Source organism: Pseudophryne corroboree, chromosome 9 (genome assembly GCF_028390025.1).
Source record: "Pseudophryne corroboree isolate aPseCor3 chromosome 9, aPseCor3.hap2, whole genome shotgun sequence".
NCBI lineage: Eukaryota > Metazoa > Chordata > Amphibia > Anura > Myobatrachidae > Pseudophryne > Pseudophryne corroboree.
In genome coordinates, this window is record NC_086452.1 from 452,689,513 (window position 1) to 453,266,228 (window position 576,716).

The 576,716-nt window shown below is 48.0% G+C and overlaps 1 protein-coding gene and 4 long non-coding RNA genes across 5 annotated transcripts; 2 read left to right on the forward strand and 3 right to left on the reverse strand.

Moving 5' to 3' along the window:
• Positions 1-21,077: 21,077 nt before the first annotated feature.
• On the reverse strand, positions 21,078-21,497 carry LOC134958848 (uncharacterized). Its single transcript, XM_063941556.1, has one exon. It carries the CDS (start codon positions 21,495-21,497, stop codon positions 21,078-21,080), a length of 420 nt encoding a protein of 139 aa, XP_063797626.1.
• An 8,970-nt stretch (positions 21,498-30,467) lies between these two features.
• On the forward strand, positions 30,468-41,673 carry LOC134958535 (uncharacterized). The gene is made up of 2 exons (XR_010187051.1): positions 30,468-31,870; positions 39,724-41,673. It is a non-coding gene; the product is annotated as an uncharacterized LOC134958535 (long non-coding RNA).
• Positions 41,674-185,539: 143,866 nt separating this feature from the next.
• Positions 185,540-239,103, forward strand: LOC134957130 (uncharacterized). Its single transcript, XR_010186485.1, has 3 exons — positions 185,540-185,630; positions 228,623-228,747; positions 238,747-239,103. It is a non-coding gene; the product is annotated as an uncharacterized LOC134957130 (long non-coding RNA).
• Positions 239,104-239,210: 107 nt separating this feature from the next.
• LOC134957129 (uncharacterized) lies at positions 239,211-482,304 on the reverse strand. Its single transcript, XR_010186484.1, has 4 exons — positions 481,549-482,304; positions 447,164-447,250; positions 265,333-265,420; positions 239,211-239,373 (listed from the first exon to the last, which is right to left on the reverse strand). It is a non-coding gene; the product is annotated as an uncharacterized LOC134957129 (long non-coding RNA).
• Positions 346,903-350,274, reverse strand: LOC134957128 (uncharacterized). The gene is made up of 3 exons (XR_010186483.1): positions 350,053-350,274; positions 348,191-348,745; positions 346,903-347,057 (listed from the first exon to the last, which is right to left on the reverse strand). It is a non-coding gene; the product is annotated as an uncharacterized LOC134957128 (long non-coding RNA).
• Positions 482,305-576,716: the final 94,412 nt, after the last annotated feature.

The window sequence follows — 576,716 nt, forward strand, 5'->3', positions numbered from 1 at the left end:
GAGATCAAAGAGAAAAGGACGGTTAAAGACTTCAATTCGTTTAACCCCAGTGTCAGAAGAGACAATAGACTCAGTTTCAGGATGCTAGGGGGGCGAGAAACACCTTCCGGGTACGGTATAAAAAGTGCTAACCGCCAGTTCACCGGATATTACCATATTTCTTCATTATCATTTTTATTTTGCCGCTACTTTAAATTCATTTTTGTTTCAATAGATTGCAGAGTGTGATGTCCTTGTAAGACGATATTTCTCTGCATTGTTTATCTAACGCCGCTTCCCAGCTAAGCGGTAGCACCTGTTCTACAGCCGTGGCCAAAAGTTTTGAGAATGACACAAATATAAATTTTTGCAAAGTCTGCTGCCTCAGTTTTTATGATGGCAATTTGCATATACTCCAGAATGTCATGAAGAGTGATCAGATGAATTGCAATTAATTGCAAAGTCTTTCTTTGCCATGACAATGGACTTAATCCCAAAAACATTTACACGGCATTTCAGCCCTACCGCAAGAGGCCCAGCTGACATCATGTCAGTGATTCTCTCGTTAACAAAGGTGAGAGTGTTGACGAGGACAAGGCTGTAGATCCTTCCGTCATGCTGATTGAGTTAGAATAACAGACTGGAAGCTTTAAAAGGCGGGTGGTGCTTAGAAATCATTGTTCTTCCTCTGTTAACCATGGTTACCTGCAAGGAAACACGTGCAGTCATCATTGCTTTGCACAAAAAGGGCTTCACAGGCAAGGATATTGCTGCTAGAAAGATTGCATCTAAAGCAACCATTTTTCAGAACATCAAGAACTTCAAGGAGAGAGGTTCAATAGTTGTGAAGAAGGCTTCAGGGCGCCCAAGAACATCCAGCAAGCACCAGGACGTCTCCTAAAGTTGATTCAGCTGCGGGATTGGGGCACCACCAGTGCAGAACTTGCTCAGGAATGGCAGCAGGCATGTGTGAGTGCATCTGCACGCACAGTGAGGTAAAGACTTTTGGAGGATGGCCTGGTGTCAAGAAGGGCAGCAAAGAGGCCACTTCTATCCAGGAAAAACATCAGGGACAGACATATATTCTGCAAAAGGTACAAGGATTGGACTGCTGAGTCCTGGGGTAAAGTCATTTTCTCTGATGCAAAACGCTTGTCCGGAGAAGGAAAGGTGAGTGCTACCATCAGTCCTGTGTCATGCCAACAGTAAAGCATCCTGAGACCATTCATGGTGGGGTTGCTTATCAGCCAAGGGAGTGGGCTCACTCACAATATTGCCTAAGAACACAGCCATGAATAAAGAATGGCACCAAGACATCCTCCAAGAGCAACTTCTCCCAACCATCCGAGAACAGTTTGGTGAGGAACACTGCCTTTTCCAGCATGATGGAGAAGTTGTGGTCAATCCTCAAGAGGCAGGTGGACAAACCAAAACCCACAAATTCTGACAAACTCCAAGCATTAGGAAAGAATGGGCGGCCTTCAGTCAGTATATGGCCCAGAAGTTGACTGACAGCATGCCAGGGCGAATTGCAGAGGTCTTGAAAAAAAAGGATCGACACTGCAAATATTGACTCTTCACATAAACTTAATGTAATTGTCAATAAAAGCCTTTGACACTTATGAAATGCTGTCATTTTACTTCAGTATACCATAGTCACATCTGACAAAAAGGTCTACAAACACTGAAGCAGCAAACTTTGTGACAACCAATACTTGTGTCATTCTCAAAACTTTTGGCCATGGCTTGTACATACCTAGAGGTAGGTGATGTCAGTGAGTCCCCACAACCGTACAGGATGCACCCATCTGAGAAACTGACAAGAGGCCAATGGATTATTCAAATGGCAGGAGGCCTACTCGAGTGTGAAGGCTATCCTCATGGAGGCACAGGGCTGTGACTATATGTGTGAGAGCGGTGCTACTGTACAGAGCCCTGTAGACCGCTGCTAAACTATGGCCCCTGTATCTGGCTACCAAGGTTCCTGGAACAGCACCCTGCAGCCAGAATTGCTTCTGCAGTTCCACTGATGCATCCTTTGGACACTTCGGATGTGCACACTGCTGCTCTTACAGCCCTCGGAGCATCCTGAGAATGGAGGTATAGTAGTATGTGCTGCCTTACAGTGATGGAGCCGTGAGTTCAGCCCTGACCAGTGTCATTTATGTGTGGAGTTTGTATGCTCTCTCTCTGTTCTGGTTTCCCATCACATTTCAGACACATACTGGCAAATTTACTTCAATTGGTTTCTAACTAAATGAACCCTAGTATGTGCGTGTGCTTGTATATGTGATAGGGAAAATAGATTGTTAGCCCTACTGGGGCAGGGAATTCTATAAATGATATATTCTCTGTATACCGCAACTGATTGAATTAACCCTTAATGTAAAATACGTTCTTATAGCCAGCAGGTGTCACTAAGATTTTTCATAGTTAGTGCTAAAGCCAGGGACACCTACTGAATGCAATATGTTATCACCCATAGGGGAGAGATGAATCAAATCTTTGAGAGAAACAATGGAGAAGTCAGCGTCTGTCATTTCAAAGACTGTGCTAGATAAATGACAGTTGGAAGCGGATTGGTTTCTTTTGTCATCTTCTCCACTCTACCTTTCTCCAAGGCTTGATATATCTCCCTTATAATATTGAAGAGTCGTGCATCAACATATTCTAATAATTTATTGTTAAGTATTTATGTTGTTCTAAGTGGGCCAGAGTTTAAGACTTGGAGAGAGATAAAGTACCAACAACCAGCTCCTATCGGTCATTTTTCAAACACTGCCGGTGACGTGGCAGTTACGAACTGATTGGCTGGTACTTTGGGGTCTAGGGGCCTAATTCAGACTTGATCACTGCTGTGCGTTTTCGCACAGCAGCTGATCAGGTCTGAACTGATCAGGTCGGAACTGCGCATGCGCTGGCGCCGCAGTGCGCCAGCACATGCCAGACAGCCGACGGCTGTCTCAGCCCTGCGATCACCTCTGCCTGATTGACAGGCAGAGGCAGTCGCTGGGAGGGAGGAAGGGGGCGGGCCGGCGACATTTGGCCTCCGTTTAGGGGGCGGGCCGCGGCGGCTGCGTGACGTCACACGCAGCCACTGCAACCCTCACAGCGACGAGTAGCGCCTGCCAGTGCTCAGGAGCTGCGCTGGCAGGGAGCTACTATTCCAGTACAAAAGCATCGCCGCTGTGCAATGCTTTTGTACTTGTGCGGGTGGGTCGGGCCTGACATGCGGGGCGGACTAGCCCTGTGCTGTGCGTCCCCCCGCATGTCTGTTCACTGATCGTAGATGTGCTAAATTTAGCACATCTACGATCAGGTCTGAATTAGGCCCTATGGGGGTAATTCCAAGTTGATCGCAGCAGGAATTCTGTTAGCAATTGGGCAAAACCATGTGCACTGCAGGGGGGGGGGGGGGCAGATATAACATGTGCAGAGAGAGTTAGATTTGGGTGGGGTGTGTTCAGGGGCGGATCCAGGGGAAAATTACAGGGGGGGCACCATGGAAGGGGCAAGAACATTTGCATGCACCTTCAGCGCATGCGCATCCAGAAAAGGGGTGTGTTCACTGTTCCCACCAGGGCCGGATTAAGGTTTGTGGGGGCCCTGGACAACAAACTTGCGGGATGCTGAGTATATATATTATTGTGTGATATAATAAATTAGTATGTCCAGCCAGGTACCTCAACACATCGCCACCTGCAGCTGCTGGGGGCAGTAGCGATAGGAGCATCTGGGCGGCGCCACACAATGCAGAGCCGCCAGCTGCCAGCCAGAGCCTCACTCACTGCTACGGCGCCTCAGAGGAAGGATCTGAGCATGAAAATGGTGCCGCCTAAACTCTCGGCTCCTGCACGTCACAGAAATCCCAGCGGCCGTGGCGGTGAGAACAGTTGAAATCCCGCGAGAGCAGTGCTTAAAGTGGTACAAGAGAGGTGGGGGAACTCAACCCCCAGCCACGCCCTCATTGAAGCCACACCCTAGCCCCTCCCCTTCATGTCCACCTGGCGGGCATACTTAATAAGAAAAGATGATTTGCTCAGTGTGTGAAACACACACTGGGTACCACACACTGGATGCCACATACACACACACACTGGATGCCCCACCCCCCACACAGAGTGCAACACAAACACACTGTATGCCACATACATAAAGGACACACACACTACAGACACTGGGTGCCACACACACACACACACACACACACACACACACACTTGCTGCCTCCCCCACCCCGCACACACACACACACTGGATGTGACATACATACATACATACAGACACACACACACACACACACACACACACACACACACACACTGGATGCCACATACATACAGACACACACACACACACACACACACACACACACACACACACACACTGGGTGCCACACACACACACACACACACACACACACACACACACACACACACACTGGGTGACACACACACACTGGGTGACACATACATACAGACACACACACACTGGGTGCCACACACACACACACACACACACACACACACACACACACACACACACTGGGTGCCTCCCCCACCCCACACACACTGGGTGCCACACACATACTTGATGCCTCCCCCACACACACTGGGTGCCACTCACACACTTGATGCCTCCCCCACCCCACACACACTGGGTGCCACACACATACACAAGCACACTGGGTGCCACATACGGTACACACATACTGGGTGACACACACACACACACACACACACACACACACACACACACACACACACACACTGGATTCCACACACACCAGGTACCACATACACAAACACACACTGGGTGCCACACACATACACAAGCACACTGGGTGCCAAATACGGTACACACATACTGGGTGACACACACACACACACACACACTGGGTGCCTCCCCCACCCCACACACACTGGGTGCCACACACATACTTGATGCCTCCCCCACACACACTGGGTGCCACACACACACACTTGATGCCTCCCCCACCCCACACACACTGGGTGCCACACACATACACAAGCACACTGGGTGCCACATACGGTACACACATACTGGGTGCCACACACACACACACACACACACACACACACACACTGGATTCCACACACACCAGGTACCACATACACAAACACACACTAGGTGCACACACACGTTGCATGCTACACACCCACACAAGCACACTGGGTGCCTCACACACACTTGATGCCTCCCCCACCCCACACACACTGGGTGCCTCACACACATACTGATTGCCTGCACAACCTTGTGGCTAGTGAGTCCGCTGCACTGCAGTACAAAACTCACTCACAGGTAGAAGCTGTCCACCTACCTCACTGAATCTCGGGCTCCTCTGTGTTCTGCTTCATGTGGCCGGACTCAGTAGAGACAGATGCACTGCGCTGTCTCATGCCCGGCACTGCAGCTACTGGAGGCAATGGAGGGGGACTGGAGGAGGCGGCCTGTAGCAGCGGAGGCGCACACCAGAGTTACGAGAGAGACGCCGGCCTCCTCCTTCAGACGGCGGCAGCTTCCGCCGGTGCCTTTATTAGATAATTGCAGTGCCTGGACAAGGTGGGCCGGCGGAGGCGGAACGGAGGCAAGCGCTGGCTGGCCACGGATGTGTACTTGTGAAATCGGAGACACAGCTCTGCGGAATCATGCTGTGTTCCGATTTCACTAGTCACAAATGACAGGGGGGGCACGGGCCCGAGTGCCCCCCCCCCCCCACCCTGGATCCGCCACTGGGTGTGTTCAATCTGCAATCTAAATTGCAGTGTAAAAATAAAGCAGCCAGTATTTACCATGCGCAGAAATAAAATAACCCACCCAAATCTAACTCTCTCTGCACATGTTATATCTGCCTCCCCTGCAGTGCACATGGTTTTGCCCAACTGCTAAAAAATTTCCTGCTGCGATCAACTTGGAATTACCCCCTATGTACTAAGCCATGGAGAGAGATTAAGTGAAAGGAGAGAAAGTAGCAACCAATCAGCTCCTTACTGTCATGTCACAGGCTGTGTTTGAAAAATGACAGGTGGTTGGTACTTTATTTCTCTCCATTTTATCTCTGAGCACAACACTAGAGCCCACTGCGCTGCGGAGAAGAGGGGCCCATACGGAATCTGCACACGGGCCCCCTGCTCTGTTAAAACACCCCTGAGATCGGTGAGGTTACCTGCACGTAGCTCACCCAACGCACCGGTTATTGGGGGTCATTCCAAGTTGATCGCTCGCTAGCAGTTTTTAGCAGCCGTGCAAACGCTATGCCGCCGCCCACTGGGAGTGTATTTTAGCTTAGCAGAAGTGCGAACGGTTGTATCACACAGCATCTACAAAAAATCTTTTGTGTAGTTTCAGAGTAGCGCAAAACCTACTCAGCGCTTGCGATCACTTCAGACTATTCAGTTCCGGATGTGACGTCCTACACCCGCCCAGCCACGCCTGCGTTTTTCCTGGCATGCCTGCGTTTTTCCGCACACTCCCTGGAAGCGGTCAGTTGCCACCCAGAAACGCCCACTTCATGTCAATCCCTCTGCTGCAAGCAGTGCGACTGAAATGCATCGCTAGACCCTGTGCAAAACTACATCGGTCGTTGTGCCCATACGTCGCACGTGCGCATACGCATGCGCAGAACTGCCATTTTTTAGCCTGATCGCTGCGCTGCAAACAAATGCAGCAAGCGATCAACTCGGAATGACCCCCATTGTTACAGTTACTGATGGTTCTCGTTTCTGCTACGCTGAAATTAAATTTAGTTTTGCTACAGGCTGCAAAATACCTGCCAGCTGTGTGACTGGGTGACAGGTGCACGTTTTAGTGAAGACAGAACGCTGCTCCGACGGGGTCAAATACGTTTCTACCTGTGGGTACATACCGAAAAGTGCATAAAGTGTCCAATTAACAACACCAACAACCATCTGCAGATGAAAAATGCGTTCACACTTTATCGGCCCCCCCATAAAATCCAAATGATATATTGCACGCGGACTTTTCAACGTCACGTCTCTCTAAGTTCATTTATTATACAAAATATATTGGCGCAATGCAAACAGGATAAGAATAAGCACGCTGTAAAAATCCCAGACGGCAGCACAGTCATCCCTGCAGACACCGGCACGTTCCGCAGACTCACTTCACCCCGCATCATTCAATTTATTTCCCTTTATTCAGCATTGAGGTTGAGCATGGAAGGATTGTTTTTCTTCCTTTAAATAATGAGGAGCAGACAGAAAGCATGGAAAATTGAAATAAATGAGCCCAACGCAGGGAAGGTGCAGCCGGATCTGGAGAAAGGGCAGCAATTGGATTTGTCAATTTAGCAGCAGGAGAGTAGGGGGGGGGATCGGTTTCTGAAATTCAGTCTATATAGCAGGAGCTAAATTCCCATCCATGGCAGTGAGTGGCAGTGAGGTTTATTGCCCGTGACCTTCTCAGCACTTAACATTGATGAGGAACAGATAAGAATACTCGCATTACCATAGCCCTGACAGTACAGGGGAAGAGGCTGCAACATGCCCTATCAGGGTGCATGGGGTGAGTAGAGCCAGTGATGTGATGAGGCGGAATCATTCACACCTAAATAAGGTCTTATTTGCATTTTAAAATGAAATCTGCTAGCGGTGGCTTTCACATTAATCAGATGCATAGTTTTAGGTATGGAATGACAGGTGGTGGCCGCCCCGGAGGAAATCACTGCGGGCAAAACTAAAAGTTCCAGACTTGGGTGGTCATTCCGAGTTGTTCGCTCGCAAGCTGCTTTTAGCAGCTTTGCACACGCTAAGCCGCCGCCTACTGGGAGTGAATCTTAGCTTTTCAAAATTGCGAACGAAAGATTTGCAATATTGCGAAAAGACTTCTCTATGCAGTTTCTGAGTAGCTCGAGACTTACTCTTCCAGTGCGATCAGTTCAGTGCTTGTCGTTCCTGGTTTGACGTCACAAACACACCCAGCGTTCGCCCAGACACTCCTCCGTTTCTCCAGCCACTCCCGCGTTTTTCCCAGAAACTGTAGCGTTTTTTCACACACTCCCATAAAACGGCCAGTTTCCGCCCTGAAACACCCACTTCCTGTCAATCACATTACGAACACCAGAACGAAGAAAAAACCTTGTAATGCCGTGAGTAGAATATCTAACTGCATAGCAAATTTACTTGGCGCAGTCGCACTGCGGACATTGCGCATGCGCATTAGCGACTAATCGCTCCGTTGCGAGAAAAAAATAACGAGCGATCAACTTGGAATGACCCCCTTGGTCTATAGTTTATGAAGAAACCTGCACAAATCTGCCTACCTAACTTTATAACAGTCTAAGCCAGGAGTGGGGAAGCTTTGGCCCTCCAGCTGTTGTTGAACTACACATACCAGCATGCCTTCATACAGTTTTGCTATTTATCCATGCTAAAACTGTTGCAGGGCATGCTGGGATGTGTAGTTCAACAACAGCTGGAGGGCCGCAGGTTCCTCAGCCCTGGTCTAAGCAGACGGTACACATATATTCTTTGCTGCGCTGCACGTGCCTCATATAGCAAGAATGAACGCAACAGAATTTGCTGCGCTACTGTATATAAGAAACAGTTAATAAATAAAGTTCAATTTGTATAAATAAATATAAAAAATATATACATTATATTGATATAATGTTGCCGTTTATTGAAACATCTCAGCAAGTTCACCTATTCTTTCTAGAGCTTTTATATTGGATTATTACTTAATATTTAGAATGTATTGTCATTTTAGATTGATATGTAGTATTGCGCTTGTATTTAGATGATGCTTATACAGCTTTTTCTAGTCTATGCTTTCTTTTCCCAGCTGTGTTCTTGGGGATTGTTACAACACACGCAGCGTCTGTTGCCAGGCAACTGACGCCAATGCTGGTGCGTCGGCTAGCACAGCTGACGTCTGTGGTACACGGCATGGTCTTTTGGGCACTGGATGAAGTTATTTAAGGTAAGAACGTGCATGTATAACATGTATCCTGGCGAAAATGTATTAGATAAATTGAAGCGTTGAGCAGAAGTCAGTCTCTGTGGCGTTTATTACTTTTGTTTATTCTGGAGCTCATCTCCAGCGCCACCCCCAATAACGCCGCAGTCCCCGCCCCTGTATAGCAACCCGGCCTGGTAATACAGATGGAGCTACGCTAGTCGTGGCTCCGTCTGTGACTATCGCCGAGAGCGTCACCGGTCACTTGAATGGAGAGCATCTCCGTCCGCGTACCCGGCAGAGACGCTCTGAATGGGAGCGCCTCTGTGCACTCCCGGCGTGACTAGGAGGATGGATCGCCTAGTCACGCCAGGGGTGCTCGTTTGCGATGGAGCCGCCTCAGGTGAACACGGCTCCATCTATATGCCGGGTCGGAACGGCAGCTTGTAGGGTTAAATGCCGGGTCCCACCCAGTAAAGACCCGTTTCCAAATACCGGGTGTGACCCGGCATTTGCGAGGTGAAAAGGGTAATAGTCTGCTTTGGAGTAACAGAGCTTTTCCTGGTGTTTTAAACTCATAGGACAGAATTTTTGGACATACAGATGGAGCCTAGGTCATCTAGCCTTCTCTGATGCACCTAGGTGCACCAAGGCTTATTAGCATAAGCCTTTCATCTATTGTTCTCAGCTGCAATACAATACAGAGAGAACAATACAGCAGGGGATTAAGTCATCACAGCAGGGGATTTAGTCTGACAGCCCTGGCTCAATTACTACTATTAAAGGGATAGATGAGGAGGGCTCCATCTGTATGTACTTACCCTCAAAAACATTTCACTGCTTTTATCAGAATCTATCTATCTATCTATCTATCTATCTATCTATCTATCTGTCTGTCTGTCTGTCTGTCTGTCTGTCTGTCTGTCTGTCTGTCTATCTATCTATCTACTGTATCTAATATATATAGTTGCCATTTACAAAGTTTCTATGCCTGATTAAAACCAGGCAAACTGCAGTCTTCAATGTAGCCAGCCGCATATTGGGGGTCATTCCGAATTGATCGTAGCCACAGCTACGATCATCTTTCCTGACATGCGGGGGGACGCCCAGCACAGGGCTAGTCCACCCCGCATGTCAGTGCCAGCCCCTCGCAGAAGTGCAAAGGGATCGCACAGCGGCGATGCCTTTGCACGTCAAGAGTAGCTCCCGGCCAGCGCAGCTTTAGCGTGCTGGCCGGTAGCTACTCATCACTCCCCGGCCCGCAGCGGCTGCGTGTGACGTCACGTAGCCGCTGCGGCCCTCCCGTTCGGTCTGGCCACACCTGCGTTGGCCGGACCAAACCCACGAAACGGCGGCCAAATACCGCTGTTCCGCCCCCTCCCACCCTGCGATCGCCTCTGCCTGTCAATCAGGCAGAGGCGATGGCATCCCTGCTACGGCCTTCGGGCGTCTGGCATGCGCCGGCGCACTATGGCACCGGCACATGCGCAGCAGGGACCCGTTCGCTCTGCTGTGTTAAAACGCAGCGAGCGAACGGGTCAGAATGACCCCCATTATAATATACTGTGGTGTAAAACATTTCAGCTCTTCAGCTTCTATGTAGCACTAGGGGATAAACATTTCTCCAAGAGTTGCTGCACTGTTATATTAACCCACAAACTGACAAACGCTATTTTACTGGAAAGCAAAGAGAAGGGAAGAGAATTTTATTTCTCGAGCTCACTTGATGCAAGTCAGAGTAACTCTCCAGCTCACAAGTAGTTAGGCTAGGAAAATCTCAGACATATACTTTTCATTTCCTCAGGAAGGCAGCAAGAAATAATAAATCGTTTTATTATCAGAGACAAAGTTGCTGTCGGTGCTTATGCGCATCTAGCAGAAGGAAAGTGGGTGGTCCATCATTTGCTGAAACCTCTTACAGTAAGCTTGAAATCCAAATTTTAGGATACTCGACCTTACGCTAATGGTAGCGTCTAGTTTCCCATAAGCCCCTGGGTCCATATACGCTAATGCCGCGGCTGAGGGTCTTCCTACTGAAAGACCCTCTGGGTGTGGCATTAATCCGTTGCTGTGCATATTAAGACGCACCCTTGGTTACACGTTTCAATCTTGCACCAGCCCTATAGAGGCGCTGTTTCTCTGTCTGAACATGGCCGCCGGCGACAGCGTCATGACCACATCCGGTAAGTGTCCCCCCCCCATCTCACAGGAACACATGGTAACCATCGGGACTCATGCAGTGCGCCCAACGTCACTACTGCGTACACCAGGCTCTATGTCCATGTACTATAGGAGTCATATCCATTAGCTATACATGTTTAGTCATTCCTGTAGATTTTAGAGATGAGCGCCGGAAATTTTTCGGGTTTTGTGTTTTGGTTTTGGGTTCGGTTCCGTGGCCGTGTTTTGGGTTCGACCGCGTTTTGGCAAAACCTCACCGAATTTTTTTTGTCGGATTCGGGTGTGTTTTGGATTCGGGTGTTTTTTTTCAAAAAACACTAAAAAACAGCTTAAATCATAGAATTTGGGGGTCATTTTGATCCCAAAGTATTATTAACCTCAAAAACCATAATTTACACTCATTTTCAATCTATTCTGAATACCTCACACCTCACAATATTATTTTTAGTCCTAAAATTTGCACCTAGGTCGCTGGATGACTAAGCTAAGCGACCCTAGTGGCCGACACAAACACCGGGCCCATCTAGGAGTGTCACTGCAGTGTCACGCAGGATGTCCCTTCCAAAAAACCCTCCCCAAACAGCACATGACGCAAAGAAAAAAAGAGGCGCAATGAGGTAGCTGTGTGAGTAAGATAAGCGACCCTAGTGGCCGACACAAACACCGGGCCCATCTAGGAGTGTCACTGCAGTGTCACGCAGGATGTCCCTTCCAAAAAACCCTCCCCAAACAGCACATGACGCAAAGAAAAAAAGAGGAGCAATGAGGTAGCTGTGTGAGTAAGATAAGCGACCCTAGTGGCCGACACAAACACCGGGCCCATCTAGGAGTGTCACTGCAGTGTCACGCAGGATGTCCCTTCCAAAAAACCCTCCCCAAACAGCACATGACGCAAAGAAAAAAAGAGGCGCAATGAGGTAGCTGTGTGAGTAAGATAAGCGACCCTAGTGGCCGACACAAACACCGGGCCCATCTAGGAGTGGCACTGCAGTGTCACGCAGGATGTCCCTTCCAAAAAACCCTCCCCAAACAGCACATGACGCAAAGAAAAATTAAAGAAAAAAGAGGTGCAAGATGGAATTGTCCTTGGGCCCTCCCACCCACCCTTATGTTGTATAAACAGGACATGCACACTTTAACCAACCCATCATTTCAGTGACAGGGTCTGCCACACGACTGTGACTGAAATGACGGGTTGGTTTGGACCCCCACCAAAAAAGAAGCAATTAATCTCTCCTTGCACAAACTGGCTCTACAGAGGCAAGATGTCCACCTCATCATCATCCTCCGATATATCACCGTGTACATCCCCCTCCTCACAGATTATCAATTCGTCCCCACTGGAATCCACCTTCTCAGCTCCCTGTGTACTTTGTGGAGGCAATTGCTGCTGGTCAATGTCTCCACGGAGGAATTGATTATAATTCATTTTAATGAACATCATCTTCTCCACATTTTCTGGATGTAACCTCGTACGCCGATTGCTGACAAGGTGAGCGGCGGCACTAAACACTCTTTCGGAGTACACACTTGTGGGAGGGCAACTTAGGTAGAATAAAGCCAGTTTGTGCAAGGGCCTCCAAATTGCCTCTTTTTCCTGCCAGTATAAGTACGGACTGTGTGACGTGCCTACTTGGATGTGGTCACTCATATAATCCTCCACCATTCTTTCAATGGTGAGAGAATCATATGCAGTGACAGTAGACGACATGTCTGTAATCGTTGTCAGGTCCTTCAGTCCGGACCAGATGTCAGCATCAGCAGTCGCTCCAGACTGCCCTGCATCACCGCCAGCGGGTGGGCTCGGAATTCTGAGCCTTTTCCTCGCACCCCCAGTTGCGGGAGAATGTGAAGGAGGAGATGTTGACAGGTCGCGTTCCGCTTGACTTGACAATTTTCTCACCAGCAGGTCTTTCAACCCCAGCAGACTTGTGTCTGCCGGAAAGAGAGATCCAAGGTAGGCTTTAAATCTAGGATCGAGCACGGTGGCCAAAATGTAGTGCTCTGATTTCAACAGATTGACCACCCGTGAATCCTTGTTAAGCGAATTAAGGGCTCCATCCACAAGTCCCACATGCCTAGCGGAATCGCTCCGTGTTAGCTCCTCCTTCAATGTCTCCAGCTTCTTCTGCAAAAGCCTGATGAGGGGAATGACCTGACTCAGGCTGGCAGTGTCTGAACTGACTTCACGTGTGGCAAGTTCAAAGGGCATCAGAACCTTGCACAACGTTGAAATCATTCTCCACTGCGCTTGAGACAGGTGCATTCCACCTCCTATATCGTGCTCAATTGTATAGGCTTGAATGGCCTTTTGCTGCTCCTCCAACCTCTGAAGCATATAGAGGGTTGAATTCCACCTCGTTACCACTTCTTGCTTCAGATGATGGCAGGGCAGGTTCAGTAGTTTTTGGTGGTGCTCCAGTCTTCTGTACGTGGTGCCTGTACGCCGAAAGTGTCCCGCAATTCTTCTGGCCACCGACAGCATCTCTTGCACGCCCCTGTCGTTTTTTTAAAAATTCTGCACCACCAAATTCAAGGTATGTGCAAAACATGGGACGTGCTGGAATTTGCCCATATTTAATGCACACACAATATTGCTGGCGTTGTCCGATGCCACAAATCCACAGGAGAGTCCAATTGGGGTAAGCCATTCCGCGATGATCTTCCTCAGTTGCCGTAAGAGGTTTTCAGCTGTGTGCGTATTCTGGAAAGCGGTGATACAAAGCGTAGCCTGCCTAGGAAAGAGTTGGTGTTTGCGAGATGCTGCTACTGGTGCCGCCGCTGCTGTTCTTGCGGCGGGAGTCCATACATCTACCCAGTGGGCTGTCACAGTCATATAGTCCTGACCCTGCCCTGCTCCACTTGTCCACATGTCCGTGGTTAAGTGGACATTGGGTACAACTGCATTTTTTAGGACACTGGTGAGTCTTTTTCTGACGTCCGTGTACATTCTCGGTATCGCCTGCCTAGAGAAGTGGAACCTAGATGGTATTTGGTAACGGGGGCACACTGCCTCAATAAATTGTCTAGTTCCCTGTGAACTAACGGCGGATACCGGACGCACGTCTAACACCAACATAGTTGTCAAGGCCTCAGTTATCCGCTTTGCAGCAGGATGACTGCTGTGATATTTCATCTTCCTCGCAAAGGACTGTTGGACAGTCAATTGCTTACTGGAAGTAGTACAAGTGGGCTTACGACTTCCCCTCTGGGATGACCATCGACTCCCAGCAGCAACAACAGCAGCGCCAGCAGCAGTAGGCGTTACACGCAAGGATGCATCGGAGGAATCCCAGGCAGGAGAGGAATCGTCAGAATTGCCAGTGACATGGCCTGCAGGACTATTGGCATTCCTGGGGAAGGAGGAAATTGACACTGAGGGAGTTGGTGGGGTGGTTTGCGTGAGCTTGGTTACAAGAGGAAGGGATTTACTGGTCAGTGGACTGCTTCCGCTGTCGCCCAAAGTTTTTGAACTTGTCACTGACTTATTATGAATGCGCTGCAGGTGACGTATAAGGGAGGATGTTCCGAGGTGGTTAACGTCCTTACCCCTACTTATTACAGCTTGACAAAGGCAACACACGGCTTGACACCTGTTGTCCGCTTTTCTGTTGAAATACCTCCACACTGAAGAGCTGATTTTTTTGGTATTTTCACCAGGCATGTCAACGGCCATATTCCTCCCACGGACAACAGGTGTCTCCCCGGGTGCCTGACTTAAACAAACCACCTCACCATCAGAATCCTCCTGGTCAATTTCCTCCCCAGCGCCAGCAACACCCATATCCTCCTCATCCTGGTGTACTTCAACACTGACATCTTCAATCTGACTATCAGGAACTGGACTGCGGGTGCTCCTTCCAGCACTTGCAGGGGGCGTGCAAATGGTGGAAGGCGCATGCTCTTCACGTCCAGTGTTGGGAAGGTCAGGCATCGCAACCGACACAATTGGACTCTCCTTGTGGATTTGGGATTTCGAAGAACGCACAGTTCTTTGCGGTGCTTTTGCCAGCTTGAGTCTTTTCATTTTTCTAGCGAGAGGCTGAGTGCTTCCATCCTCATGTGAAGCTGAACCACTAGCCATGAACATAGGCCAGGGCCTCAGCCGTTCCTTGCCACTCCGTGTGGTAAATGGCATATTGGCAAGTTTACGCTTCTCCTCCGACAATTTTATTTTAGGTTTTGGAGTCCTTTTTTTACTGATATTTGGTGTTTTGGATTTGACATGCTCTGTACTATGACATTGGGCATCGGCCTTGGCAGACGACGTTGCTGGCATTTCATCGTCTCGGCCATGACTAGTGGCAGCAGCTTCAGCACGAGGTGGAAGTGGATCTTGATCTTTCCCTAATTTTGGAACCTCAACATTTTTGTTCTCCATATTTTAATAGGCACAACTAAAAGGCACCTCAGGTAAACAATGGAGATGGATGGATACTAGTATACTTATGGATGGACTGCCGAGTGCCGACACAGAGGTAGCTACAGCCGTGGACTAACGTACTGTGTCTGCTGCTAATATAGACTGGATGATTGATAATGAGATGAAATGAATATATATATGTATGTATATATAATATCACTAGTACTGCAGCCGGACAGGTAGATAATATATTTATTAGGTAATGATGACTGATGACGGACCTGCTGGACACTGTCAGCTCAGCAGCACCGCAGACTGCTACAGTAAGCTACTATACTCTATAGTAGTATGTACAAAGAAGAAAGAAAAAAAAAAAACCACGGGTAGGTGGTATACAATTATGGATGGACTGCCGAGTGCCGACACAGAGGTAGCTACAGCCGTGGACTAACGTACTGTGTCTGCTGCTAATATAGACTGGATGATTGATAATTAGATGAAATCAATATATATATGTATGTATATATAATATCACTAGTACTGCAGCCGGACAGGTAGATAATATATTTATTAGGTAATGATGACTGATGACGGACCTGCTGGACACTGTCAGCTCAGCAGCACCGCAGACTGCTACAGTAAGCTACTATACTATAGTAGTATGTACAAAGAAGAAAGAAAAAAAAAAACACGGGTAGGTGGTATACAATTATGGATGGACTGCTGAGTGCCGACACAGAGGTAGCTACAGCCGTGGACTAACGTACTGTGTCTGCTGCTAATATAGACTGGATGATTGATAATGAGATGAAATCAATATATATATGTATGTATATATAATATCACTAGTACTGCAGCCGGACAGGTAGATAATATATTTATTAGGTAATGATGACTGATGACGGACCTGCTGGACACTGTCAGCTCAGCAGCACCGCAGACTGCTACAGTAAGCTACTATACTCTATAGTAGTATGTACAAAGAAGAAAGAAAAAAAAAAAAACACGGGTAGGTGGTATACAATTATGGATGGACTGCCGAGTGCCGACACAGAGGTAGCTACAGCCGTGGACTAACGTACTGTGTCTGCTGCTAATATAGAGTCTAGACTGGATGATAAATTATTGATAATGAGATGAAATCAATATAATATCACTAGTACTGCAGCCGGACAGGTACTATATATATTTATTATGTAATGACTGATGACGGACCTGCTGGACACTGTCAGGTCAGCACAGCACCGCAGACTGCTACAGTAAGCTACTATAGTAGTATGTATAAAGAAGAATGAAAAAAAAAAACCACGGGTAGGTGGTATACAATATTATATATATATATATATATATTATATACAATTATATATATATATATATATATATATATATATATTAAACTGGTGGTGATTGATTATTAAACTGGTGGTCACTTCAGGACAGGTCACGTTGCAACTTGCAACTAGTACTCCGAGGCCTAAGCAGACAATCACAAAATATATTATTATACTGGTGGTCAGTGTGGTCACAACAATGGCAGTGTGGCACTGACTCTGGCAGCAAAAGTGTGCACTGTACGTTATATGTACTCCTGAGTCCTGCTCTCAGACTCTAACTGCTCCCCACTGTCAGTGTCTCCCCCACAAGTCAGATAATACACTTACAGTCACACTATCTAATCTATAAATATCACTTCAGCAAGTAGTATAGTAGTATACAGTAGTACTCCTCCTAATAATGCTCCCCGAAAATACTGTGTCTCTCTCTTCTCTAAACGGAGAGGACGCCAGCCACGTCCTCTCCCTATGACTCTCAATGCACGTGTGAAAATGGCGGCGACGCGCGGCTCCTTATATAGAATCCGAGTCTCGCGATAGAATCCGAGCCTCGCGAGAATCCGACAGCGTGATGATGACGTTCGGGCGCGCTCGGGTTAGCCGAGCAAGGCGGGAAGATCCGAGCCTGCTCGGACCCGTGTAAAAAACCTGAAGTTCGGGCGGGTTCGGATTCAGAGGAACCGAACCCGCTCATCTCTAGTAGATTTACTTTCATTACTCATTTTTTATTGTTCTTTTTTTTATGTACTTATTAACATTTGAAAGATGTTCATGTTTTAGAGCAATATAAAGAGGATGGGGTCAATATCCCGGCGGTCAGTATGCCTATGGCCAGAAATCAGACGCTCAAAATCCTGATGGTAACTATTGGGGTTAAGTTTAGGATTAGGCACTATGGGGAGGGTTAGGCAGCGGGAGGGGACTGTTAGGGTTAGACTGCAGGGGGGGGATTAAGGTTAGGCTGCAGGGGGGAGTGGTTAGGGTTAGGCTATGGAAGGGGAGGCTTAGGGTTAGGCTGTGGGAGGGGAGGGTTATTGTTAGGCTGCAAGAGAGGATGGTTAGGGTTAGGCTGGGGGGTTAGAGTTAGGCTGCGGGAGGGGAAGGTTAGGGTTAGGCTGTGTGAGAGAAGGTTAGGGTTAGTCTACAGGAGGGGACTGTTAGGGTTAGACTGCGGGGGAGGTTTAGGTTTAGGCTGTGGGAGGGGAAGGTTAGGGTTAGGCTGCGGGAGGGGAGGTTACGGCTAGGCTGCGGGAGGGGAGGTAAGGGTTAGGCTGCAGGAGAGGAGGTTAGGGTTAGGAAGCAGGAGGGGAGGTTAGGGTTAGGCTGTGTGAGAGGTTAGGGTTAGGCTGTGTGAGAGGAGGTTAGGGTTAGGCTGCGGGAGGGGGGGATTAGGGTTAGGCTGCGGAAGGGGAGGGTTAGGCTGCGGGAGGGGAAGGATAGGGTTAGGCTGCGGAAGGGGAGGGTTAGGCTTAGGCTGGGGGGTTTAGGGTTAGGCTGCACGAGGGGGGATTAGGGTTAGGCTGCGAAAGGCAAGAGTTAAGGTTAGGGTTAGGCTGGGGGGGTTAGTGTTAGGCTGTGGGAGAGGAGGATTATGGTTTGGCTGTGGGAGGGGAAGGTTAGGGTTAGGCTGGGGGGTTAGTGTTAGGCTGTGGGAGGGAAGGGTTATGGTTAGGCTGCGGGAGGGGATGGTTAGGGTTAGGCTGGGGTGGTTAGTGTTAGGCTGTGGGAGGGGAGGGCTATGGTTTGGCTGTGGGAGGGGAAGGTTAGGTTAGGCTGGGGGGTTAGAGTTAGGCTGTGGGAGGGTTAGGGTTAGGCAGCGGGAGGGGAGGGTTAGGGTCAGGCTGGTGGGGGTTAAAGTTAGGCTGCACGAGGGGAGGGTTAAGGTTAAGCTGCGGAGGGGGATGATTAGGGTCGGGCTACGCGAGGGGATGCAGGCTATTACATATTGCCCCTGGGAACTCTCTGCTGTTCTGTAAGAAGGTCCAGCGCTGAGAATAAGACTGGCAAATCTGCTGAGTAAGTGGGTCGCAGTCTGCATTCTGCGCGGTCCTCTCTGACAGCTACTGAAAGGTTAGTTTGTTCCCTTTCAGCTTAAAGTGCACAACATGCACATTGTTCTCCTCTATTAGAGGGATGTTAGCGGTGACCTTATTAGAAATAATATGGTCTTTTCTGACTTGAGGCGCTTATTTAAGAATACAGTTCTAAACAATAGTTTACTGCAGCGCATTAGACTGATGTAACAAACTGAGACGGCTCCGAGTTCTGCCCTCAGGTGCTCAGCCCCTGTCAGTCCTATCCGAGCCATCGCTGGTCTTCAGTACAGTGCAGAAGGCTACAGTTTTTAAAAACTTATCTCCGTGTTGTGGACAAAGTGGGTCCGTTACAGGGGTGGCCGACGGAAATCAATAGTTGGCAAACATCAGTGTCCCCGATCCAATGGAAATGCATTTCCCATTCAATGCCAGGATTGCAATGGTTCCCACCATGACGAGTGTCCACTGTGCTCATGCGTGCTAGCAACGTCATCGGTTAAAGACATGTGGGGTGATTCAGAGTGGCTGGAGTGAGCAGGAGGCGACTGGTATAAGTAGATGCCTCCTGCATGCACGGGTGAACCTCAGCTGCATCTGAGAATGCATCTGAGGATCACTTGCTACACCATCGGCTGGCTGGGTGACCCATGAAGTCACGCAGAGCAGCCGCCGCAGCACCGTCCCTGAGTTCAGGAAATCTCCATCAGAAGACCAAGATCCTGGCCTTGATACTCCCACAAAATAGAGAAGACATCCCTCAGTTTTGTGAAACAGCTGCCATCGCTGCCCCTTCCCTGCCCACAAATGGCTGCAGACTGTCGATGACTTAACATCTGCAGCCGCACTACGTCCGGCACATGTTCAAAGTAGCAAACATCAATACTTTGTGCTTTTAGCACTACAGCGACCAGACCGGTATCTGTCCCGTGTTGTGATGGAGACAATACTGCCGCTATTTAATGGTCCCCTTGTGATGACCATCCTTAGGGCCTGCTTCAGAGTTGTACGATATTTCACAGCCTCAAGAGTGGTTTATCTAGGACACCTAAGACAATTGGATAACGATATTATTGGATCAAGGCCGTAACCAGACAACTTGGTGTCCTGTGCCAGAAAGAAAATCAGTGCATCCCATTCCAAATGGGTACATCAACAATATAGGTATATGGCTTTATGGGGAAGGGGCGTGGCCACAGATTAGTACCAATTCACATTACACAACACAGTAGTGTCCGATATCCACATGACACCAGACAGTAGCATCCGTTATTCACATTACACAATGCAGTAGTACCCCTTATACATGTTACGCCACATATTAGAGCCCCTTATACACTTTACACCACATAGTAGAGCCCCGTATACATGTTACGCCACAGAAGCGCCCCTTATACACATTGTGGCATGGGTAGAGCCCCCGTATAAATGTTCCCATACACCCCTTGCCCGACTGGTGCCACTGGCGATGGAAACCCGACAGGCGGCTGGGAGACAGATGGAAGACTAAATTGGAGCAGCCGGGGAGCTTCTTCTGCTTGTCTCCTGGCCAACCAGCATGTTATGCAGCATGCAGATGCAGTTAGCCGGGGCAGGCGGCACTCTGCACCCTCGGCCCAGCCTGTCACTGTTTCCATCTCAGATCCAGATCCACAGCCAAGGCCAGGAAATCTGTATCGCCAGATGCAATGTCCCTGGCACTCACACAAAATGGAGGTGATGCCTCTGTTTTGAGGAACGGACCCAGTCGTTGCTCCCTTCCCTGCCCCCAGATGCCATTAGCCTGTCAATCAGGCTGGGGCTTAGGGGACACTGCGTGTGAGGACGCAGGACCCGTTCTGAAAATGTGCAGTGTCACCACCGTTGGACTGTTACCAGATACCTGATACATTCTTTATCTTGTCTTCATTTCTGAGGCTTCCTGTTGTTTATGTGGTAGAAGAAGAGTTATTTCAGGAAGAACCACCTCTGTTGAATGAGCTATAGGTTATGTACTGTACAACTCATGTCATTACTAGCAGCATTAATGTAAGCTAAAGGACATGTCAGGTTTAAACACAAAGGGGTCAATTAAATCAGCTGAGAGGAAACAAGTTGCATTTGCAATGGCATGGAAACCCCCGGCAGTAGCACCACAAGTCACCAACCTCTCCTGGCCCGATCTCGCCTTGGACTCTCAGATATTTGTATTCAGCCACACTCACCCACTGGGTGAGCCAACTTGAGCCTATTTGAATTCACCCTAATATGTCAGTTTAGTTGGTTCTTATTCCTGAGCAGCTTGTTCCTGGGTGGATTGTTTCTGGGTGGCTTGTTCCAGAGCGGCTTGTTCCTTGGTGGCTTGTTCCTGTGCGGTTTGTTCCTGTGCGACTTGTTCCAGAGTGACTTATTCCTGTGTGGCTTGTTTCTGATAGGCTTGTTCCCGGATGGCTTGTTCCTCAGCAGCTTGTTCCTGTGTGGCTTGTTCTTGGGCAATTCGTTCCTGGGTGACTTGTATCTGAGTGGCTTTTTTCTGAGCTGCTTATTACTGGGCGGCTCGTTCGTGGGTGACTTGTCCCTGGATAGCTTGTTCCTGTGTGGCTTGTTCCTGTGCAGTTTGTTCTTAGGCCGCTTGTACTTGTGTGACTTGTTCCTGGGCAGCTTATTCCTCTGAGGCTTGTTCCTAGGCATATTGATCCTGTGCGACTTGTTTCTGGGTGGCTTGTTTCTGAGTGGCTTGTTCCAGAGTGACTTGTTCCTGTGCGGCTTGTTTCTGATCAGCTTATTCCTGGATGGCTTATTTCTAGCGGCTTGTTCCTGTGAGACTTGTTCTTTGGTGGCTTGTTCCAGAGCGGTTTGTTCCTGTGCGACTTTTTTCTTATTGGCTTGTTCCTGGATGGCTTGTTCCTAGGTGACTTGTTCCTGGATGGCTTCTTTATTGCGGCTTGTTCCTGTGCTACTTGTTCCTTGTTGGCTTGTTCCAGAGCGGCTTGTTCCTGTGCGGCTTTTTTCTTATTGGCTTGTTCCTGGGTGACTTGATCCTAGGTGGTTTGTTCCTGGGTGGCTTGTTCCTGGGTGGCTTGTTCCAAGGTGGCTTGTTCCTGGGTGGCTTGTTTCTGGGCAGCTTGTTTCTGAGCGGCTTGATCCATGGCAACTTGTTCCTGTGCAGCTTGTTTCTGAGCGGGCCCATCACTTTTCTACCACATTTCTGATACTGTCTGACCAGTGCCGGCTGCTGCCCATGGGCTGTAGCGCTGTCCATATATTGCATGGGGGAGGGGGGTGGGGCGGCTAACACAAAGACATCACAAATCTGACAGGGGTTTAGAACAGCAGGACTGTGTCTGGAGAGAATCCAGACCAGGTGTTGCTGTAAGCCAGGGTTGAGAAGCAGTTGATTGAAGGCACCTGGCAGTTTGTGCTAAAGGGGTTTCAGACACAAGAAGCATTGCTCCTGATGGTGGACAAGCTGCCCAGGTGACAGGCCAGGAGGTGGCTACTGTTAGGGTTCCTGGACCTTAGAGTCCACTGTAGACTTGTGTATACATTTTGAAGACTCTGTGAAATCTGCTTTGCTGTAACTGACCTGCAAATCCTGCCTGTGGTTAAATATAAACGTATCTTGGATTTTTCTCCGATCTATGTGATTTGTGATTCCTGTCACACCACATAAACATACATATACTATTTGTATGTAATATATGTGCTAGCTACCTGACACCGGGGATCGACAGAGCTGTGCGTTTCATAGCCGCAGCCGTACCTGGGACTCAGCATTTAGTCTTAATGAACATTTACCCATTGTTCCTGGCCGCACGTGTACAGCGCTCAAATGAAACACAAGGGTGAATCTTGGGCTTGGGTACTGATCACAAGGAATCTGTGATGTCACAAAAATGACATCATCATGTATTTTCTCTGAGTTTACTCTAGATAATTCCTCAGCTCTATAATTGTGCCCGTCCTCAAAATCAAGAGCCGGTGATGAACAGTTGAAATCTCGCTCTTATTTGCATAACATGCCACTGGCAATATGGAGGCACTTCTGATAGAGGTGACTCACAAAATTCTGTAGGGAACATGTACTAAGAAGTGATAAGAGCGGAGAAGTGAGCCAGTGGAGAAGTTGCCCCATCAACCAATCAGCAGCTCTGTATCATTTTATAGTATGCAAATTATAGATGTTACATCAGTGCTGATTGTTTGCCATGGGCAACTTCTCCACTGGCTCACTTCTCCGCTCTTATCACTGCTTAGTAAATGTTCCCCTATGACTGCAGTGTCTGAAACTACCCCACAACGTACGTATTCCTTTTACGTTCTGCACGTTTCACTGGTGTCTTCCTTGTTCTATAAACCATAAATTCAGTGGAATTAAATTTGCAGATACTGTGCAGAATGCAACTGCGCCGAACGGTGGAGCAAAAGCAGAATTAAAAGTCTACGGCCGGAACTTTGCATTTCTGTTTTACCCAGCCCTCCATTTGCATGAAATTTCACAGCAAATTTACTTATCTCTAATAGGCAGCTTCATATACTATTGAATCAGAACTTATTATATGTGCACATGCTCTTTAAATATAATTGAAACAAAATGAGTAATATTACAGGTCATTAAATACAGTGATAAAATGAAAAGCATACAGACGCCTCTTGGAATCTGGGTTCAAAATGCAAATACAGTAGCTTCTGCCCTAATCCTGGAGGTAATTGTGATTCTATGGAGGGGTCTGGCTACGTCACATATACGGTACATAAAGGTATCGGAGGTCTGTTTTCAGCCCTGTGCATGTGTGAGAGAATGAATATGGATGTGCACTTGGGGCCTAATTCAGACCTGTTCGCTCGCTAGGTTTTTTTTGCAGTCCTGCCTTCGCATAGTCGCCGTCCGTAGGGGAGTGTATTTTCGCTTTGCAAGTGTGCGAACGCATGTGCAGCTGAGCGGTACAAAAAAACTTTGTGCAGTCTCTGCACAGCCCAGGACTTACTCAGCCGCTGCGAACACTTCAGCCTGTCCGGGACCGGAATTGACATCATACACCCTCCCTGCACACGCTTGGACACGCCTGCTTTTTTCCAAACACTCCCAGAAAAAGGTCAGTTGACCCCCGCAAACGCCTTCTTCCTGTCAATCTCCTTGCGATCGCCTATGCAAATGGATCTTTCGCACAAACCCATCGCTGAGCGGCAATTCGCTTTGTACCCGTGCGACGCGCCTGCTCATTGCGGTGCATACGCATGCGCAGTTTAGACCTGATCGCCCGCTGTATGAAAACGCAGCCTAGCGATTAGCCCCTAATTTCTGCTTGTAGCTACGTTTGTTCACAATTAGCAGCACTCCAGGAATTTTACAAGCATTTTGTACTTGTGCTTGCTAAAACTTCTTGCACGGTGGAGGTAGAACTCGGGGCCAGGTTAACAATGGCGCGGATGGAGCTACAGAGTTCTGTAGTAAGGCTCCGTGGTGCCTAACCCTACTCCCCGCAGCCTATCCCGAACCCCCTGTCTGGCTTCTAAACCTAACCCCCTTTCCCCCCAGCCCTAAACCTACCCCCGCTGGCTATACTTACGGTCGGTATGCCGACTGTCGTGATTCTGGCGTCGGTCTCCTGTCCTTTCGGAAGTTCTGGCGACTAGATTCTAAAGGGTATTGGGATTCCGGCGTCTGTATTTCGACTACCAGGATCCCAACAGTCGCATCTTGCCCGCATCCCGTACACATTCCCCCCTATTGGCAGCCCTGATCAGGCTCGGGATAACATTGCAAACTAACCTGATCAGTTATCATCATCATGCACCCCATACTGACATCCCATGACAGCGCATTTTGTCTAGTTCAGTGGTAAAAACCGCCAAATTAATAAAACATTTTTACATGAAATAACACATTAACATGCGTTAAACAGCTTTAATAGGTACAGTTGACACTATAAAAAAAAAAGGCAGAAAATACACCAATATTTTCCAGGTATTGGTGGTCATTCCGAGTTGTTCGCTCACTAGCAGTTTTTAGCAGCCGTGCAAACGCTATGCCGCCGCCCACTGGGAGTGTATTTTAGCTTAGCAGAAGTGCAAACGAAAGGATCGCAGAACGGCTACAAAATATTTTGTGCAGTTTTAGAGTAGCTTCAGACCTACTCAGCCCTTGCGATCACTTCAGACCATTCAGTTCCTGATTTGACGTCACAAACACGCCCTGCGTTCGCCCAGCCACGCCTGCGTTTTTCCTGGCACGCCTGCGTTTTTCCAAACACTCCCTGAAAACGCATGCGCAGAAGTGCCATTTTTTACCTCGTGCAGCGAACGAATGCAGTTAGCGATCAACTTGGAATGACCACCATTATGGGGTATATGCAATTGCGGCGAATCGCGGCAATTTTTCGCCCGTTTTTTAATTCGACACAATTCGACCGTCGAATTCCGGCAGGTGGGTGCCGGAATTCAACATATTCAATAAAAAACGGATTCGACAGTCCCGCTGTCGAAAAACGGCCGATTTGACGGATTTTGATTGGACTTGTAAAAATTTTTTAAAAATGGGAAAAACGGGAAAAACCCCGAAAAAAAATTGCGTGGGGTCCCCCCTCCTAAGCATAACCAGCCTCAGGCTCTTCGAGCCGGTACTGGTTCTAAAAATCCGGGGGGAAAACTGACAGGGGATCCCCCGTATTTTTAAAACCAGCACTGGGCTCTGCGCCTGGTGCTGGTGCAAAAAATACAGGGGACAAAAAGCGTAGGGGTCCCCCGTATTTTTTACACCAGCATCGGGCTCCACTAGCTGGACAGATAATGCCACAGCCGGGGGTCACTTTTATACAGCGCCCTGCGGCCGTGGCATTAAATATCCAACTAGTCACTAAAGAAAAAAGAAGAAAGAAGCATTTTCTTGGACGCACTCAACCACTAATTGTTTACTTAAAATGTCTATTCTTTATTGGATATACATTAAAATTTAAGGAATACAGTAGGTGAAATATTAAAATATAGTGTGAATAAGAAAAACAGAATGTGATAATAAAAACTACTCGTTTCCGAATGGTGATCCCTCAAAGTGTTAATTCAATAAAGGCTATATTGCCTATGACATAGTATCCGTGTCTTTTATTAGTGTTGTCCTATAAACTGCTTTTTAATGAATACAATAGGCTGCCAGTATTATTGCTTATCCCTTTGCAACAATTTCAGGTATGCTCTCATACAATGTAGCTACTATTACTGTTCTTATAAATGTTGCTGGCTTTATTCCAAGGATGTGTCTCTGCTAGTCTTTCATGCAGGGGAAATGTTTCCTCCACTAATTATCCTTGATAACCACAAAAACTTGCAAATATATTCTTATATATTGCAGCTATTTGATATTAGCTTGATTTTATTATATATTGCCCAGTTATCTGTGATTAACACACCATCCTTAATAAGCTATAAATAATCCGTTAGCCTGTATATAATAATCATCACACTTCCATCCCATCAGAATGATTACATGTATTTAAGCAGCTGTGCACAACACTGTTATTTCATTACAATCTCTCAGTATCAATAATACTTTCAATTCGTTTATTGGCCCTCATTCCGAGTTGATCGGTCGCAAGGCGAATTTAGCAGAGTTACACACGCTAAGCCGCCGCCTACTGGGAGTGAATCTTAGCTTCTTAAAATTGCGACCGATGTATTCGCAATATTGCGATTACTAACTACTTAGCAGTTTCAGAGTAGCTCCAGACTTACTCTGCCTGTGCGATCAGTTCAGTGCTTGTCGTTCCTGGTTGACGTCACAAACACACCCAGCGTTCGCCCAGGCACTCCCACCGTTTCCCCGGCCACTCCTGCGTTTTTTCCGGAAACGGTAGCGTTTTCAGCCACACGCCCCTGAAACGCCGTGTTTCCGCCCAGTAACACCCATTTCCTGTCAATCACATTACGATCGCCGGAGCGAAGAAAAAGCCGTGAGTAAAAATACTATCTTCATAGTAAAGTTACTTGGCGCAGTCGCAGTGCGAACATTGCGCATGCGTACTAAGCGGATTTTCACTGCGATGCGATGAAAAATACCGAGCGAACAACTCGGAATGAGGGCCATTATTCTGTCTGGTAGTACTGATTATTTGTAGAAAGTAATTGAATTTAATGTATTGCGATCACAGCACTATGTAGCTTTATAGGCTGTGATCATGGATGATACAGGTGAACACTGCAAGCCGGCCGCCCGTCTTGATGCCGCTGGCCGCACTGAGCTCAGCGTGTGTGCGGGCTGACGCCGGGACTCCCCGCTCTCTCTCTCCGTCTGACGGCTTCACTCACGAAGCCGCTGCCGGCAGCGGAGATCGTGAGAGGGAGCGATCGAGGTCTATTGCTTATCACTGATGGAGGACAACACTGTTATATTACACTTATAGACACATAATTAACTATAGTTTAACTTTGAGTTTAACACCACCCGGAAGCAACGCAGAAGGTACCACAATACATTTGAACTATATTCACAAGAAAATTATAATTAAAAAACTGGTGCGGGATTACACAAACTATATGTACATCCAACTAGTCACCCCTGGCCGGGGTATCCTGGGGGAGTGGGGACCCCTTCAATCAAGGGGTCCGTCCCCCCCAGCCACCCAAGGGCCAGGGGTGAAGCCCGAGGCTGTCCCCCCCATCCAAGGGCTGCGGATGGGGGGCTGATAGCCTTGAGTAAAATGATAGAATATTGGTTTTTCCAGAAGAACTACAAGTCCCAGCAAGCCTCCCCCGCAAGCTGGTACTTGGAGAACCACAAGTACCAGCATGCGGGTGGAAAAACGGGCCCGCTGGTACCTGTAGTTCTACTGGAAAAAAAATACCCAAATAAAAACAGGAGACACACACCGTGAAAGTAAAACTTTATTTCATACATGCCAACACATACATACTTACCTATGTTGACCCGCCGACTGCCACGTCTCCTGATCCGACGATCCGGGGTACCTGTGAATAAAATGATACTCACCTGATCCAGTGTCCTGTGATTTGTAATCCACGTACTTGGCAAAACAACAAAACGGCAACCCGGACCAAACGGACTGAAAGGGGTCCCATGTTTACACATGGGACCCCTTTCCACGAATGCCGGGACCCCACGTGACTCCTGTCACAGAGGGTCCCTTCAGCCAATCAGCGAGCGCAACGTCGTGGCACTCTGCTGATTGGCTATGCGCGTCTGAGCTGTCAGACAGCGCATCGCAAAGCCTTACCAGTATATTCAATGGTGGGAACTTTGCGGTCAGCGGTGAGGTCACCCGCGGTCAGCGGCTGACCGCGGGTAACCCAACCGCTGACCGCAAAGTTCCCACCATTGAAACTAATGGAGGGAGCTGTGCGATGCGCTGTCTGCCAGCTCAGACGCGCATACTGCCAATCAGGAGAGTGCCACGAAGTGGCGCTTCCTGATTGGCTGAAGAGACCTTTCTGTGACAGCAGTCACGGGGGGGGTCTCTGCATTCGGGGAAAGGGATCCCATGTGTAAACATGGGACCCCTTTCAGTCCGCCTGGTCCGGGTGTTCGTTTTTTTTTTTTTTTTTGCCAAGTACGTGGATTATAATAAAAGACCACAGGACACTGGATCAGGTGAGTATAATTTTATTTTCAGGTACACCGTGGAGTCTACTTGGACAAGTGGACAGAGGTCGGCGTGTGAACATAGGTAAGTATGTGTGTGTCGACATGTGTGAAATAAAGTTTTACTCTAACGGTGTGCGTGTCCTGTTTTTATTTGGTGTTTTTTTTCAGTAGAACTACAGGTACCAGCGGACCCATTTTTCTCCTGCATGCTGGTACTTGTGGTTCTCCAAGTACCAGCTTGCAGGGGAGGCTTGCTGGGTCTTGTAGTACTACTGGAAAAAACAATATTCTTTTCATTTTCAAAAGGCTATCAGCCCCCCATCCGCAGCCCTTGGATGGGGGGGGGACAGCCTCGGGCTTCACCCCTGGCCCTTGGGTGGCTGGAGGGGGGTGACCCCTTGATTGAAGGGGTCCCCACTCCTCCAGGGTACCCCGGCCAGGGGTGACTAGTTGCGTATTTAATGCCACGGCCGCAGGGCGCTGTATAAAAGTGACCCCCGGCTGTGGCATTATCTACCCAGCTAGTGGAGCCCGATGCTGGTGTAAAAAATACGGGGGACCCCTACGCTTTTTGTCCCCCGTATTTGTTGCACCAGCACCATGCGCAGAGCCCGGTGCTGGTTTTAAAAATACGGGGGATCCCATGTCAGTTTTTCTCCCGGATTTTTAGAACCAGTACCGGCTCGAAGAGCCCGAGGCTGGTTATGCTTAGGAGGGGGGACCCCACGCAATTTTTTTTTCTGATTTTTACCATTCCATTTAAAAAAAAAATAATAATAATATTAATATTTTTTAAAATATATAAATAATACTTGTGCCTCCAAAATAGACAAACAAGTACCTAATCCCTTCTAATATAAATAGATATGCTATTACCAATAAAAAAAAACACAAAAAAAAACATGTTTTTTAACATTTTTATTAGATTCCGCCAGTTAAGTGTGGCGGATTGAAAATGACGAATTTACTGTCTAAAAGCACTGTTGTCGAATTAACAATCTTCAATTGAATATACTTATGTCGAATTGCCGCATTTGTACCATTGCAGAAATGTCGAATTTGACCAATGTCGAATTTCAAAAAGTCGAATTTTGAAAGTCCGTTTTTTTTGGGTTTATGACCAGTGGGGGATTTTACCCCCAGTAAAATCTACCTAGCAGGAGCAGTGATTTCCGATAGGAAACGCTCCCTGCAAATCACAGCCAGACCGTAGGGGATATGTTTTTCTCCCCCAGGACCGCCAGTCTGCCTGCAATAGCAGTTGGAGGGCTTCCCATTGGATGCCACTCCCCTGCTATAACGTCAGCCCTATCTGGCTTCTATGGGCTGCAGCTGATGCAGTCCCCAGAAGCCAGCCTGTTTAGCAGTGCCAGAGCTAAGCCCCACCCTGCACCTAAGCCCTACCCCACAATCGTCTGACCTAAGTCCCGCCTCCAAGCGACATCAGCCATCAATCACCAAGAGAGCAGGGAGAAGAGGGCTACAGACCTCCTGACCAGACAGGTAACGAGCTGGCGGAGTATGACCCTGGAGTCCAAAAGCAACAACACTATATAAATTGCTTTGTATCCAAAGTCCGCCGTAGCTGTCCCAACTTTATGTCATTATTCATAAAGGTGCAGCTCCTGCTATGGAAGGAGGGGAGGGGGGGCACTTTAATAAATTGTATAAATACAATGGCCGGTATGTAATGAAGTCCGGCGTGGTTTAGCCTTGAAAATGATCGCTCCTTTAAAAAAACGTGCACGTTCGGCCAGCTTCCCGCACGCCCACTGAACTCGGACTTCATTGCATCCCGCCCTAAGGGTGACATGTATTAATTAATGATCACATTTAATACATAATTACCGACAAGGGGGGGCGTGATGCAGCAGAAGGGGTGTGGCGAGGATAGCAGATGACATAAAGGGGGCAGGATTGGGGGCGTGTTCACGCAATCACGCCATTGTGACCCCACCCCTGCTATGTAATGCCGAGATTATCGCCATTGCCAGGCAGGGGGCAGGGCCGAGATGATGCAAATTGCATCATCTAACCCCCCGGGCCGCCCACTTTGGACAGCGGCGCGGGGGGTTGCTAGGGGATGCGGGGGGTTGCAGACAGCTGGCGCTCGGCCAGGATACCTACCCACTTTTCCGGGTCCGGGCGCGCCACACGATTTTTGGGAGCCTCCCGGCCATTCCTGGAAAGTGGGCAAGTTTGATTTAACATGCAATCATTAGCATACATCTCTGTGTACTTACTGCTTTAAAGTGCTGCATTCAGCGCTGCGCTACTGACCTGTCCCTGCAAAGTCCTCACTGGTGGATTTGTGACCCGGCAGATGTAATGTACATGTGCTGCCGGGATACAGTTACAGTGCTAGTGGTTCCTCTCCGGTGATATCTGGAATATAGTAGACAATAATCTACAATGGGTACCGCTTTCTGGAGCTTGATACATACAGCCGGATTGCAGCCAATATGGGGACTGCAATGCTGAGGGAGTCTGAAGACAGAACTGGGGTACCCTAAAGTGATGCAGGAAACCTCTGGGAATCGCGGTTTTATGAGATTTTACTGCAATAATAGTGATAAATATGGAATGTCACCGGAAAAGGGAAGAGGGAGATTTCTCAGTGAACTACAGGTGATTAACCACTGGCCTGTGGGCACCAATAACCAGTAGAGTAATTCCTCTCATACACCTAATCAGCCTCACATTGTATGGATCTCAGCTGTTCAGTGCAGCTGTGCCGCAGCTGCTCTGCATGGATAAGGCACACCGTACACAGTGTCTGACTGACACAGCGATGACGAAGACGAGTCTGACCAGCTCGTGAAGAGAACAGAGAATCTCACACAGGAGGTGTCAGCCGGCATATTACATGTACACCACATCAATATCACATATACTGAGTGCTCGCTGTGCTGGCCTGAAGTTGCCCCTTCACACAGTACTCAATTGCAGTGCACTATGAACCCAGGCTAAATCAGAGGGCCCGACGCTAACAACTTGAAGCAATTGATGCAGACAACCTTCTACAATTGATTGACGGCTATCACTTTATCCAACAGGATAGTGCAATCCCCACAAAGATCATTGGAGTGTTAGCCCCGAGCCAGTGGGAAATTAATATATAGCTAGTACTAGTAATAATAACTCTTAGAGCAAATCAAGATGAATTGTTTGAATTTCATCCGCTGCAGCCCTTACTCTTGTAATGAGTCGCTGTGTTCCTCCTATCCTTAAATTCCTTACTCATAACCCAACCATACCGGGCAGCGGAAAAAACATCCCGCTCTATTGCATGAAATGCAAATTTACAAACACTGTGTGAAATGGCATTTTCTGAATTGACAAAACAAACTCAGGACATGAACGCTGTATACTTGGACTTCACACCTCTGCAAAATGGTCAGTTCCACCACGAAACGCGTCATGTGAAATTGTACCTCCACTTCGTTTATCCCTATGTGTAAGGGCGAAGGTAAGCCTGGAGTGAAGAGATGTGCCATGGGCAGGCCAGAGGCTAAGTAGCAATGTGCAACATAATTATTTGCTGTGGTGACTGGGGCCGCAAGATGGTGGAACAAATAGCAGTTCTGTACCTTCCTGTTCCCAGCATGTCCTAAAACACTGACAACATTTGTCGCGGGTGGCGAGCTATCGTATGTTGTCAACGGCGCCAGCGCCCATTTACACCTCGACACCGATACAACAGAATATAATGGGGTTGGAGGCAGTTATAGCAACTCATAATGGGGGTCATTCTGACCCATTCGCTCGCTGCGTTTTAACGCAGCAGAGCGTACGGGTCCCTACTGCGCATGCTCTGGCGCTGTAGGGCGCCGATGCATGCCAGAGGCCCAAGGCCGTAGCAGGGATACGATCGCCTCTGCCTGATTGACAGGCAGAGGCGATTGCTGAGCGGGAGGGGGCAGAACAGCCGCCGTTTCGTGGGTTTGGTCCGGCCATGCAGGCGTGGCTGGACCGAACGGGGGACAGGCCGCAGCAGCTGCATGACGTCACACGCAGCTGCTGCGGGCTGGGGAGCGAGGAGTAGCTCCCGGCCAGCACGCTAAAGCTGCGCTGGTCGGGAGCTACTCTTGAAGTGCAAAGGCATCGCCGCTGTACGATGCCTTTGCACTTCTGCAAGGGGGGGCCGGACTGACATGCGGGGCGGACTAGTCCTGTGCTGGGCATCCCCCCACATGTCAGGGAAGAAGATCGTAGCTGTGCTAAATTTAGCACAGCTACGATCACCTCGGAATGACCCCCAATAACCATACAGGGGAGGGAAAAAACAACTTCATTATAAATACATCCAGCAGTAGAGGGGTTAAATAAATTGGATTTCTTTCGTCTGCCAAGTTCAGAGCTTTCCAACTCTCGTGAAGCTCACACATCCTATTACAGTTTATGATTATTCAGAAAACATGTTTTGGAATAAATTACCTTATCTTTTCTGAAGAATTAATTCAGGCCCTGGAAAGAGAAGTTAAAAAAGCAGACAGGGGAGCGAGCTTGATAAGGGCAGCTTGGGGAGACTCTGATGTTGGGAATGGCCGCCTTCTGAGAAGAGAAATGCCGAAAAAGGTTAAAGACAAACTTTGTGCCCTTTAGCAGTCGTTCCACACGTCAGGGCAGAGAGGAGTAGAATTCTCCATATTCTGTACACAGAGACACATAGGGCCAGGGATGGAAGGCTGATGTATGTAAGGGAGGGAAATGGAGGAGAGATAAGAATCCTATAACAGGAAATAAGTGAGCACTGATGAGGGCGGCACATGTGAAAGCACAAGTTTAGTAAATAACGTTAGCTGTGTGGGGAATAGAATTACCACAATGGAACCTGACCTACAGTTGTTGTTAAAAGGTTTTTTTTTCAGATACACATGGCTGTAATTCCCTCCTGTAACCTTTACTAGTAATTACATAGCTCTATCTTTCTGGTATCCTCTTTTCCATGGTTTTTAATGAACAGAGCCGTTCATGCTGCCCTTTGGTGTGACACAGATCGGCTCCCTGGACACATATATATCTGATGCAGAGAGGATCTGTGTTGTATCCAGGGGCTAGTCTGCTTGGATGATATATAAAGCTGTCATTAAAATCAAATGTGTTTCATATGTGATAAACCCGTGATAGATATGAGCTGGACATGTGTGTTTGCAAATGCACTTAGACTGCAAATACCACAGAGCTATTAAAATAAAATACAACACAAAACATATTGATCCCAATGGTGTTTCCAGGTCACACGCTGCATTTGGAAACCCGATTGAGATGTATGGAAAAAGCACCCTACAAAATAACAGCGTGTCCCCCCAGCCCCATTCTCTTCCTCCTCTTTTCAGCCCCGACACTAGACAACCGAGGCTGGATCCCACGTAAACATGGAGACCTTTAGGGGGAGGACAAGTGGGAAAGTTGCCCTAACAAACCAATCAACTTCTAGCTATCATTCATCAAGAACATTCTATAAAATGGTAGCCAGAAACTGATTGGTTGATTTGGGTATCTTCTCCACCTGTCCTTTTATTCATCTCCCCTATAGTGTGGTATCCTCCAGTCATAACCGAAACCAACCCAGCACGGGATTTGTGCCTCAATAAGCAGTGCAAACAAGAGTGTGTCCTTAACATCCAGCAGCATGCTGTAAAGAGGGGGTGCGCTTCCTGACACTACCGGGCAGGGTTGGACTGGCCCACAGGGGTACAGGGCATACTTACCTACTCTCCCGGAAGCTGCGGGAGGCTCCCGTTTTTTGGGGTAGCCCCCCGCACCCCCGGAAGAGTGGGCAGGTCTCCCGCATCCTGCTCGCATCTTAGTGATGCGAGCAGGATGGAGATAACCTCCCGCATTCGCGGGTCCGTCGGGTGGAGAAGGGGTTAAAATGACGCAAATCCCGTCTTTTAGCCCCGCCCCCTTCCAGCGGACCTGCGAATCGCGGCATTTTCCGATGTGGGGGCGGGGCTTAGTGATGTCACAGTCTGGCCCCGCCCCCGAAGACACCTGCTGCGTCTCCTCTCCGGGCTTCTCCCGGAGAGGAGACTTACAATGTAGGTAAGTATGGTACAGGGGAAACCACCGGTGGGCCCTACTGCCTGGGGGGCCCACCCCCTCCACTAGGGATCAGGTTCCAGACTGTGCTGTTACTAATCTAGCACATTATCTTGCATGCACTACAGTATTTACTGTATATATTTATTTAGGGAACCAACGCTTGCAAAATGGTTAGGCAAACCAATGTGGTGGCTGGGCACACCCCCTCTAGAGACTGGTCACACCCCTAAACATGGGACTCTACCACTGCATTCACCCAGTGGGCCCTACATGACCCAGGCCGACACTGCTCTGGGGCCATGTGTACCAGAAAAACTAGGAATAAATATTGGGACCTCAGTTGTCCCGGTATAATGGTAAGGGGTCCATAATGTCCTACTCCATTACACTCAGTCTACATTGGTGACAAAGGTGAATACAGGAAGTGGAGGCAGGGGCGTTCGTTCATACCACGTGCCCAGAGGCAAAATAGAAGGTGTTTTCCCTCCCCGGTGGCTTGTATATGAGCTGACATCCCAGCAACTTGCCAATGGTACAGCTGGGAAAATAACGATTCCTTATTGCAGCTAATTGTGACGATAAGGAACCTTTATATTTGGTTGCTGGCTGCAAATAATAATAAATGTAGCCCAATGGGTGGGGGATTTTATCAAAGCTCAGAGAGAGATAAAATTGTGAGAGGAAAAGTACCAGCCTTACATTTAACAGGCTGTATTTGAAAAATGACAATTAGGAGCTGATTGGTTGGTACATTATCCCTCACAATTTTATCTCTCTCCATGCTCTTTTAACCTCTCGCCCCTAAAAGTTTTATAATTTGTGCTTTTCCTTAAAACAACTCCTGCTCTCCTTTCTTTCTTCATATGAGACATAGCAGCAGAGCTGTAGATCACTATCAGTACACACTTTGATCTGTTATCACACAGTCACATTCCAAGGGTGGTATTCAATTGTTATATTGCGCCCGATCTCCCATGTAGGGATGGGAGATTGCGGTGCAAAATTCAGTTGATCATTTTTATTGCACATGTCACGCCCCTAAAAAAATCAGGTTTGTGTCCTTCTGACAACTGGAGCCCGTCGGCCAGTGCCTCCAATGTCTCTGGGAGTTACAGCACTGAGTGGAGGAGATATGAAATATTCTACATACACTTTATTCTGGGTTTCTTACTGACAAAGGTTCTATGCCCACATAGAGCTCACATGCATCCAACTCCAAACTGTAGTGCATTACAGATGGTGTTTCTGTAAAATAGCGACTGTAACTTTAAAATTCTAAATAGCAGTGATCCACTAGGTGACAGACTGAGGAGATCGCCACTTGTCCTATAGTCCAAACATGGACGTCAATTTAATTCCTGCCTGCCACCCCCTGCTTTTAACCAATGAACTCTCAGCTGAGCTCTTTGCAGCTAAAGGACAGTCGCCTTATACAGTCCAAGCGGCTCAGTCAGCCATTGGGTACCAATGAGAGGAACTACAACTTGGATACATTTCTCATTGGAAAAATACATTTAGGGGAAATCAGCTTTTGGGGATCAGAAGAGAAGGAAAGGGAAGAGGGCTTTAAGATAAGATGAGAAATAAGCAGAGGGGATTATCACAGAGGATTGAAAACAGTATAATGGTCAATGGCCTATTCATTTCAGTGGATCTTCTACACAATGAATGAACCATTGACATGAATGAGGAAAATACCGCACAAGTCTAAACTCGTGTTAAACCATAGTGGGTAGCTAAACGGTAGCTGAATGGGAGTAAGCAGTGTCCATAAAAAATGGCAAAGCAAATGCAAGCAGGAAAACACATACAAATGGGTATAAGCAGACATAGGCCCTCATTCCGAGTTGTTCGCTCGGTATTTTTCATCGCATCGCAATGAAAATCCGCTTAGTACGCATGCGCAATGTTCGCACTGCGACTGCGCCAAGTAACTTTGCTATGTAGAAAGTAATTTTACTCACGGCTTTTTCATCGCTCCGGCGATCGTAATGTGATTGACAGGAAATGGGTGTTACTGGGCGGAAACACGGCGTTTCAGGGGCGTGTGGCTGAAAACGCTACCGTTTCCGGAAAAAACGCAGGAGTGGCCGGAGAAACGGTGGGAGTGCCTGGGCGAACGCTGGGTGTGTTTGTGACGTCAAACAGGAACGACAAGCACTGAACTGATCGCACAGGCAGAGTAAGTCTGAAGCTACTCTGAAACTGCTAAGTAGTTAGTAATCGCAATATTGCGAATACATCGGTCGCAATTTTAAGAAGCTAAGATTCACTCCCAGTAGGCGGCGGCTTAGCGTGTGTAACTCTGCTAAATTCGCCTTGCGACCGATCAACTCGGAATGAGGGCCATAAACCGTAGTATACATTTTCTTTCTAGCAGTACCTCATTTTCTCTCTAGCATTTATGTATTGAACGTTGTTTTATATACAGGTGTATTTGACTCCACAATCTTCCGGCATTGATGTGACCGGAGCCTCCTCAGATCATTCCTCTGTGCTGCTGTGACATTTAAGTGGTTGGCCCGGCTACATGCTGACCTAATGCTTCTCCGATTTCCTTTACTCACTGTTTATTCAGCAATCACACATTGCAGCTTATTGATGGCACTTTCTTTTTATTAAACGTGCTGTCTGGATGTTAGCCTAAATCTCCCCTATACATATGATTTACATTGAGATTAACACAGTATACAGTATGCTGCTGTCTGGTATGGCTGTGAAATAGATAATGAATGAGATACAGCCCCTACAATAACCATGTGAGGCCTTTCTGGCTACAATGAAAGATGCAATTAACCCCTTACGCTGCGACTGAAAGGGTTAATTGCTGCGCCAAGAACACGGCAATGTAATTTAACGTTGTGACAGCTTTTGAATTTCACGCGGACGGCAAAGGTTGGTTTCATTATGCAATTGTCTATGTAACTCTCGGAAGCACTCTAATTTGTTGTGGGTGCCCACACAGTAAGGAATGCAATGAGAAGCTTAAATGAAAACATAATGAGTGATATCGTGCCCCCGACTCAATCTCGCAAACGGTCCAATCCTGACGCTCTGCCTCTTTACAAGGCTGCTGAAATTATCCTTCATCTCTGGAAGGTACATCTTCTGCAGCTCCCGCTGAGAGTAAGGCATGTAAGAGGCCAAACAAATTCCTCGCCGGCGTAATCAGGAACCTTTGACCCAAAGACCATAAAATTGATTGCGCCAATCCAACCCACTTTAACTTAATGCCGTCAATCACATAATTGCCACTTCTCACTCATCCTTCAGATAGTTTTGCCAAACTGGATGTCCGATAATAAAGACTGATTTTTATTTTTCATTAAATATGGCCTTTTCCTCATAGACTCACTTGTAGGTCGTGAAAAAATATAGAAGAATATCCAATTTGCAGGGAAATTGATGAGGATGCCTTAAAAAAGTCATTATTTTAAGCCCTATTCCTTATTTTAATAATGAGTTTTTAAACGTAAGAGTAAATAAATAAGAAAAACAAAATCATGATTGTTTTTGCAGAATTTAATTTTTAAATCTAAAATACATGCAAAATCATCCAGCGTGTCTGATAGATCTGATCATTGGTTGGCTGTGGTGGTGAATGCGCTGCTGCGGACGACCGTCCGACACTTCCCCTGTTCTTTCACAGGGGAGCAAGGGGGATACGTCTCTTCCCCAGGGGAGGAACCTAGATATCGTGGCCAATATCTCTCAGTGTAGAGCCACGATATCCGATAGGTTTAAGCTTGTCAGATGTCTGACCAACATTTTATCTCACAGTGGGCATGAATCACAGGTGGGCGGTGCTGCGTTCGTTGCTGCACCTGCAACATGTGCCAAAAAATTTCACGTTCGTGAAGTGATTTAATAGTCTGTTTTGGATGTATCCTTAAGGGGGAGAGGTATCAAGCCTTGGAGAGAGATAAAGTGGAAGCAGATACTCTAGAAGATAATCATCTAGGTATGTACGCAGCCAGGAGCGGTTCTAGATGCGGGCAAGCCGGGCAGGTGCCCAGAGCACTGCAGCCTGAGGGTGCGGCTGCAGTCAACCCACAGGAACCCGCCACCCACCGGCATCCCGCACCCCGGCTGCAGCAGGAGCCATGGGCTGTGTGGGCGCCCGCTGCAGCCGGCACCATTGTGGGAGAATAGTCAGACGCTAGAGGTACTAATTGACCTCTAGTGTCTGGAGGAGAGCATGGAGACAGATGCTAGAGGTCAAGCGGGACCTCTAGTGTCTGACTTTGACTGTCTCCCTCGATGGTTCGGGTGCAGCAAAGAAGAGAAGGTGGCGGTGGCAGCTTGGTGTGTCTGGAGCCAGGGGACCTGCTGCATCCGGAGAGCTGGTGAGTAAGACACACACACCTCACTACACACACACACACACACACACACACACACACACACACACACACACACACACACACCTCCACCACCACACACACACTACCCCCTCCCCTCCTCCCCCCTCCACTCTCTTCTAAGAGACTGTACTTGTCACAATGTATGTAAGGGGCTAACTGTCACAGTGTGTATAAGGGTCTACCTGGTGCAATGTGTATAAGGGTCTACCTGGTGCTATGTGTGTAAGGGTCTACCTCGTGCAATGTGTATAAGGATCTACCTGGTGCAATGAGTGTAAGGGTCTACTTGGTGCAATGTGTGTAAGGGTCTACCTGGTGCAATGTGTATAAGGGTCTACCTGGTGCAATGTGTATAAGGGTCTACCTGGTGCAATGTGTATAAGGGTCTACCTGGTGCAATGTGTATAAGGGTCTACCTGGTGCTATGTGTGTAAGGGTCTACCTGGTGCAATGTGTATAAGGATCTACCTGGTGCAATGAGTGTAAGGGTCTACTTGGTGCAATGTGTGTAAGGGTCTACTTGGTGCAATGTGTCTAAGGGTCTACCTGGTGCAATGTGTATAAGGGTCTACCTGGTGCAATGTGTGTAAGAGGCTACCTGTCACAAAGGAAACGTTTGCCCTGGGCCCCACAAGGTCTAGAACCGGCCCTGTATGTAGCTTATGTGTTTTATATATGTGTCCAGATGTATATGCCCTCACCTGGTACAGCTAGGTACATCTACACATGTAGCAGGTGTGTGACTGTTCAATCCTGATTCAACTGACAGCTCCTGTTTATTACAGTAACATACAGCAAAGTGACATACAGTATAAAGGGGAGTTACAGGAGAATTACATGTTATTATAGACTGTACTCATATACTCTGTAATTACATGCATTTATGTATTGAACGTTGTTTTATATACAGGTGTATTTGACTCCACAATCTTCCCGCATTGATGTGACTGGAACCTCCTCAGATCATTCCTCTGTGCTGCTGTGACATGTAAGTGGTTGGCCCGGCTACATGCTGACCTAATGCTTCTCCGATTTCCTTTGCTCACTGTTTATTCAGCAATCACACATTGCGGCTTATTGATGGCACTTTCCGGAGACTGGAGAATTATTTCACTTCCCGATTCCCAGGTACCAGTGGCAAACAAGGGAGGCACAGCCAGCTTTACACTTTATAAATGACTAGTATTTCATTGGCTTCTCGGATTGAGTGACATACGCCTAGCAGAATATACAGTATACCTTGCATTATACTGTAGCAATTCTGCAATTCTAAATGATTCAGGTGCTCTATGATGATCAATGATTGTGTATGGCACTGTACCGCAGCTGGCAAACTGCTTACAGTATCCTGATTGACTCAAACCTGCGGCTATAACTTCATGGAACATTTATGCTAAAATGTGCTACAAAAAGAAACGAAAACTGAATCTCCATAGTATCAAATACATGTATCACAGCTCTTTTGTATAGTTACAAAATCTTACATCACAATCTGTTAACATTTAAAAACAGATTCTGTGGCTAAGAAGCAATTTTAGGTGTACATAATAGATTTTAACGTATACTAGCTGTTCAATCCATTCTCCGCACGGGAGTTTCTGATTTTCGCGGTTGTAAATATAAATGAGTGTTAAAAATTTGGTAAATCTATAGAGATGTAAATTTGAGATGTCTTAATGTAAGTAAATATTAATCCATGGTTCTTGACGTTACCATAGGAGCATCCGTAGCAGATACGGTAAAAAGTGACAGGACCACTTTTGTAGTTTATTCAACTCTACTCACTGGAAGTGCAATCCAAATTTTTATATGATTGTCCGTTTGGGCGTTATCGTTCACGCAATGCAAGCCACGCATCGGTAATGACGTCATTATGTCAACCCCCTTTTCATCCTCTTAGAGGAGGTTTATTAGAATTCTAATTACGTAGTTTTCTTATTTCCCACCTGAAGAATATCTATGTTACATTTCATCTTCCTAACATATCGGGAAGTAAGAGAATTAGTGATGAGTCAGCAAGTGAGTGAGTGAGTCAGTGAGTGAGTCAGTCAGTTAGTGAGTGAGTGAGTGAGTGAGTCAGTGAGTGAGGGCTTTTGCATTTATATATATAGAGTTACCAAAGTACGGGTTTATAGAAGTTGAGATGTTGGCCCTCATTCCGAGTTGATTGCACCAAGCAACTTTTTGCTGCTGGTGCGATCAACTAATCTCCGCCTATGGGGGAGTGTATTTTAGCATAGCAGGGCTGCGATCGCTTGTGCAGCCCTGCTATGCTAAAAAAGTTTCACACAAAACAAGACCAGCCCTGGACATACTTACCCTGCGCGACGGGTCCAGCGATGATGGTCACGGCTTTGACGTCAGACATCAGCCCTCCGTTTGCCTGGACACGCCTGCGTTTTTCTTACCACTCCCCGAAAACGGCTTCAAACGGTCAGTTGACGCCCCGGAACGCATTCCGGCTGTCAATCTTCTTGCGGTCGCCGCTGCGACCGCTTTCTTCGCTGTCAGCGTCGTTGCCCGGCGGCAAAGACGCGCGTGTGCAATGCGCACGCCGTGCATGCGCATTCCAGACCCGATCGCACCGCTGCGAAGAAGTGCAGTGTGCGATCGGGTCGGAATGAGGGCCGTTGCCCGTAGCATCAGACTCTACTTACTGTATCATTTCTCTAACGCCTTCTAGAAGATAATACATATGTAAACTCTGGTTGCTATTGGCAACATCTCCACTTTTGAAAATCCGCACTTTAATAAATATACTCCTCTGTTGTACAAAAGGAATAGTTTTCATTTTGTATCATGTTCCTGATTAAACTGTTTTTGTTACTCTATTAATAAAGTTACGAGAATGCACAATGAATTTTGTTGCCAATCAAAATCTATTTTGTTCACACATAATTCATTTTTCCCAATCCCATTCACAGTTTGGATCATTAAGTAGACAGATATAATGTTGACTGATGGCACCAGGACAAGCAGGATTGGCCGAGCTGAAATAATCTGCACTGCTAGGACTGGAATGCTCTGATATAGACAATTATAGCCCTGCACATTGTTTCCTGTTAATATGATTGTCCTCTGTTTTGTAATAATTAAGCAGCAAGTTCTCTGTTACACAGAAAGGTTCCGGCTGTTATCATGGTGCAATCGCAGAGCTTACTATTGAATGCAGTGCTATGATTGCAGTTTTTTATTGGACTACACCACCATAAAGTGCAGTTTCTAGCGGCGGGCAAGCCTTGCTGGCTCATATCCTGCTCCTCTCCCTCCCTACCATAGTACTCTGCTCAGGGTACGATTCAACCGCGTCACTCAACTAAACTCTGCGCCCCGAGCAGAGTACTATGGGCGGGAAGAGGGGGAGCAAGGGAGCAGTGCTGGTGGGCTGGCGCCTGCCAGCGAGTGTACACCCTTAGCAACGAGCATTACCCCTGGCAATGAGCGTGACACCCAGCGCATGAAACTCCTGGCAACGAGCAGGTAATTTAACAGTAATTAGAAGCTTTACTGTAGGGCATAATGTATTACGGGCATTGTGGTGTATGGCATAATATGGTGCAGGGGGCATTACTGAGTGGGGCTTAATATGGTGGAATGTTTATTTCCTGTGGTGGCTGAGGTCTGTTGCTGCAGGGTCAAAAACTGGGGTGTAATGTAGTCTTTTCCTGCAAGGCTGTGCCCATCCTAATGAGGCCACACCCATTTCAGTGAGGCCACGCCTCCTCATCATGGTTTTATGTCTATGGGGGGGGGGGTGCTTTTTTTGTTGTTGCTTGCTCTGGGAGCCAAATTGTCTAGAAACAGCCCTGTCACCACAATACTAGGAAGAGGGGGAGATGTCCATAGTAACCAATAAGCTTCTAGCTATCAGTTATCAAGTACATTCTATACAATGACGGGTAAAAGCTGATTGGTTACGATGACATATACTCCTCTTTAGAAGGTTTCATACATGCATAGTATATTACGTATGTTCACATTGGGAAGTGCCAGCTTAGCACAATGCCATTGAGAGCTCTGCTATACCCCTTAAACATCGCAAACTCGGATCAGATCCGGGATTTGAACACGGCTCCAACCCATACTTACCTACTTTGCTGCCCCCTCCTCCGGGAGGAGGCAGCATTGTAGGTGCATGGGGGCGTGGCCGGCAGCAGGATGGGCAATCCGGGGGGCATGGCCGACAGGGAAGTGGACAGTCCGGGGGCGTGGCATCAGGGTCGCGTCATCGTGGCTCCGCCTCCCCACGGTGCAGTGCCGAGAAAAGAGGGGCGGAGCTAATATGACGCGATTCAGCCCGAATCGCGTCATCGGACACCTTTGGACCGCCCACTTGTTCTCTGCTGTGGGAGGCCGAGGAGGGTCGTAAAGGGGCTGCAGGGTAAGCGGGAAGCTTGACCACCATTCCGGGGGGCCGGGAGGGCCACCTGATTTTCGGGAGCCCCCGGCCATTCTGGGAGGGTAGGCAAGTATGCTCCAACCCGGCTCCGACCCGGGTAAGAGACGTTCACATAGCAATATTGACCTGGGTTATTTCCGTGTTGGTGTCTTTTTGCACAACCCGGTCACCCATGTTAAAACCAGTGTGATGTCATTTTAAAAGGACTTGATTGGTTCCCAGTTTTCAACAAGAAAGGGAGGGGCTGGGGAATGCTCACAGTGCAGCAATCACGACCGACAGAGCACATGTCCCAGCATAGAGCCCCAGTAACCTTGTGAAATTGTTTCCTGAGTGCCTTCAACTTATTGACCACCTGCTGCTGGGACCTAATAAACCCTGATGCCACAATCATTTTACTGATGTTGCGATATGTTATCGCATCCCTGACTGTACCCGTTATCCGCCGATGTATTTCCTCTTCACCCCTGATCCGCAGCAACTCCCTGACTTCCTCATCACTCCAGTTTGCCATGGCTAATGAGGTCCAAAGGAGTGCAGAACCGGTCCAAAGAAGTGCAGAACTGGCCCAAAGGAGTGCAGAACTGTGCAGATTGCTATCCAACACCTGTGATCACAGTGCAGTACAGTAAACAGACCTCAGCTGACTACAAACAGCCAATCAGCGCTATTGCTTCAGAGCCGGGTCGAATATCCCGGGACTGTAGCTTTTTAGAGCACAATAATCTGGGTCCGACACGTGTTCAACCCTTCTTTTAACCCGGGAAGAAATACCGGGTTGGACATCCCGGGATATTCAGACTGGCGCTTTCACACCGCACCTCTACCCGAGTTGACTCGGTAGCAACCAGGTAAAAAGCCGGATTATTTTGGCGATGTGAAAGGGGTGCTAGTGGCTGAGATGCCAGTAATATAGGAGGTTGTACTAAGCATCGCATCAGCAAAACAGAACTTCCCGCCACTTACCGCGTACATACTAATCGCATACATACATATGTGATTGGTATTGGAAAGGACAGCTCTCCCGATAACAGCTGCTCTTTGTCCGCGGGAAGTAAGATTCCGCAGCCATTGCAGCTACGTACGGAGTCGCAGACCGAGACACATCCAGAAAATGGCCTGCGTTTTTTGCTGCCACTTCCCGTAACAGGTAAAAGTATTGAGAAATGAATTTACTTTCTGTCTCTTTTTAACTCACCTGTCTACACCCCTAAGTATTGCAGTGTCAATATACACACCGTGTATTGGGGGGAAATGATGTGACAGGGCACGTAATGCTGATTATTACAGTACACCATTCTCAAGTGGGCTCACACTTCCAGGGCATGCCAGTGTCCACAGTGTTGTGTCAGCAATCCCTGCTCATTATGAGTCTGCACCAGCGCGGGCTCCAGCCTCCCCCCCCCCCCCCCCCTTATAACTCTGCATTTGCATGGAGAGTGTGTGAGCTGAGAAGATAAAGAATTCAGGAGCTACAAGGATGCCGGGACTCGCTGCAATCAGATAAAAGGCACGGAACCTCAACAGCAATAGAACATTCGTATCAAGAGATGTAGTTCATTAAGAAAGCCTGCAAAGATCAATGAAGCTGCTCTGTCCTTAATGATACTGAGACTATGCATTGTCCTTGGCGCTCTTAATAACACGGAGCTAGGGACCCATAAGAAGAGGCAGAGGTGCATGATGGGAGAGGATGAAATACAAGAAATGAAGATGAGATAAGCAGAATTGATGTCTGTGACAAATATTTGGAGATCACTCAAATGTTCATTGTTTTCACCCTTCTGAGAGATTTCACATTAGCTTTATACGTAGAGCTTCATACGGAGAGGATTGAGATGGCTCAGCAAGTTTTGTGTTTCTATGAATATAAGCGTTTCGAGGATTCCTGTTCGTTACGCCAAGGTCGTGCAGAAAAAGTTTTGGAATTGCAACAAAGTTATCCATTTTTCTGAAAGTAATGGGGGTAATTCCAAGTTGATCGCAGCAGGAAATTTTTTAGCAGTTGGGCAAAACCATGTGCACTGCAGGGGGGGGGGGGCAGATATAACATTTGCAGAGAGAGTTAGATTTGGGTGGGTTCTTTTGTTTCTGTGCAGGGTAAATACTGGCTGCTTTATTTTTACACTGCAATTTAGATTGCAGATTGAACTCACCACACCCAAATCTCTCTCTCTCTGCACATGTTATATCTGCCTCCCCTGCAGTGCAATTCAACTTGGAATTACCCCCAATGTTTTTTACCCGTAAAATGACCTTTTTTATTTAGCTTTTTTATTTCTTCAAAGTTTGCACACGGGCGGCGATAGATTAGCGTCAAAAATGGATGCAGTGAGGATTTATTTGCAAAGTGAGCGAGAGGTAGTGAGCATTTAGGGCAATTGACGGAGGTGGGTACAAAAATGGAGGTGTTTTGCGACTATTTTCTGAGCCTGTGCAAATTCGAATGCAGTGTAAATGCTCCAGCGATTTACTTGCGACGGACACTCTAAGCAAGCATAAGGGTGTCCAGATGATTAATGGCGTGAACAATCAGAGACACCATTAGTGAGCATCCCTGAATAAATCCCAGCCACTGTGTTCGAGACTGCAATAGAGACGGTATTTGCGTCTACCTATGAATCAGGTCACAAGTTTGAGATTCAATTCACAAACCAATGATCAGAATTTTACTCATCTCTAATGTCAAACTAAAATGTTTCTAAAGCAATATAATAGAGAAAAAGGGAATTTACGAGTAATACCAGGATATGCGCTACAGCCAGTTTTCAATTAAATATCCCATGATGCTCAGCGCCAGTGGCTAAGGCCTAGGTTTGGTTAGATCTATTTCTGGAATGTATTGTGTTGAAATGATAAAAGGTAGAATAAATGCGATTCTATTTCTTCACCTTTAACTTTAGGTGTACAGTAACCCTGTAAGAATACATTCAGTACTCTTTAAGTGGTTTATATACCATTCCACTACCTTTATTCCATTTTAAGCTACATTTATATATTTAATTTCTGTATTTGTAATTTAAATTTGTGCAGTCCATTATATATTCAGCTATATTTTTAATTGAAGCTCACCAGCTACAACAGCTTACACAATTGCGACATTTTAGCTGATCCACCGAGAGAGGCGGTATATTGAGATGCCCATATGTGTTCTTCACATAATAAGATTAGTGTGCTTGGCCTACATGAGCAGCACATTAATTAATCAAAGACACTTGGAAATAAGCCTTGTTTGTATTTAAGCACTAAAGCAGGATTTCTTGCCACACTAGGCAAAACCTCAGCCTCCCGCCCTACCTCCCCCAAATACCCACCTTCCAACTCCGCATACACATCTTTTATGGTATAAAAATAATAACTATTTACCTGTTCCACTTCCTGGCTGACTCCACTGTCCAGACTCCGCTGCTGCAGAATTTATTTTTCAACTGAGGGCACACTGGACAAAAAACTAAAATTGCCACGGCACATCATCAGACTATTTAGGACATATTTTATCATTATACTACAAAACAGGGCACCCAGTTCACATGATGCCACACAGTTCACAAAGCCACACAGGGCCCCAGTTCATAAAGCCACAGAGGGATCCCCGATGCCATGATGTACAAAAGTTCCCCCAGTTCACATGATGCCACACACTTCTCCCATTCCATATATGGCGGGGGACACTTGATGCCACTTAGACGCTCCATCACGGGTATACAGTTTTCTAAATTTTGCATCTTATTCATATTGTGGCTGCCGATATAGGGGTATATTCAATTAGCGTCTGATCCATTCCGACATGCATTTGTCGGAATGGATCCGACAACCCCTATTCAATCTCATCTCAATTCGACTTTTTCAAGTAGAATTGAGATGAGGGACCCAGAGGAGCAGAGAGCAGAGGGGGGGGGGGGGGGGCAGCGGGAGACCAGCGGTGGACAGCCGCAGGCAGACGGAGGAGAGCAGCGTTACAGCAGCGCTGCAGGAGGATGTCACACAGCCGCTCAACCTCACGGCAGTGTCCACCCGGCTCCAGCAAGCGTGACCTCACTTGCTGGAGCCGGGTGGAAGCTGCCGTGAGCGGCGCGGCTGTGTGACATCCTGTTGCAGCTCTGTGCTGTAGCGCTGATCTCCCCTGTATGCCCGCGGCTGTCCCCTGTCTCTCTGCGTCTCTCCCCCTCTCCTCCTCTGGGTCCCACATCTCAGTCCGACATTTTTTTATGTCGGACTGAGATGGTCGAAAAGGGGGCCAAAACCGTTTGCGACACAAGCACGTGGATCGGCAGCTATTCCGCCGATCCACGTGCTTTTCGACAAGTCGAATTCATCGATTCGACCTTAAAAAGTCGAAAACTGCCGTCTTTTCGACAGATGGCAGCTTTCGACTTCAATTGAATATACCCCATAGTCTCTTACAGTGTATTAGGCACACTAGATTGGGTGTGATACAAAATCCCGACAATTACAATGCCAACTGAGAACGGGGTCATTATTTTACCCGCCTCTGCCCCCTATCCTAACCCTAACCTGCTTGGGGTGGCATCTAGGGCTAAGATAGTGGGAGTAGGCACAAGGGCAAAGACACAGGGGGTGGCGGCTAGGGCTAAGTAACCGGGAGGGGGGGGGCACTTATGGCTAACCCCCCTCCTCCCCCAGGCCTAACCCTGAACGTTGGCCCGATACCTTTGTGATGTCGATGGTTGGTATTCCGGCACTGAGATTCTGAGTGGCGTCGGGATTACAGCGTCGGTCACCGGTATCGCGACCGTTAGAATGCTGACTGCGTCCCACTTAGATTAGTACATTGGTCACAAAGGAATTGGTATAAAGTCAGAGTGGTATGGGTCATAGGATTGACGTGCATTAGGTCGACAGTCATTAGGTCGACTACTATTGGTCGACAGTGACTAGGTCGACACCTGAAATAGGTCGACACAGTCATTAGGTCGACACAAACAAGTTTGACATGGAAAAGGGTCTAAGTGAGTTTTTTTTACTTTTTTTGGTGAAGTTTTCATCGGAACCCCAATTAGTGCACCAGGTCCCCTGGCATAGCTCGCCATGCTTCGGGCAAGGTGCCTCACTCCGCTACCGTTGCGCTCGGCACAGGTTACTATTCCCAATCGTAGTTCATGTGGCTCATAAAGCATGAAAAAGGTTAAAAAATGGAAAAAAAATATGTGAAAAAAGAAAAAAATGCATGTCGACCTTTTTCCATGTCGACCTAGTACATGTCGACCTAGTGACCATGTCAACCTAATGCATGTCGACCAATAGTGGTCGACCTAATGACGGTCGACCTAAGTGCCTTTTTTTGCCTTTTTTACTCAGATTAGTGATTTAGGGGTCTATTTACTAAGCCTTGGATGGAGATAAAGTACCAACCAATCAGCTACTAATTGTCATTTTTCAAACTCTGCCTGTGACATGGCAGCTAGGAGCTGATTGGCTGGTACTTTAGCTCCGTCCACTTTATCTCCACCCAAAGCTTAGTAAATATCCCCCTTAGTTACATGGAATGCCAGCGCCATTAGTCAGGGTACACACATGTTGCACTTTTGTGGTAATAGTGATGCAATGAAGATGTTTATTTTGTGGAACATTTGGCACAGCTAAATTGCGTAGTTTGTATATACAAACAGGTCTTTTGCATCTGCAGCCCATATGATGTCACGTGCGATGTACGGGTGGTCTTCAGTATGCCGAATGACGGGATCCCGGCACCCGGCATACCGACAGATATTCTCCCTCGTGGGGGTCCACGACCCCCCTGGAGGGAGAATAAATAGCGTGGCGCGCGCAGCGAGCCCGCAAGGGGCTCCTTTGCGCTCGCCACGCTGTCGGTATGCCGGCGGTCGGGCTCCCGGCGCCGGTATGCTGGTCGCTGGGAGCCCGGCCGCCGGCATACCATACTACACCCCGATGTACTGTTCGTTGAGAGATCATCTGAGCCGATCCCCTTTCAGATTAAGATTATCCGTAATTTCATTTGATGCATTGTTGCACATCTGTGGGCACGGGTGCCATCACAAATTGTAGGGCCAGAACTGAGACAATAGGCAACACCCCCCCCCACCCCCCCACCCTCATCATTCATAATGCATCTGACAGGATCGCAAAGATCCTTTATCAAGCTTTGCAAACATACAAGTAGAAGAAATGAATTCATCAGGAGAAAACGGTTTATTTAGCACCAATGAACATTACATTGTTATTGTAATAAACTTTTCAGACTTTATGCAGTGACCTAGTTTGGGGTGCTGCAGGTATACATACACACGGTCAGTATACCCACGCAGGGATCCCAGCATTGCAAAGTAGCAGGAGTACAAGAGTATTTGGTATTTGATCAGCAGTACTGACATATGACATGGTACAGCCAATAGGATTACTAGCAAGTAAGAAACACTACTTGGGGACTAATTCAGACCCGATCGCTGTTGTGCGAAATTGCACAGCGGCCGATTATCGAATGACTGCGCATGTGTACGGATCGTATTGCGCAAGTGCGAGACCAAACTGTGAAAAAATCCTGCGTCTTTTTTGTTTGCTAGGCGTATGCAGGTTGATTGACAGGATTTTGCTTTCAGAGGTGGGTGTGTGACGTTGGCTCCGGCCCAATCAGCCTGTTTGTATCGCACTGTAGGAAGTCCTGGGCTACGTACAGACTACACAGACTGGAAAAATACAGTCGATGGTGAGTGAGTTGTGAACGGATTTACAGTTGGCCGGCGTTTGCAAAACGTTTTGCACGGCGTACGCAGACTTGCACAGGGAGGATTTTCACTCTGTCTGGGCATCGACCATCCGATCGCAAACCTCTGCAAATTCACAGAGGGGCGATCAGGTCTGACTTAGACCCATAGTTAGAGACAGCATTTATGGAAATATACCATCTACACCACATTGCTCACTACTGTAGGTCTGGCATAGGTGGTCATTCCAAGTTGATAGCTAGCTGCATTCGTTCGCTGTGCAAAAAAACGGCACTTCTGCGCATTCGTATGCGGCGCAATGCGCACGCGCGACATACTATTACAATGAACTACTGTATGTAGTTTCACACATAGCGAAGCTTTTCAGTCGCACTGCTGGCCGCAGAGTGATTGACAGGAAGTGGGCGTTTCTGGGTGTCAACTGACCGTTTTCAGGGAGTGTTCGAAAAAACGCAGACGTGCCAGGAAAAACGCAGGTGTGCCTGGCCGAACGCAGGGCGTGTTTGTGACGTCAAATCCGGAACTGAACAGTCTGAAGTGATCGCAAGCGCTGAGTAGGTTTTGAGCTACTCTGAAACTACACAAAAAAACTTTGCCGCTGCTCTGCGATCCTTTCGTACGCACTTCTGCTAAGCTAAACTACACTCCCAGTGGGAGGCGGCATAGCGTTTGCACAGCTGCTAAAAACTGCTAGCGAGTGATCAATGACCACCATAGTCCTTCACTGCATTATTATTCCCTGGAGAGCTACTTACCTGTGTCCTTCCAGACTGAGGGCAAGCAGTAGCATGAGATGCAGGGGACCGAGCATATGATCAGAACCCAAAGAATCAGAGTGTGGCCCTTCTCATCATACTCATCCATTCAGGTCACAGTGCTGGTCTCTGGGGCACAGGGCAAGGCTGGGAGCACAATTTTAGTGGCTGCCGCTGAAGTTACACATCACAGTGGGAGAGGTGGGAGATAAGCCGGAACCCGTGGGGAGAGGAGCCGGCAGGACCCGAGGGGAGAGGAGCCAGGACCGCTTAGGACCACAGGCATGGCACTCAGACCCAGTTTTTGGTCTGCTGGCCCACTCTATGGGGGGTAATTCAGACCTGATCGCATGCTAGGTTTTTTCGCACGCGCGTCGCACCGGGAAAAAAGCGGATCGTTGCTGTGCGATGGGTTTTACGAAGAATCCATTCGCACAGCCGAACGCAAGGAGATTGACAGGAAGAGGGCGTTTGTGGGTGGCAACTGACCATTTTCTGGGAGTGTTTGGAAAAACGTAGGCATGTCCAAGCGTTTGCAATGCGGGTGTCTGACGTCAATACTGGGCCCGGACAGGCTGAAGTGATCGCAGCGGCTGAGTATGTTCTGAGCTACTTAGAAACTGCACAAATAATTTTTGTACCGCCCGGCTGCACATCCGATGGCACACTTGCACAGCAAATATACACTCCCCTATGGGCGGCGACTATCTGCTCGCAGCAGTGCATAAAACCCCTAGCGAGCGATCAGGTCTGAATTAGGCCCCATGTGCACTTTAACAACTGCCGCCCTCGCACAATTCACCAGTGCAGCCGCTTTGCTAATGCACAGCTGCTGCGAGTTCCAACAACCTTTCCGTGTTCATAGTCCTTCAGATCGCATCACTTACCCATTATTTCATTAGTGATAGATTTCAATATATATAGCTCCAATCCCAGTGGCAGATCCAGGGGGGGAGGGGGCACTCGGGCCCGTGCCGCCCCTGTCATTTGTGGCCCCGTCCGTCCCCTCCCGCTTGTGTCACTGAGACACGCTGCCGCTCAGTCCGGCGGCAGCGTCTCAGCTGTCAGGAGGAGAGCGCGGCTATCTGGCGGCGTGTAGCGGACTTCAAACCAGCCGCCGGTTCGTGAGCCAATCAGAGCTCACGGACCGGCAGCCAATCAGGAGCCGCCGGTCCGCGAGCTCTGATTGGCTCACGAACCGGCGGCTAGTTTGAAGTCCTACACGCCGCCGCCACCGGCGCCAGACATAGCCGTGCTCTCCTCCTGACACCCTCAGAGCCGGGCAGAGAAGCAGCAGCAGCGGTAAGCAGCTGCAGCACTGCTGTGGGGGCATTTGTACACCTGCTGTGGGGGCATTTGTATACCTGCTGTGGGGGCATTTGTATACCTGTTGTGGGGGCATTTGTATACCTGCTATGGGGGTATTTGTATACTTGCTGTGGGGGCATTTGTATACCTGCTGTGGGGGCATTTGTATACCTGCTGTGGGGGCATTTGTATACCTGTTGTGGGGGCATTTGTATACCTGCTGTGGGGGTATTTGTATACTTGCTGTGGGGGCATTTGTATACCTGCTGTGGGGGCATTTGTATACCTGCTGTGGGGGTATTTGTATACCTGCTGTGGGGGCATTTGTATACCTGCTGTGGGGGCATTTGTATACCTGCTGTGGGGGTATTTGTATACCTGCTGTGGGGGCATTTGTATACCTGCTGTGGGGGTATTTGTATACCTGCTGTGGGGGTATTTGTATACCTGGCACTGTGGGGGCAATTGTATACCTGGCACTGTGGGGGCAATTGTTTACCTGGCACTGTGGGGGCAATTGTTTAACTGGCACTGTGGGGGCATTTGTATACCTGCCACTGTGGGGGTATTTTTGGATCTGGCACTGTAGGGGCATTTTTGGATCTGGCACTGTAGGGGCATTTTTGGATCTGGCACTGTGGGGGCATTTGTGGATCTGGCACTGTGGATCTGGCACTGTGGGGGCAATTGTGGATTTGGCACTGCACTATTGGGGGCATATGTCTATGTATCACGTCTCATTTTAATTGGCCACACTCACTAAATGACTGCGGGCATTACTACAGGCAACATTACTACTGGGGGCAATACAGGCATTGCATAAGGGGCACCACTACTATGGGGTCTATATAAGGGGCACTACCAGTACAGTGGACATTGCATAATGAGCGCTACAACTGTGGGCACTGTATAAGAAGCGCCACCTCACATGCACCGAAGCCCAGTGCCGTTTTTTGTGGTGGGCGAGCCGTGCAACCGCACGGGGCGCCCGCCGCAGCACTTCCTGAGCACTTTCAAACCCCCTCCCCTCTCCTCCCGAGAGCCCAGCTTGGAGGGGGGGGGGGTGTTTCGCGGAATGACGCGCTTGCGTCGTGACGTCACGACGCAATTGCGTCATTCCGCGAAACCCCGCCCCCCGAGCTGGGCACTCGGGAGGAGGGAGAAAGGGGAGCCGTGATGATGAGATCAGATGAGGCCACGCCCACCTTAACAAAGCCACGCCCATTTTAACGAGGTCACGCTTCCGGCGCGCGCATACTTTTCCTCTTTATATCTATGGGGGGGGGGCGCATTTTTCTTATGTGAATGGGGGGGGCGGCGCATTTTTAAATCTCGCACTGGGAGCCAAATTGGCTAGAAACGGCCCTGCCGAAGCCGCACGCAAATGTACATGCCCCTTCCATGGTGCCCCCCCCCTATCATTTTCTTCTGGATCCGCCCCTGTCCAATCCAGTGATGGAGGGATATGCCTAAATAGCGGGGGCCAAATATTGGGCCCGATTCAGACCTGATCGCTGCTGTGCGTTTTTGCAGCGGTCTGCGATCAAATAGCCGCCACCCAGAGAGAGTGAAAACGCACCCCGTGCAAGTGTGTGAATGCATGTGTACGCCGTGCGAAAATTCCACCAGACAGCGAACATCTGCAAATCCGTTTACAACTCACTCACCATCCAGCCTGTGTAGTCTGTGCGCAGCCCAGGACTTACTCCTACAGTGTGATACAAACAGGGTGATCGGGGCCGGAGCTGACATCACACACCCTCCCTGAAAACGCTTCGGAACACCTGCGTTTCTACTGATACTCCCTGACAACGGCCAGTTACCCCCCCCTCCTCCCCAATGCACGCTTCCTGTCAATCACCCTGCGTATGTCTAGCGATCTAAATTTTCGCACCATCCGTGTTTGGCGACGCGCCTGCACATTGCGGTGCATAAGCATGCGCAGACATTCGATAATCGTCCGCTTTGCGAATTCGCACGCCAGCGATCAGGTCTCAATCGGGCACATTAATCGCTCCTATGATAGAATTTTACATATGAAAATAGTGAACTCTAAAAAATGATGCCACTCGCACTTTGGGGGTCATTCTGACTCGATTGCACGCTGCAGTTTATTGCAGAGGTGTGATCGGGTCATAACGTCGCATGCCCCGGCGCCACAGTGCCAGGCAGAAGGGGTCGCTGGGCAGGGGGGGAAGGAACGGCAGCGTTTGGCCGCCGTTTCGTGGGTGCGGTCCGGCCAACGCAGCCGTTGCGGGCCGAGGAGCAATAAGTAGCTCCCGGCCAGCACGCTAAAGCTGCGCTGGTCGGGAGCTACTCTTGAAATGCAAAGGCATCACCGCTGTGAGATGCCTTTGCACTTCTGCGGGGGGGCGGCACTGACATGCGGGGTGGGCTAGCCCTGTGCTGGGCGTCCGCCCCCACATGTCAGTGTGAATGATCGTACCTGTGCTAAATTTAGCACAGCTACGATCATCTCGGAATGACCCCCTTTATTCGGAGCTTTCAACAGCAAACATATACCCGGCTCATCAATTAGCATCTGCATTGCATTAACATCAAAGGAGAACCGGAGCACTCCAGCCATTTCCTCGGATACATTTGTTTTAAAATACATGAGCAGAACTTTGATGGAGAGACGTAAAGGTTAATTCCCCGCTCGCATTCCTTTATTAAGTGCACTATTTTGTCTCTACCACAAATAAAAAAGAAAGTAAACAGAGACGCAAAACTAAATAGACAGTTCCTCCGAGAGAGAAGCAAAACAAACTAATTAGAAAAATTGGATGTAAGTGGACAGAAACGCTGGGAAATAAATTGCGCTTGGCCTAAGAGGAAACCTCGCTAATCTCAGGTGTGCATTTAAAACCTCTCTCAATTTAATAAAACTCTGATTCACCGTCTCTGTTCTCCACTTTCTGGTGATCTCTCGATTGGGGAACGTTCGGCATTGAGTATTTCTTGATAATACACTGTACTGAATGATATCGCTCTAGATACAGTATCACAATAACAACGCTGTGTACAGAACAGCAACGCCATAATGCGCATACATTATGTCAGCTGGGGCCGTCAAGAAAATGAGCGCCACGGAAAAAAAAGTTTGTTTTCATTTAGTAAAGTGCTCTTGTAAACAATAGTTTATTAAAGGAGAGATGTTGACTAATTGAGGCTTATAGTCATTGCCAAAGTATTATTTCATCGTCCACTTTCCAGTAAGACTTAAGGGGGAATTGTATCAAACCCTGCAAAATGTTGGAAGTGATGTGTGTGCATGTGTTGATATTTCTATATACTGTAGGTACACACTAGCAGATGAAAGTTGAACAGTCCAAGTGGTGTTGGTTTAATGATAGATAAAGGTACAGCCGTACTCACTGTTATATGTGCACTGGTGATGGAGTGAAGCTTTACATCAGGTATTAACGAGCTCTCTCACAGGAGCTAAGTGGGAGACTTCTGTCTTCCATCATGTCAGTCTACACAGTAAAGACAAAATGGCCCCAGCACATGCTCAGTAGAGATCCTAGTGGCCATCTTGGGATAGGGCATGAAGCTTCCCTGGGGATCAGGAAGATGATGGAGGCCTACTGTATGTGCAGTAGCGAACTCCTCTTTCAACATTAGAGAGGACAAGAGAAGTTACCTATAGCACCCAGTAAGCTTCCAGCTCTCATTTATCTTGTACGTTCTATAAAATGATAGCTGGAAGCTGATTGCAACGGTCAACTTCTCCGCCTGTCCTCATTACAAGGTTGGATACATCTCCCCATTACTAGGGTGAATATGCTATTATTGTAGGGCTGCGGACGTGAACAAGAGATGAGGGTGGAAGTCACTGGAGAGATTGTGAAGATGGAATCAAATATAATTTCATAGGACGTAATTAATAGCAGACAACAATGCTGAAGGACGCTGCCATGTTGGCGAAGGGGTTCAATTCATACTTGCCTACTATACCAACTCTTGGCTACCTGGAAGAGTGGGCCGGTCTTCCAGAGCCGGCCGCCATATGCTCCCAGCTGCCAAACCCTCCTCCCCAAGCTACTAGACAGCAGATGACCCTGTGTAATCCAAGCTACGACCCCTCAGTGCAATGCCAGAAATCTCTGCATTGTAGTGAGGGGTATGGTTATGATGACAGGAACATGCAGTTATGCCCCACACAGCCTCCTATGCCACGCCCCCCGATACCACGCCCCACACAGCCAGCTATGCCACGCCCCTGAACTGCCCCCCTGTGCCGCACTGTGGGAGGGACTTCTGGATGTCGGTAAGTAGGGATCAGTGTGATGGAAGGAGTCTGGTGGAGTGATGTTACTTGGGACTGGGTGCACAAGTCTGCCTGGTTTTCTCACCTATACACACACAGGATTTCAGTAATAAAACAAGACCAGATGGTTAGAAAGTGTTTATGTTTAGGGGAGGTCCTAGCTTTTTTGCCTTCACTCAGGAGTGCGGTATTGAATCAGACACAGTCTCCCATGCCACCTGCCTATTCTGTCAAATAATTGCGGTTCATGGCAACCCAAATGGGTGCTACGCTATCTTGACAAGAGCAGCTTCGGCCTACTATGTAAACTCAATATCACTCAACAAACTAAGGGGTCTATTTACTAACCCTTGGGCAGAGATAAAATGGATGAAGATAAAGTACCAGTCAGTCAGCTCCTATCTGCCATGTCACAGGCTGTGTTTGAAAAATGACAGTTAGGAGCTGATTGGCTGGTACCTTGTCTCCGTCCACTTTATCTCCATCCAAGGCTTAGTAAATAGAACCCGGGGGGGGGGGGGGGGGGGCACTTCAGTTTGACCATGCGGGGTAAATACTGGCTGCTTTTGCAAATATGGGGCAGTTTAGGTTTTATGCTGAAATTTAAAGTTACGACAGCTCACACCCCCAACCAGCTCTAATCCACCCTTAGTTCAATTTTTGTTATTGTCTCCCATCAGCATTTTATTCCATTTCTGTTGACGTGTAGTTAAATGGTTAAAAACTACAAGCTGTCTCTTCATTGAATGTTATTGTGCATGACTCATCAACCTCAATAACATCATATGCTTGTGTCACCTGATTTAAAGACCAGGCTTATTGTACTGCAGGTGCGTGTTGTTTACTTGGCTTTATAAAAGGGTTTGCATATGCCCAAGCCTGTCACTGTGTTTTTGGAGTTTCACAGTGCAGTATTAGTACTAACTTAGTAGAGATTGATACCATATTATATTGATTGCGGTTTATGTTCTATCACCTGTATCCTATTATCTTCAATAAACCTACTCTCTTTTGGATTCAACATGTGGACTAACCTCCTTGTCCACAACTGCTACGCACCTACCTACTTGTAGTGCTAATAATTTTAGGATGTTCATTATCCTCTGCAGCAGGGGTAAGCCCTCTCATCTCAAAGGTGGGTCTCCAAAGCTGCTTAAACTTTCATAACTCTTTTCTTCCTCTCTCTCTTTCTCCTGCCTGTCTGATGGATGAAACCATTAGTGAAATCACTGTAAATAATGTGTTAAGTTAGAACTTACAAGTGGATACCTCATTAAAGAGGTTTCACATATCCTACTTCCCAATTAATGTTTAAGGCTTCTCTGGTGCACTGATATGTCACAGCATGTCAGAGCGCCGACCAACGGAACGTTAATAAAGCAGCTGACCATAAAGAACGCTCTCAATGTCATTTTATTCAGCAGTAAATAACATATTTCCTTTTTTTTTCTTTTAATCCTTTGATGGCAGCCATGGCGTCATCTCTCCCTGTTCTAGATAGAGAATTTTCCCTGCAATAACATCATTATCATAGAACTTTAATTGCTCCCTGGAAGGAGCATGATAATCTGAAGATTTAAACCTGCTGCTACACCGAAATGAAAAAAGAAAAATAATGATACGTATTGATGAGCTGGAAGCCAAAAGAAAAATAGTGAGATAGTGAAATGAAAGATAAAATGGAAACCGCTGCCCTTCAGGTGACTGATATTATCTATCGTAAAAAAAAAAAATGGCCAAAATTAATGAATATATTCACAAAGTAAACATGGAAATATCTTTTCGTATAAACTAACAATAGTTATTTACCTTCATCAGTTCTGCAAATGTAATATATATTCATACGGAGCCGCCATGATGATTTCTCAGAATTAGCGCGGTATGTAAAGGGAATACAGAAATGTAACGACTCGGATGAATTAATTTATACATGGTTGACAATTCTGGCCCACATTTGCGACAGACAAAAAGGCTGAGAGGTACAGTAGCTCAGTAACCTGTATGGTGACGTTACAACATGCGTCACAGTTTAATCTTAGATTTCCACCAAATAAATTGGTCTGTGGAGCAGGATCAGGGCCGTAACTAGGTGTGTGCGGAGGGGGCACCGCAAATAGTGCTGCAGGGTGGGGGCGCTGTTGGCGGCACTTGACAATTATATGTTTTAATTACTTTCACTTGCAGTCTCCCCCCTTTTTGAAGCCCAGAATCTCCTGACCGCCCCTGTCTCCTACCCTGACCCCTCTGTCACTGATACCTATACAACATTCATGAACTCAACTTGAGGTTTCTTTGTTATTCAGTCACACTGTCCTTTATTACATTTCAAGATGCTGACATACCCGGGATTCAAACCCATTGCCTGTGGCATTGCAGTCAGACAATCTATTGATTGAGCTACAGTATTTGCCCTTGCATAAAAAGGTAGATTGTTCTAAGATAGAGAATTCTAAGTATTTGAAGCTTACCTTGTACTTTGTGAAAAAATTATCAGTATTGCGGCTGAGCAGATCTATGTAGTGTGTGGCTGCAAGAGATTGGATGTGTGGCTGCACACTACATAGATCTGCTCAATTGCAATGCTGATTATTATTTTTTACAAAGTACCAGCAGCTTCATATAGTTCTCATAGTTTTTATGTAGGATCAAATAGCTCAATGAGTAGGGTGTTTGATTAGAATTCAACAGGTTATAGGTTTGAATATGGCAGTATAGTTATTTAATAAAGGATATTGTAACTGAATAACAATGAGCTATCAAGTTAAGTGCATGAATGTGTTATAAAGAGGATTTGCGTCCATATCCATTTACTTGCAGTGGTCTATAAATGTGTGTGTATTATTTATACAATATATTATATTGTATATAAAATGTGGGCTTTCTCCAGGATCAATCTTGGCATGCCCCTTCCCCACAAGGCATGCACCTTATGTCCCTATTGGAAAAATGGGGGGACGGGGCGCCAATTCTCTCTCTGGCACAGGGCACCAAAAAGTCTAATTACAGCTCTGATCCGGATGCTGGTGTTTGCAGAAAATTGTGCCACCTAGTGGAAGGGCAGGGTGTAGCGAGGGTATTACAGAGAACCCAAGCAGTAGTAAAGATGCAAGATTTTTATTTAATTGGTTTGGATAAAGGCGTTTGCACTTTCCTGTTGCACTTTGGCTGAGAAGAGCATTTGGAACACACTTTTGCTCAAAGTAAAAGAAAGTTTCAAACACTCAAGAGCCACCTGTAATAACAGCGCTGTAGCAGGGCACCTATGCCCATTGGTACAGCACTCCGCCCACGTGATGTCACACAGCATGTGGAAGTTTACCTACCTGTGGTCTGGAATTAATGATTGGGTCTTTTTTTTAGTGGTGACTTTTCCGGGTTTTTCTTTTATTTACATTTGGACTGCGACGGATCAAGAAGGAAACAGAAATTGATGAGGTCAATTTTTCTGCAATCAGCTCAATCGATTCCCCCATCTCCAATTAATGAGGCGAAACTGGGCAGCACTTTCAAACTGAAACGTTTTATTTAATGGAAGTTCTAAAGTGGTAGAGATTGCACTTACTGTGATGTTTTCACCTGTTCAGATGCATATTACATTTTTGGAGGAGGCTTTTAACGACCACGCCAGGCTGAGCGTTATCTGACCCGGTCGCAAACAATGTGACCCGTCAGATACACAGTGTGGCCGGCTGCCGAAAGATATTTTTGTAGCAGCTGCCAATCACAGAGGGACCTTCCGGCATCCATGCACCCTCCCTGAGTGTCTGCCGTTCTGCTGATCACTGCTGATTGGCCAGTGCGCAGCAGGACTTCCCACCCGGCGGCTGCACAGTGGAGCAGCTGCCTGGGAAATGTTAGATCACCCCCCCTCAGCCCCCCCCTCCCCAGTGTGTACCTGGTGGCTGCAGCCGCTGGGGAAATCAAAGTGAAGATGATCGCAATGTTCCGATCATGAAAAAAAAAAATCTATTTTACAAAAACAATAATTTAAATCGTTTTGGATAAGGGGGGTAATTCCAAGTTGATCGCAGCAGGAAATTTTTTAGCAATTGGGCAAAACCATGTGCACTGCAGGGGAGGGACAGATATAACATGTGCAGAGAGAGTTAGATTTGGGTGGGTTATTTTATTTCTGTGCAGGGTAAATACTGGCTGCTTTATTTTTACACTGCAATTTAGATTGCAGATTGAACACACCACACCCAAATCTAAGGGGCCCTACTCACTGGCCGACCCGCCACCGAGCTGCCCGACGGCGGATACGGCCGACGAGCGACCCGGCGGCGGGGGGGCAGTGACGGGGGGAGTGAAGTTTCTTCACTCCCCCCGTCACGCGGCTGCATTGAAGTGCAGGCAAATATGGACGAGATCGTCCATATTGGCCTGCATGCACAGCCGACGGGAGACCAGCGATGAATGAGCGCGGGGCCGCGCATCGTTCATCGCTGGAGTCTCCACACTGAAAGATATGAACGAGTTCTCGTTCATTTATGAACGAGATCGTTCATATCTTTAAAAAAATCGGCCAGTGTGTAGGGCCTATGACTCTCTCTGCACATGTTATATCTGCCTCCCCTGCAGTGAACATGAGGGGTAATTCCAAGTTGATCGCAGCAGGAATTTTGTTAGCAATTGGGCAAAACCATGTACACTGCAGGGGAGGCAGATTTAACATGTGCAGAGAGAGTTAGATTTGGGTGGGGTGTGTTCAATCTGCAATCTCATTTGCAGTGTAAAAATAAAGCAGCCAGTATTTACCCTGCACAGAAATACAATAACCCACCCAAATCTAACTCTTTCTGCACATGTTATATCTGCCTCCCCTGCAGTGCACATGATTTTGCCCAACTGCTATCAGAATTCCTGCTGCGATCAACTTGGAATTACCCCCATGGTTTTGCCCAATTGCTAAAAAATTTCCTGCTGCGATCAACTTGGAATTACCCCCAAGTTTTCAATAAATGTTCTTGACCTAATTCAATCAGAAAAAAAAAGACAATTTCTCAGCGTTTTTTTGGAGGGGTAAAAAAATCACCAGTTAAGTGGTTAAGAACACATATTGGAGCAAGGCTGGGTACACAAAACCTGACGTGTGTCCCAACAGATGATCAATGCCATGTAATGATACACTGCGCCGCTGTGCACACTGCATGATATATCGTACGACGGCACAATGTATTGTTACATTACGCATGTAACTGCCTTCTGCCGTTTATGGGGTCTTCACACCTGAAATGCAAAACATAGGATGCAACAACCCAGGGAACGACCGCTGGGACACTGCAGGCACACAATGGGGATAATTCAGATATGGTTGGAGTACCTATCGCCTGCTGCTTACATAGAAGCAGCGGTGATAGCCCTAATATGGTAATGCGGCAGAGGGGCGTCACGCCTACCGCTGCATTGCTGATCCGTACTGCGTCCGAGGACGCAGTATCGGATCTTCCCCAGCATCACCGCAGGCCGCCCGTGGCAGAGGTCAGGAAACCTCGGAGGTCCCTGATCTCTCCCCTCCCCCTAAATGGCAGTGACACGTCTTTCACAAACCCCCCCCCCCCCTCTCCCCCCCCCCCCCCCCCCCCCCGGCTCCTAAACTGCATCAGACTGTCAATCACTGGCAGTCTGAATCCGGCCCCGTGTCTTGTATCTCACGACTTGTTCGCACGTGAGCAGAACGTGTCCCACACATGCGCAAAGTATCGAACATCTTTACTTTGCTGCGCAAGTCTTCACTCCATCCACATCTGATTGAGGCCCACTATGCGATGTGCACGATATGCCATCCCTATCTGAGTCCGAACCATACATCGTACGATATATATCGCTTGTTGGGCCTAATTTCAGACCTGATCGCTAGGCTGCGTTTTCTCACAGCCTGCGATCAGATCTGAACTGCGCATGCGTATGCACCGCAATGCGCAGGCGTGACGAACCGCAGCAACGGGGATCGCCGGGCAGCGTCGGGATAGGCGATCGCAAGGAGATTGACAGGTAGAAGGCGTATGTGGGTGTCAACTGACTGTTTTCGGGGAGTGTCTGGAAAAATGCAGTCATGGCCAAGCTTTAGCAGGGAGGGTTCCTGACGTCAATTCCGGTTCCGGACAGGCTGAAGTGATCGCAGCGGCTGAGTAAGTCCTGGGCTGCGCAGAGACTGCACAAGATGTGTTTGTACAGCTCTGCTACACATGCGATGGCACACTTGCACAGCTAAAATACACTCCCCCTGTAGGCGGCGACTATCTGATCGCAGGGCTGCAAAAATCGCCTACTAGCAATCAGGTTTGAATTAGGACCTGTGTCTGCCCAGTTTAAGATGCACAGACACACCACATGCACCGCAGGAAAGCGAAATCCAACCACGGTTTATGTTCTCATCCACTTAAAGGCAGCAGAAGGGTTTAAGCAGAAACTTCAGGGGAGAACTTGCTGATAGTAGCCACAATGCAGGTAATCACATGCAGGTAACAGAGTAACAGGGAGCAGCAGGAGTAAATGTCAGAGAACCAGCAGACAGGTCGGAGAGCAGAGCAATATGAGCGAGAGCTGAAATGAACAATAACTTATCTAAGGCTTCCTAGGACTGGATATCCTTTTATGCAATAAGGGGGCGGGGTGTAGTATGGTTTGCCGGCGGTCGGGGTCCCGGCGACCAGCAAACCGGCACTGGAATCCCAACCGCCGGCATACCGACAGCTGGGAGAGCGCAAATGAGCCCCTTGCGGGCTCGCTGCGCCTGCCACGCTGCAGCCACGCTATCTGCTCTCCCTCCAGGGGGGTCCTGGACCCCCAAGAGGGAGAAAAGATGTCAGTATGCCGGCAGTCGGGATTTCGGCGCCGGTATGGTGGTTGCCGGGAGCCCGGCCGCCGGCAACCTGAAGACCACCCAAGGGGGCGAACCAACTGGAGGTACAAGTAGCGTTGCCGCACGTGCACATATCCCATCCGCAGATGGCGAGGGTCCAGTGCGTGTAAATTAGACTCCTTTTCAGCCTCCAGGCAGTATCGGAATATTATCGCGACCCATATCATCTAGCCGGTCAGTCATAGGGGGAGACGTATCAAGCCTTGACTAGAGATAAAGTGGAGAGAGTTAAAGTACCAGCCAATCATCTTCTAACTGCTATGTTATAGGCTGCGGGGCAGATGTATTAAGCCTGGAGAAGTGATAAAGCAGTGATTAAGAAGTGATAACGCAACAGCCAATCATTACAGGTTTGAAAAATGACAGTTAGTAGCTGATTGGCTGGTGCGTTATCACCTTCCACTTATCACTTCTTCTGTAAATACTGGTTTAGCTGCAAAATGGCTGCCTCCAACACTGTTTTTGTGCAGGCAGCAGGCTGGGCTGTGCCTTTGAGCAAAATGTACGTATTTGATTCAAATATGTAAAATTTTTGTTGCTGTTAAAGTAAATGTCTAAGTGATTTAGGTCATGAGAAGGCAGCGCAATGCCCAAACTGTAAGATCTATCCGTGCGTTACCCCTCCCCTGCCACCTCTGCTGCGCTAGGCTTTTGCATGGTACAATCCAGAACGTACTAATTAACCTTTGAATCCTACATGTGACTCATGTAGCCGCTTTCATTGTCACCTTCTAACAGGATACTTCACTGAGTTAAGAAGCTTGTAGCATTGTATCAGGCGGCATAATGCTTATACATCGCTTCTAACTCATATAATATCACAGCAGGCGCAAAGCATTCCGAGAAAGGTCACCATCTAGGTCCAATTCCCTGTAATAGCTGCAGTACTAATAGGACACAGGGCTGCAAAGGGAGGCTGGTCCTTCCATCGGTGACTCGATGCTGCTCCGAAGCAAACAGATACATAATGTAAGCAAGTAGTCTAAGGTGTTTTATATATTGTGGAGAGAGGGCTTGTGTTTCACGAAAATTGCCCACATTTCTGTGGGATCAGCTCCCTCTAAGAGAGAGTGTAAGAGGCACGGGGGTGGGGCCCTGGAGAACAAAATTCGGATCGATCACTTACCAGGCCTACGTACCGCACGCCTCCCGTCCTCCACCTTCAGTCCGTCGAGGTAGCTCAGACGATACTGGCACACGTTCAAACACGGAGAAGAACTTCCTGGGTCACCTGAAACGAATATAGGGGGGGGGGGGGGGGGGGGCACACGACGCTGGGGTGGCCTACACTGGGCTCAGTGGAGGGTCATCATTGGCACTTGTGGCCTCAGACTGGGCGCCCCCGTAGTGGTGCGGAGCACCAGGGGCGACCCTGAACGAAAACGCCCAAAGGGGAAGTGGGGGAGGGGCAACATACACCACAAACACACACGAAACACCTTTATGCTCACCAGCTATATACTCGGCTTCCGCCAGACGACTGGCCCTTCTTCTTTGCTCCTGTAAGAGAACACACAACACAGCCCACGGGACGTGGCGCTGCTTACGCTTTATGACGGAGAGACACTTATACAAAGGTTATAGCACAACACCGTAATACTGTTTCAACCTTGTGGTACTCACCAACGCGTACTTCCGACAGCCTACCTTTCATGGGGGCCTGGCTGTGGGGAAAACTGAGAACTCATCACACATGCGGCGTAGCGCCAACTTGCGCGAACCTGCGGCGTAGCGCCGACTTCAGCAACCTGCGGCCTATCGCCGACTTCAGCAACCGGCGGCCTAGTGCCGACTTCAGCAACCTGCGGCCTAGCGCCGACTTCAGCAACCTGCGGCCTAGCGCCGACTTCAGCAACCTGCGGCCTTGCGCCGACTTCAGCAACCTGCGGCCTTGCGCCGACTTCAGCAACCTGCGGCCTTGCGCCGACTTCAGCAAACTGCGGCCTAGTGCCGACTTCAGCAACCTGCGGCCTAGCGCCGACTTCAGCAACCTGCGGCCTATCGCCGACTTCAGCAACCTGCGGCCTAGTGCCGACTTCAGCAAACTGCGGCCTAGTGCCGACTTCAGCAACCTGCGGCCTAGCGCCGACTTCAGCAACCTGCGGCCTATCGCCGACTTCAGCAACCTGCGGCCTAGTGCCGACTTCAGCAACCTGCGGCCTATCGCCGACTTCAGCTCAGGCCTAGTGCCTGTTTTTGCCCCACGGGCCTAGTGCCCGCCTACTGGTGCCACAGGCCGGTGGCCTGACTATCCCCTCGGGCCTAGTGCCCGCTCAACCGTGCCACGGGCCAGGAGGGCCCGTCCAGAAATGCCCACGGGCCGGGAGGGCCCGACTTTATGCCCACAGGCCGGAAGGGCCTGACTATGCCCACGGGCCTACTGCCCGATCCCTGGTGGTCTAGGGGAGGGGGGCACCTGCACTTACCCGTCCAAAGGGCCACGGCCGGACCAAGCCTGGTCCGGCCACGCCCACCGCGTTGTCTTCGCCGGAGGCGGGATGGCTCCCACCACCTCCGGGCTTCCTGGAGACTTCACCTGGGCAGCGGTGGCCGGTGCAAGCTCTTTTGCGTTGCACACCGCTGGCCCAGGGCTTCCGAGGACTTCACCCGGCGGGCGGCGGCGTGTAGCAGCTCTTTTGCACGTGCCGCCGCCCTCCAGGACTTCTGGCGCCGTCGTCTCGGTTCCGTCTTCGGGAGCTCTTCGCTGCTCCCTCCCAGCCGACGACTCTGAGCCCTCGCGCCCAGCGCTGGCTAATACAAGCCAGTGCCGGGGGGCGGGGCTATGACGCGGCGAGCCGGGATTGGCTCGCCGCCGCCACTCCCGATTGGCTGCCAGTTCACGAGCCGTGATTGGCTCGCGGCTGGCGCCAAATTCAAAATGCCGGGCGGCGATTGGCGGGGTCTGCGTCCCGGAGGATGCAGGCCCGCCGCCATCACCCGCGTGGAGCGGCGGTGGGTATGCACCGCCGCCCCCACGCCCGCTGCCGAACTCTGCACTCAGCGGGGCAGGTGGAGACCGGACCAGATCCGGTCCCCAGCACCGCCCGAAGCCCGCGCTACCCCCGGCCACATGGGACGGCGCCGGGCCGTCCCAGGTGAGGAGGGACGCGCACGCTAGTAGCAGGGCCAGTGACCGCATGAGTACACTGGCCCTTGCTACATTCCTCCAGGCTTTTTCCTTTGTGGTCCCCACAAAGCTGGCCATCACCCTGGTTCCGGCGTCGGGGCCTCCGTCACCTGTCTTGGCAGTTGGCCCCTGTTCAGGTGCCCCATCCGGTGTATCTGCGCTTGCATCTGTGGAGGGAAAACTCACCTTCCCCCTTTGGCCTGGGGGTGTTATCCCCTCGGGGACCACCGTGGGTGGTAGACCCTCCATGGTGATGGTGGTGGCCTCCTGGAGCTGGTTCCGGCGCTCTAGGACACTGGATTCTTCATCTGGTGACATATCCTCCCACCCGTCGTCGTCATCCGGGTCGTCTGCAGGTTGGTCAGCAACACCGGGTTCCTCATCGGATGACACGGTCTCCCACTCGTCGTTGTTGGATTCTTCAAGGATATCCATAAGCTGGTCGGGGACACTGGATTCTTCATCAGATGACACAGTCTCCCACCCATCGCCGTCGGGGTCTTCCAGGTCAGTCCAGCTGGGGGATAGGTCGTCCCTAGGCCAGGGGCACTCGGGCCATTCGTGGTCGGGATCGCCGCAGCCCGTACATCTCTCTACCTCCCCTTCGCTCCGGTCGTCGTCCCAGGTGTAGCCCTTGTGGTCGCCGCTGTAGTCGTCACAGGCAGACCAGTTGACCTCCCGCATCCGACGCTCCTCCTGGTGCCTGTCCGACGCTCCCTTCCTCTCGGCTTGCCCTTGGCGCCAATTCCTAATCGCCCGGGCTGAGGCGTGTGGGCAATCCGGCGATTCATGGTCCACTTCTCCACAGAGCGCGCACCAGGGCTCGTCCAAGCTCTGCTGGGTCCAGTGTGGCCCCTCCGATTGGACGGCTTGGTCGCTGCCCTCTCGGGGCCAATCCCTATGTTCCACGGGGATCGTTGATCTTGGGGGCTCGGTTGTGCAGTAACGCCCGCCGCTATGGATCCCTGCGACCAACGGCTGCGTCTCGACATCCACCCTAGCAGCAGGTGGCCGGGGGTCCTCCTCCGTCTGCTGGCCCGTCTGGTAGGGGTCGGTGGTGGCTTGATGACGCTTCTTCTGGCGGCGCTCCTCTCGGTTACGCTTTACGGCTTGCTGCACTGCCCGTAGTAGGTCAGCGGACGTGAGGACGGGCCAGTTACTTCTATCCTCACATGCCAGGGGGTGGATCCGTTCTGGTGGCGTTCTCCACATCGTGTCTGTCGTCCGCGGATCCTGCCAGCTACGCCAAATGTAAGAGGCACGGGGGTGGGGCCCTGGAGAACAAAATTCGGATCGATCACTTACCAGGCCTACGTACCGCACGCCTCCCGTCCTCCACCTTCAGTCCGTCGAGGTAGCTCAGACGATACTGGCACACGTTCAAACACGGAGAAGAACTTCCTGGGTCACCTGAAACGAATATAGGGGGGGGGGGGGGGGCACACGACGCTGGGGTGGCCTACACTGGGCTCAGTGGAGGGTCATCATTGGCACTTGTGGCCTCAGACTGGGCGCCCCCGTAGTGGTGCGGAGCACCAGGGGCGACCCTGAACGAAAACGCCCAAAGGGGAAGTGGGGGAGGGGCAACATACACCACAAACACACACGAAACACCTTTATGCTCACCAGCTATATACTCGGCTTCCGCCAGACGACTGGCCCTTCTTCTTTGCTCCTGTAAGAGAACACACAACACAGCCCACGGGACGTGGCGCTGCTTACGCTTTATGACGGAGAGACACTTATACAAAGGTTATAGCACAACACCGTAATACTGTTTCAACCTTGTGGTACTCACCAACGCGTACTTCCGACAGCCTACCTTTCATGGGGGCCTGGCTGTGGGGAAAACTGAGAACTCATCACACATGCGGCGTAGCGCCAACTTGCGCGAACCTGCGGCGTAGCGCCGACTTCAGCAACCTGCGGCCTATCGCCGACTTCAGCAACCGGCGGCCTAGTGCCGACTTCAGCAACCTGCGGCCTAGCGCCGACTTCAGCAACCTGCGGCCTAGCGCCGACTTCAGCAACCTGCGGCCTTGCGCCGACTTCAGCAACCTGCGGCCTTGCGCCGACTTCAGCAACCTGCGGCCTTGCGCCGACTTCAGCAAACTGCGGCCTAGTGCCGACTTCAGCAACCTGCGGCCTAGCGCCGACTTCAGCAACCTGCGGCCTAGCGCCGACTTCAGCAACCTGCGGCCTAGTGCCGACTTCAGCAAACTGCGGCCTAGTGCCGACTTCAGCAACCTGCGGCCTAGCGCCGACTTCAGCAACCTGCGGCCTAGTGCCGACTTCAGCAACCTGCGGCCTATCGCCGACTTCAGCTCAGGCCTAGTGCCTGTTTTTGCCCCACGGGCCTAGTGCCCGCCTACTGGTGCCACAGGCCGGTGGCCTGACTATCCCCTCGGGCCTAGTGCCCGCTCAACCGTGCCACGGGCCAGGAGGGCCCGTCCAGAAATGCCCACGGGCCGGGAGGGCCCGACTTTATGCCCACAGGCCGGAAGGGCCTGACTATGCCCACGGGCCTACTGCCCGATCCCTGGTGGTCTAGGGGAGGGGGGCACCTGCACTTACCCGTCCAAAGGGCCACGGCCGGACCAAGCCTGGTCCGGCCACGCCCACCGCGTTGTCTTCGCCGGAGGCGGGATGGCTCCCACCACCTCCGGGCTTCCTGGAGACTTCACCTGGGCAGCGGTGGCCGGTGCAAGCTCTTTTGCGTTGCACACCGCTGGCCCAGGGCTTCCGAGGACTTCACCCGGCGGGCGGCGGCGTGTAGCAGCTCTTTTGCACGTGCCGCCGCCCTCCAGGACTTCTGGCGCCGTCGTCTCGGTTCCGTCTTCGGGAGCTCTTCGCTGCTCCCTCCCAGCCGACGACTCTGAGCCCTCGCGCCCAGCGCTGGCTAATACAAGCCAGTGCCGGGGGGCGGGGCTATGACGCGGCGAGCCGGGATTGGCTCGCCGCCGCCACTCCCGATTGGCTGCCAGTTCACGAGCCGTGATTGGCTCGCGGCTGGCGCCAAATTCAAAATGCCGGGCGGCGATTGGCGGGGTCTGCGTCCCGGAGGATGCAGGCCCGCCGCCATCACCCGCGTGGAGCGGCGGTGGGTATGCACCGCCGCCCCCACGCCCGCTGCCGAACTCTGCACTCAGCGGGGCAGGTGGAGACCGGACCAGATCCGGTCCCCAGCACCGCCCGAAGCCCGCGCTACCCCCGGCCACATGGGACGGCGCCGGGCCGTCCCAGGTGAGGAGGGACGCGCACGCTAGTAGCAGGGCCAGTGACCGCATGAGTACACTGGCCCTTGCTACAAGAGGAAAACAAGGCCTGCACATTGTGCACCTGCAGTAGAAGTGTGTGTTAGATGCCAGCAAGTAGGCTGCAGTTTATAGTGCCAGGGACTGTGGACGTTGGCTGTGCCAGGAGAGCATGGCGGATGGTGGCTGCAGGTCGTTGCAGCAGATTGGCCGTGTGACCAGTTTTTTAACCTGTGTATGCTATGTGCAGTTTCCGATGCCACTAAAGCCACTGTGTTTTACTGAAAAACCTGCCTAAGAGTCCTTATTTCAAGTACCCGATTTACAATATACTGTATATACTAAATAATGTTATTGGGAGTGAGCACGAAAGCTGGATGTGCAATGACACTATACACAACGGGGTAGGGTGTCACTGGGGTATATGTATATGATGGGAGCAGGAACTCATTGGTCAGAGGGGGCCGTTTACCCAGAGCCTGATTCAGAACTACATTTGCGCACACCTTGCTTCTGTACGTGCATGTGTAATCCTACAGCCCCCCGCCACTCGGAAAGGTGACTGGAAGAGTTTACTTGCAAGTAAGGCTGTGCCATTTTGTTTAGTTTGTGGTCTGTCACGATTCTGAGGGGCCCATTTATCAACGAGTGATAAAACTCAATGTCGAGATGATGAAACTGGTTGCGTATGATAAATGGTGCTCCAGCCAATCAGCTCCTATCAACACATGACAGTTAGGAGCTGATTGGCTGCCGCACCATTTATCATATGCAATGAGTTTTATCATACACAACAAGTTTTATCACTCATTGATAAATGGGCCCCTGAGTTTGATGTAATGGGTTTAGTCTTATCAGGCTGGATTAGTGCTGCCCTTATCAGAGGCACGGAGACTGACGTACTGGTGGTTTACCCCTTCGCCCCCAGCAAGGAGGTTTGGGCCTAGCTGCAATCAGCACGCAAGTCACAGCCTCATGTCTTAATATCTAGAGCATAGGTTCTCAAACTCGGTCCTCAGGACCCCACACAGTGCATGTTTTGCAGGTCTCCTCACAGAACCACAAGTGAAATAATGAGATGCACCTGTGGGCCTTTTAAAATGTGTCAGTGAGCAATTAATACACCTGTGCACCTGCTGGGTTACCTGCAAAATATGCACTGTGTGGGGTCCTGAGGACCGAGTTTGAGAACCTGTGATCTAGAGTGATAGAAAGGGAGCTGTCAGTAAGATTGGTCTAGAACAGCGGTGACCAACCTGTGGCTCTTGAGCTCATGCGGCTCTTTCTTTATTCAAATGTGGCTCCCAACACTCAAAGTCACGTGACCACAACAGATCCGGAAACTGCTGCACTCCAGCCAGACAGTCAACAGCAGCACTACGGGAACTGAGAACTGAGAGAGCCAGATATTTGAGGTGAGACACTCACCAGCAAACAGTGGACACATAAGGGGCTGCTGCAATGGCACAAGGTGTGTGTTTTGTTTTTTTTGTGGTTTTTTTTTGAGGGGGGGAGGGAAATGTAGTGACATATGAGGGTCCTGGCAGGAGTGACACAGGTGAGTGCTGGCAGGAGTAACTCATGGGGGAGCTGGCTGGAGTGACATACTGTATGAGTGTGCTAGCAGGAGTGACACATGAGGTAGCTGGCTGAAGTGACACAGGAGGGTGCTGGCTGGAGTGACATATGAGGTAGCTGGCTGAAGTGACACAGGAGGGAGCTGGCTGGAGTGACACATGAGGTAGCTGGCTGAAGTGACACAGGAGGGAGCTGGCTGGAGTGACACATGAGGTAGCTGGCTGGAGTGACACATGAGGTAGCTGGCTGGAGTGACACATGAGGTAGCTGGCTGAAGTGACACAGGAGGGTGCTGGCTGGAGTGACACATGAGGTAGCTGGCTGAAGTGACACAGGAGGGAGCTGGCTGGAGTGACACATGAGGTAGCTGGCTGAAGTGACACAGGAGGGTGCTGGCTGGAGTGACACATGAGGTAGCTGGCTGAAGTGACACAGGAGGGTGCTGGCTGGAGTGATACATGAGGTAGCTGGCTGAAGTGACACAGGAGGGTGCTGGCTGGAGTGACACATGAGGTAGCTGGCTGAAGTGACACAGGAGGGAGCTGGCTGGAGTGACACATGAGGTAGCTGGCTGAAGTGACACAGGAGGGTGCTGGCTGGAGTGACACATGAGGTAGCTGGCTGAAGTGACACAGGAGGGTGCTGGCTGGAGTGACACATGAGGTAGCTGGCTGAAGTGACACAGCAGGGTACTGGCTGGAGTGACACATGAGGTAGCTGGCTGAAGTGACACAGGAGGGTACTGGCTGGAGTGACACATGAGGTAGCTGGCTGAAGTGACAGCAGGGTATTGGCTGGAGTGACACATGAGGTAGCTGGCTGAAGTGACACAGTAGGGTACTGGCTGGAGTGACACATGAGGTAGCTGGCTGAAGTGACACAGCAGGGTACTGGCTGGAGTGACACATGAGGTAGCTGGCTGAAGTGACACAGGAGGGTGCTGGCTGGAGTGACACATGAGGTAGCTGGCTGAAGTGACACAGGAGGGAGCTGGCTGGAGTGACACATGAGGTAGCTGGCTGAAGTGACACAGGAGGGAGCTGGCTGGAGTGACACATGAGGTAGCTGGCTGAAGTGACACAGGAGGGTGCTGGCTGGAGTGACACATGAGGTAGCTGGCTGAAGTGACACAGGAGGGTGCTGGCTGGAGTGATACATGAGGTAGCTGGCTGAAGTGACACAGGAGGGTGCTGGCTGGAGTGACACATGAGGTAGCTGGCTGGAGTGACACAGGAGGGAGCTGGCTGGAGTGACACATGAGGTAGCTGGCTGAAGTGACACAGGAGGGTGCTGGCTGGAGTGACACATGAGGTAGCTGGCTGAAGTGACACAGGAGGGTGCTGGCTGGAGTGACACATGAGGTAGCTGGCTGAAGTGACACAGCAGGGTACTGGCTGGAGTGACACATGAGGTAGCTGGCTGAAGTGACACAGGAGGGTACTGGCTGGAGTGACACATGAGGTAGCTGGCTGAAGTGACACAGCAGGGTATTGGCTGGAGTGACACATGAGGTAGCTGGCTGAAGTGACACAGTAGGGTACTGGCTGGAGTGACACATGAGGTAGCTGGCTGAAGTGACACAGCAGGGTACTGGCTGGAGTGACACATGAGGTAGCTGGCTGAAGTGACACAGCAGGGTATTGGCTGGAGTGACACATGAGGTAGCTGGCTGAAGTGACACAGTAGGGTACTGGCTGGAGTGACACATGAGGTAGCTGGCTGAAGTGACACAGGAGGGTACTGGCTGGAGTGACACATGAGGTAGCTGGCTGAAGTGACACAGCAGGGTACTGGCTGGAGTGACACATGAGGTAGCTGGCTGAAGTGACACAGCAGGGTATTGGCTGGAGTGACACATGAGGTAGCTGGCTGAAGTGACACAGTAGGGTACTGGCTGGAGTGACACATGAGGTAGCTGGCTGAAGTGACACAGGAGGGTACTGGCTGGAGTGACACATGAGGTAGCTGGCTGAAGTGACACAGCAGGGTATTGGCTGGAGTGACACATGAGGTAGCTGGCTGGAGTGACACAGTAGGGTACTGGCTGGAGTGACACATGGGGGAGCTGAAGTGTATTATGTGAATCTGGCTTTTTCAATATATTTTTTGTGGATCTTTCTTTCTCAATTGTTTTATGTGGATCTGGCTTTAAAAATGTATTATAAGTGGATATGGTTTTTGAAATGTATTTTATACCAGAGCTGTGGTCTAGCAGGCACAAGGCCACACCTTATTTGTGCATGTGCGCCTTCGGCTCGATGTCGGCTCTTTGACGTGCCTAACAAAATTTTTGGCTCTTTGTTTCTGACTGGTTGGCCACCCCTGGTCTAGAAGTACTGGAAGATCAGAGACAATGGGATATCCAACAGAATCAGGGGCGTTTTAGCAGAGGAGGGGGGCTGTGTGCACCTCAGGGTGGGTCCCCTCCTTTGTACGGCGCAGTAGTCCATGGCAGTGTGCCGAAGTCTACTGCACATGTGCAGGTCTCTGGAAACATAGTGCCCACCATGTTCCGGAGACCAATTTAGTTACTGCACATGCGCTGCAGCCATTTTGGCTGGGATTTTTGCCGCGATTGCAGCGCCCTACGCTGGAGTCCAGAAAGGTACGCATTAAAAATGTGTGCAGTGTGTGCACAGTGGGCCCTCCCTGGACCCAAGGACTGGTGTGCAACTTACACATTGCACCCATTATACAAATGCCAATGAACAGAATGGTCAAGTCACTGGCCGGGGTCAGAAGGAAAGGGTCAGAACTACAGTATACATTGGTGTTTCTATAATGGGTGCAGTGCACACGGGCCCCGGAGTCCAGGGGGGGCCCACACCGCACACACTGCACCCATTTCTCCTATACTTACCTTTCCGGAGTCCATCGCTGACCGTGTGTGGGCCCCCTCTACTCCCGTAGTTGTTGCGCCGCTGATAGTGCACTGACCACTAGAGACTCTGGCACAGTGCCAGAGTCTACAGCGCATGCTCAGGACTCCGAAAAAATGGCGCGGCGGCCATTTTTCGGCGTACTGCGCATGCGCTGTAGACTCTGGCACTGTGCCAGAGTCTACAGCGCTCAGTGCGCTAGCAGTGGCGCGACGGCTACGGGAGAGGAGGGGGCCCACACACGGAATCTGCACACGGGTCACCTCCTCTCTAGAGACGTCACTGACAGTATACCAAAGATTACTGCAGATTGGAGAATCTGGAAGAAGCCAGGCGGCCCCCTAAGCACCATGAAGTGAAATCACGGGTTTAAGGGGCGAGGCCGGCACAGGGCACACTGCCGCCCTGTTACAGCGCTGCTTCTGACAGAGGCATGTGCGTCTTTCTTGTGGTCAGCATGGGATGCATTTTGTGCAAGCATGTCTTTCTCATACGTTGGCCACATCTACATGCCCTCTCCCGCAACCGTTCCACCTCTCTGAGCGCAAGGGAGTCGTAGGCGCAAATCCATTACAGCCAGCAATTTGCGGGAACACGAGTAGAAATTCTTCTGCCATCCAACTCTTTTCTATTTCTTTAGAGCGCTGAAGCGAATAAAATGTCAGAGCTGGATGAACGCACCGTCCATTCTCACTACGCACTTGTCAACCTTTCACCCTTTAGGTTTAAAGGTCTTTCAAACCTGCCCGATTAAATGTATGTAATTTGCAATTACTGTGTCGCCACTTTCCGAGAATATTGAACATTTTTTATGATGATTATAATAAAAAAAAATGTTTGGTAAATATTACATAACCCATGTATAACCCGAATTTCTCTGCACTTCAGTTAATAACAAATAGTTTTCATTTGCGGCTTTTTATTTCCATCATAGCTGAGCCTGAGACCCAGGAACGGAGACCTTGACATTGGGTAAACAAGCCGCTCTCTTCAGACCTCTGCAGTGTGTTATTGCTCTAAGCTTGAAAAATTCTCTATTACTTCATGTGATTTGTGACATTGCCACTCTGGCACCGCAGCGGGAGACGCCTCGCAGACACTCCTGGGTAGCTTTACTAAATGACTTTTTTTAATTCTAATTTTCTCCCCCGTTCCGCAATTTTCCAAGACACACTGAGACCCGCTGAGTGCGGCAGGCGCTGAATTTTTTTTTCCCCCCGAGTGTGACATTGCAGCCATAAAATTTAAGTCTGCAGGTGGTTATATCAGAAATGAGAAAGAAATCATAAGTAATTATATCCATTTATGCATTAAATCCATTGCAATGTTTACCTGAGGTTCTGTAGGGGCAGAGCTGAATGCGTTGCCATTTACACTTAGCACTGAGATAAGCAGAAATGGGCCATGATCCTGATATGTACACAGAGGCCGTTGCAGCTGCGCAGGAATATGCAAATGTCGCCGCCGCTGGGATTTGCCCACTGAAGGCGTAATTGAACCGTCGTCTGACAGACATAACCATGAATCGCACATAGGTCAAACATCGACCTTCTAACAAAGGGGTATTCATGAAGCAGTGAAAAGTGTGGGGAAGTGAGCCAGTGGAGAAGTTGCCCATGGCAACCAATCAGCATTGAGGTTACATTTAGAATTTGCATACTGTACAGTTGTACGGAGCAGCTGATTGGTTAACATGGGCAACTTCTTCACATGCTCACTTCTCCACACTTTTCACTGCTTCATGAATAGACCCCAAAGCAACCCTAGTGTGGTGCAGCATGGGCGCTAGAAGTAAAACACTGGAGCCCAGGATTGCAGTCGCAAGCAATGACTCAACCCTGAAACTGATGCCCTATGTTTGAGTTGGCACTCCCCCGTTACCGACCATGCCCTGGGTGCCAGTACAAGGGAGGGAGCCTTCGGGGGAGTGGTAATGGATGGGAGCAAATGACAGTTGACCATTTGAAATGGTCAACTGTCATTTGCTCCGATCCATGTCATTTGCTTCCATCCATTACCAGATTTTCGTTCCAACCAGCCAGGTTGGAAGATAAATCCTTAGGTGTATGGCCACCTTAAGACTGTGGGGGGGGGAATGGGGTGGAGGGGGGCTAGGGTTAGGTTTAGTGTTAGGTGAAGTTTATTCTCCTTTCATACCGCTGCTTTGACCCGGGTTATTGCAGGGTTATCCCAGGTCACGGCTGGTGTGAAAGGGTTCCATAAAAAAAAAAGCGGGTCGAGTGACCCATGAATTTAACCCTGGGTAGCAACCTGGGTTGGACAACCCAGGTTGTGAGGCAGTGAGAGCGGGAGCCTTGGGTCTGAAAGGGGTATTAGAGTTAGTGTTATGGATAGAGGTTAGCGTACCAGATAAGTATCACCTGACTGTAACACCCTGAGTTATTTAAATGTACAGGGTAATAGTGGTGATGTACTGTGTCAAAGGCAGAAACAATGTGGATCCCCCACTGAGGGAAGAAAATAGCCATGTGTTCCCCACAGAGGCGGAAATAATCTGAAAGTGTTCCCTTCACAGAAGGTAGTTGGGGTCAATAATTAATCTATTGGATGGATGGGACACTTGCCCCAGGCAGCGGCTGCCACGCTCCATGAACCAAGGGGGCAGAGGGACTCGCAGGCGGCCGTGGGCTGGAGCTAACCTGGCAACGCGAGCGCAGGAAGGACTGTTAGGCCGCTCGTGAAAAGAACGGTTAGGTAGCCGCGGGCGCCGCAGAGAGGAGAGCTGCGTAGGCGGCGCGAGAGAGGATGGACAGACCGAAGGTTGGAGAGACGGGGCAGACGGGAGCGGTGGCGGTGACTGTCTTCTATCCTCGGCTTGCAGGAGGGTAACCCAAATACAATAGACCTCACACAAGGACCTGGTGATAGCGGCAGGAGGTGTGGTGGAGTCACTCCCCAGAGGCGGAGCCATCCATATCGCTGATACAAGCATTGAGTGACAAAGAGGGGCGGTTCCAGTGGCGGAGTGGACGACCCTATATGGTCATTGGGGGCGTTCAGAGCCAGAGCCGCCGGGACAAGGTAAAATAGTGAATGGTGCCTATGGTCTCTAGTTAAAAAGGCTGCTATGCAGACTCTAATAACACTACTTATCACCTGAAGCAGAGAAATCACACTGGTCACACCGACCCTATAGTGGAGAATGTAATCCTGCAGTACAGGAAAGGATCATCTTAAACACTTTCTTTAGAGAGTACAGGGACAGCTACAGCCATCACTCTATAGAAACAGATGAGTACAGGCTCCCCGTCTGCCACATCACATATCATCCCTCGTATGCAAGTCACGGGTAGTAATCCAGCTATGACTGTGGTTGGATAGTATACCGTACAGTCCTCATCCCATAGATTGGTATACTGTAACACCAGGATTAATAAAGACTAAGTATCTACAGAGTTGGAGTTAGACCCCAGAGAGTAAAGTGATACTGACAGGTATAACTGTGGTCACGCACAAGCACGGTATCGGATGTGCGATGCTCTCCAAATCTCATCGTAGTATAACTACCATTATACGCTATTGATAGCTACGGGAAAACCAGAACCTACCAACAGGGAAGTACAGTCTAAAAGCCGCCCTCAAGTCAGTAAGCATCATCTCCGAGCCCAGGCTTGTTACGTTCAAGTTCTACCGGCAGTCACCTCAAACTCTACAGAGTCAGGATACAACGACATAAACAATAGACAGCGCAAGACTAATAGCATTATTTTCTGCAACTACTAAAGGATAAATATAAGTTGCAGGAACTATAGTGACACGGTTACGAACTGATTACAGTTCGATACAAACTCTTTTAAAGCATAACCTTCTGCCAGTGCCTGGCCAGCACTTTTAAATTATTTATAGGGGGATAATCCCTACCTAAAGTGTTGTTTATATTGTGGGTAGTAGATATTAGAGTTATGTAGTGAGTATTTAAGAAGTGATTGTATTCTAACCCTAACAGAATTACTTCCACAGCACGACGAGAAGTTCCAGTATAATAAAGGTTATTGGCTACGCACATGTGTAAAGGGTACATTATAAGGTAGCTCAAACTGACCTTATTCAGTGTAACTCAGACGAGTAAAATAGTCGGATATTGCCGACACGTTGACTTGAACTGTATTGTTAACTATATAAAACCAATAAATTATTCTTCTCTGATTAACCTGTGAGTAGACGGTCCCTGGAAGTATAACATGACACTGCTGCACCCAGCAGACACCTCTATACAACTGAAGCCGAACGGAGGTCAGTGATCCCAGCACTGCCCGGACCCTCTGTTTTGTGAACATTCTTGGCATGCCGACATTTCAACATGTCAACATAATGAATGTCGACAGTCAATGCCGACTTGGTAAACATGTAAACATGAATGTAAGGATGTGGCCACTGGGTGCCCAATCTCTGCGGCACAGAGAGAACGGGTGGGCTTCCCAACTTAACCCAATGTCCAGTAAATAGAATTGAAACCAAGAGGGGATCTCCGGTGCTCAGAAGAGGACCTTATAGATCTTCAATGTGACACTATCGCTATGTAAAACTGCCCCCTTACTCTCTATAAATGGGGACCAAACAATATACGGCTGTTACAGGCAGTGTCCGTAGTGAAGGTCAAACACCCTTTTACTCAAATATTAAATCTGGGCTGCAATTGGCAAATAACAGGTGTTCCAACAAAAAATCAATAATCCATGGATTTATTAACAAGACTAATGGCATCATAATACAACTCACTAGTTCCATGCATAAAATAAATGTAAAATGACAAAATAATTTTCCTTACGGAAGACAACAATGGTTAGAAGAAAAGAATGACCCTTCACCGGCACACAAGGGAATGTTCAAAAAAGTTTAAGAAACCCTTAAACCAAACTTATTGTAGTCCAAGTTGTAATGAAATATCCATGCTTCAGTCCAGATGGTAAAATCAAATTGAATTTGACGGAGCTACTTATTAAGTCACATGCTCTCAAGAGTATCTGAATTATCTGGATCATGCACTTGGGTCTCAAAAACCCAGAGGCTAATTATAATATTAATGGCACTATACTGGAAACTACTGAGGAGGAAAGGGATCTAGGAGTCCCTATTTCAGGTGACATAAAGAATAAATATAGTATTAATGGCACTATACTGGGAACTACTGAGGAGGAAAGGGATCTAGGAGTCACTATTTCAGGTGACATAAAGGTATAAATATAGTATTAATGACACTATACTGGAAACTACTGAGGAGGAAAGGGATCTAGGAGTCACTATCTCAGGTGACATAAAGGATAAATATAGTAATAATGGCGCTATACTGGGAGCTACTGAGGAGGAAAGGGATCTAGGAGTCACTATTTCAGGTGACATAAAGGATAAATATAGTAATAATGGCACTATACTGGAAACTACTGAGGAGGAAAGGGATCTAGGAGTCACTATTTCAGGTGACATAAAGGATAAATATAGTATTAATGGCACTATACTGGAAACTACTGAGGAGGAAAGGGATCTAGGGGTCACTATCTCAGGTGACATAAAGGATAAATATAGTATTAATGGCACTATACTGGAAACTACTGAGGAGGAAAGGGATCTAGGAGTCACTATTTCAGATGACATAAAGGATAAATATAGTAATAATGGCACTATACTGGAAACTACTGAGGAGGAAAGGGATCTAGGAGTCACTATCTCAGGTGACATAAAGGATAAATATAGTATTAATGGCACTATACTGGAAGCTACGGAGGAGGAAAGGGATCTAGGGGTCACTATCTCAGGTGACATAAAGGATAAATATAGTATTAATGGTACTATACTGGAAACTACTGAGAATGAAAGGGATCTAGGGGTCACTATCTCAGGTGACATAAAGGATAAATATAGTATTAATGGCACTATACTGGAAACTACTGAGGAGGAAAGGGATCTAGGAGTCACTATTTCAGATGACATAAAGGATAAATATAGTAATAATGGCACTATACTGGAAACTACTGAGGAGGAAAGGGATCTAGAAGTCACTATTTCAGGTGACATAAAGGATAAATATAGTATTAATGGCACTATACTGGAAACTACTGAGGAGGAAAGGGATCTAGGAGTCACTATTTCAGGTGACATAAAGGATAAATATAGTATTAATGGCACTATACTGGAAACTACTGAGGAGGAAAGGGATCTAGGAGTCACTATTTCAGGTGACATAAAGGATAAATATAGTATTAATGGCACTATACTGGAAACTACTGAGGAGGAAAGGGATCTAGGAGTCACTATTTCAGGTGACATAAAGGATAAATATAGTATTAATGGCACTATACTGGAAACTACTGAGGAGGAAAGGGATCTAGGAGTCACTATTTCAGGTGACATAAAGGATAAATATAGTATTAATGGCACTATACTGGAAACTACTGAGGAGGAAAGGGATCTAGGAGTCACTATTTCAGGTGACATAAAGGATAAATATAGTATTAATGGCACTATACTGGAAACTACTGAGGAGGAAAGGGATCTAGGAGTCACTATTTCAGGTGACATAAAGGATAAATATAGTATTAATGGAACTATACTGGAAACTACTGAGGAGGAAAGGGATCTAGGAGTCACTATTTCAGGTGACATAAAGGATAAATATAGTATTAATGACACTATACTGGAAACTACTGAGGAGGAAAGGGATCTAGGAGTCACTATTTCAGGTGACATAAAGGATAAATATAGTATTAATGGCATTATACTGGAAACTACTGAGGAGGAAAGGGATCTAGGAGTCACTATCTCAGGTGACATAAAGGATAAATATAGTATTAATGGCACTATACTGGAAACTACTGAGTAGGAAAGGGATCTAGGAGTCACTATTTCAGGTGACATAAAGGATAAATATAGTATTAATGGCACTATACTGGAAACTACTGAGGAGGAAAGGGATCTAGGAGTCACTATTTCAGGTGACATAAAGGATAAATATAGTATTAATGGCACTATACTGGAAACTACTGAGAAGGAAAGGGATCTAGGAGTCACTATTTCAGGTGACATAAAGGCAGGTAAGCAATGTAACACAGCAATGAGGAAGGCTAGTCAGATGCTTGGCTGCATTGGGTGGGGAATCAGCAGCAGAGAGAAAGAAGTAATAATGCCACTGTATAGGTCATTGGTACGGCCTCATCTAGAATACTGTGTTTAATTCTGGAGGCCATATATTCAAAATTATATTAATACATTAGAGACTGTACAAAGAAGGGCAACTAACATGGTGCATGGCCTACATCACAGAAATCTCAATACAGTATGTATAGTTTGGAGCAGAGAAGGGAAAGGGGAGACATGATAGAAAAACTTTCAAATATATCAAGGGTTTTTAACAAAGTCCAGGAGACAAACATTCTACAAATGAAGAGAAGTAATAGGACACAAGGACGTGCACTGAGACTGGAGGGGGGAGGTTCAGGGGAAATTTGAGGAATAATTACTTCACAGAAAGGTGGTAGAGGCTAAGACAGTAGAGCAATTTAAACATGCATGGGATAGACATAAGGATATCCTTACAAAGAAATAAGGATCAAATAAGGTTTGAGATATAAATATGGTTAAAAAAAAAAAAAAAAGAGCAGACTAGATGGGCCAAGTGGTTCTTATCTGCCGTCAAATTCTATGTTTCTATGACTGTAATGTTGGCGTTTGGGAAACTCTGCCCTAAATTGTATCTTGAAACTCTGCAGAAAAGTGTTGCCGGTCTTTCCAGCCTCCCTTCCTCAGTGGCTTCTGCCCAAGTTTTAAAACAGGTTATTCCTTTTATTACAGACGAAGTTCCACAGGCTGCAATGTTCACATTAATTACAAGACACATTTTAATGATTCTAATTCACAATAAAGTATTACGGTTAGCAACGTTATAATGTACTAAGAAATCATTAAGAATGGTTTCCAATTAGGCACCCCCTGCCTGTAGCCATCTTAGTGATACTTTGCCAGTATGAAGTTTGAGGAAAAAAAGATAATTGTTTTAAAGGCAGATGAGATTAAATGAGTTAGGAAGGGGCTTGAACCATAATTCTACAGCCTTAAAGTCATCTTCGTCAAGTAGCATTATTCATTAACAGAGCGTTTTAGGTGGTAACATCCCCTCCCGATAAGAAAATATTATTCCATCCTAAGTAACAGTTATTTTTTATCCAGCTTTTAACCATAACTACGATATTGATCCTTGCACACTTAGCAGGCCCGCTTGTCAAAAGCGTAATAGCGTTATAATAGTATTAAGGATGCTTGACGTAATGTGGTCAGCGCATGCCAAGATTTAAATTAGACAGCCTTATTTGGCTTAGAAAATTGGCTAAATATATTCTATTACATCCGCAGCCTTGGGCATTCCACACTAATAAGGTATGATATTAATTTTCATTAAAGGCCGCCGACGGTTAGAAACATTTTTTTTTGCCTGCTAGTTGTTTTTCTTTTTAATTGTGCAGTTTGTATTCCGTGCTGACAATTCAGCGGGGTCATTGGGAGTTTTATTTTTGGTTAATGCTGTCTGAGCATTTTAAGATTTTATCTCTTTCCAATAAACCTCTAGAAAGGTCCAAACTAAAAGGTATTATCCGAAACATTTGGGAAAACTCATGTGGAGACCGGGAAGTGTTACTGTTCTTGAATGCAGACCTTAAAGACAAAACATTGCAGCTACTGTCTGGTTACAGTAGAAAGTACAATTTATTACATTTTGATAAGTTTGACCACTGGAAATCTTTAAACTCCTTGTTGGGATGGATTAATATACAATGAATCCAAGATTTTGCAGTGCTGAGCAACAGGACAGTTTGGGCGGTCGGCCTGGGGGCCCCTAACACACAAGGTGGCCTAAATGCATAGCTAAATCACCTGAATGGCTTGGAGGAGGACTCTGCAACAGTTAGTATGGGCAGATGATCCTCTAAAGATCTTATTGCAGCTCCTCGGCAGCAGAGATGTTCTATTACAGCTGCTGCCGCCGAGGAGCTTCACTCACTGCAGTGTGAAATCTTGCGAGATTTGACAGTATCTTGCGAGACTTCACACTGCTGTGAGTGAAGCTCCTCGGCGGCTGCAGCTGTAATGGAACAGCTCAGCTGCCGAGGAGGACGGAGAGGAGACAGGTAAATGCTGTACTCCAACTCCAATGTTTTTTTGCAGTTGTGAGAACAGTGTGTGGGGGCCCCACAAATTTGTTGCCCAGGGGCCCCCACAGACCTTAATCCGGCCCTGTATGGAGGTGAATAGTATGAATTGGGGCACTGTGTGGCATAATGTGAACCTGGGGGGCACTGTGGCATAATGTGAACTGGGGACACTGTGTGGCATAATTGTGTGATCAGGGGGAACATTGTGGCATAATGTGAACTGGGGACGCTGCAGTGTAGCATTATTGTGGATTGTGGCCACTGTGACATAATGTAAACTGGTGGCACTGTGACATAACATGAACTGGAGGCACTGTGACATAACATGAACTGGTGGCACTGTGACATAACATGAACTGGTGGCACTGTGACATAACATGAACTGGTGGCACTGTGACATAACATGAACTGGTGGCACTGTGACATAACATGAACTGGTGGCACTGTGACATAACATGAACTGGTGGCACTGTGACATAACATGAACTGGTGGCACTGTGACATAACATGAACTGGAGGCACTGTGACATAACATGAACTGGTGGCACTGTGACATAACATGAACTGGTGGCACTGTGACATAACATGAACTGGTGGCACTGTGACATAACATGAACTGGTGGCACTGTGACATAACATGAACTGGTGGCACTGTGACATAACATGAACTGGAGGCACTGTGTGGCATAATGCCCCTCATTCGGATCCCATTGGTACTGCGGTGCATGCTGCAAAGTGTCCATGCTCCGTATTTGTGCATGCGCTGAACCCGTACTGCACATTTGCAGTGTGGGTCTGCGACGGCGGACGCAGGGCGGCATCAGACTGTAAGTGATTGACAGTCTGATGCCATTTGGTGGCGGGAAAGGGGCAGCAATGGCCTCCAATTCTCCCCTGCCATTGCAGGGGAGGGAAGAGGCCAGAATCTCCATCTGAGAATGGAGATTTCCTGGCCTCTAGGTAGGAGCTGTGGCAGCCGGTTTGCAAAAACCCACGGGTCATGCAGCCGACCGATAGTGTCGGAGATGATCCGATACTGCATCCCAGGATGAAGTTCGGCTCAGTAATGCAGCAGAAAGTATGGCGCCCCCTACTGCATTACCATATTAGTGCTATCGCTACTGCTTCTATATAAGCGATATCAATTTCAACAACACCTGAATGAGGCCCATGTGCACTGGAGGACTACAGTGTTTTTATGTAGTTTTGGTGCAAGGATTATTTATAATTTATACTTCTTAACGGCATCACAAAGGCAAACGCAGGGGGGTTTCCGGTTGCCTGGAAACCCCCCTCCTCTTGGCAAGTGGGTCAAATTACGACAATTGCAATGGTATATAATACAATTACTAGAGCTGCCGCCACATCATGCAGTTTAAGCTGCTGCACATGTCCTGGGGTAGAAGCTTCTTCTGCTTCCGAGGCCTCAATCAGTGCACTGGACCAGAGAGTAGCTACCAGGAAGAAGAGACAGGAGCCTTACCGTGAGGTGGGAGAATGTGTGCTTAGAAAGTGCAGTACTGGTTCTATTATGTCTGTGTATTTATTAATTTATTTATTTATTTATTTATTGTGGTCTGTTTAACCTTTTCCTGACCACTTACATTATCTTATTTATATTAAATATGTTTGATACAGCCTATACTATAGACCATTTATAGTGTTAAATATTAACTGTATTCCATGTTCCGCAGAGTGGTAGATTGTGGATGGCATTTGGAAACCCCCCTCTAGAAATCCTGCGTTTGCCACTGCATCACCAGTACATTATATTGACAATTGTATTGGTAGGGGCCCCCACAAGTTAGTTGCCCAGGGGCCCCCATACGTCTTAATCCAACCCTGAGGATGGGGAATAAGCTGATTGAAACCCCAAATATTGATCTTAATTAAAGGACATCATGCTTACCTAATAAGTTTGCAGTTGCATTAATAGCAGAATGTTCTCCAGCACCACAAATAGATAAATAAACCATCATCCACATTGTAGTCAATAGGCCTCCTCTCATGTTACGTATTGTTGTACAGTTTTATTTCGCGATAACTTTTTGTGGAGCTGAGAAAATACTTCCCTGCATTGAATAATGCCCTAAGGGTATGGGACACCAGTGTTTTCATTAGCCGCCTGCAATATATCATATTGAACACACACATCTTACTCCGTGCCTCGTGCTTCAGTGATGCCACAGCGCCCTAGTAAATCTGATGCATTCTCATGAATAATAATTAAGCCTGCAAAATCGCTGCCTCCGCTGAGTGTGGGTGACGCGATGACATTAAATGCTAATTCCATCGAAAAAATGACAATTCAGTTCCGGGTATGACTCCACAAAACACACCTGAGGCGGGAATCACCTGAGGTTGGCATTCCAGCATATATGGAGGACCACGTTCATCTACCTCAGTCCAGTGATGCGCTTCTTGCTTTCATTACATAATTTGACTATTTTGATAAAAGCTTAATTAGGGGAGAAATATACTGGTGGCTTAAGACAACTACATATATTAGCAGTTTTGGCCTCCAAATTACTGGAATTACTATATTTTTTTTACTATTCGTCAATGTGTGGGTTTACAAATGACCAAACCACCTCAAAACCACCATAAAGCCCCCTGACCAATCAAAATACAGTATGAGGGGGCACAATCTTATGGGGGCAATAATTCTAAAATGCTTTATTAAGTCCTTACTAAGCATCTTATGGGGGCAGTATGGGTTGGGATTGTGATACCGACGTCAGTGTGCCGGCGGGGGAAGGAAGGGGGGGGGGGGTGAGCGCAGCGAAGCCCCTTGCGGGCTCGCTATGCAGTGGGCACAGTGGCTCGCTGCGCTCTCCACAGGTTCAATTCCCACTCTATAGATGTCATAGACACCCACGAGTGGGAATAGTCCGTTAGTCGGGACGTGTGGTGGTCGGGATGCAGCGCCGGTATACTGAGCGGCGGTATCCCGACCGCCGGTAACATAACTACAACCCAGCAGTACTGTATTATTTACTTAATATATCACAGGTGCCAAATAAGTGAATAAATAGATTAATAGACCAATGTTATTTCAAAATTATATTAAGTCTCCAATATTAAATGAATGCTAATAGGGTAATTAAAAATGTATTTTTGACAGGGGAAACAATCAATATTTTATGTAAATTTAAATGGTGCCCACATCATAAAATGTTAATTATTTTCCCCATCATCTATATTATAATCCACTAAAGCAGGGTTTCCCACACTCAGCATCCAAGGCACACTAACAGTCCATGGGGTAAATTTACTAAGATGGGAGTTCTATTTAAGATGGGATGTTGCCCTTAGCAACCAATCAGATTCTACTTCTTATTTATCTAGCACCTTCTAGAAGATAATACCTGGAATCTGATTGGTTGCTATGGGCAACATTACCTCCATGTTGTAATAATTAGTAATATTTTTATTTCTATAGCGCTCTTTCTCCAGTAGGACTTAAGGCACTTAGCAGATAGAATGAATGTAATACAGTAAAGAAAAAATGAAGTACACAAAAGTTTTATATAAAATACAGAAGCATGAAGATACTAAAGGGACATTATGGAAGTGCTGAGTAAACAGGAAAGACTGGAGTCTGTTTTTGCAGGATTCTATAGTTGGGGCCTCTCGCACTGTGCGGGGAAGTGAGTTCCATAAAATCGGAGCCGCATGGCTAAAAGCTCGACCCCCAGATGAATTACGGGAAATTCTAGGTACTGCTAATAGTCCTTTATCTACAGATCAGAGTAATCGAGTGGGGCAGTATGGGGTCAGAAGCTGTTTCAGGTACCTTGGGCCTTGGTCATGTAATGCTTTGAAACTCAGTAAGCCAGTCTTGAAGATGATTCGCCATCGTACAGGCAGCAAGTGAAGGGAGTAGAGGATGGGTGTTATGTGGCAAGAACGGGGCTGGTTGGTTAACAGCCTGGCAGCTGTGTTTTGTACCAGTTGTAAGCGCTGCAATTCTTTTGCTAGGAGACCAAGGTAGAGGGCATTAGAGTAGTCTAATCGAGATGATACAAATGCATGGTTGACTTTTACCAGATCTTCAGAGGGAATTAAGTGCTTGATTCTGGCTATGTTCCACAGATGAAAGAATGAGGATTTGATTGTGACTGATATCTGATGTTTAAGTGTCAGGACACCATCCAGGACAACGCCAAGATTCCGCACATGATCAGTGTTTTGTAATTCTGAATCCCCGAGTGTAAGTCCAATTGGTTGGCTAGACTGCAGTCTTGTCCTTTGATGTTGAGGTCCTATCATTAAGGACCTCTGTTTTTTCAGGATTCAGTTGCAGCAAACTGGCATCATCCACTCCTGGAGCTCAGCTAGACAGCCATTTAAGGTTGTTATTGGTTTCTCAGTACCTGAAGTAAAGAACAGGTACAGTTGTATATCATCTGCATAGCTGGGCAGGCATGCTGGCTTGAAAAACATCTCTACTGTGCGGAAAAGCTGAGCTGGCCTATTGTATGCTGCTGTGATCTCATTTTACAGGAACTCTGATTTCTTACAGGTAATTGTGGATTGATATTCTTTATAATGCTTCATTAGTTTAATCTTATCCTTTACCAAGTTAGTCTTCCTCCATTGTCTTTCAGATCTACGCACCTTTTTCTTGAGCTCATTTTCACTGTTGTCAAGCCAGGGAGCTTGACTGTGTGGTTTGCATGGTTGTATATGCACAGGGGCGATAATATCAATTGAATACATCACATCACTATTCTAGTAACAGACTAGAGAACAGGGATCTTCACAGCCACCCAATATCGTAGAGAGTTCCAGATTTGCTGCAAGATCCTGGGGAGTCATGCCCCTCCTTGGGTGATATCCGGTTAACACCACGGGCAGAGATCTTATTTGAGGGGTTGCAACTGAGAACCTAATTGAGTGGTGATCTGACCATGTGACTGGGTTTATTTTTAGGTCAGTGACTTCAAATCCAATCTAAAAGACAAGATCAAGAGTGTGACCACTTTTATGTGTTGCAGAAGGAATGACTTGTGTGAAGCCCAGACCATTCATTGTGCACAGGAGATCTTGGCCAAGGCGTGAGAGCTCATCATTCACCCATGCAATGAAATCCTCCAGGATGAGCCATCAATGATGCTCCAGAACTAGACCAGCACCATTGTCTGCGATGTCTTGTAGAAATATCTTTCCATCCCCAGGGAGTCGGTAAATGAGGAACACTCTGAAAACTCAATCCAGTCGAACTCCAGGCAGTGATGCACTCAAATGACCCAGTAGATTCCATAGGGCGGACCCCAAGTTTAAGTGCTCTGTTAAAGCAGATCCCCTGCGGTTCAGTCTTGGGTTGTGGATGACAGAGCAGTTTGTTGGAATGGCAGCTTCCAAAATAGGTCTCTGTAATAAAGGCTAGATCTGAAGATTTAATAAAGTCAGCAATTTATAGCAGCCATATTTCGGGTTGGGGACGCGTTACCGGCGGCCGGGATCCCGGCGTTCAACATCCCGCCAGGATCCCGGCCGCAGAATGCCAACGGGGGGGTTGAGCGCAACGAAGCCACTTGCGCTAGCCACAGGTTCTACTCCCACTCTATGGGTGTTGTGGACACCCACGAGTGGGAATAGCCCCTTCTAGTTGGCATGCCGCCTATTAGTATTTAATTGTTCGATATGCAGGGGAAGGTTATGTGGTCACATAACTGCATCCCCTTATTTCTTATACAGTAGATCTTGCATTACAAAGGACGGTCCTGATTGGGCATACTAGAGGGTCTGCAGTTTTCTTTATGTTAAGCAGCAGGGGCTCTGGGGATGGGAGTCACAAAGTGAGAACTTAAAGTTCTGTTCTTCCAAGTGCAGGGCCGTCTGTTGTGTACCACTTCTATTTGTTCCCTCTTTGAAACTGGGGGTGAGCAGCTAGGCAAGGAACTTAGGTGGTTACAGGGCAAAAGAGGTTTTCGGCAGGCTTGTTTACCATGACTGCGCCAGTGAGTGTGTTTTTTATTAAATGCCATGGGATTGAAGACTAGAGGCCTGTGAGGGTGCAATAGGAACTGCAACACGCATTGGACGGAGTGAAAGAATGAAGCTGGAGGTGTACATATACATTGGGTCATACACTATAGGTATTAACTGCATTTAATGATGAGAGGAGAGAAGGCAGTCTTAGTTTTCTTTATTCCAAGTGCGTGATCCAGAAATTATAATGGGTTCAGGAGTCTACATTATCTTGGTTCTTGCAATATGCAATTGCTTCTCTTTAGTCCAAAGGGTATATTTTTAACAAGTTATAAATAAAGTAATTGGTCTTTTCTGTTGCTGATTTAGTCAATTATTCCAGAACAAAGCAGGTTTGTAGAAAGGTAAAAAGAAAGAAAGAAAGAAAAATAAAACAATTTAAAAAATTCCAATCTACATCCCACAGTAGTGCAACTTGTAACTTTTGTCTCTAACAAGCAGAGTGTGCCGAGTGGAAGGGCTCACAAGGAAGACAAAGGGGGACATTTACTAAGCAGTGATAAGAGCGGAGAAGTGAACCATTGGAGAAGCGGCCCCATCAACCAATCAGCAGCTCTGTATCATTCTATAGTATGCAAATTATAGATGTTACTTCAGTGCTGATTGGTTGCCATGGGCAACTTCTCCACTGGCTCACTTCTCTGCTCTTATCACTGCTTAGTAAATGTCCCCCTTAGTCTGGGTCAGTGTCTCACCCCATGCTGCTGCTCTTCTGCCACCTCCGATCTGGCTGCTTCGGTCTACAGCACTGTCCAGGATGCTGAACACCGGACTGCGCTCTCTGCTAGGGTTCGCCTGTGGAGTCCTCTCATCGCCAGGGAGTCTCTGGTCCTCTGCAGGGGTCTTCATTCTGGTGCTGCCGAGGTCTTGACTCCCTCTGTTCCGCTGTTCCCCTGTCCTCCAGTGGGGGTCCTTCAGGGGTCTTCGTCCCAGGAGAACGGCTGTCTTCCGCAATGCCTGCGCGCCCTCAGTCTCCACTGCCAGATCCTGTGGCTTCCAGGGGGATCCTCTATTAGACGATCTCTCCTGCCACTCTCTCCACACTCCTCATCAGTCAGCAAAGGCTCCGGTACTCTCCCCCAATGGCTTCTCTCTGGGCAGGCACTCCCAAAGACACCTCGGTAGCAGACATGGGTCTTCTCCGGCATCTCCAATGTTGTCGTTCTCCTGGGTCTGGCAGTCCTCCTGTTTTCCACGCCCCGGCGTTACTCAGTTCTCCGTCCTGCAACTTTTCCCCCTGGGGAGCAGGTTGCAGCAGGGGCAGCAGTACCCTGGCAGTACTTGGAGGAGTAGTTGGCTGGGGGAGTCAGGCAGAGTTCTCGGCGCCCCCTCTAATCCGGAGCCTGGGGCACGTGACCCCTTTAGCACACCCCCCCTAGTTGCAGCCCAGTATAATGATTACACCATTTAATAATACTGGCACAAAGCCAAAGTTTACAGCCGCTCCCGAGAGGAGGGGGTCCGAATGGAGCCTGCACACGGGCCCCTCTCCTCTAATCAGCCATGTAAATATTATGTATAGAAGTCCATGTTAATTTGAATGATCATTTTTTTAAATGCAGTTATCCTTTAAGCGCTATATAAATTGATGTCACTGTAATGCTCTATTAAGACCAGGCAAAAGCTGTTTCTATGCACTAGTAGTGTTTAGTAAAATTTGATGCATCCAGCCCTTTGATACATAACCTCTGACATATTAATTGGCTGGGTGCCCTGTGAAGGAGTCTGTCTGCCTTATCTTGGCAGAAGATTTGTGTTCCTGAAATCAAGTTTGCTCGTAAATTAAAGAGAACGCAATACTCCCGTAGGAATTGTGAGTAAATGATATATTCTAAATGGCTTTTCTACTCAGGTTTGCTATAGGATCATAAATTACATTTGAATTTGGCTGCATAACTCATAAAACAAATTAATAAACACCTTATTGTAGCAAATTAAATGAAGTAAGAATTTCCTGCAGATTTCTGCTGATTTGACATAGCACCAGATTTCCTGGTAAGTCTAGAAATATCCCAGAGCTTGTCAGTGACTAAGACAATACAAATCATCCGTGCCACCTAGCTCAGAGGGGGAAAACATTTTTAAAGTGCACCTGTCACTAAAACAGAGAAGGCAGCCACTAAGTTCTGGACTAGCACTCATGAAAACACAATATATTATGGCAATAGAAACCACTGACATCCAGGGAAGTATATGCCCCTTGGCCATCAGGGATGGGGAAGGGGACAGAGGTACAGATGGGGAAGGGGACAGAGGTACTGATGGGGAAGGGGACAGAAGTGCAGATGGGGAAGGGGGATAGAGGAACAGATGGGGAAGGGGACAGAGAGGTACAGATGGGGAAGGAGACAGAAGTACAGATGGGGAAGGGGACAGAGGTACAGTTGGGGAAGGGGACAGAGAGGTACAGATGGGGAAGGGGGACAGAGGTACAGATGGGGAAGGGGACAGAGGTACAGATGGGGAAGGGGACAGAGAGGTACAGATGGGGAAGGGGGACAGAGGTACAAATGGGGAAGGGGGACAGAGGTACAGATGGGGAAGGGGGATAGAGGAACAGATGGGGAAGGGGACAGAGGTACAGATGGCAAAGGGGGACAGAGGAACAGATGGGGAAGGGGGACAGAGGAACAGATGGGGAAGGGGACAGAGGTACAGATGGCAAAGGGGGACAGAGGAACAGATGGGGAAGGGGGACAGAGGTACAGATGGGGAAGGGGGACAGAAGTACAGATGGGGAAGGGGACAGAGGTACACATGGGGAAGGGGGACAGAGGTACAGATGGGGAAGGGGACAGAGGAACAGATGGGGAAGGTGACAGAGGTACAGATGGGGAAGGGGGACAGAGGTACAGATGGGGAAGGGGGACAGAGGTACAGATGGGGAAGGGGGACAGAGGTACAGATGGGGTAGGGGGACAGAGGTACAGATGAGTAAGGGGACAGAGGAAAATATCTAGAGGGGGCAAAGATGGGGAACGGGGACAGAGGAACAGATGGGGAAGGGGGGCAGAGGTACAGATGGGAAAGAGGAACAGAAGTACAGATGGGGAAGAGGGCAGAGGTGCAGATGTGTAAGGGGGGCAGATGTAGAGATGGGGAAGGGGGACAGAGGAACAAATGGGTAAGGGGGACAGAGGTACAGATGGGTAAGGGGGCAGAATTACAGATGGGTAAGGGGGACAGAGATACAGATGGGTAAGGAGGAAAATAGATGGTGAAAGGGACAGAAGCGCATATGGATAACGTGTTCAGAGGTACCGCTGGTGAAGGGGATAGAAGCACATATGGATAACGTGTTCAGAGGTACCGCTGGTGAAGGGGATAGAAGCACATATGGATAACGTGTTCAGAGGTACCGCTGGTGAAGGGGATAGAAGCACATATGGATAACGTGTTCAGAGGTACCGCTGGTGAAGGGGATAGAAGCACATATGGATAACGTGTTCAGAGGTACCGCTGGTGAAGGGGATAGAAGCACATATGGATAACGTGTTCAGAGGTACCGCTGGTGAAGGGGATAGAAGCACATATGGATAACGTGTTCAGAGTAGAGATGAGCGGGTTCGGTTTCTCTGAATCCGAACCCGCCAGAACTTCATGTTTTTTTCACGGGTCCGAGCGACTCGGATCTTCCCGCCTTGCTCGGTTAACCCGAGCGCGCCCGAACGTCATCATGACGCTGTCGGATTCTCGCGAGGCTCGGATTCTATCGCGAGACTCGGATTCTATATAAGGAGCCGCGCGTCGCCGCCATTTTCACACGTGCATTGAGATTGATAGGGAGAGGACGTGGCTGGCGTCCTCTCCGTTTAGACACTTGATTTACTAATTTTGGGGAGCATTAGGAGTACTCAGTAGTGTACAGTGCAGAGTTTTGCTGATAGTGACCAGTGACCACCACTTTTATTTATAATCCGTTCTCTGCCTGAAAAAAGCGATACACAGCACACAGTGACTCAGTCACATACATACCATATCTGTGTGCACTGCTCAGGCTCAGGCCAGTGTGCTGCATCATCTATATATATTATATATCTGTCTGACTGCTCAGCTCACACAGCTTATAATTGTGGGGGAGACTGGGGAGCACTACTGCAGTGCCAGTTATAGGTTATAGCAGGAGCCAGGAGTACATAATATTATATTAAAATTAAACAGTGCACACTTTTGCTGCAGGAGTGCCACTGCCAGTGTGACTAGTGACCAGTGACCTGACCACCAGTATATAATATTAGTAGTATACTATCTCTTTATCAACCAGTCTATATTAGCAGCAGACACAGTACAGTGCGGTAGTTCACGGCTGTGGCTACCTCTGTGTCGGCACTCGGCAGCCCGTCCATAATTGTATATACCAGTGACCTAACCGTGGTTTTTTTTTCTTTCTTTATACATACATACTAGTTACGAGTATACTATCTCTTTATCAACCAGTCTATATATTAGCAGCAGACACAGTACAGTGCGGTAGTTCACGGCTGTGGCTACCTCTGTGTCGGCACTCGGCAGCCCGTCCATAATTGTATATACCACCTAACCGTGTTTTTTTTTTCTTTCTTTATACATACATACTAGTTACGAGTATACTATCTCTTTATCAACCAGTCTATATATTAGCAGCAGACACAGTACAGTGCGGTAGTTCACGGCTGTGGCTACCTCTGTGTCGGCACTCGGCAGCCCGTCCATAATTGTATATACCACCTAACCGTGGTTTTTTTTTCTTTCTTTATACATACATACTAGTTACGAGTATACTATCTCTTTATCAACCAGTCTATATATTAGCAGCAGACACAGTACAGTGCGGTAGTTCACGGCTGTGGCTACCTCTGTGTCGGCACTCGGCAGCCCGTCCATAATTGTATATACCACCTAACCGTGGTTTTTTTTTCTTTCTTTATACATACATACTAGTTACGAGTATACTATCTATTTATCAACCAGTCTATATATTAGCAGCAGACACAGTACAGTGCGGTAGTTCACGGCTGTGGCTACCTCTGTGTCGGCACTCGGCAGCCCGTCCATAATTGTATATACCACCTAACCGTGGTTTTTTTTTCTTTCTTTATACATACATACTAGTTACGAGTATACTATCTCTTTATCAACCAGTCTATATATTAGCAGCAGACACAGTACAGTGCGGTAGTTCACGGCTGTGGCTACCTCTGTGTCGGCACTCGGCAGCCCGTCCATAATTGTATATACCACCTAACCGTGGTTTTTTTTTCTTTCTTTATACATACATACTAGTTACGAGTATACTATCTCTTTATCAACCAGTCTATATATTAGCAGCAGACACAGTACAGTGCGGTAGTTCACGGCTGTGGCTACCTCTGTGTCGGCACTCGGCAGCCCGTCCATAATTGTATATACCACCTAACCGTGGTTTTTTTTTCTTTCTTTATACATACATACTAGTTACGAGTATACTATCTCTTTATCAACCAGTCTATATATTAGCAGCAGACACAGTACAGTGCGGTAGTTCACGGCTGTGGCTACCTCTGTGTCGGCACTCGGCAGCCCGTCCATAATTGTATATACCACCTAACCGTGGTTTTTTTTTCTTTCTTTATACATACATACTAGTTACGAGTATACTATCTCTTTATCAACCAGTCTATATATTAGCAGCAGACACAGTACAGTGCGGTAGTTCACGGCTGTGGCTACCTCTGTGTCGGCACTCGGCAGCCCGTCCATAATTGTATATACCACCTAACCGTGGTTTTTTTTTCTTTCTTTATACATACATACTAGTTACGAGTATACTATCTCTTTATCAACCAGTCTATATATTAGCAGCAGACACAGTACAGTGCGGTAGTTCACGGCTGTGGCTACCTCTGTGTCGGCACTCGGCAGCCCGTCCATAATTGTATATACCACCTAACCGTGGTTTTTTTTTCTTTCTTTATACATACATACTAGTTACGAGTATACTATCTCTTTATCAACCAGTCTATATATTAGCAGCAGACACAGTACAGTGCGGTAGTTCACGGCTGTGGCTACCTCTGTGTCGGCACTCGGCAGCCCGTCCATAATTGTATATACCACCTAACCGTGGTTTTTTTTTCTTTCTTTATACATACATACTAGTTACGAGTATACTATCTCTTTATCAACCAGTCTATATATTAGCAGCAGACACAGTACAGTGCGGTAGTTCACGGCTGTGGCTACCTCTGTGTCGGCACTCGGCAGCCCGTCCATAATTGTATACTAGTATCCAATCCATCCATCTCCATTGTTTACCTGAGGTGCCTTTTAGTTGTGCCTATTAAAATATGGAGAACAAAAATGTTGAGGTTCCAAAATTAGGGAAAGATCAAGATCCACTTCCACCTCGTGCTGAAGCTGCTGCCACTAGTCATGGCCGAGACGATGAAATGCCAGCAACGTCGTCTGCCAAGGCCGATGCCCAATGGCATAGTACAGAGCATGTCAAAACCAAAACACCAAATATCAGTAAAAAAAGGACTCCAAAACCTAAAATAAAATTGTCGGAGGAGAAGCGTAAACTTGCCAATATGCCATTTACCACACGGAGTGGCAAGGAACGGCTGAGGCCCTGGCCTATGTTCATGGCTAGTGGTTCAGCTTCACATGAGGATGGAAGCACTCAGCCTCTCGCTAGAAAACTGAAAAGACTCAAGCTGGCAAAAGCACCGCAAAGAACTGTGCGTTCTTTGAAATCCCAAATCCACAAGGAGAGTCCAATTGTGTCGGTTGCGATGCCTGACCTTCCCAACACTGGACGTGAAGAGCATGCGCCTTCCACCATTTGCACGCCCCCTGCAAGTGCTGGAAGGAGCACCCACAGTCCAGTTCCTGATAGTCAGATTGAAGATGTCAGTGTTGAAGTACACCAGGATGAGGAGGATATGGGTGTTGCTGGCGCTGGGGAGGAAATTGACCAGGAGGATTCTGATGGTGAGGTGGTTTGTTTAAGTCAGGCACCCGGGGAGACACCTGTTGTCCGTGGGAGGAATATGGCCGTTGACATGCCAGGTGAAAATACCAAAAAAATCAGCTCTTCGGTGTGGAGGTATTTCACCAGAAATGCGGACAACAGGTGTCAAGCCGTGTGTTCCCTTTGTCAAGCTGTAATAAGTAGGGGTAAGGACGTTAACCACCTCGGAACATCCTCCCTTATACGTCACCTGCAGCGCATTCATAATAAGTCAGTGACAAGTTCAAAAACTTTGGGTGACAGCGGAAGCAGTCCACTGACCAGTAAATCCCTTCCTCTTGTAACCAAGCTCACGCAAACCACCCCACCAACTCCCTCAGTGTCAATTTCCTCCTTCCCCAGGAATGCCAATAGTCCTGCAGGCCATGTCACTGGCAAGTCTGACGAGTCCTCTCCTGCCTGGGATTCCTCCGATGCATCCTTGCGTGTAACGCCTACTGCTGCTGGCGCTGCTGTTGTTGCCGCTGGGAGTCGATGGTCATCCCAGAGGGGAAGTCGTAAGCCCACTTGTACTACTTCCAGTAAGCAATTGACTGTTCAACAGTCCTTTGCGAGGAAGATGAAATATCACAGCAGTCATCCTACTGCAAAGCGGATAACTGAGTCCTTGACAACTATGTTGGTGTTAGACGTGCGTCCGGTATCCGCCGTTAGTTCACAGGGAACTAGACAATTTATTGAGGCAGTGTGCCCCCGTTACCAAATACCATCTAGGTTCCACTTCTCTAGGCAGGCGATACCGAGAATGTACACGGACGTCAGAAAAAGACTCACCAGTCTCCTAAAAAATGCAGTTGTACCCAATGTCCACTTAACCACGGACATGTGGACAAGTGGAGCAGGGCAGGGTCAGGACTATATGACTGTGACAGCCCACTGGGTAGATGTATGGACTCCCGCCGCAAGAACAGCAGCGGCGGCACCAGTAGCAGCATCTCGCAAACGCCAACTCTTTCCTAGGCAGGCTACGCTTTGTATCACCGCTTTCCAGAATACGCACACAGCTGAAAACCTCTTACGGCAACTGAGGAAGATCATCGCGGAATGGCTTACCCCAATTGGACTCTCCTGTGGATTTGTGGCATCGGACAACGCCAGCAATATTGTGTGTGCATTAAATATGGGCAAATTCCAGCACGTCCCATGTTTTGCACATACCTTGAATTTGGTGGTGCAGAATTTTTTAAAAAACGACAGGGGCGTGCAAGAGATGCTGTCGGTGGCCAGAAAAATTGCGGGACACTTTCGGCGTACAGGCACCACGTACAGAAGACTGGAGCACCACCAAAAACTACTGAACCTGCCCTGCCATCATCTGAAGCAAGAAGTGGTAACGAGGTGGAATTCAACCCTCTATATGCTTCAGAGGTTGGAGGAGCAGCAAAAGGCCATTCAAGCCTATACAATTGAGCACGATATAGGAGATGGAATGCACCTGTCTCAAGTGCAGTGGAGAATGATTTCAACGTTGTGCAAGGTTCTGATGCCCTTTGAACTTGCCACACGTGAAGTCAGTTCAGACACTGCCAGCCTGAGTCAGGTCATTCCCCTCATCAGGCTTTTGCAGAAGAAGCTGGAGGCATTGAAGAAGGAGCTAAAAGGGAGCGATTCCGCTAGGCATGTGGGACTTGTGGATGCAGCCCTTAATTCGCTTAACAAGGATTCACGGGTGGTCAATCTGTTGAAATCAGAGCACTACATTTTGGCCACCGTGCTCGATCCTAGATTTAAAGCCTACCTTGGATCTCTCTTTCTGGCAGACACAGGTCTGCTGGGGTTGATAGACCTGCTGGTGACAAAATTGTCAAGTCAAGCGGAACGCGACCTGTCAACATCTCCTCCTTCACATTCTCCCGCAACTGGGGGTGCGAGGAAAAGGCTCAGAATTCCGAGCCCACCCGCTTGCGGTGATGCAGGGCAGTCTGGAGCGACTGCTGATGCTGACATCTGGTCCGGACTGAAGGACCTGACAACGATTACGGACATGTCGTCTACTGTCACTGCATATGATTCTCTCAACATTGATAGAATGGTGGAGGATTATATGAGTGACCGCATCCAAGTAGGCACGTCACACAGTCCGTACTTATACTGGCAGGAAAAAGAGGCAATTTGGAGGCCCTTGCACAAACTGGCTTTATTCTACCTAAGTTGCCCTCCCACAAGTGTGTACTCCGAAAGAGTGTTTAGTGCCGCCGCTCACCTTGTCAGCAATCGGCGTACGAGGTTACATCCAGAAAATGTGGAGAAGATGATGTTCATTAAAATGAATTATAATCAATTCCTCCGCGGAGACATTGACCAGCAGCAATTGCCTCCACAAAGTACACAGGGAGCTGAGATGGTGGATTCCAGTGGGGACGAATTGATAATCTGTGAGGAGGGGGATGTACACGGTGATATATCGGAGGGTGAAGATGAGGTGGACATCTTGCCTCTGTAGAGCCAGTTTGTGCAAGGAGAGATTAATTGCTTCTTTTTTGGGGGGGGTCCAAACCAACCCGTCATATCAGTCACAGTCGTGTGGCAGACCCTGTCACTGAAATGATGGGTTGGTTAAAGTGTGCATGTCCTGTTTTGTTTATACAACATAAGGGTGGGTGGGAGGGCCCAAGGACAATTCCATCTTGCACCTCTTTTTTCTTTTCTTTTTCTTTGCATCATGTGCTGATTGGGGAGGGTTTTTTGGAAGGGACATCCTGCGTGACACTGCAGTGCCACTCCTAGATGGGCCCGGTGTTTGTGTCGGCCACTAGGGTCGCTAATCTTACTCACACAGTCAGCTACCTCATTGCGCCTCTTTTTTTCTTTGCGTCATGTGCTGTTTGGGGAGGGTTTTTTGGAAGGGACATCCTGCGTGACACTGCAGTGCCACTCCTAGATGGGCCCGGTGTTTGTGTCGGCCACTAGGGTCGCTAATCTTACTCACACAGCTACCTCATTGCGCCTCTTTTTTTCTTTGCGTCATGTGCTGTTTGGGGAGGGTTTTTTGGAAGGGACATCCTGCGTGACACTGCAGTGCCACTCCTAGATGTGCCCGGTGTTTGTGTCGGCCACTAGGGTCGCTAATCTTACTCACACAGCTACCTCATTGCGCCTCTTTTTTTCTTTGCGTCATGTGCTGTTTGGGGAGGGTTTTTTGGAAGGGACATCCTGCGTGACACTGCAGTGCCACTCCTAGATGGGCCCGGTGTTTGTGTCGGCCACTAGGGTCGCTAATCTTACTCACACAGCTACCTCATTGCGCCTCTTTTTTTCTTTGCGTCATGTGCTGTTTGGGGAGGGTTTTTTGGAAGGGACATCCTGCGTGACACTGCAGTGCCACTCCTAGATGGGCCCGGTGTTTGTGTCGGCCACTAGGGTCGCTAATCTTACTCACACAGCTACCTCATTGCGCCTCTTTTTTTCTTTGCGTCATGTGCTGTTTGGGGAGGGTTTTTTGGAAGGGACATCCTGCGTGACACTGCAGTGCCACTCCTAGATGTGCCCGGTGTTTGTGTCGGCCACTAGGGTCGCTAATCTTACTCACACAGCTACCTCATTGCGCCTCTTTTTTTCTTTGCGTCATGTGCTGTTTGGGGAGGGTTTTTTGGAAGGGACATCCTGCGTGACACTGCAGTGCCACTCCTAGATGTGCCCGGTGTTTGTGTCGGCCACTAGGGTCGCTAATCTTACTCACACAGCTACCTCATTGCGCCTCTTTTTTTCTTTGCGTCATGTGCTGTTTGGGGAGGGTTTTTTGGAAGGGACATCCTGCGTGACACTGCAGTGCCACTCCTAGATGGGCCCGGTGTTTGTGTCGGCCACTAGGGTCGCTAATCTTACTCACACAGCTACCTCATTGCGCCTCTTTTTTTTTTTGCGTCATGTGCTGTTTGGGGAGGGTTTTTTGGAAGGGCCATCCTGCGTGACACTGCAGTGCCACTCCTAGATGGGCCCGGTGTTTGTGTCGGCCACTAGGGTCGCTAATCTTACTCACACAGCTACCTCATTGCGCCTCTTTTTTTCTTTGCGTCATGTGCTGATTGGGGAGGGTTTTTTGGAAGGGACATCCTGCGTGACACTGCAGTGCCACTCCTAGATGGGCCCGGTGTTTGTGTCGGCCACTAGGGTCGCTTATCTTACTCACACAGCGACCTCGGTGCAAATTTTAGGACTAAAAATAATATTGTGAGGTGTGAGGTATTCAGAATAGACTGAAAATGAGTGTAAATTATGGTTTTTGAGGTTAATAATACTTTGGGATCAAAATGACCCCCAAATTCTATGATTTAAGCTGTTTTTTAGTGTTTTTGGAAAAAAACACCCGAATCCAAAACACACCCGAATCCGACAAAAATAATTCGGTGAGGTTTTGCCAAAACGCGTTCGAACCCAAAACACGGCCGCGGAACCGAACCCAAAACCAAAACACAAAACCCGAAAAATTTCAGGCGCTCATCTCTAGTTCAGAGGTACCGCTGGTGAAGGGGATAGAAGCACATATGGATAACGTGTTCAGAGGTACCGCTGGTGAAGGGGATAGAAGCACATATGGATGACGTGTTCAGAGGTACCGCTGGTGAAGGGGACAGAAGCACATATGGATAACGTGTTCAGAGGTACCGCTGGTGAAGGGGATAGAAGCACATATGGATAACGTGTTCAGAGGTACCGCTGGTGAAGGGGATAGAAGCACATATGGAGAAGGGGGCAGAGTCTCAGATTGTGATGGGGACAGTGAGGCACAGAAACATTTTAAAGGACAGGGGGTCCAAGAAAAATCCTACCACAGAGTAACAGATGCCATCACAAGCCAATTGTCAGCCATCACTAAGTTCCAATGGACTACCTTAATTCTAGGTCCACCTTAATTCTAGGTCTTAGAGATTTCCCCAAATACGCATACACGGCCACTGACATTATGCACATATGCTGGACACAACCATCATTTCCCATCCCATAAATATACAAACAATGCAAATAACATCTACTATGAAGCCTTGCTAGGCCCTTCCACTACCCATGTAGTCCACATCACGGAAGGGTGGTGGGATTGCCTCCAAGTGGGTCAGAGTTAAGAAATGGGATAGCGCACACATGTTACTTATACACCTCTAGCAGTAAGAAATGCCATTGCTTCACCTCTTCCTGTCACCCACCAACTACAGTAACTCTAGGCCATTCCTGACCCATGCCACGACCATAGAGAACATAAGCAGGACCAAAATTCCTCACAGCTGTAACGTCTTCCCGCTGACACTTGCAGGTTGCTGGAGCAGGAAAGAGAAATACCATGGAATTTTTTTTTTAAAGCTTACCCTAGCCATAATTAATTAAAATATTTGATATATTTTTGCAAAGGAGATACCCTGTATCGATTAGAATTATCTCATCTTGTCTCGTCTCTAGTTTAAATGGATCGTCGAGTTATCCTAAAATCCATGCATCCAGAACCGCTATGCAGGGGTTAAGTGACGCTCCCGCTCAAAGGCAAAGCAACAAAATGATTTGCAAGTTGTGGAAAATGTGGAGCCCCCTTCTGCTGCCTGCTTAGCATTTGCATTTAAAAGACTTTACTTTGGGGTAATGAGATTTTGATACCACCCGAAGGTTAAGTTTCAGAGATGCAAACGAGCATTTATCATGCCTCTACAAATCCAAATATCTTAACAAACACTTAGAATAAACTGTCTGCAAATGGAAATGCATAAGAAAATCAGCTAATCTTGCCTGTTAAGTTTTTTGGCATTTAACATGTGCGGGCCCCTCTGAGCCATTTACATTAAGGTGTACTACGACGAGAGCTCTCAACCAGAAAACACACATACAGCCCTCTGTATACCTGAGAACGTTCTGTTCACAAAGCTTTCAATGCATGGCAAGAAAACATTATGTTTGTGCAAGTGCCGACTCATTATGGAGAAGGACAAAAGTCAGGGACAATCTGCAGAACATCACAGCCGCTGATTTGAGGTTCTTCATGCATGTTCAGGGTTCCAAGTTCTCCCGATATCCGGTGAAGGTATAAGAAAGGAGAATTCTTTTTATGTAATAACATGTTTCTAGAGTGCCAAGAACATGCACCTTATTGTCTGTCTGGTGCATGCGAAGATCCACTACGGTGTTAGAAACGGCTTCCTCTTAGGGGTGGCTATCAACCATCGATGGGTAGCAATGATTGATGTTTGATGGCAATGCAAGATGGTTTTACCATGAATGGAGTCCACCCTGGTGTACATTGGTGGCCGAGGTCTGATGGTGAATTCCAGGCTGTGGTCTGTGCATGCATGGCCACAAACATCCATGGTTCAATCATTGAGGGTTTGCCAACCAGGCGCTGCTCGGGTGATGTTCCAGTAAAGTGGCCGTGCGAGGGCACCACCCCATAAGGGGCACAGTGCAACCGCCTCCAGGACCCTGGACTGATCAAGATTGACGGGCCTGGTGGAAACCGCAGTGCCAGCTACTTAGCCAGTTCTAACTTTGGGACCGGGCAGTGATGAGCTTGACTGGGTGACTCAACAGCGTCCCAGGTTGTGACCTACGGCAATGCAACAGCGTGATATCATAAGCCACACAGCCGCCTACCATCCCAGCTGCTGCTGGACTGCCAGTGCCACCCTCGGCTGAGGGCAGGGAGGGGCTTGGAGCTCCTCTCTCTCATCTTCAGTGAACTGACAGGTCAGGTCAGTCTTCTGTGGGAGGCTGGGGCAATTAATATGTGTTTTATTTTATTTTTCCTGTGGAACCCAATAGTTTGGGGTGTTCATTCTTGGAGGCCAATTTGTGTTCATTTTTCCATGTGGGGGCCAATGTGGTTTTATTTTTTCCTGTGGAAGCCAATGTTTTTTTTTCCCTGGGGTGTCAATGTGTGAGTATTTTTCCCCCCCTGTGGCGGCCAATGTGTGTGTTTTTTTTCTGTGGGGGTGAATGTGTTTTATTTTTTTTCTGTGGGAGCCAATTTGTGTGTGTGGGGGGGAGGGGGGGGGGGTTCCTGTGGGGACCAATGTTTTTTCCCTTTGATGGCAGACGATCCTATTTAGTTTTCAAGACCTTTTCCAGGGTTGTAAGTTTGGTTGGAGGTGTGAATGGTGGAAAGTTGAAAAACCTCTATTAATTTAAACTCCCATTTTCCCCAAAAAGCTGCTTGCGTTAGCCTCGTTCATGTTTTATTTATTTTAACATTTATTAGCATTTATTTATATAGTGCCAGCATTTCTGCGGCACTTTTACATAGGAGGCAAACATAGCATTAAAACGAATACTGTGTATTCTCAGGGCCACAACTAGGATGGGAGGGCTAAGGGGGCATGTGCCCCAGGTGCAGGATTTGAGGGGGCACCAAGGGATTATGGAGCATGGGGAGGGAACCGGCAGTGCTGCTCTGCTCTAATGGATACTGGATAGCCCCTGTAGCAGAGTCTCTGACCCACCTGTCTGACCTCGGCTGGCTCCGACACTTTGCGGGTGAGCTCCAGTGACTGGTACCTCACCTATGCCAGATACTCTCTTCTTAGCCGTGCAGTGCCATAACTAGCGTGCAGAGCACCATGAAAGCCATAGAAGCGGGCTGTTGGTGCTGTATCTTCCAGCAGCCTACGATTCCGGCTGCCTGCCCAGCACCGATAAGGAGCTGCTGACTACACGCCATTGAATGGACACGCTGCCCCAAGCATACGCCTTTTAATAGGTGCAGTCAGCGACGTTGCACAAATCAAAGACTCACTTTGCCTGCCATCTGCTTTGCAGGGAGTTTAAAGACAGACTTATTATCAGCACTGTGCTCCCAGTTGGCAGTATCAACCTCTGCTTTGCCTCCTAGATGGGGGGATGTAAGTGTAGCATATAGGGGGATGTAGTGTAGTGATGTAGTGTAGCACATAGTGTGGTGTAGTGCAGCGTGTAGAGGGATGTAGTGTAGCATATAGGGGGATGTAGTGTAGTGATGCAGTGTAGCACATAGTGTAGTGGTGTAGTGCAGCGTGTAGAGGGATGTAGTGTAGTATATAGGGGGATGTAGTGTAGTGATATTGTGTAGCACATAGTGTAGTGGTGTAGTGCAGCATATAGAGGGATGTAGTGTAGCATATAGGGGGATTTAGTGTAGCACATAGTGTAGTGGTGTAGTGCAGCATGTAGGGGGATGTAGTGTAGCATATAGGGGGATGTAGTGTAGCACATAGTGTAGTGGTGTAGTGCAGCATTTAGAAGGATGTAGTGTAGCATGTAGGGGGATGTAGTGTAGTGATGTAGTGTAGCACATAGTGTGATGTAGTGCAGCGTGTAGAGGGATGTAGTGTAGCATATAGGGGGATGTAGTGTAGTGATGCAGTGTAGCACATAGTGTAGTGGTGTAGTGCAGCGTGTAGAGGGATGTAGTGTAGTATATAGGGGGATGTAGTGTAGTGATATTGTGTAGCACATAGTGTAGTGGTGTAGTGCAGCATATAGAGGGATGTAGTGTAGCATATAGGGGGATTTAGTGTAGTGATGCAGTGTAGCACACAGTGTAGTGGTGTAGTGCAGCATGTAGAGGGATGTAATGAAGCATATAGGAGGATGTAGTGTAGCACATAGTGTAGTGGTGTAGTGCAGCATGTAGAGGGATGTAGTGTAGCATATAGGGGGATGTAGTGTAGTGATGCAGTGTAGCACATAGTGTAGTGTTGTAGTGCAGCATGTAGAGGGATGTAGTGTAGCATATAGAAGGATGTAGTGTAGTGATGCAGTGTAGCACATAGTGAAGTGGTGTAGTGCAGCATGTAGAGGGATGTAGTGTAGCATATAGGGGGATGTAGTGTAGTGATGCAGTGTAGCACATAGTGTAGTGTTGTAGTGCAGCATGTAGAGGGATGTAGTGTAGCACATAGAAGGATGTAGTGTAGTGATGTATGTAGCACATAGTGTAGTGGTGTAGTGCAGCGTGTAGAGGGATGTAGTGTAGTATATAGTGGGATGTAGTGTAGTGATGTTGTGTAGCACATAGTGTAGTGGTGTAGTGCAGCATGTAGAGGGATGTAGTGTAGCATATAGGGGGATTTAGTGTAGTGATGCAGTGTAGCACATAGTGTAGTGGTATAGTGCAGCGTGTAGAGGGATGTAGTGTAGCATATAGGAGGATGTAGTGTAGTGATGTAGTGTAGCACATAGTGTAGTGGTGTAGTGCAGAGCATGTAGAGGGATGTAGTGTAGTGATGCAGTGTAGCACATAGTGTAGTGTTGTAGTGCAGCATGTAGAGGGATGTAGTGTAGCATATAGGAGGATGTAGTGTAGTTATGTATTGTAGCACATAGTGTAGTGGTGTAGTGCAGCGTGTAGAGGGATGTAGTGTAGTATATAGGGGGATGTAGTGTACTGATGTAGTGTAGCACATAGGGTTTGTAGTGCAGTGTATGGGGCATGTAGTGTAGTGATGTAGTGCATCATGTAGGAAGATGTAGTGTATTTATTAATTAACAGTTTCTTATATAACGTAGCATATTCTGTTGCACTTTAAAATTGGAACAACAGTAATAGAACAGTACTGGGTAAAATGTCAAAGTCAGAAAAATATCACTATGCACACTGCCATATTTGCACCTCATATGTGTCCCTGCTGCGCATGAGTGCGCTCTCCCGTGCGTGCGCATACTCGCTGTTTCGGGCACCCGCAGGCGCACGGTATGCGCATTTACGGTAGAGATTGTATGCGTCTAGCGGGCGACTCGTTCGTTACATATTTTCACCATATAATGTATTTTGTAGATTATGGTCCCTTTGATAGAATCTGAAAGTTTGGTTAATGTAGAATGTTCATGGACAGAGAAATCCCTCTTTGTTTGATACGAAGGGTCAGACAGGAGTAATACAGTGGTGTTTAGTATCCATCGGAAGAGTATTTAATTAGCAATATTCCGGTGTTGGTTTGAAGCGAATTAATCGCTCGTGCGAATAGTTATGGACATAAGAAGTTTATGTCCATTTACTATTATTTGCACTTACTTATCCATGCGGCGGGAAACCTAGTTTCCCACCCACCTGAGCAGTTGGAAATTGTCACAGCCCACCTGTATGAATCAACCTATGACCTTTTGTTATAATGCGAGGAGGAATTCCTGTGTCCAATGAACAATGAGATTGTAGGGACCATTGAATTGTATTGTGTGTGGGGCATCAATAGACAAGCCGATCACATCCAGCTCACTCTTCAACGGTTCTCATTGCTGATAATCGGGAGCTGGATGTCCAGAGGCGCATGCGATCGTTCCCCTTTGTGCGTAAGTTTTTCTCCGCAATCATATTGTCTTCCTTGTTATTCTGAGCCATATCTCTCCATATCTCTCTCTCTCTCTCTCTCTCCTCTTTCTCTCGTATTCTCTTAAACGTAATAGTATTGTATTGTATTTCCTGTGTAGTTATCTGGTTAGTTAGTCTATGTTATATTGTAGTGTATGACTTGTATTGTATTAATTCTTTTGCAAGTATAACATTCATAATATATATATAAGGCGTTGGACCCTAAGCCCAGGTATCTGTGTATTTCTTATAGTGTTAAGTATTTTCAGAGCGTCGGTGACGCTCGAACAGCTTTAAAGTTAATAAGGTTACACTGTGTTGCATCTACACCCTATCTCTACACTAAGGTTTTACTGCATATTACATTGTTTATGGTTTAGATATAAAGGTTTAACATTGTGAGCGTCTGCGCCGCTGGTGATCTCCTCGTGGTCCCGAGCGTCCGCTACGCTATAGCGAACCATTACGTTAGTCAGCAGCCAATAGCGTGCCTGCCTGTGATCTCTTGGCCGTGAGCGAACGTGACGCTTGAGCGTCTCGACCACGGCTAAGCGATTGTTACGCAACGTGCGTACCCTTACGGTACTCCATACGTAAATAGCGTACAGTGTTCTTAGACCTCATAAAGGGTTTTATATAAGATAAATATTTAGCTTTATCAATTGGCGGCTCGTCCTGTCCTTCACATATCTCTGCTAGGTAATTTCAGCAGACATTATCCATCAGCAAAGGGCGGGAGATCATATTCTTCGCAGTGCTGACGGGATAAGCGTCTGCTTCGCTTAGTAAAGGGTGCTGAGGGAATCCGGAACCGGAGGTAAGAACAACACGCTAGTGTCTTTTAAAACTGTTTATTTCTATCTTGCGTACGTACACACGCATATCTGCATTTCTTTTTCGTGTATTTTCATATATCACTCTCCTGTTTGCCATTTTATAAATTGATAAAACGTGCTAAGAGAGATTTGTCGCTATTTCATAGTTAAAGTGTAAAAGTAATGCATTAAGGGATAAAGTGTAAAGCACACACGCAGCTCTACCTAAAGGTACAAGGAGAGATTGGTGTGGGGTTCAGTAGAGGATCAAGGATCATCTACATTGATAAACGTGTACATTGTGTTACAGTGGACATTGGTTTTGTGTACACGTGTCTCTAACAAAGGGCTGAGACTCGCGTACGCAAAAGCCGACGCACGCAGCGTAAATTACGCAACGTAGCGTCTGGGTACGCCCACGTAACTCAAGTCACACGATAGTGTTGATTTTTAACAAGCGAAAAGGTGACAACGCGATAAATAGCGCAACAGGCGATAAATAGCGCAACAGGCGATAAATAGCGCAAGTTTATTTTAGTATTCGAAATTTAAATTAACAGATCCTTCTCCAAATTTACAACACATCTGGTCTAAAGAAAATTTCTGCGCAGAAATAGAAATAGAAACAAAAGTGTATATGTGGTGAGTGAGTGTTTGTTTTTACAATTTTGGGGATTGAACCACAGAAATCATCGAGTTCTCGTGAAGGTACATACGTGTAAGTGACATGCACGGTGGCTAGGGAGGCATCTCTGGTTAAACATAAAATTTGAGCATTAGAGTGTAGCGGACCAGGAGGTATAGCAGACCAGGAGGTCAGACCAGGAGGTCGTATAACAGACCAGGAGGTCTAGGTACAAAGAAGTCCGCTATAGAGACAAGGCACAACACCAAGAAGGGTTGGTGCAACACCCATATAGGCCATAAAAGCTCAGGCTGAAGGAATTCGCAGCTGCTGAATGTCGATTCCACTGGTCGCTCCGTACATAAGATTAGTTGCTTATGTACTGAATGATTGTACCGCACGTAATTGTGCACATTAGTTAGTAATCTGACCTAGTACTATTAGAGTAAAGGGGTCACAAACGCTATTTGTACATTCTGACGTGATTTGTGTAATTTTTTATTTTTTCAAAAAGGGAAGTTCGCTGGTCACTCTAGAACTATCCGACAACCCCACCTTTACTGGAAAGGGTTAATGCTCTTCGGATCATACCTACATGTTCCAGTAAACTAAGGTTAATAGGGGCCCTGGGTCGAGTACGCCAGCACTATATCAGTGTGTGGGCATATTGGTCGGCGTGGGCGAGTGAGTGAGGTGCTCGGTAAACTTCACCGTCAACCTATCTTTGAATATTTTGGTTTTTTGTAAGGGTTCGCTGAAGACCCTGATATAAAGGTCAGAGGTAGAGCAAGCAACACCTGCAAATTATGGGGGCCAGTTGTTCAGGAAGGGGGCGATCAACCTCGGTTCGGGTTGATTCTGTAAACCGACCAGTCGGGTCGGCAAGGTATGTAATGTGTGAAAAATACGGAAGACACACAGAAATTTTATGTGATGAATGGGAGAAAATGACTGTACATGACGGGGAGAAATTCCCAAGAGTAGGCAGCTTCAGCCCAGAAGTGTTGCAAAATTTAAGGAGAAGGATATGTCTCATTAAATCAGCAAAGAGACGAATCAAACATTATGATTATTTGCAGCTATGGCAACAGGAGGGTGAAATACAGAGAGGATTGGCTCAGGCGGCGGGATCTGGCCCTATCAGGAAACTGATAGCCACGGCCCCGCCGCCACCATACATATCAGGAGAGAAATTGGTTGTGGAGAATGACGCATCAGGGGGTAACAAACAGGCACTTAGCAACTGTATAAATGTTAAGGATAATGTTAATAAGTTAACCCATGCAAGTATTAACCCGTGCAAGTTGTACCCTGTTTTGAACTTTCCCCAGGAGTGTGATCAAGAGGACGAATCGGCAACAATATCGGCGCTCTCTCTAGCAGCCACCATATCAGAAACAACAGTAGGCACGGCCCAACCCATAAGATTAGTAACAAAGCCCCCTAGCGGAGGGACAGTTGAGGTCGTATCAACGGGTAAGTACGGCACCATACACTATGCTGAAACTGTTTCACCACAGGCTGTAGAATCTACACAGAATGATGTTGCTAGACTTAATCCTGTTAAGGTAATAGTAGTGCCAAATGGGAAAACGGACACTTCAGGAGTCACTCCTGTTAGGAACATTGCCATGTACAGCCCGTTTTCCCGAATGGAATTAAGGACCATAGTGTCTGAATTCCCTGACCCCAGGAAAGACTTAGTTGCTAGCCAAAAATACATCAGAGACCTAGGAAACAGTTTAGAGCCCAATAACAAAGATTGGCAGATATTGCTGAGGGCTTGTTTACCCTCCAATGTCGACGCAGCTCAATTTTTAGCTGACTGTGGATTGGATCAGGATGTACCTCTTACAGATGTGTACAACAAAGATAACGTAAAAAGAATAAGTTTACAGTTAAAAGAGTATTTTCCAGCTGTGGCCAAATGGAATAGAATTTTTTCCATTAAACAAAAAGAGACAGAAACAGCTGCTGATTATTTTCACCGGGCACTATTAGAAATGGCAAAGTACACTGGCATAGAGGACATTAGGACCAATGCAAATCATCAAGAAGTAGCAGTATCTGTGCTAATGGATGGTTTAAAAGAGGCATTAAAGACCAGGGTACAGACCACACAACCATGTTGGCGAGGTCTGTCGGTGGCTACTTTGAGAGAGGCTGCTATTGATCACGACCGGAATATCACCAGACACAGGGAGTCACAAGGTGATAAGTTAATGTCAGTAAGTATACAGGCCCTGACCACAAAACAGCCTGTGTTTATATCACCAAACCCTGTGGGTAAGTCAAATGTGGTAACATGTTATTTTTTTCATAAACAGGGACACATAGCACGAGACTCTAGAGCGAAAAATTCGCAAAGATCATACCAACCCCCTAGACAACGACACGACACACGACATTGGGATCAGGGTCCACAGAGACGGAGTTATGAGCCACATACAGGGGAAACAAAAAGATACCCCCCGAACAGAGACTGGCACGCCTCTGGTAGTTCCCAGCTAACTCCCTCACAAGTAGTTGCTGCCAGCGGGATTCAGGGAGGTCACCATACCCAATAGGGGTGTGGCCATACCTGTAATCTGCAGCCAGTAAAATTGATTGCAAATCTTGGAAGTGAACCCGAGATTGCAATAAATGTAGCTGGTAAATCATTAAACTTTCTTGTAAATACGGGGGCGGCCAAATCAGTGATAAATTCAACAGTGGGCATGAGAACCACTGGTAAGACAATTCCAGCCATGGGAGTAACAGGAGTAGTCCAGCACTACCCTGTTAGCAAACCAGCCGAGATTACAATAGGGCCTTTACATACCAAGCATTCCTTTTTGCTGGCTGCATCGGCACCGACTAATCTCCTGGGAAGAGATTTATTGTGTAAAATGGGGTGCGTCATTTATTGTACTCCTGAAGGTGTATTCTTGGACATACCTGAGAATCACGCTCAGGAAGTGCGAGACATGTTAGACTCCCCATCAAAATTAATGTCACATACCATTATGACAAATAGGACTCCATCTCAAGTAGAAGAAATGACATCCCAGATACCAGAGTCACTTTGGACTAAAGATGGACAGGACACTGGATTAATGGCAAACGTAGCTCCGGTAGTTGTACAAGTAAAAGATGGTAGGATAGCTCCAAAAATCCCACAATACCCTCTGAAGCCAGAGGTGGAGTTAGGAGTGTATCCCGTAATAGAGCGCTTGCTACAACAGGGCATTCTGGTAAGAACGTCCAGCACTGCCAATAGTCCCATCTTCCCTGTGAAAAAGAGTGGGGGGGAGGGGTTACCGGCTAGTGCAGGATCTAAGGGGGATTAACAAAATAGTTGAGAGTCAGTTCCCCGTAGTGCCAAATCCAGCTGTCATCCTTATGCAAATCCCTCCCACTGCGAAATTTTTCACTGTTATTGACCTCTGCTCCGCTTTCTTTTCGGTACCCCTACACCCTGACAGCCAATATTTGTTTGCATTTACATACAGAGGAGTCCAATACACATGGACTCGATTACCACAAGGTTTCATAGACAGTCCAAGTATATTTTCTCAGGCTTTGCATGATTGTTTACAGTCTTTCCAACCAGAGAGTGGATCAGTATTAATACAGTACGTGGATGATCTACTACTGTGTTCTGATTCAGTGGAAGCATCCCTGAAGGATACGAAACAGCTCCTGTTTCATCTTTCAGACACAGGACACAAGGTTTCCAAAGACAAGTTACAATTATGCCAAACTAAAGTAAAATATTTGGGACACTGTCTAACACAAGGACTGAGACACCTGACCGCTGATAGAATTCAAGCAATTAGAGACATGACTCTGCCACAAACCCAGCAACAGATCAGAACATTTTTAGGAATGTGTGGGTATTGCCGTAACTGGATCCCAGGATTTTCCATTCTAGCGTTACCTTTGCAGGAGATGGTCTCCTCAAACAAACCTGATCGGATTTCGCATACAGGCGAGTCCGAGATGGCATTTGAGAGACTTAAACAGTGCCTAACGCAGGCACCAGCATTAGGTATGCCAGACTATGGGAAACCCTTTGAGCTGTACGGAACAGAAAGTGCTGGTTGCGCGGCAGGCGTCTTAACCCAAAAGCACAGTGATGCCAGCAGGCCAGTAGCATACTATAGCGCTCAGCTAGATACGGTAGCGCGATCCCTCCCCACATGCTTGCGAAGCGTTGCTGCGATAGCATTGCTAGTAACGAAAAGCGAAGATGTAGTGCTAGGTCACAACCTCACAATTCATACACCACATGCAGTGTCAGCCTTGCTAAATTCTGCCCAAACCAGGCACGTCTCATCAGCGCGGTTTACAAGATGGGAATTGGCACTAATGGCCCCCGTAAACATCACCATAAGGAGATGCAGTGCATTAAATCCTGCAACATATCTCCCAGGTGTGCCTGGACAGGCACAAAGGGTGGAGGATGAGAGTGGTGGGGAAGGAGGATTTAATACAAAGGAGGACACACATGATTGTATGGAATATTTGACCCAAAATTTTACCGCAAGGCCTGACATCAGTGACAACCCACTGGAAGATGTAGAGCTCACGTTCTACACGGATGGTAGTTGCCATAGACAGTCAGACTCGGGAGACTTGTGTACTGGATACGCAGTCGTAGATGACCAAGGCACCATAGAAGCGGAACCGCTAGGCCCACCTCACTCAGCCCAGGTTGCTGAACTGGTCGCCCTAACCAGAGCATGTGAATTGGCTAAGGGCAAATCAGCCAATATCTACACCGACTCTAGATACGCATTCGGGGTAGTCCATGATTTCGGAGCCCTATGGCGCCTCAGAAATTTCATGACGGCAGCTGGTACACCGGTAGCGCATGCAGCTCACATAAAAAGGCTTCTAACAGCGATACAGGAACCCGACAGAGTGGCTGTTATCAAGTGTAAAGCACACACATATAGCCAGGACCCGATATCACTTGGTAACAGCCGAGCAGACGAAGCTGCTAAGTTAGCAGCTGGTACCCCCAGACAGACAGACACCACACAATTGATGGTATTTAATACCATCAACACACAGAAGTTGTGTGAAATGCAAAATTTGTGTTCCACACAGGAAAAGGCAGTCTTGAAGGCAAAGGGATATGGCCAGGAGTCCTCAGGACTCTGGACGGATGGACATGGTAAACCGGTGGCCCCCAGAGCATATCTTCCATGTTTAGCTGAGGCAGCTCACGGGCTGACTCATCTGGGCAAGGAAGGAATGTGCAAGTTGGTAAGAGCATATTGGTGCGCCCCAGGATTTTCATCTCATGCAGGTAAGAGAGCAATGTCATGCCTTACCTGTTTGAGAAAGAACATCGGAAAGGCAATACCAACAGAACCATCTCATATCCCACCTGCAGGCGGCCCTTTCCAGGTAATACAGATTGACTTCATTCAATTACCCCCTTGTCGAAATTTGAAATATGTACTTGTTTGTATAGATGTATTTTCAAATTGGGTCGAAGCATTTCCTGTGGCCACAAATACCGCTATGTTTACTGCTAAGAAAATTGTGCAGGAATTTGTATGTAGATATGGTATCCCTAGAATTATCGAAAGTGATAGGGGTACCCATTTTACAGGTGATGTCTTTCAAGGAATGTGTAAGTTGATGGGAATTGATAGCAAGCTGCACACTCCATACCGTCCACAGGCGAGTGCGAAGGTGGAAAGAGTGAACAGCACTATTAAAAATAAACTGAGCAAAGTTATGGCAGAGACAGGATTGACATGGCCAGAACCTTTACCCATTGTACTGTACAGCATCAGAACCACTCCCAGGTCCCCTCTTAATCTGTCTCCCTTTGAAATCTTGTTTGGTCGACAACCGCATGTTATGATTAACCCTCAGGATGATTTGAAGTGTAACAATGAAGTGACTGTAAAATACCTGATTAACATGAGTAAACAGTTAAGGAATCAAAATGATAATTTGAAGTTGGTGATTCCTGATTTACCAGATAGTAATTGTCATGACATTGAACCTGGGGATTATGTAATGATACGGAATTTTCTACGCTCAGGTTGCCTTATTGACAGATGGGAAGGACCATACCAAGTCTTATTGACTAGCACTACAGCATTGAAAGTTGCCGAGAGAGAGACTTGGGTTAATTCGTCCCATTGTAAGAAGGTTGCTGATCCAGAGAGGTCCCGTGATAAGGAACAGACGGTAGAGGAAGTTGTATCACTGGAGTGTCTGTTCCAGGAGGACTGAGGCGGCACCTGAGCATTGAAAATCACAAGATCAAAAGCAGTTGTCGATTCCCTGTTCCCTTTTATTGTTTTTCTCCACTTCCCATCCCCTCTCCCTCAATTATTTTTTTCCCCCTTCTCATTCTTCTCCGTTTCCTCCTATAAGATGGACTTGCCCCAAGAGACTGTGATCCGGATTTTCCTGTTGACCATGATGTTGACCAGAGCAGTCTGTTCCGGCGAGAGTACCATGGAGGTCGAGAAAGGTTCTGGAATGGGTTCTGATGACAAAGATGGAGGCGTAGTTTTCCAAGAACAACTTAATCAACAAGTAAAGGCGAGTATCAGAAAACGATCCGATAGCATTGACAATAGAAGGAATTGTGAAGGATTGTTAGCTGAAGAAAACTGTATCTGTAGGCTCTGTGACAACGTAGTTGAGGATGGGTGCATTAAGAAATGCCAATCCAGTTTTAATATCCACATGGACCGGCATCCATTGAGTGACTATCACTCCTTAGTGGGTAGTGTGTTAAATCAAACAGATTGTTGGGTATGCTCTCAAGTACCTCAAGGTCATAGCAAATCAGGACTAGTACCATTTCCTTTAACGATAGGGGAGGTACTTGAGCTAAAGGGTGGGAGACCGGTGGACAGGAGGTTTAATATCTCCAGTCCTCCTAGTTTGAAGCTCCACCAATATCATGTGGATAGATCCCTAATATGTTTTAACATTACCAATCCCCGAAAGCCGGGAAGTTGGGAAGTGTCATGGAGCAACCAAACCATGACCTTTTCATATAGAGCAGATAGAATGCCTACAGATACAGAGCTTATACGCCACATAGCCAGTAGAGAAAAATCTTTCCGATATAGGTATACCCTAGGAAGTAGGATTACGAGAGTTGGAGAGGTATCACCAGGATACTGCGCACATATCGTACAAACTGATACGTGTACTAAACAGATGGGAGCATTAGGGTTAGGAGATTTCACATGGAAGATGTGTAATATGGTTATGTCCTACTCCGTCCCATATGTTCTCTCCGATGATGCATATTTCATATGCGGGAGGAAGGCGTATAAGTGGCTTGCCCCAAACTCTGAAGGATTGTGTTATATTGGAAAAGTACTGCCTGAGGTAATGACTGTATCACATGCCAAAATGAAAGATATACACCGTGTTGCCCAAGCTCCTTATACTCACACTCATTACGAGCACGTAGTTAAACGGCACCTGATAGAAAGAACAGAGCATCCGGCCTCTGACATGATCCATGAATCCACCGGGATTCAGTTTCTAATCGCGTTAGATTTCACTCGCACCGCCAGAGGAGTGTTGAATTATAAATACATATCTGCGCTCGCAAATTTGTTAGACAATATCACAGAAATGTATGATGACACGTTCAGGTATACTGGAAGAGAACTTCAAGCTTATAAAACAGAACTGGTCCAGCATAGAATGGTTCTCAATTATCTCACAGCAGTGACAGGCGGATATTGCGTCACACTGGCAACGCAGTACGGCGTGAAATGCTGCACATATATAACGAATAGTACCGAGGACCCGGTCGAGGTCATAGACCAAAAGATGGACGATATTCTCCAATTGAAGTGGGAATTTCGCAGGAGACACAATCTCACTCTTGCTGCTGTAGGTAATAAGCTGACTGGTTGGGTGTCATGGTTGAACCCGCGAAATTGGTTCTCTGGTTTAGGAGAATGGGCTCAAGGAGTCATAATGGATGTTGGGAAGTTTCTTCTATGTATCTTAGGTGTTGTCATAGCCATTGGCTTGATATTTAGATGCGGTCAGGCTTTAATGAAGTGCAAACGAAGTACCAGGGTGATGAGTTTAAGGAGTAAGGAAATTATAATTCCAATGGATTTAATTTATGACCCAAATGTAGAAACAAAGATGTGATGAAAATGCGATTTCTACAATCTGTTTCTTTCACCTGTTTTTCTGGTTTTTCCAAGGTAAAAAGACCCACTTTTGACGAGGAATTTGATGATCCTGTATACAGACAACTGATGGATTAAAGAAGAAGTTTTGACAACCTTATACACAGAGATTTGATGAACAATGCCATAGACCCCCAGTTTCCCTAGAAATTTTAAAATTACGCTAGCCCAACACTTTTGTAAGCCTATGGACATTGACAAAGCTTTTTGCCCACACGCCTTTTGGCAAAAGCACAAAGAAGACTGCATTCAACAGACACCGAACAAGACTTCAACCGACAAATGTTCATTAACCTGACATAGAATACCACTGCATTTACCGTAATTATGTCTTTTCTTCATCTCTACAACCTTCAGGTAATGACACACATAGGCGATAGGGAATACAGGCACAGATATCAGCAATCACATATTCCCCCATTCATGTATCATCAACTAAAATGTGCTCCCCCATTTTGTTACAACCACAGCCGAAAAGAGCTCGGTAAAGTTTGACAGCCCATCCACAGACCCGTACCACGGGATAAGAAGGAATTCAAATGTATACTTCGCAATACCTCGAAGCTTGATTTAAAACACGTACGGCACGATGATACATGACCCCCAAACACGGATTCATACACACATGCTTCTGCTATCTCACTAGGTCATACCCTTTTTCCTACCTTCTCCTCTCCTCCCCTACCCAACCATGGAAATGTATTTACACTTGACATATATTTTTCTCTTTTTGAAATGTTTTAGGAAGTGGCAGTTATTGTCGACTGCCAAAGGGTGGACTGTCAAAGTCAGAAAAATATCACTATGCACACTGCCATATTTGCACCTCATATGTGTCCCTGCTGCGCATGAGTGCGCTCTCCCGTGCGTGCGCATACTCGCTGTTGCGGGCACCCGCAGGCACACGGTATGCGCATTTACGGTAGAGATTGTATGCGTCTAGCGGGCGACTCGTTCGTTACATATTTTCACCATATAATGTATTTTGTAGATTATGGTCCCTTTGATAGAATCTGAAAGTTTGGTTAATGTAGAATGTTCATGGACAGAGAAATCCCTCTTTGTTTGATACGAAGGGTCAGACAGGAGTAATACAGTGGTGTTTAGTATCCATCGGAAGAGTATTTAATTAGCAATATTCCGGTGTTGGTTTGAAGCGAATTAATCGCTCGTGCGAATAGTTATGGACATAAGAAGTTTATGTCCATTTACTATTATTTGCACTTACTTATCCATGCGGCGGGAAACCTAGTTTCCCACCCACCTGAGCAGTTGGAAATTGTCACAGCCCACCTGTATGAATCAACCTATGACCTTTTGTTATAATGCGAGGAGGAATTCCTGTGTCCAATGAACAATGAGATTGTAGGGACCATTGAATTGTATTGTGTGTGGGGCATAAATAGACAAGCCGATCACATCCAGCTCACTCTTCAACGGTTCTCATTGCTGATAATCGGGAGCTGGATGTCCAGAGGCGCATGCGATCGTTCCCCTTTGTGCGTAAGTTTTTCTCCGCAATCATATTGTCTTCCTTGTTATTCTGAGCCATATCTCTCCATATCTCTCTCTCTCTCTCTCTCTCTCTCTCTCTCTCTCTCTCTCTCTCCTCTTTCTCTCGTATTCTCTTAAATGTAATAGTATTGTATTGTATTTCCTGTGTAGTTATCTGGTTAGTTAGTCTATGTTATATTGTAGTGTATGACTTGTATTGTATTAATTCTTTTGCAAGTATAACATTCATAATATATATATAAGGCGTTGGACCCTAAGCCCAGGTATCTGTGTATTTCTTATAGTGTTAAGTATTTTCAGAGCGTCGGTGACGCTCGAACAGCTTTTAAGTTAATAAGGTTACACTGTGTTGCATCTACACCCTATCTCTACACTAAGGTTTTACTGCATATTACATTGTTTATGGTTTAGATATAAAGGTTTAACATTGTGAGCGTCTGCGCCACTGGCGATCTCCTCGTGGTCCCGAGCGTCCGCTACGCTATAGCGAACCATTACGTTAGTCAGCAGCCAATAGCGTGCCTGCCTGTGATCTCTTGGCCGTGAGCGAACGTGACGCTTGAGCGTCTCGACCACGGCTAAGCGATTGTTACGCAACGTGCGTACCCTTACGGTACTCCATACGTAAATAGCGTACAGTGTTCTTAGACCTCATAAAGGGTTTTATATAAGATAAATATTTAGCTTTATCAAAAAACAGACAGACATAGAGGTAGGAAGGCCCTGCTCGCAAGCTTACAATCGATAGTTTAATGATATAGTGCTACATATAGGGGCATGTAGTGTAGTAACGTAGTGTAATGATGTAGTGCAATGTATGGAGACACACGGGGGCATGTGACAGATGTTTAGGGCATTTGGGGCACACAGGGGGCACGTGGGGAACATGCTGCTGGGGTCCATGAGACAGATATGCTTAGAGTATTTGGGGAACACAGAGCAATATCATCTAATAGTATCCCCTCTTTTTTCAAAATATTTAATAATCTTCTTTTTTTTAGCGTGAAGGGGGGTGCCGAATTACTGCCGTGCCCCAGGTGGCGAAAAATCCTAGTTTCGGCTCCTGTATTACAAGATAGACAAATTGGTAGTAGGACCCTGCTTGCAAGCTTACCATCTATAGTACTTCATATTGCATACTGTTCCAGCCACACTGACATCACAAGATGTGATTAGTAGGGGCTATATGATCCAGTTACACAGCAATGCAGAATTGGGGGTTCAGTCAGTTATTTGTGTATAGAGAGGGAATACATGTAAGCTTTCATGAACTGTGCAGATTGCAGTTAATATGGAAGCATAGGGGAGTTACAAAAGTGGTTCGGGAATTTATAAAGCTGCCTAATGATGATACTGCTTGAAGGTTTGCGGTCTTGTTGAACAAAGGCATTCCACAGAGTGAGCGCAGCCCGGAAAAGTCTTGTAGCCTGAAAGGGTGGAGGCGAAAGTGTGGATAAGAGATACAGATTAGATGGGTATATGTTAGTTGATGTGTTTTACATTGGATCTGATGAAATTCAGGCAACCCGTGTAGGGACTGATGGAGCGGAGTGGATGTATGATAGAAGAACATTTTGAGAGAGAAATTAGTCTAGCTGCTGGATGCATAATAGATTGAAGGTGTGAAAGTCTGGTTATGAGAACATTAGTAAGAAGAGAATTGCATTAGCCAGTTACACAATTGAAGGAGTGGTGTTAGTCGTTTCTGCATTTCGGAAATGCTTCTTATGTGTATGTAATAAGATTTGGAGATAGATTGGAAGTGGGCTACATAGGATAGTTATCAGAAGAAAGAGAGATGTTGTGTACTGTAAGTAGTTTGTGTTGTCTGGCAGAAAGACTATTAGCTCAGGGTTTGAAAGACTGAGTTTAAGGTAAATAGAGGACATCAAAGACGAAATAGCCAGATAGGCAATCTGCAACACAGGCCAAAAGTGGTGGCCAAAGATATTTAAATGTAATAAGGAGGTATCTAGAGGTATAACCATGAGTACAGATGATATTAGAAGTATATTTGTTTGCAGTGTCCAGAGAAAGTTGGAAGGAGAGGTAGAAATCAATATATTAGATATTGTGGTTGATGAACTAAAGAACAAGCAGTTTAGTCACTTAATCAATAAGTGCTGCAGACAGGAGAATGGAAATGATGGGGAATGGAGGTTTTGCAGAGAGATGGAAAGTGAATGAACTGAGCTGAGATTTCTGTGGCTATGATGAGGCTTGGTTGAGTGGTGTGGTTATCGGATGTAGGCCTGAGAGTGAGCTAGATTTGTAACTGAACATACTATAGATTTGGGAGTACAAGACTACCATGATGCATAGAAGAATTGGAGAGGCCAAGACGTAAAATGTGGATGATCAACTGGGAGCTTAGAATGACTCAAGATGATTATGGGGATGTCAGAAGGTAAGAGATGAGATGACCAGGTAAAGAAATGTTCAAGCAATTGCTGGGTGATTCGGGAGGACGCTACATGGCATCAATATGAGTGGAAGTTGAAAATCCAGATGGCATGTATTTGATTGATGCAACATATGGCAGAACTTTGAATGTTCATACCTTCTGCATGCCTCTACTCTTCTTTGAAAATTGACATCAGGGAAAATGAAATCTTATGTTTTTGCATGATGTTAAATAGCTGGGTATAATTATGGGTCAAACTACAGCACCTATCAGCCTGGACCACCTCCACCAGCCAGCTTCCTCCAACAGAAGATCCAACACTTTGCCCAACAGTAGATGCCACCACCTTGATACACAATGGCATGTGCTTCTCCATATGAACGCATTCAAGAAAATGTAGTGAGATGACGTCAAAATACAGCATTTGCTTCCTGGTCGCGCACTTCCAGAAGAGACTTTAATCATCTACCTGGAGGAAAAAGTTAGCTTCCTGACGGATGCTATCCCGGCGGTCAATATACTGATGGCGGGATCCCGAGGGAGGCCGGCAATGCCAGCGTCTCCATACCCACGCCACTCGGGATGTCGGCATCACATTATTGACAGCCAGCATCCCGATCGTCCTCACAGTGGGACGCGCTGGCATCCTGACGCACACGTGGGGGGGTTAGGTTTGTGCAGGAGAAGGGGGTTTAGGGTTAGGGAGCAGGGACGGGAAGGTTAGGGTTAGGGACTGGGGCGGTAGGGTTAGGTGCTTAGATGGGGTGGTTAGGGTTAGGCATCAAGCAGGGAGAGTTAGGTTTAGGCAGCGGGGAAGGGTGGGTTAGGGTTAGGCACCAACTGGGGAGGGTTAGGGTTAGGCACCCACAAGGAAGGGTTAAGGTAGGGGTAGGGAAAGGTGAGGGTTAGGGGAATTAATGGGGGTCTGTCAGTATTCTGACGGATGGGATGCCGCTGTCATTATACTGACAGCCAGCGTCCCGTCCATCTGCAAATCATACTGATCCCCTACCTGGTCCAATCTCATTTTCCACCCAGTCTGGCTACGCAGAAAGATAAGAAGCACGTTGTAGCTTGTGTGGCAATTACACTATAGGGTGAATTCAGATCTGATCGTAGATGTGCTAACATCTAAGATCACTTACTCTGACATGCGGGGGGACGCCCAGCACAGGGGTAGTCCGTCCCGCATGTCAGGCCCTACCCCCCCCCCTGCACAGGTGCAAAAGCATTGCACGGCGACTATGCTTTTGTACCTAGCGAGCAGCTCCCTTCCAGCACAGCTTCTGCGCACTGGCAGGCTGCTACCCGCTGCGTCCTGGGTCCCAACGGCTCCATGTGACATCACGCAGCCATCGCGGCCCGCCCCCCCCCCCAACGGTCAGGACATGCTACCATTGTCCGGACCATGCCCCGCCAATGGCGTTCTAACACCATTGGCACGCCCCCACCCACCCCGTGACCGCCTCTGCCGATCAATCAGGCAGAGGCGATCGCAGCCCTGAGATGCTTTAAGCATCTCACTGGGCTGCCAGGGTGCGCACGCGCAGTGCAGCCACTCCACGAGCGCACTCCACAGAGGGATTCACACTGCAATCGCTGCCGCTGCAGCAATCCAGTCTGATTTAGGCCCTATATTTGAGGACTGTTCGTTGCACTTGTTTTTTTTCATGGGATGATATATGAATTTTCCCAAATTAGAGCCCAACGTGGAGTTTTGTGATGGGACATTAGAGAACCGTTGAGCTACTCCCATTATCTCTCTCACATTGGTACTCATTATGTTTGTCTGCATTTCTAAACACCTCTGCTCATTATCGGTGCTTTAGCTCTGCAATTTCATCACCGCTCAGATACAATGAAACTTCCATTTTCCCAAATTTTAATTACATGTGGCTTCTCGAGGCATGAGGGGGTACAGAGATTCATAATTTCAGCCTAATGCCATAGTAACCATTTCGATACGGCACTTTAATGTCACATTGGATGGTCTTGAATAGAAATAAATAGAGAATTCAGAGGGAGTAAGAGGTATGCAATTTTTAGTCTGACACAACTGCAATTATTTCTACCTTTTTGGAAGAAGAAAAAAAATAAAAAAAGTAATAGGTCGGTATTTTTCACCTGCCTTTGTTTTCACTCTCCACGTTCCGATTGGTTCTTTTCTTTTCTCAGTGAATTGATTTTTTGTTTCATTTTGCATTTTTTTTTTCTATTTCAGCCATTTCTTTTGCCAACAGCTGAGCTCGTATTGTGCGGGCCAAATGGGCATTCACAGCACCTGTGCTTATTCAGATCCATACAGGCACCTACTTATTGGACAAATATAGTTCCAAAAAAAAGGGATGAGGGTACCCAGGCTGAAAGATCTGGCATACTGTCCGTGCATACTAAATGGGACATTTTCATCTTTTATCATTTGGTATTGTTTGGAAGTTGCGTATCATATGTTTACTTTATAGCAGTAGAAGAAATTATAATATATACAATATCTGTCGAAAAGGTGTCCGGCGTGTAATACCAGCGGTCTGGATCACGGCGGTCAGGAGACCGACGCCAGAATCCCAGCGGCGAGCGTAACGAGTCCCCACACGGGCTTGCTGCACATGCTATGTTTCAGGCCCGGTGGCGTTCCCCCTCGGGTGGTGGCATCCCTCTAAAAGAAGGAGATATTATAATCACAGACACAGACGTCATTATGTCAACACCCTTTTCATTCCCTTAGGGGTTTATTAAAATTCTAATTACATAGTTTTCCTATTTCCCACCTGAGGAATACCTATGTGAGATTTCAGCTTCCTAACATATCGAGAAGTAAGAGAATTATTGATGAGTCAGTGAGTGAGTCAGTGAGTCAGTGAGTGAGTGAGTGAGTGAGTGAGTGCTTGTGCATTTATATACAGATGGAGCCCTGCTCATCTATCCCTTTAATAGGATTATTTGAGCCAGTGCTGTCGGACTTAATCCCCTGCTGTAATGACTTAGAGGGTCATTCCGAGTTGATCGTAGCACAGCTACGATCAGGCACTCAGACATGCGGGGGGACGCCCAGCACACCGCCAGTCCGCCCTGCATGTCAGCACAGCGGCGACGCTTTGGCATTTTAGGAGTAACTCCTGGCCAGTGCAGCTCCTGCGGCTGGCCGGGAGAACCTCTTCACTGACCCATTGGTGCGCCTGCGTTGGCTGGACTGCGCCCCCTAAACGGTGGCTTAAAGCCGCCGTTCAGCCCCCTCCCGCCCAGCGACCGCCTCTGCCTGTCAATCGCTACGGAACAACGGCCTTCGGCCATCCAGCATGCGCCGGCGCACTGCGGCGCCGGTGCATGCGCAGATCCGACCCGATCGCTGCGCTGCAATAAACTGCAGCGAGCGATCGGGTCAGAATGCCCCCCTTAATCCCCTGCTGTAATGACTTAATCCCCTGCTGTATTGTTCTCTCTGTATTGTATTGCAGTTGAGAACAATAGATGAAAGGCTTATGCTAATAAGCCTTGGTGCACCTAGGTGCAGCAGAGAAGGCTACATGAGCGAGGCTCCATCTGTGTACATATATATATACACACACACATATCAGCAAATGGATCGGCACTCCCTTACTTCAGGAAAGGTACCTGTGTGCCCTTGTGAAAAATTCAACGTTTTGGGACCCGTAGTCCTGTTGTCAGGGATGTTATTCCTGACGACAGGACTACAGGTCCCGAAACGTTGAATTAAAACAGCTTGATTATTTAAAAGCCTGCAGTGCGATGCATCTCTCTCCCTGGCTGGGAGTCAGCTCCTGTTACATATATATATATATATATATATAAATGTGCTTTCTGGTGCCCGGCACTCCTGATCCTTAAGCGCACTTGCCTGGGTGCCCTCCGCTCCAGATCAGATACCACTAAAACAAATGCAGCGTCACTCCAGGGCTTTGAAAAAATCTTTGTGTCTTTATTCCATCACTGTTCCAACGTTTCGGGGTCCGTAACCCCTTTGTCAAGGTGTGTGTAAGTGTAAGTGAAAAACCTCTTACCTTTAAAGCTGTGCTCCACCACGTGTTCGGCAGAGTCCTCCCCGCGCTGCTCATCCGCTCCGGGACCTGAGGGTTTCCGGCGCTGGGCTGGTGACGCCACGTCCGCGCCGTCATTCCGCTTCCGGTCTCCCGTTGCTATGGCATTGCGTCTGGCTCCTGGCTCGGTTGCCTAGGCAACCCTGCCGTTTACCATTGCGCTGTATGCGCCGGGGTCTGTAAGGTGCAAAATAGTGATAGTAGTGACTGTAATTAAATCTCATGTCAGCATGGTTCTGGCACAAGGATTAGCTTAATAAAAGTTAAAACATATATCATGCATATCTTAAATTCTGGACTATGGCATAGCAAACCGTAAGATACACTGTGTCGACTATCTCCACCACCTCTAGTCAGAATAGGGTATTAAACGAAATTAATGCTGAATCGTGGGGGGTCGAGAATGATGGTAGCCCCAACACCCCTTACTCCTAGTCACCCGTGTGTCTATAGATAAAGTAATGCAATTAAATGCAGTAACGAGACGGGAATAGTCCTTGGTTGCACTTGATTCCTCATTTCCCCAGTGTGTTCCAGAGGATCTGGTCGTTAAGGCCCTTCGGTCTGATTGTCTCTAATTTGAAAATCCATCTCGCCTCCAACTTCAGCAGCTTGCCATGCCTATCTCCCCCTCTTAAGCTACTGGGCACGTGGTCGATCACCATCTGTTTCAATGAGCTCAGGGGATGCTGTTTGTCTACAAAATGTTGAGCGACAGGTTGCTCCGATTTCCCACTCTTAAATGCTGCTGTGATGGCCGAGCGATGTAATGCCATTCGTTGGCGTAGATCTCTGATGGTTTTACCCACATAGCCTAGTCCACAAGGGCACATGATGAGATATATAATGTGAGTGGTGGTGCAAGTCACCACTTGGTTGATTTTAAATTCCCAGTTTTTACTAGGGTGTTTAAACGTATTTCCTACCATCATATATTTGCATGTGGTGCATCCCAAGCACTTATAACATCCCGGTGCTTTACTCAGGAAATTCCTTGGTGTTTCAGTGCCAAAACCAGTGATATCTGCATGCACCACGTTATCTTTAATGCTTTTTCCTTTTGTGAAACAGCACATGGGTCTTTTAGATCTAAAACAACTGAGTCTATCATCACTTGCCACTATGGGCCATAGTGCTCTCGTGGCTCTTTGGGCAATTGGGCTGGAGGTGCTGAATTTGCTAGTCCAAGTTATCACGTCTTTAGGGCTCCTCTCAGTTTTAGAGAGTAACTTTTTCCGTTCCATGTTTAGAACCTCCGTTTTTTGTTCCTGTAGCAGCCTTATATCATATCCTCTTCTTCGGAACCTCTCCACCACTTTATTCAGTTCCACTTCTAAGGTGGCATGATCACTGTGGATTCTGGCTGTTCTCAGTAGTTGTGATCTAGGCAGACCCCTAATCAGAGGTTTAGGGTGGTGACTATCTGCCCTGAGAAGTGTGTTTTTGTCTGTTGGTTTGGAGAAGAGGGTAGTGGAGATCCGGTTCTCCGTGATTGTCACTGTAACATCCAAATAATTCATGCTGTTGGGGTCATTGAGATGTGTAAACTTAATGTGTGTTGCTTGTGTGTTAATCTCGTCCATCATTTGGACAAAAGACTCCTTTGATCCTGTCCATAGCATGAATATGTCGTCTATGAACCGACAATACATTAGGATGTGCTGGGCTCTGTCTTTGTTATCATAAAACAGCTTTCTTTCTTCTTTAAACATGAAAATGTTGGCGTACGACGGCGCTACGCTACTGCCCATCGCACACCCGTTTTGTTGCAAGTAAAACTTGCCATCGAAAAGGAAAGAACATTTCCAAGATTCCGACATTACACAAACCACCCCCGGGGTTTTTGACAAGTTCTTAATGGCACGATCAGTTTCAACTTTTGACCCACCTTCCACTAACCACACATTAAGTTTACACATCTCAATGACCCCAACAGCATGAATTATTTGGATGTTACAGTGACAATCACGGAGAACCGGATCTCCACTACCCTCTTCTCCAAACCAACAGACAAAAACACACTTCTCAGGGCAGATAGTCACCACCCTAAACCTCTGATTAGGGGTCTGCCTAGATCACAACTACTGAGAACAGCCAGAATCCACAGTGATCATGCCACCTTAGAAGTGGAACTGAATAAAGTGGTGGAGAGGTTCCGAAGAAGAGGATATGATATAAGGCTGCTACAGGAACAAAAAACGGAGGTTCTAAACATGGAACGGAAAAAGTTACTCTCTAAAACTGAGAGGAGCCCTAAAGACGTGATAACTTGGACTAGCAAATTCAGCACCTCCAGCCCAATTGCCCAAAGAGCCACGAGAGCACTATGGCCCATAGTGGCAAGTGATGATAGACTCAGTTGTTTTAGATCTAAAAGACCCATGTGCTGTTTCACAAAAGGAAAAAGCATTAAAGATAACGTGGTGCATGCAGATATCACTGGTTTTGGCACTGAAACACCAAGGAATTTCCTGAGTAAAGCACCGGGATGTTATAAGTGCTTGGGATGCACCACATGCAAATATATGATGGTAGGAAATACGTTTAAACACCCTAGTAAAAACTGGGAATTTAAAATCAACCAAGTGGTGACTTGCACCACCACTCACATTATATATCTCATCATGTGCCCTTGTGGACTAGGCTATGTGGGTAAAACCATCAGAGATCTACGCCAACGAATGGCATTACATCGCTCGGCCATCACAGCAGCATTTAAGAGTGGGAAATCGGAGCAACCTGTCGCTCAACATTTTGTAGACAAACAGCATCCCCTGAGCTCATTGAAACAGATGGTGATCGACCACGTGCCCAGTAGCTTAAGAGGGGGAGATAGGCATGGCAAGCTGCTGAAGTTGGAGGCGAGATGGATTTTCAAATTAGAGACAATCAGACCGAAGGGCCTTAACGACCAGATCCTCTGGAACACACTGGGGAAATGAGGAATCAAGTGCAACCAAGGACTATTCCCGTCTCGTTACTGCATTTAATTGCATTACTTTATCTATAGACACACGGGTGACTAGGAGTAAGGGGTGTTGGGGCTACCATCATTCTCGACCCCCCACGATTCAGCATTAATTTCGTTTAATACCCTATTCTGACTAGAGGTGGTGGAGATAGTCGACACAGTGTATCTTACGGTTTGCTATGCCATAGTCCAGAATTTAAGATATGCATGATATATGTTTTAACTTTTATTAAGCTAATCCTTGTGCCAGAACCATGCTGACATGAGATTTAATTACAGTCACTACTATCACTATTTTGCACCTTACAGACCCCGGCGCATACAGCGCAATGGTAAACGGCAGGGTTGCCTAGGCAACCGAGCCAGGAGCCAGACGCAATGCCATAGCAACGGGAGACCGGAAGCGGAATGACGGCGCGGACGTGGCGTCACCAGCCCAGCGCCGGAAACCCTCAGGTCCCGGAGCGGATGAGCAGCGCGGGGAGGACTCTGCCGAACACGTGGTGGAGCACAGCTTTAAAGGTAAGAGGTTTTTCACTTACACTTACACACACCTTGACAAAGGGGTTACGGACCCCGAAACGTTGGAACAGTGATGGAATAAAGACACAAAGATTTTTTCAAAGCCCTGGAGTGACGCTGCATTTGTTTTAGTGGTATATATATATATATATATACACACAAATAAATGCTCTGTGAAATCTAGTAAGCAATGTGTAATCATCACAAGCGGAATCGCAGATTTAATTTGAAAATAATTTCTACACCCATAATTACGTCTGGGTTGTCATTTTTCAACTAATCTCATTAGAAATAATTGAATGTGCAATTCGTTAAAGTATTAAAATGTAAAAAAAAAAATTGTGTTCTCCACTAACTGTGGGGATTAAATAGTGTAACAATGTAATTTAGGATATAATTAGGACAATTATTTTTAAAATAGGAGCATGAATTAAAAAAAAAAATGGAGAGTTCTAATTTTGTCAGAGATATTGTGAACTTTGAGGAGCTATTTATAATGTTCTTCATTAATGCTACAACATTATAGCTACTGTATAGTCAAGCACAAAAATAATAATATGCAACTTTTATTAAAACCTAAAAATAATTTTAGTTTCTTATGAGGAAGAAGCTTCTCTGTCACCCTGTAAAATCATTACTGTCAAACGCTCACGTCTGTCACTGTGGTAGCTACTCACTCCGTGGGGCACCCAGCGACAAAGTGACAGCTTGTTGTGTTTAGGAATAAACACCCCGGGCTATTGCGTACACAATCATACCCTGGTTATACATTTTTCATGGAGCCCACAAAATATTATGTGAAATTCCAGAAAATTTAAAATGAGGAAAAACTATTTAAAGGAATGAAATGGCCACTAAAATAGCTAAATACCAGGCATAAGGATAACGTCACTGAATATTATAACACAGCACACACGCTTACAGAAAATACTCAATTATACTATCACTACAAGCACAGACAGAAAATACTCACCCCAAGGGGTTAAAGTGAGCCGGAACAGGGCGGAATTGCGTTCCGTCAGTTCCATTTGGAGAGAGAACCAGTTTCGCCTCCTCCGGCCCACCTAACATTGGTCCTCATTCCAAGTTGATCGCTCGCTAGCTGCTTTTAGCAGCATTGCGCACGCTAGGCCGCCGCCCTCTGGGAGTGTATCTTAGCTTAGCAGAATAGCGAACGAAAGGTTAGCAGAACTGCTCATAAAAATTTTCATGCAGTTTCTGAGCAGCTCCAAACCTACTCCTACCTTGCGATCACTTCACTCAGTTTAGTTCCTGCTTTGACGTCAGAAACACGCCCTGCGTTCAGCCAGCCACTCCCCCGTTTCCCCAGACACGTCTGCGTTTTTACCTGACGCGCCTGCGTTTTTTTTAGCACACTCCCTGAAACGGCCAGCTACCACCCAGAAACACCCACTTCCTGTCAATCACTCACCGATCAACAGAGCGACAGAAAAGCGTCGTTCGCCCTTGTGTAAGACTGCATAGATTTGTGTGAAAGTACTTCACGCGTGCGTACTGCGGCCCGTACGCATGTGCAGAACAGCCGATTTTTAGCCTGATCGCTGCGCTGCGAACAACGGCAGCTAGCGATCAACTCGGAATGAGGGCCATGGTGTCAGTCCGGCGCCGCAGGGAGATGCCGGGCGCCCGCTGTGATTTGGAGAGAGAATTGACTGCATAGGAAAGGAAAGAGTTAAACATCTTGGGAGGGGTGGACCTAGCTGTTAGGAAAGTACAGCCTTTTAGGGGGAGGGTTTGATATATATAGGGAAGGTGAGGCCATCTTAGTTCTCTTGGTGGATTTGCTTTCCCACCCTCCCGCCCTGGTACTAAGAGATTCTGGCACGTGGTGCTTTGGCGTTAAGTTGTTGGCTGGTGTATCGTTGGCTATTTATTGGCGGAAAAGAACGGCAGTTTTGTATTGTAGGGAAAACTGTAGTGTTTTACAGTTTGTTGTTGTTTAGGTGCACTCACCTCCATCGACTTATGGCCGCTTGACCACCCGTCCGGGAAGGCAGCGGCAGGGCACCCAGGAGCGGTGGGTAGTCACTGTGGGGGTTGAGTTGTCACCTATTACCGGTTTATGATAAGTTTTAGTAAATTTATAGGATTAGTTATTTAAGGTTAATTTAGGTTAATTGAGCCGTTCTTTTGGGCCGCCACCACATGCCGGCTGGAGCGGCATATTAAATTAATTTCTTTATTACAGGTTTGCTAATGGATAGGGACAAATAAATAGCTAGCAATTTTCTGCCAAAATTCAAGTCTCCGTGTCGTTATTTCTGGTTCTAGGTTATGAATGCTTTACTTTCAAAGAAAGGGGTCCACTAAATATCACTAGGATGTTTATGTCACCAGCGGGTGCCCGGCTCCTTTCCCACAGCGGCAGCCGGAGGCAGGTGCTCACTCCTCAGCTCTGGCTTCTGGTTCTGGCTGTGTGCGCTATGGGAGAGACGTCATGACGTCTCTCCCGTAGTTCCGGGGAGCAGGCGGCAGACTGACGGCAGCGGTCGAACGCAGGTGTGGGGCTTAAGGTAAGTATTGTGTGTGTGTGGGGGGGGGTTGTGTGCGTATGGGGCACTACTATAGGGGGGCATTATCACAGGGGACATTAATACTGAAGACACTATTACTGGGGGCAATACAACAGGGGGCATTACTAGGGGCACTACTACAGGGGGAATTACTAATATGGGCAATACTACAGGGGACATTACCACTGGGGGCACTGCTGCAGGGGGTATTACTAGAGGTACTACTACAGGGGACATAACTACTGGGGACACTACTAATGGGGCAATTTTGCTGGTGGCATTACAACTGGGGTTACAACTGTATGTCCAAATCTCACCATGTAATCTGCCTATTGCTATCTGCACCTATGCAAATCATCTACTGTATATTCCAAATGTATGTTTAAATCTCTTGTTAGACAGTTTTGTGATTTATGCTTTTGTTTGTAATTTAAAATACCTGTGTTTCAAAGCTTGGTCAGTGCCGCATATTTAATTAAGGCTGACTGGGCTGGTGTTTGTTTAGTCAAACACTGTGTAATGTAACACCTTTGATTAGTGGGACATTTGCCTCAGCTGTAGTTGGGTCAATTTCCCATAGTATATCTGTAACTTCAACCATGCACAGCTGTGCATGTCAGCTGTGCGTTCCAATACTCAAAGCGTTCCTTTCTCTAAGCATTTTGAAAATGAACAGTTAAAAAAACAATTGAACAAACATTGAACAGCATCAAGAAAGAAATCTGGAACATTATGTGGCCTCTCCTCACCTCTGCCATGAGAACACCAGGACCAATGCCTACTACTTCTCTGTCCAAGAACATCATGACTGCCCCCGGGACTACCCCTCAAGCTGAGCAGGGAACTGAGGGGCGTGCGCATCAGGACCAGACTTTGCTGGGTCAGTTCCATTGGACATTAGTGTGCACCCCACATTCTCACACCCACCCGCACTGCTCCCCACACTCTCACACACACCCGCACTGCTCTCATGAGACCAGGACATTTATCTTTTTCACAAAATAATGTTAGTACAGTTTTCCTGCACATGTGTCTTTCTCTTCTCTTTCTTCTTACACGGTACTTCCACCCCACTGTGTGCTATTCCCGTAATGTGTACCTCCATTAGTTGCACACCCTGCCAGCAGTAACCTACGCAGTGCGCCCAACATGGCTGCCTCGGATGGTTCCTCCGTGGGCGGGGTATGCTTCATTTGGATCTTTCCATGCAGGGTATAGCATACTCCTACACACGTGTCAGTTCTCCCATACATGCATTTGGCCCCTGTATGGCTCATCTCCCACTGTGTAACCTTGTAGTGCGCCCAACATGGCTGCCTTATCTGGTGCGCTTGTGGATGGGATGAAAAATGCGTGGACCTGATGTTTCTATTGGAACCCTACTCTGAACTTAAGGACTCTGCAATCTCCCCATTTTGTGTTCTCTTCTAGGGGTGGACTATTCCACCCTGGGTAATCCTACGCAGTGCGCCTAAGATGGCTGCCGCACCTGGTGCCTTGTGAGGGTGGAATACACAACCCCTGGAGGTTATTACTCAAAATGCCTACACCAATCATGCATTATTCTTTCTGTGTCTTTGTCTGTGTGGTTTAACTTTTGATGTAATACTTAAATCTTCTGTATTATGTGCATTGTGTGAGTTCTAGTTGGCGCCGCGGATGGCTGCCTCGGTGCTGCTCTGCCAAGCAGCCTTAGTTTTTAGTCTTAAATGTATAATATGTCTACTGTACAGTTGCATATGTGCAGTATGAACTCATATGTGTAATGTTTGTAATGTATGCTACGTTTTTCCTCCTTCATGTTGCTGCTTGGCGATGCATTGTACCACAAAGAATTCCTAGTGTACGTGAGTACACCTGGCCAATAAAGCTGATTCTGATTCTGAACTACAGGGGGCATTACTAAGGGCATTACTACAGGGGGAATTACTACTGGGGGCACTACTTCAGGGGGCATTACTAGAGACACTACTACAGGGGGAATTACTAATGGGGGTAGGGCCGGACTGGCCCACAGATGTACATGGACCCCCCCCCCCCGGTGGGACCCACTGCCCGTGGGCCCTTCTCCTCTAGGGATCAGGTTCCAGATTTGAATTATACATTATACATATACCGCACAGGACTATAGTGTATTCTCTACAGTGCATTGCTGTTATTTATCTGGTGCATTATCATGCATGCATTAGCCGTATTTGTATATTTGTCAAGGGGCCCAGCCTATGCACTCTCTAATGGTTAGGCAAACCAATGTAGCAGCTGGCCACACCCCCTCTGGATACTGGCCACACCCCTAAACGTGGGCCCCCACCACTGCATTCCCCGGTGGGCCCTTCATGCCCAAGTCCAACACTGAATGGGGGCAATACTACAGGGGGCATTACCACTAGGGGCACTACTACAGGGGGCATTACTAGGGAAACTACTACAGGGGGCATTACTACTGGGGGTACTACTAATGCGGGCACTACATAAAGGGCATCACTCCTGGGGGTAGAAGGTGCACTACATAAGTGGCACCACTACTATGGGCTCTCCATAAGGGGCACTACCACTGTGGGCACTTCCACTACAGTGGGTAGTGCATAAGGGGCATTACTGAAGTGGGCATTGTATTAGTGGCACTACTACTGTGGGCATTGTGTATAAGGGACACTACTGTGTGTCTTTAAATTAATAAGGTACACTACTATGTGGTGTAATGTGAATAAGATTGTTGTACTGTGCGGTGTAATGTGAATAAGATTGTTGTACTGTGCGGTGTAATGTGATTTGGGGATACAAATGTGTGACCATGCCCCTTTCTTTTTGAGGCCATGCCCCTTTTTAGACTATACTCTTTTTGTGCTGCGTGCCTCAGGAGCACCCAGTATCTTTATTTGATAGGCATCTGGGGTTGGGGGTGAGTTTCACCACCTCTCTAAGACCACTTTAAGCACTGCTCACCCCATAATAGTGACACCCCAAAAGGGGAAAAACTCACCCCATAACAGTGACATTACAGACACAGGTAGAAACCTCTCATCCTTAAACTACTGAAAAACAGACACGAACCCAATAATTGTGTCATAAAAACCCAGATGGGCAACGTTCACCTGTTAGTACTGTTTTTATGAGATTATAAAGGAATTTCCGGTAGGGTTACCACATCATTACTTTAATACTGGACACATATTAATTGCACAGGTTCTGTGGCTGGCTGACTTCAAGACTCCATTTCACCTGGTTTTAATCAGCCACCGAACCTGTGTAATTAATATGTGTCCAGAATTAAAGTAATGAGGTGGCAACTCCTAATTTCTGTATCAAAATAGCCCTCACTGAGACTGAGCAAGTCTTGTATAGCATGATGGACACATGTTTTAGATTTTTTCTCCACACAATGTGGAGTTTGTTGGTGGGCAATAGCGGCTCTTGCCACGGGCAAGCAGACTTTTTGCCCAGGTAGCCGCTCTCCCGAGGGCGCCGCCGCCATGGCAGGAGCTGCTATTGGACGGGGACGGTGCCGTGCGGTGCGCTGAGAGCAGGAGAGTGCGGTAATAGCGCACACATTGCCCGGTCACACAGTGCCCTCTCCAGCTGATACTCTCTGTGTGTCTCTCTGCTGGCGGAGACTGCACCGGATGAAAGGTTTTTTTTGCTCATTTTGGGAAGTGAAGTCACTGCTAGCGCTGCTGCATAACATACACACAGGATACTTGCCGCACTGAGATAAGAGGCTCGCATTGTCTCCGGCTGCTGCCCCTTTCCTGACCCTGTCCCCACTCCTATCTCCAGAGAGGACTTTCTGTGGGTCACACTCGCTTCCCACATTGTCCTGTGGCTGCTGGCTCTGTGCTACCTATAGGAATGTGGCTACCTGCGCGCCCTGTAGAGCATGTATCTGATATATACACTGGGAATCCCGGCTACAGGGGGCATAACTGACCACGCCCCTTCTATATGAAGCCACGGCTCTATTTTTGGTGCGTGACTACGGCGCACATTAACCCTGTTCTGCCTGTCGGTGGGGGGCGCCAAAGGAAACTTTTGCCATGGGCGCTACAAAGTCTAGAACCGGCCCTGTTGGTGGGATATTAGAGAACTGTAGTGCTACTCTCTTATCTCTCTCACAGTTGATAAAGCTAAATATTTATCGTATATAATACCCTTTATGAGGTCTAAGAACACTGTACGCTATTTATGTATGAAGTACCGTAAGGGTACGCTAGTTGCGTAACAATCGCTTTGCCGTGATCGAGACGCTCAAGCGTCACGTTCACTCACGGCCAAGAGATCACAGGCAGGCACGTTATTGGCTGTTAACTAAAGTAATGATTCGCTATAGCGTAGCGAACGCTCGGGACCACGAGGAGATCACCAGCGGAGCTGACGCTCACTATATTAAACCTTTGTATCTAAACCATAAACAGTGTATTGTGCAGTAAAACCTTAGTGTAATGTTAGAGAGTAAATGCAACACAGTATAACCTTATTACCTTAAAAGCTGTTTGAGCGTCACCGACGCTCTGAGAATACTTAATACTATAAGAAACACACAGATACCGTGCTCAGGGTCCAACGCCTAAAATATATATTATGAATGCTATACTTGCAAAAGAGTTAAACACAATACAAGTCATACACTACAATATAACATAGACTACCTAACCAGATAACTACACAGGAAATACAATACAATTTAAAGGAAAATGAGAGAGAAAGAGAAGGAGAGAGAGAGAGAGAGAGAGAATGAGAGAGATTGGCCCACAATAACAAGAAGATCAATATAGTTGCGGAGAAACACTTACGCACAAGGGGAAACGATCGCATGCGCCTCGATATCCAGCTCCCGATTATCAGCAATGAGAACCGTTGAAGAGAGTGAACTGGATATGGTCGGCCTGCCTATTTATGCCCCACACACAATGCAATTCAATGGTCCCTACAATCTTATTGTTCATTGGACACAGGAATTCGGCTTCGCATTATAACAAAAGGTCATAGGTTGATTCATACAGGTGGGCTGTGACTATTTCCAACAGCTCAGGTGGGCGGGAAACTGGGTTTCCTGCCGCATGGGTAATAAAGTGCAAATAAAGTAAATGTTCATAAACTTCTTATGTCCATAACTATTCGCACGAGCGATTGATCTGCTTCAAACCAACACCGGAATATTTCTAATTAAATATTCTTCCGATGGATACTAAACACAACTGTATTACTCCTGTCTGACCCTTCGTATCAAACAAAGAGGGATTTCTCTGTTCATGAACATTCTATATTAACCAAACTTGCAGAATCTATCAAAGGGACCATGATCTACAAAATACATTATATAGTGAAAATATGTAATGATTGAGTCGCACGCTACGATCGCATAAACTCTACCGTAAATACGCATACCATGCGCCTGCGGGTGCCCGCGACTGTGAGTATGCGCACGTACGGGAGAGCGTACGCATGCGCAGCACGGACCTGTGTGAGGTGCAAATATGGTAGTGTGCATAGAGATATTTTTCTGACTTTGACAGTCCACCCTTTGGCAGTCAACATTAACTGCCACTTCCTGAAAACATTTCAAAAGGAGAAAAATATATGTTAGGGGTTAATACATTTACATGGTTGGGTAAGGGAGGAGAGGAGATGGTAGGAAAAGGGTATGACCTAGTGAGATAGCAGAAGCATGTGTGTATGAATCCGTGCTTGGGGGTCATGTATCATCGTGCCGTACGTGTTTTAAATCAAGCTTCGAGGTATTGCGAAGTATACATGTGAATTCCTTCTTATCCCGTGGTACGGGTCTGTGGATGGGCTGTCAAACTTTACCGAGCTCTTTTTGGCTTTGGTTGTAACAAAATGGGGTAGCACATTTTAGTTGATGATACATGAATGGGGGAGATATGTGATTGCTGATATCTGTGCCTGTATTCCCTATCGACTATGTGTGTCATTACCTGAGGGTTGTAGAAATGAAGAAAAGACATAATTACGGTAAATGCGGTGGTATTCTATTTCAGGTAAATGTACAGTCGTCGATTGAGGTCTTGTTTGGTGTCTGTTGAATGCAGTCTTCTTTGTGCTTTTGCCCATAAGGTGCGAGCAAAAGCTGTCAATGTCCATAGATTTACAAAAGTGTTGGGCTAGCGTAATTTTAAAATTTCTAGGGAAACTGGGGATCCATGGCATAGTTCATCAAAAATCTGTGTATCAGGTTGTCAAACTTCTTCTTTAATCCCTCTGTTGTCTGTATATCGGCTCATCAAATTCCTCGTCCAAGTGGGTCTTGTTACCTTGGAGAAAACGGAAAAACAGGTGAAAGAAACGGACTGTAGAAATTGCATTTTCATCACATCATTGTTTCTACATTTGGGTCATAAATCAAGTCCAGGTTAATTACAGTTTCCTCACTCCTTAAACTCATTACCCTAGTACGATGATTGCACTTCATTAAAGCCTGACCGCATCTAAATATCAATCCAATCGATATGACAACACCTAAGATACATAGGAGAAACTTCCCAACATCCATTATGACTCCTTGAGCCCAGTCTCCTAAACCAGAAAACCAATTTCGCGGGTTCAACCATGACACCCAACCAGTCAGCTCATTACCTACAGCAGTAAGAGTGAGATTGTGTCTCCTGCGAAATTCCCACTTCAATTGGAGAATATCGTCCATCTTTTGGTCTATGACCTCGACCGGATCCTCAGTGCTATTCGTAATATATGTGCAACATTTCACGCCGTATTGTGTTGCCAGTGTGACACAATATCCGCCTGTCACTGCTGTGAGGTAATTGAGAACCATTCTATGCTGTACCAGTTCTGTTTTGTAAGCCTGAAGTTCTCTTCCAGTATACCTAAACGTGTCATCATACATTTCAGTGATATTATCTAACAAATTGGCGAGCGCAGAAATGTATTTATAATTCAGCACTCCTCTAGCGGTGCGGGTGAAATCTAACGCGATTAAGAATTGAATCCCGGTGGATTCACTTATCAGATCAGAGGCCGGATGCTCTGTCTTCTCTATCAGGTGCCTTTTAACAACGTGCTCGTAATGGGTGTGAGTATAAGGAGCTTGGGCACCACGGTGTATGTCTTTCATTTTGTCATGTGATACAGTCATTACTTCAGGCAGTACTTTTCCAATATAACACAATCCTTCAGAGTTTGGGGCAAGCCACTTGTACGCCTTTCTCCCGCATATGAAATATGCATCATCGGGGAGAACATATGGGACGGAGTAGGACATAACCATATTGCACACCTTCCATGTGAAATCTCCTAACCCTAATTCTTCCATCTGCTTAGTACACGTATCAGGTTGTACGATATGTGCACAGTATCCTGGTGATACCTCTCCAACTTTAGTAATCCTATTTCCTAAGGTATACCTATACCGGAAAGATTTTCCTCTACTGGCTATGTGGCGTACAAGCTCTGTATCTGTAGGCATTCTATCTGCTCTATGCGAAAAGGTCATGGTGTGGTTACTCCATGACACTTCCCAATTTCCCGGTTTTCGGGGATTGGAGATGTTGAAACATAATAGGGACCTATCCACATGGTATTGGTGGAGCTTCAAACTAGGAGGGCTGGAGATATTAAACCTCCGGTCCACCGGTCTCCCACCATTTAACTCAAGTACCTCCTCTATCGTTAAAGGAAATGGTACTAGCCCTGATTTGCTATGACCCTGAGGTACTTGAGAGCATACCCAACAATCTGTTTTGTTTAACACATTACCCACTAAGGAGTGATAGTCACTCAATGGATGCCGGTCCATATGGATATTAAAACTGGATTGGCATTTCTTAATGCACCCATCCTCAATGACATTGTTACAGAGCCTACAGATACAGTTTTCTTCAGCTAACAATCCTTCACAATTCCTTCTATGGTCAATGCTATCGGATCGTTTTCTGATACTCGCCTTTGCTTGTTGATTATGTTGTTCTCGGAAAACTACGCCTCCATCTTTATCATCAGAACCCATTCCTGAACCTCTCTCGACCTCCATGGTACTCTCGCCGGAACAGACTGCTCTGGTCAACATCATGGTCAACAGGAAAATCCGGATCACAGTCTCTTGAGGCAAGTCCATCTTAGGAGGAGACGAAGAAGAATGAGAAGGGGGGAAAAATAATTTGAGGGAGAGGGGATGGGAAGTGGAGAAAAACAATAAAAGGGAACAGGGGATCGACAACTGCTTTTGATCTTGTGGTTCTCGATGCTCAGGTGCCGCCTTAGTCCTCCTGGAACAGACACTCTAGTGATACAACCTCTACCGTCTGTTCCTTATCACAGGACTTCTCTGGATCAACGACCTTCTTACAATGGGACGAATGAACCCAAGTCTCTCTCTCAGCAACCTTCAATGCTGTAGTGCTAGTCAATAAGACCTGGTATGGTCCTTCCCATCTGTCAATAAGGCAACCTGAGTGTAGAAAATTCCGTATCATTACATAATCCCCAGGTTCAATGTCATGACAATTACTATCTGGTAAATCAGAAATCACTAACTTCAGATTATCATTTTGATTCCTCAACTGTTTACTCATGTTAATCAAGTATTTTACAGTTACTTCATTGTTACACTTCAAATCATCCTGAGGGTTAATCATAACATGCGGTTGTCGACCAAACAAGATTTCAAAGGGAGACAGATTAAGAGGGGATCTGGGAGTGGTTCTGATGCTGTACAGTACAATGGGTAAAGCTTCTGGCCATGTCAATCCTGTCTCTGCCATCACTTTACTCAGTTTATTTTTAATAGTGCTGTTCACTCTTTCCACTTTCGCACTCGCCTGTGGACGGTATGGAGTGTGCAGCTTGCTATCAATTCCCATCAATTTACACATTCCTTGAAAGACATCACCTGTAAAATGGGTACCCCTATCACTTTCGATAATTCTAGGGATACCATATCTACATACAAATTCCTGCACAATTTTCTTCGCAGTAAACATGGCGGTATTTGTGGCCGCTGGAAATGCTTCGACCCAATTTGAGAAAACATCTATACAAACAAGTACATATTTCAAATTTCGACAAGGGGGTAATTGAATGAAGTCAATCTGTATTACCTGGAAAGGGCCGCCGGCAGGTGGGATATGGGATGGTTCTGTAGGTATTGCCTTTCCAATATTCTTTCTCAAACAGGTAAGGCATGACATGGCTCTTTTACTCGCATGAGAGGAGAATCCTGGGGCGCACCAATATGCTCTTACCAACTTGCACATCCCTTCCTTGCCTAGATGAGTCAGCCCGTGAGCTGCCTCAGCCAAACATGGAAGGTATGTTCTGGGGGCCACTGGTTTACCATGTCCATCCGTCCAGAGTCCTGAGGACTCCTGGCCATATCCCTTTGCCTTCCAGACTGCCTTTTCCTGTGTGGAACACAAATTTTGCATCTCACACAACTTCTGTGTGTTGATGGTATTAAATACCATCAGTTGTGTGGTGTCTGTCTGTCTGGGGGTAGCAGCTGCTAACTTAGCTGCTTCGTCTGCTCGGCTGTTACCAAGCGATACTGGGTCTTGGCTATATGTATGTGCTTTACATTTGATAACAGCCACTCTGTCGGGTTCCTGTATCGCTGTTAGAAGCCTTTTTATGTGAGCTGCATGCGCTACCGGTGTACCAGCTGCAGTCATGAAATTTCTGAGGCGCCATAGGGCTCCGAAATCATGGACTACCCCGAATGCGTATCTAGAATCGGTGTAGATATTGGCTGATTTGCCCTTAGCCAATTCACATGCTCTGGTTAGGGCGACCAGTTCAGCAACCTGGGCTGAGTGAGGTGGGCCTAGCGGTTCCGCTTCTATGGTGCCTTGGTCATCTACGACTGCGTATCCAGTACACAAGTCTCCCGAGTCTGACTGTCTATGACAACTACCGTCCGTGTAGAACGTAAGTTCTGCATCTTCCAGTGGGTTGTCACTGATGTCAGGCCTTGCGGTAAAATTTTGGGTCAAATATTCTATACAATCATGAGTGTCTTCCTTTGTATTAAATCCTCCTTCCCCAGTACTCTCATCCTCCACCCTTTGGGTCTGTCCAGACACACTTGGGAGATATGTTGCAGGATTTAATGCACTGCATCTCCTTATGGTGATGTTTACGGGGGCCATTAGTGCCAATTCCCATCTTGTAAACCGCGCTGATGAGACGTGCCTGGTTTGGGCAGAATTTAACAAGGCTGACACTGCATGCGGTGTATGAATTGTGAGGTTGTGACCTAGCACGACGTCTTCGCTTTTCGTTACTAGCAATGCTATCGCAGCAACGCTTCGCAAGCATGTGGGGAGGGATCGCGCTACCGTGTCTAGCTGAGCGCTGTAATATGCTACTGGCCTGCTGGCATCACCGTGCTTTTGGGTTAGTACGCCTGCCGCGCAACCAGCACTTTCTGTTCCGTATAGTTCAAAGGGTTTCCCATAGTCCGGCATACCTAATGCTGGTGCCTGCGTTAGGCACTGTTTAAGTCTCTCAAATGCTGCCTCAGACTCGTCTGTATGCGAAATCCGATCAGGTTTGTTTGAGGAGACCATTTCCTGCAAAGGTAACGCTAAAATGGAAAACCCTGGGATCCAATTACGGCAATACCCACACATTCCTAATAATGTTCTGATCTGTTACTGGGTTTGTGGCAGAGTCATGTCTCTAATTGCTTTTATTCTATCAGCGGTCAGGTGTCTCAGTCCTTGTGTTAAACAGTGTCCCAAATATTTTACCTTAGTTTGGCATAATTGCAACTTGTCTTTGGAAACCTTGTGTCCTGTGTCTGAAAGATGAAACAGGAGCTGTTTCGTATCCTTCAGGGATGCTTCCAATGAATCAGAACACAGTAGTAGATCATCCACGTACTGTATTAATACTGATCCACTCACTGGTTGGAAAGACTGTAAACAATCATGCAAAGCCTGAGAAAATATACTTGGGCTATCTATGAATCCTTGTGGTAATCGAGTCCATGTGTATTGGACTCCTCTGTATGTAAATGCGAACAAATATTGACTGTCAGGGTGCAGAGGTACCGAAAAGAAAGCGGAGCAGAGGTCAATAACAGTGAAAAATTTCGCAGTGGGAGGGATTTGCATTAGGATGACAGCTGGATTTGGCACTACGGGGAACTGACTCTCAACTATTTTGTTAATCCCCCTTAGATCCTGCACTAGCCGGTAACCCCTCCCCCCACTCTTTTTCACAGGGAAGATGGGACTATTAGCAGTGCTGGACGTTCTTACCAGAATGCCCTGTTGTAGCAAGCGCTCTATTACTGGGTAAACTCCTAACTCCACCTCTGGCTTCAGAGGGTACTGTGGGATTTTTGGAGCTATCCTACCATCTTTTACTTGTACAACTACCGGAGCTACGTTTGCCATTAATCCAGTGTCCTGTCCATCTTTAGTCCAAAGTGACTCTGGTATCTGAGATGTCATTTCTTCTACTTGGGAGGGAGTCCTATTTGTCATAGTGGTATGTGACATTAATTTTGACGGGGAGTCTAACATGTCTCGTACTTCCTGAGCATGATTCTCAGGTATGTCCAAGAATACACCTTCAGGAGTACAATAAATGACGCACCCCATTTTACACAGTAAGTCTCTTCCCAGGAGATTGGTCGGTGCCGATGCAGCCAGCAAAAAGGAATGCTTGGTATGTAAAGGCCCTATTGTAATCTCTGCTGGTTTGCTAACAGGGTAATGCTGGACTACTCCTGTTACTCCCACGGCTGGAATTGTCCTACCAGTGGTCCTCATGCCAACTGTCGAATTTATCACTGATTTGGCCGCCCCTGTGTCTACAAGAAAGTTTAATGATTTTCCAGCTACATTGATTGCAATTTCTGGTTCACTTCCAAGACTAGCAATCAATTTTACTGGCTGCAGATTACAGGTATGGCCACACCCCTATTGGGTATGGTGACCTCCCTGAATCCCGCTGGCAGCAACTACTTGTGAGGGAGTTAGCTGGGAACTACCAGAGGTTTGCCAATCTCTGTTTGGGGGGTATCTTTTTGTTTCCCCTGCATGTGGCTCATAACTCCGTTTCTGCGGACCTTGCTCCCAATGTCGTGTGTCGTGTCGTTGTCTAGGGGGTTGGTATGAGTTTCGTACATTCTTTACTCTACAATCTCGTGCCATGTGTCCCTGTTTATGACAAGAATAACAAGTAACCACTCTTGACTTACCCACAGGGTTTGGTGATACAAACAAAGGCTGCCTTGTGGTCAGGGCCTGTATACTTACGGCCATTAACTTATCACTTTGTTGTTCCCTGTGTCTGGTGATGTTCCTATCGTGATCAATAGCAGCCTCTCTCAAAGTAGCCACAGACAGACCTCGCCAACATGGTTGTGTGGTCTGTACCCTAGTCTTTAATGATTCTTTTAAACCATCCATCAGTACCGATACTGCTACTTCTCGATGGTTTATGTTTGTTTTAATGTCCTCTATGCCTGTGTATTTTGCCATTTCTGATAATGCTCTGTGAAAATACTCTGCAGCTGTCTCTGACTCCTTCTGTTTAATGGAGAATATCTTGTTCCATCTGACTACCGCTGGGAAATATTCTTTTAACTGTAAGTTTATTCTTTTTACATTGTCTTTGTTGTACACATCTGTAAGAGGTACATCCTGATCTAATCCGCAATCAGCTAAAAATTGAGTTGCGTCAACATTGGAGGGTAAACATGCTCTCAGCAATATCTGCCAGTCTTTATTGTTGGGCTCTACAGTGTTACCTAAGTCTCTAATGTATTTTTGACTGGCAACTAAATCTTTTCTAGGGTCAGGGAATTCAGACACGATGGTCCTTAATTCCATTCTGGAAAATGGGCTATACATGGCAATGTTCCTCACAGGGGTGACCCCTGTTGTGTCAGTTTTCCCATTTGGAACAGCTATTACCCTAACAGGATTAACTCTAACAACATCACTCTGTGTGGGTTCTACAGCCTGTGGTGAAATGGCTTCAGCATAGTGTATGGTGCCGTACTTACCTGTAGACACGACCTCACCTATCCCTCCGCTAGGGGCCTTTGTTACTAATCTCGTGGGTGGAGCTGTGCCTACTGTGGTCTCTGCTATGGTGGCTGCTAGAGAGAGCGCTGAAATTGTTGCCGATTCGTCTTCTTGATCACACTCCTGGGGAAAGTTCAAAACAGGGTACAACTTGCACGGGTTAATACTTGCGTTGGTTAATTGGTTAACATTATCTTTAACATCTATACAGTTGCTAAGTGTTTGTGTGTTACACCTTAGTGCATCATTCTCCGCAACCAATTTCTCTCCTGATATGTATGGTGGCGGTGGGTCCGTGGCTATCAGTTTTCTGATTGAGCCAGATCCCGCCGCCTGAGCCAATCCTCTCTGTATGTCACCTTCCTGCTGCCACAACTGCAAATAATCGTAATGTTTGATTCGTCTCTTTGTTGATTTAATGAGACATATCCTTCTCCTTAAATTCGTTAACACTTCTGTGCTGAAGCTACCTACTCTTGGGAATTTCTCCCCGTCATGTACTGTCATTCTCTCCCATTCATCACATAAAGCTTCTGTGTGACTTCCGTATTTCTCACACATTACATACCTTGCCGACCCAATTGGTCGGTTCACTGAATCAACCCGAACCGAGGTTGATCGCCCCCTACCTGAACAAGTGGCCCCCATAGTTCGAAGGTGTTGCTTTATTTAACCAACCCTTACGCAAACCAAATGTCCAAAATAGGCTGACGGTGGCGGTTTACCGAGTACCCCACTCACTCGCCCACGCCGACCAATACGACCTGATCACACCGATATGGTGCTGGCGTACTCGACCTAGGGCCCCTGCGACCTGAACCTCTATTTACTGGAACCTGTGAGGGTGATCCGAAGAACACTTACTCTTTCCAGTAACTATTGGTTGCTGGATAGTTCCTGAGTGAGCAGTGAACTTCCCTTAAAATAAAAAAAAATTACACAAATCACGTTAGAATGTACAAATAGCGTTTATGACCTTTGTACACAAATAGTACCGGTCAGGTTTACTAATGCACACAATTACGTGCGGTACAATCGTTTAGTACACAAGCAACTAATCTTATGTACTGAGCGACCAGTGGAATCGAAAATTTCGGCTGCGAATTCCTTCAGCCAGAGCTTATATGGCCTATATGGGTGTTGCACCAACCCTTTCTTGGTGTTGTGCCTGTGGACTGTATAGCGGACTTCCTTGTCTGCTGTACCTGAACCTGCTGGTCTGCTATGACCTCCTGGTCTGTTACAGTATGACCTCCTGGTCTGCTACACTCTAATGCTCAAATTGTATATTTAACCAGGGATGCCTCCCTAGCCACCATGTACGTCACTTACACGCATGTACCTCACGAGTACTCGACTTTTCTTGTGGTTCAACCTTAAAAATTGTAAAAACAAACACTCACTCACCGCATATACACTTTTGTTTCTATTTCTATTTCTGCGCAGAAATGTCTCTTTAGACCAGATGTGTTACAAATTAGGAGAAGGATCTATTAATTTAAATTTGGAATTTAAAAAAATTTGCGCGATTTATCGCCTGGCGTTATTTACCGCGTGGCGCTACTTATCGCGTTGAGAGGAGAGAAAAAAAACTTGTGATTTGAGTTACGTGGGCGTACCCGTACGCTCCGTTGCGTAATATACGCTGCGTGCGTCGGCCCTTGGATTGCGTACGCAAGTCTCAGTCTTTTGTTAGAGACACGTGTACGCAAAGCAAAGATCCACCGTAACACAATTTATACGTTTATCAACTATAGAACTGGCAAACAGGAGAGTGACATACGAAAATACACCAATGAAAAGGAAATGCAGATATATATGTGTGCGTGCGTGTGTACGCAAGACAGAAAAATAAACAGTTTTAAAAAGACACTATTGTTTTGTTCTTACCTCCGGTTCCCGGATTCCTTCAGCACCCTTTACTAAGAGAAGCAGACGCTTATCCAAACAGCACTACGAGGAATATGATCTCCCGCCCTTTGCTGCTGGATAATGTCTGCTGAAATTACCTAGTGCAGATATGTGAAGGACAGGGCGAGCCCCCAATTGATAAAGCTAAATATTTATCGTATATAATACCCTTTATGAGGTCTAAGAACACTGTACGCTATTTATGTATGAAGTACCGTAATGGTACGCTAGTTGCGTAACAATCGCTTTGCCGTGATCGAGACGCTCAAGCGTCACATTCACTCACGGCCAAGAGATCACAGGCAGGCACGTTATTGGCTGTTAACTAAAGTAATGATTCGCTATAGCGTAGCGAACGCTCGGGACCACGAGGAGATCACCAGCGGAGCTGACGCTCACTATATTAAACCTTTGTATCTAAACCATAAACAGTGTATTGTGCAGTAAAACCTTAGTGTAATGTTAGAGAGTAAATGCAACACAGTATAACCTTATTACCTTAAAAGCTGTTTGAGCGTCACCGACGCTCTGAGAATACTTAATACTATAAGAAACACACAGATACCGTGCTCAGGGTCCAACGCCTAAAATATATATTATGAATGCTATACTTGCAAAAGAGTTAAACACAATACAAGTCATACACTACAATATAACATAGACTACCTAACCAGATAACTATGCAGGAAATACAATACAATTTAAAGGAAAATGAGAGAGAAAGAGAAGGAGAGAGAGAGAATGAGAGAGATTGGCCCACAATAACAAGAAGATCAATATAGTTGCGGAGAAACACTTACGCACAAGGGGAAACGATCGCATGCGCCTCGATATCCAGCTCCCGATTATCAGCAATGAGAACCGTTGAAGAGAGTGAACTGGATATGGTCGGCCTGCCTATTTATGCCCCACACACAATGCAATTCAATGGTCCCTACAATCTTATTGTTCATTGGACACAGGAATTCGGCTTCGCATTATAACAAAAGGTCATAGGTTGATTCATACAGGTGGGCTGTGACTATTTCCAACAGCTCAGGTGGGCAGGAAACTGGGTTTCCCGCCGCATGGGTAATAAAGTGCAAATAAAGTAAATGTTCATAAACTTCTTATGTCCATAACTATTCGCACGAGCGATTGATCTGCTTCAAACCAACACCGGAATATTTCTAATTAAATATTCTTCCGATGGATACTAAACACCACTGTATTACTCCTGTCTGACCCTTCGTATCAAACAAAGAGGGATTTCTCTGTTCATGAACATTCTATATTAACCAAACTTGCAGAATCTATCAAAGGGACCATGATCTACAAAATACATTATATAGTGAAAATATGTAATGATTGAGTCGCACGCTACGATCGCATAAACTCTACCGTAAATACGCATACCATGCGCCTGCGGGTGCCCGCGACTGTGAGTATGCGCACGTACGGGAGAGCGTACGCATGCGCAGCACGGACCTGTGTGAGGTGCAAATATGGTAGTGTGCATAGAGATATTTTTCTGACTTTGACACAGTGTTACTCTTTACCTTGTTGTATGTTTGCTGTACTTCTAAACACCTCTGCTCATTATCAGTGCTTTAGCTCTGCAGTATCGTCACCACTTACAGATGATGGAACTTCCATTTTCCCAGACGTAAAGATAAATCACCCAATAACACTCACAGCAAACACGGGCACACATAGGAAATACTGAATTACATTATCACTACAACACAGACAGACAACACTCAGCCCATAATAGTGACACCACAAACACAGGTAGAAAACACTCACCCAGAAAAGTGACACAAGACAGGAAACACTCCCCCCCCCCTCCCAGTATAATCACTTCAAAACACAGACAGTAGTATAGTATTATACTATATGATAGATAGATAGATAGATAGATAGATAGATAGATAGATAGATGTGAATGAACAGAAGAGAATTCTAAATCAATCAATATTTGGTGTGACCACCCTTTGCCTTCAGAACAGCATCAATTCTTCTAGGCACACTTGCACACAGTTTCTGAAGGAACTCGGGAGGGAGGTTGTTTCAAACATTTTGAAAAACTAATGACAGGTCTTCTGTGAATTTAGGCTTGCTCAAATCCTTATGTCTCTTTATGTAATCCCAGACAGATGATGTTGAGATCAGGGCTCTGTGGGGGGCCAAACCATCACTTCCAGGACTCCTTGTTCTTCTTTAAGCTGAAGAAAGTTCCTAATGACACTGGTTGTATGTTTGCGGTCATTGTACTGCTGCAGAATAAACATTTGCGCAGTACTGTATATATATTATACTGTATATATATTACAAATATACTGTATGTATATATATATATATATATATATATATATACTGTATATATATTATGAAAATACTGGTATAGTTGTACACAGGGGATATATTTGTCCCTGGTAACTGACCTACAGTATATGATTTAAAACCCCAGGAAAATGTCTGATTATGCAAAACGGACTTTGTAAGATTTTGGGTTTAAGTAAAAGCCGGTTAAGGGGTCCTGGGGTTATGGAAGGAGAGAGAGGTCATGCTCCTTCCATTTCAGGTCTTCAGCCTGAAAACAGGCTAATTAGTAATTGACCATGTAGAGGCTAATGAAGGTGTCTCAGGGTTTTCACTTAGTGTCTCACTACCTAAGGGAACAGGCAGCAGGCCTGTTTGGAGACACTGGGGTAAATTTACTATGATGAGAGGGTTTTTTTTAGAACTGGTGATGTTGCCCATAGCAACCAATCAGATTTTACTTAACATTTACCTAGCTGCTTCTAGAAGATAATAGATAGAATCTGATTGGTTGCTATGGGCAACATCACCAGTTCTAAAAAAAAACTCCCACCTTACTAAATTTACCCCTCTGTGATTTTCTGACCAACAGCACTGGTCATATGTTTATGTTTGTGGTAGGGGCATTAGGTCCTACCACCCTGAGAGAGGGAATCTGTTTGTTTTGTCAGAGTCTAGATGGGCTAGGATTTATTTTTTTACTAAGATATATGTGAGCTTTTACCTTTATTAAAAGTGTTTATATTTGCTACTCATACTTGCGCCCTCCACTTTATTCTCTTATGTGATACATATTGAGCTGGTGGTGAAGCTCTAAACGGAGGTGGCTGCAGATTTCATCTTGTAGGACTCAAACAGACTACTAACCCCTTCAATGACTGTGAGACCATTATAAACAACTGCGCAGTGACTCTATTCTCTCTCTCTCTCTCTATATATATATATATATATATATATATATCTTTCTATATCTATCTTTCTATATATATATATATATATATATATATACACACTGCTCAAAAAAATAAAGGGAACACTAAAAGAACACATCCTAGATCTGAATGAATGAAATATTCTTATTAAATACTTTGTTCTTTACATAGTTGAATGTGCTGACAACAAAATCACACAGAAATTATCAATGGAAATCAAATTTATTAACCCTTGGAGGTCTGGGTTTGGAGTCACCCTCAAAATGAAAGTGGAAAAACACACTACAGGCTGATCCAACTTTCATGTAATGTCCTTAAAACAAGTAAAAATGAGGCTCAGTAGTGTGTGTGGCCTCCACGTGCCTGTATGACCTCCCTACAATGCCAGGGCATGCTCCTGATGTGGTGGCGGATGGTCTCCTGGGGGATCTCCTCCCAGACCTGGACTAAAGCATCCGCCAACTCATGGACAGTCTGTGGTGCAACATGGCGTTGGTGGATGGAGCGAGACACGATGTCCCAGATGTGCTCAATTGGATTCAGGTCTGGGGAACGGGCGGGCCAGTCCATAGCATCAATGCCTTCGTCTTGCAGGAACTGCTGACACACTTCAGCCACATGAGGTCTAGCAATGTCTTGCATTAGGAGGAACCCAGGGCCAACCGCACCAGCATATGGTCTCACAAGGGGTCTGAGGATCTCATTTCGGTACCTAATGGCAGTCAGGCTACCTCTGGCGAGCACATGGAGGGCTGTGCGGGCCCCCAAAGAAATGCCACCCCACACCATTACTGACCCACTGCCAAACCGGTCATGCTGGAGGATGTTGCAGGCAGCAGAACGTTCTCCTTGGCATCTCCAGACTCTGTCACGTCTGTCACATGTGCTCAGTGAGAACATGCTGTCATCTGTGAAGAGCATAGGGCGCCAGTGCCGAATTTGGCAATCTTGGTGTTCTCTGGCAAATGCCAAACGTCCTGCACGGTGTTGGGCTGTAAGCACAACCCCCACCTGTGGACTTCGGGCCCTCATACCACCCTCATGGAGTCTGTTTCTGATCGTTTGAGTAGACACATGCACATTTGTGGCTTGCTGGAGGTCATTTTGTAGGGCTCTGGCAGTGCTCCTCCTGTTCCTCCTTGCACAAAGGCGGAGGTAGCGGTCCTGCTGCTGGGTTGTTGCCCTCCTACATCCGCCTCCACGTCTCATGATGTACTGATCTGTCTCCTGGTAGCGCCTCCATGCTCTGGACACTACGCTGACAGACACAGCAAACCTTCTTGCCACAGTTCGCATTGATGTGCCATCCTGGATGAGCTGCACTACCTGAGCCACTTGTGTGAGTTGTAGACTACGTCTCATGCTACCACTAGAGTGAAAGCACCGCCAGCTTTCAAAAGTGACCAAAACATCAGCCAGAAAGCATAGGAGCTGAGAAGTGGTCTGTGGTCACCACCTGCAGAACAACTCCTTTATCGGGGGTGTCTTGCTAATTGCCTATAATTTCCACCTGTTGTCTATTCCATTTGCACAACAGAATGTGAAATTGATTGTCAATCAGTGTTGCTTCCCAAGTGGACAGTTTGATTTCACAGAAGTGTGATTGACTTGGAGTTACATTGTGTTGTTTAAGTGTTCCCTTTATTTTTTTTGAGCTGTCTATCTATCTATCTATCTATCTATCTATCTATCTATCTATCTATCTATCTATCTATCTATCTATATATCACGGTAGGTGCAGCACTCCAGACCATAACAATGACATAACACATGCTGTAGTTTGCAACGTTTCAATGTCCTTTATTGGCCATTTTCATCAGGCATAAAGAGACATAACAAATACATACCTTAAAAAGACCATCTCACCCAGTAACTGGTGCGCCATTCCGGTAGCGGGTCCACACACCCGTCCGGGGGCGCGATTTCAATGACGTCACCACGCTCCGTACGGTGATGGCTCCCACAATAGGTGTCATCAAGTGATTACCCGTCACCACAGTAACACTGTCAACAATATAGTATATTACACAGTGTTCCTCTCCTCAATATATCTAGTAAGGGAAAGGAAAGTGCCAGCATGTAACAGTACAAATACAAAAACAATATATTTAATGCTCAATAGATACATATAACAATAGACAGCATACGTTACCGGGCGAGTTCAGCTTTGCAAATAGCCAGTACTACAAATTATATCAAACAGCATAGCGGACTATACATAATATACAGACTAGATTACCCATTATGCTTTATATTAGGTTATTAGGTTATTAGGTTACACAAATAAACTAAGCTATAAGAAATGACTAAGACCTAGATGGTCATTTAGGCCCCCGATGCAGGGTCCCTAAACGGTGTATTCTATTGTTGTATCAGTGGACATGTTTAAATAATATGTTTGTGTGTTAAGTCTTTGTGTGGTCCTTGATGAAGGTGCAACACCATCACCGAAACGGCTGTCAAGCCAGACGAACGGGCAACATATGATGAGGCTGTGTCTTCTCTCTATGATACGATAAAAGTATGTCTTTGCCATTTTGCCTCTTATGCTGTAAGAACTTTTTTGCACTTTATGGTAATATAGTATTTGCAAACGCTATGCCGCCGCCCACTGGGAGTGTAGTTTAGCTTAGCAGAAGTGCGAACGAAAGGTTCGCAGAGCGGCTACAAAGTTTTTTTTGTGCAGTTTTAGAGTAGCTCAAAGCCTACTCAGCGCTTTCGATCACTTCAGACTGTTCCGTTCCTGTTTTGACGTCACAAACACGCCCTGCGTTCGCCCAGCCACGCCTGCGTTTTTCCTGCCACGCCTGCATTTTTTTGAACACTCCCTGAAAACGGTCAGTTGACACTCAGAAACGCCCTCTTCCTGTCAATTTCCTTGCGATCGGCTGTGCGACTGAAAGCTTCGCTAGACCTTGTGAGAAACTACATCGTTCTTTGTAATAGTACGACGCGCGTGCACATTGAGCTGCATACGCATGCGCAGAAGTACTGTTTTTTGCCTCATCGCTGCACAGCGAACGAATGCAGCTAGCGATCAACTCGGAATGACCCCCTATGTTCCTTGCATTCCTTTTATTGGATTTGTGAAGTGTGCTGGGTGGACTTTAAAATTATACAAAGCACCTCTATTTTGCGCCATGTTAAATTGCAGAGCTTATTATAATTGTTCTGATTGCCAGCGTTCTTAGTGTTTAGAATGTGCACCTGCATTTTCTTTTTTTCTTTTTGACATTACATAAACCCCAGTGACTTCTAGTTCATCTAAAAATCCCAATGATGCGGTCACTAATGCTCTAGGTATGAACGCTCCCTAGGATTACCACACCGGTACAGATTCCAAACTAACCTTTCCCATTGCCATGGCAGTATGATGTGAATTCCAGGGACCCAGCTACTGCAAACTCCTTGGTCGTACTAATCGGAAACCAAGGCTTGGCCATTAGAATAAGACTGATTATTATTATTTTTTAACACCTAGAGCTATACAGTAATGTTCCAGAACTAAGTAATGAATCTTATAGGCAGAAAAGAAAAGGAATTCACTTTGCTGAGTTGTAGAACCACTAATTTAATTGTCAAGTCCGCTTTGAGGAATCCTACAGCGTGCTGCAGATAAGGCCTAAGCTTGCTGTAAAAATGCATTTGCCGTACACTCAGGCTATGCGTTTGATGAGGTCAGTACGGCTGTTTTACAGGCTACGCGCTTAAAGCCTGGAAGAGACTCTTTAAAGCCATTCAGATATTTAGGCATAGACTTTGTCTCCATGACAATTTTTTCCCCCAGCATGCAGATAAAAGGAAAATGGAAGAGAGAGCGATTTGCATAAGGATGAAGCTGAGTTTTCTTTTTATGACAAAATATTTCCCTTAACTCTTTCTGCATAGTGTGATCGTTAATTTTTAATTTGGGGATGGAAAATCTTTTTGCTCCATCAATGCCCAGGTAAGTTATCCCAAGCTTTTTAGCCGGCTAATGACACAGATGCACTATGGGGGCACAACTACAGAGGGTGTATATATATATATATATATATATATATATATATATATATACAGTGGGGCAAAAAAGTATTTGGACAGCCACCGATTGTGCAAGTTGACCCACTTAAAAAGATGAGAGAGGTCTGTAATTTCCATCATAGGTACACTTCAACTGTGAGAGACAGAATCTGGAAATCACATTGTATGATCTTTAAACAATTTATTTGTATATTCTTGTGGAAAATAAATATTTGGACAATCAAAAAGTTGAACTCAATACTTTGTAATATAACCTCGGTTGGCAATTACAGAGGTCAAACGTTTCCTGTAGTTATTGACCAGGTTTGCACACACTGTAGCAGGTATTTTGGCCCACTCTTCCATGCAGATCTTTTCTAGATCTGTCATGTTTTGGGGCTGTCGCCGGGCAACACGGACTTTCAACTCCCTCCACAGATTTTCTATTGGGTTGAGGTCTGGAGACTGGCTAGGCCACTCCAGAACCTTGAAATGCTTCTTATGGAGCCACTCCTTAGTTGCCCGGCGGTGTGTTTGGGGTCATTGTCATGCTGAAAGACCCAGCCACGTTCCATCTTCAATGCTCTTACTGAGGGAAGAAAGTTTTTGCCCAAAATCTCATGATACATGGCCCCATTCATCCTCTCCTTAATACGGATCAGTCGTCCTGTCCCCTTTGCAGAAAAGCAGCCCCAAAGCATGATGTTTCCACCCCCATGCTTCACAGTGGGTATGGTGTTCTTGGGATGCCATTCATCATTCTTCTCCCTCCAAACACGGCGAGTGGAGTTTATACCAAAAAGTTTGATTTTGCTCTCATCTGACCACATTACATTCTCCCAATCCTCCTCTGGATCATCCAGATGGTCACTGGCAAAGTTTAGAAGGGCCTGGACATGTGCTGACTTAAGCAGGAGGATCTTTCGGGCGCTGCAGGATTTCAATCCATGACAACGTAGTGTGTTACTAATGGTAACCTTTGTGACTGTGGTCCCAGCTCTCTTGAGGTCATTGACCAGGTCCCCCCATGTAGTTCTGGGCTGATTCCTCACCGTTCTCAAGATCATTGATACCCCACGAGGTGAGATCTTGCATGGAGCCGCAGGTCAAGGGAGATTGTCAGTGATCTTGTATTTCTTCCATTTTTTAATAATTGCGCCAACAGTTGATCTCTTCTCACCAAGCTGCTTGCCTATTGTCGAGTAGCTCATCCCAGCCTTGTGCAGCTCTACAATTTTGTCCCTGGTGTCCTTAGACAGCTCTCTGGTCTTGGCCATGGTGGAGAGGTAGCAGTCTGACTGTTTGAGGGTGTGGACAGGAGTCTTTTATACAGATAACCAGTTCAAACAGGTGCCATTAATACAGGTAATGAGTGGAGGATAGAAGAGCTTCTTAAAGAAGAAGTAACAGGTCTGTGAGAGCCAGAAATCTTGCTGCTTGGTAGGTGTCCAAATATTTATTTTCCACAAGAATATACAAGTAAATTGTTTAAAAATCATACAATGTGATTTCCTGGGTTTTTTTTTTTTCAGATTCTGTCTCTCACAGTTGAAGTGTACCTATGATAGAAATTACACACCTCTCTCATCTTTTTAAGTGGGTCAACTTGCACAATCGGTGGCTGTCTAAATACTTTCTTGCCCCACTGTATATATATATATATATATATATAGGTAGACAGATAGTTTTATAGATATATATATAATAGATAGATAGATAGATAGATAGATAGATGACAACAGAAAATTAACATTAAAATAATACCCAACTGAATCGGACATTGGGCCCAGGACTTACTCAGCCGCTGCGATCACATCAGCCTGTTCGGGACCGGATTTGACGTCAGACACACGCCCTGAAAACGCTTGATCCCGCCTGTGTTTTTCCAACCACTCCCTGAAAACGGTCAGTTGACACCCACAAACGACCTCTTCCTGTCAATCTCCTTGCGAACGCCCGTGTGAATGAATCCTTCCCACAATCCCATCGCTGACCAGCAATCCCCGTTGCAGCCGGATGACGCGCCAGTGCAGTGCGGTGCATACACATGCGCAGGTCGGATCTGATCGCCCGCTGAGCAAAAACGCCTTAGCAGCTATCAGATCTGAATGACCCCCATCATGGTTCGTTTTGCATTAAGGAAGATTGGGGGTAATTCCAAGCTGATCGCAGCAGGAAATTTTTTAGCAGTTGGGCAAAACCATGTGCACTGCGGGGGGGCAGATGTAACATGTGCAGAGAGAGTTAGATTTGGGTGGGTTATTTTGTTTCTGTGCAGGGTAAATACTGGCTGCTTTATTTTTACACTGCAATATAGATTGCAGATTGAACTCACCACACCCAAATCTAACTCTCTCTGCACATGTTATATCTGCCACACCTGCAGTGCACATGGTGAGTGATTCCGAGTTGTTCGCTCGCTAGCTGCTTTTAGCAGCATAGCACACGCTAAGCCGCCGCCCTCTGGGAGTGTATCTTAGCATAGCAGAATTGCGAACGAAAGATTCGCTAATTTTCTCGTAACGATTACCCCGCAGTTTCTGAGTAGCTCCAGACTTACTCTGCCATTGCGACCAGCTCAGTCATTTTCGTTCCTGGTTTGACGTCACAAACACTCCCAGCGTTCGCCCAGACACTCCCCCGTTTCTCCAGCCACTCCCGCGTTTTTCCCTGAAACGCCTGCGTTTTTCCGCACACTCCCAGAAAACGGCCTGTTTCCACCCAGAAACACCCACTTCCTGTCAATCACACTACGATCAGCAGAACGATGAAAAAACTTTGTTACGCCGTGAGTAAAATACCAAACTTTTGTGCTAATTTACTTGGCGCAGGCGCGCTGCGTACATTGCGCATGCGCAGTTTGCGACTAATCGCTCCGTAGCGGGAAAAAAATAACGAGCAAAAAACTCGGAATGACCCCCATGGTTTTGCCCAACTGCTAACAAAGTTACTGCTGCGATCAACTCAGAATTACCCCCATTGTTGCTGATCTAGCAACAACTTCATTGAACTCTCATCCCTGTCTGCATGTCATAGGCTACAATATTTAGGCCAAAGTGTTAAACTTGCTGTAGAAGATGCTGCTTAGTTCTAAAATGCACAGGGAAACATTGCAGAATAAAATGATCTATGGCCAGTACATGTAAACTACATAACACAACACAGAGGATCAAAAAGAAAGATTATTGAAGAGTGTACTCTATTACAACAAAGAGAGGCTACACATTGACAATGTACAGTATGATACAGCACCACCTACTGTCCCCTCCAATATAACTTCTCATATTATACTGAGTCTGTAGGTGTTGCTATACTCCAACAAAACTAATGTACTACTGCAGGGACGTGCGGTGAGCTAAATGGACAAATTATCAGTATTTTTCACATACTTTATTCAGTCAAAACTCTGGTTTAAACGTAAGTATGACAGGAAAGGCTCTGCCTCACCTGCCTCACCCCACCGCACGTCACTGTACTACTGTAATATTTCACTTGAGCTTTGGTTTGTTTTGGATTTAGAATAGCATCACTGTGTGCAAGTTCCTTGTGTTTTTGCAAGAGACAGCTAGGCTCATTTATCAAACAATATATGCGCCTATTTCCTCCCAAAAACACCTGTTTTCTGGGGTTATTATTATTATTACATTTTATTTATAAGGCGCCACATGTGTTTCGCAGCGCCGTACAAAGGACAGTACAGGGAGACAAAACATAGCATTACAGTAAATAAATAACAGAAAGAGTACAGGTAACAGAGCACCACACGTTCTCAAGACATAATACAGCTAACATGTAAGTATTGATGGAGTGATCATCGTACTACTAGAGGCTGGTGGCAATAGATGGAGATGAGCCTTTACTAGCAGGATAAAGATGGTCGCTGAGTAGGGGAGAGCTGTGAGTGAAATGTGTTGAGACGAGGGCTTAGATAACAAGAGGAAAGAGGGCCCTGCTCTGAAGAGCTAACAATCTAGTGGGGAGGGGCGACAGACAAATGACAAGGTGCAGGCAAGTGGGAGGTAGCCTGATGGGAGTATTCAAGCAAAGCTGAGATGTTCACGGCATGAGGCAGGGGGGTGGAGGCGCGGCCTCAGCACTGGGTTATGCATCAGGAGGGTACGCTTTGATGAATAGGTGGGTTTTTAGTGCCCGTTTGAAGCTTTGCAAGGTCGGGGAGAGTCTAATGGAGCGGGGGAGCGCGTTCCACTGAAGGGGTGCAGCACGGGCAAAATCCTGAACTCGTGCATGGGAAGCAGTGACCAGGGCGGTGTTAGCCTCAAATATTAGGTATCCCTGGAATGTATGTAGGAGGGACCGCAGCAGGCATCTCCGATATCTTCTGCGATCCCTCCATTCCTGCCGGCAGCCGCATCCCCTATAAGTTTCTAAGGCGGATTCGATGGTACCAGATTAACAATATCCGGAATGTGACGCATTCTCGATATTGGCCCCTGCAGCTATTGCTATCTGAACATGATGGTAGCTACGCATCGCGGGTGCAGTTCTGGAGGGTTCACCCAGAACACTCTGGCGGAAATGGCCGATGTGCATGCATCGCAGGGGCGGGCTCTGTCCCAGCGGGTGTAAATTCATACATCTGCCCGCCAAAATCGCATCCTGCAATGTAACATAGGGGGTCATTCAGACCTGATCGCTCGTTAGCAGTTTTTTGCAGCGCTGCGATCAGATAGTCGCCGCCCACAGGGGAGTGTATTTTAGCTTTACAAGTGTGCGATCGCATGTGCAGCCAAGCGGTACAAAAAGTTTTGTGCAGTTTCTGAGTAGCTCTGACCTTACTCAGCCGCTGCGATCACTTCAGCCTGTCCGGGCCCGGAATTGACGTCAGACACCCGCCCTGCAAACGCTTGGACACGCCTGCGTTTTTCCAACCACTCCCAGAAAACAGTCAGTTGCCACCCACAAACGCCTTCTTTCTGTCAATCTCCTTGCGAATGCCCGTGCGAATGGATTCTTCGTAAAACCCATCGCATAGCAACACTCCGCTTTGTACCCGTGCGACGCGCCTGCGCATTGTGGTGCATAAGCATGCGCAGTTCTGACCTGATCGCAGCGCTGCAAAAAAAGCTAGCGTGCGATCAGGTCTGAATTAGCCCTATTGTGCCAAGATTGCATAGGAAATGCGATTTTTGATCAATGCCCCCCAGACACAGCAGTGAGGTCTCAATAATGATATCACTTGTTCCATTCTTTCATGCAGCATGGCTCAGCCACATTATCTATAATCAAGACTACTCTCAGTTCTGAGCCTTCAGGAAAGGAACTCACAACGCTAATTACTATATGCGTCTGCGGTTCCCTAAGGTGGAAATTTAATGCTAGGGGTCGGAGAACCCTCTCATCCCCAGAAATAGCGCATGTATGACGTTTTGGTATCTTACTGTGACCTAAGGACTACACCGCCACGTGTGTGACCAGCAGCAATATACAGGCAAAGTGATCAATGATTGCTGCTGCCTGCAGGACGTTCTGAATGATCGGCTTCCATTCCAAAGCAATCGTATGAGACAGCCTTGATTAGCGGCAATACTAAGCACCTTCCATGTGCAGCAAAGGTGACAGGGGACGGACGATTGATGCTGAGAGTGACAATGAGAAACCGACGCAGCTTCAACCATAAAAAAAAATTATTATTATTTTTGTGCAAAATTTGAATCACACATGAAGATCCGATCAATATATTGTGTAAATGTAAATGATTATATAGTTATATTATTATACAAGTTCCTGGGATGCCAGAACTGATCTTCAATTTCATGTGATCGCCCAAAAAAACTCCTTGGGTGAGGGGGTCAGGAGCGCTTTCTCATAAGCATAAGGAAATTATTTCAGTAGATGTGGGGAGATGTATCAAGCCTTGGAGACAGAAAAAGTGAAGAAGTTACCTAATGCACCCAATCAGCGCTAACTGTCATTTGATAGACTGTGCTAGGTAAATGACAGGTAGAATCTGATTGTTTGCACAGGGCGGCTTCTCCACTTCATCTCTCTCCAAGGCTTGATACATTTCCCCCTTGGTTTAGCTGCTGACCCAGGCACCCCCTGGGCCCCTCCAACTGGTCTGGGCCCGCAGCTCCGTGAAAATGTAGTAGCCGCCTGGATTTGTATTGAGATGCCCACTGGCGGTTTTGCAAATCCCAGCTGCTGCGGACAAAGACGCAGTGGCCATTGCGGCTCAGTACCAAAGTACCGAGTAGCCCAATGGTCGTAGAGCATGGCCGCAAAAAGTTAGACTCTGGAGCCATTTGCCCCCAAAACAGTTGTGACGTGCCTGCGTTTTTTTCCACCACTCCCCGTCCCCCGTTACCTCCCCCGAATGGTCTCCGACTGTCAATCTCCCTGCGAATAATTCCTCTCTGTGACCGCCATCGCGGCACATGTGCCGTGCGAGTTAGACGTCTGTGCAGGCGGCTAATAGTCACTCAACTGCAGAAAAGAACTGGCTTGCATCTCCGAATCGGGCAATGTATTCGAAAGTCACATTGAACAGATCGCAGTTGTATACTTGCACTTTAACACGCCACGCTGTTTTTCCGGTGATTTTGCTGCCGACGCGGGGCTCCGAAGAGGTAACCATGGAACAGTGGGTGCAACGTGTGCGGTATGGGCTCCCCTGGGGTATCCGTTCACATGGTCGACCATGTTATGGTCGACAGTCATTAGGTTGACCACTATTGGTCGACACTGACATGGTCGACATGGACACATGGTCGACACATGAAAATGGTCGACACATGAAAGGTCGACACATGAAAAGGTCGACATGAGTTTTTTTACTTTTTTTTCTTTTGGGGAACTTTTCCATACTTTGCGATCCACATGGACTACGATTGGAACGGTAATCTGTGCCGAGCGAAGCGGTAGCGGAGCGAAGGCACCATGCCCGAAGCATGGCGAGCGAAGCGAGCCATGCGAGGGGACGCGGTGCACTAATTGGGGTTCCCAGTCACTTTACGCAAAAAAACGACACCAAAAAAAGTAAAAAAACTCATGTCGACCTTTTCATGTGTCGACCTTTCATGTGTCGACCATTTTCATGTGTCGACCATGTGTCCATGTCGACCATGTCAATGTCGACCAATAGTGGTCGACCTAATGACTGTCGACCATAACATGGTCGACCATTCATACCGGAACCCTCCCCTGGACCCCGCGGGCACATATGTACTGCACAGTACACACTGCACCTATTATACTGTAGATATGCCATTGATTCTCTGTACAGATGGGGTCATTCCGAGTTGATCGCTAGCTCCTGTTGTTCGCAGCGCAGCGATCAGGCTAAAAAATGGCATTTATGCGCATGCGTATGCACCGCAATGCGCAGGCGCATTGTACAGGTACAATAAGCATCGTGGGTTTGCACAGAGTCTAACGAACATTCCTGTCGCATAGGCGAACGCAGGAAGATTGACAGGAAGTGGGCGTTTCTGGGTGGCAACTGACCGTTTTCAGGGAGGGCTTAGAAAAACGCAGGCATGGCAGAAAAAATGCAGGCGTGGCTGGGCGTTCGCTGGGCGGGTGTTTGGCATCAAAAGCCGTCCCTCCGTCGTTAGAATCAACGCACACGAAGAGTAACTACAGGGCTGGTCTTGTTTTGCACAAAAAGATTTGGCAGGCGTTCTGCTGCACAGGCGTTCGCACTTCTGCAAAGCGAAAACACACTCCCCGTGGGCGGCGACAATACGTTTGCACGGCTGCTAAAAGTAGCCAGCGAGGGATCAACTCGGAATGACCCCCAGAATGTCAGGTTCTAGACCGTGTTGCAAACCATTAACACAAAAATAAAGCGAATGATCCCTCTTTTGACAAATTAGGTCCATTTTCCCCTTTAAGGCCAAGTACTACGCTACTGCGCTGAAACGCGACTCGCACACCTTAGTGAATAGCTGCTATAAAAAAACCATTAGCGGTCACAGGAACCCTGCGACATCTTCAGCGATATAATTTCTCTTTTGCTAAGAAGTGTACACAACAAAAGCAGAGGGCCTGGTAATTGTCATCACAATGGACTGATACGTGCAGCCTCCCCGGCACTCGACAAACGCGAGACGCGGAGCTTAACCTTTTCCATGCACATGTAATCGTTAGGCCAATTGTTGATGTGTTTGAAAATGAAATGCTCTTCTGGAGCGCTTCCCTCGTATGTATTGCGTGTTAGCCAGGCCGAGTTTATTTTCCAACAACAAGCCAGAGAGGGAGTCGACAGGTAATTGTACCAAGAAGGCCTCATGCTAACCGCAGCTGGGGACAGCAGGGAGACGTCGCTGCATCCGGAGGAGGGAGAGCCGGGAGAGAATTCATCTGATGAGAGTCTGAGGCCTATCACTTAACATGATAAACCAGTGCAGACCAGATCATGCAAACCCCAGAATGCAGTGCGGCTATAGCCATTTCCACTGGCGTTTATTGTAATATACACCGGCAGCAAGCGCTACTCTTCCGTGATGTACAGTAGAGGTCACTAAACATTTCAGCACTGCCATAAAGGTCCATGAATTACTGAATAAAGGAACTGAAGCATCTATGTATATGGGCCCTCATTCCGAGTTGTTCGCTAGCAAGTGAATTTTAGCAGATTTGCTCATGCTAAGCCGCCGCCTACTGGGAGTGAATCTTAGCATCTTAAAATTGCGAACGATGTATTCGCAATATTGCGATTACACACCTCGTAGCAGTTTCTGAGTAGCTTCAGACTTACTCGGCATCTGCGATCATTTCACTGCTTGTCGTTCCTGGTTTGACGTCACAAACACACCCAGCGTTCGCCCAGACACTCCCCCGTTTCTCCGGCCACTCCTGCGTTTTTTCCGGAAACGGTAGCGTTTTTATCCACACGCCCATAAAACGCCGTGTTTCCGCCCAGTAACACCCATTTCCTGTCAATCACACTACGATCGCCGGAGCGAAGAAAAAGCCGTGAGTAAAAATACTATCTTCATAGCAAAATTACTTGGCGCAGTCGCAGTGCGTACATTGCGCATGCGTACTAAGCAGAAAAACGCTGCGATGCGAAGAAAATTACCGAGCGAACGACTCGGAATGAGGGCCAACATGTTTGTATCACTTTGGAATAGGGAGATGTGGCAGTCTGATGAGACTGATTGCAGTCTCCTAGGTAACAAATGCTCTGCAGAAGTTTGGGGATTCATGTATAGGTGCATGACCAGTAATTAGGGACATAAGTAAGTGACAGGATATGTTCTAACATTTGAACAGTCCTATATCCCCAACTCTGTAATCACTGTCTAAAGGTTGTGCAGTCAGGCATTACCTGCTGATGGTGAAATGGAGGACATACTCCAGTACACATTTTACAAAGTCACAATGGTCAGTGTAAACTTAACAATGGGATTTTACCTTGAATTCTTCATAAATGATTTTTGACTGTATTGGGCTGACCCTTATTGTAAATATACTATCACTAACATTTGGCTATGTTCCCGTGGTTCTGTTTATGGACATTAGGGCATTTTATTATTTATTTATTAACAGTTTCTTATATAGCGCAGCATATTCCGTTGCGCTTTACAATTAGAACAACAGTAATAGAACAAAACTGGGTAAAAACAGACAGACATAGAGGTAGGAGGGCCCTGCTCGCAAGCTTACAATCTAAAGGGAAATAGGCATTGATACACAAGGATAGATGCTACCTATTGCATAATGGTCCACCAGATTGCTAGGTTCTTAATGGGTTGTATGATATGATCACTCAGCAGTGTTGGCCAAGGGTCAGGAGGGTGTGAGAGTAAAGAAAGACAAGATATGTGATGTTATGTGTACTGTACAGAGTGGATGTCATTAGATAGGGAAGCACTGAAGGTTATGTGGGTGGGTCTGGAATCTGATAGGCTTGTCTGAAGAGGTGAGTTTTTTTCAGGGAACGTTTGAAGGTTTGGAGACTAGAGGTGAGTCTAATTGTGCGTGGGAGGGCATTCCACAGAGTGGGTGAAGCCCGGATAAAGTCCTGTAATTTTGAGTGTGAACAAGTAATGCGTGTGGATGAGAGACGTAGATCTTGTGCAGAGCGGAGAGGTCGGGTAGGGAGATATTTTGAGATGAGTGAGATTATATTTTGGTGCAGTTTGGTTAATAGCCTTGTATGTAAGTAAAAGTATTTTATATTGAATATGGTAGAATACTGGTAGCCAATGGCCATATCCAGTTATGTGTGTTAATTTATTTTCCTGTGGCACACCAAATTCCGGGCATCCGCAGGGTGTTTGCTATACAATTAGCTGCAAGACATTTAGCCACAGTCATTTCTAGATCTCCTCCAAGTTGACCAATTAGAAATTTGGATAAAATGTAATCTAATACCCCTTTTCCACCTCTGTAGCACGGGTCGCAGCCGTGTCGCCTGACACAGCTGCGACCCGTGCTACAGCCCCCTTCCCACAGCGCTCACAACCCGGCATATTGCCAGGTTGGTGACGCTGCTGCTGATGCGGTAGGGGCGGCACTGGGAGATCACATGATCTCCCAGCGCGCCCTCCCATACACTGTGAACGGGAGCCGTGTCGCCTCGACACGGCTCCCGTTCACACTAGACAGCTTACCGGGTTGAACACGTGTTCAACCCGGCTAGCTACCCGGGTAGGATTCCCGGATCACTTGACCCAGGAATCTGCAGGGGGACCCTTTTCCACTAGGAAAAAACACGGGTAAAAGCAAAAAACACGGGTAAAAGCAAAAAAAAGAAGTAACTTTTTATCTGGAACAAACCATGTTGCCATGCAAGGAGAGCAAATACATGTATATTATTTCCGTGCAGGGTAAATACTGGCTGCCTTTGCATGTAGCCCACAAACAGCTTAATTTTTAAACTGCAATTTAGATTTCAGTTTGAACGCACCCCACCCAAATCTAACTCTCTCTGCACATGTTACATCTGCCCCACCTGCAGTGCAGCATAGTTTTGCCCTGTAGCTTGCTGTCTTGCTTTGCTTCCCCAGTGTGCGATCTGGTAAACTAATAAAACGCAAACTCATGTGATACGGTAAGGAATTTTTTGGTCTCTGATCTACTTTGACGGATGGAAGCAATGGCAAAATGGCCTGTGTGTATTATACGGCCTGATAATCTCAGTCCACCAATAAGATAGTATTCAGGCCAAACTGGGACCATATATCGTCACTCTTACGCACAACATAAATTTGTTGTTATTTAGCATCGACAAAATTGCCTGTCTGATTAAAACAGAAACGGAGCTCAAAGTGAACAAAATCAAAACCGTGACTTGTATTTGATGTAAAGGCCTGTAACGTGGCGCACGGTTTGCATAACTTTCCCTTTGAAGATGACTTTTCTTAATGATGGTTACCTCAACTTAATAGTAAACAGCAGTAAACAAACTCTCAGCCGTGTGAAAATATAATGGCTCTCTCCGAATGCCCCCTTCTTCGGTGATTTATAAAATTCCGAGGATTCCAACTGTTCACATCAAAGCAAAAGATAGCTGGGAAAAAGTAAAAGTAGCTTTTTTTTAAGTTAATTAGGCCCTTTTTTTTGCTGCATGTCCTCCCTTTAAATATTTCACAACTAACAAGAAGCGTAAAGTAAAGAAGAAAATATTTCAAAGACGGAAAAGATGACTGCATTTAATGAGACGTGTATGGGAAGGAAAGTTACGAGATAATTCCGTCTTTAAAGTGTATCTGTAGTAAAACTGATATTTGTCCAAGAACTTGCTTTTTGTTCTATTATTGCGACCTGAGAAATAACTTTTGTGGACATTGGGGGTCATTCCGAGTTGATCGTAGCTGTGCTAAATTTAGCACAGCTACGATCACTCACACTGACACGCGCGGGGGGGGGGGACTCCCAGCACAGGGCTATCCCGCGCCCCATGTCAGTGCCGGCCCCCCCCGCAGAAGTGCAAAGGCATCGCACAGCGGCGATGCCTTTGCACTTCAAGAGTAGCTCCCGGCCAGCGCAGCTTTAGCGTGCTGGCCGGTAGCTACTCATCGCTCCCCGGGCCGCAGCGGCTGCGTGTGACGTCACGCAGCCGCTGTGGACCGCCCCCCATTTGGTCCGGCCATGCTTGCATTGGCCGGACCGCTCCCACAAAACGGCGGCCAAACGCCGCCGTTCCACCCCCTCCCGCCCAGCGTTTGCCTCTGCCTGTAAATCAGGCAGAGGTGATCGCAGCCCTGCTACGGCCTTCGGCCGTCTGGCATGCACCAGCGCACTACAGCGCCGGCGCATGCTCAGTAGGGACCCGTTCGCTCGGCTACGACAAAAAGCAGCGAGCGAACGGGTCAGAATGACCCCCATTATCTGTGAGCCTCGGTAGCTGTTTACTGACTGTTAATTGTTTCACAATTCTGGAATGGATGGGGAAGAGCAGGGGATGTAGTAATGTAATATCAAGCGTGTTAACTTACTGCGTGTCGGCCTAACAGCCATGTTGACGTTCTCATGTCGATGTGATAAATGTCGACAAAGTATACAACACCTGAAAGGCAGACTGCCGCTCCGTCCTAACCCTGGGGCTTATCCACAGTTGGTCTTTTTTGGCACAAATTGTGCTTTTCTTTTGTACTGTTAATGCACACAAAAAGTTCTTCTGCCTCCATCTTTATGTGGATATTTGAACAGGGTGTTCAAGTAGAGTAGAGTAGAGTAGAGTAGACTTAAGTCGACAATGTCTAGGTCGACCACTATTGGCCGACAGTAAGTAGGTTGACATGGAAAAAGGTCGACATGAGTTTTTTAACTTTTTTTGGTGTCAATTTTTCCGTACAGAGGGGGTCATTCCAAGTTGATCGCTCGCTAGCAGTTTTTAGCAGCCGCGCAAATGCATTGTCGCCACCCACCGGGGAGTGTATTTTCGCTTTGCGGAAGTGCGAACGCCTGTGCAGCAGAGCGCCTGCAAAATCTTTTTGTGCAAAACAAGACCAGCCCTGTAGTTACTCTTCGTGTGCGTTGATTCTAACGACGGAGGGGCGGCTTTTGACGTCACACACCCGCCCAGCGAACGGCCAGCCACGCCTGCGTTTTTTCTGCCATGCCTGCGTTTTTCTAAGCACTCCCTGAAAACGGTCAGTTGACACCCAGAAACGCCCTCCTTCTGTCAATCTCCTTGCGGCCGGCTGTGTGATTGGAATTGTCGCTAGAACCAGTGCAAAACCACAATTAGAACCAGTGCAAAACCACAATGGACTTTGTACCCGTACAACGCGTGTGCGCAATGCGGAGCATACGCATGCGCAGATTAGCCATTTTTTTCCACTGATTGCTACGCAGCGAACAACGGCAGCTAGCGATCAACTCGGAATGACCCCTAGTGACCGGTAACCCCAATTAGTACACCGTGTCCCCATGCATGGCTCCGCTACCGCTGCGCTCGGTGCAGGTTACCATTCCCAATTGTAGTCCACGTAGATCGTAAAGTATTAAAAAGTTCAAAAAATTTTGTCAAGTCATGTCGACCTAGAACATACAAACACTGGGGTAAATTTACTAAGATTCATATTTTCCCGTTTCAGGTTAAAGTTCAATCACGAATGACATCGAAAGTGTAAAACTGCAACTCTTTGAATTTATTACAACTAATTTACTAAGCTGTCGTATTCGGGTTTTTCTTTTGTTCCGATGTCGATGTCATTCGTGTTTTTTTTTTTTTTTTACGGCAGTGATTAGCAAAACACTGCCGACTTTTTAAAAATGAATCTCGGCCGGATCTGTGTGATCCGTGCTGGGGTTCATTTTTTTTTTAAATTAAACAGTGTAAAATAAAAATAAAAATTGCGTGGGGTCCCCCCTCCTAAGCATAACCAGCCTCGGGCTCTTTGAGCCGATCCTGGTTGCAGAAATATGGGGGAAAAAATGACAGGGGTTCCCCCATATTTAAGCAACCAGCATCGGGCTCTGCGCCTGGTCCTGGTTCCAAAAATACGGGGGACAAAAAGAGTAGGGGTCCCCCGTATTTTTAAAACCAGCACCGGGCTCCACTAGCTGGACAGATAATGCCACAGCCGGGGGTCACTTTTATATAGTGCCCTGCGGCCGTGGCATCAAAAATCCAACTAGTCACCCCTGGCCGGGGTACCCTGGGGGAGTGGGGACCCCTTCAATCAAGGGGTTCCCCCCCCAGCCACCCAAGGGCCAGGGGTGAAGCCCGAGGCTGTCCCCCCCCATCCAATTGGCTGCGGATGGGGGGCTGATAGCTTTTTTTGAAAATGAAAAGATATTGTTTTTAGTAGCAGTACTACAAGGCCCAGCAAGCCTCCCCCGCATGCTGGTACTTGGAGAACCACAAGTACCAGCATGCGGCGGAAAAACGGGCCCGCTGGTACCTGTAGTACTATTACTAAAAGAATACCCAAAAAAAGACAAGACACACACACCGTGAAAGTAAAGATTTATTACATACATGCACACAAACATACATACATACTTACATTATGTTCACACGCAGGTCGGTCCTCTTCTCCAGTAGAATCCAAGGGGTACCTGTTGAATAAATTCTACTCACCAGATCCAGGGTCCCAGGGTCCTCGGGGCAACCATTTGTAATCCAGGTACTTGAATAAAATAACAAAACGGATACCCGAGCCACGAACTGAAAGGGGCCCCATGTTTTCACATGGGACTCCTTTCCCCGAATGCCAGAAACCCACTCTGACTTCTGTCTAAGTGGGTTTCTTCAGCCAATCAGGGAGCGCCACGTTGTAGCACTCTCCTGATCGGCTGTGTGCTCCTGTACTGAGTGACAGGCGGCACACGGCAGTGTTACAATGTAGCGCCTATGCGCTCCATTGTAACCAATGGTGGGAACTTTCTGCTCAGCGGTGACGTCACTTTAGGTCAACCGCAGGGCAGAAAGTTCCCACCATTGGTTACAATGGAGCGCATAGGCGCTACATTGTAACACTGCCGTGTGCCGCCTGTCACTCAGTACAGGAGCACACAGCCGATCAGGAGAGTGCTACAACGTGGCGCTCCCTGATTGGCTGAAGAAACCCACTTAGACAGAAGTCAGAGTGGGTTTCTGGCATTCGGGGAAAGGAGTCCCATGTGAAAACATGGGGCCCCTTTCAGTTCGTGGCTCGGGTATCCGTTTTGTTATTTTATTCAAGTACCTGGATTACAAATGGTTGCCCCGAGGACCCTGGATCTGGTGAGTAGAATTTATTCAACAGGTACCCCTTGGATTCTACTGGAGAAGAGGACCGACCTGCGTGTGAACATAAGGTAAGTATGTATGTATGTTTGTGTGCATGTATGTAATAAATCTTTACTTTCACGGTGTGTGTGTCTTGTCTTTTTTTGGGTATTTTTTTAGTAATAGTACTACAGGTACCAGCGGGCCCGTTTTTCCGCTGCATGCTGGTACTTGTGGTTCTCCAAGTACCAGCATGCGGGGGAGGCTTGCTGGGCCTTGTAGTACTGCTACTAAAAACAATATCTTTTCATTTTCAAAAAAGGCTATCAGCCCCCCATCCGCAGCCAATTGGATGGGGGGGACAGCCTCGGGCTTCACCCCTTGCCCTTGGGTGGCTGGGGGGGGACACCCCTTGATTGAAAGGGTCCCCACTCCCCCAGGGTACCCCGGCCAGGGGTGACTAGTTGGATTTTTGATGCCACGGCCGCAGGGCACTATATAAAAGTGACCCCCGGCTGTGGCATTATCTGTCCAGCTAGTGGAGCCCGGTGCTGGTTTTAAAAATACGGGGGACCCCTACTCTTTTTGTCCCCCGTATTTTTGGAACCAGGACCAGGCGCAGAGCCCGATGCTGGTTGCTTAAATATGGGGGAACCCCTGTCAATTTTTTCCCCATATTTCTGCAACCAGGATCGGCTCAAAGAGCCCGAGGCTGGTTATGCTTAGGAGGGGGGACCCCACGCAATTTTTTTTGAGAAAATAATCACTTTCCCACCCCTTCCCACTGATATACATGCACGGATCTCATGGATCCGTGCATGCCTATCCAATCACGGATAAAAAAAGCAGGTCTGTTTTTTTAAGCACTTTTTTACGAGTTGTAATTTTTCACGGCAGTGTTTTGTTTTTTTTTGCTTTGCACTTCTTAGTAAATGACCGAGATTCATACTTAAACAGCCGCGTTTTGACCGATGGTGTATTCATTCGTGATTTTTTCCTAGGACTTCCAAATATTACGAATGCCCTCATCACTGCCGTGATTTGAGTTTAGTAAATTACTGAGATGACACTTTGATGAAAAAACGGCATCTCGGTCAAAATCGGGACCTTAGTAAATTTACCCCATAGAATTTGACGGCAGATAAGAACCACTTGGCCCATCTAGTCTGCCCCTTTTTTTAGCCTTTAGGCAATCTCAACCCTTTTTGAACCTTAATTCTTTGTAAGGATATTCATATGCCTATCCCAAGCATGTTTAAATTGCCCTACAGTCTTAGCCTCTACCACCTCTGATGGGAGGCTATTCCACTTATCCACTACCCTGTCTGTGAAGTCATTTTTCCTTAAATTTCCCCTGAACCTCCCCCCCTCCAGTCTCAGTGTATGTCCTCGAGTTCTAATACTTCTCTTCCTTTGAAGAATGTTTCCCTCCTGAACTTTGTTAAGACCCTTGATATATGTGAAAGTTTCTATCATGTCTCCTCTTTCCCTTCTCTGCTCCATACTATACATGTTAAGATCTTTTAGCCTTTCCGGGTACGTTTTGTGATGAAGGCCATGCACCATTTTAGTTGCCCTTCTTTGTACGCTCTCTAATGTATTTATATCCTTCTGGAGATATGGTCTCCAGAACTGGACACAGTATTCCAGATGAGGCCGCACCAATGACCTATACAGTGGCATTATTACTTCTCTTTCCCTGCTACTGATTCCTCTCCCTATGCAACCAAGCATCTGACTTGCCTTTCTCATTGCTTTGTTGCATTGCTTTCCTGCCTTCAAGTAACTTGAAATAGTGACTCCTAAATCCCTTTCCTCCTCAGTAGTTTCCATTATAGTACCCTTGATACTATATTTAGCCTTTGGGTTTTTGAGACCCAAGTGCATGATTTTGCATTTTTTAGCATTAAACTGTAGTTGCCACGTTCTTGACCATTTCCCAAGCCTACCTATGTCATCAATCATTTGTTTTACCCCTCCCGGTGTGTCTACCCTGTTGCATATCTTTGTATCATCTGCAAAAAGGCATACCTTCCCTTCAATACCATCTGCAATGTCACCAACAAAGATATTAAAGAGAACTGGACCAAGTACAGATCCCTGGCGTACTCCACTGGTAACATTTCCCTCCATAGATTGCACTCCATTAACTACAACTGTCTGTTTCTTATCCTGCAACCAGGTTCTTATCCATTTAACTGTTTTATAATCCACCCCCACGCTTTCAAGTTTATTTAGCAGTCTGCGATGTGGGACAGTGTCAAATGCCTTACTAAAATCTAGATATGCTACATCTACAGCTCCCCCTTGATCTATTATTTTCATCACAGAGTCAAAAAAGTCAATAAGATTTGTTTGGCATGATCTCCCACCAGTAAATCCATGCTGTTTTGGATAATGTAAGTTGTTTGATTTAAGATATTCCACAACTCTTTCTTTTAATAGTTTTTCCTTTACTTTCCCTGCTACTGATGTAAGGCTTACTGGTCTGTAGTTACTTGCTTCTTCCCTGCTTCCACTTTTGTGCAGTGGAACTACATTTGCTCTTTTCCAGTCCTCTGGAATAGCACCTGTATTTAGTGACTGGTTAAATAATTCTGTTAAAGGTGTAACCAGCACATCTGTTAGCTCTTTGAGTATCCTTGGGTGTATCCCATCTGGCCCCATTGATTTATCCACTTTTAATTTTGAAAGTTCTGTTAGGACCTTCTCCTCTGTAAATGTACTTCCATCTACCTTATTTTTATGAATGTCCGTGCAACTTAACAGTGGCCCCATCCTTTCTTCTGTAGTACATACTGAGCAAAAATAATGATTTAGGTGATCTGCTATTGCCTTGTCTCCCTCCACCAAATGCTCACTCTCTGTCTTAAGTCTTATTATTCCTCCATTTGATTTTCTCCTTTCACTTATATACTTAAAAAAAGTTTTGCCCCCTTAATCTACTGACTGGGCCATTTTCTCCTCAGCTTCTGCCTTTGCACGTCTGATCACTTTCTTAGCATCATTCCGTCTGTCCAGATACACCTCTTTGTCATTATTATTTTGAGTCTGTTTGTATTTCCTAAAAGCCATCTTTTTTGCCTTCACACTAGTTAATACTTCTTTTGTGAACCACACTGGCTTCCTTTTCCTGGTGCTTTTCCTAACCATTTTGATACAAAGGTCAGTTGCACTTCGTATCGCACTTTTCAGTTTTTCCCACCTCTCCTGCACTCCTTCCAAGTTCCTCCAGTCCACCAAAGAATCACTTAAACATCTCCCCATTTTTCAGTCAGCATTTCTAAAATCCGAGTCCCTGTCGACCTAAAAACTATGTCAACCTACTTACTGTCGACCAATAGTGGTCGACCTAGATAGTGTCGACCTACTTACTGTCGACCTAACGACCGGATCCCATTTGAACTTACCCTAAAGGAGGCAGAAAACAGGGGTGAGGGTGCATGCATTGGCCGAGTACAGCAATGGCACGCACATGCAGATACATCCTATGCTGACACAACAAAGATGCACTTGCACCCAGGGCCACACAGTGCAATGACGGGCACATATTTTGCATGCGCATTGTGGGCCTAATTCAGCGTGGATCGCTATTCAGACAAATCGTAAGTCAAGCGATTATCGAAGGACTGCACATACGTAGCGTTCGCATTGTGCACGCATGATAGGTAATAGCGACAGAAAAAAGCGTACAGATTGGAATCGCAATGCAGTCGCTGTTTGGCTGACAGGAAGCCGGCGTTTCTGGATGGAAACCTGCTGTTTTCTGGGTGTGTCAGAAAAAAACACAGGCGTGCCCAGATGTTTTTGGGGAGGGTCTCTGATGTCAGCGCAGACCACTTCCAGCCTGTTGCAAATTAGTGGCAGCCTCAGACCTACTCACATTCGCTCAGACGGCAAAGACTCTTCGATGTTCCTGGAGCTGCGTATGCATCTGTCAGTGGATAGCGATCTGCGATGCATGCGCAGTTTTGCACGGGACGTGTTTTCTTCCTGTCAGGGCGGCGTCTTTCTACTCGCAGACCACCGCAATTTCTCTGAAAGCGATCCATGCTGAATTAGGTCCTGAATGCTAAATTCCTCCATCTCTACCGCAGCCCCTCTATGTGTAATGATTGTGGCAATATACTACACCTCCTGACAACATGTGAAACTTTGCAAGTGTTATATTAAAAAAGAATTAATAATAAAAAAAACATTCCCCCATGTTCTACGAGTGAACATGTCTGTTTGATGCTCATATATTCAACAAGAGCTACTGTACTTACTGCACACAAAGTGAGTTTCAGCACCATGGAGAGTGACTGTCTATGTGCTCAATTACAAAGCTGATCTAGCATTAGGAGAAAGTGATGGGGGGGGGGGGTGGGGGGTGAAATGTGCAACTTAAATAGGTTAGTGCAGCCAAATGTATTACCAGCCCTTGCAGGGCAACATGTGCCTGGCTGTAAGTTCTGCACCGCTGAAAATTAGTGCACAACAACTTGACATTGGGCCAGTGAACCTAGATGGGCTGTGCTTGGATTAAACACAGAAGCTTGCCTCAGTTGCTGACACCGTTTGGAGAAGTAGCTGCTGTAGTAGACCAGGGACCTGAACCAGTAGACCTAGAGATTTATACATAGATGTACAGGTTAATGCACATATGAAGTAGAGATGTGCTCCAAACGTCGGGGATCCGGGTACACCCGAGCCATTCTCGCCAGCCTCGGGTCCCACTTCGAGTCCCAACATCATCCTCCCGGCATCAGATTCTCGTGGGACTTCTATGTAAGGCGCTGCGGCCAGGACTCAGCTTCATTTCACATTAAAGAACACTGCCACTTGTTGCACTATACTCTGCTGTATTGTATGTGCTGTGTCCACAAGTTGCTGTGCTCTATAGTGACTGTGTATAAATAAACGGCACACTGCATGCTGCTGTATATGGGCCCTCATTCCGAGTTGTTCGCTCGCTAGCTGCTTTTAGCAGCATTGCACACGCCAGGCCGCCGCCCTCTGGGAGTGTATCTTAGCATAGCAGAATTGCAAACGAAAGATTAGCAGAATTGTGAATAAATAATTCTTAGCAGTTTCTGAGTAGCTCCAGACTTACTCCTACACTGCGATCAGCTCAGCCCGTTTCGTTCCTGGTTTGACGTCACAAACACGCCCTGCGTTCGGCCAGACACTCCCGCGTTTTATCCTGGCATTTTTCCGCACACTCCCAGAAAACGGTCAGTTTCCACCCAGAAACATCCACTTCCTGTCAATCACACTCCGATCACTTCAACGATGAAAATTCTTCGTTCGGACGTGAGTAAATCTACTAAGTTTTGTGCTAAATCACTTAGCGCATGCGCGCTGCGTACCATGCGCATGCGCATTTTTTGCCTTAATCGCTCCGTTGCGAAAATCGGCAACGAGCGAACAACTCGGAATGACCCCCATTGTGCTGTACTCTGCTGTAATATATGTGCTGTGTCCACAAATTGTTGTGCCTGTGCCCTATAGTGGCTGTGCACAGGGGCCCACTGTATGCTGCTGTATGCTGCACTCTACTCTGCTGTATTATATGTGCTGTGTCCACAAATGGCTGTGCCTGTGCTCTGTAGTGACTGTGTAATTGTATAGGGGCAAACTGCTATATTCTGCACTATACTCTGCTGTATTGGTCAATGCTGTGTCCACAAGTGACTGTGCTCTATAGGGACTGTATACAGGGGCATACTGCACTCTGCTGTATGCTGTGCTGTACTCTGCTGTAAATTGTACTGTTTGATGAGCTTTACCCTAGTGCGCTTTGTTCATGTGCATCTTTAAGCCCTGTTATCCATGCTGAATGAACCGAGCTGCAAGTTAAAAAATAGAAAAATATATATTTTTTTTAATTGTTTGTACTGTTTGGTGCACTTCATTCACATGCATCTATAAGCACTGTGATCCAGGTAGTTTTAATGAGCTGCAAGTTAAAAAAAAATTTGAAAAATTATATATATATATATATATATATATATATATATATTGGATAGTGGAAGTATGGCGCCACAGGTGTGTGTGAAATAGAATAATAGAGTGGTAAATGCAGCAATTCAGACACTCCTTTAGTGATATAAGGCGTCAGCTAACCCCTAAGTATTAGGCAGGGATAAACTGCCTTAATTAGGATATGTAGGGGGAAGGGTAAGGGTATCAGCGACCGACAGTGTCTGATAAAATATGTTATAAATATGAAGAGACTTGCTGGATACGTAAAAAATAACAATAAATTAATTTATACAATCTAAAAAATTACTATCAGGGTGGGTTAAAAGCCGGAGGATATATACTGTTAAATAATACCAGGTAAAAGATATCTTAAAAAAAAAAAACTAGGTAAATTACATATAATAAAAAGCAATAAATAATTAAATATCGGATAAGAGAGTGCTGCTTATCTTTAAAAATGGAGAGTCAATTGAGGTACACCCAACGAGTTTCGTCCGTCAGACTTCATCAAGGGGTAAGGGACCACTAAGCAGGCACTCTTATTTATAGCACATGCAATTAGGAATGGATAATTGTGACATCACTTCCTGTAAGGACTGATACTACTGTTCCATTTGAGTTTTTTGATATAAACATAAGCAAATAGTAGTGCGCAAAATAACAACCTCAGAAAACTAAATATAATGTAAAAACGAGTTTTAGAATGTATGATATTCATAAAAACAGTACGGGGACGGGTCCGTCGTCACTTCCGCCCCACTTCCTTTGTACGGATCTTCTTATTGCGCTTGCGCGTTTGCGCCACGCTTCCGGTCAGTGGATCAGTGTGGTTGTACTCCTCTGCCCCACTTCCGATCAGGTCACCGCGTCACTTCCTGTCTTGGCCGGGATCATCGTCTATGTCGGATATAGGCTGAGGCAGGCTGTCAATCATCACGGCGGCCATCTTGTTGGAGCCTTTAGCATCAAGAACATGTAACAGTGCTGAATGCCATTGTGGAAACAGCTCGCACACAGAAATAAAACAATGCATATATTAGTGTGTATATTCACCTTATTAAAAAATGTTTATTAGTGTTATACACTAGCCTGATTCTTTATGTTGGGGGAGACTGATAGTGATCTAGATAAATATTACTTCAAAAACAGGGTATTTCTAGCCACATAGCGAGATAGATAGTAATGGTTAATTGGGAAATTAATTCATACAGTGCTACATTTATTTTTTACAATTCGCTGCCATATTGTAGCGTTTATCAGGATATTTAAGCCAATTTGGGTCTTATAGTATAGAAGAGTATATTATACTATAAAGCACTCGTCATTCTATATAAAAACATAGGGAATAAGAATGGTTTAAAAGAGGCAGTGGTAGGCGAAGAATATGGAAAATATTCAGTTTAAGGAGGACACCCAACAATAATTATGTGCATATGTGCTAAATAATAAAGGATTATGTATATATAATATCTGAAGGATATAATAAGTGAGGTTACAGTGGGGATAATCAGTCATATACTAAATCTTGGTGACATATATAAAGAAAGTGCATCTGTGTATGACTGATAATAGAGATTTATTCATACTGAATTATATATAATCAGTTAAATAGTGATTATCCTCTGTGCAGTGATGGAATATACGTGTATCCATGTTACAAATATTATTACTACTAGGAGCCCAACAAGCCCCACTCTTATACAGTACCCAATCTTCGCAAGTGGTTACCCACTTGGTACTGGTTGCGCCCAACACTGCTTAGCTTCCAAGATCGGGCGGGATTGGGCGTGAGACCAGTGCGGTATGACTGTACCTTGTGGTGAAATTAGCCTGGCACAAACTACTAAAGGTTTTTATTAGGATCAGTAACAAACTACATACAGTGTTTTATAGACAGTGATAGTTAATAGAATAATTCTAATGAGGTGAATTGTGCTTGGGAAAAGGAAGAAGTAGCTGTCTGCAACCGGAGGAATTTTGACGAGGGTACTTCTCTCATAGAAATGGGGCAATCTCGTATCCCTCGTTGAAGCCCATGCGGTGTGTGGTTTTCAGTTGGAATATCCAAAACATCTCTCTTTGGGAGAGCTTCTTAGCCAGGTCTCCACACCTTTCGCCACTGGTCACGTGTTCGATGGCTTTGAAGGTCATCTCTTCTGGATTGGAGTTGTGTTTCAGTTTAAAGTGTCTGTACAGCAGATGAGTCTCTGTTTTGTTTTTGATACTCCGTACATGTTCTTCTATCCTGATTTTCAAAGTTCTTTTTGTTTTACCCACATATTTCTTGTGGCATGTACATTCTACAAACAAAGAGGAAGGGGGGTGCAAATCCCCACCCCCAAATTTCCTTCCCGCACACTGAAAATTACCTGTAACCATCACTGAATCTATCTGGTAATAAAATTCTGAGAATTTGTCACAAATGTTTGCAAACACATGTTTAAGCTGCTGGCCACTTCACGGCTTCTCTGATACAGCAGTCCTAACTACTTAATAACAGTGCCCACATTGGGCCATGTAATTTGTCACAGTACGCCTCATGATAAAGGTCATTACTAAAACATTTCCAGACAGAGAGCTAACTTACCAGGGAGCCACCCCCAGGATCTCCCATTGGCACTACAAGGAACAGCATGCCTTCCAAATGCTGCTCCCATTCAATGCCTCATGCACACAAGCAGACAAACAATTTGGAAGCTGCTCAATCATACCTGGAGATAATTATATATCAGGTGCTGGAAGGGGGAGGGGTCATAGACAGACAAACAAAGAGGAAGGGGGGTGCAAATCCCCACCCCCAAATTCCCTTCCGCACACTGAAAATTACCTGTAACCATCCCTGAATCTATCTGGTAATAAAATTCAGAGAATTTGTCACAAATGTTTGCAAACACATGTTTAAGCTGCTGGCCACTTCACGGCTTCTCTGATACAGCAGTCCTAACTACTTAATAACAGTGCCCACATTGGGCCATGTAATTTGTCACAGTACGCCTCATGATAAAGGTCATTACTAAAACATTTCCAGACAGAGAGCTAACTTACCAGGGAGCCACCCCCAGGATCTCCCATTGGCACTACAAGGAACAGCATGCCTTCCAAATGCTGCTCCCATTCAATGCCTCATGCACACAAGCAGACAAACAATTTGGAAGCTGCTCAATCATACCTGGAGATAATTATATATCAGGTGCTGGAAGGGGGAGGGGTCATAGACAGACAAACAAAGAGGAAGGGGGGTGCAAATCCCCACCCCCAAATTCCCTTCCGCACACTGAAAATTACCTGTAACCATCCCTGAATCTATCTGGTAATAAAATTCAGAGAATTTGTCACAAATGTTTGCAAACACATGTTTAAGCTGCTGGCCACTTCACGGCTTCTCTGATACAGCAGTCCTAACTACTTAATAACAGTGCCCACATTGGGCCATGTAATTTGTCACAGTACGCCTCATGATAAAGGTCATTACTAAAACATTTCCAGACAGAGAGCTAACTTACCAGGGAGCCACCCCCAGGATCTCCCATTGGCACTACAAGGAACAGCATGCCTTCCAAATGCTGCTCCCATTCAATGCCTCATGCACACAAGCAGACAAACAATTTGGAAGCTGCTCAATCATACCTGGAGATAATTATATATCAGGTGCTGGAAGGGGGAGGGGTCATAGACAGACAAACAAAGAGGAAGGGGGGTGCAAATCCCCACCCCCAAATTCCCTTCCGCACACTGAAAATTACCTGTAACCATCCCTGAATCTATCTGGTAATAAAATTCAGAGAATTTGTCACAAATGTTTGCAAACACATGTTTAAGCTGCTGGCCACTTCACGGCTTCTCTGATACAGCAGTCCTAACTACTTAATAACAGTGCCCACATTGGGCCATGTAATTTGTCACAGTACGCCTCATGATAAAGGTCATTACTAAAACATTTCCAGACAGAGAGCTAACTTACCAGGGAGCCACCCCCAGGATCTCCCATTGGCACTACAAGGAACAGCATGCCTTCCAAATGCTGCTCCCATTCAATGCCTCATGCACACAAGCAGACAAACAATTTGGAAGCTGCTCAATCATACCTGGAGATAATTATATATCAGGTGCTGGAAGGGGGAGGGGTCATAGACAGACAAACAAAGAGGAAGGGGGGTGCAAATCCCCACCCCCAAATTCCCTTCCGCACACTGAAAATTACCTGTAACCATCCCTGAATCTATCTGGTAATAAAATTCAGAGAATTTGTCAAAAATGTTTGCAAACACATGTTTAAGATGCTGGCCACTTCACGGCTTCTCTGATACAGCAGTCCTAACTACTTAATAACAGTGCCCACATTGGGCCATGTAATTTGTCACAGTACGCCTCATGATAAAGGTCATTACTAAAACATTTCCAGACAGAGAGCTAACTTACCAGGGAGCCACCCCCAGGATCTCCCATTGGCACTACAAGGAACAGCATGCCTTCCAAATGCTGCTCCCATTCAATGCCTCATGCACACAAGCAGACAAACAATTTGGAAGCTGCTCAATCATACCTGGAGATAATTATATATCAGGTGCTGGAAGGGGGAGGGGTCATAGACAGACAAACAAAGAGGAAGGGGGGTGCAAATCCCCACCCCCAAATTCCCTTCCGTACATTCTAGCAAGTAAATCACTGATGTGATGTTACAGTTCATGAATTCCTTGATTTTAAATTCTTGAGTACCGTCCATATTGCTGAAGGTTTTCCTGTTAGGATTAAGGAACTTACAGATATTACAATGTCCACACTTGTAAGATCCAATGCATTTAGGGAGAGAGTGGGGGTTTCCCTCTGGTGATATTTCTCGTAACATGCTAGGTGCGAGAATGTCTTTCAAATTCCGTGACTTCTGGAAAACAAGTTCTGGTTGGGTTGGAAGGATCTTTTTTAGGATGGGGTCCATCAAGAGTATATCCCAGTGGGTTCTTAATGAAGTCCTGATAGCCTGCTCGTGATTACTGTAGGTAGTTACGAAGGATAACGACTCCTTCTTTGCCGTCTTGTCCTTATATGTCAACAGGTTCTCTCTCTCTAAATTTCTTGTCTTGGTAACTGCTTCATCTAGTATGGCTTTCGGATAGAGTTTTTCTTCAAATCTTTTTCTATATGTTCCAAGTTGTTCCTCACAGTCTTCAGTTTTGTGTCAGTTCCTCTTTATTCTGTGGAATTGTGAGTACGGAATGTTGTTCTTCCATTTTTTAGAGTGATTACTCTTATAGTGAAGGTAGTTGTTCTTATCAACATCTTTTATAAAGTTTTTCATAGACACTATCTCTTCCTCTCCAGTTAAAATCAGATCCAAGAATTCAATTGACTCTTTATTCAAGTTGTAGGTGAATGATAAGTTAAAATCATTAGTTTGTAAAAGTTTAAAAAAGTCCATAAACAATTCAGCGCTCCCGTCCCATATGATCAAGATGTCGTCAATGTATCTTTTATACATGACAATAGATTCCTTGAAATGCTGTGTGGTATATATGTGCTTCTCCTCCCATTGTCCCATGAATAGGTTAGCGAAACTGGGTGCAAAAATAGTTCCCATAGCGGTGCCACACCGTTGCAGATAGAATTTGTCTAAAAACTTAAAATAATTCCGGCTTAAAATAAATTTAATTAGATCGCAGATAAAATTCCTATGGGATTCTGTGAGGGAGTTGTCTTTGTCCAAATATTCTCTGCTTGCCTCGATTCTCTTTTTATGCTCGATACAGGTATATAAAGATTGGACATCAATGGTTATCCATACGTATGACTCCTTCCATTTCACATTCTTTATTTCATTCAGAACCATGGTGGTGTCTTTGAGATAAGATGGTAATTTCCTGACATACGGATTTAAAAACACATCCACATATTTAGATAGATTAGATGTAAGGGAGTCTATCCCAGCGACGATTGGTCTCCCTGGTGGATTGGACAGGCTCTTGTGGATTTTAGGCAGAAAATAAAATATGGGGGTCGTGGGGTTGGATTGCATTAAAAAAGAAAATTCATCCTTTGTGATGACATCATTTCTCAGGCCCTGTTGGAGTAGGGACCTTAGTTCATATATATATATAAATCTTTCGGATCGTCTGGCAGCATGGTATAGGAGTTGGAATCTCCTAGAAGTATTTGTGCTTCTTGTACATAGTTGTCCCGATCCATAATCACCAATCCCCCCCCCCCTTTGTCAGACGGTTTTAAAACAATTTGGGTATTCTTCTGGAGTTTTCGCATTGCTTCTATTTCTCTGTTATGTAGATTCTTGCTCGTCACTGGTGTGGGTTCTGTCTCGCACAGGTCTTTCTTCACTAGATCGTAGAATACGCTCATGTTGCTTCCTTTGGATATATATATATATATATATATATACACTGCTCAAAAAAATAAAGGGGTAATAAAATAACACATCCTAGATCTGAATGTATGCAATATTCTTATTAAATACTTTGTTTTTTACATAGTTGAATGTGCTGACAACAAAATCACACAAAAATTATCAATGGAAATCAAATTTATTAACTCATGGAGGTCTGGATTTGGAGTCACACTCAAAATTAAAGTGGAAAAACACACTACAGGCTGATCCAACTTTGATGTAATGTCCTTAAAACAAGTCAAAATGAGGCTCAGTAGTGTGTGTGGCCTCCATGTGCCTGTATGACCTCCCTACAATGCCTGGGCATGCTCCTGATGAGGTGGCAGATGGTCTCCTGAGGGATCTCCTCCCAGACCTGGACTAAAGCATCCGCCAACTCCGGGACAGTCTGTGGTCCAACGTGGCGTTGGTGGATGGAGCAAGACATGATGTCCCAGGTGTGCTCAATTGGATTCAGGTCTGGGGAATGGGCGGGCCAGTCCATAGCATCAATGCCTTCGTCTTGCAGGAACTGCTGACACACTCCAGCCACATGAGGTCTAGCATTGTCTTGCATTAGGAGGAACCCAGGGCCAACCGCACCAGCATATGGTCTCACAAGGGGTCTGAGGATCTCATCTCGGTATCTAATGGCAGTCAGGCTACCTCTGGCGAGCACATGGAGGGCTATGCAGCCCCCCAGAGAAATGCCACCCCACACCATTACTGACCCACTGCCAAACCGGTCATGCTGGAGGATGTTGCAGGCAGCAGAACGTTCTCCTTGGCGTCTCCAGACTCTGTCACGTCTGTCACATGTGCTCAGTGAGAACATGCTTTCATCTGTGAAGAGCACAGGGCGCTAGTGGCGAATTTGCCAATCTTGGTGTTCTCTGGCAAATGCCAAACGTCCTGCACGGTGTTGGGCTGTAAGCACAACCCTCACCTGTGGACGTCAGGCCCTCATACCACCCTCATGGAGTCTGTTTCTGATCGTTTGAGTAGACACATGCACATTTGTGGCTTGCTGGAGGTCATTTTGCAGGGCTCTGGCAGTGCTCCTCCTGTTCCTCCTTGCACAAAGGCAGAGGTAGCGGTCCTGCTGCTGGGTGGTTGCCCTCCTACGGCCTTCTCCACATCTCCTGATGTACTGGCCTGTCTACTGGTAGCGCCTCCATGCTCTGGACACTACACTGACAGACACAGCAAACCTTCTTGCCACAGCTCGCATTGATGTGCCATTTTGGATGAGCTGCACTACTTGAGCCACTTGTGTGGGTTGTAGACTCCGTCTCATGCTACCACTAGAGTGAAAGCACCGCCAGCTTTCAAAAGTGACCAAAACATCAGCGAGAAAGCATAGGAGCTGAGAAGTGGTCTGTGGTCACCACCTGCAGAACAACTCCTTTATTGGGGGTGTCTTGCTAATTGCCTATAATTCCCACCTGTTGTCTATTCCATTTGCACAAGAGCATGTGAAATTGATTGTCAATCAGTGTTGCTTCCTAAGTGGACAATTTGATTTCACAGAAGTGTGATTGGCTTGGAGTTACATTGTGTTGTTTAAGTGTTCCCTTTATTTTTTTGAGCAGTGTATATATATATATATATATATATATATATATATAGAGAGAGAGAGAGAGAGAGAGATCTATTGTTTGTACTGTTCTGTGCACTGTTCCCCAGTACACTCTGGCAATGTTTCATAGATGTGCTATAAACTGTTGTGTGTTTGCACCACTGTTCTGTCGCTTAGTAACCAGCCAGATCGCTGCAGCCTTTGGCCACTACTGGTGAAAACAATATTGTACGGTGGTCAAAATTGACTGTAAATGAATGTTCTTGAGGTTAATAATACTGTAGGGGGAAAAATGGCACAAATTATGTGATTTTAGCTTTTGTTATACATTTCTGAAGATAGATCCAAATCCAAAACCAGTCATGGCTATTTGGAAAATCCAGAGTCAGACGACGAATCAGATCAAAATCCAGCAAAAAATGGTCCAGCGCACATCTCTAATCTGAAATTGGTTGCTCACTCTTCCCTCTCTGGACATGCCTTTGCAAGCTAGAAGCATGCAATGCACACAATTACAGTATATTTGTCCTATAGCCTACCACGGTAGAAATATAAAATAAAATATATTTTCAGCTTTTCTCCAAAAATACTGCTTAGATTAACTTGATTTGTAGTTTAAATCATGAGAGTAAAGGGACATCGGGACTGTTATTAAAGATGTGGCAATTTTGTGTGTAAAATTTTTCTTAAACAGATGTGCGCTCATACACCTGTCCCTTGCACGATCCAGCTAGCAGGATTACGCTGCTGTGTACTTTTTATATATTTTCTCACTGCCTTTTCCTTCGTTGCGGTATTTTTTACTACATTTTCCATCTTAATTTATAAGCACTAGGTACTCAGTATCAGTGATTTGGCTTCTCCAAATGAAAGGTGTAAAATGCGTCACATTAAAATAATAGGATGAGTCCAGCTCAGAGCTTTTGTGGAGGGAAAATAGCTAAAGTCCTTTCACACACCATGGAATGAGCCAAGAGCATTATTTTTATAAATAGCATACAGAAATAATGGTAACATATGCAGGGCAGGTGCTGGCGAGCTTAGGCTGTCACCTAGGGCAACATGGGGGGGGCCCTAAAGCACTCAGTGTCATAGTGTCACATTTATTGTATTTATTGTCCCCTTGGTGTGCAAGTGTTATATTAAAAAAGAATAATAACAAAAAACATTCCCCCATGTTCTACCTGTGAACATGTCTGTTGCTCATATATTTAAGAAGAGCTACTGTACTTACTGCACACGAAACTGGCATTACAACAGTAAGGAGATTCAGTACCATGGAGAGTGACTGCCTATGTGCTCATTTACAAAGCTGATCTAGCATTAGGAGAAAGTGATGGGGGGGGGGGGGATGAAATGTGCAACTTAAATAGGTTAGTGCAGCCAAATGTATTACCAGCCCTTGCAGGGCAACATGTGCCTGGCTGTAAGTTCTGCACCACTGAAATTTAGTGTACAACAATTTGACATTGGGCCAGTGAACCTAGATGGGCTGTGCTTGGATTAAACACAGAAGCTTGCCTCAGTTGCTGACACTGTTTGGAGAACTAGCAGCTGTAGTAGACCAGGGACCTGAACCAGTAGACCTAGAGATTGATTCATAGATTGGCAGTTTAATGCACATGTGAAGTAGAGATGAGCTCCGAACATCGGGGATCCGAGTACACCCGAGCCGTTCTCGAGTCCCAACATCATCCTCCTTGCATGGGATTGGGATTCTATGTAAAGCAACGTGGCTGGGACTCAGCGCCATTCACATTAAAGCACACTGTCATTTGCTGCGCTGACTCTGCTGTATTGGCTGTGCTGTGTCCACAAGTGGCTGTGCCTGTGCTCTATAGTGACTGTGTATAGGGGGAACACGGCACGCTGCTGTATGCTGTGCTATACTGTGCTGTATTGGCTGTGCTGTGTCCACAAGTGGCTGTGCTCTAGAGTGACTGTGTATAGGGGCACACTGCACGCTGCTGTATGCTGCGCTGTACTCTGCTGTATTATATGTGCTGTGTCCACAAGTGGTTTTGCTGTATAGCGGCTGTGTATAGGGGCCCACTGCACACTGCTGTATGCTGTGCTATACTCTGCTGTATTGGATGTGCTGTGTCCACAAGTGGCTGTGCTCTATAGTGACTGTGTATAGGGGCACACTGCACTTTGATGTATGCTGTGCTGTACCCTGCTATAAAGTGTACTGTTAGATGTGCTTTACCCTAGTGCACTTTGTTCATGTGCATCTGTGATCCATGCAGTTTGAACCGAGCTTCAAGTTAAAAAACAGAAACATAAAAAATATATTTCTATTGTTTGTACTTTTTGGTGTGCTTTACCCTAGTGTGCTTTGTTCATGTGCATCTATAAGCCCTGTTATCCATGCAGTTTGAACCGAGCTGCAAGTAAAAAAAATGGAAAAATAAAAAAATATAAATTTCTATTGTTTGTACTGTTTGGTGCACTTCATTCATCTATAAGCACTGTGATCCATGTAGTTTGAACTGAGCTGTAAGTTGAAAAAATTATATATATATATATATCTCCATATATTCCGGCACTCACTTGTATGATGCAGCATGCCCTGGTGCAGCGTAAACAGATTCAGAGCTCCATGTAAGAAACGGCACTCAGAGTCGACATTCTTGTCAAAAAGCAAACTGTATTGTGGTTGAATACTTTCGGGGACAGCACCCCGTCCTCAGGACCTTACAGCAGAAGAGACAGAGAGAGAGATCTATTGTTTGTACTGTTCTGTGCACAGTTCCCCAGTACACTCTGGCAATGTTTCATAGATGTGCTATAAACTGTTGTGTGTTTGCACCACTGTTCTGTTGCTTAGTAACCAGCCAGCTCGCAGCAGCCCTTGGCCACTATTGGTGAAAATAATATTGTAAGGTGGTCAAAATTGGCTGTAAATGAATGTTCTTGAGGTTAATAATACTCTAGGGGGAAAAATGGCACAAATTATGTGATTTTAGCTTTTGTTATACATTTCTGAAAATAGATCCAAATCCAAAACCAGTCATGGCTATTTGGAAAATCCAGAGTCAGACGACGAATCAGATCAAAATCCAGCAAAAAATGGTCCAGCGCACATCTCTAATCTGAAATTGGTTGCTCACTCTTCACTCTCTGGACATGCCTTTGCAAGCTAGAAGCATGCAATGCACAGTATAATTGTCCTATAGCCTACCACGGTAGAAATATAAAATAAAATATATTTTCAGCTTTTCTCCAAAAATACTGCTTAGATTAGCTTGATTTGTAGTTTAAATCATGAGAGTAAAGGGACATCGGGACTGTTATTAAAGATGTGGCAATTTTGTGTGTAAGATTTTTCTTAAACAGATGTGTGCTCATACACCTGTCCCTTGCACGATCCAGCTAGCAGGATTACGCTGCTGTGTACGTTTTATATATTTTCCCACTGCCTTTTCCTTCGTTGCCTTATTTTTTTATACATTTTCGGTCTTAATTTATAAGTACTAGGTACTCAGTATCAGTGATTTGGCTTCTCCAAATGAAAGGTGTAAAATGCGTCACATTAAAATAATAGGATGAGTCCAGTTCAGAGCTTTTGTGGAGGGAAAATAGCTAAAGTCCTTTCACACACCACGGAATGAGCCAAGAGCATTATTTGTATAAATAGCATACAGAAATAATGGTAACAAATGCAGGACAGGTGCTGGTGAGCCTAGGCTGTCACCTAGGGCAACATGGGGGGGGGGGGGGGGGTGCCTAAAGCACTGAGTGTCATAGTGTCACATTTATTGTATTTATTGTCCCCTTGGTGCCCCCACACTATGGGGGTCATTCCGAGTTGTTCGCTCGCTAGCAGTTTTTAGCAGCTGTGCAAACGCATAGTCGCCGCCCACGGGGGAGTGTATTTTCGCCTGTGCAGCAGAGTGCCTGCAAACACATTTTGTGCAAAACAAGACCAGCCCTGTAGTTACTTATCTTGTGTGATGATTGCTGCGACGAGTGAGACGGTAATGACGTCTGATACCCGCCTAGCAAACGCCCATCTGCGTTTTTCCAAACACCCCCAGAAAACGGTCAGTTGACACCCAGAAACACCCTCTTCCTGTCAATCTCCTTGCGATCGGCTGTGCGACTGACAGCTTAGCTAGAAACTGTGCAAAACCACGATGCTCTTTCTACCCGTACGTCGCGTGTGCGCATTGAGGTGCATACGCATGTGCAGATTAGACTTTTTTTCACTGATCGCTACGCAGCGAACAACGGCAGCTAGCGATAAACTCATAATGACCCCCTATGTGCTGCTGCGTAACTGCTGTCTGCTGCTACTCCATTTTGGAAATGGGCAACAAGAGCAGCAGCTGGCTGAGGTAACATCCTGGCACCACACTCCCAGTCAAAGAAATGTGCTCACCTACCAACCACTCTACACAAGATAAGAACAATGACCAACAAGAAAAAGGGTAATTCATCAAATGGGAAGGGAGGGCATGTTCTGGCCTGAAGATATAAAGCAATTGCAATAATGTCTGTATGAGTTTTAAAGTTATTAATTATTAGAGACTTCTGATTTTATTACTTCAATGTTCTCTAGAAAAACTTGTAAGTTGTACGGAGTGTATTATTTATTCTGAATGTTAAAATCACTTTTATATGTTCATGTAATGCCGTGTGACTTTATATATCCCTCTGACTTACAGTAGGGCACACGTTATCCCATTCATAATGACATAGCCGCATATTTATGACGATATTGAATAGGTTTTCTTGCCGGCAGCCAGTAGATGGCGCCCAACAGAGCTATTCAACTGTTGCTTCATTTGGGCGCAATCGAGTGCCAGCGTAGGCATTTCAACTCTGTCCCCGGAAACGGCGAGCTGAAATGAGCGAAATGTGACCTGCTTGAGTGCTCAAACGGGACCTTTTTCGCGCCACGCCCATCAGTTTGCTTGGGTTTAGTTACTTTACCCGGCTAAACCCGACCTCTCTGGGCGCGGCAAGCGTGATAGAAAGGAACAATTGAATATTCCCGTCCCTTTAGTCTAAAATGTTTGTAATACTAAAAAATACATATATTTTTTTTAGCATTGTATCACAGACCCCTAACCTGTTTACCTGTTGGGACGTGCGTTACCGAGTCTGGTGCTGAATAAATTTGTGCAATTACACCACAAATCTGAGGAACCAAGGATGCTGCCTAGCACCTGTCAATTTCTTGTCTGATTAATCCTAATTTTCCAGTGTTTAATGTCTGGCTCTAAGCTCCTGGCACAGCTCACGCAGTGTGCGTTCAGTCTGTGGGTAGTGAGAGCATGTGTCCGGACTGTGTACCGTCATTTGTGCTCAATCAAAATCTTGTGTAATTTAGCTGCTAATCTGTGAGGTTTGACATTCCACGTGTTCCCAGCCCATTAGCGATTAATGCGCGTGGTCAGCGTCTTCGCCAGTGAAGGTATGAGGTGTACTTACTTCACAGCAAACTCAGCTGGTCGCTGTTTAACAGAGAGGATGGCAGGTGTGTGCAGAGGATGGCGAGGTGGACGAGATAATTACCGCTGAGACGTTTGCAAGCTGTGATACCTTCAAAAAGACTTACCTGTCTGCGTGGTGTAATAACTCTTTACATGAGAAGGGTGTTGGGAAGCGTTAAGCACTTGCTGGAAGGACCAGCCTTCTGAAAACAGTGACAGCTGTACAGCAAGGATGCCATTCGTACTGTAGGGTATTGGTGTCACGTCCTAGACGGGTCTGGAGCATTAGATCGACAGTGTCTAGGTCGACCACTATAGGTCGACAGTCACTAGGTCGACATGGTTTCTAGGTCGACAGGTCATAAGGTCGACATGAGTTTTCATGTTTTTTTGGTGTCGTTTTCTCCCTTCAGTGACCGGGAAGCCCAATTAGTGTACCGTGTCCCCTCGCATGGCGAGCGAGCTTCGGGCAAGGTGCCTCGCTGCGCTCGGCACAGGTTACCGTTCCAATCGTAGTGCACGTGGATCGTTAAGTATGAAAAAGTTCAAAAAAGAAAAAAAAATTGAAAAACTCATGTCGACCTTTTGACCTGTCAACCTAGAACATGTCGACCTAGAAACCCTGTCGACCTTGAAAACATGTCGACCTATTGACTGTCGACCTATATTGGTCGACCTAAACATTGTCGACCAAGACACTGTCGATCTTCAGACCGGATCCCGTCCTAGACTCACTAGTATTAGCGCTAAGAAGACAGTGGTTGCACATGACTTATTAGCAGGGCAGTCATCAGGGGGGGACTGCAAGCACTGGAGTCCTGGGCCCTTACAGAGAGGGGGGGCCTCCCCTGGCTCCTACCACCGATACCTGGAGAGCGGCACCAGGCAGCCAGCACAACAACAGTGGGCTGATGCACAGGAAGGACTTCTTAAAAGAAGCCTTCCCTGTGAATTGTTCCTGCAGACCTGCAAAACTCCACCTATATGTAAAGTCACGATGTGTGACATCACGTACGGGTGGAGCGGTGCGGCAGAATCTTTTTTTTATTTGTGAGGGGGGCCCTGTCTATTTTGTCACTCCCGGGCCCCACAATTTCTTATGGCAACTCTGCTTATTAGCAGTCCAGGGATCTCAAGATGTCTCCAATGATGGACAAGTGCGGGACATATGGAACAAATGGCTGCCAGTAGCTTTAGTCTCAGTTTGAACAAACAAGATCATTTTCCTCTCTTGTCTGGGTAAAAAAATAGAAACATACAGGGGTAGATGTAGTAAGCCTTGGAGAGAGATAAATTACCAGCCAATCATTTCCTGTCATTTTTCAAACACGGGGGACTTTGGTGGTCATTCCGAGTTGATCGCTCGCTAGCAGTTTTTAGCAGCCGTGCAAACGCATTGTCGCCGCCCACTGGGGAGTGTATTTTGGCTTTGCAGAAGTGTGAACGCCTGTGCAGTAGAGATGAGCGGGTTCGGTTCCTCGGAATCCGAACCCGCCCGAACTTCATTTTTTTTTACACGGGTCCGAGCGACTCGGATCTTCCCGCCTTGCTCGGTTAACCCGAGCGCGCCCGAACGTCATCATCCCGCTGTCGGATTCTCGCGAGGCTCGGATTCTATCGCGAGACTCGGATTCTATATAAGGAGCCGCGCGTCGCCGCCATTTTCACACGTGCATTGAGATTCATAGGGAGAGGACGTGGCTGGCGTCCTCTCCGTTTATAGAGAAGAGAGTGAGACAGTAGAGAGAGACACAGTAGTAATTTTGGGGAGCATTAGGAGGAGTACTAGACTAGTTACTTGCTGAAGTGATAGATAGTGTGACTGTATTATCTGACTTGTGGGGGAGACACTGACAGTGGGGAGCAGTTAGAGTCTGAGAGCAGGACTCAGGAGTACATATAACGTACAGTGCACACTTTTGCTGCCAGAGTGCCACACTGCCATTGTGACCACACTGACCACCAGTATAATATATATTGTGATTGTCTGTTTAGGAGTACTACTTGCAAGTTGCTGATAGTGTGACCAGTGACCTGACCACCAGTTTAATAATCACCACCAGTTTAATATATATATATATATATATAATTGTATATAATATATATATATAATATTGTATACCACCTACCCGTGGTTTTTTTTTTTCTTTCTTCTTTATACATACTACTATAGTAGCTTACTGTAGCAGTCTGCGGTGCTGCTGAGCTGACAGTGTCCAGCAGGTCCGTCATCAGTCATTACATAATAAATATATCTACCTGTCCGGCTGCAGTACTAGTGTGATATAATATATATTGATTTCATCTCATTATCATCCAGTCTATATTAGCAGCAGACACAGTACGGTAGTCCACGGCTGTAGCTACCTCTGTGTCGGCAGTCGCTCGTCCATCCATAATTGTATACCACCTACCCGTGGTTTTTTTTTTTCTTTCATCTTTATACATACTACTATAGTAGCTTACTGTAGCAGTCTGCGGTGCTGCTGAGCTGACAGTGTCCAGCAGGTCCGTCATCAGTCATTACATAATAAATATATCTACCTGTCCGGCTGCAGTACTAGTGTGATATAATATATATTGATTTCATCTCATTATCATCCAGTCTATATTAGCAGCAGACACAGTACGGTAGTCCACGGCTGTAGCTACCTCTGTGTCGGCAGTCGCTCGTCCATCCATAATTGTATACCACCTACCCGTGTTTTTTTTCTTTTCATCCTTCTTTATACATACTACTATAGTAGCTTACTGTAGCAGTCTGCGGTGCTGCTGAGCTGACAGTGTCCAGCAGGTCCGTCATCAGTCATTACATAATAAATATATCTACCTGTCCGGCTGCAGTACTAGTGTGATATAATATATATTGATTTCATCTCATTATCATCCAGTCTATATTAGCAGCAGACACAGTACGGTAGTCCACGGCTGTAGCTACCTCTGTGTCGGCAGTCGCTCGTCCATCCATAATTGTATACCACCTACCCGTGTTTTTTTTTTTTCTTTCTTCTTTATACATACTACTATAGTAGCTTACTGTAGCAGTCTGCGGTGCTGCTGAGCTGACAGTGTCCAGCAGGTCCGTCATCAGTCATTACATAATAAATATATCTACCTGTCCGGCTGCAGTACTAGTGTGATATAATATATATTGATTTCATCTCATTATCATCCAGTCTATATTAGCAGCAGACACAGTACGGTAGTCCACGGCTGTAGCTACCTCTGTGTCGGCAGTTGCTCGTCCATCCATAATTGTATACCACCTACCCGTGGTTTTTTTTTTCTTTCTTCTTTATACATACTACTATAGTAGCTTACTGTAGCAGTCTGCGGTGCTGCTGAGCTGACAGTGTCCAGCAGGTCCGTCATCAGTCATTACATAATAAAAATATCTACCTGTCCGGCTGCAGTACTAGTGTGATATAATATATATTGATTTCATCTCATTATCATCCAGTCTATATTAGCAGCAGACACAGTACGGTAGTCCACGGCTGTAGCTACCTCTGTGTCGGCAGTCGCTCGTCCATCCATAATTGTATACCACCTACCCGTGGTTTTTTTTCTTCTTTCTTCTTTATACATACTACTATAGTAGCTTACTGTAGCAGTCTGCGGTGCTGCTGAGCTGACAGTGTCCAGCAGGTCCGTCATCAGTCATTACATAATAAATATATCTACCTGTCCGGCTGCAGTACTAGTGTGATATAATATATATTGATTTCATCTCATTATCATCCAGTCTATATTAGCAGCAGACACAGTACGGTAGTCCACGGCTGTAGCTACCTCTGTGTCGGCAGTCGCTCGTCCATCCATAATTGTATACCACCTACCCGTGGTTTTTTTTTTTCTTTCTTCTTTATACATACTACTATAGTAGCTTACTGTAGCAGTCTGCGGTGCTGCTGAGCTGACAGTGTCCAGCAGGTCCGTCATCAGTCATTACATAATAAATATATCTACCTGTCCGGCTGCAGTACTAGTGTGATATAATATATATTGATTTCATCTCATTATCATCCAGTCTATATTAGCAGCAGACACAGTACGGTAGTCCACGGCTGTAGCTACCTCTGTGTCGGCAGTCGCTCGTCCATCCATAATTGTATACCACCTACCCGTGTTTTTTTTTTTTCTTTCTTCTTTATACATACTACTATAGTAGCTTACTGTAGCAGTCTGCGGTGCTGCTGAGCTGACAGTGTCCAGCAGGTCCGTCATCAGTCATTACATAATAAATATATCTACCTGTCCGGCTGCAGTACTAGTGTGATATAATATATATTGATTTCATCTCATTATCATCCAGTCTATATTAGCAGCAGACACAGTACGGTAGTCCACGGCTGTAGCTACCTCTGTGTCGGCAGTCGCTCGTCCATCCATAATTGTATACCACCTACCCGTGTTTTTTTTTTTTCTTTCTTCTTTATACATACTACTATAGTAGCTTACTGTAGCAGTCTGCGGTGCTGCTGAGCTGACAGTGTCCAGCAGGTCCGTCATCAGTCATTACATAATAAATATATCTACCTGTCCGGCTGCAGTACTAGTGTGATATAATATATATTGATTTCATCTCATTATCATCCAGTCTATATTAGCAGCAGACACAGTACGGTAGTCCACGGCTGTAGCTACCTCTGTGTCGGCAGTTGCTCGTCCATCCATAATTGTATACCACCTACCCGTGGTTTTTTTTTTCTTTCTTCTTTATACATACTACTATAGTAGCTTACTGTAGCAGTCTGCGGTGCTGCTGAGCTGACAGTGTCCAGCAGGTCCGTCATCAGTCATTACATAATAAAAATATCTACCTGTCCGGCTGCAGTACTAGTGTGATATAATATATATTGATTTCATCTCATTATCATCCAGTCTATATTAGCAGCAGACACAGTACGGTAGTCCACGGCTGTAGCTACCTCTGTGTCGGCAGTCGCTCGTCCATCCATAATTGTATACCACCTACCCGTGGTTTTTTTTCTTCTTTCTTCTTTATACATACTACTATAGTAGCTTACTGTAGCAGTCTGCGGTGCTGCTGAGCTGACAGTGTCCAGCAGGTCCGTCATCAGTCATTACATAATAAATATATCTACCTGTCCGGCTGCAGTACTAGTGTGATATAATATATATTGATTTCATCTCATTATCATCCAGTCTATATTAGCAGCAGACAGTACGGTAGTCCACGGCTGTAGCTACCTCTGTGTCGGCAGTCGCTCGTCCATCCATAATTGTATACCACCTACCCGTGGTTTTTTTTTTTTCTTTCTTCTTTATACATACTACTATAGTAGCTTACTGTAGCAGTCTGCGGTGCTGCTGAGCTGACAGTGTCCAGCAGGTCCGTCATCAGTCATTACATAATAAATATATCTACCTGTCCGGCTGCAGTACTAGTGTGATATAATATATATTGATTTCATCTCATTATCATCCAGTCTATATTAGCAGCAGACACAGTACGGTAGTCCACAGCTGTAGCTACCTCTGTGTCGGCAGTCGCTCGTCCATCCATAAGTATACTAGTATCCATCCATCTCCATTGTTTACCTGAGGTGCCTTTTAGTTGTGCCTATTAAAATATGGAGAACAAAAATGTTGAGGTTCCAAAATTAGGGAAAGATCAAGATCCACTTCCACCTCGTGCTGAAGCTGCTGCCACTAGTCATGGCCGACACGATGAAATGCCAGCAACGTCGTCTGCCAAGGCCGATGCCCAATGTCATAGTACAGAGCATGTCAAATCCAAAACACCAAATATCAGTAAAAAAAGGACTCCAAAATCTAAAATAAAATTGTCGGAGGAGAAGCGTAAACTTGCCAATATGCCATTTACCACACGGAGTGGCAAGGAACGGCTGAGGCCCTGGCCTATGTTCATGGCTAGTGGTTCAGCTTCACATGAGGATGGAAGCACTCAGCCTCTCGCTAGAAAAATGAAAAGACTCAAGCTGGCAAAAGCACCGCAAAGAACTGTGCGTTCTTCGAAATCCCAAATCCACAAGGAGAGTCCAATTGTGTCGGTTGCGATGCCTGACCTTCCCAACACTGGACGTGAAGAGCATGCGCCTTCCACCATTTGCACGCCCCCTGCAAGTGCTGGAAGGAGCACCCGCAGTCCAGTTCCTGATAGTCAGATTGAAGATGTCAGTGTTGAAGTACACCAGGATGAGGAGGATATGGGTGTTGCTGGCGCTGGGGAGGAAATTGACCAGGAGGATTCTGATGGTGAGGTGGTTTGTTTAAGTCAGGCACCCGGGGAGACACCTGTTGTCCGTGGGAGGAATAGGGCCGTTGACATGCCTGGTGAAAATACCCAAAAAATCAGCTCTTCGGTGTGGAAGTATTTCAACAGAAATGCGGACAACATTTGTCAAGCCGTGTGTTGCCTTTGTCAAGCTGTAATAAGTAGGGGTAAGGACGTTAACCACCTCGGAACATCCTCCCTTATACGTCACCTGCAGCGCATTCATAATAAGTCAGTGACAAGTTCAAAAACTTTGGACGACAGCGGAAGCAGTCCACTGACCAGTAAATCCCTTCCTCTTGTAACCAAGCTCACGCAAACCACCCCACCAACTCCCTCAGTGTCAATTTCCTCCTTCCCCAGGAATGCCAATAGTCCTGCAGGCCATGTCACTGGCAATTCTGACGATTCCTCTCCTGCCTGGGATTCCTCCGATGCATCCTTGCGTGTAACGCCTACTGCTGCTGGCGCTGCTGTTGTTGCTGCTGGGAGTCGATGGTCATCCCAGAGGGGAAATCGTAAGACCACTTTTACTACTTCCACCAAGCAATTGACTGTCCAACAGTCCTTTGCGAGGAAGATGAAATATCACAGCAGTCATCCTGCTGCAAAGCGGATAACTGAGGCCTTGGCATCCTGGGTGGTGAGAAACGTGGTTCCGGTATCCATCATTACTGCAGAGCCAACTAGAGACTTGTTGGAGGTACTGTGTCCCCGGTACCAAATACCATCTAGGTTCCATTTCTCTAGGCAGGCGATACCGAAAATGTACACAGACCTCAGAAAAAGAGTCACCAGTGTCCTAAAAAATGCAGCTGTACCCAATGTCCACTTAACCACGGACATGTGGACAAGTGGAGCAGGGAAGGGTCAGGACTATATGACTGTGACAGCCCACTGGGTAGATGTATGGACTCCCGCCGCAAGAACAGCAGCGGCGGCACCAGTAGCAGCATCTCGCAAACGCCAACTCTTTCCTAGGCAGGCTACGCTTTGTATCACCGCTTTCCAGAATACGCACACAGCTGAAAACCTCTTACGGCAACTGAGGAAGATCATCGCGGAATGGCTTACCCCAATTGGACTCTCCTGTGGATTTGTGGCATCGGACAACGCCAGCAATATTGTGTGTGCATTAAATCTGGGCAAATTCCAGCACGTCCCATGTTTTGCACATACCTTGAATTTGGTGGTGCAGAATTTTTAAAAAAACGACAGGGGCGTGCAAGAGATGCTGTCGGTGGCCAGAAGAATTGCGGGACACTTTCGGCGTACAGGCACCACGTACAGAAGACTGGAGCAACACCAAAAACGCCTGAACCTGCCCTGCCATCATCTGAAGTAAGAAGTGGTAACGAGGTGGAATTCAACCCTATATATGCTTCAGAGGTTGGAGGAGCAGCAAAAGGCCATTCAAGCCTATACAATTCAGCACGATATAGGAGGTGGAATGCACCTGTCTCAAGCGCAGTGGAGAATGATTTCAACGTTGTGCAAGGTTCTGCTGCCCTTTGAACTTGCCACACGTGAAGTCAGTTCAGACACTGCCAGCCTGAGTCAGGTCATTCCCCTCATCAGGCTTTTGCAGAAGAAGCTGGAGACATTGAAGGAGGAGCTGACACAGAGCGATTCCGCTAGGCATGTGGGACTTGTGGATGGAGCCCTTAATTCGCTTAACAAGGATTCACGGGTGGTCAATCTGTTGAAATCAGAGCACTACATTTTGGCCACCGTGCTCGATCCTAGATTTAAAACCTACCTTGGATCTCTCTTTCCGGCAGACACAAGTCTGCTGGGGTTCAAAGACCTGCTGGTGAGAAAATTGTCAAGTCAAGCGGAACGCGACCTGTCAACATCTCCTCCTTCACATTCTCCCGCAGCTGGGGGTGCGAGGAAAAGGCTCAGAATTCCGAGCCCACCCGCTGGCGGTGATGCAGGGCAGTCTGGAGCGACTGCTGATGCTGACATCTGGTCCGGACTGAAGGACCTGTCAACGATTACGGACATGTCGTCTACTGTCACTGCATATGATTCTCTCCCCATTGAAAGAATGGTGGAGGATTATATGAGTGACCGCATCCAAGTAGGCACGTCACACAGTCCGTACTTATACTGGCAGGAAAAAGAGGCAATTTGGAGGCCTTTGCACAAACTGGCTTTATTCTACCTAAGTTGCCCTCCCACAAGTGTGTACTCCGAAAGAGTGTTTAGTGCCGCCGCTCACCTTGTCAGCAATCGGCGTACGAGGTTACTTCCAGAAAATGTGGAGAAGATGATGTTCATTAAAATGAATTATAATCAATTCCTCCGTGGAGACATTGACCAGCAGCAATTGCCTCCACAAAGTACACAGGGAGCTGAGATGGTGGATTCCAGTGGGGACGAATTGATAATCTGTGAGGAGGGGGATGTACACGGTGATATATCGGAGGATGATGATGAGGTGGACATCTTGCCTCTGTAGAGCCAGTTTGTGCAAGGAGAAATTAATTGCTTCTTTTTTGGTGGGGGTCCAAACCAACCCGTCATTTCAGTCACAGTCGTGTGGCAGACCCTGTCACTGAAATGATGGGTTGGTTAAAGTGTGCATGTCCTGTTTATACAACATAAGGGTGGGTGGGAGGGCCCAAGGACAATTCCATCTTGCACCTCTTTTTTCTTTAATTTTTCTTTGCGTCATGTGCTGTTTGGGGAGTGTTTTTTGGAAGGGCCATCCTGCGTGACACTGCAGTGCCACTCCTAGATGGGCCCGGTGTTTGTGTCGGCCACTAGGGTCGCTTATCTTACTCACACAGCTACCTCATTGCGCCTCTTTTTTTCTTTGCGTCATGTGCTGTTTGGGGAGTGTTTTTTGGAAGGGCCATCCTGCGTGACACTGCAGTGCCACTCCTAGATGGGCCCGGTGTTTGTGTCGGCCACTAGGGTCGCTTATCTTACTCACACAGCTACCTCATTGCGCCTCTTTTTTTCTTTGCGTCATGTGCTGTTTGGGGAGTGTTTTTTGGAAGGGCCATCCTGCGTGACACTGCAGTGCCACGCCTAGATGGGCCAGGTGTTTGTGTCGGCCACTAGGGTCGCGTATCTTACTCACACAGCTACCTCATTGCGCCTCTTTTTTTCTTTGCGTCATGTGCTGTTTGGGGAGTGTTTTTTGGAAGGGCCATCCTGCGTGACACTGCAGTGCCACTCCTAGATGGGCCCGGTGTTTGTGTCGGCCACTAGGGTCGCTTATCTTACTCACACAGCTACCTCATTGCGCCTCTTTTTTTCTTTGCGTCATGTGCTGTTTGGGGAGTGTTTTTTGGAAGGGCCATCATGCGTGACACTGCAGTGCCACTCCTAGATGGGCCCGGTGTTTGTGTCGGCCACTAGGGTCGCTTATCTTACTCACACAGCTACCTCATTGCGCCTCTTTTTTTCTTTGCGTCATGTGCTGTTTGGGGAGTGTTTTTTGGAAGGGCCATCCTGCGTGACACTGCAGTGCCACTCCTAGATGGGCCCGGTGTTTGTGTCGGCCACTAGGGTCGCTTATCTTACTCACACAGCTACCTCATTGCGCCTCTTTTTTTCTTTGCGTCATGTGCTGTTTGGGGAGTGTTTTTTGGAAGGGCCATCCTGCGTGACACTGCAGTGCCACTCCTAGATGGGCCAGGTGTTTGTGTCGGCCACTAGGGTCGCTTATCTTACTCACACAGCTACCTCATTGCGCCTCTTTTTTTCTTTGCGTCATGTGCTGTTTGGGGAGGGTTTTTTGGAAGGGCCATCCTGCGTGACACTGCAGTGCCACTCCTAGATGGGCCCGGTGTTTGTGTCGGCCACTAGGGTCGCTTATCTTACTCACACAGCTACCTCATTGCGCCTCTTTTTTTCTTTGCGTCATGTGCTGTTTGGGGAGTGTTTTTTGGAAGGGCCATCCTGCGTGACACTGCAGTGCCACTCCTAGATGGGCCCGGTGTTTGTGTCGGCCACTAGGGTCGCTTATCTTACTCACACAGCTACCTCATTGCGCCTCTTTTTTTCTTTGCGTCATGTGCTGTTTGGGGAGTGTTTTTTGGAAGGGCCATCCTGCGTGACACTGCAGTGCCACTCCTAGATGGGCCAGGTGTTTGTGTCGGCCACTAGGGTCGCTTATCTTACTCACACAGCTACCTCATTGCGCCTCTTTTTTTCTTTGCGTCATGTGCTGTTTGGGGAGTGTTTTTTGGAAGGGCCATCCTGCGTGACACTGCAGTGCCACTCCTAGATGGGCCAGGTGTTTGTGTCGGCCACTAGGGTCGCTTATCTTACTCACACAGCTACCTCATTGCGCCTCTTTTTTTCTTTGCGTCATGTGCTGTTTGGGGAGTGTTTTTTGGAAGGGCCATCCTGCGTGACACTGCAGTGCCACTCCTAGATGGGCCAGGTGTTTGTGTCGGCCACTAGGGTCGCTTAGCTTAGTCACCCAGCGACCTCGGTGCAAATTTTAGGACTAAAAATAATATTGTGAGGTGTGAGGTATTCAGAATAGACTGAAAATGAGTGGAAATTATGGTTTTTGAGGTTAATAATACTTTGGGATCAAAATGACCCCCAAATTCTATGATTTAAGCTGTTTTTTAGTGTTTTTTGAAAAAAACACCCGAATCCAAAACACACCCGAATCCGACAAAAAAAATTCGGTGAGGTTTTGCCAAATTGCGGTCGAACCCAAAACACGGCCGCGGAACCGAACCCAAAACCAAAACACAAAACCCGAAAAATTTCAAGTGCACATCTCTACTGTGCAGCAGAACGCCTGCAAAATCATTTTGTGCAAAACAAGACCAGCCCTGTAGTTACTCTTCGTGTGCGTTGATTCTAACGACGGAGGGACAGGTTTTGACGTCACACACCCGCCCAGCGAACGCCCAGCCACACCTGCGTTTTTTCAACCATGCCTGCGTTTTTCCAAACACTCCCTGAAAACGGTCAGTTGCCACCCAGAAACGCCCACTTTATATCAATCTTCCTGCATTCGGCCGTGTGACAGGAATGTTCGTTAGACTCTGTGCAAACCCACGATGCTCATTGTACCTGTACGACGCGCCTGCGCATTGCGGTGCATACGCATGCGCAGAAATGCCGATTTTTAGCCTGATCGCTGCGCTGCAAACAACGGCAGCTAGCGATCAACTCGGAATGACCCCCATAGACCCCACAGTCTGTAACATGGCAGTTAGGAGCTGATTGGCTGGTACTTTAGCTCTCTTCACTTCATCACTCTCCAATGCTTAGTACATCTGCCCTATAGGTCCTGATTCAAAGTTATACATTGTTGGAACTTCTTTATCGTCTTTTGCTGTAGTCGCGTCCTTGACTTCACCCTTCCCCTGGTGTACAAGTCTGCATCTGAGTGTGCGGGTGCCCACTTTGACTGTCTTTAGACGCTGTAATACACTTTGGTCCGTCGTTAGACGCAACCATCATTCGCACCATGGAAACTTGCACCTGTCCCAAGCTAGGTGCAGATTATCCATCAGAGTATGGTCTCCAATGTGAGCTTCTAGGTATCTAAGTTCCCAACCAGTTATGCGATACACCGTGACACTCCTGTAACACGACCATAAGACGGGCCATTTTCACTGTGTGTCTCAGTCACAACAGCGGCTTTGTGCATACACACTGCGTAACACATGTGCCGTGCAAGTTTTGGGGGATTTCGCACAGTCGCAAAAAACACTCCATTCCATGCACATCGGAAGTCTGTGCGAAGCAGGCTCATAGACTGCTGGGGTCCAGTATGATTTCTCAATGGACGGGATGCCAGCAATCAGAATTAGAGATGAGCGGATTCGGTTCCTCGAGATCCGAACCCCCCCCCGAACTTCACCTATTTTACACAGTTCCGAGGCAGCCTCGGATCTTCCAGCCTTGCTCGGTTAACCCGAACTTCATCATCCCGCTGTCGGATTCTCACGAGATTCGTATTCTATATAAAGAGCCGCGCGTCGCCGCCATTTTCACTCGTGCATTGGAGATTGAATGGAGAGGCTGCGTTCTCTCCCTGAAAAGCTCTGTAATCTGTGCTCAGTGTGCTGCAAATATCTGTGCTCAGTGTGCTGCAAATATCTGTGCTCAGTGTGCTGCAAATATCTGTGCTCAGTGTGCTGCAAATATCTGTGCTCAGTGTGCTGCAAATATCGGTGACCAACAGTATATAGTTGTACAGTACATGATTAGGCAAGTATCCATTCCATATCTGTGCTGCATTTTGTGAGCAGTATATATAGTATTATAATTATTACAGTGCAGCATCTTGGTGACCAACAGTATATAGTTGTACAGTACATTAGGCCATTGCTGTAGTATCTTGCAGCACTCTGTCACTGCAAGTATCCATTCCATATCTGTGCTGCATTTTGTGAGCAGTATATATAGTATTACAGTGCAGCATTTTGGTGACCAACAGTATACAGTTGTACAGTACAGTAGTAGAGATGAGCGCCTGAAATTTTTCGGGTTTTGTGTTTTGGTTTTGGGTTCGGTTCCGCGGCCGTGTTTTGGGTTCGAACGCGTTTTGGCAAAACCTCACCGAATTATTTTTGTCGGATTCGGGTGTGTTTTGGATTCGGGTGTTTTTTTCCAAAAACACTAAAAAACAGCTTAAATCATAGAATTTGGGGGTCATTTTGATCCCAAAGTATTATTAACCTCAAAAACCATAATTTACACTCATTTTCAGTCTATTCTGAATACCTCACACCTCACAATATTATTTTTAGTCCTAAAATTTGCACCGAGGTCGCTGTGTGAGTAAGATAAGCGACCCTAGTGGCCGACACAAACACCGGGCCCATCTAGGAGTGGCACTGCAGTGTCACGCAGGATGTCCCTTCCAAAAAACCCTCCCCAAACAGCACATGACGCAAAGAAAAAAAGAGGCGCAATGAGGTAGCTGTGTGAGTAAGATTAGCGACCCTAGTGGCCGACACAAACACCGGGCCCATCTAGGAGTGGCACTGCAGTGTCACGCAGGATGGCCCTTCCAAAAAACCCTCCCCAAACAGCACATGACGCAAAGAAAAAAAGAGGCGCAATGAGGTAGCTGTGTGAGTAAGATTAGCGACCCTAGTGGCCGACACAAACACCGGGCCCATCTAGGAGTGGCACTGCAGTGTCACGCAGGATGGCCCTTCCAAAAAACCCTCCCCAAACAGCACATGACGCAAAGAAAAAAAGAGGCGCAATGAGGTAGCTGACTGTGTGAGTAAGATTAGCGACCCTAGTGGCCGACACAAACACCGGGCCCATCTAGGAGTGGCACTGCAGTGTCACGCAGGATGTCCCTTCCAAAAAACCCTCCCCAAACAGCACATGACGCAAAGAAAAAAAGAGGCGCAATGAGGTAGCTGTGTGAGTAAGATTAGCGACCCTAGTGGCCGACACAAACACCGGGCCCATCTAGGAGTGGCACTGCAGTGTCACGCAGGATGTCCCTTCCAAAAAACCCTCCCCAATCAGCACATGATGCAAAGAAAAAGAAAAGAAAAAAGAGGTGCAAGATGGAATTATCCTTGGGCCCTCCCACCCACCCTTATGTTGTATAAACAAAACAGGACATGCACACTTTAACCAACCCATCATTTCAGTGACAGGGTCTGCCACACGACTGTGACTGATATGACGGGTTGGTTTGGACCCCCCCCAAAAAAGAAGCAATTAATCTCTCCTTGCACAAACTGGCTCTACAGAGGCAAGATGTCCACCTCATCTTCACCCTCCGATATATCACCGTGTACATCCCCCTCCTCACAGATTATCAATTCGTCCCCACTGGAATCCACCATCTCAGCTCCCTGTGTACTTTGTGGAGGCAATTGCTGCTGGTCAATGTCTCCGCGGAGGAATTGATTATAATTCATTTTAATGAACATCATCTTCTCCACATTTTCTGGATGTAACCTCGTACGCCGATTGCTGACAAGGTGAGCGGCGGCACTAAACACTCTTTCGGAGTACACACTTGTGGGAGGGCAACTTAGGTAGAATAAAGCCAGTTTGTGCAAGGGCCTCCAAATTGCCTCTTTTTCCTGCCAGTATAAGTACGGACTGTGTGACGTGCCTACTTGGATGCGGTCACTCATATAATCCTCCACCATTCTATCAATGTTGAGAGAATCATATGCAGTGACAGTAGACGACATGTCCGTAATCGTTGGCAGGTCCTTCAGTCCGGACCAGATGTCAGCATCAGCAGTCGCTCCAGACTGCCCTGCATCACCGCCAGCGGGTGGGCTCGGAATTCTGAGCCTTTTCCTCGCACCCCCAGTTGCGGGAGAATGTGAAGGAGGAGATGTTGACAGGTCGCGTTCCGCTTGACTTGACAATTTTGTCACCAGCAGGTCTTTCAACCCCAGCAGACCTGTGTCTGCCGGAAAGAGAGATCAAAGGTAGGCTTTAAATCTAGGATCGAGCACGGTGGCCAAAATGTAGTGCTCTGATTTCAACAGATTGACCACCCGTGAATCCTTGTTAAGCGAATTAAGGGCTGCATCCACAAGTCCCACATGCCTAGCGGAATCGCTCCGTGTTAGCTCCTTCTTCAATGCCTCCAGCTTCTTCTGCAAAAGCCTGATGAGGGGAATGACCTGACTCAGGCTGGCAGTGTCTGAACTGACTTCACGTGTGGCAAGTTCAAAGGGCATCAGAACCTTGCACAACGTTGAAATCATTCTCCACTGCACTTGAGACAGGTGCATTCCATCTCCTATATCGTGCTCAATTGTATAGGCTTGAATGGCCTTTTGCTGCTCCTCCAACCTCTGAAGCATATAGAGGGTTGAATTCCACCTCGTTACCACTTCTTGCTTCAGATGATGGCAGGGCAGGTTCAGTAGTTTTTGGTGGTGCTCCAGTCTTCTGTACGTGGTGCCTGTACGCCGAAAGTGTCCCGCAATTTTTCTGGCCACCGACAGCATCTCTTGCACGCCCCTGTCGTTTTTTAAAAAATTCTGCACCACCAAATTCAAGGTATGTGCAAAACATGGGACGTGCTGGAATTTGACCATATTTAATGCACACACAATATTGCTGGCGTTGTCCGATGCCACAAATCCACAGGAGAGTCCAATTGGGGTAAGCCATTCCGCGATGATCTTCCTCAGTTGCCGTAAGAGGTTTTCAGCTGTGTGCGTATTCTGGAAAGCGGTGATACAAAGCGTAGCCTGCCTAGGAAAGAGTTGGCGTTTGCGAGATGCTGCTACTGGTGCCGCCGCTGCTGTTCTTGCGGCGGGAGTCCATACATCTACCCAGTGGGCTGTCACAGTCATATAGTCCTGACCCTGCCCTGCTCCACTTGTCCACATGTCCGTGGTTAAGTGGACATTGGGTACAACTGCATTTTTTAGGACACTGGTGAGTCTTTTTCTGACGTCCGTGTACATTCTCGGTATCGCCTGCCTAGAGAAGTGGAACCTAGATGGTATTTGGTAACGGGGGCACACTGCCTCAATAAATTGTCTAGTTCCCTGTGAACTAACGGCGGATACCGGACGCACGTCTAACACCAACATAGTTGTCAAGGACTCAGTTATCCGCTTTGCAGTAGGATGACTGCTGTGATATTTCATCTTCCTCGCAAAGGACTGTTGAACAGTCAATTGCTTACTGGAAGTAGTACAAGTGGGCTTACGACTTCCCCTCTGGGATGACCATCGACTCCCAGCGGCAACAACAGCAGCGCCAGCAGCAGTAGGCGTTACACGCAAGGATGCATCGGAGGAATCCCAGGCAGGAGAGGACTCGTCAGACTTGCCAGTGACATGGCCTGCAGGACTATTGGCATTCCTGGGGAAGGAGGAAATTGACACTGAGGGAGTTGGTGGGGTGGTTTGCGTGAGCTTGGTTACAAGAGGAAGGGATTTACTGGTCAGTGGACTGCTTCCGCTGTCACCCAAAGTTTTTGAACTTGTCACTGACTTATTATGAATGCGCTGCAGGTGACGTATAAGGGAGGATGTTCCGAGGTGGTTAACGTCCTTACCCCTACTTATTACAGCTTGACAAAGGGAACACACGGCTTGACACCTGTTGTCCGCATTTCTGGTGAAATACCTCCACACCGAAGAGCTGATTTTTTTGGTATTTTCACCTGGCATGTCAACGGCCATATTCCTCCCACGGACAACAGGTGTCTCCCCGGGTGCCTGACTTAAACAAACCACCTCACCATCAGAATCCTTCTGGTCAATTTCCTCCCCAGCGCCAGCAACACCCATATCCTCCTCATCCTGGTGTACTTCAACACTGACATCTTCAATCTGACTATCAGGAACTGGACTGCGGGTGCTCCTTCCAGCACTTGCAGGGGGCATGCAAATAGTGGAAGGCGCATGCTCTTCACGTCCAGTGTTGGGAAGGTCAGGCATCGCAACCGACACAATTGGACTCTCCTTGTGGATTTGGGATTTCAAAGAACGCACAGTTCTTTGCGGTGCTTTTGCCAGCTTGAGTCTTTTCAGTTTTCTAGCGAGAGGCTGAGTGCTTCCATCCTCATGTGAAGCTGAACCACTAGCCATGAACATAGGCCAGGGCCTCAGCCGTTCCTTGCCACTCCGTGTGGTAAATGGCATATTGGCAAGTTTACGCTTCTCCGACGACAATTTTATTTTAGGTTTTGGAGTCCTTTTTTTTCTGATATTTGGTGTTTTGGATTTGACATGCTCTGTACTATGACATTGGGCATCGGCCTTGGCAGACGACGTTGCTGGCATTTCATCGTCTCGGCCATGACTAGTGGCAGCAGCTTCAGCACGAGGTGGAAGTGGATCTTGATCTTTCCCTAATTTTGGAACCTCAACTTTTTTGTTCTCCATATTTTATAGGCAGAACTAAAAGGCACCTCAGGTAAACAATGGAGATGGATGGATTGGATACTAGTATACAATTATGGACGGACTGCCACGGTTAGGTGGTATAAAAAAAACACGGTTAGGTGGTATATATTGTAATACAATTATGGATGGACGGACTGCCTGCCGAGTGCCGACACAGAGGTAGCCACAGCCGTGAACTACCGCACTGTACACTGGTTGATAAAGAGATAGTAGTATACTCGTAACAACTAGTATGACTGACTATGACGGTATAAAGAATGAAAAAAAAACCACGGTTAGGTGGTATATATTGTAATACAATTATGGATGGACGGACTGCCTGCCGAGTTCCGACACAGAGGTAGCCACAGCCGTGAACTACCGCACTGTACACTGGTTGATAAAGAGATAGTAGTATACTCGTAACAACTAGTATGACTGACTATGACGGTATAAAGAATGAAAAAAAAACCACGGTTAGGTGGTATATATTATAATACAATTATGGATGGACGGACTGCCTGCCGACTGCCGACACAGAGGTAGCCACAGCCGTGAACTACCGCACTGTACACTGGTTGATAAAGAGATAGTAGTATACTCGTAACAACTAGTATGACACTATGACGGTATAAAGAATGAAAAAAAAACCACGGTTAGGTGGTATATATTATAATAATACAATTATGGATGGACGGACTGCCTGCCGAGTTCCGACACAGAGGTAGCCACAGCCGTGAACTACCGCACTGTACACTGGTTGATAAAGAGATAGTAGTATACTCGTAACAACTAGTATGACTGACTATGACGGTATAAAGAATGAAAAAAAAACCACGGTTAGGTGGTATATATTGTAATACAATTATGGATGGACGGACTGCCTGCCGAGTTCCGACACAGAGGTAGCCACAGCCGTGAACTACCGCACTGTACACTGGTTGATAAAGAGATAGTAGTATACTCGTAACAACTAGTATGACTGACTATGACGGTATAAAGAATGAAAAAAAAAACACGGTTAGGTGGTATATATTGTAATACAATTATGGATGGACGGACTGCCTGCCGAGTTCCGACACAGAGGTAGCCACAGCCGTGAACTACCGCACTGTACACTGGTTGATAAAGAGATAGTAGTATACTCGTAACAACTAGTATGACTGACTATGACGGTATAAAGAATGAAAAAAAAACCACGGTTAGGTGGTATATATTGTAATACAATTATGGATGGACGGACTGCCTGCCGAGTTCCGACACAGAGGTAGCCACAGCCGTGAACTACCGCACTGTACACTGGTTGATAAAGAGATAGTAGTATACTCGTAACAACTAGTATCACTGACTATGACGGTATAAAGAATGAAAAAAAAACCACGGTTAGGTGGTATATATTATAATACAATTATGGATGGACGGACTGCCTGCCGACTGCCGACACAGAGGTAGCCACAGCCGTGAACTACCGCACTGTACACTGGTTGATAAAGAGATAGTAGTATACTCGTAACAACTAGTATGACTGACTATGACGGTATAAAGAATGAAAAAAAAACCACGGTTAGGTGGTATATATTATAATACAATTATGGATGGACGGACTGCCTGCCGACTGCCGACACAGAGGTAGCCACAGCCGTGAACTACCGCACTGTACACTGGTTGATAAAGAGATAGTAGTATACTCGTAACAACTAGTATGACACTATGACGGTATAAAGAATGAAAAAAAAACCACGGTTAGGTGGTATATATTATAATACAATTATGGATGGACGGACTGCCTGCCGACTGCCGACACAGAGGTAGCCACAGCCGTGAACTACCGCACTGTACACTGGTTGATAAAGAGATAGTAGTATACTCGTAACAACTAGTATGACTGACTATGACGGTATAAAGAATGAAAAAAAAACCACGGTTAGGTGGTATATATTATAATACAATTATGGATGGACGGACTGCCTGCCGACTGCCGACACAGAGGTAGCCACAGCCGTGAACTACCGCACTGTACACTGGTTGATAAAGAGATAGTAGTATACTCGTAACAACTAGTATGACACTATGACGGTATAAAGAATGAAAAAAAAACCACGGTTAGGTGGTATATATTATAATACAATTATGGATGGACGGACTGCCTGCCGACTGCCGACACAGAGGTAGCCACAGCCGTGAACTACCGCACTGTACACTGGTTGATAAAGAGATAGTAGTATACTCGTAACAACTAGTATGACACTATGACGGTATAAAGAATGAAAAAAAAACCACGGTTAGGTGGTATATATTATAATAATACAATTATGGATGGACGGACTGCCTGCCGACTGCCGACACAGAGGTAGCCACAGCCGTGAACTACTGCACTGTACACTGGTTGATAAAGAGATAGTAGTATACTCGTAACAACTAGTATGACTATGACGACGGTATAAAGAAAGAAAAAAAAATACCACGGTTAGGTGGTATATAATTATACAATTATGGATGGACGGACTGCCTGCCGAGTGCCGACTGCCGACACAGAGGTAGCCACAGCCGTGAACTACCGCACTGTACTGTGTCTGCTGCTAATATAGACTGGTTGATAAAGAGATAGTATACAACAATATACTACTATACTGGTGGTCAGGCACTGGTCACCACTAGTCACACTGGCAGTGGCACTCCTGCAGCAAAAGTGTGCACTGTTTAATTTTAAATTAATATAATATTATGTACTCCTGGCTCCTGCTATAACAACCTGCAGTGCTCCCCAGTCTCCCCCACAATTATTATAAGCTTTTATACATTGATGTGCAGCACACTGGGCTGAGCTGAGTGCACACAGACTGAGTCACACTGTGTGACTGCTGTGTATCGTTTTTTTCAGGCAGAGAACGGATATAGCAGAGAACGGATATATTAAATAAAAGTTAACTTAACAACAACTGCACTGGTCACTGTGGTAAACTCTGTCTGCACAATCTCTCTCTCTCTCTCTCTCTCTCTTCTAATCTATTCTAATGGAGAGGACGCCAGCCACGTCCTCTCCCTATCAATCTCAATGCACGTGTGAAAATGGCGGCGACGCACGGCTCCTTATATAGAATCCGAGTCTCGCGAGAATCCGACAGCGTCATGATGACGTTCGGGCGCGCTCGGGTTAACCGAGCAAGGCGGGAAGATCCGAGTCGCTCGGACCCGTGAAAAAAAAAGTGAAGTTCGTGCGGGTTCGGATTCAAAGAAACCGAACCCGCTCATCTCTATACAGTAGGCCATTGCTGTATCTTGCAGCTCTGTGTTACTGCAAGTATCCATTCCATATCTGTGCTGCATTATTATGAGCAGTATATAGTAGGACAGTGCAGCATTTTGGTGACCAGCAGTATACATATATAGTACAGTACAGTAGGCCATTGCTGTATCTTGCAGCTCTGTGTCACTTCTAGTATCCTGATCAGTGCTCAATATCTGCTGCATTGTTGTGACCAGTATGTATACTGTACTGTGCGACGTGTGTTATACACCTGGTGATTATACATCCTGTAATCTGTACTGAGCGATGTGTGAGATACACCTGGGGATTATACACCCTATATACTGTACTGAGTGATGTGTGAGATACACCTGGGGATTATACACCCTATATTATTATTATTATTATCTTTTATTTATATGGCGCCACAAGGGTTCTGCAGCGCCCAATTACAGAGTACATAAATAATCAAACAGGAAAACAGCAACTTACAGTTGATGACAGTATAGGACAAGTACAGGGTAAATAAACATAGCTACATCAGCAGATGACACTGGAATAAGTATCAGGTGGCAGAAGACTGCTGGATTTGGTGCAGTTGAAGATTATTAAAGTAAGACAAAGGATAAGCACATGAGGGAAGAGGGCCCTGCTCGTGAGAGTTTACAATCTAAAGGGGAGGGGTAGACAGACATGGGTGACACAGATGGGGTACATAGAGAACGTGGAACAGAGGGTTAGGATGAGATTTGGCTGGGTTTGGTGAAGAAGTGGACCCCCAGAAGGCACAAGTCAATACTTAACATTGCAACATTTTACTGGGCTGTGCAGGAGAAAATTAAAAATAGGGGAAAATAAAAATAAAGAATCAATAACTTCTACCGCTTTCAAAAAAGTCAATGGAAGCTGAAATAATGGACAACTACCTCATGGAAGCCAGATACAGTATACCAAACAGTACTTAGCAGAGTTAGGAATGAGTACTTATGAAATGCAGTAACATTTTGTCATAATATTTCAGAAACTGCATGGCTGGTCTCTTGCACTCTTTTGCTCTAATACACCACCTGCGTTAGGATTTATATTCAAAAACATTATGTCTCCATAATCCCAAAAACGTCAGTCTTCTTGGAAAGTGGTTTGTTCCTTTGTAAGGGAAAGAGAACAAACGTTCTCAAACAACGGTTTCTCAATTTATTTTTCCTCTGGGAAGGGATTGTGGATTCGCAGGAATATCTGAGCATTTCTGTAATCAGAAAGCAGCGACTTTCTACAAATGTTTACGAATAATTTCAGTGATTTTGTCATTTTCTTCCAGTGATTTGGACCAATAATACCATTGATTAGAACGAATAATTCCAGTGATTTTGTCATTTTCTTCCAGTGATTTGGACGAATAATTCCAGTGATTTTGTCATTTTCTTCCAGTTATTTGGACCAATAATACCATTGATTAGAAGGAATAATTCCTGTGATATTGAGGTGTTTGTGTCGCTTATCTTAGCCGTCCAGCGACCACAGTGCACCTCTTTTTCTCTTTTCTTTGCATCATGTGCTGTTTGGGGCCAATTTTTTAAGTGCCATCCTGTCTGACACTGCAGTGCCACTCCTAGATGGGTCAGGTGTTTGTGCCGCCCTCTTGGGTCGCTTTGCTTAGTCATCCAGCAACCTCAGTGCAAATTTTAGGACTAAAAATAGTATTGTGAGGTGTGAGTTGTTCAGAATGGCCTGGAAATGAGTGGAAATTGTGGTTATTGAGCTTAATAATACTATAGGATCAAAATGACCCCCAAATTCTATGATTTAAGCTGTTTTTGAGGGGTTTTTGAAAAAAACACCCGAATCCAAAACACACCTGAATCCGCCAAAAAAATTTCAGGGAGGTTTTGCCAAAATGCGTCTGAATCCAAAACACGTCCGCGGAACCGAATCCAAAACCAAAACCCGAAAAATTTTCGGTGCACATCTCTAATCAGAATACCGACAGCGACATTCCATCCAATAGAATCCTGACAGCCCCCTGTAAAGTACTCTTACCCTCCCCTGCCCCCTACCCTAACCCGCCCTTGTGGGTGCCTAACCCTAACACCTCCCAGTGGTGCCTACTCCTAACACTCCCTTCCCTGCTGCCTAAACCTCCCCGCTTGGTGCCTAACCCTAACCACCACTTCTATGTACCTAACCCAAACCCTCCCTTCCCAGTACCTAATCCTAACCTTCTCGTCCCTGCACCCTAACCCCCCTTCTCCTGCCCAAACCTAACCTACCCCCCCCTTCCCGCGGCAGGACACCAGCGCGCCCCGCTGGATGTTCGGGATTCCGTATGTCGGTATTGTGATGCCGGTATCCCGAGCAGTGTCCGTATTTAGATCCGGGCTTGCGGCGTCCTTCGGGATTCCGGCGTCGGTTTATCGACCACCGGGATCCCATAACTGCATGCCGACTGCTGCCCAGTGGTGCAAGTAGACATTTTTTCTTAGTGGTACTGATAGTAAAAATAGGGCCTGGTCATGTCATTAGGGGGCGTGGTCACACAAAACTAGGGGAGTGGCTACATGACAATAGGGGCATGGCCACATTATGCCACACACCGTAATGCCCATTACACATTATGCCACACACTGTAATGCCCATTACACATTATGCCACACACTGTAATGCCCATTACACATTATGCCACACACTGTAATGCCCATTACACATTATGCCACACACCGTAATGCCTATTACACATTATGCCACACACTGTAATGCCCATTACACATTATGCCACACATTGTAATGGTTATTACACATTATGCCACACACTGTAATGCTTATTACACATTATGCCACACATCGTAATGCCCATAACTCATTATGTCACACACTGTAATGCCCATTACACATTATGGCACACACCGTAATGCTTATTACACATTATACCACACACCGTAATACCCATTACACCAGACACTGTAACACCCATTACACATTATGCCACACACCGTAACGCCCATTACACATTATGCCACACACCTGAAATGCCTTACATATTATACCACACTGTAATGCCCATTACATATTATGCCACACACAGTTATGCCACTGACACCAATTTATGTCCCACACACAAAAATGCCCCTTATTAATTATACCCCAGCAGTGGGCTGGTGGTACTGTGTACCACCACCATATTTCTTAATGGTACTCCGTCCCACCCCATACCACCCTACTCTCAGCACTGCTGCTGCCTAAAGAAAATCATTTATTATGGGTCTCCCTTATATGCTGTGAGTTTCTCCTACTTTTATGTGGGGGGGGGGGGGGGGAATGTGTGAGGAATCTCCCGCTGCACTAATTCTATTATCTCTCATGGATTTACGGTAGTTGATGTAGATGTGCCCAAAAGACAAAAAGGACGTTGTAGTAGTAACACAAAATTAGCGTAAGAATGAACAGATTATTTTTTACAAACACAAACTGAAACTACATCAAATGTATCAATTTACTCTCCACATTTTGTTATAATGGAGGAACCTGTTGAAACTGTCCATATACAGCACGCAACAGACGTAGCGATGATGTCTGAAATAACTGGAGTGTTTATACAGTACTTAACTATGTAGTCTATTTACTAAGCTTTGGGTAGTGATAAAGTGGAGGGGGATAAAGTATCAGCCAACCAACTCCTAACAGCAATGTTACAGGCTGTGTTTGAATAAAATGACAGTCAGGAGTTGGTTGGTTAGTTGGTTGGTACTTTATCTCTCTCGAAGGCTTAGGGCATAGATTCCCATATCGATTGTGCTCTCTCTGACTCCTCCTCCACATGTTACCATGGGGTAGATGTATTAAGCCTGAAGAAGTGATCAAGCAGTGATAACGCACCAGCCAATCAGCTTCTGCCATTTTTCAAACCCGTAATGATTGGCTGGTGTGTTATCACCTTCCACTTATCACTTATTTATCACTTCTCCAGGCTTAATACATCTGCCGAAATGTACAAAATTATATTGGGTGCGCTGTCATCAGCAGCTGGTAAGGGATGGTCAAATCCCTGAATGTAGAAAAAATAGTAAATATACCAAGGTATCCCAGCGCTGGCTGTTAGAGGAATATATTAATTCAAGGTGGCTTGTTTAAAAATTGTAACACATTTATTCATATAACTTAAACACATTAAAATCCTATTAGATAAAATTCATGGAGAAAATGATGCCACATTATATACTAAGCCCCTATCAGAATGTCCAAGTAAATAATGACCAATAGTCCACAGTGGTAGCTAGGAGTCACTTGTAGGTGTATAATCAGGTATCAGAGGGACATTATTTGTAAAGCACACCGGAAAGTAGAACACCGAGGTTTCAGCATGGGGTGAAGTTGGCATTACCGGTAGGTCAGAGCTGAGAATTGCAGTCCCATATACTTCAGCTGGATGAATTCCTTTCAATGCTGAGAGGGTCAGTTCTGCCAAAGGAGTGCTTGTTAAAAATCCCACGGTTGCAGGCAAGTGGTCCAAATATCGCCAGTGGTACAGGTCAGGTCCCGATCAGGGCGCAGTGGCAAGCTGAGCTCAACGCGTTTCGCAGGGGTCATATATCCAGCTTCTGCAGAAGAAGCTGCTGAAGAAGCTGGATATATAACACCAGCGAAATGCGTTGAGCAGCGCCAATGTAGCACTGATTTTTTTTTTTACCATCATAGATCATCGGCGGGATGTATTGGAATCCCAGAACGCTGTAGGTGCTGGAATGCCGGCCAACACCCATAATGTATGAAAATGTTGATATGGTGATGTATTAACCTGGAGAAGGCATGAGGAAATTATAAAGCAGTGATAAGTGCAAGGTGATAAACGCACCAGCCAATCAGCTCCAATATGCAAATTGACAGTTAGGAGCTGACTGGCTGATGCGTTTATCACCTTGCACTTATCACTGCTTTATCACTTCCTTATGCCTTCTCCAGGTTAATACATATCCCCCCATGTGTCACTGAGGACACATGGGGCCTTGTCAGGGAAGGTGGGTCCCGCTGCCGCACCCCTATGGTAGTTATGCCCAGGGCTGGTTCTAGCCCTTGTGGCACCCCGGGGCGAAAATAGGGGAGTGGCTTCATAAAGGGCCTGGACAAATGTAAACATTTTTTTTTTAAATTAATGCTCACCATCCCCGCTCCTGATTCCCGACCGCTGCTGACCGCTGCCCTCTGTCTCCATCTCCGGCCGCCGGCGCCGCTCCTCTGATCTATGGGAGAGACGTCATTCTCCCATAGCACCGCATAGACACTAGAGGTCAATCATGAACCCTAGTGTCTATGTGCTGTTCCACAATGCTGTGCGGTGCGCGATGATGTCATTGCGCACCGCACAGCAGTGACAGCCAGCATCGGAAGGCACCACCAGTAGCGGATCTTGCCACGGCAGTGGCGCCTTCCGGAATACGGCGCCCCGGGCAAAAGTCCTGTGTACCCGTAGCAAGATCCGCTACTGGTTATGCCTTTGATATGCGGCTTGAGCGGCTGGGAAACAGGGAGAGTGCACGAGACAGTTATATCCAGACAAGGTGTTACGGGTACAATTACACGCGTCACTGCCGTACAGCCCTAGTACATGACCATATACATCTTTAGCGTCCTCAGATTCCAATGTTTATCCCCCCCCCCCAGCACATAACAATTTGTCCCGTCCCCCCCTATATTTCCTGCCCTCCTGGTAACCTTGTCCTCCACTTTGTGGCGGCAGATATTTAACATAAAGCCTCTTTTCTCTGTGTGATACAATGTCAGTGCACCGTCAGCTGAAGCACAAGCATTTTCCAGTATGATGTGGTGGCTGCATATTTCCAGATAATCAGCGCTGAGCCTTTCTCAGGGCTCATTATAACAGTAAGTCTATTCCCCGTAGCTCATTCATGAACATTACAGCTTACGGGGCATTCTGCCGCTTATTATTCAACAGTTATTTAAAAAGTATGCAAAAAAAAAATTCATGTTTTATGTATCCATTATGAGTTGTGATATGAGCAATTATTGGGAGAATGGGGTACGGCAGCTGTGGTCCCAGATAATGATGGTTCTGAAGTGATACCAAAACAAATGTGTATTAGGAAACAGTAGGTTTCATTTCCGCGGATTGCGTTGAATGGAAATCTATGGAAGGATATGGAGACTGGTATTGTTCCGACGTATTGTAGATCCTTTTTCGGATGACTGTGCAAGGGAGTTATCTGTATGGAATCGTAAAGTGGCAATGCGGGGTTCAATCCGCACAATGCGGCATGAATCCAAATTAATTGCTTAGCAAAATAGATGCGTAGACGGTAAAGCAATGAACCCTTTGGCGCCCTGGCACGCTACTTTCTATCGCCAGACAATACCTACCTGAAAATTGAGGGTCTTTCTTTAAATACTAAATATAGTGTTTATCCATATACTTATTTTGCAAATTGGATTAAAAATAAAATACCTGTACAGTAGCGTGTTCCTGTATAGGAAACATAGCTACCATGATACTGAATAAAAGTGCGTCTGTTACCTCTCCGTCAAATAACATTGGTAGGGGACTGTAATAGAATGCATAGGTCCAGTAACCCGTAGCAACCAGTCTGACTAGGATCATCACTAGATTGATCAAAGCTAAGAGTTTATTGGTTCCTAGCTGTGTCTGCGTATCGGAACCTTTTACGTTAAAATGAAAGATACAAAAATACTTGAGGTTTATACATAAAAGCATGAGGTTGACTCAATTCCACAAGATGTGCCCAGTGCAGGTATGTGCATATATTTGCCATATATACTTATAGTACCCTTAAAATTGCTGCCAGTGGTTCAAAGTTTAAATTTTGAAGGGGGGGGGGGGTGTAAGGAAATATCGGGGGGGCTTTACTTAGGCTCTTTGCCCACCTTACATGCACCACAGGTCTGAGGCTCGTGGCTGGAACAAAATTCAAAATGCCAACATCCGCGCCCGATTGGCTGCCGGTCTGTAAGCTGTGATTGAATCATGACCGGCTCCAAATTTACAATACGCTGTTCCAGTGCCAGTTGCGCCGGAATGACATACTGGTACTGTTTCATACCGGCACACTTTTTTTCAGGACCCTGGAATCCGAGGGAAAGTTCAATACATCATATCTTCACATCTTGCCCGTTCTTCCTAGACCTGATGGAAATACAGGGAGACAGCCTGATGGGAAAAGATGGCTGGTCTGAAATATTTTGTGCTGCTTTCAGCATTCTGGCTCACCGATTGGTTGTTCTAAACCCACCCTCTTTAGAACTGATTGCACACAAATTTACAGGAAGAAGAAGAACGGATGTGCTCTGACCTCATTTATATTTTGAACAGATATTCTATGCGGATTGGTATAATGATGAGGTGGCAACACTTCAGCCAATAACAGTGATTTGGGATCCAGTCACATTGTCAACCATTACCATGTCAACACCACGCTAGAATGTCAAAATGTTGGCATCCTCAGAATGTTGACACGTTCACAATGTTGCAATCTGAAATATCGCCATGTGAAAGGTCTTGGGTCTTTGAGAGCGATGGATCGCCTGCACAATTAAGGAATCAAGCTGTACAAATCCTCGGACCTAGGGGGTCATTCCGAGTTGTTCGCTCGCAAGGCGATTTTAGCAGTATTGCACACGCTAAGCCGCCGCCTACTGGGAGTGAATCTTAGCATCTTAAAATTGCGAACGAAAGATTCGCAACATTGCGAAAAGACATCTCTGTGCAGTTTCTGAGTAGCTCGAGACTTACTCTGCCAGTGCGATCAGTTCAGTGCTTGTCGTTCCTGGTTTGACGTCACAAACACACCCAGCGTTCGCCCAGACACTCCTCCGTTTCTCCAGCCACTCCCGCGTTTTTTCCCAGAAACGGTAGCGTTTTTTCCCACACGCCCATAAAACGGCCTGTTTCCGCCCAGAAACACCCACTTCCTGTCAATCACATTACGATCACCAGAACGAAGAAAAAGCCGTGAGTAAAAATCCAAACTTCTTTGCAAATTTACTTGGCGCAGTCGCAGTGCGGACATTGCGCATGCGCACTAAGCGGATAATCGCTGCGATGCGAAGAAATTTTCCGAGCGAACGACTCGGAATGACCCCCCTAGTGTAACGCACTGTAGTTTTTGTTTAATGCATGAAAAGTTCCTGAATTGTCTGCAGTGAAAATAAACACTATACAACATCAAACGTAACCTAAAACCGCTCAGTACAGTTACTCCGTCTCATGTATGGAAACCCGTTATCCAGAAATGTACGGTTCATGGAAGCTTGTCATATCCGCTGACATGGGGGTATGTATCAAACCTTTTAAACATTCAAACCTGCTACAGAAGACAAATGGAGGTGCTGACCTCAGCAACCAATCAGATTCTAGCTATGATTTATCTAGGAGCTGATTGGTTACTAGGGGCAACTTCTCCACCTGTTTAGAAGGATTGCTAACTCTCCCCAGCGATACTATCTAGGGATGGCCATCGACCATCGATAATTCAAAATCATTGATGATCTAGGGCCGATGTAGAATAGTTTTTCCATCAATGGGGGAGAACCAGATGGTTTCCCGCCATCAATGTAAAAGAGCTACCGAAAAAAATTCTCAAAGTGATTAGCTCCGCCTATCGACACTCCAGTTAAGCCCAAAGCCTAATGCATTGTAAAGCATGGGTGCCTTGGTTCGATTGCAGATGGATTAACACCATCGAGGTTACTCATCAATTGTACCATCGATGGTGACCATTGATGGGTAACCCACCGAAGACCTTCCCTGATACAGGTTGAGTATCCTTTATCCAAAATTCAAAATGCCACATTTTTGGGTCCCCTACTGAGATAATGACATATATTATATATTATGTGTATATATAGATATATTATATAGATATATAATATAATATACATATATGTGTCATTATCACAGTAGTGGAACCAAAAATGTGGCATTTTGAATTTTGGATAAGGGATACTCAACCTGTACTATCTTCCTGCAGATAATATTAAGAGCACTGCAAAACAATTTAATGAGAAGGTGAAGTGTAGGTGAGTTCCAAATCCAAAATATGTTGGATAAAAGATCCCACACCTGTACGTCTTCCGCCTCATGTCTAAATGATAATTAATTACCCTTCAAGCCGCTCTGATGGAGGATAGCAGAGGTTACATTACCAATTTCTGAGATTGACTCAAGGGTATCCAATAATTCCTCCTGTTATAGAACCCCAGGGATCTAACGAAGGCTGCTCTTAAGCATCTAGGCCCCAAGATATTAAACAGTCCCAATAGCCTGCAAATTGGCAATCTGATAAGGCCAATTTCTCCGACAACTGTTATCCACTCCCAGGGATCACATTAGGCAAATAACAAACTGTTTCTGAATGACATATACAATTATTTTCCTAGTGTGCATGTGAATAGCGTAGTCCTCCAGGGCCCCGGTTCGCTCCCCATTAATGTATCTGACAGGTGAATATGCTATCTATGTTTGCCGTGCTATATTAGATATATATTTTGATTATTGTCAGTGATTGTAACCATGGTTATATGTCAGCTCGGAGACGGAGATCGGAGAGAAACATCTCAGGAGTAAGGAGTGCGGGCGCTCCCCGGCTGGTCCTGAGCGTGGTAATGTCAGTGAGGATGTTAGCAATACTGTCTCCTCACATAGGCAGCCCTGCAACACTAATGAGGGAAATGGATTGGTAAGGCTGTTAATTAAGATCGTTAAGCACTCCGTGGAAATTACTGATGATTGGACTCCGGCTTTTACACCCCCCTTTTATTAATAAACGGTGCTGTATCAAGCAGAAACACAAGCATAAGCTAGCATTGATTGCAAAGTATAGATTTCTTCTCTTTGTTACATTATATATATATATATATATATATATATACACTATACATATGTATAGATTTATAAAAGACAGTATTGAAGATCGCATATAAGGAGAAAGTTCAATGCAAAGGTAAACATTTAGACTTCATCCTTATGCATGCTACATGTATGTACATGACGTGAAAACACGTAAGCCCACCCCTTGCTTCTTTCTTTCCCCAGGCTCAGTCCCTGTCATTTTCATTTATTTTTAGCTATTTATTTGCTGTACTGTTACATGGGCCCTTGCATTTGCTGTCTATGGGGGTCATTCCGAGTTGATCGTAGCTGTGCTAAATTTAGCACAGCTACGATCTTCTTCCCTGACATGCGGGGGGACGCCCAGCACAGGGCTAGTCCGCCCCACATGCCAGTGCCGCCCCCCCCCCCCCCCCCCGCCCCAGCAGAAGTGCAAAGGCATCACACAGCGGCGATGCCTTTGCACTTCAAGAGTAGCTCCCGGCCAGCGCAGCTTTAACGTGCTGGCTGGGAGCTACTCGTCGCCCTCCGGCTCACAGCTGCTGCATGTGACATCACGCAGCCGCCGCAACCCCGCCTCCCCCAACGGTCCAGCCACGCCTGCGTTGGCTGGACCGCACCCCCTAAACGGCAGCTTAACGCCGCTATCCAGCCCCCTCCTGCCCAGCGACCGCCTCTGCCTCAGAGGCGATCACTAGGCAACGACGGGTGGCAGGCGCTGGCGCAGGTCCGACCCGATCGCTGCGCTGCGAGAGACTGCAGCGAGCGATCGGGTCGGAATAACCCCAGTATACTAGAACGGGCACTATTATAGATAAGTAAGACCTGGATAAATGTATATAATGTGTCAGTATCAGGGATACTAGGGACCCAACTGTGCTAAGAACCTCAATTTTACTCCATGGTAAATGTTTTATTATAATTGTTTTGATGATCAGTATCTGTAGTGCTTTGAGTGTGCATCTGCTTTTTCATTCATTTTCATTACTCCTTTGTGGCACTACAAGTCTCAGCATGGTAGCACTCCTTATGTATAAAACTAGAGTGTGCAGTCCAGCCCCCCCCCCCCCCCCCCTTGTACTGTTACATCCTACCTGTTGAAAAAGGCCAAAACTCTGCATTTTTGGAACGCATGCCCAGTGCGTGGCGAATGCAGCGAGCCCGCAATTGGACTCTTAGCGCTCCCCCCATTACCAGCATTCTGGCGGGCGGGATGCCGCTGTCGGGATATGGACAGCCAGCATCCGTCTGCCGGTAATACATACCGAACCCGCTTAAAACCTGGACTGTTAGGGTATCTCGAGGACTGAGGGGGTGATACTGACCTGATTGCTGCTGTGCGTTTTTACCGCAATGTGCACGCGTGTCGGACAACAAGGCATCGCCGATCAGTGATGGGATGGTGCGAAAATTCTAATTGCACGGGTGATCACAAGGTGATTGAAAGGAAGAGGCCGTTTGTGGGTGGCAACTGACCGTTTATTGGGAGTGTCCGGAAAAACGCAGGCGTTCCCAAGTGTTTGACGTCAGCTCCGGCCCCGATCAACCTGTTTTCATTGCACTGTAGGAGTAAGTCCTGGGCTGCGCACACACTGCACACGCTAGATTTTTGCAGCTCGGCGTACACATAGCATCGCACACTTGCACGGCGAATTTACACTGCCCCCTGGAGGCGGCGACTATCTGAACGCAGGACAGCAACGTTAGCAGCCCAGCAATCAGGTCTGAATCACCCCCTGAGTTTGGGCAACCACGCATTACCTCGTTATCAAGTGTGCACAGAGATACGCCAAACGGTTCTTGTGAGCTTTTGTGGGCACATGGCTTCCTAGTGTAAATCCGGCATTACACCACCTTCACGCTACCTGCTGCTGTATCGCACAGTCATTGGAGATCCCGGAGGTTTACCATCAATGAGGCGTTAGTGCATGCTATCCGTGTTCCAAGTTTACAGCCTGTATTGATCTTGCCCATAAAATTCTATCATCCTTTACAAGTATCTACCTTGTACATGTGAATGTCTTGCTCTCTGTACATAGGTGCCCCTATAGCTGCCTGTGACCTACAGTATGGTGAGAGTCTCACTATTATTGTAGACTAGGGGGTAAATTTACTAAGGTGGGAGCATTTTAGAACCGGTGATGTTGCCCATAGCAACCAATCAGATTATATCTATTATCTGCTAGAAGCAGCTAGATAAATGGTAAGTAGAATCTGATTGGTTGCCATGGGCAACATCACCAGTTCTAAAAATCTCCCACCTTAGTAAATTTACCCCTAGGTGTGTGTAATTTTGCTGTTCGTACATCCCACCCTATGTGTGTTTCAGCGTGATGTGAATACCTGCTGAATTATATTATTGTATCAGTGCATTATCATTACCTATAACCAATCACAGACTAAGAACATTCACATTCACAGGACTTGATCAACCTCTAACCAATCAGACACAGAGTTACAACCCCCTTTAGCCATCAGTTCATTAAAACATTCAGAGGGTTAGACCAACCAATAAACAGAGATTTAGCATATAACCAATGAGAGATGTAGAATATGTGACGAGTTAGATCACCCTGAAACACTACAATACTCTCAGGATTGCCCCAACCTGCAACCAGACGGCTGCACAAAGCTGCTTGCATGGTCAGGAAAGGGTTCTGCTGCAAGGTTAACTTAGAAGACCTGGGCCCAAAAGCAGAGCCGGTCTTAGGCATAGGCAAACTAGGCAAGTGCCTAGGGCATTTGGTATGCTTAGGGGCACCAGCAGCTTCTGCTGATTAAAATGATATGCAGCATGCCTATATTCTGTGTGTGACTGCGGCTGTATCTGTATGTGAAATGCTACGTTACAGTGTATTCCTGGAAATCACTGTAATCATAATGTAGCATTTCGTATGCAGATGCAGTCGCACACAGAATATAGGCATGCTGCATATCATTTTAATCAGCAGAAGCTGCTTAATGCATCCTAGCCACATAGTAATGCAAATAAGATGCATTTTCATAAACAAAAGGCGCCCGACGTTAGCAGAGCTGCCAGCTGACTCATGCCAGGCATCTCCTGCAGAACTAGCGGCGGTGCTAGGGGGCACCAGACAAAATCTTGCCTAGGGCATCATATTGGTTAGGGCCGGCTCTGCCCAAAAGTCCTGTCAGCGGTGTTTGCCTTTATTTCATGTGATGTTTGGATGCTCTGATGGCGTACAGGTCTCAGCTCATTAATATCATCTTCTCCATGAAATCTCCATCACAAAGAGACACTGACAGCACGTGACCCCGGCCACTGCACTTATCTGCATGGAAGGCTGACACGGCGTAGATGGCACACACTGGGCCCTAAGCACATGCCAGTTTTGGATGCTGAGAGATGCTGCAACCAGTGGCAGCTCCAGGTGTCCAAAATTGAAATTGAGTAGCCACACCCACTACCACCCAAAATTCGGCCAAACGTCGCTGGCCAGGACTCACTGGCGGATGGTGCGGCCCCCTATTTGAATTTTGGACTGCGTCGCAGCCCCACCTCTGCAACTGCCACTGGCTGCCACCGTTTCTGAGACGTGTCACAACTTATGACTGCGATCCCATACACAGTTACACAGGCTCCGGCGTCTTACCGTTCTTCCGATGGCCAGGCTGCGCGACCATAGGTTACCGATGAGGTTGATTATCAACTGATGTACGTCTGCAGTCTGCATCTTTGTACACAAGTGGCGGATCTGAAACGCCTCCAGAGGACGTCTCAATACAAATCCCGGCCGCTGCAACATTTGCATCACTGTCATACAGCTGCTGCGTAATAAATCGCAGCTGCAACAGCAGTTTGTGCTTAGTCCACAGTACGCTACAAGTCTGTTGGTGCAGCTGCGGTTCCATGCGTCTCCCGCCATCAGAAGCAACAACAGTGAGTGACTGAGGACACATCTGTAACTAACTACCGTTGTAAAAAGGCACAGAACCTAAACTGTTTGTCCCCGGGAGCCGCTGTGACTTATTGCTGCCTGTCAGTAGTATCAGTATACAGCCTGTATACAGTTATATACAGAGGCGGATTGGCCACAGGGTAGATTCCCGGTGGGCCGACGCACCCGTGGGGCCTGTTTTGTTTGAGGACCTGTGGTCCTATTTATAGACATAATGAATAAGATGCAAAATAATTTGTATATATGAAAATGACTTTGCCACTTAGCCTGTGATTGCAGATGATCTAGTGCAGAGGTTCTCAAACTCGGGGGCAGATTTATTAAGCTCAATGAAGTGATAAATTGGAAGGTGATAAAGCACCAGCCAGTCAGCTCCTAACTGTCATTTTTCAAACCCAGCCTGTGACATGTCAGTTAGGATCTGATTGGCTGGTCCTTTATCACCTTCCACTTTATCACTTCACCGAGCTTAATAAATCTACCCCTCGGTCCTCAGGACCCCACACAGTGCATGTTTTGCAGGTAACCCAGCAGTTGCACAGGTGTATTAATTACTCACTGCACATTTTAAAAGGTCCACAGGTGGAGCTAATTATTTCACTTGCGATTCTGTGAGGAGACCTGCAAAACATGCACCGTGTGTGCCCCCGAGGACCGAGTTTGAGAACCTGTGATCTAGTGCACAGGTTCTCAAACTCGGTCCTCAGGACCCCACACAGTGCATGTTTTGCAGGTCTCCTCACAGAATCAGAAGTGAAATAATTAGCTCCACCTGTGGACCTTTCAAAATGTGTCAGTGATAAATGAATACACCTGTGCACTTGCTGGGTTACCTGCAAAACATGCACTGTGTGGGGTCCTGAGGACCGAGTTTGAGAACCCCTGATCTAGTGTATGCTCTGTCTGCCTGCTTGTCTGACATATAAGATTGAGTGAATAGTGATTGGGACACGGTTGGTGTAATAAGCAAGAAAATATATATTTCTAAAGAATGATATAGTTTCCTAAATTCTGAAGGTGTATCATATAATGTGCTCATAATATTTAATTTTATTTCTTTTTAACTTCCCCCTTGATGCTGGACATGCCCACTATCTGGAAAGTCTTGGGGGGAGGGTGCTGCTGCCATGGCTAGACCTTACACCTCTGGTGCTGCCCATGTGGGGCCACTAGTACACATTTTTCCAGGGCCGCTTTTTGTTCCCAATCCGCCCCTGGTTACATACTGTATATAATATTGTCACAGTACAATTCCTCCCTTGCTGTAACTTACCAGTTGTTTATTCTCTAACATGTTGCAGGAAAGATCCGTTAATTAATATAGCTCTGCCTTTGTTAATGTGTCGGATTGCGAGCAGTCTCTCTCAGTTCTCCTTGAGCATGTTGAAATGAAAGAATCACATTTGAAATACTTCAACAAGTTCTTTTATTTACACAGATGCCGACTAACACGTCACCAAAGGACAAGGATTTAGCAGGGGCGAGTTTTGCTTTGTATTAACCTGTTAATCCTTAGAATCTTTTATAATGTGCCTAATAGACTATTTGTGCAGAAAGCAACCAGGAAAACCTGGAATTCAGCCAGCGAGTGCTCTGCGCAGAAAAGCATAATCTGTAATTAGGATAATTCTGCCATATTTGTGTCTTTGGCGCTTTGTTTCTTTGTTGTTTGTATAATTCTTGATTGGAACATTGTCTTTTCTTTTGTGAAAGACTAAATCCAATCAAAGATGCAGCAATTAAGAAATAATGAACATGAATTATTTCAGTTTGTAAAAGAGTACAGCCATTTCCCGGGCTACGATTGGTCGGAACAAAGAGGCTTCCTTCCACACAAAGCCTCAGCTTCCCTATGGGCTGCCATCGGAAGAGAGGGCAGGTGGTTTGGATGGATCTGTAAAGAGTAACGGTGAAACATTGGGCCTGATAGGAGTACGGTTGCAGTGAATATTACATGCATGGCCAGAAAAGTGGGAACACACATGTGTATTTGCATGACTGTAGCACTTGTGCCAGCCTGCGAGCATGGGAGGTGGGACGGAGGCCGAGTACAGAAAGAACTGTTGGGGGACCAGAACTCTGTGGGCTGAAACAGCACTCGAGGCAGGAGCCGGCGGACACTAGGACCCACCATGGCACTCACAGCAAGTCCATCCTGAAATATGCGATGCCACGCATGCATGGCAATTCCACGAGTGTCTCTCCTCCGGCATACAGTATCGCATGTATGGATGCACACTGGGCTAACTGGACCCTACTACAGCCGCAAGGTCTGTAGAATACCCCTGCGCCACCACCACGTAGCTCAGCAAGCATTCCGCTGGCCCCACAGTAAGCAATCAGCCTTGTTGGTGCAAACTACACCAGGCGCACTACAATACCCAGCAACCCCTGTGTGTATGTTCCAGGCTGTGTCACTGCAACACCACCACTGCTGATACTACTGTGAGAGTTACTTGTGTTATTAACCCCTGCATTACCCTGTACCTGCATGATACCTATAAACCCAGTTCCCTGGTTAAGAACTCTTTGTGTGGCCTAGCAGTCCCTTTCATAACCGCCGTGCACCCTTATTCTGATCACCATCCCAATAGGCTATACATATGAACAAGAACGTGTGCTCACAATTGCTAAGAAATCCAGGCCAGGGCGCATGCACATATACACTAGTGAGGCGGATACGCTAAATTATTGTGCACTTTGTGATTGAAACATGGAATTTAGCACCGAGGATCCTTAGTATATACAACAGAGATTTATATATTGGGGCACGGCTGATTGGACCTTGAACAATAATGGCGGAAATTTTTTCAAAATGGCGCTCATCCAAACTGAAAATGTTCTCAATTGCCTATAGAGTCGACATAGGTATCAAATAATCTGTTTTGTAGAAGTCAAATATGTTACTCCTGTCATTAACCCCTGCATAGGTTATTGGTGCGATAGTTGCAGCTGGGAACATGGTCTAAGGCAGCAATGCTAACTACTGTGCTACCACGCCACTAACTTTGATGGATATCACCATGCCACCTCCAACAAGAAAAGGTTAAGAATGTACAACAGACATAGGTGGTCATTCCGAGTTGATCGCTAGCTGCATTTGTTCGCAGCGCAGCGATCAGGCTAAAAATCTACAGTTCTGCGCATGCGGCGCGATGTACGGGCACAACGAACGATGTCGTTTTGCACAGGGTCTAGCGAAGCATTTCAGTCGCACTGGTGGCCGCAGAGTGATTGACATGAAGTGGGCGTTTCTGGGTGTCAACTGACCGTTTTCAGGGAGTGATCGAAAAAACGCAGGCATGGAAGGAAAAACACAGGCGTAGCTGGACGAACGGTGGGCGGGTTCGTGACGTCAAAACAGGAACTGAACAGTCTGAAGTGATCGCAAGCGCTGAGTAGGTTTTGAGCTACTCTGAAACTGCACAAAAAAAACTTTGTAGCCGCTCTGCGATCCTTTCGTTCGCACTTCTGCTAAGCTAAAATACACTCCCAGTGGGCGGCGGCATAGCGTTTGCACGGCAGCTAAAAACTGCTAGCAAGCGATCAACTCAGAATGACCCCCATAATTCTGTTATATACCTCTTACATGGAGTTTTACAATAAGTATCTTCATTTTTATGGTCTCGGTTCCCAAATAAAACCGTGCCCCAAACCTTCTCTTGGAGCAACAAGGATTTTGGAAGAGAACTTTGACCCCAAGACTAAAGCCCCCCAGAGAACAGAACATAGAACTTCTAGAGGCCACGAGGAAGACACAAAGGGTTAACGTGCAGATTTCATAAGATGAACTGCTAGACACATCTATGTAACGGTGCTGTCAGTGGTGACACATTGTAAACATGTCTCATATTAGACTGTCAGTAATATCCTCTTCGCCTCTGAGCTGATGGGCTGATCAATACAATTTCAGAGTCAGGCCTTTCTTCTATTATTTATTGCAATGCAGCCCCTGGGTGCAGCGCCGGGCTCCGGAATGGAAGCAATTCCTGGACAGAATTGTATAATGAGAGACGTGTCAATTATCTGAGAGATGCGCTGTCCGTGGTCCTGCAGGGCAGCTGGTAAATCTATAGAACTTCCTGAACACAGCCCTGATCCCTGCGCATTACACACAATCTGAATCCATAACTGATGGAAACGCTGTGAGATTTGGTCTTCTTTTGCATAAAAGCTGCGCCAGGACCGATAGAGGGTCAATGAACCCCAACATGGGTCCACTGTAGACGTTGCATCCAAAGCTAGCATTGTGTTATCACACCTCCAGCTGATTGTGACGCACACAGCATGACGGGTGGGTGCATTTATGTGCAGCTTCCGTTCCAGCAGTAGTGTAGTAATAGAAGTTGTAGTATAGAGCAGTACAGTAATTACTAATATAAGAATAGAATTGGGATAGTACAGGTGGAGCCACGATCATCTAGGCTTCTCTGCTGCGCCTAGGTGCACCAAGGCTTATTAGCATAAGCCTTTCGTCTATTGTTCTCAGCTGCAATACAACACAGAGAGAACAATACAGCAGGGGATTAAGGGGGTCATTCCGACCCGGTCGTTCGCTGCAGTTTGTCGCAGCGCAGCGATCAGGTCGGAACTGCGTATGCGCCGGTGCCGTAGTGCGCCGGCGCATGGCAGTTGTCATTGCCTAGCGATCGCCTCTGAGACATAGGCGGTCGCTGGCGGGAGGGGGCTGAACGGCGGCGTTAAGCCGCCGTTTAGGTGGAGCGGTCCGGCCAACACAGGCGTGGCTGGACCATTGGGGGGGGCGGTCCGCGGTGGGTGCGTGATGTTTCACGCAGCTGCTGCAGCCTGCGGCAGCGACGAACAACTCCCGACCAGGAGCTGTGCTGGCCAGGAGTTACTCCAAAAATAAAAAAGCAACGCCGCTGTGCGATGCTTTTGTATTTGTGCGGGGGGGGGAGGGGGGCCGGACTGACATGCAAGGCGGACTAGCCCTGTGCTGGGCGTCCCCCCACATCTCAGGGAAGACGATCATAGCTGTGCTAAATTTAGATACGATCAACTCGGAATGACCCCCTAAGTCATTACAGCAGGGGATTAAGTCCGACAGCACTGGCTTAATTAATCCTATTAAAGGGATAGATGAGCAGGGCTCCATCTGTAGTATAATAGTGCATGTACTGGGAGGATAAATGTTTATTATAGAATTTGTGCTTTCCTCCCAGTTTCTTCTCCACTGTGGCGACTCTGAGAGCTTGCGTTCCGAAATCACTTGTGATTGGCTGAGTCGCTATTAAGGGTTCTCAGACTTTCTGTTAGGTAACGGACGCCCCGTCTTAATTTTTTTACTGTTGTGGGTTGCAAAAATATTTTCCCATTGGCTTACCCGTTGGAATGGAAATTGTTTTGTTTTAATATAGTAAGAAAAATAATGATATCCTTATGCCACTGATGTGGTAAAGGCAGCTGTCACCTACAGGGGTCTCAGCAGTTCACGTTACCCTGGTCCCCACAGCTTTGAGGGAGAGGAGGCGCCCAAGAGCTCTTTATCGCGGAATATGCTGCGCTATATAAAAAAACCCTGTAAATAAATAAATCATGGTGCTTCAAAACATTTCCCAAAGAGGCTCAATGCTACCAGCAAGTGCTGAATGCTACCAGCATGGGGATGAGACTATGACAGGGGAAACCCAGACAATGCATTTTGTCCCCCCTTTTTAGTGGGACTATACCCAGGCTAACCAAATCCTTGGACCCCCATTGAAATGGATGGGCCATTGAAATTAATGGAAAAAGTGCCATATGTGGTCTGGACACATTCACAAACATATCACAGGTGTACCACATGTGAACCCCATATCAGACACAGGGCCGTGCACACGTGCATAGAGTTCAGATGCATTTGCAGGCGCATTTTGATACAAACTAATTCCAGTGGGTAACGGTCACTCCTTCCATGTCATTGTTTTCCTTGTGGCGCCACCTGCAGACCCATACGTGCAATAGCAGCTTCTTACCATGTACTACGTATCAGTGATAGGCTGGGACTATGGTGCCGGATTATAATGTCACACTCCCAGGCTGATACAGGGGTATCCGGTCTTTATGTCGACACTCATTCGGTCAACCACTATTGGTCAACATGCATTAGGTCGACCTAGTCATTAGGTCGACGTGATCACTAGGTTGATCCGGCAAAGGTCGAGACGTGAAAAAGTCGACATGAGTTTTTCACCAATTTTTTTTTTTTACTTTTTCATACTTTGCGATCCACGTGGACTACGATTGGGAACGGTAACATGTGCTGAGCGCAGCCGTAGCGGAGCCATGCGAGGCAATAAGGTGCACTAATTGGGGTTCCTGGTCACTTTACGAAGAAAACGACACCAAAAAAATATAAAAAACTCCTGTCGACCTAATGACCGTGTTTAACCTATTTTAGGTGTCGACCAAGTCACTGTCGACCAATAGTGGTAGACCTAGTTACTGTCGACCCTATGATCCACACCCGATATGGGAGTGGAGGGCCTGACAGTTCCTGAGGGAAAGGCGTTGAGGTGAGGAGGAGGCTATGGGGTTCCCCCGGGCTCTTTCTCCAGCTCCGCTGATGTGTATGGCAATAACACTGCAGATAATGCAATATGTGGCAATGCTGTTCCTGACTCTCAAGGGCCCCGTACACTAGGCCGATTTTGCCCGATTTCAGCCCAATTCGTGCATTCGGCCTGATATATTGGGTGAAATCGGGCATTTTCGGGGTGCTTGAAAAGCCGATCCGATGCGCGTTCCCGTGAGCATCGCCTTGGATCCCCCTAGATCCGACATATCACGAGTGCTGCACTCGTTATATGTCGGATCCCGCAGTAAATAGATAGGACAGTAAAAAGATACATCGTATGCAAAAAACACTGCATACGATATATAGCTAATACTATCCTGCCAACGGGGAGGCTGCCGAGAGGTTGGACGAAATCTTATATGACATGACGGACAGAGGTGTAGCTAGGTGCCATGGTGCCCGGAGCAAGGGTATGTTTTCGGTGCCCCCTCTCCTGTACTGAATTGAGTGCGTGTTACATTTGAAAATAAAAAATATTTAAAAATCCTTAATTGGTATCAGGGCCAGTTCTAGACCTTGTAGATTTGAGGGCGAAAGTTTCCTTTGGGCGCCCCATGTTCAAAATAGGAACAGTGCTTGCCCAAGGCACGCAACAAAAATATAGGGGTGTGGCTTCACGGGGAAGGGTGTGGCCACAAAATAGTACCAATTCAGATTACATAGCACAGTATTGTCCGCTTTTCACATTACAGCACAGTAGTACCCCTTATACACTTTACGCCACACAGTACAGCCCCTTATACATTTTATGACACAGTACAGCCACTTACACATGTTACCCCACAGTAGACTCGTTAATACATGTTACACCACAGTAGAGACGTTTATACACGTTATGCCACAGTAGAGCCGCATATATATGTTACTCAACGGCGCACCCTCTAACTCTTCTGGCGCCCCGGAGCTTGCGCTCCGTGGAGCCACCCTCGCTACACCCCTGATGACGGACCGTCATGTCGTATAAGTGTATGGGGCCCTTTAGTTATATACACCCTCCCGTCCTCTTATCACTTACAGACATTTTATGCCAAACCCATGTAGCTTTATTCTATAAATCCAAGACAATCCACAATTCCCAGCTAATGTACCAGCTCCAGGTCACATGGCAGGTGGCTGGCGCTATCTTACGTCTGTTTCTTTAACTGACAGATCAGACAATATAAGGTAATAATTATTTTCCCATGGAATCAGCCGGTCCCCTTGGGATTAAGCAGAAATTCCATAGATCGTTCTCAGTTTAATTAGAGAAACATACTGTAAACACTAAAGGTATTTTTTCTTTTTCTTTTTACACAGAGACCTTGACATCAGTGGTATAAATAATACATTGGAGAGGTTGTTAAACTGAAATTATCTCGGAGCTGGCAGTGAGGAAACGCATAAGGAGAAGCAGATGATTCTATTGTATCGATCAACACAGAGTAAGATGTTACACACACGGTTACAATGTGCTAAAAGCATAGTGATCACAGGAAGCAAGTGATATCTTATGAGATGTAATTACAGTATAAAGCGGCCCATAAGTCAGGGGTCTACAGGGGTCAAGTGATCAGCAAAATCCAACACGTTGTAAACCCTCAATTCAGATCTGGTTCCTGGAGGGCCCTGCATTTGGAATAACCAGGCTCCTTTGAACCACCATAGGTCTGTCCAGCCATGTAGCATTGAAGATGTTGAACAAGATATCTTTGTCCTCCTGTCAGATTGGAGAAACAGGAAACAACATTCCGGCCATCTATTTCCATTCTCCTATCGTCCGCGGTCTTTAGCTGCCATACTCCACCTGTGATAAAGTACACCAAGGTCCACTTTGCTTTTTACTGGCTTTAAAGCTGTAGTCCGCTGACTGTAGCTCTACGCAGGCCACGTCGGCCTCATCCGTCCCTTGCTTCACCTGTGTCAGATATCACATCTTGAGATACTGTAAGGGGGTAATTCAATTGTTATTTTTTGCCTGAACTCCCGTCTTAAGTGACAGATTTGTTGGGTGGTTTTCGCGCACCTAGCGAAACTCAAACAGACCAGTTTAGCAGCGTAAATCGGTTAAAACCGTTTAAACTAACAGGTATGATGCAAAAAGTGCTGATTGGGCACCCAAACAGACGACTTTTCGCACATTTCAGCCCGCCACCTCCAGGGGTATCAAGCTGCAATATGTGCCCCCCATAGCTATTCGTGCTCGAACGGAGCAACAATTGAATTGCTCCGTCAGGTGACCCTTATTAGCGTGGCGACAAGAAACAATTGCATCGCCCCTAAGGTTCACAAATTAGAATTCTATGGAACGCAACAGAATAATACGGACCATCCCCCTCAACAGCACTTTGCAGCTGACCTGGGCCCCTCAAACAAGTCCGGGCCTGGGAACTTAGTGCCGCCATTTAGGTGGAGCAGTCCGGCCAACACAGGCGTGGCTGGACCATTGGGGGGGGCGGTCCGCGGCGGGTGCGTGATGTTTCACGCAGCTGCTGCAGCCTGCGGCAGCGACGAACAACTCCCGACCAGGAGCTGTGCTGGCCAGGAGTTACTCCAAAAATAAAAAAGCAACGCCGCTGTGCGATGCTTTTGTATTTGTGCGGGGGGGGGAGGGGGGCCGGACTGACATGCAAGGCGGACTAGCCCTGTGCTGGGCGTCCCCCCACATGTCAGGGAAGACGATCATAGCTGTGCTAAATTTAGATACGATCAACTCGGAATGACCCCCTAAGTCATTACAGCAGGGGATTAAGTCCGACAGCACTGGCTTAATTAATCCTATTAAAGGGATAGATGAGCAGGGCTCCATCTGTAGTATAATAGTGCATGTACTGGGAGGATAAATGTTTATTATAGAATTTGTGCTTTCCTCCCAGTTTCTTCTCCACTGTGGCGACTCTGAGAGCTTGCGTTCCGAAATCACTTGTGATTGGCTGAGTCGCTATTAAGGGTTCTCAGACTTTCTGTTAGGTAACGGACGCCCCGTCTTCATTTTTTTACTGTTGTGGGTTGCAAAAATATTTTCCCATTGGCTTACCCGTTGGAATGGAAATTGTTTTGTTTTAATATAGTGATAATGATATCCTTATGCCACTGATGTAGTAAAGGCAGCTGTCACCTACAGGGGTCTCAACAGTTCACGTTACCCTGGTCCCCACAGCTTTGAGGGAGAGGAGGCGCCCAAGAGCTGTTCATCGCGGAATATGCTGCGCTATATAAAAAAAACCTGTAAATAAATAAATCATGGTGCTTCAAAACATTTCCCAAAGAGGCTCAATGCTACCAGCAAGTGCTGAATGCTACCAGCATGGGGATGAGACTATGACAGGGGAAACCCAGACAATGCATTTTGTCCCCCCTTTTTAGTGGGACTATACCCAGGCTAACCAAATCCTTGGACCCCCCATTGAAATGGATGGGCCATTGAAATTAATGGAAAAAGTGCCACATGTGGTCTGGACACATTCACAAACATATCACAGGTGTACCACATGTGAACCCCATATCAGACACAGGGCCGTGCACACGTGCATGGAGTTCAGATGCATTTGCAGGCGCATTTTGATACAAACTAATTCCAGTGGGTAACGGTCACTCCTTCCATGTCACTGTTTTCCTTGTGGCGCCACCTGCAGACCCATACGTGCAATAGCAGCTTCTTACCATGTACTACGTATCAGTGATAGGCTGGGACTATGATGCCGGATTATGATGTCACACTCCCAGGCTGATACAGGGGTATCCGGTCTTTAGGTCGACACTCATTAGGTTAACCACTATTGGTCGACGTGCATTAGGTCGACCTAGTCATTAGGTCGACGTGATCACTAGGTTGATACGGCAAAGGTCGAGACGTGAAAAGGACGACATGAGTTTTTCACCAATTTTTATTTTATTTACTTTTTCATACTTTGCGATCCACGTGGACTACGATTGGGAACGGTAACATGTGCTGAGCGCAGCCGTAGCGGAGCCATGCGAGGCAATAAGGTGCACTAATTGGGGTTCCTGGTCACTTTACGAAGAAAACGACACCAAGAAAATATAAAAAACTCCTGTCGACCTAATGACCGTGTTTAACCTATTTTAGGTGTCGACCAAGTCACTGTCGACCAATAGTGGTAGACCTAGTTACTGTCGACCCTATGATCCACACCCGATACGGGAGTGGAGGGCCTGACAGTTCATGAGGGAAAGGCGTTGAGGTGAGGAGGAGGCTATGGGGTTCCCCGGGCTCTTTCTCCAGCTCTGCTGACGTGTATGGCAATAACACTGCAGATAATGCAATATGTGGCAATGCTGTTCCGGACTCTCAAGGGCCCCATACACTAGGCCGATTTTGCCCGATTTCAGCCCAATTCGTGCATTCGACCTGATATATTGGGTGAAATCGGGCATTTTCGGGGTGCTTGAAAAGCCGATCCGATCCGATGCGCGTTCCCGTGAGCATCTGCTCGGATCCCCCTATATCCGACATAGCACGAGTGCTGCACTCGTTATATGTCGGATCCCGCAGTAAATAGATAGGACAGTAAAAAGATACTGTTATGCACACCAGTGCCTGCAGGAAAGTACTAGTGTCAGAACTGTTATGCACTCCAGTGTCTGCAGGAATGTACTGGTGTTTGAACTGTTATGCAAAACAAATGGACTCACAGACAAACTGGGGAATATGACATAACGTACACAGAAGGTGATAGGGTAACAAAATACACACACAGTGAACAGAGAAGCCCAGAGGCTAAGGAACTGGGTATCTCCCTTGTATTAGAACTGCTCAGATGTAAAAAGCTAGATGTTGTGTTTTAATACGTAGAGAACCCGAAATGCTGTTGCTAAGGGCAACAGCAAAACCCTAAAGGGTTACCAACGGGTGTGGCAGTAAACTCCTTGGTCAGAGATGGAATGATAGACACAAGGAGAGCCTCCACAATCCTGATTCTCACTTGCAGTGCACAGGTTTAAGCTTACTGCCACTAAACTGACCCCTGACACCTAGCACAGTGAGACAGGATTAGACAGACAGGATTAGACAGGCAAGTGTTAGAATACAGCCGCAAACTTGCTAAGTTCACAGAGTAATAACAGAACCCCAGCAAGCTAAACGACTGACTCCAGTCTTACTGCTAGGTCTGGATTGGCAGAGTGTAATACCAAATCCCCAGGCCTATTTGCAGTAAGCAACAAACAAATACAAAGCTACACAGTACTGGCTAACTTTCATGAACTGACTAACCAACAGAGATTCAGCAGCATCTGCTTACCCTGAAAAGAGGCCTTATAAAGCAGGTGCTGTCCACGCCCCACTCAGACCTCACAGACTGTGAGCACAAAAACCAGCACCGGATCCCCTGCCGTGCACAGAGCCTATAACCACTGCACAGCAAAAGACCCGAACCGGAGTATCAGCTGCGCTCAGGTTACTCCACTAGCACTTGTCTCCCGGTTGCCATGACGACGTGGCAGCACAGGGCAGGAGACCCTAACAGTACCCCCCCTCTGACGAGGGGTCAAAGAACCCCTACCACCGGGTTTATCGGGGAACTGCGAGAAGAAAGAGCGTATCAGTCTGGGGGCATGAAGATCACAACTGCGCACCCACGACCGCTCCTCCGGGCCATACCCCTTCCAGTGCACCAAAAATGACAGCCGACCCCGAACCACCTTGGAGTCAAGAATCCTTTCAACAACAAACTCCCTCTGGCCACGTATCAGAAGAGGGGAAGGTCTTCCACTGGAAGAAGGATTACTAATCGCCCGTTTTAAAAGGGAACAATGAAATGTTTTATTGATACCCAAAGAACGGGGCAGATCTAACTGAAATGCCACCGGATTGATAACCCTGGTGATCTTATAAGGGCCGATGAACCGGGGCCCTAACTTATGAGATGGCTGTCTCAACTTCAAATTCTTGGTAGACAACCAGACGAAGTCTCCTAATTTGAAGCTGCAGGGTCTTTTCCGCTTATCAAAAACCCTTTTGGTCACTAATGACACAGACACAAGGGCTTTCTTCACTTTCCGCCAAATACCTCTAAGGACCGAAACCACAGAGGAACCACCAGGCGTGGAGTCCAGGGGGTCAAAAGAATTGGCCTTAGGATGATGCCCATACACACAAAGGAAGGGAGAGATCCCTGTAGCAGAGTGAGCCGCGTTGTTATAGGCAAACTCCGCCATGGACAGATGAGCAACCCAGTCAGTCTGACACTTGGAGACATAACACCTGAGGAACTGCTCCAAGGACTGGTTCACCCTTTCAGTCTGCCCATTAGACTGCGGATGGTAGCCTGACGACAAGCTGACAGAAATCTGGAGATCGGAACAAAATGCCCTCCAGAATTTGGCCACAAACTGGGATCCGCGGTCAGAGACCACATCAAGTGGCAACCCGTGGAGACGCACAACATGCAGCATAAATAATTCAGACAGGCGTCTGGCTGATGGCAGCCCAACCAGTGGAACGAAGTGCGCCATCTTCGAAAACCTGTCAACGACAACCCAGATGGCTGTCATCCCCGAGGATTTGGGCAAGTCCACCACAAAATCCATTGAAATGTGGGTCCATGGCTTAGATGGGATAGAGAGTGGATGTAATGGGCCAACAGGAACCCCTCTAGGAGTCTTATTTCGGGCACAGATGTCACATGCCCGAACCCACTGATCCACATCCTTAGCAACCGAGGGCCACCACACCGCCCTAGATAGCAACTCCCGAGTTCTGGCAATACCCGGGTGACCTGCCGACTTCTTGGCATGGAATTCCAGGAACACTCGCTGTCTTAACCTAGGAGGCACAAACAAAAGACCTACCGGAAGGTCTGGAGGAGCCTGCTCCTGTGCTCTAAGGACTAATGATAAGAGGTCCTGGGTAATGCCCACTTTAATACATGATGGGGAAACAATGGGCAACGGCTCCTCGGTGGTCTCCTGGATTGGAGCAAAACTCCGCGAGAGCGCATCAGCCTTGATGTTTTTTGACCCAGGGCGATATGTTATCAAAAAATTAAAGCGAGCAAAAAACAAAGCCCATCGTGCCTGCCTGGCATTGAGACGCTTCGCTGACTCTAAATATGCCAGATTCTTATGGTCAGTGAGAATTGAGACCACAAACTTAGCCCCCTCAAGCCAGTGTCTCCACTCCTCGAGTGCATCCTTAATAGCCAACAATTCCCGGTTACCCACGTCATAATTCATCTCGGCAGGCGAAAATTTACGGGAAAAGTAAGCACAGGGATGAAGGCGATTATCAGACACTCCCATCTGAGAAAGCACTGCCCCAATACCCATCTCAGAGGCATCCACCTCCACCACAAAAGGACGCTCTGGATCTGGGAGTCGCAGCACCTTGGCCGAAACAAATGCCCTTTTGAGACGGGCAAAAGCCGCTTTAGCCTCACAAGACCAGTGAGCAACATCCGCCCCTTTCTTAGTGAGTGCCACCAAGGGCGCCACTATAGACGAAAATCCAGCGATAAATCGTCTATAAAAATTCGCAAAGCCCAGGAAACGCTGAAGCGCCTTCAAACTAGTGGGCTGCACCCAATCCAGGACTGCCTGTACCTTGGAACCCTCCATTTGGAAACCTTCTGGGGAGATAATATATCCTAGAAATGCGATTTGCTGAACTTCAAATTCGCACTTCTCCAGCTTCGCCCCAAGCCGGTGGTCTCTGAGTTTCTGGAGGACTAAGCGTACATGCTTCCGATGTTCCTCCAGGGAATGGGAGAAGATTAGGATGTCATCTAAGTATACAACTAAGAATCTATCCAAATATTCCCTGAGCACATCATTCATGAAATCCTGGAAGACTGCCGGGGCATTACAGAGCCCAAAAGGCATCACCAAATATTCATAATGCCCTGAGTGGGTATTAAAGGCAGTCTTCCATTCATCCCCCTCTCTTATTCGGATTAGATTGTACGCACCGCGTAGGTCAATCTTAGAAAAAATGGTGGCAGTACGAAGCTGGTCAAACAAGACCGAAATGAGAGGCAGTGGGTATGAGTTTTTAATCGTGATACGGTTCAATTCCCTGAAGTCGATGCAGGGTCACAACGAACCGTCCTTTTTACCCACGAAGAAGAACCCCGACCCAACTGGAGACTGTGAAGGTCTGATAAATCCCTTAGCCAAGTTCTCCTGAATGTACTCTGCCATAGCCTGAGTCTCAGGACATGACAGGGAGTACAACCTGCTCTTGGGAAGCTTAGCATTTGGCAACAAATCAATGGCACAGTCATAGGGGCGATGGGGAGGTAGTACCTCTGCAACTTTTTTGGAGAACACGTCCGCAAAATCTGCATAACACCCTGGCAATCCTGGCAAACTTAGCTGCGAGAGCCTGACTGGAAGGCTCAAGCAACTCCTGAAACAATCAGTACCCCAACTAAGAATCTCCCCAGAGACCCAGTCAAATTGAGGATTGTGGGCCCTTAACCAGGGTAACCCCAACACCAATGGGGCAAAAGTACAGACAGTCACATAAAAGGACAATTTTTCAGAGTGTGTGGCTCCAATAAACAAAGAAATCTGGCTAGTGCAAGAGGTAATTTTACCTTGGGATAATGGTTCCCCGTTTAACCCACAAATCTCAATTTCCGATGCCAAGGGTACTAAGGGAACAGAGTGTTTTAGGGCGAATTGGCGGTCCATAAAAACCCCGTCGGCCCCACTGTCCACAAAGGCCTCAGTCTTGACAGTTTGACCGAGGATCTTCAAGGTCACCGGAATGATAAAAGTCTTCTTGGGAAATTCTGACTTCTGGCCTGACAGGATATTTCCCATCACCCTCAGGCCCTGAAGTTTTCCGGCTTTTCTGGGCATGATACTACCACATGACCTTTATTCCCACAGTACAAACACAACCCCTGCTGTCTCCTCCGCGTCTTCTCACGCGAGGAGAGGCGGGTAGCCCCAATCTGCATAGGCTCCTCAGAAAATTCCTCAGAGTCTGAGGTTCCCTTGGGAAGGAAGGAAATCTCAGTCTCCCTTTCAAGCCTACGCTCTCTCAGCCGTCTATCCACCCGGATGGATAACTGCATGAGCTGATCCAAGCTATCAGGCAAGGGATATTGTACCAGTTGGTCCTTTATCTGGTTAGAAAGACCTCTTCGGTACTGGTGTCTCAGGGCTGGGTCATTCCACTGGGTATCATGGGCCAACCTCCGAAACTCCGTACAGTAAACCTCAACTGGCCTTCGCCCTTGCTTAAGGATCGAAATCTGAGCCTCGGCTGAGGCCGTCTTGTCAGGGTCATCATACAACATGCCCAGTGCCGTAAAAAAAGCATCAACACTTTTAAGCGACGGACAGTCAGGCTGCAACCCATATGCCCAGACCTGTGGGTCTCCTTGTAGCAAGGAAATCACTATGCCCACCCGCTGAATCTCCGACCCAGAAGACTGAGGCCTAAGCCGGAAGTATAGCTTGCAGCTCTCCTTGAAACAAAAGAACTGCGAGCGATCTCCAGAAAAACGATCCGGGAGATTTACTTTCGGCTCCTTAACCCCTGCAGGTGCTGCTGCTGCGGGAGCTCCGCCAGCAGCCTGGGAGGTGTGCATTTTAATGGACAAATCATTAAATTGCCGAGTCAGGACCTGCACCTGATCGACCACCTGTTGCAACGTATTTTGAGGGGTATGCTCCATATTCCCACAAAATTTCAACAGGAGTATTAGGCTGCTGAATATGTAAAAAGCAAGATGTTGTGTTTTAATACGTAGAGAACCCGAAATGCTGTTGCTAAGGGCAACAGCAAAACCCTAAAGGGTTACCAACGGGTGTGGCAGTAAACTCCTTGGTCAGAGATGGAATGATAGACACAAGGAGAGCCTCCACAATCCTGATTCTCACTTGCAGTGCACAGGTTTAAGCTTACTGCCACTAAACTGACCCCTGACACCTAGCACAGTGAGACAGGATTAGACAGGCAAGTGTTAGAATACAGCCGCAAACTTGCTAAGTTCACAGAGTAATAACAGAACCCCAGCAAGCTAAACGACTGACTCCAGTCTTACTGCTAGGTCTGGATTGGCAGAGTGTAATACCAAATCCCCAGGCCTATTTGCAGTAAGCAACAAACAAATACAAAGCTACACAGTACTGGCTAACTTTCATGAACTGACTAACCAACAGAGATTCAGCAGCATCTGCTTACCCTGAAAAGAGGCCTTATAAAGCAGGTGCTGTCCACGCCCCACTCAGACCTCACAGACTGTGAGCACAAAAACCAGCACCGGATCCCCTGCCGTGCACAGAGCCTATAACCACTGCACAGCAAAAGACCCGAACCGGAGTATCAGCTGCGCTCAGGTTACTCCACTAGCACTTGTCTCCCGGTTGCCATGACGACGTGGCAGCACAGGGCAGGAGACCCTAACAGATACATCGTATGCAAAAAAAACTGCATACGATATATATCTAATACTATCCTGCCAACGGGGAGGCTGCCGAGAGGTTGGACGAAATCTTATATGACATGACGGACAGAGGTGTAGCTAGGTGCCATGGTGCCGGAGCAAGGGTATGTTTTCGGTGCCCCCTCTCCTGTACTGAATTGAGTGCGTGTTACATTTGAAAATAAAAAATATTTAAAAATTCTGAATTGGTATCAGGGCCAGTTCTAGACCTTGTAGATTTGAGGGCGAAAGTTTCCTTTGGGCGCCCCATGTTCAAAATAGAAACAGTGCTTGCCCAAGGCATGCAACAAAAATATAGGGGTGTGGCTTCATGGGGAAGGGGTGTGGCCACAAAATAGTACCAATTCAGATTACATAGCACAGTATTGTCCGCTTTTCACATTACAGCACAGTAGTACCCCTTATACACTTTACGCCACACAGTAAAGTCCCTTATACACGTTAGGCCACACAGTACAGCCCCTTATACATTTTATGACACAGTAGAGCCACTTACACATGTTACCCCACAGTAGACTCGTTAATACATGTTACACCACAGTAGAGACGTTTATACACGTTATGCCACAGTAGAGCCGCATATATATGTTACTCAACGGCGCGCCCTCTAACTCTTCTGGCGCCCCGGAGCTTGCGCTCCGCCGAAGCCACCCTCGCTACACCCCTGATGACGGACCGTCATGTCGTATAAGTGTATGGGGCCCTTTAGTTATATACACCCTCCCGTCCTCTTATCACTTACAGACATTTTATGCCAAACCCATGTAGCTTTATTCTATAAATCCAAGACTAGCCACAATTCCCAGCTAATGTACCAGCTCCAGGTCACATAGCAGGTGGCTGGCGCTATCTTACGTCTGTTTCTTTAACTGACAGATCAGACAACATAAGGTAATAATTATTTTCCCATGGAATCAGCCGGTCCCCTTGGGATTAAGCAGAAATTCCATAGATCGTTCTCAGTTTAATTAGAGAAACATACTGTAAACACTAAAGGTATTTTTTCTTTTTCTTTTTACACAGAGACCTTGACATCAGTGGTATAAATAATACATTGGAGAGGTTGTTAAACTGAAATTATCTCGGAGCTGGCAGTGAGGCAACGCATAAGGAGAAGCAGATGATTCTATTGTATCGATCAACACACAGAGTAAGATGTTACACACACGGTTACAATGTGCTAAAAGCATAGTGATCACAGGAAGCAAGTGATATCTTATGAGCTGTAATTACTGTATAAAGCGGCCCATAAATCAGGGGTCTACAGGGGTCAAGTGATCAGCAAAATCCAACACGTTGTAAACCCTCAATTCAGATCCGGTTCCTGGAGGGCCCTGCATTTGGAATAACCAGGCTCCTTTGAACCACCATAGGTCTGTCCAGCCATGTAGCATTGAAGATGTTGAACAAGATATCTTTGTCCTCCTGTCAGATTGGAGAATCAGGAAACAACATTCCGGCCATCTATTTCCATTCTCCTATCGTCCGCGGTCTTTAGCTGCCATACTCCACCTGTGATAAAGTACACCAAGGTCCACTTTGCTTTTTACTGGCTTTAAGGCTGTAGTCCGCTGACTGTAGCTCTACGCAGGCCACGTCGGCCTCATCCGTCCCTTGCTTCACCTGTGTCAGATATCACTTCTTGAGATACTGTAAGGGGGTAATTCAATTGTTATTTTTTTGCCTGAACTCCCGTCTTAAGTGACAGATTTGTTGGGTGGTTTTCGCGCACCTAGCGAAACTCAAACAGACCAGTTTAGCAGCGTAAATCAGTTAAAACCGTTTAAACTAACAGGTATGATGCAAAAAGTGCTGATTGGGCACCCAAACAGACGACTTTTCGCACATTTCAGCCCGCCACCTCCAGGGGTATCAAGCTGCAATATGTGCCCCCCATAGCTATTCGTGCTCGAACGGAGCAACAATTGAATTGCTCCGTCAGGTGACCCTTATTAGCGTGGCGACAAGAAACAATTGCATCGCCCCTAAGGTTCACAAATTAGAATTCTATGGAACGCAACAGAATAATACGGACCATCCCCCTCAACAGCACTTTGCAGCTGACCTGGGCCCCTCAAACAAGTCCGGGCCTGGGAACTTAGTGCCTGCTCTCAACCTTCCGCGGGGCCTCAGCACATATGGGCACTGATTCTGATGCCTCGGTGGCCAGTGTTCCGTGCGGCTGGTGCAGCCTAATTATGGGTCTATTTACTAAGACTTGGCAATCGAAGAGATAAAGGGGGTCATTCCGAATTGATTGCTCGCTGCCGTTTTTCGCAATGCAGCGATCAGGTTACTACTGCGCATGTGCACGCACCGCAATGCGCACGCACCGCAATGCGCACGCACCTCGTACGGGTACAAAGCGGATCGTAGCTGGGCGATGGATTTAACGAAGAATCCATTCGCACAGCCGATCGCAAGGAGATTGACAGGAAGAAGACGTTTGCGGGTGGCAACTGACCGTTTCCTGGGTGTGTTTGGAAAAACGCAGGCGGGTCCAGGCGTTTGCAGGGCGGGTGTCTGACGTCAATTCCGGAACCAAAAAGACTGAAGTGATCGCAGCGGCTGAGTAAGTTCTGAGCTACTCAGAAACTGCAAAAAACTTTTTCGTCCCGCTCGGCTGCACAGGCGTTCGCACACTTGCAAAGCGAAAATACACTCCCCTGTGGGCGTCGACTATGCATTTACATGGCTGCAAAAAGTAGCTAGCGAGCGATCAACTCGGAATGACCCCCAAAGTGTCAGCCAATCAGCTCATAGCTGTCATTTTTCCAAGACGGCCTGCAACATGACAGTTGGGAGCTGATTGGCTGGTAGTTTATCTCTCTCCACTTAATCTCTCTCAAAGGCTTAGTTCATAGGGGGTCATTCCGAGTTGATCGTAGCTGTGCTAAAATTAGCACAGCTACGATCATGAACTCAGACATGCGGGGGGACGCCCAGCACAGGGCCAGTCCGCCCCGCATGTCAGTGCCCCCCCCCCCCCCCCCCGCAAAAGTGCAAAGGCATCACACAGCGGCGATGCCTTTGCACTTCAAGAGTAGCTCCCGGCCAGCGCAGCTTTAGCGTGCTGGCCGGGAGCTACTCATCGCTCCCCGGCCCGCAGTGGCTGCGTGTGACGTCACGCAGCCGCTGCGGGCCACTCCCCATACGGTCCGGCCACGCCTGCGTTGGCCGGACCGCGCCCACGAAACGGCGGCCAAACACCGCCGTTTTGCCCCTTCCCACCCATCGACCGCCTCTGCCTATCAATCATGCAGAGGCGATCGTAGCGCAGCGACGGGCGGCCATGCGCTGGCACACTGCGGCGTCGGCGCATGCGCAGTTCTGACCCGATCGCTACACTGCGAAAAACTGCAGCGTGCGATCGGGTCAGAATGACCCCCATAGATCCCTTACTTCCTTATGTTGATGCGTCAATCCACCCATCTGCTGTTTCTACATCCGTTGCTACCATCATTATTATCCGGACCTGCATCCACCCCATACAGTGTGCAAAAATCTGTCTGCATGCTACGACTGAGCACAGAAGTTGACTGGCATGACCACAGGAATTCCATGAGATGGATCATTTGCGGGGATCCGCATAGCGCCAGCAGTAGCTGTGTCCTGCCATTGGGGGTCATTCCGAGTTGTTCGCTCGTTATTTTTTTATCGCAACGGAGCGATTAGTCGCTAATGCGCATGCGCAATGTCCGCAGTGCGACTGCGCCAAGTAAATTTGCTATGCAGTTAGGAATTTTACTCACGGTTTTTTCTTCGTTCTGGTGATCGTAATGTGATTGACAGGAAGTGGGTGTTTCTGGGCGGAAACAGGCCGTTTTATGGGTGTGTGTGAAAAAACGCTACCGTTTCTGGGAAAGACGCGGGAGTGGCTGGAGAAACGGGGGAGTGTCTGGGCGAACGCTGGGTGTGTTTGTGACGTCAAACCAGGAACGACAAGCACTGAACTGATCGCACTGGAAGAGTAAGTCTGGAGCTACTCAGAAACTGCTAAGAAGTGTCTATTCGCAAATCTGCTAATCTTTCGTTCGCAATTTTGCTAAGCTAAGATTCACTCCCAGTAGGCGGCGGCTTAGCATGTGCAAAGCTGCTAAAAGCAGCTTGCGAGCGAACAACTCGGAATGACCCCCATTATTCCCAGAGAGATGCCTCATGCATCTTCCTGATTAACACTGCTGGCATAAAGCTACTAGAAGCATCAGCTATTTACTAAATCTCAGCAGCTGATTAAAAAAAAAAAAAATAGTCTTAATAAAATGATGCCACCCCCCCCTGCCTTTGATAAATAAGCCCACGTGTATTCCTCTGTTTAACTCCGGTTCTCCTCCGCCAGAAGAGCTGGAAGAGACTGCAATAAAGCACAAGACAAATCTCTGATTCCTGCTGAATGAGAAGCATTAGACGCCTTTCATCCGTAATTCTGACGAGTCAGCTTTTTAGCTGCCCATTGCTGAGGATTCTGTACTCCTTGTAGTCTTTTGTAATTCCAGCTTCAGCTCTTACATCAGTGGGTCCCGGGTGAGGCTGCAACAGCTTAGCAAAAATAATAAGGAACGATAAAGGAATTACAATAGACTTTAACTGATGTGAGAACAAGGCAGCGTCGCTGCCTCCAGGTGTTAAGCTGAATCAGTGATAAGTTATTAACTTATTAATGGGTTGAGAGAGGATGAGCTGATTTTTGTTGCAGAATCCCACGGGTTCGCCGCTGTCCTGTATGCCTTGATCTTCAGTTTAATTTTCCTTGCGCACAATGCTCTGGTTTGCATGCATACTGAGAATGTTCTGCATAAGAGATGTCTCAGCAGGTCACTGGAAGTCAGCACATTAGAAGGAGAGTCGCTGTAAGTGGATGAGAGGCTTTGGATTATAGAGAAAGTTTAAGGCTGATGTATAATGCGTGCTGCAGTGTTTTAAGTGACGTGGCAGACAGTGTCGGCTGCCAGGTCCTGGCGCGGCCATGTTCTTACTTGTTTAAGCCGCCTTTGTGTGGCTATTACACCGTGATACTGCCCAGACTGCACAATATAAATAAAGCATACTGTCACGCAGATCCGGCCGCACAGAGCACTGCGACAGCCCTTCACTATGATGTCACACAGCTGGATCCAGACCACGTGGTCTGACCTCCAGCCACCCCTTGTGCTGACTGACATAACTACTGAACTCACTGGCCATGTGGCGAAAGTCGTCTTGCATATTGCATAGTAGGGTGGGCCATCGACCATCAATGGTTGCAAATCATCGGTTGTTAACTACCGATGGTACAGTAGATAGTGGATATCCAATGGTTCTCCACCATTGATAGCACAGAGCCCACACCTCCTGCCCCCTGATGTTTTATGCCTAGCGCCACCACCCAACGCAACCTTGAAACCCTGCTCCCACCTCTGATTGGCCAGGCACACGCACATCCCGCCCAGCGACACTGCACAGCCTGCCAGACACACGCACATCCCGCCCAGTGACACTGCACAGCCTGCCAGACACACGCACATCCCGCCCAGTGACACTGCACAGCCTGCCAGACACACGCACATCCCGCCCAGTGACACTGCACAGCCTGCCAGACACACGCACATCCCACCCAGTGACACTGCACAGCCTGCCAGAAACACGCACATCCCGCCCAGTGACACTGCACAGCCTGCCAGACACACGCACATCCCGCCCAGTGACACTGCACAGCCTGCCAGACACACGCACATCCCGCCCAGTGACACTGCACAGCCTGCCAGATACACGCTCATCCCACCCAGTGCCAGACACACGCACATCCCGCTCAGTGACACTGCACACTGCACAGCCTGCCAGACACACGCACATCCCACCCAGTGACACTGCACAGCCTTCCAGACACACGCACATCCCGCCCAGTGACACTGCACAGCCTGCCAGACACACGCACATCCCACCCAGTGACACTGCACAGCCTGCCAGACACACGCACATCCCAACCAGTGACACTGCACAGCCTGCCAGACACACACACATCCCACCCAGTGACACTGCACAGCCTGCCAGAAACACGCACATCCCGCCCAGTGACACTGCACAGCCTGCCAGACACACGCACATCCCGCCCAGTGACACTGCACAGCCTGCCAGACACACGCACATCCCACCCAGTGACACTGCACAGCCTGCCAGATACACGCTCATCCCACCCAGTGCCAGACACACGCACATCCCGCCCAGTGCCAGTCACACGCACATCCCGCTCAGTGACACTGCACACTGCACAGCCTGCCAGACACCCGCACATCCCGCTCAGTGACACTGCACACTGCACAGCCTGCCAGACACACGCACATCCCACCCAGTGACACTGCACAGCCTGCCAGACACACACACATCCCACCCAGTGACACTGCACAGCCTGCCAGACACACGCACATCCCACCCAGTGACACGGCACAGCCTGCCAGACACACGCACATCCCACCCAGTGACACTGCACAGCCTGCCAGACACACGCACATCCCACCCAGTGACACGGCACAGCCTGCCAGACACACGCACATCCCACCCAGTGACACTGCACAGCCTGCCAGACACACGCACATCCCACCCAGTGACACTGCACAGCCTGCCAGACACACGCACATCCCACCCAGTGACACTGCACAGCCTGCCAGACACACGCACATCCCACCCAGTGACACGGCACAGCCTGCCAGACACACGCACATCCCACCCAGTGACACTGCACAGCCTGCCAGACACACGCACATCCCACCCAGTGACACTGCACAGCCTGCCAGACACACGCACATCCCGCCCAGTGCCAGATACACGCACATCCCGCCCAGTGCCAGATACACGCACATCCCGCCCAGTGACACTGCACAGCCTGCCAGACACACGCACATCCCGCCCAGTGACACTGCACAGCCTGCCAGACACACGCACATCCCACCCAGTGACACTGCACAGCCTGCCAGATACACGCTCATCCCACCCAGTGCCAGACACACGCACATCCCGCCCAGTGCCAGACACACGCACATCCCGCCCAGTGACACTGCACACTGCACAGCCTGCCAGACACACGCACATCCCACCCAGTGACACTGCACAGCCTGCCAGACACACACACATCCCACCCAGTGACACTGCACAGCCTGCCAGACACACGCACATCCCACCCAGTGACACTGCACAGCCTGCCAGACACACGCACATCCCACCCAGTGACACTGCACAGCCTGCCAGATACACGCACATCCCACCCAGTGACACTGCACAGCCTGCCAGACACACGCACATCCCACCCAGTGACACTGCACAGCCTGCCAGACACACGCACATCCCACCCAGTGACACTGCACAGCCTGCCAGACACACGCACATCCCACCCAGTGACACGGCACAGCCTGCCAGACACACGCACATCCCACCCAGTGACACTGCACAGCCTGCCAGACACACGCACATCCCACCCAGTGACACTGCACAGCCTGCCAGACACACGCACATCCCACCCAGTGACACTGCACAGCCTGCCAGACACACGCACATCCCACCCAGTGACACGGCACAGCCTGCCAGACACACGCACATCCCACCCAGTGACACTGCACAGCCTGCCAGACACACGCACATCCCACCCAGTGACACTGCACAGCCTGCCAGACACACGCACATCCTGCCCAGTGCCAGATACACGCACATCCCGCCCAGTGCCAGACACACGCACATCCCGCCCAGTGACACTGCACCCTGCACAGCCTGCCAGACACACACACATCCCACCCAGTGACACTGCACAGCCTGCCAGACACACGCACATCCCACCCAGTGACACTGCACAGCCTGCCAGACACACGCACATCCCACCCAGTGACACTGCACAGCCTGCCAGATACACGCTCATCCCACCCAGTGCCAGACACACGCACATCCCGCCCAGTGCCAGACACACGCACATCCCGCCCAGTGACACTGCACACTGCACAGCCTGCCAGACACACGCACATCCCACCCAGTGACACGGCACAGCCTGCCAGCCACACGCACATCCCACCCAGTGACACTGCACAGCCTGCCAGACACACGCACATCCCACCCAGTGACACTGCACAGCCTGCCAGACACACACACATCCCACCCAGTGACACTGCACAGCCTGCCAGACACACGCACATCCCGCCCAGTGACACTGCACAGCCTGCCAGACACACGCACATCCCACCCAGTGACACTGCACAGCCTGCCAGACACACGCACATCCCACCCAGTGACACTGCACAGCCTGCCAGATACACGCACATCCCGCCCAGTGACACTGCACAGCCTGCCAGACACACGCACATCCTGCTAAGTGACACTGCACAGCCTGCCAGACACACGCACATCCCGCCCAGTGACACTGCACAGCCTGCCAGACACACGCACATCCTGCCCAGTGACAATGTACAGCCTGCCAGACACACGCACATCCCGCCCAGTGACACTGCACAGCCTGCCAGACACACGCACATCCCACCCAGTGACACTGCACAGCCTGCCAGACACACGCACATCCCGCCTAGTGACACTGTACAGCCTGCCAGACACACGCACATCCCGCCCAGTGCCAGACACACGCACATCCCGCCCAGTGCCAGACACACGCACATCCCGCCCAGTGAAACTGCACAGCCTGCCAGACACACGCACATCCCACCCAGTGACACGGAACAGCCTGCCAGACACACGCACATCCCGCCTAGTGACACTGCACAGCCTGCCAGACACACGCACATCCCACCCAGTGACACTGCACAGCCTGCCAGACACACGCACATCCCACCCAGTGACACTGCACAGCCTGCCAGACACACGCACATCCCGCCCAGTGACACTGCACAGCCTGCCAGACACACGCACATCCTGCCCAGTGACACTGCACAGCCTGCCAGACACCAGAACATCCCGCCCAGTGACACTGCACAGCCTGCCAGACACACGCACATCCCGCCCAGTGACACTGCACAGCCTGCCAGACACACGTACATCCCGCCCAGTGACACTGCACAGCCTGCCAGACACACGCACATCCCACCCAGTGACACGGCACAGCCTGCCAGACACACGCACATCCCACCCAGTGACACTGCACAGCCTGCCAGACACACGCACATCCCACCCAGTGACACTGCACAGCCTGCCAGACACACGCACATCCCGCCCAGTGACACTGCACAGCCTGCCAGATACACGCTCATCCCACCCAGTGCCAGACACACGCACATCCCGCCCAGTGCCAGACACACGCACATCCCGCCCAGTGACACTGCACAGCCTGCCAGACACACGTACATCCCAACCAGTGACACTTCACAGCCTGCCAGACACACGCACATCCCACCCAGTGACACTGCACAGCCTGCCAGATACACGCTCATCCCACCCAGTGCCAGACACACGCACATCCCGCCCAGTGCCAGACACACGCACATCCCGCCCAGTGACACTGCACAGCCTGCCACACACGCACATCCTGCCCAGTGACACTGCACAGCCTGCCAGACACACGCACATCCCACCCAGTGACACGGCACAGCCTGCCAGACACACGCACATCCCACCCAGTAACACTGCACAGCCTGCCAGACACACGCACATCCCACCCAGTAACACTGCACAGCCTGCCAGACACACGCACATCCCACCCAGTGACACTGCACAGCCTGCCAGATACACGCACATCCCACCCAGTGACACTGCACAGCCTACCAGACACACACACATCCCGCCCAGTGACACTGCACAGCCTGCCAGACACACGCACATCCCGCCCAGTGACACTGCACAGCCTGCCAGACACACGCACATCCCGCCCAGTGACACTGCACAGCCTGCCAGACACACGCACATCCCGCACAGTGCCAGACACACGCACATCCCGCCCAGTGACACTGTACAGCCTGCCAGACACACGCACATCCCGCCCAGTGACACTGCACAGCCTGCCAGACACACGCACATCCCACCCAGTGACACTGCACAGCCTGCCAGATACACGCTCATCCCACCCAGTGCCAGACACACGCACATCCCGCCCAGTGACACTGCACAGCCTGCCAGACACACGCACATCCCGCCCAGTGACACTGCACAGCCTGCCAGACACACGCACATCCCGCCCAGTGACACTGCACAGCCTGCCAGATACACGCTCATCCCACCCAGTGCCAGACACACGCACATCCCGCCCAGTGACACTGTACAGCCTGCCAGACACACGCACATCCCGCCCAGTGACACTGCACAGCCTGCCAGACACACGCACATCCCACCCAGTGACACTGCACAGCCTGCCAGATACACGCTCATCCCAGCCAGTGCCAGACACATGCACATCCCGCCCAGTGACACTGCACAGCCTGCCAGACACACGCACATCCCGCCCAGTGACACTGCACAGCCTGCCAGACACACGCACATCCCGCCCAGTGACACTGCACAGCCTGCCAGACACACGCACATCCCGCCCAGTGACACTGCACAGCCTGCCAGACACACGCACATCCCGCCCAGTGACACTGCACAGCCTGCCAGATACACGCTCATCCCACCCAGTGCCAGACACACGCACATCCCGCCCAGTGACACTGTACAGCCTGCCAGACACACGCACATCCCGCCCAGTGACACTGCACAGCCTGCCAGACACACGCACATCCCGCCCAGTGACACTGCACAGCCTGCCAGATACACGCTCATCCCACCCAGTGCCAGACACACGCACATCCCGCCCAGTGCCAGACACACGCACATCCCGCCCAGTGACACTGCACAGCCTGCCAGACACACGCACATCCCACCCAGTGACACTTCACAGCCTGCCAGACACACGCACATCCCACCCAGTGACACTGCACAGCCTGCCAGATACACGCTCATCCCACCCAGTGCCAGACACACGCACATCCCGCCCAGTGCCAGACACACGCACATCCCGCCCAGTGACACTGCACAGCCTGCCACACACGCACATCCTGCCCAGTGACACTGCACAGCCTGCCAGACACACGCACATCCCACCCAGTGACACGGCACAGCCTGCCAGACACACGCACATCCCACCCAGTAACACTGCACAGCCTGCCAGACACACGCACATCCCGCCCAGTGACACTGCACAGCCTGCCAGACACACGCACATCCCGCACAGTGCCAGACACACGCACATCCCGCCCAGTGACACGGTACAGCCTGCCAGACACACGCACATCCCGCCCAGTGACACTGCACAGCCTGCCAGACACACGCACATCCCGCCCAGTGACACTGCACAGCCTGCCAGACACACGCACATCCCGCCCAGTGCCAGATACACGCACATCCCGCCCAGTGCCAGATACACGCACATCCCGCCCAGTGACACTGCACAGCCTGCCAGACACACGCACATCCCGCCCAGTGACACTGCACAGCCTGCCAGACACACGCACATCCCACCCAGTGACACTGCACAGCCTGCCAGATACACGCTCATCCCACCCAGTGCCAGACACACGCACATCCCGCCCAGTGCCAGACACACGCACATCCCGCCCAGTGACACTGCACAGCCTGCCAGACACACGCACATCCCACCCAGTGACACTGCACAGCCTGCCAGACACACACACATCCCACCCAGTGACACTGCACAGCCTGCCAGACACACGCACATCCCACCCAGTGACACTGCACAGCCTGCCAGACACACGCACATCCCACCCAGTGACACTGCACAGCCTGCCAGATACACGCACATCCCACCCAGTGACACTGCACAGCCTGCCAGACACACGCACATCCCACCCAGTGACACTGCACAGCCTGCCAGACACACGCACATCCCACCCAGTGACACTGCACAGCCTGCCAGACACACGCACATCCCACCCAGTGACACGGCACAGCCTGCCAGACACACGCACATCCCACCCAGTGACACTGCACAGCCTGCCAGACACACGCACATCCCACCCAGTGACACTGCACAGCCTGCCAGACACACGCACATCCCACCCAGTGACACTGCACAGCCTGCCAGACACACGCACATCCCACCCAGTGACACGGCACAGCCTGCCAGACACACGCACATCCCACCCAGTGACACTGCACAGCCTGCCAGACACACGCACATCCCACCCAGTGACACTGCACAGCCTGCCAGACACACGCACATCCTGCCCAGTGCCAGATACACGCACATCCCGCCCAGTGCCAGACACACGCACATCCCGCCCAGTGACACTGCACCCTGCACAGCCTGCCAGACACACACACATCCCACCCAGTGACACTGCACAGCCTGCCAGACACACGCACATCCCACCCAGTGACACTGCACAGCCTGCCAGACACACGCACATCCCACCCAGTGACACTGCACAGCCTGCCAGATACACGCTCATCCCACCCAGTGCCAGACACACGCACATCCCGCCCAGTGCCAGACACACGCACATCCCGCCCAGTGACACTGCACACTGCACAGCCTGCCAGACACACGCACATCCCACCCAGTGACACGGCACAGCCTGCCAGCCACACGCACATCCCACCCAGTGACACTGCACAGCCTGCCAGACACACGCACATCCCACCCAGTGACACTGCACAGCCTGCCAGACACACACACATCCCACCCAGTGACACTGCACAGCCTGCCAGACACACGCACATCCCGCCCAGTGACACTGCACAGCCTGCCAGACACACGCACATCCCACCCAGTGACACTGCACAGCCTGCCAGACACACGCACATCCCACCCAGTGACACTGCACAGCCTGCCAGATACACGCACATCCCGCCCAGTGACACTGCACAGCCTGCCAGACACACGCACATCCTGCTAAGTGACACTGCACAGCCTGCCAGACACACGCACATCCCGCCCAGTGACACTGCACAGCCTGCCAGACACACGCACATCCTGCCCAGTGACAATGTACAGCCTGCCAGACACACGCACATCCCGCCCAGTGACACTGCACAGCCTGCCAGACACACGCACATCCCACCCAGTGACACTGCACAGCCTGCCAGACACACGCACATCCCGCCTAGTGACACTGTACAGCCTGCCAGACACACGCACATCCCGCCCAGTGCCAGACACACGCACATCCCGCCCAGTGCCAGACACACGCACATCCCGCCCAGTGAAACTGCACAGCCTGCCAGACACACGCACATCCCACCCAGTGACACGGAACAGCCTGCCAGACACACGCACATCCCGCCTAGTGACACTGCACAGCCTGCCAGACACACGCACATCCCACCCAGTGACACTGCACAGCCTGCCAGACACACGCACATCCCACCCAGTGACACTGCACAGCCTGCCAGACACACGCACATCCCGCCCAGTGACACTGCACAGCCTGCCAGACACACGCACATCCTGCCCAGTGACACTGCACAGCCTGCCAGACACCAGAACATCCCGCCCAGTGACACTGCACAGCCTGCCAGACACACGCACATCCCGCCCAGTGACACTGCACAGCCTGCCAGACACACGTACATCCCGCCCAGTGACACTGCACAGCCTGCCAGACACACGCACATCCCACCCAGTGACACGGCACAGCCTGCCAGACACACGCACATCCCACCCAGTGACACTGCACAGCCTGCCAGACACACGCACATCCCACCCAGTGACACTGCACAGCCTGCCAGACACACGCACATCCCGCCCAGTGACACTGCACAGCCTGCCAGATACACGCTCATCCCACCCAGTGCCAGACACACGCACATCCCGCCCAGTGCCAGACACACGCACATCCCGCCCAGTGACACTGCACAGCCTGCCAGACACACGCACATCCCAACCAGTGACACTTCACAGCCTGCCAGACACACGCACATCCCACCCAGTGACACTGCACAGCCTGCCAGATACACGCTCATCCCACCCAGTGCCAGACACACGCACATCCCGCCCAGTGCCAGACACACGCACATCCCGCCCAGTGACACTGCACAGCCTGCCACACACGCACATCCTGCCCAGTGACACTGCACAGCCTGCCAGACACACGCACATCCCACCCAGTGACACGGCACAGCCTGCCAGACACACGCACATCCCACCCAGTAACACTGCACAGCCTGCCAGACACACGCACATCCCACCCAGTAACACTGCACAGCCTGCCAGACACACGCACATCCCACCCAGTGACACTGCACAGCCTGCCAGATACACGCACATCCCACCCAGTGACACTGCACAGCCTACCAGACACACACACATCCCGCCCAGTGACACTGCACAGCCTGCCAGACACACGCACATCCCGCCCAGTGACACTGCACAGCCTGCCAGACACACGCACATCCCGCCCAGTGACACTGCACAGCCTGCCAGACACACGCACATCCCGCACAGTGCCAGACACACGCACATCCCGCCCAGTGACACTGTACAGCCTGCCAGACACACGCACATCCCGCCCAGTGACACTGCACAGCCTGCCAGACACACGCACATCCCACCCAGTGACACTGCACAGCCTGCCAGATACACGCTCATCCCACCCAGTGCCAGACACACGCACATCCCGCCCAGTGACACTGCACAGCCTGCCAGACACACGCACATCCCGCCCAGTGACACTGCACAGCCTGCCAGACACACGCACATCCCGCCCAGTGACATTGCACAGCCTGCCAGATACACGCTCATCCCACCCAGTGCCAGACACACGCACATCCCGCCCAGTGACACTGTACAGCCTGCCAGACACACGCACATCCCGCCCAGTGACACTGCACAGCCTGCCAGACACACGCACATCCCGCCCAGTGACACTGCACAGCCTGCCAGATACACGCTCATCCCAGCCAGTGCCAGACACATGCACATCCCGCCCAGTGACACTGCACAGCCTGCCAGACACACGCACATCCCGCCCAGTGACACTGCACAGCCTGCCAGACACACGCACATCCCGCCCAGTGACACTGCACAGCCTGCCAGACACACGCACATCCCGCCCAGTGACACTGCACAGCCTGCCAGACACACGCACATCCCGCCCAGTGACACTGCACAGCCTGCCAGATACACGCTCATCCCACCCAGTGCCAGACACACGCACATCCCGCCCAGTGACACTGTACAGCCTGCCAGACACACGCACATCCCGCCCAGTGACACTGCACAGCCTGCCAGACACACGCACATCCCACCCAGTGACACTGCACAGCCTGCCAGACACACGCACATCCCGCCCAGTGACACTGCACAGCCTGCCAGACACACGCACATCCCGCCCAGTGACACGGCACAGCCTGCCAGATACACGCTCATCCCACCCAGTGCCAGACACACGCACATCCCGCCCAGTGACACTGTACAGCCTGCCAGACACACGCACATCCCACCCAGTGACACTGCACAGCCTGCCAGACACACGCACATCCCGCCCAGTAACACTGCACAGCCTGCCAGACACACGCACATCCCACCCAGTGACACTTCACAGCCTGCCAGACACACGCACATCCCACCCAGTGACACTGCACAGCCTGCCAGATACACGCTCATCCCACCCAGTGCCAGACACACGCACATCCCGCCCAGTGCCAGACACACGCACATCCCGCCCAGTGACACTGCACAGCCTGCCACACACGCACATCCTGCCCAGTGACACTGCACAGCCTGCCAGACACACGCACATCCCACCCAGTGACACGGCACAGCCTGCCAGACACACGCACATCCCACCCAGTAACACTGCACAGCCTGCCAGACACACGCACATCCCACCCAGTAACACTGCACAGCCTGCCAGACACACGCACATCCCACCCAGTGACACTGCACAGCCTGCCAGATACACGCACATCCCACCCAGTGACACTGCACAGCCTACCAGACACACACACATCCCGCCCAGTGACACTGCACAGCCTACCAGACACACGCACATCCCGCCCAGTGACACTGCACAGCCTGCCAGACACACGCACATCCCGCCCAGTGACACTGCACAGCCTGCCAGACACACGCACATCCCGCACAGTGCCAGACACACGCACATCCCGCCCAGTGACACGGTACAGCCTGCCAGACACACGCACATCCCGCCCAGTGACACTGCACAGCCTGCCAGACACACGCACATCCCACCCAGTGACACTGCACAGCCTGCCAGACACACGCACATCCCGCCCAGTGCCAGATACACGCACATCCCGCCCAGTGCCAGATACACGCACATCCCGCCCAGTGACACTGCACAGCCTGCCAGACACACGCACATCCCGCCCAGTGACACTGCACAGCCTGCCAGACACACGCACATCCCACCCAGTGACACTGCACAGCCTGCCAGATACACGCTCATCCCACCCAGTGCCAGACACACGCACATCCCGCCCAGTGCCAGACACACGCACATCCCGCCCAGTGACACTGCACAGCCTGCCAGACACATGCACATCCCACCCAGTGACACTGCACAGCCTGCCAGACACACACACATCCCACCCAGTGACACTGCACAGCCTGCCAGACACACGCACATCCCACCCAGTGACACTGCACAGCCTGCCAGACACACGCACATCCCACCCAGTGACACTGCACAGCCTGCCAGATACACGCACATCCCACCCAGTGACACTGCACAGCCTGCCAGACACACGCACATCCCACCCAGTGACACTGCACAGCCTGCCAGACACACGCACATCCCACCCAGTGACACTGCACAGCCTGCCAGACACACGCACATCCCACCCAGTGACACGGCACAGCCTGCCAGACACACGCACATCCCACCCAGTGACACTGCACAGCCTGCCAGACACACGCACATCCCACCCAGTGACACTGCACAGCCTGCCAGACACACGCACATCCCGCCCAGTGACACTGCACAGCCTGCCAGACACACGCACATCCCACCCAGTGACACGGCACAGCCTGCCAGACACACGCACATCCCACCCAGTGACACTGCACAGCCTGCCAGACACACGCACATCCCACCCAGTGACACTGCACAGCCTGCCAGACACACGCACATCCTGCCCAGTGCCAGATACACGCACATCCCGCCCAGTGCCAGACACACGCACATCCCGCCCAGTGACACTGCACCCTGCACAGCCTGCCAGACACACACACATCCCACCCAGTGACACTGCACAGCCTGCCAGACACACGCACATCCCACCCAGTGACACTGCACAGCCTGCCAGACACACGCACATCCCACCCAGTGACACTGCACAGCCTGCCAGATACACGCTCATCCCACCCAGTGCCAGACACACGCACATCCCGCCCAGTGCCAGACACACGCACATCCCGCCCAGTGACACTGCACACTGCACAGCCTGCCAGACACACGCACATCCCACCCAGTGACACGGCACAGCCTGCCAGCCACACGCACATCCCACCCAGTGACACTGCACAGCCTGCCAGACACACGCACATCCCACCCAGTGACACTGCACAGCCTGCCAGACACACACACATCCCACCCAGTGACACTGCACAGCCTGCCAGACACACGCACATCCCGCCCAGTGACACTGCACAGCCTGCCAGACACACGCACATCCCACCCAGTGACACACGCACAGCCTGCCAGACACACGCACATCCCACCCAGTGACACTGCACAGCCTGCCAGATACACGCACATCCCGCCCAGTGACACTGCACAGCCTGCCAGACACACGCACATCCTGCTAAGTGACACTGCACAGCCTGCCAGACACACGCACATCCCGCCCAGTGACACTGCACAGCCTGCCAGACACACGCACATCCTGCCCAGTGACAATGTACAGCCTGCCAGACACACGCACATCCCGCCCAGTGACACTGCACAGCCTGCCAGACACACGCACATCCCACCCAGTGACACTGCACAGCCTGCCAGACACACGCACATCCCGCCTAGTGACACTGTACAGCCTGCCAGACACACGCACATCCCGCCCAGTGCCAGACACACGCACATCCCGCCCAGTGCCAGACACACGCACATCCCGCCCAGTGAAACTGCACAGCCTGCCAGACACACGCACATCCCACCCAGTGACACGGAACAGCCTGCCAGACACACGCACATCCCGCCTAGTGACACTGCACAGCCTGCCAGACACACGCACATCCCACCCAGTGACACTGCACAGCCTGCCAGACACACGCACATCCCACCCAGTGACACTGCACAGCCTGCCAGACACACGCACATCCCGCCCAGTGACACTGCACAGCCTGCCAGACACACGCACATCCTGCCCAGTGACACTGCACAGCCTGCCAGACACCAGAACATCCCGCCCAGTGACACTGCACAGCCTGCCAGACACACGCACATCCCGCCCAGTGACACTGCACAGCCTGCCAGACACACGTACATCCCGCCCAGTGACACTGCACAGCCTGCCAGACACACGCACATCCCACCCAGTGACACGGCACAGCCTGCCAGACACACGCACATCTCACCCAGTGACACTGCACAGCCTGCCAGACACACGCACATCCCACCCAGTGACACGGCACAGCCTGCCAGATACACGCTCATCCCACCCAGTGACACTGCACAGCCTGCCAGACACACGCACATCCCGCCCAGTGACACTGCACAGCCTGCCAGATACACGCTCATCCCACCCAGTGCCAGACACACGCACATCCCGCCCAGTGCCAGACACACGCACATCCCGCCCAGTGACACTGCACAGCCTGCCAGACACACGCACATCCCACCCAGTGACACTTCACAGCCTGCCAGACACACGCACATCCCACCCAGTGACACTGCACAGCCTGCCAGATACACGCTCATCCCACCCAGTGCCAGACACACGCACATCCCGCCCAGTGCCAGACACACGCACATCCCGCCCAGTGACACTGCACAGCCTGCCACACACGCACATCCTGCCCAGTGACACTGCACAGCCTGCCAGACACACGCACATCCCACCCAGTGACACGGCACAGCCTGCCAGACACACGCACATCCCACCCAGTAACACTGCACAGCCTGCCAGACACACGCACATCCCGCCCAGTGACACTGCACAGCCTGCCAGACACACGCACATCCCGCACAGTGCCAGACACACGCACATCCCGCCCAGTGACACGGTACAGCCTGCCAGACACACGCACATCCCGCCCAGTGACACTGCACAGCCTGCCAGACACACGCACATCCCGCCCAGTGACACTGCACAGCCTGCCAGACACACGCACATCCCGCCCAGTGCCAGATACACGCACATCCCGCCCAGTGCCAGATACACGCACATCCCGCCCAGTGACACTGCACAGCCTGCCAGACACACGCACATCCCGCCCAGTGACACTGCACAGCCTGCCAGACACACGCACATCCCACCCAGTGACACTGCACAGCCTGCCAGATACACGCTCATCCCACCCAGTGCCAGACACACGCACATCCCGCCCAGTGCCAGACACACGCACATCCCGCCCAGTGACACTGCACAGCCTGCCAGACACACGCACATCCCACCCAGTGACACTGCACAGCCTGCCAGACACACACACATCCCACCCAGTGACACTGCACAGCCTGCCAGACACACGCACATCCCACCCAGTGACACTGCACAGCCTGCCAGACACACGCACATCCCACCCAGTGACACTGCACAGCCTGCCAGATACACGCACATCCCACCCAGTGACACTGCACAGCCTGCCAGACACACGCACATCCCACCCAGTGACACTGCACAGCCTGCCAGACACACGCACATCCCACCCAGTGACACTGCACAGCCTGCCAGACACACGCACATCCCACCCAGTGACACGGCACAGCCTGCCAGACACACGCACATCCCACCCAGTGACACTGCACAGCCTGCCAGACACACGCACATCCCACCCAGTGACACTGCACAGCCTGCCAGACACACGCACATCCCACCCAGTGACACTGCACAGCCTGCCAGACACACGCACATCCCACCCAGTGACACGGCACAGCCTGCCAGACACACGCACATCCCACCCAGTGACACTGCACAGCCTGCCAGACACACGCACATCCCACCCAGTGACACTGCACAGCCTGCCAGACACACGCACATCCTGCCCAGTGCCAGATACACGCACATCCCGCCCAGTGCCAGACACACGCACATCCCGCCCAGTGACACTGCACCCTGCACAGCCTGCCAGACACACACACATCCCACCCAGTGACACTGCACAGCCTGCCAGACACACGCACATCCCACCCAGTGACACTGCACAGCCTGCCAGACACACGCACATCCCACCCAGTGACACTGCACAGCCTGCCAGATACACGCTCATCCCACCCAGTGCCAGACACACGCACATCCCGCCCAGTGCCAGACACACGCACATCCCGCCCAGTGACACTGCACACTGCACAGCCTGCCAGACACACGCACATCCCACCCAGTGACACGGCACAGCCTGCCAGCCACACGCACATCCCACCCAGTGACACTGCACAGCCTGCCAGACACACGCACATCCCACCCAGTGACACTGCACAGCCTGCCAGACACACACACATCCCACCCAGTGACACTGCACAGCCTGCCAGACACACGCACATCCCGCCCAGTGACACTGCACAGCCTGCCAGACACACGCACATCCCACCCAGTGACACTGCACAGCCTGCCAGACACACGCACATCCCACCCAGTGACACTGCACAGCCTGCCAGATACACGCACATCCCGCCCAGTGACACTGCACAGCCTGCCAGACACACGCACATCCTGCTAAGTGACACTGCACAGCCTGCCAGACACACGCACATCCCGCCCAGTGACACTGCACAGCCTGCCAGACACACGCACATCCTGCCCAGTGACAATGTACAGCCTGCCAGACACACGCACATCCCGCCCAGTGACACTGCACAGCCTGCCAGACACACGCACATCCCACCCAGTGACACTGCACAGCCTGCCAGACACACGCACATCCCGCCTAGTGACACTGTACAGCCTGCCAGACACACGCACATCCCGCCCAGTGCCAGACACACGCACATCCCGCCCAGTGCCAGACACACGCACATCCCGCCCAGTGAAACTGCACAGCCTGCCAGACACACGCACATCCCACCCAGTGACACGGAACAGCCTGCCAGACACACGCACATCCCGCCTAGTGACACTGCACAGCCTGCCAGACACACGCACATCCCACCCAGTGACACTGCACAGCCTGCCAGACACACGCACATCCCACCCAGTGACACTGCACAGCCTGCCAGACACACGCACATCCCGCCCAGTGACACTGCACAGCCTGCCAGACACACGCACATCCTGCCCAGTGACACTGCACAGCCTGCCAGACACCAGAACATCCCGCCCAGTGACACTGCACAGCCTGCCAGACACACGCACATCCCGCCCAGTGACACTGCACAGCCTGCCAGACACACGTACATCCCGCCCAGTGACACTGCACAGCCTGCCAGACACACGCACATCCCACCCAGTGACACGGCACAGCCTGCCAGACACACGCACATCCCACCCAGTGACACTGCACAGCCTGCCAGACACACGCACATCCCACCCAGTGACACGGCACAGCCTGCCAGATACACGCTCATCCCACCCAGTGACACTGCACAGCCTGCCAGACACACGCACATCCCGCCCAGTGACACTGCACAGCCTGCCAGATACACGCGCATCCCACCCAGTGCCAGACACACGCACATCCCGCCCAGTGCCAGACACACGCACATCCCGCCCAGTGACACTGCACAGCCTGCCAGACACACGCACATCCCACCCAGTGACACTTCACAGCCTGCCAGACACACGCACATCCCACCCAGTGTCACTGCACAGCCTGCCAGATACACGCTCATCCCACCCAGTGCCAGACACACGCACATCCCGCCCAGTGCCAGACACACGCACATCCCGCCCAGTGACACTGCACAGCCTGCCACACACGCACATCCTGCCCAGTGACACTGCACAGCCTGCCAGACACACGCACATCCCACCCAGTGACACGGCACAGCCTGCCAGACACACGCACATCCCACCCAGTAACACTGCACAGCCTGCCAGACACACGCACATCCCACCCAGTAACACTGCACAGCCTGCCAGACACACGCACATCCCACCCAGTGACACTGCACAGCCTGCCAGATACACGCACATCCCACCCAGTGACACTGCACAGCCTACCAGACACACACACATCCCGCCCAGTGACACTGCACAGCCTGCCAGACACACGCACATCCCGCCCAGTGACACTGCACAGCCTGCCAGACACACGCACATCCCGCCCAGTGACACTGCACAGCCTGCCAGACACACGCACATCCCGCACAGTGCCAGACACACGCACATCCCGCCCAGTGACACTGTACAGCCTGCCAGACACACGCACATCCCGCCCAGTGACACTGCCCAGCCTGCCAGACACACGCACATCCCACCCAGTGACACTGCACAGCCTGCCAGATACACGCTCATCCCACCCAGTGCCAGACACACGCACATCCCGCCCAGTGACACTGCACAGCCTGCCAGACACACGCACATCCCGCCCAGTGACACTGCACAGCCTGCCAGACACACGCACATCCCGCCCAGTGACACTGCACAGCCTGCCAGATACACGCTCATCCCACCCAGTGCCAGACACACGCACATCCCGCCCAGTGACACTGTACAGCCTGCCAGACACACGCACATCCCGCCCAGTGACACTGCACAGCCTGCCAGACACACGCACATCCCGCCCAGTGACACTGCACAGCCTGCCAGATACACGCTCATCCCAGCCAGTGCCAGACACACGCACATCCCGCCCAGTGACACTGCACAGCCTGCCAGACACACGCACATCCCGCCCAGTGACACTGCACAGCCTGCCAGACACACGCACATCCCGCCCAGTGACACTGCACAGCCTGCCAGACACACGCACATCCCGCCCAGTGACACTGCACAGCCTGCCAGACACACGCACATCCCGCCCAGTGACACTGCACAGCCTGCCAGATACACGCTCATCCCACCCAGTGCCAGACACACGCACATCCCGCCCAGTGACACTGTACAGCCTGCCAGACACACGCACATCCCGCCCAGTGACACTGCACAGCCTGCCAGACACACGCACATCCCACCCAGTGACACTGCACAGCCTGCCAGACACACGCACATCCCGCCCAGTGACACTGCACAGCCTGCCAGACACACGCACATCCCGCCCAGTGACACGGCACAGCCTGCCAGATACACGCTCATCCCACCCAGTGCCAGACACACGCACATCCCGCCCAGTGACACTGTACAGCCTGCCAGACACACGCACATCCCACCCAGTGACACTGCACAGCCTGCCAGACACACGCACATCCCGCCCAGTGACACTGCACAGCCTGCCAGACACACGCACATCCCACCCAGTGACACTTCACAGCCTGCCAGACACACGCACATCCCACCCAGTGACACTGCACAGCCTGCCAGATACACGCTCATCCCACCCAGTGCCAGACACACGCACATCCCGCCCAGTGCCAGACACACGCACATCCCGCCCAGTGACACTGCACAGCCTGCCACACACGCACATCCTGCCCAGTGACACTGCACAGCCTGCCAGACACACGCACATCCCACCCAGTGACACGGCACAGCCTGCCAGACACACGCACATCCCACCCAGTAACACTGCACAGCCTGCCAGACACACGCACATCCCACCCAGTAACACTGCACAGCCTGCCAGACACACGCACATCCCACCCAGTGACACTGCACAGCCTGCCAGATACACGCACATCCCACCCAGTGACACTGCACAGCCTACCAGACACACACACATCCTGCCCAGTGACACTGCACAGCCTACCAGACACACGCACATCCCGCCCAGTGACACTGTACAGCCTGCCAGACACACGCACATCCCGCCCAGTGACACTGCACAGCCTGCCAGACACACGCACATCCCACCCAGTGACACTGCACAGCCTGCCAGATACACGCTCATCCCACCCAGTGCCAGACACACGCACATCCCGCCCAGTGACACTGCACAGCCTGCCAGACACACGCACATCCCGCCCAGTGACACTGCACAGCCTGCCAGACACACGCACATCCCGCCCAGTGACACTGCACAGCCTGCCAGATACACGCTCATCCCACCCAGTGCCAGACACACGCACATCCCGCCCAGTGACACTGTACAGCCTGCCAGACACACGCACATCCCGCCCAGTGACACTGCACAGCCTGCCAGACACACGCACATCCCGCCCAGTGACACTGCACAGCCTGCCAGATACACGCTCATCCCACCCAGTGCCAGACACACGCACATCCCGCCCAGTGACACTGCACAGCCTGCCAGACACACGCACATCCCGCCCAGTGACACTGCACAGCCTGCCAGACACACGCACATCCCGCCCAGTGACACTGCACAGCCTGCCAGACACACGCACATCCCGCCCAGTGACACTGCACAGCCTGCCAGATACACGCTCATCCCACCCAGTGCCAGACACACGCACATCCCGCCCAGTGACACTGTACAGCCTGCCAGACACACGCACATCCCGCCCAGTGACACTGCACAGCCTGCCAGACACACGCACATCCCACCCAGTGACACTGCACAGCCTGCCAGACACACGCACATCCCGCCCAGTGACACTGCACAGCCTGCCAGACACACGCACATCCCGCCCAGTGACACGGCACAGCCTGCCAGATACACGCTCATCCCACCCAGTGCCAGACACACGCACATCCCGCCCAGTGACACTGTACAGCCTGCCAGACACACGCACATCCCACCCAGTGACACTGCACAGCCTGCCAGACACACGCACATCCCACCCAGTGACACTGCACAGCCTGCCAGACACACGCACATCCCGCCCAGTGACACGGCACAGCCTGCCAGACACACGCACATCCCACCCAGTGACACTGCACAGCCTGCCAGACACACGCACATCCCGCCCGGTGACACTGCACAGCCTGCCAGACACACGCACATCCCGCCCTGTGACACTGCACAGCCTGCCAGACACACGCACATCCCGCCCAGTGACACTGCACAGCCTGCCAGACACACGCACATCCTGCCCAGTGAACATACACATCTGCCCCAGTGACACTGCATGCCCCTTCAGCCATATTCTACAAACCGCTCAGTCACATTGCAGATTCTCAGAGATGTATTTCTGCACCTGATAGCCAAAAGAAAGTGCTGGGCGTCCCTTATATATCAAGAAAAATGTAGATGTCACCGGGTGTCTCCATTTTCTACTCATAAAACGTGAGTCCGTTTCAAGGGAGAAATAAATTTCTAGTTGCAATTTATTCCTTCCTACCCAGACACAGTGAAATACTTGTATTCATTAATATCTGTCTGCACAAGAGGAACAGAGAACGTAGAATATTGGCCCTCATTCCGAGTTGATCGGTCGCAAGGCGAATTTAGCAGAGTTACACACGCTAAGCCGCCGCCTACTGGGAGTGAATCTTAGCTTCTTAAAATTGCGACCGATGTATTCGCAATATTGCGATTACTAACTACTTAGCAGTTTCAGAGTAGCTTCAGACTTACTCTGCCTGTGCGATCAGTTCAGTGCTTGTCGTTCCTGGTTGACGTCACAAACACACCCAGCGTTCGCCCAGGCACTCCCACCGTTTCTCCGGCCACTCCTGCGTTTTTTCCGGAAACGGTAGCGTTTTCAGCCACACGCCCCTGAAACGCCGTGTTTCCGCCCAGTAACACCCATTTCCTGTCAATCACATTACGATCGCCGGAGCGATGAAAAAGCCGTGAGTAAAATTACTTTCTACATAGCAAAGTTACTTGGCGCAGTCGCAGTGCGAACATTGCGCATGCGTACTAAGCGGATTTTCATTGCGATGCGATGAAAAATACCGAGCGAACAACTCGGAATGAGGGCCATTGTTTCATAAACAACAGCAAAAAAAAAGAGGAAAAGTGCATTTAGGGAGAAATGATGGTGCACATTTGTGGCTGCATAATAACGGAAAACGCTGCTCTTCACCTCTACGGGAGGAATTCAAGTGTTCTGCACCCCAACAGCCACTAGATGGCGTCCAACAGAGCAAGTCAATTGTTGCTCCAATCAGGACGCTCAGCCGCCGGCGCTGACATTACTTTTATGCTGCTCCGTCATTTTGACGGGTTGGTAACCAGTACTCTATAAAAAGGTAGGTGCTCCACTAGGGAATGGGTATGTAGGTCAACACTCATTAGGTCAACCACTATTGGTCGACAGGCAGAAGGTCGACACCTGAAAAAGGCTGACATGGTCGGCAGGGCTACATGGAAAAAGGTTGACATGAGTTTTTTTGTGTCGTTTTCTTTGTAAAGTGACCGGGGCCCCCAATTAGTGCACCGCGTACCCTCGCATGGCTCGCTTTACTCGCCATTCTTCGGGCAAGGTGCCTCGCTACACTACCGCTGCTGCTGCGCTCGGCACAGGTTACTATTCCCCACCGTAGTCCACGTTGATTGTAAAGTATGAAAACGTTTTAAGAAAAATGTGTCGACCTTTTGACCTGTCGACCTAGTACATGTCCACCAAATGACCCTGTCGACCTAATGACCCTGTAGACCTAATGCATGTCGACCAATACTGGTTGACCTAATGACTGTCGACCTAATGACTGTCAACCCAACGACCCATACGCCTGCGCAGGTAGATTGGAGTACGCTAGATAGGGAAGACAGAAAACTTCCAGTAGAACAAGTGAAATATTTAATGATCAAGTAAAACATAAATTGCATTTCCACAAAAACATTCAGTAAGTGAATCTGAATTGCAAAATAATTGCATCCGATGTGGTTGTAAATGACGTAAACCGTGCGCAGCCTGAGAACGCCAGTTTGCAAACTGATCCTTAGGCCAAAACAAAAATATTTTGCCTGCGGCGACCGGGAACTGCGCTACTGAAACAAACTGCAGAGGAATTAAAAATCTGGGAATCTCGCCGCCGGCTATATCAGGACTGTGATGAGGGCAGTGGATCTTGGGGGTCATTCCGAGCTGATTGTAGCAGTGCTACATTTAGCACAGCTACGATCATTCACACTGACATGCGGGGGGACGCCCAGCACAGGGCTAGTCCTACGCACTACGGCGTCGGCGCATGTGTAGTAGGGACCCATTCGCTCTGCTGCGTTAAAAAGCAGCGAGCAAATGGGTCACAATGACCCCCCTAATGTCTAACTCAGGGGATGGAGGAACCTCCTACTGCGCTCAGTCCTAACGCCAGCTTTTACTTTGCGAACCATACATTTTATCCTGCGCATTGGGACACATACAGTTTGGTGAGGGGCACAACCTGCATCAGGCGTGACTTATCCAGCTTCTGTCCTCAGGAGAGGTCCCGTTCTCTAAGTGTTGTGCCAAGGCACAAACTTTCCAACACACGTCTAGAACGTCAGACAATGGCAGCTGCACAGCGTGACACATTTCTTTACTTTCCTAAATGACCATTAGCATGTCAGTAAGCCCCATTAGCATGTCAGTAAGCTGTGCGGGTTATACGTACTTATCTGGTCTTTGTTTCTTTGTCTTGGCGTACACTTTCTGTAGCCGCTTGGTAAATTGTTTGTTTGTTCCTCTATGTTGTCATGCTCCTATTCATCAGCGGAATAAGCAGAGCAGAATAAAAACATTAAAAAAATAAAATTGGGGGAAAAATACAAAAGAACAAAATAAGAAAATTAAAAGCGAAAAAAAAAGCACTTGTGTACAGGTCCTATACTTACAGACATGTAATAATGGAGATAAGTAGAGTTTTATGGGGGTCATTCCGAGTTGATCGCTAGCTGCATTTGTTCGCAGCGCAGCGATCAGGTTAAAAAACGGCAGTTCTGCGCATGCGTATGCGGCGCGATGCGCACGCGAGACCTACGGGCACAATGAACGATGCAGTTTTGCACAGGGTCTAGCGATGCATTTCAGTCGCACTGCTTGCCGCAGAGTGATTGACTTGAAGTGGACGTTTCTAGGTGGCAACTGACCGTTTTCAGGGAGTGTGCGGAAAAACGCAGGCGTGCCATTCCGAGTTGATCGCTCGCTAGCAGTTTTTAGCAGCCGTGCAAACGCTATGTCGCCGCCCACTGGAGTGTATTTTAGCTTAGCAGAAGTGCGAACGGTTGTATCGCAGGGCGGCTACAATTTTTTTTTGTGCAGTTTCAGAGTAGCTCAAAACCTACTCAGCGTTTGCGATCACTTCAGACTGTTCAGTTCCTGTTTTTACGTCACACACACGCCCTGCGTTCACCCAGCCACGACTGCATTTTTCCTGGCACGCCTGCGTTTTTTGAACACTCCCTGAAAACGGTTAGTTGCCACCCAGAAGCGCCCACTTCATGTCAATCACTCTGCGGCAACCAGTGCGACTGAAAAGCTTCGCTAGACCCTGTGTGAAACTACATCAGTCGTTGTAATATTACGTCGCCCGTGCGCATTGCGCCGCATACGCATGCGCAGAAGTGGCAATTTTTTGCCTCATCGCTGCACAGCAAACGAATGCAGCTAGCGATCAACTCAGAATGGCCACCATTAAAAGTTTCGTTTCTGGTCACATTAATAAAGGTAAGGAACACACTGTACATTTTATTGACCACTGACAAGGACGCACCGCAAAATATGGATTGATGTTAAATATGGTTAATATTCTCCAGGATCTAGTCAGAGATAGTCACCTGCAGCTATTGTATAATGAAAATATGTAGTGTTTATCTGATAAATACAGTATTTTCATTATAAATACCTTTTAGCTCCTCTTCAAACACATTTCTTAATGGCGAGCAGTACCGTCTTCAGCCCACAGGTGTCACTATTATAAGTGCTGTCTTTTGAAATGCACATTGGGGGAGATTCAATTAGCTAACACACCTGCAGGGGCGTAGAGAGCCACGCCAGGCCCCCGAGAAGGGGGAGAGGGTGTGGCTTAAAAAAGTGGGCGTAACAACGCCCGTTAATATTAAATAATGTTAAAAATAAAATAATTAGGGGGCACCATTTTCACACAGGGGGCCAGGGGGGTCAGAGGGGTGCATGGGGGAGGGCACAGTGTCTTCCCGAAGATATCCCCTGCAAGATGGCGCCGGACGCAGGTATACTACATGGGGAGGGCAGCGGACCCAGGCCCCTGCTGAGCACAGGTAATTAGTACCCGCTCCCCCCCCCCCACATCCCCCTGTCAGCGCCACTGCACACCTGCCACTTCTCCATGCAGGAGACTATAGCGCTTGCCCGTGTCATGGCGCTAGCAAAAAGTGAGAAATGTTTTCCACCACAAACCGCCATGAGCACAGGCAGCGCTGGAAAGTAAAGATTTGATTTATTTATTTATTTGCAGTTTCTTATACAGATGGAGCCCTGCTCATCTATCCCTTTAATAGTATTAATTGAGCCAGGGCAGTCGGACTTAATCACCTGCTGCAATGACTTAATCCCTTGCTGTATTGTTCTCTCTGTATGGTATTGCAGCTGAGAACAATAGATGAAAGGCTTATGCTAATAAACCTTGGTGTACCTAGGTGCAGCAGAGAAGCCAAGATAAGTGAGGCTCCATCTGTACAGCGCCAGCATATTCTGTCGTGCTTTACAATTGGAACACAAAACATTAATGAGACGAGACTGGATAATAACAGACAAAGAGAAAAGAACAAAGAGATAAGAGGTTCCTGCTGCAGGTTTACGGGAATGACGTTACAAACGTACAGTAAACGGTATTTTACTTGTACATCTGTGGATATGAGTCTCCAACTTCTGCATTTTTCTAGATAACGATACAATATAACCTCTGTAAGACTTATTAGCTTGATGTTAAGATCATTGACTACAAATGTAGAATGTGATAAATGACTGCGGGACACACATAATCAGGAGCACAGATCAATGCGCTGATTAATGCGTCTGCCATTTCGGGTAGTTGTGTGCCCCTAAAAAACGATAACTGTATTTACACTAGTGTGACCCTTTGGATAGAAACTCAGTCTCTGAGACCGGGCTCGCCCAGCCGCGACAACCTGTTAATTATCAGTCAATTCAAGAACTGTGTGAGATCGGCTTCCAATCCCCACAAACAAGTGTGACCGAGCGGTACAAAACAGAGATTTCACCTAAACTTACCCATAATACCAAGTGATCAGGAGGCCGGGGCGTGAGGTAATGACACAAATACATCTACTGGGGTCACTCACAACATGATAGATAGATAGATAGATAGATAGATAGATAGATAGATAGATAGATAGATAGATAGATAGATAGATATGAGATAGATAGATAGATAGATATGAGATAGATAGATAGATATGAGATAGATAGATAGATAGATAGATAGATAGATAGATAGATAGATAGATAGATAGATAGATATGAGATAGATAGATAGATATGAGATAGATAGATAGATAGATAGATAGATAGATAGATAGATATGAGATAGATATGAGATAGATAGATAGATAGATAGATAGATAGATAGATAGATAGATAGATAGATAGATAGATATGAGATAGATAGATAGATAGATATGAGATAGATAGATAGATAGATAGATAGATTCACATTATCATCTACTTTTGTAGAAATTGCCAACCATTATAAAGGTAACACTCGATACACAGATATCTCCTGCTCACCTTTCAGTCCTGGGACGCTATCCCCATACACTAGTATAGGGACCTAAATTCATCATGCTCTGAAAATACTAGAATATCAGAACCTGACAGGAGAAACCTACACCACCATCAGATGGCGCTGATTCCCAGACCACGCTCCTTACCTATGGGAAAGAGTCCCAGTTTGGAAGAGGGATCCCTCCGCCTGAAGTCGCGCTTGCGTGATCCCAAGTTCACACATGCACACTAGCACTGCCGAGTCTCTATGTTTCACCTCTGCTGAAATAGTGGTGACAGGGATAGTGGGCAGGGTCAGACTGGGGCATAAAGGGCTCAACGGGGGAATGTAGTAAAAGGAGCCCATGAAGCAATGTTGGATTACTCTGGTGGTTTGAATCCACCACTGCTACGGTACTTGTTGGCGGTTCAGTATGATTTCCTGATGGACAGGATGGCTTTGGTTGAATCCCGACAGTGGCATCCCGTCCATCAGAATCCCGACAGCACCCTCTAAAGTATCCTAACCCTCCCCTGCCCCCTACCCTAACCCTCCCTTGTGGGTGCCTAAACCTAACCTTCCCCGGTGGTGCCTAACCCTAATCCTCCCTTCCCCGTTGCCTAAACCTAACCCTCCGCACTGGTGCCTAACCTTACCCGGTGGTGCCTAACCCTAACCCTTCTTTTACCGTTGCCTAAACTTAACCCTCCCCACTTGGTGCCTAACCCTGACTCAACAGTCCCTAACCCTAACCTTCCCAGCCCTACACCCTGACCCTAACCCCCTTTCTCCTGCCTAAATCTAACCACCACCGCCACACCCGGGGCAGGATGCCAGCACGTCCCGCTTGATGGACTTCAGGATTCCCAGTGTCGGTATTGTATCCCGATTGTCGTCGGTATTTAGACGCGGGGCTTGCTGCGTCCCTAGGGATCCCGGCATCGGTATATCGACCGCCGGCATACCGTCCATCGGGAAGCTAACTGCTTCCTCTTGTTGGATACTTCATTATCAGGGCCATAGTCACCAAAATTCCAAGTTGATAAAAGCTTCCATACTCTGGAAACATCTCCAGATGCAACTGACGGCTGCTCAAAAAAGTGAATGACAGAAAAGAAAAACATAGAGATAGCGAGAAAGAGACAGCTTTGAAAGAGGGCGATAGAGAGTGTAAGAGGAGGAGAGCGAGAAACAGAAGCAGGGAGAGAGAAAGAGGGGTGAAGAGAAAGAAGATAGAGAAGCAGGGAGAGAGAAAGAGGGGTGAAGAGAAAGAAGATAGAGAAGCAGGGAGAGAGAAAGAGGGGTGAAGAGAAAGAAGATAGAGAAGCAGGAAGAGAGAAAGATGAGTGAAGAGAAAGAAGATAGAGAAGCAGGGAGAGAGAAAGAGGAGTGAAGAGAAAGAAGATAGAGAAGCAGGAAGAGAGAAAGAGGAGTGAAGAGAAAGAAGATAGAGAAGCAGGGAGAGAGAAAGAGGGGTGAAGAGAAAGAAGATAGAGAAGCAGGGAGAGAGAAAGAGGGTGAAGAGAAAGAAGATAGAGAAGCAGGAAGAGAGAAATGAAGAGAAAGAAGATAAAGAAGCAGGGAGAGAGAAAGAGGGGTGAAGAGAAAGAAGATAGAGAAGCAGGAAGAGAGAAAGAGGGGTGAAGAGAAAGAAGATAGAGAAGAAGGGAGAGAGAAAGAGGGTGAAGAGAAAGAAGATAGAGAAGCAGGAAGAGAGAAAGAGGGGTGAAGAGAAAGAAGATAGAGAAGCAGGGAGAGAGAAAGAGGGTGAAGAGAAAGAAGATAGAGAAGCAGGGAGAGAGAAAGAGGGTGAAGAGAAAGAAGATAGAGAAGCAGGGAGAGAGAAAGAGGAGTGAAGAGAAAGAAGATAGAGAAGCAGGAAGAGAGAAAGAGAGGTGAAGAGAAAGAAGATAGAGAAGCAGGGAGAGAGAAAGAGGGGTGAAGAGAAAGAAGATAGAGAAGCAGGAAGAGAGAAAGAGAGGTGAAGAGAAAGAAGATAGAGAAGCAGGGAGAGAGAAAGAGGGTGAAGAGAAAGAAGATAGAGAAGCAGGGAGAGAGAAAGAGGGGTGAAGAGAAAGAAGATAGAGAAGCAGGGAGAGAGAAAGGGGGTGAAGAGAAAGAAGATAGAGAAGCAGGAAGAGAGAAAGAGGGGTGAATAGAAAGAAGATAGAGAAGCAGTGAGAGAGAAAGAGGGGTGAAGAGAAAGAAGATAGAGAAGCAGGGAGAGAGAAAGAGGGTGAAGAAAAAGAAGACAGAGAAGCAGGGAGAGAGAAAGAGGGTGAAGAGAAAGAAGATAGAGAAGCAGGGAGAGAGAAAGAGGGTGAAGAGAAAGAAGATAGATAAGCAGGGAGAGAGAAAGAGGGTGAAGAGAAAGAAGACAGAGAAGCAGGGAGAGAGAAAGAAAGAGGGTGAAGAGAAAGAAGATAGAGAAGCAGTGAGAGAGAAAGAGGGTGAAGAGAAAGAAGATAGAGAAGCAGTGAGAGAGAAAGAGGGTTGAAGAGAAAGAAGATAGAGAAGCAGGGAGAGAGAAAGAGGGTGAAGAGAAAGAAGATAGAGAAGCAGTGAGAGAGAAAGAGGGTTGAAGAGAAAGAAGATAGAGAAGCAGGGAGAGAGAAAGAGGGGTGAAGAGAAAGAAGATAGAGAAGCAGGGAGAGAGAAAGAGGGGTGAAGAGAAAGAAGATAGAGAAGCAGGGAGAGAGAAAGAGGGGTGAAGAGAAAGAAGATAAAGAAGCAGGGAGAGAGAAAGAGAGGTGAAGAGAAAGAAGATAGAGAAGCAGGAAAAGAGAAAGAGAGGTGAAGAGAAAGAAGATAGAGAAGCAGGGAGAGAGAAAGAGGGGTGAAGAGAAAGAAGATAGAGAAGCAGGGAGAGAGAAAGAGGGTGAAGAGAAAGAAGATAGAGAAGCAGGGAGAGAGAAAGAGGGGTGAAGAGAAAGAAGATAGAGAAGCAGTGAGAGAGAAAGAGGGGTGAAGAGAAAGAAGATAGAGAAGCAGGGAGAGAGAAAGGGGGTGAAGAGAAAGAAGATAGAGAAGCAGGAAGAGAGAAAGAGGGGTGAAGAGAAAGAAGATAGAGAAGCAGTGAGAGAGAAAGAGGGGTGAAGAGAAAGAAGATAGAGAAGCAGGGAGAGAGAAAGAGGGTGAAGAGAAAGAAGACAGAGAAGCAGGGAGAGAGAAAGAGGGTGAAGAGAAAGAAGATAGAGAAGCAGGAAGAGAGAAAGAGGGTGAAGAGAAAGAAGATAGATAAGCAGGGAGAGAGAAAGAGGGTGAAGAGAAAGAAGACAGAGAAGCAGGGAGAGAGAAAGAAAGAGGGTGAAGAGAAAGAAGATAGAGAAGCAGTGAGAGAGAAAGAGGGTGAAGAGAAAGAAGATAGAGAAGCAGGGAGAGAGAAAGAGGGTGAAGAGAAAGAAGATAGAGAAGCAGTGAGAGAGAAAGAGGGTTGAAGAGAAAGAAGATAGAGAAGCAGGGAGAGAGAAAGAGGGGTGAAGAGAAAGAAGATAGAGAAGCAGGGAGAGAGAAAGAGGGGTGAAGAGAAAGAAGATAGAGAAGCAGGGAGAGAGAAAGAGGGGTGAAGAGAAAGAAGATAGAGAAGCAGGAGATAGACTGGGGAGAGGGGGGCAGAGAAAGCAAATGAGAGGAGGAGAAATGAGAAAATAGATCATTGTCATCTTTATTTATTTTGAAATGCACGAAGTCAGAAAATATAAAAACTTGGATGGTTCTGCGGCCGCCCCGTGCAGACTGTTACATGCACACACCCTAATGTCCCCCCGCTATTTACACGTCACCCTGACCCATAGACCGGGGTCAGCTCTGCGCAGCAAAACAAACAGCAGACACATAACTGGAAATGGTCCCATATAGCCATATGCACATTTATTCCACCTGTGCTCATGCAGCAAAGTCCATGGTTGGATCTCTAATAACTTTATACACTATTTCAGAGACGGTGACCACAGAGGTACTGCGTTCCCCATGGACACAGCACTTAATTTATTTATTAACAGTTTCTTATATAGTGCTACATATTTCGTTGCGCTTTACAAGTGGAACAACAGTTATAACACAAAAGTGAGTAATAACAGACAGACATAGAGGTAGGAGGGCCCTGCTCACAAGCTTACACTCTATAGGATGTAAGAGGATTTGCAAGGTGAGCAGTGCTGAGACCGGGTGTTGGGTCTCAGCAGTTAGCATCCTCCTCCAGCCTGGACAATGGGGGTCATTTCTAGTTGATCACTCGTTAGCTGTTTTTAGCAGCCGTGCGAACGCATAGTCACCGCCCACAGGGGAGTGTATTTTAGCCTTGCAGTTGTGCGATCGCATGTGCAGCCGAGCTGTACAAAAACATTTTGTGCAGTTTCTGAGTTGCCCAGGACTTACTCAGCCGCTGCGATCACTTCAGCCTGTCTGGGGCCGGAATTGACGTCAGACACCCGCCCTGCAAACGCTTGGACATGCCTGCGTTTTTCCAACCACTCCCAGAAAACGGTTAGTTGACTCCCACAAACGTCTTCTTACTGTTAATCTCTTTAGTGGTCGTCCATGCGAACGGATTCTTCGTAAATCCCATTGCAGAGCAATGATCCGCTTTGTGCCCGTGAGACGTGACTATGCATTGCGGTGCATACGCATGCGCAGTTCTGACCTGATCGCAGCGCAGTGAAAAAACCTAGCGTGCGATCAGGTCGGACTGACCCCCAATATCATTAGCAGGTGCTGCTTGGGTACAGAGACTCCAGAATTATACGATTCCCCATTTATGGATGCTTCTAGAGTACTCTTAAGGCCCCCAGGGAAAAAGTTGCAGGAGGGTGCCTTTTCTTTGAACGCTTTTAAGCACTAGCGTGTTCACTTATTCTGACAGTCGCATCTTATAATGTTATTAAACGGAGTGAGATCTGGAAACATCTCGTGCTAACCGGATGATAAATATTCCAATATACATGATTGTCTGTCCCTGAGCAGATTACAGTATTTCGCTAACAGTATTTGCGCGTCTTGACATAGCGTTTTTATTATCCAATTGATTGACAAACATGAAACGACAGCGATAAACTTTCCCGGTTACATCCATCACCGCTGCTCTCTCCACTTAAGAACAGGGACCTGGATGAAGATACAAAGAAGGTCATTAACTAAGTGCGATAGTGCAAAGCACAAGCTAGTGACGTCACCTGCAAGGATTTGCACATTCAGGGGACATTCCGGCCATGATTGCCAATACTGAGGGATCTTGTGAATGCCTGCAAATAGACCCTGCCCCATGGAAAGCAGTCGCATACTGCGCATAGTCCGTACTACGCATACGCATAACGCAAATGCATACCTCCCAATTGCCCCATTTCGCAGGACAGTCCCGTTTTTGGGGGGACTGTCCCGCAGTCCCTCCCGCGGGCTGCAGTGTCCCGCGGTGGGGGGTAGGATCAGTTGGGAAGCTCCTGTCACTCGCTGCTCTGCATAGTGCAGAGCAGAGCAGCGAAGAATAGGCGTGGTCAGCGACCGCAGCATCCCTTAAAGCCATGCCCACGGGTCATGCCCCCCTATTGGCGGCGGCACGATTTGCCTGCCGTGGATGTTGGGAAGTATGCAAATGGCTGGAGAGTGGAACTGCGGACAGAGTGATCCGTTGTTGGATCTGTCTTTGGAGTCTATTTATCAGCCCTTCATTTCTACAAAAGTAGGTTTTGTAGAAATTTAGGGCCTAATTTAGACCTGACTGCAGTAGCAAATTTGTTCTCTAATGGGCAAAGCCATGTGCACTGCAGGTGGGCAGATGTAACATGTGCAGAGAGAGTAAGATTTGGGTGGGGTGTGTTCAAAGTCAAACTGAAATCTAAATTGCAGTGTAAAAATAAAGCAGCCAGTATTTACCCTGCACAGAAACAAAATAACACGCCCAAATCTTACACCCCTGTGGGCTAGTCCGACCCTGGTACGATGGTCTGCGAATAGTGCGCCCTGCCGCCCTTATTTTTTCTTGTGCTTTATCCCTATTGCCACCATCTGTGCCCATGTTCCTGCGCCCGTCTCTGCGTTCCAATAGCTGTCCTCAGGTGGTTGTGTTTGTGGCAGTGACTTTGTAGTTAATCTAGACCAACAGCTCGGCGCCATTTACTTTCTTTTCTGTTGCCATCTCGCTGTTTATCTCACAGCGTGTCCTTGGACGAATTTGTGCATTTACTATTCCCGATATAGAAAAATTGCACTTATATAAATATAACCCTCAATTCATCCACCAGGCAGACTGCTAACACACGGAGCGGGGATACAGCCACACTATGCAGGTGTCAGTGAAGGGAGCGCTGCAAGTGACGCATACGACGCACTGAGGGGGCAACAGATGTAAGTGACGGTGTTTGAGGTGCGCTATTAAGGAAAGAGCAGGTGCAGGTGGTCACTTAGACCATACAATAAAAGGTGTTCTGTACATATGCTGACACAAGAATGTCGATATTGTAACATGGCGACATTCAGCATTTAAACACTGATGTTATGTCAACATTGTGAAAATGTTGACATACTGTACAGGGATATTTTTTTGCTGAGTCTGTCCCTAATGGTAACTGTAACCCTAATGGTTACCCTAATAGTAACCCCAATGGTAACTCTAACCCAAACACATAGGGGTGGATTGGCCATTTGGCTCACCAGGAAGGTTTCTGCTAGGCTGACCGTGTCTGTGGGACCTGTTTTGTGTGTTGTGTGACCTCACCCCCCACGTGACAGGCAGCCCGCCACACTCAGTACACTGCATTGTTCCCCATTCATTCTGTGATTCCATCTCTGCAGTACAGCAACTCTGCCATCCAGTGATCCTGCCATGGCTACACAGTATGTTATACCTCTTGTGCTACCCATGTCGGGCCACTTCTACAAAATTTTACAGGGCAGCTTTTAGTTCCCAATCCGCCCCTGGTCTCAGACACAACTGCAGCATAAGATGTAAGGAAGACCGCAATTGTGCACAATCAGGCCCTATGAGGAGGAATCCCGCCCCCTCAACAGACCCCACCCCCTCATCAGACTGCACCCCCATTAGGGCTGCTTCCATAAATTTCCCATGCTGGTTTTCCATCCCAATCCACCTCGGCAAACACACACTGTATTAGAGAACAGTCCGGTCACCGGCCATGTGAGACGTGTGCGACGCCTGGATCCCAACTACTGTACATTACTGACAAGACAGCGGCGATTTAACCCTTTGGTGGAGCGAGCTGACGAGGTAATTGCCCTACAGCAGAGGGGAAGTCGGACTTGGCCTCATTTTTTTACTGCACACACCAGCTTCCAAAAACATCTGTTCAATCCCCTACTCACCCTGATCCTCTAATAACCACACACAGTATATTGTTTCCAGTCCCAACTGGCAGTATTTATTGGAAATGCAGTAAGCTGGAATTGCTGACCGGTGCTTATTGTCAGGAAACAGCAGATAAAACTCATCTCCAAATGTCTACAGGGCTTGTGTGGCCTCGTCTGAGCAGCATTACCTGTACTCTTGTTATTTCTCCGGCTGTCTGCTGTCAGGATCATCTGTCGCTGGTCTCTGAAATACTATAGCAACACTTTCTCTTGCAGTCCTACTACTATTGCAGAAGAGCCCCAGAGATAGCGGGCACCAGTCATCGCCACCGCTGTCTGCAACACATTTAGGGGTCTTCTCTCATGCATGAACAGCCCCCTCAATCTGTACGATGGATGTAAATAAGAGTTGCACCACTTCTGATCTCTCCATAATGGATGCATGTGTACGACTAATTATACACTTAGGGTAGCGGATTTCTGCTCGCACCTCATGAGGCCGCAAGAAGGGAATCAGCGAGATACAGGCCAGATGCATTTTTGGAGCGTAGAACATAATATGGTTTTTAAAAGTCCAAGGCACATTTCATATGGGATACGGTCGTTAGGTCGACACAGCTTAGGTTGACAGGACAAAAGGTCGACATGAGGTTTTTTTTTAAAAAAAACACAAATTTTGGGGGATTTTTCCATACTTGATGATCCACGCAGCGGTAGCGGGGTGAGGCCAGCGAAGCGAGCCATGCAAGGGGACACGGTGCACCAATTGGGGTTCCCCATCACTTTACGAAGAAAATGACACCAAAAACAGTCCAAAAACTCATGTCGACCTTTTCACCTGTCGATCTAGTGCACGTCGACCTAATTCCCATGTCGACCTAGTGCATGTCGACCTAATGCCCATGTCGACCTTCAGTGGTCGACCTAATGACTGTCAACCTAAGTTGGGTCGACCCAACGACCCATACCCTTTCATATTGCAAATTCAGTCCTCCACTATGTGGGCCCAAAAATGTCCATTATGTGAATGAAGCTGAACGGCACATACAGTCACATACTGTCACATACAGTCACATACTGTCACATACAGGCACATACAGTCACATACAGTCACATACAGGCACATATTGTCACATACAGTCACATAGAGTCGCATACAGTCACTTACAGGGACATACTGTCACATACAGTCACATACAGTCACAGAGTCACATACAGTCAGATACAGGCACATACAGTCACATACTGTCCCATATTGTCACATACTGTCACATACAGGCACATACTGTCACATACAGTCACAGAGTCACATACAGTCACATACAGTCACATACAGGCACATACTGTCACATACAGTCACAGAGTCAGATACAGGCACATACAGTCACATACTGTCACATACTGTATAGTAAGAGAGAGCTGATGTCCAGTACCAGAGGGTATTTCTACTGCCTATATGCAAGTCTCTGGGATCATGGCACCCGCGCTATGGTTCCAGCGACTTCTCTACGGCGAATGCCCAAATCTCTGGGAAAATGACGCCCGCACCTTGTTCCCGGGGACATCTACTGTGCGCATGCGTAAATCACTCGGAAATGGCCATGGTGGCCATTTTCCAAGTGATTTGTGCCTGCATTGCACGGGACTCCGGGGGGGGGGGGGTAAGTATACTATATCGGTGCAGTGTGTACGGTGTGGGGCCCCCCTGGACCTAGGGACCTGTGTGCAACGCACACACTGCACCCATTATAGAAATGCCTAGTTATTTATTTGGCCACAATGCATCCTCATAATAATAATAATCTATATAATAATCGTAGAAGGCCTGCGTCTCCCCAATGTACACACAATGGTAGCTTTGCCGCACGCCCCAACAGCTCCCGCTGTAAGGGAGACGGTACAGGCCTTAGGTGGAGTCTCAGCCATTAGGTAAGTATAAGAGTGGGGAAGATGGAGGCAAACCCAACAGGGATGGCATAGGGCCAGGACAAAGCAGGAATGGGGTGTGTGTGTGTGTGTGTGTGGGGGGGGGGTAATTGAACCGCTATGGGGCAAGTTGGGGGCCTGGAACAGCAGAGAGGGAGTGGAGCTGGCCAGAGCAGGGGGTGGGACGTAGACTGAGGGAGACCAGGGTCTGTTATACTAATGTGGTGATAGAAATACAGGATAAAGGAACAGGCAGCGGCCTCTGGAAAGGACCCCGGCCCCTCAGTGCATTGTGGGTGCATTTCTCTTTAAATGTGTCATTTCCCCCTAACCAGTCACAGAGCCAGCAGCTGCAGGCCCCAACAATCTGGATCGTATTCTATATTAATGCAGTAATACAACAAATAATTGGGTTTTCCACTTCTGCTGAAACCGATTCTGACAAATCAGGAGATAGTGGCCGCATGATTGATAAAGTGTAAGATAAGAAATGTCAGCTTTTAAAACAAGATTCATTCCTCATCCAGCGATCCGACGTGCCGTCATCGACACATTTAAATCTCTGAGAGTTTAGGGAAAGACTTTTCTGTAATGGAAACATTCTAATTTAACTTGAACACAACAGGCAGCTCTTAATGAGCCACAATTCAACGAGGAAATTACCACCTATCCCTTTGATAAAGTGGGAAGAACGTGCAATTTTAGATGCTGCCTGGTATTCAATGCAGTGATAGACTCAATTAAATGATTTGCAGCGTTATCAGAGATGTACCTGCTGATCGTTCCACAACACGTATTATCCTGCCAACTCTCTGCATCTATAGCGCTGCTCGCCTGCGCAGGAATGTACCGCATCGCGCGTTCTGGAGAGCGACACTGGCATAATAGTCTATTTTGGGGTCTATTTACCAAGCATTGGATGGAGATAAAGTAGAGAAAGAGATAAATGACTAGCCAATCAGCTTCCAACTGCCATGTTACAGGCTGTGTTTGAAAAATGACAGTTAGGAGCTGATTGGCTGGTACTTTATCACCGTCCCCTTTATCTCCATCCAAGTCTAAGTAGACCCCTTAATTCATTATCATTCACATCTACAAGACTCGGCACTTTAAAGCGCCAAAGACGTATTTCCTCTGCGTTGTGACATCACGCAATGGTTCTGTCCTGATCTATTATAGGACACATGGCAGTTAGGGGCTGATTGGCTTGTACTTTATCGCTCTCCACTTTATCTCCATTCAAGGCTTAGTAAATAGACCCCACATGGTAACATCACGTAAAAACGGTAATTTCTCAAAATCCAAGGCATGCGTCAACGTGGGGAGGGGGGGGGGAGGAGGGGGGAACGTACAGAGTTGTGAGATCAATTGAGAGATGCATATGGAAGTGTATAGCAAATGTAATGGGTGTTCCGGGTCCGTGGATATTTAGACCCATGGAGATGGAGGTGTTGTGGGAATGTTGCAAAAGGGGTTGCGGTTTCAGATGCACAATCGCAAACATCGGAATCCGTACATCTGCACCTAACACAGAGCTGGCGCAAGTCTGGATGATGCATTCGATGGTTGCGTCTGTTAACGGTGGTGATGTTAGTGGGTCGTGCCGGCTCCCAGACGTTGCTGGGCAATGGGGCCGGCGCGTCACTTCCACTGCTGGGAGTCCGTCTCTGGCCGGTTGCCTAGCGACCGGAGACGCCAGGCGGCCGCCCTGCGCTTCAGTCCCGGCTAAGCAGCCGGGACGCCGCGCTCGGAGCGCCCTTTTACAGCTGGGCAATTAGGGTCTGGGGGGCTGGTCTTGCTGGCTCTCCTGTGATTTGCCAGCAGGGCTTTTTGATGGGAGCCAGCATGTTGCAGCCTCGCCGGTGATAGCTTCCTGTGGAGCCTGTCTTCCTGCCTCTGGTGTGTTCCTGCGTCCAGCTTGTGTACTCCAATGTCCTGTGTCCAGTTTCCTGAGTCCTGTCTGAGGGATCGTTTCCTGCTGGCCTCCGAGTTGCATTCCAGTAAAGTGGTGGGGTATCTGAAGCCTCTGGGTTCCGGTCGTTTCCTGTGCACACCTTTCGTGGTGTCGTGAGTAGCGGCTCTGCCGCACTTCATGGCTGAAGCCGTATTGTCTTTATCTATTTTTGGTTGTGTCATCTTTGAGGAGGTTTCCGCATTGCTGTCCTCGCCTTATTACGACGGGTTCGTATTTGGCAGTTAGGCTGCATTACTTGATTTGCTGTTGTTCCAGGCGGCCGCGCTGCACATAAACTACTTTGTTATTTTTTGTATCTTCTCTGTTTTCGCCGTGTCAGTCTTAGTTAGTTTTCCCCTTGTTCTCCTTTTTCTCGGTTAACGCCTTGTCACCAATTAAGACCGGGGGGCATCGGAGTCTGGACAGACCTAATTCGCCCACTCAAACGCGGCTGCCGTGGGCACAAGAACCTTAGCCTTGCAGGTGTTAATCGACCACTGGGAAGGACAAAGGATTTTGTTAGGCGTAGCTGCGTATCCCAGTTCTGCCGCAGCTCCTCGTATCTGTACTCGGAACTCTTCTGTTGCCAGTGCCACCCGCTCTCCTGGGTTCCAAGTACGTAGAACATAGCGTCTAAAGATGCATCAAGCTGCAGTCAAACTGGGTAAGAAAAGACGGAGGAAGAGGTAAATGGGCTCTGCTAGTAATTACTATGCCTAGAAAGGAATAGTCGCTGGCACCAAGACAAGCACTTAGCAAGACAAAGGTTTTGTCCATGGTGCTAGGGCCTGATGCTGGCTACCTTCTGCTCAGCAAGCCGTCCATGGGATATGTCCTACCTGACCTCAGAAATGTCTACAGGCCAGTCCAACCTTCAGAATAAAGTTTATTATAGTAAATACAATTTAGGGCTGTTCCGTTGGGGAGCTGGGTAGGGACCTGTAAGCAGCGTTGCACCTTTATCCTTACAAACATGCTTACACTTTACACTTGATTCAAGATTGAAAAAGTGAATGTATTAGTATCACATTTAGAGATGTCTCTTAACTTACATGTTGAAATAATAACTGGAGGACCATAAATCAAGCAGGGGCGTCATGTTCCATTAGATGTTCTTATATAGTATCCGATACACAGTTGTCTTGTTAATGCAATATAGAATATCAGCCTGATGCGGAGATGGCGATAGTTACATGTGCAGCTGCGTTTTTCTATTGTTTAGAGTTTAGGACCAGAGGCAGCGTGCTGTTGCTTTTGGCCAGTGGCAACGAGATGGGGGGAGGTACTAATTACCCAGGCCCTGGTCTGATGGAGGTGCCCAGTGGGTGCCCAGATCCCACCCCTTTTGTTCCTGGCAGCAGCAGCTGCAGCTTTTCTCCTCAGCCCAGTACATTGGGGGTCATTCCGAGTTGTTCGCTCGTTATTTTTTTCACACAATGGAGCGATTGGTCGCTAATGCGCATGCGCAATGTCCGCAGTGCGACTGCGCCAAGTAAATTTGCTATGCAGTTAGGTATTTTACTCACGGCATTACAAGGTTTTTTCTTCGTTCTGGTGATCGTAATGTGATTGACAGGAAGTGGGTGTTTCTGGGCGGAAACTGGCCGTTTTATGGGTGTGTGCGAAAAAACGCTGGCGTTTCTGGGAAAAACGCGGGAGTGTCTGAAGAAACGGGGGAGTGACTGGGCGAACGCTGGGAGTGTTTGTGACGTCAAACCAGGAACGACAAGCACTGAACTGATCGCAGATACCGAGTAAGTCTGGAGCTACTCAGAAACTGCTAAGAAGTGTCTATTCGCAATTCTGATAATCTTTCGTTCGCAATTTTGATAAGCTAAGATTCACTCCCAGTAGGTGGTGGCTTAGCGTGTGCAAAGCTGCTAAAAGCAGCTAGCGAGCGAACAACTCGGAATGACCCCCATAGTGCACTGTGCTGGGCTGCAGTGTGCCCAGGGAGGTACCATTTGTTCTGTATTTTAAGGCTGCATGGCCACGCCTCCTGTGATTAGGCCACACCCCCTGAAAAGTACCCGAGCCCGTCCAAGCTCTCTTCTGCCCTGCGTATGGCTTATCATATATTTGCAAACTTGTGCAACTAAAACTGTTTTATTTACAGGCAGGAGGCAATGTGAATCAGCCCCTGTGTACCAGCCTCCAGCAGTCAGTGCGCTGGAGGCTGGTACAATAGCCACAGTATCACTGCCACAGTCCTTGTACCAAACTATTTTTTGGAAGGTATTGCAAATGTATCAACTCCTAGAGGACGACGCCGGGGGATTTTGTGCTTCCTCCCTAGATAACCCCTTGCATTAAATCACGCACCTGTTTTTACTAACACATTAAATGGAGCAACTTGCATTTATGTTTTTGTTTTTATTTTTTAGCTTCAAACATTTATTTTACAAAACCCTTCAGTGAAATGACACTTTTATAAGCTAAATAATGTTGATCAGAGCAAATAAGAAAACAAAGGTCTTCTCTGCAAAACTAAACTAGCATTATTTCCTGAGGGTGCACTGCTAATTGCTAATTTGCATACTCCTGTACTTGTGCAGAATTAAAATAACGCTGCTGTGTGTACTATGGCCCTCATTCCGAGTTGTTCGCTCGCTAGCAGTTTTTAGCAGCCGTACAAACGCTATGCCGCCGCCCACTGGGAGTGTATTTTATCTTAGCAGAAGTGCGAACGAAAGGATCGCAGAGCGGCTACAAAGTTTTTTGTGCAGTTTCAGAGTAGCTCAATACCTACTCAGCCCTTGCGATCACTTCAGACTGTTCAGTTCCTGTTTTGATGTCACGAACACGCCCTGCGTTCTCCCAGCCACACCTGCATTTTTCCTGGCACGCCTGCGTTTTTTCGAACACTCCCTGAAAACGGTCAGTTGACACCCAGAAACGCCCACTTCATGTCAATCACTCTGCAGCCAGCAGTGCGACTAAAATGCTTCCCTAGACCATCGTTCATTGCAATAATATGTCGCGTGTGCGCATTGCGCCGCATACCGATGCGCAGAAGTGCCGTTTTTTGCCTCATCGCTGCACAGCGAACGAATGCAGGTAGCGATCAACTCGGAATGACCACCTATATTCTCTGGAACGCTAAGCGTTAACTGTTGTGCACAAAACAGCAACACTACATTTACAAAGAAAAATCAAAACCTAGAATCCCATTTACACATGTTAAATTGAGACAAAATAAGTCCCACCCCCAATCCGCCCAAACACCTCCCCAATCTGCCTACTTTTCGGATGAAACTCCGCCCCTTTCTAGTTCTGCAACTTGGGACTGCGCCACCAATATCGTGACATTTGGGAGGTATGGTAATCCTACCAACCGAACCAGTTCCACTGCATGAAAACTGAATTGACATGTCATGTGAAATGTCCAACGCACAAGTAGATAGGTTAGAAACAACTTTATGAAATATTTATCTCCCACAGGAAATCAGGAAACTGTTACTTTCTTTGTTTTTTTCCCGCCTTTGTAAGATGGATGTCGTCTCTGCTTGACTCCTATTGGTTGAACCACCGTCTGGTGGGACCTACGGCCCACGAGTGGCAGATTTCAATCAAGTCTGCATAATTTAACATAAAAGAGGCGCAGAGCACACGGACATGATTGAGAAACTGTCTCCAATGTGGAAATACCACTTGTTCCGTTGCAAATACATTTTATTCAAGGGAGTCCCTGTTAGTCCACATGAAGATGGGATGACAGGATGTAATGGATTGCTACATTGCCTCAAGTCACCGTGGGATAAAACCCATTTGAAATTCATGCTCAGCCTTTGAAGAAGATATATGGATGCAGTTACCATTTTCAATGGAGCCAAAAGTAAAATATGCACTTTATCAGAATATATTCACCAGAAAATCCCTTAACACTCCAGATTGCTCACAAAGGCTCATGTGCCCAGGAGGCATTAACTGTGGCCTCTCCAAGAAAGTGTTATATGGCCGCTGCGGTAAATTCAGGAGGCTCTCACCGAGCACATGTGTAAGTAGAAGGTGGAAAGCCGTCAGCTTAATGCTCATTGCTAATAGAACCTGTCTTTATATTGCATACAATTGAGGTCATGTAGGAAAGGCAAAATGACTGTGGGCACACTGGGCAACTGCCCAGGGCCCCACAATGTTTGGGGCCTTCGAGCACGGGCAGTTGGTGGTCATACAATCAGAGCAGCCAGGCAGAATTCTCTAACTGCCTCCCAGCCTGCAGCCAGACAGTGAATGTCTGTCCGCATGCTGATTGGTGGATGGCTGGAGCTATTCACCAGTCAGAGTGCTGACAGCAATTCATTGTATGGAAGCATGTGGAGGGCCTACAATGCTGTTAAGACAACCCTGGGTTGCCGCAGCTCAGAAGTAGCTGCAGGTGGTGTCTGCTGTTAACGGAACTCACGTTGCGCCTTCATGTTGCACTTTGCATCTGTCACAATATATACAGGTAGATCAGCTACACAATGAGTTCAGGAAGGACTACGATAGCGGAGACTGTAAGAAATATGGTAGCTGGCAAGAATGAATAAATAAATAAATGAAATATATGGCAATGGGAACGGAGTAACTTGAAATGTAAATGTATTTAGATATTTGTAGCACTAGTATAAACCGCCTATAAAGAGGATGAAAGCAGAAGATGATTGCTTGTGATCAGACAGTTTGTGGTTAGATACATATGTGGGCAAACTACCAGACATGGGTTAGGCAATCATGTGATCAAGGCTCGATTTAAAGGTCAACATGTGTGGGCACGATTATGTCACATAGGATTAGGCAAGTTTGGGGTGAATGTACATAAAGGTCTGGTGCAGTGTTTAACAATTATCAAGGAACAGTCAAAGACAAGTCAGAAAAGGGAAGCATATTCGTTACAATGTAATATGCAGCCAAGGGGGAAAGTATAGAGTGTAGTCAGGGCCCTAAATTCAGTTAGCTACAAGCAGGATATGTCTTCAGCTGATTTACTTCTCGCAGCCTGTGGAGATGTGAACAGAAACCAGCTTCCATAACAGGCCAATTTGCGCAAAGCACAAGCTACCGGCAACATCTCGCTTAGAAGTGAACATGACCCCCCAAAAAATCAAAGCCACAGTTGGGAACACAGAAACGGTAATCAGGACCATTGTGTGCAGCTCAAACACAAAGTATCACTGGCAATCACCTAGCACTGACCGATAGGTGTAAACCTGCTATATAACAGCAGGGGGCGGAGGTTTCAAAACTTTTTTTTGTCAATCTCCACATTAGTGTATACGGGGCAGATGGGACACACTAATGCTAGAGCTTCACACCTGACCAGACTCATCCCAGTCTGTGGGCAAGTTGATAGAAGGTAAGCGATGGATATCAACTGGCAAGTTTGTCTTAAAGGGCCACAGACACGGGAAAGGAGATTCGTTATGCTTGCCGATCTGGTCCTGCATCGTCGGACGCTATGCGGCTGCAGACGTCGGGTGAGTGACAGTTTGCAGCCGTTTTGGGACATGGTGGGGGAGCATTTCACAGTACTGGGGCGTGTCATACGTGAGGTGTGCTGAAGCCATTGGCTGCCTCCTCGGATGCAGTTTCTCAGGATATCCGAGGGCAGTGGCGCAACTAGAACTTTTTCTCCCCCAAGCCAAAACATTCTCTGCCCCCCCCCCCCCCATAATTCTAGTGGCAATTAGTGCCACTAGCAAAGGGATGAATCTGCGCGCATCGCAAAAAAGGGGACGTGGTCTTGCTAAAATGGGCGTGGCTTTGCATAAAGGGGCGTGGCATTGCAGGAAAAGACTACCTTATACCCCAGTTTTGCAACCTGCACGCCCAGACGTTGGCCACCACAGGAAAAAAAATAATCCTGATTCATGCCCCTTACATTATTTGTCATTTTTCCTCCTTATAGTAATGCCCAGTATACATTATGCCACATACTGCAATGGCCCTTAGACATTATGCCACACACAATAATGCCCTTGACACAATATGACACACACCGTAATGCCTGTGACACATTATGCCACACACCATAATGCCTGTGACACATTATGCCACGCATCGCAATGCCTGTGATACATTATGCCACATACTGCATGTCACAACTGAGGGCCTGAGCTGACAGGAGGCAGCCTCAGTTGTAGGGGCTGAGATGTAACGGAACCTGGGAGGTTGTATCAGACCCCTAGACATGTAAGTAACATGTAGAATAACTGCCCGAAGGCGTGACCACGACAACCAGGATAAAAATCAATGATGTTTATTATGACAAACTCCGTAACACAGCAGCAGTAAAGGAAACATAAAAGTCAACAGAGGATAAATACAATTCCTGGGTACTACAGGGTGGCAAGGGCCACAGGCACTGGTAGTGTGAGACAGTTCTATAATCTTCTAGTTGGAAAGTCCTTACCAGGCCTGACTGTAGCAATGGAGAGAACCCAGGATCGTACCAGCTGATGTTCCAGGGAAGGCTGGGCTGCTGAAGGTAAAACGGCTGCTGTGGATACTGGCTGGAACCAGACTGTTGTTGGTACGGAGTGGATACTGGCTGGAACCAGTTAAATAATAAACGAACTTGAGAGCGATGAAATAATAATGAAGTTTGGAGTTTGAGAGCGGTGAAATAATAATACCGGTGGAGAGTGGTAAACTGCAGAAAAGGACACCGGCCCTTTAAGAGAAGCTATACACTGCTGGAAGCTGGGCTGGAAGCAGGTGATTGTTTGAGAGCGGTGAAATAATAATACCGGTGGAGAGTGGTAAACTGCAGAAAGGACACCGGCCCTTTAAGAGAAGCTGTACACTGCTGGAAGCTGGGCTGGAAGCAGGTGATTGTTGTAGCTGGAAACAGGTGAGTCCAGAATGGATCGGAGAGTCAGGCTACACCGCAGATGGAATGCTGGTGCGGGTCTCTATAGCAGAAGTCTGGAGACAGGAGCTGGAACCTGGAAGACAACCACAGGAGAGAGACAAACTGGAACTAGGTTAGACAACCAAAGCACTGACGCCTTCCTTGCTCAGGCACAGCATACTTATACCTGCAGCAAGGAAGGGGTTGGCTAGGCAATTATGCAAATCAACAATACAGACAGCAGATTGGTGGAAATAATCAGATGACAAAATCCAAGATGGCTGCGCCCATGCAGACACTTGGAGGGAAGTTTGGTTTGTAATCCATGTGAGAATTGAAACAGTAATGGCGACGCCGGCCACAGGAGACAGGAGACGCCAGACTGACAAGCGCACATTTAACCACGCGGGCACAGCGGAGGCCGCGGCTGATGAAATCACCACTCTGACATTCTGCATGTGGAAACTCAGGAACAGCGGAATCCGGTCCTGGAACGCTGAGCCAGCCTTAGGAGGCATCTGAAGGGTAAGTAATGGCGTCCAGATACCCGGATCGTGACACTGCAATGCCCGTTATACATTGTCACACACCGCAATGTCCGTGATACATTATGTCACACACTGCAATGCCCCTGAGACATTATACCACATACCACAATGCCCGTGATATAGTATACCACACACCGTAATGCCTGTGACACATGACACACACCGCAATGCCTGTGACACATTATGACACACACCGCAATGTCCATGATACATTATACCACACACCGCAATGCCCATTACACATTAAGCCCTAAGGCTTCTAATTACTTTTAAATTACCTGATCGTTGCCAGGGGTTTCATGCTCTTGGTTCCATGCACGGTGCCAGGGGTTTTCATGCTCAGGGTGTCATGCTCGTTGCCAGGTGTTTCATGCTCAGGGTGTCATGCTCGTTGCCAGGGGTTTTCATGCTCAGGGTGTCATGCTCATTGCCAGGGGTTTCATGCGCTAGGTGTTATGCTTGTTGCCGGAGGTATCATGTGCTGGGTTTCAAGCTTGTTGCCAGGGGGTAATATTCATTGCCAGGGGTTTCATGCACTGGGTGTCATGCTCGTTGCTAGGGGGTAATGCTTGTTGCCAGGATGTCATGAGCTGGGTGTTGTGCTTGTTACCAGGGGGTAATGCTTGTTGCTAGGGCTGTGCTCCCAGTGCCACATATGCCCCCAGTGCCAGACATTCTCCCACAGTGCCAGATACAAATATGCCCCCATAGTGTTAGAAACAAATATGCCCCCCCAGTGCCAGATACACATATACCCCCAGTGCCAAATATGCCCCCCCCCGTGCCAGGTACACATATACCCCCAGTGCCAAATATGCCCCCACCCCAGTGCTAGTTACACATGTACCCCCAGTGCCAAATATGCCCCCCCAGTGCCAGGTACACATATACCCCCAGTGCCAAATATGCCCCCACAGTGCCAGGTACACATATACCCCCAGTGCCAAATATGCCCCCACCCCAGTGCTAGTTACACATATACCCCCAGTGCCAAATATGCACCCCCAGTGCCAGGTACACATATACCCCCAGTGCCAAATATGCCCCCCAGTGCCAGGTACACATATACCCCCAGTGCCAAATATGCCCCCCCCCCAGTGCCAGTTATTTATATACCCCCAGTGCCAAATATGCCCTCCCAGTGCCAGGTACAAATATACCCCCAGTGCCAAATATGCCCCCCCCCCAGTGCCAGTTACACATATACCCCCAGTGCCAGGTACACATATACCCCCAGTGCCAAATATGCCCCCCCCCCCCCGTGCCAGTTATTTATATACCCCCAGTGCCAAATATGCCCTCCCAGTGCCAGGTACACATATACCCCCACTGCCAAATATACCCCCCCAGTGCCAGTTTCACACCCCACCCAAATCTAACTCTCTGCACATGCTACATGTGCCCCACCTGCAGTGCAACATGGTTTTGCCCATTAGAGAAAAGGGCCCCATACATTACAACGATATGTCTGAGGCTGAAGTCGGAGGCGATTTCCCTTGAACTCTCCCGGGAGCTTCCTGGGACTGGTTCCATACGATTTGGTAAATTTTGCATGCGATATATCGTATGCGATCCCAGTCATGCCTACGGGAACCGACATATCACGAGTGCAGCACTAAAGGGCCCCTTACACTAGAACGATAATGCCCGATTTCATCCAATTTCAGGCATTTGGGCCGATATATCGTGTGAAATCGGGCATTTTGGATGTGTTTCCAATCTGATGCGCATTCCCGCTCCCCTAGATCGTTAGTGCTGCACTCGGGATATGTTGGTTCCCGCAGGCATGGCTGGGATCGCATACGATATATCGCACGCAGTGCCAGATTAAGGTCCACGTGGGCCTGGAGCTGAAATTTAGGAAGGGCCTATCGTGTGCCTCGGCAGGAGGTGTGACAAGCGCTGCGGTGGTGTGACTAGTGATGTGGGGGTGTGATCAGTGTGGTGTGGGTGTGGTCTAAATAGGGGGTGTGGCCTATGCCATGTGAGTGACACAGTCACCATTTACTGACAGACACTACTTGCTAACACACACACACACACACACACAACACAAAGCTTACTGACACAATCACCACTTACTGACAGACACTACTTACTGACACACACACAACACAAAGCTTACTGACACAATCACCACTTACTGGCAGACACTACTTACTAACACACACACGCACAACACAAACTTACCGACACAGACACCACTTACTGATAGATATTACTGACTGACACACACGCACAACACAGATAAACTTACTGACACAGACATTACTTACTAACACACACACAACACAATACTTATACCGCTCTCACATCACAACGCCGGGTCCCACCTGGGAATTGGAAATGGGTCTATTCCTGGGTGGGACGTGGCATTGGACCCTACACACCGCCAACCCGACCCGGCAATTTGCCGGGTCAGGTTGCCATCCATGGGCGGAGACGGAGTCGGCATCAGGGTCGGGTGCGGAGGTGGCGCTGGGAGATGAGATCATCTCCACGACACCACTCCTTATCCAGTGAACGGGTCCCGGGTTGCATCGACTTGGGTAACCCGTTCACACTGCACCTGACCCGGTATCTAACCCGGGAATAACACTTCTTTATTTTCGGGTTGAATTACTGTGTCAGGCGACCCAGAATTTGCCCATGACCCCTTTCACAATGCACATCGAAACGTGACGACCCGGCAATATACTCGGTCTATACCAGGTTATTTTTGCGGTGTGAAAGGGGTGTTACTGACACAGACGCCACTTACTGACAGATACTACTTACTGACACACACACAGTACAAACCTACTGACAGACACCACTTACTGACAGACACTACTTACTGACACACACAGTACAAACCTACTGACAGACACCACTTACTGACAGACACTACTTACTGACACACACAGTACAAACCTACTGACAGACACCACTTACTGACAGGCACTACTTACTGACACACACACGACACAAAACTAACTGAGATAGACAAGACTTACTGACAGACACTACATACTGACACACAAATGGCACAACACAAAACTTACTGGCACAGACACCATTTCCTGACAGACACACACACACACACACACACACACACACACACACACACACTGCAAAATATACTGACAAAAATACTACTTGCTGACACACACACACACACAACACAAAACTTACTGACACAGACACCACTTACTGACAGACTCTACTTACTGACACACAAACACAACACAAAACTTACTGATAATGCTGATATTATCTTAGACCGCAAAGCTATACCTCTAATTACACTATTACCGTGGAGCCTCTATGGCCGCTAGACTAAATGCACGTGCTACGCACTTTGTACGCTATTTGCGTACAGAGTCCTGCACGTGGTACGTACTTGGCGTACACACGCCGCGCTGAGTGTACGGAGTACACACAGCGAGCGCACACACAATTGATAACCTTTAAACCTTGTTAATGATACAATGTAATGATATGCTTACACTCTAAACCCTTAACAGTAAAGTACTGTAATGATGTTATACCTTTAAACCTTAAGTAGCGCTGGCGATACAAAGTACCCGCAGTGCGTACACCTTATCAATGCTTATACACCTTATACAGATAAATCTACTTTAAAGCCCATGCAGGAAAGTGAAAACACAACACCGATTTGTAGTTGAAACCACCGGGTTCTAAGGCCACAGTGGATTGATTCCAAAAGATAAAACAATACAATTTATACACTACAGGCTAACAAGTAAATCTAAACAGAATAATGGCTACAGAGAATGTATGTACGTGAGAATGTTTCGCAAGCGCAACCCGAGCTCGGTCCTCCGCTGGTCATACAGATAGCGTTTAGAGTCTTCTGACCGGCCAGGCAACAATGGTCCTTTTATACACAACATGCATTCACAATACAATGGTCACTGTAATCTCATTGTCCATTGGACACAGGAATGTGTCTTTACATTACAGAAAAGGTCATAGGTGGATTTGAAAGGGTGGGCGATGTCTTTCCCCAACTGCTCTAGTGGGTGGTATCCTCTGGATTCCCGCCGCATGTGTAATTTACAGTAATGTTCATAATCTACTTTTGCACATAACTATACGCAGGAACAAGCGATCTTTCTCTAACTAACACCGGAATGTTACCCTCAAAATACCCTACAGCTGGATACTAGACATCACCTTCCAACCTTTATCTGACCCTTCCTATCATGCAAAGGCGAATCTCTCTGTCCAGGAACTGTTTAAACTAATAATACTCACTGACATGGTCTAGGGGAACTATATCTAAAATGTACGCTATATGGGTTAAATATGTAATGTTCTAATAACATGCTACACGCTCAAAAACTCTACCGTAAATGCGCATACCACGCGCCGAGGCGCATGGCCGTGAAAGCTCCGTTACGCAAAGTGCGGATATGCGCACGCACGGCAGAGCGAGTGCATGCGCAGCGGGCATGTGCATGGGGTTAGTACAAGGCATATGTATTACGATATTTTTCGACTTTGACAGTCCACCCTTTGGCAGTCAACAATAACTGCCACTATCTAAACATTAAACAGAAAAATATACAATATCTATAAAATAATTGGATGGTAGGAGGAGAGGAGTAGGCGGGAAATGTATGACCTAGTGGGATAGTAAAAGCATGTATGTATGAAATCCATGTCTTAGGGGCATGTATCATCGTGCCGTACATGTTCTAGATAAGCTTCGAGGTATTGCGAAGTATACATTAAATCCTTCTTATCCCGTATTAAGGGTCTGTAATTGGGCCAACAAACACTACCGAGCTCTTTTCGGCTTCTTGTTCCAACAAATGGGGTGCACATTTAGTTGATGATACATGGAGGGGGAACATATGTGAATGCTAATATGTAGATATCACCTGTCGACTATGTGTGATACTACCTAAAGGTTGTAGAGATGAAGATAAGACACGTATCACAAATACATTCACATAAGATTTGTGCAATCGTTCTTGGGTGTTGGTTGAAGTCTTGTCCGGATGGGTGTATCCTTGCTGTGGGTGATAATCAAAGTCTTTAAAAGTCTTTAGAGTGTCCATAAAAGTCTTTAGAATGTCCATCAAAGTCTTTAGAATGTCCATCAAAGTCTTCTTCCGAATGGATGTATTTTTTCTTGAGGGGAAAACAAAGGAGAAACGGGTGAAAGAAACGGACCGTGGAATCACGTCTTATCACAACATTGTCTCGATTGATGGGTCATAAATTAAATCAGTTTTTGTAACAATGCCCCTGCTCCTCAAACTCATCACTTTGGTACTGCGCTTGCGCCGCATTAAAAATCGAACACATCTAAATATCAAACCAATCATTACGACGACTCCCAGGATACAAAGGAGAAACTTTCCTACATTCACGATAATATTTTGAGCCCATTCTCCTAAACCTGAGAACCAATTGCGTGGGTTCAACCATGAGACCCAGCCGGTCAGTTCATTACTCACGGCAGTAAGGGTAAGGTTGTGTCTCCTTCGGAACTCCCATTTCAATTGCAAGATATCGTCCATCTTTTGATCTATGACCTCGGTTGGGTCATCAGTGCTGTTTGTAATGTACGTGCAGCACTTCACACCATACTGAGTTGCTAGGGTGACACAATACCTGCCTGTCACCGCTGTGATGTAATTGAGAACCATCCTGTGCTGGATCAGTTCCGTTTTGTAAGCTTGCAACTCCCTCCCAGTATACCTGAAGGTGTCATCATACATCTCTGTGATATTATCTATCAGGTTCGCTAGCGCATGAATATACCTAAAATGTATAACTCCTCTGGCGGTACGGGTGATATCTAACGCGAGTAGGAATTGAATCCCGGTGGATTCGTGGATCAAATCAGAGGCTGCGTGCTCTGTCCTATCTATAAGGTGTCTCTTAACGATGTGTTCATAATGAGTGTGAGTGTAAGGAGCTTGAGCATTGCGGTGAATGTCTTTCATCTTATTATGGGTTATGGTCATTACTTCTGGCAACACTCTTCCAATGTAACACAATCCCTCTGAGTTTGGGGCAAGCCACTTATACGCCTTCCTCCCGCATATGAAATATGCATCATCGGGGAGAACATATGGGACAGAATATGACATTACCATATTGCAAACCTTCCAAGTGAAAAATCCTATCCCTAACTCTCTCATCTGTTCAGTACACGTATCAGGCTGTATGATATGAGCACAGTACCCTGGAGATACTTCTCCAACCCGCATGGTCCTACTTCCTAGAGTATACCTGTACCGAAAATATATTCCAACGTCGGCTATTTGGCGTATAAGTTCTGAGTCTACGGGCATCCTATCGGCTCTGTGTGAAAATGCCATGGTTTGGTTATTCCATGTCACTTCCCAATTTCCCGGCTTTCGGGGATTGGAAATGTTGAAACATACTAAGGACCTAGTATCCACATGATATTGGTGGAGCTTCAAACTAGGGGGCCTAGAAATATTAAATTTCTTGTCCACCGGTCTCCCACCCCTTAATTCAAGTACCTCATCTATTGTTAAGGGATACGGTACTAGTCCTGACTTGCTCTGACCTTGAGGTACTTGTGAGCACACCCAGCATTCTATTTGGTTTAAAACCTTACCCACTAATGAGTGATAGTCACTCAATGGATGACGGTCCATGTTGATATTAAGGCTGGACTGACATCTCTGGATGCACCCGTCCTCAACTATGTTTTCACAGTTTCTACAAATACAATTTTCTTCAACCAATAACCCTTCACAGTGTCTCCTAGTTTCTTGACTACCAGATCGTTTTCTGATACTCGCCTTTGCTCGGTGAATGTGTTGCTTTTGGAATTCTACAAATCCGTCTTTGCCATCAGAACCCATTCCAGATCCTTTCTCGACCTCTCTGGTACTCTCACCGAAACAGACTGCTCTGGTCAACAACAGGGTCAATATGAAAACCCGGAATGCAGTCTCTTGGGGTAAGTCCATCTTGCTAAGGGGAGAGAAAAAGGAGCAAGGAAGGGGGAGGAAAGGAGGGTAATGGAGAAAATAATAAATAGGAAAAAGAAAAACTGGTACGACAACCGCCTCTCCTTGGGTGTTCTCCGTGCTCAGGTGCCGTCTCAACAGTGCTGCCTCTCAACCTTCCTGGAACAGACACTCCAGTGATACGATGTTCTCTCCGAGTCAGCGACCTTTCTGTAGGGAACATAAATCTTGCATTACCATGTGTTTAACTGTTGTGTGCAATAAACCATCCGTAGAAAATGAAAAAAGAGAGAGAGAATAATAAAAGAAAATTTGTCAGATTTGCGTTCACCTTCAGGCTGTCACACCATCATGTCTATCGGTATCTCTGCACATTCTCCCTTCACCAGTATTTCCACTCTCCACCCTCTGTGCTTGGCCAGGCACACTGATGCTGGTAAGATATACTGGGGTTGGGCAGACCTCTGAAAAGACCGAGTAGACATGTGACGTTTGAGCTGTAAATCTGTCGGTGAACGTCAGAAATAAAGGGGAAACTTTAAAGATAAATCACAGAGTTTACCTGGCCACCCCTGCATCTACAAGGAATGATTTACCAGTTACATCAACTGTGACCAGAGCCGGCCATAGGCATAGGCAAACAAGGCAATTGCCTAGGGCATTTGGTATACCTAGGGGCATCAGCAGCTTCTGCTGATTAAAATGATATGCAGCATGCCTATATTCTGTGTGTAGCATTTCTTATACAGATACAGTCACAGTCTCACACAATATATAGGCATGCTGCATATAATTTTAATCAGCAGAATCTGCTTGTGCATCCTAGCCACATAGCAATGCAAATATGCATTTTCATAAAAAAAGGTGCCCGACGTTAGCATTGAGGCAAGATTTATGAGGACACATCTGTATCCAAGCAGAGGAAGAGGTCACAGTGTTAGTGGCAGTGTGAGTGCTGTGTGCATGTGAGTGGGTTGGTTGTGCAGTAATGTTCGGAATATGTGTAAGGAGCATTATGTGTGTCATGCAAAAATGCATAAATAATGTGCAACATATGTGTAAGGGGCACTATGTGTGTCATTATGTGTATAAGGGCATTAATAATGTGCGGCATATGTGTAACAGGGTACTACTGTATATGTGTCATTATGTGTATAGGGGCACTAATAATGTGCAGCAAATGTGTAGCGGGCACTATGTGTGTCATTATGTGTATAAGGGCATTAATAATGTGCGGCATATGTGTAACAGGGTACTACTGTATATGTGTCATTATGTGTATAGGGGCACTAATAATGTGCAGCAAATGTGTAGGGGGCACTATGTGTGTCATTATGTGTATAAGGGCATTAATAATGTGCGGCATATGTGTAAGGGACATTATGTGTAAAAGGGCATTAATAAAGGTTGTCATAATGTGTAAGGCGCATTATGTTTATAAGGACATTAATAATGTGTAAGGGGCATTACTGTGTGGAATTATGTGTATAAATGCATTACTAATGTGTGGCATTATGTGTATAAGGTGTTCTACTATGTGGTGTTGCATATAGAAAGGGCACTACTGTGTCGTCTAATATGAATAAAGAGCAATAGGGTGTGGTGTAATGTGAATAAGGGGCTCTACTGTGAGGAGTAACGTTTATAAGGTAAAGTGATACTACTGTGGGATGTAATATGTATTATGGACACTACCGCATGATCAAATGTGAATGAAGTTGCAGTACTGTGTGGTGTAATTGGAATTGGGGTTACTCTTGTGTGGTCATGCCCCTTGCCACCAAAAACACACCCCTTTTTGGGCTGTGCGCCAAATGTGCGAACTGTTCCTATTTAAAATATAGGGGTCACAAACACCAAAATAAGGACTGCTATTGGTGAGGGGTGATCGTGCGGCGACAGAGGTGCAAGGTCAGAGGCGGAACCAGCGGTGGTGCTAGGGGGCACCAGCCAAAATCTTGCCTAGGGCATCATATTGGTTAGGGCCGGCTCTGACTGTGACCTCAGGTTTATTACCAAGGCTAGCAATTAACTTCACTGGCTGCAGACTACGGGTGCGGGACAAAATTTTCCCTATGTGATCCCTGATCCCAATTACGTGCGTCATACTGTGTGTCATGTTCTGGTCTAGGGGGTCGATATACCTTATGTGTGTCTTTAAAATTACAGTTCCGTGCGTAATGTCCTTTCCTCTGACATTTATAACATTTCACTACATACGACTTACCATCAGGGGTCTGGGGTTTAGGCTGATGTGGCTTCGTTGTCAGGGCTTTTATACTTACTGTCATCAGCTTATCCCCCTGTGACTCCCTGTGCCTAATGATGTTCCGATCATGCTCAATAGCGGACTCTCTTAATGCAGCCACCGAGATACCTCTCCAGTTAGGTTGAGTGGTTTGTACCCTTGTTCTCAACGTTTCCTTTAAACCGTCCATTAATACAGACACCGCTACCTCTCTATGATGTACATTTTCCTTAATATCCGCGACCCCAGTGTATCTAGCCATTTCCTGCAGTGCTCGATGGAAATATTCAGAAGCCGTTTCACCTTCTTTTTGTCTAATGGAGAAGATTTTATTCCATTTGACAACAGTTGGGAAATATACTCCTAACTGCAGATTGATCTGTTTTACGTTCTCCTGATTGTATTCATCAGTGAGAGGTACCTCTGCGTCTAATTTACAGTCAGCAATGAATTTCACAGGGTCAATATTAGAGGGCAAACATGCCCGTAGCACTGTCCGCCAATCTTTGTTTGTGGGTTCGGTGGCGTTACCTAATTCTCTAATAAAACTCTGACATGCGGCTAGATCCTTCCTGGGATCGGGAAATTCAGACATAATTGTCCTCAATTCTGTCCGGGACCAGGGGCAATGCAAAACAATGTTCCTGACGGGAGTGATTCCCTGAGTGTCAGTCTTCCCATTGGGGACTGCGATCACCCTGACAGGATTTAGTTCAATTACATCATACTGAGTTGCTTCTACAATGTGAGGTGCAATTGTCTCTGCATAATGTACTGTACCGTACTTACCTGTGGACACGACCTCACCTGTCCCTCCGCTAGGGGCCTTTGCTACTGCTCTTACTGGTTGGGCCATGCCCACTTGTGTGTCTTGTATGGTGGCTGCTAGAGAGAGTGCCGATATCGTGCTGGGCTCATCTTCTTGGTCGCAGTCCTGAGGGAAGTTTAAGATGGGATACAACTTGCACGGGTTAGTATTAACACATTTATTAAGTTCACTCTTATCATATATTAGTATACCATTCTCTGTAGCCACTTTCTCTCCTGTAATGTACGGTGGTGGTGGTGCAGTTGCTATCAGTTTCCTGCTAGGGTTGGAACCAGCTGTTTGAGCTAATCCCCTTTGCATATCACCCTCCTGTTGCCATAAATGTAAACAATCTGTATGTCTAATCCTTTGTTTTCTGGATTTTATTAGACATATCCTTCTCCTTAAATTTTGCAACACCTCAGTACTAAAACTGCCTACCTTAGGGAATGGTTCCCTATCTTCCGCAGTCATACGTTCCCATTCATTGCATAAAACCTCTGCGTGTGATCCATATTTCTCACACATTATGTACCTCGCCGACCCTTTGGGCCGCGGAATATCAACCTGAACCCTGGTTGATCGTCCCTTACTTGAGCAACTGGCCCCCATTCTTTGCAAGTATTGCCTTCTCAGCTAATTCCTACAAAAACCAAAATACTCAGTGGTAAGGCGACGGTGAAAGTTCTCAGAGCGCTCTCACCCACTCACGCCCACGTTGGCCAATACACCTGAGCACTGTCCTCAGCACTGGTCGTACCCAACCTAGGGCCCTATGTAACCTCTATTTACTGAGAGTGTGTGGGAGTGACTTACCCTTCCCAGTAAATATTGGTCGTTGGAGATTTCCTGAGTGACCAGCGAAACTCCCTTAAAATAAAAAAACTGTTACACAAATCACGTTGCGTGTGCTACAATTAGCGTCTATGATCCCGCGATTTTACGCAAATGGCGTAATGGGTATCAAGTTGAACTAACTATTGCACAAACTAACGCGCGGTACAATCGCACGGCGTATAAGTAACTGTTACTTATACGTTGTACGACCAATGGAATCGTTTTTCAGGCTGCGAAACCTCAGCCGGAGCTTTTCAGAACAGGCCTATATGGGTACTACGCTAACCCCCGGGGTTGCGCTCTCACCGCTGACCTTTTAGGCCACGGTATTCAGAGCTTCGCTTGACTTTGTCAGCGGATTTCTGACTTCGCTGACCTCTTGGTCTGCTGTTATACTAATTGCTCCTTTATACTCTAATCAATGTTAACGTGAGAAAGCCACTCCCACGCCACCAAGTGTCCACTCACCTGATGTGGTCTCCTACGGGATCCCGAATTCTGGGTTCACAAAACCTTTATTGTTTGCACACTCACGCTCGTTCACTCATATACACTTTGGTTTTTCTGTACAGAAAATTAACTTTCATTCAGATAAAACAGCCTAGTCCCAGAGGTGACACAGTAAGAGAAGGTTCTTTTAAACTAAATATTGGAAACTGAACAAATTTGTGCTATTATCGCGTGGCTACCGTATCGCCTAAACTAAAACAATGCTATTGTGTGATTTGTATTTAGTGGGCGTACCTGTACGCACGTTGCGTAAACATGCCACGTGTGTAGGCCTTTACGTTGCGTACGCAGTCCCGAACGTTGTCCGAGACACGTGTACAAAGGCCGAACGTCCGCAGTACTACAAATCCCACACTTCTATAAATGTAAGCGATATTTAACTATAATCACTTACTTAACACACACACAGTTTCTACTGTATAAACCTTCACAACTAGGCTAGGCTGCGTGTGCGTCTTACACTTATTCCCTTAAATATTAACTCTATATGTTAACTAAATAGCAACAAATTTTCCAGTACAGATCAAAATAAATCTAGTAATCAGTGATTATGGCAATGGTGTGAGCAGATATGCAAAGTATAAAATACAGGTGTATGCGTGTGTTGCGTGCGCATTTGGCGCCAAAACAGAAATTTACAGATTTTACAAAGAAAACTAGCTTTTGCGTTCTTACCTTACGGATCCCTCCAGCATCCCATCAAACCATGCAGGGCAGACGCTTATCTAATCAGCACTTATTATATCCCCTGACCAAGAGAAGGTTTACAGGGGATACTCCTCCGCCCTTTGCTGATAGATAAAGTCTGCGAAAACTCTGCTAGGCTGCGGGTATGAGAAGGAACCGGACGAGCCTCCAATTGATAATGCTGATATTATCTTAGACCGCAAAGCTATACCTCTAAGTACACTATTACCGTGGAGCCGCTATGGCCGCTAGACTAAATGCACGTGCTACGCACTTTGTACGCTATTTGCGTACAGAGTCCTGCACGTGGTACGTACTTGGCGTACACACGCCGCGCTGAGTGTACGGAGTACACACAGCGAGCGCACACACAATTGATAACCTTTAAACCTTGTTAATGATACAATGTAATGATATGCTTACACTCTAAACCCTTAACAGTAAAGTACTGTAATGATGTTATACCTTTAAACCTTAAGTAGCGCTGGCGATACAAAGTACCCGCAGTGCGTACACCTTATCAATGCTTATACACCTTATACAGATAAATCTACTTTAAAGCCCATGCAGGAAAGTGAAAACACAACACCGATTTGTAGTTGAAACCACCGGGTTCTAAGGCCACAGTGGATTGATTCCAAAAGTTAAAACAATACAATTTATACACTACAGGCTAACAAGTAAATCTAAACAGAATAATGGCTACAGAGAATGTACGTACGTGAGAATGTTTCGCAAGCGCAACCCGAGCTCGGTCCTCCGCTGGTCATACAGATAGCGTTTAGAGTCTTCTGACTGGCCAGGCAACAATGGTCCTTTTATACACAACATGCATACACAATACAATGGTCACTGTAATCTCATTGTCCATTGGACACAGGAATGTGTCTTTACATTACAGAAAAGGTCATAGGTGGATTTGAAAGGGTGGGCGATGTCTTTCCCCAACTGCTCTAGTGGGTGGTATCCTCTGGATTCCCGCCGCATGTGTAATTTACAGTAAATACAGTTAATGTTCATAATCTACTTTTGCACATAACTATACGCAGGAACAAGCGATCTTTCTCTAACTAACACCGGAATGTTACCCTCAAAATACCCTACAGCTGGATACTAGACATCACCTTCCAACCTTTATCTGACCCTTCCTATCATGCAAAGGCGAATCTCTCTGTCCAGGAACTGTTTAAACTAAAAATACTCGCTGACATGGTCTAGGGGAACTATATCTAAAATGTACGCTATATGGGTTAAATATGTAATGTTCTAATAACACGCTACACGCTCACAAACTCTACCGTAAATGCGCATACCACGCGCCAAGGCGCATGGCCATGAAAGCTCCGTTATGCAAAGTGCGAATATGCGCACGCACGGCAGAGCGAGTGCACGCGCAGCGGGCATGTGCATGGGGTTAGTACAAGGCATATGTATTACGATATTTTTCGACTTTGACATTACTGACACAGACACAATGCAAAATGTAATGACACAGACACTACTTACTGACAGAAACTTCTTACAGTGGTGCACACAGAATTTTTTTCTCAGTGGTACTGTGCCTGCGCGCTGTGGGCGTGGTCAGGTCATTAAGGGATGTGACCATGTGACACTAGGTGGAGTGGTTATATATTATGTGAATCCATGGCGCAGACACCCCCTGTCCCTGCGGACTACAGAGACAAGGACAGCAGGATGTGACACTGGTTATAGAATAAAACATATTATATATAAGCTGTGTACCCAGCACTCATCCTGTTATAATGTGAATATTTGCTCCAGTGCCCTCCTTCGGGTTTTCAAGCTGTGGACAGAGTACAATGAGCGACACTATTGAGTCTTGCTGGTGCACTAAGATTTATTAAGTAAGATTTTGGATCAATAAATCTTACTGCACCAGCAAAACTCGGGAGTGCCGCCTCATTGTACTAGTGGAGAGGGGTCCCGACCATTAGAGTTACTCACCGGGGTGTAGTATGAGTTGCCGGCGGCCTGGTCCCCGGCGGCCAGCATACCGGCGCCGGGATCCCGACCGCTGGCTTCCCGACAGCAGGGTGAGCGCAAATTAGCCCCGTGCGGGCTTGCTGCGCTCGCCACGCTGCGGACACGGTGGCGCGCCATGCTATCTATTCTCCCTGCAGGGGGGTCGTGGGAGAAAAGGTGTCGGTATGCTGGTTGTCGGGAGTATACTGTGCGTCAGGATCCCAACAACCGCTATACTGAATACCACCCACTCACCGCTGGGCCGGCACCCCACTGTCACTTTTTCTCTGCCAGTCTGCCAGGTGCGTGAGGGTGATGACATCACATTCACGCTCCCAGCAGTTCTTTTCCTGGAAAAGGAAGAAGGTGCTGGCGGCGCCTCCGAACAAGATCTAGGAGCTTGGTGGTGGTGTGTTACAGTGTGGCGGGGGTATGGCATACTGGCGGACACTTTCTTAATGGTACGCCATACCGGAGCGTACCGTCATACTTGCAGGACTGACTGACACACACACAATGCAAAACATACTGACACACACTACTTACTGACACACACGGCACAACACAAAACTTACACAGACACCACTTACTGACAGACACTACTTACTGACACACACACACACACACACACACACACACACACACAATGCAAAACTTACTGACACAGACACAATACAAAACTTACTGACACACACAACGCAAAACCTACTGACACTGACACTACTTACTGACAGACACTACTTACTGACAGACACTACTTACTGGCACACACACACACACACACACACACCACTCAAAACTTACTGACATAGACACCACTTACATAGGAGACCTCAGGGCCTGGTGTGGACTGCTACTCACATGGTTTTGCATGCCCCCTCAGCTCTGACATCCAGGGACCCAGCTCTCCTAAAAGACAGCAGCCTCCTGCCAAGACCCTTTCCCTCTTTCATGAGGCATGTTATTGTTGGGAAGCTATCTCTGAGGCTCCGCCCCTGTGCCCGTCCGAAGCCCCGCCGTGGTGGGGTGCCGGAGGTCAGGACACAGGACAACCAGTTTGAGGTGCAATGGAATGGGCAGCCGGAGGTGAGTCAGCTGCTGTATGGTAGCGTCTAGTTTACCTTCGTGGAGCGGACCCTTCCCATAACCCCCTGGGTCTATGTCACAATCTATTTGGAATAGTAAAGTGTGGCGAGCGAAGCGAGACACCGAGCCCGAAGCGTGACGAGCGAAGCGAGCCCGCGAGGGTCCGATGCTGCATAGAAAAAAATAATACTCCAAACGAACGGAGAACGAAGAAAACATTTAGGCGCTGTAAGGGCGGAAGTTCTCTCCTGCCCTGTCTTTTTTGTCACGTCCAGGTCCTTAGTACGAAGGTAACATAGACACAACCGCTGCTGTATGTGCTGACAGGAAATGGTTTTTTTCCTGTCAGCACTGGCTACTGCCTGCACTGCAGGGAGCTCTGTGGGCCTATTTTCAATGGGGGGCTTGGAGCTGCAGCTCCATCCGCCCCATTGTTAGACCGGCCATGATCGCATGAAAAATGTACCAAATCGTATGGAATCGTATGGAACCAGTCCCGGGAAGCTCCCAGGAGAGTCAAGGAAAATCGCCTCCGACTTCAGCCTCAGACATATCGTTGTAGTGTACGGTGCCCTTAACGATCTGGGGGAGCCGATCCTACCCTCACAGAAACGCGCATCGGATCGGAAACACCTCCAAAATGCCCAATTTCACCAGATATATCGGCCCGAATGCCCGAAATTGGATGAAATCGGACATTATCGTTCTAATGTATGGGGCCCTAAAGATTTTGCTTTTGCGATCAACCCTGAATTAGGCCCATAATGACATGGCTGTACAGATAAGGAACACGGCTCTTCACCGATGTGTTTATCACAATTTAAAAAGCAGTTTTTGTCCCAGTTGTCACTTTAGTGCAATATTGGTTCTGGTAAAGGTTCTTTCATGAAACGTTTCTAATGTTGCACCAAAGAAATCCTGTGTTGCTGGGTTATGGAAGATTACTGTTTATCACGTATATATTATCATTGATCTGTTTTGATGGACTGTGCTACGCAGCATCGGACGGCAGGAAAAACAGGATATTTATACAACATGGATGAAATCCATCTCCTATACAGTACAAAGGAATAAAAAAAAAATGTAAATTGTGTTATTATTAGATGCCATTATCTTCTTATTTTTGCTTGTTATCCTGACAAGAAAAACTTTACCCCATTAAACTGAAGAGATATCTATATAAATTCAGCACAGGGAGTGGATAAACCACAATTCCCTTTATAAAGCTGTCAGAGATCCGGGAAGAATCTGGAATACAGCGTAGCTACAAAATTGATGTTTTCAATAAATAAGCCATGTTGGAAGTCAAACGTACGGTAACCCAGAGAGAGGGGAATATATTAGCAACGTGTGCAAAACTCAAGACGCAGGGGAGGGGGGTCAGATGGAGGTCACGCTGCACGCAGATTATTCCAATGTAATATGGTATGTAACGTAGAGGCTTCGGGATGTCCTGTAACTCACCAATAATAACTATAGGAAGATTAGGCAAAAAAGGAGACCAGCGAAGGGTTAAGTCTTTCAACTGAAATGATTGCAAATGATTATATTATATGTTTACGCCTAAGAGTCATGTCAGGAGGACCCCGTGTCTGAAAAACGGGTGTGGATCATTGGCTCGACCTGAAAAAGGTCAACATTGAAAGGTCAACACATGGGAAAAAGGTCAACACGGAAAAGGTTGTCATGATGCATTTTTATGGGGGGGGGGGGGGTGTGGTGTAGTTTACTCTGTAAAAAGTCACCGGGAACCCCAATTAGTGCACCACATCGCCTTGCATGGCTCACTTCGCTCACCATGTTGTGGGCTAGGTGCCTTGCCCTGCTACCGCTGCACTCGGAACAGGTTACTATTCCCAATCGTAGTCCATGTGGATGGTGAGGCCACACCATGGGCAATAACGCTGCACAGAAAGGGAGCAAACAGAGGCATGCCACTGAGTGTGGGGGCGGGCCTTGTGCACTGATGGACACTTGGATGTGTCATGTGACAAGGAAGTGCTCTGTAGTCGGAGCTCAGTCAGCAGCAGCAAGAGAAGACACAGGGATGCAGGTAGGAGAAACTTGATTTTTTTTAACTCACGTCGACCATACGCCATTGATCATTGCCATGTCGACCGTTTGACAATGTCAGCATATTGACAATGTCAACCTAATACATGTGGACTAATAGTGGTCGATCTATTGTGTCGACCTTAGTACTGTTGACCTATCATTCAGAAACCCTAAAACCACCTTTTTGCAGTGAAGCTTCCCTTTGCCGACTGCCAATAGCCCTATCACTATGGAGCGCATTGTTTCTCAGCCGACGACCTGTCGGACACGACCTTTTCTTGGTCTAAAGCGGACAGCAGACTGAGAACCAGCCCAACAGAATCACTATCCAATTTCACTACTCACATGGGTGGGCAGATGGGATCGGATCCGGCCACCCAGCCAAATGGCCATATCCAGCGGCATACTGCTCCTATCTCCCAGGCCAGGGAGAATGGAGACAATATATAAGATACAAAGGTTATACAGGAGTGTCATTGTGCAAATGTCTATATACTGTATACAGAACAAAAAAGGCAACGTGCTGAGAATGAAACCTTTGTTGTACAGTCAATGATGCAACATCTCTCTGTCACCCATGGGCTGGTGCTAAGAGAAGGACACAAGAGGCGGCACCCCGGGATCCTTACAAAAAATAAGGTGAATTAGTAGAGATGAGCGGGTTCTGATCTCAGAAAACCGAACCCGTCCGAACTTCACTACCCGAGCCCGGATCCGAGTCAGGCACAGGTTTTCCCGCCTGACTCGGAAACCAGAACGAGGCAAAACGTCATCATCCCGCTGTCGGATTCTTGCGGGGTTTGGATCCCACATAAGGATCCGGCATTGGAGAGTGTAGAGAGAGGACGTGTTTCCGTCCTCAGTGTCCTGCATCAGTCCAGTCATAGTGGTGGTGTCCTCTTCTGCCATATGTCCATTGCTGCTGTCCAGTCCATTGCAGTGGTGCTGTGTTGTCCTGCATCCGTCCAGTGGTGGTGTCCCTGTGCTGCTGTATATGTCCAGTGATACTGCCGTATATGTCCAGCGATACTGCCGTATATGTCCATTAATACTGCTGTATATGTCCATTAATACTGCTGATATATGTCCATTGATACTGCCGTATATGTCCAGTGATACTGCCGTATATGTCCATTAATACTGCTGTATATGTCCATTAATACTGCTGTATATGTCCATTGATACTGCCGTATATGTCCAGTGATACTGCCGTATATGTCCATTAATACTGCTGTATATGTCCATTGATACTGCCGTATAATTCCAGTGATCCTGCCGTATAATTCCAGTGGTACTCGCGTATTAAGTCCAGTGATCCTGCCGTATAATTCCAGTGATCCTGCCGTATAATTCCAGTGGTACTCGCGTATTAAGTCCAGTGATCCTGCCGTATAATTCCAGTGGTACTGGCGTATAAGTCCAGTCCAGTGATACTGCCGTCAGTAGCGGATCTTGCCACGGGCAAGCAAAACTTTTGCCCGGGGCGCCGCCTTCCGGAGGGCGCCGGCGCCATCCGGAGGGCGCCGCACCATGGCAAGATCCGCTGCTGCTGTGCCCCCCGCTGCTCGCTCTGTCCCGCTGCCGCTGCCCCCCGCTGTGAAGGGAACTAGACGCGTAGCGTCTAGTTTCCCTTCGTGGAGAGGACCTTTGCTGTGCGGTGCGCGATGATGTCATCGTGCACCGCACATCATTTCAGCGGCGCTACTACTGTACAGGGGGCGTAACTGACCATGCCCCCTGTATGAAGCCACGCCCCTATTTGCCCACCCGGGGCGCTAAAAGCCCCAGAACCGGCCCTGACTGCTGTATATGTCCAGTGATACTGCCGTATATGTTCAGTGATCCTGCCGTATAATTCCAGTGATCCTGCCATATAAATCCAGTAATCCTGACGTATAATTCCAGTGATCCTGCCGTATAATTCCAGTGATCCTGCCGTATAATTCCAGTGATCCTGCCATATAACTCCAGTGGTACTGGCGTATAAATCCAGTCCAGTGATACTGCCGTATATATCCAGTGATCCTGCCGTATAATTCCAGTGATCCTGCTGTATAAATCCAGTAATCCTGCCGTATAATTCCAGTGATCCTGCCGTATAATTTCAGTGATCCTGCCGTATAATTCCAGTGATCCTGCCGTATAATTCCAGTGATCCTGACGTATAATTCCAATGGTACTGGTGTATAAGTCCAGTGGTACTGCCATATAATTCCAGTGATACTGCGGTATATATATACCCTGTTGCAAAGCGGATTACTGAGGCCATAACAACTATGCTGGTGCTAGACGTGCGTCCGGTATCCGCCATTAGTGCAGTGGGACTGCAGTGCCAACCCTAGATGGGCCAGGTGTTTGTACCACACACTTGGGTCGCTTAGCTTAGTCATACAGCTACCTCATTGCACCTCTTTTACATCTTTGCATCATGTGCTGTTTGGGGCCTTTTTTTTATACCTGCCCTCCTATCTGACACTGCAGTGCCACTTCTAGATGGGCCAGGTGTTTGTGCCGCACACTTGTGTCGCTTATCTTAGTCATACAGCAACCTTGGTGCACCTCTTTTTCATCTTTGCATGATGTGCTGTTTGGGGCATGGTTTTTTAAAGTGCCATCCTGTCTGACACTGCCGTATAAGTCCAGGGGTACTGCTGTTTTAGTCCAGGGGTACTGCCGTATAAGTCCACCAATTGCAGAATTTTTGAAAAATGACAGGGGCGTGCAGGAGATGCTGTCAGTGGACTGAAAAATTGTGGGCCACTTTCGACATTCAGCCACTGCATGCCACTACTAGATGGGCCAGGTGGTTGTGTCGCTTAGCTTAGTCATACAGCAACCTTGGGGCACTTCTTTTTCTTCTTTGCATCATGTGCTGTTTGGGGCCTATTTTTTAAATCTGCCATCCTGTCTGACACTGCAGTGCCACTCCTAGATGGGCCAGGTGTTTGTGCCGCACACTTGAGTCGCTTAGCTTAGTCATACAGCCACCTCGGTGCACATCTTTTGGCCTAAAAAACAATATTTTGAGGTGTGAGGTGTTCAAAATAGACTGGAAATGAGTGGAAATGAATGTTATTGAAGTTAATAATACCGTAGGATCAAAATTACCCCCACATTCTGTGATTTTAGCCGTTTTTATGTTGTTTTTTCAAAAATCATCCAAATCCAAAACCCGAAAGGGTGGTTTTGGTAAAAGCAATCCAAAACCAAAACACGAGCGGGGAATTACAACCAAAACCAAAACACAAAACACGCAAAGTGCCCGACGCACATCTCTATAAAATTAATACAATATTGTGGAGTGCTATCGGATTGGGTTCGATATGCCGACGCTCGGAATGCCGGTGGTCAAAATACCGACCGCGGCATTCCGATGGTGACAATCCCAACAGGTGCTAGGTAATTATACTTACCTTTCCATAATGCCATCCTAACCCTCCCTTCCTGCATCCTGACCCTTCCCGTTCGTTCTAAACCTAACCCCCCACTTCCCACAGCCTAAACCTTACCCTCTCCCCCACTCCTGCAGCCTAACACTCCCCAGAGGTGCCTAACCCTAACCACCCCTCCCTGCAGTCTAACCCTAACCCTTTCCACGCAGCCTAAACTTAACCAATGCCCACCTGTGACTTACCTGTCCGGTGCCCTGGCAAACACTCAATCCGGATTCCACCAGTTGGGATTCCGGCGCATAATGCTCTTTCAACTGTTACTTCCTCAGGGTACGCAGGTGAAAAAGCAGGTGGGACATTCAAACATCGGTTGACTACACTTATGCTTTTATATAGACCGGGAGTGATGCGTCCTAAGATTTTGAGAAGGAATTCAGCAATAAATTATAATATTGTAGGATGAACGATGGTTACTTACTGTATGTTCATTAGATTGTAAGCTTGTGAGCAGGGCCTTCCTACTCTGTCTGTTTTTACTCAGTTTTGTTCTATTACTGTTGTTCTAATTGTAAAGCGCAACGGAATATGCTGCGCTATATAAGAAACTGTTAATAATAATAATAATAATTACATGATTGTTCTCTATGATCCAGTCTGTAGCTGACGTGATGTTGAAGAGCGAAGTGTCTTTTGTGTTTTTTGCAAGGATGTCTCCAGGATATAAACAGAGCACGCCGGCTATCTTCCTGTAACAGATAATGCATACATCCACACCTGCCGTTACTGATATCATCTCTCACACTGAATGACGATCCCTGTAGGTCAGACCAAGTAACTAAAAGAACAATTAAGTATCTCACAGGGACCCTTTTTAATTATACTGTATGGGAACCAGCCGACACCCAGCAGACCAAGCAGTGATTACTTTGTAACTCACCGCTCACAGATAGATCCTGCAGCCTGCAGGCAAGGAGATGCATAATTAAAATGATATTACTTGCTGATTTGTATACATGCCGTTCCACAAAAATAACAAGTGTTTATCATTTCGGACCCGGCCTCCCATTCTGGTTACACGGATTGCTAGGCTTATTTTTATTCACTTTTTTTTCTGTAGAAATCCGACTGGTTTGTGATTTGTTTCCTCCCAGAAAAATAAGAGCAAGTAACACAGCGGATCGATGGTGTTAAATATGCCTGCGGTTTGTATTTTCCGGGATTCTGCTTGCTCCCTGTATATTGCACATTTAAACAGTACACAGCAAAGTGACAGGCCCATCAGAGACTGTACATAAACTGCCTGGAACTGTTTACTCTCCGTGATATTGACACGACTCTACAGTGTAACGGGGGAAACAGTCACCGCGTAGCACGGAAAACACGGCTGTACGGGAGACATGTAACAGTAACGGCACCAATAAAATAAACATGCGTCTATTATTGGAATGGGAGCAGCTCTGCACTGCGCTTGTCACTACACTGCTTTCATAAATAATCTACGCAAGTCTATGAAATTCTAAATGTTACTCATGCCTTGAGTCCTGTTGGAGAGAGAGTGCTGTATAAATACAATTATTATTATTATTATTGGTATCAATAATATTAGAACATAAATGAGATGAATATATGTTAAAATAAGATTTTACTTACCGGTAAATCTATTTCTCGTAGTCCGCAGAGGATGCTGGGGACTCCGTAAGGACCATGGGGATAGACGGGCTCCGCAGGAGACATGGGCACTTTAAGAAAGAATTTAGTTAGTGGTGTGCACTGGCTCCTCCCTCTATGCCCCTCCTCCAGACCTCAGTTAGAGAAACTGTGCCCAGAGGAGACTGACAGTACAAGGAAAGGATTTTGGTAATCCAGGGCAAGATTCATACCAGCCCACACCAATCACACCGTAAAACTTGTGATAACAACCCAGTTAACAGTATGACAAATAACATAGCATCAGTTCATGCCCGATGCAACAATAACGTAACCCTTATTGAAGCAATAACTATATACAAGTATTGCAGAAGAAGTCCGCACTTGGGACGGGCGCCCAGCATCCTCTACGGACTACGAGAAATAGATTTACCGGTAAGTAAAATCTTATTTTCTCTAACGTCCTAGAGGATGCTGGGGACTCCGTAAGGACCATGGGGATTATACCAAAGCTCCCAAACGGCGGGAGAGTGCGGATGACTCTGCAGCACCCATTGAGCAAACATAAGGTCCTCCTCAGCCAGGATATCAAACTTGTAGAATTTTGCAAAAGTGTTTGAACCCGACTAAGTAGCAGCTCGACACAGCTGTAGTGCAGAGACCCCCCGGGCAGCCGCCCAAGAAGAGCCCACCTTCCTAGTGGAAAGGGCCTTGACCGATATTGGTAACGGCAAGCCAGCCGTAGAATGCGCCTGCTGAATCGTGTTACAGATCCAGCAAGCAATAGTTTGTTTTGAAGCAGGAGCACCAATCTTGTTGGATGCATACAGGACAAACAGCGACTCCGTTTTCCCGACTCTAGCCGTTCTGGCCACGTAAATTTTCAAAGCCCTGACTACATCAAGTAACTCGGAATCCTCCAAGTCACGTGTAGCCACAGGCACCACAATAGGTTGGTTCATATGAAAAGATGATACCACCTTTGGCAGAAATTGTGGACGGGTCCGCAATTCCGCTCTATCCATATGGAAAACCAGATAGGGGCTTTTATGAGACAAAGCCACTAATTCTGACACATGCCTAGCCGAAGCCAAGGCTAATAACATGACCACCTTCCACGTGAGATATTTTAACTCCACCGTTTTAAGTGGTTCAAACCAGTGTGACTTTAGGAAACTTATCACCACGTTAAGATCCCAAGGTGCCACCGGAGGCACAAAAGGAGGTTGAATATGCAGCACTCCTTTTACAAACGTCTGAACTTCTGGTAGAGAAGCCAACTCTTTTTGATAGAAAATGGATAGGGCCGAAATCTGGACCTTAATGGAGCCTAACTTTAGGCCCAAATTCACTCCAGACTGTAGGAAGTGAAGAAAACGGCCCAGCTGGAATACTTCCGTAGGAGCATTCCTGGCCTCACACCAAGAAACGTATTTTCGCCAAATACGGTGATAATGTTTAGATGTCACGTCCTTCCTAGCCTTTATCAGCGTAGGAATGACCTCATCCGGAATGCCTTTCTCTGCTAGGATCCGGCGTTCAACCGCCATGCCGTCAAACGCAGCAGCGGTAAGTCTTGGAACAGACAGGGCCCCTGTTGCAACAGGTCCTGTCTTAGAGGAAGAGGCCACGGGTCTTCTGTGAGCATTTCTTGCAGATCTGGATACCAAGTCCTTCGTGGCCAATCTGGAACAATGAGGATTGTTCTCACTCCTTTTTTTTCCTATTATCCTCAGCACCTTGGGTATGAGAGGAAGAGGAGGAAATACATAGACCGACTGGAACACCCACGGTGTCACCAGGGCGTCTACAGCTACTGCCTGCGGGTCTCTTGACCTGGCGCAATACCTCTGTAGCTTTTTGTTGAGGCGGGATGCCATCATGTCCACCTGTGGCAGTTCCCACCGACTCGCAATCTGTGCGAAGACTTCCTGATGAAGTCCCCACTCTCCCGCGTGGAGGTCGTGTCTGCTGAGGAAGTCTGCTTCCCAGTTGTCCACTCCCGGAATGAACACTGCTGACAGTGCGCTTACATGATTCTCCGCCCAGCGAAAAATTCTGGCGGCTTCCGCCATCGCCGCTCTGCTCCTTGTGCCGCCTTGGCGGTTTACATGAGCCACTGCGGTGATGTTGCCTGACTGGATATGTGAAGACAAGTCTCTTGACTTGACCAAAGACCCTGGAAATTTCTTCCCAGTGTGACTGCTCCCCAACCTCGGAGGCTTGCGTCCGTGGTCACCAGGACCCAGTCCTGAATGCCGAATCTGCGGCCCTCGAGAAGGTGATCACTCTGCAGCCACCACAGAAGTGACACCCTGGCCCTGGGGGACAGGGTGATCAACAGATGCACCTGAAGATGTGACCCGGACCACTTGTCCAGTAAGTCCCATTGGAAAGTCCTCGCATGGAATCTGCCGAAGGGAATGGCCTCGTATGATGCCACCATCTTTCCCAGGACTCGAGTGCAGTGATGCACAGACACCTGTTTTGGTTTCAATAGGTTCCTGACCAGGGTCATGAGTTCCCGGGCTTTTTCTATCGGGAGATAAACCCTTTTCTGGTCTGTGTTCAGAATCATGCCCAAGAAAGGTAGACGAGTCGTAGGAACCAACTGCGACTTTGGAATATTGAGAATCCAGCCGTGTTGCCGTAACACTTCCAGTGAAAGTGATACGCTGTTCAGTAACTGCTCTCTTGATCTCGCTTTTATGAGGAGATTGTCCAAGTATGGGATAATTGTGACACCTTGCTTCCGCAGGAGCACCATTATTTCCGCCATTACCTTGGTGAAGATTCTCAGGGCCGTGGAGAGACCAAACGGCAACGTCTGAAATTGGTAATGACAATCCTGTACCGCAAATCTGAGGTACGCCTGATGAGGTGGATAAATGGGGACATGAAGGTATGCATCCTTTATGTCCAGAGACACCATAAAATCCCCCCTTCCAGGCTTGCGATGACCGCTCTTAGCGATTCCATCTTGAACTTGAACCTTTTCAGGTATAGGTTCAGGGATTTTAAATTCAATATGGGTCTGACCAAACCGTCCGGTTTCGGGACTACAAACATGTTCAAATAATAACCCCTACCCTGTTGAAGGAGGGGAACCTTGAACACCACCTGTTGAAGATACAATTTTTGTATTGCATTTAACACTATTTTCCTCTCTTGGGGGGAAGCTGGTAGGGCCGATTCGAAATATCGTTGAGGAGGCATCTCTTCGAATTCCAGTTTGTACCCCTGAGACACAATTTCTATTGCCCAGGGATCCACCTGGGAGTGAACCCACATGTGGCTGAAATTTCGAAGACGTGCCCCCACCGGGCCTAGCTCCGCCAGTGGAGCCCCAGCGTCATGCGGTGGATTTTGTAGAGGCCGGGGAGGACTTCTGTTCCTGGGAACTAGCTGTGTTGTGCAGCTTCTTTCCCCTGCCTCTACCTCTGGCAAGAAAGAACGCACCTCGGACTTTCTTGTTCCTTTGTGATCGAAAGGACTGCATTTGATAATGCGGTGCTCTCTTAGGCTGTGAGGGAATAGAAGGCAAAAAATTTGTCTTTCCAGCTGTAGCTGTGGAGACCAGGTCCGAGAGACCGTCCCCAAACAATTCCTCACCCCTGTAAGGTAAAACCTCCATATGCCTTTTTGAGTCGGCATCACCTGTCCATTGCCGAGTCCACAGGACCCTTCTGGCAGAAATCGACATAGCGTTTATTCTAGAACCCAGTAGACTAATGTCTCTTTGAGCATCTCTCATATATAGGACAGCGTCTTTGATATGCCCCAGGGTCAATAATATAGTATCCTTATCTAGGGTATCAAGCTCCTCAGATAAGGTATCCGTCCATGCTGCTACAGCACTACACACCCAGGCCGACGCGATTGCCGGTCTTAGTAAGGTACCTGAATGTGTATAAATGGACTTCAGGGTAACCTCCTGTTTGCGATCCGCAGCATCTTTGAGGGTAGCCGTATCCTGTGACGGCAGGGCTACCTTCTTGGATAAGCGTGTTAAAGCTTTGTCCACCCTAGGGGAGGATTCCCAGCGTAACCTGTCCGTTGGCGGGAAAGGATACGCCATAAGAATCCGTTTGGAAATCTGCAGTTTTTTATCTGGAGATTCCCAAGCCTTTTCACATAACTCATTCAGCTCGTGTGAGGGGGGAAAGGTCACCACTTGCCTTTTCTCCCCATACATATGAACCCTCTTGTCTGGGACTGGGGGTTCCTCTGTGATGTGCAAAACATCTTTTATTGCCATAATCATATATCGAATAGTTTTAGCCAATTTTGGCTGTAACTTTGCATCATCGTAATCGACACTGGAGTCAGAATCCATGTCGGTATCTGTGTCAACAATTTAGGATAGTGGGCGCTTATGAGACCCTGACGGTCCCTGCGACATAGAATCAGGCACGGGTTGAGACCCTGACTGTCCCAATGCATCAGCCTTGTCAAATCTTTTATGCAAGGAATTAACATTATCATTTAAAACCTTCCACATATCCATCCAATCAGGTGTCGGCGCCGTCGGCGGAGACACCACATTCATTTGCTCCCGCTCCTCTCCCACATAGCCTTCCTCATCAGACATGTCGACACAAGCGTACCGACACACCACACACACAGGGAATGTCCTTCCTGAAGACAGTTCCCCCACGAGGCCCTTTGGAGAGACAGAGTGGAGTATGCCAGCACACACCCCAGCGCTATATATCCCAGGAATAACACAGTAACTTAATGTTAACCCAGTAGCTGCTGTTTATATCTTTTTTGCGCCTAATTATGTGCCCCCCCCCCTCTCTTTTCAACCCTCTTCTACCGTGTATCAGCAGGGGAGAGCCTGGGGAGCTTCCTCTCAGCGGTGCTGTGGAGAAAAAATGGCGCTGAGGAGTGCTGAGGGAGAAGCCCCGCCCCCTCGGCAGCGGGCTCCTGTCCCGCTTAAATTGTAATTTTTGGTGGGGGCTCATACATATATACAGTACAGTGCCCAGCTGTATATATGTGGTCTTTTGCCAATATGAGGTCCCAAATGCTGCCCATGGCGCCCCCCCCCCCCCCCCCCCCCCCCGCACTCTTACAGTGACCGGAGTATGTGAGGTGTGTGGAGCAATGGTGCACAGCTGCAGTGCTGTGCGTTACCTCTAGTGAAGAGCACAAAGTCTTCTGCCGCCTGTGAAGTCTTCTTTTCTTCTCATACTCACCCGGCTTCTGTCTTCCGGCTCTGCGAGGGGGACGGCGGCGCGACTCTCGGACGGACGGCGAGGGTGAAATCCTGTGTACCGATCCCTCTGGAGCTAATGGTGTCCAGTAGCCTAAGAAGCAGGACCTAGCTTCAGAGAGTAGGGCTGCTTCTCTCCCCTCAGTCCCACGATGCAGGGAGTCTGTTGCCAGCAGAGCTCCCTGAAAATAAAAAACCTAACAAAATACTTTCTATCAGCAAACTCAGGAGAGCTCACTGAAAAGCACCCAGCTCCTCTGGGCACAGTATCAAACTGAGATCTGAAGGAGGGGCATAGAGGGAGGAGCCAGTGCACACCAGGAACTAAATTCTTTCTTAAAGTGCCCATGTCTCCTGCGGAGCCCGTCTATCCCCATGGTCCTTACGGAGTCCCCAGCATCTTCTAGGACAGGGGTGGGCAATTATTTCACCTGAGGGGCCACTTCACATTTCCTGTCAGTATCCGAGGGCCACAAACAAAATAACAGCTCCCCCCACTTGCCAAAAATATAGGGATGTGGCTTCATGTGGAAGGGGTGTGGGCAAAAAATAATACAGATTCATATAAGGCTGCACAATAGTCTCCATTATTCAAATTGCGCCACACAGCGCCACTTACACACATTACACCAGGTAGAGACCCTTTTACACACATTACGGCAGGTAGAGCCCCCTTTTACACATTACAGCAGGTAGAGCCCCCTTTACACATTAACATTTTATTTAGGATAATTATTGCGCAGCAAGCAAATTATCCAGTGTCTTATAGCCCCTGGGGAAAGGTGTGACACAGTGATAGAACACGGGCGGTGTGACACAGTGACAGAACATGGTGGAGGTGACACAGTGACAGAACACCGGGGGGGGGGGGGGTGACACAGTGATAGAACACGGGGGGTGTGACACAGTGACAGAACATGGTGGAGGTGACAGAACACGGGGGGGTGACACAGTGACAGAACATGGTGGAGGTGACACAGTGACAGAACACCGGGGGGGGGGGGTGACACAGTGACAGAACACGTGGGGGTGACACAGTGACAGAACATAGGGGGTGACACCAGTGGTGTCAGAAGGCGGGTGCGGGGGGTGCGACCGGCACTCGGGTGTCCCCTTTGGACGGGGTGACACCAAAGTGCCAGCTCTTCTGCTGTGACAGGAGCCGAGTGCTGCAGTGAGATAATCTCCTGCAGCACTCGGCTCCTGTCACAGATAAGAGCCGGCACACACACAGTCCAGTCTCCGGGGTCAGCCAGCATCTTTGGGGAAGCTGGACATGCCCCCGGAGCGAAAGAGAAAAGACCCACCAAACCACACCCCTTCTAAATTAGGTCACACCCACTTTTCGGGCGCCACGCAGCCCGAGCGGGGGGGGGGGGGGGGTGTAATAGTACAGAGTGCGCTGCGGGGGTCACCACACCCGGTGATGCCTCTGGGCAACACGGTGACAGAACACGATGGGGTTGACAGTGACAGAACACGGCGGGGGTGACGCAGTGACAGAACACGGGGGGGTGATAGTGACAGAACACGGGGGGTGTGACACAGTGACAGAACACCGGGGGGGGGGGACAGTGACAGAACACGGGGGTGTGACACTGTGACAGAACACGGGGATGACACGGTGACAGAACATGGGGGGGGGTGACACGTGACAGAACACAGGGGTGACATGGTGACAGAACACAGGAGGGGATGGTACAGCGAGAGCTAAAGTTCTCTCCCCGCGACCTAAAAAAAGTCTGACGCCACTGCCCGCACACACAAATATTAGTGATGAGCGGGTTCGGTTTCCGAGAAACCGAACCCCCCCGAACTTTACCCTTTTTACACGGGTCCGAGCCATACTCGGATTCTCCTGTATGGCTCGGCTAACCCGAGCGCGCCCGAACGTCATCATCCTGCTGCCGGATTCTCGCGAGATTCGGATTCTATATAAGCAGCCGCGCTTCGCCGCCATTTTCACACGTGCATTGAGATTGATAGGGAGAGGACGTGGCTGGCGTCCTCTCCGTTTATATAGTTATAGTAGTTAGTTGATCTAATTGCTACTGCTTAGCTTATTGTGGGGAGGATTGGAGAGCAGCTGTTAGGACAGGAGGAGTACAGTGCAGAGTTTTGCTAGTTTTTTTTTATCCGTTCTCTGCCTGAAAAAAACGCTCCATACCATATCTGTGCTCAGCCTCAGTGTGCTGCATGATATATCTGACTGCGCTGAGTGCTCACACTGCTTAATTGTGGGGGAGACTGGGGAGCAGCTATAGCAGGAGTACAGTGCACAGTTTTGCTGACAGTGACCACCAGTATACGTTTGTCTGCCTGAAAAACACTCCTGTGGTGTCTTTTTTTCTTTATAGTATAAGTATAAACGCAGTCTGCTGACAGTGTCCACCAGGTCCATTATACTGTATATAGCAGTATGGTAGGCCACTGCTGTACCTACCTCTGTGTCTTCAGTCACTCGTCGTCATACATAAAGTATACTATCCATCCATCTACATTGTATACCTGTGGTGTCTTTTTTTCTTTATACTATAAACGCAGTCTGCTGACAGTGTCCACCAGGTCCATTATACTGTATATAGCAGTATGGTAGGCCACTGCTGTACCTACCTCTGTGTCTTCAGTCACTCGTCGTCATACATAAAGTATACTATCCATCCATCTACATTGTATACCTGTGGTGTCTTTTTTTCTTTATACTATAAACGCAGTCTGCTGACAGTGTCCACCAGGTCCATTATACTGTATATAGCAGTACGGTAGGCCACTGCTGTACCTACCTCTGTGTCTTCAGTCACTCGTCGTCATACATAAAGTATACTATCTATCCATCTACATTGTATACCTGTGGTGTCTTTTTTTCTTTATACTATAAACGCAGTCTGCTGACAGTGTCCACCAGGTCCATTATACTGTATATAGCAGTACGGTAGGCCACTGCTGTACCTACCTCTGTGTCTTCAGTCACTCGTCGTCATACATAAAGTATACTATCCATCCATCTACATTGTATACCTGTGGTGTCTTTTTTTCTTTATACTATAAACGCAGTCTGCTGACAGTGTCCACCAGGTCCATTATACTGTATATAGCAGTACGGTAGGCCACTGCTGTACCTACCTCTGTGTCTTCAGTCACTCGTCGTCATACATAAAGTATACTATCCATCCATCTACATTGTATACCTGTGGTGTCTTTTTTTCTTTATACTATAAACGCAGTCTGCTGACAGTGTCCACCAGGTCCATTATACTGTATATAGCAGTACGGTAGGCCACTGCTGTACCTACCTCTGTGTCTTCAGTCACTCGTCGTCATACATAAAGTATACTATCCATCCATCTATATTGTATACCTGTGGTGTCTTTTTTTCTTTATACTATAAACGCAGTCTGCTGACAGTGTCCACCAGGTCCATTATACTGTATATAGCAGTACGGTAGGCCACTGCTGTACCTACCTCTGTGTCTTCAGTCACTCGTCGTCATACATAAAGTATACTATCCATCCATCTACATTGTATACCTGTGGTGTCTTTTTTTCTTTATACTAAAAACGCAGTCTGCTGACAGTGTCCACCAGGTCCATTATACTGTATATAGCAGTACGGTAGGCCACTGCTGTACCTACCTCTGTGTCTTCAGTCACTCGTCGTCATACATAAAGTATACTATCCATCCATCTACATTGTATACCTGTGGTGCCTTTTAGTTGTGCGCATTAAAATATGGAGAACAAAAATGTGGAGGTTAAAAAAATAGGGAAAGATCAAGATCCACTTCCACCTCGTGCTGAAGCTGCTGCCACTAGTCATGGCCGAGACGATGAAATGCCATCAACGTCGTCTGCCAAGGCCGATGCCCAATGTCATAGTACAAGAGCATGTAAAATCCAAAACACAAAAGATCAGTAAAAAAAATGACCCAAAAATCAAAATTAAAAGCGTCTGAGGAGAAGCGTAAACTTGCCAATATGCCATTTACGACACGGAGTGGCAAGTAACGGCTGAGGCCCTGGCCTATGTTCATGGCTAGTGGTTCAGCTTCACATGAGGATGGAAGCACTCATCCTCTCGCTAGAAAAAAGAAAAGACTTAAGCTGGCAAAAGCACAGCAAAGAACTGTGCGTTCTTCGAAATCACAAATCCCCAAGGAGAGTCCAATTGTGTCGTCTGCGATGCCTGACCTTTCCAACACTGGACGAGAAGAGCTTGCACCTTCCACCATTTGCACGCCCCCTGCAAGTGCTGGAAGGAGCACCCGCAGTCCAGTTCCTGATAGTCAAATTGAAGAAGTCACTGTTGAAGTACACCAGGATGAGGATATGGGTGTTGCTGGCGCTGGGGAGGAAATTGACAAGGAGGATTCTGATGGTGAGGTGGTTTGTTTAAGTCAGGCACCCGGGGAGACACCTGTTGTCCGTGGGACGAATATGGCCATTGACATGCCTGGTCAAAATACAAAAAAAATCAGCTCTTCGGTGTGGAATTATTTCAACAGAAATGCGGACAACAGGTGTAAAGCCGTGTGTTGCCTTTGTCAAGCTGTAATAAGTAGGGGTAAGGACGTTAACCACCTCGGAACATCCTCCCTTATACGTCACCTGCAGCGCATTCATCATAAGTCAGTGACAAGTTCAAAAACTTTGGGTGACAGCGGAAGCAGTCCACTGACCACTAAATCCCTTCCTCTTGTAACCAAGCAAACCACACCACCAACTCCCTCAGTGTCAATTTCCTCCTTACCCAGGAAAGCCAATAGTCCTGCAGGCCATGTCACTGGCAAGTCTGACGAGTCCTCTCCTGCCTGGGATTCCTCCGATGCATCCTTGAGTGTAACGCCTACTGCTGCTGGCGCTGCTGTTGTTGCTGCTGGGAGTCGATCGTCATCCCAGAGGGGAAGTCGGAAGACCACTTGTACTACTTCCAGTAAGCAATTGACTGTCCAACAGTCCTTTGCGAGGAAGATGAAATATCACAGCAGTCATCCTGCTGCAAAGCGGATAACTGAGGCCTTGGCAGCCTGGGCGGTGAGAAACGTGGTTCCGGTATCCATCGTTAATTCAGAGCCAACTAGAGACTTGATTGAGGTACTGTGTCCCCGGTACCAAATACCATCTAGGTTCCATTTCTCTAGGCAGGCGATACCGAAAATGTACACAGACCTCAGAAAAAGAGTCACCAGTGTCCTAAAAAATGCAGTTGTACCCAATGTCCACTTAACCACGGACATGTGGACAAGTGGAGCAGGGCAGACTCAGGACTACATGACTGTGACAGCCCACTGGGTAGATGTATTGCCTCCCGCTGCAAGAACAGCAGCAGCGGCACCAGTAGCAGCATCTCGCAAATGCCAACTCGTTCCTAGGCAGGCTACGCTTTGTATCACCGCTTTCCAGAATACGCACACAGCTGAAAACCTCTTACGGCAACTGAGGAAGATCATCGCAGAATGGCTTACCCCAATTGGACTCTCCTGGGGATTTGTGGCATCGGACAACGCCAGCAATATTGTGCGTGCATTACATCTGGGCAAATTCCAGCACGTCCCATGTTTTGCACATACCTTGAATTTGGTGGTGCAGAATTATTTAAAAAACGACAGGGGCGTGCAAGAGATGCTGTCGGTGGCCAGAAGAATTGAGGGCCACTTTCGGCGTACAGGCACCGCGTACAGAAGACTGGAGCACCACCAAAAACACCTGAACCTGCCCTGCCATTATCTGAAGCAAGAGGTGGTAACGAGGTGGAATTCAACCCTCTATATGCTTCAGAGGATGGAGGAGCAGCAAAAGGCCATTCAAGCTTACACATCTGGCCACGATATAGGCAAAGGAGGTGGAATGCACCTGACTCAAGCGCAGTGGAGAATGATTTCAACGTTGTGCAAGGTTCTGCAACCTTTTGAACTTGCCACACGTGAAGTCAGTTCAGACAATGCCAGCCTGAGTCAGGTCATTCCCCTCATCAGGCTTTTGCAGAAGAAGCTGGAGACATTGAAGGAGGAGCTAAAACAGAGCGATTCCGCTAGGCATGTGGGACTTGTGGATGGAGCCCTTCATTCGCTTAACCAGGATTCACGGGTGGTCAATCTGTTGAAATCAGAGCACTACATTTTGGCCACCGTGCTCGATCCTAGATTTAAAGCCTACGTTGTATCTCTCTTTCCGGCAGACACAAGTCTGCAGAGGTTCAAAGACCTGCTGGTGAGAAAATTGTCAAGTCAAGCGGAACGTGACCCGTCAACATCTCCTCCTTCACATTCTCCCGCAACTGGGGGTGCGAGGAAAAGGCTACGAATTCCGAGCCCACCCGCTGGCGGTGATGCAGGGCAGTCTGGAGCGAGTGCTGACATCTGGTCCGGACTGAAGGACCTGCCAACGATTACTAACATGTCGTCTACTGTCACTGCATATGATTCTCTCACCATTGAAAGAATGGTGGAGGATTATATGAGTGACCGCATCCAAGTAGGCACGTCAGACAGTCCGTACGTATACTAGCAGGAAAAAGAGGCAATTTGGAGGCCCTTGCACAAACTGGCTTTATTCTACCTAAGTTGCCCTCCCTCCAGTGTGTACTCCGAAAGAGTGTTTAGTGCCGCCGCTCACCTTGTCAGCAATCGGAAAATGTGGAGAAGATGATGCAATCGGAAAATGTGGAGAAGATGATGTTCATTAAAATGAATTATAATCAATTCCTCCGTGGAGACATTCACCAGCAGCAATTGCCTCCAGAAAGTACACGGGGACCTGAGATGGTGGATTCCAGTGGCGACGAATTAATAATCTGTGAGGAGGGGGATGTACACAGTGAAAGGGGTGATGAATCGGACGATGATGATGAGGTGGACATCTTGCCTCTGTAGAGCCAGTTTGTGCAAGGAGAGATTGATTGCTTCTTTTTTGGTGGGGGCCCAAACCAACCAGTCATTTCAGTCACAGTCGTGTGGCAGACCCTGTCGCTGAAATGATGGGTTCGTTAAAGTGTGCATGTCCTGTTTATACAACATAAGGGTGGGTGGGAGGGCCCAAGGACAATTCCATCTTGCACCTCTTTTTTCTTTCATTTTTCTTTGCGTCATGTGCTGTTTGGGGAGTATTTTTTTGAAGGGCCATCCTGCGTGACACTGCAGTGCCACTCCTAGATGGGCCAGGTGTTTGTGTCGGCCACTTGGGTCGCTTATCTTAGTCACACAGCTACCTCATTGCGCCTCTTTTTTTCTTTGCGTCATGTGCTGTTTGGGGAGTATTGTTTTGAAGGGCCATCCTGCATGACACTGCAGTGCCACTCCTAGATGGGCCAGGTATTTGTGTCGGCCACTTGGGTCGCTTATCTTAGTCACACAGCTACCTCATTGCGCCTCTTTTTTTCTTTGCGTCATGTGCTGTTTGGGGAGTATTTTTTTCAAGTGCCATCCTGTCTGACACTGCAGTGCCACTCCTAGATGGGCCAGGTGTTTGTGTCGGCCACTTGGGTCGCTTATCTTAGTCACACAGCTACCTCATTGCGCCTCTTTTTTTCTTTGCGTCATGTGCTGTTTGGGGAGTATTTTTTTGAAGGGCCATCCTGCGTGACACTGCAGTGCCACTCCTAGATCGGCCAGGTGTTTGTGTCGGCCACTTGGGTCGCTTAGCTTAGTCACACAGCTACCTCGGTGCAAATTTTAGGACTAAAAATAATATTGTGAGGTGTGAGGTGTTCAGAATAGACTGAAAATGAGTGGAAATTATGGTTATTGAGGTTAATAATACTATGGGATCAAAATGACCCCCAAATTCTATGATTTAAGCTGTTTTTTAGGGTTTTTTGAAAAAAACACCCGAATCCAAAACACACCCAAATCCGACAAAAAATTTCGGTGAGGTTTTGCCAAAACGCGTTCGAACCCAAAACACGGCCGCGAAACCGAACCCAAAACCAAAACACAAAACCCGAAAAATTTCCGGTGCACATCACTAACAAATATACACAAACTATCACACACACACTCTCTCTCTCACACACACTTTCTTTCACTTTTCCCATTTACTTACTGATCTGGCTGGCAGTTGCAGCAAGGATGGATCTGTAGCAGTTTGCATCTTGTCCCGTGTAGCTCCGCCCCCTGAGGTCCCGTGTAGCCCCGCCCCCATCGGCACATAGCTGCGCCCCCTTTTCGGCTGAACACAGCCGTTGTCACTGTGGAAGGGAGGAGGAGGAGGCTGCTACAACGCAGCAGGGGAGAGAGGCGCTAGTAGGTACTGCAGTGCAGAGCAATGACAAGCAGCTCAGCCGGTCGGGCCGCTTGTCATTACTCGCTGGTGGGAGGCAGTGGGCCGGGCTGGATCGGTTTGCGGCCCGCATCCGGCCCGCGGGCCGTATTTTGCCCACCCCTATTCTAGGATGTTAGAGAAATATTGTTAAATTATATCCTTGTACCGAGATCATTATATATCCCCAGATATGGACTGTCAGTACCATAAATGTTAATGAATTACCTCCCGATATCACTGAGTGAGGGCAGCGCAGTCACACAGCCTGTGTAGCAGGTTAGTGTGTGACTGGATGGTGATGTCACAGAATGAGGGCAGCGCAGTCACACAGTCTATGTAGCAGGTTAGTGTGTGACTGGATGGTGATGTCACAGAGTGAGGGCAGCGCAGTCACACAGTCTATGTAGCAGGTTAGTGTGTGACTGGATGGTGATGTCACAGAGTGAGGGCAGCGCAGTCACACAGTCTATGTAGCAGGTTAGTGAGTGGATGGTGATGTCACAGAGTGAGGGCAGTACAGTCACACAGTCTATGTAGCAGGTTAGTGTGTGACTGGATGGTGATGTCAGAGTGAGGGTAGCGCAGTCAGTCACACAGTCTATGTAGCAGGTTAGTGAGTGGATGGTGATGTCACAGAGTGAGGGCAGCTCAGTAACACAGTCTATGTAGCAGGTTAGTGTGTGACTGGAGGTGATGTCACAGAGTGAGCGCAGTGGAGTCACACAGTCTATGTAGCAGTTTAGTGTGTGACTGGATGATGATGTCACAGAGTGATGGCAGCGCAGTCACACATCTATGTAGCAGGTTAGTGTCTAACTGGATGGTGATGTCACAGAGTGAGCACTGTGCCGTCACACTATGTATGTAGCAGGTTAGTGTGTGATTGGATGGTGATGTCACAGAGTGAGGGCAGCGCAGTCACACAGTCTATGTAGCAGGTTAGTGTGTGATTGGATGGTGATGTCACAGAGTGAGGGCAGCGCAGTCACACAGTCTATGTAGCAGGTTAGTGTGTGACTGGATGGTGATGTCACAGAGTGAGGGCAGAGCAGTCACACAGTCTATGTAGCAGGTTAGTGTGTGACTGGATGGTGATGTCACAGAGTGAGTGCAGCGCAGTCGCACAGTATATGTAGCAGGTTAGTGCGTGATTTGATGGTGATGTCACAGAGTGAGGGTAGCGCAGTCACACAGTCTATGTAGCAGGTTAGTGAGTGGATGGTGATGTCACAGAGTGAGGGCAGTACAGACACACAGTCCATGTAGCAGGTTAGTGTCTAACTGGATGGTGATGTCACAGAGTGAGCACTGTGCCGTCACACTATGTATGTAGCAGGTTAGTGTGTGACTGGATGGTGATGTCACAGAGTGAGGGCAGAGCAGTCACACAGTCTATGTAGCAGGTTAGTGTGTGACTGGATGGTGATATCACAGAGTGAGTGCAGCGCAGTCGCACAGTTTATGTAGCAGGTTAGTGCGTGATTTGATGGTGATGTCACAGAGTGAGGGTAGCGCAGTCACACAGTCTATGTAGCAGGTTAGTGAGTGGATGGTGATGTCACAGAGTGAGGGCAGTACAGACACACAGTCCATGTAGCAGGTTAGTGTGTGACTGGGTGGGGATGTCACAGAGTGAGTGCAGCACAGTCGCACATTATATGTAGCAGTTTAGTGTGTGACTGAATGGTGATGTCACAGAGTGAGGGCAGTACAGTCACACAGTCTGTGTAGCAGGTTAGTGTGTGACTGGAGGGTGATGTCACAAAATGAGGGCAGTGCAGTCACACTGTCCATGTAGCAGGTTAGTGTGTGACTGGATGATGATGTCACAGAGTGAGGGCAGCGCAGTCACACAGTCTATGTAGCAGGTTAGTGTGTGACTGGAGGTGATGTCACAGAGTGAGCGCAGTGGAGTCACACAGTCTATGTAGCAGGTTAGTGTGTGACTGAATGATGATGTCACAGAGTGAGGGCAGCGCAGTCACACAGTCTATGTAGCAGGTTAGTGTCTAACTGGATGATGATGTCACAGAGTGAGCACTGTGCCGTCACACTATGTATGTAGCAGGTTAGTGTGTGACAGGATGGTGATGTCACTGAGTGAGGGCAGAGCAGTCACACAGTCTATGTAGCAGGTTAGTGTGTGACTGGATGGTGATATCACAGAGTGAGTGCAGCGCAGTCGCACAGTATATGTAGCAGGTTAGTGCGTGATTTGATGGTGATGTCACAGAGTGAGGGTAGCGCAGTCACACAGTCTATGTAGCAGGTTAGTGAGTGGATGGTGATGTCACAGAGTGAGGGCAGTACAGACACACAGTCCATGTAGCAGGTTAGTGTGTGACTGGATGGGGATGTCACAGAGTGAGTGCAGCACAGTCGCACATTATATGTAGCAGTTTAGTGTGTGACTGGATGGTGATGTCACAGAGTGAGGGCAGCGCAGTAACACAGTCTATGTAGCAGGTTAGTGTGTGACTGGATGGTGATGTCACAGAGTGAGAGCAGCGCAGTAACACAGTCTATGTAGCAGGTTAGTGTGTGACTGGATGGTGATGTCACAGTGAGCATGGTGCAGTCACACAGTCTATGTAGCAGGTTAGTGTGTGACTGGATGGTGATGTCACAGAGTGAGGGCAGCGCAGTAACACAGTCTATGTAGCAGGTTAGTGTGTGACTGGATGAGTGACTGCACGTAAATGTATCCTCGTTTTAAAGAATGAATACTGTATGTGCTCTGATTCGAGCATCTGACAGTACTAGCCTCCCTGGAGGTTGATGCTGGTCCCACTAGGTCCTGACGCTCCTTGGTCGGCTATAATTCTAGATCATGGCAGAACAATCGGCGTCAGTGTGTATTACACAAACCCCTCAGCACCAAAGAGGTTAAGGAATTATCTGGTGGTAATGTTGCCTCAGTGATTCGCTCTCCCGGATTTTGTGATCTTGGTCGGTTACAGAGGGTGGTAGGTAACCATGGAAACGCTGTTATAAAACAGCATGCTGCCTGACGTTTAATAAACTGCTGCCACATAGTAGCACCTGAGCTGAACTCGACATCTCCAGTAATTACTCCAAGCTTGTTACAAGTTTAAGCCGTGTTTTGTTGCACTCCCTTTGGAGAGAAATCAAAGCTATTGATAGTCATAACGCAATGTTATCTCGGGCCACACTCTCCACAGGCACACCGCTATTTTAATTGTCGTTTGCTTTTATAGTGTTTATAAATTTTAATGTATTATAATGTAACCCCTCAGCCCGAGGGCTGCTCTTCAGCACAGATCTCATTATGTGTATGAAGCGCAGGTAGGGGCTCACCTCTCACTGGTTTTATCTCTCTGTTGTAGGTTTTAAACTGAGGTTTTATTTTAATTTTCAACAAGACCCCAGCAGCGCCGGACCCCCCGGAGATCACATCTCCATTTATTTATCTCAGCGTAAAGGAAACGGTATCTGTGCATGTAATCAGTAGTCATAGGCCCTCATTCCGAGTTGTTCGCTCGGTATTTTTCATCGCATCGCAGTGAAAATCCGCTTAGTACGCATGCGCAATGTTCGCACTGCGACTGCGCCAAGTAACTTTACTATGAAGAAAGTATTTTTACTCACGGCTTTTTCTTCGCTCCGGCGATCGTAATGTGATTGACAGGAAATGGGTGTTACTGGGCGGAAACACGGCGTTTCAGGGGCGTGTGGCTGAAAACGCTACCGTTTCCGGAAAAAACGCAGGAGTGGCCGGGGAAACGGTGGGAGTGCCTGGGCGAACGCTGGGTGTGTTTGTGACGTCAACCAGGAACGACAAGCACTGAAATGAACGCACAGGCAGAGTAAGTCTGGAGCTACTCAGAAACTGCTAAGTAGTTAGTAATCGCAATATTGCGAATACATCGGTCGCAATTTTAAGAAGCTAAGATTCACTCCCAGTAGGCGGCGGCTTAGCGTGTGTAACTCTGCTAAATTCGCCTTGCGACCGATCAACTCGGAATGAGGGCCAATATGTATAAATGAAAGGAAAATATGAATCGCCTACACAAACTGACAGAAGGCGCCGTACGTAAATCAGACACTGGGCACATGTAACTTTTTCTTAAGTTTCAAAAACATTTTTTCCGCCCAGAAAGTGGTGTGATAGGCCAAAGCTTTTAGTGATCTGCGTCAGCCCTCATGCATGGCTACCACAGGGCATGGTCTGGGTCCCTTTGTAAATAAACCTACTGTTAGTCATACCTGCCGACTTTCCGGCTCCTAGGTTGGCTCAAGAGGGGGGGCGGAGTTTTGGATAAGGGTGTTGGTACGCGGGTCTAGAGATGTGATTGCGTCTCATCACGCCCCCTTTTCTGAAGCTGCACACCTTCACGGACAGTTGCAGGAGGCTGCGGGGTGGGGGGAGGGAGGTTCAGTCCGGGAGACTTGCCTATCTTTGTTGCTAGTGCAATCTGCCGGATTATGCACTGTAATGAATACACCATAGTTCTAGGAATGCAGTATAATGTGACATTTGTATAATGATAAAGCTTATATATCACTTTAATGCACTCAGTCTACATATGACAGTGGGATAGTGGACGCAGTAGCATAAGTCCCCCCCCCCCCCCCACATATATATATATATATATATATATATATATATATATATACACTGCTCAAAAAAATAAAGGGAACACTAAAATAACACATCCTAGATCTGAATGAATGAAATATTCTTATTAAATACTTTGTTCTTTACATAGTTGAATGTGCTGACAACAAAATCACACAAAAATGATCAATGGAAATCAAATTTATTAACCCATGGAGGTCTGGATTTGGTGTCACACTCAAAATTAAAGTGGAAAATAAGAATTTACTTACCGATAATTCTATTTCTCGGAGTCCGTAGTGGATGCTGGGGTTCCTGAAAGGACCATGGGGAATAGCGGCTCCGCAGGAGACAGGGCACAAAAAGTAAAGCTTTAGGATCAGGTGGTGTGCACTGGCTCCTCCCCCTATGACCCTCCTCCAAGCCTCAGTTAGGATACTGTGCCCGGACGAGCGTACACAATAAGGAAGGATTTATGAATCCCGGGTAAGACTCATACCAGCCACACCAATCACACTGTACAACCTGTGATCTGAACCCAGTTAACAGTATGATAACAGCGGAGCCTCTGAAAGATGGCTCACAACAATAATAACCCGATTTTTGTAACTATGTACAAGTATTGCAGATAATCCGCACTTGGGATGGGCGCCCAGCATCCACTACGGACTCCGAGAAATAGAATTATCGGTAAGTAAATTCTTATTTTCTCTATCGTCCTAGTGGATGCTGGGGTTCCTGAAAGGACCATGGGGATAATACCAAAGCTCCCAAACGGGCGGGAGAGTGCGGATGACTCTGCAGCACCGAATGAGAGAACTCCAGGTCCTCCTTAGCCAGGGTATCAAATTTGTAGGATTTTACAAACGTGTTTGCCCCTGACTAAATAACCACTCGGCAAAGTTGTAAAAGCCGAGACCCCTCGGGCAGCCGCCCAAGATGAGCCCACCTTCCTTGTGGAATGGGCATTTACATATTTTGGCTGTGGCAGGCCTGCCACAGAATGTGCAAGCTGAATTGTATTACACATCCAACTAGCAATAGTCTGCTTAGAAGCAAAAGCACCCAGTTCGTTGGGTGCATACAGGATAACAGCAAGTCAGTTTTCCTGACTCCAGCCGTCCTGGAACATATTTTCAGGGCCCTGACAACATCTAGCAACTTGGAGTCCTCCAAGTCCCTAGTAGGTGCAAGGCACCACAATAAGCTGGTTCAGGTGAAACACTGACACCACCTTAGGGAGAGAACTGGGGACGAGTCCGCAGCTCTGCCCTGTCCGAATGGACAAACAGATATGGGCTTTTTTGAGAAAAAACCACCAATTTGACACTCGCCTGGTCCAGGCCAGGGCCAAGATCATGGTCACTTTTCATGTGAGATGCTTCAAATCCACAGATTTGACTGGTTTTAAACCAATGTGATTTGAGGAATCCCAGAACTACGTTGAGATCCCACAGTGCCACTGGAGGCACAAAAGGGGGTTGTATATGCAATACTCCCTTGACAAAATTCTGGACTTCAGGAACTGAAGCCAATTCTTTCTGGAAGAAAATCGACAGGGCCGAAATTTGAACCTTAATGGACCCCAATTTGAGGCCCATAGACACTCCTGTTTTCAGGAAATGCAGGAAACGACCGAGTTGAAATTTCTTTGTGGGGCCTTCCTGGCCTCACACCACGCAACATATTTTCGCCACATGTGGTGATAATGTTGTGCGGTCACCTCCTTTCTGGCTTTGACCAGGGTAGGAATGACCTCTTCCGGAATGCCTTTTTCCCTTAGGATCCGGCGTTTCACCGCCATGCCGACAAACGCAGCTGCGGTAAGTCTTGGAACAGACATGGTACTTGCTGAAGCAAGTCCCTTCTTAGCGGCAGAGGCCATAAAACCTCTGTAAGCATCTCTTGAAGTTCCGGGTACCAAGTCCTTCTTGGCCAATCCGGAGCCATGAGTATAGTTCTTACTCCTCTACGTCTTATAATTCTCAGCACCTTAGGTATGAGAAGCAGAGGAGGGAACACATACACCGACTGGTACACCCACGGTGTTACCAGAACGTCCACAGCTATTGCCTGAGGGTCTCTTGACCTGGCGCAATACCTGTCCCGTTTTTTGTTCAGACGGGACGCCACCTTTGGTATTTCCCAACGGTTTACAATCATGTGGAAAAAACTTCCCGATGAAGTTTCCACTCTCCCGGGTGGAGGTCGTGCCTGCTGAGGAAGTCTGCTTCCCAGTTTCCATTCCCGGGATGAAACACTGCTGACAGTGCTATCACATGATTTTCCGCCCAGCGAAAAGTCCTTGCAGTTTTTGCCATTGCCCTCCTGCTTCTTGTGTCGCCCTGTCTGTTTACGTGGGCGACTGCCGTGATGTTTTTCCCACTGGATCAATACCGGCTGACCTTGAAGCAGAGGTCTTGCTAAGCTTAGAGTATTATAAATTTACCCTTAGCTCCAGTATATTTATGTGGAGAAAAGTCTCCAGACTTGATCACCCTCCCTGGAAATTTTTTCCTTGTGTGACTGCTCCCCAGCCTCTCGGGCTGGGCTCCGTGGTCACCAGCATCCAATCCTGAATGCCAAATCTGCGGCCCTCTAGAAGATGGGCACTCTATAACCACCACAGGAGAGACACCCTTGTCCTTGGATATAGGGTTATCCGCTGATGCATCTGAAGATGCGATCCGGACCATTTTTCCAGCAGATCCCACTGAAAAGTTCTTGCGTGAAATCTGCCGAATGGAATTGCTTCGTAGGAAGCCACCATTTTTACCAGGACCCTTGTGCAATGATGCACTGTTTTTAGGAGGTTCCTGACTAGCTCGGATAACTCCCTGGCTTTCTCTTCCGGGAGAAACACCTTTTTCTGGACTGTGTCCAGAATCATCCCTAGGCACAGCAGACGTGTCGTCGGGATCAGCTGCGATTTTGGAATATTTAGAATCCACCCGTGCTGTTGTAGCAGTATCCGAGATAGTGCTACTCCGACCTCCAACTGTTCCCTGGACTATGCCCTTATCAGGAGATCGTCCAAGTAAGGGATAATTAAGACGCCTTTTCTTCGAAGAAGAATCATCATTTCGGCCATTACCTTGGTAAAGACCCGGGGTGCCGTGGACAATCCAAACGGCAGCGTCTAAAACTGATAGTGACAGTTCTGCACCACGAACCTGAGGTACCCTTAGTGAGAAGGGCAAATTTGGGACATAGAGGTAAGCATCCCTGATGTCCCCGGACACTATATAGTCCCCTTCTTCCTGGTTCGTTATCACTGCTCTGAGTGACTCCATCTTGATTTGAACCTTTGTAAGTGTTCAAAAAATTTTTTAGAATAAGTCTCACCTAGCCTTCTGGCTTCAGTACCACAATATAGTGTGGAATAATACCCCTTTTCCTTGTAGTAGGAGGGGTAATTTAATTATCACCTGCTGGGAATACAGCTTGTGAATTTTTTCCCATACTGCCTCCTTGTCGGAGGGAGACCTTGGTAAAGCAGACTTCAGGAGCCTGCGAAGAGGAAACGTCTCTACATTCCAATCTGTACCCCTGGGATACTACTTGTAGGATCCAGGGGTCCTGTACGGTCTCAGCGCCATGCTGAGAACTTGTCAGAAGCGGTGGAGCGCTTCTGTTCCTGGGAATGGGCTGCCTGCTGCAGTCTTCTTCCCTTTCCTCTATCCCTGGGCAGATATGATCTTATAGGGACGAAAAGACTGAGGTTGAAAAGACGGTGTCTTTTTCTGCAGAGATGTGACTTAGGGTAAAAACGGTGGATTTTCCAGCAGTTGCCGTGGCCACCAGGTCCGATGGACCGACCCCAAAAAACTCCTCTTCCTTTATACGGCAATACACCTTTTTGCCGTTTGGAATCTGCATCACCTGACCACTGTCGTGTCCATAACATCTTCTGGCAGATATGGACATCGCATTTACTCTTGATGCCAGAGTGCAAATAACCCTCTGTGCATCTCGCATATATAGAAATGCATCCTTTAAATGCTCTATAGTCAATAAAATACTGTCCCTGTCAAGGGTATCAATATTTTTAGTCAGGGAATCCGACCAAGCCACCCCAGCTCTGCACATCCAGGCTGAGGCGATCGCTGGTCGCAGTATAACACCAGTATGTGTGTATATACTTTTATGATATTTTCCAGCCTCCTGTCAGCTGGTCCTTGAGGACGGCCCTATCTATAGACGGTACCGCCACTTGTTTTGATAAGCGTGTGAGCGCCTTATCCACCCTAAGGGGTGTTTCCCAACGCGCCCTAACTTCTGGCGGGAAAGGGTATACCACCCATAATTTTCTATCGGGGGGAACCCACGCATCATCACACACTTTATTTAATTTATCTGATTCAGGAAAAACTACTGTAGTTTTTTCACATCCCACATAATACCCTCTTTTGTGGTACTTGTAGTATCAGAAATATGTAACACCTCCTTCATTGCCTTTAACGTGTGGCCCTAATAAGGAATACGTTTGTTTATTCACCGTCGACACTGGATTCAGTGTCCCTGTCTGTGTCTGTGTCGACCGACTAAAGTAAACGGGCGTTTTAAAACCCCTGACGGTGTTTTTGAGACGTCTGGACCGGTACTAATTGTTTGTCGGCCGTCTCATGTCGTCAACCGACCTTGCAGCGTGTTGACATTATCACGTAATTCCCTAAATAAGCCATCCATTCCGGTGTCGACTCCCTAGAGAGTGACATCACCATTACAGGCAATTGCTCCGCCTCCTCACCAACATCGTCCTCATACATGTCGACACACACGTACCGACACACAGCACACACACAAGGAATGCTCTGATAGAGGACAGGACCCACTAGCCCTTTGGAGAGACAGAGGGAGAGTTTGCCAGCACACACCAAAAACGCTATAATTATATAGGGACAACCTTATATAAGTGTTTTCCCTTATAGCATCTGTTTTATATATTTCTAACGCCAAATTAGTGCCCCCCCTCTCTGTTTTAACCCTGTTTCTGTAGTGCAGTGCAGGGGAGAGCCTGGGAGCCTTCCCTCCAGCCTTTCTGTGAGGGAAAATGGCGCTGTGTGCTGAGGAGATAGGCCCCGCCCCTTTTTCGGCGGCCTCGTCTCCCGCTTTTAACGGATTCTGGCAGGGGTTAAATATCTCCATATAGCCTCCGGAGGCTATATGTGAGGTATTTTTAGCCAAAATAGGTTTTCATTTGCCTCCCAGGGCGCCCCCCTCCCAGCGCCCTGCACCCTCAGTGACTGCCGTGTGAAGTGTGCTGAGAGGAAAATGGCGCACAGCTGCAGTGCTGTGCGCTACCTTTAGAAGACTGAGGAGTCTTCTGCCGCCGATTCTGGACCTCTTCTTACTTCAGCATCTGCAAGGGGGCCGGCGGCAAGGCTCCGGTGACCATCCAGGCTGTACCTGTGATCGTCCCTCTGGAGCTGATGTCCAGTAGCCAAGAAGCCAATCCATCCTGCACGCAGGTGAGTTCACTTCTTCTCCCCTAAGTCCCTCGTTGCAGTGATCCTGTTGCCAGCAGGACTCACTGTAAAATAAAAAACCTAAGCTAAACTTTTCTAAGCAGCTCTTTAGGAGAGCCACCTAGATTGCACCCTTCTCGGCCGGGCACAAAAATCTAACTGAGGCTTGGAGGAGGGTCATAGGGGGAGGAGCCAGTGCACACCACCTGATCCTAAAGCTTTACTTTTTGTGCCCTGTCTCCTGCGGAGCCGCTATTCCCCATGGTCCTTTCAGGAACCCCAGCATCCACTAGGACGATAGAGAAAAACACACTACAGGCTGATCCAACTTTGATGTAATGTCCTTAAAACAAGTCAAAATGAGTCTCAATAGTGTGTGTGGCCTCCACGTGCCTGTATGACCTCCCTACAATGCCTGGGCATGCTCCTAATGAGGTGGCGGATGGTCTCCTGAGGGATCTCCTCCCAGACCTGGACTAAAGCATCCGCCAACTCCTGGACAGTCTGTGGTGCAACGTGGCTTTGGTGGATGGAGCAAGACATGATGTCCCAGATGTGCTCAATTGGATTTAGGTCTGGGGAACGGGCGGGCCAGTACATAGCATCAATGACTTCGTCTTGCAGGAACTGCTGACACACTCCAGCCACATGAGGTCTAGCATTGTATTGCATTAGGAGGAACCCAGGGCCAACCGCACCAGCATATGGTCTCACAAGGGGTCTGAGGATCTCATCTCGGTACCTAATGGCAGCCAGGCTACCTTTGGCGAGCACATGGAGGGCTGTGCGGCCCCCCCAAAGAAATGCCACTCCACATCATTACTGACCCACTGCCAAACCGGTCATACTGGAGGATGTTGCAGGCAGCAGAACGTTCTCCTTGGCGTCTCCAGACTCTGTCACGTCTGTCACATGTGCTCAGTGAGAACCTGCTTTCATCTGTGAAGAGCACAGGGCGCCAGTGGCGAATTTGCCAATCTTGGTGTTCTCTGGCAAATGCCAAACGTCCTGCACGGTGTTGGGCTGTAAGCACAACCCCCACCTGTGGACGTCGGGCCCTCATACCACCCTCATGGAGTCTGTTTCTGATCGTTTGAGTAGACACATGCACATTTGTGGCTTGCTGGAGGTCATTTGGAGGGCTCTGGCAGTGCTCCTCCTGTTCCTCCTTGCACAAGGCGGAGGTAGCGGTCCTGCTGCTGGGTTGTTGCCCTCCTACGGCCTCCTCCACGTCTCCTGATGTACTGGCCTGCCTCCTGGTAGCGCCTCCATGCTCTGGACACTACGCTGACAGACACAGCAAACCTTCTTGCCACAGCTTGCATTGATGTGCCATCCTGGATGAGCTGCACTACCTGAGCCACTTGTGTGGGTTGTAGACGCCGTCTCATGCTACCACTAGAGTGAAAGCACCGCCAGCTTTCAAAAGTGACCAAAACATCAGCCAGAAAGCATAGGAGCTGAGAAGTGGTCTGTGGTCACCACCTGCAGAACAACTCCTTTATTGGGGGTGTCTTGCTAATTGCCTATAATTCCCACCTGTTGTCTATTCCATTTGCACAACAGCATGTGAAATTGATTGTCAATCAGTGTTGCTTCCTAAGTGGACAGTTTGATTTCACAGAAGTGTGATTGACTTGGAGTTACATTGTGTTGTTTAAGTGTTCCCTTTTTTTCTTTGAGCAGTGTGTATATATATATATATATATATATATATAACAAATATAGACAGAAACAAGCGCTGATTATTACTTTGAACTACAAATGAACATTAAAAACCACAAATGTGCTTGTGAAATCAAGTGCATTAAAATAAATGCTTAAAATGTCACCAGGTCCTCCTTCAGATTTTTAAGGACCGCTGCTCCCCTTTGATCAATCCGAATTTTCACGGATGTAATGTATCTGTTAAAAAAGCATATAAAGGGGGCGCTCCATAGTGCATAAAAGTATTTAATAAAATAACGTAGACAGACGTACACAGTAAGATTCAACTCGTACCGAAAGGCAACCAGTGTGGGCTGGTTACCACATGATTTCACAATAATCTCCCGACAAAGGCTGGAACCAGAAGTCACCTAGTCCGTATTGGAATCCTCACCCCGCCGTTAGCCACTACCGCCGGAGGGCCGCGAGTAGGAACACACCAGCCGTGGACTTCGGGATTCAGCAGCCCCAGGGAGTGCAAGCGTCAGTTGACTCCGCCTTAACGCGTTTCGTCATCGACTTCGTCAGAAGGCTGGAGTACCTGACGCTATGATCATCTTTTATAGATCAGACCCGTGAAGTTATACATGATTACAATTCATTTTACCTGAATAGCGGCATTGGACGCCTTAATCAGATCAAATCCATGTTGGCTGTCAAACATTGATCATTAGAAGATTTTTAAAAAGTCACTTAAATTTAGATTGTGTCTCCAAGGTAATAAATATGTGACTAAGAGTAAATAACAAGCGGCCACTAGGATTAATATAATCAGTGCCTCCAAGCCGTATTTCAGAGTAACATTTGTTAATTACATACAATGCATATTACCTACAAGTATTACATTATTACCCTATCACCTAAATTCTAAATCTCTTTAGTGAACAGTGTATATTTTTAATAGTATCATTTCGTTTTTTATTCCTATGAATATATTCCTAATCGACTAATTGAGAAAAGGTGTTATTTCAAACCCTTCATTTAGACCCTTCGGTTTAATGGTATTGAGGGTTAGTATCCAAAAGGTTTCCCTTTTTTCTAGGTCTTTCTCTCTATTCCCTCCCATTCTATTTAACCTTATATGTTCTATACCTTTAAATGATAACTTTGTAGAGTCACTGAAATGACATTCCTAAAAGTGTCGCGGAACGCTATGATTATTAATTTTATTTTTAATGTTTCTAGTGTGCTCTAAAATGCGGATCTACAGCATCCTTTTAGTTTTCCCTATGTATTTATAACCACAGGGACAGGTCAACATATAGACCACAAAGGTGGTATTACAATTAATAAAGCTCTTTACAGGAAAGGATTTAAGATTACTACTATCCGAAAAAGTGGTCTTATTTTTATCCATTAGTTTGCAGACTTTGCACCCCCCACATGCAAAACACCCTTTTAGATTCTCTAAAAAGTGTTTTTCCGTTTATTCTTTTATCGGTTCTTATCGACTACGGGAGACAAATGAGTTCACATTCTTAGCTCTCCTTAGTAAAGACCACACCTGGATGTTAAGGGAGGAGATTACCCAATACCGGATCTAGTTGTAAAATGTGCCAGTTCTTTCTGAGCACATTTTTAATAGCACCGGCTTCCACATTGTAATCTGTGACAAAAGGACAATTAATTTCATGTACTTAAGCTGTTACTCCAGATTTACCATTAGCGGGTCTCTTATCCTTATAAACAAGCAGATCCTGTCTGGATTTCTCTCTAGCCCGTACCTTGGACTGTTCTATAAGATTCTCAGGGTACCCTCGTTCCAAGAATCTCCTAGTATATGTAGATGCCTGCTCATCATATTTCTCTATATTGGCACAATTCCTCCTCAGTCTAGTATACTGTGAAAACGGAATGTTCCTTTTCCAGTTTGGCAGATGGCAACTTCCAAACTCTAGATAGCTGTTACAGTCTATCTTTTTAAAGTATGTATAAGTATTAATTTTTCCTGACCCAGCCGATTCAGAACTATCAACCATGAGATCCAAAAATTCAATTTTATTTTTATTTGATGTGTGGGTGAATTTAAGGTTGTAATCATTAACATTAATAGTGTCAATAAATGTTTCTAATTGCTTTTCATCACCACTCCATACTATTAGGACGTCATCAATAAATCTTTTAAACAGAATAATGTGTTCAGTAAAGGCGCAAAGGGATCTGCTTTCCCATTCACCCATGTATATATTTGCTAGACTGGGTGCGCAAATCGTCCCCATCGCTGTCCCGCATGACTGCAGGAACCAGTCATCCAGGAAAGTGAAATAGTTCCGTTTCAATACAAAATGTAGACACTCACATATGAAGTCCACAAGAGGAGCATTTAATTCTGGATCTTGTGACAAAATATTTCTAACACTGTTAATTACCTTCAAGTGCGGAATGGCCGTTTATAACCTATATACGTGATTCCACCCATATCTTACAGGTTATAGATAATCTGGAATGGAAACCTAATTATATATGGTGTACTATCAATGTACAATCGTTATACACGGCCATTCCGCACTTGAAGGGAATTAATAGTGTTAGAAATATTTTGTCACAAGATCCAGAATTAAATGCTCCTCTTGTGGACTTCATATGTGAGTGTCTACATTTTGTATTGAAACGGAACTATTTCACTTTCCTGGATGACTGGTTCCTGCAGTCATGCGGGACGGCGATGGGGACGATTTGCGCACCCAGTCTAGCAAATATATACATGGGTGAATGGGAAAGCCGATCCCTAGGCGCCTTTACTGAACACATTATTCTGTTTAAAAGATTTATTGATGACGTCCTAATAGTATGGAGTGGTGATGAAAAGCAATTAGAAACATTTATTGACACTATTAATGTTAATGATTACAACCTTAAATTCACCCACACATCAAATAAAAATAAAACTGAATTTTTGGATCTCATGCTTGATAGTTCTGAATCGGCTGGGTCAGGAAAAATTAATACTTATACATACTTTAAAAAGATAGACTGTAACAGCTATCTAGAGTTTGGAAGTTGCCATCTGCCAAACTGGAAAAGGAACATTCCGTTTTCACAGTATACTAGACTGAGGAGGAATTGTGCCAATATAGAGAAATATGATGAGCAGGCATCTACATATACTTGGAGATTCTTGGAACGAGGGTACCCTGAGAATCTTATAGAACAGTCCAGGGTACGGGCTAGAGAGAAATCCAGACAGGATCTGCTTGTTTATAAGGATAAGAGACCGGCTAATGGTAAATCTGGAGTAACAGCAGAAGTACATGAAATTAATTGTCCTTTTGTCACAGATTACAATGTGGAAGCCGGTGCTATTAAAAATGTGCTCAGAAAGAACTGGCACATTTTACAACTAGATCCGGTATTGGGTAATCTCCTCCCTAAACATCCAGGTGTGGTCTTTAGGAGAGCTAAGAAAGTGAAGTCATTTGTCTCCCGCAGTCGATTAGAATCGATAAAAGAACAAAAGGAAAAACACTTTTTAGAGAATCTAAAGGGTGTTATGCATGTGGGGGGTGCAAAGTCTGCAAACTAATGGATAAAAATAAGACCACTTTTTCGGATAGTAGTAATCGTAAGTCCTTTCCTGTAAAGAGCTTTATTAATTGTAATACCACCTTTGTGGTCTATATGTTGACCCGTCCCTGTGGTTATAAATACATAGGGAAAACTAAAAGGATGCTGTAGATCCGCATTTTAGAGCACACTAGAAACATTTAAAATAAAATTAATAATCATAGCGTTCAGTGACACTTTCAGGAATGTCATTTCAGTGACTCTACAAAGTTATCATTTAAAGGTATAGAACATATAAGGTTAAATAGAATGGGAGGGAATAGAGAGAAAGACCTAGAAAAAAGGGAAACCTTTTGGATACTAACCCTCAATACCATTAAACCGAAGGGTCTAAATGAAGGGTTTGAAATAACACCTTTTCTCAATTAGTCGATTAGGAATATATTCAAAGGAATAAAAAACTAAATGATACTATTAAAAATATAAACTGTTCACTAAAGAGATTTAGAATTTAGATGATAGGGTAATAATGTAATACTTGTAGGTAATATGCATTGTATGTAATTAACAAATGTTACTCTGAAATACGGCTTGGAGGCACTGATTATATTAATCCTAGTGGCCGCTTGTTATTTACTCTTAGTCACATATTTATTACCTTGGAGACACAATCTAAATTTAAGTGACTTTTTAAAAATCTTCTAATGATCAATGTTTGACAGCCAACATGGATTTGATCTGATTAAGGCGTCCAATGCCGCTATTCAGGTAAAATGAATTGTAATCATGTATAACTTCACAGGTCTGATCTATAAAAGATGATCATAGCGTCAGGTACTCCAGCCTTCTGACGAAGTCGATGACGAAACGCGTTAAGGCGGAGTCAACTGACGCTTGCACTCCCTGGGGCTGCTGAATCCCGAAGTCAACGGCTGGTGTGTTCCTACTCGCGGCCCTCCGGCGGTAGTGGCTAACGGCGGGGTGAGGATTCCAATACGGACTAGGTGACTTCTGGTTCCAGCCTTTGTCGGGAGATTATTGTGAAATCATGTGGTAACCAGCCCACACTGGTTGCCTTTCGGTATGAGTTGAATCTTACTGTGTACGTCTGTTAAATACTTTTATGCACTATGGATCGCCCCCTTTATATGCTTTTTTAACAGATATATATATATATATATATATATATTTGCTCCTGCATAGCAAGCCTGCAGATTCTAGCTATATGAAGCTACTACAAAACCACTGCAACTAGGCAGATCTTTGTAGGGGTCCAGCCACACACTACATAGATCTGCTCAGTCACTCACAATGCTGATTATTTCTCTGACAATTAATTTGCAAGTGTCATATCCAGGATTAGAACCCACAACCTATTACACTGGAAGCATGCACCTTACTGATGGAGATATCTGCTGTTGCATAGGAAGTATGAGAATTCTAACTATATGAAGTTACTTGTAATTGTCAGAGAAATAACTTTATATAGTTAGAATTCTCATGCTTCCTTTATGGGAGCAAATAGCTTCATCAGTAAGGTGTCTGCTTCCAGTGTATCTATAATAAAGAGGGTGTGATGTGTAAGGTGCAGTGACTAGTGGGGAAGTCGGCTACAGAAGAGATACTGGCTGCTGTCAATTAACTTAATTGATTAATGTCACTGAATACACAGAACCGGAGGAGAAGTGCCCCCCTTCAAAGCAGGAGCCCGGCGGCAGTTGACTCCGTTGCCTCCCAGAGTTCTGCCTCTGAGTGGACGCTTGTACACACCAGCCAGTGTTGAAACTCAATGAGAACTGCATTAGGTCTGGTGAAGGTAAAATACCTGACACTGTAACAAAACAGATTCAAATATCTAGGTCATTACCTCTGGCATGACTGACGTGTTAGTTACTATTTTTAATTCTTTACAACTACATTGTTAGCAGCACGGATGGTGTAATGGTTAGCATTACTGCCTCACAGCACAGAGGTCATGGGTTCAATTCCCACCATGGCCCTGTGTGGAGTTTGTATATTCTCCCCATACCTGTGTGGGTTTCCTCCAGGTACTCCGATTTCCTCCCACAATCCAAAAATATAGTAGTAAGCTAACGCGTAGCGGAATATGTGCGCGCTATATAAATAACTGGTAATAAATGATAAATTGGTAGAATGGCCAGTCTTTCCCACGGCGTACCCCTGTGGCCCAGTCTGGCCCAGGCTGGAAGATATTCAGGAGTTACTATACACAAGTGCTGAGTATCACGATAAATGCAGAGAATGGCTATCTGAATCAGTGGTGGCACCAACAAAGTGCATTATGTTTGTACCAAGATGAAAAATGCAAATACAGAAATGTCATATGTAAGATAAGACATCAACGGTTGTGTTATATATTGTAGGAGCATGGTAAGTGTGTATACTGGGGGCTGGAGTGTTTGTCATAAAAATACAGTCTTTTAATAGGCACATAAAAAATATATAGGCACACAAAAAAATAAAAATATATCACAATAGACACTTAAAATCCGAGTGTAAAACAAAAAAGATTCTTTTAAAACAGAAAGATAGTTGCTCCTGCATTAAGGATATCCTTAACGCATGGTCTGCATTTGTAGTTTGATGGTACAGTTAAAAAAATAGAACCAGAGGTGATCTTACCAATTTCTGGATATGGAGCCGCAGGTGGTATTGCAGCATGTGGTCCGGAATATACACACCGCTGGCCAGTCACTGATAGTCCTTAGTAGTCAGACGCCAACGCGTTTCGGACCTCCTTGGGTCCTTTATTAAGGCTTGGTGAACACTTAAATCCTGGATGTCCTTTTAAACATATAATTACTGTAACAAGCTAACTTTAGAGCTGGAATGTTTAGTAGCGCGGAGGCACTGAGTAGTTAAATGATAATGAAAGAACTTTGTTTTATTTCCTATGAAAACGTGCCATAGATCAGACTTAATTAACATGTACACATTTGTTCAAGGACAGTACAGAATTTGCCTTGCAGATTATTCAAACTGTCACTGCACTTGTGACACTGAGACACCCACAGCGGGAGGAGGATGGACGTTGACACCAACAACATAGCAAGGTTACTCGGTACACGGCGGACAGAAAGGGTGACCGGATTCACGGTATTACCAGTAGACATAGAAAACCAGAACAAAAAACTGCAACAAACAAGCGCCTAATCATCAAATAACAATGAAAACCAATACGTGTTTCGTGGGATCAAATGATCACAATTTTATGTTTCTGATAGTCTGCGCTTGCCGGAATACTATGTGTAGTATTGTGGTGATGGCATAGAAAAAGAACAAGCGGCTGCGCTGAATATCAGGAACGGAACACAATGTACAGAGAGCCAACGTAAAAAATAACAATGTTTATTTGTAAAACATATAAAAAGATTAATTATCATATGACCGGTGAATAATATATATAAGAACATTCACTAGACGTGAACTGGTGGTCTGTTGAAATAGCTCAGCTTTTTGGGGTGAGAAGTTCCGTGTTCAACTAGTTAAAACATTGATAAGTACCAGGTGTACTAGTGGAATCCTAATAAATTCAAAGTCCCTCAGTTGAATTTGAGATTCAATACCTTTCCAGATGGGCTGGTGAAAGCCGAGTGTCCTCGGCTTCAATGTCCTGCAATGCCCATATACGCTGTGCAGCGGAAAGGAGGAGACCGTCTCTCTCACAACCCGGTCGTGGCGGCGTGCGTGCTGAAGCCGCTGATGTCGGATGCTGTAGACGGAGGGTGCAGCGGGGACCAAGGAGCACCTGGAGGATTTCACCTGAGCTGAGTACGGATAGGGGCGGGTTCTGACGCGTTTCGTCACGTTCACGTGACTTTCTCGAAGGTAGATCTTACCAGTAGACAGTAACAATACAGTGGGTGATTACTGACATCCATTGAAATTTTGGCTAATCCTGATTGGTCCATTTTGGCTAAACCATGAAGAAAGATGGGACTAGTGTGGTCTAAGACATCAAAGGAGTCGATTCACTTAGGGGCGTTGCGCCCTACATCACCGCTAAATCTCCTGCACATCCCCCCTACGTGGTGCGTTTCAGTTTGCAGCCCCATGGGGGGACGGCGTATTAAACTGCACAAATTTAGCCTACCCTATTTAAAGGATTTCTGCACACTGCACTTCACTCAGACTATCGCAAGTAAATTGACCCCCTAAATTGCTGCAATATGGATGAGCTAAGGAACCACTGTCAAAGGAAGGTGATGGCGGATTCACATAGCGTTTATCTCACAGAGGTGACTCAGTTTAGGTGATCCAGTGAATTACCTAGATTGCCATATTGCCTTTTATTACAATCTACCATTGCCTAACAAACTAAAGAGGCCTACACACTGGGCGATATTTTCGACCACCGATATAATCAATCAACGATATTATCGATGGTCGATTTTACCTACACACTGGACAATATCGATGGTCAATGTGGACGATATGAGAGTACATACATCTATATAATCCAAATTGACTGGCATGTATCAATGATCGATCAACGTCGAACGATTGCGGGCACGCACATTGTTCATCGTTGATGCATCCACACTGAAAGATATGAACAATTTATTGTTCATTTATTAACAATATTGATTGTTCATATCTTTCAAGATATCGCCCAGTGTGTAGACCCCTTAAACCCATCCCTTCAAGACGACTCGTTATCTCCAAACCTTGATTATGAGTTCTAGGAAGTACCGATAAACCTGCACATCTGATTATAGGGCCCATTTATCAACAAGTGATAAAACTAATTGTGATTGATAAAACTTGTTGCATATGATAAATTGTGCTCCAGCCAATCAGCTCCTGTCATTTTTCAAACATATGATAGGAGCTGGACACATGACAGGTGGAAGCTGATTGGCTGGAGAACCGTTTATCATACACAATGAGTTCTATAATTCGCAACAAGTTTTATCACTCATTGATAAATAAGCCCCATTTGTGTTTTAGCAAAAGTTGTCTTCATGACTAAACCTCATCCACATGGACTAGCCGGATCAGAGGTATATATAAACGCTATGGAATCCATGCATCTATCTAATGAACACTATTTTGAGGCTCAGATGATTTCTGATTTAAAAACAACCTTTCAATACCTAAAGGGTTACTGATGAGGATAACGCTGCTTACATTTGTAATTTTGTTTTTTTTTACACTTTTTTTTATTTTTTATAATTTATTGCCCACTTCTGACAATCAGACGGTGTAGCGTTACTGCACCTCTTTCCACCCGCGGACAGTATCACTAGGGTAGCTGTGTGTCGCTCAGCTTCCTCAGTGAGTCTTTTCGTCAAAGTGAGGTAGTAACTGAGTTATTATTAATGTAATTAGGGGCATAATTTATATTGTATACACAGGGCCGGTTCCGGGGCTTCTGGCGCCCCGGGTGGCATTAGGGGGCGTGGCTTCATACAGGGGGTGTGGTCAGTTACGCCCCCTGTACTGTTGTAGGATGTGCGGTGCGCGATGACGTCATCGCGCACCGCACAGCAAAGGTCCTCTCCACGAAGATAAACTAGACGCTAAGTGTCTAGTTCCTTCGTGGAGAGGACCTTTGCTGTGCGGTGAGCGATGACGTCAACGCGCACCGCACATCATTACAGTGAAGGTCCTCTCCAGGAAGTTCCCTTCACAGCGGACAGCGGGCCGCGGCAGCGGGGGGCACCACAGCAGCAGCGGATCTTGCCATGGTGCGGCGCCCTCCGGAAGGCGGCGCCCCGGGCAAAAGTCCTGCTTGCCCATGGCAAGATCCGCTACTGTGTATACATAAAAGCTGATGTTACATCCCTCTATATCACACTAACCTGTTTAAACGTTAAAATACTTTTAAATTCATAACCCTTGTGGGAAGCACAGTTGGTACAGTGGTTAGCACTACTGCCTCATAGTTCTGAGGCCTTTCGTTCAATTTCCCCCCCATGCCTTGACTGTTGGGGTTTGTATGTTCTCCCCATGGGTTACCGCCGGGAGTTCCGGTTCCCTCCCACAATCCAAAAACATACTGGTAGTTTTATTAGCCGGGAATATAGCATCACTGGGGCAGGGATTGATGCGGCTGACTGACATATTCTCTGTACAACGCTGCGGAATAGGTGTGCGCTATATAAATAACTGTCAATAAATAATACAGGTATAGTGCCGTTATAGGTTTCCTAATCCACAGGTACCATACCAACCATAGGTGTCCTAATCCCCAGGTTCTGCTGTAGGTGTCCTAATCCCCAGGTTCCGCTGTAGGTGTCCTAATCTCCAGGTTCCGTTGTAGGTGTCCTAATCCCCAGGTTCTGCTATAGGTTTCCTAATCCTCAGGTTCCACTATAGATGTCCTAATCCCCAGGTTCCGCTGTAGGTGTCCTAATCTCCAGGTTCCGCTGTAGGTGTCCTAATCCCCAGGTTCCGCTATAGGTGTCCTAATCCCCAGGTTCTGCTATAGGTGTCCTAATCCCCAGGTTCCACTATAGATGTCCTAATCCCCAGGTTCCGCTGTAGGTGTCCTAATCTCCAGGTTCCGCTGTAGGTGTCCTAATCTCCAGGTTCCGCTGTATATGTCCTAATCCCCAGGTTCCACTATAGGTGTCCTAATCCCCAGGTTCCGCTATAGGTGTCCTAATCCCCAGGTTCCAATATAGGTGTCCTAATCCCCAGGTTCCGCTATAGGTGTCCTAATCCCCAGGTTCCGCTATAGGTGTCCTAATCCCCAGGTTCCGCTATAGGTGTCCTAATCCCCAGGTTCCGCTATAGGTGTCCTAATCCCCAGGTTCTGCTGTAGGTGTCCTAATCCCTAGGTTCCGCTATCGGTGTCCTAATCCCCAGGTTCCGCTGTAGGTGTCCTAATCCCCAGGTTCCGCTATAGGTGTCCTGATCCCCAGGTTCCGCTATAGGTGTCCTAATCCCCAGGTTCCACTATAGCTGTCCTAATCCCCAGGTTCCGCTGTAGGTGTCCTAATCCCCAGGTAGTCACTACCATCCGCTGTAAGTGTCCTAATCCCCAGGTTCCGCTGTAGGTGTCCTAATCCCCAGGTTCCGCTGTAGGTGTCCTAATCCCCAGGTTCCGCTGTAGGTGTCCTAATCCCCAGGTTCCGCTGTAGGTGTCCTAATCCCCAGGTAGTCACTACCATCCGCTGTAGGTGTCCTAATCCCAAGGTTCCGCTGTAGGTGTCCTAATCCCCAGGTTCCGCTGTAGGTGTCCTAATCCCCAGGTTCCGCTGTAGGTGTCCTAATCCCCAGGTTCCGCTGTAGGTGTCCTAATCCCCAGGTAGTCACTACCATCATCCTTATTATCCAAAATAACGAAATGATCAGCAAACACTTGTTACTATGTTCTTCTGCCTGTGATGGCTGACAAATAATGTTTAACCCTTTTTGCTCCTGGGCATCTGTGCCAGATTTGCACCTGGAGAGGTGCCGGCATTAGTTTTTATTTTCACACTGCTTGTTTTTATTGAGGTACTTTTGATGTCGCACGGGTCAGACCATATCTACAGTAGTTACATTATGGGCATTATACAGGGGAACTGATTTTAGCAATGCACTTTTTTTTATATTTTTCAGAAATTGATCCAACCCACAAGCTGTAGTTTATTGGATGCATGTATGGTGTAGGGATATGTAGATCATTAAGGGCCACATTTATCAAGACTTGGAGATTGGAGAGTGATAAACTGCACGGTGATAAGGTATCAACCAATCAGCTCCTAACTGCCAGGCTGGGTTTGAAAAATGATAGCTAGGAGCTGATTGGTTGATACTATATCACCGTGCAATTTATTATCGCTCCACAAAGCTTGATAAATCAACATGTAAGTGTACTTTTATTAGATGTATTGGGAATGTATATCTCCTATATATTAGCCCAAATCTGTGACTTTGTGCCTCATTTGCTAACGCTTGGCGGAGTCACAATGCTGGGCGGAGTCAGAGTCACAGATCTGGCCTAAGATATAGGAGGAAAAAGCAGACACGTGGCTGATCTGGCCGTGTCTCCTGGCCGGGAGGTGCTATGTCATATAGAAGAACCAATGGTTAGGACGGGGCTGTATGACCCCAGTCGTGTGATTGGCGGAGTGTCTGAGAAGGGTTTCTGATCACTCATAACTGTTAGCCAATCACCGGTTGGCGGGGCGTGGCAGCAGTCATCTGGCCACTGTGTGATTGCCTGGAGGAGGAGGACGGGTAATGGGCCGCGACTGTGGGAGGCTCGACCAGTCACTGGCCCTCATTCCGAGTTGGTCGCTAAGTTTTTCGTTCGCACAACCTATTCGGAAATTTGCGTTAATGTAGTAAATTTGCGAACATCCGCCCCCAACGTATTGTTGCTCATTCGTACGCAGTATTACACAAAGTGGGCGTACGCCAAATGACATCGCAGCAATGCGAAAACATCGCAGCAATGCGAAACCATCGCATTAACACATACTTCATCGTCAAAATACTAAGTTGTAGTAGATTTACACATTTTACATTAAAAGTGCTCACTTTTGCGGACAAACGCACCACAATGGTTTTTTTCAACTATTAAGTGGAAGAACACCTTACAATTGAAAGTCCACAAGCCCTCCTCAATTACGAATTCAATTAGTGAAATGAATTGGAATGTTCATGATCAATTAAGTCTTTTTAAAATACCTGAAGAACACTTTGTAGCCATAATTGTACCTCATCTATTTGTTTTTTTTTACTAGAAATATAGATGTTTGAAATGTGCTTGGTCTACTTGTTCATTTTTTTTTTTTAAATAGAGTTTTAGTATGTGAATGAAGGTGTTTGCATGTTTTTTAAGACAATAACAACATATGTATTTTTAAATTTTAAACCAAACTTACGTTAGATGTATGAAATGTTGAAGGTAATAAATGTGTGATAGGCAATCTGCTGCTCCTGTATTGCATTAATAAATACTAAACACCCGCTTAACTTGAAAAAATTATTTATTTTATTTGGTAACATTTTTTATTTTTATAATAGAAAAAATTAAATTATTAACATTTGGTAAACAAAACTAATGCAACTTTTGCATTTTGTCAACCAGACCCAGCAAGGCCTGTAAATGTATCTTCATGTTTTGAAGAATGTCCCCAAAAGAAGTGGGATCTCCAACGGCAACATCTGAAATTAAGAGCCAACATAAACATTACTAACTTACTCACATTACTTATTATACAAGCAAGGCACAAAGCACACTTTAATGCAGGCATGTCCAAACTGCATCCCTCAAGCTGTTGTGAAACTACATATACCAGCATGCCTTGACACAGTTTTGGGGCCAGGGAATGCCAAAGCTGTGTCAGGGCATGCTGGGATGTGTAGTTTCTCAACAGTTGGAGGTCCGCAGTTTGGACAGGCCTGCTTAATGGCAAAGTTACTACATCATGGCTGTTTTATGGTACATTCATTATCAGAACACACAAGCCTGCTCAGCCTTTTTTTTTATATTTTAACAGTTTACGAGACCATGGGGTACATTTACTACTATGTGAGTTCTATTTAAGATGGAGCGTTGCCCATAGCAAACAAGCAAAAATAATAATCTTATCTTGTAGAAGTGGTTACACAATTGTAAAGTATAATCTTATTGTTTGCTATGGGCGACATCCCATGTTCAAGATAACTACCATCTTCGTCAATGTTACACCATGTTGGCATTCATTCACATCTGTTGTGTTTATTTTCTAATTTTTATGGGTTTGGTCCAGCCTCATCACACTGCATATCAACATCTTCAGAAGGACAACATATCCTAGCATGCCCACACTCCCTGAAAGCTGCCCTTACTAAATAAGGTCAAACAGGTTTGAATTTATCCCAAAAACATTTTGTGAGTGTAACTTTCACACCACCAATCATTGTGTCATTAGGCTGCCTAACAAAGTGAAGCATGTGATTTGTAAGTGAAAATATTAAGACTACACAGGCACAAGTGTAAAAGACCAACAACATACTAAACTCCACTCTGGTCTAACTGTTTCCCCGAAAAACTAACACATATAAACCCTGTTGTCCTGGCAACCCTGTCGACCTAATGAGTGTCGACCTACAGTGGACACACAAAACATTGCCCACATAAACACTGTACATATAATGACACTCTCAAAAATGTAAATGCAACATGTAGACCATGAAGAATCACACAAATAGTTGTCCTTGGTACAACAATTCCAACAGTACAACACTGCATGTTTTGTCATTGTAAGTGTAAGTAGGTTTATTTATTTTTTTTATCAACATGTTCAAACACTTACTTTCCTCTGCAACATGATGGTTGGCAGGAAAATCATCAGGTGCTTCTTGTGCCCACTCACTGGGTGGGGAAGGCGGCTGGATGGGGGAAGGCGGGTGGATGGGGGAAGGAGGAGGGATTGGGGAAGGAGGAGGGATGGGGGAAGGAGGAGGGATGGGGGAAGGAGGCTGGATTGGGCAAAAAATTTCAGAGGGTGGGTCTGATTGAGAGGGCGAGGGGGGCGGAGAGAAAGTTAAGCCAATAGAGGGTGAGGGGGGCTGAGAAGGGGATTTTGAAGTTGAAGGAGAAGGGGTATGGGAAGGAGGAGAAGGGGTCACAGAAAGAGATGGAGAGGTGGTGTGAGAAGGGGAGTGGAAAGTGGAGTGGGCCTGGGAAGCTGAGGGGGCGTTGGAAGCTGAGGGGGACTGGGAAGCTGAGGGGGACTGGGAAGCTGAGGGGGACTGGGAAGCTGATGGGGACTGGGAAGGGGAGGGGGACTGGGAAGGGGAGGGGGAGTGAGAAGGGGAGGGGGACTGGGAAGGGGAAGGGGGCTGAGAGCTCTGGCGTTGTTGTCGTCCTATAAAGATAATTTTTATTAAATTTAGTTAGCATGTTAAATTACATACTAAACAAGTAGAAATTTCACTGTTCTGTTCCATGTTATTATTTTTTTTTATTTATTTTGCTTAAAAAACATTGTAAAAACCTCTTCATGTTGCCCACAGCAAACAAAATGAGTACAAACTATTATTTTGAAGCTCATTCCTTAATCTATTCCATTGAGTCATATTGAATGGTCTAGGCAACATCACCAGATCACTATTCAAGGCACCTTATTATATAGACAGCACTGATCAAGATTTTGGGTACAGTTTCCTGCCTGGTTATTAATTCTGCAAAACATGCACTTGTTTGGTGGCACTTTGCTACAGTCAGTACTGTTTGCCCTAACCACACACACTGTCCTATTGTACCAAAATAGACACTCAGTGTTGCAATTAGCCTACCACTTAGTGTAAATTGTGGGTAATTCCAAGTTGTTCGCAGCAGGAATTTATTTAGCAATTGGCCAAAACCATGTGGCCTGCAGGGGAGGCAGATATAACATGTGCAGAGAGAGTTTGATTTGGGTGGGTTATTTTATTCTGTGCAGGGTAAAAACGGACTGCTTCATTTTTACACTGCAAATTATATTGCCGATTGAACCCACCCCACCCAAATCTAACTCTCTCTGCACATGTTAAATATGCATCCCCTGCAGTGCACTTGGTTTTTGCCAATTGGTAACTAAATTCCTGCTGCAATCAACTTGGAATTACCCCCATTAGCACAATTTATGCTAATAATCTTATGTAATGTAACTTACTTCGTGTATGCATTGAACGTATTTGCTGGCGGATCTCCGCCAACAGCTCTGGAGTCCTCCTGCGGAGATCACTCCACCTCCTCTCTAGTTGGATGATTGTCCGCCTGCTGCGGACGCGAGTCCACAGCAGGTGGCGGACCTCCGCGTAGGCCTCGCGCTTAACCCTATTTGGGATGAAGCGCCCAACGCGGCCTACGCGGCGGTCCATCACCGCAACCAGGACGCGGAGCTCCCGCCTGGTGAAAGGTGCAGCACGCATCATGGCAATGGCGTTTTCCTTATTTGGGCATATATTTATAGTGTCTGTTAGCATGTGATTGGTCAAAAATCTATGTTGTCATTTCTAATAACTTTATTGATCTTTGCAATGCTGTGAAGAGCAGAGTGTTATTTCGCTCGAGCGGAAATACGCATTCGCAGAAGCAAATTTTAGACCAAAAAAAAAAGTACACAAAAACACAAACACAGACACAGACACACAGTTTTGTCTAAATTACTATACATATCTGTGTACTCACCACAGTTTTTGTGATCATTCAGCTGGACAGTCACAAAGTGGGCAACATTCAGTATCATTTTTTTGTGTGTTTGTTTACATAATCAGGATTTTAGGATATAAAACAAATAAGGACACTATTTAGCAACATCACATTTTTTTTTTCACTTAAAAAAATTAAAGCTTAACATGTTTCCGGATTTTTACTATAAGAAATATTACACATTCCAACACAACAAAAGCATTACACAATCACTTTACAATAACAAAAAAAATGACAACATTAAAAATAATACATAAGCATACTGTGCTTTTAATTTTAATAAAAAAGATAATATAAAAACACTATACCTGAAATATTCGGCAACAATCCTTGCCCTGACTTGGCTCCCCCTCCGTGTAACACTCCCCCCACCGAAGTGTCGAACAACCCCTGGCTCCTCATCAGGCAATTCCTCTGCCTGTGGAAGCTCTACACTACTCCTTACCGCGATATTATGTAGTATTGCGCACAGGACCACTATTTTACTTGCCATCTCCGGCGAATACATGATGTCGCCACCAGTGCGGTGGAGCACACGAAACCGCCCTTTAAGGACACCAATTGTGCGCTCCACCAGCTGCCTAGTGGCAGTAAGCGCGGAGTTAAATGCCATCTGTGGTCCAGGCCTGGGATTACGGTAAGGAGTCATGAGCCAGGGGGTGCAAGGATATCCACGGTCTCCTGTTTGATGAAAAACCCAAAATTAAAAATAGTATATTTTTAACTCAAAATATTTGTGAAAACAAAAAATGTGCACCAACTCACCCAATAACCACATGTCTGCTCGTTGACTTGATCTTAATCTCTGCCATATCCCTGATTGTCTAATGACATATGCATCATGTGAACTTCCAGTAAACTTTGCATTCAGGGAAAGGATCTGGAGGGATGGCCCACAAACAACCATTACATTCAGAGAATGAAACAGTTTCCTGTTTCTATAAATTTCTTCATTATGTCTTGGTGGCTGAATAGCTACATGTGTGCCATCCACAACCCCAATAACATGTGGGAAGCGACTACCACCTTCCTCAAATTGCCGCTTCACCACATCTAGGGCACCAACATCCAAAGGCATATCAATAAATTGCTTTACACGCTTTAGGAAAGCCTGGCAGACACGCCGCAGGACCTTACTGAACTGGCCCTGCGACATGCCAACCAGGTCTCCCACAACATGCTGATATGAGGCTGTAGCCAAAAAATGTAACACAGCAAGGAATTGTGTCAATGGTGGTATTGCTGTAGGATACCGAATTTCTGACTCCAGATCACTCTCTATTATGGAGAGAGTGTCTAGGATTAGATGTGGTGGCAGCCTGTATCTACGCACCACCACATCATCTGGCATCCCAAAAAGTAGGACACGGGTTCGGAAAATTGGTGGCCTAGCACGCCTCCGTTGCCTTGGTTGATGAGGAGCCGGTTGTGGTTGTGGGGCTGGCGGTTGGGGTGGGAGTGCTGGCGTGGGTTGGGGAGGTAGGGCTTCGGCTGCGATAAATATAGACATCACACACTTTTATATAAAAAAAAATAGAGATGTTGAATAATAAAAAAACAAAGTCCTAAAAATATAAAAACAATAAATGGTTAAAAAAAGGGGGTGTCAACTTACTGCAGGAGCGTACGACATTTTTTCTGGGTTCAATTCAGGAACAAATGGAAAATAAAAATTCAAAAAACATAATATATTAATATTTTTAAAAAAGCTACACATGTTAAATAGAAATTTTATTAAATTTTAACTAATTTAAATTCTGAGCATCAAACACATCACAAACACCTTAAAAAAAAAAAAAACATTTAACAAATTTAAAAAAAAACAACAAACAATATAGGCATTTAGTAGCTAGTCCAGCCAATAAAAACACTACTTTGCTGATCCATCCTGGTAACCAAAAAAACATTTATTATGAAGATGGAAAACAAACATAATCAAAACACTTTGAACAAACACAAACAGGCACCAACACAGGCCAAGGGCACTTACCTGAGCCAAAAGAAAGGTAGTATCAATTTGTGTTAATTGGCACACAAAAAGACAATAAGACTGTAGGGTTCAGTCACCCAAACAAAAGAACCTACAAGAGACCAAAAAGAACAGTCAAAAACAACATACAGACCATTAACACAAACAGGCAACAACACAGGCCAAGGGCACTTACCTGATCCAAAATAAAGGTAGTATCAATTTGTGTTAATTGGCACACAAAAAGACAATAAGACTGTAGGGTTCAGTCACCCAAACAAAAGAACCTACAAGAGACCAAAAAGAACAGTCAAAAACAACATACAGACCATTAACACAAACAGGCAACAACACAGGCCAAGGGCACTTACCTGATCCAAAATAAAGGTTGTATCAATTTGTGTTAATTGGCACACAAAAAGACAATAAGACTGTAGGGTTCAGTCAGCCAAACAAAATATCCTACAAGAGACCTTAAATTAGCTTAAAAACAATGAAGCACAGGTTTTTTGTCAAAAATGGACTTGCAAAATATATGTGTTAAAAAGATTAACAAACAATCAACATAAACTAAAATCGTTTATTAAAAATATAAACAAGACGAATCCCAGAATACTCACTAACGTTAATTCGCAGACAAAATGCTACACTGTCTATATTCTAAACGCGAACAAAAGTACAAATGTATGCTTCACAATTACTCACTCAAAAAATTCCAATAGCACCTTCACGCACAAGCCTGCAAACTCAACTGTGAAACTCCAAACTACCTACACTCACAGCGTGCAAAGTAGGCCGTTAAATAAGCAGTGCAATCATTATCCAGATTAACATACTGTACACCTGTGTGAATTAACGCGACGCACGTAGGTATAAATAAGCACACACCTCGGCGTAAACACGTCATCGCAAACATGGCTTCTCGTGAGCAAATAGCAGCAGAGATGGACCGCATTGCAGAGCAGCAGATGGCATTGATGAAAAAACGCCTAGATTGCCAAAGGCGCATGTTGGAATGCGCCTCTGCGGATGGTGAAGAGGCAGGACCTAGTACTCTGCAAATTTCTGCTTCTGTACCCCAACAATTGAGTGGGGATACCCTGCCACACACACATAGTGACCAAACTGAGGGAGAATTGGCTTTAGCCACACAAACACAACAGACAGAAGCTGCTAGTGAGGAGGAAGATGGTGATGACCAACAAGAAGAAACCTCACAGGCTACCTCCAGATGGAAGAAAAGACAGCCTGCATTCACTAAGAGGGAGTTGCGTGTCTTGGTCACGCAGGCCATGTCCAAAATCCATAGAGGCCCCAAAAACATGGGGGCTGCTTCAAAAGATCGCATCTGGAGAGACATCACAAAATCTGTGAATGAAGTTGGCTCTGTCGTCAGAACATCGCAGGAAGTGAGACGACGGTAAGTGCATATTGACAGTCCTTTTTCTGTGCTAAGTTGACTAAAAAATGTAGTTACATGTGATGTTATGTCTAGCAAACACAAGCAGAACATGTGTGCTATATATTTACTTAGACCAATAATAATACTCCACTTTGTCCCTCTTTCACAATACATAATACATATGTAGGTGGGCCGACTTCAAATCCCGCCTGAAGGCAAAGAGGGCTGCGGAGTGGAATGCCTCAAGGGCTACAGGGGGTGGAACACCTGTCGCTGTGGAGTATACTGACTTGGAGGAGATGGCGATGCCCTGTGTCAGTTATGAGGAGGGCCAAGGGGTGTCTCATATGGACACGGACCTGCCTGAGATTCTGACGGGACATGACTTGGAAGGTAAGTTTACACATTAATTTGTCTGTAATTTGAACTGTATTTAGAATAATAAACTAATTTTGTATCCTACTTTTTCCCCACACATTCTTCAATTTGCTTGCCACAAAACACAGCACAGGGGGGTGAACAGTTTGAGTCACAGGCCGGTTATGTGGTTGAGGCTGAGGTGGAGGGACCTAGTGGGTCTGGCAGTGTGGGCCAACAAATCCCACCTCTGCAGGTTCCTACTGGCCCCCCCACCCAACCCTCTGCTATCCCGGAGATCCTGCTTGAAATTGCTAGGTATGGTGAGAGCCTAAATCGGTTTCAAGACGGGGTCATCCGGGAGGTAAGCCAGATAGCTGTCCGGCTCACTGAGCACCGAACCTGTGTTGAGCAAGGTGTTGCTCAACTCTGCCAAAGTCTGGCAGAGATCAGGCAGGGCCAAGAACAACTTGCCTCCTCATTCCAAAGCCTTGCAAATAACATCTTGCAAGGGCTCCAGGACATCGCTGTCTCCCTTGCCCACAGTGGCAGAGAGCCAACCACATCGGCTCCATCCCCTGCCCCTGCCCAGGAAGAACAGGACACTGGGCAGGCCCAACGAAGGTCGCTCCGCAGACCTTCCAAAGAAGAACAGGCTCAGGCGGGTAGAAAAAGAAGAAAATGATGTCTCTCCAGATGGGCAGCACCCATGTTTTTGTTGTTGCCTCTATGTTATTTTGGAGTTGGCTTGTGTGGCCAGAATGGATAACTCCCTCTTAGTGAAATGTTTTCTTTCTGTTTGGAGGTATTGTAGCCTGTGAGTTTATTTGTATAAACACCAGAGCCATCTTCCTCTTACTAGTGTGCTATGTATTGTTGTGTTTGTGTGGTGGATCCTAATTCTTTCTCATTTGGTATAAAATTTGTGTGTGGCAGGGTGTGTAATATGTTTTATTTATGCTTTAAAAATATACTTTTGTCAGAAGCAGAATTTTGCAGAGTACTGAGTTCTGCTATATAATTATTGTCAGTGCCATCTGCTTGCTGCTTGGTCCATCTCTGCCTGTGAGACTCACGTGGAGCCATGTTGTTTAAATGGTGTGAAATATTATTTCAGTAATAAAAAATATATATTAAAAATTGGTGCAGTTTCTTCAAGGTAATGCATTAGGTAAATCTTATTTCCAGAAAGATTAGGTCAGCATATAGACACTTGGAGACCAATCTGCAATTTCTCCGAAAAAATAATAAAAAAATAAAATAAAAAAAGGTATGTTTTGCACCACACTTTAATGTCCATATTAAGTAAACAGACACGACACTTTGTAGAAATATCTATGGTCAACAGGACATAATTTAAAACATTGTCAGATATTAAAAACAAATATTATTGTGACTTTTAAGACTAAATAATAGTGTATGCTGCATTATGTGGGTGTTGGTTTATTTTTAAAAAATGTTGCAGATTTCAATAACTTACACAAATAATTTCACTTGTTTGTATTTGGTAGTCTAACACACATTAAAACATTTCACAAATGCTTACACACCAACGAAAACCAAAATAACACCCTTATTTGACAGTGTGTGCGATTTATATGTGAGTAGAATAAACATGTAATGTGTGTTCAGACAATTGCTGGTTGGTAACTTTCATCTGCTCATTAATTAACAAGTAATTGGACATCAGATGAATGTGCTCTCCAATTAACTGTTAATTACTGCATACACACTTGTACCAGTACTTCGCAAATGTAGAGTAACTGCAGACCTACTCGGCTGCTGCGTGAATGTTGCTACGGTTTCCTATGTTAGTTTCTCTATCGTCCTAAGTGGATGCTGGGGTTCCTGAAAGGACCATGGGGAATAGCGGCTCCGCAGGAGACAGGGCACAAAAAAGTAAAGCTTTTACCAGATCAGGTGGTGTGCACTGGCTCCTCCCCCTATGACCCTCCTCCAGACTCCAGTTAGATTTTGTGCCCGAACGAGAAGGGTGCAATCTAGGTGGCTCTCCTAAAGAGCTGCTTAGAGAAAGTTTAGCTTAGGTTTTTTACTTTACAGTGAGTCCTGCTGGCAACAGGATCACTGCAACGAGGGACTTAGGGGAGAAGTAGTGAACTCACCTGCGTGCAGAGTGGATTTGCTGCTTGGCTACTGGACACTAGCTCCAGAGGGACGATCACAGGTACAGCCTGGATGGTCACCGGAGCCGCGCCGCCGGCCCCCTTGCAGACGCTGAAGAGAGAAGAGGTCCAAAATCGGCGGCTGAAGACTCCTGAGTCTTCATAAAGGTAGCGCACAGCACTGCAGCTGTGCGCCATTTTCCTCTCAGCACACTTCACACAACAGTCACTGAGGGTGCAGAGCGCTGGGGGGGGCGCTCTGAGAGGCAAATAAAAACCTTATTAGAGGCAAAAAATACCTCACATATAGCCCACAGAGGCTATATGGAGATATTTAACCCCTGCCTAACTTCAAAAATAGCGGGAGACGAGCCCGCCGAAAAAGGGGCGGGGCCTATCTCCTCAGCACACAGCGCCATTTTCTCTCACAGAAAAGCTGGAGAGAAGGCTCCCAGGCTCTCCCCTGCACTGCACTACAGAAACAGGGTTAAAACAGAGAGGGGGGGCACTGATTTTGGCGATATTGTATATATATAAAAGATGCTATAAGGGAGAAACACTTATATAAGGTTGTCCCTATATAATTATAGCGTTTTTGGTGTGTGCTGGCAGACTCTCCCTCTGTCTCCCCAAAGGGCTAGTGGGTCCTGTCCTCTGTCAGAGCATTCCCGGTGTGTGTGCTGTGTGTCGGTACGTGTGTGTCGACATGTATGAGGACGATGTTGGTGAGGAGGCGGAGAAATTGCCTGTAATGGTGATGTCACTCTCTAGGGAGTCGACACCGGAATGGATGGCTTATTTAGAGAATTACGTGAGAATGTCAACACGCTGCAAGGTCGGTTGACGACATGAGACGGCCGACAATCTATTAGGACCGGTCCAGGCGTCTCAGAAACACCGTCAGGGGTTTTTAAAAAAACGCCCATTTACCTCAGTCGGTCGACACAGACACAGACACGGACACTGAATACAGTGTCGACGGTGAATAAACAAACGTATTTCTCATTAGGGCCACACGTTAAGGGCAATGAAGGAGGTGTTACGTGTTTCTGATACTACAAGTACCACAAGAAAGGGTATTATGTGGGAGTGAAAAAACTACCTGTAGTTTTTCCTGAATCAGATAAAATAAAATGAAGTGTGTGATGATGCGTAGGGTTACCCCGATAGCAAATATTGGCGTTATACCCTTTCCCGCCAGAAATTAGGGTACGTTGGGAAACACCCCTTAGGGTGATAAGGCGCTCACACGCTTATCAAGTGGCGTTACCGTCTCCAGATACGGCCGCCCTCAAGGAGCCAGCTGATAGGAAGCTGGAAAAATATCCTAAAAAGTATATACACACATACGGTGGTTATACTGCGACCAGCGATCGCCATCAGCCTGGAGATGCAGTGCTGGGTTGGCTTGGTCGGATTCCCTGACTGAAAATATTTTATTCATGTACAGCATTTAATAGGATGCATTCTATATATATGTATGTGAGATGCACAGAGGGATATTTGCTCTCTGGCATCAAGATAAGTGCGTTGTCCATATCTCCCAGAAGATGTCAGGGACACGACAGTGGTCAGGTGATACAGATCCCATACGGCAGATGGAAGTATTGCTGTATAAAGGGAAGGAGTTATTTGGGGGTCGGTCCATCGGACCTGGGGACCACAGCAACAGCTGGGAAATCCAACCTTTTTTACCCCAAGTTACATCTCAGCTAAAAAAGACACCGTCTTTTCAGCCTCAATCTTTCCTTTCCCATGAGGGCATGCAGGCAAAAGGCCAGTCATATCTGCCCAGACATAGAGGTAAGGGAAGTAGACTGCAGCAGGCAGCCCTTTCCCAGGAAAAGAATCCCTCCACCGCGTCTGCCAAGTCCTCAGCATGACGCTGGGGCCGTGCAAGCGGACTCAAGGTGGGGGGGTAGTCTCAAGAGTCTCAGGGCGCAGTGGGATCACTCGCAAGTTGACCCCTAGATCGTACGAGTATTATCCCAGGGGTAAAGATTGGAGAGTCGAGACATCTTCTCCTCGCAGGTTCCTGAAGTCTGCTTTACCAACGGCTCCCTCCGACAGGGAGGCAGCATTGGAAACAATTCACAAGCTGTATATCCAGCAGGTGATAATCAAAGTACCCCTCCTACGACAAGGAAAAGGGTATTATTTTTCCACACTATATTGTGGTACTGAAGCCAGACGGCTTGGTGACACATAGTCTAAATCTAAAATGTTTTGAACACTTACATAAAAGGTTCAAATCGAGATAAAGTCACTCAGAGCAGTGATAGCGAACCGGAAAAAAGGGGACTATATGGTGTCCCTGGACATCAAGGATTACCTCCATGTCCAAATTTTGTCCTTCTCATCAAGGGTACCTCTGGTTCGTGGTACAGAACTGTCAATATCAGTTTCAGACGATGCCGTTTGAATTATCCACGGCACCCCGGGCCTTTTTACCAAGGTAATGGCCGAAAAGATGTTTCTTCAAAGAAAAAAGGCATCTAAATTATCCCTTACTTGCACGACCTAAAAAGGGCAAGTTCCAGAGAACAGTTGGAGGTCGGAAGAGCACTATCTAAAGTAGTTCTTCGACGGCACGACTGGATTCTAAATATTCCAAGAATCGCAGCTGTTTTCCGACGATACGTCTGCTGTTCCTAGGGATGATTCTGGACACGGTTCAGAAAAAGGTTTTTCTTCCCGAGGAAAAAGCCAAGGAGTTATCCGACCTGTCAGGAACCTCCTAAAACCAGGAAAGGTGTCTGTACATCAATGCACAAGAGTCCTGGGAAAAATGGTGGCTTTTTACGAAGCAATTCCATTCGGCAGATTCCATGCAAGAATTTTCCAAAGGGATCTGTTGGACAAATGGTCAGGGTCGCATCCTCAGATGCACCTGCGAATAACCCTGTCGCCAAGGACAAGGGTATATCTTCTGTGGTGGTTGCAAAAGGCTCATCTATTGGAGGGCCGCAGATTCGGCATACAGGATTTGATCCTGGTGACCACGGACGCCAGCCTGAGAGGTTGGGGAGCAGTCACACAAGGAAGAAACTTCCAGGGGGTATGGACGAACCTGGAAAAGTCTCTTCACATAAACATTCTGGTACTAAGAGCAATCTAAAATGCTCTAAGCCAGGCGGAACCACTCCTGCAAGGAAAACCGGTGTTGATTCAGTCGGACAACATCACGGCGGTCGCCCATGTAAACAGACAGGGCGGCACAAGAAGCAGGAGTGCAATGGCAGAAGCTACCAAGATTCTTCGCTGGGCGGAGAATCACGTAATAGCACTGTCAGCAGTGTTCTTCCCGGGCGTGGACAACTGGGAAGCAGACTTCCTCAGCAGACACGATATTCACCCGGGAGAGGGGGGTCTTCATCCAGAAGTCTTCCACATGCTAGTAAACTGTTGGGAAAGACCAATGGTAGACATGATGGCGTCTCGCCTCAACAAGAAACTGGACAAGTATTGCGCCAGGTCAAGAGATCCACAGGCAATAGCTGTGGACGCACTGGTAACACCTTGGGTGTACAAATCAGTATATGTGTTTCCTCCTCTGCCTCTCATACCAAAGGTATTGAAGATTATACGGTGAGGAGGAGTAAGAACAATACTAGTGGCTCCGGATTGGCCAAGAAGGACTTGGTACCCGGAACTTCAAGAGTTGGTCACGGACGACCCGTGCCCTCTAATTCTGAGAAGGGACCTGCTACAACAGGGTCCCTGTCTCTTTCAAGACTTACCGCGGCTGCGTTTGACGGCATGGCGGTTGAACGCCAGATCCTAAAAGGGAAAGGCATTCCAGAAGAAGTCATTCCTACCTTGATTAAGGCAAGGAAGGAAGTCACCGCGAAACATTATCACCGCATTTGGCGAAAATATGTCGCGTGGTGCGAGGATCGGAGTGTTCCGACGGAGGAATTTCAACTGGGTCGTTTCCTACATTTCCTACAATCAGGATTGTCTATGGGTCTCAAATTGAGATCTATTAAGGTTCAAATTTCGGCCCTGTCAATATTCTTCCAAAAAGAATTGGCCTCAGTTCCTGAGGTACAGACTTTTGTTAAAGGAGTACTGCATATACAGCCTCCTGTGGTGCCTCCGGTGGCACCGTGGGATCTAAATGTAGTTTTAGATTTCCTCAAATCCCATTGGTTTGAACCATTGAAAAAGGTGGATTTTAAATATCTCACATGGAAAGTGACTATGTTACTGGCCCTGGCTTCCGCCAGGAGAGTATCTGAATTGGCGGCTTTATCTTATAAAAGCCCTTATCTAATCTTCCATTCGGATAGGGCAGAACTGAGGACTCGTCCGCATTTTCTCCCTAAGGTGGTATCAGCGTTTCACCTGAACCAACCTATTGTGGTGCCTGCGGCCACTGGCGACTTGGAGGACTCCAAGTTGTTGGACGTTGTCAGAGCCTTAAAAATATACATTTCAAGGACGGCTGAAGTCAGAAAATCTGACTCGCTGTTGATACTATATGCACCCAACAAGTTGGGTGCCCCTGCTTCTAAGCAGACGATTGCTCGTTGGATTTGTAACACAATTCAACTTGCTCATTCTGTGGCAGGCCTGCCACAGCCTAAATCTGTTAAGGCCCATTCCACAAGGAAGGTGGGCTCATCTTGGGCGGCTGCCCGAGGGGTCTCGGCATTACAATTCTGCCGAGCAGCTACGTGGTCGGGGGAAAACACGTTTGTAAAATTCTACAAATTTGATACCCTGGCAAAAGAGGACTTGGAATTCTCTCATTCGGTGCTGCAGAGTCATCCGCACTCTCCCGCCCGTTTGGGAGCTTTGGTATAATCCCCATGGTCCTTTCAGGAACCCCAGCATCCACTTAGGACGATAGAGAAAATAAGAATTTACTTACCGATAATTCTATTTCTCGGAGTCCGTAGTGGATGCTGGGCGCCCATCCCAAGTGCGGATTATCTGCAATACTGTACATAGTTATTGTTAACAAATTCGGGTTATATTGTTAAGGAGCCATCTTTAAGAGGCTCTTTCTGTTATCATACTGTTAACTGGGTTTAGATCACAAGTTGTACGGTGTGATTGGTGTGGCTGGTATGAGTCTTACCCGGGATTCAAATTGCCTCCCTTATTGTGTACGCTCGTCCGGGCACAGTACCTAACTGGAGTCTGGAGGAGGGTCATAGGGGGAGGAGCCAGTGCACACCACCTGATCTGGTAAAAGCTTTACTTTTTTGTGCCCTGTCTCCTGCGGAGCCGCTATTCCCCATGGTCCTTTCAGGAACCCCAGCATCCACTACGGACTCCGAGAAATAGAATTATCGGTAAGTAAATTCTTATTTTTAACAGCGACAATGTTTATTTGCGAAAAACACGCCCATTGCGAGTTGCATACTCCCACACTGTACGCCCACTTTCACGCCCATGTCGGAGCATTGCGAAGTCTCGCCTCCGCCACGCCCACGCCACTCCTCGTTTTCGTTTGCAAGTTACGGCTTTTTTTTTCCTGAGTAATTTAGCACAGTTGTCGTACGTATGTACTCGCGCATGCGTAATCACGCATTTGCGCATGCGCAGATACTTACATTTCGTACATTTGCGTTGCGATGACTCTTAGCGACCAACTCGGAATGAGGGCCACTGTGCGGCGGCGGCAGAGATGGATTAAGGGGGGAGCTCTGGGGGTTAGTACCCCGGTCCCCTCCACCAGCCGCCACAGATCGGATCTCCAATCTGATCCGCGGCACAGCACTCCCCTCTTCATGTTCACAGCCGCAGCACTGCTTGCTGGGCTGCTTGGTGAGCGATGGCTCAGCCACCCAATAGGATGTTAAGCTGCAGCCTGCGGCTCAGTGACTGGCTGCAGCTTAACAGCTTGGACTCCCTTCCCTGGCAGTGTGTGGAATCGTGGATTATGGCTGTGCTCGGTGGAGAGCAAACACATCCGTAACACAGCCACACACCAGCCGCGCCGCACGTACAACATGATACCCCTCTCACCCTCCTTCTCCCCACGCTGCGTGTCCGTGACACGGCTTCCTGTCCCGGTCTTTTCCCCCAGGTGTGAGTATGAGCTGAGGATAGAGGGGTTGCTGTGTCCCCATGAGGAGAGGCTGCGGCAGCAGGTCAGACAGTGCCGGACAGTTGCTGGCTAGGGTGGGAGAAGTGTGCGCGCGGGCTGTGTGTCGGTGTTCTCTCTCTCTCTCTCTCTCTCATGGAGGCTGACATGTGCTGTGCTGCTGGGGGACATGTTACTCTGTGCTCGCACACTGTACAGTATAGGCAACCGGCATCCCTTCCTAGGCCGTATTTATTATGAAACTTTACTGCACTGAGGCTTACACCCGGCCAGCATCATGCACGGCAGGGACGTGCAGTAAGGGGAGGCAGTGCCTCCCCTTTCATGAATGATTACAGTAATACAAAGAAGATACTTATGACACATATTATGTGTCATAAGTATCTTCTTTACATTATTTAAATCATTTTAAGGTGTTAAATTAGTTTGGGAGGTACTGATAGCAGTGCCTCCCGCTGACAATGGTAATGGGGATAGAGAGGGGGCGGGGCTAAGCACTGGGCAGTAAATGCCCATTGAAAAAAATTGTCAAAGCGGCACTTCTACATGTGCCTCGTTAACAGCTACAGGCTTCCCCTGCCAGCAAGGCACATGTGATTGGACAGCAGATCCAGTGCTGGATCCGCTGTCCAATCACCCTTTGGAGGCAGCAAAACAAGGCTCACCTCTCTTCATTCCCCCTGAATCCTCTCTCCTAGAGATGGCTACTGACTCACTGTCTCAACACAGTGACTCGAATCATCAGGAAGTATGAATGATTCGACTCACTCACTGTTTAATGAGTGGAGACAGCTGCAGCAGCAGCCTCTCTCAGCCAGAGGGAGGAAACTCAGTGTGTCCTTCAGTCAGTGTGTTCTGCTGAGTGTCTTTAGCTGTGATTGGCCAGAGGCTATACCAGGTGGCACCCAGTGGGAGGGGGGAGGGATCAGTCACGACTCACCAGTCAGTGAGTGCTGTGCTGCTCTGCCTGATCCATTTCATGAATCATGATTCATCCTGAGTCTGGCAGTGAGGGAGACAGTTGTACACTGTGTAGACTCAGTGACTCAGTGGATGGATCTGATTCATGCAGCATAAGCATGCAGCAGAACTCACTGTTCCTGCTCAATGTGATTGCGGGTGGCAAACTCCCTGGAGGCTAGATAGTGGACAATATAATAAATACAAGCCCACCTAAAATAACCAATTAGCAAAGTATGCAAAGTAAAAAAAAATGTTTTTATTTGGTTTAGTTACAGACTGAATGATGTGTTTCATGGCTGTTAAGCTTTCTCTCCTCAGCCAGAAGTAATGTGCATATTCTGTAACTAGTATGCAATAAGTGGTTATTAATAATATCTCCTATATAATAGCCCTATTCTGTGACCTTGTGATTCATTTGCTAACGCTGGGCGGAGTCACAACAGTGGGCGGAGTTATTCAAATGAGTCACAGAGATCTGGCCAAATCTACAGGAGACTAGGAGCAGAAGCAGATAGCATGGACATTGGGCATGTCACAGACAGGGCTGCATACCTCCCAGCTTTCTGCAGGAGCTTTCTCCAGGCAGAAGGAGGGAAACACTCGGCGAAAAGGGGGCGTGGCTTCACGGGAGGGTCCCCGTTTTCGTCAGTGAGGGGGCTTGCCCAGCGCTCTGTGAGCTGCTGGCATGCCCCCAGGGGCTGATTATGAGTCCGGGGGGCCCAGGGCACTTGAGACAGGGGAGCCCTATCTCATTGCTGTGCCTGCTGGGGGTTGGGGGCGTGGCCTAATCGCGCCCAACGCGGCCACGCCCCCTTATGCAAATTCCGATTTTTGTTTTTATTTTTTTTATGGGATTTTGGCCCCTCAGCTAGGGCTAAATCCAGAGGAGGTGGTCGCTCCCCCCTACACACCCGCACAGGGAGAAGAAAGCAGGGAGACTGCTGCCTCCCTGCAACACCACAGACCTGCCAATATGCAGCAGCGTGTGCTGACTGTAGCACAATGCTGCCACTGTTGCTGGCAGGACGGGGGGGGGAGCTTCTGAGCTGGGACAGAGCTACTCCAGCCGGGGGGGCCTCTAAAACTGTGGGGCCAATGGTACGTATCCCCCCCCCCCCTTAATCCGGCTCTGCTGCTGGAACCCCTCCATTAATCCGTACCCCCTGATGCCCCCTCTCCCTCTGTCTCCACTATTCACCGCTGCTCTGCTAAGCAGAACAGCGAGTACAGGAGCTTTCCAACTGCCCCCCCCCCCCCCCACCGCAGGACACTGCGACCCGCGGGTGGGACAGCGGGACAGACCCCAAAAAATGGGACTGTCCCGCGAAAATCGGGACATTTGGGAGGTATGGGGGTGTGTGAGGGGTATGTCATACAGACAGACGGGCACCGGCTCACTGTGTGCTTGACCCCCCACATCGGCATACTCAGCAGGGTCTCTCTGGTGCGGAGGAGCGTCACTTTCTGACACACTCCACGCTTCTTAGCTGCAGTTTAGTGAGGCACCTGCCGCTGTGCAGGTTCCATACTGCCTCTGTTATCTCCAGCCCCGGCAACCCCACCGCTAGCTGCAGCGCTGCCACCCGCAGTGGAGTGCGCCCAGCTCATTCACACACTTTAGCTGGCGGGTAGCGCTGCAGAAATCCGAGCTGCTTGCAGGCTCTGACCCACTCCTCCCTCCAGCCGCAGCGTCTCCTGGGAGCTAACCAGTCACTCCCAGTCTCCCCTTACCACAGTGCCCGGAAGCCGTGAGGTCCGCGCCACGTGCATGCTATGACCCCCTCCTCCCTCCAGCCGCAGCATCTCCTGGGGGCTAACCAGTCATTTCCAGTCTCACCTTACCACAGTGCCCGGCAGCTGCGTGAGGTCTGCGGTGTGTGACTGAGGAGGGGGGGAGGGATGCGGACTGGCAGAGAAAGCAGGACTCCAGCCTGAGAGAGTCAGCCATGCCAAGTCTCCAGCAGCAGCAGATCCCAACAGGTTGGAATGGAACAGCAGCAGCCAGCAGCAGTGACTCCGGTAAGACACATCTGTCTGTCACCACTGTTTTGTCCCTAATACCAATCTCTCCCATGCCCTGTGTTCTGTCATGTCCCTGGCCTTGCCCTGCCACCCTTATTCTGGCCCTTTCACCCTTATCCTGGCCCTGTCACCCTTATGCTGGCCCTGTTACCCCTATCCTGGCCCTGTCACCCCTGTGCTTGCCCTGTGAACCCTATACTGGCCCCGTCACCCCTGTCCTGGTCCTGCCGCCCCTACCCTGGCCCTGTCACCCCTATCCTGTCCCTATCATTTCTGTCCTGGCCCCGTCACCCCTGTCCTGGCCCCGTCACCCCTGTCCTGGCCCCGTCACCCCTATCCTGGCACCGTCACCCCAGTCCTGGCCCCGTCAACCCTGTACTGACCCTGTCACCCCTGTCCTGGCCCTGTTACTGCATACCCTCCAACTACCTTTTATGGCATGTACAGTACCCGCAGCGCCTCCAGACCTCTCCCCAATGCACCACACCTCCGCACCTTCCCCTCCACCACATGCGGCACTCCACCCCTCCCCCACATGCTGTGCCTCCAGACCCCCTACACCACCCGTGGCTCCCACTCCTCCACCCCTTCACCACCCACAGCACCTCCAGGCCCCTTCCACCATTCACCCCCCTTATACGTCTCCCCCCACACCTGCCCCCCTCCACCAGCAGCATCTGCAGACACCCTCCTCCATCAGCGGTCCCCCCCTCACCCACCCCTCCCCCACCAATGGCACCCCTGCACCTGCCCCTCCACCACCTGCAGCACCTCCGGACCTCCTTTCCCATCCGCCGCAACACCCGTACCTGCCCCTACCCTACCCATGGTGCCTGCGGTCCCCTACCCAACCCCCCGGCACACCCGTCCCTTCCCACAGCACCTCCGGAACCCTTCACCCATCCACAACATCCCCACACCTGCCCCTCTCCCACCCGTGGCACCCCTGCCCCTCCCCCACCTGCGGTGCCTCTGGACCCCTCCCCCATCTGCATCCCCCACTCCTCTGCCCCTCCCCCACGCGCAGCACCTCCCGAACCTTCCCCATCCGGGCCCCACCCCCACTTCTGCCTCCCCTCCACCCGCAGCATCTACAGACACCATCCGCAGTCCCCCCCGCACCCGCTACATTCTGTACATCGTGCCCTGCAGGTGCTGTTCACGCCGTCGCAAGGGGCTGCGCCTCCTTCACCATCGCACGCCCTTTCATTGTGCAATATTTAACCACTAACAAAGGAATGCAGGTAATACTCCATATAATACAAATATTAAACCCCAGAAAGGCATGCAAGGGTTAAGGGGGCGTAGCCCCTTGCGACGGTGTGAAGAGCGCCCGTAGGGCGCGATGAAGCACCTAGTATCAACATAACAGTGTTAGGGTCTCCTGCCCTGTGCTGCCACGTCGTCATGGCAACCGGGAGACAAGTGCTAGCGGAGTAACCTGAGCGCAGCTGATACTCCGGTTCGGGTCTTTTGCTGTGCAGTGGTTATAGGCTCTGTGCATGGCAGGGGATCCGGTGCTGGTTTTTGTGCTCACAGTCTGTGAGGTCTGAGTGGGGCGTGGACAGCACCTGCTTTATAAGGCCTCTTCTCAGAGTAAGCAGATGCTGCTGAATCTTTGTTGGTTAGTCAGTTTCTGAAAGTTAGCCAGTACTGTGTAGCTTTGTATTTGTTTGTTGCTTACTGCAAATAGGCCTGGGGATTTGGTATTACACTCTGCCAATCCAGACCTAGCAGTAAGACTGGAGTCAGTCGTTTAGCTTGCTGGGGTTCTGTTACTACTCTGTGAACTTAGCAAGTTTGCGGCTGTATTCTAAGACTTGCCTGTCTAATCCTGTCTCACTGTGCTAGGTGTCAGGGGTCAGTTTAGTGGCAGTAAGCTGAACCTGTGCACTGCAAGTGAGAATTAGGATTGTGGAGACTCTCCTTGTGTCTATCATTCCATCTCTGACCAAGGAGTTTACTGCCACACCCGTTGGTAACCCTTTAGGGTTTTGCTGTTGCCCTTAGCAACAGCATTTCGGGTTCTCTACGTATTAAAACACAACATCTTGCGTTTCCCATCTGAGCAGTTCTAATACAAGGGAGATACCCAGTTCCTTAGCCTCTGGGCTTCTCTGTTCACTTTGTGTGTATTTTGTTACCCTATCACCTTCTGTGTACGTTATGTCATTTTCCCCAGTCTGTCTGTGAGTCCATTTGTTTTGCATAACAGTTCAAACACCAGTACATTCCTGCAGGCACTGGAGTGCATAACAGTCCTGACACCAGTACTTTCCTGCAGGCACTGGTGTGCATAACATATTCAGCAGCCTAATACTCCTGTTGAAATTTTGTGGGAATATGGAGCATACCCCGCAAAATACGTTGCAACAGGTGGTCGATCAGGTGCAGGTCCTGACTCGACAATTTAATGATTTGTCCATTAAAATGCACACCTCCCAGGCTGCTGGCGGAGCTCCCGCAGCAGCAGCACCTGCAGGGGTTAAGGAGCCGAAAGTAAATCTCCCGGATCGTTTTTCTGGAGATCGCTCGCAGTTCTTTTGTTTCAAGGAGAGCTGCAAGCTATACTTCCGGCTTAGGCCTCAGTCTTCTGGGTCGGAGATTCAGCGGGTGGGCATAGTGATTTCCTTGCTACAAGGAGACCCACAGGTCTGGGCATATGGGTTGCAGCCTGACTGTCCGTCGCTTAAAAGTGTTGATGCTTTTTTTACGGCACTGGGCATGTTGTATGATGACCCTGACAAGACGGCGTCAGCCGAGGCTCAGATTTCGATCCTTAAGCAAGGTCGAAGGCCAGTTGAGGTTTACTGTACGGAGTTTCGGAGGTTGGCCCATGATACCCAGTGGAATGACCCAGCCCTGAGACACCAGTACCGAAGAGGTCTTTCTAACCAGATAAAGGACCAACTGGTACAATATCCCTTGCCTGATAGCTTGGATCAGCTCATGCAGTTATCCATCCAGGTGGATAGACGGCTGAGAGAGCGTAGGCTTGAAAGGGAGACTGAGATTTCCTTCCTTCCCAAGGGAACCTCAGACTCTGAGGAATTTTCCGAGGAGCCTATGCAGATTGGGGCCACCCGCCTCTCCTCGCGTGAGAAGACGCGGAGGAGACAGCAGGGGTTGTGTTTGTACTGTGGGAATAAAGGTCATGTGGTAGTATCATGCCCAGAAAAGCCGGAAAACTTCAGGGCCTGAGGGTGATGGGAAATATCCTGTCAGGCCAGAAGTCAGAATTTCCCAAGAAGACTTTTATCATTCCGGTGACCTTGAAGATCCTCGGTCAAACTGTCAAGACTGAGGCCTTTGTGGACAGTGGGGCCGACGGGGTTTTTATGGACCGCCAATTCGCCCTGAAACACTCTGTTCCCTTAGTACCCTTGGCATCGGAAATTGAGATTTGTGGGTTAAACGGGGAACCATTATCCCAAGGTAAAATTACCTCTTGCACTAGCCAGATTTCTTTGTTTATTGGAGCCACACACTCTGAAAAATTGTCCTTTTATGTGACTGTCTGTACTTTTGCCCCATTGGTGTTGGGGTTACCCTGGTTAAAGGCCCACAATCCTCAATTTGACTGGGTCTCTGGGGAGATTCTTAGTTGGGGTACTGATTGTTTCAGGAGTTGCTTGAGCCTTCCAGTCAGGCTCTCGCAGCTAAGTTTGCCAGGATTGCCAGGGTGTTATGCAGATTTTGCAGACGTGTTCTCCAAAAAAGTTGCAGAGGTACTACCTCCCCATCGCCCCTATGACTGTGCCATTGATTTGTTGCCAAATGCTAAGCTTCCCAAGAGCAGGTTGTACTCCCTGTCACGTCCTGAGACTCAGGCTATGGCAGAGTACATTCAGGAGAACTTGGCTAAGGGATTTATCAGACCTTCACAGTCTCCAGTTGGGTCGGGGTTCTTCTTCGTGGGTAAAAAGGACGGTTCGTTGCGACCCTGCAACCGTATCACGATTAAAAACTCATACCCACTGCCTCTCATTTCGGTCTTGTTTGACCAGCTTCGTACTGCCACCATTTTTTCTAAGATTGACCTACGCGGTGCGTACAATCTAATCCGAATAAGAGAGGGGGATGAATGGAAGACTGCCTTTAATACCCACTCAGGGCATTATGAATATTTGGTGATGCCTTTTGGGCTCTGTAATGCCCCGGCAGTCTTCCAGGATTTCATGAATGATGTTCTCAGGGAATATTTGGATAGATTCTTAGTTGTATACTTAGATGACATCCTAATCTTCTCCCATTCCTTGGAGGAACATCGGAACCATGTACGCTTAGTCCTCCAGAAACTCAGAGACCACCGGCTTGGGGCGAAGCTGGAGAAGTGCGAATTTGAAGTTCAGCAAATCGCATTTCTAGGATATATTATCTCCCCAGAAGGTTTCCAAATGGAGGGTTCCAAGGTACAGGCAGTCCTGGATTGGGTGCAGCCCACTAGTTTGAAGGCGCTTCAGCGTTTCCTGGGCTTTGCGAATTTTTATAGACGATTTATCGCTGGATTTTCGTCTATAGTGGCGCCCTTGGTGGCACTCACTAAGAAAGGGGCGGATGTTGCTCACTGGTCTTGTGAGGCTAAAGCGGCTTTTGCCCGTCTCAAAAGGGCATTTGTTTCGGCCAAGGTGCTGCGACACCCAGATCCAGAGCGTCCTTTTGTGGTGGAGGTGGATGCCTCTGAGATGGGTATTGGGGCAGTGCTTTCTCAGATGGGAGTGTCTGATAATCGCCTTCATCCCTGTGCTTACTTTTCCCGTAAATTTTCGCCTGCCGAGATGAATTATGACGTGGGTAACCGGGAATTGTTGGCTATTAAGGATGCACTCGAGGAGTGGAGACACTGGCTTGAGGGGGCTAAGTTTGTGGTCTCAATTCTCACTGACCATAAGAATCTGACATATTTAGAGTCAGCGAAGCGTCTCAATGCCAGGCAGGCACGATGGGCTTTGTTTTTTGCTCGCTTTAATTTTTTGATAACATATCGCCCTGGGTCAAAAAACATCAAGGCTGATGCGCTCTCGCGGAGTTTTGCTCCAATCCAGGAGACCACCGAGGAGCCGTTGCCCATTGTTTCCCCATCATGTATTAAAGTGGGCATTACCCAGGACCTCTTATCATTAGTCCTTAGAGCACAGGAGCAGGCTCCTCCAGACCTCCCGGTAGGTCTTTTGTTTGTGCCTCCTAGGTTAAGACAGCGAGTGTTCCTGGAATTCCATGCCAAGAAGTCTGCAGGTCATCCGGGTATTGCCAGAACTCGGGAGTTGCTATCTAGGGCGGTGTGGTGGCCCTCGGTGGCTAAGGATGTGGATCAGTGGGTTCGGGCATGTGACATCTGTGCCCGAAATAAGACTCCTAGAGGGGTTCCTGTTGGCCCATTACATCCACTCTCTATCCCATCTAAGCCATGGACCCACATTTCAATGGATTTTGTGGTGGACTTGCCCAAATCCTCGGGGATGACAGCCAGCTGGGTTGTCGTTGACAGGTTTTCGAAAATGGCGCACTTCGTTCCACTGGTTGGGCTGCCATCGGCCAGACGCCTGTCTGAATTATTTATGCTGCATGTTGTGCGTCTCCACGGGTTGCCACTTGATGTGGTCTCTGACCGCGGATCCCAGTTTGTGGCCAAATTCTGGAGGGCATTTTGTTCCGATCTCCAGATTTCTGTCAGCTTGTCGTCGGGCTACCATCCGCAGTCTAATGGGCAGACTGAAAGGGTGAACCAGTCCTTGGAGCAGTTCCTCAGGTGTAATGTCTCCAAGTGTCAGACTGACTGGGTTGCTCATCTGTCCATGGCGGAGTTTGTCTATAACAACGCGGCTCACTCTGCTACAGGGATCTCTCCCTTCCTTTGTGTGTATGGGCATCATCCTAAGGCCAATTCTTTTGACCCCCTGGACTCCACGCCTGGTGGTTCCTCTGTGGTTTCGGTCCTTAGAGGTATTTGGCGGAAAGTGAAGAAAGCCCTTGTGTCTGTGTCATTAGTGACCAAAAGGGGTTTTGATAAGCGGAAAAGACCCTGCAGCTTCAAATTAGGAGACTTCGTCTGGTTGTCTACCAAGAATTTGAAGTTGAGACAGCCATCTCATAAGTTAGGCCCCCGGTTCATCGGCCCTTATAAGATCACCAGGGTTATCAATCCGGTGGCATTTCAGTTAGATCTGCCCCGTTCTTTGGGTATCAATAAAACATTTCATTGTTCCCTTTTAAAACGGGCGATTAGTAATCCTTCTTCCAGTGGAAGACCTTCCCCTCTTCTGATACGTGGCCAGAGGGAGTTTGTTGTTGAAAGGATTCTTGACTCCAAGGTGGTTCGGGGTCGGCTGTCATTTTTGGTGCACTGGAAGGGGTATGGCCCGGAGGAGCGGTCGTGGGTGCGCAGTTGTGATCTTCATGCCCCCAGACTGATACGCTCTTTCTTCTCGCAGTTCCCCGATAAACCCGGTGGTAGGGGTTCTTTGACCCCTCGTCAGAGGGGGGGTACTGTTAGGGTCTCCTGCCCTGTGCTGCCACGTCGTCATGGCAACCGGGAGACAAGTGCTAGCGGAGTAACCTGAGCGCAGCTGATACTCCGGTTCGGGTCTTTTGCTGTGCAGTGGTTATAGGCTCTGTGCATGGCAGGGGATCCGGTGCTGGTTTTTGTGCTCACAGTCTGTGAGGTCTGAGTGGGGCGTGGACAGCACCTGCTTTATAAGGCCTCTTCTCAGAGTAAGCAGATGCTGCTGAATCTTTGTTGGTTAGTCAGTTTCTGAAAGTTAGCCAGTACTGTGTAGCTTTGTATTTGTTTGTTGCTTACTGCAAATAGGCCTGGGGATTTGGTATTACACTCTGCCAATCCAGACCTAGCAGTAAGACTGGAGTCAGTCGTTTAGCTTGCTGGGGTTCTGTTACTACTCTGTGAACTTAGCAAGTTTGCGGCTGTATTCTAAGACTTGCCTGTCTAATCCTGTCTCACTGTGCTAGGTGTCAGGGGTCAGTTTAGTGGCAGTAAGCTGAACCTGTGCACTGCAAGTGAGAATTAGGATTGTGGAGACTCTCCTTGTGTCTATCATTCCATCTCTGACCAAGGAGTTTACTGCCACACCCGTTGGTAACCCTTTAGGGTTTTGCTGTTGCCCTTAGCAACAGCATTTCGGGTTCTCTACGTATTAAAACACAACATCTTGCGTTTCCCATCTGAGCAGTTCTAATACAAGGGAGATACCCAGTTCCTTAGCCTCTGGGCTTCTCTGTTCACTTTGTGTGTATTTTGTTACCCTATCACCTTCTGTGTACGTTATGTCATTTTCCCCAGTCTGTCTGTGAGTCCATTTGTTTTGCATAACAGTTCAAACACCAGTACATTCCTGCAGGCACTGGAGTGCATAACAGTCCTGACACCAGTACTTTCCTGCAGGCACTGGTGTGCATAACAAACAGTGAATCTATGTTAATATATTATTAACAATCAGTGCATAAGCAGCTGCCTCCCCCAGATACACTGCACAATCACTGCAGCTGAATAACTCCCTCCATGAGTCCAGCACTGATCTGCCAGCACTGGCAACTCACTGATTCATGTGCAGTCTCTGCAATACATTCCAGTACAAATGAGTCATGATGACTCATGTGCCGAGACACTGACTCGAGACACTTCACTGAACTGAGTCATGTGTCTCAACTCAGTTCAGTGAATCACTTTGCCCATGACTACTCTCTCCTCCTGTGTGCAGATTGAGTCCATGCTGAGCCGCCTGTACAGTAAAGCAGAGAACCCGGCAGTCAGAGAGCTCTCCTTAACAGTGTCTGGCTGGCCCCTCCCACCAGACTCAAGGTGGGTACACACTAATAGATATATCTGCAGATTAATTGATCTGCAGATATATCTATGGACGGATCGAGCAGTGTGTTCAGCATACACACTGCTCGATCCGTCGAGGACTGGCGTCATGAACTGGGCGGGCGTGTACACACGCCCGCCCAGTTCAGCTGTCAATCACGCCGGCCGCCGCAGCATGTGTACGGGCGGGCGGCCGACCGTGCCGTACACACACAGCGACGCACCAATATACCGGTAGATATATTGGCCGTCGGCTGTGCTGCGCGGCCGACGCGATACGTCTGTGAACGACGGAGTTCACAGACGTATCGGCCGTACACACTGGCCGACGGTCCCGCGATATATTGGCCGGTGTGTACGGGCCTTTAGAGTGGGCTGCGTGTGTCAGCCCTCCCCTGTCTTCCTGCTCCTCGGCTGCATACACTTCCTGGCTGTCTCTGTCCCTGGCTGGCTTCCTGCTCTTTACAGGACTACACTAAAAAGCCAGGTAGGGGCTGTGGTTACTGGGGGGTACTATGGAGGAGGGAGGGGGGCACTGTGTATAATGTAGAATGGGTGTCCTGTGGGGGAGGGGCTTCTGTACAATTCAATATATTATGGATGTGGGGAGGGCTATATATATTATAATGTGCTTTTTTTTTTGGGGGGGGGGCTGTTTATAATGTACTATAGCATGGGTGTGCTTTGGGGGAGGGGGTGCTTGTGTACAATGTAATATACTGTGGGTGTGCTATGGGGGAGGGAGGCTGTGCATAATGTTGCATGGGTGTGCTATGGGGGAGGGGGGCTTCTGTACAATGTAATATACTATGGGTGTGGGTGTGCTATGGGGGAGGGGGGCTGGATATATTATAATATACTATGGATGTGCTATGGGGAGGGGAGTCTCTCTATAATGTAATGTAGTATGGGTGTGCAATGCGGAGGGGGAGGCTGTGAATAATGTAAACAAACATGTGTGCCATGGTAAGGGGGGGGCTGTGTATAATGTAATATAGTATGGGTGCGTTATGTGGGGACTGTGCATAATATAATCTACAGTATGCTTTGTGTACTGGAGACAGTGGCAGATTCGGGGGAGGGGAGGGGGGGGGGTGCACTTAGGTATGTGTCCCCAGTTCGTTCAGTTGATTTTTCTTAATTTTTTTGCAGCTGCATGGACAAGGCTGCTGCTGACAGCCCTCCGACATGCAGCTATGATTGATCTCAGTTGTGGACTGTAGCCGGCAGTAACAGTCAGGACCCGGCGTGGCTCTGTGGTCTTCATTTTCAGCATCCTCAGCTGGCCTGCAGCCGTGAAGTGGATTGAGCAGCAGTGGCCAGGTGTTGGTGAACCTCCTACCATGTGGCATAATGTGAATTTCGGCTCATACCATGTGGCATAATGTGAATTTTGGCTCATACCATGTGGCATAATGTGAATTTCGGCTCATACCATGTGGCATAATGTGAATTTCGGCTCATACAGTGTGACGTAATGTTAATTTTGGCTCATACTGTGTGGCGTAATTTGATTTTTGGCTCATACTGTGTGGCGTAATGTGAATTTCGGCTCATACCATGTGGCATAATGTGAATTTCGGCTCATACCATGTGGCATAATGTGAATTTCGGCTCATACAGTGTGGCGTAATGTTAATTTTGGCTCATACTGTGTGGCGTAATGTGATTTTTGGCTCATACTGTGTGGCGTAATGTGAATTTCGGCTCATACCATGTGGCATAATGTGAATTTCGGCTCATACCGTGTGGCGTAATGTGATTTTTGGCTCATACCGTCTGGCGTAATGTGAATTTTGGCTCATACCGTGTGGCATAATGTGAATTTTGGCTCATACCGTGTGACGTAATGTGAATGTTGGCTCATACCGTGTGGCGTAATGTGATTTTTGGCTCATACTGTGTGGCGTAATGTGAATTTCGGCTCATACCCTGTGGCATAATGTGAATTTCGGCTCATACAGTGTGGCGTAATGTTAATTTTGGCTCATACCATGTGGCATAATGTGAATTTCGGCTCATACCATGTGGCGTAATGTTAATTTTGGCTCATACCGTGTGACGTAATGTTAATTTTGGCTCATACCGTGTGGCATAATGTGAACAAGGGGCACTACTGTCAGTAGCTGGTGAGCATGGGTACATGTGTGACAAATGCTGGTGTCCTGCAGAGGAGGGGTCTGATAGTATAGGAAGAGGCAAATGTGGCTCTGATAGCACATGTGTAAATTTTAATCTTTACTTGTGTTATATTAAAACTCAAATGTTTGGCTCCCTAAATATCCTGTAGTTTTCAGAGTGGCCAGCTCAAAATCAGGGTGTAGGTGCTGGGGGTGCAAGGGGTGGGGTGTGTGTGGGAGGGGAGGAATGCATATGCACTTAGACCCACCACTCTCTAATTCAGGCCTGGCCAACCTGTGGCTCTCCAGCTTTGTGAAACTACACATCCCAGCATGCCCTGCCACAGTTTTAGCATTCCCTAATAGCAAAACTGTGGCAAAGCATGATGGGACTTGTAGTTTTACAACAGCTGGAGAGCCACAGATGGCCAGGCCTGCTCTAATTCCACCACGGGGTCAGGGATGGGTTCTGGAAGTGTAAGCAGCGATAGGGTGCAGCAGCATCTAAAACTCAGGGTTATCCATAGCGGACAGTCAGTACTGGCCGGTGGTTGCACCAGTATGTTTCATTTTATTTCTCTGGGGTGTATTATATCTACTTTATTATTAGGAACTAGGGAGAAATTAGATTAAGCCATGTGATTTTACTGAGAGAATGTAAAATAGTGATAGACACGCCCCTGGGTGGTGCTTGGTACACCCGTCCTGCGTTGCACCCCCTAATAAATTTAGCTGCGCACGCCTATGGCTGGGAGTGCATTGTGCAGCGGAGGCCGGCGCTCTCCTCCTCCTCCTTTCAGGTAACAGCTTCAGCAGCGTCAATGCCTGCTGTAGTCTCCCACCGGAGGCGTGACACACAAGTTGATGGGGATGTACTGGAGAAGCCAGTGCCTCCCCAGCCATTGAACTCACCGCACGTCACTGATGCACGGTGTCACACAGCAGCCCTCATACTATGTGTATATACCTGTACCTGCCCTATGTACTCCCTCCATACACACATATATATACCTGCTGTACACACCATGTACCCCCCACATACACACATATATACCTGCTGTACACACATCAACCCCCTACCACAGCCCTCCGCCCCAATCCATCCCCCCTCCACTCACAACATCTACAAACACCCTCCCTATCCGCTGACATCCCCCACAACCACCCCCAGCGCCTCCTGACCCCCTACCCCACCCGCAGCACCCACCCAACCACCACCTGCAGCACCTTCGGACCCTTCCACCATCCGCCCCCACCTGTCCCTCCACCACCGCCATCCCTCCCCCACACACGGCACCTCCAGACCCCCTACACCACCCACAGCCCTTATTCGCCCCTCACTCAACCACAGAAACTCCGAACCACAGCCCCCCGTCAACCCACAGCCTCTACAGACACCCTCCCCCATCCGCAGTCAACCCCCGCAACCGCCCCTGCCCCACCTGCAGCGCCTCCTTACCCCCTCCCCCACCACCCCCGCCCATCCACTACCCGCAGTGCCTTCGGACACTTCCACCATCAACCGCACCTGCCCCTCCACCACACGCCGCTCCACCACCCCTCCCCCACACGCGCGCCAGTTTGCGTATGGTCGCTCCCGCGCATGGTATGGGTATTTACGGCGGAGTTTGTGAACGCATGGAGGGTTATCAAAACATTACATATTTAATCCAAATAGTGCACATTGTACACATAGCCTCCCAGCACCACATCAGCAAGTATCAACAGTTTAAATGATTCCAGGACTAAGGGATTCACCTTTGCATGATAGGAAGGGACAGACTAAGGTTATAAGGTGATGTCTGGTATCCAGCTGAAGGGTATTTTAAGGGTAACATTCCGGTGTTGGTTAGAGGAAGATCGCATGTTCCTGCGTATAGTTATGTGCAGAAGTAGAATACTGTATTTACTGTATATTATGTATGCGGCGGGAATCCAGAGGAGACCACCCACAAGAGCAGTTGAGAAAGACATCGCCCACCTTTTCAAATCAACCTATGACCTCTCCTGTAATGTAAAGATGCATCCCTGTGTCCAATGGACAAAGGGATTACAGTATCCATTGTATTGCTTTTGGAAGTAGTGTATAAAAAGCCTGTTGCTGCCTGGCCGGTCAGAAGACTCTTAAAGCTATCTACCTGATTAGCGGAGGACTGGACCAGGAAGCGCATGCGAATATTCTCACGTATGTACATTGACTGTAGCCATTTTACTCTGTTGTATTGTAGTGTATAAATTGTATTGTTAACCCCCTTCCAGATATATACTCTGTGGTGTCGGAGCCCAGTGTTTAACTACAAATCGGTGTTGTGTCCTCTTTTCCCTGCTAGGGTTTAAAGCGTATTACATTACCTAACTGTATAAGGTTTGAAAGTGTATTGATAAGGTGTGTACGCGTTGCGGGTACTTTATACCGTCAGCGCTGCATAAGGTTTAAAGTGTAACATCATTGCACTGCATTACTAATAAGGTTAAAAGTATAACTCTGGGTGTTTGCGCGCTGTGTGTACTTTGTACCCCCAGAGCGGCGTTTGTACGCTAAGTCCGTACACGGTACGGGACTCTGAACGCAAATAGCGTACAAAGTACGTAGAGTGCATATTAAGTCTAGCGGCCGCAGCAGCTCCATGGTAAAAGTGTGTTTAAAGGTATAGCTTTATGGTTTAAGATAATATCGACATTATCAATTGGGGGCATCGTCCGGTTTTTCCTCATACCCGCAGCCTAGCAGGTTAAAGCAGACTTTATCTATCAGCAAAGGGCGGACAGGTATCCTACGTGAACCTTTTCCTGGCCGTAGAATACACTGGAAACCCTAAGTTATTGCTGATTAGATGGTGTCTGCTCTGCATGGTTTGTAGGGATGCTGGTGGGACCCGTAAAGTAAATACGCAAAGCTATTTTAAAAAATCTGTGAATTTCTATTTTGTAGCCAAATGCGCACGCAACACAAGCACACACCTGTACTTTGTATTTGTATACCTGCTCGTATTGTTGCCATAAATACTGATTACTAGATTCATTTAGACCTGTACGGAGAAATTTGTTGCTATTTAGTTAAAACATAGACTAAATATTCAGGAAGTAAACGTAAAATACAAATACAGTCTGGCCTAGTTAAACAGGTTTATACAGAAAGAAACTGTGTTGTGTTAAGTAAACGATTATAGGTAATATCGCTTACATTTATAGAAGTGTGGGATTTGTACTATTGCGGACGTACGTTTTTTGTACACGTGTCTCGGACAAAGTACGGGACTGCGTACGGAACGTAAAGACATACGCACGGTCGCGTGTTTACACAACGTGCGTAACGGTATGACCGCTAAGTACAAATTACACAATAGCATTGTTTAGTTTAGGGGCGGAACAGTAGCCACGCTACAATAGCACAAATTGCTCGGTTTCCAAAATTTAGTTTAAATAAAACCTTTTTTACTGTATTACCTCTGGTACTAAGGCTGTTTACCTGAATGAAAGTTAATTTTCTGTACAGAAAAACCAAAGTATATTTGAGTGAACGAACGTGAGTGTGCAAACATAATAAAGGTGATGTGGACTCAGGGAATTCGGGATCCCGTAGAGGTGGTACACCAGGTGAGTGGAGACTTGGTGGCGTGAGAATAGCTGGCTCACGTTAATATAGATTGAAGTACAAAGGAGCAAGGTAGCAGAGTACCGCAGGCCAGAAGGTCAGCGAGGTTTAGAGTACCGCGGCCGAAGAGGTCAGCGAGGTTTAGAGTACCGCAGCCCAGGGGGTTAGCGAGGTTTACCCATATAGGCTTGTTTTTGATACGCTCCGGCTGAGGTTTCGCAGCCTGAAAAATCGATTCCATTGGTCGTACGGCGGATAAGTAACAAGTACCTATACGCTGTGCGATTGGACCGCGCGTGAGTGGGTGCAATAGTTAGCGCAATGTGACACTCTTTTTTACGAGCTTTGCGTAAAATCGCGGGATCATTAGCGCTGAATATAGCATACACAAGCGTGATTTGTGTATAATAAAGGTTTAGGGAGTTTTCGCTGGTCTCTCTCAGGAACTCTCCAACGACCAATATTTACTGGAAAGGGTAAGTCACTCCCAGAAACTTCCAGTGAATAGAGGTTACACAGGGCCCTAGGTTGGGCACATACCTTCGCTATCGACAGTGTATGGTAGTATTGGCCAACGTGGGCGTGAGTGGGTGAAAGCACTCGGAGAACTTTCACAGTTGCCTTATATTGAGTATTTTGGTTATTTTTGTGGGATTAGCCAAAAGGACTATACCTGCAAAATATGGGGGCCAGTTGCTCAAGTAAGGGACGTTCAACCAGGGTTCAGGTTGACATTCCGCGGCCCAGGAGGTCCACGAGGTACATAATGTGTGAGAAGCATGGACCACACACAGAAGTTTTTTGCAATGAATGAGAACGTATGTCTGCGGAAGATAGGGAACCATTCCCTAAGGTAGGCAGTTTTGAACCAGAGGTATTGCAGAATTTAAGGAGTAGGATATTTCTAATAAAATCCAGAAAACAAAGGATTAGACATACAGATTGTTTAAATTTATGGCAGCAAGAGGGCGATATGCAAGGGAAATTACCATATGCAGCAGGTTCCAAACCTAGCGGGAATGAGAACACAAACACACCATTGTCGACACAGGTCGAAGGGGAACAGATGGCTACAGTCAATGATACATCCGTAAATGATAGTAATATGAAAGAGCAATGTATTAACCCTAACTTTTGCAAAATGTATCCTGTTTTGAAGTCTCTCCAAGGTTTTAGGTCACAGGGAGATGAAGGATTCAGCCAAATCGCAGCTCTCCTCCAAGCAGTCATGTTGCAGGAAACTCAGGTGGGACCTGTCCAACCAGGTAGAGCAGTAACAGTATTCCCCAATGAAAGAACGGGTGAGGTCACTCACAGCTACCGGTAAGTATGAGACAGTTCATTGCACAGAAACAACAACACCACACAGTAAACAGATTAGGAACGGAATGGTAGGATTACACCCTGTCTTGGAAATAGTAACTCCCAATGGGGGAACCGACAGTCAGGAAGTAGTCCTCACCAGGAATAATGCAATGTATTGCCCGTGGCCCAGAGATGAGCTGCGATCAATCATTTCAGAATTCCCCGACCCTCAGAAGCATTTAGCCAGATGTCAGAAATTTATCAAAGATCTGGGTAATGCGTATGAACCGACAAACCAACATTGGCGGACATTTTTGAAAGCATGCCTACCCCCTAATATTGACACCAAAATATTTACCACTGATTGTAGGCTAGAGTCTGATAGTCCTATGACTGACAGAAATAATCAGGAAAATATAGAACGAATTAATAGGCAACTAGAGTTGTGTTTCCCCACTGAGTGGAGAATAATTTTCTCCATAAAACAGAGGGAAAATGAAATGACATCTGAATATTTCCAGCGAGCACTGCAGGAAATGGATAGATACATGAGGGTATCAGATACAGGGAACGACACGAAATGCAGGAAGGTAGCTGTGTCTGTGCTAATGGACAGACTCGATAAGACAGTAAGGGACAGAGTACAAACATCTTTGCCTAATTGGAGAGGGGTCACAGTAGCTTGCCTTAGAGAGTGCGCATTGTACACCACAAAAATATTGTTAGGCGTAGAAAACAACAAAAGGAGAGGCTGAGGATTGAAAGTATGCAGGCTCTTACACCAAAGTCTCATCAGCCCAAGCCCCAAAACCCTAGTAGTAACAAAAGACCGAGAATATGTTACATTTGTAAAAATAAAGGACATTTTGCTAGAGATTGTAAGAGTAATAAAGCACATAGCCAATATAGACCCCTAGACAGAATAAACAAGCCATGTTATTAAACACATATACGGGATCAAGGGACTTATATTAAGGAATCACGAGCCATATATAAAACACAGATTCGGTTAAATGGGAAGAACAGAATAAATGCAACTTTACCCTTTTGACAGAATTTACGGAGATTAGGAGGAGGCCTCTAAACTTCTGCTTCTCTCTCTAGCAGAAGTGACCTCTAAGTAATTTAACAGGAGTTTTGTTAGAGATGGTATACATATAGAGTGCTCCCACCCAGGAAGAACAAAATATGTTAAATACCCACGAAGACTAATATTGCATTCCACTGTTTTAGATGCATGTCCATCACAGGTAGAGGAAATTATCTCAAGGATACCGGATTCCCTATGAACTTAGAATGGACAAGACACTGGATTGATGGCTGGGATAGTCCCAGTAGAGATATAACAGACATAAAAAAAAAATTTTTTAAGGGGAACAGACCGATTAGGGAATCATTCCCCGTAGTGCCCAATCCAGATGTCAAACTTTGTAAAATCTTCTTTGCCCTTACAAACTTACCTGTTACTAAACTCTGTAATTTGTCTTCAAAGTTTCCTCTTCATTTCTTACGTTCACTGACAGGATTATAGTTCAAACGCCACATGCCTACTCCGTCTTTCAGAGCTCTGCCTAAATCCAGTATATCTCACTAGCATAGGGACACCAGTATCAGTGTGCCTGGTCATGCACAAAGGGTGGAGAATGGGAATACTGGTGAAGATAGACTGTGCATAGATACCGATATACATGATGGTGTGACAGCCTGATGGTGAACGCAAATCTGACAAATTTTCTTTTTAGCATTTTTCCCCCTCTTTTCACTTTCCAAAGATGGTTTACTTCACACAACTGATAATACACAACAGTTAAACACATTGAAATGCAAGATTTATGTTCCCTACAGAAAGGTCGCTGACCCGGAGAGAACATCGTATCACTGGAGTGTCTGTTCTGGGAAGGTTGAGAGGCAGTACTGTTGAGACGGCACCTGAGCGCGGAGAACAACAAGACCAGAGGCGGTTGTCGCACCAGTTTTCTTTTTTCCTTTTTTCTTATTTTCTCCATCTCCTACTACCCACCTTCTCTCCTTCCCTTTCCTCCCCCTTCTTGTTTCCTTTCTCTCCCCTTAACAAGATGGACTTACCCCAAGAGACTGCATTCCGGGTTTTCCTGCTAACCCTGTTGTTGACCAGAACAGTCTGTTTCGGTGAAAGTCCCAGAGAGGTTGAGAAAGGATCTGGAATTGGTTCTGATGGCGAGGACGGATTTGTAGAATTCCAAGAGCAACACATCACTCGAGCAAAGGCGAGTATCAGAAAACGATCTGGTAGTCAGGGAGCTCGGAGGCACTGTGAAGGGTTATTGGCTGAGGAAAATTGCATTTGTAAGAATTGTGAGAACATAGTTGAGGATGGGTGCATCCAGAGATGTCAGTCCAGCCTTAATATCAACATGGACCGTCATCCATTGAGTGATTACCACTCACTAGTGGGTAAGGTCTTAAACCAGACAGAATGCTGGGTGTGCTCACAAGTACCTCAAGGTCAGAGCAAGTCAGGATTAGTACCGTACCCTTTAGCAATAGATGAGGTACTCGAATTACGGGGTGGGAGACCGGTGGACAAGAAATTTAATATTTCTAGGCCCCCTAGTTTGAAGCTCCACCAGTATCATGTAGATAGATCCTTACTATGCTTCAACATTTCCAATTACCGAAAAATAGGAAATTGGGAGATGACATGGAATAACCACACCATGGCCTTTTCACACAGAGCTGATAGGATACCCATAGACTCTGAACTTGTACGCCAAATAGCCAACAGTGGAAGGTATTTTCGGTATAGGTATACTCGAGGAAGCAAGACAATGTGGGTTGGAGAAGTATCACCAGGGTACTGTGCTCATATCATCCAGCCTGATACTTGTACTGAGCAGATGGGAGAACTAGGGATTGGGTTTTTCACTTGGAAAATTTGTAATATGGTAATGTCATATTCTGTCCCATATGTTCTCCCCGATGATGCCTATTTCATATGTGGGAGGAAGGCGTATAAGTGGCTTGCCCCAAACTCAGAAGGATTGTGTTATGTTGGAAGAGTGTTGCCAGAGGTCATGACCATGGCCCTCATTCCGAGTTGATCGGTCGCAAGGCGATTTTAGCAGAGTTACACACGCTAAGCCGCCGCCTACTGGGAGTGAATCTTAGCTTCTTAAAATTGCGACCGATGTATTCGCAATATTGCGATTACTAACTACTTAGCAGTTTCAGAGTAGCTCCAGACTTACTCTGCCTGTGCGATCATTTCAGTGCTTGTCGTTCCTGGTTGACGTCACAAACACACCCAGCGTTCGCCCAGGCACTCCCACCGTTTCCCCGGCCACTCCTGCGTTTTTTCCGGAAACGGTAGCGTTTTCAGCCACACGCCCCTGAAACGCTGTGTTTCCGCCCAGTAACACCCATTTCCTGTCAATCACATTACGATCGCCGGAGCGAAGAAAAAGCCGTGAGTAAAAATACTTTCATCATAGTAAAGTTACTTGGCGCAGTCGCAGTGCGAACATTGCGCATGCGTACTAAGCGGATTTTCACTGCGATGCGATGAAAAATACCGAGCGAACAACTCGGAATGAGGGCCTATAACCCATGATAAGATAAAAGACGTTCACCGCAGTGCTCAGGCTCCTTATACTCATACTCACTATGAACACATCGTCAAGAGACAGCTCATAGAGAGGACAGAGCACGTAGCCTCTGATTTGATCCACGAATCCACCGGGATTCAATTCCTTCTCGCATTAGACATCACCCGTACTGCCAGAGGAATTATAAATTATAGGTATATCCATGCGCTAACGAACTTGATAGATATTATCACTGAGATGTATGACGACACCTTCAGGTATACGGGTAGGGAGTTGCAAGCTTACAAAACAGAACTGATCCAGCACAGGATGGTCCTCAATTATATCACAGCTGTGACGGGTGGGTACTGTGTCACTTTGGCAACTCAATATGGTGTGAAGTGCTGCACGTATATTACAAACAGCACTGATGACCCAACCGAGATCATCGATCAAAAGATGGACGATATCTTGCAGTTGAAGTGGGAGTTCCGAAGGAGACACAACCTTACCCTGACGGCTGTGGGTAATGAGCTGACCAGCTGGGTCTCATGGTTGAACCCATGAAATTGGTTCTCAGTATTAGGAGAATGGGCTCAAAATGTTATTATGAGTGTGGGAAAGTTTCTCCTTTGTATCCTGGGATTCGTCATAATTATTGGTTTGATATTTAGGTGTGTTCGAAATCTAATGCGGCGCAAGCACGGCACAAATTTGATGAGTTTAAGGAGCGAGGGCATTGTTACAGCAGCAGATTTAATTTACGACCCATCCATAGAGACAATGTTATGATAAGGATTGCAAATGAATTCCATGGCCTGTTTCTTTCACCCGTTTTTCTTTTGTATCCCCCTTTGCCCAGATACATCGATCCGGAAAAGACATCGACTACACCCAAGAATGATTACGAAAATGTTATGTGAATGTATTTTAGATATGTGTCTTATCTTCATCTCTACAACCTTCAGTTAGTGACACACATAGTCGACAGGTGATATCCACATATATTAGCACTCACATATGTTCCCCCTCCATGTATCATCAACTAAATGTGCACCCCATTTGTTGGAACAAGAAGCCGAAAAGAGCTCGGTAGTGTTTGTTGGCTCACTTACAGACCCTTAATACGGGATAAGAAGGATTTAATGTATACTTCGCAATACCTCGAAGCTTATCTAGAACATATACGGTACGATGATACATGCCCCTCAGACATGGATTCATACATACATGCTTTTTACTATCCCACTAGGTCATACATTTCCCGCCTACAACTCTCCTCCTACCATCCAATCATCTGTAGATATTGTATTGTATATTTTTCTGTTTAGTGTTTAGATAGTGGCAGTTATTGTTGACTGCCAAAGGGTGGACTGTCAAAGTCGAAAAATATTGTAGTACACACATCATGTACTAACAACACACACATGCTCGCTGCGCGTGCACTTGTTCCGCCGTGCGTGCACATATCCGCAATTTGCGTATGGTCGCTCCCGCGGTCCTGCGCGTGGTATGGGTATTTACGGCGGAGTTTGTGAACGCATGGAGGGTTATCAAAACATTACATATTTAATCCAAATAGTGCACATTGTACACATAGCCTCCCTGCACCACATCAGCAAGTATCAACAGTTTAAATGATTCCAGGACTAAGGGATTCACCTTTGCATGATAGGAAGGGACAGACTAAGGTTATAAGGTAACAATAGACAAGACAAAAATTCGATATCTTATGCGCCCCACATTTGATAGGATAAAACAGATACTCAATCTTATGAAAGTTCTCGTATAACAAGTCCAAAACGGTTCTCCTTCCTCCCTCCTTTTAGGTTGGAAGACCCAAAACTTTTTTCTCCTCCAAACGAACACCGTAGATGGTAGCCGGGGAAAGCAAAAAACAAACAGAAAAAGTCCAATGTGTAGTACAGTCTATTTCACAATTTGGAAAATATAAAGGTGAATCAATTCGGGAAGACCAGGATCTTTAAACGTAGATTCCCACTCCGTGTATGGTCTAAATTAGGGGACCACCCAAATCAACGTGATGATGTGTATTTATGCTCACTTTGTATGCTTACATAAAACACGTATTCTCATGCACATAAAGGTATCTTTTTCCTTGTAATTTACTTCTCACAATTAGTTCCCATATATTACCCAAATGGTCAGGGAGATTTTCAGCTTACTTGTAACAAGTAGATGTAATCATATAACGGTTTCTTTGATCGTTCTCACACAGAAGGGATGACGTTTTCATAAACTCCCGTCCATGGATGTTAAAAAGAACCTTTTGGTATTAACATTTATCAAAATGTGATCAAAGTGGACACTCAGGATTTTTCAAAGAATAACTAAAAAACATCAAAAAGGAGACTGCCGAAGCTTCAAGCCAGTCTCATGTGTCAAACACAAACGTGAAATACACAGGACTGTTATGATTCCAGCACTCTGGTCTGAGGAGATTTTATAACAAGGACCTGAGCACTGGAACGTAATGCTGGGAAAGGAAGCGGGAATGGAAAATAGCCCATGGCTCCCTAACTCCGTTGTCTCGCCCGTGCTGTCAGAAATCCCTTGCGAGACTATGGTTGCTTGAGCCCATGGCAGCCGCGTTTGAAGGGCGGATTACGTCTGCCCAACTCCGATGCCCCCTCAGGTCTTAATGGGAGACAAATGGAAATCCGAGACAGGGTGATAACAAGGGGCCCTCTAACTCAGCAACAAGGCCAGGGGCTACAAACTAACTTAAACTAGAATATGTGCGGAAAAACCGCCAGGGAAAAGGACATCCAAAATACCCACTTGTCCACTCTCCTACCCGGCACCGCCGAGTTCCGGAGAGGACTTGTGGAAGCGGTACCCTCCGCAAAAGCTCCGAAAACAGAATAAAACAATAAAGCGGGCTGAGCCGCAGCACATGGCAGAGCCGCAACTCACGAACACCACACGAGATTCTCTGGCGACCGTGGCGGACAATAGAGGACCAGAGACTTCTTGGGATGAGATGACTACTCCACGATTCAGGAACTCTGAAGACAGGAATGACCGGACACAGCAGGACTGGAACAGACGTTCAGCAAACCAAAGCAGCATGCAGGAAGCTATTACCGGCGTCTGTGTGAAGCACTGAGAAAGTATTTAACAAGGAGTCCTCCAATCAGATGTTTCCAAGCCATATTATCAAACATGCCGTGCAGCTGCATGGCTGCACGAGCAGAGACAAATGTGTGTGTGATTGATTAGATTGACCCTGCAACGGGGAACGCGGTCCGCCCGTGGCGTCCCCGTTGCTAGGGTCCGGGCGGCTCAGCACGCCTGGCGTCCCTGCGTTGGTAGGGAGCCGGCGGCTACGCGCGCACGGCGTCCCAGCGTTGCTAGGGACCCGGCGGCTAGCCCGCCCGGCGTCCCTAGTAGCTAGGCGCCGGGCCGCGAGGACATCGCAGACCCCGGCGCCTAACAGTACCCCCCCCCTTGAGGAAGGGTCAATGAACCCCTAAAGCCAGGTTTCTGAGGAAATTCTCGAAAAAATGCCCTCTTGAGCCTAGGGGCATGAAGATCCTTATCCAGGACCCAAGACCTTTCCTCCGGACCATAGCCTTTCCAGTGAACTAAAAAATAAAGCCGACCCCGGGACAATTTAGAGTCAAGAACTTTCTCTACCGAGAATTCCTGTTGTCCCCGTACATCCACTGGAGATCTACCCTGAGAGATCCTCCGAGGAAATCTGCTGGAAGAAACGTATTGTTTCAACAGGGAACAATGAAAAGTATTTCCAATTTTAAGAGATCTTAGTAAACGTAGCCGGAAGGCAACTGGGTTGACCTTCTTAATAATAAGAAACGGTCCAATAAATTTGGGTCCCAGTCTAGCCGAGGATTGTCGAAGCCTGATGTTGTGAGTCGACAACCACACCTTATCTCCCACCTTAAAAGTACAGGGACGTCGGAGCCTGTCAGAAAATTTCTTCTCTCGGAAGGCCGCTTTCCTGAGAGCAAGGTGCACTTTTTTCCAAATTGCTCTGAGATGGGAGGTCAAGGTTAGCGAGGAGACTGGAGAATGATGAAAAAAATTAATTGGCTCTGGGGTGAAAACTAAAAACTGAAAAGAACGGAGACTCTTTGGTGGAGGAATGACAATGTTATGATTCCAGCACTCCTGGCCAGAGGAGATCTTATGACAATGACCGGAGCACTGGAATGGAATGCTGGGAACGGGAGCAGGAAAGAATAATAGCCCCTGGCGCCCTAACTCTGTTGTCTCACCCGTGCTATCGGAAATCCCTTGCGAGACTATGGTTTCTTGAGCCCTTGGCAGCCGCGTTTGAAGGGCGGATTATGTCTGCCCAACTCCGATGCCCCCCGGTCTTAATGAGAGACAAAGGGAAATCCGAGGCAGGATGATAACAAGAGGACCTCTAGCTAACAACAGGCCAGGGGCTACGAGCTAACTAAAAAAACCTAAAGTATGTGCGGAAAAACCGCCAAGGAAAAGGACAACCAAAATCCACTTGTCCAATACTCCTACCCGGCACCGCCGGATACCAGAGTGGACCTGTGGAAGCGGAACCCTCCGCAAAATGCTCCAAACACAAATAATAAAGGGTAAAGCGGCCGAGCCGCTACACACGGCAGAGCCGCGACTCACGAACACCACTGGATGTTAAACGGTGATCGGTCAGGACTCCAGGGACGAGATGATAACTCCCAAGTACAGGACTTCAGAGGACTGGAACGACCGGATACAGCAAGACTGGAAACAGACTCTCAGCAACCAAAGACAGCATGCAGGAAGCTATTACCGGCGTCTGTGAGAAGCCCTGAGAGTGTATTTAAACAGGAGTCCTCCAATCAGCTGCTGACAGAGCTGATTAGAATGAATGCCATGCAGCTGCCTTGCTGCACGGCCAGAGATCAGGTGTACCTATTAATTAAACAGGACCCAGCAACGGGGAACGCGGTCCGCCAGTGGCGTCCCCGTTGCTAGGGTCCGTGCGGCTCAGCGCGCCCGGCGTCTAGCGTTGCTAGAGAGCCGGCGGCTGTACGCGCACGGCGTCCCTAGTTGCTAGGCGCCGGGCCGCGCAGACGAGCGGACCCCAGCGCCTAACAGTACCCCCCCCCCCTTGAGGAGGGGTCAAGGAACCCCTAAAGCCAGGTTTCCGAGGAAATTCCCGAAAAAATGCCCTCTTGAGCCTCGGGGCATGAAGATCCTTATCCAAGACCCAAGACCTTTCCTCCGGACCATAGCCTCTCCAGTGCACCAGAAAATAAAGCCGGCCCCGGGACAATTTGGAATCGAGAACCTTCTCCACCAAGAACTCCTGTTGTCCCTGTACATCCACCGGAGATCTACCCTGAGAGATCCTCCTTGGAAATCTACTGGAAGAAACGTATAGTTTCAACAGGGAGCAATGAAACGTATTTCCAATCCTAAGAGATCTTGGTAAACGTAACCGGAAGGCAACTGGGTTGACTCTTTTAATAATAAGAAATGGCCCAATAAATTTGGGTCCCAATCTAGCCGAGGATTGTCGAAGCCTGATGTTACGAGTCGACAACCATACCCTATCTCCCACCTTAAAAGTGCAAGGACGTCGGAGCCTGTCAGAAAATTTCTTCTCTCGAAAGGCCGCTTTTCTGAGTGCAAGGTGCACTTTTTTCCAAATGGCTCTGAGATGGGAGGTCAAGGTTAGCGGGGAGACTGAGGAATGATGAAAAAAAGAATTAGCTCTGGGGTGAAAACCAAAAACTGAAAAGAATGGAGACACTTTAGTGGAGGAATGACAGGAATTATTGTAAGCAAACTCCGCCAACGGAAGAAACTCGGACCAATCATTCTGGAGTTTGGCTGAATACAAACGCAAATACTGTTTCAATGATTGGTTAACTCGCTCGGTTTGCCCGTTGGATTGTGGGTGGTAACCGGATGTTAACGACAATTTCATCTTAAATGAAGCACAAAAACACTTCCAGAATTGTGCGATGAATTGTGGACCCCGATCAGAAACAATATCAGTAGGCAACCCATGAAGTCTGAAAACATGGCGGAGAAACAAAACTGCCAACCCTTGGGCAGATGGCAGTCGGGGAAGAGCAATGAAATGAGCCATCTTGCTAAAACGGTCCACTACCACCCATATGACTCGGAATCCGGCTGAAAGGGGAAGGTCTACCACAAAATCCATGGAAATATGAGACCATGGCCTGAGAGGGACATTTAAGGGCATAAGTTGCCCGATAGGCAAGGAACGGGGAACCTTATGCTGTGCACAAACCTGACATGAAAAAACAAACTCCTTAACGTCTTTAGAAAGACCAGGCCACCATACTGAGCGGGAGACTAACTCCAAAGTCTTAGAGATTCCCGGATGCCCGGAAACTTTGTTATCATGGAATTCAGTCAAAACAGTAGCTCTCAAAAACTCAGAGATGTAAAGACGACCAGCAGGAGTATTTCCAGGAGCTTGGTGTTGAAGCTGTTTTAACTGGGTAAATAAATCTTGTGTGAGGCCTGCCCAAATGACCGAAGATGGAAGTATGGGAGTAACAGGACTGTTATTGTGAACCGGAGGAAAACTGCGTGACAGGGCATCAGCCTTGGTATTCCTGGAACCAGGCCTGAAAGTGATTATGAATTTGAAACGAGTAAAAAATAAAGCCCAACGTGCCTGCCGGGCATTAAGCCGCTTAGCTGATTCGATGTATTGCAGGTTTTTATGGTCAGTCAATACTGAAATGGTATGTTTTGCTCCCTCCAGCCAATGCCTCCACTCCTCGAAAGCCCACTTTATCGCCAGTAACTCCCGATTACCAACGTCATAGTTGGATTCAGCGGAGGAGAATTTCCTGGACATAAAGGCACAAGGATGTAACTCCAGAGACTCCGGGTCCTTTTGAGAAAGGATAGCCCCCACTCCAACCTCCGAGGCATCAACCTCCACAACAAAGGGCAATTCCGGATTGGGATGTCTGAGGACTGGAACCGAGACAAAGGCTTGTTTCAAGGCCCGAAAGGACAACTCTGCTTCACGCGACCAGTTGGTAGGATCCGCTCCTTTCTTTGTCAGAGCTACAATGGGAGCAACCAGGTCAGAAAAAGAATGAATGAACCTCCTATAATAATTCGCAAACCCTAAAAAGCACTGAATTGCTTTTAAATTGGTGGGTTGCGCCCAACTAAGGATGGCCTGGAGCTTCTTTGGTTCCATGGAAAATCCCTGAGGGGAAATAATGTACCCTAAAAAAGATACCTCCGTGACATGAAACTCACACTTCTCCAGCTTGGCATATAAATGATTCTCACGTAACTTCTGAAGAACCAGACGCACCTGGGTAACATGTTGTTCCATTGATTCAGAATAAATCAGGATGTCGTCTAAGTAAACGACCACGAATTTCCCTAGGAAGTCACGGAGCACATCATTAATGAGGTCTTGAAAAACTGCTGGAGCATTGGACAAGCCGAACAGCATCACCAGGTACTCGTAGTGACCTGACTGAGTACTGAAGGCCGTCTTCCACTCATCTCCAGATTTGATTCGGATGAGGTTGTACGCTCCTCTAAGGTCAATTTTAGAAAAAATCACAGCCGAACGTAGCTGATCAAAGAGTACAGATATCAGCGGCAAAGGATAAGTATTTTTAACTGAGATCTTATTCAGGGCTCTAAAGTCAATGCAAGGTCTAAGCGAGCCATCCTTTTTCTCCACAAAGAAGAAACCTGCACTTAAAGGAGATTTTGATGGTCTAATAAATCCTTTCCCTAGGCTCTCCTTAACATAATCATTCATGGCCGCAGTTTCTGGCCCGGATAAAGCATATAATCTTCCCTTTGGTAATGCGGCACCAGGAATAAGCTCAATAGCACAATCATACGGCCGATGAGGAGGCAGAATGTCCGCATTGCCTTTGGAGAACACATCAGCAAACTCCTGGTATTCCACAGGAATGAGTTCAGGAATGGCAGCTGCTACTCTGACTGGAAACGTAATACATTCCCTATCACAAAAGGTACCCCATTGTGAAATCTCCCCCGACCGCCAATCAATGGTGGGATTATGAAAGGCCAGCCAAGGGTGACCCAGAACTACTGGAACTGCTGGGCAATGAGTAAGGAAGAACTCGATTTTTTCAGAATGTAGAGCTCCTACTGTAAGTAATACAGGGGGTGTACGTAGAGAAATAACCCCATTGGACAGTGGACTCCCATCTAAGCCATGCATGGTGACACACCTACCCAAAGGTAACTGAGGAATGCCTAAGGCCTTATCCCAAGTTAAATCCATAAAGTTTCCTGCAGCTCCACTGTCAACAAAAGCCGACACCGAAGAACTGAGGCTGCCAAAGGAAACTTTAACTGGGACTAAAAGGGAGTTATTCGAGGAGATAAGCTGCAGACCTAGGTGAACCCCCTCACAATTCACCTGGTCAAAGCGTTTCCCGACTTGTTCGGACAATTACGAGAAAAATGTCCCTTACCCCCACAGTACAGGCAAAGACCAGAATTTTGCCTTCTGGCTCTTTCTTCAGGAGACAGCCGGGAGAGACCCATCTGCATGGGCTCCTCTACGTCCTCAGGAATGGAATATACACACGGACTTGACCTTACAGGTGCTCCTTTTTCAGCCCTCCGCTCTCTGAGACGACGATCTATCTTAATAGAAAGCTCCATGAGCTTATCGAGAGTCTCAGGAGCGGGGTACTGAAGGAGACTGTCTTTTATAGACTCTGATAAGCCGAGGCGAAACTGACTGCGCAGGGCTGGGTCATTCCAGCCACAGTCGTTCGACCAACGGCGAAACTCCGTACAATAAACCTCCGCAGGATTTCTACCCTGTCTGAGAACGCGCAACTGACTTTCAGCGGACGCCTCTCTATCAGGGTCATCATACAAGAGCCCTAAAGACCCAAAAAAAGCGTCCACTGACAACAATGCCGGATCCTCTGCTTTTAAACCAAATGCCCGGGTCTGAGGATCCCCCTGGAGCAAAGAAATAATAATCCCGACCTGCTGAGATTCAGTACCCGAGGAAATCGGTCTTAAACGAAAATAAAGTTTACAGGATTCTTTAAAATTAAAAAACTCTTTCCTATCACCAGAAAAACGGTCAGGCAAATGCATCTTTGGTTCAGGAACTACCTTCGGGGAAGCTCGCAAAAGATCTTCCAGCGACTTCACCCGAAGAGAAAGATCCTGAACCATCTGAGTAAGTTCTTGAATCTGGCTGACTAAGAGCTGACCAGGATTTGGCCCTAAACCTGTAGGATTCATGAGGCCGATAAACTCTCACAAAACTGAATAAGAAAAAAATAAACCCTGTTTAATTTTAAGTTTTGGTATGGCCGGTAATAATGTTATGATTCCAGCACTCCTGGCCAGAGGAGATCTTATGACAATGACCGGAGCACTGGAATGGAATGCTGGGAACGGGAGCAGGAAAGAATAATAGCCCCTGGCGCCCTAACTCTGTTGTCTCACCCGTGCTATCGGAAATCCCTTGCGAGACTATGGTTTCTTGAGCCCTTGGCAGCCGCGTTTGAAGGGCGGATTATGTCTGCCCAACTCCGATCCCCCCCGGTCTTAATGAGAGACAAAGGGAAATCCGAGGCAGGATGATAACAAGAGGACCTCTAGCTAACAACAGGCCAGGGGCTACGAGCTAACTAAAAAAACCTAAAGTATGTGCGGAAAAACCGCCAGGGAAAAGGACAACCAAAATCCACTTGTCCAATACTCCTACCCGGCACCGCCGGATACCAGAGTGGACCTGTGGAAGCGGAACCCTCCGCAAAATGCTCCAAACACAAATAATAAAGGGTAAAGCGGCCGAGCCGCTACACACGGCAGAGCCGCGACTCACGAACACCACTGGATGTTAAACGGTGATCGGTCAGGACTCCAGGGACGAGATGATAACTCCCAAGTACAGGACTTCAGAGGACTGGAATGACCGGATACAGCAAGACTGGAAACAGACTCTCAGCAACCAAAGACAGCATGCAGGAAGCTATTACCGGCGTCTGTGAGAAGCCCTGAGAGTGTATTTAAACAGGAGTCCTCCAATCAGCTGTTGACAGAGCTGATTAGAATGAATGCCATGCAGCTGCCTTGCTGCACGGCCAGAGATCAGGTGCACCTATTAATTAAACAGGACCCAGCAACGGGGAACGCGGTCCGCCAGTGGCGTCCCCGTTGCTAGGGTCCGTGCGTCTCAGCGCGCCCGGCGTCTAGCGTTGCTAGAGAGCCGGCGGCTGTACGCACACGGCGTCCCTAGTTGCTAGGCGCCGGGCCGCGCAGACGAGCGGACCCCGGTGCCTAACAGACAAGAGTTATTGTAAGCAAATTCAGCCAAAGGGAGAAACTCAGACCAATCATTCTGGAGTTTGGCTGAATACAGACGCAAATATTGTTTTAATGACTGGTTGACTCGTTCGGTTTGCCCGTTAGACTGTGGGTGGTAACCAGATGTTAACGATAGTGTCATCTTCAATGAGGCACAAAAACATTTCCAGAATTGTGCGATGAATTGTGGACCCCTGTCAGAAACAATATCAGTGGGCAACCCATGAAGCCTGAACACATGGCGGAGGAACAAAACTGCTAACCCTTGAGCAGAAGGCAATCGGGGAAGAGCAACAAAATGAGCCATTTTACTAAAACGGTCCACTACCACCCAAATGACTCGGAATCCGGCTGAAAGGGGAAGGTCAACCACAAAATCCATGGAAATATGAGACCATGGCCTGAGAGGAACAGCTAAAGGCATGAGTTGCCCGATAGGCAACGAACGAGGAACCTTATGCTGTGCACAAACCTGACATGAAAGAACGAATTCCTTAACGTCTTTAGAAAGACTAGGCCACCACACTGAACGAGAGACTAACTCCAATGTCTTAGTGATTCCCGGATGCCCTGAGACCTTGCTGTCATGAAATTCAGTTAAAACAGTGGCTCTCAAAAATTCAGGGACATAAAGACGACCAGCAGGAGTAAGTCTAGGAGCTTGGTGTTGAAGCTGGTTTAACTGGGTAAATAAATCCTGAGTGAGGCCTGCCCGGATGACCGAAGATGGAAGTATGGAGGTAACAACAGGATTGCTATTGTGAACCGGAAAAAAGCTACGTGACAGGGCATCAGCTTTTGTATTCTTGGAACCAGGCCTGAAAGTAATTATAAACCTGAAACGAGTAAAAAATAATGCCCAACGTGCCTGCCGAGCATTAAGCCGTTTAGCTGACTCAATATATTGCAGGTTCTTATGGTCAGTAAAAACCGAAATTGTATGTTTAGCTCCCTCCAGCCAATGCCTCCACTCCTCAAAAGCCCATTTCACCGCCAGTAACTCCCGATTACCAACGTCATAGTTGGATTCAGCGGAGGAGAATTTCCTGGACATAAAGGCACAAGGATGTAACTCCAGAGACTCCGAGTCCTCTTGAGAAAGGACAGCCCCCACTCCAACCTCTGAGGCATCAACCTCCACAACAAAAGGCAATTCCGGATTAGGATGTCTGAGGACTGGAGCCGAGACAAAGGCTTATTTCAAGGCCTGGAAGGACAATTCGGCTTCATGCGACCAGTTGGTAGGATCCGCCCCTTTTTTTTGTCAGAGCTACTATGGGAGCAACCAGGTCAGAAAAAGAATGAATAAACCTCCTATAATAATTTGCAAACCCTAAAAAGCGCTGAATTGCTTTTAAATTAGTGGGTTGCGCCCAATTAAGGATGGCCTGGAGCTTCTTTGGTTCCATGGAAAATCCCTGAGGAGAAATTATGTACCCTAAAAAAGATACTTCCGTGACGTGAAAATCACACTTCTCCAGCTTGGCATATAAATGATTCTCACGTAACTTTTGAAGAACCAGACGCACCTGGGTAACATGTTGTTCCATTGATTCAGAAAAAATCAAGATGTCGTCTAAATAAACGACCACGAATTTCCCTAAGAAGTCACGGAGAACATTGTTAATAAGGTCTTGAAAAACTGCCGGAGCGTTAGACAGGCCGAACGGCATCACCAGGTATTCGTAGTGACCCGACTGAGTGCTGAAAGCCGTCTTCCACTCATCCCCAGATTTAATTCGGATGAGGTTGTAAGCTCCTCTAAGGTCAATTTTAGAAAAAATCACAGCAGAACGTAACTGATCAAAAAGTACAGAAATCAACGGCAAAGGATAGGTGTTTTTAACGGAGATCTTATTCAGGGCTCTAAAATCAATGCAGGGTCTAAGCGAGTCATCTTTTTTCTCCACAAAGAAAAAACCTGCACTTAAAGGAGATTTTGATGGTCTAATAAATCCCTTCTTTAGGCTTTCCTGAATATAATTATTCATGGCCGTAGTTTCTGGCCCGGACAAAGCATATAATCTCCCCTTTGGCAAAGTGGCACCTGGAACTAGCTCAATCGTACAATCATAAGGCCGATGGGGAGGCAGAATGTCCGCATTGCTTTTAGAGAAGACATCGGCAAACTCTTGGTATTCCACAGGAATGAGCTCTGGAATGATTGCTGCAACTCTGACTGGATACGAAATACATTCCTTAGCACAAAATGTACCCCATTGGGAAATCTCCCCGGACCGCCAATCAATGGTGGGATTATGAAAGGCCAGCCAAGGGTGACCCAGAACAACAGGAACTGCCGGGCAATGTGTAAGGTAAAATTCAATATTTTCGGAATGTAAGGCTCCTACGGTAAGTACTACTGGAGGTGTACGGTGAGTAATTATCCCATTAGAAAGCGGACCCCCATCTAAGCCGTGCATGGTGATACATATATCTAATGGTAACTGCGGAATGCCTAAAGCCTTAGCCCAAGTTAAATCCATAAAGTTTCCTGCAGCTCCACTGTCGACAAAAGCCGACACCAAAGAACTGAGGCTGCCAAAGGAATCTTTAACAGGAACTAAGAGAGAGTTGTTTGAGGAGATAAGCTGCAGACCTAAGTGAACCCCCTCACAATTCACTTGGTCAAAGCGTTTCCCGACTTGTTCGGGCAATTACGAGCAAAATGTCCCTTACAACCACAGTATAAACAAAGACCGGAATTTTGTCTTCTGGTTTTTTCTTCAGGAGACAGCCGGGAGAGACCCATCTGCATGGGCTCCTCGACGTCCTCTGGAATGGAATATGCACAAGGACTAGACCTTACAAGTGCTCCTCTTTCAGCCCTCCGCTCTCGGAGACGACGATCAATCTTTATAGCAAGCTCCATGAGTTTATCGAGAGTCTCAGGAGCGGGGTACTGGAGGAGGCTGTCTTTATAGCTTCAGATAAACCGAGGCGAAACTGACTGCGCAGGGCAGGGTCATTCCAGCCACAGTCGTTCGACCAACGGCGAAATTCGGTACTATAAACCTCCGCAGGATTTCTTCCTTGTTTGAGAGCGCGCAGCTGACTCTCAGCGGACGCCTCTCTATCTGGGTCATCATACAAGAGCCCTAAAGACTTAAAAAAGGCGTCTACAGATAACAATGCAGGATCCTCTGCTCTTAAACCAAATGCCCAGGTCTGAGGATCCCCCTGGAGTAAGGAAATAATAATCCCAACCCGCTGAGATTCATTACCAGAGGATGTTGGTCTTAAACGAAAATAAAGTTTACAGGATTCTTTAAAATTAAAAAATTATTTTCTATCACCGGAATGCATCTTTGGTTCAGGGACTACCTTCGGGGAGGCTCGCAAAAGATCTTCCTGCGATCTCACCCGAAGAGAAAGATCCTGAACCATCTGAGTAAGTTCTTGTATCTGGTTTACTAAGAGCTGACCGGGATTCGGCCCTAAACCTGACGGATTCATGAGGCCGATAAACTCTCACAAAAACTGAATGAGAAAAAATTAAACCCCGTTTAATTTTAAATTTTGTTTTTGGGCCGGTAATAATGTTATGATTCCAGCACTCTGGTCTGAGGAGATTTTATAACAAGGACCTGAGCACTGGAACGTAATGCTGGGAAAGGAAGCGGGAATGGAAAATAGCCCCTGGCTCCCTAACTCCGTTGTCTCGCCCGTGCTGTCAGAAATCCCTTGCGAGACTATGGTTGCTTGAGCCCATGGCAGCCGCGTTTGAAGGGCGGATTACGTCTGCCCAACTCCGATGCCCCCTCAGGTCTTAATGGGAGACAAATGGAAATCCGAGACAGGGTGATAACAAGGGGCCCTCTAACTCAGCAACAAGGCCAGGGGCTACAAACTAACTTAAACTAGAATATGTGCGGAAAAACCGCCAGGGAAAAGGACAACCAAAATACCCACTTGTCCACTCTCCTACCCGGCACCGCGAGTTCCGGAGAGGACTTGTGGAAGCGGAACCCTCTGCAAAAGCTCCGAAAACAGAATAAAAAATAAAGCGGGCTGAGCCGCAGCACACGGCAGAGCCGCAACTTACGAACACCACACGAGATTCTCTGGCAACCGTGGCGGACAATAGAGGACCAGAGACTTCTTGGGATGAGATGACTACTCCACGATTCAGGAACTCTGAAGACAGGAATGACCGGACACAGCAGGACTGGAACAGACGTTCAGCAAACCAAAGCAGCATGCAGGAAGCTATTACCGGCGTCTGTGTGAAGCACTGAGAAAGTATTTAACAAGGAGTCCTCCAATCAGATGTTTCCAAGCCATATTATCAAACATGCCGTGCAGCTGCCAGGCTGCACGAGCAGAGACAAATGTGTGTGTGATTGATTAGATTGACCCTGCAACGGGGAACGCGGTCCGCCCGTGGCGTCCCCGTTGCTAGGGTCCGAGCGGCTCAGCGCGCCTGGCGTCCCTGCGTTGGTAGGGAGCCGGCGGCTACGCGCGCACGGCGTCCCAGCGTTGCTAGGGACCCGGCGGTTAGCCCGCCCGGCGTCCCTAGTAGCTAGGCGCCGGGCCACGAGGACATCGCGGACCCCGGCGCCTAACAGGACACTGGAGTACCACTGGCTGTCTGTTTGGAAAGTTTTTTCCTATGTGAATCTGTATGGACAGCTTATCCGTATCTGTATTTCACGTTTGTGTTTGACACATGAGACTGGCTTGAAGCTTCGGCAGTCTCCTTTTTGATGTTTTGAAGTTATTCTTTGAAAAATCCTGAGTGTCCACTCTGATCACATTTTGATAAATGTTAATACCAAAAGGTTCTTTTTAACATCCATGGACGGGAGTTTATGAAAACGTCATCCCTTCTGTGTGAGAACGATCAAAGAAACCGTTATATGATTACATCTACTTGTTACAAGTAAGCTACGTGTAAGCTGAAAATCTCCCTGACCATTTGGGTAATATATGGGAACTAATTGTGAGAAGTAAATTACAAGGAAAAAGATACCTTTATGTGCATGAGAATACTTGTTTTATGTAAGCATACAAAGTGAGCATAAATACACATCATCACGTTGATTTGGGTGGTCCCCTAATTTAGACCATACACGGAGTGGGAATCTACGTTTAAAGATCCTGGTCTTCCCGAATTGATTCACCTTTATATTTTCCCGAATTGTGAAATAGACTGTACTACACATTGGACTTTTTCTGTTTGTTTTTTGCTTTCCCCGGCTACCATCTACGGTGTTCGTTTGGAGGAGAAAAAAGTTTTGGGTCTTCCAACCTAAAAGGAGGGAGGAAGGAGAACCGTTTTGGACTTGTTATACGAGAACTTTCATACGATTGAGTATCTGTTTTATCCTATCAAATGTGGGGCGCATAAGATATCGAATCTTTGTCTTGTCTATTGTTACCTTTTCCAGTTTTGATAACACTGGTAGATATCCATTTGCTGCCTACATTATCCAGCGCAGGAGTACACTCATCTGTTTTACTGTAAGGTTATAAGGTGATGTCTGGTATCCAGCTGAAGGGTATTTTAAGGGTAACATTCCGGTGTTGGTTAGAGGAAGATCGCATGTTCCTGCGTATAGTTATGTGCAGAAGTAGAATATAGATATAAACTGTATTTACTGTATATTATGTATGCGGCGGGAATCCAGAGGAGACCACCCACAAGAGCAGTTGAGAAAGACATCGCCCACCTTTTCAAATCAACCTATGACCTCTCCTGTAATGTAAAGATGCATCCCTGTGTCCAATGGACAAAGGGATTACAGTATCCATTGTATTGCTTTTGGAAGTAGTGTATAAAAAGCCTGTTGCTGCCTGGCCGGTCAGAAGACTCTTAACGCTATCTACCTGATTAGCGGAGGACTGGACCAGGAAGCGCATGCGAATATTCTCACGTATGTACATTGACTGTAGCCATTTTACTCTGTTGTATTGTAGTGTATAAATTGTATTGTTAACCCCCTTCCAGATATATACTCTGTGGTGTCGGAGCCCAGTGTTTAACTACAAATCGGTGTTGTGTCCTCTTTTCCCTGCTAGGGTTTAAAGCGTATTACATTACCTAACTGTATAAGGTTTGAAAGTGTATTGATAAGGTGTGTACGCGCTGCGGGCACTTTGTACCGTCAGTGCTGCATAAGGTTTAAAGTGTAACATCATTGCATTGCATTACTAATAAGGTTTAAAGTATAACTCTGGGTGTGTGCGCGCTGTGTGTACTTTGTACCCCCAGCGCGGCGTTTGTACGCTAAGTCCGTACACGTACGTAGGGTGCATATTAAGTATAGCGGCCGCAGCGGCTCCATGGTAAAAGTGTGTTTAAAGGTATAGCTTTATGGTTTAAGATAATATCGACATTATCACGCCCCTCCCCCACCCACAGCGCCTCCTGACCCCCTACCCCACCCACGGCCCCCACTCCCCTGCCCCTCCCCCAACCACAGAACCTCCCAACCGCAGACCCCCCTCCACCCACAGCATCTACAGACACCCTCCCCCATCCGCAGTCATTCCCCGCAACCGCCTCTCCCCCACCCGCAGCTCCTCCTGACCCTCTACCCCACCCGCGGCCCCACTGCACCCGCCCCATCACCACCCGCAGCGCCTCAGGACCCCTCCCCCATCTGCCGCACCCCCGCACCTGCCCCTCCCCCACACGCGTCCCTACCACACCTGCCCCTTCCCCACCTGCAGCGTCTCCGGAACCCCATCCACCAGATTCCCTCACCTGCCCCTACCCTACCTGCGGCACCCCCACCCCTCCCCCACCCGCAGCACCTCCCGACTCCCTCCCCCATCCGCGGTCCCCCCCACATTTTCTGCATTCTGTACAGTGTGCCCTGCAGGCGCTGTTCACTCCGTCGCAAGGGGCTACGCCCCCCTCACCATCCGACGCCCTTTCATTGTGCAATATTTAACCACTAACAAAACTAGGAATGCAGGTAATACTCCATATAATACATATATTGAACCCTAGAAATGCGTGCAGGTGTTAAGGGGGCGTAGCCCCTTATGACGGTGTGAAGAGCGCCCGTAGGGCGCGATGAAGCACCTAGTATGAAATATATATACACACACACACACACACACACACACACACACACACAATGGACGTATGAACGAAGATACTAAGGAAAAAAGATACGTTTCCTCCCAATATATTGATTCACTTTAGCACTTTTCAGCACTTTTTTGCCAAGCCACTTAATTTGTTAAGACAATTTTTTACTAAGTCACTTTATAATTATTTTGCACTATTAGGCGCTTTTTACAAAACCCAGACCGAACCTTTTACATATATGTAATTCACAATACACATAAATTGTTTTAAGCAGCCACTCTAACTAATGGGTAGTGCCTTATATGAATATTTGACTATATTTGGTTAAAGTGCTTTTTAAACATCTGGCGCTTGGTTCTACATTTTCACACACACACACACACACACACACACACACACACACACACATTGTACTTGTATGTCTGACATTTTATTAATCATACAAAATAATTGCTACTGGATTATTTGACATTTGGCTCTGGAAGGAAAAGCTTGGCAAGTGCTCTGATAATAGAAACATTGTAACAAAAATTATTTTAAAATCACCTCATCAACTGAGGTCTGGGCTGACAAGAGATCTGCAGACGCCGTGTGCTGCTGAAGGGGGAGTGGCCATGCCATCTTGGGGAAGTGGCTACATTTCCTGGAACCCTGATACTTGGTATCCCCCATTTCGTTACCCCTGCAGAGGGGCCGCAATATGCCCACATGACAGGAGAAAGTGTGGTGCGATGCAATTATCAAATTACGCACTCCAATTTCAAACTCGCATTGCTTTTTCAGAGGAAATTCACATTTGTGTGTGCACACTCCTGTGAGGGTGTGAAAAGGTTGGGGAAAATGTCAGGACTTGCTTCAGAACCCCTGGTCAATCCCCCTAATGACTAATTAGGCATTTAGAAGTTTTCAGTTAGCTTAAATGGGCCAATAATTATTGTACATGTCATTTTTGGGGTTAAAAAAAATAAATGGCCTCAAAATTACCCCAAAATCAACATTTTTGTTAGATTATGCACCCGTAGATGAATTCAAATATTTATTCCAGCAAAAAATAAATGCTTTTGATAATTTTTTTATATTTTGAACAAAAAATGTTGTCACCTCAAATGACCACAAAAGCTATTTTTTTTTCTTCATGAATTCGTACAATTTCTCCGACAGACGCCTCCTGCTTCATTAGAATTGTAATGACATGGAATTGCGCTGCCGCTTCCCTGACACTGTGCAATTCCTTACAAAAACTAACGGGGCTCAGAGCGATTGTGGAGCATATTTACTAATTTCTGGGTTTCAGACCCGATCCTTAGAATTTTTTATAGCCCCTATTCACAGGTTTTCACACCCTTTTCACATTATTTTAGTATCACTCCAATGTATTAAAGGGCATTTGGAGCAGTTTTCATAAAAAACTGCTCCAAACCCTTTTTTTTTTCACTTTTTTTTTAGTAACCCACATCGCATTCCCCATACTTATAATGGGAAATGCGTTGTGGCCAAATTTACTATTAAAAACATTTTTTTTTTAAAAATACCGCAGTGTGCCTATGGCTGGCGAGATCACAGGGCAGCACTGCGATAGGCAGGCATTTGCCCAGAGAAAGCTGTGCAGGAACCCAGCAGTGTGATCAGCTTGTGTGACACACCACAGTGTAAAAATAAAAATAAAAAGTTTAAATTTAAAAAAATAAAAACATACCTGTCCAGGGAGCTGGTGTCCTCTGCTCCGTTGAGCTCTGCTGGGCGGCGGGTCCCCTATATGCTGCACTGTGACCCCCGGTGCAGTAAAGTGATGCTGCAAAATGGCAGCACACTTTACAGCACTGGGCATGGCCAGATTAACAATGGGGCGGATGGAGCTACAGCTCCAGGCCCCAGATAAAAATAGGCCCATCACCATGACAGCATGAGATGATTAATTGTCCAGTTGGTCACATGGATGCCGTAAATGATAAAAATTAAAATGATATTTCTAATTTCCTCACACGTGACGCTGTTATTCTACTTTTACATATTTTGGGAGACATTGGGGCTTATAGTGTAGGAAGTGTACACGCCCATATGTCACTGGTCACACCCACACAGCATTAGCCACACCTCCTCAACTTCTCACAATAGACTCCTGATCATTTTCAGTCGCAGGCCTATGTGGACCTTAATTCGGCCCTGGCACCGGGTGTCACCGCAGCACACAGTATTCGGCACCCAGCAAGAGCAGCGTGGACCGGCTCCTTGGAAAAATACCCCGATGATGCTGCGGAGTGTCATCGCACCGACAGAGCTTGCTCGCAAGCTCTGTCCCTGCATGCGATAATTGATACTTCCCTGCGATGTAATCAATTATCGCAGTGCGAGTTTGGGCGATTTTATCACAGCACATCCGCATGGATGGTGATAAATAGGCCCCTAAGAATTGAACTCTCTCCCAAAAGTACTAAAAAATACTCAATACCTATAAAGTTAAGCGCGAACAGTAAGTTTTTTGCTCACTGGCTTCCTGGATCTTGGGATCTGTCCAGCTCTGCTCCAACCTTATGGGGGAGGTGTATCAAGCCTTCTAAAATGGGGGGAAAGTTGCTAACATCGTCCAATCAGCTTGTAGCTAGCATTTGTCAAGTGCATCCTAGAAAATGATAGGTACAAGCTGATCGGTTGCTTTGGGCAATTTATCCATTTGTACACCACAACGTACATTTTGGATTTAGTGATCCTATGACGCACAATCAGTTTTTGCTTTGTTAGGCTGCAGCAATACATCTAGATGAAATCTGATCTCCACTTGCTGAATATTTCCACGTTTCGGCGAGTCACTCCCAGATCGCCGGCTAAGAGCAGTCAGATAGCTAGCACCAGAGCCAAGCATACCCCGCGTGTTACTACAGGTGTTATTTAGCTCTCGCTAAACGATGTGCTTTGCACTGTGGGTAACTCCCACACAGCCAATCACAGGGCAGAGAAAAACAGTACATAATTGCGCTGAGATTTTCCAGATAATGATGCTGGAAGGCTATGAATACAATCCGATTAACATTCTCTCTGTCACAGCCTGCGCCAATACCATAATCTGAATCACAAGTTCACCTGAGATGATTACAAGGCAGCTTTTATGTCAGCACGGAGGGTAATGTGCATTGTGCAGGACAATGAGGGGAGCTGCTCCAACAACTGATAGCTAGGTTTCGGATGATGTGCCCTTAGCGGAGCACACCCGCACGCAGAGGGAGCCTGAGATTTGGCACTTTCCAGCTCATACTGTATCTGGCTGCTTTTCATATTTGTCCTTACATAAAAAAAATCTCTCTTTCAGAAACCCGTTTACATAATGCGTTTTAGCTGGACAGAAGCTCTTGCATCAGACGGAAACTCGAGTAATGTTTACATTTTGCACAAACAATACAAACCCTTTCACCAGGTATTTTACATTGAGTTGGACGCTTAAGATGGGTACACTGGGCGATGCTGAAATGCCGGCGATGAATGACTGTATCGTTGAACAATATAGCGCGTACACACTGAATGTTATCGTTCGACGATAGCGATCAGTGACGTCACCGCCGTCATTCCCAGACATGCAGCACAGCCCGACATTGGTGGTCATTCCGAGTTGTTCGCTCGTTGCTGTTTTTCGCAACGGAGCGATTAGGTGGAAAATGCACATGCGCATGGTACGCAGCGCGCATGCGTTCACTAATTTAACACAAAACTTTGGAGATTTGCACAAGCTCGAGCGACGTTTTTTCTTCGCTCGAGTGATCGTAGTGTGATTGACAGGAAGTGGGTGTTTCTGGGCGGAAACTGGACGTTTTCAGGGAGTGTGCTTAAAAACGCAGGCGTGCCAGGTAAAAACCCAGGAGTGGCTGGAGAAATGGGGGAGTGGCTGGCCGAACGCAGGGCGTGTTAGTGACGTCAAACCAGGAACTAAACTGACTGAGGTGATCGCAATCTAGGAGTAGGTCTGGAGCTACTCAGAAACTGCAGGGAATTATTTATTAGCAGTTCTGCTAATCTTTCGTTTGCTATTCTGCTATGCTAAGATACACTCCCAGAGAGCGGCGGCCTAGCATGTGCAATGCTGCTAAAAGCAGCTAGCGAGCGAACAACTTGGAATGAGGGCCATTGACGGGTTGAGCTGAATGCCAGCTCAATGTTGGTGATCGCTGAAAGGCGTGCGGGAGTGCACATCGTTCGCCAATAATACCCCCATACACACTGGATGATACAAGGATAAAAATGAAAGATAATGACATTTATGTCGTTATCGTTTATTTTTTAGGCTGAAATCGCCACAGTGTATACCCGGCTTTAGTAAACTTTCCATATTTGCAGAGAAGAAGCCAAAGTTGAGTCTTAACACTAAATTATTATCATTATTTATTTACATATAGCCACTAATTTATGCAATGCCGTACAAAGAGTATATGTCACTCAAACCAGCCCCTGCTCCATTGTTGTGTAAATTCTAGAGATGAGCGGGTTCGGTTTTACTCGGTTTTACTCGGTTCTCAAAACGGCATCTAATTGGCTCACGGATGTCACGTGTTTTGGATAGCCAATAAGGTTCGGTTTTGAGAACCGAGTAAAACCGAGTAAAACCGAATCCGCTCATCTAATTCTAAGGTCTATGTACTAAGGTTTGGAGAGAGAGAAAGCATACAGAGGTAAAGTACCAGTCAACCAATTGTCATTTTTCAAACCCAGCTGTTAGGATCTGATTGGCTGGTCCTTTAGCTCTCTCAACCTTGGAGAGAGATAAAGTTGAAAGAGATAAAGGGGTCTATTCAAGCAGCAGTGAAAAGAGTAGAGAAGTGAGGCAGTGGAGAAGTTGCCCATGGCAACCAATCAGCTGCTCTATTATTTTATAGTATGCAAATTATAAATGTTACTTCAATGCTGATTGGTTGCCATGGGCAACTTCTCCACTGGCTCCACACTTTTCACTGTATCATGAATAGACCCCAAAGTATCAAACAACCAGCTCCTAACTGTCATATTTCAAACCCAGTCTGTAACATGGCAGTTAGGAGCTGATTGGTTGATACTTTATCTCTCTCCAAGGCTTAGTAGTACATAGACCTCTATGCTCTATAACATACAAGCACACACTAGGGGTGAATTCATCAGCATCCAAGTAACCTACCAGTATGTTTTGGGAGTGTGGGGGGGAAACCGGAGTGCCCAATGGAAACCCACACAAATGGGTTGACACTCATTAGGCTCAGAATCGCAAAGATTACGCTGCATGCACAGTTTGCCAGATTCCACTAAATGCGGCCGCATACGGAGTTGCCTGCGACTCAGAACCCAGCCTACTATATTTAATCAAGGTCATACTTGCTCCAATGATTTGAAGTGTAAGAATCCGTGTTGGGGCTGAGGCATCTTCTAGGGCGACAATTTCTGGATGAAAGATCTATTTTATTTATATATTATATAAGTGTAATAGATTTATGCTAGCCACTAATAGCAATAATATCTGTTGGAAATTATGTGTTTGCAGTCATCTGCACACACCAGCGGATGACTCAAACTATGAACAGCCCAATTACTTAACCAGTGGTGTTGGTTTATGGCTAGATAGCAGGTACAGCCGTACTCACTGTTACACGCTGTTTCTCATGGAGCAGAGTGGGGTATCACACAGCCTACCAGGCGGTTAGTGTATGTAGACACTGGGTAGTAGTGCAGGAACACTGGAATCGCTGTGGATTGCAGGTAAATGCAGATCTCTCTGGAAAGGTGTCTTCCACAGAGATGCTCTTACACTATAAAGACAGGCTTGGACTGGCCCACAGGGGTGCAGGGGAAACCACCGGTGGGCCCCACTGCCTGGGGGCCCACCACCTGCTCTAAGGATCAGGTTCCATACTGTGCACTTGAATCATACATATGTTACCTTATACTGGACTATGGTGTATTTTCTACAGTGCATTGCTGTTATTAATCTGGTACATTATCATGCATGCAGCAGATGAATTTACTATGTATATTTATAAATGGGCCCAGACGTTGCACTCTCTAATGATTAGTCAAACCAGTGAGGTGGCAGGCCACACCCCCTCTGCAGACTGACCACACCCCTAACATGGGCCCCCTACCACTGCATTCCCCCGGTAGGCCCTACACGCCCCAGTCCGACACTGTATAAAGAACAAGATAAACCCTGCACTTGCTCAGTAGATATCTCGTGGCCATCTTGGGATAGGGCATGAACAGGAAGAATGCAGTCTGCAGTAGTGTACTCCTCTTTCAACAATATCTTCTGAAAAATGAAATATATAATGCAGGGTAGATCCACGGCACTCAGCAAATAATCACATATACACGGCAGTAATATAGCAACGTTTCAAAGGTTTATTCCTTCATCGTCAGGCACAAAACACAGTGAACAGAACTCTCACCTTATACCCCAGGTAACCCACGTGAAGGCAGCGGCGTCCGGAAGCCGGAGGATGGCGTCCACAAGTGACGTCATCAACCTCAGTCCGTTGCCATGGCCATCAAAATAACATACAAACATCTACAGTACAAGCGGAGGAGCATAATAAGTTTAACAAAGTATGTATATATAAACAATATGTAAAACAGAGTTAATCATCAGCATCAAACAGATATTCATAAAAGAGACGTTTGTTCACTGTGTTTTGTGCCCAACGAAGGAATAAACCTTCGAAACGTTGCTATATCACTGCCGTGTACTGTATATGTGATTATTTGCTGAGTGCCGTGGAACTACCCTGCATTATATATGTGAAAACCCTCACTAACGACTAATTCTTCTACTTCCCGATATGTCAGGAGGCTGAAATGTAACATAGGTATTCTGCAGGTGGGAAATAGAAAAACTACGTAATCATAATGTTAATAAACCTCCTGTCAGGGCCAAGTGTTTTGTGAATCCGTTAACCCTGGACCAACCAAAGGTGTAGGTGCTGGGATATGATGAAAGCAGGGAGGATGAACAAAGTTCAGTTTCATATATTTATTAAAGGCAACAATTCCAGTAAGGAGTTAAATGACAAATTATTAATCACCATATATATACTGACGTATTGCAATGAATGGTATAATGATAAGCAGGAACAGTCTTAAAGATGCATTGAAGAAATGTTCATATAACTGAGTTTTTAAACAGGCTTGTGAATGAATGCCGAATTGTCCAAATGAAGCAATGATTGGTGCCAAACTGTAAGGAGTGTTAACTGGATATTGCAGACATAAATGAATAACTGTAGAGACTTGTACTGAAGCTTAAAGATTAAACTGTAAGGCTGTGAAGAATTGTCCTTGATTGCAGCAACAATGAAAATACAATACTGAATGGAATACTTGTGAGTTGTGAAGATAACACAGCACTGTGAAACTGCAGCAGACGACAATGGTGATGAATGGGTTAAGCTGAGAGCTGATTAAACAAGCACCTGAGTTTAGTAGAATCTTCCAAAGGCTGTGTGATTGAAGCAGGCAGACAGGGTAACCTCTCACAAGACTCTGGAAAGCGGAGGTGATATCTGGACTACTGGAATCACACAGAAAACCACAGAGAGAGCACAGAGCTAGGGCATAGAGTAGCTACAACAAAGCACTGGCTCAGAGTAACATAATCCCAGCCTACTTAAAGGCAGCACAAGCACAGCATTGGCTAACACTTACCCACAGGTGTTTTGCAAGTGCTCCCAGGTGCTCATTTGGTCTCCAACATAGCCACCTCCTATACTGCAGACACACAGTGGTACCTTTGGCCATTTGGTCCCCGCACTCCCAGCTTCCAGAACCTGCATCACCTCTGCCGCTGACCACGCCGCATCCCCACATGGCCGCACAGCACCGTGAGCAACCGCGCTGGCACCCCAGAACCCGCAGAGGTGAGTGATCGGTTTGTGACACCTCCCCTAAGGGGATGAACAGGGGGATGATATAATGACATCATCACCGATGCGTGGCTTGCATTGCGTGAACGATAACGCCCAAACGGACAATCAGATCAGAATTTGGATTGCACCTCCTGTGTGTAGAATATAATAAATTACAAAAAACAAGATTTATGGTAAGAACTTACCATTGTTAAATCTCTTTCTATGAGGTACACAGGGCTCCACAAGGAATAACATCGGGGTGTAGAGTAGGATCTTGATCCGAGGCACCAACAGGCTCAAAGCTTTGACTGTTCCCAAGATCAGGGCCGGCTCTAGGCATGTTCGAATAGAGTGGCCGCGCAGGGCGCCACCCTTAATGGGCGCCGCGCGCTGGCGCCGCCATATTCGAGGCTGGATCCGGCCCTGTGCATTGTTGGCCCGGCCGCCGTGACCTCTTGTGTGCGCTATGCGCGCTGCGCGGCGCCAGTGTCTAACGTCAGGCGCCGCGCAGCGCGCATAGCGCACACAAGCGCCTTGGAGGCCGCCCGCCCGTCCGCCCTCACCTGGACCCGGACCCGCACTCGCAGGCCATCCGCCCGCCCGCCATCGGACAGCAGTACTCCTCCCCCTCTCAGCGCCGCAGGTATTTGGGGGGGAGGGGGGAGGCACATTTATGGATGGGTGGCACTGTGGGGGCATTTATCTGGCACTGTGGGGGCATTTATCTGGCACTGTGGGGGTATTTATCTGGCACTGTGGGGGCATATCTGCACTGTGGGGGGCATTTATCTGGCACTGTGGGGGCATATCTGGCACTGTGGGGGCATTTCTGGCACTGTGGGGGCATTTCTGTATCTGGCACTGTGGGGGCATTTCTGGCACTGTGGGGGCATTTCTGACACTGTGGGGGCATATCTGGCACTGTGGGGGCATTTATCTGGCACTGTGGGGGCATTTCTGTATCTGGCACTGTGGGGGCATTTCTGGCACTGTAGGGGCATATCTGGCACTGTGGGGGCATTTATGTATCTGGCACTGTGGGGGCATATCCGGCACTGTGGGGGCATATCTGGCACTGTGGGGGCATATCTGGCACTGTGGGGGCATATCTGGCACTGTGGGGGCATTTATCTGGCACTGTGGGGGCATTTCTGTATCTGGCACTGTGGGGACATTTCTGGCACTGTAGGGGCATATCTGGCACTGTGGGGGCATTTATGTATCTGGCACTGTGGGGGCATATCTGGCACTGTGGGGCATATCTGGCACAGTGGGGGCATATCTGGCACTGTGGGGGCATTTATCTGGCACTGTGGGGGCATATCTGGCACTGTGGGGGCATTTATGTATCTGGAACTGTGGGGACATATCTGGCACTGTGGGGGCATTTATGTATCTGGCACTGTGGGGGCATTTATCTGGCACTGTGGGGGCATTTATCTGGCACTGTGGGGGCATATCTGGCACTGTGGGGGCATTTATCTGGCACTGTGGGAGCATATCTGGCACTGTGGGGGAATTTCTGGCACTGTAGGGGCATTTATGTATCTGGCACTGTGGGGGCATATCTGGCACTGTGGGGGCATTTATGTATCTGGCACTGTGGGGGCATATCTGGCACTGTGGGGGCATATCTGGCACTGTAGGGCATTTCTGTATCTGGCACTGTAGGGGCATTTATGTATCTGGAACTGTGGGGACATATCTGGCACTGTGGGGGCATTTATGTATCTGGCACTGTGGGGGCATTTATCTGGCACTGTGGGGGCATTTATCTGGCACTGTGGGGGCATTTATCTGGAACTGTGGGGACGTATCTGGCACTGCGGGGGCATTTATGTATCTGGCACTGTGGGGGCATTTCTGTATCTGGCACTGCTGGGGGGCATGTCATGTGTAGCTGGCACGGCTGGGGAGCATATCATGTAGTGTTCCCGCTAGGCGTCTGTGGCTAGGCAATGAGTCTCAGTGCTCTGCTTGGCGCAAAGTGTCTAACGTGCTCTGCCTGGCGCAAAGTGTCTAACGTGCTCTGCCTGGCGCAAAGTGTCTAACGTGCTCTGCCTGGCGCAAAGTGTCTAACGTGCTCTGCCTGGCGCAAAGTGTCTAGGAGGTTCTACCTGGTGCAGTGTGTATTAACTGCACTACTGTGTGGTGTAATGCGAATTGCCACTATTATGTGGCCACGCACCTTTCCCACGAAGCAACGCCCCTAAATTTTAGCTGTGCGCCTTCGGCGCGCACTGTCCATGCTTTGCCGTGTAGGTAGATGAGCACCAAGCATTACAGTATGTACATCATTTTGCCCTCCTAACTTAAAAATGTGCCTTCCCTGTGATCAGCACCCTGCCCTAAAAAGTGAACACTATCATGTGTAGCTGGCACTGCTGGGTGGTATATTGTGTGTAGCTGGCACTGCTGGGGGGCATGTCATGTCTATCTGGCACTGCTGGGGGGTATTTTGTGGGGATCCGGTCTGAAGATCGACAGTGTCTAGGTCGACAATGTTTAGGTCGACCACTATAGGTCGACAGTCACTAGGTCGACATGGATGGAAGGTCGACAGGGTTTCTAGGTCGACATGTGCTAGGTCGACAGGTCTAAAGGTCGACATGAGTTTTTCACATTTTTTGGGATTTTTTCATACTTCACGATCCACGTGGACTACGATTGGAATGGTAAAGTGTGCCGAGCGAAGCGGTAGCGGAGCGAAGGCACCATGCCTGCACTGCGGTGCACTAATTTGGGATCCCGGTCACTCTACGAAGAAAACGACACCAAAAAAAAAAAAAAAATCCTCATGTCGACCTTTAGACCTGTCGACCTAGCACATGTCGACCTAGAAACCCTGTCGACCTTCCATCCATGTCGACCTAGTGACTGTCGACCTATAGTGGTCGACCTAAACATTGTCGACCTAGATACTGTCGATAAAACAAACCACACCCATTTTGTGTGTAGCTGGCACTGCTGGGGGTATATTATGTCTATCTGGCACTGCACATTATGTGTATCTGGCACTACACTGGAGACATTGTGTGTAAGGAACACTACTGTGGCTGTTATGTGTAAGGCTGCTAATTGTGTGCGTAGAGGGGGTGTGAAAATATATTTATTTATAGTCTAATAATATAAAGTTATGAGGTCACGCCCACTTTTCCAGAGGCCACGCCCACTTTTACTGGAGCGTGCGCCCTTCGGCACGCGCATGGGGGGGTGCTTTTACATGTTCTCGCTCAGGGTACTAGTAGGCCTGGAGCCAGCCCTGCCCAAGATGCACAGCGCCGCCTCCTCTATAACCCCGCCTCCATGCACAGGAGCTCAGTTTAGTTAACCAGTCCAATGCAGTAGCAGGTAACAGAGACGACAATCATTAGTAGCCACATACACCACACACTCACTACAGGAGAGGGTGTCAGCGGCTAATGCCATACCAACCCAAAGAGGCTAAGTGCGTCAGGGTGGGCGCCTTGTGGAGCTCAGTGTACCTCGCAGAAAGAGATTTAACAAAGGTAAGTTCTTACCATAAATCTCGTTTTCTGCTGCGGGGTACACTGGGCTCCACAAGAAATAACATCGGGGATGTCCTAAAGCAGTTCCTTATGGGAGGGGACGCACTGTAGCGGGCACAAGAACCCGGCATCCATAGGAAGCATCCTGGGAGCCGGAAGTATCGAAGGCATAGAACCTTATGAACGTGTTCCCTGAGGACCACGTAGCCACCTTGCACAATTGTTCAAGGGTCGCACCACGGTGGGCCGCACAAGAAGGTCCAAAACCGACTGAGTAGAATGGGCTTTGATGGTAGCAGGAGCTGGAAGACCAGCCTGTACATAAGCATGTGCAATCACCATTCTAATCCATCTGGCCAAGGTCTGCTTGTTAGCAGGCCAGCCACGTTTGTGAAATCCAAACAGTACAAAGAGAGAATCAGACTTCCTAATGGAGGCAGTCCTCTTCACATAGATACAGAGAGCCCGTACCACATCCAAAGAACGCTCTTCGGAGGACAATTAAGGAGAATTAAAGGCCGGAAACACAATCTCCTGGTTAAGGTGGAAGGAAGACACCACCTTGGGTAAATAACCCGGGCACATTCTAAGAACCGCCCGGTCATGGTGAAAATTCAGGTAGGGGGACTTACAGGATAAGGCACCCAAGCCCGAGACCCTTCTAGCCGAGGCAATGGCCAGCAAAAACAAAACCTTAAGGGAAAGTCACTTAAGGTCTGCAGATGCAAGAGGTTCAAACGGATACTCTTGCAAGGCCTCCAGAACTACCGACAAAGCCAAGGGGCCACAGGCGGTACATAAGGAGGCTGAATCCACAACACACCCTGAGTGAAAGTATGAACATCAGGTAGGGTAGCAATCTTTTCTCTGAAACCAAACCAACAAGGCAGAAATGTGAACCTTGAGGGAGGCCAGACGAAGGCCTAAGTCCAGGCCCTGCTGTAGGAAGGGCAAAAGTTTAGCCGTACTAAACTTGAAAACATCATGATTATGAGACGCACACCAAGTAAAATAAGAATTCCAGACCCTATAGTAAATCCGAGCAGAAGCCGGCTTACGGGCCTTCAACATAGTTTGAATGACCACCTCAGAAAAACCCTTGGCCCTCAAGACGGAAGCTTCAAGAGCCACGCTGTCAAAACCAGACAGGCCAAGTCCTGGTAAACACAAGGACCCTGAACGAGGTGGTCTGATCCTTGTGGAAGTAGAAGGGGACGAACCAGCAAGAGGCCCTGTAGATTGGAGAACCAGTGCCGTCTGGGCAACGCCGGAGCGATCAGAAGTAGAATTACTCCTTCCTGCTTGAACTTCCTTATTAATTGTTTCTGGGGTTTTTGGTAAGACCACTAGAGGATCTTAACCATGAAGGCTCCCTTTGTGGCGCACTCTTTTAATAATATGTATCGTTATAGACTTAAAATAAACTTTAATTATATTTCATTAAAATAAATTGTTCATATCTGGCTCAGCATAGAATGAATGTTTACCAGCCAGTATCCATATATAACAAAAAGGCCCTCAATGACAATACAATAAGAAATTCAAAAATTAGAAAGTTAAATAACAAAAAGCGTTTACATCCAGGCTCAGATTAGGTTACTGTTCTATATTTACTATTTTGGAGAAAGAATTGACTGCATAGGAGAGGAATGGGTTAAACATCCTGTGAGGGGGTGTACCCAGAAGTGAGGTAGTACAGCCTTAGGAAAAAGGGGAGGGTGAGGTATATATAGACTGCAGCGGCCATTTTAGGCCTCTTTGCTGCTTGAATCTTTTTCCCGCCCTCCCGCCCTATGGGGATGAAGGTTGTCTTAAATCATGCGGAGTGCATTGGCGTTTTGATTGCTGGCTGGTTTTTTCATTCGTTGGCTATTTATTGGCGGAAAAGAACGGCAGTTTGTAGTTGTATCGCTTATATATAGGTAGTAAGCTTCAGTTTATTTGGTTTAGGTGCACTCACCTCCATCGACTTAATGGCCGCTCGACCACCCATCCGGGAGGCAGCGGCAGGGCACCCAGGAGCGGTGGGAAGTCACTGTGGGGGTTGTGTTGACACCTATTACCGGTTTTTGATAAGGTGTTGGACGGTTTCGGTCAGTTTAATAATTTAACCTTACCAATAGTTAATTGAGCCGTTCTTTTTTCTGCCACCATTTTGCCGGCTGATTCGGCAGCTTAACAAATTTTTCCATTCACAGGTTTGCTATGGTTAGGGTCAAATAAATAGCTAGCAATTTTTCTGCCAAAATCATGTCTCCGTGTCTTTATTTACTGAGTTTTAGAAGGTAACTAAGGTTTACTTTAAGAAGGGGGTACACCAATTACTACTAGGATGTTTAATTCAATTAGAAGACCAGACAAAACCTTATCCAACAATAATTTTTATAACAAAATATTTTTCCCATGTACCTATTTAATTGAGTTAAAATTTTGCTCATTTCCATATCATTAATTTAAGATAGATGTACCTTTGTATATGGGTATATTTTAAAACTGTATACATTCAGCAACGGTGAAAATATAAACTTAATTATTGACAGGTTCAGATCAATTCATTAAATTTACATTCAAAAATGACGGTTTCTATATAACCTGTTAGCAACCTGTATTTCGGCTCCCTGCCATGCACCTCTCTTATGCACACAAAAAATGGGACAAAGAAATTAATCTTTACCACTATTCTTGATCTCAATAGATCATAATGCATGTACAGAATTTTAGAAATAGACATTCGATATCCAGATGAATTTATCCAACAAGTCCTAGCTCACTATTTTGAGGAATTATATTTCAGCCTTCTCAATCTGGAGTAAATTGCCTATTGGAATATGAAGGATGAATCTCCAAAAACAGTTTGTAATGCTGCCTGTTGGTTACACAACATATATCATAACAGTGACTTATACCTCCTGGCTATAATAACCAATTTTTTGTAAAGGTTTATCCCCGCTCTATAAACGGGAGTCCTGCCAAATCATAGACTCTACCATAAACTAAAACTAGCAGAAGTCATTTATTCTGTGCAAGAACTTGACTGTATCTGATTCATAGTACTAAACGTAGCATCAACTTCAGTGTTGCAAAATAATAGTAACTGTATCAGTTCATTTTGCTAAACACAGAATCACCTTAATAGCAGTGTCAAACCATGGCCTGGATACTTGTGATTTTTCATAAAGCCAAGGAAGGTTGCCAGAAATCTGCATGTATCTCCGTCATAGCATGTCTATGCTTACTGTTTAATCAAACATATCTATTTCTAGTTCACAATATATACCATGACAGCGTTTACTACTTAGATGCAGGGCTGCCATCAGAATTTGTGGGGCCCGGGACTGATATAATAGGCAGGCCCCCACACACACACCCAAAAAAACAAAAATCAAATAAAGAAATATATATATGTGATTCCTGTACACATAGCCATGATACCATATTATGCCCCTGTACCTGTCAGGGGTTCTGATCAGCATCAGGGCCAGGATCTCCCTACCTGGCCGCCACTGCCGCCCGCTGTTCACGGCTGCCCCCTCTTCAAGAGCAGCTGCTGTCTATGGGCCCCGTTCACCCCGCTCCCATGCCCGCAGCTCTTGATGCCTGTCGTCCGTCACGTGCAGCAGACACTCAGTATTCCGTATGGAATACTATTGAAAATGTAACCCCCAAAATGGCTGCCGCCTCCTCTAGCATATTTAATAACTGTCTCCTCTAAGGGTGGCGGCCATTTTGGAAGGGACATATTCAGTAGTATTCAATACGGAGTACTGAGCGTCTGCTGTACTGACGTGCCGGGCATCATGAGCAGCAGGCGGGGCCAGGGACGAACGGGGGCCCATTACACAGCAGCGGAAACATCAGCGGGTGGTATAAGCGGCCCGGGCCCTCTCCTCTTTGTCAGAGTGGCGGGCCCGGGACAATTATACCCCCAGCACCCCCTTGATGGCGGCCCTGCTTAGATGAATATGATAATCTTGAATATTCAATTCAGTTATACTGCACCATTCGAATGGTTCATAAACATCTAGAGAACATCAAAACTTTTATTTATAGACGCTCATAAGCATATCATTCCTAATGCATATTCTTTCTAACAGAATTATCCATTTCATCTGGCTCCCCTAAGGAGCAGTCACCCTCTATATTGATGCAACGGTTCCGTATTACCCTGGGCAGGAGTGACACCGGAGGGAACACGTACGGCAGCCAAAAGTCCCATGGAATTGCCAGTGCGTCCACGAACGCTGCTTGAGGATCCCTTGTCCTTGCTCCAAAGACCGGAACCTTGTGATTGTGTTGAGATGCCATCAGGTCCACATCTGTAAGGCCCCACTTGTCCACGAGAAGCTGAAACACCTCTGGATGGAGGCTCCATTCTCCGGCATGTATGTCCTGATGACTGAGAAAGTCCGCTTCCCAGTTTCCCAGTTTAGGACCCCCCGGAATGAATACTGCCGATATGGCTGGCAGATGGCGCTCTGCCCACTGCATAATTTGTGATACCTCCCTCATTGCCATGCGGCTTTGAGTGACGCCTTGATGATTTATGTAAGCTACCGTGGTGGCATTGTCCGATTGTACTCAAACAGGTCTGTTCTGTATCAAATGCTGGGCCAAGTTCAGTGCATTGAACACCACCCGCAATTTCAGAATGTTTATCGGGAGGAGAGACTCCTCCTCGGTCCACCGACCCTGAAGGGAGTGTTGCTCCAACACCGCGCCCCAACCTCTCAGACTGGCATCCGTCGTCAGAAGGACCCAGATGGAGATCCAGAAAGGACGACGCCTGCTCAAACGTTGGTCCTGAAGCCACCAGCTCAGTGACAGTCGGACCTCCGGAGACAAGGAGACCATTTGAGATCTGATCCGGTCAGGCAGGCCATCCCATTTGGCCAGAATTAGCATCTGTAGAGGGCGAGAATTGAATTGAGCGCACTCTCCACCATGTCGAAAGCTGACACCATGAGACCTAGCACTTGCATCGCTAAATGAATCAACACACGCGGACGATATAGGAAGCATCGAATCCTGTCCTGAAGTTTCAGGATTTTCTCCTGAGACAAGAACAACCTCTGGGTGTGAGTGTCCAACAACGCTCCCAGGTGCAGCATGCTCCGAGCAGGGACCAGGGAAGATTTCTTCCAGTTGACTATCCACCCGTGGGTTTGCAGAAACTGGATAGTCAGATACAGATGTCGCAGGAGAATTTCTGGGGAATTTGCCAGGATCAGCAAATTATCCAGGTACAGTAGGATCCTGACCCCTTGACGGCGGAGTACAGCCGTCATTACCGCCATAACCTTGGTGAAAACTCTCAGAGCCGGTGTCAAACCAAAAGGTAACGCTCGAAATTGGTAATGAAGATTGCTCACTGCAAACCTCAGAAACTGCTGATGTGATGTTGCAATAAGAATATGCAGGTAGGCATCCTGTATGTCCAGGGAGACCATAAAGTCCCCAGGCCCCAAGGCCAGAACAATAGAGCGTTGAGTTTCCATACGAAACTTGGAGACCCTCACATACTTGTTCAAGGACTTGAGATTGAGAATAGGCCGCGAGGACCCGTTTGGTTTCGAGACTAGAAACAGCGGTGAATAAAACCCCTTGCCTCTCTGAGCTAGAGGCACCTGTACTACCACTTCTGTGTCCAGGAGGGACTGTACTACTGAATGAAGCGTTGTTGCCTTCACCAGATCCGAAGGGACGCCTGTCAGGCAAAATCGATGAGGGGGACGATTCTTGAAGGATACGGCGTAACCTTTAGTGATGACTTCCCGCACCCAGGCATCCGAAGTGGTCTTCAACCATTCCTGGGCAAACCCTATAAGTCGGCCCCCACCCTGGGATCCCCCAGATGGAGGCCCGCCCCATCATGCGGCAGGCTTGTCTGTTTTGGAAGCAGGCTGATGGGCAGCCCAGGCCCTCTTAGGTCTGGGCTTGGCAGGTTTGGAAGCACGAGCTTGTTTCGGGTACGCCTGACCTTTTGCTTTTCCTGAAGGACGAAAAGGGCTGAGGGAAAGTAGTTTTAACCTTTGGCGCAGAAGGTGCCATACTTGGTAGGCAAGCTATTTTAGCAGATGCCAAGTCAGCCACAATCTTATTGAGGTCTTCTCCGAAAAGAATGTCTCCCTTAAAAGGGAGCACCTCCAGGGTTTTCTTAGACTCCATGTCCACAGACCAGGATCTCAACCAAAGAATATTCCGAGCCAAGATGGACGTAGTAGCAGCCTTGGCCGCCAGCACCCCCCGTCATCAGAAGCCGCTTCCTTAAGGTAATGAGAAGCCGTGGCGATATATGAGAGACATTGTCTAGCATGATCAGAAGCATTAGAAGGTAGCTCCGCCTCTAGCTCCTGAGCCCATGCTTCAACAGCTTCAGCAGCCCATGTTGCTGCCTTGGTTGGCCTACGCACAGCCCCTGTTAGGGTGTAAATCGCCTTTAAACAACCTTCCACACCTCTATCTGCCGGTTCCTTCACAGAGGTGACGGTAGTCACTGGCAGAGCTGAGGAAACCACCAGCCTCGCCACCTGAGAATCCACAGGTGGAGGAGTTTCCCAATTTTTACATAGCTCCGCAGAGAGAGTATAGCGAGCCAACAGTCTCTTATGCGGTGTGAACTTTGTTCCTGGATTTTCCCAGGATTCCTGAGGTATGTCAGCCAGGTGTTGAGAATGAGGTAAAACTTGTTTAACCACTTTCTTACGTTTAAATCTGTCCGGATTTTTTGAAACAACCTCAGGCTCGGGTTCATCAGAAACTTGAAGAATCAGCCTCATAGCCTCAATCAAATCAGGGACATCCACCTGTGACCGTCCTTCCCCATCTGAAACATCTGAGTCAGTGACCGTGGGGTCAGTATATGTGCCGTCCTCATCAGAGGAGGTTTCAGGAACAGTGGATTGTGAGGAAGTAGCGGCCCATTTGGAAGACGTCTTAGTCTTAGGAGGGTGAGAGTGAGACTTCTTTTTAGTCAGTGATTGGTTAAAGTGCTGTAACTGAGATGTTATCTGATCTGCCCATGGCGGATTAACTGTAGGGACCATAAATTGCTGCACTGGCATAGGAGGTCCCATAGGGGGCGTAAGCTTAGTTACCAGCGTATTTAATAACGTGGAGAAGGCAGCCCATGGTGGGTCATTGTGGACCCCCCGCAGCCACAACTCCACTGGGGGGTAAGAAACCCCCTGAACCTGAACTCTCTGCTGCCATGTTTTCCTCAAAAGTGTCTTCAGCGTTACCTCCACGCAATGTGGGATCAGCCCCAGTTCCGTTGCCCCTCAATATCAGGCAACCCGGTACAACATTAGCAGCACTATATCTAGCAAGAACTCCCAGTGTGGTGTATCAGCACAACCCGGGAATCCAAGAGATATATGGTGACTATAAATCACATAGAAAAATACACAGTAAGTATTACTTGTGAAACACCTATATTAGTTAATAAACCTGACGCAATTAGCCCCCTCAGGATGCAGAATATAGGGGGTCATTCCGAGATGATCGTAGCTGTGCTAAATTTAGCACAGCTACGATCATTCACACTGACATGCGGGGGGACGCCCAGCACAGGGCTATCCCGCTCCGCATGTCAGTGCCGCAGCGATGCCTTTGCACTTGAAGAGTAGCTCCCAACTAGCGCAGCTTTAGCGTGCTGGCCAGGAGCTACTCATTGCTCCCCGGTCTGCAGCGGCTGCATGTGACGTCACGCAGCCGCTGCAGCTCGCTCCCCATTCGGTCTGGCCACGCCTGCGTAGGCTGGACCGCGCCCATGAAATGGTGGCCAAACGCGGCCGTTCCCCCCCCACCCACCCAGCGATCGCCTCTGCCTGATCGTAGAGGCCCGACGACATTCGGCCGTCTGGCATGCGCCGGCGCACTGCGGCACCGGCACATGCGCAGTTCTGACCCGATCGCACCGCTGCGATAAACTGCAGCGTGCGATCGGGTCAGAATGACCCCCATAGGCATAGCAAGCTGAAAGAAATACACAAAATGGCAGCCATGCAGCAGCTACATGCACACACACATAAAGTCACAATATACAATGCAGAAGTTATATAACACAATAAGACTGCACTGGACTAGCTTAATGATGAGCGGATTCGGGTAGCAATACAAAGTAATACTCAGTATAGCTCTATATATATATATATATATATATATATGAACAGGAGATATAGCAAAACACAGCTAAACTGGATGTATATCACAGGGTGTTTGTACCACACAACCCTGAATGTATACCTCCCAACTGTCCCGATTTTCGCGGGACAGTCCCGTTTTTTGGGGACTGTCCCGCTGTCCCACCCGCGGGCCGCAGTGTCCCACGGTGGGGGGGAACAGTTTGGAGGCTCTGTCACAGCGTCTATTCACTTGAGTCAGAGGGAGAGGGGGCATGCCAGTGGCTCACAGAGCGCTGGGCATGCCCCCTCAGTGACGAAAATGGGGGCGTGGCTCGTGATAGCGGGTCCTCCCGCGAAGCCACCACCCTTTTCTTAAGCCACGCCCCTTTTTTCGGGATCGTGTGTCCCTCTTTCGACAAAAGAAAAGTTGGGAGGTATGCTGAATGTATGCACTCTTTCTTAAATAACACTGTCCACTGACAGGTAGAATACTTAAGTGTCCTGTAAAATGCACAGCGCTGACATGCAGGCGGCTTTACAGAGGAGGATTTGCCCAAGCAGTCCTAGGAACAGCACAGCTCTGTGTAATGGCGGCTGACAGGGAGTGAGGGAGAGAGATATGCAGCTCCAGGGCGGGAACATTTGCCTAAATGGCGCCCTGGGGCTGGGGCTACAGGTTAGGCCTTATTCCCATTGCTGGCTTCCCCACCGGGCACTGCGGCCTGTAAATAAATGGTTTTAGAGAGAAAACCAACCTGTGCCCAGTGTCCCGATGACTAGTGGAGCGGCTGCCCCTTACAGTGTCCACACCAGCGCGCACGGCCCGCATCCCACCGGCCGCGCCGGATCGCGATTGCAGCGGGCCAAAGAGACCCCTTACCTCCCCCTGTATGCGGGCAAGCGATCCAAGAGACAGCGGCGAGTGTGTGTGACATAGAAGAACACCGGAGCCTCCGCTGTAGTTACCCGGCAACCAGGACGCGGGATTATACAGCGCCGCTGGGGGAGTGATGGAGCTGCAGCAGGGGATGTCTGACTGACATCTAACACTGCTACAGCCCTTGAAGTCTTCTTTTCTTCTGAAAATAGCTTTCTTAGGGCTGAGCAGCCCCCCTGTTGTATGCCTGCTTACTGCATGGCACCAACTTACAAACTGAGCTCCTGTGCACGGAGGCGGGGTTATAGAGGAGGCGGCGCTGTGCATCTTGGGAACAGTCAAAGCTTTGATCCTGTCTCGGATCAAGATCCTACTCTACACCCCGATGTTATTCCTTGTGGAGCCCAGTGTACCCGGCAGCAGAAATAGTCCTGTCACTTTTTACCGTATCTGCTATGCGTGCTGCTCGTGTAACGCCAAGAACCATGGATTCATATTTACTTCCATTAAGATGTCTCAAGTTTACATCTCTATAGATTTTCCAGATTTTTAACTCTCATTTATATTTACAACTGTGAAAATCAGAAACTCCTGTGCGAAGAACGGGTAGAACAGCTAGTAAAGTAATACAAAAAAGAACAAACTGGACACTTAATTATATGTTGAAAACTCTTCAATAAAATATTTTAAAACAAAAAGAAACAGTGACTCTCGGAAACAGATTGCTTGTTTAATGCGTGCAAACTCAGTGCCTTCATTTGTTTTCCTATGCTGTACAGTCATAGTAACGTACTTATTCCTTATATAATAGGTGCCAATGGTGGAACAAGGGTTAACTTCCTGCCGCTATTTTTTTTTCTTTTATATATATATATATATATATATATATATATATATATATATAATTTTTTCTTAATGAAAACCGCTCCTAAATGAAATTGAACAGAACTCAGAAATGAACACTCTTTCTTTCTACAAACTCCCGATTCAGATGAGTTTCGCGCTTCAGGGGAACATGGTTAATTTGTTTCTTTACATACCCTTCAAGACGTTCCTTAATGGAAGTAAAACTTCCTAGAAGCAGCTGCCGCCTGGCTCTCTTTCAAGGTTTTCCCCTGTGAACGCTGCATTCTCTCTCTTCCTGCTAAATTAGCATCTTTAATAAACTTCCTGAAATCATTTTATTTTCCTGCTGAATTCTTTATTGATTTTATAGCTTCTTTACATGAATGCTAATATTACTACAAACATACAGTAAATGATGTGGCTGTGCGGGGGGATACCTGGGAAGGTACGCGCTCCACAGTATAGCAGGGAATAAATCTTTGTCTTTCATACTGAAATGCGCTGTCAGGACGGTGAACGCTGACATTGCAGTTTATTACTGAGCAGAAAAACAGACTATGCTCCCTCTAACCCCACTTTTTGACCCTGTCGACCTTTTCTCTCTGTTGACCTTACCCATTGGCTAACTTTTATCTGTCAACCCTTTGTCCCAAGAAAATGAATGTGGAAACCAGTCCTCTTGTACCATCATTTATGCACTTAGCGGGTCATTCCGAGTTGATCGTAGCTGTGCTAAATTTAGCACAGCTACGATCATTCACACTGACATGCGGGGGGACGCCCAGCACAGGGCTAGTCCGCCCCGCATGTCAGTATCGGCCCCCCCACAGAAGTGCACGGCGATGCCTTTGCATTTCAAGAGTAGCTCCCGGCCAGCGCAGCTTTAGCGTGCTGGTCGGGAGCTACTCATCGCCCCCGGCCCGCAGCGGCTGCGTGTGACGTCACGCAGCTGCTGCGGCCCGCCCTCCGTTCGGTCCGGCCACGCCTGCATTGGCCGGACCGCTCCCACGAAACGGCGGCCAAACGCCGCCGTTCCGCCCCCTCCCGCCCACCGATCGCCTCTGCCTGTCAATCAGGCAGAGGCAATCGCAGCCCTGCTATGGCCTTTTGCCGTCTGGCATGCGCCGGCGGATTATGGCACTGGCACATGCGCAGTAGGGCCCCGTTCGTTCGGCTGCGACAAAAAGCAGCGAGCAAACGGGTCAGAATGACCCCCTAAATGTGAGAGCTCTTTGTCATTTAGTTACATTATCCTTTATTTTAAATCACACGCATAGTACTCATACCCAGGACCTTCAGTCACAGCCTCCTTTATGTCAAGCACACATTTCAATATACTATCATACTCAGGACTCAAACCCATGACTTTCATATTGTAGTCAGACACCACACTCATGGAGCTATTTGCTCCTGTATGGGAAGAATGAGAGTCATTTGAAATGTGTACCTTAAATAAAGAAGTGTGTGACTGATGGTGCTTTGGGACGGGAGGGGAGATAGGAGCGTCCAGGTGATCCCAGAGGAAGTTGCAAGTAAGATTAAGTGAAATAGAAAATGAACAGGAACTGCAGAACGGCGCCCCCTGGCTTGCAGTGCCCATGCCGCACCACCCTAGTTACGGCCCTGGCATTGACCCCTCTTGCATTGTGCGGATGGAGAAAAGGATCTATCCACCCCTTCCGGTGCTAGGTGGGTTTTGCATTTATGAAGTCTGGATTATCCTTACCTACCCATGCTAAGCATAGGCCACAACAATCTGTCCAGATGCTATAGAACAACAAGTCTCAGCCTAGAAACTCGTTCTCTTAACTTTTTTTTGTTGTTGCTATCATTATATAATACGTAGTTATCCAGTTTCATTAGATGGACAATATTTGTTGAAAGTGGAGTGCGCTACTGTAGACTCCATGTTGCTACTTCTCCGGGGAAGCTTCATTCCCTGTACCAAGATGGCTGCAGAGGCTACTACTGTGTGAGAGTGCCACAATGGGAGACAGTAGTCTACCACTCAGCTCCAGTTAGACCCGTGATTACCTGCTGATATAACCACTGTTCAAGTATCTGCTACATCTGCTACATGGTACCTACATACACTTACTGGCTGGGGAGCTGTATGACACTCCATCTACCAGTGTGTGTAACAGTGAGTACAGCTGTATCTGCTTTATCTCACTAGGTAAGTAACTGGGCTGTTTGTAGGTGTAAGGCATCCGCTGGTGTGTACAGAAGCTCTGCTACATCCTCACATCTGTACACACACATTTCAACAATATTAACATTGCTGTTTAGTAGAAGATTCATGATTGGGTTTCCATAGCAACCGCGCATTACTCGCCATTTCTCCTACTCCTTGCTGGACGCTGGGGTTAAACTGGCTGAACATCCCTTTTCTCCCAACAGCACTGAGCTGTGATGTGAACTCCCTCTCACACCCATGCAGGAACAATCATTTTACTTAATCTCACCTGCAACTTCCTCTTTAATCCCTGGGATCACCAGGACGTTCCCATCTCCCCTCCCGTCCCAAAGCACCTTCAGTCACACGCTCCTTTATTTAATGTACACATTTCAAATGACTCTAATACTTCTCATACAGGAGGAAATGGCTCCACGAGTGTCGTGTCTGACTGCAATATGGAAGTCATGGGTTTGAGTCCTGAATATGACAGTATATTGAAATGAGAAATTGTCCATGCATCCAATTTCTGTTATGCAACATGTACAGCTGTTGGTGAAGCACACTGACATTTGTCCTGCCTCAGAGTTACAACATACTCTTCACACGTGTAAATATTTCAGTACACAAATAAACCATTATCCAGTGCTAAATAGGACAGTTTTGTGCAAATTCGCCTCTTTCACATCCTCCCTCCCCCCAGCCCAGCACACACTGTTGAATGCTGGGCTGGAGACAGGGTTGGACTGGCCCACAGGGGTACAGGGGAAACCACCGGTGGGCCCTACTGCCTGGGGGCCCACCCCCTCCCCTAGGGATCAGGTTCCAGACTGTGCTGTTACTAATCTAGTACATTATCATGCACGCAGTATAGTATTTACTGTATATATTTATCTAGGGGACCAACCCATGCAAAATGGTTAGGCAAAACAATGTGGCAGCTGGGCACACCCCCTCTAGAGACTGGCCACACCCCTAAACATGGGCCCCTACCACTGTATTCCCCCGGTGGGCCCTACATGCCTCAGTCCGACACTGGCTGGAGAGGATCAGGGAAGGCTGCTGCCTCTGAGTAGCAATCTCCTATCTCTCCCTGCAATTCGTGCCTCAGCAGGCAGCCGTAGTGGGCAGGTGATAAATGTTACTGGAGGATGGCAATCACACTGATCACACCCCCTGGGAATGTGTCTGTACTGTAACAGTACTGTACTGCACACACCAGCAGTTACTCTCAGGACACATGTCGCTTAGACTGTGGGCAGACAAGGAGACAGACAGAGACAGCGCTGCCGGCAGTTCAAATCATGGCGCCGGCCGCCAGCCAATCAGAGCTTGCGGACTCCCAGCCAATCAGGAGTGCCGCAGCGGCGCATCCTCACTAATGCTAACAGGAGGTGTCTATCTCCTACACACGCCTCCTGACGCATTCGAATTTTAATGATAGGGAATTGCCGCTTCCTTACAAACATGAATCAGGCCCAATAAACGCTTCCTGATCCACTTGTAAATACATTGGGAGAGGAAACGGATGACAGAGAGACCTAGGTAGTATCTCACAGGATTAATAATTCACTGTTTAATGTCCAATTCAGTAACTAAAAGAAGATAGAACTTTTGCCCCAGAGGATGAAATAGCGCCATGGTACCCGGTGGGATATCACTTCGCTTATGACATATTTGCGTTCCTCTTTTCTGATCACTCCTGGTCGGCTGTGGATATATGTCAGACAATGCACCAGCCTTTCAGCCTCTACAACGGGATCTTTTTAATGAGGCCTAACTTATCTCATCAGCAAGCATCTCGCTCAAAGCACCTTTCACTGAGCAGCCTTTTCACTGCGCTGATCCCGTCTGTCACCGGTTTTGCAAGTGTCAGATCCTCACCGCACAAACACACATCAGCTTTTATGCCATAACTCAGGTGTCACTGGGATCAGCCTCAAGGCCAGTCCTGCGCTAGTAGAACTTACACCATCTTCATCAGTCGCCCATTGTATTTATCTACATACCCCAAAAGACTACAGTACATACACAGATACTGGTTCCAAAGGTGCTGAGCACCCCCATATCTGAGCTGCCACAGCCACGTCTATTCATGGCCTATTTCTGCATTCATAGATGAGAGGGAGGGGGTGACTGGATATTAGGACCTTCCTCTTCTTTATCTTCTTCTTAACTTTTATAGATAAGGCACGACACAGTGCTTGCAGCGCCATACAAGGTATACATAAAAAACAGTAACAGTAAACATAACCACTGTGCCAAACATTACTATAGTATTACAGGCTAAGTAGGGTAAATAACAGGGACAAGGGTAGTGCAACATGCTGAGGAGACCGGTAGCATTCAGTGGCAAGTTGTGGGTGGGAATCTGTTCAGTACTCAGTGATCCTATACCCGATGTATGAGCGAGCAGTAAGTGTCAGTCACTGAAGGTGAGAAGGAGACATGGGGGCGGAGCATGGTGACATGGACTGAGCTAGGGTGGAAAAAAAGGAAGGAGGGTCCTGCTTGTTTCCTGCCTTTTTCCTCAATTCTTCCCCCCCCCTCCCATCTACCTACGCTCTCTCCCGTCTTCCCCTATTCCTCATCTCTCTCTCTCTCTCTCTCTCTGCTGCTGCTCTGTTCTTCCTCTCTCTCCCGTCTCTCTCCTCTCTCTCCCATTCCCATTTCCTCCTCTCACCCATCTCCCCTTCTTCTTCTTCTCTCTGACGTCTCCATTTATTCATCCTCTCCAGTCTCTCTCCTCTCGCTCCCATCTCCATTTTCTTCTCCTCTCTCTTTTCCATCTCCCCCTATTCCTCCTCTCTCTCTTCCATCTCCCCCTATTCCTCCTCTCTCTCTTACATCTCCCCCTATTCCTCCTCTCTCTCTTCCATCTCCCCCTATTCCTCCTCTCTCTCTTCCATCTCCCCCTATTCCTCCTCTCTCTCTTCCATCTCCCCCTATTCCTCCTCTCTCTCTTCCATCTCCCCCTATTCCTCCTCTCTCTCTTCCATCTCCCCCTATTCCTCCTCTCTCTCTTCCATCTCCCCCTATTCCTCCTCTCTCTCTTCCATCTCCCCCTATTCCTCCTCTCTCTCTTCCATCTCCCCCTATTCCTCCTCTCTCTCTTCCATCTCCCCCTATTCCTCCTCTCTCTCTTCCATCTCCCCCTATTCCTCCTCTCTCTCTTCCATCTCCCCCTATTCCTCCTCTCTCTCTTACATCTCCCCCTATTCCTCCTCTCTCTTTTACATCTCCCCCTATTCCTCCTCTCTCTCTTACATCTCCCCCTATTCCTCCTCTCTCTTACATCTCCCCCTATTCCTCTCTCTCTTACACCCCCCCTATTCCTCCTCTCTCTCTTCCATCTCCCCCTATTCCTCCTCTCTCTCTTACATCTCCCCCTATTCCTCCTCTCTCTCTTACATCTCCCCCTATTCCTCCTCTCACTCTTACATCTCCCCCTATTCCTCCTCTCTCTCTTACATCTCCCCCTATTCCTCCTCTCTCTCTTACATCTCCCCCTATTCCTCCTCTCTCTCTTACATCTCCCCCTATTCCTCCTCTCTCTTACATCTCCCCCTATTCCTCTCTCTCTTCCATCTCCCCCTATTCCTCCTCTCCCTCTTCCATATTCCCCTATTCCTCTCTCTCTTACATCTCCCCCTATTCCTCCTCTCTCTCTTCCATATTCCCCTATTCCTCCTCTCTCTTCCATCTCCCCCTATTCTTCCTCTCTCTCTTCCATCTCCCCTTATTCCACCTCTCTCTTCCATATTCCCCTATTCCTTCTCTCTCTTCCATCTTCCACTATACCTTCTCTCTCTCTCTTCCATCTTCCCCTAGTCTTTCTCTCTCTCTCTCTCTCTCTCTCTCTCTCTCTCTCTCCCTCTCTCTCTCTCTCCTGTCACGTCTCCCACTATTCCTCCTCTATTTCTCCTACCACAGGACTGTGCCAGGAGCATGACGCTGATGCTGTGTGTGTGTGTGTGTGTGTGTGTGTGTGTTTGTTTTATCCTATCAGTGCCTATGTGTGTGTTTTGTTATGGGACCTATATTTGCGTGTTTTCTCCTATCTGTGCCTATGTATGCGTGTGTTTTTACCTGTGGCAGCGTATGTGTGTGTGAGTGTGTGTTTTCCTGTGAGGGCCTATGTGTATGTTTTGCCTAGGTTTGTGGGGTTTTTTAATCGAAAGCTTATGCGTTTTATTAATTTTATGTTGAGGCCCATGTGTTTGTTTCTTATGTTCATAGTCTATGCTTTTTATTATTTTTCTGTGGGGGGCCATGTGTTTGTTTCTTTCATGCGAAGCCTATGCATTTAGTTTTTTTCCTGTGGGGACCCGTGTGTTTGTTTCTTTCATGCAAAGCCTATGCTTTTTTATTATTTTCCTGTGGGGGCCAATGTTTTTGTTTCTTTCATGAGATGCTTATGCCTTTTAATAACACTACAGCTTACATGCATACAGCATCTGTTCACTCTGATGGGAAAACTTTGGGGTTGACCAGCATCTCGGTGAGTGCTGGGCACGCCCCCTGTACTGATAAAAAGACTTAAGGGCACACCTCCTTTACAATGACCACACCCTCTTTTCTAGCGTGCACAACAGTGCATCCTGGTATAAACACTAAGGGGGTGATTCTGAGTTGTTCGCTCGTTATTTTTTTTCGCAACGGAGCGATTAGTCGGAAACTGCGCATGTGCAATGTTCGCAGTGTGCCTGCGCCAAGTAAATCAGCACAAAAGTTTGGTATTTTACTCACGGCGTAACGAAGATTTCTCTGACGTCTACTCCTAAGTGGATGCTGGGACTCTGTAAGGACCATGGGGAATAGCGGCTCCGCAGGAGACTGGGCACAACTAAAGAAAGCTTTAGGACTACCTGGTGTGCACTGGCTCCTCCCACTATGACCCTCCTCCAGACCTCAGTTATAATCTTGTGCCCGGCTGAGCTGGATGCACACTAGGGGCTCTCCTGAGCTCCTAGAAAGAAAGTATATTTTAGTTTTTTTATTTTACAGTGAGATCTGCTGGCAACAGACTCACTGCAGCGAGGGACTAAGGGGAGAAGCAGCGAACCTACCTAACTGGTGGTAGTTTGGGCTTCTTATGCTACTGGACACCATTAGCTCCATAGGGATCGACCGCAGGACCCGACCTTGGTGTTCGTTCCCGGAGCCGCGCCGCCGGCCCCCTTACAGAGCCAGAAGCAAGAAGTGTTCCGGAAAATCGGCGGCAGAAGACTTCTGTCTTCAACAAGGTAGCGCACAGCACTGCAGCTGTGCGCCATTGCTCCTCATGCACACCTCACACTCCGGTCACTGATGGGTGCAGGGCGCTGGGGGGTGGGGGGGGGGCGCCCTGAGGGCAATATAAACACCTTGGCTGGCAAATCATCACAATATATAGTCCCAGGGCTATATATGTGATAAATTACCCCTGCCAGAATCCATGAAAAAAGCGGGAGAAGAGTCAGCCGAAAAAGGGGCGGGGCTATCTTCCTCAGCACACTGGCGCCATTTTTTCTTCACAGTGCAGCTGGAAGACAGCTCCCCAGGCTCTCCCCTGTAGTTTTCAGGCTCAAATGGGTTAAAAAGAGAGGGGGGCACTAAATTTAGGCGCAATATGTGTATACAAGCAGCTATTGGGGGAACAATCACTCAGTTATAGTGTTAATCCCTGCATTATATAGTGCTCTGGTGTGTGCTGGCATACTCTCTCTCTGTCTCCCCAAAGGACTTTGTGGGGTCCTGTCCTCAGTCAGAGCATTCCCTGTGTGTGTGTGTGTGTGTGTGTGTGTGTGTGTGTGTGTGTGTGTGTGTGTGTGTGTGTGTGTGTGTGTGTCGGTACGGCTGTGTCGACATGTTGGATGAGGAAGGTTACATGGAGGCGGAGCAGAGGCCGATAAATGGGATGTCGCCCCCTGTGGGGCCGACACCAGAGTGGATGGATAGGTGGAAGGTATTAACCGACAATGTCAACTCCTTACATAAAAGGCTGGATGACGTAACAGCTGTGGAACAGCCGGCTTCTCAGCCCGCGCCTGCCCAGACGTCTCAAAGGCCATCAGGGGCTCAAAAAAACGCCCGTTACCTCAGATGGCAGACACAGATGTCGACACAGAGTCTGACTCCAGTGTCGACGAGGTTGAGACATATACACAATCCACTAGGAACATCCGTTGCATGATCTCGGCAATGAAAAATGTGTTACACATTTCTGACATTAACCCAAGTACCACATAAAAGGGGTTTTATGTTTGGGGAGAAAAAGCAGCCAGTGTTTTGTTCCCCCATCAGATGAGTGAATGAAGTGTGTAAAGAAGCGTGGGTTCCCCCGATAAGAAACTGGTAATTTCTAAAAAGTTACTGCTGGCGTACCCTTTCCCGCCAGAGGATAGGTCACGTTGGGAGATATCCCCTAGGGTGGATAAGGCGCTCACACGTTTGTCAAAAAAGGTGGCACTGCCGTCTGGGGATACGGCCACTTTGAAGGAACCTGCTGATAAAAAGCAGGAGGCTATCCTGAAGTCTATATATACACACACTCAGGTACTATACTGAGACCTGCATTTGCCTCAGCATAAATAGTGCTGCTGCAGCGTGGTCTGATACCCTGTCAGATAATATTAATACCCTAGACAGGGATAATATTTTGCTAACATAGAGCATATTAAAGACGTCGTCTTATATATGAAGGATGCACAGAGGGATATTTGCCGGCTGGCATCCAGAATTAATGCAATGTCCATTCTGCCAGGAGGGTATTAGAGACCCGGCAGTGGACAGGTGATGCTGCCTTTAAAAGGAACATGGAGATTCTGCCTTATAAGGGTGTGGAATTGTTTAGGGTTGGTCTCTGGGACCTCGTATCCACAGCAACAGCTGGGAAGAAAATTTTTTACCTCAGGTTTCCTCACAGCCTAAGAAAGCACCGTATTTTCAGGTACAGTCCTTTCGGCTTCAGAAAAGCAAGCGGGTCAAAGGCGCTTCCTTTCTGCACAGAGACAAGGGAAGAAGGAAAAAGCTGCACCAGACAGCCAGTTCCCAGGATCAAAAATCTTCCCCCGCTTCCTCGGAGTCCACCGCATGACGCTGGGGCTCCACAGGTGGAGACAGGTGTGGTGGGGGCGCGTCTCGGAAACTTCAGGGACCAGTGGGCTTGCCCACAGGTGGATCCCTAGGTTCTGCAAGTAGTATCACAGGGATAAAGGCTGGAGTTCGAGGCGACTCCCCCTCGCCGTTACCTCACATCAGCCTTGCCTGCTGCCCTCGGAGAAAGGGAGGTAGTACTGGCGGCAATTTACAAGCTGTACTTCCAGCAGGTGAAATCAAGGTACCCCTCCTTCAACAAGGCCGGGGTTACTATTCCAGAATGTTGTGGTACCGAAACCAGACGGTTCGGTGAGACCCATTCTAAAATTGAAATCCTTGAACACTTATATACGAAGGTTCAAGTTCAAAATGGAATCGCTCAGGGCGATTATTGCAAGCCTGGAGAATTTCATGGTATCACTGGACATCAAGGATGCTTACCTGCATGTCCCTATTTACCCTCTTCACCAGGAGTACCTCAAAATTGTGGTACAGGATTGTCATTACCAATTCCAGACGTTGCCGTTGGTCTGTCCCCGGCACCGAGGGTATTTACCAAGGTAATGGCCGAAATAATTATCCCGTACTTGGACGATCTCCTTATAAAGGCGAGGTCCAGGGAGCAGTTGTTCGTCAGAGTAGCACTATCTCGGGAAGTGCTACAACAGCACGGCTGGATTCTGAATATTCCAAAGTCGCAGCTGGTTCCTACGACGCGTCTACTGTTCCTGGGTATGGTTCTGGACACAGAACAGAAAAAAAGGGTTTCTCCCGGAGGAGAAGTCCAAGGAGTTGTCGTCTCTAGACAGAGACCTCCTAATACAAATACAGGTGTCGGTGCATCAATGCACGCGAGCCCTGGGAAAGATGGTAGCTTCTTACGAAGAAATTCCATTCGCCAGGTCCCATGCAAGGATCTTCCAGTGGGATCTGTTGGACAAGTGGTCCGGGTCGCATCTTCAGATGCATCGGCGGATAACCCTGTCTCCAAGGGCCAGGGTGTCGCTGTTGTGGTGACTGCAGAGTGCGCATCTTCTAGGGGGCCGCAGATTCGGCATACAGGACTGGGTCCTGGTGACCACGGATGCCAGCCTTCGAGGCTGGGGGGCAGTCACACAGGGAAGAAACTTCCAAGGACTATGGAAAAGTCAGGAGACTTCCCTACACATAAATATTCTGGAACTGAGGGCCATTTACAATGCCCTAAGTCAGGCTAGACCCCTGCTTTAACACCGGCTGGTGCTGATCTAGTCAGACAACATCACGGCGGTCGCTCATGTAAACCGACAGGGCGGCACAAGAAGCAGGATGGCGATGGCAGAAGCCACAAGGATTCTCCGATGGGCGGAAAATCATGTGTTAGCACTGTCAGCAGTGTTCATTCCCGGAGTGGACAACTGGGAAGCAGACTTTCTCAGCAGACACGACCTCCACCCGGGAGAGTGGGGACTTCATCCAGAAGTCTTCCAAATGATTGTACACCGTTGGGAAAGGCCACAGGTGGACATGATGGCGTCCCGCCTCAACAAAAAGCTACAAAGATATTGCGCCAGGTCAAGGGACCCTCAGGCGATAGCTGTGGACGCTCTGGTAACACCGTGGGTGTACCAGTCGGTGTATGTGTTCCCTTCTCTGCCTCTCATACCCAGGATAATGAGAATAATAAGAAGGAGAGGAGTAAGAACTATACTCATTGTTCTGGATTGGCCAAGAAGAGCTTGGTACCCAGAACTCCAAGAAATGATCTCAGAGGACCCATGGCCTCTGCCGCTCAGACAGGACCTGCTGCAGCAGGGGGCCTGTCTGTTCCAAGATGTACCGCGGCTGCGTTTGACGGCATGGCGGTTGAACGCCGGATCCTGAAGAAAAAGGGCTTTCCGGAGGAAGTTATCCCTACGCTAATTAAAGCTAGGAAAGAAGTGAACGCAAACCATTATCACCGCATATGGCGGAATTATGTTGCTTGCTGTGAGGCCAGGAAGGCCCCAACGGAGGAATTTCAGCTAGGTCGATTTCTGCACTTCCTACAGTCAGGGGTGACTATGGGCCTAAAATTGGGTTCCATTAAGGTCCAGATTTCGGCTCTATCGATTTTCTTCCAAAATGGAACTGACTTCACTGCCTGAAGTTCAGACTTTTGTTAAGGGAGTGCTGCATAGTCAGCCCCCGTTTGTGCCTCCAGTGGCACCGTGGGATCTCAACGTGGTGTTGGATTTCCTGAAGTCGCATTGGGTTGAGCCACTTAAATCCGTGGAGCTAAAATACCTCACGTGGAAAGTGGTCATGCTGTTGGCCTTGGCGTCGGCCAGGCGTGTATCAGAATTAGCGGCTTTATCATGCAAAAGCCCTTATCTAATTTTTTTATATGGATAGGGCGGAATTGAGGACTCGTTCCCAATTCCTTCCTAAGGTGGTATCAGTTTTCATGTGAACCAACCTATTGTGGTGCCTGCGGCTACTTGGGACTTGGAGGATTCCAAGTTACTGGACGTAGTCAGGGCCCTGAAAAATATGTTTCCAGGACGGCTGGAGTGAGGAAAACTGACTCGCTATTTATCCTGTATGCACCCAACAAGCTGGGTGCTCCTGCTTCTAAGCAGACTGTTGCTCGCTGGATCTGTAGCACGATTCAACTTGCACATTCTGCGGCTGGACTGCCGCACCCTAAATCTGTAAAAGCCCATTCCACGAGGAAAGTGGGCTCTTCTTGGGCGGCTGCCCGAGGGGTCTCGGCTTTACAAATTTGCCGAGCTGTTACTTGGTCGGGTTCAAACACTTTTGCAAGAGTCTACAAGTTTGATACCCTGGCTGAGGAGGACCTAGAGTTTGCTCATTCGGGGCTGCAGAGTCATCCGCACTCTCCCGCCCGTTTGGGAGCTTTGGTATAATCCCCATGGTCCTTACGGAGTCCCAGCATCCACTTAGGACGTCAGAGAAAATAAGATTTTACTCACCGGTAAATCTATTTCTCGTAGTCCGTAGTGGATGCTGGGCGCCCATCCCAAGTGCGGATTGTCTGCAATACTTGTATATAGTTATTGCCTAACTAAAGGGTTATTGTTGAGCCATCTGTTGAGAGGCTCAGTTATATTTCATACTGTTAACTGGGTATAGTATCACGAGTTATACGGTGTGATTGGTGTGGCTGGTATGAGTCTTACCCGGGATTCAAAATCCTTCCTTATTGTGTCAGCTCTTCCGGGCACAGTATCCTAACTGAGGTCTGGAGGAGGGTCATAGTGGGAGGAGCCAGTGCACACCAGGTAGTCCTAAAGCTTTCTTTAGTTGTGCCCAGTCTCCTGCTGAGCCGCTATTCCCCATGGTCCTTACGGAGTCCCAGCATCCACTACGGACTACGAGAAATAGATTTACCGGTGAGTAAAATCTTATTTTTTCATCGTTCTGGTGATCGTAGTGTGATTGACAGGAAGTGGGTGTTTCTGGGCGGAAACTGACCATTTTATGGGTGTGTGCGAAAAAACGCTGGCGTTTCTGGGAAAAACGCGGGAGTGTCTGAAGAAACGGGGGAGTGTCTGGGTGAACGCTGGGCGTGTTTGTGACGTCAAACCAGGAACGGAACTGACTGAACTGATCGCAGTGTAGGAGTAAGTCTCGAGCTACTCAGAAACTGCTAAGACATTTCTATTCGCAATTAGAGATGAGCGGGTTCGGTTTCTCTGAATCCGAACCCGCACGAACTTCATGTTTTTTTTCACGGGTCCGAGCGACTCGGATCTTCCCGCCTTGCTCGGTTAACCCGAGCGCGCCCGAACGTCATCATGACGCTGTCGGATTCTCGCGAGGCTCGGATTCTATCGCGAGACTCGGATTCTATATAAGGAGCCGCGCGTCGCCGCCATTTTCACACGTGCATTGAGATTGATAGGGAGAGGACGTGGCTGGCGTCCTCTCCATTTAGATTATAAGAGAGAGAGATTTACTGGAGTTTAGGACTAGGAGGAGTACTGTAGAAGTGTAGAGAGTGCAGAGAGTTTACTAGTGAGTGACCACCAGACAGTGCAGTTTATTTAATATATCCGTTCTCTGCCTGAAAAAAGCGATACACACAGTGACTCAGTCACATACCATATCTGTGTGCACTGCTCAGGCTCAGCCCAGTGTGCTGCATCATCTATATATATTATATATCTGTCTGACTGCTCAGCTCACACAGCTTATAATTGTGGGGGAGACTGGGGAGCACTGCAGTGCCAGTTATAGGTTATAGCAGGAGCCAGGAGTACATAATATTATATAGTGAGTGACCACCAGACAGTGCAGTTTATTTAATATATCCGTTCTCTGCCTGAAAAAAGCGATACACACAGTGACTCAGTCACATACCATATCTGTGTGCACTGCTCAGGCTCAGCCCAGTGTGCTGCATCATCTATATATATTATATATCTGTCTGACTGCTCAGCTCACACAGCTTATAATTGTGGGGGAGACTGGGGAGCACTGCAGTGCCAGTTATAGGTTATAGCAGGAGCCAGGAGTACATAATATTATATTAAAATTAAACAGTGCACACTTTTGCTGCAGGAGTGCCACTGCCAGTGTGACTGACCAGTGACCTGACCACACTGACCACCAGTATAGTTAGTAGTATACTTATATTGTGATTGCCTGAAAAAGTTAAACACTCGTCGTGTGACTTCACTTGTGTGTTGTTGTTTTTTTTATTCTATAAAAATAAAACTCATTCTGCTGACAGACAGTGTCCAGCAGGTCCGTCATTATATAATATATAATATATACCTGTCCGGCTGCAGTAGTGATATATATATATTTTTTATATCATTTATCATCCAGTCGCAGCAGACACAGTACGGTAGTTCACGGCTGTGGCTACCTTTGTGTCTGCACTCGGCAGGCAGTCCGTCCATAATTGTATACCACCTAACCGTGGTTTTTTTTTCTTCTTTATACATACATACATACTACTACGACATCTCTTTATCAACCAGTCTATATTAGCAGCAGACACAGTACAGTACGGTAGTTCACGGCTGTGGCTACCTCTGTGTCTGCACTCGGCAGGCAGTCCGTCCATAATTGTATACCACCTAACCGTGGTTTTTTTTTCTTTCTTCTTTATACATACATAGTTACATAGACATCTCTTTATCAACCAGTCTATATTAGCAGCAGACACAGTACAGTACGGTAGTTCACGGCTGTGGCTACCTCTGTGTCTGCACTCGGCAGGCAGTCCGTCCATAATTGTATACCACCTAACCGTGGTTTTTTTTTCTTTCTTCTTTATACATACATAGTTACATAGACATCTCTTTATCAACCAGTCTATATTAGCAGCAGACACAGTACAGTACGGTAGTTCACGGCTGTGGCTACCTCTGTGTCTGCACTCGGCAGGCAGTCCATAATTGTATACTAGTATCCATCTCCATTGTTTACCTGAGGTGCCTTTTAGTTGTGCCTATTAAAATATGGAGAACAAAAATGTTGAGGTTCCAAAATTAGGGAAAGATCAAGATCCACTTCCACCTCGTGCTGAAGCTGCTGCCACTAGTCATGGCCGAGACGATGAAATGCCAGCAACGTCGTCTGCCAAGGCCGATGCCCAATGTCATAGTACAGAGCATGTCAAATCCAAAACACCAAATATCAGAAAAAAAAGGACTCCAAAACCTAAAATAAAATTGTTGGAGGAGAAGCGTAAACTTGCCAATATGCCATTTACGACATGGAGTGGCAAGGAACGGCTGAGGCCCTGGCCTATGTTCATGGCTAGTGGTTCAGCTTCACATGAGGATGGAAGCACTCAGCCTCTCGCTAGAAAAATGAAAAGACTCAAGCTGGCAAAAGCAGCACAGCAAAGAACTGTGCATTCTTCGAAATCCCAAATCCACAAGGAGAGTCCAATTGTGTCGGTTGCGATGCCTGACCTTCCCAACACTGGACGTGAAGAGCATGCGCCTTCCACCATTTGCACGCCCCCTGCAAGTGCTGGAAGGAGCACCCGCAGTCCAGTTCCTGATAGTCAGATTGAAGATGTCAGTGTTGAAGTACACCAGGATGAGGAGGATATGGGTGTTGCTGGCGCTGGGGAGGAAATTGACCAGGAGGATTCTGATGGTGAGGTGGTTTGTTTAAGTCAGGCACCCGGGGAGACACCTGTTGTCCGTGGGAGGAATATGGCCGTTGACATGCCAGGTGAAAATACCAAAAAAATCAGCTCTTCGGTGTGGAGGTATTTCACCAGAAATGCGGACAACAGGTGTCAAGCCGTGTGTTCCCTTTGTCAAGCTGTAATAAGTAGGGGTAAGGACGTTAACCACCTCGGAACATCCTCCCTTATACGTCACCTGCAGCGCATTCATAATAAGTCAGTGACAAGTTCAAAAACTTTGGGTGACAGCGGAAGCAGTCCACTGACCAGTAAATCCCTTCCTCTTGTAACCAAGCTCACGCAAACCACCCCACCAACTCCCTCAGTGTCAATTTCCTCCTTCCCCAGGAATGCCAATAGTCCTGCAGGCCATGTCACTGGCAATTCTGACGATTCCTCTCCTGCCTGGGATTCCTCCGATGCATCCTTGCGTGTAACGCCTACTGCTGCTGGCGCTGCTGTTGTTGCTGCTGGGAGTCGATGGTCATCCCAGAGGGGAAGTCGTAAGCCCACTTGTACTACTTCCAGTAAGCAATTGACTGTTCAACAGTCCTTTGCGAGGAAGATGAAATATCACAGCAGTCATCCTGCTGCAAAGCGGATAACTGAGGCCTTGACAACTATGTTGGTGTTAGACGTGCGTCCGGTATCCGCCGTTAGTTCACAGGGAACTAGACAATTTATTGAGGCAGTGTGCCCCCGTTACCAAATACCATCTAGGTTCCACTTCTCTAGGCAGGCGATACCGAGAATGTACACGGACGTCAGAAAAAGACTCACCAGTGTCCTAAAAAATGCAGTTGTACCCAATGTCCACTTAACCACGGACATGTGGACAAGTGGAGCAGGGCAGGGTCAGGACTATATGACTGTGACAGCCCACTGGGTAGATGTATGGACTCCCGCCGCAAGAACAGCAGCGGCGGCACCAGTAGCAGCATCTCGCAAACGCCAACTCTTTCCTAGGCAGGCTACGCTTTGTATCACCGCTTTCCAGAATACGCACACAGCTGAAAACCTCTTACGGCAACTGAGGAAGATCATCGCGGAATGGCTTACCCCAATTGGACTCTCCTGTGGATTTGTGGCATCGGACAACGCCAGCAATATTGTGTGTGCATTAAATATGGGCAAATTCCAGCACGTCCCATGTTTTGCACATACCTTGAATTTGGTGGTGCAGAATTTTTTAAAAAACGACAGGGGCGTGCAAGAGATGCTGTCGGTGGCCAGAAGAATTGCGGGACACTTTCGGCGTACAGGCACCACGTACAGAAGACTGGAGCACCACCAAAAACTACTGAACCTGCCCTGCCATCATCTGAAGCAAGAAGTGGTAACGAGGTGGAATTCAACCCTCTATATGCTTCAGAGGTTGGAGGAGCAGCAAAAGGCCATTCAAGCCTATACAATTGAGCACGATATAGTAGGTGGAATGCACCTGTCTCAAGCGCAGTGGAGAATGATTTCAACGTTGTGCAAGGTTCTGATGCCCTTTGAACTTGCCACACGTGAAGTCAGTTCAGACACTGCCAGCCTGAGTCAGGTCATTCCCCTCATCAGGCTTTTGCAGAAGAAGCTGGAGACATTGAAGGAGGAGCTAACACGGAGCGATTCCGCTAGGCATGTGGGACTTGTGGATGGAGCCCTTAATTCACTTAACAAGGATTCACGGGTGGTCAATCTGTTGAAATCAGAGCACTACATTTTGGCCACCGTGCTCGATCCTAGATTTAAAGCCTACCTTGGATCTCTCTTTCCGGCAGACACAAGTCTGCTGGGGTTGAAAGACCTGCTGGTGACAAAATTGTCAAGTCAAGCGGAACGCGACCTGTCAACATCTCCTCCTTCACATTCTCCCGCAACTGGGGGTGCGAGGAAAAGGCTCAGAATTCCGAGCCCACCCGCTGGCGGTGATGCAGGGCAGTCTGGAGCGACTGCTGATGCTGACATCTGGTCCGGACTGAAGGACCTGACAACGATTACGGACATGTCGTCTACTGTCACTGCATATGATTCTCTCAACATTGATAGAATGGTGGAGGATTATATGAGTGACCGCATCCAAGTAGGCACGTCACACAGTCCGTACTTATACTGGCAGGAAAAAGAGGCAATTTGGAGGCCCTTGCACAAACTGACTTTATTCTACCTAAGTTGCCCTCCCACAAGTGTGTACTCCGAAAGAGTGTTTAGTGCCGCCGCTCACCTTGTCAGCAATCGGCGTACGAGGTTACATCCAGAAAATGTGGAGAAGATGATGTTCATTAAAATGAATTATAATCAATTCCTCCGCGGAGACATTGACCAGCAGCAATTGCCTCCACAAAGTACACAGGGAGCTGAGATGGTGGATTCCAGTGGGGACGAATTGATAATCTGTGAGGAGGGGGATGTACACGGTGATATATCGGAGGGTGATGATGAGGTGGACATCTTGCCTCTGTAGAGCCAGTTTGTGCAAGGAGAGATTAATTGCTTCTTTTTTGGGGGGGGTCCAAACCAACCCGTCATATCAGTCACAGTCGTGTGGCAGACCCTGTCACTGAAATGATGGGTTGGTTAAAGTGTGCATGTCCTGTTTTGTTTATACAACATAAGGGTGGGTGGGAGGGCCCAAGGACAATTCCATCTTGCACCTCTTTTTTCTTTTCTTTTTCTTTGCATCATGTGCTGATTGGGGAGGGTTTTTTGGAAGGGACATCCTGCGTGACACTGCAGTGCCACTCCTAAATGGGCCCGGTGTTTGTGTCGGCCACTAGGGTCGCTAATCTTACTCACACAGTCAGCTACCTCATTGCGCCTCTTTTTTTCTTTGCGTCATGTGCTGTTTGGGGAGGGTTTTTTGGAAGGGACATCCTGCGTGACACTGCAGTGCCACTCCTAGATGGGCCCGGTGTTTGTGTCGGCCACTAGGGTCGCTAATCTTACTCACACAGCTACCTCATTGCGCCTCTTTTTTTCTTTGCGTCATGTGCTGTTTGGGGAGGGTTTTTTGGAAGGGACATCCTGCGTGACACTGCAGTGCCACTCCTAGATGGGCCCGGTGTTTGTGTCGGCCACTAGGGTCGCTAATCTTACTCACACAGCTACCTCATTGCGCCTCTTTTTTTCTTTGCGTCATGTGCTGTTTGGGGAGGGTTTTTTGGAAGGGCCATCCTGCGTGACACTGCAGTGCCACTCCTAGATGGGCCCGGTGTTTGTGTCGGCCACTAGGGTCGCTAATCTTACTCACACAGCTACCTCATTGCGCCTCTTTTTTTCTTTGCGTCATGTGCTGTTTGGGGAGGGTTTTTTGGAAGGGACATCCTGCGTGACACTGCAGTGCCACTCCTAGATGGGCCCGGTGTTTGTGTCGGCCACTAGGGTCGCTTATCTTACTCACACAGCGACCTCGGTGCAAATTTTAGGACTAAAAATAATATTGTGAGGTGTGAGGTATTCAGAATAGACTGAAAATGAGTGTAAATTATGGTTTTTGAGGTTAATAATACTTTGGGATCAAAATGACCCCCAAATTCTATGATTTAAGCTGTTTTTTAGTGTTTTTGGAAAAAAACACCCGAATCCAAAACACACCCGAATCCGACAAAAAAAATTCGGTGAGGTTTTGCCAAAACGCGTTCGAACCAAAAACACGGCCGCGGAACCGAACCCAAAACCAAAACACAAAACCCGAAAAATTTCAGGCGCTCATCTCTATTCGCAATTCTGCTAATCTTTCGTTCGCAATTCTGCAAAGCTAAGATTCACTCCCAGAGGGCGGATGCTTAGCGTGTGCAATGCTGCTAAAAGCAGCTAGCGAGCGAACAACTCAGAATGAGGGCCTAAATCCCTTTACATTTTCCATGCCCCACTTCAAAATTCCCATTTTGACCACTGGGCATGGTGGTGTAAAAATATGCTTTGGGCCGTCATTCCTCCCTGCAACCATAAGAAGGATTCAATCCAGCTTTGCTTCCAATGCGGCAAAATAAATGAATGATGGTTAAAAAAAAAAAAACCTTTTGAAAGCTGAGAATTGACCAGGGATGAAATCTCCTATCTCTGCTCCTCAGACTGATTCTCACTCGGAGTTGTATTGGTTGGTGAGAGACTTACAGCAGCGATTGCTGCTGTACAGCTAATCCTCACTCTGCTCAGGATGCTAATCCTTACATGTGTAGCTCTAGTGTGTGTGTGCAGTGGGGGGGATCAATCAAGCTTTGCCAAAGATCGCTCTTATCTCGCCTGCTAAATCTTTCAGCTGGATTTCCATACAGAGCCGAGTCACAGGCTCTAGAGCGCATTGTGCGCGGCACACCGGCTACGAAGGGCGCAGTTACAACACACCGAAGCAGCAAGCTTTTTTTTCTTTTTCTTTTTTTTTTTTAAATACCTTTAAAATATGCCAGAGAAACTGATCATAGAATTTAGCACATCTACGATCAGGTCTGAATCACCCCCTATGACCGGCATTTACACCTATCTCGTGCTAGGGGGGTCATTCCGACCTGATCTCACGCTAACTACTTTTTGCAGCGCTGTGATCAGATAGTCGCCGCCTATGGGGGAGTGTATTTTCGCTTTGCAAGTGTGCGAACGCATGTGCAGCCGAGCGGTACAAAAAAGTTTTGTGCAGTTTCTGAGTTGCCCAGGACTTAGCTGCTGCGATCACTTCAGCCTGTCTGGTCCCGGAATTGATGTCAGACACCCGCCCTGCAAACGCTTTTACACACCCGCATTTTTCCAACCACTCCCAGAAAACAGTCAGTTGACACCCACAAACGCCTTCCTCCTGTCAATCTTCTTGCAATCGGCTGTGCGAATGGATTCTTCATTAAATCCATCACCCAGCAACGATCCGTTTTGTACCTGTACGACGCGCCTGCGCATTGCGGGGCATACGCATGCGCAGTTTTGCCAAGTTTTGACCTGATCGCAGCACTTCAAAAAATAGCGTGCAATCAGGTCGAAATGACCCCCTAGGTGCAGGAGATCCGTGCGAATATACCTTTCTGAAAACGCACCTATTATTGCAGGTAAGTATGGCGGGCCGAGGCTGCAGGATTTCTGGTGGTGCAATATTTCACATCTATAGATTGCAGGAGTTGGTATAGAATTGCCAGCAGCTCCGGGGCATCTGTAAAACGTTTTTCCCTTCTTGCGAGGATGGCGGCCCAGGAGAGAAGACATATGGGCCCTCATTCCGAGTTGTTCGCTCGTTATTTTCCTTCGCATCGGTGCGATTTTCCGTTAACTGCGCATGCGCAATGTTCGCACTGCGGCTGCGCCAAGTAAATTTGCTAAGAAGTTTGGTATTTTACTCACGGCATTACGAGGTTTTTTCTTCATTCTGCTGATCGTAGTGTGATTGACAGGAAGTGGGTGTTTCTGGGCGGAAACTGGCCGTTTTATGGGAGTGTGTGAAAAAACGCTGCCGTTTCTGGGAAAAACGCGGGAGTGGCTGGAGAAACGGAGGAGTGTCTGGGCGAACGCTGGGTGTGTTTATGACGTCAAACCAGGAGCGACAAGCACTGAACTGATCGCACTGGAAGATTAAGTCTCGAGCTACTCAGAAACTGCAAAGAAAAATCTTTACACTATATTGCGAATACTTCGTTCGCAATTCTGCTAAGCTAAGATTCACTCCCAGAGGGCGGCGGTTTAGCGTGTGCACTGCTGCGAAAAGCGGCTAGCGAGCGAACAACTCGGAATGAGGGCCATGATCAGAATCTATATCAGGACTTTATTGATGACAAGACCATAATGTAGGAAGTTAACTCAGGGAAGCTCATTTGCATGTTACACTGTTATGTAATATCTAAGTTGTTATTTTGTCCTTTTCACTGAGAAATGTGAAAGAATAACACAATTTCATATTACTTCTGTTTGAACAAATCAGTTTACCAGCTGCAATCTAGGAGAAAATCAGCTATTAATAGAAGTAAAAGTAATTTGGAAGACAGGAGTAGTCCTAAAAGTAATGACAGCCGAGACAACTGTGTAAAACATGTTTCTCATCCATCGAGTGAAGGCTGCTGTATACTGGTGGACACTCTAACTTATTGGGATTGAAATGTCGGCGGTTGGGTTGTCAGCGGTCAGAATACTGACTGCGGCATCCCAATGATCAGGATCCCAACAGGGGAAGGTATACCCCCCCTTCTAGCAGCCTAAGCCTAATCCTTGCCGAGTCGCTAGCTAGTGTGGCCACTATATAGCCTCATCCCTCATACCCTGTGTGTCTCTCCAGTCCCATCCCTCAATGTTCTCTGCACCCTCATGCCCCCTTCTGTGTTTCTCTCTAGCATTGTGCCTCCCTGTGTCTCCCCAACCTCATTCCTCCCCATGTGTCTCCAGCATCATGCCCCCTGTGTCTCTCCAGCCTCATGCAGCCCATGTGTGTCTCCAGTCTCCACACACTCACTGTGCCTCTCCAGCCTTTTGCCACTCCTGTGTTTCTCCAACCTCATGCGCCCCCTGTGCCTCCCCAGCCTCATGCCACCCCTGTGCCTCCCCAGCCTCATGCCACCCCTGTGTCTCTGAAGCTCCAACTCTTTCTCTCTGTGTCACCCCCTTATCTCACTCTCTTTGATCTCTGTCTCCTCTCCTCCACTGGACAGCGGGAAGTGTTTTTTGGTGGGGCCATGGTGGTGGTAGAGGGGTGTTGCAGTTGGTGGGCAGGGGTTGGGGTGTGTGGAAGGATGCCAGCACCAGGGTGAAGGAGGGACACTGACAGTGTGCTAAATACCAGATCTGGGAAGAGACTACCAGATTTTGCTGCTTGACAGGACATCCTTCCTTTTGAGTATGGCCTCAAACAACTAAAAAAAGGTTTGTTAGGAAATGTGGGAAGCAGTGGCGGATTTTGCCTATGGTCTGCAGGACTGCACACCCCCAGGTAAAATCCGCCACTTCAGCACAGAGTCTGTGAAGCCAGACGCAGTACGTGAGACTGCACTGGCTTCACTGAGACTGGCAGTGACTTCCTATTGGAATTCCTACTTGCTAGTCACAAATACTACAGGCAGTCCCATTGGGAGGTGTTTCCTCCCTCCAGGACTGCCAGACTGGGCTGCGATTAGCAGAGACCTGGCTTCCTGTAGAAAGCCACTCTCTGCCTTTCGGGCAGCACTAGCCAGCTTCTATGGACTGCAGCCGATGCAGTCCTTAGAAGCCAGGGGTTTGAGCATGGGCAGTACTGTCACCGCTACTGCGCATGCGCCGGTCCCGGCATCTGTGAACTACATTATACAGATGCCGGGACCCAGCCGGTTGTGGGGACAAGGGAGGAGGGACCCAGCGTGCTTCCCTTGACCACCGGCAGCCCCCCTCCTCCACTGAGGTAGCAGCCGCCGCTGGTGGGAAGCATGAATATCAGACACACTGATCCAATAACACTTCTCAGTAACAAAACCTGGACCAGACAAGACACAGCCTGGCCCCATAGCAACGTTTCGTAGGGGCCCCTGCCCCCTAATTTACTGTAGTGCTCCAGTTTATTTTATGAACCATAATGGTGCCCTAGCTTACATTATGTCACATTGTAGGGCTGCCAGTACACATTATACATATACAGTACCTCCAATTCAGATTATGTCACACTATAGTCATACCTCCCAACTGTCCCTAATCCAGCGGGACAATCCTGCTATTCAGACACGGTCTCGCTGGCCCCAGTAGCGGCTCTTGCCATGGGCAAGCAGGCTTTTTGCCCAAGGGTGCCGCCGTCCCGAGGGCGCCGGCAACTCCTGATCCCCGCTACTCCTGATCCCCGCTCCCCGGCTGCAGCGGGCGCCGTGGGCTGTGTGGGCGCCCACTGCAGCCTGCTCCAGTGACAGACGCTAGAGGTCATAATTGACCTCTAGTGTTTGTGCAGCGCTGCTATGGGGTCTCTCCCATAGAGAGGAGCCGGCGGCCAGAGACGGAGGGCAGCACAGCAGCGGTCCGGAAGCAGGAGTGGGACTGGTAAGTATTGTTTTTTACAGTTTGTAAAAAAATTTTGGGGTGTTTGCAAGAGGCGCTACTACGGGGGCACAGCTACAGGGGTCGCAACTACTGAGGGCACTACTACAGGGGGCACAGATACTTTGGCAAATCAACTGGGGGCACAGCTACAAAGGGCACAGCTACAGGGGGCACAACTACTGGGGGCACTGCTACAGGTGGCAAAGATACTGGGGGCAAAGCTAAGGGGCACTGCTACAGGGGGCACAGCTACTGGGGTCACAGCTACAGGGTGCACAGCTGCTGGGGGCACAGCTACTGGCGGCAAATCTACTGGGGGCACAGCTAGGGGGCACTGTTACAGGGGGACAGCTACTGGGGGCAAATCTACTGGAGGCACAGCTGCTGGGGGCACAGCTACTGGGGGCAAATCTATTAGGGGCTCAGCTAGGGGGCACTGCTACAGGGGGCACAGCTACAGGGGGCACTGCTACAGGGGGCACAGCTACAGGGGCAAATCTACTGGGTGCACAGCTACAGGGGGCACAGCTGCTGGGGGCACAGCCACTGGGGGCACTGCTACAGGGGGCACAGCTACTTGGGGCAAATTTACTGGGGGCACAGCTACAGGGTGCACAGCTGCTGGGGGCATAGCTACTGGAGGCAAATTTACCGGGGGAAAATCTACTGTGGGCACAGCTAGGGGGCACTGCTACAGGGGGGCACAGCTACAGGGGCACAGCTACTGGGGACACAGCTACAGGGTGCACAGCTACAGGGGGCACAGCTAGGGGGCACTGCTACAGGGGGGCACAGCTACAGGGTGCACAGCTACTGGGGACACAGCTACAGGGTGCACAGCTACAGGGGGCACAGCTACTGGGGGCACAGCTGCTAGGGGTACAGCTACTGGGGGCACAACTACAGGGGAGCACAAGTACATGGGGTTAACTGTGGCCATGCCCCTTCCCTATGAAGAAGAACGACCCTATTTTTGGGCGCCCACCTTTGGTGAGCACCAACTCTGTTTTACCTTGGGGGGGGCGCCACAGGAAACTTTTGTCCTGGGTGCCACAAGGTCTAGAACCGGCCCTGGCTGCCCCTCCCGCAGACAGCAGTGTCTCGCGGGTGGGCAGTTGGGAAATCCTTTGATCACCCGCTTTTCTGTAAAGCAGCGAGTGATCTCTCAATAGATGCCGTGCACATGCGCAAGGCATCTATTCGGTGGTTGGAGGTGAGCAGGGGCTGACCAGTTGCTCAGGGCGCGCTGGGCACGTCCCCAACATGCCGGATAATGGGTTAGTATTGCAAGGCCACACCCACTCGGGTGAGGCCACACCCACTTCACACGAGGTCACACCCCTTTTCCAGTCAAATGCGGCTATCCAGCACAAGCGTCCCAACCCCCTCAACCAAGAAGTTGGTAGGTATGCTATAGTGCTTCCAGTTCATATTGTGTCACATTACAGTGCCCCAGTTCATAGTATGCCATATTGCCTATGGTAGCTACACCCTCGACTGTGGTCCTGACTCAGGCAGAGCTTTCTGAGCTTAATCACTCTTGTATGGCAGGGAGCGGTGGATCGCCGGAGCCGTCTTATATCTTACGTTTATTTCAATTTATGCATAACGGCAACAATTGTACAGCAGCGACCAGTGACATATATACAGCAGCAACCAGTGACATATATACAGCAGCGACCAGTGACATATATACAGCAGCGACCAGTGACATATATACAGCTGCAAGTTACTGGCATTATCCCTACCCGCTAGCATCATTTCCTCTACTACTTTATCATTTCCTGATACCTGTTACTACAAAAACTGTCCAGCAATCCAATTTGTGTCATCTATTCCAAAGTTCTACTCAAGCGTGTCTCACCCCACAGAATTGCTCAGGCCTCGATACCGCATTATCGGTGTAAGACAAAATGGCTCCTTCGTCCGTAGCTGCAAGGCGTGGCTCATGCTAAACGGCAGAAGAGAAATATGGTAACTGCCTGACTATAACTGCACTCCATTAATAACAATATTCCACAGGATATTATCACATTATTAATGCTAGTCTTGCGCTGTAACGCTATGTCCTGCTGGATGCAATAAGTGGCTACACCATCCCATTCTATTCTGCGTCTCTGGGCGCCGACAATCAGGGTGTGTGTGCAGACGGAACTGCGTATGGCATCGTCACACGAGCAACATAGAATCAGAACTCTTCGTGGAACAAATGTTAGCGAACTATGGGGGTCATTCCGAATTGATCGTAGCTGTGCTGAATTTAGCACAGCTACGATCGTAAACTCAACATATGGAGGGACGCCCAGCACAGGGCTAGTCCGCCCCGCATATCACTGCCGATGACCCCCGCACAAATACAAAAGCCTTTGTATCTGTGGAGTAACTCCCGGCCAGCGCAGCTCCTGCAGCTGGCCGGGAGTTATCTGTCGTTGCCGCTGGCCGCAGCGGCCACGTGAGACGTCATGCAGCTGCCACGCCCCCCAGCGGTCCGGCCACGTCTGCATTGGCCGGACCGCGCCTGCTAAATGGCGGCTTAACACCACCGTTCAGCCCCCTCCAGCCCAGCGACCGCCTCTGTCTCAGAGGCGATCGCTGGGCACCGACGACTGCCATGCGCCGGCGCACTGCGGCGCCGGTGCATGCGCAGTTCTGACCCGATAGCTGCGCTGCGACAAACTGCAGCGAGCGATCGGGTCAAAATGACCCCCTATATTGCAATAAAAATTAAGGCTCTTCCAGGCCGACTGCGGGCAACCAACCAGGGAGCTCTCTGGAATTCATTGATAAATTCGGAATCGCAGGTATTGCAGTGCAAGTGCGAGATTACAACCAGGTCACTGGGATGTTGCAGCAATAAATCCTGGAGCTTTCACCCACAATACTCCTCAGTCTGCCTGTCAGCATGCACTGCAGCATCTACGTGTGTCCCTGGCATTAATCCTGAGCTGCCAGGGTGTTTAAATTAAAGAATAATAGAGGAGCAGAGGCATACGCTGGCGATGATGGGGAACGTGTTTGTCTGTTAAGAAGCAATTTCAGTGAAAATTAACTCAATTTCATGTGAAATAGCAAAAGCTTTGCCATAAGCTGTCAGATCCCCAGGGCCAGCAAAATTACTTCATCAGACTTGACTCGCTTAAATTAACCAAGAAAGCATCCCCGGTTACTGGCAACGGAGCCGAGTGGTGCTGGGATTTATCAGCTCCTTCCGTTGTACAGAGGGACTTTAATGTCAGCGGGTGGACTAGAGTGCAAGCCGGGTGTGTCACTTCAAAGGAACAGAGGGGCAGATGTATTAAGCCTGGAGTAGTGATAAAGCGGTGATAAGCGCACGGTGATAACGCACCAGCCAATCAGCTCCAATATGTAAATTGACGGTTAGGAGCTGACTGGCTGGTGCGTTATCACCTTGCACTTATCGCTGGTTAGGCTTAAAACATCTGCCCCAGAGTTATATAGGCACACGCTCTAAACACAAACAGCCCAGTGGTGTTGGTTTATTGATAGATAGCAGGCACAGCCGTACTCACTGTTACATGTGTAATATCCCTATACATTTTTTTTTTTTTTTTACTTTAGCAGCTTAGGCAACCCCTGGTATATTTGTTCCCCCATATAGCCAGAGCATCCCCACAGCCCACACAGTACAAGGGTTGAACTTTTAGTGACCCCATAAGCTCCTCACAGGGCGTTTTGGTGCCACTGCTTCCTGGGTTGTCACCCTCTGATCCGCAACAGCAGAACCCAGGAAATTGACCCCCTAACTGATTGGGTGCTCTGGGTCGCAGTGCAGAGAGGCCTGGGGGAGGGCTGTTGCTGGGGCCGAGGAGCCAGTGGCCACCAAGGACAGGGGTGGGCCAGAGGACCTGGACTTATTTAAGGATGCGCCGCAGCGCGAAAGAGAGCCCTTGGAGGAATGTGAGAAAGAGTACCTGGGGTGCCCAGCATGCAGTCTCCGGAGCACAGCGATGGGGAGGTGGATGCCCAGTAGCTGGGAGGACCACAGCTGGTGATGCAGTGCGGAGGACCCCACAGCACCAATGTCAGAGGAGAGTTGCCTATGTCACTGCCAGCTGGAACAGAATGCCAGGAAGTGCCGCAGCTGTCAGGAGACTGGAGCATTGAGCCGGAGAGACCGCAGCCCATCCAGTGAGGTCGTGGATGACCTCCATCCCATGGATCCCGAGGAGCGACAGCGAGCAGCCTGTGATGAGCGGGCAGGAACCGTAGAGGATGACCCCAGAGAGAAGACCCCGAAAAGGACCCCAGGCGGTCGAGGACAGGAGAACCACAATGGGAAGACTCCCGTGATTGGCGGAGGGAGAACAGGCCCTGTGGAGGACACCCCTGGTACTTCATTGGCAGAAGAGCCCGGAAGGACCCCGGGAGAGTCACTGAGGACAACGCAGCCAGAGACCTGGTTAGGACCCGTAGAGGAACCCCTTGATGGCGCCCTGAGCCCGAGGACGTCTGTGCAAGGGTGCACCCCCGGTGCTGTGCTTTGCATCCCGAATGGCGCCGAAGACAAGGAGCCGGTCCAATGTGGCAGAAGCACCGCAACAAGGGTGAGACCAGCTTTAAGCCCTTCCGCTGCAGAACTCTGCATATTGGGGACAGCATTAAAGGCTCCCCATGCGTCCAAGTGCCCCTGCATATGCCTTAACAAGGGGGTAAGCTCCCCTTAAGTTCGGTGACCCGCAGAACATTTATTAAAGGGGGTAGGCTCCCCTCATTTACCTGTGTCAGCCAGTCAGTACAAGTAAGGGGATAGGTTCCCAAGAGCCCCACATTCCTGTAAAGCGATTCATTATACTAATGTGTTTATGTTTAAGACTAAGTGCATCTCTGGCTGACCGTTGTTTTGCTGAAGTGTGAACTGTAGTGTAATGTTTTAATGCATACAGTATGTATTTGAGTTAATGTCAATTTAGTGAGTTTAAAGTGATGCTGCTGAAGCTGACAGGATAGCCCAGTGGTTTGGGTTTAGACACTGTGCGATTTGGTGTAGAATGGAATTGATATTTTGTGGTAATTAAAATTAAAACCAAGACCAGTCTGCTTTGTTGATGCACCTGTTTGCTACGTGCTTCTTATCTCACCTGTGTACTACGCTACTGCTATGGCTGGTATAGTGACTGATTTGTATACTAAGCCAAAGCCAGCCTGATTTCATATAATTGTTCCACTTCTCTGCTTCTTAATGAAAATGGTTCAAGGGATGAAACTGTTTGTGTAAACTGCTGCATACGGTTCACATGTATCCTTGAAATTGTTACTCTTTACACGGTTCAGTTTTGCAACAATAAAATGGAGTTGGATCCAGCATTCAGTGTGGTCATTGTGTCTGAGGGGTAAAGCAGGTTCACCTCTCTGATCTTAACCGAACCTGTTTCACGTTACACCGCACACTTTATATGTACACTGGTGAGGGAGCACAGCTTGAGCCGAGCAGTGTTTCATACAGAACACCAGCATTGCAGGAACACCGGAATATCATCTATCGATCAGGAGACGTCTACCTCCCACCAAGTCTACACAGTAAAGAGAAGATGGCCTCAGCACATGCTCAGAAGTGACCTCGGTGGCCATCTTGGGATAGGGCATGAAGCCTCCCCGGAGAACAGGAAGACTGGGGTCTGAGCAGAAGCTCACTCCTCTTTCAACAATAATAAAATCCCACAACCTTGTCTGCAATTCCCAGTGCCTGTATCATGTGCAGTTATCCTGCATGTTCCTTTTTTCTGTATCATCTGCAGTTATCCTCAGGGCCAGTTTTAGACCTTGTGGCGCCCAGGGTGAAAGTTTCCTGTGGTGCTCCCCCCCCCCCCCCCCTTTCCGGGTAAAATACAGTTGGTGCACGCCCCAAAACATGGACCTGGCTTCTGCATAGGGAGGGGGCATGGCTTCTTCATAGGGAAGGGGCATGCCCACAGTTATCCCCCTGTACCTGTGCCCCCCTGTAGTACCCCTGTACTTGTGGCCCCTGTAGCTGTGCCCCCAGTAGGTGTGCCCCCAGTTGATGTGCCCGCAATAGCTGTACCCCCAGCAGCTGTGCCCCCAGTAAATTTTACCCCAGTAGCTGTTACCCCTGTAGCAATGCCCCCTTTAGTAGTGCCCCCTGTAGTTGTGCCCCTTGTAGCTGTGCCCCCAGTAGCAGTGCCCCCTGTATGTGCCCCCTGTAGTAGTGCCCCCAGTAGCTGTGCCCCTTCTAGCTGTGCCCCCAGTTGATTTGCACCCTGTAGCAGTTCCCCTGTAGTAGTGCCCCCAGTATGTGCCCCCTGTAGATTTGTCCCCAGTAGCTGTGCCCCAGTAGTTGTGTCCCCAGTAGTAGTGTCCCCAGTAGCTGTGCCCCAGTAGTTGTGTCCCCAGTAGTAGTGTCCCCAGTAGATGTGCCCCCTGTAGTTGTGCCCCCAGTTAATTTCCCCCCAGTAGCTGTTCCCTCTGTAGAAGTGCCCCCTTTAGTAATGCCCCCAGTAGTTGTGCCCCCAGTAGCAGTGCCCCAGTATGTGCCCCCTGGAGTAGCGCTGCTTTGAAACCCTAAAATAAAAAAAATAAAAAACTGTGGCAAGACCTGCTACTGGCTATCCTGCATGTTCCCAGTGTCTGTATCATCTGCAGATATTCTGCGCGTTCCCAGTGTCTGTATCATCTGCAGTTATCCTGCGTGTTCCCAGTGCCTGTATCATCTGCAGTTATCCTGCATGTTCCCAGTGCCTGTATCATCTGCAGTTATCCTGCATGTTCCCAGTGTCTGTATCATCTGCAGTTATCCTGCGTGTTCCCAGTGTCTGTATCATCTGCAGTTATCCTGCATGTTCCCAGTGCCTGTATCATCTGCAGTTATCCAGCATGTTCCCAGTGTCTGTATCATCTGCAGTTATCCTGCGTGTTCCTAGTGCCTGTATCATCTGCAGTTATCCTGCGTGTTCCTAGTGCCTGTATCATCTGCAGTTATCCTGCGTGTTCCTAGTGCCTGTATCATCTGCAGTTATCCTGCGTGTTCCCAGTGCCTGTATCATCTGCAGTTATCCTGCATGTTCCCAGTGTCTGTATCATCTGCAGTTATCCTGCATGTTCCCAGTGTCTGTATCATCTGCAGTTATCCTGCGTGTTCCTAGTGCCTGTATCATCTGCAGTTATCCTGCGTGTTCCTAGTGCCTGTATCATCTGCAGTTATCCTGCATGTTCCTAGTGTCTGTATCATCTGCAGTTATCCTGCATGTTCCCAGTGCCTGTATCATCTGCAGTTATCCTGCATGTTCCCAGTGTCTGTATCATCTGCAGTTATCCTGCATGTTCCCAGTGTCTGTATCATCTGCAGTTATCCTGCGTGTTCCTAGTGCCTGTATCATCTGCAGTTATCCTGCGTGTTCCTAGTAGAGATGAGCGCCTGAAATTTTTCGGGTTTTGTGTTTTGGTTTTGGGTTCGGTTCCGCGGCCGTGTTTTGGGTTCGACCGCGTTTTGGCAAAACCTCACCGAATTTTTTTTGTCGGATTCGGGTGTGTTTTGGATTCGGGTGTTTTTTTCCAAAAACACTAAAAAACAGCTTAAATCATAGAATTTGGGGGTCATTTTGATCCCAAAGTATTATTAACCTCAAAAACCATAATTTCCACTCATTTTCAGTCTATTCTGAATACCTCACACCTCACAATATTATTTTTAGTCCTAAAATTTGCACCGAGGTCGCTGTGTGAGTAAGATAAGCGACCCTAGTGGCCGACACAAACACCGGGCCCATCTAGGAGTGGCACTGCAGTGTCACGCAGGATGTCCCTTCAAAAAAACCCTCCCCAAACAGCACATGACGCAAAGAAAAAAAGAGGCGCAATGAGGTAGCTGTGTGAGTAAGATTAGCGACCCTAGTGGCCGACACAAACACCGGGCCCATCTAGGAGTGGCACTGCAGTGTCACGCAGGATGGCCCTTCCAAAAAACCCTCCCCAAACAGCACATGACGCAAAGAAAAAAAGAGGCGCAATGAGGTAGCTGTGTGAGTAAGATTAGCGACCCTAGTGGCCGACACAAACACCGGGCCCATCTAGGAGTGGCACTGCAGTGTCACGCAGGATGTCCCTTCCAAAAAACCCTCCCCAAACAGCACATGACGCAAAGAAAAAAAGAGGCGCAATGAGGTAGCTGACTGTGTGAGTAAGATTAGCGACCCTAGTGGCCGTCACAAACACCGGGCCCATCTAGGAGTGGCACTGCAGTGTCACGCAGGATGTCCCTTCCAAAAAAAACCTCCCCAATCAGCACATGATGCAAAGAAAAAGAAAAGAAAAAAGAGGTGCAAGATGGAATTGTCCTTGGGCCCTCCCACCCACCCTTATGTTGTATAAACAAAACAGGACATGCACACTTTAACCAACCCATCATTTCAGTGACAGGGTCTGCCACACGACTGTGACTGATATGACGGGTTGGTTTGGACCCCCCCCAAAAAAGAAGCAATTAATCTCTCCTTGCACAAACTGGCTCTACAGAGGCAAGATGTCCACCTCATCTTCACCCTCCGATATATCACCGTGTACATCCCCCTCCTCACAGATTATCAATTCGTCCCCACTGGAATCCACCATCTCAGCTCCCTGTGTACTTTGTGGAGGCAATTGCTGCTGGTCAATGTCTCCGCGGAGGAATTGATTATAATTCATTTTAATGAACATCATCTTCTCCACATTTTCTGGATGTAACCTCGTACGCCGATTGCTGACAAGGTGAGCGGCGGCACTAAACACTCTTTCGGAGTACACACTTGTGGGAGGGCAACTTAGGTAGAATAAAGCCAGTTTGTGCAAGGGCCTCCAAATTGCCTCTTTTTCCTGCCAGTATAAGTACGGACTGTGTGACGTGCCTACTTGGATGCGGTCACTCATATAATCCTCCACCATTCTATCAATGTTGAGAGAATCATATGCAGTGACAGTAGACGACATGTCCGTAATCGTTGTCAGGTCCTTCAGTCCGGACCAGATGTCAGCATCAGCAGTCGCTCCAGACTGCCCTGCATCACCGCCAGCGGGTGGGCTCGGAATTCTGAGCCTTTTCCTCGCACCCCCAGTTGCGGGAGAATGTGAAGGAGGAGATGTTGACAGGTCGCGTTCCGCTTGACTTGACAATTTTGTCACCAGCAGGTCTTTCAACCCCAGCAGACCTGTGTCTGCCGGAAAGAGAGATCCAAGGTAGGCTTTAAATCTAGGATCGAGCACGGTGGCCAAAATGTAGTGCTCTGATTTCAACAGATTGACCACCCGTGAATCCTTGTTAAGCGAATTAAGGGCTGCATCCACAAGTCCCACATGCCTAGCGGAATCGCTCCCTTTTAGCTCCTTCTTCAATGCCTCCAGCTTCTTCTGCAAAAGCCTGATGAGGGGAATGACCTGACTCAGGCTGGCAGTGTCTGAACTGACTTCACGTGTGGCAAGTTCAAAGGGCATCAGAACCTTGCACAACGTTGAAATCATTCTCCACTGCACTTGAGACAGGTGCATTCCATCTCCTATATCGTGCTCAATTGTATAGGCTTGAATGGCCTTTTGCTGCTCCTCCAACCTCTGAAGCATATAGAGGGTTGAATTCCACCTCGTTACCACTTCTTGCTTCAGATGATGGCAGGGCAGGTTCAGTAGTTTTTGGTGGTGCTCCAGTCTTCTGTACGTGGTGCCTGTACGCCGAAAGTGTCCCGCAATTTTTCTGGCCACCGACAGCATCTCTTGCACGCCCCTGTCGTTTTTTAAAAAATTCTGCACCACCAAATTCAAGGTATGTGCAAAACATGGGACGTGCTGGAATTTGCCCATATTTAATGCACACACAATATTGCTGGCGTTGTCCGATGCCACAAATCCACAGGAGAGTCCAATTGGGGTAAGCCATTCCGCGATGATCTTCCTCAGTTGCCGTAAGAGGTTTTCAGCTGTGTGCGTATTCTGGAAAGCGGTGATACAAAGCGTAGCCTGCCTAGGAAAGAGTTGGCGTTTGCGAGATGCTGCTACTGGTGCCGCCGCTGCTGTTCTTGCGGCGGGAGTCCATACATCTACCCAGTGGGCTGTCACAGTCATATAGTCCTGACCCTGCCCTGCTCCACTTGTCCACATGTCCGTGGTTAAGTGGACATTGGGTACAACTGCATTTTTTAGGAGACTGGTGAGTCTTTTTCTGACGTCCGTGTACATTCTCGGTATCGCCTGCCTAGAGAAGTGGAACCTAGATGGTATTTGGTAACGGGGGCACACTGCCTCAATAAATTGTCTAGTTCCCTGTGAACTAACGGCGGATACCGGACGCACGTCTAACACCAACATAGTTGTCAAGGACTCAGTTATCCGCTTTGCAGTAGGATGACTGCTGTGATATTTCATCTTCCTCGCAAAGGACTGTTGAACAGTCAATTGCTTACTGGAAGTAGTACAAGTGGGCTTACGACTTCCCCTCTGGGATGACCATCGACTCCCAGCGGCAACAACAGCAGCGCCAGCAGCAGTAGGCGTTACACGCAAGGATGCATCGGAGGAATCCCAGGCAGGAGAGGACTCGTCAGACTTGCCAGTGACATGGCCTGCAGGACTATTGGCATTCCTGGGGAAGGAGGAAATTGACACTGAGGGAGTTGGTGGGGTGGTTTGCGTGAGCTTGGTTACAAGAGGAAGGGATTTACTGGTCAGTGGACTGCTTCCGCTGTCACCCAAAGTTTTTGAACTTGTCACTGACTTATTATGAATGCGCTGCAGGTGACGTATAAGGGAGGATGTTCCGAGGTGGTTAACGTCCTTACCCCTACTTATTACAGCTTGACAAAGGGAACACACGGCTTGACACCTGTTGTCCGCATTTCTGGTGAAATACCTCCACACCGAAGAGCTGATTTTTTTGGTATTTTCACCTGGCATGTCAACGGCCATATTCCTCCCACGGACAACAGGTGTCTCCCCGGGTGCCTGACTTAAACAAACCACCTCACCATCAGAATCCTCCTGGTCAATTTCCTCCCCAGCGCCAGCAACACCCATATCCTCCTCATCCTGGTGTACTTCAACACTGACATCTTCAATCTGACTATCAGGAACTGGACTGCGGGTGCTCCGTCCAGCACTTGCAGGGGGCGTGCAAATGGTGGAAGGCGCATGCTCTTCACGTCCAGTGTTGGGAAGGTCAGGCATCGCAACCGACACAATTGGACTCTCCTTGTGGATTTGGGATTTCAAAGAACGCACAGTTCTTTGCGGTGCTTTTGCCAGCTTGAGTCTTTTCAGTTTTCTAGCGAGAGGCTGAGTGCTTCCATCCTCATGTGAAGCTGAACCACTAGCCATGAACATAGGCCAGGGCCTCAGCCGTTCCTTGCCACTCCGTGTGGTAAATGGCATATTGGCAAGTTTACGCTTCTCCTCCGACAATTTTATTTTAGGTTTTGGAGTCCTTTTTTTACTGATATTTGGTGTTTTGGTTTTGACATGCTCTGTACTATGCCATTGGGCATCGGCCTTGGCAGACGACGTTGCTGGCATTTCATCGTCTCGGCCATGACTAGTGGCAGCAGCTTCAGCACGAGGTGGAAGTGGATCTTGATCTTTCCCTAATTTTGGAACCTCAACATTTTTGTTCTCCATATTTTAATAGGCACAACTAAAAGGCACCTCAGGTAAACAATGGAGATGGATGGATTGGATACTAGTATACAATTATGGACGGGCTGCCGAGTGCCGACACAGAGGTAGCCACAGCCGTGAACTACCGCACTGTACTGTGTCTGCTGCTAATATATAGACTGGTTGATAAAGAGATAGTATACTCGTAACTAGTATGTATGTATAAAGAAAGAAAAAAAAACCACGGTTAGGTGGTATATACAATTATGGACGGGCTGCCGAGTGCCGACACAGAGGTAGCCACAGCCGTGAACTACCGCACTGTACTGTGTCTGCTGCTAATATATAGACTGGTTGATAAAGAGATAGTATACTCGTAACTAGTATGTATGTATAAAGAAAGAAAAAAAAACCACGGTTAGGTGGTATATACAATTATGGATGGGCTGCCGAGTGCCGACACAGAGGTAGCCACAGCCGTGAACTACCGCACTGTACTGTGTCTGCTGCTAATATATAGACTGGTTGATAAAGAGATAGTATACTCGTAACTAGTATGTATGTATAAAGAAAGAAAAAAAAACCACGGTTAGGTGGTATATACAATTATGGACGGGCTGCCGAGTGCCGACACAGAGGTAGCCACAGCCGTGAACTACCGCACTGTACTGTGTCTGCTGCTAATATATAGACTGGTTGATAAAGAGATAGTATACTCGTAACTAGTATGTATGTATAAAGAAAGAAAAAAAAACCACGGTTAGGTGGTATATACAATTATGGACGGGCTGCCGAGTGCCGACACAGAGGTAGCCACAGCCGTGAACTACCGCACTGTACTGTGTCTGCTGCTAATATATAGACTGGTTGATAAAGAGATAGTATACTCGTAACTAGTATGTATGTATAAAGAAAGAAAAAAAAACCACGGTTAGGTGGTATATACAATTATGGACGGGCTGCCGAGTGCCGACACAGAGGTAGCCACAGCCGTGAACTACCGCACTGTACTGTGTCTGCTGCTAATATATAGACTGGTTGATAAAGAGATAGTATACTCGTAACTAGTATGTATGTATAAAGAAAGAAAAAAAAACCACGGTTAGGTCACTGGTATATACAATTATGGACGGGCTGCCGAGTGCCGACACAGAGGTAGCCACAGCCGTGAACTACCGCACTGTACTGTGTCTGCTGCTAATATATAGACTAGTTGATAAAGAGATAGTATACTCGTAACTAGTATGTATGTATAAAGAAAGAAAAAAAAACCACGGTTAGGTCACTGGTATATACAATTATGGACGGGCTGCCGAGTGCCGACACAGAGGTAGCCACAGCCGTGAACTACCGCACTGTACTGTGTCTGCTGCTAATATATAGACTGGTTGATAAAGAGATAGTATACTCGTAACTAGTATGTATGTATAAAGAAAGAAAAAAAAACCACAGTTAGGTCACTGGTATATACAATTATGGACGGGCTGCCGAGTGCCGACACAGAGGTAGCCACAGCCGTGAACTACCGCACTGTACTGTGTCTGCTGCTAATATATAGACTGGTTGATAAAGAGATAGTATACTCGTAACTAGTATGTATGTATAAAGAAAGAAAAAAAAACCACGGTTAGGTGGTATATACAATTATGGACGGGCTGCCGAGTGCCGACACAGAGGTAGCCACAGCCGTGAACTACCGCACTGTACTGTGTCTGCTGCTAATATATAGACTGGTTGATAAAGAGATAGTATACTCGTAACTAGTATGTATGTATAAAGAAAGAAAAAAAAAACACGGTTAGGTCACTGGTATATACAATTATGGACGGGCTGCCGAGTGCCGACACAGAGGTAGCCACAGCCGTGAACTACCGCACTGTACTGTGTCTGCTGCTAATATATAGACTGGTTGATAAAGAGATAGTATACTCGTAACTAGTATGTATGTATAAAGAAAGATAAAAAAACCACGGTTAGGTGGTATATACAATTATGGACGGGCTGCCGAGTGCCGACACAGAGGTAGCCACGGCCGTGAACTACCGCACTGTACTGTGTCTGCTGCTAATATATAGACTGGTTGATAAAGAGATAGTATACTCGTAACTAGTATGTATGTATAAAGAAAGAAAAAAAAACCACGGTTAGGTCACTGGTATATACAATTATGGACGGGCTGCCGAGTGCCGACACAGAGGTAGCCACAGCCGTGAACTACCGCACTGTACTGTGTCTGCTGCTAATATAGACTGGTTGATAAAGAGATAGTATACTACTAATATTATATACTGGTGGTCAGGTCACTGGTCACTAGTCACACTGGCAGTGGCACTCCTGCAGCAAAAGTGTGCACTGTTTAATTTTAATATAATATTATGTACTCCTGGCTCCTGCTATAACCTATAACTGGCACTGCAGTAGTGCTCCCCAGTCTCCCCCACAATTATAAGCTGTGTGAGCTGAGCAGTCAGACAGATATATAATATATATAGATGATGCAGCACACTGGCCTGAGCCTGAGCAGTGCACACAGATATGGTATGTGACTGAGTCACTGTGTGCTGTGTATCGCTTTTTTCAGGCAGAGAACAGGTTATAAATAAAAGTGGTGGTCACTGGTCACTATCAGCAAAACTCTGCACTGTACACTACTGAGTACTCCTAATGCTCCCCAAAATTAGTAAATCAAGTGTCTAAACGGAGAGGACGCCAGCCACGTCCTCTCCCTATCAATCTCAATGCACGTGTGAAAATGGCGGCGACGCGCGGCTCCTTATATAGAATCCGAGTCTCGCGATAGAATCCGAGCCTCGCGAGAATCCGACAGCGTCATGATGACGTTCGGGCGCGCTCGGGTTAACCGAGCAAGGCGGGAAGATCCGAGTCGCTCGGACCCGTGAAAAAAAACATGAAGTTCTGGCGGGTTCGGATTCAGAGAAACCGAACCCGCTCATCTCTAGTTCCTAGTGCCTGTATCATCTGCAGTTATCCTGCGTGTTCCTAGTGCCTGTATCATCTGCAGTTATCCTGCATGTTCCTAGTGTCTGTATCATCTGCAGTTATCCTGCATGTTCCCAGTGCCTGTATCATCTGCAGTTATCCTGCGTGTTCCTAGTGTCTGTATCATCTGCAGTTATCCTGCATGTTCCCAGTGCCTGTATCATCTGCAGTTATCTTGCGTGTTCCCTGTGCCTGTATCATCTGCAGTTATCCTGCGTGTTCCCAGTGTCTGTATAATCTGCAGTTATCCTGCGTGTTCCTAGTGTCTGTATCATCTGCAGTTATCCTGCGTGTTCCCAGTGCCTGTATCATCTGCAGTTATCCTGCGTGTTCCTAGTGTCTGTATCATCTGCAGTTATCCTGCGTGTTCCCAGTGCCTGTATCATCTGCAGTTATCCTGCGTGTTCCTAGTGTCTGTATCATCTGCAGTTATCCTGCGTGTTCCTAGTGCCTGTATCATCTGCAGTTATCCTGCGTGTTCCTAGTGCCTGTATCATCTGCAGTTATCCTGCGTGTTCCTAGTGCCTGTATCATCTACAGTTATCCTGCGTGTTCCCAGTGTCTGTATCATCTGCAGTTATCCTGCGTGTTCCTAGTGTCTGTATCATCTGCAGTTATCCTGCGTGTTCCTAGTGCCTGTATCATCTGCAGTTATCCTGCGTGTTCCTAGTGCCTGTATCATCTGCAGTTATCCTGCGTGTTCCTAGTGTCTGCATCATCTGCAGTTATCCTGCGTGTTCCTAGTGTCTGTATCATCTGCAGTTATCCTGCGTGTTCCTAGTGCCTGTATCATCTGCAGTTATACTGCACGTTCCTAGTGCCTGTATCATCTACAGTTATCCTGCGTGTTCCTAGTGCCTGTATCATCTGCAGTTATCCTGCGTGTTCCTAGTGTCTGTATCATCTGCAGTTATCCTGCGTGTTCCTAGTGCCTGTATCATCTACAGTTATCCTGCACGTTCCTAGTGCCTGTATCATCTGCAGTTATACTGCACGTTCCTAGTGCCTGTGTCATCTGCAGTTATCCTACGTGTTCCTAGTGCCTGTATCATCTGCAGTTATCCTGCATGTTCCTAGTGCCTGTATCATCTGCAGTTATCCTGCGTGTTCCTAGGGCCTGTATCATCTGCAGTTATCCTGCACGATCCTATTGCCTGTATCATCTGCAGTTATCCTGCGTGTTCCTGGTGTCTGTATCATCTGCAGTTATCCTGCGTTTTCCTAGTGTCTGTATCATCTGCAGTCATCCTGCATATTCCTAGTGTCTGTATCATCTGCAGTTATCCTGCATGTTCCCAGTGTCTGTATCATCTGCATTTATCATTCATGTTCCTAGTGCCTGTATCATCTGCAGTTATCCTGCGTGTTCCTAGTGCCTGTATCATCTGCAGTTATCCTGCGTGTTCCTAGTGCCTGTATCATCTGCAGTTATCCTGCGTGTTCCCAGTGTCTGTTTCATCTGCAGTTATCCTGCATGTTCCTAGTGCCTGTATCATCTGCAGTTATCCTGCGTGTTCCTAGTGCCTGTATCATCTGCAGTTATCCTGCGTGTTCCCAGTGTCTGTATCATCTGCAGTTATCCTGCGTGTTCCTAGTGTCTGTATCATCTGCAGTTATCCTGCGTGTTCCTAGTGCCTGTATCATCTACAGTTATCCTGCGTGTTCCTAGTGTCTGTATCATCTGCAGTTATCCTGCGTGTTCCTAGTGTCTGTATCATCTGCAGTTATCCTGCGTGTTCCCAGTGTCTGTATCATCTACAGTTATCCTGTGTGTTCCTAGTGCCTGTATCATCTGCAGTTATCCTGCGTGTTCAGTTATCCTGCGTGTTCCTAGTGTCTGTATCATCTGCAGTTATCCTGCGTGTTCCCAGTGTATGTATCATCTGCAGTTATCCTGCGTGTTCCTAGTGTCTGTATCATCTGCAGTTATCCTGCGTGTTCCTAGTGTCTGTATCATCTGCAGTTATCCTGCGTGTTCCCAGTGTCTGTATCATCTGCAGTTATCCTGCGTGTTCCCAGTGTCTGTATCATCTGCAGTTATCCTGCGTGTTCCCAGTGTCTGTATAATCTGCAGTTATCCTGCGTGTTCCTAGTGTCTGTATCATCTGCAGTTATCCTGCGTGTTCCCAGTGCCTGTATCATCTGCAGTTATCCTGCGTGTTCCTAGTGTCTGTATCATCTGCAGTTATCCTGCGTGTTCCCAGTGCCTGTATCATCTGCAGTTATCCTGCGTGTTCCTAGTGTCTGTATCATCTGCAGTTATCCTGCGTGTTCCTAGTGCCTGTATCATCTGCAGTTATCCTGCGTGTTCCTAGTGCCTGTATCATCTGCAGTTATCCTGCGTGTTCCTAGTGCCTGTATCATCTACAGTTATCCTGCGTGTTCCCAGTGTCTGTATCATCTGCAGTTATCCTGCGTGTTCCTAGTGTCTGTATCATCTGCAGTTATCCTGCGTGTTCCTAGTGCCTGTATCATCTGCAGTTATCCTGCATGTTCCTAGTGTCTGCATCATCTGCAGTTATCCTGCATGTTCCCAGTGCCTGCATCATCTGCAGTTATCCTGCGTGTTCCTAGTGTCTGTATCATCTGCAGTTATCCTGCGTGTTCCTAGTGCCTGTATCATCTGCAGTTATACTGCACGTTCCTAGTGCCTGTATCATCTACAGTTATCCTGCGTGTTCCTAGTGCCTGTATCATCTGCAGTTATCCTGCGTGTTCCTAGTGTCTGTATCATCTGCAGTTATCCTGCGTGTTCCTAGTGCCTGTATCATCTACAGTTATCCTGCACGTTCCTAGTGCCTGTATCATCTGCAGTTATACTGCACGTTCCTAGTGCCTGTATCATCTGCAGTTATCCTACGTGTTCCTAGTGCCTGTATCATCTGCAGTTATCCTGCATGTTCCTAGTGCCTGTATCATCTGCAGTTATCCTGCGTGTTCCTAGGGCCTGTATCATCTGCAGTTATCCTGCACGATCCTATTGCCTGTATCATCTGCAGTTATCCTGCGTGTTCCTGGTGTCTGTATCATCTGCAGTTATCCTGCGTGTTCCTAGTGTCTGTATCATCTGCAGTCATCCTGCATATTCCTAGTGTCTGTATCATCTGCAGTTATCCTGCATGTTCCCAGTGTCTGTATCATCTGCATTTATCATTCATGTTCCTAGTGCCTGTATCATCTGCAGTTATCCTGCGTGTTCCTAGTGCCTGTATCATCTGCAGTTATCCTGCGTGTTCCTAGTGCCTGTATCATCTGCAGTTATCCTGCGTGTTCCCAGTGTCTGTTTCATCTGCAGTTATCCTGCATGTTCCTAGTGCCTGTATCATCTGCAGTTATCCTGCGTGTTCCTAGTGCCTGTATCATCTGCAGTTATCCTGCGTGTTCCCAGTGTCTGTATCATCTGCAGTTATCCTGCGTGTTCCTAGTGTCTGTATCATCTGCAGTTATCCTGCGTGTTCCTAGTGCCTGTATCATCTACAGTTATCCTGCGTGTTCCTAGTGTCTGTATCATCTGCAGTTATCCTGCGTGTTCCTAGTGTCTGTATCATCTGCAGTTATCCTGCGTGTTCCCAGTGTCTGTATCATCTACAGTTATCCTGTGTGTTCCTAGTGCCTGTATCATCTGCAGTTATCCTGCATGTTCCTAGTGTCTGTATCATCTGCAGTTATCCTGCGTGTTCCCAGTGTATGTATCATCTGCAGTTATCCTGCGTGTTCCTAGTGTCTGTATCATCTGCAGTTATCCTGCGTGTTCCCAGTGTCTGTATCATCTGCAGTTATCCTGCGTGTTCCCAGTGTCTGTATCATCTGCAGTTATCCTGCGTGTTCCCAGTGTCTGTATCATCTGCAGTTATCCTGCGTGTTCCCAGTGTCTGTATCATCTGCAGTTATCCTGCGTGTTCCCAGTGTCTGTATCATCTGCAGTTATCCTGCGTGTTCCCAGTGCCTGTATCATCTGCAGTTATCCTGCGTGTTCCCAGTGTCTGTATCATCTGCAGTTATCCTGCGTGTTCCTAGTGCCTGTATCATCTGCAGTTATCCTGCGTGTTCCTAGTGCCTGTATCATCTGCAGTTATCCTGCCTGTTCCTAGTGTCTGTATCATCTGCAGTTATCCTGCGTGTTCCTAGTGTCTGTATCATCTGCAGTTATCCTGCGTGTTCCTAGTGTCTGTATCATCTGCAGTTATCCTGCATGTTCCTAGTGTCTGTATCATCTGCAGTTATCCTGCGTGTTCCTAGTGTCTGTATCATCTGCAGTTATCCTGCGTGTTCCTAGTGTCTGTATCATCTGCAGTTATCCTGCGTGTTCCTAGTGTCTGTATCATCTGCAGTTTTCCTGCGTGTTCCTAGTGCCTGTATCATCTGCAGTTATCCTGCGTGTTCCTAGTGCCTGTATCATCTGCAGTTATCCTGCATGTTCCTAGTGCCTGTATCATCTGCAGTTATCCTGCGTGTTCCTAGTGCCTGTATCATCTACAGTTATCCTGCGTGTTCCTAGTGTCTGTATCATCTACAGTTATCCTGCGTGTTCCTAGTGTCTGTATCATCTACAGTTATCCTGCGTGTTCCTAGTGCCTGTATCATCTGCAGTTATCCTGCGTGTTCCTAGTGTCTGTATCTTCTGCAGTTATTCTGCGTGTTCCTAGTGTCTGTATCATCTGCAGTTATCCTACGTGTTCCTAGTGCCTGTATCATCTGCAGTTATCCTGCGTGTTCCTAGTGTCTGTATCTTCTGCAGTTATTCTGCGTGTTCCTAGTGTCTGTATCATCTGCAGTTATCCTACGTGTTCCTAGTGCCTGTATCATCTGCAGTTATCCTACGTGTTCCTAGTGTCTGTATCATCTGCAGTTATCCTGCATGTTCCTAGTGTCTGTATCATCTGCAGTTATCCTGCGTGTTCCTAGTGTCTGTATCATCTGCAGTTATCCTGCGTGTTCCTAGTGTCTGTATCTTCTGCAGTTATTCTGCGTGTTCCTAGTGTCTGTATCATCTGCAGTTATCCTGCGTGTTCCTAGTGCCTGTATCATCTGCAGTTATCCTGCGTGTTCCTAGTGTCTGTATCATCTGCAGTTATCCTGCGTGTTCCTAGTTCTGTATCATCTGCAGTTATCCTGCGTGTTCCCAGTGTCTGTATCATCTGCAGTTATCCTGCGTGTTCCTAGTGCCTGTATCATCTGCAGTTATCCTGCATGTTCCCAGTGTCTGTATCATCTGCAGTTATCCTGCATGTTCCTAGTGTCTGTATCTTCTGCAGTTATTCTGCGTGTTCCTAGTGTCTGTATCATCTGCAGTTATCCTGCGTGTTCCTAGTGTCTGTATCATCTGCAGTTATCCTGCATGTTCCTAGTGTCTGTATCATCTGCAGTTATCCTGCGTGTTCCCAGTGTCTGTATCATCTGCAGTTATCCTGCGTGTTCCTAGTGTCTGTATCATCTGCAGTTATCCTGCATGTTCCTAGTGTCTGTATCATCTGCAGTTATCCTGCGTGTTCCCAGTGTCTGTATCATCTGCAGTTATCCTGCGTGTTCCTAGTGTCTGTATCATCTGCAGTTATCCTGCATGTTCCTAGTGTCTGTATCATCTGCAGTTATCCTGCGTGTTCCTAGTGTCTGTATCTTCTGCAGTTATCCTGCGTGTTCCTAGTGTCTGTATCATCTGCAGTTATCCTGCATGTTCCTAGTGTCTGTATCATCTGCAGTTATCCTGCATGTTCCTAGTGTCTGTATCATCTGCAGTTATCCTGCGTGTTCCCAGTGTCTGTATCATCTGCAGTTATCCTGCATGTTCCTAGTGTCTGTATCATCTGCAGTTATCCTGCATGTTCCTAGTGTCTGTATCATCTGCAGTTATCCTGCGTGTTCCCAGTGTATGTATCATCTGCAGTTATCCTGCGTGTTCCCAGTGTCTGTATCATCTGCAGTTATCCTGCATGTTCCTAGTGTCTGTATCATCTGCAGTTATCCTGCGTGTTCCCAGTGCCTGTGTCATCTGCAGTTATCCTGCGTGTTCCCAGTGTCTGTATTATCTGCAGTTATCCTGCGTGTTCCTAGTCCCTGTATCATCTGCAGTTATCCTGCGTGTTCCTAGTGTCTGTATCATCTGCATTTATCCTGCGTTCCTAGTGCCTGTATCATCTACCGTTATCCTGCATGTTCCTAGTGCCTGTATCATCTTCAATAATCTTGCATACTCCAAGTGTCTGTGCTTACTGCTTACAACATGCTTCACCTTGCACTACCCCGTTTGTGTTTAAACTAGTGATGAACGGGTTCGGTTCCTCGGAAACCGAACCCCCCCCGAACTTCACCCATTTTACACGGGTCCGAGGCATTCTCGGATTCTCCCATATGGCTCGGTTAACCCGAGCGCGCCCGAACGTCATCATCCCGCTGTCGGATTCTCGCGAGATTCGGATTCTATATAAGCAGCCGCGCGTCGCCGCCATTTTCACTCGTGCATTGGAAATGTTAGGGAGAGGACGTGGCTGGCGTCCTCTCCGTTTATTCATTGTTGATGCAAATATTTGTGCTTGCTTATATCTTAATTCTGGGTACTGGGGAGCAGCTGTATTATTAATATAGGAGGAGTACAGTGCAGAGTTTTGCTGATCAGTGACCACCAGTTTTATCCGTTCTCTGCCTAAAAAAAACGCTCCTTATCTGTGCTCAGTGTGCTGCATATATCTGTGCTCACACTGCTTTATTGTGGGGACTGGGGACCAGCAGTATTATATAGGAGGAGTACAGTGCAGAGTTTTGCTGACCAGTGACCACCAGTATACGTTGTCTGCCTGAAAAACATTCCATATCTGTGCTGCATTGTAGTATATAGTAGGAGTACAGTGTATAATTTTGCTGACCCCCAGTATATAATATATAGGAGTACGGTACAGAAGGCCACTGCTGTACCTACCTCTGTGTCGTCAAGTATACTATCCATCCATACCTGTGGTGCATTTCAGTTTTGCACAGTTTGCTGACCACCAGTATATAATATATAGCATTACGGTACAGTAGGCCACTGCTGTACCTACCTCTGTGTCGTCAAGTATACTATCCATCCATACCTGTGGTGCATTTAAGTTTTGCACAGTTTGCTGACCACCAGTATATAATATATAGCAGTACGGTACAGTAGGCCACTGCTCTACCTACCTCTGTGTCGTCAAGTATACCCATCCATACCTGTGGTGCATTTCAGTTTTGCACAGTTTGCTGACCACCAGTATATAATATATAGCATTACGGTACAGTAGGCCACTGCTCTACCTACCTCTGTGTCGTCAAGTATACTATCCATCCATACCTGTGGTGCATTTAAGTTTTGCATAGTTTGCTGACCACCAGTATATAATATATAGCAGTACGGTACAGTAGGCCACTGCTCTACCTACCTCTGTGTCGTCAAGTATACTATCCATCCATACCTGTGGTGCATTTCAGTTTTGCACAGTTTGCTGACTACCAGTATATAATATATAGCATTACGGTACAGTAGGCCACTGCTGTACCTACCTCTGTGTCGTCAAGTATACTATCCATCCATACCTGTGGTGCATTTCAGTTTTGCACAGTTTGCTGACCAGCAGTATATAATATATAGCAGTACGGTACAGTAGGCCACTGCTGTACCTACCTCTGTGTCGTCAAGTATACTATTCATCCATACCTGTGGTGCATTTCAGTTTTGCATAGTTTGCTGACCACCAGTATATAATATATAGCATTACAGTACAGTAGGCCACTGCTGTACCTACCTCTGTGTCGTCAAGTATACTATCCATCCATACCTGTGGTGCATTTCAGTTTTGCACAGTTTGCTGACTACCAGTATATAATATATAGCATTACGGTACAGTAGGCCACTGCCAGTGGCGTAACTACTGCCCCCGCAGTCCTCGCAGTGGCTTGGGGGCGAGGGGCTGCGGGGGCGCCACTGACTTAGCACAGATTGACATGCGGACGAGCGTCCGCATGTCAATCTGCGGTCTCCTTCCCTCCGCTGCTGTGTTGGAGGGACACGGAGGGCAGAGCGCGCGCCTCTCCCGTATTCCTCCTGGCTCTCCGGCCGGTCTAATAAAGGAAGTGCCGTTCGTGAGCTCTGATTGGCTCACGAACCGGCACTTCCTTTATTAGACCGGCCGGAGAGCCAGGAGGGACACGGGAGAGGCGCGCGCTCTGCCCTCCGTGTCCCTGAAACACAAAGGAGGAGGGGGAGGGGAAGCAGGTACTGAGGAGGGCATATGTGGCACTGTGGGGGAAAATCTAGCACTGGAGGGATATACCTGGCACTGTGGGGGAATATCTGGCACTGGGGGCATATACCTGGCACTGTGGGGGAATATCTGGCACTTGGGGGAGCAGACACTGAGAGGGCATATGTGGCACTGTGGGAGAATATCTGGCACTGGGGGCATATACCTAGCACTGTGGGGGAATATCTAGCACAGGGGGCATATACCTGGCACTGTGGGGGAATATCTGGCACTGGGGGGAGCAGGCACTGAGGGGGCATATGTGGCACTGTGGGGGAATATCTGGCACTGGGGCATATACCTGGCACTGTGGGGGAATATCTGGCACTGGGGGGAGCAGGCACTGAGGGGGCATAAGTGGCACTGTGGGGGAATATCTGGCACTGGGGGCATATACCTGGCACTGTGGGGGAATATCTGGCACTGGGGGGAGCAGGCACTGAGGGGGCATATGTGGCACTGTGGGGGAATATCTGGCACTGGGGCATATACCTGGCACTGTGGGGGAATATCTGGCACTGGGGGGGAGCAGGCACTGAGGGGGCATAAGTGGCACTGTGGGGGAATATCTGGCACTGGGGGCATATACCTGGCACTGTGGGGGAATATCTGGCACTGAGGGGAGCAGGCACTGAGGGGGCATATGTGGCACTGTTGGGGAATATCTGGCACTGGGGGCATATGTGGCACTGGGGGGGTATATTTGGCACTGGGGGCATGTACCTGGCACTGTGGGGGAATATCTGGGACTGGGGGCATATACTTGGCACTGTGGGGGAATATCTGGCACTGGGGGCATATGTGGCACTGGGGGGGGGTATATTTGGCACTGGGGGCATGTACCTGGCACTGTGGGGGAATATCTGGCACTGGGAGCACGGCCCTAGCAACAAGCACTACCCCCTAGCAACGAGCATGACACCCAGTGCATGAAACCCCTGGCAACGAGCATGACACCCTGAGCATGAAAATCCCTGGCACCGTGCATGGAACCAAGAGCATGAAACCCCTGGCAACGAGCAGGTAATTTAAAAGTAATTAGAAGACTTACTGTAGAACTTAATGTGTAATGGGCATTACGGTGTGTGGCATAATGTATCACGGACATTGCGGTGTGTGTCATAATGTGTCAGGCATTATGGTGTGTTGTATACTATATCACGGGCATTGTGGTATGTGGTATAATGTCTCAGCGGCATTGCAGTGTGGCATAATGTATAACAGGCATTGCGGTGTGTGGCATAGGGTATAACGGCATTGCGGTATGTGTCATAGGCATTACGGTGTATGGTATACTATAAGAGGAAAAAAAGGAAAAAAGTACTGCGCTATAAAACCAGCAGCTCCATTGGATATAAATAGTATATTTAATGTGTATATGGAGCGCTTGATAATGTGTTACTGTCTAATGCTGAAAAAGAAAAACAGGTTTAAACACAGTGGGTTAGTTATAAACTCAAGGTGCCCTGTAATGTTTAAGCTCTTTTTTGAAAATTTTAAAAAGTCCCGATCTCCAGCTTAATGTGGACCCTCCAGGCACAATAGCAAGGTCCCCGGCAGGTGTACTAGCTGTCCCTATCCTACCTCTGGGTCCTCTGGTCTGTGGATCTCACACTGGTCAGTTCGTTCTCGGCGGCCGGCGTCTCTTCTTCCTAACCGGAAGTTGATGAGGCGCCGCGGGACGTCACTTCCGGGTGACGCGGTGACGGGAACTTCGTGTATCGACGCATTTCATGCACTGCGGCACTTCGTCCAGGATCCTGGAGCCGCAGTGCATGAAACGCGTCGATACACGAAGTTCCCGTCACCGCGTCACCCGGAAGTGACGTCCCGCGGCGCCTCATCAACTTCCGGTTAGGAAGAAGAGACGCCGGCCGCCGAGAACGAACTGACCAGTGTGAGATCCACAGACCAGAGGACCCAGAGGTAGGATAGGGACAGCTAGTACACCTGCCGGGGACCTTGCTATTGTGCCTGGAGGGTCCACATTAAGCTGGAGATCGGGACTTTTTAAAATTTTCAAAAAAGAGCTTAAACATTACAGGGCACCTTGAGTTTATAACTAACCCACTGTGTTTAAACCTGTTTTTCTTTTTCAGCATTAGACAGTAACACATTATCAAGCGCTCCATATACACATTAAGTATGGTATACTATATCACGGGCATTGTGATATGTGGTATAATGTCTCAGGATCATTGCGGTGTGTGTCATACTGTGTCACAGACATTGTATGTGCTATAATGTATCAGGGGCATTGCAGTGTGTAGCATAATGTATAACGGGCATTGCGATTCCTGTCATAATTAGAGATGAGCGGGTTCGGTTTCTCTGAATCCGAACCCGCCAGAACTTCATGTTTTTTTTCACGGGTCCGAGCGACTCGGATCTTCCCGCCTTGCTCGGTTAACCCGAGCGCGCCCGAACGTCATCATGACGCTGTCGGATTCTCGCGAGGCTCGGATTCTATCGCGAGACTCGGATTCTATATAAGGAGCCGCGCGTCGCCGCCATTTTCACACGTGCATTGAGATTGATAGGGAGAGGACGTGGCTGGCGTCCTCTCCGTTTAGAATAGATTAGAGAGACACTTGATTTACTAATTTTGGGGAGCATTAGGAGTACTCAGTACAGTGCAGAGTTTTGCTGATAGTGACCAGTGACCACCAGTTTTATTTATAATCCGTTCTCTGCCTGAAAAAAGCGATACACAGCACACAGTGACTCAGTCACATACCATATCTGTGTGCACTGCTCAGGCTCAGGCCAGTGTGCTGCATCATCTATTATCTATATATAATATTATATATATCTGTCTGACTGCTCAGCTCACACAGCTTATAATTGTGGGGGAGACTGGGGAGCACTACTGCAGTGCCAGTTATAGGTTATAGCAGGAGCCAGGAGTACATAATATATTATATAGTGAGTGACCACCAGACACACAGTGCAGTTTATTTAATATATCCGTTCTCTGCCTGAAAAAAGCGATACACACAGTGACTCAGTCAGTCACATACCATATCTGTGTGCACTGCTCAGGCTCAGGCCAGTGTGCTGCATCATCTATATATATTATATATCTGTCTGACTGCTCAGCTCACACAGCTTATAATTGTGGGGGAGACTGGGGAGCACTACTGCAGTGCCAGTTATAGGTTATAGCAGGAGCCAGGAGTACATAATATTATATTAAAATTAAACAGTGCACACTTTTGCTGCAGGAGTGCCACTGCCAGTGTGACTAGTGACCAGTGACCTGACCACCAGTATATATAATATTAGTAGTATACTATCTCTTTATCAACCAGTCTATATATTAGCAGCAGACACAGTACAGTGCGGTAGTTCACGGCTGTGGCTACCTCTGTGTCGGCACTCGGCAGCCCGTCCATAATTGTATATACCACCTAACCGTGGTTTTTTTTTCTTTCTTTATACATACATACTAGTTACGAGTATACTATCTCTTTATCAACCAGTCTATATTAGCAGCAGACACAGTACAGTGCGGTAGTTCACGGCTGTGGCTACCTCTGTGTCGGCACTCGGCAGCCCGTCCATAATTGTATATACCACCTAACCGTGGTTTTTTTTTCTTTCTTTATACATACATACTAGTTACGAGTATACTATCTCTTTATCAACCAGTCTATATTAGCAGCAGACACAGTACAGTGCGGTAGTTCACGGCTGTGGCTACCTCTGTGTCGGCACTCGGCAGCCCGTCCATAATTGTATATACCACCTAACCGTGGTTTTTTTTTCTTTCTTTATACATACATACTAGTTACGAGTATACTATCTCTTTATCAACCAGTCTATATTAGCAGCAGACACAGTACAGTGCGGTAGTTCACGGCTGTGGCTACCTCTGTGTCGGCACTCGGCAGCCCGTCCATAATTGTATATACCACCTAACCGTGGTTTTTTTTTCTTTCTTTATACATACATACTAGTTACGAGTATACTATCTCTTTATCAACCAGTCTATATTAGCAGCAGACACAGTACAGTGCGGTAGTTCACGGCTGTGGCTACCTCTGTGTCGGCACTCGGCAGCCCGTCCATAATTGTATATACCACCTAACCGTGGTTTTTTTTCTTTCTTTATACATACATACTAGTTACGAGTATACTATCTCTTTATCAACCAGTCTATATTAGCAGCAGACACAGTACAGTGCGGTAGTTCACGGCTGTGGCTACCTCTGTGTCGGCACTCGGCAGCCCGTCCATAATTGTATATACCACCTAACCGTGGTTTTTTTTTCTTTCTTTATACATACATACTAGTTACGAGTATACTATCTCTTTATCAACCAGTCTATATTAGCAGCAGACACAGTACAGTGCGGTAGTTCACGGCTGTGGCTACCTCTGTGTCGGCACTCGGCAGCCCGTCCATAATTGTATATACCACCTAACCGTGGTTTTTTTTTCTTTCTTTATACATACATACTAGTTACGAGTATACTATCTCTTTATCAACCAGTCTATATTAGCAGCAGACACAGTACAGTGCGGTAGTTCATGGCTGTGGCTACCTCTGTGTCGGCACTCGGCAGCCCGTCCATAATTGTATATACCACCTAACCGTGGTTTTTTTTTCTTTCTTTATACATACATACTAGTTACGAGTATACTATCTCTTTATCAACCAGTCTATATTAGCAGCAGACACAGTACAGTGCGGTAGTTCACGGCTGTGGCTACCTCTGTGTCGGCACTCGGCAGCCCGTCCATAATTGTATATACCACCTAACCGTGGTTTTTTTTTCTTTCTTTATACATACATACTAGTTACGAGTATACTATCTCTTTATCAACCAGTCTATATTAGCAGCAGACACAGTACAGTGCGGTAGTTCACGGCTGTGGCTACCTCTGTGTCGGCACTCGGCAGCCCGTCCATAATTGTATATACCACCTAACCGTGGTTTTTTTTTCTTTCTTTATACATACATACTAGTTACGAGTATACTATCTCTTTATCAACCAGTCTATATTAGCAGCAGACACAGTACAGTGCGGTAGTTCACGGCTGTGGCTACCTCTGTGTCGGCACTCGGCAGCCCGTCCATAATTGTATATACCACCTAACCGTGGTTTTTTTTTCTTTCTTTATACATACATACTAGTTACGAGTATACTATCTCTTTATCAACCAGTCTATATATTAGCAGCAGACACAGTACAGTGCGGTAGTTCACGGCTGTGGCTACCTCTGTGTCGGCACTCGGCAGCCCGTCCATAATTGTATATACCACCTAACCGTGGTTTTTTTTTCTTTCTTTATACATACATACTAGTTACGAGTATACTATCTCTTTATCAACCAGTCTATATATTAGCAGCAGACACAGTACAGTGCGGTAGTTCACGGCTGTGGCTACCTCTGTGTCGGCACTCGGCAGCCCGTCCATAATTGTATATACCACCTAACCGTGGTTTTTTTTTCTTTCTTTATACATACATACTAGTTACGAGTATACTATCTCTTTATCAACCAGTCTATATTAGCAGCAGACACAGTACAGTGCGGTAGTTCACGGCTGTGGCTACCTCTGTGTCGGCACTCGGCAGCCCGTCCATAATTGTATATACCACCTAACCGTGGTTTTTTTTTCTTTCTTTATACATACATACTAGTTACGAGTATACTATCTCTTTATCAACCAGTCTATATATTAGCAGCAGACACAGTACAGTGCGGTAGTTCACGGCTGTGGCTACCTCTGTGTCGGCACTCGGCAGCCCGTCCATAATTGTATATACCACCTAACCGTGGTTTTTTTTTCTTTCTTTATACATACATACTAGTTACGAGTATACTATCTCTTTATCAACCAGTCTATATATTAGCAGCAGACACAGTACAGTGCGGTAGTTCACGGCTGTGGCTACCTCTGTGTCGGCACTCGGCAGCCCGTCCATAATTGTATACTAGTATCCAATCCATCCATCTCCATTGTTTACCTGAGGTGCCTTTTAGTTGTGCCTATTAAAATATGGAGAACAAAAATGTTGAGGTTCCAAAATTAGGGAAAGATCAAGATCCACTTCCACCTCGTGCTGAAGCTGCTGCCACTAGTCATGGCCGAGACGATGAAATGCCAGCAACGTCGTCTGCCAAGGCCGATGCCCAATGTCATAGTACAGAGCATGTCAAATCCAAAACACCAAATATCAGTAAAAAAAGGACTCCAAAACCTAAAATAAAATTGTCGGAGGAGAAGCGTAAACTTGCCAATATGCCATTTACCACACGGAGTGGCAAGGAACGGCTGAGGCCCTGGCCTATGTTCATGGCTAGTGGTTCAGGTTTTTTGGAAGGGACATCCTGCGTGACACTGCAGTGCCACTCCTAGATGGGCCCTGTGTTTGTGTCGGCCACTAGGGTCGCTAATCTTACTCACACAGCTACCTCATTGCGCCTCTTTTTTTCTTTGCGTCATGTGCTGTTTGGGGAGGGTTTTTTGGAAGGTACATCCTGCGTGACACTGCAGTGCCACTCCTAGATGGGCCCGGTGTTTGTGTCGGCCACTAGGGTCGCTTATCTTACTCACACAGCGACCTCGGTGCAAATTTTAGGACTAAAAATAATATTGTGAGGTGTGAGGTATTCAGAATAGACTGAAAATGAGTGGAAATTATGGTTTTTGAGGTTAATAATACTTTGGGATCAAAATGACCCCCAAATTCTATGATTTAAGCTGTTTTTTAGTGTTTTTTGAAAAAAACACCCGAATCCAAAACACACCCGAATCCGACAAAAAAAATTCGGTGAGGTTTTGCCAAAACGCGTTCGAACCCAAAACACGGCCGCGGAACCGAACCCAAAACCAAAACACAAAACCCGAAAAATTTCAGGCGCTCATCTCTAGTCATAATGTGTCACATGCATTACGGTGTGTGGCATAATGTGTCGGGGGCATTACAGTGTGTGCATATTGTGTCATGTGCATTATTGTGTGTGGCATAATGTCTGAGGGCCTTTGCAGTATGTGGCATAATGTATACTGGGCATTACTATAAGGAGGAAAAATGACAAATAATGTAAGGGGCATGAATCAGGATTATTTTTCTTTCCTGTGGTGGCTAACGTCTGGGAGTGCAGGTTGCAAAACTGGGGTATAAGGTAGTCTTTTCCTGCAATGCCACGCCCCTTTATGCGAAGCCACTCCCATTTAGACAAAGTCACGCCCCCTTTTTGACGGCGCGCGCATGTTTGTCCCTTTACTAGTGCCAATTATGGGGGGGGGGGGGGGCGCCAAAGGATTTTTTGGCTTGGGGGAGAAAAATTTCTAGTTACGCCACTGCCCACTGCTCTACCTACCTCTGTGTCGTCAAGTATACTATCCATCCATACCTGTGGTGCATTTCAGTTGTGCGCAGTATATATAGTAGTAGGCCATTGCTATTGATACTGGCATATAATTCCACACACCTCGTGCTGAAGCTACTGCCACTAGTCATGGCCGAGACGATGAAATGCCATCAACGTCGTCTGCCAAGGCCGATGCCCAATGTCATAGTAGAGAGCATGTAAAATCCAAAAAACAAAAGTTCAGTAAAATGACCCAAAAATCAAAATTGAAAGCGTCTGATGAGAAGCGTAAACTTGCCAATATGCCATTTACGACACGGAGTGGCAAGGAACGGCTGAGGCCCTGGCCTATGTTCATGGCTAGTGGTTCAGATTCACATGACGATGGAAGCACTCATCCTCTCGCTAGAAAAATGAAAAGACTTAAGCTTAATTTTTTTGAAGTGCCATCCTGCCTGACACTGCAGTGCCACTCCTAGATGGGCCAGGTGTTTGTGTCGGCCACTTGTGTCGCTTAGCTTAGTCACACAGCGACCTTGGTGCGCCTCTTTTTTTCTTTGCATCATGTGCTGTTTGGGGACTATTTTTTTGAAGTGCCATCCTGCCTGACACTGCAGTGCCACTCCTAGATGGGCCAGGTGTTTGTGTCGGCCACTTGTGTCGCTTAGCTTAGTCACACAGCGACCTTGGTGCGCCTCTTTTTTTCTTTGCATCATGTGCTGTTTGGGGACTATTTTTTTGAAGTGCCATCCTGCCTGACACTGCAGTGCCACTCCTAGATGGGCCAGGTGTTTGTGTCGGCCACTTGTGTCGCTTAGCTTAGTTACACAGCGACCTTGGGGCGCCTCTTTTTTTCTTTGCATCATGTGCTGTTTGGGGACTATTTTTTTGAAGTGCCATCCTGCCTGACACTGCAGTGCCACTCCTAGATGGGCCAGGTGTTTGTGTCGGCCACTTGTGTCGCTTAGCTTAGTCACACAGCGACCTTGGTGCGCCTCTTTTTTTCTTTGCATCATGTGCTGTTTGGGGACTATTTTTTTGAAGTGCCATCCTGCCTGACACTGCAGTGCCACTCCTAGATGGGCCAGGTGTTTGTGTCGGCCACTTGTGTCGCTTAGCTTAGTCACACAGCGACCTTGGTGCGCCTCTTTTTTTCTTTGCATCATGTGCTGTTTGGGGACTATTTTTTTGAAGTGCCATCCTGCCTGACACTGCAGTGCCACTCCTGGATGGGCCAAGTGTTTGTGTCGGCCACTTGTGTCGCTTACCTTAGTCACACAGCGACCTTGGTGTGCCTCTTTTTTTCTTTGCATCATGTGCTGTTTGGGGACTATTTTTTTGAAGTGCCATCCTGCCTGACACTGCAGTGCCACTCCTAGATGGGCCAGGTGTTTGTGTCGGCCACTTGTGTCGCTTAGCTTAGTCACACAGCGACCTTGGTGCACCTCTTTTTTTCTTTGCATCATGTGCTGTTTGGGGACTATTTTTTTGAAGTGCCATCCTGTCTGACACTGCAGTGCCACTCCTAGATGGGCCAGGTGTTTGTGTCGGCCACTTGGGTCGCTTAGCTTAGCCATCCAGCGACCTCGGTGCAAAGTTTAGGACTAAAAATAATATTGTGAGGTGTGAGGTGTTCAGAATAGACTGAAAATGAGTGGAAATTATGGTTATTGAGGTTAATAATACTATGGGATCAAAATGACCCCCAAATTTTATGATTTAAGCTGTTTTTGAGGGTTTTTGTAAAAAAACACCCGAATCCAAAACACACCCGAATCCGACAAAAAATTTTCAGGGAGGTTTTGCCAAAACGCGTCCGAATCCAAAACACGGCCGCGGAAACGAATCCAAAACCAAAACACAAAACCCGAAAAATGTCCAGTGCACATCACTAGTTTAAACAAAGCCTATAGATCACTCATTCTGAGGTATTTGCGTGCTTCTAGCTTTAGACACACACAGGGCAATTTCCCCGTGAACCGTGACACCAGCGATGCTATCAATGTGTGTTGGAACACCAGCAACAGCACTCTAAATTGCACCCAATCTCTCCTGATTTCTCCGCAAAATTGCATATCCTAGTTCGCAACCTCATGAGTGTGTATAAAAGTACTGATTTGTGGGGCTACGGTATGTGCATCAGAGGTGCACAGGGGCGGATCCAGAACAAAATGACAGGGGGGGGGCACCATGTTAGGGGAAGGCAGGGGGGGGGGGGATTTTTGCGCACGCTCCTGGGAAGGTGGGTGTGGTCTCATAACAAGGGTTGTGGCTTCACGGTGCCATACCAACGAGCCACAACCTCATTTTTATCACGCTGTGGGCATGGAGTACAGGTCTGGTGTATGGTGAGTGACAGGGTGAGTATACAAGGACAGGTCTGGTTGGGGACAGGGTGAGTGTGCGGGGATAGGATGAGTGTGCGGGGACAGGTCTGGTAGGGGATGGAGTGAGTGAGCGGGGACAGGTCTGGTAGGGGATGGAGTGAGTGAGCGGGGACAGGTCTGGTAGGGGACGCAGTGAGTGTGCGGGGACAGGTCTGGTTGGGGAAGGAGTTAGTGTGTGGGGACAGGTCTGGTAGGGGACGGAGTGACTGTGTGGGGACAGGTCTGGTTGGGGAAGGAGTTAGTGTGTGGGGACAGGTCTGGTAGGGGACGCAGTGAGTGTGCGGGGACAGGTCTGGTTGGGGAAGGAGTTAGTGTGTGGGGACAGGTCTGGTTGGGGACAGGGTGAGTGTGCGGGGATAGGATGAGTGTGCGGGGACAGGTCTGGTTGGGGACGGAGTGAGTGTGCGGGGATAGGATGAGTGTGCGGGGACAGGTCTGGTAGGGGACGCAGTGAGTGTGCGGGGACAGGTCTGGTTGGGGAAGGAGTGAGTGTGTGGGGACAGGTCTGGTTGGGGACAGGGTGAGTGTGCGGGGATAGGATGAGTGTGCGGGGACAGGTCTGGTAGGGGATGGAGTGAGTGAGCGGGGACAGGTCTGGTAGGGGACGGAGTGAGTGTGTGGGGACAGGTCTGGTTGGGGACAGGGTGAGTGTGCGGGGATAGGATGAGTGTGCGGGGACAGGTCTGGTAGGGGATGGAGTGAGTGTGCGGGGACAGGTCTGGTAGGGGACAGGGTGAGTGTGCGGGGACAGGTCTGGTAGGGGATGGAGTGACTGTGTGGGGACAGGTCTGGTTGGGGAAGGAGTGAGTGTGTGGGGACAGGTCTGGTTGGGGACAGGGTGAGTGTGCGGGGATAGGATGAGTGTGCGGGGACAGGTCTGGTAGGGGATGGAGTGAGTGTGCGGGGACAGGTCTGGTAGGGGACGGAGTGACTGTGTGGGGACAGGTCTGATTGGGGACGGAGTGAGTGTGTGGGGACAGGTCTGGTAGGGGACGCAGTGAGTGTGCAGGCAGCAGGGCCGGCTCCAGGCCTACTAGCACCCTGAGCGAGAAAATGTAAAAGCGCCCGCCCCCCCCCTCCCCCTACGGCGCGCGCTCCTGGAAAAGTGGGCGTGGCCTCTGGAAAAGTGGGCGTGGCCTCGTAACTTCATATCATCAAACTATAAATATATTTTCACACAATTAGCAGCCTTACACATAGCCACAGTAGTGTTCCTTACACACAATGTCTCCAGTATAGTGCCAGATACACATAATGTGCAGTGCCAGATAGACATGACATGCCCCCCAGCAGTGCCAGCTACACGTAACATGCCCCCCCAGCAGTGCCAGCTACACGTGACATGCCCCCCCAGCAGTGCCAGCTAGACATGACATGCCCCGCATCAGTGCCAGCTAGACATGACATGCCCCGCAGCAGTGCCAGCTACACATGACATGCCCCCCAGCAGTGCCAGCTACACATGATAGTGTTCACTTTTTAGGGCATGGTGCTGATCACAGGGAGGGCACATTTTTAAGTTACGAGGGCAAAATGATGTACATACTGCTTGTTGTTCCCATACCTATATGCCAAAGCATGGACAGTGCGCGCCGAAGGCGCGCAGCAAAAATTAAGGGGAGTTACTTCGTGGGGAAGGTACGTGGCCACATAATAGTGGCAATTTGCATTACACCACACAGTAGTGCAGCTAATACACACTGCACCAGGTAGAACCTCCTATACACTTTGCGTCAGGCACAGCACTGAGACACATTGCACCAGGGAGAGCACTGAGACACATTGCCTAGCCACAGACGCCTAGCGGGAACACTACATGACATGCCCCCCAGCAGTGCCAGCTACACGTGACATGCCCCCCAGCAGTGCCAGCTACACGTGACATGCTCCCCAGCAGTGCCAGCTACACGTGACATGCCCCCCCAGCAGTGCCAGCTACACATGACATGCCCCCCCAGCAGTGCCAGCTACACGTGACATGCCCCCCAGCAGTGCCAGCTACATAAATGGCCACACAGTGCCAGATATGCACCCACAGTTCAGATACATAAATGCCCCCAAAGTGCCAGATACATAAATGCCCCCACAGTGCCAGATACATAAGTGCCCACACAGTGCCAGATACATAAGTGCCCCCACAGTGCCAGATATAAAAATGCCCACACAGTGCCAGATATGTCCCCACAGTGCCAGATATAAAAATGCCCACACAGTGCCAGATATGTCCCCACAGTGCCAGATATAAAAATGCCCACACAGTGCCAGATATGTCCCCACAGTGCCAGATATAAAAATGCCCACACAGTGCCAGATATAAAAATGCCCACACAGTGCCAGATATGTCCCCACAGTGCCAGATATAAAAATGCCCCCACAGTGCCAGATATGCCCCCACAGGGCCAGATACAGAAATGCCCCCAGTGCCAGATACATAAATGCCCCCAGTGCCAGATGCATAAATGCCCCCAGTGCCATATGCATAAGTGCCCACACAGTGCCAGATACATTATTGCCCCCCAGTGTCAGATACATTAATGCCCCCACAGTGCCAGATATGCCCCCGCAGTGCCAGATACATTAATGCCCCCCACAGTGCCAAATACATTAATGCCCCCCGCGTGCCAGATACATTAATGCCCCCCACAGTGCCAGATACATTAATGCCCCCACAGTGCCAGATACATTAATGCCCCCACAGTGCCAGATACATTAATGCCCCTAGTGCCAGATATGTCTCCACAGTGATAGATACATTAATGCCCCCAGTGCCAGATATGCCCCCACAGTGCCAGATACATTAATGCCCCCAGTGCCAGATATGCCCCCACAGTGCCAGATACATTAATTCCCCCAGTGCCAGATATTCCCCCACAGTGCCAGATACATTAATGCCCCCAGTGCCAGATATGCCCCCACAGTGCCAGATACATTAATGCCCCCAGTGCCAGATATTCCCCCACAGTGATAGATACATTAATGCCCCCAGTGCCAGATATGCCCTCACAGTGCCAGATACCTTAAACGCTCGCTGAAGACCCGTAAAAGTATCCAGGCTATCGGCCCCTGTCTTCTGTGTGGCCTGGTCCAATGTGTAAATGCTTTTTCAGTAAGATCATATTCTTACCTTTACATACCTCCCAACATGACCCTCTCCAGGAGGGACACAATGCTCTGCTTCTTGACTTTTCTCTTAGTGTATGATTGCTGGCACCTGTTTTGAACAGGTAAATGGATAAGAAATGTGTTTCAGCACAGGTGATGGCAATCATACATGAAGAGAAAAGTCCAGGAGCAGAGTATTCTGTCCCTCCTGGAGAGGGTCATGTTGGGAGGTATGCCATTACTTCTCTCACTCATTTCCCGGATGCAATACCCTGGCCCTGACTTGTAAATTTGTTAAATGCTTTTAACTCCAAATAATGACTGTAGGTGGAAAATGATTGCGAGAAGCAGTGCGCTCTCATTGTGCAGAGGCGTCTGGGTGGGCTTTGTACGCTGATATAATTCTAAAGCTACGCAAAGCTTTCAGAACTGTTATGTTGAATATTTGCCTCCTGATATTATATAATTATATTAATAATTGTGCTTCTAGAAACGTAGCCTTTAACTTCAGGCCAGTGCTTGCTGGAAGGTATGGAAGAGTTTGCTATATATTCAGGCCTGGCCGGTAGCGTCCGCAGCTGTTTACCTGATGTCAGGCTGCACTCCTTGTGCTGGATCTCGTCCACTGGCCACACAATCTGCAGAGTCCCGGAGGCAGTAAGGTCCACGGTGTGGCGCAGACTAAGCTAAGGTCTGACTCTGATCGGCTCTGCGCGCCATGTGCGCTGTGCGGTTCCGCTGACGTCAGACGCCGGAGCCGCTGCCGCCGTACAGCGTCAGCGCGCACAGCCTGGGTAGTTTAGATTTAGTCCGCGGCCCGCCCACAGCACTCCCCCTCGATGACTCATCATCGGTACGGGGCAGCAGGCACACCACAAACAGTCAGCCGCGGCCGCTGGCCGTCCACTGCTGTTGTCGCTAGGCAGGCTACTACCACTATTAGCAGGCGGGCGGGCGGGCCGGGGCGGGAATGGATTAATCATGGACGGATCGCTGTGTGCTGCAGCCGGTCACAGATGCTCTCCAGGCTCCACTGCTCCAGCCAGGTTCCAATATGGCGGCACAAGCATGCGGCGCCCATTAAGGGTGGCGCCCTGCGCGGCCGCTCTATTGGAACATGCCTGGAGCCGGCCCTGGCAGGCAGGTCCGGCGCCACCCGCTCAGCGAAGGGATGCAGTGCAGGGAGGCGCTGGGACAGAGAGGCGCTTTCCCTGCTCTGAATCCCTTCACTGCTGCGCCGTCCTGTGACTCCTGTCCCCCCTGCTGCTGCTGTGTCTGTCACTGTATGACAGTCACTGGCAGCAGCGTCTGCAGAATCAAAAACCTCCTGCCTCCCCTCCCTGTGTGACAGCGGCTGAGTACGGGACAGACGGGGGCGGAGCTTAACGGGCCGAAAGGGGGCGGGGCTAACCGGGACAGAAGGGGCGGAGCTACACTGACCAGGGATACTGGCTTAGGTAAGTGGTGTGTGTGTGTGTGTGTGTGTGTGTGTGTGTGTGTGTGTGTGTGTGTGTGTGTGTGCGCGCATATGGTGGGTGGGTGTGTATGTGTGTGTATATATGTGTGAATTGTGTGTGTGAGGTATGTCTGCGTACGCGCACTTTATGGACGCTAGTACTGGGGGGGGCATTACGTATAATGACGCTACTACTGGGGGAGGCCATTACATGCAAGGACGCTACTACTACTGGGGGGGCATTACGTATAAGGACGCTACTACTACAGGGGGGCATTATGTGAAACTACGCTACTACTGGGGTGGCCATTATTTATAAGGACGATACTACTACTAGGGGGGAATTACGTATAAGGATGTTACTACTACTGTGGGTGCACTACGTATAAGGATGCTACTACTACAGGGGGGGCTTTACGCGTAACAACGCTACTACTGCTGGGGGGGGGGCATTACTTATAAGGACGCTACTAGTACTACGGGGGAATTACATATAAGGAGGCTTCTACTGGGGGTGCATTATGTAAAAGGACGCTACTACTACTGTGGGGCATTACGTATATGGACGATACTACTATTATGGGGAATTACGTATAAGGACGCTTTTACTACTGGGGGTGCACTACGTATAAGGACGCTACTACTGCTGGGGGGGGGCATTACGTATAAGAACGCTACTACTACTTGGGGGCATTATATATAAGGACGCTACTATTACTCGGGGGGCATTACGTATAACAATGCTACCACTACTAGAGGGGCATTACGTATAAGGATGCTACTACTGGGGGGGCATTATGCATAAGGACGCTACTACTACAGGGGGGGGGCATTACATGTAAAGATGCTACTACTGGGGGGGCCATTACGTATAAGGACGCTACTAGTACTGTGGGGAGGGGGCATTACGTATAAGGACGCTACTACTACTAGGGGGGAATTACGTACAAGGACGCTTCTACTACTGGGGGTGCACTACGTATAAGGACGCTTCTACTACTGGGGGGGGCATTACGTATATAAGGACGCATCTACTACTGGGGGTGCACTACGTATAAGGATGCTACTACTACTCTGTGTGCATTATGTATAAGGATGCTACTACTACTGGGGGGGCACTACGTATAAGGATGCTACTACTACTGGGGGGCATTATGTATAAGGATGCTACTACTACTGTGAGTGCATTATGTATAAGGGTGCTACTACTACTGGGGTGCATTACATATAAGGACGCTACTACTACGGGTGGGGCATTACGTATAAGATTAATAAGATTGTGCTACATTGTGGCGTAATTTTAAATGGGGGTACTATTGTGTGGCCATGCCCCTTAGTTGTGAGACCACACCCCTTTTCCCGGCGCACGCCAACGGAATATGGGAGGGCGCAATTTTATAGTTTGCAGGGGGGCGCCGAACACCCTAGCACCGGCCCTGTGTGCAGGGACAAGTCTGGTGGGTGACAGGGTGAGTATACAAGGACAGGTCTGGTAGGGGACAGGGTGAGTGTGCGTGGATAGGGTGAATGTGCGGGGACAGGTCTGGTAGGGGATGGAGTGAGTGTGCGGGGACAGGTCTGGTAGGGGACGGAGTGACTGTGTGGGGACAGGTCTGGTTGGGGACGGAGTGAGTGTGTGTGGACAGGTCTGGTAGGGGACGCAGTGAGTGTGCGGGGACAGGTCTGGTGGGTGACAGGGTGAGTATACAAGGAAAGGTCTGGTAGGGGACAGGGTGAGTGTGCGGGGATAGGGTGAGTGTGCGGGGACAGGTCTGGTAGGGGACAGGGTGAGTGTGCGGGGACAGGTCTGGTAGGGGACAGGGTGAGTGTGCGGGGATAGGGTGAGTGTGCGGGGACAGGTCTGGTAGGGGACAGGGTGAGTGTGCGGGGACAGGTCTGGTAGGGGACGGAGTGAGTGCGTATATAGGGGGTATCACCTCATACAGGGCACACAGTATATAGGAATAGTATGGACAGGTATACAGGAGGAGTCACCTCAGTACACATGGCACAGTTTATAGGATATAGGGGGTATGGCACATATGGGCAATGACACTATAGTAGGTATATAAGGGAGGGTCTTACCCTGGCATAGGAGTCGGTCATATCATCCTCATGGTCGTCATGACCATGACCCATTGCGGTGGACACGGGCGCCTTGGAGGCCAAAACGGAGCTGGTGTGGAGATTTTGCAAGCGGGGAGAGCGCAGGAACCGGGCGGCCCCGGAGAGCCGCAGCGCCCGCACACACAAGGGCATCGCCATGATCAGGCTGTCCTGACTGACAGCGACCGCAGCAGGTACAGGCAGCGGTGGGACCCAGCCACAGTAGTCCGGGCTGAGGAGAAGTAGAAGCAGTGCCCCCAAATCATGGCCGCCTCCACGCTCAGGGGCGGATTGGGATGGAAAACCAGCCCGGGAAATTGATGAAAGCAGCCCTAATGGGGCGGGGCCTGTTAAGGGGTGGGGTCTGTCAAAGGGGGTGGAGTCTGTCAAAGGTGGGGCCTGATTCACACACACACCATTGGCACTACAGAAAAAAAAACCCGAACTGAACAACGCAGAAAAAATTAAATAAAAAAACACACTGGCTTTCACAAGAAAACAAAAACAAATTGACCACCGACATCAAAAATAATGAATGCACTGACCCCCATAGGATATACTCTGTCTAGGGGGCTGACACACACAGACAGAAGCTGACACACAGATGCTGACACTCAGACAGATACTGACACACTATTGCTGACACAAACACACAGAAAGATGCTGATACTGACACACAGATACACACAGCAACATGCTGACATAGACGCTGACAGACAGCTGTTGACACACAGACGCTAACACAGACAGACACTGAGACAGACACACAGAAACATGCTGACACACTGACGCAGACAGATGTTGACACAGACACTGACACACAGACAGATGCTGATACATTGACAAACAGATGTTGACACAGATGCTGACTTACTGATATACACAAACTGACACACTGAGGATTCAGGAATAACTTTCCTGCAGCTCTCCCTGGCATCCAAACCCTGACCTCCTATCATAACACAGTCCCATCTTATACAGTGTGCAGGGAGAGGACGCATTGCAAAGTCAGACACACTCACGGGTGATCAGAGTCACCGCCGCCGTTTGTCAGGCCCTGGATACCTGGCTCCTCGGTGCGCTCGCTGCCCCTGGTTATTTGCCTTGAGGGCAGCAGCCAGCAGACACTCTCTTCACTGCCGCGGCTCCGGCTTGAATGAGTTTCTGAGCATGCGCAGGCAGAAGCTCTTATCGCCGCAGCCGCGGATATAGGAGCCAGCCAAAACGAAGGGGGAGCACGGCCACTGAAGTGTACAGGGGGGGGGCGGCCGACCGGTAGTATGTCCCGGGCCGGCGTCCCAATCCGCTACTCCGCTCCGGCGATCCCTGCTTCCTGGTGACACGCTATATTCATAATACAGTAGCTGAGTGGGCTGTGGCCCAGAGCCCATGCAGCTACTGTAATATGAATATATCCTAAATGACAGGGGGGGGGCACGTGCCCGGGTGCCCCCCCCCCCCCCCCCCCTGAATCCGCCACTGGAGGTGCACACTATATTGTGGAACTGAATTGACTCCTAGATGTCTGCAAACCAAGGGCATGATTCAGATGTGGTTGGAGGTGCTATAGCTGCTGATTACATGCAAGCAGCAGCGATTGCATTAATATGGTAATGCAGCAGGAGACATCAGAAATGAAAAGAGGTCCCCTGGTTGCATTAGTGACCCAGAAACAGCATTGGATCACCTACGACAACATCATCCAGTTGCATGACCCACGGGACCAAACAAGCCGGCCACCGCAGATCCTACAAAGAGACCAGGAAATCTCCATCTTCCAATGGAGATCCTGGCCTCATCATGCCCCCATCGCCGCCCACTCCCAACCCAAAAGACTGTCATCTCCTGTACTTTCTTTCAATTTTTTGTCAACATTTAAGGAAAGGTTCAATTGGAAAGGAGCAGCTGTGCAAACAACGCGCGCCTGCAACAAGAATCTTTTATACATTCAAAAACACTGTTTGCAAGGCATTTGGTGGAGGATTATGATTTCTTGTTGATAATGTTCTTCTTTTGCTTTGGGGTAGTGACACCTTTTAGCTGGTATCGCACACTTCCATGCATCACCCAGCGAGCGCAGTACCCACACCCCAGCGTTCCGAAGGCTCTGCAGTACCTCGCTGTGAGCATTTAATTACTAGCTGTATAAAATATCAGCTGTAATAAAAAGCGTGTTTCTTAGAGCCTCCCAGAGCCAGGCGAAGATCCGTTGATATTTACTTCCACGCAAGGCTAGTCATGAGATACTGAAGACTGGGATACAGCGCACATCTGCAGCCTGGCTGGTGCCTTTTAAAGGTGTAATCTCCCTGACAACACATTTGAAAAACAACCGGAGGAGGGGGGGGGGAAGGGGGGGTGATCACTGCTAACTATTTCCAGAACTGTTTGTTCATTTAGTTGGCAAATTAAAAAAAAAGAAGCACATAAACAAATATAAACATGTTGAAGCTGCTGAATAGAACTCCTGTGCAGCCAGGATAATGGGGGTCATTCCGAGTTGTTCGCTCGGTAAATTTCTTCGCATCGCAGCGATTTTCCGCTTAGTGCGCATGCGCAATGTTCGCACTGCGACTGCGCCAAGTAAATTTGCTATGCAGTTAGGAATTTTACTCACGGCTTTTTCTTCGTTCTGGTGATCGTAATGTGATTGACAGGAAGTGGGTGTTTCTGGGCGGAAACAGGCCGTTTTATGGGCGTGTGGGAAAAAACGCTACCGTTTCTGGGAAAAACGCGGGAGTGGCTGGAGAAACAGAGGAGTGTCTGGGCGAACGCTGGGTGTGTTTGTGACGTCAAACCAGGAACGACAAGCACTGAACTGATCGCACTGGCAGAGTAAGTCTCGAGCTACTCAGAAACTGCACAGAGATGTCTTTTCGCAATATTGCGAATCTTTCGTTCGCAATTTTAAGAAGCTAAGATTCACTCCCAGTAGGCGGCGGCTTAGCGTGTGTAAAGCTGCTAAAAGCAGCTTGCGAGCGAACAACTCGGAATAAGGGCCAATGATTTATAGTTGGATTAAGGGTATGAACTGCACTGGCAGGCCCACCATCAGGGGAGTGCTGCGGGCACAGCTGTCCCGGGCCTGGACTCTCTAACAGAGAGGGGAGGGCCCGGGCCGCTCATGCCGCTGCCTGCACGCCGCCCGTCCCCCTGCCGCCGCCACCGCCGTTGCTTGCCCAGTGCCTGCAGGCTTTTGAAAATATTACTCTCAAGATGACCGCCGCCTCAGAGTAGACAGTTATTAAAGATAAAAGAGGAGGCTCTAGTGTCTTTAATAACTACAGTATCTCCAACGAGGTGGCGGACATTTTGGGAGGAACATTTTCAATAGTTTCATTTGAAGCAGGCTGCCGTGGCGGCAGGGGGGGGGGAGGGGACGAGCAGAAGCCTGGGCACTGACAACAAGCAATATCCCTGACAATAAGCAGGTACTGGGGCATTACTGTGTGGGGCAGCATAATATGGTGCTGGGGCAAAACTGTGGGGACATAGGAATTTTCTTTATTTTTTTAAATATATATATATAATTAAATTGTATTATTATTTTTTTGGGTGGGGGCCTGCCTATTTTGCAAGTCGCGGGCCCCATAATTTCTGATGGCAGCCCTGTGCAGTGGTACTGCCCACTATCATGCAAAGAAAATATCTAAAGTTAAATTACTTTCTGCAGCGGGGTACACTGGTATTCCACAGGGAATAACATCGGGGTGTAGTTGGATCTTGATCTGAGACACCAACTGGCTAAAGCTTTGACTGTTCCCAGGATGGCTTGCACCACCTCCTCTATATCCCCGCCTCCAGGCACTGGAGCTCAGTTTGTAAGTTGGTGCCTGCAGTGCAGGCAGCTAATAGGGAGGGCTGCGCTAGGCAGCCCTGAAAAGAGCTTTTCTGACAAGAAAGAAGACTTCAAGGGCCGCAGCATAGGCACTTGGTGCTATACAGTATGTCATGCTGGCATATTGTGCTGCGACTCCCCTACCTCCCCCCGGTCAACGGGGAACCGTCACTATGAATGAGCCACCTGGTGGGTGTTGGAGGCCGTACGGACGAATAAGTCTGGGCCGCGGCAATTGGACAAATGCCCCGCACACGAGCCCGACCCATTCGAACCCACTGCCCCCTGCCGACTACGTCAGTCTTGGAGCGCTAAATCCTACACTACAAACCATCGGGGAGAACGACGACGTGACCCGCCAGCATGTGCGAGGCAGAAGTCCGAGAAACGGACACCGGCTCACCCACCCTGAACGCACCGTGGAAGGCCATCGTGAAGGCCGCCATGAAGAGGCGAACCTCATATCCCGAAGAGCAAATACTTCGTAGGGATCCCAAAATCTGCCTCAGCAAAGACCCAGTGATCGGCTGGCGAGTATCCTGGCGGGATCGCCCGAGCCCAACCTTTCAACACCCTCCGGAGGAAAAAGGACTTCGTAAAATCCACTTTCCCCCGAAGCTGCAGAAAGAATGATATACCCGCCAGAACCCTACCAACAGATGCCCGCGAAATCCCATTGGAGTACAAAACCCAGATGTATTCTAAGAGTAAGTCGTGAGAGGTCTTACTACTCTGGCCTCTCTCCAGGAGGAAGCGACTCCACCGGCCCGATAGGCCGCAAAAGATGCAGGGGCCAACGACCTGTGGGCTAAATCCTCCAATCCGGGCGGATAACCTGCCACACATAAGTAGGACATGATTCCCCTTGGTGGTGTGCTGCAGGAGCCAAGCGCCTAAACCGCTGCCAGTCGCCGCGAGAAAGGGCATCAGCAATTTCGTTACAAATGCCCGGGACATGCTTGGCTCGCAACGTAATGTTGTTCACCAAGCACAGCAAGACTATCTGCGCAATGACCCGCAGGACCGGCAAGGACATGGATTTCTGCCGGTTGATAGCAAAAACCACGCCCAAATTGTCGCACCAGAAGATAACCTGTTTGTTACGCAGGGCATCGCACCACAATTCCAAAGCGACCAGAATGGGAAAAATTTCCAGTAACAGCATGTTCGTCATGTGGTCCTTGCTAAGCCAGGCACGCGGCCAAGGAGACGCGCTCCATCGGCCAGCGAAAATAAGCTCCGAACCCGAAAAGCGCCAGAGGCGTCCGTGAAGAGCTCCACGGATGGGCTAGACATGACCGCCTCTTGCCAAATACAGACGCCGTTGAAACGAACTAGAAAGTCGTCCCAAATACGTAAATCCCTCCGGAATTCGAGGGACAACCTAAGAAAATGATGCGGACGTCTAACCCCCACGGTAGCTCATTCCAATTTTCTACAGAAAACCCTACCCATGGGGATAGCCTTGCAAGCAAAGTTAAACAGGCCCAATAAGGATTGAGCCTGCTTGAGAGTGAGCTTGCCCGCAGCTAGCGCATAGAGGATACCATCGTGTAGACGCAACACCTTGTCCGCAGGGAGCCTACAGAGACCACTGACCGTATCAATCTGAATCCCGAGGTAAACCAAGGAGGCGAAGGGACCCTCCGTCTTTTCTGGTGCAACCGGAACCCTGAAGTGTGCGAAGAGGGTCAAAGCCCTCTGCAGCAAGTTGACGCAGCGATCAGAGTCCGATGGGCCGATAAAAAGAAAATCGTCCAAGTAGTGCGAAATTCCCCCACTCGCCCGTCGCCTGCTCCAAACACCAGTGGAGGAAGGAACTGAATCTTTCGAAGTATGCTCAGGAGATAGAACTACCCATAGGGAGGCATCGATCGATGTAATAGCCATCGTCCAGCTTAAAACCCATAAAACGAAAGGCGGAAGGGTGCAGCGGGAGGAGACGAAACGCCGACTGGATGTCCAATTTACACATAACTGCCCTCGGACCAAAAGACCGGATGGTGTCTATGGCCGAACCAAAGGATAGGTAAACAACCCTACACTGATCATAAGGGGTAGCATCATTAACCTATGACCCCAGAGGACAGGAAAGATGTTGGATGAGCCGAAATTTGCCCGCGGTCTTTTTGGGCACTATGCCTACGGGTGACAAGACCAAGTCTTGCAAGGGGGGTTCCCGGAAAGGACCTATCATTCTCCCTAACAACACCTCAGCCTCCACCTTCTGCCGGAGCACGTCCGGAAACTCCCGAGCCGAACGCAGGTACGTACCCGCACCGGGACCCACTGTCCATGTATCAGCAAGGGGAAGCCCGACGTGAAACCCGAGTGTAAGAATTGGGCGTCCACCGGCCGCGGGTACCGTCGCAGCCAAGGAATGAGCGCCCAAAGTCTAATTGGGGTGGGAGCTGTGGCCAGCGCCAGTGGCCGCAGGAGCGCGACTCTGCCGGGTCTGCGGGCCGGAAGTACCCCCGGTCCCCGGACTGGGGCAGTCTTTAATCCCGTGGCCTCCGCCACATCTGATGCAGGAGTGACGAAAACGACACCGCCCCCCCAAGACGCATTGGGCATTATTGAAAGCGAAGCATTTTCCATGCCCCGAGTGCCCTGAACCGCCGCGAAAGCCAGCAGAACGAGAGGCAGATCGTTTTGCCCATCGTCTCGCCGTACCGCCTTCCTCAGTGCCGGCCGAACCCTGGTTCAGTTTCGAGTACAATTCCACATCATTTTTACCGAAGTTATAGATCTGCCGCCCGTGTTGTTTGCGCCGAAAATCCTCATCGTAACGTCGCCAGGCCGACCCTTTGTACTTATGGTACAGCATGTGTATGAGGAATTGATATCCCACAATGTTCATGTGTTCGTCCGGGCGGGTCTCTAGGTAACACACCGCGAAGATCAACATGCATCGAACCCAATTCTGGTAGGAGTGCAAAGCGTCCTCGCTGCCCTGCCCCTTTTATTTAGCTGAAAGCAAGGCTTTTCGATCGTCACTAGTAAAAGCAAATATATTGACATATTGGCCCTTACGGTCCCGGACCCTGGGCCTGAGCCCACGTTGCACAGCCGTATTGGCGCAGTGCACGGTATCCGACTCCACCGATACTTGCTAGGCGGACGAGGTTGAATACCGTTGCTCGCGCCGTCTGCAACGCTTGACCCTTGCAAGCCGCCGTCAGAGGAGGACAGACCCTCCGAGGACGTGGAGGCAAGGGAAGAATCCGTGCCCCGACGCCTGCGTCTACTGCGCTTGCTGGAAACCCTACGCGCACTGCTGCCCCCGCTAGAGGATGAAGACTCACCTGCACGAGAGGGAACTCCGTCTGTCCCAGCGCCCACCGGATGACTTGTGGATCCACCGACTGACTCCATTCCTGACCCGACGTTCCCCTGCTCACCCACCGGACCCGCAGCCGCCGGGAGTGGGGCAGGCGGGGGGGACCGTCGCGCCAGAGGACAGAAGCGGGGTAAGAGATTGCGCAATGCTATCCGCCAAAGAAGCAGTGGGCCGCCCCAATCCCCCGGGTACGGAGGATAACAAGGGAGCCACCGCCGACACAACAGCGGCACAAATGGCGGACAAGACGGTGGTGTCCACCAAGGGTGCAGCCGCAGTGGCAGGCGTAGTAAGATCAGACCCGCCACGCGAGTCGCGCACCCCACAGGAGGTTCGCAAACCTCCCGTCGGGAGTAAGGACCCAGAGGATCCCTCACTGTCGGGTATCACGGCACATCCGTCCTGCTGCATAAACCGCGCCCAAACCGCCGGCACCGCGACCTCCTCCTATCCCGAGCATTGGCCTCAGGATGAGAAACCAGAGAGTCGTCACTACTAGAAGGAGGCAGCGCGACGTCGGACTGAGAGCTGTCCGCAGCAGCGTCAGCAGGAGAGGACTGGACGTGGGGAGGGGCAGATCGTTCGCCAGCCGCCTGCGCACGCCACCCCCTTATGGGGTGAGTGACCGCAGCTGAGACCCCAGCTTGTGCCCAGCAGGAGCCGCACGGCCAGGGGCGGCGGCAGCACTAAGCGCCATGCGAGGCAACCCGGAAGGGGCAGGCACCCTGGGCCCATCCACGGCAGGAGAGGCCAGGTGGCCCGCCCCACCGTGGACGGACACGGCCCGCCCCCGCCCGACAGGCCCTGCACTATCGGCAACAACCCATCCGCAGCCGCAGAACGGGAGTGACGCCCCGCCCTGTCGCGGGAGGGCGCTGGCCGGGTCCTGAAAGGCCACAGAGGTGTTTGCACCAGAGGGGGTAGCCCCCTGCTGACTGATTGAAAAACGGCACGCGTGCGCTGCCCAGACTGCACGCGTCCGGCAGCCGCGCGACCCCCCGCCCGCCCACTGGCACCACCCGAAGTAAGGGAGCTGTTCCCCCTGGCGAGGGAGAGCCGCCGAGCTCTGTCCCGGCCCCACGTGACCTGTGCGTCCGCCAGCTGCGGCGAGCGGAGGGTTCAGGGACGGCAGAACACCGTCCCTGGCAGGCCGCCTCAGACGTCCCCGGCCCCCCGGCGTTCCGTCCACCGCCGCGGTCAGCAGCGGGGACGGAGATGGAGAGCGCAAACGCGTGGGAGCACGGGCGGGAGGCCGAGCCCGGCCGCGCACGCCCAGAGTCTCCCGCACGGCAGCCGCAGCAGGTCTACCCCGGGCCAGCTGGACATCAGAGGAGTCCATGAGCCGGGCGGGGAGGCCAGCGCTGCGGCTGGGTCTGAGTCTGGCGGCCATTTAGAATAAAGGGGCACAGTAAAGAATAAGATAAAGGGGGCACAGTAAAGAATAAGATAAAGGAGGCACAGTAAAGAATAAGAAAGGAGGGAATAGGAGACAGCAGGGAGTGGAGGGAGATGCAGAAGTAGGGAAAGAACAAAGGAGAGTTAGAAATAGCAATGGAATATATAACTTGAAGTATGTGATAAAAAGTAGGTAGTACTACTTAGCAGCCTCACGAGAAGAACTGGAAAGAGGCAGGAAGTCCTAGGTCAACAGCCTATATGTATGACAGGCCAGCCCTTATCCACGATCCAGCCAATCAGGCTCCTGGACGTTCTCCCTATGTTTCTCCCACCACAAAACATTAACCCCTTCCAAGCCAAGGTGATGCATTGAGAGGCGCTCCGCAAGCCCAGATGGTGCGTTTATGCTGCTCAGTCACATTATCTGCCCTACGCAGTCTGAAAGTAAAGTACAGCTCCCGGCAGCAATGGCTGCTGGGAGATGTAGTTTATTTTCAGTTTCATCTCAGCGATGCGGTGTGCCTGCCTGGCTAGGCGGCATCTAGCAGAGTCTGGAGCTCGAGCTCTGCCGGCTCTAAGCTATCGCTGCCGCATAGGGAGGGGGCGTTAGGGGGGATTAATGTGACAGTCTCAGTGCCCTCTGCAGTCTGGCGCCCAGGTCACATGCCCCCCTAGCCCCCACCCCCCAGTTTCGGCTATGCCCTCTGTTTGTGTTCTGCATTTGCAGTCACACTCCACAGGGATTTTTTGTCAGGTACTGAGTCTGGCTATATTGTACTGTTACGGCCTAAGTCTACATTTCCATATAATGTCTGCTACACAGGGCGGGACATCCGTGGCTGATCCTGCATCATGCAGTGCTGACGCTGCATATTTATCTGAGGAAAATATTCCAGCAGAGGGTCCGGGTACCGGGGGTTCTGGACCCCTGAGTCAGTCTGCAGCATCGGTGGCTCACCAAGACCCACCTTGGGCTGCTTTTTCTAATTTACTGACTACGCTATTATCGAGACTTACGCCCCCTGTGGGTTCTCCTGTGCCAATACAGCCACATATTTCCCCTGTAGTTAATCCGCCATGGGCGGATACTCTGTCTACTCAGTTACAGCAATTAAATCAGTCTTTGGTTAAACAAAACCCTAACCCTTTCCCTCCTAGGACCAAAGGGTCGTCTAAGCGGGCAATTTCTTCCTCACAATCCACTCATGTTTCGGATACTTCATCCGATGAAGATAGGGTATATATATACCCATCAGACACTGATGCAGATGCTTCTGATGAGGAATCTACAACACTGGTTGATGTTCCTGACCTATTGGAGGCTATCAAACTGATTCTTCAGATTGATGATGAAACTGACCCTCCAGATACGTCTAAGAAATCTGATCAGTTCAAACGTCAGAAGGTTACTAAATTAGTTTTGCCACATTCTGACCATTTAGTTGACATACGTCAGGAATCCTGGGAATCTCCAGGAAAGAAATTCTCCCTGTCTAAAAAGATGCTAGCTCGTTATCCCGTCTCTGCAGAGTTAAGTAAGAATTGGGAAACACCACCACCGGTGGACTCACATGTCACTCGTCTTGTGGTGTCTTCTACTCCGCCTGTCTCTACTGTTTCCTCTCGGAAGGAACCGACAGATAAGCGTGTGGAGGGTTGCTTGAAGTCTATTTACACTCTTGTGGGTGCCGTACATAGATCCACTATAGCAGCTTCTTGGGCTGCCAAGGGTATTGAAGCCTGGGTTCAAGCTGTTGAGGCAGAGCTACCTCTGAATTTTTCTGATAATGCCAGACAGTGTCTTTCATATATTACCACAGCCTCTCATTACATTCAGGAGGCGGCCTCTGATGCCGGTGTTCTGGCGGCCAAAGCGTCTACTACGTCCATTCTGGCTCACCTGGATTCTGTAGTTGCGGTCCTGGTCGGTAGACCTGGACTCTAAAAAGACTTTGGAGGTGATCCCTTTTAAGGGAGACATACTATTCGGGAAAGATTTGAACAAGGTTGTTGCTGACTTAGCGTCTGCTAAGACTGCATGTCTACCAAGTACTAATCCTTCGGCTCCGAAGGCTAAAAGTACCTCCTTTTGACCTCCAAGTAAAGCAAAGGGTCAGGCGTACCCAAAACAAGCTCGTACTTACAAAACCTCTAAGCCCAAGCCTAAACGTTCTTGGGCTGCCAGTCAGCCTACTTCCAAACCAGACAAGCCTGCTGTATGACGGGGCGGGCCTCCCCCTGGGGGACCCCAAGGTGGGAGGCCGACTTCTGCGGTTCACCCAGGTATGGTTACAGACCACTTCAGATGCCTGGGTGAGGGAAGTCGTCACTCGTAGATACGCCATCTCTTTCAAAAAACGTCCCCCTCACAGGTTTTGTTCGACGGTTATCCCTTCGGATCCGTTAAAAGCAAAAACTCTACATTTGGTGGTGCAATCCCTCCTGGACACAGGAGTGATAGTGCCGGTGCCTCTGTCTCAGAGGGGCAGGGGGTACTATTGAACACTGTTCCAGGTTACAAAGCCGAATATAAACATGTTGAAGCTGCTGAATAGAACTCCTGTGCAGCCAGGATAATGGGGGTCATTCCGAGTTGTTCGCTCGGTAAATTTCTTCGCATCGCAGCGATTTTCCGCTTAGTGCGCATGCGCAATGTTCGCACTGCGACTGCGCCAAGTAAATTTGCTATGCAGTTAGGAATTTTACTCACGGCTTTTTCTTCGTTCTGGTGATCGTAATGTGATTGACAGGAAGTGGGTGTTTCTGGGCGGAAACAGGCCGTTTTATGGGCGTGTGGGAAAAAACGCTACCGTTTCTGGGAAAAACGCGGGAGTGGCTGGAGAAACAGAGGAGTGTCTGGGCGAACGCTGGGTGTGTTTGTGACGTCAAACCAGGAACGACAAGCACTGAACTGATCGCACTGGCAGAGTAAGTCTCGAGCTACTCAGAAACTGCACAGAGATGTCTTTTCGCAATATTGCGAATCTTTCGTTCGCAATTTTAAGAAGCTAAGATTCACTCCCAGTAGGCGGCGGCTTAGCGTGTGTAAAGCTGCTAAAAGCAGCTTGCGAGCGAACAACTCGGAATAAGGGCCAATGATTTATAGTTGGATTAAGGGTATGAACTGCACTGGCAGGCCCACCATCAGGGGAGTGCTGCGGGCACAGCTGTCCCGGGCCTGGACTCTCTAACAGAGAGGGGAGGGCCCGGGCCGCTCATGCCGCTGCCTGCACGCCGCCCGTCCCCCTGCCGCCGCCACCGCCGTTGCTTGCCCAGTGCCTGCAGGCTTTTGAAAATATTACTCTCAAGATGACCGCCGCCTCAGAGTAGACAGTTATTAAAGATAAAAGAGGAGGCTCTAGTGTCTTTAATAACTACAGTATCTCCAACGAGGTGGCGGACATTTTGGGAGGAACATTTTCAATAGTTTCATTTGAAGCAGGCTGCCGTGGCGGCAGGGGGGGGGGAGGGGACGAGCAGAAGCCTGGGCACTGACAACAAGCAATATCCCTGACAATAAGCAGGTACTGGGGCATTACTGTGTGGGGCAGCATAATATGGTGCTGGGGCAAAACTGTGGGGACATAGGAATTTTCTTTATTTTTTTAAATATATATATATAATTAAATTGTATTATTATTTTTTTGGGTGGGGGCCTGCCTATTTTGCAAGTCGCGGGCCCCATAATTTCTGATGGCAGCCCTGTGCAGTGGTACTGCCCACTATCATGCAAAGAAAATATCTAAAGTTAAATTACTTTCTGCAGCGGGGTACACTGGTATTCCACAGGGAATAACATCGGGGTGTAGTTGGATCTTGATCTGAGACACCAACTGGCTAAAGCTTTGACTGTTCCCAGGATGGCTTGCACCACCTCCTCTATATCCCCGCCTCCAGGCACTGGAGCTCAGTTTGTAAGTTGGTGCCTGCAGTGCAGGCAGCTAATAGGGAGGGCTGCGCTAGGCAGCCCTGAAAAGAGCTTTTCTGACAAGAAAGAAGACTTCAAGGGCCGCAGCATAGGCACTTGGTGCTATACAGTATGTCATGCTGGCATATTGTGCTGCGACTCCCCTACCTCCCCCCGGTCAACGGGGAACCGTCACTATGAATGAGCCACCTGGTGGGTGTTGGAGGCCGTACGGACGAATAAGTCTGGGCCGCGGCAATTGGACAAATGCCCCGCACACGAGCCCGACCCATTCGAACCCACTGCCCCCTGCCGACTACGTCAGTCTTGGAGCGCTAAATCCTACACTACAAACCATCGGGGAGAACGACGACGTGACCCGCCAGCATGTGCGAGGCAGAAGTCCGAGAAACGGACACCGGCTCACCCACCCTGAACGCACCGTGGAAGGCCATCGTGAAGGCCGCCATGAAGAGGCGAACCTCATATCCCGAAGAGCAAATACTTCGTAGGGATCCCAAAATCTGCCTCAGCAAAGACCCAGTGATCGGCTGGCGAGTATCCTGGCGGGATCGCCCGAGCCCAACCTTTCAACACCCTCCGGAGGAAAAAGGACTTCGTAAAATCCACTTTCCCCCGAAGCTGCAGAAAGAATGATATACCCGCCAGAACCCTACCAACAGATGCCCGCGAAATCCCATTGGAGTACAAAACCCAGATGTATTCTAAGAGTAAGTCGTGAGAGGTCTTACTACTCTGGCCTCTCTCCAGGAGGAAGCGACTCCACCGGCCCGATAGGCCGCAAAAGATGCAGGGGCCAACGACCTGTGGGCTAAATCCTCCAATCCGGGCGGATAACCTGCCACACATAAGTAGGACATGATTCCCCTTGGTGGTGTGCTGCAGGAGCCAAGCGCCTAAACCGCTGCCAGTCGCCGCGAGAAAGGGCATCAGCAATTTCGTTACACATGCCCGGGACATGCTTGGCTCGCAACGTAATGTTGTTCACCAAGCACAGCAAGACTATCTGCGCAATGACCCGCAGGACCGGCAAGGACATGGATTTCTGCCGGTTGATAGCAAAAACCACGCCCAAATTGTCGCACCAGAAGATAACCTGTTTGTTACGCAGGGCATCGCACCACAATTCCAAAGCGACCAGAATGGGAAAAATTTCCAGTAACAGCATGTTCGTCATGTGGTCCTTGCTAAGCCAGGCACGCGGCCAAGGAGACGCGCTCCATCGGCCAGCGAAAATAAGCTCCGAACCCGAAAAGCGCCAGAGGCGTCCGTGAAGAGCTCCACGGATGGGCTAGACATGACCGCCTCTTGCCAAATACAGACGCCGTTGAAACGAACTAGAAAGTCGTCCCAAATACGTAAATCCCTCCGGAATTCGAGGGACAACCTAAGAAAATGATGCGGACGTCTAACCCCCACGGTAGCTCATTCCAATTTTCTACAGAAAACCCTACCCATGGGGATAGCCTTGCAAGCAAAGTTAAACAGGCCCAATAAGGATTGAGCCTGCTTGAGAGTGAGCTTGCCCGCAGCTAGCGCATAGAGGATACCATCGTGTAGACGCAACACCTTGTCCGCAGGGAGCCTACAGAGACCACTGACCGTATCAATCTGAATCCCGAGGTAAACCAAGGAGGCGAAGGGACCCTCCGTCTTTTCTGGTGCAACCGGAACCCTGAAGTGTGCGAAGAGGGTCAAAGCCCTCTGCAGCAAGTTGACGCAGCGATCAGAGTCCGATGGGCCGATAAAAAGAAAATCGTCCAAGTAGTGCGAAATTCCCCCACTCGCCCGTCGCCTGCTCCAAACACCAGTGGAGGAAGGAACTGAATCTTTCGAAGTATGCTCAGGAGATAGAACTACCCATAGGGAGGCATCGATCGATGTAATAGCCATCGTCCAGCTTAAAACCCATAAAACGAAAGGCGGAAGGGTGCAGCGGGAGGAGACGAAACGCCGACTGGATGTCCAATTTACACATAACTGCCCTCGGACCAAAAGACCGGATGGTGTCTATGGCCGAACCAAAGGATAGGTAAACAACCCTACACTGATCATAAGGGGTAGCATCATTAACCTATGACCCCAGAGGACAGGAAAGATGTTGGATGAGCCGAAATTTGCCCGCGGTCTTTTTGGGCACTATGCCTACGGGTGACAAGACCAAGTCTTGCAAGGGGGGTTCCCGGAAAGGACCTATCATTCTCCCTAACAACACCTCAGCCTCCACCTTCTGCCGGAGCACGTCCGGAAACTCCCGAGCCGAACGCAGGTACGTACCCGCACCGGGACCCACTGTCCATGTATCAGCAAGGGGAAGCCCGACGTGAAACCCGAGTGTAAGAATTGGGCGTCCACCGGCCGCGGGTACCGTCGCAGCCAAGGAATGAGCGCCCAAAGTCTAATTGGGGTGGGAGCTGTGGCCAGCGCCAGTGGCCGCAGGAGCGCGACTCTGCCGGGTCTGCGGGCCGGAAGTACCCCCGGTCCCCGGACTGGGGCAGTCTTTAATCCCGTGGCCTCCGCCACATCTGATGCAGGAGTGACGAAAACGACACCGCCCCCCCAAGACGCATTGGGCATTATTGAAAGCGAAGCATTTTCCATGCCCCGAGTGCCCTGAACCGCCGCGAAAGCCAGCAGAACGAGAGGCAGATCGTTTTGCCCATCGTCTCGCCGTACCGCCTTCCTCAGTGCCGGCCGAACCCTGGTTCAGTTTCGAGTACAATTCCACATCATTTTTACCGAAGTTATAGATCTGCCGCCCGTGTTGTTTGCGCCGAAAATCCTCATCGTAACGTCGCCAGGCCGACCCTTTGTACTTATGGTACAGCATGTGTATGAGGAATTGATATCCCACAATGTTCATGTGTTCGTCCGGGCGGGTCTCTAGGTAACACACCGCGAAGATCAACATGCATCGAACCCAATTCTGGTAGGAGTGCAAAGCGTCCTCGCTGCCCTGCCCCTTTTATTTAGCTGAAAGCAAGGCTTTTCGATCGTCACTAGTAAAAGCAAATATATTGACATATTGGCCCTTACGGTCCCGGACCCTGGGCCTGAGCCCACGTTGCACAGCCGTATTGGCGCAGTGCACGGTATCCGACTCCACCGATACTTGCTAGGCGGACGAGGTTGAATACCGTTGCTCGCGCCGTCTGCAACGCTTGACCCTTGCAAGCCGCCGTCAGAGGAGGACAGACCCTCCGAGGACGTGGAGGCAAGGGAAGAATCCGTGCCCCGACGCCTGCGTCTACTGCGCTTGCTGGAAACCCTACGCGCACTGCTGCCCCCGCTAGAGGATGAAGACTCACCTGCACGAGAGGGAACTCCGTCTGTCCCAGCGCCCACCGGATGACTTGTGGATCCACCGACTGACTCCATTCCTGACCCGACGTTCCCCTGCTCACCCACCGGACCCGCAGCCGCCGGGAGTGGGGCAGGCGGGGGGGACCGTCGCGCCAGAGGACAGAAGCGGGGTAAGAGATTGCGCAATGCTATCCGCCAAAGAAGCAGTGGGCCGCCCCAATCCCCCGGGTACGGAGGATAACAAGGGAGCCACCGCCGACACAACAGCGGCACAAATGGCGGACAAGACGGTGGTGTCCACCAAGGGTGCAGCCGCAGTGGCAGGCGTAGTAAGATCAGACCCGCCACGCGAGTCGCGCACCCCACAGGAGGTTCGCAAACCTCCCGTCGGGAGTAAGGACCCAGAGGATCCCTCACTGTCGGGTATCACGGCACATCCGTCCTGCTGCATAAACCGCGCCCAAACCGCCGGCACCGCGACCTCCTCCTATCCCGAGCATTGGCCTCAGGATGAGAAACCAGAGAGTCGTCACTACTAGAAGGAGGCAGCGCGACGTCGGACTGAGAGCTGTCCGCAGCAGCGTCAGCAGGAGAGGACTGGACGTGGGGAGGGGCAGATCGTTCGCCAGCCGCCTGCGCACGCCACCCCCTTATGGGGTGAGTGACCGCAGCTGAGACCCCAGCTTGTGCCCAGCAGGAGCCGCACGGCCAGGGGCGGCGGCAGCACTAAGTGCCATGCGAGGCAACCCGGAAGGGGCAGGCACCCTGGGCCCATCCACGGCAGGAGAGGCCAGGTGGCCCGCCCCACCGTGGACGGACACGGCCCGCCCCCGCCCGACAGGCCCTGCACTATCGGCAACAACCCATCCGCAGCCGCAGAACGGGAGTGACGCCCCGCCCTGTCGCGGGAGGGCGCTGGCCGGGTCCTGAAAGGCCACAGAGGTGTTTGCACCAGAGGGGGTAGCCCCCTGCTGACTGATTGAAAAACGGCACGCGTGCGCTGCCCAGACTGCACGCGTCCGGCAGCCGCGCGACCCCCCGCCCGCCCACTGGCACCACCCGAAGTAAGGGAGCTGTTCCCCCTGGCGAGGGAGAGCCGCCGAGCTCTGTCCCGGCCCCACGTGACCTGTGCGTCCGCCAGCTGCGGCGAGCGGAGGGTTCAGGGACGGCAGAACACCGTCCCTGGCAGGCCGCCTCAGACGTCCCCGGCCCCCCGGCGTTCCGTCCACCGCCGCGGTCAGCAGCGGGGACGGAGATGGAGAGCGCAAACGCGTGGGAGCACGGGCGGGAGGCCGAGCCCGGCCGCGCACGCCCAGAGTCTCCCGCACGGCAGCCGCAGCAGGTCTACCCCGGGCCAGCTGGACATCAGAGGAGTCCATGAGCCGGGCGGGGAGGCCAGCGCTGCGGCTGGGTCTGAGTCTGGCGGCCATTTAGAATAAAGGGGCACAGTAAAGAATAAGATAAAGGGGGCACAGTAAAGAATAAGATAAAGGAGGCACAGTAAAGAATAAGAAAGGAGGGAATAGGAGACAGCAGGGAGTGGAGGGAGATGCAGAAGTAGGGAAAGAACAAAGGAGAGTTAGAAATAGCAATGGAATATATAACTTGAAGTATGTGATAAAAAGTAGGTAGTACTACTTAGCAGCCTCACGAGAAGAACTGGAAAGAGGCAGGAAGTCCTAGGTCAACAGCCTATATGTATGACAGGCCAGCCCTTATCCACGATCCAGCCAATCAGGCTCCTGGACGTTCTCCCTATGTTTCTCCCACCACAAAACATTAACCCCTTCCAAGCCAAGGTGATGCATTGAGAGGCGCTCCGCAAGCCCAGATGGTGCGTTTATGCTGCTCAGTCACATTATCTGCCCTACGCAGTCTGAAAGTAAAGTACAGCTCCCGGCAGCAATGGCTGCTGGGAGATGTAGTTTATTTTCAGTTTCATCTCAGCGATGCGGTGTGCCTGCCTGGCTAGGCGGCATCTAGCAGAGTCTGGAGCTCGAGCTCTGCCGGCTCTAAGCTATCGCTGCCGCATAGGGAGGGGGCGTTAGGGGGGATTAATGTGACAGTCTCAGTGCCCTCTGCAGTCTGGCGCCCAGGTCACATGCCCCCCTAGCCCCCACCCCCCAGTTTCGGCTATGCCCTCTGTTTGTGTTCTGCATTTGCAGTCACACTCCACAGGGATTTTTTGTCAGGTACTGAGTCTGGCTATATTGTACTGTTACGGCCTAAGTCTACATTTCCATATAATGTCTGCTACACAGGGCGGGACATCCGTGGCTGATCCTGCATCATGCAGTGCTGACGCTGCATATTTATCTGAGGAAAATATTCCAGCAGAGGGTCCGGGTACCGGGGGTTCTGGACCCCTGAGTCAGTCTGCAGCATCGGTGGCTCACCAAGACCCACCTTGGGCTGCTTTTTCTAATTTACTGACTACGCTATTATCGAGACTTACGCCCCCTGTGGGATCTCCTGTGCCAATACAGCCACATATTTCCCCTGTAGTTAATCCGCCATGGGCGGATACTCTGTCTACTCAGTTACAGCAATTAAATCAGTCTTTGGTTAAACAAAACCCTAACCCTTTCCCTCCTAGGACCAAAGGGTCGTCTAAGCGGGCAATTTCTTCCTCACAATCCACTCATGTTTCGGATACTTCATCCGATGAAGATAGGGTATATATATACCCATCAGACACTGATGCAGATGCTTCTGATGAGGAATCTACAACACTGGTTGATGTTCCTGACCTATTGGAGGCTATCAAACTGATTCTTCAGATTGATGATGAAACTGACCCTCCAGATACGTCTAAGAAATCTGATCAGTTCAAACGTCAGAAGGTTACTAAATTAGTTTTGCCACATTCTGACCATTTAGTTGACATACGTCAGGAATCCTGGGAATCTCCAGGAAAGAAATTCTCCCTGTCTAAAAAGATGCTAGCTCGTTATCCCGTCTCTGCAGAGTTAAGTAAGAATTGGGAAACACCACCACCGGTGGACTCACATGTCACTCGTCTTGTGGTGTCTTCTACTCCGCCTGTCTCTACTGTTTCCTCTCTGAAGGAACCGACAGATAAGCGTGTGGAGGGTTGCTTGAAGTCTATTTACACTCTTGTGGGTGCCGTACATAGATCCACTATAGCAGCTTCTTGGGCTGCCAAGGGTATTGAAGCCTGGGTTCAAGCTGTTGAGGCAGAGCTACCTCTGAATTTTTCTGATAATGCCAGACAGTGTCTTTCATATATTACCACAGCCTCTCATTACATTCAGGAGGCGGCCTCTGATGCCGGTGTTCTGGCGGCCAAAGCGTCTACTACGTCCATTCTGGCTCACCTGGATTCTGTAGTTGCGGTCCTGGTCGGTAGACCTGGACTCTAAAAAGACTTTGGAGGTGATCCCTTTTAAGGGAGACATACTATTCGGGAAAGATTTGAACAAGGTTGTTGCTGACTTAGCGTCTGCTAAGACTGCATGTCTACCAAGTACTAATCCTTCGGCTCCGAAGGCTAAAAGTACCTCCTTTTGACCTCCAAGTAAAGCAAAGGGTCAGGCGTACCCAAAACAAGCTCGTACTTACAAAACCTCTAAGCCCAAGCCTAAACGTTCTTGGGCTGCCAGTCAGCCTACTTCCAAACCAGACAAGCCTGCTGTATGACGGGGCGGGCCTCCCCCTGGGGGACCCCAAGGTGGGAGGCCGACTTCTGCGGTTCACCCAGGTATGGTTACAGACCACTTCAGATGCCTGGGTGAGGGAAGTCGTCACTCGTAGATACGCCATCTCTTTCAAAAAACGTCCCCCTCACAGGTTTTGTTCGACGGTTATCCCTTCGGATCCGTTAAAAGCAAAAACTCTACATTTGGTGGTGCAATCCCTCCTGGACACAGGAGTGATAGTGCCGGTGCCTCTGTCTCAGAGGGGCAGGGGGTACTATTGAACACTGTTCCAGGTTACAAAGCCGAATGGATCCTCCCGGCCCATTCCCAACCTCAAATCTTTGAACAAATTTGTGAAGGTATCCAAATTCTGTATGGAAACTCTTCGCTCTGTTGTTCTGGCTTTGGAGCCCAAGGATTATATGGTATCTCTGGACATACAGGATGCTTACCTACATATACCTATTGCCGTGTCGCATCAGCAGTATCTGTGGTTTGCTATTGGCAACCTACATTATCAATTCCAAGCCTTGCCCTTTGGACTGACTACAGCTCCTCAGATCTTCACCAAGGTCATGGTAGTCATGACGGCCATTCTCCGTCGGCAAGGTATCAGGATCCTGCCATAGTTGGACGACTTGCTGATCCTGGCAAACTTCCCAGAGGTTCTCATCCGTTTTCTGTAACTGACAGTCCAATTCCTACAAGCACACGGGTGGCTCATCAATTGGAAGAAGTCCTCACTGGTCCCTGCTCAGAGAATGGTGCACCTAGGGTCACTACTGGACACACACAACCAATGCTTGTTCTTGTCTCCAGAGAAGGTCCTGAAGCTTCAGGACAGGATATGATGCTTCCTTTCTCGCCCATGAGTGTCGATACACTCGGCAATGCAAGTACTAGGCCTCATGATGTCGGCTTTCGACATGGTAGAGTACGCTCAATTTCACTCTCGTCCTCTGCAGAAGCTATTCCTTGCCAAGTGGGATGGCCGGCCTCACTGGATCAGATCTCACATAATCTCCTTGACTCCGGAGGTTCGTCTGTCACTGAGCTGGTGGCTACAGGATCGACAATTGAGCAGGGGTCGTCCCTTCTGGATCTCCAACTGGGTCCTCCTAATGATGGATGCCAGTCTGCGGGGTTAAGGCGCGGTGTTGGAGCAACACTCTCTTCAGGGTCAGTGGACCAGGGAGTAATCTCTCCTCACGATAAATATTCTGGAGTTGCAGGCAGTGTTCAATGTTCAATGAGCTACTTGCACATAGCTTTCAAAGGCAGCTATTAGATACATACTGTAGGGCCTCGCCTGACACCAGCTGTATATGGAGGAGAGTACAATAAGGGTTTATGAGAAGAGGAAGCTGTGCATCAAAGTGGTTAATTTAATTGCGGGTGATACTTGCCAACTAGCGCATCTGAGTGACACACGGTCGCCCCAAGATCCAGAATTTTTGTATGCGGCTGCGAACACAAATCTGCGATTCCGAGGCATAATGGGGGGAATTGGTGCACAGTAGCTGGCGTTTCCCCCCGCGTTGCAACAGCACATCATGGGCATCACCCGTAACTGAATAACCCCCTAATAAGGGGTCTATTTACTAAGCCTTGGATGGAGATAAAGTCGCTGGAGATAAAGTACCAGCCAATTGGTTCTTAACTGTCATTTTTCAAACACAGCCTGTGACATGACAGTTAGGAGCTGATTGGCTGGTACTTTATCTCCATCCAAGGTTTAGTAAATAGACCCCGTGTCCCCGGAAACACAATCTTTTGACTTCCACCCCTCGCACATTTTCATACAGCACCTTTGTATTCCGGCTGTCCATGTCTCACAGCCAGTACACACCTACAGATGAGAATTCTCTGCTTCTACGTGGAACCCTACAGGACCTCTCTGTTCTCAGGATTTGCGCACAATGATATAACTACTTTGTGTGAATGGTAAAATGAAACCGCCGCCTCATGCTGTGTGGTGGTGTCATGGTAACTTGTCTGGGCAGACTATGAAATTATGGCAAATTACATGATCAGTAAAATTATCTCTTCTGGATAGAACGAGACGTTTGTGAAAGAGGGCGAGCCCCCCTGCGGTGCGCAGCCAGGCTATCCTGTACATTAACACACTGGCTGCCAGAGATATTGCTGCACTGCTTCCGTGTCAGTCACCCCCCTGGAATACTGCGCAGGAACACCTCAGACCACAGGTTCTCAGACTCAGTCCTCAGGAGTCAGAACACCACGCAGGTCACCTGTGGATTTTTAAAATGTGACAGTTGGTGATACACAGTGCACCTGCCGGGTGACCTGGAAAACATGGACTGTGTGGGGTCCTGAGGACCGAGTTTGAAAACCACTGCTATAGACAGATCTTTAATGGGATCTGTTTTTGACAACCACACACTAGAGATGTGCACTTGAAATTTTTCGGGTTTTGTGTTTTGGTTTTGGGTTCGGTTCTGCGGCCGTGTTTTGGGTTCGACCGCGTTTTGGCAAAACCTCACCGAATTTTTTTTGTCGGATTCGGGTGTGTTTTGGATTCGGGTGTTTTTTTCAAAAAACACTAAAAAACAGCTTAAATCATAGAATTTGGGGGTCATTTTGATCCCAAAGTATTATTAACCTCAAAAACCATAATTTCCACTCATTTTCAGTCTATTCTGAATACCTCACACCTCACAATAATATTTTTAGTCCTAAAATTTGCACCGAGGTCGCTGGATGACTAAGCTAAGCGACCCTAGTGGCCGACACAAACACCTGGCCCATCTAGGAGTGGCACTGCAGTGTCACGCAGGATGGCCCTTCCAAAAAACACTCCCCAAACAGCACATGACGCAAAGAAAAAAAGAGGCGCAATGAGGTAGCTGTGTGAGTAAGATAAGCGACCCTAGTGGCCGACACAAACACCTGGCCCATCTAGGAGTGGCACTGCAGTGTCACGCAGGATGGCCCTTCCAAAAAACACTCCCCAAACAGCACATGACGCAAAGAAAAAAAGAGGCGCAATGAGGTAGCTGTGTGAGTAAGATAAGCGACCCTAGTGGCCGACACAAACACCTGGCCCATCTAGGAGTGGCACTGCAGTGTCACGCAGGATGGCCCTTCCAAAAAACACTCCCCAAACAGCACATGACGCAAAGAAAAAAAGAGGCGCAATGAGGTAGCTGTGTGAGTAAGATAAGCGACCCTAGTGGCCGACACAAACACCTGGCCCATCTAGGAGTGGCACTGCAGTGTCACGCAGGATGGCCCTTCCAAAAAACACTCCCCAAACAGCACATGATGCAAAGAAAAAAAGAGGCGCAATGAGGTAGCTGTGTGAGTAAGATAAGCGACCCTAGTGGCTGACACAAACACCTGGCCCATCTAGGAGTGGCACTGCAGTGTCACGCAGGATGGCCCTTCCAAAAAACACTCCCCAAACAGCACATGACGCAAAGAAAAAAAGAGGCGCAATGAGGTAGCTGTGTGAGTAAGATAAGCGACCCTAGTGGCCGACACAAACACCTGGCCCATCTAGGAGTGGCACTGCAGTGTCACGCAGGATGGCCCTTCCAAAAAACACTCCCCAAACAGCACATGACGCAAAGAAAAAAAGAGGCGCAATGAGGTAGCTGTGTGAGTAAGATAAGCGACCCTAGTGGCCGACACAAACACCTGGCCCATCTAGGAGTGGCACTGCAGTGTCACGCAGGATGGCCCTTCCAAAAAACACTCCCCAAACAGCACATGACGCAAAGAAAAAAAGAGGCGCAATGAGGTAGCTGTGTGAGTAAGATAAGCGACCCTAGTGGCCGACACAAACACCTGGCCCATCTAGGAGTGGCACTGCAGTGTCACGCAGGATGGCCCTTCCAAAAAACACTCCCCAAACAGTACATGACGCAAAGAAAAAAAGAGGCGCAATGAGGTAGCTGTGTGAGTAAGATAAGCGACCCTAGTGGCCGACACAAACACCTGGCCCATCTAGGAGTGGCACTGCAGTGTCACGCAGGATGGCCCTTCCAAAAAACACTCCCCAAACAGCACATGACGCAAAGAAGAAAAAAAGAGGCGCAATGAGGTAGCTGTGTGAGTAAGCTAAGCGACCCTAGTGGCCGACACAAACACCTGGCCCATCTAGGAGTGGCACTGCAGTGTCACGCAGGATGGCCCTTCCAAAAAACACTCCCCAAACAGCACATGACGCAAATAAAAATGAAAGAAAAAAGAGGTGCAAGATGGAATTGTCCTTGGGCCCTCCCACCCACCCTTATGTTGTATAAACAGGACATGCACACTTTAACCAACCCATCATTTCAGTGACAGGGTCTACCACACGACTGTGACTGAAATGACGGGTTGGTTTGGACCCCCACCGAAAAAGAAGCAATTAATCTCTCCTTGCACAAACTGGCTCTACAGAGGCAAGATGTCCACCTCATCATCATCCTCCGATATATCACCGTGTACATCCCGCTCCTCACAGATTATCAATTCGTCCCCACTGGAATCCACCATCTCAGCTCCCTGTGTACTACTTTGTGGAGGCAATTGCTGCTGGTCAATGTCTCCACGGAGGAATTGATTATAATTCATTTTAATGAACATCATCTTCTCCACATTTTCTGGAAGTAACCTCGTACGCCGATTGCTGACAAGGTGAGCGGCGGCACTAAACACTCTTTCGGAGTACACACTATAAATGCGGCTTGTCTAAGGGTCGGATTCTGTTCTTAATGGCCAATCAATAATCATTTGATATCAGTTTTATATCATTTGATATCAGTTTTATATCAAACACAATTAAAAAGGGGCAGGGCTTAAAGGGGGTGGAGCACCTGTCAAAAGTTTGATGAAAGGTGGTTCACTATACTACTCGGAGGAATTGATTATAATTCATTTTAATGAACATCATCTTCTCCACATTTTCTGGAAGTAACCTCGTACGCCGATTGCTGACAAGGTGAGCGGCGGCACTAAACACTCTTTCGGAGTACACACTTGTGGGAGGGCAACTTAGGTAGAATAAAGCCAGTTTGTGCAAGGGCCTCCAAATTGCCTCTTTTTCCTGCCAGTATAAGTACGGACTGTCTGACGTGCCTACTTGGATGCGGTCACTCATATAATCCTCCACCATTCTTTCAATGGGGAGAGAATCATATGCAGTGCCAGTAGACGACATGTCCGTAATCGTTGGCAGGTCCTTCAGTCCGGACCAGATGTCAGCATCAGCAGTCGCTCCAGACTGCCCTGCATCACCGCCAGCGGGTGGGCTCGGAATTCTGAGCCTTTTCCTCGCACCCCCAGTTGCGGGAGAATGTGAAGGAGGAGATGTTGACAGGTCGCGTTCCGCTTGACTTGACAATTTTGTCACCAGCAGGTCTTTGAACCCCAGCAGACTTGTGTCTGCCGGAAAGAGAGATCCAAGGTAGGTTTTAAATCTAGGATCGAGCACGGTGGCCAAAATGTAGTGCTCTGATTTCAACAGATTGACCACCCGTGAATCCTTGTTAAGCGAATTAAGGGCTCCATCCACAAGTCCCACATGCCTAGCGGAATCGCTCCCTTTTAGCTCCTCCTTCAATGCCTCCAGCTTCTTCTGCAAAAGCCTGATGAGGGGAATGACCTGACTCAGGCTGGCAGTGTCTGAACTGACTTCACGTGTGGCAAGTTCAAAAGGTTGCAGAACCTTGCACAACGTTGAAATCATTCTCCACTGCGCTTGAGACAGGTACATTCCACCTCCTATATCGTGCTCAATTGTATAGGCTTGAATGGCCTTTTGCTGCTCCTCCAACCTCTGAAGCATATATAGGGTTGAATTCCACCTCGTTACCACTTCTTGCTTCAGATGATGGCAGGGCAGGTTCAGGCGTTTTTGGTGGTGCTCCAGTCTTCTGTACGTGGTGCCTGTCCTCCGAAAGTGTCCCGCAATTCTTCTGGCCACCGACAGCATCTCTTGCACGCCCCTGTCGTTTTTTTAAAAATTCTGCACCACCAAATTCAAGGTATGTGCAAAACATGGGACGTGCTGGAATTTGCCCATATTTAATGCACACACAATATTGCTGGCGTTGTCCGATGCCACAAATCCACAGGAGAGTCCAATTGGGGTAAGCCATTCCGCGATGATCTTCCTCAGTTGCCGTAAGAGGTTTTCAGCTGTGTGCGTATTCTGGAAACCGGTGATACAAAGCGTAGACTGCCTAGGAAAGAGTTGGCGTTTGCGAGATGCTGCTACTGGTGCCGCCGCTGCTGTTCTTGCGGCGGGAGTCCATACATCTACCCAGTGGGCTGTCACAGTCATATAGTCCTGACCCTGCCCTGCTCCACTTGTCCACATGTCCGTGGTTAAGTGGACATTGGGTACAACTGCATTTTTTAGGACACTGGTGAGTCTTTTTCTGACGTCCGTGTACATTCTCGGTATCGCCTGCCTAGAGAAGTGGAACCTAGATGGTATTTGGTAACGGGGGCACACTACCTCAAGAAATTGTCTAGTTCCCTGTGAACTAACGGCGGATACCGGACGCACGTCTAACACCAACATAGTTGTCAAGGCCTCAGTTATCCGCTTTGCAACAGGATGACTGCTGTGATATTTCATCTTCCTCGCAAAGGACTGTTGGACAGTCAATTGCTTGGTGGAAGTAGTAAAAGTGGGCTTACGACTTCCCCTCTGGGATGACCATCGACTCCCAGCAGCAACAACAGCAGCGCCAGCAGCAGTAGGCGTTACACGCAAGGATGCATCGGAGGAATCCCAGGCAGGAGAGGACTCGTCAGAATTGCCAGTGACATGGCCTGCAGGACTATTGGCATTCCTGGGGAAGGAGGAAATTGACACTGAGGGAGTTGGTGGGGTGGTTTGCGTGAGCTTGGTTACAAGAGGAAGGGATTTACTGGTCAGTGGACTGCTTCCGCTGTCGCCCAAAGTTTTTGAACTTGTCACTGACTTATTATGAATGCGCTGCAGGTGACGTATAAGGGAGGATGTTCCGAGGTGGTTAACGTCCTTACCCCTACTTATTACAGCTTGACAAAGGCAACACACGGCTTGACAAATGTTGTCCGCATTTCTGTTGAAATACTTCCACACCGAAGAGCTGATTTTTTTGGTATTTTCACCAGGCATGTCAACGGCCCTATTCCTCCCACGGACAACAGGTGTCTCCCCGGGTGCCTGACTTAAACAAACCACCTCACCATCAGAATCCTCCTGGTCAATTTCCTCCCCAGCGCCAGCAACACCCATATCCTCCTCATCCTGGTGTACTTCAACACTGACATCTTCAATCTGACTATCAGGAACTGGACTGCGGGTGCTCCTTCCAGCACTTGCAGGGGGCGTGCAAATGGTGGAAGGCGCATGCTCTTCACGTCCAGTGTTGGGAAGGTCAGGCATCGCAAACGACACAATTGGACTCTCCTTGTGGATTTGGGATTTCGAAGAACGCACAGTTCTTTGCGGTGCTTTTGCCAGCTTGAGTCTTTTCAGTTTTCTAGCGAGAGGCTGAGTGCTTCCATCCTCATGTGAAGCTGAACCACTAGCCATGAACATAGGCCAGGGCCTCAGCCGTTCCTTGCCACTCCGTGTGGTAAATGGCATATTGGCAAGTTTACGCTTCTCCGACAATTTTATTTTAGATTTTGGAGTCCTTTTTTTACTGATATTTGGTGTTTTGGATTTTACATGCTCTGTACTATGACATTGGGCATCGGCCTTGGCAGACGACGTTGCTGGCATTTCATCGTCTCAGCCATGACTAGTGGCAGCAGCTTCAGCACGAGGTGGAAGTGGATCTTGATCTTTCCCTAATTTTGGAACCTCAACATTTTTGTTCTCCATATTTTAATAGGCACAACTAAAAGGCACCTCAGGTAAACAATGGAGATGGATGGATACTAGTATACTTATGGATGGACCAGCGACTGCCGACACAGAGGTAGCTACAGCCGTGGACTACCGTACTGTGTCTGCTGCTAATATAGACTGGATGATAATGAGATGAAATTAATATATATATATATATATATATATATATAATATCACTAGTACTGCAGCCGGACAGGTATATATATTTATTATGTAATGACTGATGACGGACCTGCTGGACACTGTCAGCTCAGCAGCACCGCAGACTGCTACAGTAAGCTACTATAGTAGTATGTATCAAGAAAAAAAAAAAACACGGGTAGGTGGTATACAATTATGGATGGACCAGCGACTGCCGACACAGAGGTAGCTACAGCCGTGGACTACCGTACTGTGTCTGCTGCTAATATAGACTGGATGATAATGAGATGAAATTAATATATATATATATATATAATATCACTAGTACTGCAGCCGGACAGGTATATATATTTATTATGTAATGACTGATGACGGACCTGCTGGACACTGTCAGCTCAGCAGCACCGCAGACTGCTACAGTAAGCTACTATAGTAGTATGTATCAAGAAGAAAGAAAAAAAAAACCACGGGTAGGTGGTATACAATTATGGATGGACCAGCGACTGCCGACACAGAGGTAGCTACAGCCGTGGACTACCGTACTGTGTCTGCTGCTAATATAGACTGGATGATAATGAGATGAAATTAATATATATATATATATATATAATATCACTAGTACTGCAGCCGGACAGGTAGATATATTTATTATGTAATGACTGATGACGGACCTGCTGGACACTGTCAGCTCAGCAGCACCGCAGACTGCTACAGTAAGCTACTATAGTAGTATGTATCAAGAAGAAAGAAAAAAAAAAAACACGGGTAGGTGGTATACAATTATGGATGGACCAGCGACTGCCGACACAGAGGTAGCTACAGCCGTGGACTACCGTACTGTGTCTGCTGCTAATATAGACTGGATGATAATGAGATGAAATTAATATATATATATATATATATAATATCACTAGTACTGCAGCCGGACAGGTATATATATTTATTATGTAATGACTGATGACGGACCTGCTGGACACTGTCAGCTCAGCAGCACCGCAGACTGCTACAGTAAGCTACTATAGTAGTATGTATCAAGAAGAAAGAAAAAAAAACACGGGTAGGTGGTATACAATTATGGATGGACCAGCGACTGCCGACACAGAGGTAGCTACAGCCGTGGACTACCGTACTGTGTCTGCTGCTAATATAGACTGGATGATAATGAGATGAAATATTATATATATATATATATATATATATATAATATCACTAGTACTGCAGCCGGACAGGTATATATATTTATTATGTAATGACTGATGACGGACCTGCTGGACACTGTCAGCTCAGCAGCACCGCAGACTGCTACAGTAAGCTACTATAGTAGTATGTATCAAGAAGAAAGAAAAAAAAAACACGGGTAGGTGGTATACAATTATGGATGGACCAGCGACTGCCGACACAGAGGTAGCTACAGCCGTGGACTACCGTACTGTGTCTGCTGCTAATATAGACTGGATGATAATGAGATGAAATATTATATATATATATATATATATATATATATAATATCACTAGTACTGCAGCCGGACAGGTATATATATTTATTATGTAATGACTGATGACGGACCTGCTGGACACTGTCAGCTCAGCAGCACCGCAGACTGCTACAGTAAGCTACTATAGTAGTATGTATAAAGAAGAAGAAAGAAAAAAAAAAAACGGGTAGGTGGTATACAATATTATATATATATTATATACAATTATATATATATATATATATATATATATATATTAAACTGGTGGTGATTATTAAACTGGTGGTCAGGTCACTGGTCACACTATCAGCAACTTGCAAGTAGTACTCCTAAGCAGACAATCACAATATATATTATACTGGTGGTCAGTGTGGTCACAATGGCAGTGTGGCACTCTGGCAGCAAAAGTGTGCACTGTACGTTATATGTACTCCTGAGTCCTGCTCTCAGACTCTAACTGCTCCCCACTGTCAGTGTCTCCCCCACAAGTCAGATATACATTATACAGTCACACTATCTATCTATCACTTCAGCAAGTAGTAGTACTCCTCCTAATGCTCCCCAAAATTACTACTGTGTCTCTCTCTACTCTAGTCTCACTCTCTTCTCTATAAACGGAGAGGACGCCAGCCACGTCCTCTCCCTATGAATCTCAATGCACGTGTGAAAATGGCGGCGACGCGCGGCTCCTTATATAGAATCCGAGTCTCGCGATAGAATCCGAGCCTCGCGAGAATCCGACAGCGGGATGATGACGTTCGGGCGCGCTCGGGTTAACCGAGCAAGGCGGGAAGATCCGAGTCGCTCGGCCCGTGTAAAAAAAAATGAAGTTCGGGCGGGTTCGGATTCCGATGAACCGAACCCGCTCATCTCTACCACACACCCCTAACATATTACTAATTATACATATCCTAAACTCTGCAATAAGAGATGTGCGTGCGGTGTCGTGTTTTGGTTTTGGTTTTGGTTCTAATTTCATCCTCGTATTTTGGTTTGGGATTTTTATTTACAAACATAAAACAGCTAAAATCAAGTTATTGTTGCAGATTTAAACTGGGACTCAGTTCAGAACGGATCTCATGATAAATCCGGACCCGGGTTTGGTTCGGATCCACAAAATCCGGGCGGTTGCGGATTTCTGGAGAACCGAACTGCACATCTCTAGCAAGAACATGCATTGTGATAAAATAACTCACTATGGATGAAGTCAGAATCCCGACCATCGATATTCCGATACCATCCCATGGAGCCACTCCACAGAATTATAAGAGTGAATTAAATGACAGCACAGCAATGTATGTAACTTGCATATACGATTTTAAATAATACTATAATGAAATGTCCTAGAAAACTATAAAACTGTGCAACAAGCTGTAATTCAGATACAACAACCTAATAAAATAGCAAGACTTTTAAAGCAATGTAATGTAGTGAACACTGATGTAATAATCAAACCTACCTGTAGCCGTACAATTACCTAAAGAAAATACAGCATACGGATCAAAAGAGAGCCACATTTTAATATTGAGGTCTATTTGTTACTGGTGGCTAGTGGGCTGCAATATGTATCATCCTCTATTACTGCCGCCAGAGAAACTCTGCAAGTCCCCTACGAAAACCTCTCTCCTCTGCGCTAATTGCTTTATTTTATCTGAAAACCTAACGCAGCAGGGAAAGGGAGGAAGCAAGTTGTGCGGCTAAAGGGGGTAATTCAGACCTGATCTTTAGGCTGCAAATTCGTAGAGCGGGCGATCAGGTCAGAACTGCGCATGCACCGCAATGCACAAGCGCGTTGCATGGTTACAGAGTGAATTGCCGCTCAGCGATGGGTTTGTGTGAAGGATCCATTCGCACAGGTGTTCGCAAGGAGATTGACAGGAAGAGGGCGTTTGTGGGTGTCAACTGACGTTTTCAGGGAGTGTCTGGAAAAATGCAGGCGTGTCCAAGCGTTTGCAGGGAGGGTGTCTGATGTCAATTCCGGTCCCGGACAGGCTGATGTGATCGCAGCGGCTGAGTAAGTCCTGGGCTACTCAGAGACTGCACAAAATCAGTTTGTACACCTCTTCTACACATGCGATCGCACACTTGCACAGCGAAAATACACTCCCCTATGGGTGCCAACTATCTGATCGCAGCAGTGCAAAAATCGCCTGCTAGCGATCAGGTATGAATTAGGCCCAAAGTTGGCTCATGTACACAGCAATGTGATCCGGTGAGGGATCCCGAAAAATCTCTCTGGTGGGGTTGAATCCTATATTAATGATACCTAAGGTCATACTGAGATGATATTGCTTTGTGGCGAAAAGTGAATTGAGCAATTTTACTGTCCCCTCCCCATAAGGGTCTATGGGGACGGTGATAAAGATCTGTAAGTAGGTTAAGGACGGAGAAACGTGAGAGGGGGTATGTCCCACTGCGCCGGCAGCTGGCTCATTTGTCCTAACTGCTGAGGAATTGGGAGGTATGTCCTCACTCACCAGTCATGTTTAGGATGAGGTCACACTAACACCAGTGGCGCCGAGAGAGGGGGCAGACAGGGCTGTTTCTAGCCAATTTGGGTCCCACTGCGAGATTTAAAAATACCCCCCCCCCCATGACATTAAAAAAAATGTGCCCCCCCCTTAGATAAAAACAAAAAACAAAATCTTGCGTGCGCCCGGCAAGTGGGCATGGCCTCATTTTAATGGGCGTGGCCTCGTCTGAAAATACTACCTTACACCCCAGAATTTGACCCTGCACCAACAGATCACGCCCACCATAGGTAAAAAAAAATAATTCTACCATATTAAACCCCACACAGTAATGCCCCCTGCACCATATTATTCCACACACCGCAATGCCCTTGATACATTAAATCCCCACATTACGGTAGGCAGAGTCCCCATTTTATACATTGCGGCAGGCAAGAGTCCCCATTTTACACATCACGGTAGGCAAGAGTCCCCATTTTACACATTACGGCAGGCAAGAGTCCCCATTTTACACATTACAGCAGGCAAGTGTCCCCATTTTGCACATTACCGCAGGCAAGAGTTCCCATTTTACACATTACGGCAGGCAAGAGTCCCCATTTTACACATCACGGTAGGCAAGAGTCCCCATTTTACACATCACGGTAGGCAAGAGTCCCCATTTTACACATCACGGTAGGCAAGTGTCCCCATTTTACACATTACAGCAGGCAAGTGTCCCCAATTACACATTACGGCAGGCAAGTGTCCCCATTTTACACATTACAGCAGGCAAGTGTCCCCTTTTTACACATTATGGCAGGCAAGAGTCCCCAATTACACATTACGGCAGGCAAGAGTCCCCATTTTACACATTATAGCAGGCAAGTGTCCCCTTTTTACACATTATGGCAGGCAAGAGTCCCCAATTACACATTACGGCAGGCAAGTGTCCTCAATTTACACATTACAGCAGGCAAGTGTCCCCTTTTTACACATTATGGCAGGCAAGTGTCCCCTTTTTACACATTATGGCAGGCAAGAGTCCCCAATTACACATTACGGCAGGCAAGAGTCCCCATTTTACACATTACAGCAGGCAAGTGTCCCCATTTTACACATTACAGCAGGCAAGTGTCCCCTTTTTACACATTACAGCAGGCAAGTGTCCCCTTTTTACACATTATGGCAGGCAAGAGTCCCCAATTACACATTACGGCAGGCAAGAGTCCCCATTTTACACATTACAGCAGGCAAGTGTCCCCATTTTACACATTACAGCAGGCAAGTGTCCCCAATTACACATTACGGCAGGCAAGTGTCCCCATTTTGCACATTACGGCAGGCAAGTGTCCCCTTTTTACACATTACAGCAGGCAAGTGTCCCCAATTACAAATTACAGCAGGCAAGTGTCCCCAATTACACATTACGGCAGGCAAGTGTCCCCATTTTGCACATTACGGCAGGCAAGTGTCCCCTTTTTACACATTATGGCAGGCAAGAGTCCCCAATTACACATTACGGCAGGCAAGTGTCCCCATTTTACACATTACAGCAGGCAAGTGTCCCCTTTTTACACAATATGGCAGGCAAGAGTCCCCAATTACACATTACGGCAGGCAAGAGTCCCCATTTTACACATTACAGCAGGCAAGAGTCCCTTTTTACAGAGAACTAACTCTCTCTGCACATGTTATATCTGCCTCCCCTGCAGTGCACATGGTTTTGCCCAACTGCTAAAAAAAATTCCTGCTGCGATCAACTTGGAATTACCCCCAAAATACAATTTCTTCTGTATTTTTTTCCAAGGGTGCATGGCCATTCCTCCTGTGATTAGGCCACGCCCCATGAAAAGTACCTAGGACCAGCCATGCTCTCTACTGCTCTGGCTGGGAGGCATGCCATGTTCCTGTGAGTGGGTGCTTCTCATATGCTAGACACGCCCCCAAAAACATGCCCCCTTCTCTTGTGCTGTGGTCACATCCCCTCCAGGGGGGCCCCAGGAAGTTGTTGTACTGGGGCCCAGGATTTTTCTTGGCAGCCCTAACACATCTGACAGCCATGCCCTCTTCTGACGATTGGCGGAAGGGCAATGTTTGGAGGTATGCATATGCCAGGGTGTGGAGGTGCAGGGGATAACTCATTGCTGGCCTGGGCAGCAGTGGGTCCCTTATTCCTTAGCCGCCCCGGTGCAATGCACCTGCTGCACCAATGCTAGTTCCGCCTTTGGATTTCAGTTAGCCCCGATTTTTTTCTGGTTGTGACTGGAATTTTTCATGATTTCTTTTTTGCACCGTTTTTTCTGGGTTATTCAATTAGCCCCCGCTTTTTGCATCCAAAAAATGTCTACTTTAGGGCAAAAGCACATAGAATTTGTGATACGTTCACTGACCGATGTGTTTTCACGTCATTTATCTGGGGGGGGGGGGGGTTTCTGAGCCTGCTGATGTTCACGAAAAAATCCCTGATACTGGGACTTCCCCCACCCCCAGCCTTTGGGAGAGGGCGGCTGTCATCTATATTTTCTGCCTTCGCACCAACCACAGTCTTGGTGCAGGAGATCCGACGGAATCTGGTGGATCTCTGCATATGATTACCTCAGCACAGGACGCAACACACGGCAAGTTTATTCTTACAGGCAAATATCATTCTACATTATTCACCAGGAAGACATTTTCTTCATCATGACTAAAATGATTAGCGTTATAAAGAATACTTCTCCTAAATCTATGTCAAACATAAAAGTATAAAATGTAGGTCATCGTCTAAACCTTTCCGCTGTCAATTCAGTAGGTGGTCGTATGTGAGGAAATTAGCTGGGCTGATTAATAGTGACTATAATAAAATAATTATTACATCTATTTGACCATTATAATTGGATGAACAGCTATACAATGAATCACTTGTTTCAGGTTTATTCTCAGCCAGCAAATATTCATGAACGTAATGAATGTGAGAATCGACAGGTAAAATGCTCTGTCAGCAGGAAAGCGAATTACACACTTGTGAGTTTAGCTGACAGACCTATCAAGACGTATGACTGGGTTCAGGGGCGGATTGGGATGGAAAACCAGCCTGGGAAATTTCAGGAAGCAACCATGGTGGGGGTGGGGTCTGTGGAGGGGGCGGGATACTCCCTCTTTATAGGGCCTGGTCCTAAGTCGGAGGCAGTGGCGGCCTTCCTTGCATCTTTTGCTGTAGATGCATCTGTGACTTTATGCTAATAGTGCTATACAGCCCTAACCCGGTGTATGAACATGAGTCCATATGTGCAAGGACTGAGAGCCAGGGCTGCCATGAGAAATTATGGCGCCCGGGACTGACAAAATAGACAGGGCCCCTCCCTCCCCCAAAAAAAGATTCTGACGCACTGGTCCACCCCTATGTGATGTCATACATTGTGACGTTATATATAGGTGGAGTGTTGCGGACCTACAGGAACAGTTTACAGGGAGCTGATACGCAGGGAAGGCTTGTTTTAAGAAGTCCTCCCTGCGCATCAGACTGCTGCTGATTCACAGACTGGTGCAGCTCTCCAGGTATTGGCGGTAGGCGCCAATACCTGTAAGGTGTCTGTAAGGGCCCAGGACACCAGTCCCCACAGTCCCCACTGATGGCTGCCCTGACTGAGACTTCCACTTCCAGTGTCTACAGATGCTGCAATCATGCTCTGTGCTTCCTTAGTCGCCACCATAGGTCGCTCCATTGAAACTTTCACCAGACCTGTGCCATGTGCAGATCTTCTATCTAGGGTTAGGCTGCGGAGGGGGGAGGTTTAGGTTAGGCTGCGGGGAGGATGGGGGGCTTAGGGTTGTGCATCGCCGGGGAAGGTTAGGTTTAGGCACTAAGGAGGGAGGGCTAGAGTTAAGCTGTGAGGAAGAGGGGGATAGGTTTAACCACCTCCGGGGGGAGGTTGGAGTTAGGCACTAAAGGGGGATGTTACAGTTAGGCTGCAGGTAGGGTGGGTTAGGGTGTAGGGGAGAGGAGTAAACATGTCGGATTTTCAAAGATCGGGTGCTGGCATCGGTATTGTGAACGTCAGCACCCCATCCGCCAGCCAAACATACTGAACCCATCTGAACAAACCTCACCCAAATCTAACTCTCTCTGCACATGTTACATCTGCCCCACCTGCAGTGCAACATGGTTTTGCCCAGTTGCTTGCTTTTTTGCTTTACTTACATACATGAATCAGGCCTAATGTGAACTTGCACGTTTTTCTGCTCTATCTAAACGAAAGATGTGTGGGTTCGGATTTACTTGGTTCTTACGCCAGAATTAACGCAAGTTCAGATTTATCCAGATTTTTCTTATTGGCTAGCCAAAACACTTGACATCCGAGAGCCAATAAGATCCCGTTTTGACATCCGGGTAAACCCAAACCCGCTCATCTCTAATCTAAACTGCAGTATGGATTTGTATATCACTTTGTGCTGTGTCTGGGGGAGCTGCACACAAAAAGAAGACCCTTGTTTCTGTTCTGAAAAAAAATAATTTGGGAAAAAAATACTTTTTTACTGATGTTTTCAAAAAACGTAACCAGTCTTTTCTAACCATTCAATTTACATTTAGCAGATATTATTTTCTGGTATGCCTGTACTACTTTCAAAATCTTTCAATAAACAATTTATATAAAAAAATAAAATAATAATGTAATTTACCAAGTACCTATTGGGGTCATTCCGAGTTGATCGCTTTGCAAGTGTGCGAATGCCCGAGCGGTACAAAAACATTTTGTGCAGTTTCTGAGTAGCTCTGGACTTACTCAGCCGCTGCGATCACTTCAGTCTGTCTGGTCCCGGAATTGACGTCAGACACCCGCCCTGCAAACGCTTGGACACGCCTGCGTTTTTCCAACCACTCCCAGAAAACGATCAGTTACCACCGACAAACGCCCTCTTCCTGTCAATCTCCTTGCGATCGGCTGTGCGAATGGATTCTTCGTTAAATCCATCGCACAGCAACGAACCGCTTTATACCCGTACAATGCACATGCGCATTTCGGTTCATACGCATGTGCAGTGGTGACCTGATCGCTGCGCTGCGAAAAACAGCAGCATGCGATCAGGTCGGAATGACCCCCTATGTACAGTATTCGGACATTTTTGCCAAGTACTGTAGGTTATGTTTATTTTGTAGGTTATGTTTATATTATATTTGTACATACAGTACCAACCTGTCTGGGGCACCTTTGTGGATAAGCTGTCCTAGTGCACCACCCTAATTATAAATCCAGATGTGTACTAATTGCTATTACTGATCATAATCCAGATATTATCTATAATGACATGGACGTTTTGTACTGGACATTGCATTGTGCAGAATGAGCGGTGCTTTATGATGTATTGTTGCACAGTGTGTTTACACACGCAATTATCCCCCCACCCTCCTGTGGCAACGCACCGCCGCCTCGCCTGTTTGACTTGCTAAACTTTCCTTAGACTTTCCAAGTGTCTAAAATCCCCGGAACAATTTTAATAAGGCAGATTAAGGACACAAACACAAAGGCACCCCATTTCTCTCTCGGCGGGGAGCTTAATCTTCCCTGCTGATAAACAGCTTCCTTAAAGACAAAATGCGCGTGTGGAAGGAGAAAGGCGCCGAGACGTAGAAGGTGCCACAAATGCAGAAGCGGCTGAAAACACCGTGAAATGAAGCTATTTGGGTGCTAATTGCTTTCCCTTTTCTAAAGGCTTGTTTTTCCCTCTCTCCTCTCTTTCGATTTGAAATCAATGGCAGGCCAATGCGAGCGGGGGGCAACTGAACAAGAGGCTTTGATTAGGCAGTTTGGGTGATATAAAGATATTGAACAGAGGAAAAAGCCGTCAATGCCACGCTCAGTGCAACTTTAATAGGCAAAGCCCCCCCTTCCCGCTCTCTAAATAAACGAGCCTGGCTCATTGTATAACACAGGCTGGCTGAGAGGAGCTTTGTGCTCAACCTCAAACTTACCATTCTAGTGTGATTACAATATATATTATTCTGGACTCCATCAGTGGTTTTTGTTGTTGTTGTTGTTGTTGTTTTTCTTTGAGAAGCAGGGGGTCATTAAGTAAGGCGGCCATGTTTCTACAAGAGGCAATGAGATGCATATATATATATATATATATATTGATTATACCTGAACCGGGTCTGTGACTTCTATCAAATTGTTCGTGAGTGCCGCATCTTTGCTTGTCTATATATATATTTATATATATATATATATATACACATACCTCCCAACTGTCCCGCTTCTCTGGGACTGTTCTGCCGCCCCACCCGCGGGTCGCAGTATTAGCGGAGGTGGGGGTGAGTCCATCATAGCGTGCATGTACAAGCCATAGTGAGTCTTTTCCTCTTACCCTCTATTCCCCCTACCTTCCAAAGTTTTTGGTCTTATCATTGTGTTTATGGCTATCCTAAATATTTATGTAATACTTGTATTTTGGAGCAGTAGTTTGCTGGATTGTTAGTTATTGTTACAAGGACTGCAAGGATTTTTTTTAATTCTCTCTTCCTCAGCTCCCCATCTCTCTCTCCCCCTCTTTTTCTCATCTACCGTTCTCTCTCTCCCTCTTCCTCCCGCTCTCTTTATCCCCCTCTTCCTGACACTTCTCTCTCTACCCCTTCTCCACCTCTCTCTTCCTCTTCCTACCATCTCTCTCCCCCTCTTTTTCCCATCTACCTTTCTCTCTTCCCCCTTTTCCTCCCGCTCTCTTTATCCCCCTCTTTCTAGCCCTTCTCTCTCTACCTCTTCTCCACCTCTCTCTTCCTCTTCCTCCTATCTCTCTCCCCCTCTTTTTCCCATCTACCTTTCTCTCTCCCCCCTTTTCCTCCCGCTCTCTTTATCCCCCTCTTCCTGCCACTTCTCTCTCTACCCCTCCTCCACCTCTCTCTTCCTCTTCCTACCATCTCTCTCCCCTCTTTGTCCCATCTACCTTTCTCTCTCCCCCCCTTTTCCTCCCACTCTCTTTATCCCCCTCTTCCTGCCACTTCTCTCTCTACCCCTTTTCCACCTCTCTCTTCCTCTTATCTCTCTCCCCCTCTTTTTCCCATCTACCTTTCTCCCCCCTTTTCCTCCCACTCTCTTTATCACCTTCTTCCTGCCACTTCTCTTTCTCTACCCCTCCTCCACCTCTCTCTTCCTCTTCCTACCATCTCTCTCCCCTCTTTTTCCCATCTACCTTTCTCTCTCCCCCCTCTTCCTCCCACTCTCTTTATCCCCCTCTTCCTAGCCCTTCTCTCTCTACCCCTCCTCCATCTCTTTTTCCCTCTTACTCCTATCTCTCTCTCCTCTTTTTCCCATCTACCTTTCTCTCTCTCCCCCTCTTCCTCCCACTCTCTTTATCCCCCTCTTCTACCCATTTCTCTCTGTCCCCCTCTTCCAGCGTTAAGTAAGGGAAAGAGGAGAAAATTACTGTATCTCTATTCTGAAAATCTGTCTCTGCAGAAATTACAGTTACTTATGTAGAGGAGCCATGATGAATGAATGTTATTTAGGTAGAACTCAATGCGAGTTCTAAACTAAATTAACACTGTACAGTTTTAAGTTTTGATGAATAGACCCCTTACTTTCTAAAAAAAAATTAGGTGAAAATGTTAATTTTCACCTACTTTTGTAAAAAATAAGGGATGATGAATAAACCCATTAAAAAATATATGTTTTTTAATTTATTTTTAGAATTTCTATTTTTGGTGCAAGTGGAATTAGAGCCCAAGTCAGACTATCTATTCTCCCAGTGTATGTGTAGCTTTCCTCCTACTGCTTCATCCCAGGGTTCCAAGACATAATGGTAGCTTTCTGACCATCATTAGATGGTAAGCTCTTCTGCAAAAGAGACTGATGTGCATGGAATCAATTCCCTGATTGCACAGAACTAGAGCAAAAGTCGGGGGAAGATTCTGTAAATACAGGATAATTATAATAGAAATCTTATTATGCATTTAAAATAGTTAAAGTAAATACAACCGCTGGCTGGATTCTTAGGGCCAAATGTAATAGAGTGAGAGTTTCAGAAAGTGAGAGATTTGGTAAGGTTTTTCAGTTTTGTTTAAAGTGGCAATCATTTACACTGCAAAACCAGGTTGATCTTGTTGTGTAAATGATTGCCACTTTAAAAAAAAAAAAACTGCAAAACCTTACCAAATCTCTCACTTTTTGAAACTCTCACTCTATTACATTTGGCCCTTGGAGTCATTACGTTATTTAATTCCTAATTAGTTTTAATATGGTTACCTGATATTCTTATTATAATGTCAAATAAAAATGTCAGTACTTGAGCGTTGCTCATAAAATAAACATTATACTGTATTTTTCAGCTCATCTAGCTGCAGAGAGAGAGAAAGATCCTCTACCTGTCATTAACCAGCTGGGTTCTTGTATAGAGAGCCGCGGATATGCCTGGGCTGGTTCTGACAGTTTGCGGTGTAATTGTAGACTGGGGCTGCCGTCAGCCAACGCCAGTCACTACAATACGAATGCTTTTACAGATCACATTGTTAAAGAGACGACGTTTCTTGCTTGTGCCTTGTACAGAGGAACGTATACTTGAGACTTAAGGGACTATCTATTATTATTCCCCTAATCGCGGCAATAAGTATATTTGTTATTATTTATTTATTGTGTTTCTGAACAAAATTGGCGGAGGCAGCTGAGCGCTACTAGAGATAAGTTACCGCTCTGCCAGGCGAGACTCTGCAGCGGAGCTCAGGAGTGAGCGCCTCGCACACACACGGCGGAACTGAAACTCTGGCTTTTCTTAACATATTGCAATAATCAAAGATGTAAACATTATTAAATAAAAAATAAATAAGTAAATTTCTCTAATGCCACTTTCACATTGCGATGTCGGGTCACACCCGGGAATTGGAAACGGGTCCTTCCCAGGTGCGACCCGGCATTCGGCCATTTTCAGCTGGCTTCCCAACCCGGCATATTGCCAGTTTGGGTTGCCATCAGGGGCGTGGACCGCGGCGGCATCTTGGGCGGGTGTGGAGGTGCCGCTGGGAGATGAGCTCATCTACACGCCGCCTCTACCAGTGGCGTGTGGTGAGTTCAGTGGCTGGTGAGGCACTACAGCCATAATGTCCGCCGAATCCTGCCGATGACCCCTACCGCTGCCGAGCCAATGCCCGCTACTGCCTCTGAGCCGATGCCCACTGCCACCGCCAATGGCTTACAAACTCGCCCACCATCAACTGACCCAGCCCTCCGCCACTAATTTGCATCTAAGTCCGATGCCGCCAATGCCCGCCTGCTCATCATACTTGTGATATATTGTACATTTTTATAGAAAAAAAATAAAACTTAGTGTTTGGGAAGGGAGTGGGAGGAGGACATGAATGCAATTTTGTTGTCCAGGGCTTCCATTAACTTAATGGAGAAGGATCTCAATGGGTTAAAAAATGTAAAAAAAAAATGCGTGAGGTCCCCCCTCCTAAGTATAACCAGCCTCGGGCTCTTTGAGACGGTCCTGGCTCTTTAAATACTGGGGGGAAAATTGGACAGGGGTTCCCCCGTATTTAGACAACCAGCACCGGGCTCTTAGTCCGGTCCTCGTTCCAAAAATATGGGGGACAAAAGATGTAGGGGTCCTCCGTATTTTTAAAACTAGCACCGGGCTCCACTAGCAAGGGACATAATGCCACAGCCGGGGGACACATTTATGTAGGTCCCTGCGGCCGTGGCATTACCCCCCCAACTAGTCACCCCTGGCCGGGGTTCCCTGGAGGAGTGGGGACCTCTTAAATCAAGGGGTCCCCCCCCTCCAGGCATCCAAGGGCCAGAGATGAAGCCCGAGGCTGTCCCCAGCACCCCTGGGTGGTGGGTGCCGGGCTGATAGCCATAAGTGTGTAAAAAAAGGAATATTGTCTTTTGTTGTGGAACTGCAAGGCCCAACAAGCCTCCCCCGCTTGCTGGTACTTGGAGAACCTCAAGTACCAGCATGTAGAGAAATAACGGGCCCGCTGGTACCTGTAGTTCTACAACAAAAAAATCCCCAAATAAAAACACAACACACAAAAGTAAAAATGTAATAAAACACACACACTCACACATACTTACCTACATCCCACGCCGGTCACGTCCACTTGTCCATGTAGAATCCAATAGGGGTACCTGTAAAAAAGAGAGAGAGATTACTTACCTACATCCCACTCCAGTCACGTCCACTTGTCCATGTAGAATCCAATAGGGGTACCTGTAAAAATGGAAATTTTACTTACAAACAAAGTAATCCACAGGAGGAGAGAGAGAGAGAGAGAGAGAGAGAAAGAAATAGAGAGAAATTAATGAATATTATGCACTCACTGACGCGGGAGGACATTAGCACAGACAGGGGAGAGTGCTGCTGCTGGCTGGGAGGACGGAGCAGGCGCCGGAGGAGGAACAAGGGGGGGGGGATTACCACCCGGCCACCGCACACAGGCGCAGCCAGCGCCGGAGGAGGAACTCAGTCTCAGGCACACAGGCGCCGCCACTTCCGCTTCCAGCGCCGCCTGTGGGTGATTGGACACAGGGACGGTTCTAGACCTTGTGGCGCCCAGGGCGTGGCTTCTTCATAGGGAAGGGGCTTGGCCACAGTTATCTCCTTGTACTTGTGCCCCCCTGTAGCTTTTTCCCCTGTAGCAGTGCCCCCAGTAGTTGTGACCCCTGTAAATGTGCCCCCAGTTGCTTTGCCCCCTGTAGCAGTGCCCCCAGTAGTTGTGACCCCTGTAGCTGTGCCCCTTGTAGCAGTGCCCCAATTGCTGTGCCCCTTGTAGCTGTGCCCCCAGTTGCTGTGCCCCTTGTAGCAGTGCCCCCAGTTGCTGTGCCTCTTGTAGCTGTGCCCCCAGTTGCTGTGCCCCTTGTAGCTGTGCCCCCAGTTGCTGTGCCCCTTGTAGCTGTGGCCCTTGTAGCTGTGCCCCTTGTAGCTGTGCCCCCAGTTGCTGTGTCCCCAGTTGCTGTGCCCCTTGTAGCAGTGTCCCCAGTAGCTGTGCCCCCAGTTGCTGTGCCCTTTGTAGCTGTGCCCCCAGTTGCTGTGCCCCTTGTAGCAGTGCCCCCAGTTGCTGTGCCCCTTGTAGCAGTGTCCCCAGTTGCTGTGCCTCCTAGCTGTGCCAGTGCCCCCGTGGCGCCGCCAGTTCCAGATTAAGGTCCACATGGGCCTGGAGCTGAGATTTATGACGGGCCTATTGTGTGCCTCGGCAGGAGTTGTGACAAGTGCTGCAAGGGGGGGTCCTAAATAAGGGACACAGACACCATTTACTGAAACAAACACATTTACTGACGGATACCCATTACTAACAGATAGCACTTAATAACACAGACATCTCTTACTGACATAGATTACAGTTACTGACGCACACACACACAACTTACTGACAGACACTCATACCTCCCAACATGATCCTCTCCAGGAGGGACACAATGCTCTGATCCTGGACTTTTCTCATCTTTATGATTACCAGCACCTGTGTTGAACAGGTTAATGGATAAGGTGTTTCAGCACAGGTGCTGGCAATAATACATTAAGAGGGAAGTTCAGGAGCAGAGCATTCTGTCCCTTCTGGAGAGGGTCATGTTGGGAGGTATGGAGACGCCTTACTGACACAGATACAACTTACTGACACTCATAGAGAACCTTACTGACACAGACACAGCTTACTAACCGACACTACTTACTGACACACACAACACAGACACAACTTACTGACACTCAGAGAACCTTACTGACACAGACACAGCTTACTAACCGACACTACTTACTGACACACACAACACAGACACAACTTACTGACACCACAGACACCACTTACTGACAGATACCACTTACTGACAGACAATGCTTACTGACAGACACACACACACACGCATACAACACATATAAACTTACTGACATAGAAACCACTTAACTGGGATGAGAGGAGACCTTATACCCTACACTACATCACAGACCGTCTATACCCCATGCTAAATCACGGATCCCTCTATACATTCCATTACATCACTGACTCCTCTAAACCCCACGCTACATCACTGACCCCTCTATACCCCACACTACAATACAGACTCTTCTATAACCTACGCTACATCACTGACTCCTCTATACCCCACGTTATATCACTGACCCCTCTATACCCCTCGTTATATCACTGGCCCCTCTATACCCCACGCTACATCACTGACCCCTCTATACCCCACGCTACATCACTGACCCCTTCTATACCCCATGCCAGTGCCGTACCTACGCATTTCAGCACTGTGTGCAAGAAATGGCATTGGTGCCCTCCCCCCATGCAAGGTAGAGGCAGTGCACGCCGTTGGCGTGCAAAAAAAAAAAAAGGGGGCATGGCTTCATGGGGAAGGGGCGTGGCCAAAAGACAATACCAATTCATACTACAGTGCACAGTAGTCTCCATTATTCAAATTATGCTGCACAGTAGCGCCACTACACCAGGTAGAGCCCCTTTTACACATTACAGCAGACAGTCCCCCTTTCTACACATTACGGCAGACAGCGTCCCCCTTTTTACACATTACGGCAGACAGCGTCCCCTTTTTACACATTACGGCAGACAGCATCCCCTTTTTTACACATTACGGCAGACAGCGTCCCCTTTTTTACACATTCGGCAGACAGCGTCCCCTTTTTACACATTACGGCAGACAGCGTCCCCCTTTTTACACAATACGGCAGACAGCGTCCCCCTTTTTACACATTACGGCAGACAGCGTCCCCCTTTTTCAGAATAGATAGAGAAATTGAGAGAGGGAGAGAGAGAGAGAGATAATTACCATCGCTCCTCGTGCTGGCAGATCCCTCGGTGCAGGCAGGCGAGAAGGAGGAGGAGGGAGGGGGACTGGAGCCGCAGCAGTGCTATGTAATTGGTAGAGGTGCCGCTGTAGCAGTCCCCTCTCCTTTCGTATTGGCTGCCCGCCGCCGCTGTGAATGCTGGGATGAAGGAACCGCATCCCAGCATTCACAACAGCGCCGGGCAGCCAATACGGAAGGAGAGGCGACTGCTGCAGTGGCACCTCTACCAATTACATAGCGCTGCTGCGGCTCCAGTCCCCCCTCCCTCCTCCCCTTTCTCCGCTGGCTCCGGTTCTGCAGCTCTCCTCACCAGCGTGGCGCACACAGCAGAGGCGGCATGTAATGAGTCAATTTGACTCATTACATGCCGCTGGCCGTTGCGCCCTCAGGGCAACTGCGCTGTGTGCCAGGCACACCTGGCACACACGTAGTTACGGCCCTGTTTCACGCTACATCACTGACCTCTCTATACCCCATGCTACATCATGGACCCCTCTATTCCCTACGCTACATCACCGACCCCTCTATACCCCTATGCTACATCACGGACTTTTCTATCCTCTACGCTACATCACGGGCTCCTCTATCCCCTACGCTAAATCACGGACTCCTCTATCCCCTACGCTACATCACAGGCCCCTCTATCCCCTACGCTACATCACGGGCTCCTCTATCCCCTACGCTAAATCACGGACTCCTCTATCCCCTACGCTACATCACGGACCCCTCTATCCCCTACGCTACAGCACGGACCCCTCTATCCCCTACGCTACATCACGGACCCCTCTATCCCCTACGCTACATCACGGACCCCTCTATCCCCTACGCTACATCACGGACCCCTCTATCCCCTACGCTACATCACGGACCCCTCTATCCCCTACGCTACATCACGGACCCCTCTATCCCCTACGCTACATCACGGACCCCTCTATCCCCTACGCTACATCACGGACCCCTCTATCCCCTACGCTACATCAGGGACCCCTCTATCCCCTACGCTACATCACGGACCCCTCTATTCCCTACGCTACATCACGGACCCCTCTATCCCCTACGCTACATCACGGCCTCCTCTATCCCCTACGCTACATCACGGACCCCTCTATCCCCTACGCTACATCACGGACCCCTCTATCCCCTACGCTACATCACGGACCCTCTATCCCCTACGCTACATCACGGACCCCTCTATACCCCTACGCTACATCACGGACTCCTCTATCCCCTATGCTACATCACGGACCCCTCTATCCCCTACGCTACATCACGGCCTCCTCTATCCCCTATGCTACATCACGGACCCCTCTATCCCCTACGCTACATCACGGACCCCTCTATCCCCTACGCTACATCACGGACCCCTCTATCCCCTACGCTACATCACGGACCCCTCTATCCCCTACGCTACATCACGGACCCCTCTATCCCCTACGCTACATCACGGACCCCTCTATCCCCTACGCTACATCACGGACCCCTCTATCCCCTACGCTACATCACGGACTCCTCTATCCCCTACGCTACATCACGGACCCCTCTATTCCCTACGCTACATCACGGACCCCTCTATCCCCTACGCTACATCACGGCCTCCTCTATCCCCTATGCTACATCACGGACCCCTCTATCCCCTATGCTAGATCACAGACCCCTCTATCCCCTACGCTACATCACGGACCCCTCTATCCCCTACGCTACATCACGGACCCCTCTATCCCCTACGATATCTATCCCCTACGATACATCACGGACCCCTCTATCCCCTATGCTACATCACGGACCCCTCTATTCCCTACGCTACATCACGGACCCCTCTATCCCCTACGTTACATCACGGACCCCTCTATCCCCTACGCTACATCACAGACCCCTCTATTCCCTACGCTACATCACGGACCCCTCTATCCCCTACGCTACATCACGGACCCCTCTATCCCCTACGCTACATCACGGACCCCTCTATCCCCTACGCTACATCACGGACCCCTCTATCCCCTATGCTACATCACGGACCCCTCTATCCCCTACGCTACATCACGGACCCCTCTATCCCCTACGCTACATCACGGACCCCTCTATCCCCTACGCTACATCACGGACCCCTCTATCCCCTACGCTACATCACGGACCCCTCTATCCCCTACGCTACATCACGGACCCCTCTATCCCCTACGCTACATCACGGACCCCTCTATCCCCTACGCTACATCACGGACCCCTCTATCCCCTACGCTACATCACGGACCCCTCTATCCCCTACGCTACATCACGGACCCCTCTATCCCCTACGCTACATCACGGCCTCCTCTATCCCCTATGCTACATCACGGCCTCCTCTATCCCCTATGCTACATCACGGACCCCTCTATCCCCTACGCTACATCACGGACCCCTCTATCCCCTACGCTACATCACGGCCTCCTCTATCCCCTACGCTACATCACGGCCTCCTCTATCCCCTATGCTACATCACGGCCTCCTCTATCCCCTACGCTACATCACGGGCTCCTCTATCCCCTATGCTACATCACGGACCCCTCTATCCCCTACGATACATCACGGACCCCTCTATACCCCTACGCTACATCACGGACTCCTCTATCCCCTATGCTACATCACGGACCCCTCTATCCCCTACGCTACATCACGGACCCCTCTATCCCCTATGCTAGATCACAGACCCCTCTATCCCCTACGCTACATCACGGACCCCTCTATCCCCTATGCTACATCACGGACCCCTCTATCCCCTACGCTACATCACGGACCCCTCTATCCCCTACGCTACATCACGGACCCCTCTATCCCCTACGCTACATCACGGCCTCCTCTATCCCCTATGCTACATCACGGCCTCCTCTATCCCCTATGCTACATCACGGACCCCTCTATCCCCTACGCTACATCACGGACCCCTCTATCCCCTACGCTACATCACGGCCTCCTCTATCCCCTACGCTACATCACGGCCTCCTCTATCCCCTATGCTACATCACGGCCTCCTCTATCCCCTACGCTACATCACGGGCTCCTCTATCCCCTATGCTACATCACGGACCCCTCTATCCCCTACGATACATCATGGACCCCTCTATACCCCTACGCTACATCACGGACTCCTCTATCCCCTATGCTACATCACGGACCCCTCTATCCCCTACGCTACATCACGGCCTCCTCTATCCCCTATGCTACATCACGGACCCCTCTATCCCCTATGCTAGATCACAGACCCCTCTATCCCCTACGCTACATCACGGACCCCTCTATCCCCTACGCTAATCACGGACCCCTCTATCCCCTACGATATCTATCCCCTACGATACATCACGGACCCCTCTATCCCCTATGCTACATCACGGACCCCTCTATTCCCTACGCTACATCACGGACCCCTCTATCCCCTACGTTACATCACGGACCCCTCTATCCCCTACGCTACATCACAGACCCCTCTATTCCCTACGCTACATCACGGACCCCTCTATCCCCTATGCTACATCACGGACCCCTCTATCCCCTACGCTACATCACGGACCCCTCTATCCCCTACGCTACATCACGGACCCCTCTATCCCCTACGCTACATCACGGACCCCTCTATCCCCTACGTTACATCACGGACCCCTCTATCCCCTACGCTACATCACGGACCCCTCTATCCCCTACGCTACATCACGGACCCCTCTATCCCCTACGCTACATCACGGACCCCTCTATCCCCTACGCTACATCACGGACCCCTCTATCCCCTACGCTACATCACGGACCCCTCTTTCCCCTACGCTACATCACGGACCCCTCTATCCCCTACGCTACATCACGGACCCCTCTATCCCCTACGCTACATCACGGACCCCTCTATCCCCTACGCTACATCACGGACCCCTCTCTCCCCTACGCTACATCACGGCCTCCTCTATCCCCTATGCTACATCACGGCCTCCTCTATCCCCTATGCTACATCACGGACCCCTCTATCCCCTACGCTACATCACGGACCCCTCTATCCCCTACGCTACATCACGGCCTCCTCTATCCCCTACGCTACATCACGGCCTCCTCTATCCCCTATGCTACATCACGGCCTCCTCTATCCCCTACGCTACATCACGGGCTCCTCTATCCCCTATGCTACATCACGGACCCCTCTATCCCCTATGCTAGATCACGGACCCCTCTATCCCCTACGATACATCACGGACCCCTCTATCCCCTACGCTACATCACGGGCTCCTCTATCCCCTATGCTACATCACGGCCTCCTCTATCCCCTATGCTACATCACTGACCCCCCTATACATCACGTACCCCTCTATACCCCACACTACACTGTTAAATAGCAGTACATTAGAGAGCAAGGGGGGGACTCAACCACATTCAAAGTGAAGAAATACATTTCACTTTCTCATTTAAGGGTTATATATCATAGAGAGAAGAGCATATAAGATCTGTTATTTCAGAAGTGTGAAAAAGAAAAAACAAAATGTAACTGAATTATAATACAAATAAGTTTCGTGTGTGTGTGTGTGTGTGTGTGTGTGTGTGTGTGTGTGTGTGTGTGTGAGATAATGGGCCAGATGTACTAAGCCTGAAAAGTGATAAATATCACTGTGATAAAGCACCAGCCAATCGGCTCATAACTGTCATTTTTCAAACACAGCCTGTGACATGGCAGTTAGGAGCCGATTGGCTGGTGCTTTATCACAGTGATATTTATCACTTTTCAGGCTTAGTACATCTCCCCCAGAGAGAGAGAGTGATGTACCTATGTCTGAGTGCAGTCCACTGTCCTCCTTCTGTAGCTGCTTCTTCACTTGCCAGGAGCCGGCTGCTGGAGCTCTAGCATCTACCCTCCACTGACAGGAGGGGAGGCGGAGCAGATCAGGGGTGGGATAAAGCAGAGAGGCTGCAAACACAGAGTGGAGGTGGAACGCTGCAGACACTGAGCCGCCCCTATATTTTGCATACTGAACGTCAAGCTCCGCCCCCGCCTTTTCCGGACACCCACATGGATTACAGACAGCGCTGGTAGAATCCGTGAGTTTTAATAAACTTTGCAGGAAAACAGTAGCGTGGTACAGAAAACGCTTAGCAAGTGTGCTATGGGCAACTTCACTGCAGCGGTCTGTGGGCCTATTTTCAATGGGGGGCCTGGAGCTGCAGCTCCATCCGCCCCATTGTTAATCCCGCCCTGGGCGCCGCAAACACACACACATTTTAAAAAAAATACACAGACAATACTTACCGCTCCTACAGCGCTGCCCTCCGTCTCCGTCCGCCGGCTCCTCTCTACTATGGGAGAGACGTCATGACTTCTCTCCCATAGTAGCGCCACTCATACACGGTTCCGGTATGAATGGTCGACCATGTTATGGTCGACAGTCATTAGGTCGACCACTATTGGTCGACATTGACATGGTCAACATGGACACATGGTCGACACATGAAAATGGTCGACACATGAAAGGTCGACACATGAAAAGGTCGACATGAGTTTTTTTACTTTTTTTGGTGTCGTTTTTGCGTAAAGTGACTGGGAACCCCAATTAGAACGCAGCCTACTTATTCTATAATGGCTAATTATATAAGTGAGACATTGTAATGTCATAGATTCCTGGCAGGCGATATGGGACGTGTGGGGGGAGAGGGGGCTGCTCAACCCTCCCAAACATTTCAGAGAGGCGACATAGTCCCGGGACAATGTAGAGAGGTGAAGCATACAGTTCTCTGCCTCCCAGCGCTGTGGTCTTATTACAGTATATTGCCATTCAGTTTATGAAGAAAAACCGCAACCATTGGGATGAGGAACAGTTGCCAGGAGGAGCTGATTAAGAGAAGTCAGGAGCCATTAAGTGGCAAACTGTTTATTGCAGTTCCAAGTGTGGGGGCTGCTATGTGGCATAATGTGAACTGGGCACATTACTGTGTGGCATAAGGTGACCTAGGGGCACTACTGTGTGGCAAAATGTGAAGAGGGACTACTACTATGTGACATAATGTGAACTGGGGGCATTAATGTGTGGCATAAGGTGACCTAGGGGTACTACTATGTGGCATAATGTGAACTGGGGGCATTAAGTTGTGGCATAAGGTGACCTAGGTGCACTACTGTGTGGCAAAATGTGAACTGGGGACATTAATGTATGGCATAAGGTGACCTGGGGCACTACTATGTGGCATAATGTGAACTGGGGCATTAAGTTGTGGCATAAGGTGACCTAGGTGCACTACTGTGTGGCAAAATGTGAACAGGGACTACTACTATGTGGCATAATGTGAACTGGGGACATTAATGTATGGCATAAGGTGACCTGGGGCACTACTATGTGGCATAATGTGAACTGAGGGCATTAAGGTGTGGCATAAGGTGACCTAGGTGCACTACTATGTGGCAAAATGTGAACAGGGACTACTACTATGTGGCATAATGTGAACTGGGGACATTAATGTGTGGCATAAGGTGACCTAGGGGCACTACTATGTGGCATAATGTGAACTGGGGGCATTAATGTGTGGCATAAGGTGACCTAGGAGCACTAATGTGTGGCAAAATGTGAACAGGGACTACTACTATGTGGCATAATGTGAACTGGGGGCATTAATGTGTGGCATAAGGTGACCTAGGTGCACTACTGTGTGGCAAAATGTGAACAGGGACTACTACTTTGTGGCATAATGTGAACTGGGGGCTTTAATGTGTGGCATAAGGTGACCTAGGGGCACTACTATGTGGCATAATGTGAGCCGGGGCATTAATGTGTGGCATAAGGTGACCTAGGTGCACTACTGTGTGGCAAAATGTGAACAGGGACTACTACTATGTGGCATAATGTGAACTGGGGGCATTAATGTGTGGCATAAGGTGACCTAGGTGCACTACTGTGTGGCAAAATGTGGACAGGGACTACTACTATGTGACATAATGTGAACTGGGGGCATTAATGTGTGGCATAAGGTGACCTAGGAGCACTACTGTGTGGCAAAATGTGAACAGGGGCTACTACTATGTGGCATAATGTAAACTGGGGGCATTAATGTGTGGCATAAGGTGACATAGGTGCACTACTGTGTGGCAAAATGTGAACAGGGACTACTACTATGTGGCATAATGTGAACTGGGGGCATTAATGTGTGGCATAAGGTGACCTAGGTGCACTACTGTGTGGCTAAATGTGGACAGGGACTACTACTATGTGACATAATGTGAACTGGGGGCATTAATGTGTGGCATAAGGTGACCTAGGAGCACTATTGTGTGGCAAAATGTGAACAGGGGCTACTACTATGTGGCATAATGTAAACTGGGGGCATTAATGTGTGGCATGAGGAGACCTAGGTGCACTACTGTATGGCATAATGTGAACAGGGGCTACTACTATGTGGCATAATGTGAACTGGGGGCATTAATGTGTGGCATAAGGTGACCTAGGGGCACTACTATGTGGCAAAATGTGAACAGGGACTCCTACTATGTGGCATAATGTGAACTGGGGGCATTAATGTGTGGCATAAGGTGACCTAGGGACACTACTGTGTGGCAAAATGTGAACAGGGACTCCTACTATGTGACATAATGTGAACTGGGGGCATTAATGTGTGGCATAAGGTGACCTAGGGGCACTACTATGTGGCATAATGTGAACTAGGGGCATTAAGGTGTGGCATAAGGTGACCTAGGTGCACTACTGTGTGGCAAAATGTTAACTGGGAGCACTACGGTTTGGCTTAAGGTGAACTGGGAGGCATTACTGTGTGGCACAATGTTAACTGGGAGCACTACTGTGTGGCGGAAGGTGAACTGGGAGCACTACTGTGTGGCGGAAGGTGAACTGGGAGGCACTAATGTGTGGCGGATGGTGCAGTAGGAACAAAGTCTCACAGGCTTCAGAGGAAAGAGGGGCAGCTCCTACTACAAAACCCTCATCTGGTAGCACAGCGATCTGCCATTCAGGGGCGGAGCTTCGAGCAGCTTCACTAATCAAATGGGCCACTGCTAATTACCTTAGATCACTCTCCACCCCTTGCACTGGTCGTTAGAATGCCCACAACAGCATGAAGCTACCGGGGAAAATAAGCCCACATCCTTCTGCCTAGTAAATCCCCTCTGAATGAAAGTGTAGAGTGGAGGCAGGATGCCTACATGACCCGTACGTCATCACTTTGCCCTCCTTCTGCAGCTCACCGGATGTGCCAGTCTCGGGCACCTTATCACCCTTCTATATTCTCTATATACTAGTATTGTATTTCTTCTGAACAATATGATGATTTGCAGGGGCAGGATCACTGTAACCTGCGAGGTGAAAGGGACGGAATTTTATCATAGCAAGGCCGGTGAATACCTCTGAGTGGAAATGTTCTTGCGTCGTGCATTATTTATCAGAGAGGGTGATCAATGCCTTGAGAAATGTGCTGTAAGAGCTTTATCTGGGATAATTAATTTACAGTCATTATAAGAGGAGATTCTTCTTCAAGGGTTGGAATGGAACTTCAGATGGAATTTGCAAGAAGAATTTTGCAGATAGTGTGGTAGAGCCTCCATTATATAAATTTACTAGTATATATAAGTCACAGACGGAAGACTAGCAAATGACGCACACACGGATGCTGCAGCGTCCGCCTCACAATTGCGCAATGTTGAGGTTCTTCCATTCTGCTGGTGCTGAATCCCTCCTGGCTTATACTGCACAGACATGTAGTCAGCGACGAGCTTTGTTACTAGGTACACTGCAAGCTCAGCAGCCTGCCCTGGCACACGCAATTGCATTTAATGGATTGTGATGATTTTTGCAGCTTAAGAAGTTATCTGACACGGATACAAGTTTAAATGAATTAACGGGCTGCAGTTTCAAGTAATTAGACCTTAAAAAACACATTATTTCCTTCATCACGCTGCAAAATAAACCCAGGAATGTGACAGATCTCTACTTCCACCGCCACTAATATAATTTAATGACCCAACACGTGTCGCACACAACGTGCAGATCTGGGAGGATTTGCTCAGCTTAGGTCCCTGAAATAAAATTTAATGGTAAAGCCAGAGATGATTAAATATTTCTGCACTTATAGACGAAAACAGACTAATTGAAACCAGTCACCTTTTCCTGGGAATTTTTAGTTGAACAAGAAAGCAATTGCTGTTCCCCGGAGGTTATAATGTCCCAATCAGCCCGGGTGATCAGCGCGTTTCTTCAGCCTCTGGCAGAACCTACAAGATTTCTGAATGTAAAAAATGGGGTCATACTTGGATACACCGTAATATAAATAATGGAAATGGGGGTAGCGTGAGAATGTTGGGTACCCAATTAGCAGCCAGAACTCACAACTATACCCTGATACAGAGCCGTAACTAGACATTTTGGTCCCCTGTGCCAGAAATAGAATTGGTGCACTCCCCCCCCCCCCCATAATTAAAACAGGGACAATGCACGGCAACAATAAAGGGGCGTGGCTTCACGGGGTAGGGGCGTGGTTATAAAATTATACCAATTCATATTACACTGCACAGTAGTCTCCATTATTCAAATTACGCAACACAATAGTGCCACATATACACATTACACCAGGTAGAGTAGCCTTTTACACATTACACCACAGTAGAGCAGAGCCCCTTATATATATTACGGCAGGTAGAACCCCTTTTACACATTACGCCAGGTAGAGTCCCCTTTTACAATGCCAAGTAGAGCCCCTTTAACATATTGCACCAGAAAATGCCCCCTCTTACACAGTGCGCCAGGTAGAGTCCCTGATAAACATTGCACCAGGTAGAGCCACTTTTAACATTATTTTATGTACCGCTCACTTATTACCCTCAAGACTAAGGGCAAATGGAAGAAAGCTCACCAGAGGTCTGACTCGCCTTGCAGCTCAGGACACTGCATGGGGGCGGAGCATCCAATCCAGGGAGAAGCTGGCGCTGCAAGCCTACTGTGTGCTAACTTGCTTATATAGTGGTGCACTCAGCACACCCAGGGTCAGACTGTCCCACAGGAGTACAGGGGAAACCACCGGTGGGCCCCACTCCTTCCTATAGGGATCAGGTTCCAGACTGTGCACTTGTATTATACATGGTAGATATGTTGCTTTACACTGCACAAGTCTATTGTGTATTTCAAGCCTCTGTGGAGGTTGGCCACACCCCCTTTGTAGGATAACCACACACCTAAGTATGGGCCCCCATCACTGCATACCCCCGGTGGGCCCTTCTTGCCCCAGTCCGACACTGAGCACACCCCTAAATAAAGGGCAGCACTGCAGTAGCGGGCGGTGGTGAGTGAGCGAGCGGCTGTACGGGTGATGCTGCCTGATGGTGCGCCCACAGTGCATATGCGCTGTGGGCAAGGCATCACTGGCACACAGCTAGTTATGGCCCTGCCCTGATCCAACCCGTTAATGTGAGGCCACCCCCTTTTTCAGATATCAATAACGCTAACTGCTGGTGTGCATCGCCGACCAGACACCATTGCAAATTTAATGGGTGGTCCTTCACCCCGTGCCCGTTCTGCCTTTCTGAGCATGTGCGGGGCACTGAGCATTATTGTAACACAGTGTCACTGCCTGGCCCTGAACACACACACATTTTATTTTATTTATATACTTTACACACTGCTGCAACTCACTGCGCTTATAGTAAGGGTGGAAATTGGCACACACCAAAACCTTTTGCGGCAGTTACAGCAGTTTGTGCATTAATAAAGCATTAATGCTGCTCTGTATTACTATTAGGAGTTCTGGGCTGCACTGTGGGAGCTCTGGGTTGCACAGTATGCAGTTACAGCACCAGTAAGGACTTAATGATGCCCTGTATTGAGAGCTCTGGGCTGCACGTAAGGGAAAACACAAGCCATGGCTCGGATTCACTTGGATCGTGGAAGTACGAGCGGGTTCAGTTTGCAGAAAACTGGACCCGGACAATGCCTTCCAGCAGAGTAGCCGTACTGGGACCGTTTGTGGTGAGGGCAAGCTATTCTTGTAAGACGGCTTGGTTTACTATCAGCCACAGATTACTATTGGCCTGGGGTGAGTGCACTACTACTACGACTGTGTGACATAATGTGTAAGAGGCACCACTATTACTGTGCGGTTATAATGTGTAATGGTTACTACTACTGTGAGCGTAATGTGTAAAGGGCACTACTGTGGGCATAATGTGCAAGGGCACTACTACTGTGTGGGGTAATGTATAATGGGCACTACTACTGTGTGGGGTAATGCATAAGGGGCACTACTACTGTGTGGCATAATTAGAATTGGGGTATTGGGTGGTCATGCCCCTTCACCATGAGACCACACACTCTTATTCGCACAGGGGCACCATTGCTCTTCCTGGCACAGGCAACCAAAATGTCTAGTTATGGCTCTGAGTAAATCAACCCTTATGGGGGGAATTCATTTGGGAGTGAGGTTTAGCTAGGTAAAAGAAAACTCGCTCCCAATTTTAGATTACAGTGGGTATGCAAGCTCCAGATACCTGCGGTATCCAATTTTTTAAAAGTGCGAATTAAATAAATAATAATAAAAAAATAAAGATACCTGCCTGAAGCTCTCTGGTGGGCCTTGCGTATCCCAGTGGTCTCCCCTCCATCTTCCGTATGGGGAGGGGGCTGTCTGGAGTCTCGGGGGTGGCTGGGAGGCTCTGGAGCTGCTAGGAGGCTTAGTGGTTGCTGGAAGATGTAGTTGTCACACACAACACTACATACTCACCACTGCTGCAGGAGACCGACTCCCGACGTTGGATGCAGAAGGGTATCCGTTCACATGTGTTGACCATTTTCATGTGTCGACCATGTGTCCATGTCGACCATGTCAATGTCGACCAATAGTGGTCAACCTAATGACTGTCGACCATAACATGGCCGACCATTCATACCGGAACCATGCAGAAGACCCCGCTTCAGAAGGTGAGTACTACTAACTTAGGGGGTCATTCCGAGTGGATCGCTCGCTTGTAGTTTTTAGCAGCCGTGCAAACGCATAGTCGCCACCCACGGGGGAGTATGTTTTCACTTTGCAGGAGTGCGAACACCTGTGCAGCAGAGCGTCTGCAAACACATTTTGTGCAACACAAAACTAGCCCTGTATTTACTTATTCTGTGCGATGATTGCTGCGACGAGTGATACGGTATTGACGTCAGATACCCACCCAACAAACGCCTGGCCACGCCTGCGTTTTTCAAAACACTCCCAGAAAACGGTCAGTTAACACCCATAAACGCCCTCTTCCTGTCAATCTCCTTGCGTTCGGCTGTGCGATTGGAATCATCGCTAGAACCAGTGCAAAACCACAAAGGACTTCGTACCCGTGCGCATTGTGGTGCATACGCATGCACAGATTAGCCGTTTTTTTCAATGATCGCTACGCAGTGAACAACGGCAGCTAGCGATCAACTCGGAATGACCCCCTTAATTGGAACCTTCCAACTGCTAATTAGTTCTCTGGGGGGGGGAGATGAAGGTGTGGTTGCTACCAGGGTGCCAGAGCAAGTCCCGGTGATTTTTCCTGATAACACATTCTCTGTCCTTCAATTCACTAGCAAAACCCCACTGCTTCGGGAAAAAAACTTGTAATGCAGTGTTTTTTTTAATTTTCTACCCGTAATTGAATTCCCCCCTATGTGTGTTATTATTAACTTACTAGTATTACGGACCAGATTTGGGGTCCCCCTTCCTCAAACAATACTGAGTGTGCCACCCCCCCACCCCTCCCCCACTAGGCACCCATATCTCCTAGCGTAGCCCCTTGCGACGGTGTGAAAAGCGCCCGTAGGGCGCAATGAAGCACCTAGTCTTATAATATTTATTACTACTGTAAGAGGTGCGGCTGCGGTGCGTGTGGTGGTGCCTGCTGCCGTGCAGGTGTAGACTCTGTACTCACCAGGCGCCGCTCTCTCTCACCTTCAGGTACCGGAACCTTCAACGGACCTGACAATCTTCAATCAGATCCGGACACGGCGATTCCCTCTCGGAGCTGACCGACGACCGAGCTGAGGAGAGAATAGGTTACCTACCTCAAGGGGGGTATCAACCCTTCTTCCACCGGAAAAGGGGATACCCCAGGGGTGACGGCGACCTTCACCGGTTGGGTGAAAGGTCATCACAGGCACAAAGCCTCAGCCACCCAGAATTCACACACTCGCACTCACGCGCGTAGTGTGATGAAGGGGTTCTCACGTCCGTGAGCAATCCCTATTCCGGCGCTCGGGGACAGACAAAGGGACAAACGTACACGGATGCTACTCACCGTCACAAGTCTTGCATTCCGATCTTCTCCACTTACAGGTCCCTGGGGGTCATTCAGAGTTGTTCGCTCGTTATTTTTTTCTCGCAACGGAGCGATTAGTCGCGAATGCGCATGCGCAATGTCCGCAGTGCGACTGCGCCAAGTAAATTTGCTTTGCAGTTAGGAATTTTACTCACGGTTTTTTCTTCGTTCTGGTGATCGTAATGTGATTGACAGGAAGTGGGTGTTTCTGGGCGGAAACTGGCTGTTTTATGGGTGTGTGCGAAAAAACGCTACCGTTTCTGGGAAAAACGCGGGAGTGGCTGGAGAAACGGAGGAGTGTCTGGGCGAACGCTGGGTGTGTTTGTGACGTCAAACCAGGAACGACAAGCACTGAACTGATCGCAGATGCCGAGTAAGTGTGGAGCTACTCAGAAACTGCTAAGAGGTGTGTAATCGCAATTTTGAGAATCTTTCGTTCGCAATTTTACTATGCTAAAAGCAGCTTGGGAGCGAACAACTCGGAATGAGGGCCCCTGTAAGGAGGCAAACAAACAAACAGCCGTGCAGGGCCTAGAACTACCCTAGTATGCGTCGGCTACACTAGCTACATAGACAGAGCCCTCAAACTAGCTCGTGTGAGTGGTGCAACACAACTATGCACAAACTAAAACAAACAGACACTTTGCCCTGCACGGTAACAACATACATCACAATATCGGAATACAAGATCACACGGTGCTGTCCCTTTAATTCCTACCTGCCGCTGGAAGGGGGTGGACGCCGCACAGCCTACCCACCTCCTGTACCCTCCGGGGGCTCAGGTCAAGCAGACCTGCCTACCTGATCACCTCAGGGTGGCCTGGACCTAGTGCCCAGTGCCACCTTTATTCACCTCGGGGGAACACTTCTTCACTGGGCCTAGCGCCCCCTGACTGCGCACAGGCCGGTGGCCTGACTTCACCCACGGGCCTAGCGCCCGCCTAAACTTGTCACCCGTTGGGTGACCTGGGCCTTGTGCCCAGGGTCACCTTATATGTACCTACTGCCCAAAATACACTAGGGCCTAATGCCCTCTAATGTTCCCCAGGCCTATTGCCTGTGTTTGTCCCTCGGGCCTAATGCCCGCCTATCTTGCGCCACGGGCGACTAGGCGTGGCCGCGGGCCTAGTGCCCGGCTAACAGGGCCACGAGCCCGACAATGTGCCCACGGGCCAGGAGGGCCTGACTACGTGCCCACAGGCCGGGAGGGCCTGACTGTGCCCACGGGCCTAATGCCCGAACACCCGGTGGTCTAGGGAGGGGCGGGTACAGGGGCACCTGAGAAGGGCCTACCTGACCCGCCGGGAGAGGCACCAGGGGGGAGCTTCGTCAGCTCTCTTACTTTCCACCCCTGGTGACTTCTCCGGCGCTATCTTCTTCAATCTTCGGCCGCTGGCCCGTCCTGGCCAGCGGCGCCGCCGTCGCCTCGACGCGTCCAGCCGCCGCTGGACATCTTCCCGCAGCCGGTCGTCTCTTCGCCTCTTCCGCGGCCTCAGGACCTCCCACCGCGGCGTCCTCTTCTTCCTCGCGCCGCCGGGATCTTCGCCGCTCTTCGACGCGGTCTCCCCTCTCCGCTGTTCCCGCACGGCGTCTCTCCTCTTCGCGCTCCTGCACGCGGACCTATCTTCAGGCTCCCGCCCGGCGTCTGACGTCAGACGCCGGGGGCGGGGCCTATGACGCGGCGAGCGCCGATTGGCTCGCCGCGCCCCTCTCCAATTGGATGCCGCTTCGGGAGCCGCGATTGGCTCCCGGAGGGCGCCAACATTCAAATGCCCCCGAAGCCTCTGGTCCAGTGCAGGGAAAAGGGTAATCCCTGCACCAGACACCCGCCGCCGCCACACACTGACAGGCGCTGGGGACAGACAAGCTGTCCCAGCGCTGTCAGAGACATTGTCCCGCAGGGGACACAGGCGCCCTGGCTGCTGCAGCTGGAATGTGTCTTGTAAAACAGGACACATTCCCACACTACATCCGATCACTTTAGTGTTGCAATATATATGAGTGCCTCTCCCCACCCCTTACTGATTGTAACAGCCTAGTAGGTCCCCCATCACTTATAATATCCATTATTACACCCCTCAGTCAGTGTGACTGTATATTGATTATATATCAGTGCCCCACTGATTGTAGCAGGCATCTCCTATACATGGTAGTACTTAAAATCTCCTATATAATAGCCCAGATCTGTGACTTTGTGCTTCATTTGCTAATGCTGGGCGGAGTCAAAACACTGGGCGGAGTTAGTCAAATGAGTCACAGATCTGGGCAAATCTATAGGAGACTTGGAGCAGGAGCAGATGGTATGGCCATGGCACAAGCAGGGGTGCATACCTCCCAGCTTTCTTCAGGCAGGAGGGACACGCACAGCAAAAAGGGGGCATGACCAACGGGAAAGGGGCGTGGTTTAGCGATCGTGAGCCACGCCCCTGTTTTCGTCAGTGAGGGGGCATGCCCAGCGCTCTGTGAGCTACTGGCATGCCCCCAGCGGCGGATTATGAGTCCGAGGGGCCCAGGGCACTTGAGACAGAAACCCTATCTCATTGCTGTGCCTGCTGTGGGGTTGGGGGCGTGACCTAATTGCGCCCTCGTGGCCACGCCCCCTTATGCAAATTCCATGATTTTTATTTTATTTTTTATGGGATTTTGGCCCCTCAACTAGGGGTAAATTCAGAGGGGGTGGTTGCTCCCCCCCCTACACACCCGCACAGGCAGAAGACAGCAGGGAGGCTACTGCCTCCCTGCAACACCACAGACCTGCCAATATGCAGCAGCGTGTGCTGACTGTAGGACAATGCTGTTACTGGCAGGACGGGGGAGCTTCAAAGCTGGGACAGAGCTACTCCAGTCGGGGGGCGCCCTAAAACTGTGAGGCCCGGGGTACATATACCCTGGGCCCACCCTTAATCCATACCCCCTGATGCCCCCTCTCCCTCTGTCTCCACTAAATAGACGCTGTGTGCATGCTAAGCAGAACAGCGAGTACAGGAGCTTCCCAACTGCCCCCCCCCCCCTACCGCGGGACACTGCGGCCCGCGGGTGGGACAGTGGGACAGACCCAAAAAAATGGGACTGTCCCGCGAAAGTTGGGAGGTATGGCGGTATGGCGGTATGTGAGGGGTATGTCATACAGACAGACGGGCACAGGCTCACTGTGGGCTTGACCCCCCACATCAGCATACTCAGCAGGGGCTCTCTGGCGTGGAGGAGTGTCACTTTCTGGCACATTTCACGCTTCTTAGCTGCAGTTTTGTGGGGCACCTGCCGCTGTGCAGGTTCCGTACTGCCTCTGTTATCTCCAGCCCCGGCAACCCCACCGCTAGCTGCAGCGCTGCCGCCCGCAGTGAGGTGCGCCCAGCTCCTTCACACACTTTAGCTGGCGGCCAGTGCTGCAGAAGTCCGCGCTGCTTGCAGGTTCCGACCCCCTCCTCCCTCCAGCCGCAGCGTCTCCTGCGGGACTAACCAGTCACTCCCAGTCTCCCCTTACCACAGTGCCCAGCAGCCGCGAGGTCCGCGCCGCGTTCATGCTATGACCCCCTCCTCCCTCCAGCCGCAGCGTCTCCTGGGGGCTAACCAGTCACTCCCAGTCTCCCCTTACCACAGTGCCCGGCAGCCGCGCGAGGTCCGCGGTGTGTGACTAAGGAGTGGGGGGGGAGGGATGCGGACGGGCAGAGGAAGCAGGACTCCAGCCTGAGAGAGTCAACCATGCCAAGTCTCCAGCATCAGCAGATCCCAACAGGTTGGAGTAGAACAGCAGCAGCCAGTAGCAGTGACTCCGGTAAGACACATCTGTCTGTCACCACTGTTTTGTCCCTAATACCAATCTCTCCCGTGCTCTGTGTTCTGTCATGTCCCTGTCACCAATGGCCTTGCCCTGTCACCCTTATCCTGGCCCTTTCACCCTTATCCTGGCCCTGCCACCCCTATCCTGGCCCTGTCACCCCTATCCTGGCCCTGTCACCCCTATCCTGTCCCTGTCATTTCTGTCCTGGCCCCGTCACCCCTGTCCTTGCTCTGTCACCCCTGTCCTGGCCCTGTCACCCCTGTCCTGGCCCCGTCACCCCTGTCCTGGTCCCGTCACCCCTGTTCTGACCCTGTCATCCCTGTCCTGGCCCTGTTACTGCATACCCTCCAACTACCTTTTTGGCAGGTACAGTACCCGCAGCGCCTCCATACCCCTCCCCAATGCACCGCACCTTCCCCTCCACCACATGCGACACTCCACCCCTCCCCCACACGCTGTGCCTCCAGACCCCCTACACCACCAGCGGCTCCAACTCCCCCACCCCTCCACCACCCACAGCACCTCCAGACCCCCTCCACCATCCACCCCCCATATATGTCTCCCCCCACACCTGTCCCCCTCCACCCACAGCATCTGCAGACACCCTCCTCCATTCGCGGCCCCCCCTCACCCACCCACGGCACCTCCGCACCTGCCCATCCACCACCTGCAGCGCCTCCGGACCCCCTTCCCCATCCGCTGCACCACCCGCACCTGCCTCTCCCCCACCGCGGTGCCTCCGGATCCCCTACCCCACCCCCGGCACCCCCGCCCCTTCCCATCCCACAGCACCTCCGGAACCCTTCACCCATCCGCAACATCCCTGCACCTGCCCCTCCCCCGTGGCACCCCTGCCCCTCCCCCACCTGCAGTGCCTCCGGACCCCTCCCCCATCTACAGCCCCCGCTCTTCTGTCTCTCCCCCACCCGCAGCACCTCCCAACCCTTCCCCATTCGAGCCCCCCCGCATCTGCCCCCCCTCCACCTGCAGCATCTACAGACACCCTCCCCCATTCGCAGTCCCCCCTGCACCTGCTCATTCTGTACATCGTGCCCTGCAGGTGCTGTTCACGCCGTCGCAACGGGCTGCGCCTCCTTCACCATCGCATGACCTTTCATTGTGCAATATTTAACCACTAACAAAGGAATGCAGGTAATACTCCATATAATACAAATATTGAACCCCATGTAGGCATGCAAAGGTTAAAGGGGCGTAGCCCCTTGCGACGGTGTGAAAAGCACCCGTAGGGCGCGATGAAGCACCTAGTAAAGTATAATAGCATATTGATATATCAAAACTCAGTGTGTGCCTCCCCCCAGCCCTGATTGTAACAGGCGGATATTTCCGACAATTTTGGTGAAGCTTGTGGTCCGCAAGAAATGCCCTTTATATGGCCTTGTTGGTGGGCCCCCCTGGACAAGAAGGGCCCCCTGGGACTAACAGGGTCCTAAGCAGCCGCTTTGGTTGCCTTGTGGTAAATCCTCTACTGTTACGGACCCTTCATTCACCAAGTTTTTGTGCCCAGTGCTGTCAATCTTTTCTCTGTCTCCCAACTTTCCAATCTGTCTTTCTCTTTTCCCCCCTCTATTATCGCATTTGTTTTTCTCGTCTGTTACCCCGCCCTGTCTCTCTTTCCCTTTCTCTCCCCCCTTATCCCCATCTCTCTGACCCCATCTCTGTCTCTCACTGCCCTACTCTCTAAGAATTCAGTGAACTGACATGAGGCATTTAAATACATTGAATAGCAAACCATGGGTGTGTGATATATGAGATGCCATCTGCATGTTGACCGCCGGGCTCCCGTCCGGCTGTATTGTGACTGATTCCCTTTGGGAAGCTGTGAGCCAGCCATTGTTTTTGGTTCCTTGTTTCCAGACCTCTTCGCCTGAGGTGTGATTGATTTCTTACTGCCCTCTGATGGCCAACGCTGGGGTTAGGGGTGCCAGACTTAAGCAGTTGACAGGTTGGTATAGATCACCATTCAGCCCGGTGATGCATCCTAAAGGATTCAGTGGATGTGAGTAGGGGTGTATCTAGGGGTCCGGGTGCTCCTGGCAAAGTAAGGGACTGGCACCCTCCATATTTGAAATAGGGAAGATGCATGTGCAAAAAAGGGACATGATCTTGTGGGAAAGGGGCATGACCATACAATAGTTCTCCCAATTCAAATTATGCTACACAGTAGTAACCCTTATACATGTCATGCCCACACAGTAGCAGTTCCCTTTACACATTATGCCCACACAGTAATTCTTATAACACTGAGGAGACATCAGCAGTGCCTGGCCTGGCTGAGAAGACAACGCCACCCAAGGCCAGATAGTATAATCAAATAGTAGTGCAAAGAAGTGCAGTGCAGCGCATTACCAAGTGGTGCAAGTAGAAAAAAATTCTTAGTGGTACTGTATGCGCATGCCTTCATCGTGCGCACACCCCAAAAAATGGGTGTGGCCACATGGAGCATGGCCAATGAAAATGGGGGCATGATACACATGTGACCCAAATAGTGCAGTGCCAGATACACATATGCCTCCAATAGTGCCAGATACACATATGCCCCCACAGTGCCAGATAAACACATGCCCCCACAGTGCCAGATACACCCCCCCACAGTGCCAGATATGCCCCTATGGTGCTAGATATACCCCCACAGTGCCAGATACACATATGCCCCCACAATGCCAGATATGACCCCACATTGCCAGATACACATGCCCCCACAGTGCTAGATATGCCCCCACAGTGCCAGATACACATATTCCCCCATGTTGCCAGATATGCCCCCACATTGCCAGATATGCCCCTACATTGCCAGATACACATGCCCCTACGGTGCCAGATATGCCCTCATAGTGCCAGATATGCCCCCACAGTGCCAGATATGCCCCCAGCAGCGCAACTCACCGTTGTTGATGCTGCTGCTGCATGGGGCTGGCACTGTCTGCTGCTGCTGTCAGGGAGAGGAGAGCGCAGCACTCGCCTCTCCTGCCCTCAGGCCGGTCTCCTCCTGCGGTGGCGGAATCCTGTAGCTCAGATTCTGGCACCGGTCCGCGAGCCAATCAGAGCTCGTGGTCCGGCAGCGGCGGTTCCTGATTAGCTGCCGGTCCGCGAGCTCTGATTGGCTCATGAACCGGCGTTTTAGTACATGCCGCCGCAACCGCCGGACTCAAAGGTGGGAGAAACCGCTGGTCTACGGACTGAAGGGGGCAGGAGAGGCGCATGCTGAGCTCTCCTCTCCCCGACAGCAGCAGCAGACAGTGCCTGCAAATGTCTGCAAGGTGGCGTACCGTATACTTGCAGCACTGGCACTACCTAACTCTCCTATTCAAATGTACATAGCTGTAGTCTCCCCTCAGCACATAGCCATAGCCCCTACCAGAACACAGCACATAGGGGGTCATTCCGAGCTGATCGCACGCATCAACTTTTCGTGCTCGTGCGATCAACCTGACGCCGCCTATGGGGGAGTGTATTTTAGCATTGCAGGGCTGCGATCGCTTGTGCAGACCCGCTATGCTAAAAAAGTTTCAAGTAAAACAAGACCAGGGCTGCAGATACTCACCCAGTGCAACGGATCCAGCGATGAAGGTCCTGGTCCTGACGTTAGACATCCGCCCTCCAAACGCCTCGACGCGCCTGAGTTGGACTCACCACGCCTGGAAAACGGTGAGTATCCGCCCCGAAACGCCTCCCATCTGTCCGTCTTCTTGCGATCGCCGCTGCGATCAAATTTTTTCGCTGGCAGCGTTTTTGCCCGGCGAGATCGTCGCCAGGCAAAGACGCACGTGCACAATGCGTCCGCCGCGCATGCGCATTTCTGACCCGTTCGCACCGTAGCGAAGAACCGCTGCGTGTGAATGGGTCAGAATGACCCCCATAGTTATTTCCCACCTCCCAGCACAGTCAAATGTCCCCATCCCACTCCCAGCACATAGCCATAGTCCCCTCCCAGTAAATAGCTATAGCCTCCCCACCTCTCCAAGCAATAGCCATAGTTCCCCCCAGCGCATAGACGTAGTCTTCACCTCTCCCAACACAGTCATACAGTAGTCCCCACCCCCTCCCATCACATAACAATAGTTACCTGCCAGCATAGATAGCCATAGTCCCCCTCCTTGCACATAGCCCCTCACCTCCCCAAGCACATAGCCATAGTCCCCATCCCCCTCCCAGCACATAGCTGTAGTCCGCCCTTAGCACATAGTGTAGCAGTAATCTCCCCCACTCCCAACACATACATAGCCTCCCCACACAGCACATAGCCCTAGTCCGAACCCCACAGCATCCCAGCAGATAGCCGTAGTGTCTGGCAATACCTGCTGTGCCGAGCTGCCTGGGATGGAGGGCGGAGGATTGCTCTTCAGGCAGGAACTGGCGCCAGTGTCCGGCACCGCACCAAACTACGTGAAGAAACTGAAAATAAACTACAGCTCCCAGCAGCCTTTGCCGCCGGGAGCTCCCGACAACAAGGGTTGCTGAGAGTTGTAGTTTATTTTCAGTTTCTTCCCTGTAGTGCATTGCGGTGCCGGACACCGGTGCCAGCTCCTGCCTGCTGAGCGATCCTCTATCCCAGGCAGCTCGGCACAGCAGGTATTGCCAGACACTGCAGCTGAAGGGATTCCACCCGTTGGCCGAGTGTGGCACCGTCGGGCGGCGCCCCCTGCTCGGCTGGCGCCCCTGGCGAGTGCCATCCTGGCCAATGGGTACATACGCCCCTGGATGTGAGCCAGGGGGAGGAGGAGGAAGGGGCTGGTTGGCGCCAGGGTTACCATTAGAAATTGTGGGGTCCACCCACACCCCCGTGCTACCTTATCCCTACACAAAAAAATGTTAGTCAAATATTTTGGCCAAAAAATATCAAGCCTGCCATCACGTCAAGGTAGAATTTTTAGGCATGTCCTTAACCACCCTCATTAAATTAACCCTTTATTTTGTATAGAGATGCATGCAGCACCCGTGTTTTGGTTTGGGTTTTGGATCCAAATCATCGTCATGTTTTGGTTTAGCAAAATCAAGTGTTTTGGGTTCAGTTGTGGGTTTGGTTTTGGATCTGGGTTTTCTTTAAAAATCAATATAAATCTATAAAAACATCTAAAATCATGTAACTTGGGCCAGTTTTTGTTCTTATAGTATTATTAACATTAATGTGTATTTATTTCGAGTCAGTTTTGCCCACCTCACCACATGCTCTCCTGAGTCAAATGGCACCTGAAATCACGAGAGAGGCATTTACGGTAAATGCAATCCAAAACCTGAGATTCAGTTTTTAAATCTGAGTTCCGAACTCGGGGGAAGGCCCGAATCAGGACTTGGTCCACTTGGATTCCCAAAATCTATCCGAACCGGGACTTGCTTCTTCTCGGATCCCCAAAGTTTGTGTGTTTGGTTTTCAACCGAACTGCTCATCTCTAATTTTGTACATTAATTACTTTAGGGGCTCAGGCACATTGCCTGCATAACTGGGCACCATTTAGTTAAATCAAGGTGCAACCTACTTATACACAGTGACCTGGGCCTACTGCCCAGTCACTTTCAGGGGCTCAGTCTGTCTACAGTGGCCACGTAAAGCCTAATGCCCAGGGTCACTCACACTTGTGGCTCAGGCCTGAGGCCTGCCTAATTGAGGGTGCAGTGACCTGGGCTTAATGCCCAGGGTCACTTTATTGCTGAGGTACAGGTCAGTCTAACTTTGGTCTGAGGCCTGACACCCCCAGTATGATGGGAGAGGCTGGAGTAGAAAGCTCATTTAGCTCTTTTGGTTCCCCAGCACTCTCCAGTCCTCAGATTCTTTCTTCTGCTACTGACCATTCTGGCCAGCGGTGCCGCCTCTTCTTTGCTTCATCTAGCCAGCGCGGCACATCTTCCCTGTTGATCAAGCCATCTTCTGGCCTCTTCCTTGGCCACCGGAGCTCTTGATGCAACATCCTCTTCATTCTTCTGCCGCTGCCAAACTGGATGCTCCTCTTGACAACCTCTGTTGTCCAACACTGTCAGCGGGCAGAGCTATGAGCTGCAATTGGTTTGCCACTGCCACTCCTGATTAGCTGTCGGTCAGCAAGCCATGATTGGCTTGCGCCTGATGCCAAATTCAAATGGGCGCTGCTGATTCCTTCTGATCGCCGGTCTGGGAGCCTTGATTGGCTTGCGAGCGACACCAAATCTAAACAGATATATTGTCACGCTGGGGACACATTTCCACATATCGGTAGTAGGAGCCAGCGATGGGGCTCCCTCTTTGTCTGGGCCCAGGACTCCTGTCCTAGCAGCCCCCCCCCCCCCCCCCGATGGAGGCCATGGATGGCGTTATGTGTTAGGGGACAAGTATCAAAAAAAGATCTTCTTTTAATTGAATAGTAACACTTCACTGCCGTAGCTGGTTATGGTGGTGGCATTATTTACAAAAGCCAAAGGCACCACTGGAGAAATCTCTGGATTCCCCGCGGTCAATCGTTTTAATACACCTTTTGGTGATATCATTACTGCTTGATCTACCCCTTGGGCTGGTTTATAGTTAAGATATAACCTTATAGATAACTGTACTCCAAGCAGCATTAATCCCAGTTCCTGATACAGACTTCCTTACATGTAGCACCATGAAAGTGTCTGCAAAGAACGTGAGCAATAACCCACATTGGACTTGCCCAGCAATCTAGCTCCTCCTGGAGCTCAATGGACGTTTATACCATTGAAAGCTTGTAGCTGAAATGCCACCTTAATGAACGAGTGATGATAATTACAGGGTTGAGTACCTTTAGGCTAGCGTGTACAATGTGATTTTTTCCTTCGAATCTTTTGATATTATATGAATGCAAATCAGCTTCTCAATAAAAAGAATTGACATTTTGAAAGACCATACATGAAAATTAAAAAAAGCTGAGTGCGATTATTAGGTGTAAGCCAACGCAATATATGAGAATCTGGAGCATAAAATGTGACTTTTTGTTATGGATCGTACCACTTAAATGACAATATATTGGCCCTCATTCCGAGTTGATCGGTCGCAAGGCGAATTTAGCAGAGTTACACACGCTAAGCCTACGCCTACTGGGAGTGTATCTTAGCTTCTTAAAATTGCGACCGATGTATTCGCAATATTGCGATTACAAACTACTTTGCAGTTTCTGAGTAACTTCAACCTTACTCTGCCTGTGCGATCAGTTCAGTGCTTGTCGTTCCTGGTTTGACGTCACAAACACACCCAGCGTTCGCTCAGACACTCCCCCGTTTCTCCAGCCACTCCTGCGTTTTTTCCGGAAACGGTAGCGTTTTCATACACACGCCCATAAAACGCCGTGTTTCCGCCCAGTAACACCCATTTCCTGTCAATCACATTACGATCGCCGGAGCGATGAAAAAGCCGTGAGTAAAAATACTATCTTCATTGTTAAATTACTTGGCGCAGTCGCAGTGCGAATATTGCGCATGCGTACTAAGCGGATTTTCATTGCGATGCGATGAAAAATACCGAGCGAACGACTCGGAATGAGGGCCATTGTTACAAACAATGAAAACAATATATACAGAAAAAAAGCGAGGAACCCATGTTGCGCGGCAGGTGGTAGTGACAGATCCATCATCCTACGGTGGGCCTGATTCAGTCCTGATGGCTGTTGGGGCGAAATCGCACAGCGGACGATTATCAAATGACAGCGCATGTGTATGCACCGCAATGCGCAGGCGTGTCACCAATCAGAGACAGGATAGTGCGAAAATTTCGATCGCAAGGTGATTGACAGGAAGCGGACGTTTGGGGGTGGTGACTGACCGTTTTCTGGGAGTGTCAGGAAAAACGCAGGCGTTCCCAAGTGTTTTCAGGGCGGGTGTGTGACGCCCTGATCACCCTGTTTGTATTGCACTGTAGGAGTAAGTCCTGGGCTACACACAGACTGCACAGACTGTAAAAATCATTCCACGGTAAGTGAGTTGCGAATGGATCTGCAGATGTCCGCTGTCTGGTGGAATTTTTGCACGGCGTACACATGCATTCGCACACTTGCACGGGGGGGGGGTTTCACTTTCCCTGGGAGACGACTATCTGATTGAAGCCCTCTGCAAATTTGCAGCACAGCGGTCAGGTCTGAATTAGGCCCTGTGTGCGATGGAGGTTAGTACACACGACACGTAAACTTAATCAGGGAATGGTTTATTAACCAGTATACAGGTGTAGGATAACACAGAATTAACAGTATAAGCAGCAGGTACAGAATAAAAGGATATCCAGTTGCAGCCAGGAGTGTACAATACTTGCTGGTGCTTGTAGTGCACCTGCAGAGTACACACACATATACTGTACGAAGATATGCAGTGGTGGCAGCGGGATTTATATGTTACAGCAATGGACCTGTGGGGTCTCTATACAGCCTCCCGTTACTGGGAATATGCAGTCTGTCACTCAGGACAGATCAGGAGAAAGATGCGTCAGGTAGCCGCGCATGCGCAGAAGCGAGATTGGAGGTTGAGGCCTCCAAGTGTTGCTACAGTTCCTAGTGCCTGGTGGCTAGTAAGAGACAGTCAGCGCCAAATGCTTCTCTCCCAACAGTGGGGCAGGTGTAAAATGTGCAGAGAGAGTTAGATTTGGGAGGACTGTCCAAACTGAAGCCTGCATGAAAAAAAAGATAAATGTACTCGTAACACTGGCATTGCAGCATGATTTGTCCAGGTGAAAAATGACATGCTCTATACAGTATGTCAACCCGCTCTGTCTAGCTCCGCCCCTCTCTATCTACTGCTCCGCCCACTACTATGGCTGCGGATATCTCACTCCACCCCCGTCTCTGCAATGTACAATTATTTATCTAATGCAAACTAGACACACTTGGTTTGGTATATTTTAATCTTGACAGCATAATGTGCTAATGGTCAATATCAACACGTTGACAGGTTCACCTTGTCACAAGAACAATAAAACTGCTGAAATGTTGTCATGGTGACAGTGTTGACATGCCGTTTTCAGGCTAACCCTAACACTAACATTTACGCTAATCAGGGGTTAAAGTGAGTGGGAACGAGGTGGAACTGAGTTCCACCACCTGTAATGATAGGGGGAACTAGTTCCACCTCCTCCACTGCCCTGCACAGTATTTCCAACAGAAAAGTCTCCTCCATCACCTACATCAATAGATGAAGCAGGCGGTGCTAGTGTTACTGACAAGCTGCAGCCACCTTCCCCTTCCTCAGGTCCTGGTGGCTCCATGGTCCTCCTCCATCTACAGCCCACCCCTCTTGGTACTAATACTTTGGTCATTCTGTGTAAGGGGTACTACTATTGTGGGCATTATGTGTAAGCGGCACTACTACTGTTGGCATTCTGTATATAAGCAGCACTACTGTGGGCATTATGTGTATAAGCAGCACTACTGTGGGCATTATGTGTATAAGCAGCACTACTGTGGGCATTATGTGTAAGGGGCACTACAACTGTGTGCATTATGTGTAGGGGGTACTACTACTGTGGGAATTGTGTATAAGGGGGCACTACCATTGTGTTGCGCAGCATGAATAAAAGGCACTACTGAGTGATGTAACCTGAATAAGGTGCATTACTATGTGGTGTAATATGAATGATGGTCGGTCAATACATGCGGTCTAATGTGAATAAGATTGTGCTACTGTGAATGAGAAATTGCTAATGCTGCTTCTTTGTGAGATCAATGGCCCTCATTCCGAGTTGTTCGCTCGCTAGCTAATTTTAGCAGAAAGGCAAACACAAAGCCGCCGCCCTCTGGGAGTGTATCTTAGCATAGCAGAATTGCTAACGAAAGATTCGCAATTGCTAACGAAAGATTAGCAATTCTGCTAATATTAGCAGAATTGCTAACGAAAGCAATTTCCTTGCAGTTTCTGAGTAGCTCCAGACCTACTCCTAGATTGCGATCACCTCAGTTTGTTTAGTTCCTGGTTTGACGTCACAAACACGCCCTGCGTCCGACCAGCCACTCCTCCGCTTCTCCAGCCACTCCTGCGTTTTTACCTGGCACGCATGCGTTTTTTTAGCACACTCCCTGAAAACGGCCAGTTTCCGCCCAGAAACACCCACTTCCTGTCAAGCAGCAGAGCGATTGAAAAGCTTTGTTCGCCCGTGAGTAAAATAGCATAGTTTTGTGTAAAATTGCTTAGCGCGTGCTCCCTGCTGTGCATACGCATGCGCAGAACTGCCGGATTTTAGCCTATTAGCAATTCTGCTAAAATTAGCAGCAATTCTGCTAAAATTAGCAGCAAGCGAACAACTCGGAATGAGGGCCAATGTCCCTTTATAAAGTATGGGAAGTAGGGCATTAATTTATAGTTTGCAGGGGGGTGCAAAAACATTAGCACTGGCCCTGGCTCTGCCTAATATGAGTGTGTGTAGGGAGAGGGGGGGGGGGGGGGGGGGGTAGGTAGCGGTGTAAATGAGTTCCACCACCTCTCCAAGACCACTTTAAGCCCTGTGCTAAACTGATGTCATCATTTTCTCAATGTCGAGATTTTACAGAGATTGGCGTGTTAGATGTTGACATTTCAAGCCTAATGCCACATGGTTCCATGAACTTCATCCACTCTCAACCGGACCAGAACTCTACAGTTAGCCTGATATCCTGTGGATATTCCCTTCTGCAAGGATTCATCTCTCCACTTCTCTGGTAACACCTAGTACTGGACTATCTTAATATTTACTGGACCACCCATTGTGGAGAGCCCCATTATTTCTGAACTAATTTAATCAGGAGCCAGGGCAGTGGCTTGATTGGAGATCACTGATTTGTTATATGGACGAATACATGTTTTAACATATAACGTTTTTAGCCTAATAAAGGTATGTTTTTTTTTATTACTTTAAACCATCAATATATTGATGATGCCACTCACTCCGCTACCGGTGCACTTGGCGCAGCTTACCGTTCCCAATTGTAGTCCACGTGGATGGTAAAGTATGAAAAAGTTGAAAAAACTTTGTGTCATGTCGACCATTTGAATTTGTCGACCTTTTGACCATGTTGACTATTTGGTGTTGACCTTTTAACTGTCGAGCTATCATCTGGATACCTTTCTGGCCCAGGACACCAAAATGTCTAGTTACAGCGCTGCTCAGACTAATGATAGCATTCAACTTAGGGCCAGCCAGCCAATACTATCAGCCTCTTACAGCGGTTGTGATACAATTTATCAGTGGTCGGGACGCCGGCAGTCACATGACCAAAACCGACATCCCAACAATTAGAATACTGACAGTGGATGGGGTAATTATTGTACCCCTGCCCCCTACCCTAACCTGCCTGGGGTGGTGGCTAGGGCTAAGATTCTGGGGGTGCAGCTAGGGCTAAGACACCGGGGGTGGCGGCTAGGGATAAGACTCGGGGGATGGCAGTTAGGGCTAACCCCCCCCCCCCCCCTCCCCCCAGTGCCTACCCCTAACACCAACTCCCGGCCATAACCTTAAGCAGAGCCGGCCTTAGGCATACTAGGCAAATGCCTAGGGCATTTGATATGCTTAGGGGCACCAGGAGCTTCTGCTGATTAAAATGATATGCGGCATGCTTATATTCTGTGTGTGACTGCGGCTGTATCTGCATACGAAATGCTACGCTGCAGTGTATTCCTGGAAATCACTGTAATGTAGCATTTCTTATGCAGATACAGCCGCAGTCGCACACAGAATATACGCATGCTGCATATCATTTTAATCAGTAGAAGCTGCTTGTGCATCCTAGCCACATAGTAATGCAAATAAGATGCATTTTCATAACCAAAAGGCGCCCGAAGTTACTGACTCATGCCAGGCATCTCCTGCAGAAATAGCGGCGCTGCTAGGGGGCACCAGCCAAAATCGTGCCTAGGGCATCATATTGGTCAGGGCCAGCTCTGACCCTAAGAGTCACCCCGATACTTACCTTCGTGTTGTCGGGGGTTGGGGTTCCGGTGCCGGGATTCCGAGTGGTGTCGAGACTCCGGCGTCAGTCACATGACCATCAGCATCCTGACTGTCGGGATGCTAACCGCTTCCCCTTACAGTAACCACCAGCACAGGCCTACTGAATAACTACCGTGGGGTAAATAACTAATATGGGAGTTCTATTTAAGATGTGATGTTGCCCATAGCAACCAATCAGATTCCAGGTATTATCTTCTAGAAGGTGCTAGATAAATGAGAAGTAGAATCTGAGTGGTTGCTATGGGTAACATCCCATCTTAAATAGAACCCCCATCTTGGTAAATTTACACCAAAGCTTCCATACAGTGCTCTTCCCTCTGTGCTGAAGTTACATTTATAATTTCTCCATTTCCCTATGACAGATGAAGATTACATTGTTCTGCACCGAAAGTCTGAGTACAATCGGCAGGGTGTTAAATCAACAGCACAATATGCAAACAAAAGATATCAATTCATTTGTAATATGCAAATGATCCCGGTATATGCATCAGACACTCATAAAATAATAAATACACTGTGTAATTACTGAGGTTGTCAGCGATTTGAACAATTACACTATAATATGTCAAAATAATCTCCCATAAATGTAAGTGCTTTATACCCACATATCATGATGCAGGAAATTAATTGCAGGTCTTTTGGGTACCAAATGGGTTACCGGCCCTGTGAGTGCACTTTATTTGTTGCGATTCATAGTAATTTAATTGCTTAATAAATGTCATCACAAATGCTTGACCCTAAAGCCACGATTTTACTTAATGCTACATTATGGGGGGGAGTTCAATTGCGGGCAGAGGGTGCGAATTGCCATTGCTGCAGTGTTTAAATACCCGGCCGAATGCCAGATTCACTCAAAGGTGCTCGTTACCCTATGGGGCGGCGAACACTTTTGTGCAAGATTGGGTTGCCGTAAAGTGCAGCTTCTGCCGTGCTCCTTCGCCATGGTGGAAGTATTCGCCAACAATTGAATGCCCCCCTTTTGTCTGTATGACAGGCATACCTTCAAATGTAATTTTTGGGTTTGGTTACACAGCTTGGGGGTGATACGGAATTGAGTGTGCACCCGTTTGTGTGTTTTTGTGTTACACATGCCCCAAAACCAAGCGTAGCAATTATTGATGGTGCAGAGCCATTGCGCATTTCTAAATGTTTTTGTTTTTACGATAGTCTGACCTCTTCTTTTTTATCGCACCCCAGCTACAGTATTGTCACCCACCTTTAAGTAACAACCATGTTACAGTGCAAAACTGGCTGACATCTCAATATGCTGGTTATTACAGGCTATTAATGCTTCACGTTTTATTCCGTTTTCCCTATTAAAATTCAAATATTCAATATTTCAAAAGAAAACAGATTTATTTATGACACGCCATTATTCCCGCCTGATACATAAACACTAATTTGTAAGACATGCTCTTTGCCCTAGTATGTCATTGTAGAATCCACAGGGGTCCCCGTCAGCAGCACGACGCGCTCAGGAAAAGACACCAATTATAATATAATATATAAGGTGTCCCATCACAGGCATCAAAGACGTGAAGAAATAACCGAGGGCTCGTTCTGAAATTAGAGGTTTGTCATAGATTTAAGACAATTATGTTATCACATCGCGCTCTGTCATAATTGTAAGTGTTGTGCCTGCGTGTCATATTTAGGAATAATTATACAGCACTGTGTGGCTACAGTGTTATTAGAAGTCTCTCCACAGGGAGCATCTATCATAGGAACTCGTGCACCTGCTCCCCTATGTTCTGCTGTGTGATAAAGGTATTCCCGACAGGTTCTGTCTCCCAAATCATCAGGTAACATTTGATAAACCGGGTAGCAGTTGATTTACCCACGGACACAATACCCACTTTCATATTCCCGACAGCCATTGACCGACAGTCAAAATACCAACACAGTCAAAATACCGACATTCATTATGTCAACATGTTCAAAATGCCACATAGTCAGAATACCGACATTTGAAATGCCAACATGTCCAAATGCCGACATGCGTTTTTAAAGAGTTTTTGCCCCAAAACAGACTTTTCATACTTTACCATACCAGTGCCATGCAAAGGGGACGCGGTACACTTAGACAGTGTCCATGTCGACCTATGTCGACATTGGCACACAAAACTCCCCAGAAAAACTCATAAAGGTAAACTCATGAGAACTTATATGTCTGGTATCTCTATGGGGAATTATGGGTGACCAATTTACCCCACAGAACCTCTTCTTCCTATTCTCGGTAGCCCCGCCCTCCATCATGGCATCATGGTGTACAGTATATTTTGATTTTGTATTGAAGTTCGCTTTAAATCATCTGAAATCATATCAAATCAACATTCTTTTTCACTCATCAAATCCCACATTTACTAAAGATTCGATTTTGAAATCAAATTCGATGTTGTTCCATTTTGACTAGTGATTTTGTGTTTCGTTTAGGTTATTAATTTCAATATCACCTATAAAATTGCCTATCAAATCGAATGCAAAATCACCAAAAACCCAAAGGCGAACATTACTGTAGTAAGTGAACCCCCATGTCTTAGTGCAGGGGCGTGGTGCAAGCTTGCCAACTTTCCGGCTAACCCGTGCAGGAGAGGGCAGCCAGGTCGCCATTACGGGTGGGGGCATGGCCTCATCGCGGGTAGGCGGTGCAGGGGCATGGATTCGCAATTGCGTCATTGTGGACCCACACCCCTGCTATTCAATGTCCTGATTACCGTCATTGAATAGCGGGGACGTCAATCGCGTCATTGGCTCCCCGGAATGCCTACTGTGAAGCACGGCTGTTTCGGGGGTGAGGCTGGATCCAGGAGACTTGGCTACCTTTCCAGGAGTCAGGAGTGCCACCCGATTTTCAGGAGCCTCCTGGCCAATCTGGAAGGGGAGGGAAGTTTGGGGTGGTGTCAGACCATGAGGCATTATCAACACGGTTTCTCTGTCTACCCGCAATCTTAGTGTATTTCAAAGTTACAGAGACATTGTCTGAAAGTGAAGAGAGTACATGTTCAGTTTAAGGGCCATTTAGGCGCACTGATGAAAAACCAAGGCATTTGGCATTATGCCTCCACAGCGTATGGTACTATATATTAATGTCATATAGTGGTTTTACTTCCTTACAGTAGAGATGTATTAATGAGATGCCTAAGGGCTGTAGAGGTTTTTAAACCTTCAGATTTCTTTAATACTTCTATAACTCAATCCTACTGATTTCAGGATTATATACAATCTGCCAACAACACATGCTTCTGCTACATTGTGCTAAAATGACAAAACAGGCTCTACTCTGACCAGTGCACAATCTGTGTGAAGTTTGTTTGTTCTCCCCACATTTGCAGGAGGTTTCTTCCTGTTCTAAGGTTTTCTCACACAGTCAAAAGAAATAAAATACAGGTAGGTTAACCGGCATCTGACTAGATTATATAAATGTATCCCAGTCTTCCCTATAATAGTGCCCATTCTAATGCAGTGTATAGACAGCAAGGAACTATCTGTAATCCTGGATACATTTACATAAGGGGCCCTGATTTAGATGTGGTTGTAGTTGCTATTTCTGTTGCTTACTCAGAAGCAGCAGTGATAGAACTAATATGGTAATGCAGCAGGGGCGTCACACCTACCACTGCATTGCTGATTTGCACTGCGTCCCAGGACGCATTATTAGATCATTTCCGACACCATCGGCTGGTTGCATGACCCATGGGGCCACGCAGGCCGCCCGCTGCAGGAGCTACCAAGAGGCCAGGAAATCTCTGACGGAGATCCTGGCCTCGTCCCTCTCCTAAAACGGCAGCGACATTCCTCCATTTTGAAAAATCATGTAATGTGTCACAGGGGGCTTCCGCGCATGCGCAGAATGGTTCTGAACATTGGTACTCTGTCCACATCTGAATGAGGCCCAATTCGTCAGTATTAGGGATGATAGGACCCACCTGATGAGGTCACCATGACATGGTAGGTGGGCCTGCATTTATGGCCAAACGTGCCTCAATTGTGCTCCATATTAAATTGTAGTTTATTGTAATTGTAATTGCACCTGCATTTTCCTTCTTTCTGGGTGGCACTACAAGTCTCAGCAAGGTACAAATCACATCTTATTATGTTTAAAATTAGAGTGTGTAGCCCCCCCCCCTCCTTTGCTCTGTAATTGTGTACATAATGTACACTTGAAGGTGGAGACTCCTTCTACCTGAACTAGCACCCCTCCCACCTGCCTTTTAATTAGTACAGGTCCTTGCATTGCTGTCTACGCGTTAGAAATTGAATGGACACTATTATAGGTAAGTCCTGGATACATTTATATAATACTGTATGTCAGTATTAGGGATGTTAGGACAAAAATCAAACAAAACAATCCAAAAAAATACATTACGCTTCAGGGCCACATCTGTTGAAGTACCACAGCACAGGTGGCCCATTTTACTCAGAGCAACTGCACAGATCCTATGACCCAATCAGATCAGAATGTGTAAGGAAGGCAAAATTGGCAGACATGTTTGGTCATTGTCTGGCCTGTAGCTAGGGGAGGTCCATCCATGAACGCACATAGGTGTCAAGGTCATAGGAAAAGTGTGGAGGTGTAGTCAGTTGATGAGTGCCAGTTGGCTGCGACTGAACCCGGATAAAACAGAGGTCCTTATGATAGGACCGCAACATCAAAGGACAAGACTGCAGCATAGCCAACCAACTGGACTTACACTCGGGGATTCAGAATTACAAACCACTGATTATGTGCGGAGTCTTGGCGTTGTCCTGGATGGTGGCTTGACACTTAAACATCAGATATCAGTCACAATCAAATCATCATTCTTTCACCTGAGGAACATAGCCAGAATCAAGCACTTAATTCCCTCAGATGATCTGCCAAAAGTCATACATGCATTTGTATCATCTCGATTAGACTACTGTAATGCCCTCTACCTGGTTCTACCAGAAAAAGAATTGCACCGCTTACAGCTGGTGCAAAACACAGCTGCCAGGCTGTTAACCAACCAGCCCCGTTCTAGCCACATAACACCCATCCTCTACTCCCTCCACTGGCTGCCTGTCAGATGGCGAATCATCTTCAAGATTGGCTTACTGAGTTTCAAAGCATTACATGACCAGGGCCCAAGGTACCTGAAACAGCTTCTGACCACATACTGCCCCACTCGATTACTGCTATCTGTAGATGAAGGACTTTTAGCAGTACCTGGAATCTCCTGTTATTCATCTAGGGGTCGAGCTTTTAGTCATGCGGCTCCGACTCTATGGAACTCACTTACCCGCACAGTGCGAGAGGCCCCAACTATAGAATCCTGCAAAAGTAGACTCAAGACTTTCCTTTTTACTCAGCATTTCCATAATGTCCCTTTAGTATCTTCATGCTTCTGTATTTTATGTAAAGCTGTTCTGTACTTCATTATTTTCTGTACTATATTACGCTATGTATCTTTTAAGTGCCTTGAGTCCTATTGGAGAAAGAGCACTATATAAATAAAATAATTATTATTATTATTATTATTATTAGTCCAGGGGAAAGTACTGTTAGGGAGGAGTGCATTCCAGCACTATCTCCTGCTCTTGTAATGAAGTCAGGTGGCCATCTTTACCAAAATGGCCACCGCAAACTTAACATCGCATGCACAACCCTGCGCCATCTTAGAATCTTAGACTGATGTGCTACATGGATGTATAGCTCATGTTCCTCCGGGGAAATGGTAACACAGATACCACCATTACCACTGTCTCCGTTGACATAGCCACTTACTCTGTATTACATTGTGTTACCGTTGTCAGCTGCTGTTATCCTGAATAAACCTTCATTAAACTCCATTTCACATTCCGCTGGTGCCTATAGTTCTACACCAATAGGACCTATCAACAAGTATAGCTGGGTCGGCTGGCAGGTGATTCCATATTGTTTCAGATACAACCTTCTGGTGAACGGACTGAACAAGATGGCTGACACGTGGCTCCATCTGCTGCACTTGATTATTTTTCATTCCATAAATCACACTATAGCAAGTCACTCGGCCCAGCCACGGCCAGACAGTTTATCCGGGGATGCGCTGCCATCGCCCTGCTGCTATTTGTGCACAAAACACATAACAGCACTTAGCAAATTACCCCACTCTGCTTTCAGAATAATTGTTCCAACCCATTATGTATGTGCTGGGTTGCAGGTATGGTGACGCGAAACCTATCCCGCAACGGAAGAGGTCGGAATAGATGAATGACGGCTTTATCATTCGGAAACACAATCAGCTTGGGAGACCCAGCGAGGGAGCAGGGGGAGGTGGGTGCGTTGTAATCATATAGAGAATGTGGTGAGGAAATACAATGGCTCGCCGCGTTAGATCGCAATCTCCACTGAGAAAACCTGAGACTTCTTAATTAGATAAAGATCTGCAGCCAGAGAGAAACACAAGACTGTTCCATTGTAGCCTCCGGCAGACGTCTCATTGCCCAGTATCTAGGTCACCTGGAGCGAGAGTGCTGTCCGTAGGTGGTGCTGTGATATAAAGGAAACCCATTCTACCTCTCTCCGCGCGTCAGGGGTCTTTGTGTTTCAACATTTTTACTTTATTTAGCCCAGAAGGTTAGGGAGGTTGTCGAGATAAATTTATAAAGTCGCTTTTTATTTATTTTCCACTTTTACAGCACTTGATCATTTTATAATACACAAGTGATGTTAATAATAAGTTATTATAATTGTCATTGGTTATAATTGGTGAGTTCTGATGTCATCACTCCAGCGGTCAAGAGGAATACTTTTACATTACTGTATAGGGAATATGATAACCTTACTGTAAGTTATTGTGCATATTAGAATATTAGAAGTCACCTTGTATTTATAGGGGGGGGTTAGGCATTAGGGGGGTTAGGGTTAGGCACTAGGCGCCACCCCAAAATTTTGCCCTAGTTGCCACCCCCCTAGATGTAGCCCTAGCCGCCCCCAGAGGAGTGTTACGAGTAGTGTGTGTGGGGGTGTTAACCTACTTACTTTACAAACTTACCGGGATTCTCGTGTTTGGGGTGCCAGGGGCGGTCATGTGACCGCCAGCATCCCGAACACGGGGATATTGTATCACACCACTGTAATGTTATACAGAGGTCTTATATTTACTAGAGATGAGCGGGTTCGGTTCCTCGGAATCCGAACCCCCCCGAACTTCAGCCTTTTTACACGGGTCCGAGGCAGACTCGGATCTTCCCGCCTTGCTCGGTTAACCCGAGCGCGCCCGAACGTCATCATTCCGCTGTCGGATTCTCGCGAGGCTCGTATTCTATCGCGAGACTCGGATTCTATATAAGGAGCCGCGCGTCGCCGCCATTTTCACACGTGCATTGAGATTGATAGGGAGAGGACGTGGCTGGCGTCCTCTCCGTTAGAATAGATAGAGACACTTGAGTTGATTTACTACTAACTTAGTAATTTTGGGGAGCATTAGGAGTAGTCAGAGAGTGCAGAGTTTTGCTGATAGTTAGTTACTAGTGACTGACCATTTTATTATTTAATATAATCCGTTCTCTGCCTGAAAAAAAACGATACACAGTCACATACCATATCTGTGCTCAGCCTCAGTGTGCTGCATGATAATATCATCTATGTATATCTGACTGTGCTGAGTGCTCACTGCTCACACAGCTGAATTGTGGGGGAGACTGGGGTGCAGTTATAGCAGGAGTACAGTGCACACTTTTGCTGCCAGTGTGACTGACCAGTGACCACCAGTATATTGTCTGCCTGAAAAAGTTAAACACTCCTGTGGTGTTTTTTTTTTTTTTTATTCTATAAACGCATTCTGCTGACAGTGTCCAGCAGATCCGTCATTCATTATATTATATAAATATTTACCTGCAGTAGTGTTATATATTTTTTGTTCATCTCTATCATCTTTATCATCTCTATATTAGCAGACGCAGTACGGTAGTCCACGGCTGTGGCTACCTCTGTGTCGTCAGTGCTCGTCCATAATTGTATACCTACCTGTGGTGGGGTTTATTTTTCTATCTTCTTCATACTAGTAGTTTAGGAGTCTGCTGACAGTGTCCAGCAGGTCCGTCATTATATTATATATACCTGCAGTAGTGATATATATATATTTTTTATATCATTATCATCTCTATACTAGCAGACGCAGTACGGTAGTCCACGGCTGTAGCTACCTCTGTGTCGTCAGTGCTCGTCCATAATTGTATACCTACCTGTGGTGGGTTTTTTTTTTCTATCTTCTTCATACTAGTAGTTTAGGAGTCTGCTGACAGTGTCCAGCAGGTCCGTCATTATATTATATATACCTGCAGTAGTGATATATATATATTTTTTATATCATTATCATCTCTATACTAGCAGACGCAGTACGGTAGTCCACGGCTGTAGCTACCTCTGTGTCGCCAGTGCTCGTCCATAATTGTATACCTACCTGTGGTGGTTTTTTTTGTCTATCTTCTTCATACTAGTAGTTTAGGAGTCTGCTGACAGTGTCCAGCAGGTCCGTCATTATATTATATATACCTGCAGTAGTGATATATATATATTTTTTATATCATTATCATCTCTATACTAGCAGACGCAGTATGGTAGTCCACGGCTGTAGCTACCTCTGTGTCGTCAGTGCTCGTCCATAATTGTATACCTACCTGTGGTGGGGGTTTTTTTTCTATCTTCTTCATACTAGTAGTTTAGGAGTCTGCTGACAGTGTCCAGCAGGTCCGTCATTATATTATATATACCTGCAGTAGTGATATATATATATTTTTTATATCATTATCATCTCTATACTAGCAGACGCAGTACGGTAGTCCACGGCTGTAGCTACCTCTGTGTCGTCAGTGCTCGTCTATAATTGTATACCTACCTGTGGTGGGTTTTTTTTTTCTATCTTCTTCATACTAGTAGTTTAGGAGTCTGCTGACAGTGTCCAGCAGGTCCGTCATTATATTATATATACCTGCAGTAGTGATATATATATATTTTTTATATCATTATCATCTCTATACTAGCAGACGCAGTACGGTAGTCCACGGCTGTAGCTACCTCTGTGTTGTCAGTGCTCGTCCATAATTGTATACCTACCTGTGGTGGGGTTTATTTTTCTATCTTCTTCATACTAGTAGTTTAGGAGTCTGCTGACAGTGTCCAGCAGGTCCGTCATTATATTATATATACCTGCAGTAGTGATATATATATATATTTTTTATATCATTATCATCTCTATACTAGCAGACGCAGTACGGTAGTCCACGGCTGTAGCTACCTCTGTGTCGTCAGTGCTCGTCCATAATTGTATACCTACCTGTGGTGGGGTTTATTTTTCTATCTTCTTCATACTAGTAGTTTAGGAGTCTGCTGACAGTGTCCAGCAGGTCCGTCATTATATTATATATACCTGCAGTAGTGATATATATATATTTTTTATATCATTATCATCTCTATACTAGCAGACGCAGTACGGTAGTCCACGGCTGTAGCTACCTCTGTGTCGCCAGTGCTCGTCCATAATTGTATACCTACCTGTGGTGGGTTTTTTTTTTCTATCTTCTTCATACTAGTAGTTTAGGAGTCTGCTGACAGTGTCCAGCAGGTCCGTCATTATATTATATATACCTGCAGTAGTGATATATATATATTTTTTATATCATTATCATCTCTATACTAGCAGACGCAGTACGGTAGTCCACGGCTGTAGCTACCTCTGTGTCGTCAGTGCTCGTCCATAATTGTATACCTACCTGTGGTGGGGTTTTTTTTTTCTATCTTCTTCATACTAGTAGTTTAGGAGTCTGCTGACAGTGTCCAGCAGGTCCGTCATTATATTATATATACCTGCAGTAGTGATATATATATTTTTTATATCATTATCATCTCTATACTAGCAGACGCAGTACGGTAGTCCACGGCTGTAGCTACCTCTGTGTCGTCAGTGCTCGTCCATAATTGTATACCTACCTGTGGTGGGGTTTTTTTTTCTATCTTCTTCATACTAGTAGTTTAGGAGTCTGCTGACAGTGTCCAGCAGGTCCGTCATTATATTATATATACCTGCAGTAGTGATATATATATATTTTATATCATTATCATCTCTATATTAGCAGACGCAGTACGGTAGTCCACGGCTGTAGCTACCTCTGTGTCGTCAGTCACTCGTCATCCATAAGTATACTAGTATCCATCCAACTCCATTGTTTACCTGAAGTGCCTTTTAGTTGTGCCTATTAAAATATGGAGAACAAAAATGTTGAGGTTCCAAAAATAGGGAAAGATCAAGATCCACTTCCACCTCGTGCTGAAGCTGCTGCCACTAGTCATGGCCGAGACGATGAAATTCCATCAACGTCGTCTGCCAAGGCCGATGCCCAATGTCATAGTACAGAGCATGTAAAATCCAAAACACAAAATATCAGTAAAAAAAGGACTCAAAAATCTAAAATAAAATCGTCGGAGGAGATGCGTAAACTTGCCAATATGCCATTTACCACACGGAGTGGCAAGGAACGGCTGAGGCCCTGGCCTATGTTCATGGCTAGTGGTTCAGCTTCACATGAGGATGGAAGCACTTAGCCTCTCGCTAGAAAAATGAAAAGACTTAAGCTGGCAAAAGCACAGCAAAGAACTGTGCGTTCTTCGAAATCACAAATCCACAAGGAGAGTCCAATTGTGTCGGTTGCGATGCCTGACCTTCCCAACACTGGACGTGAAGAGCATGCGCCTTCCACCATTTGCACGCCCCCTGCAAGTGCTGGAAGGAGCACCCGCAGTCCAGTTCCTGATAGTCAGATTGAAGATGTCAGTGTTGAAGTACACCAGGATGAGGAGGATATGGGTGTTGCTGGCGCGGGGGAGGAAATTGACAAGGAGGATTCTGATGGTGAGGTGGTTTGTTTAAGTCAGGCACCCGGGGAGACACCTGTTGTCCGTGGGAGGAATATGGCCATTGACATGCCTGGTGAAAATACCAAAAAAATCAGCTCTTCGGTGTGGAAGTATTTCAACAGAAATGCGGACAACAGGTGTCAAGCCGTGTGTTGCCTTTGTCAAGCTGTAATAAGTAGGGGTAAGGACGTTAACCATCTCGGAACATCCTCCCTTATACGTCACCTGCAGCGCATTCATCATAAGTCAGTGACAAGTTCAAAAACTTTGGGCGACAGCGGAAGCAGTCCACTGACCAGTAAATCCCTTCCTCTTGTAACCAAGCTCACGCAAACCACCCCACCAACTCCCTCAGTGTCAATTTCCTCCTTCCCCAGGAATGCCAATAGTCCTGCAGGCCATGTCACTGGCAATTCTGACGAGTCCTCTCCTGCCTGGGATTCCTCTGATGCATCCTTGCGTGTAACGCCTACTGCTGCTGGCGCTGCTGTTGTTGCTGCTGGGAGTCGATGGTCATCCCAGAGGGGAAGTCGTAAGACGACTTTTACTACTTCCACCAAGCAATTGACTGTCCAACAGTCCTTTGCGAGGAAGATGAAATATCACAGCAGTCATCCTGCTGCAAAGCGGATAACTGAGGCCTTGGCATCCTGGGCGGTGAGAAACGTGGTTCCGGTATCCATCATTACTGCAGAGGCAACTATAGACTTGTTTGAGGTACTGTGTCCCCGGTACCAAATACCATCTAGGTTCCATTTCTCTAGGCAGGCGATACCGAAAATGTACACAGACCTCAGAAAAAGACTCACCAGTGTCCTAAAAAATGCAGTTGTATCCAATGTCCACTTAACCACGGACATGTGGACAAGTGGAGCAGGGCAGACTCAGGACTATATGACTGTGACAGCCCACTGGGTAGATGTATTGACTCCCGCCGCAAGAACAGCACCGGCGGCACCAGTAGCAGCATCTCGCAAACGCCAACTCTTTCCTAGGCAGGCTACGCTTTGTATCACCGCTTTCCAGAATACGCACACAGCTGAAAACCTCTTACGGCAACTGAGGAAGATCATCGCAGAATGGCTTACCCCAATTGGACTCTCCTGTGGATTTGTGGCATCGGACAACGCCAGCAATATTGTGTGTGCATTAAATCTGGGCAAATTCCAGCACGTCCCATGTTTTGCACATACCTTGAATTTGGTGGTGCAGAATTATTTAAAAAACGACAGGGGCGTGCAAGAGATGCTGTCGGTGGCCAGAAGAATTGCGGGACACTTTCGGCGTACAGGCACCACGTACAGAAGACTGGAGCAACACCAAAAACGCCTGAACCTGCCCTGCCATCATCTGAAGCAAGAAGTGGTAACGAGGTGGAATTCAACCCTCTATATGCTTCAGAGGTTGGAGGAGCAGCAAAAGGCCATTCAAGCCTATACAACTGACCACGATATAGGAGGTGGAATGCACCTGTCTCAAGCGCAGTGGAGAATGATTTCAACGTTGTGCAAGGTTCTGCAACCTTTTGAACTTGCCACACGTGAAGTCAGTTCAGACACTGCCAGCCTGAGTCAGGTCATTCCCCTCATCAGGCTTTTGCAGAAGAAGCTGGAGACATTGAAGGAGCAGCTAACACTGAGCGATTCCGCTAGGCATGTGGGACTTGTGGATGGAGCCCTTAATTCGCTTAACAAGGATTCACGGGTGGTCAATCTGTTGAAATCAGAGCACTACATTTTGGCCACCGTGCTCGATCCTAGATTTAAAACCTACCTTGGATCTCTCTTTCCGGCAGACACAAGTCTGCAGGGGTTCAAAGAACTGCTGGTGAGAAAATTGTCAAGTCAAGCGGAATGCGACCTGTCAACATCTCCTCCTTCACATTCTCCCGCAACTGGGGGTGCGAGGAAAAGGCTCAGAATTCCGAGCCCACCCGCTGACGGTGATGCAGGGCAGTCTGGAGCGACTGCTGATGCTGACATCTGGTCTGAATGAAGGACCTGCCAACGATTACAGACATGTCGTCTACTGGCACTGCATATGATTCTCTCTCCATTGAAAGAATGGTGGAGGATTATATGAGTGACCGCATCCAAGTAGGCACGTCAGACAGTCCGAACGTATACTGGCAGGAAAAAGAGGCAATTTGGAGGCCCTTGCACAAACTGGCTTTATTCTACCTAAGTTGCCCTCCCACAAGTGTGTACTCCGAAAGAGTGTTTAGTGCCGCCGCTCACCTTGTCAGCAATCGGCGTACGAGGTTACTTCCAGAAAATGTGGAGAAGATGATGTTCATTAAAATGAATTATAATCAATTCCTCCATGGAGACATTCACCAGCAGCAATTGCCTCCACAAAGTACACAGGGAGCTGTGATGGTGGATTCCAGTGGGGACGAATTGATAATCTGTGAGGAGGGGGATGTACACGGTGATGAATCGGAGGATGATGATGAGGTGGACATCTTGCCTCTGTAGAGCCAGTTTGTGCTAGAGATGAGCGGGTTCGGTTTCTCTGAATCCGAACCCGCCAGAACTTCATGGTTTTTTTCACGGGTCCGAGCAGACTCGGATCTTCCCGCCTTGCTCGGTTAACCCGAGCGCGCCCGAACGTCATCATGACGCTGTCGGATTCTCGCGAGGCTCGGATTCTATCGCGAGACTCGGATTCTATATAAGGAGCCGCGCGTCGCCGCCATTTTCACACGTGCATTGAGATTGATAGGGAGAGGACGTGGCTGGCGTCCTCTCCATTTAGATTATAAGAGACTGAGAGAGATTTACTGGAGCTGACTAGGAGGAGTACTGTTACTGTAGAAGTGTAGAGACTGAGTGGAGAGAGTTTACTAGTGAGGACAGTGCAGTTTACTTTATAATCCGTTCTCTGCCTGAAAAAAGCGATACACAGCACACAGTGACTCAGTCACATACCATATCTGTGTGCACTGCTCAGGCTCAGGCCAGTGTGCTGCATCATCTATTATCTATATATAATATTATATATATATCTGTCTGACTGCTCAGCTCACACAGCTTATAATTGTGGGGGAGACTGGGGAGCACTACTGCAGTGCCAGTTATAGGTTATAGCAGGAGCCAGGAGTACATAATATATTATATAGTGAGTGACCACCAGACACACAGTGCAGTTTATTTAATATATCCGTTCTCTGCCTGAAAAAAGCGATACACACAGTGACTCAGTCAGTCACATACCATATCTGTGTGCACTGCTCAGGCTCAGGCCAGTGTGCTGCATCATCTATTATCTATATATAATATTATATATATCTGTCTGACTGCTCAGCTCACACAGCTTATAATTGTGGGGGAGACTGGGGAGCACTACTGCAGTGCCAGTTATAGGTTATAGCAGGAGCCAGGAGTACATAATATATTATTGTGCAAGGAGAGATTAATTGCTTCTTTTTTGGTGGGGGTCCAAACCAACCCGTCATTTCAGTCACAGTCGTGTGGCAGACCCTGTCACTGAAATGATGGGTTGGTTAAAGTGTGCATGTCCTGTTTATACAACATAAGGGTGGGTGGGAGGGCCCAAGGACAATTCCATCTTGCACCTCTTTTTTCTTTCATTTTTCTTTGCGTCATGTGCTGTTTGGGGAGTGTTTTTTGGAAGGGCCATCCTGCGTGACACTGCAGTGCCACTCCTAGATGGACCAGGTGTTTGTGTCGGCCACTTGGGTCGCTGAGCTTAGTCATCCAGCGACCTCGGTGCAAATTTTAGGACTAAAAATAATATTGTGAGGTGTGAGGTGTTCAGAATAGACTGAAAATGAGTGGAAATTATGGTTATTGAGGTTAATAATACTATGGGATCAAAATGACCCCCAAATTGTATGATTTAAGCTGTTTTTAGTGTTTTTTGAAAAAAACACCCGAATCCAAAACACACCCGAATCCGACAAAAAAAATTCGGTGAGGTTTTGCCAAAACACGTTCGAACCCAAAACACGGCCACGGAACCGAACCCAAAACCAAAACACAAAACCCGAAAAATTTCCGGTGCACATCTCTAATATTTACATGCCTTATATTTTATATACTAGTGTTAGTAGCCCAGTTATTGTCAAGTATGCAGTATATAATTCTGGTAATAAATATGTAAATGTTTAGGTATCAGTGACACAGCAGAGAAAACTGGGCGAGACTTAGATCTCGCAGTAGGGACGCAGTGATGGGCATCCGACAGATGCCATCAGGTGGTGTTGCCATAGCAACTAAATAGTATACACACAGGGCTTATGTGATGATCATTGAAAAAGATCTATAAAAATAGGTAAAATCAAGTAACGTTTGCAATCAATAACTGCAATTCGTATTTAAAACCCGAATCCCGAACCACGGGAAGAACCGAACCGGGACGTGGATCAGATCGGATCTCCTCGGAGATCCGGACCAGGTTTTGGTTCAGTTCAGGTGCACAAAATGCAAGTGGATTTGGATTTCTGGAGAGCCGAACTGCACATTTCTAGTTAAATGTACCGTATTATCGTGTTGTGAAGATCCTAGCATATAAAAGAGCCCTGAGATCTTGTGTGGGGGGGGGGGGGGGGGGGGGGTTTAAACATTTCCTTGGAGGCTGAGAGCAGCCGAGGCTTAGGAACCTGTACATAAGTGCAGCTAGGTCAGAAATAATGACTAGTAAGGATAGGAACATTTTGTTAGCGACAACACTCTGGATTTTTAGATTTATCAGTGTCACATTATCTCAAGGGAGAAAATCTCTCTCTCCGCAGTTTATTTATTCATCTAGGCTCTCGAGCGGAGATGGGGATTTTTTTTTGCAGTTATATGTTATACAAAATGTTTGTTTACATTACACAGTTTTAGGCTAATTATTGTGAGGTTTGAAAAGTTGCGCTGCGTTAAACAGAACGTTTTTAAATTGAAGTTATATTTCTTTATATATGTGCTGCAAAGCGTATGGTTAGAAATATCACCCTTCACTGTTCCCAAAAATAATATATATACATTTACACGTTTCTCTTCAAATACCAAGGATAGATGCAGAGTGCGTATGACAGCAGTGTACACGGTGTTTTTCCGTGGTTTTATATATGCGTTTTTGCAGACCTGCAAGCACCTGAGTATAGGAAAGGCTCCTGGAGAGCTGCAGGCACATATCTCTATGCCTGTAGGCAGGGCCGCCATCTGCCAGCTGTCCCGGGCCCAGCCTCTCTGACAGAGAGGCCAGCTGTCCCGGGCCCACCCGCCGCCATCCCCACCGTTCCGCAGTCGTCCCGCTGTTCTGCCGCTGTCCTCCGACCCTCCAGCAACTCTGTATTTAAAACTTCCCTCCCAAAATGGCCACCGCCACAGGGGAGAAAGTTATTCAAGATACTAGAGGAGCCCTCTAGTATCTTGAATAACTGTCTCCTCTGAGGCGGTGGCCATTTTGGGAGGGACGTTTTCAATACAGCTGCAGGAGGATGGAGGAGAGCAGCAGAACAGCGGGGATGGAGGCGGGCAGGCAGCGGCATCAGCATCCTGGGCCCTCCCGACAGCAGCAGATGCATGTATGTATGCATGCATGTGTGTGTGTGTGTGTGTGTGTGTATATATATATATATATATATATATATATATATATATATAGTGTGTGTGTGTGTGTGTGTGTGTGTGTGTGTGTATTTATATATATATATATATATATACACACACTCACACGTTAACTGGTGCAATTCTAAAGCTGACTTCTCCACAGTGGGGGGTGGGGGGCCTGCCTATTTTGTCAGTCTTGGGCCCCGCAATTTCTGATGGCATCCTGCCTGTAGGATGGCCTGTCCTTTGTGCTTGCAACAGGACACGTGAAGAGCACATACTGCTGACTACTATAACATACCTCCCAACGTTCTGATTTTCGCGGGACAGTCCCGTGGTTTTTTTTTGTCTATCCCGCTGTCTCTCCTGCGGGCAGCAATGTCCCGTGGGGGAGGGGCGGTTGGGAGACCCCCTGTCACTTGCTGCTCTGCAGAGCAGTGGTGCGCACAGCGTCTATTTCCTGGAGCCAGAGGGACTGAGGGCACGGGCAGCAGCTCACAAAGTGACGGCCGTGCCCCCACTGTGACTAAAATGGGAAGCCTGGCCCCCAGGCCGTGAAGTCACACCCCCTTTCCCACAGGCCACGCAATCTTTTCAGCGGCGCTGGGGTCCCGACTTACAAGACACAGATGTTGGGAGGTATGCTATAATTAGCATTTCTTTATAAGGTGCCACAAATTGTTGCAGTCAGGGGTGTAACCAGAACTTTGTGGGCCCCATAGCAACATGCTGAAGGGGCCCCTGTCTCGTGCTTCTTGACAGACACCTCTTCACAGCAGTTATTCATTTTATGCCCCATAATAGTTCCCTAGTTCATTTTCTAACCATAGTAGTGCCCTAGTTTATATGATGTCACATTATAGGACACCCAGTACACATTATGCCACACAGTATCCCCAATTCACAGAGTGCCCTCCAGTAAAAATGTTACCGTGCCCCAGTTCATATTATGCCACACTATAGTGCCTCCATTTCACATTGTGCCACACTACAGTGCCCCAGTTCTTATTATGTAACATTATAGTGCCCTCCACATTACAATGAGCAGATCACATTATGCCACATTACAGTGCCCCCTTGTCACACTGTGCCACGTTACAGTGATCTCCAGTTGCAATTATGCCACATTACTGTGCCCGCTTTCCACTATAACATCCACTACACACTCCTCTCACTGACAATGTAATGTCACACAATCAGGCTGGGCAATGGACCAGACCCAATGGCTTACAGGCAAATCTTGGAAGTTGTTATGCATCTTTATAACCTGGGCCCAGTCCCCCCTTAGCCTCTGTGCCCCATAGCAATGGCACCCCTGGCACCCACTATAGTTCTGCCTATGGTTGAAGTGCCACACATAGAAACTGTAGAAAGTATACAAAGTAACACAATGACACTTATGCATAATTACATGTGTAGGCAATGTCACAGGCATACAGCATATACCTATTGGCTGGGTAACTGAGCTTTAAAGTCATAATGTAGTAAAGTATAAAGAAAAATGTCACTTTTACAAGTTTTGTATAAATCGGAAAAAGTGACGAATATCATATCCCTTTCCCCGTGTTACGCCCATTGACCTGCTGTTAAGTCCTTTGTCACCAGTGAATGTTATTGATCCTGTGAAAGTATTGGTACCTTACCATTATCCTTCCCTCCTCCATAAGAAGCACTCCTTGACCAAGCCCTTTTATGCCAACTATCACCCCTGCTGTCTCCTCCCCTACACCTCCGAGCTGCTTTTCTCTCTTCCCTTTCCCTCCTACACCCACTCCAGTGTGGTGTTTGATCTGTTACAAAAGTACTGACCTCACCATTGGCAACCCCCTCTTACGCTAATCCTCAGCTCCATCGATCTGCTGTATAGACTGTGTGACTGTGACATCACTATCCAATCACACACTATCTTACTACATAAACCATGTGACTGCACTGCGCTCTCTGTGACCTCACCATCCAGTCACACACTAACCTGCTACATAGACCATGTGACTGCACTGCACTAACTCTGTGACATCACCATCCAGTCACACACTAACCTGCTACATAGACTGTGTTACTGCACCATGCTCACTCTGTGACATCATCATTTAGTCACACACTAACCTACTACATAGACTGTGTGACTGCACTGCGCTCACTCTGTGACATCATCATTTAGTCACACACTAACCTGCTACATAGACTGTGTGACTGCGCTGCCCTCACTTTGTGACATCACCATCCAGTCACACACTAACCTGCTACATAAACTGTGTGACTGCACTGCGCTCACTCTGTGACATCATCATTCAGTCACACACTAACCTGCTACATAGACTGTGTGACTGCGCTGCCCTCACTTTGTGACATCACCATCCAGTCACACACTAACCTGCTACATAGACTGTGTGACCGCACTGCGCTCACTCTGTGACGTCACCATCCAGTTACACACTAACCTGCTACATAAACTGTGTGACTGCACTGCGCTCACTCTGTGACATCATCATTCAGTCACACACTAACCTGCTACATAGACTGTGTGACTGTGCTGCCCTCACTTTGTGACATCACCATCCAGTCACACTAACCTGCTACATAGACTGTATGACTGCGCTGCCCTCACTTTGTGACATCATCATCCAGTCACACACTAACCTGCTATATAGACTGT

Coding starts and splice junctions, on each gene's coding strand:
- LOC134958848 (XM_063941556.1), bottom strand. CDS start 21,497: ATGCCTAGGAACAAGCCTCAGAGGAATAAGCTGCCCAGGAACAAGTCA.